Source organism: Polyodon spathula, chromosome 7 (genome assembly GCF_017654505.1).
Source record: "Polyodon spathula isolate WHYD16114869_AA chromosome 7, ASM1765450v1, whole genome shotgun sequence".
In the NCBI taxonomy this organism is placed as follows: domain Eukaryota; kingdom Metazoa; phylum Chordata; class Actinopteri; order Acipenseriformes; family Polyodontidae; genus Polyodon; species Polyodon spathula.
Genome location: NC_054540.1, coordinates 24,334,676 through 24,911,391, shown reverse-complemented (window position 1 = coordinate 24,911,391; position 576,716 = coordinate 24,334,676). Strand labels below are relative to the sequence as shown.

The window sequence follows — 576,716 nt, the reverse complement described above, 5'->3', positions numbered from 1 at the left end:
ATAATCTGTTTCTATTTATGAAGTGTATTTCCCATTTCTTTAACTGTGTGTTTCTGTTTTTATTTCGCACTTCGTTTGATGCCCTTTTATCTTATTTCCATTTGTGAATGTAGTCCTGAAAAGCACATTCCCTTACTTTCACTACAAGCCCAAAAAAGGAAGAATCGTTTTTTTCCCCCACATTACTTTTATTCCAAAGTAAAATGTATCTCACACCCTACTGTGTAAGGGTGACACCTAGTGGTAGTATTCAACTAGATGTTTTACTGGTGTTTCCTCATTAAGCCATAAATCAGTCCATTTAGAATTGTAATACAATGAATAAACATGTTATTGCACCCTAATAATATATATATATATATATATATATATATATATATATATATATATATATATAATGTGTTATTATATACACACACATGTGTATCTCTCAAGGGTACCAAAGTCTACACTCCCTTTCAAAATGTTCACCTTTTGTTGCCTTATAGCCTGGAATTAAAATGCATTCAAATACTTCTTTGTTTTTTTTTAATTTATCTACACATCCTACCCCACAACTTCTCAAGTGAAAAAAATATTCTAGAAATTTGTAGAAAATTTACTAAAAATAAAAACTGAATAGCTTGGTTGGATAAGTGTCCACTCCCCTTGTAATAGCAATCCTAAATTAGCTCAGGTGTAACCAGTCACCTTCAAAATCACACTGCAAGTTAAGTGGCCTCCACCTGTGTTAAATTGTAGTGATTCACATGATTTCGGATGAATTCAGCAATTCCTGTAGGTTCCCTCTGCTGGGTAGTACATTTCAAAGCAAAGACTCAACTAAGATGCTTTCAAAAGTTGTTGAAAGGCACAGATCAGGGGATGGCTACCAAGAGGCCAATGGCAACTTTGCAACAGCTACAGGGTTTTATGGCCAAGACTGGTCAAAGTGTGCATGTTACAACAATATCCCAAATACTCCCAAGTATTAACTCAGGGGGGTGGAGACTTATCCAATTATGATCTTTCAGTTTTGTATTTAATATATATTTTTTCTCAATAAAAACTTTTTTCCCCTTAACAGTGTGGAGTATGGTGTGTAGATAAGTGAAAATCTTCATTTAAATGCATAAAATGGCACGGACTCAAAATGTGAAAAAACTTCAAGGGGATGTAGAATTTCTATAGGCACTGTATATAGGAGGTTGTGTGTTCAGGTGGTTAAATAAACAGGCTTGTAAACAGCAGGTCGCCGGTTCAAATCCCGGCTCAGCCACTGACTCGTATTGTGACTTCACTTAACCTCCTTGTGCTCTGTCTTTCGGGTGAGACATTGTTATAAGTGAGCAGCTGATGGATAGTTCACACACCCTAGTCTCATGTCCTGTAACACGCTTTGTGATGGTGGTCCACTATGAAAGGCGCTATATAAAAATAAAGATTATTATTGTAATGTATCTGTACTATATCATTTTGACTTCTTTTTTAGAACAAAGCTTATGAAGAGATCAGCAAGTTTAGTCCTCTTCTTCCTAAGCCTCCTGGTCAGCCTGGCTCAGTCGATGATGAAAGCTTTGGTTCTCGGAAAGCGAGGGCCTCGTTTGGTCGCGGCTTCTTCAAGATCAAGGGAAGCAAGAGGACAGCAAGTGCACCCAATCTAGGTGGGTAACTTTGTCTGCTGTAGAACCAAAGGTCTGGACACAGTGAACTAATTTTACACATTCTAGATTTATTTCATTTATTCATTTTAACAGTGTTGAAACAGGGACTCTCATAATGTCAAGCCAAAGATTTAAAATGTGCCTAATTTACAAGGTGGGAATCTAAATATGTTAAAACACCTGGTATGATGATTAGTTTTAATTATTGTAAAAAATCTCAATAGAGTATATTTAGAATTTATATACAGGATACCATATATGCTGCATACAATACACTGGCCTATTGTGCAATGTAGTTTTGCCAACCCTTGTGTGGATACTGCACACAAACCTATTAACTGTGTACCTCTATATTGCATGATCATGGCTACAAAGTGTATAGGTGACTTGGAACTCAAGGTTCTCAAAATGTTAAACGACTTTTTTATTGTCATTAATTGGGTCCTCCAACTCACTCTAGCAAGTTTATTTCCTGGTATCCGGTGATGCTCTCTTTGTATATCAGCATTGTTTCCTTCTGGTCCCTTTTTTTGGGTTCTGCTTTTTGTGTAATTTGTGCACTTTACCTTGTTGTCCTGCATATGCTCTGCTGCTGCTCTGCGTGTGGTCATAAACATTGTCTGGATATATGAAGATCGCAGTCGAAGTGCAAGTGCACCTACATTAGGTATAGTATGTAGCTGCATGGGGACCTGCAGGCACAGCAATGCCATGTGGATAAACTGAATAACTGGATGCTGTCAAAGTGTTTGTGTGCTCTACTACTGGTATTGTGCATCCTTATGTATAACTGGTGTTTGTCCAGCTATGGATCAGTGATGAGAATTACTTTTCTATAGCTGTAGTATTTATCCTTTAATCTTTTAATGGTCATCTTCCAAAACATGCAGTATAGCTGTTGAAGCCAGAATGAAACATTTAAACAATACTGCCTGAAACTAGACAGAGTTGCTGTACCTAGTGATAGCAAGACTCTTTAAACTGTTTATATATATATATATATATATATATATATATATATATATATATATATATATATATATATATATATATATATATATATATAATTTCCCCCCCCCCCCCCCCCCCCCCCAGTATGCAATTTATAATAGATTAAAGGACCATAACATACAAGTGTTGTTTTGAATCGCGATCTGTCGCTTCCTTGTAGTGTTCTGTTGAACAAAACCTTAGCGCTAGACAGCCTTATCTTTTATCTGTTACCTAGAAAATTGCTAACGTTAACTCAGGCAGAATTTAAGACCAGGTCCTCTAATCATTGAATATGCTTTGTCATTTCAAGGATAATCACATTCATCATTATTGTTTTCTTTCTAAAGCTGTTGTGGTAGTGCTAATGCATGTTATTAACAGAAAAATCCAGTTGTTCATTATTCATTGCAAAATGGCATGTGCTGTGGCCCTGTTCCTACTTCACTGTAGATGTGAAACTAAGCAGAAACCACTTTGTGATTAGTGGTTCGCAATTGCTTCCATCCTTAAGTTCCTGGGTAGAAACCATTGTTCATTGCCACATTCCTTGGTCATGGTGTCCTGCAAACTAACAACGGTTACAAACCATTTTAGTTATTAACTGTCATCAGACTACATTCAGTGCTGGGATTTATCCATAATGGATGTTTCTGAATGTATTTAAGACACCCCGTTTTAAATGAGGATTAAAAAGAAAAAAAAAAAGAGTAGATGGAACAGTACGGGCTAAAGCGTTTGACATAAAGGCTAATCCAATATGCCCAGGTTACTGTGCATCATTTAAACCAGCACTGAGTGGGGTCATATAAAAGAGGCAAAAAAAGTTTTTGCTGATATATGTTCTGTATTTATATGTAGCGGAGACAGAAAAAGAAGGCTCTGAGCACATAGATCTGGCAGGAATGCCTCGTAGGTCTGCAGATGCTGACAGCTCCCAAACATCACCTTCTTCACCAGACTCCAAGAAAAAGGCCAGAGGAATCAAGAAATTGTTTGGAAAGTATGTTCCTGTGAATTTGATTTGATGAAACATGTTCTTAAAACAGCAGTAACCATAATTAGGGCCACATTCTTTTCTGTAATCTATGGAAATTTTTATTAAAATATAGGAAATAATAAACTTGGCAGATATTCAAAAGAAAAATATTCTATTTAATGTAATATGAAAGTAATAGATAGATAGATAATATATTTCTTTTTGTAAATGGTGTCTTAGCATTGTACTATAATTTCATGTAACAGATATTTGTCTGAAACATTAATAAATATGTAGTATTGCTGCAGTATCAATAATGTATACTCTTATTGGCCTCTCTAGTTGGAGTTGAACTAGAGATAGTAATTATTAATTTTATTTTTTCTTTCATTCCCAGGCTTAAAAGAAGCCAGTCTACAACATTTAACCCTGATGATATGTCTGACACAGAATTTAAAAGAGGTGGCGTGAGGGCAACTGCAGGCCCTAGGCTGGGCTGGTCTCAGGACCTACAGCATGCTAAAAGGTACGATATAGTAAATGAGAACTGGCAAAGATGTATTACTGGATAAAAATATTTCAGTGCAGGTAAAATACACCAGTCAAAAGTTCTATCTAAAATGCTGTCTTTATTACAATTAAATAGAAGATTTAATCTTTAAGTGTGTGGTTCAGTTTGTATTACAGGTGCCAGGTGCTGTAGCAATAACACTGAAAGGAGTGGCGGCAGAATAATGGGACCTTGTTAACAGCTGTGTGGTGTAAAGTTGATATTTGAATAAGTAAAGTAATATTAAAGTAGTGTACTTGTGAATAGACTTAAGGGTAAAGCTCCAAATATCCTTTCTTATTTGTTTATCTTTCTATTACTTTTTTCAGTTTTTTTGTTTTGTTGCTCCAGTATTTACATTAACAATTGTTCTCTATCCAAATCCACCTTGTATTATTTGTGCCTGCAGAATCCTAGTTGTCAGTTCCGCTTTGAGTACTTTCTGATTATAAAGAAAATTATAATTTTTAAGTCCTTTCAACCCTTAGAGAACAACAAATATAATATTGCACCGAATCACCAAGCAAATTAGTGAACAGATTGTCGGTATTCAATTTAGGCTTTTGGGGATAAATAAATTTTAGGGTTTTTTTTTTTTTTTCAAACAGTGAATTAGACGTGCCGTTTGCAAAGTGGACAAAGGATCAGGTGTGTAACTGGCTACAGGAACAAGGCCTGGGTTTAAATGTGAATTTTGCCAAACGGTGGATCATGTCGGGACAGACTCTACTGCAGGCTTCACAGCAGGACCTGGAGAGGGTGAGTAATGCTGTTGGAGAGGAGGAAACATTTTTGTCTTTGCTCCAGATTACAAGACGGTCACCCTTTGGCTTGGATTGCAGACAGTAAAGGAGGTGGAAGGGCTTCAGTGGGTCCCAGTTAAACAAAGGGGACAGGGCAATTGTATACAGTTATGCTGAAGTATTTCTGCTTTTTAAATCATTTATTATAAAGGGTGTTATGACCACAATGTATGCGTGTGTATTTTTCATTATGATGTGCTTCTGTGTTCTTTTCCAGTTCATAGATACTAGATAGCTCAATAAAGTGGTGCAATCCATTTGCTTTTGCTGTGCTCCAATGGATAATATGTTTGACCCTCCAGTTTGTTGCAATAACTGGTTAGATTAGATTTACATCCAGTATTTGTTTTGACAAATTTACATTCTCACTTGTTAAGAGCATTTGTTTAAAAAAATAAAAAAATAAAACAATTTAATAAAAAATCATTAAATATATACCTGTTTGTCTATGTGTTGGCAACAGTTGCAGTGAGGCACTAGTCTAGTGGATAGCACTAAGGAGATGTGAAACTTAGTAGAAGCCGGATCTTAGTTTCTGTTTTATTATTAATGTCTCTAGAAATGTTTGAAAATCTAATTTCTATTTGCACCATTCTACAGCTCTGGATTTTCTAATTCAAATTAAGTAAACAAATTTTATAAAGTTGTTTTTAAAATAATGAAATAAACTTCCCTTCCTTCGTAGGAGCTTGGAATTAAACAGCCTCTTCACAGGAAGAAGCTGCAGTTGGCCTTGCAAGCCCTTGGTTCAGAGGAAGATGACCGCAAAGGAAGACTTGATTACAACTGGGTCACGAGTAAGGCTCTATACGCGTGGGACATTTTAACATGTTTATGTATGCTGTTATTCGAAGATGGATTTTTAATTTTAATGGGTTTTCAAAACATTAAATATAGAAGCAAACCTTACTGGTGTTTCAAAATACATTTCCATTGCAAATTATTATAAATTCATACAAATTGTTATCTGATTTTCTCAAGTCCAATTTTCTCCTTAAACTCTTGTTCTCTTTAGGGTGGTTGGATGATATTGGACTACCCCAGTACAAGACTCAGTTTGATGATGGAAGAGTAGACGGGAGAATGCTTCATTACATGACTGTTGTAAGTTCCAGTATATGGGGATACGGAGTATAGAAAATGCTGTTGTGTTTTAACCTTTTTATCAAATGCAGTACATTGTTTGCATCGCATTTGAAAGCAGATTTGCTAAAGCAGGTTCCTATAATATAATCCAGTCATTTTGAATTGAAATGTGACCAGTTCCATGTTAAAATTCATATGTATGCTGAAACACAAAATAGTTTATCTCTGTAGATCTTTAAAATCACTGAGAGAAAATGGGTTACTTGTCCTCGCCATTGGTTTGGGTTCCCCCTCTTGTTTAACAGTAGAACCACGCGGCTATACTCCTACCTGAAACTGCCGCCAGCTGTCATTATGTTGGTTACATTTTAAACATCAGTATTAAAATGAGAGACAAACTATCAGATTCAACTCAAAAGTTTTAAAAGCAACAACCATGTTATAAATCCCCATCGCGCAACAGGTTAAAACCATATTTAAATGAACAATTAAACATAAAAGGGTTTGTTTTCAAACTTCTAACATATAAAGCACAAAAAGAAATAATTTGCATTTGCAAAGTTTTCTTGATCAACATTTCCAACGTCCAATAACGGTGTAACAAGGTATTTGTAAAAGGATATGTTTAAAAAATTATTTTTTAATTTAAAACAAAAGTTTGTTTTCTCTTGCGTGTGTCAGTCGGTGCAGCACAGTATCCAGGTTGAGGTGCAGCAGCCTGCTGCTTTGCATTTTTCTGATTTGAAATGTTTCTGGCGAAGCGCTGTGGCTAGCTTCAAGATTAAATCTCTCTACTGATCTTTTTCCTAGTGCATTCTTTATACAAAACTAAGGAATTGGTGGCTGCCAGGTCGAGTAGAGAACAGGCTTGTGTGTGTGTGTGTGTGTATATAAAATAGAATATTGTAGGTTATATTCAAAGTAAAAACGTGTATTGTGAAAGGCAGTCAAAATGACTGCTTTGGCAGTTCTAGGTGGGCAGGATTAGCCTTCGAAATGCTGTCATGGTGTTTTAGTACATTGTGGCAAAGTGGCTGGTAAGGGGAACAGGTGTAGCGGTGATGCGATGCAGGAGTGACAGGCAGACAACGGTATTTCAGTGAAAAAGGTGCTTTTAATTATAATCCAGGTCTGGTGACCGTAAAATAATAAATCCCCGGCTATACACAACAATGTGTAAAGCACGGGGATAACGAAAACAGGGCACAGTCCCGAACAAAAACACAAGACGCGGTCACCAGTCCTGGGTGCGTGCAGACGTGCAGGTGCTCAGTGCAGGCACAGGTTGTGTGGTGTGTAGTGGTGCTCCGGATCGTGCTGACCCTGGCGACAGCTCCGGAGGTGTGCTTAACTGTCTAATAGTGAACACAAAAACAGACAGTTACACAGACAGACACAACAATACAAAACACGAACACAATCCACTCTGAGAGCTCCTCTCTCAGTCCTTCTCTCTCTCCAAGCATTTAACCCAGACGAAGGAAAAGATCAGTGTTACCCAGGCCCCTATATGTAATCCCGCATGATATCTAGGTAAACGGTTGCAGCTGCCTCTCGTTTACCTTTCAAATCAATACGGTCTTACAACAGAGTCTCGCTTCTTTCCAGGCTGACCCACTTCCCCGTCCCGGAAACGAACTGTCAAGCCAGCCCTTCCAGATACTTCTCCTTTCGTTCTTTAGCGCCCTCACAGGTCGGGAGGAAGATTTATCTCCAGAACTCATATTTCTGTCACATACATGTATTTAGGAAAAGTCATTAACGGACAACCACATAACTTTCAGACACGCAGAGTAATTTAAACTTGAAAACCTCAAACCGTAAAAATGACTGTAGTGGCGGTTCTAGTATTAAAGAACATATGCAAAGCTAAACTTTCTTAAATGTTTTAACTGGTGGGGTCACTTGACCTTGGAAACTGTTATTCACCTATTTCCGCGAAAAAAAAAAAAAAATGTCATGACTTGACCTGATTTTATATTCGCATTTAAACAAAACTATGCATTTTACTGAGCTTTTTCTCCTTCTTTCCTCCCCAGGATGATTTGCTATCCCTGAAAGTTGGAAGTGTTCTACATCACCTTAGTATAAAGAGAGCCATTCAGGTCCTGCGCATCAATAACTTTGAGCCTAACTGTTTACGCAGGCGACCCTCAGATGAGGTACGACTATGTCAATGATGCTATTGGAATCTGTTCTTTTTACATTTTGAACGCGTTAGGGTATTCATTTAGTTTTACTTTTTAAATAATTATTAAATGAGGCAATGACGATATGCCCCTGAGTATTCATCAAATTAAACTTTCCCATTATCTTTACTCTTACTGATTGTTTAGAAAGATCTTCTGGATCAACATTTCTTTGTAGACTGCATTTAAACAATTTATTTTGTACCTTTTACATAAGGTAACCTGTTCTTTTTATGGCCCCCTTAGAACAACATAACACCAGCAGAGATTGCTCAGTGGACAAACCACCGTGTTATGGAATGGCTGCGATCTGTGGACCTGGCAGAGTACGCTCCCAATTTGAGAGGGAGTGGTGTACATGGAGGCTTAATGGCAAGCTATTCTTTAAAGTATAAATAACACCACAAGATGGATTATAAGAAGTTTAAAAAGATAATTGCTTATGAATACTTTTCTGTTACGTAACAATATAATAATGAAGCAATATTAAAACCTGTAATATTTGAAATTAATTTTTTAGGTGTTGGAACCTCGGTTTAACGTGGAAACAATGGCCCTTCTGTTGAACATTCCTCCAAACAAAACTCTCCTGCGTCGACACTTGGCAACCCACTTCAATTTACTGATTGGCCAAGAGGCTCAGCAACAAAAGCAGGAATCTGTGGAGTCTCCTGACTACACCCTTCTTACTGCCACTGCTAAACTGAAGGTCTGTGTAGTTAAGTTTCTCTTCCTTGACTGTAGCTGAAGACTTTTGTTTCATAGAAAGTGGTAACAAGGAGAAAGTTAACTGTATAAACTATAGTATACAGAAATAATTACATTTGCCAAATTATTATCCCCCATGACATAGACATGCATCTGTCAAGCTTAAAGCTATATCTTGAAAATAGCTCATCCAGTTGGGTTGAAAATTGGACATCATGCAAATCACTCTTTTGTAACAAGTGAAGCACAGCAAATTATTATTTTTATTTACGAGAGCAGGGAAAGTTAAAAAGTATAAAGTAACTGATTTCTAATCAGTTTTAGAGTAACCACTTACAATTACACTAGGTAGTTTAAAGAAGGATGGTCAAGGGGTATTTCAGATATACCTCAATTAGACTGAACTCCACATTTTATAATCAGAACCTCCAGATTAGCAGATGTGATTCCAAGAAAGAATTCTGTGTGGGGTTTTTTTAGTTTTTTTTTTTTTTTATTTCAGCCAAGAAAGCTTGCTTTTGGGAGTTTGCGGAAGAAGAAACATGAAGAAATTGAGGAGTATGTGTGCCCGATGGATGTGGCAATGCCCACAGGAAGTAGTTTTCAGAATGCATGTAAGCGTGGAATGGAAATCAGACTGTATGATGATGACCTTGATCGCTTGGAGCAGGTAAAGTTTTGAGATATTTACGTGGTTTTGCAGTAGGAGAATATTGTTAAAACTTTTTTTAAAAAAAAGTAGATATTTGTACATATTTGGGTCTTGCTTATGTGCTGCAAGCATACAGCCCCTCTCAGTTGAAAGTGTAAAATTTGCATGCTTTCATTCCACAGACTTGCATATCAGTCAATGAATTGGCCAATAAAACATTCAAAGGCTCTGTACATACAGTAATCCATCAAAGAAACATTCAGCAGCCGAGTTCTTGATTAGTGCTTGGGCAAATATCTGAATATTCAAACAAATATTTTTTGACATGTATTCGGCACAAAAATCAGACGTTCGTATTAGTTTGAAAAAACAAATGTCTTACGCTTATTTATCATCTTGCCAGAAGTTGCACAACAGTTGAAAAAATGGCAAAAGAGCTCTATGTGATTATGTGAGATTTAATATATATTAAAAAAAAAATAAAAATAAAAAATAACAGATCTCAAGCCTCTGACAGCAAAAAGTAAACAAACCAGATTACGCACATGCATGCATAATAATCTCTCTGGAAAGCTGTCGGAATCAAAAGATCTTGTGCTGCTTTAGAGTGAGTCAGAATCTCATGGGACAGAAAACAGGCAAGCACGTCATTCTGAAATGCCTTGCTTAAACAGTGCCGACTTGCTGGAAATGTTGTGTAGTGATTCTTGTGTAGATTTTGTTTTATTTTTTTTGCGACTTTATGTGGAACGGTGAGTTTTTTTTTTTTTTTTTTTTTTTTTTTATCCCTTCATTGTACAACACCATTTCCACATTTTTGTTTTATTTCCTCGTTCAGCTACAAAAAGGCACAAATAAACCTCATGTTATTACTTTATGAAAACGTATCTATGGCCACTGTTTTACTGTGAAGAAACGGCAATGACCAGGAATTTTTTTTTTTTTTTTTTTTTTTTTTAAAGAAGTAGAAAATAAATAAAATGCTATGTCAACTTTATGTACTGTTTATTTTTGGAATAAACAAAGCAGCGTTTTAACTTGAACTGCTATTTGGAATCCTTTGTTTTGTAGTTAATTCACAGGGGTAAAGTAAGGCCTACACAACATATTCTTTATTCCTAGGATATTTTTTTTTTTTTTAACATTTTACACAGTGTAACATCTTGCTGTAAAATAAAGGCACGCATACAGGGGCCATGCCCCCCCCCCCCCCCCCCCCCCCCCCCCCTGCTGCTTTGCTGTCTCTACCTGCGTTCTGAGCAATATAATGGCTTTTATTACTTTTTGAAAACAAACAAATTGAGTGAACATCCAAACATGAAAATCCTGTATTTGCCCCATCACTGTTGGTGACTGTAAAATTTGCATTGATAAATATGAGATAAAATATATGTAAAATGCCCCAAACCTATAGTGAAATCTATCGACTTCATGCTCGGTACATGACTGATTCTCAAGGTCAAGTTCCATTACACTAGTCGTATTGAACAGTAAATAAAAAAAAAATAAAAAAGTTTTAAACTCTGGCCAAATCAATGAAAAAGACAGCACACTTTGAGTATTTGGTACAATGTTTATTGGTAAAAGTTGAACCAATTCATAAATGTTCACAATTCATAAATGGTTGTTAAATTTAACATTTATTATTTTGTTTAATTGCATAACATTTAGGCCAGTGGACTGTCTTTTAGATGTTGTGGTGATATTGACATCATTTTGTTTTGCCTGTAACACTTAGATATTACTTGTCTTTATTTAGATGGAGGACTCCGAAGGAACTGTCAGACAAATTGGAGCTTTTTCTGAGGGCATCAACAACTTGACAGTAGGCTGTTTTTTTGTTTGTTTATTCTGCAGGGTCTCTTGATCTCGGTTAAGGTAGTCTCAATATACAGTAGTTGGAAACATCTGTTTATGTTCAGTAATACTAAAAGCACATAGGGTCAAATATATAATATGAATTACCATCACTCAATAGATGTTTTCCTTTAAAAAGATCCCAATTTTTTTTTGTGTGTTTTTTCTTTTTTTAAATATGTTAATGGTATTTTATTTTAAGTAGTAGTAACAAAATGACAGTTCTACATATTTCTATCTTGCTCTTAAGGCTTTGTTTAAATTGTAGAGGCTTCTGACCAACTGCTACAAAAATACCATTAAAATACAGTCAAATACATGATAGTAATTAATATTTGGTAACGTTTACTGGAATGATGTAGATACCTCCTATGTGCTTCTTAAAGCACATTTAAAGTCTTCAAGGCTGCTAAAAGATCACAGTGCGGAAAAATGAGGATGAAGACATGTTAAAAGAATATTACAGCTATGCAGCTAATGAATTTCCAATATTTTTGACCTCTTCAGCTATGCAATATATCTGTAGTGCTGTAGTTTATATGAGTAAACAACAGTGACAATATCAAATCCTAAATTTGATTACAACATTAACCTTGCATTTAAAGAGTAAGTAGTGGGGTTCTGCAAAATGTAGCTTTACACATCCCCACGTGTTGCTACAACTGTTTAAATAATGTACCTGTCGTTTTTTATTTTCATTAACATCCTGACAACTTTTTACACTTATAACCTTAAAGCCTGTTTTCAAGGCTGTTTTCAAAAGATTCACTGTAGTGCACTGCTAGTGTAAGGATTATTGCTCACATTGTCAAACAGGTAACGCAGAAATAATGAGTCATGATGTGAATTATTTTATCGCTCTTCCTGCAGATCTCAAACCCCAGTGCACTATTGCAGACATTTTGAAAAGAGCTATGAAACAGACTAAAGTCAAGTGTAAAAAGTCAGGATAGTCACATGAGAAGAAAAATTATACATAATTTTAACAGTTGCAGGAACACGTATAACATTGCAGGAACACATTTTTTTTGGAACCCCGCTACTTATTCTATAAGCTCTTCTTTAAAATTCGAATTTATCTGAAAGTGGTAAGGTAAAACATTGAATGCACTACTAAAGGGGGGGTTGGGGCAGGGGGATTAGCAGTGTGAGCAATAACCAGAGTCTGAGTAATCTGTAACCAAATTGTTTTTGTTTTGTTTTTTCTTGCTGCAGATGGTAAGTTTGCCTGCCTTGGTTTGAACATTTGCATTAAAATAATAAAACATACATAACTATTAACAATTGCTGATCAAAACACAATGATTTCCTGGTAAAGGTTAATATTGTAGTAAACATAATTGTATGTATAAATTGAAACTCCATTTAGAAAGAAAGTTGTACCCCCCCCCAAACAAAACAAAACAAACAAAAAAAAGCACTTTCATAGCTATGGGAAACCACATAGTCTTAAATCTCAAGTTCCCAGTATCTGTCAGTGCAACAGATTGGCTTGTTTTTTCTAATATTCTGTGACTAGCTGGCATTGTGTAATCTGTACAAAACATACAACTAGACACAGTGTATTGAGGGAAAAGTAGTGTGAAAAGGAATGGGCTGCAGAAAACTCACTGTCAAACAGGTAGGCAAAGTATCTTAGTTGTATTATTACTATTATGATGTTGGGCCAGAGATGGTACAAGCATTAAATGTGAATGTAAAAAATATGTGTGTTTTTAAAAAGTAGTTATGAAAGTGCAATAAATAGCTTTCTACAAAAAAAGGCACATTTTGAATAAATTGCTTTTATTTTAATTGTGCTGCATTTTGGTTTTTTAAAAAAGAGTGAATTTGGCAACAGTGTGTGTCATTGTAGTTGGCAAAATTCATGGATTTTTTTTCTGTTGTCTTTTTAAAGGGGCTGTTATATATTTCCTCCATGAAACTTTGCTTTTCATTACAGCTTTGTATACTTTGTTTTTATTTGTAGATCATTAGCTGGTTTGCATAATTGTTTCTCTTCAGCAGTAGTTAAGCATGAATTAGTGTTTGGCACTGCTTGTGGATGAAGAAATGCATTGGCTACGCTTCTAGAGGTGTAGTGGTTATTTTGGGAATACTTACTACTGTATTTATCGATCAATATGAGAGGTAGATTTGGCTAGGGACTTATGTTTGTAAAAAAGGAGGCGGGCAGGCTTTTTTGTTGAACAATGAGATGAGTTAAAACAATTTTTCCCAATTCTGATTATATTCCCTGTCCTAGAAAAATGATTCTGCATTCTGAACGTGTTATAACATTTGTTGTGTTTATTATTTTAGAGCATGTTAAAAGATGAAGAATTCTTCAAAGAACTCTCCACCTGTTCTCCCAGTGCCAGCGTAACAGATGAAGACTCAAATGTGTGACAAAGAAAGTGACCCTCATTTAGATGAACGGATGGGCTGTGAACCGTGAAATTGAGTGTGCAAATTGTAAAGAATGCCTATACATTACCTATATGTCATCTAATATATATATTGTAAAAATGTGGGGGCACTTATAAGTGTGTCCTGAAAATTATTACAACTATATTGAAATATATCTTAACCACATTTTGAATTGCATACAATTATCAGCAGTCTATGGTTCTCAGTAGATTGCTGTGTTTTAAATAAACTGCATTTCATGTATAGTATGTAAAGGTTGCCAAATATCTAGAAGACAAGTTATAAGACATTTCCCCCTGTTTTTATGGACCCATATGACCACTAGTCTTGGTCACTTCAAGTACTTTTTTTTTTCAATATGTTAAAAATGTTAGGGTAAGTCTGGTTAGCAAAAGATTATGCATTATAAATCACAAAAGTGAAGATTGGGTTCCGTAATTACACTGTGTAACAATTTTTTTTTTTTTTTTTTGTTCCTGGGTAGTAAGTGCTATTTCCTAATTGCTTATGCCTCAAAAGTATAGAACATGGCTATTATTCCCCACAAACTTTGCTGTTGTGACCAGGACAGTGATATTTCAAAATATCACTATTTCCAATGGGAAAATGAAACTGTAAATACAGTATCATGGTAAATCTCGAAAAACTACTCGCTTCTAAATCTTTTGTAGTCATCTTTGTATTACTTTAGTATAAATACATGTTAATTTGGATTCATATGTTGTTTTTTTCTGACTTTGTGAACGTAAAGACACACATTTGCCCATTTTCCCATTGGAAATAGTGATATTTTTAAATATCACTGTCCTGGTCACAAAAGCAAAGTCTGTGGGGAATAATAGCCATTTTCTATACTTTTGAGGCATAAGCAATTAGGAAATAACACTTACTACCCAGGAACAAAAATTGTGTTACATAGTGTTATTATATAAAAGCGTCAATTTTGAGAGAGTGTTTTGTTTTTTAAATGTTGACCCACCCCTTACCCCATAGGGGTCTGTGAAACTAGCCAAAAGAGTATTATTACATTTTATAGTTAAAATTAAGTCTTGCAGTTCTTACGACGCTGTAGTGCAGTACTCACTTCTTTTTTTTTTTTTTTTTTTTTTTTTTCCCCTACTCCCTACTTTTGAATTTGTGTTTTTTACTTCTGTAATAAATTTGTTTTGATATAAGATGATTGCATTTTTGTAGAAAGATCCTAGTTTGTAAACCAGCTGGTTACTGGAGAAGATGGATTTTTTTGTAATCTTGTGAAATATTAAACATTTTGAGGTTTTTACCTAATAGGGTATTGTTGCAACCTTTCACTCGATAGTTTAGGTATTTACTGCATGGCATATGTTTAATTGTTTCTTATGATAAAATGTGTACTTAGCAATCTTTTTTTTTTTTTTTAAAGAAACAATAATATTGGTGTAGTTAAGTTACTTTTGTATTTCTTTTGTGTTTTTTTTCTACATTTAAACCTGTTTTTCCCCCCAGTTGGTAGTTATTTTATTTCACTGTTGCAAAACCATTCACCCTGGGCAGATAATTGTATTAAACATATCAAAACTTCAAAATGGGAAGGAATACACCAAAAGCATTACCTTAAATCACTTATCACTCAGAAACGTATGTTTGTATTCTTCACCATCTCTTCATACTGTGGAGTGGAGCTGCAGCCATAGCCTGTATTTCAGAACAAAATAGTTTGATGCTGCGTTGATGGAAAATATGACCTTAATGGTCTTGAAATCAAATGTAAGACATTTGTATATTTTTATTGAACAACCACCAAACAATTCACAATTTAATATTATAAAAGCCTAAAGCAGTTTAATGCTGAAATGTTTTTCATTTCTTTTACTGTAATCCATTAAAATAAACTTGATTTTTTTTTTTTTGTTTTTGTTTTTTATTTTTTGTTTAACTACATTTTTTTTAATCACAAACTGATTGCATCCCTAGCTCTGGAGGAGTAAAAGCGCAGAATGTTCTGGTTAAATGTTATTTGACACGCCTTACAGGTGGTGCATTCTATTGGAAAGCAGGACCACACCCCAGAGCACAATATTCAGGAAGGACCAGCATTACAATGCTGTCTTAGCAGGTGAAAGCTGGTTGCATTTGGGTGCTGAAGAATTTTTCTCAAGTGTTTTTTTTTTTTTTTGAAGATGTCTACTCTTGCCAGCATAAATTTATGCTTTAGATGCTGAACATTTTACCGAAAAAGCACAGATCATATTTTAAGCTAAATTTCCAATACTATATTTCCAAATATGGGACAGGTGCAGTCTCCAGAGCTAGTCCAGGACAGCAAGCCTGATGTCCTCTGTGATGTTTTCAGCCAAGGTGTAGTGCATGCATCTCAAAGGGTGAAAGAATACTTGGGGTTCGAAGATCCACAGAGCAAACTGCAGCCTAGCACAGACACGCTTAATGAGATTTTCCTTGTCAATTTTATCTCTTTCTGCATGGAGAAAGGTGTGGAGGAGCACATTACCACAAGCAAGATGACAAAACAGCAGTCTCTACTGTTTGGAGTGGACTGGATATGGACAATTTTTGGGCCTGACAAAAATATCAGGCTCCAGTTTACTGTTCAAACATGTCAGCTGTCGGATTCAGTAATGAATGAGAGTGGTCAGTCAGAGCAGCCCTGGAGAAATGGAAGAGAGACTACCACTTTGGATGTGCTGTATAAAAACAAGGACAGGTTTGAGAAAATAGAGGAATTTTGTTCACTGGTTGGACAAGACTGTGTGGGACTGTTCATTGTGTTTGGACTGCCTGGTAAGCCAAAGGAAATTAGAGGAGCACTTTTGGATAGTGTCCAGACCAAAAAGGTTAAAAAGTCATTGTCTGGGGATAGTTTGGTGAAGGATTTTATTATGAATACAGAGTCATTTCTTTCCACACGAGAGATTCTGGAGCACTGCTTGAGCAAAAAGAATGGTCTCAGGAATGTGGGAAATGTTTACATCAATTTCCTTTAACCTCAAAGTTGGTGTTCTGCTTTGATTAATGGCTTTAATTTCAATGTCTATTAAATGGTTTGACTTATTTACTAGTGTAGTTTCACTGTCAAATGATAGTTGCATTAATCAGCTATTCAAAAGATATTTCTTTCAAGTATGGTTTGCAGCACCACAATATTGTGACCATAAAGTATATTGCCATTGAAGCAATAGCATTTAATATTTTGCATGTTACCAGGGATTTATATGGCTGCCAAGCGGGCACATTTTATACAGAAGTAGATGCGAATGAACATTTTGCATTTATATTTGAATAACAAATGAATTGAGGTAAACTGTATTGGTGAACTATTTACTTTTAAACTTGTTTGCTGACTGTGAAAAGGGCCTGTAGAAAGATTATAATACTTAACCAATTTGAAGATCAAGAAGGTCAGTGTCTTTGACTTTGTTGAAAAAAGGCACATCAGTTATGTTCATAGACTAACTGCCAAGGTGACATGATTAGTATTATTATTATTATTAACGATTAAGAAGTACGATTTTTAGTAGTTGCCACCACTTAGAATGGGCGCGTTTATGTTGACATGATTCACCCGCAGTAAGTGATGGATGGTATAAATGCCCACACAATGTCAAAATGTCCCCCAATCACCAGTACAGGTTAAAAATCTTTATTGAGACACTCATGTACTGATAAAAAATATGTATTTAAAAACTTATGAATGTAATAAAATAAGTGCACAAAAGTAATGCAAGTGCAGAAATGTACTGTACAGGTAGGCTACATTACTGCAAAATGTTTCCAGCGAAGAACTCTGTGATACCCATCTGGATGAACATTTTTTTTGCATGTATGTACGGGAAACTTTCTGCATTTTCAAAAAAAAAAATCTCAATTTGTTTCTCTGTCTGGATGCTGTTCCATAGCAAACCACAGTGTTACATGCGCAGCATGCACGCTTACGTCATTGGTGTCTGTTTCAGGTCATACTGTATTGTATGTATTGCGTCTGTCAGCCTTGTGCCTCACGTTCTATATAGCACATATATCGTTTTGGATGAATCATCATTCTTAACTAGTTCAAGGCCTAGTCAATTGTGTTTTCAGTTGTGTGAAAACAAGGCCACATTGATGTTTCTTGTCTGACATAGTGAAAATAAGTTGGGTATCAACATGATATCAAAGTATCAATAAGTGTCTGAAATTAAGTTCAAGGTGCTGAATATTTCTTCAAACTTTACTTCCAACACAAAATCCAGGCCTTGTTTACATCCTTTAATAAACCATACTTACATTGATTTTTTTTTTTTTTTTTTTTAGATACAGAAAAGGCATACTATATTTCTGGGACATATGTTTTTAGAAATGTTCTTACTCCAACATTACCAAGAAATATTCAGTAAATAAGGACAAATAACAAGGCAAATGCTTTATTTGCTTAATGGGTGGGCAGCTGTTCAGCTCAACAGAGGACAACAGGCATTACCAAGCCTGTAAAAGCAGATTGCATTTAACTCAATGAAATTCTGCAGTAATATTTCTGGAATTTAACATTTACAGAAAAGGCAACAAAGGTTACAAACAGATAATTTGTAACTAAAACTGTTAAAATTCCCAAAGTTATGATTATTATCTTAAGAATGTTACATACATTGTAATAATAAGCCACATTATTAAATGGTAATACTTGCACTATATTGCATTTTGGTTGCTTAGCAAACATTAAAAGAATACCAATACTATGTTGCAAATAAATGTGCTTCCTGAAGCATGTTAAACTGTGATGTAGAACTACTGTTTGAGATAATACTTGTATTACTTAAGAGGCTTATTGTGGCATGCATATAAAAGCATAAGCAGCCTCCCTTTCTGCTTGGTAACATGCAAATGGTGTTAACTGAAAATGCTAAAAGATCTGAAGCTTTATGCTACCTGATCGTAAAAGACAATACACATTGTGCTGCTTGTGCATAATACAAGTTTAAATATACTTTGATCTTAAAACATGATTATAACTGGAAAATGTTGTTTCCAGTGTGGTTTTTGAGCAGGTTCAAATGGCTTTACCATCCACAGAAATTAGATTGTTTAAAATTACAGCTTGCACTGTGCTCACTGAAAATATCTTCTATACATTAGCTTTTTTTTCATATATTCCGAGGACTGTATCACTATGGCAACTTAGGTAGGGAAAGTCACATGGCGAGGGCCTGTGCTTTTTTCTTTTTTTAGAATTGGCATGTTTGGGGAAATCAATCTGTTTAGAAATAAATTGCCACTTACCTTTACTAGGTTAATATCATACTTGTCTTTATTATTGCTCTATTAGTGCTATTAGCAATTGAAATTTTTATTAAAACAATAAAAAGCTTTGCAATTGTGTACGCCATTATCACGAAACAATCATTAAAGAAAACATGATCATTTATTTTGGTGCCTCAATTTATTTTCTGTGGCCAGATGTCAAAAATGATTTAATTTCAACTAATGTGAATGATTCAGATACCAGATAACCATTCAAACAAAGGTAATCAACTTAAATAAACACAGTTCCTGTTTTTCTTTATAAGGGCAGGATACTACCCACAGAGTTTCATATTTTTATAACATAATAGTACTGTATGTAGTAATACTAAAAAGTAACCAGAAAAACCAGACAAAATACTGACAAATGTTTAGGAAGACATTAAATCACTGTCAGTCTGGGCGTTTATAGGCATTAACTCTCACTTACAAAGGTAAAGGGAGTCAGGTCACTATAGCTTCTTAAAATAACTGCATCGCAAAAAAAAAAAAAAACCACATCACACTGAGAGTTGCATTGTGTGTGTGTGTGCTGCATGTCAACATTGAATTGCATGTTTAAGCATAGTGTATATTCGCAGTCTCATTCACACCAAGCGTTACATTCCTGTCTAATTTGTAGCTTGCTCAGCCATATTATAAGAAATGGAAGCGGGCAATAAACCATACATCACGCTTTGTATTCCCCATCATGTGGAAAGTTTAAGTCCTTCTGATCAAAACCCTCATAAAGCCCAACAATAGCTAATTTTGAAAACGTATCAAGTTATTATGGGCCCCCAAGTTTCAGATTTGAATTTCACAATGAACTACAATGTGCAATCCTGCTGAATTATGTAAAACCCTGCTTTAACTACTAATGGGAATTAAAATGTAAAGATCCTGCTTTTGTCATAGTTTAGTTTTTCCAGGTTAGGAATGCAAGCAAACTGTATCATTGGGGGAGGCCCACACAACAGGATAAGGGTGTCCTCTCCAGGTGGTGGCATTTGATCTTTGATCATCTCTTCATTGATGAAACCTTGGCTGTACTCCCAGTCTGAAAGGCAATAAAAAACAAAAGGATTTAGAGAGTTTGGTTGTACAGGTGCATTCCACATCGTAATGGAGTGTTATGTAATATAACAAAGTCACTTAACCAACATTAGCCTATACCATCAGGAATAACCAGTGACTACAAACCAGTTTGCAAACTAATTGTACCAAGCTGGTCTGTATGTGTTTCAGACTAACTGAATATAAGGCAAGCAAACTAAGGCAAGTTGCTATAACAACCGATCCAGAAAATGGTTAAACCTAATAAGCAACTAATTTCAGTATCCATCTCACAGCTGCAATAACTGTAACTTATTTCTGGCACATTTACTTTACAGCTCTATAAAACATTCAAGGGTGAGATGGATTTACTGTATCTACTGATTTACATTACATTTATGAGCCTCTGACTGATGACTTTTTGCTTCTAAGGAACCTTAAACACAAACCATTTTTACAAATTTTAGTCCCGCCCAGCTTCAATGAATGGGAACATTAATTGCACTGATGCTGGCGGTTTACACATGACTTACCCTCAGGAGCTCGGTCCAGGGTATACCAGAAATGAAATCGTGATGGATATTTTACTCCGAGATCCTCCAGCTCTGGCTGCAGCAAGATATCTTTCACTGTCTGGAGACAAGTAATAACAAACAAAGTAATCATTAACTAGTCTCCTTTTTTGTTTTCTCTGTTACTGAAAAAAAAAAAAAAAAAAGCTCAGAAAGGGGTGTGCAGAAAATTCAGATTGGAATTACAAAAAACAATTACTAAATTTAACAGGGAAATATGTCAGCTATTAAGAACTAAAACAGAAATATCCATTACTTACAATTCACCAAAATTATTTTGATATGAAGTTAGCATTTTAGCTGCCTCCATGAAGCCTAAAAAACGAACTCCAATGTTCTAGATTACCTGGTTTGCAAACAACAAGTAACAGACGGTTTTGTCCTCTGGGTCTTTCAGAATTGCCCGGATTATCTGCAGCATGGGTGTAATCCCTAAATTAAAAAAAAAAAGAAAACTGTGAACACATGAAAAATATAACTGCTTATAATCACACACACCAATATCAGCTTTTTTCTAATGCAAACAGATAGCCATTACTGTTGTTGTATAGTTGACTTGTAAGAAGTGACTAATATTAATAAAATATACCATGTTTGAGTTGATGGATTTCTATAGCAGCATAACAAAAAATGACTTCATACACTACAAAACTTACCAGTCCCACCAGCTATCATTCCAATTTGTTTGGCAGTACTGATCACTGGATCAGATTTTTTATCAAGACGAATGGCGAACTTCCCTAAAATATGAAATGATACAATAGTTACAAACATGCACATGTATACACACTGCCACGTTTTAGTAATGATCAGTAAAATCACTTTTCCTCTCTCTAAATTGTTTCAAAATTATTTCTCAATATACGCTTGAAGGCTGTCAGAAAACCTCAAATTACATTATATTAAAATAAAAATAAGTAATTGAACCGTTAATAAAACCCCTCCTGTGCCAAATCTATAGTCAATATCCTAGGTTATTTTAAGAGGATAAGGCACAGCTCACCTAAAGATATTTATCAGAGAACAGCATAAGAAAGAAAACAATACAATATCTTATTATTACCAGGGTTCAGATTACATAAACACACACAAAAACAAATGTATGAAAGAGAATCATACATGTGCTTGCTGTTACTCCACACCTCACCTTTCCCCTGGTACACAAGCAGCCCGCTCGGTCCCCTGAAGTCAATGGCATCTCCAATACGAAGGCTTTCCAGGTATTGGGACATTTTCCCTCCGTCAGGAAACTTGGGATGGACATTTTTGTAATAAATCTGAAGCAAGAAATAGAATTAAGCAATGACCCTTATTATGACAAGTCACAGAATGCGAGTATGCTTTGATAGCTATAATAGTCTAAAATCAGCAAAAAATAAGTTAGCTGCTTTAGTTAGGCTTATTTTTTTTTTATAGAGGTATATTCTTATTTCAATATATTTCAGTCAATTGCTAAAGAAAACTGACTCAGTGATGTTGCAGGTGTCCAGCTATGTCCAAATGTTTTGCATAACCTTATATAATTATATAATTTTGCTTCATAAAGTTGAATGAAACCTGCTGAATAATGTTACATTAATATATTGAATTCCATATACTTAACAAAAAATAGACAAAAACTGCAAAATGTGAAATTTCAAAATCTAACATGAAATACTTTACTACTATTATGGCTTCCGGTAGACTTTTGAGATATCATTTTGTAGTTTATTTGATTAGATAATGTTCTAAATTATGTTCATATAGTTTTTAAAAAAAATAAAAAATAAATCTCTCAATCCTAAAATCTACTAATGCAAAACTTTGGACCACAGCTGTCTTGTGAGAAGATGTGAAACACAGTTCAGCCAATTCTGTTTTGAAACAGTGCAAACAAATCTTGGATTTACTAATTGTGTAACTTGACTTTATCCTTGAACAACCTGCCAAAACATGACCTGGCACTGACAGTCTGCACTCATCCACTGAGGTGCAGCAATTAATAGGAGTTGCTAACAAATGTTGTAGCTGTTTTGTTTGTTTTTACTATTTTTCATTATGTTAAGCTGTTTTTTATATATTATTTTATTTTAACTTGTATTATTTCAAATATTGTTCAGCCTAGTATACAATCAACAACCCTTACCTTCACAACAAGGTCCACGTATCCCTTGTCATCATCACTTGATACTGGGGTGTAGGGTCTCACGACAAGTTCTCCATCTATCCTGGCAGACAGGTAAATGTGCTGTCCTAGAAAAGAAATTGAATTTAAAATGCATTTATCAAGTAGTAGTAGTAATAATAATAATAATAATAATAATGGTAGATGTAAGGATATGCGCAAAGTGATTTGCGGATTGTAAAAACACGAGGTATTTACCGTTGACATCCTACTGCTCTCTGTACTCCTAACTCCATCACCTCTGGGCTGCAAGTACTGCCGCTAAATAGACCAACACGCTCACGGAGACCCTCATTATCAGTGCGTGTTGAGCAATTTGCATTGCTCTTAAGCTTACATAGGGCACAGTGCAATTAGAATTTTGCATCCTCAATTATTTGCACTGTACTTATACTTACATCTGCCCTTTAATGTTATGAAGTTCCAGGCCTGCTATGGCCACAGGTGTGAAAAACACTGTTTTAAAAGCTTTACTCACCAATGGGAAGCCCCAGAACATGATCAGGGGACTTGAGTGCAAAGCGGAATCTTCTTGTGTCATGACTTATAATCTGTAATAATAAACAATGATTTGTGTTTTTGTAACAAAATAAATATTAACTGTTTAACACATTGCACCATGTATATGTAATAACCAAGTTTTTGTGTTTTTCTTTTTATGGTAAAACACTGATTTACATGGTTTGCAATAATTTATTGAACAGATGTCCATGTAAAGTTTAATTCCAATTCAGGAAAGCATACAACCTTATGTACCTTACTCTGTTCATTAGCTTGCCTGAGGGTGGAGGAGAGAACAGTGTTAGGAAAGTTAAAGAATTTAATGGAAAAGACCTTTACCTCTTTATCAATCAACTTCAAGCAGTACTTCACATTGGGATCCTCAAGGGTTATTGGGGCTCTTTTCTTTCCAAAGAAAAACCTTAAAACAGCAGCAATCACGTCTTGTATTGACCCAAAACCACATCTAATGAGCTAAAAATGAAAGAAAGGAACAGTATTTGGGAAAAAAAAAAGTGTTTTTTTTTGTTATTTTTTTAATTGATTTTCCAACAACTTATACATTGTATATGTTTATACATAAAAGTAATTAAAATAAGTCTGCAGGGCTTTACATTGTATACAATACCTTGTGAGTACAGTATTAGAGGTTAATTGACAATTAGAGATACAGGTTCAGCTCAGAGCATGGCACAGGAAAGGATCCCAAATTCTATTAAAATCATGACTTTTATTGGACAACCTAGCTAGCACTGATAGTTCTGTTCATAGGAAGAGGTTTGAATCATGGAGCCTATCCACTCTTAAAATTTCAGAGTAGATTAGCTCTTCCAATCACAGAGGACCAGCCTGGCAGCTGAAATAATGCCCACTGTGATCAGACAGAATTCCTTATTTGTTATCTCTGGGATCTCACATCTGTCTCCTGGAAGGCACAATCTAGGTGAGGTCGGCAGAGACCTTCCCAGCCAAGTCCCCAGGCCTTGTAGGTCTTTATGCCAGAATAGCATCACCACTAGATACTCCCACATAGCATGCAAGAATGTGCCAACCTACCGCCTGCATCTAAACATGTGTTTTCTGTATATAGACATGTATTTTAGATTTTCATGCTGTTATCAACCCAATAGTCCAGAAAATAAATGGTGGTCTTTTCCTAGTGGGTGGGGTGTATTATTATTCTTATTATTATTTTTTCTGTTTGTTTATTTTTTGGCACGACAACACATACAATGTAAATTGAAGTACAATGGGCATGCAGACACGCCTTGTTTTTTTTTTTTTTTTTTTTTTTTTTTTTTTTTTTCCATTTGGCACTCTTTTTATGTAAACACCATTGTCAGCAGCTCCAGGATGCCCAATCGTTAGGAAATATATGGCGCTTTACACTTACTTTTAATGTAAATTAGGAAATATATGGAGCTGTATAATTAGTTTTCTACGTAAATTCCACTTCTGTAGGACAAATGTATCCGTATACTTCCTGGTTTGTGCAATTTTAGCGCATAACGATATTATAGCAACTAAATTATTAAAGTTAATTAACTGACAGTGTTACTATGCACTTGTGCAAATGTTAGTACATCACGTACATTATTTGAATACTGCAGGTTGAAATAAATTATGGAAAACAAGAACAAACAACTAAATTATAGTTAGTAACTCCACCCAATAACTGTACAATAAATCTCACGGTGCAGCTAAATATTAAGGCAAGTGAATTACTGAACATACGTTTAAAACAGTCTGAAAATGTATACTGACAAAATTATGATATATTGTAGTTATTTCATCTGGTTGAGAAAATAAATGCAGCGTATTATCAGGCTATTAAAAAAAAAATGAAAGCATAAACTAACACATCATTAAATGTATTTCCAAACAACAACTTAGACAATAACAAAACTAATAATACTTACGCCACTTATAAAAGACCACATGGTCAATCCTCTTGATACAAAACTGCACTATCCAATTTGCAAAAACACAAAATGGAAAAGGAATGTTTACTTTCCAACTTCTCTTCCAGGTCACACCCATGTTGCTAATATTGCATCGTGATTTGCAAAAAGCCAGCAGTAACAACCGCGCCCTTCCCATCTAACCAATGAGATGCCTCCTGTCGTTTAGGAGGAAATGTCGACAGTTCAGAGCAAACGGAGGTCGTCCTTGTTTTGTGATTGGATCAAATATGCCAACAAAAGTCTGATTGACAATATCTTGCAGCTGCAAACGTCTTTGCAAGTTAAGTTACAATAAAGCCGAAATAAAACCTAACATAAGGCGAGAGAATAAATCGACTGCAGTACAGAATGGCTAAAGGGTAAGATTTTCATAATTCCTTGCTATATGGTGTTTCTGTTAGTCTAAATGATGGTTTTCGAGATTTGTAAATACAGTATAATCGTAAATCTCGAAAAACTACTCACTTCTAAATCTTTTGTAGTCATTTTTGTATTACTTTAGTATAAATACATGTTAATTTGGATTCATATTTTTTTTTTCTGACTTTATGTGAACGAAAAAACACACATTTGCCCGTTTTCCCATTGGAAATAGTGATATTTTGAAATATCACTGCCCTGGTCACAAAAGCAAAGTTTGTGGGGAATAATAGCCATTTTATATAATTTTGAGGCATAAGAAATGAGGAAAAAACACTTACTACCCAGGAGCAAAAATTGTGTTACATAGTGTATCTGACAGAAATCTGTAGTTTTTAATACAGTTACATCTGTTGTATCTATTTTAAAGTATAGCGGCATCCAAGTAAAAGTTGACTTTCTGGGGGTCAGTGTTGAGCATTTGCATCTTTAGTATATGAATTTAGTCTGTTTTTGTGCTTACTTGTTATGTATTATTATTATTATTATTATTATTATTATTATTATTATTATTATTATTATTTTTATTGTTATTAGTAGTGTTATTATATTTTAATGGGACTGTGAACTTGTAGTTTTAGTCTTAGCAATACTGTCTCGTGGTGTGTGCGTGAGATGTAAAGTATTTTGGATTAGAATTTAGTTTTTCTGTTTCAACAACTCCCAGATTTCGTGAGGGGCCGCTATTGAAGCTAGCATTTAAGCAAATTTAATTTTGTATCTGGCCGCACCCATCACGTGTCTTTTGTTTATTCAAAAACATATGCACTTGTTGCACATAAAAAGTACGAACGACTTGGGGTCGCAGTTTAGTGTCTACTGTATAGATTTAAAGTTATTTATTTTTGTCTGTTGTGTTGGTTAAACTTTCCATTATTATTACATCTTGTGGCACCCGTCATGACCTAAAAGAATAGTGTATACTCCTGCTTTTTGTTACACTTGCATCAATTAACGCCCTTCCATGTCTAAATCAATTATTACATTATGCCTGGTGGACTTTTTGACAAAGCAGATCTAAACACCCCACGGTTAAGAGCATTAAAATGGTGCACCTTCTAAGGCTGTGAAAATTAAACAACTACAGTGCAGAGTCGAGTATTTTTCAGAAGGGTCCTAGATTATTATCCTTAATTATTTAGACAGCGGTGCCACATAAACTGCAGTTGTTGCTGGGTTGTGAGGTGTATTTACTGCTTGATTTAAAAGCTCCCAAAACTAGTACCTACCCGCATGAAGATAACAGTGAATTTGTAACAAGGCTAGCAATCGGGTGGAGATTATTATAGATTGAAAGGCATGCACAGGACATCAAAAACCACAGCAGGGGGTGGTTTCCTTTCTTGACAGACTGCTTTCATCTGTTTTTGGCTTCTCAAATTTTTCTGGCTACCACAGGCCATGTTAGTTTCACAATGTGTCTGTGTGCCACTTGGAGTTACAAAAGCTTTTAAAGAATGCAAGAATGTCTCATTTGCTTTCTTCCAATAAGGCAGTTTATTAAGGGAAAAAAGCAAACATTCAGATATCCTTGCTCTTCTTACTCCAGCCTTTAGAACAAAACACTTTAATGATATGGGTTTTGTTGTTTAGTTTTTTTTTGTTGTTGTTTGTGTGCAGCAAAGTAAACACTTTGCCAAACAAGGCAGCTGTTGGGGAGGAGAAGCTGTTTTATTTTACAATCTTACAACACAGATGTGCCTTTCTGTGGTAGTTGGTTTAATTAAGTCCAGATTTGTGTTTAAAGTTCAGTATAACTAAAGCAAATAAAAACTATACTCATTAAACTGGCCTTGCTAAAAAGCTTTGAACTTGGACCCCTACTGTACAGGTTTAAATTAATTGATGTGCAGTATAAAGGCAGTTTGTAGTACACTTCATTGTACTTCATCTTAAAGTAATCAATCATTTATTGAAAATTGTCTATAAATTGTCTGATTCAATTTTGTTCTTATAATACAGATTTATATATTTTTCGACAGACAAGGTGTGAACCAGGAACTGTCGGCGATCCTGAACCAGCTATGGGCAGCTGATGAGAATCGCTTGAAGCCTGGGAAAGATTACGCAATCTGTCTGCAGGTGTGGCTCTGCAAGTGTAAATTATTCAAAGGAATTATAGTGGATGCTTTTAAGTAATTGTTCTTGCTTCTCATTATCATCACTGGGCCCTAAGCTTTAACTGATGAGTCATTTCAAGAATGGTCTTTTAAAATCTGTTTTGATGGAATAGGTACAGTTTTGTAGGCATGAAACTTCTCTAAACCACTGTTAAAGAAACAAACAGTCTAGAATGGCTTCACATTTAATCCATAAAAACCAACTTCAACAGGGTTATCGCTTAACCGTGCATACGCTAACTCAGTTGACACCCTACTTTGTAAACCTTGTTTTATTTTACTTTTAATTAGGAATGTGTTTTTTCACATACTACTTTACACTGTGAACACTTATTTGTGTGACATTCATTTGAGCAAATTTTTCTATATTAATTTAAATAAATAGGTTACTGTTGTACTGTGTAGTACACAACAATATTGCTTGTCCTTCGCCTCTTATCTTTATGGCATGCCATTTTTAGTTGTAATCTCTAAAATAGAGGGTTATAATATGTCCTGTTGATTAGGAGGTTCAGACCGCTGCTTCCTCGTGCTTTGCGCAAAGGAGTTACATTTTACATATATGCATATAAATATAAGCACACTGTTTGCATATCAAAGAAATCACCATGAAAACACAATAGTAAGATTACTGTGTTTTTTCTGTTCAGAATGGAACCATTTATTGTTAATGTCATACAGTTAGTCCATATTAAACAACAGACAAAAAGTAAATTACACACTTAAAGAAACACAAGTTATTAGCCCTTCCAAAGCATGTCTCTGTTACCTATAACTTAATTGAAAACCTAGTTTCTGATGTCTGTGTGCATTTATTGTTGTTTGTAATTTTCTTTCTTTTAGGGGAAAGCGGGGTATGTTGCTCCAGGCAGTAACAATGCCAGAGACAGAGCTTCGTTGCCTCTGTTCACCTACGTGAATGAGGAGCGGCTGAAAAGCTTAAAGACTTATGACAGTAAGTTTCCCTTTTAGTGAACAATAGAATAAACTCTGGATGGCCTCAAGAGTATTTACAGATACACTTGTATTGTTAGCAATCTGAATCCAATTTGGAGGCTTCCATTGCAAAATACAGCTTCTAAACGCTTTGAGGTGGGGATCAAATCATATTGGAAGTGAATCCAATTCCAGCCAATCAGATTACACTTTGTCTTGTAAGCAGTTGTGGATTAGATGGGATTTCCGGTGCGTGCTTTGAGGTAGTTCATATGCAGTAAAATAAACTACAGCCCTAGCTTTGATTTTGCAGAATGAACTTGTTTACATGAAAACCCCCCTGTGCATACTGAATTAGAAGTATCTAGGTAACTGGTATAGGCAACATTATAAAAATACAAACTCTATATGAAACCTTTACTGAAACTGAATTGTTAAATACCTATACTACTATTTTCTTCTTTTTTTTTTTTTCTAAATTGCGAAAAGGGAACAGTTATTTAATGACTTGAATTGGGGTTGGAAATCTATTTACTACCACTGATTCAGAAAATAATATATATGGGTCCAGGCTGCCATTTCTTTAAATGTAATTGACATGACAAAAAATCCACAGTATAGTCTTAAATTTTTCTCTTGAGATTTAAGGGGAAATAGGTTCCACTTTTTTCTGATCTAAAAATAATTTAATTGCAACACATCCAATGTTAAGGAAAACATGACCACTGTTTAAGTCCTGTTTCCAGACAGTTTTTTGAATGAACGATGTGTGTGTTTCCTAACTACAAGTGATTGTTAAATGTTGTTGCTCAAAATAAATTGTGTTATTTATTAAATTATGTTTTCTTTATTCCATTTTTTTACTTGACCCAATCCTGCATGTATTTAATACAACAAAAAAAAAAATGGTTACAGAATTTCTGGTGGCCAATAATTTGTGTTTCTTATTTAGCGTTTATATCCCTGCTGGACAACTATGAGATGTCAACTGGGGTTTCAGAGACTGTTACATCTGAAGAAGTCGCCGAGAACAACCGCTTTCTTGATGCTGTTCTAGAGACTAAAGTTATGAAGGTACAGTATGCACATGTACTCGGATGAACTAGCCATCAATTGAGTTAACTTTGCAGTTGTTTTTTAATGCTTACCTTTATTGGAAATGTTGAAATACACATATAATATGGTGAATAGATTGAGAAAGCTTACTTAATATAAGTAATGTGGGTCCTATCAAATTAGTCTTTTACAGTAGTACAGTAATGTGCAAGAGGAACATTATACAGTAAATGCAACACAAAATATATTTACAGTGCAAATTGTGGGGGGTATACCCTTATTTTATCTATGCAATACAGCATTAAGATAGAAAAGCTAGTCTAGAATATGTTTTTAACATTGACTTAAACATCGAAAAAACTCGGCATGCATAACAAAAGATTGTTTGAGAGTGTAAACAAAAAGCTGTTGTACTGTTTCATGTAATTAACTTAAAGTTACAGTATTCTTTTCATATTGGTAAAATGTTGTGTTATAGTTATTCTTTTTGTTTTTCATGCAGCTTGCTCACCAATATCTGGTTGGTAAAAAACAGGCCAGGCCAGACCCTAAGGAATTCAAGACCCAGCTGTATAACATCTGGTTTCAGCTTTACAACAGGGACAGAAGCAGCGGGTATGTATGGTAATCTGAAACCATGGTTAGGAAAGGTTGATTCCTGTTCAACAACTTGTGCGAGGATAGGACGAGTGGTGGTACAATTTGTAAAAAAAAAAAAAAAACAGTCCGACAACAAAATAACAGGTTTCTAATTTCAAGAACGAACCAGGATTAGAGCAACAAGCTCCCTTTTGTACAGCAAATAGTAGTCAGTGGAGTACCAATCATGCTGTGACAAGTATTCTTAAAGCACGTGATGCGGCTGACGTACTCATGCTGCTCTCTTTTATGAAGATGGCGCCCCCCACAAAAGTGACTTGAGCTACTGTCACATGATCTTAGTAAAGTAATCCTTAAGTTAGCTCAGCGCCCTCTCCCTGTCGGGAGGCCGAATTCCAGCCCAAAACTCCCTTCACGTAACTCTTTTTTTTTTTTTTTTTTTTTTTTTTTTTTTTTTTTTTTTTTTAGGTCATATTCGTGTTTAAATGACCAAATTGTATGGGGACCAAATATTGGGAACATGAAAAGTGCAAAGCCTTACACACCCTAAACTCTGTAGCAAAATAGTAAAACCTGGCTTTGATGTAATTTCTTGTAGTAAGCCACTACTAACACACACAGACACTGCCAGTTGGCATTAACAAAAGGGAACAGAGGTGTAGCTCGTCTCTTGAAAAGGTGTGTATCTCTTCATTAGGAGTGTGCCGGTATTTTAGTAATGTTTAAGCTCTTGTAGTATGTTACTGCCTGTTATATGCTGTTTGACAGCATTGTAGACTGTTGAGCTACATTGGACTGTATGTTTTGATGCTTTTTTTTTTTTTTTTTTTTTTGGCCTGCTTGCGAATAAAACGTTGTGTCCTTTATAAGTTCCAGAGCAAATCTGTGAAAGGGCTGAGTGTTCAGTCAGGCTAGAAAGGCACTCCCACGCAAAAAGCTTTTACTTTTCCAGTGCACAAAAGTGGGGATAGTTTTAAATATGTGTACATGTTTTTTGCAGAGCGGACTCCTGTGGATTTGAGCATGTTTTTGTTGGAGAGACTAAATATGGCAAAGAAATCATGGGGCTCCATAATTGGATTCAATTCTACCTGCAGGAAAAGCATAACCATGTTGATTACAAAGGTTATAAGGCAAGAGACAACAAATCCACGGTAAGACAGTATTTCCTATAAGGTATAAGAATAATGCATTCGTATCTTAGACATGCTTTATTTATGCCGATACTACAGTAAATATTTCTATCTCGCCGCTAGTGAGGATGGCTAATATAATAACACTTGGGCATTACAGTTGGACACACTAAGTAAATGTTTATTTAGGTTGATGATTGAAAGAATATTTTTTCATGAATAAAATACAATTTGTTATGTCAAATACAAAAACTCAGAGCAGTGCCGTCTGGTCTTTTACATTGTTCATTATTTCTCTCATGCTTTCCTCATCCCCTTTGGAAAGCACTGAAATGCAATGGAGCCAATAGGATCACAGTGAGGCAGTTATATGCCGGGTTCTAGGGTTTGGAATTTTAAACGTTTAAACGTATAAACACTAAAGAAGTAGTTAAACGTTGAATAATGTGCTTTACGTATAACCAGTCACGTGACAAATTTCGCTGATTGCATATTTTTTAATATATTAATTTTAGTAGTTTATCATCATATACAGCAGTCCGTCTCATATCTGACTGCTGTGGTACCACAGTAAAGGCGGGTATTATAAAAAGGAAGGGGTTTGGCAATTGCCTGCAACAGAAAGAGTGGCACTTTGGCGGGTTTTATAATCTAGCGCTTCATTGGTGCACTCTGTGGTCATGCTCTAGTGGGCGTGGTAAAAAAAAAAAAAATTGCATTTTCTAACGTTTGTTATATATTTTTAATAAAATTGCATCTCTAAACAAAGGAACGAGGATAAGCCACATTTGGAATTTTTTTGAGAGCCGTGGTATGTTAATTAATATGCCAAACAAAATTGCTGTACCACGAAAACATGTGCTTTGCCATTTTAAATGAAAACATTCAGAATTACTGTGGATGGAGTAAACATCCATAATAAACATATAATTTGATTTTAAAAGGACTTTTTTTTTTCCAATATTAATTCACAAAATACATAAGTGTAAGTTAATTATGTATAGGTTTTAATTTACCCCAAAATGTAAAGGTGGTTATGTTAACGAAATACGTTTATGCAAATCTTAATATATATCTATATATAGGTATCATGATATATATATATATATATATATATATATATATATATATATATATATTATATAATATATATATTATATATATCCAATAAATAATTCACAAACACCCAACAAAGTCCTTGATTAACTATCCGGTAGTTTCCCCAAGAGAAGGGGATATTTTTAAAAAATTTTAAATATATAAAAATAAGAAAAACTTTGTTTTTTTTTTTTGTTTTTTTTTGTTTGTGGCGCAGGGCCGGTCCAGTGTAATTACATCTCAATAGCGCAGTACAAATACAAAGAGAGACATTTACTAAGATACAAATAATTATACAGATAATTTTAAAAAGACCAAATTCCCATTGGGCTTTATTTATTTTATTTCTTTATTTGTTTATATTTAGATTCTATTGATTTTATAGTATTACATGCAGGATAGCCACTATAAGATCGTTGCCTTTTATTAAAAATGTGCACGGATGAATCTACCGATTTTAATCTGTAGTTAATCAACTAAGCCCATAAATTAACTGATCAAAATGGTTTGAACGTTGAAACGCTGACACCTGCATAGCATTTAAGCATTCATAAAAATTTACCGAAATGCACATTCCTACCAGATACCCAATCAGTTTGATCATAATGTAAGCTGTGTTGAATTTTCTGAGTAATAAGTATCAGATTACATCGAAGCCCTTGTAAAAGTGAGTTTGACATCCCTGGTTTAAAGCTTGTTTCACTTGTTTTCCAGCCCGATGAAGACGATCATGTTTTAAGCCTTCAGTTCAGCTGGAAGGGATTGGTGAAGCCAGTTGGCAGCAGTTTCATTGGGGTGAGCCCCGAGTTTGAGTTTGCAGTCTACACCATTGTTTTCATGATGTCCCAGGATAAAGTCACCAGTGCAATTGTGAGAGTGGATGAGTATCAGCTGGAGCTGGTCGTGTACCGCCATGGGAGGTGCATTGGAACCTCGTTTCCAAAACTTCTGAGCAGCAACAACAGGCAGTGAAATGAGCACCGTGTGTACTACTCCTTTTTTGTTTTTTTCTTTAACCCTTTACAAATGCCGGTCTTGCCAGATATGGCCAATCATATCTTGCAAAAAAAATTGCTCCTGTGCCAATGCTTGAAACTGTATTTCTGTAGCTGAGTGCCTTAAAAGATGAATCAGTCGATTCAAAAGATGATTTCAGTCACGTAACATTACATAGATGTGCCACATCAATGAGTTACTTTACATAATTGTCCTAATATTTAATTTTCCCTGTTTTAATATCCTAATATGTGCGTTTTATATGATTCTTCGGTGTTGTTTCTGCTTAGATCATTATTTAAACTGAAGCCTGTTGCGTTAAGGATTTTTTTTAGAAGCTATTTCTTAACGATCTAAGCAGAAATAACAATTTAATATTGAAGAACTGAAACAGTAGAACAATGCAGAGGGTATGCCTTCAGAAGATTTATAAACCCATAGTGGCCTCCATAAATGTTATTATTTTTTTAATTTAAGTTCTATATGTTTTAAACCTTTTACAAAGTGTAATGAGAAGTATGTGTCTGGGTCATTTATTTCAAGACGTATGATTTAAAATCTTATATGCTGCAGCTTTGTGTTCTAGAGCAGCGCCTTGTATGTATTTTTTTTTTTTTTTCATTTTGTGATTAAATTGACGTTTTGACTAAATAAATTTCATTTGTTTTATATATGTATAATTCAGAGTATTGGAAATCCTCAGAGAGCATCTGAGTTTCTCCAAGCATGAATATCCTGACAGACATCTACAGTGTGAGGTATTTTCTGTGTACTATGAAGATCTATGGTGTGTTTCACTTCATCTCAAATACCCTGTGTTCTATACCCATGGTTATGTGTTTCTCTTGTGTTCATCTTACTTGTACTATAAAGGAGTTTGTCTGTACAGTACACTGCATTGTACATTATTTGAAAATAAAACAGAATACATATCATCTGAGACCTGGCTTGAACCTGCTTCACTGCCACTTGTAGTTTTCATTTACATTTCCCATATGCAAACATCAAAAATACCAAATGGGGATCTGTGCATTTCAGTTTCTGCAGTACAACGCCAAAATTGCCAGCAATACAGAATGGCTGGAAGGTAAGAAATGCGTTCTTCTTTTCGATATATCTGTTTCTTAACACCTGTTAGTCTGTATGGGCTAATGAAAGACATGCACGTTATTGTCATTAGCAAACACAACTGTCTTCTTTTATGCACTGAAGACTTCCGGATTAGTATTAACAACATTTGTTAGTCATACTATTATTTCAGTAAATTGTAACTATTTCCATGAGATTTACTATGGGCCAAACCAAATTCACTGGTCTGGTAGATAGTAGCAAAATATTCAAGGACACAGCCGTTGTAGTTGTAAAAAACAACACCTTTTATCCAGTCTTGACAAGAATAATTATTGACTGCTGACATGCTTTAATCTGAAAACATGATACTAAAGTGGTTGTCGGCAGGGATCAAGGCAAGATTGCCTTTGGATTTTTGTTTGATGTAGAAGAAGGTTCACCCTACAACCTACAATAAAATATAATCTTTTTCCATTTCTCTATTGTTATTCAGACAGATAAACCATGAACTGTCTGAGATCCTGACACGGCTCTGGGCAGCTGATGAGAATCGTCTGAAGTCAGGAAAAGATTATGTAATCTGTCCACAGGTGTGGCTCAGAAAGTCAAGTTTCAATTGCAATATTAAGAATAAATACAAACGTGATTGTAGCTGTTTGGGGGAAGGGTTATCGTGCCTGGAATTGTTTTCAAGTTCCAGGGGCACAATTTTGGATTTTATCTTAAATACAATTTACTTTCTAGATGACAGGCACTTAAAAATGCAGTATAAACACAACATTGTTAGTTAGATTTCTGTTGTTTTTAAGAGCATAGTGGATGCCTTGGAAGTAACCCACATCATGTCTAGTGGGAGAGAGAGAGAGAGAGAATAAATAGTACTCCAGTTTTTAACATTGCACTCTTTAGTACATGGTTTAATTCACTGTACACTACCACTTCTTCTAAATAGGAAGAATACAATATATTATCACTCCATTTTTAGTTTCGGTAATTTTTTTTTTCATTTTTAGAGGAAGGCGGTATGCGTTGCTCCAGGCAGTAGCAATGCCAGAGACGAAGCTTCAGCTCCTCTGTTCACTTATGTGAATGAGGAGCGGTTGAAAAGCATAAAGACATATGCATGTAAGTCTTTTCCTTTTGAAATTATCACCCAGTACAGAATTTATGACCAAACTGAGGTTTTTCAATGAGTTTCTGTTTGTACAGTACAGTTTTGATAGAAGGGTCGCTGAGTTCCTGGGGCAAGTTTCGCAATATTTTTCCACTGTGTCCATATTGTTTTGTGAAACATGAGGAATGAAGTAAGCTGGAGGTCAATGCTAGCCCCGCTAATACCCAAATTAAATCTTGAGTTACAATGAGCAATACCAGGTTTTATTGTGAGTTTATTTAGACACACCTGATCTTATTACCTGTACCTGCAAGGTATTGCAATTTACAGAATTACTCTGCAATGCAAGTTTTTTTTCTATCCTAGTAACAGTGTTTAGTTTGGGTGGTGGGGTTTAAATACCCTACAGTCAACTTTTGAACCCTGCTGTAAATTTGGTCAAAATTCACTGGACTCCATTAAAAAATAATGGCTTTTATTTATAATTGATTACAATAAAATATTCTATAGATAACCTCTCCTTATTACCAACTGAATCCATTTTCTGAAAGCATAAGCCCCTTTGATACTGGCTTGCTCTACCCAGGTCGAGACCCAGTGTCATGCGGGTCTGCATTTCACACTGCTTTTGATAAAGCAGGGTTTTGGGTGACAGACACGAATACACAATGCCCCGGAAGCAGCTTGTTACAGACGTTTCCATCCAAGCTTCTCTGGATTGAATCGTCACCCCAAATGTTGATTAGAGCAAAAGTTTGTTCATCCCTGCTGCAATCCGGCTCATGGTGTGTCTCAATTAACAAAAAGATTGCTAAGCAGAATAAACAGAAATGTTCCTTATGGAAGTGAAACCTTCATGCAGGTGTGGTTGTTTTTCTTCTCGTCGTTTATGAGTGGCATTTTTTCTCAACCCGGGTCAAAGCGTGTGGACCCACATTCTGAGGTGTGTTGCTGCAACCGAAGTACGACCCAGGCACGTGGTTACCACTTACTCCTAAGGGTAGCCTAGTTGCCCATTCTATTATCCAGAGTTTTTTTTTTTTTTTCCTTAATTGTCTCGCCACATCTCTCAATAAAAGAATAAAGTATATCTATAAATTATTATATACGTTTACTTTTTTGTGTTCTTTCTAGAGCGGATTCATGTGGATTTGAGCATGTCCTTGTAGGGGAGACCAGGTCCAAACAAGTCATTGGTTTCCATAACTGGATCCAGTTCTACCTGCAGGAAAAGCAAAACCATCTTAATTACAGAGGCAATAAAGCACGATCTAACAAACACAGGGTAAGACGCATTAGTAAGTGGTAAAAATGAGAAAGATATTGTAATAATAACAGGAAGAGGAAGAGAGGAGAGAGACGAGCACATTGATACAATGTTCCCTTCAGAGAAAACTGTTGCAAAGTAAAAAAAAAAAAAAAAAAAAAATTGGCTTGCTGTATGGTATTGTGTATATCCCCATAAATGTAGGAACAAAAGGGTTTTCAACACAACAAGGGACCAGTGATACATTTACAAATCCCAGCAAGAGGTTAGAAAATAGATTTCAAAACCTTGGTTGTCACTATTTTAAGAAGTTTATCATTCATGTGAAATGTTCTTTCAGCCTGAAGAGGACCAACTTTTAACCTTTCAGTTCAGCTGTAAGGATCAGTTGAAGCCTGTCAGGAGCAGTTTCATCGGGGTCAGCCCTGAGTTTGAGTTTGCAGTCTACACCATTTGTTTCCTAATGTCCCACACCCATTCAGTTGTAAAAGTGGACGAGTATGAGCTGGAGCTAGTTGTGTATCGCCATGGGGGTTGCATTGGATCCTCTTATCCAAAACTTCTTAGCAGTAACAATACTATGTAACTGACATGAGAAGTTACATATATGCTAGATTACACAGGTTTAAAGAGCATTAATTTCTGTACAAAAGTGTGTGCATTAAATTTTAATACATTAAAACAATTTGCCCACATGCTTCTATTCTAACATTCCATAAATATGCTTTTATCCACATAATTTAGACTGAGCACTGAGAGGATGTTTAGTGTGTTCAGAAAATGAAGACTCATTTTTATAGTACATTCTAGACTTCCAAGCTGAAAGGGTTTGCACACAGTGTCCATATCCTGAATTTTACACTTTAAAAAATTGCAAAATGCAACATGCAGCATATGCAGAATTTTGGTCCAAAATGTTGGACGTGGTGGGGGAATCAAAACAAATTCACAGATTATCTATAAAAATGCTTTCCAATCACTAAAAAGGTGTTATTGTCTATTTGCTATCTACAAAGCCTACTAATAGTACTATTTGGACCATTTCTTTACCTAATGCTAATTTGTTTGCATTCTTGGTGGTTGATACAATAAAATGATTCAACAATGTATTGCTTTTTTGGGTGGGAACATACATTTTGGTATTTTAAATTGTTTTGTGACTAAACTTTTGCTTTTGACATGAGATTCTGACTCCTTGCTTCATTGTATGTGCATGTGTTGCAAAGCAAATCAACCACTGCCCCATAAAAGTTAACCTGTGTTCCAAACATTTCTCTGTAACTATTTTCCTTTGGGCATAATTCCTGAAGTGACTTGGACATGACCACACCCTTACTTCAATCTATCTCCTGTAACCAGGGGTACTGTACAGGTTTCTACACCTCTTACACTTGTTTGAGCTACACAGTTTTGTTTAGAGATACATTATTACAGGTTATTAGAAAGCTGACTTTGTTGCTTTCCCAGCTTTTGTACATTCACTAAAGATTGAGCTGAATGCTTAAAATCATATGGTACAGTGGGGTATTTGGAAAAGGTTTAAGTTTGGAAATAGTTACTGACTCATAGAAGTCAATGAAAACATACTGGTCAGCTCTTAATTTAATATTCATGGTTTGTAAAAATGATTTCCATCTCTGCCTGCAATCACATGGAAGGAATTTAGTGTTAATTAGGGAGTGGCCACATGTATAAAAAGGAAGCAAAATCCTTTGTTGGAGGAGTGAGTGAATGGCTGAGTGAGTAAGTATTGCGAGTGAGCATTGCATCATAGGCAGCGTCGCCACTGCCGGGGGGTCCTTTGCAAGCAAGGGAGGTAGAAGCCCAGGGGTCACCCAGGGTTAACAGAAGATCCAGGACTGCTACACCAAGAGACAATGTTGGGGCCAGCTGCCACCAAAAGGCAAGGTGTCCATCTGGTCTTTGATCCAAGTCGGCTGAGCTTCAACATTTCCTCCCAGCCACCCGGGATGGAGTTAATCAGGAGGAAGGTGGCCAGTAGCAGCCATGTGTGCTTCGCACAAGAGGGAGGTGTGTTGCAGGGTGGCAGCCCAGCTAAATGTGTACTTTGTTATGTAAATCTTGCAGGAAACTGATGTTAAGCCCCACTTTTGTCTTTTTGAACAAATTGACGGAATCAAGAGTTGTTTTTTTTTTTGTTTTGTTTTTCATGTTTTTGTTCTAAAACAAATGCAGGCAAAAACATAGAATGAAGAGGTCTCGAAACTTGTACTGTATTGGTCAAAGAATATTGGCTACTTCCAGCAGATCTCAGTTAATAAATAATTGTTTGGTACAGCCTTTAGCTATAGTAGAAAGTCGCAAACAGGATCTTCACTATATAAGGTATGGCTTTCGTTTCAGACAAGTTTCCATACAAAGAAGTCAATTTACCCATCTTTTTTCATCTTACCATGTTTTTTCCTAGAGCTTGAAGAATATGTGTGGGATAATCTAAAAAGATATAGCTGTTTTTTGCAATCAGATCGTATGCCACTGCGGTCCAATGTAGTATTAACACACCTTATTTACTATCTAAAGAAACCGAGCGGCTAAAAACTTTTCATATATTGTTAACACAAAGAAAAAAGTGTCTCAATAAAGAGCATTCTGATTGCAATACCACCTAATGTATATGTAATTTATGACTGAAAATTATTAGAAGCTTGTTGCTCTTGCACGACAGTAATAACATCAACTTCTCACCAATTGTATAGTGCTGCTTTGCTTTTACAATATGGACAGAGGCTAAAGAAGGGTTTTTTGGTTTGTTTGTTTCTTTTTTTTAATCTAGAAATTGACCCCCACAACGAATACTAACCAAATGGCATGCAATCAAAGTAACAAGATTTTTTGATGATGTTTCTGATAGGCTTCCAAATATGACATATCGTACGTTTGGTTGAGTCATTGCAAGAGATAACTGTCCTAGCTAGCACAAACTGGAGTCAAGGGTAACAATGTTGCACCTGGATAAGGGTGTGAATTACAGGTTTTCATAGTTAGGAAGACATATTCAAAATGTTAAGTTACATCAGTGAGTTGTTACAGGCTAAGAGGTAGGACTGGGACCGATTTTAAATATATCTGTAAATTGCCCAATTATGGGACCACAGAGCCACCACTGCTGTATTAGAATGCTAGACAGCACCTTGGTTTTAATGAACATATCATGGCACATGACCTGGCAGAATGCTAGGGCCTTAACCGAAAAAAGAGTGCAGTAGGATGCACAAAACTGATATACTGATTTAAAGTATTCATTTTATCATTTTAAACCATACATTTTAAAGCACACTTATCAATTAATACAAAACCATTGATAAAATGTTGTTTTTAGCAGCCGCACTCCTGAAAGTCAGGAATGAGTATGTATTTTAATGGAGTATTCCCAAATCTCACTCCTTTTTGAATACCTTCTTCATTTGGATTTTGTGACCTTGGCACGTCTGTCATAATCATTGTAATACTGTATTCCTCATGAAGATTAATTTAAGTCAAAAACACATCTAGGAACAGTGATATGATTTTGAGAACAAGGACAACCAATTCATATTTTGCTTTGTTTATTCTAACACTTCGAACACACAACATTACATATTTCAAATAAAAACAAAATTTGACTATTTTTAAGATATATTTACAAACAAAACAACCCCCCCCCCAAAAAAAACAAACATTTGCACTGATTAAAAAATATGCTACTTCCGGTAACGAATGCCCCATGTAACTTGTTTCCGTGGGGAACAATGTATATGTAACACCGTCTATTTTCACGTGTGGAATTGAGGCTTCGTTTAATAACATGATTAGAAAAACACGTATTGTTCATTTTGGTTAGTTTCTCAAATCATATTTATCTATTGTTTAGCTTGTTGAGTAAAAAACCATGGATGTCCTCGCAGAAGAATTCGGGGACATGCGCCCCGAGCAGCTTGCAGCTCCAGTAAATACAGTTGAGGTAGGTGCACTTGTGAATACGAAAACTGTTATATTCAAAGTGTGTTTGTAATGTATTAAACAATAAAAACTGAACACGTTTGATACTCGCCACAATTGGATTGCAGTGTAATGTAATTAGACGAGTGCAACACATTATAAACGTATTGGTTACCTACCAAATACCACTCATTAAATATCCAGAATGGACCAGTATTGGACTTCGTATTGTTAACTAAACGATCGATTTTAAGGAGACTTCATGGTTTGCATCATACGCGTGCAGTATCAGCATCAGCATCAGTAGTAATCTGTAATACTTCTAATACAGCAGTAGTCGGAGCTGCAGCAAGCAAGCTGGTGAAGTTCGCATTATGTTGCCTGGCACATTGTGCCGCTGGCCCAGAATATTTTATTATCAACAACACATTAAATATAGTCAAACATTTTTAAATGCATTCTTTGCAGAGGTTGCATCAGCGAAAGTTTTGTTTGTAGCGTCTTATTTCTACCTCTTTTTAAAGAAATATAATGTTGACACTAATGCCCCAATTATAAATTAAATTGTGTTACCGTGCTTGTGTGTCTTCATTGCCAGTGTAGTGCTTGCATCTAAATGTGGAAAATAATATTTTTGTTTTTGTTCTCCTCACAGGAGAAATGGAAGTTGTTACCAGCCTTCCTGAAGGTACGGATCGTTGTTATGTTTTCTGAAATATGTTAAATATGCATTTTGGTGTTTAATGCTTTACTGAATAAGAACTTCACTTAAAGAAAAAAAAAACTGTAGTGTTCACATTTGGTGTTGCTGTTGTATCAGACTGACTGAGATAGAGCTAGAAAATCGTTTAACTGCCTTTGCATTTGTCACTTGTAGGTGAAAGGACTTGTGAAACAGCACATCGACTCCTTCAACTATTTTATTAACGTGGAGGTAGGAACTCTTTATGATGTCCTAATAGTAATATGTTTCTTTAATTTACACTATTGTAATTTGTTGTTTTTTTTTTCTTGCAGATAAAGAAAATCATGATTGCTAATGAAAAGGTTACAAGCGATGCAGATCCAATGTGGTATTTAAAGTAGGTGTTTACTATATTAAAATAATTTTAGAAAAATTGTATTTGTTTTTATATATTTAAAAAAGAAACAGTTTGGCTGTATGAATGTGATTCTGCTTTATGCTTCACTTGGGGGGGGGGGGGAGTGACATCTCTCAAGAGACCGCTCTAGAAATTAAACTAGAATGAAGCGTTTCCTGCCAAGATAGCTGATCCTATTGACATCAGCACCCTGTGCACTATGGTAAATTAATATGAAAACTACCTACATAATTTGATTTTTTGCAGGTACCTCAATATTTATGTGGGCATGCCCGATGTAGAGGAAAGCTTCAATGTAACAAGACCAGTATCTCCACATGAGGTAAGGGAATATGTTTTCAAATAGACTCATCTTTCATATAATATTTTCAGATCTGTGTAAACAAATACAAACCACTGCCTTTCATGTAAACCAGTGTGATAGACAACTCCAGACTTTTTTTAAAGTTGCTCATAATGCATTGCGCCTAGCTATGGAGAAATTCCAGAAGTCCCTCCTTTTGTCAGCGGTAAAAATCTAATGGTTATTGTCCAGTCCTTTTGTGTATTCTGTTCCTGAGCACCCCTCCATAGTTTTCTCAGAGTGATAATGTCAAGATCAACTCTTAAATGACACCAGCATCTCGCAAGGTATTATGGGCAACTCCAATAAGCTAGTCTTTTACAAATGGCTTTCCTTTTTGTTATGTTTAAAATATAATTACCTGAATGGCTTAGTGGAATATGTTACTTCATACACAAACCATGTAACAAAATACACTGACTTTCTTGATTTATAAATCTCATACATTCAAGATGCTGTACACCTAAATTAATACTTTGTCTGAAAATGAGGTACCATCACTAGAGAAACTTTTATAATTATTTTTCCATTTAGTGTCGTCTGAGAGACATGACCTACTCTGCCCCAATTACAGTGGATATTGAGTATACCCGAGGAAGTCAGAGGATCATTCGCAATGCCTTACCCATTGGCAGGTAGGTCAATGTCTTGACTTTTGAGGTGTAGAGCCCAAAGTTTAAGTGTTTAATATCTAGACCATTAGCTTTAACATATCCATTTACATGAAAATTCATAGTGTTCATGTATTTGAGGTTTAGCAGTTTTGTTGATACCTTTTATTTTTTCCTAGAATGCCAATCATGCTACGTAGCTCCAACTGTGTTCTCATGGGGAAAACTCCAGCTGAGTTTTCTAAGCTAAATGAATGCCCTCTTGATCCAGGTAACTTCATGCTTTTCCCCACTGAAACGTTTATTAGAAATAGTTGCATAGATTTATAGTGTTAGGTTTATCAACAACTTGTCAGGCAAATTTACAAAGTCGACATCTCAATGTAGTAGTTTTTTTTTTTTTTAATTGGAATAATGCAACTCGTTTACAAATAAGGATTAAACAGATGTACAAGACTGAAGAGCTTTTCAGCAATATTATAATAGCTCAAACGATTGGTTTTAACAAGTATGCAGTAGTTTATTCTTTTTGCACTAGATCCTGTGCTGCTTTTTCATGTATAAAGCATCAGGAAAGTGTGTGGTGTGACCTGTTAGCCTGTACCAGCCATGCAAACCGCTAGTAGAAACAGGTGAATTTATGGTTAAATATCTGGGTAAAAAGTCCATATGCATGCAGTGCCTGAAAGGACCTTTTTTTGCAGGGGGGTACTTTATCGTGAAGGGGCAGGAAAAGGTCATTTTAATTCAGGAGCAGCTCTCCAAAAACCGAATTATTGTTGACATTGACAGGAAAGGAACAGTGGGGGCCTCTGTGACCAGGTAAAGTTGTTGGAAGAATGTTATAGATTTTATAAGGCTGCATTTGGCCACAATCCTGTTCATTTTCCAAGAAAATAATTGGTAGTCTTGTAGAAATGTGTGTAGTAAAACTAAAGTTCTTTTAACAAATGTTTCCACTGGAAGCTTTTCTTCAAATCAAACCAGTTGTCAGAATTTGTTTTGTTTTACTACATTTAATTTTCATTCATATTTAGACTTGGTAACTTATATTTCCTAATATCCCAAATGTTTTAGTTTTTATGCAAAGATGTGATGTTTTACAGCTCCACCCATGAGAAGAAAAGCAGAACCAATATAACTGTAAAGCAGGGAAGGTTCTACATGAAACACAACACCCTGTCAGAAGACGCCCCTATTGCAATCATCTTAAAGGTACATTCTTTCTGTAACTGTACTTAATGCAAAGCTGCTCCTGTAACCATAGATAAGACTGAATTATACTATCATAAAATTCTGATTACCTTGGCATTGTAAAGTTTGTAAAAATAGAGCCTATCCTCAGTTCTGTGTATGTACCAAAGGAAGTTTCAGTTGTTGCCCACAAGAGGGCAGTAATGCTATCAATTTATTTCAAAGATCTGGGATAAGAGGCACTTGCTTAATGGGGCATAACAAAATTAGGATTGCTCAAGTAGTATTCTATCATTTTGCAATTTCTCACTGGCAAAATGGCAAACATTTGGTGTTTTCATCAGATACAAAAAAAACTAAACCTTTATGCTTGCTTAAATTTAGCTTAGTGTCAGTTGAACATTCTGTTGTGATGAAAAATAACCAAGTATCATTTCTGAAATTCATCTGACCATTGTTCAGTTCCCTGTCTTGTGATGCTGCCTGGCCAGGCTTTTACCGCACAGCTTCTGGAGTAGTATCAGTATAATATGAATAATTGTATCTAGGCTGAAACGTAACCATATTGCAGTAACATTATTGTGGTTTGTAGCTTGTTTTGTATTTTTCTAAGTGATTCACTCCCTTTTTTTAAAGAACAGTTAACTCCTGCTAAAGGAAAAAAAAAACCACGCTTCATACAATTGGTTTGAATTTAGTTTTTTTTGGGTCAAGTAATTAGATTAGGACGACAGCCTTTGTATGTGCTGTAAGAGCTGGACTGACGCATCATTTCAAATGTCTTTAATTGTGAAAGCTAAAATAGTCTGATAGTAAGATTTAAGCCATTTATCCATAAAAGCCTCAAATTCTTAAGCCTAGGCTTTTTTTTCTTATGTGTTTTTGGAGCACAGACTGGCACTTGTTAATGCCAATTTAAAAGTTTTTATGCCTAGTTATGTTTAGAAGGACATGCCCTAATACTGAATGAATGCAGCCCATAATATACCTACAGGGCTGTCGGAACTCATGGAGTTTTCATACTGTGCTGGACTCTGCCCCAGTACTTCGCACAGAATGGCTTTTGTGTCAAAAGAGATTGTAATGCTGCTATCCACTAACTTTTTCTTTATTTTTTTTCAAAGCCTAGCTTGAACCAGGACTTTTAAATGTTTTATCTTCTGTAAACAAAAGGTTCAGGATTGTCTGAAATGTTCCCCATGGATTGTGAAATCCTTAGAAATAAAGTGATGCGCATGTCCATCCATCCACACGTACACTGAACCTTTTGATGTATTTTCCAACTGTGGTCAAACTTAGTAATGACACAAATTGTGCAGTAGCATAAGTATTGTAGGTATGCAAATATGGACACGGGAACCTCATTTTACAGAAGTTCTGTCCACTGATTTAAAGCTCTTGCAGGGATTGTCCCTGGTCATTTTCTTTAAATCCCTTTTCAATCCTGCCAAGATGAGATTTGAATATCTTGACGTTAAAGAACCTATATGAAGGAAAAAAACAAAGTAGTGTACTTTGAAGTAAAAACTTCTCTGCTTAGATGAGATTACTATCGCCCCAGCCGTCAGGCTAGGTGTGGATAAAAAATGAGCGCCATCTGGAAGCCACAATGGGCTGCACTGCTGGCTGCCACCTTGCCCCAGCGGTTCGAGTTGCAAATTCACTAAACCTGTTTAGCACTTGCTTAACTTCAATCTGGCTTCAAAAGCCTGGGCTCAGTGGGGATGTGTGAAATACTGCCTGAAGGAGAACTTTGGCACATTTATATAAAAAAAAAAAAAATTGCTGTCCAAACAGTGCAGTCTTACTGTTGAAGGGGAAAAAAAGCCACTGCACACACTGATTAAAGTGCTAAAGCCAGTGTTTCGCCACAAGCCAAACAAGGTATTAATTAGCCTTGGTGTATGTGTACATAGATAGCACATATAATATTATATATATGCATGCATGCTTGGGAAACATTTAAAGACCACTAAGTGCACTTGATAAGAAATACACTGGACATGAGTTATTAGAAAGAGTGCTTCACAAGTTTGTTTGTCTTACACTTGTGTATGTAGAATTCATTTCAAAGCTTTGCTGTAGCAGGGCAGTGCTGCCAAAGCCAGATGGCACAGGATCCGAGAGCAGGACCAGCTTTGGCGCCAATGAAGTACTGGCAAACAATGCTTGATTAGCATAAGCAAATGTCACTGAGCAAACACTAATATTTCTCCCATCCATCGCAGGCCATGGGGGTGGAGAGTGACCAGGAGATTGTCCAGATGATTGGGACTGAGGAGCACGTGATGGCGGCCTTCGCCCCCAGTCTGGAGGAGTGTCAGAAAGCCCAGATCTTCACACAGACACAGGTAGACCTGCCAAGTTTCAAATAACCGAATTTACAAAACTCCAATTTCTAATTTTTTTTTTTTTTTTTTTTTTTTCCATCCAGTTTTGAAAATACAAAAGTTTGGCATGCATGAAACTTGAGTTGAATGTCACTGAAGACGCCAACAACAGTCTTAAAATATGTAATAAATATTAAACTTTTATTTAGTGATATTTATGTATACAGTATATAATTTATATATAAGTAATATATTCACACAATTATTCTTTTGATGATCAGCTTTTTTTAGGGAGCTCCCCTAAATCCCTTGTTTGGAAAGATACGGGGTCTTAATGCTTGACACAGGGTAGCTGTGTGCATTCGCTGCAGAGTGATGGCAGGAGATTGAGATGGAGGATGAAGCGGATACGCCACGCAGGCAAACAGGATTTATTTACATTGTCAACACATTGAGCAGCTCACGTGACACTACCAGAGCAATGGTAGCGCACAGAGTACATACAGCACTTTGTGCCAAAACTTTGGTAGGATCTACAGTCTCTGAACTAATCTTTGTTCAGTAATAAATTAACATTGCTGAAGAGCTTGATCGTGGTGGATAAACGGTTACGGCTGATATGTAACGAGTGGATTCTTGACGAATTACTGTATATGGTTTGTTTGTAATAAAAAAAAAAAAAATCTCTGAATAGTGCAACTTGTATGTACTGTTCCACCAACTTTTTTTTTTTTTTTTGTGCCTCTTTCTGGCATCAAATACATCCGCCTAAGCCGAAAGATGATCGTGACTGCCCTCTAGCAGTTTGTTGGAATAACCTGAGCTCTTATGGTTGGGAACATTGTACTGTATATGAAATGCAAAGCTCTCTAATGGCAACAGACTTAAGTTATAGGCTACTGTAAGTAACAAGCTTGTATCCTTACTACTCCAGGTCAGTTATTGGCTAACCCTAGTCGGTATGGCTCTCACTGTATGTACAGTATGTGTGTATTTTGGAAGTCTTAAGCCACCCTAACTGCATATGAATAGAGTAAGATACCTGAAAAGTGAAAGACAAAACTCCTAATATTCGAGGAGGCTGTATGGTCCAGTGGTTAAAGAAAACGGCTTGGAACCAGCAGGTCCTTGGTTCAAATCCCAGCTCAGTCATTCCCTCTCATTGACATTATTGTAAGTGACTCTGCAGCGAACACGTAGTTTACACACCCTAGTCTCGCTTCTTTAAAGCACTTTGTGGGTTCACTATGAAAGGCACTATATAAAAATAAATATTAGGTTTCCCTGCCATAGGCCTGGGAAGCCTATTGTTAGTTTTTTTTTTTTTTCTTTCCAAAATTTTGTACTGCTGTTGCTTCGAAGCTGTGTGACTGATCAGGTTCTGACTTGGCAGGTAACCAGCTGGATACATTGGCTGTCAGATGCTGAATAAATTTTGCTGCTGCGTCCTTGCAATTGGTGCCGTGACGCATTTTTCGATAAAACGTTTAGAAATCTTCTTGGGAACCGGTGAAGTGATTTGATCGAAACTTGGCATATCATCAGCATCCAAACCCACATCAAGTCTGCGAAGCAGAAGTTTCTGCAGTAAATTTTAATGTCAAAATGTCTGCCACAAATCTTATCGAAACGTGGCCCTAAAAACAAACTGCTGCTGTTTTGAAAACTGTTTGTCCAACAAACTCCAAACTTTGTAGTTATCGTCCCAGTAAAAATTGGGATACAAATGTGAAAATGGTGATGTTTTATAAAACAAAATGGCTGCCACTTATACGTTTACATTTGAAATTTAAACCTGCGTCAGTTGACAAACTATTTACTTGACTAACTCCAAACTTCAAAAGTTTCTTCCCTCATAATGTATCAATACAACTGACTTTTAAAAAATTGTTGACCAGAAACGAAAATGGCTGTTTGACGCATTTTTTAGAAACCTTTCGAAGTCTTCTTGGGAACCGGTGAAGCGATTAATCTGACACTTGGCATATATCCTTAGCATCCAAACCTGCATCAAGTTTGCGAAGCAGAAGTTTCTGCGATAAATTAATGTCAAAATGGCTGCCACAAATCTTATCGAAATGTGCCCTTAACAGCAAACTGCTGCTATTGAACACAGTTTCACCAACAAACATGGTAGTTATTGTTCCAGTAGCAATGGAATGCAAATGTCAAAATGGTTATGTTTTATAAAACAAGATGGCCACCAGGCTTATGTTTACATCTGAAATTAACTCGAAACTTCACAAGCATCATCCTTGATACTGTAGCAATACAACTGACTTTTAAAAAACTTGCGTTGAAGATGGTTGCCTGATGCAAAAACTTTCAAAATCTTCTGTGGAACAGTTGAAGTTGCTGATTTTTATATCTGGCACATTGAGAACTAAACACGCTTAGACGGGTACTGATACTGGGGCTTGGGAGCCGTAAAACTGCCTGGCAGTTCTAGTTGTTGTTATTATATGTCTTTAAGTAGTTATTTACTTTGTGTTATTACCATGCATGCAGTTTACATTGTGACAAGCACTGCAGCCAGTCATATACCTTCTCCTGTGTTTCTTGAAGCATTCAAATCCCTGCTTCCTATGCATAGGGGCCCTGCTTTGAAGCAAGTGGAAAGGCAAAGGCAGATTGTCTGAGAGGAATAATGTAATATATTATAATAGTATACTACTTAAACCAATCGGTGGTAGTTGGGATTATTTTATGCTTATGTTCGGGGTAAGTGGGTATGCACTGTAGATGTCTTAAATAGATAAACTCGCCACTGCAAAAGTGGTAAAAAAAAAATCTAATTGGTGTAGCACAAATGACTGATCTATAGTACACCATGATAAATAAAGCTTGCAAGTGGTGTTGTCTAATATATGTGTGTTGTGATGAAACTTACTAAGGGCATTATTTAGAACAAGTGGGCAAATCTGTCTGTCACACAGACATTTTAACATACAGGATTTCATGTGGTATAGATGTTGTGAACTGGGCAGTGTGTTTGTTGATTGAGTAGCACTGAAGCTGCCTTGTTAAATAGACAGTTTGACCTATGAACCATGTACAAAAAAAAAAATCTTACTGACTCAGGTGTGGTCAATCATGACATGCACTAGCAGCAGAGTAACTTCCTGCCAGTGATTAAAATGGTTCCTTTTTGAATGAGAGCCATTGTAGTATTGTGATTTGAGCATTATGACTTGTTCAGAACTATTTGTGGAAAGAATACAAATTAAATAAACCCATTGTGCACCCATCTTTAACAATACCACAGAAGGAATTGGGCCTCCTTAAATTTCTCAACTGGTAATGCCTTTCCAACAACCTGCAATTAATTATCATACTGCACTTTTAAATGTTTTGTTCCCCAGATAAGGGGGTACCAAGTTAAGAGTGTCTTGCAGAAAGCCTGTGTCAAATCCAGCTACTTGCAGTTGATAAAACAAAATGTGTTCAGTGTGTACATGCTTTAGGTTTGTGTGTTACCAATTGCATTTAGCCATGTCACTAAACATTTTAAATTAAATATCAGCAAAATATTCGTTTATACGTTTGTATGTTTTTGAACTTGTACTACTGTATACATAAAAATGCCTGTTACACTTAACAACATGTATTACAGGCTTTAAGGTATATTGGAAACAAGATTCGAAGGCAGCGCATGTGGGGCGGACCAAAGAAAACAAAAATGGAAGAGGCACGAGAGCTTCTGGCTTCAACCGTTCTTAGCCATGTACCTGTAAGTAGTGTTTCGGGTGGCTCAGAAGAATTCGTCTTAATTGACATTTTGACATCAATGATTTGTATCCATGCATGCCCTCTATTAAAAGTATTATTATTTTTAGGTGAAAGAATTTAACTTCCGTGCAAAATGTATTTACATGGCAGTGATGGTCCGCAGGATCATTTTGGCTCAAGGCGAACACAAGGTGGATGACAGGGATTATTATGGAAACAAACGTCTGGAATTAGCAGGACAAGTGGGTATCTTTTCTTTTTGGCCAGTTTACATAATTGCAATGTTGTGTTTCATCTCAGTGTCACAGTATTTGCCCTTGCTATGATGCATGCCCTGAAACAGGTAGACGCAATTATCACTCAGTTGTGAAGTTTTTTTCTTGGTTTACTTGGAAGTGCAGAGACCTTATTAAAAAAATTAAAATACAATGCAGTGAAAAGCAGTTTAAATAAACAGCGGTTTTGGATATGTGTTTTTCCCATGCTGTTCCTAATTAATTTAAGTATGATTGACGGTGTTTAATTCTACTGGATTAAAACATACTAAAACAAAAGTTGTGGGGGGGGGGCATTTTTCAGTGGTTCTCAACCAGCTATAAAATGCATCTTTTAAGTGGCCAACAGTTTTGCTTGGTAGCTAAACTGGCAGTCTTTTCAGCAGGCTCAGCGTTAGCTAATCCTGTCAGTGAGTAAAGAGCCCTGTCCTCATTGTTGGTCAAAGAAACAAAAGCATATTGAAAAAAGACTTAATTTAAAAAAAAAAAAAGATAAACAATGCTGAAATAAACTACTGTTTTTGCACTCCATGGGGTGATGTGAGGGGAACAGAATGTACCTCACCTTTTAGATAATGAAGCTGTGTCTAGAAGCCTAGCCTGGTTTTATCACAGGCCTTCTCCAAAGCTGCTTTCCCACTAGAGACTTGATCAGGGCCCAATGCCATTGGAGGTGTTGGCAAAACCTGTCTCTTCACTTAATCTCTCACCTTCCTTTTTGTTTTAGTCTTCTATTAATGTGTTCATTATTTGAGGAGCATTTTCCTATTCTTCGTTCATCTTTTATATTCCTAATGCGGCTCCCTTTGTCAGGGAGAGATATGGAACGGTACCAAACTCCAACACCCTGGAAGGCGAGGGATTTTCACCACATGACAAAAGAATACCGCCTTGACTTGAGAGATTTCCTAATCCCTGCCCTGCTCTGATAATGTAATTACAGCTGCCTAAAGTCTTTTAATTTGCCCAAACCGACTCGCTTGTGAAAGGGACGATTTTGGACACTCTCAGTAGGCTTATGTGAAAAATGGCAATCTCAAGGCGCTCTAATTAGAATTCCCTGACATTCAGCTAATTGCCCAATTGTATTGCAGTAGCTTAATTTCTTTAATAATTTTGCTGCTGCTTATTTTGATGTATGTAAATGCTATTGATTGGGCTGTCAAGGAAAGATTTCCTGTTCTCTGGAAAGCATTTCTGGCTTCAAGTAGACCTTCAATAAAGAGAGAATATGAATGTTATCATGAACTTCCCATCCCTTTTTATTAAATATTACCAGAACAAAAAGGATGAATGCTGAAACCTTTAGTGTAGTCCACAAGAAGGTATGATTTAAGGGTTATAGATTGAATACATTGTCATTTTCACACTCTGCTTCCTCTGATGGATAAAGCTCCCCATTCAGACTTTCCTGTATGATGAAAAACAGAAATATACTCCATAGCACAGGTGTTCGCATTATTGCTAATCGTTTTGATTATGCAATTAGTGACATTGGTACGCACAGTATTGATTTATCTAAAGTTTAACAAAAGGCTTCAAACAAACTCCACAACTTACTGATAGCTGAAGATTTCATGTAATGATGGTGTTTCTTCAATTATTACTACTACTAATAATATATTTGATAGACCTTTTAAAATATTAACTTTAAAACTATTGTACAATTAATGGACATGGTATGTTTAATTTACTAGATAGTCCAATATTACAAGGTAGTGACAAATTATACTGTATTATATTTTTACTTGCATATACTATGATTATAAACTAAATTCAATTACAGAAGTTTTTTTAAATAGCAACTGAGGTAAAATGACAACACATTACATGTGCAATTATAGTTAATGACATTTCAAATAGTTAGCTTTCATTTTAATCCAACACAGCCATATTTAATTTGATGTTTTCATTGTAACACAATGTTTTATTTGAACTTTTTTAGTATAAAAACATTAGCAAGCATTCAAAACTGTGTTTCTCCAATAATAGTTCATTTGGTACCTATATTTAATAAATTTTTTTTTTTTTTACATCCATAGTTGCTCTCCCTCTTGTTTGAAGATCTGTTTAAAAAGTTCAACTCTGAACTAAAGAAGATTTCAGACCAGATTATTCCCAAGCAGAGAGCAGCTCAGTTTGATGTAGTGAAGCACATGAGACAGGATCAGATCACCAATGGCATGGTCACTGCAATCTCTTCTGTAAGTGAACAGTAAATTTATTTTTGTTGACGCTAAATTAACAAAAGATACAATTGCACTTTAAGAATACATGAACAGTCAAATGATTATCATTGTCTTATGTTTTATTATCCCAAATCCTATGACACCTGTACTTTTGGTCATCCTTTGACTGTCGGAATGTTTTTCTTGTTGTTCAGGGAAACTGGTCATTGAAGAGATTCAAGATGGATCGTCAGGGAGTGACTCAGGTGCTGTCTCGGTTGTCTTACATCTCAGCACTAGGCATGATGACTAGAATCTCATCCCAGTTTGAGAAGACCAGGAAAGTGAGTGGCCCTCGCTCCCTGCAGCCATCGCAGTGGGGAATGCTGTGTCCGTCTGACACTCCTGAAGGAGAGGTACAGTTTATATTTCCATCTTAGGCTTACAGGCTCACTTTAATGAATAATCACTATGATGTACCATTATAGGAGACTGTGTGGTCCAGTGGTTAAAGAAACAGGCTTGTAACCAGGAGGTCCCTGGTTCAAATCCCAGTTCAGCCACTGACTCGCTGTGTGACCCTGAGCAAGTCACTTAAACTCCTTGTGCTCCGTCTTTCGGGTGAGACGTTTTTGTAAGTGACTCTGCAACTAATGCATAATTCACACACCCTAGTCTTGTATCATGTAAAGCGCTTTGTGATGGTGGTCCACTATGAAAGGAGCTATATAAAAAGATTGTTATTATACCAACTGCTCCATAACTGAAGTTAAAAAAAACAAAACTAACATTATAGTTAGAATACAAAATGCATTCAAATAAGTGAGTTTGCTAAATTTAAGTTATAAAAATATGGTTGAGTTTGTTAGGCCCCAGCGTTTTGACTTGTATGATGTTTCAGGCTTGCGGTCTAGTAAAAAACCTTGCTTTGATGACCCATATCACTACTGACATGGAAGATGGGCCTATTATTAAATTGGCTTTTAACCTCGGGGTGGAAGATGTGAATCTGCTGTGTGGTGAAGAGTTGTCCTATCCCAACGTGTTCCTTGTCTTTCTGAACGGTATTTGCATTTTTATTTATGTTTTTTGCAATCAGTTTAGCATTGAAGCTTGTATAGCAGACCACTCGATATTGACAGATTCATTTTATGTCTAGCATGCTCATTGACCAGAAGGTCTACTCTGAAGGTTCTTGTTTTACATAAAATTCACCCACTGCAATGATGAACATATTTGCAGCATTTATATTCAATTTAGTAAAGTTTGCGGCTGGGGGTATATTTTGGGAAGCGCTTGTTTCAACTGAACTACATTATGCATGTCTAGTTTCTATTCTATATATGGAATACTCTTTTGTAGATGTAGGCCATAGCATAGTATGCTACTTTTGTAATTTTATGTAAGAATTGTACTGGTAATTAGCTTCTATATGCTGTACGTTTTAGGCAACATCCTTGGGGTAATCAGGGACCACCAGAAGCTAGTGTCCACCTTTCGACTGATGAGGCGAGCTGGCTTCATTAACGAGTTTGTGTCTATCTCCACAAACCTCACTGATCGCTGTGTTTATATCTCCTCTGATGGCGGGAGACTGTGCAGGTAATGATTTTTATAAGCCACTTGGTCTTCAAGTGGATTTTTTTTTTTTACATTAGTTTTTACAATGCACTTAAACGTTTTGTTGACCTCGCAGACCTAATCCTTTACTGAAAGTAGACCCCTTTTTCTTGTTTCCATAGTAATGCGCACGAGCTAGTCAAGGTAGGGTAGAACAGCGGGAATTGTAATTCCGAATTCTTTCTGCGTTGTCTGCAGTTCGGAAGAGATGGCTATTGCCAACTTAAAGAAAATTAGTTAAAAAAAAAAAAAAAAAAAAAAAAAAAAAACAGCTTTAAAAACAAGTAGATTCCCCATCACCCCGACATCAACAAGGGACAAAAGGAGTGTTGAGGTGTCTGTGCTGCCTTGCGTCACACACAGCGGGGATTAAAACTAAACTACACCGCTTTAAAAACATTCCCCATGTTACAGGAGTGCTGTAGCGCTACAGGACATTGTTTCCCAGACTTACTCATTGATCAGCTTAGACGGCATGGGAAATTAATAAAAAAAAAAAAAATAATTCTCAAACTATCTCTTACTTACCCTAAATAAAAATTCAAAGAAACTGAAGCAACAGTCCAATCTACAGTGCCGAGAAAGTTTTGTGAACCCCAATGATAATTATGGAAATTCCATAGTTTTACCATTATGGCCGCCTTGAATCATCAAAACCAGTCTTTTCTTAAATATCAAGTAGGGTTTATATTAACAAATTCAGTGTCTTGAAACAAAATGATGTATGAATTAGACAAACAATAAGAAATTAAGATTCAGGGTATGTGAAAGTGAACCCCTGGTTTTGTCATCTCAAGTCGGCTTTAGGTAGGTAGATCTTCAGGGGTAAGTTTGGGAGGCCCCACCCTATGTAAAGATCAGAGACTTTGAGTTTGGTCTTCACCATACAGGTGTGTGGAAATAAATCCTGCCATGATCAAAAGAAATCTCTGAGGACCTCAGAAAAACATTGATGCTTGTCAGTCTAGAAAGGGTTACCAAACCATTACTAAGGATTTTGGGCTCCACCAATCCACTGTCAGACAAAGTCTACAAATGGAGAAAGTTCAAGACCACAGTCACTCTACCCAGGAGCGGTCGTCCTACCAAAATCTCTCCAAGAACAAACCGGAAAATCATCAAGGAAGTCACAAAGAGCCCCAGAGTAACATCCAAGGATCTGCAGGCCACTCTCTCCTTGGCTAATCTGAGGGTTCATGACTCAACTATCAGAAAAAGACTGAACAAGAATGGTGTTCATCCAAGGATAGTCATGAGGAAACCACTGCTCTCTAAAAACAGCATGGTGGTGGGAGTGTGATGGTTTGGGGCTGCTTTGCTGCCTCAGGACTTGGATGGCTTGCCATCATTGACACAACCATGAATTCTGCATTGTATCAGAACATTCTAGAGGAGAATGTCAGGCCATCTGTCCATGAGCTGAACCGAAAGTGGGTCATGCAGCAAGACAATGATGCTAAACATACAAGCAGATCTACAAAAGAATGGCTGCAGAAGAAGAAATTCTGTGTTTTTTAGAATGGCCTAGTCAAAGTCCAGACCTAAACCCCATGAAAATGTTGTGTCAGGACCTGAAGCCCTCAAATGTCACAGAGTTGAAGCAGTTCTGTAAGGAGGAATGGGCCAAAATTCCTCCAAACCGATGTGAGACTGACCAACAGTTACAGGAAATGCTTAGTTGAAGTCATTGCTGCTGAAGGGGATGCCACCAGCTACTGAATCTAAAGATTCACATACTTTTTCACACATGGATATTGAATGATGAATCATTTGTGGATAAATAAATGTTGAAAAAGTGTCATTTTTGTGTCATTTGTTTAATCCTGTTATCTTTATCTATTTATTAGGACTTCGATTTTAAGCTATAATAACATTTTAGGTTTGAAATGTGAAACTCCTGAGGGGTTCACAAACTTTCTCGGCACTATGTGCACTTGGATTTGGAAAATCCACATGTGGCCAACTCCATAAAAATGAGAATGTAACAGAAGATGAGGAGGAGGAGCTAACAGAGTGTTAGTATTTTAGCCAGCTTGCCTATGACAGTAACTGAAGAAATGTGTTCACTGCCCTGAATTTTTTTATAGTTATCTTTTCTCTGGCATTTCATGCACATAATACTGAATGATCTTGACCTTATGAAGATCCTCCTGAGGCAAATAAAAACTGTACACCACAAGTATTTTTTATTTTATTTATTTTTTTAGACGTACATACATATGTGGGGAAAAAGGTAAGTTTTATAAAGGCAAAATAATTGTTTTCCATATTAATTTTTATTTATTTTTTTGCAGGTCAAAATAGCAGGTCATTACGCTAAGCTGGCCATAGAATACCTATACTAATGTGACATTAACAACTGAATGGTGAAAATTTAAATATAATTGACCAGGAACACACTGATATATTACAATACTAGAAGAATTGAGGCATAATGTGGTGTTGGTATAAATCATGCTAAATTAGGAGCTAGATATAAGCAGTAATTTAGGCATTAAGGAAGGCTGCATATTCTTGCTCAGAGTTTCATAAGTGATATAGGTTTCCATAGCAAGTTGCCTCAGTCTTGCTCCTCTTTAGTGTATTATTCAGGTGCAATACTTAAGTGGTTAAGAGATGCTCATTAGCCTTTAATGATTAGCAGAACTTTTTTTTTTTTTTTTTAAAGCTTGCAGCAGGCAAGTATCTTGTGTTTGTTTTCTCCACACTCTGGGAGCAGCTTCTTCAAATAGCGCCAGCTCTTGACGTTTGCATCCTGCATACCATCCTTTGTGTCTCTATTTCCTCTTGGGGATAGTAGGTGGAGCATGCTGGGATACAGGATCCCAGAGGCAGTTAAAGATCACCATGATAATAGGGCGAATTTCCCCCCACCCACACGCATGCACTTCTGTTTAATGGAGTGCTTGGAATGCCGATTTCAGATTTTTAAAGCTGGTGGGTTCTGCTGTCACTGTAGTATTGCACAGATTCTTGTCAGAAATTTGGGGGTATTCCTCAACTCCATTTTACTGATTTATTTTAAACTTTAATTTTAAACTGCGATGTTTTTTTGGGAAATAAAAAAAAAAAAAAATGGGTCCCATAGTGGTTGTGCTAGATAATAGGAGGAGTTAGGATAATAAATGTCGCACTCTGAGGATAGCGTTGCTTTGAAGTAATTAATCTAGGTAGCATAAGGGAGTTTTCCCTAATGATGGGTATTTTTGTGACTGAACCCCCCAAAATATGGAGTAGACTTATTTAACACTGGCCAATCTTTTGATTCTTCACTTTAGCAGAATTTGCAAGTATTTCGTATCCTTATACTTTTGCTGTAGGCCGCTAGGTCTGATTGCAGTTAGAGAATTGGACCACTAAATTTCAAGATGCAATAATGATTGACCGACATGGAGTTCTTACCTGCGGGGGTAATTGGGGATGTTTGTTTTATAAGCATATTAAAATGTATTCAACTCATTTGATATCTTCTGTCTCCTTTATCGTTATAATTCAACATGTGTGCTTTGAGCTTCAGATACAGTTGCTACAGTTTTTGCAGAATAATGCACTGAAATTAAATCAAAGGGCTGAGGCTTTTTGTTTACACTAGCAGGCAAACACTGGCGCATAATGACCTGAAGTTCTGTATCTTGCTTTTATAATGTTGTATTTAATTTTAAAATGATACTTCACATATCCAAACTATTCTGTCAGAAAACACCATAATAATAAAATGTTGTGTAACGGGAAATTTTGGCTGGTATTAAATTTGATGGATTTGCTGACGCTATCCTGTCGCATGCATAATAAAATCAAATTCTAGTTAAATGATGGACTGTTTAAGTGGCAAAAAAAGTGAATTTGGGAGAGCGTAGTCATTCCAGCTATAAAACACTCCTCTTCATTGATGAACCACACCCCCTACCCCAAACTTTCTATGACAGTGAAGCTCCGTAACACTTGGAGACTCCTAATTGAGTCCCCACCACCACACTATTTGCTTTAGTGCCAGGAAATCAGACAAGTCATTAATTTCTCATCTGCTCCATGACTCGTTGTGTACAAGGCTTTAGAGGTTTATGTGTTAACTGCTGAGAAACATGATGTGTAACACTATTGTCACATAAAACGTCATGTTTTGTATTTCAGGCCTTACATAATCGTAAAGAAAGGAAACCCTGCAGTTACAAACAAACACATTGAAGAACTCACGCAGGGGTACAGGTAAGATGAGAGATACTTTTATAACTATTTTAATAAGGTATGGTAATAGAGGTGCAGAATGTGTTGCTATGGGCATGCACTCTTTATTAATAAGAACTTCCAAATGTATAAAACGCATCGCTCAGTATTGGTTTTTTCCTTCTGCAGGAATTTTGAAGATTTTCTTCATGAAAGCTTGGTTGAATACCTAGATGTCAATGAAGAGAATGATTGCAGCATAGCACTGTATGAACACATGATTACCAAGTGAGTATTTAACATAAAGATTACCTATTCACATTGTGTAGCTATTTGACTCTGTTTATTTTTAATTGACCTCCCTATTTTCTCAGATATACGACACACTTGGAGATCGAGCCATTCACACTGCTTGGTGTTTGTGCTGGGCTTATTCCATACCCTCATCACAACCAGTCCCCAAGAAACACATACCAGTGTGCTATGGGGAAACAAGCTATGGGTAAGATACTTAAATGCATGCCTTTTTAAAATACTATTAATTGCAGCTTGCTACTGCATATTTTGTGTCTCTAGAAATGATAGTCCCTGTAATTAGTCCAGTCATTTTTTACAATAGAAGTAAGAAGTTATAGAAAATATCTTTAAGGGCATAATTTGCCTTCCACTGATTTTTAGCTGTGTCACTCTTGGTTTGATTTTGTCCTGTAACTGAAGTACAGTAAGATTCATTTGTATGCTTTAAAAAGCTGATCTTAAACTGTAAGATACAAAGGAATAATCTTTATAGGTCCCCCAATAAGACCTTATAAAATGAAAGCATGACTTAAAATGAGAAGTATAATACAAATAAAGATTTCTTATTTGTCATAACGAAGCAGTGGGACAATTTTATATTCAGATGTACTGATTATTGAATAATATTAGTTTAGCAACAAACAAGTAGCTGCTGAGAACTTGCTGTAAACCATTTCTTGATCTAATTAAGCGATCAAACCCGTCAATGCGGGCTCTACCGTGTGGTAGATGACCATGACTGGAGTTACGCGTCCCGAGCCACAGAAGAGGGCGCTAACGAAAGTCAAGGTCATCAACCACATGGTAGAGCCAGCATCGAGAGGGCTTTATTGCTATTAAACTATTTTATTCTTTTTGTTTTCTCTTTTTTTAAAAATACTTTAAAATCTGTATTTACCTTGAACTTCTGATATTTCACCGGGTAACTTTCCGCTGAGGAAAGTAGTCCCTAACATAATTTAAAATATAAAAATGACATACATGTAGAGCATTTATTTATTGCTATTATTAAAAAAAAATTTTGGCTAACATTTATTTATTTATTTATTGCAGTCTTACTCTTAGTAAAATTTATCTGGTCATGTGCAATTGTTGAATAGTCTGTAGTATTGCGTTAGACTCAACTTGACATTGGGGGGCGTCATTCAAGCTGGCAGGCAGTGGATTGGCTGGTACGGAAAGAACTGAAACAGGGTTGGCTGTTTGACTGGCTGATTTTGAGGGAGGTTGTTTGGATCCAGCTGATGACATAATTGTGGACCAGTCATGTCTTTCCTGTTGATTTCCTGTCCAGTAGCTGCGAATTGAGCCTTCCTTAAGGTGTCCTGTCACAGACATGATTTTGCTTGTCTCTAGACCACCGTCAAAGTATGTTTAAGTAGCTTTTTGTGTTATCAGATTAGTTGTAGATTAGAATGTTAGGGGAAAAAGCCGGTATTCATGGACGGATTGATTTCAAATTTAATTCACAGTTAAGCACTTAAACGTTCCAGCGAGCATCTATGCAAAATAGAAGCACGCTAGATCTGGAAGCTGATTGGCTGTTCGCACTCAATCATTTTCTAATTTACCTATCAAAATATTGACAGAAGTCTGCAGACTATACAAAGGAACAGAAACACTCAGGAAAAACTACACATCTATATTGTTTTAAAATTGGAAATAATAAATGCATGTACAGTTGTTCTGAGTTATACCGCCCCCCTTTTATAATGGCACTCTCGCATACCACCAGCTATTCTCTCTGAACAAATGTCACCAATATAAAAACAGTGCTATTTGTACCCATTATATCACCATCTCGCTCTCCACCACCCACCATCTTCCCAAGCCAAGTAAACGTAAAAATAAGCATTATAGTTTCCCTCATTTGCCTTGATGGAACAGGTTCATTTGTTTAACCTGAAAAAGGCTTGACACAGTCAAGTGACTTTTTATAAACTACAGTAAATGATAAAAAAAAGTATGGCAGGAGGTTTGTTTACTTGCATGTTTTGCACAAATGAAGGCTGGCTTAAACTAAAGTATCAGTTTTGTAAACAGCAGTCGTGCCACAAGCAGTAAAGTTCAAATAACAGTACAGCAACAAAAGTACGCTTTTTTTGTTTTTGTGGAATTGTTTGGGTGACTTGAAACTAAATGAGTGTATTTAAGTATAAACTGTTCCTCAAAATTTTTTGCCTGTGGCTCTTACCTGGTGGTATAAAGTGGGCTGACCTGTAAATGGAAACTGATTGTAATAATCTGTTTTGAAGACCAATGTCTTGAACAATGCTCCTTTTTTGTACTAAGTCTTTAAATCAGTATTTACCATATTCATGGTGCTAAGTTTGTTGCCACACACACAGAGCAAAAGCAGGATCAGTTTGTACAGACTAAGCTTCAGCCCAATAACTGTGCTGGGTTCATTTGTAGGTTTGTATGCAAAGGCCTTTTTGTGTTTCTTTTTTTGAGTGTCATTAGCAATTCATTGTCTGTTTTCAGAGGTCAGTGTATTCAGCTGCTATACTCCTGAGCTTGCACAGCGAGTTCCCTGGAAACGAAACTCCCAAAATCATCCCTTGACATTACAAGAGGGTATCGCCCCCATTCCTACAAACTTTAAGAGAGACTGGGACTATATTTGTCCCGATTTCCATTGCCTGTTTTTGTGTTGGCGTACTATACATGTGCAAATCATGCTGTGTGGCCATTAATGAGGCAGTATTTTTGTAAACTGCTTGTCATTTGAGAACAGCGGACAAATGTCATATCCTCATGAGACAGGGCGGTGGGGCAGCCTTTTGAGGAAAGTGTGCAAATTCTCACTTTTTAGGAAACATTGCAATAAAATAAATATATCCTGAAGTATTAAGTTTTAAATATGCATTCTGTTTTCTCAAATTATCTGTTCAAAATTTTTTGGGGAAATTAATTAAGATTAAGTGAAATATTTGGTGCTGTCCATAAGTGATAATTCCCTTAAGGGACCATTGGCAACTGCAGACAAAGTTTTGCCACTTTCTGCTCATGATTTAACAAATGAAGGAACAATGTGGGACACTTTTTTTTTGTCTTATTACCATTTCTTTGTCTCTAGAACAACACTGGTTAACGTTCGATCCCAAATTGGAGTACGTCTGTTTCCTTTGTGACTCCCCCCTAGGGTTCTTACTGATATGGAAGGAGAGGCATTGAAGAGTTTAAAAACAACAGTTAATCCCTAATATACATTTACTGCTGCTTTTAGTGGCATCTAGAAAGGTGCTTTTTGGAAAATATGTTGGTATAAAAGAAAGCACACTTGTTTGTTTAAATACTGTAAAATCTACCTTTTGACAGAATCCAGCTTGCCTAAATTTTGATAACATTTTACATGTCACTGGGTTTTTTTTTTTTTCTTCCTCCACAGGCACAATCGCCTACAACCAGAGAAACCGAATTGACACCCTCATGTACCTATTAGCCTATCCACAAAAACCCATGGTTAAGACAAAAACCATTGAACTCATTGATTTTGAGAAGCTTCCAGCAGGACAGAATGCTACTGTGGCAGTGATGAGCTACAGCGGCTATGATATTGAAGACGCACTTGTTCTGAATAAGGCCTCTTTGGATAGAGGTACATTTCTTGTTTTTGTTTGATGGTACACTTGTCTGTGGCACTGTCCCATCAGCTTAATAATTGTGAAGAGAAGTGGGAAGGGGTAGGGGAGGTAGGTAGCACAGTTGTTTTAATGAATTAGTGTTTCACCTCTTGGGTCAAAACATAAATGAGTTTGGCAGTATGAACTTAGCAGCCATTGGAGAGGAGCTAACATGACAAAAGCACAACATAGTGACATTGGCTACCTTTGCAAGTAGTCAAATTAAATGGGCATGGGTCTGAGAATTATTTACTTTGGCTTTCAATCTGTACAAAAATAATCATGTAGGTAAAGGTCAAAATTGTTAACTGTGGTACTGCATGTGTATGTTAACTAAACTGAAGGTGCAGCACAAACAACTGGAGATTTAGAACTCAAAAGAACGTTTTAAAAACATATTTTATTTCATTACTGTGAGCAGAGGCTTCTATTTTTAATTCTAGGTTTTGGAAGATGCCTTGTATACCGGAATGCCAAGTGTGTTCTTAAACGGTATACCAACCAGACCTTTGATAAGGTAATGGGCCCAATGTTGGATGCAGCTACGCGAAAACCAATCTGGCGTCATGGGATCCTTGATGCAGATGGAATCTGCTCTCCAGGCAAGTGTCAAAACTTTCTTTTTGTTTTTTTAAATAATAAATTTTAATTGTAACATACTGGTAGGGGGTTGTTCTGATTTAAGTGTGTGGTGTTTTTTTTTTTTTTATTTAACTGTAGTTATTATCCCCTGCTGGGAATGCATTATATAGACCTCGTTTATCATATTTTGGTGGTTAGTGGGTGTATCATTATATAATGTGTGTGTACTCTGTTTGTCCGACAGTTTGACATTCATTTTTACATATATCCAGAGAACCACTTGTTTCTCTAAAAACATAACCTGCGGTATATAAAGGTTGTTTGTCATTCATTTAAAATATCTAGAGAACCCCTAGTTTCTCTAACAAGTGCACCCATCTAGTAAAGTGTCAGTGGATGTTCCTTGTTGCACACAGGTGAGAAGGTGGAGAATAAGCAGGTCTTGGTTAATAAGTCTATGCCCACTGTTACCCAGACCCCTCTGGAGGGCAGTGCCCAGCCCCAGCAGCCACAGTTCAGAGATGTGCCCATCACGTAAGTTAAATCAAGGCCTTATGTGGTACCTTTTTTTTAAACATACTTAAAACAGACCATCTTTACAGAGAGTTGCAATATTTAACAACTTCTGTTTTGTTGTGCCTTTTTCCAGATACAAGGGATCAACAGACTCCTATATTGAAAAGGTGATGATTTCCTCAAATGCAGAAGATGCCTTCTTGATTAAAATCTTGCTAAGGCAAACCAGACGGCCAGAAATTGGTGATAAATTCAGCAGTCGTCACGGCCAGAAAGGTAACGTGAAGCAATTTTGTGATTAAACAAATACCGGAAGGTGCAAGTTAGTATGAGACTGCAGCGTAAGCCAGATATCTGCTAGAAATGAAATGATTTCACGTGAGATGTCAAACAGCTGAAAAACATCAACCATTCCATGAATTTTTGTTTCCGATATGGACATTTCCACGCTAACGGGGTACACGTATGTAAGACGTGTTTGAAAAGTAAAGTTCATGGGATGTTCATCCCCCTCATCATATGCTCTAGAGTCTCAGTGACATTGAATTATTAAAGGGAAGATATCTTTTCATGTTGCAACAAATGTTGCAGGCACTTGAAGTTCAGACTCCATGCATGGTAACACTGCGAAATGAGGACGGACACAAAGCATGAAAAGAACCCAAAAAATTACAATCGAGTCCCAGGTGTTCCTTATGATGCTTTAATCAAAAGTTGTGTTGCTTGCACACAGTTACCAGATGCCTTTATCCAAGGCAACTTTGTGACGGTGTGCCGAGTGGCTGATGTTAAACAGGGAGGATACACAACCAGAAATTCAGTTAAAAGAAACGAATACTTTTTATTTGTGAACAAAAGTAAGCTTGTTTTTTCAACAAATAACTATTTACACTGATTCTGGATTTAAAAAAAATAAAATATTGGCAGATAACACAATCCTTCTATACCTAGGCAACCACAGACGTCAGGTACAAACCTCTAGCCCACCCAGAGCGCCTCATACTGACCTCTTTTATATCTTCTCAGGTTGGTCCCTCCCCCAGCAAAAACATTACTGGGCAAATACCCATAATAAAATACATGAATCCAGATTATTATTATTTACTCCAAGAATGCTTTACTTCACATTCATTTCAATATAATCCCTTATTAAATTTACCATTATTCAAATAGGGTTAAACAATTAAACGTCCCCTGTATGGGGGAAAAGGTAAACGCTGCCCAGAAAGAACCGCACACATCAAGCATGAGTCTCTGGCAAACTACCCTTTCCATACAGACAACAGCCTGCCACAGAGAACAAGCATTATCTGCGCTCCTCAATCCCAATGGTAAGCACCATGTTTATAACAAATTGTTAACAGTCTTTAAACTCCACCCTTTTCATTAGCAAAGAATACTTAAGATTCAAGTTAACTTTACCAGCAGTGTGCACCCTGCTACCCAAAGTGATACACCACACTCAAAAAAAAAAAAAAAAAAAATACAGGTATAAATACAGATTCCATTCCCCAATTCCTGACAAGCAAATACACACAGATTGACTAAACGTTAATTTATGGTGTAGTTTTATTTGTCCATTTACAAAAAGAAAGTTAATCAGTTTTTAGCTTGCAGTTTCGTTTTTAGAGCTACTGTGGGTGGAGAACCGCTTTCTGTCTGAGTGATAGATTATTGTTATTACTACCATGGTTACATGGAAGGGCATACGCTTCCGTCCACATGACTTTTTTTGCAAGATCTATTGAAACACACGCTTCATCAATCTTGGTCAAGTTTGCTGTAAATATCAAGAAAGAGAGATGTAAACTACAAAATAATTATACACTTCAAGTAAGTAATTGTGGAAGGGTGGTGGGTAATTCACTGACACAGGAGACAGACAGGTGGATTTGGCAACACCGCACAGGTGCCCAGTTTTATTTTCGGGGTGCTGTTTTTCAGTTTATACCGCAGATGGCGCTGTGGGTCCGTGGTCTGATTTACCAACGATGGTAAACAGAACCACGGGCATACCAAGCGATGGTACACAATACCGGTGCCTTGCAGGTGCTCAAAGAAATAACTATGAAAACAGAAGGCAAAAATAACAAGGGACACAATAACAAAACTACAAATAAAAGGTGCTGCACTCTGCGGCAATATCCCGGTCGCCGCTACCTGTGCGACCCGGATCTCCGTCCTACGCAGCTGGCTACCTAGCCTGCTCTGTTATATTTTTAAGGGGTCTGCCCAAGGGTTCACCGCTCTCACTGTCTCACTGTGACACTTTCGCGTCTTTTTCTCTCCCGGCTGGTTCTTGGTCCGCGACCAGCGTTTCCGCACTCTCAGCGAGTCTATAAGGGCAGACCTGAGGAAACAGCAGAGCATTATTTTATAGGACCAACAATCACCCAAGACTCGCCTCTCGGCCATTCAGAGAGGGGGAAAGTCCACACACCCACTTTCCCACCTCCCCGTATCACTGCCATGACTCACAGGCGGTTGTTGGGCGACTACTGCCCTCTTCCTGCAGCCCGTGAACACGCCAGCAGAGTCAGCACAGATCTCTCCCTGCTACAGTGATATTTATACACTTCAGCAAGTAAGTAATAGTTCCTAACCACAATTATGTTCGCAACATGAAGGACCGACACCAACAGGACAATAACAATAATAACACTGATGCAAAATTTTGACTCTGTCAGAAGTCAAAGGGCATGGGGTCAAAGTCCTGGATAATGAATGGTGCTGTTTTGGATTTGCTAAAACCAACTTCCTTGTTACGAACGCAGAAATGAGTGGACAGACTTCACGGCGCAAGATTAAAAATCTTTTATTCGTGATTAACAAATCCTGCATCCCCAAAAAACATGTTTTAATAAAAGTACAAGTATAAGTCAGCTCCCAAAGAAGATAACTTTGAGTATTATTCATTCCTAAAGAACTGAAATAATAACCTTCACGTTCGTAACAGTGTGGACAGACACTGATGTGAACGTAGTGCTTTTTTTAAAAACTGATCTAGAAATACAGAATTTCCTTGCTACAGTGGTAAAAACACACAAGATAATATTTAAAGTTTTGTGGACTAGAATAATCAATTGAATTAGACGTAAATGTGACAGTGTTGTTTATAAATGCCCTATAAGTCATGCTTGAGAGGGACAGTATACACTTCCATGTCCAGATAATTTCTTCAACATTTTTTTTCAGACAGTTATATACACTATCGCCAGTGTGTGTTTTTATCTAAATTTAATATTTAATCTCAAAGAAATCAAGCTGCCACTTGTCAATTTACACAAACATTTACACATGTGTAAAGTTTCCATTAGCATGGAAATGCCCATATGCTATTGGAGTAGTATTCGTTTATATACAGAAAGCCTTGTGACCATGAAGCTTTTTTGGTTTCATTATAAATGAATGTACTTTTTCCTTACAAATAGTTTGGCTCAGAGGTGCAATTCCACATACTGTGTACATAGTCAATGTATTGTTTTACTGTGCATGTGTTTAAGGTTGCAGGCTTACCACAGACCAGTGCCTTTGAAAGTAATAGTTTAATCCCAGTGTGAGTAGAAGCTGACTGGGAAGGTATAAAAACTCAAACTTGAACCATTGACCCTGAATACATATTTAAATGTAGGCTGGTTAGCATTTTTATGCAACCATAAAACCATGCCTTCTTAGAAGCACTTATGGATTATGTGTTTAGTCAAGTTCTTCTGCTGATTATTTTATAATAGCCCCACTCACAAACATTCTAAGGCTGTTTTTCAATTAATCAGTTCTTTTGTGTGCTCCAGACTATTTAATACATCCTAGTATTCTACAGCCCATGGGAAAGTGGTGTACAACCCCTGTTGTCTTTCAGTCCCTCCTAAAAGTGTTTTAATCAGAAAGCTTCCTGGCTCCATGAATTAGTCACGAATTTAGCTAAACGTTGGCACTTTTTGAATTTTGTTCTGGGAAAAAAAGAAAATCCATGAGAGAAATGTATAGTGGATAGGCAAGCACATTTTGATACACATACATAGATTAGTGGTGTAATTGTGTGTAGTTTATAAATGGTGTATTTAAGCAGCACATGGTTTAAACAAAAAAAGAGAACCGCACCCTCGCTTTACCATACGTGCAGGATATCAATTTGTCCAGTGCTAAACACTCTGGGAACATCCAAACTTTGAAAAGAATTTATTGTAATAAAGTATTGTCGCCCTGAGGGATTGAATAGAAAACTTGTAATCTCATAGTGACTCTTAAGTTTAAGAAATATTTAGGGTAAAAATTGGATTTTAACTGAGGATTACGATGCTCTTGTTCCTGAGCATTTGGCACCAGACAAATCTTACAATGTGCGCTATACACAGGACTGTGCTCCTGTGACACCTCTGAAAACAGATTTGATTACACTGGGATCCTGGTATTGACTGCAGAGTTTACTGTAAATCTACATTTGAAAGAAATATAGAAAGTTTTATAGCAACCTTTTAAAATTTGGAATCCCTAGGAAACTAGATGTTTTTCTTATTAATGAGTAAATAAACTAACAAGCACAATTAATAACATCAAATGAGGAATACTGTATTTTTCATTGATTCAGCACGAGAATGTGCACTGTAAAAATATATTGTCATTTTATGGAAGTAAATGTTGCCCACATTTTATGTCTTAAGTGGGCTAATGTCTCTCAGTAAAACAAAGTGTCTCAGTTTATTAATACTAAAATAAACTTAATTAAATTACTGACTTTTGACTGGGAGTCTTTCGCAATGTCTTCATGAGGAAGACTTCTAGTTAAAATGTTTGTCGGAGTTTATGATGTTTATTTTAGTATATTTTAAATGTAGTACTGAGTTTTAGTAGTTATGGATAAGGATTCCCAGTGTAATGTTGTTGTGTGTTTTTTTTTTTTTTTTTTTTTTTTTGTTTCTATTTGGTTATAACCCTGTGGAAAGGTTATTGGTCAAAGTCCAGAAAAACGGTTCTATGTTTTATGCAACCTTATATCAACACCTTCTGGAAGCCTAAACATCAGTTAGCTAGACTACCCACGTGACCATCACACATTTTAGATGATGGCATCTATTCAGCAACTAGGTGGTGCCCTAAACAAATTGGTGAAATAGTTCTTAAAACTACTTATGAAAGATATATATATGTGGTGATTTAATTATCATTAACTAAAATAAGTAGGCTAATGTTTGTGATATTATCATGACAAACTTTTTGGCTAGTGCCTTCGGTGTAAAAATGTTTTTACATTTGATATAATTAGTTTTATCCTGTCATAATTACAGCATGAATGAATGAGTTTATGTATGATCAAATTTAAGCTGTAATGGCCTTAGCCGTTTTTAGTGGCAAGAACCACTAAAAAATAAAGTAAGAAACTCCATTACCATTTTCAGTGCTCTGTCTGTGCCTATCGTCCAACATGCAAGGAAACTTGAGACATAAAGCTGCATGTTTGTCACTAAGTTAATTTGACAGTTTTTTTTGTGTGAATTTTATTAAATTCTCTCAGCTATGACTTGTCTCATAAGCACACTCGGCAGACCAGAATAAGTTAATTATTTGCTTGTGTCACTAGTTTCCCCTCTATCTAATCGAATGTACAGCTGTGTTAGATGTGTGGATTCCATTGTTCCCCCAAGTCAGCAGAGGGGAGAGCCGGCTGTGATGGAGAGCTCAGGGTTCTCTCTGTTCTGCTTTTCTCTGCCGATTTCATGGCTCTTTTATCATTTACTTTCACACAAAACAAACAACACAGTGGCTGACTGCTATGGGAACCTTTTTTGTTGCTGTTAATAAAATAAAGACGAGAAGCTTTTAGCTAAGTTTTGTTTAGAGTTTTTTTTTTTTTTTTTTTTTTTTTTTTTTTTTTTCCCTCGTAAAAAATGTAGAATGATTGTGTCTTTATGCATAATATTAAAATCTAACTTTAAAAGTGTTTTTTTGTTTGTTCCCCCCCCACCCCCTCTCCCCATTATGGTCTGTTGAACCATGCAGCTAAGCCTGGCCTCTATCTAGCTATAATTTAAGTACTGGTAAACAGATCAAATGAACCCACACTCTGGACAGATGGCAGAGCTGCTCATGATACCCATTTTCACAAATACCCAATTAAAAACCTGACTTCATATGAATGCACACTCTTTGCTATATATTTGCATGTACTTAAGATGGGTATTTACATCAGACAATAAGTTTAATCTGTTAAAGATAAATAAATTAGACTGTCTTGGAACGTGTATAGGTGTACAGAGATTTGAAAAATGTTGCTTTAAAGTTTCTCTTCACAAATCAATTCTGCTCATCTATCTGTACTTGCAATTTGTGTATTCTGGTTTGAGTTTAACACAGGGCTACTTCAGCAAACCTTTACACAAACACTTGACTGTTTGCTTCTGTTACTGCAAACAAAGGCATTAGAATTTAGTTTTGTACTTTGCACCTTTACTGTTACTTTTAAAGTTGTTTTGTTTAATAGTCTAGTGTGCATTGCCTTTAAGTGTGTGAACATTAACAGACGTCAAAGAGTAAGCAGGGTTCTGAAAAAGTGTTACACGTCCACGTGTTGCTACTGTTTAATGTACCTGTAATTTCTTTTCATTGCTAACATCCTGACATCTTTTTACACTTATAACTTTCAAGTCTGTTTCAAAGCTCTTTTCAAATTGTCCGCTCTAGTGTACTGAGGTTTGACACCTCTAAATCACTGCATGTTTAATTTAAAGAAACACAAGTGCTGTCTTTTCTGTTCTGTACCACATCATGGATCGTTATTGCTGTGTTACCTGTTTGACACTGTGCGCAATAATCCTTACACTATTGGTGCACTAAGCAGACATTTTGGAAAAAGCTTTGAAACAGACTTTAAAGTGTAAAAATGTCAGGATATTAACAATAAAAACAGAAATTGCAGGTACATTATTTAAACAATTGTAGCAACACATGGGGACGTGTAACGTTATATTTTTTTTGGAAACCAGCTAGTTACTCTTTGAACAGCAATTACTTTAACTTAGTGATGCTTTGCTTCATAATATAACATTTCCATACTTCGCTGCGTACAGACTTCAGGGTTGTTCATGTTCTTGCCATTCTGGAAGTAATTGATCTTAAGCTGCTCTACAATATGCTGCCTCACGACACCTCGTAAAAGTATTAAGTACAGTGCCATGACAAATGTTTGTTTTGATGTCTAAAAAGCACATCTGCTTTACAATATCAAAAGTTCACATTAAACCACGGTGATGAATAAAGTAATAATAGCGTAACCTAATCAGACAGAATTGAATGAAATGCTGACACATGTGCACATCTCAAATTAATGCTAAAGTCAGCACAACGCCAGCAACACCTGACGGATGGCCAATAGTGCCAAACTTAACCCAGAATGCAAGTAGCATTTTGTAGCTAAATAACAATCAATGGAATAAAATAGTAAAATAATTTAGTTTGTGGTGTTTCTTTGCCTATGAGACTGACCATGATTAGTATGTATAGGGTTTACTTTAACTCCAAATATGAAACAAACTTGATTATACTGCATTTGTATTTAGCAATAAAAAGTATGTCTGCGAGCATACGAGAATTATTTTAAAATCCCACGATACCGTGGTATGGAAAGTATCGATAAATATCATATAAAAATGTCTATTGGTGCCCAATTTATAACTTGTTTTTGAGAAAATATAGAAATGGAATTTAGTCAGTCGGGTGTTTTTTGTGCCTACTTCTACCCTGTATTATAACTGTATATTACAATCTGCAACGCTACTGTAGGAGAAACCTTTATCTGCTGCTGTTTCTTTGTTGAAAAACCAGGTGACCCTGTCAGGTTACTTTTCGCAAAGCGAAAGTGCAATATAGTTTTAGAACGGCGTCAATTTGTTTAACGTGATGAACAGTTCAAATCAAATATTTTAATAGAAACAAGTTTCACGCATTGCATCTATATATCCTTCCACAGTAATGGGCTTGTATATGTAAAATCTTGTTTTAGTGATGTAGTCTGCAAACCTTTTTAACAAATCAAAGGTCTGTACACAAATTAATATTTGTATCTTCACATTAAGCGAGTGTAGTTTTAGAGCAGGTATGTTTCTTTGTAAATTAGGTTTTGATTACAGCAGAGCAAACTCTTAGACAGTTGCACACTAACCAGTTCTTTTCTTACCATTGAGCCGCTGGTGTCGGTTAAGTGCTTTTTATAATACTGATCAGCAAACTTGATTTTTCCACAGGGGTCTGTGGTTTGATTGTCCCTCAGGAAGATATGCCATTCTGCGACACTGGAATCTGCCCTGATATCATTATGAATCCTCATGGTTTCCCATCCCGCATGACGGTGAGCATTTAGTAAAATTGTAAAATCCTTTAGCAGCTAGATGGCCAGATATTTCCTCCTGCGTTAGTGTGAATAAATTTGCTTTTTTTTTTTTTTTTTTTTTTTCCAAACAATATTTTTTAGGGTAAGTAAAAATGTGTTGAAGCTGCAGCAGGAAATCATAGACCATTTAAAATCCCTTTCTCTAAGCTGGATTTAAGATGCAGTGATTGTGCTAGCGGTGTGTACAGAAATGTCTTGTAGCTCCTCAAGCAGTCAACTTTATGCAGTCTTTGTGCAATAGACTAGAGCCATTAACTACACAATTACTCTTAAGCACAGAAACTCTAGTAGCCTGGTGCTTCGATTCAGGGGGAATTAATAATTTTGAACGATAAGTGAGCCTTGGTACACTACAGTGCTCAATGCTTAGGGTTGAAAAAGAGCTTCTAAATACAGCAACCTACATATTTAACAAGTCACTGTTTATATATATATATATATATATATATATATATATATATATATATATATATATATATATATATATATATATATATATATAATAAATTTATTTATTTATTTTAGGTTGGAAAACTGATTGAATTGCTGGCTGGCAAGGCTGGTGTTTTGGATGGCAGATTTCATTATGGAACAGCCTTTGGTGGCAGTAAAGTTAAGGATGTTTGTGAGGATCTTGTTCGCTATGGCTACAACTATTTGGGAAAAGACTATGTGACATCTGGTATTACAGGGTAAGAGGAGAATTCTACAATTTTTTTTTTAAGCTTTTTTTTTTTGATTTTCCATTTTGAGAGGGGCATTATAGTGTATACCTGATTCGTTCAGCACATGAAGTGATTAATTAACAGTAAGCAGCAGTTATTTTATTTAATTTTAAAGGTCTTTTTTACAGCGAAAAAGGGGCATTGGTGAAGTTGCTCACACTAATACCAGTAAGTAAGAAGATAAAGCCTTGGTTATAAGAGTTATTTCCATCAAGGTCTGATTTGCTGTAAGGTGTCAATCGGTGCACACACCTGAATGCAGGTAAAGTCTGTGAGCAATCTAAATAAACCAAATACTGGTGCACTATTTATTTTATTGATTTATTATAGATGGATATTAACAAATACAAACTTATACAAATCTAATCATCCCTTTTAACCATTTATTTAAGAGAACCATTGGAAGCATACATCTACTTTGGCCCTGTTTACTACCAAAAGCTGAAACACATGGTGCTAGACAAGATGCATGCCAGAGCTCGAGGACCCAGAGCAGTCCTCACCAGGTACGATTTACGAGGGGAGTTATGCTGTTCTTGCCAGAGACGAATACCAAGTCCTTTAGGGACGGTCCAATTTAATGGAGGGGGTCTACAGGAGGAATATGACCCTGTTGTGTTCTGTTGTTCCATACAGGCAACCCACGGAGGGCAGATCACGAGACGGTGGTTTGCGTTTGGGTGAAATGGAGAGGGACTGTCTCATTGGTTATGGAGCCAGCATGCTGCTGCTGGAGAGGCTGATGATTTCCAGTGATGCATTTGAGGTGGATGTGTGTGGACAATGTGGTTTGCTGGGATATTCAGGATGGTAGGTGCCCAGGTCCAATAAAAGAAAAAAAATAGAGGGGATTGGGGTCATCTTTCGTCATTGTTGTAAGCAAGATTTATAGAAAGGGGAGATTATTAATGAACAGGGTAGAGGTTTGTTGTGGTTTTTTTTTTTTTTTCCCCTTCCTCTTGGATCTGGAAACAACCATTTACTAACACACTCAAAGCACAACCCCATAAAATACATACTTTGATCTAAAATGGCTCCCGACAACAAAATGCAGAGCATTCAGTTTGCTACTGTCCATTCTCAATTGAAAGTGGGTTCAACTTTAAGTTTTCCTGTCAGGCTGCAAGGTTGTTTGCTTTTTACAAAGTATTGATTTATGGAATTGTGTTTTAAGATTTCTGTTATTTCCAGTTTCCATGGAAGATATTTTCAGACCTTTTTTATTTTAGACATCTCTCACACAAGAAAACATACTAAAAAATATGCCCTTCCAAAATAAGATTATAAATCAATTCTTGCTGTTTAAAATAATGTTTTGGTTATCTCTGACTTGTAAGTATATGGTTATTGCTCATCTTGTACCAGGACACCAAAAATGTACTAACTAGTGTATCATGGTGGCAATGTGTAGTTGAAGTAAAGGAATTTGTTCATGAATTTTGTAAGGCAGTATAGCAAGCAGACCTAATATATTTTCCCTTCTTTGGTAGGTGTCATTACTGCAAGTCTTCCTGTCATGTGTCTTCACTGCGCATCCCTTATGCATGTAAACTGCTATTCCAGGAACTTCAGTCTATGAACATTGTGCCCAGATTGAAACTGTCCAGATACAACGAATGAAAAAACATGTAAATCAGGACCGAGCAGCTGCTAATGAAAACTTCTAGCGCTCCAACTGATGATCGGAAAAAGGGGGGGGTGGGGGTTTGTGCAGAGTTGGAAAGTAATGTATGTAGTCTTCTGTAAACTGCAGAGCCCTACAAGTCCATGTGTTTTATTGATGGTCGTTTCTTCTCAAGAGGACTTCTTCAGTCCTAGAACCTGGAACTACAGGAGGAATATGTCCTTGTTTTCTTTCACACAAACTTTTTTTTTGTTGTTTATATTAAAAAAAAAAAAATAAATAAAAAAAAAAAAGCATGACTAGAGAAACTTCTCTGAAACCCAAGCACTTAATCACTTGTTAACCCAAGTGCAATTGACTGACTGGTGACATTCTGTGTTCAACAAAGTGAATCTTCTTTAGCCACAATAGGGTATGTCTTTGCTTATTCTTTAGTAGTAGTTTAGATGTCTTGAGTCACTGCCTCATCACTTATCAACAATCTGCAAAACTGTCAGTTATTAAATCGGCCTGACAGCTAGTAACAAACTATAGAAAGCAGATGATGTAATTTGGAGTGTAATAATTGGTTTATGCAACAGAGATGCATTCAATACCTCAAACTTAATCAATACTGCTGATTATACAAGTTATATTTGTTTAAAGTACTGTTGAGCTTTGCTGTCTTTACTATACAGACTGTATACAGCAAAGCTCAACAAGGAATGAAGATAAAGCAGATATGAGACCATCCCACCCATTTCAAAAGTGAACTTTCTCCCCATGCCAGACAATGGAAGATCAATGAAGACTATTTGTGTTAAGTTCAAAATTATACAATGTGCCTCACAACTAGATAGGTTATTATGATATTTACAGTTCACACTGTACTGTTTAAATATTTTACATATTTAAAAGACAAGAATGTCCGTGCATAACAAGATTTTTGTTTAATTACGTTATTATAAAGGGGCTTTTTTTTTTTTTTCAATTTGCAGTAGTTCATTTAGACGTAATAAATGAACCGATGGAGACTGAACAATACAAACCACTGTAATAGATGGTTTCTGTGACAAGCAGTATGAATAGGGAGTTCCTTATGTTTTTGTTAATGTATTGCTTATTTGTTTTGTATAAACAAAAAAATTAAAGTACAGCCAATTTTAATAAAGTTTCCTCACACTCCCGCATCCGTGTTGGTCCTTTTATTTTAATACTTCATTTTTTTATTCATTCTACTGATCGTCTAACTAAAAGTGGCTTTAAAGAGAAGGGGAGTGCGGGGCAAATATTGTTGATTAACGAATCCATAGTTTGTGCTACCAATGGAAAACCGATATTTCGTCAATGAAACCAGAACACAGCAGTTGGAACGCAACAATCATTTCAATACTTAGTTAATTATAGCATTACACTTTTCAAACGGCTTGCGAGTTTAGAATGTCACATTATTTGTTAAAATTAATATAATTACACATTAATGTAAACAAAGTTATCATAATTGCAAATTGTGATGAAGCTTCTTTATTTGCAGTATGTCTTTGAACACAGTTCTGGGTTCCTAACACTGTCTTCGGTAGATTTAAATTCAAACGTAAAATTGAACACACTTTCAATTGAGAATGGGTAGTAGCAAGGAAGTGTTTAAACAGGGCGGTACCAGCACCTTTTCCAGTGGGAGTACGGATTCTTTCAACAAACAAAACCAAAATAAATCTTAGCTCCTGTTTTGGAGCATTAATTAAATTTAAGATTATCCTTAAGTTTCAATTAGACCGCTAGTCGGGTTTACTAACTAATTATATTATTCACAAATCATAGATTTAATATACTTTGTTTGAATATACACTGTGTTCAGGTCTATACACGGGTCCTTACCTTCACACAGATAGCTATTTTCTTTGAAACATGTCCTTTTATACCGGCCTGGCTTATTAAATTACGAGCTGGAGAATTAGCTAAACTGATTTCCAGTCAACCAGTGTATTTGGAAAGCTATGGCATTCTGGGAGATGTAGTTTTTTTTATTCCTCGTTTAAGCAGCAAGAACTATTTTTTTTATTTATTTTACTTTTATGCATTAATAACGGGAAAATACAAACGTTTTTGAAACAACCAGTACAATTTCCCAATGATAGCTTTAATGGTGTGATGTTGAGTATTTTCCAAGCGTTAGCTGAGACCACCAGACTCCTGTCATTCATTTGCACATCAAATCAATTTGAAAGGTGAGAGGCAAATGCATAACGTACTCCCTGGTAGAAAGAATGCATTTATTGGATAAATATCCCAAAACTCGTGTTTCAGTTTGTATTGGTTCAAGTTGGTAGAAACCAAGGCAGCTTCATCTCTTAGTATGTGAAAATGTTAATAGACAATAGAGTATTAATTAAACTGTAAAATAATATGAATAATGAGGAGCTTCACAGAACTTGAAATTAAGGAATAATTCCTACACACATGTTGTTCAAAAAATCCCTTTGCTCATGGGTTTGTACAAAGAAATAAGAAATGGGGTCAGTTAACTGTGTTTTGTTTCAGGTGGAGGTATTACAGGAGATTCCACAGATCACCAAATGCATATGCATGCCACTGGGCTCTCGGGCATAAATAACAGGAACAGAAAAGTTGTGCATGACAACGACTATTTTCATTGTCCAGTGTTCCGCGATGAATCTTACATCGTTCATTTCCTATTAGCACTACTGAGTATACTATTGGTAGCATGCACCTGCCATTCCTAATGAGATCTCAATAAGCTGCTGATTCAGAAGCACTTCAACACCAAGTCAGCAGAATGGGAGACAATAAGAAGGCAGTGGCATATTGAAATTACTAACAACAGAAGCAAACAGTTGTTGGTGTTTTTTTTTTTTTTTTTTTGGTGTTTGTTTAATTTGAGATCGCTGTATACCGCTGTTTTGGGGGTGTAATCTTCTAAAGACTTTGGTCTAGACAGAAACATTGTTTACGTCCCCCAGATTTCCACTTGAGAAATGTTTAACTGTAGTACAGTAATGTAAAAATAACAAATGAAACGCGATATTATACCGTGTAGTCTAAACAATATTATAGAACTTGAATTATATGAAAACAAAAGTGTAACACATCTTCAGATACTTTCACTTCAACATCTGTGATTCTCCTAAAAGATTTTATAGTTAACACGAATACACATACATAATTATTAGGCCTACTGGCACTAATATAAAACATTGTACAAAATAAACTGCTAAGCAACCCGTTATCTTCGCTGTGATTGATTATTTATGTATAGTTCTGGGGCGATACTCCAAATTAAACAGAACTCAGTTGGGAAAACAAAATTTAGTTTATATATTAAATATAGTTTTAATATAGTTGTCATGACATTTAAAATGCAATGACCTTGTTATTCGATCTATTGTTTAAATTAATAATAAATCAGTTTTGAATGGATTCATATTTATTAATTTGGCCCAATATTTCAAACGAGGAATACTATTATTTTCAAAAACATTAACAATATTTCAATTTTACAAAACATGTATGTGTTAATTTATGACCTTCGTTATTTCCGATTAATTATATAACATTTGTAGTTTGCTTGTTTATGTTTAGTTTTTTGTTTTTTTACAAATGCTTTGTTATATGACTTGTACTGTGTTTCACTTATTAATTTAAGACAATAATTTAAAAAGTTAATAAAAAGGGGAGGAGAACCTAGCAAAATGATGTAACCGTGTCTGAACCGATATCAACTTGGTGCCCATGAACTATATTGCGTATTCAAGGAATAAATGATTGGACTACGCTTGTTGCGCGCGTTACACACACACACACACACACACACACACATATACACACCACACACACACAATATATATATATATATATATATATATATATATATATATATATATATATATATATATAATTTTATATTATAAATATTTTTTAAAAAAATAGTTTATCAAGTAGAAACGTGAATAAGTATTTCTTTAGTTCTTTTTTCATTTACACATGTTCAAATGGGAAAATAATTAACAGCTGTGTTCCCACTTTGCAATTAAAAGAAAAATGTCTTTAAAAAACTAATTTGAAGTATCTGATTTTCAATATTAGAGGACTGTAGTTCTGCAAAAATGTTTTTATCTTTACTCAGTGTTTAGTTGAAAATAGTAATACTTATTATATTCACCTGCAGCCTTTCTAAACTTATTTACAGGCTAAGATCTTAAAGTATTTCTGTCCAGTAAATTAAGGCATCCTTAAAGAATATAAACCAAATTTGACCTCATCAACCCTACTGTACACACTAGAGAATGTAATTAATGTCTGAAAAAGGACAGCCATGTGTTGCCAGCACCTGTTTTGTTGAGTATCTTGCAAGAGAAAGTTCTGCTGCTGTCCATGGTCAAAGTAGTTCAGCTGTAATCCTTCTTTCTCCTTCTCTCCTGGAGCCCCATTCATATTCTAATCACAGCTTTTCCTTCCTCAAAAAACAGCCACTTTATCACAGCCTTCACAGCGACTGGCTTTGCACTTTTACTTCCCTTTTGTAGCCCACACAGTTTTTCAAGCACTTTACAACCCAGATTCTTTTTAAACAGTGTACTTTTTGCCTTATTATAAAAAACTGGAAAGTCCACGTTTTTGCTGTTATTTTTTTAAGACAATAAAACACATGATTACATGGATGAAGGAAGTGATTCAACTTCAAGTCAATAAAAAGAAACATGGCACCAACAAGTAACAACTTATTAAACATTTCTATATTTTCCATATTCAAGTTATACTTTTACTAATGAGCCTGTCTATCATAGATAGCATTATCTTAAGTTAGTGGACAGATCCATACAGTATTTAAGAGATGGTAATTATATCAACTGAAATTAAGCGAACCCAACACATTTCATTAACAGTAATATTAGTAGTGTCAGGGATATGTGGAACTTAAAAAAAAAAAAAGAAAAACTATTGTGATGCTATAATGGAAGAGGGGAGGCTAAAGTTCGGGATTGGGTAGATCTAAGCCCCTTTTTTGTCTGGGCAGGGAGCTTTTCTTATTCAAAATAGCATCACAATGGACTTCATAGTGAGTCTTGCCACATCCCCATCTGACTAGCAGCCATTCATCAGACTGCTGGCCTATCAATGACATTTCTCCCATCAGGGCTCATATAAAACGATGCTTTTTCCCATGAAACATCAGCAAACATTTTGACGGGTCTGGCTTTTCTCCTGCTGGATTACTGGTCCCCCAGACTCTCAGATCAGGAAAGCATTGCTTTTTTTTTGAGCTTGTACACTGTTGATGGGAAGAGCATGCATTGTGGGTTATTGGAAGAACCTGACATGGATTCTACAGGTTTGTCCAAAATTCATCTATTACATTAAAAAGTTGTCTGGTTGTAAAACAAATAAATAAATAAAGATTAGTGAAAGTCAAATGTTGCTCCCTTACACTGTGTCAATTGTTATTTGTGTTACTGTTAGGAAGTAAGGTAACCTGTTGTTGCTTGAAGAAGTTGGTTATATAGTTAAAAACAAGGACAGAAAGTGAACCTTGAGAGCTGCAAAAAAACCACTTTTTTTTTTGGTTGATCTAATTATTCTTGCAGAAATTAGCCAAAATAAGGAAGCTGTGTGGAGAGAATGTGAGTAAATCACTTTCACGGATTGAACAGCAAATAGAAAACAGTGCACATTGTTGCTGTATTAAGAACTTAGGCAAGTTTTTGTTCAAATAAATCGTGAAAATGTTTCTTTCTGTAGCACCTGCTGGTAAACAACCTACAGCAGTTTTCTTCTGAAGTCAGAACTAGAAATATTTGCACATTATCGTCATTATCGTTTGTAATCTCAAAAGCTACCGTAACAAACAAGCCTATTTCATATTAATTATATATCAAAGCCTACAGTGTATTTTAACACCTTCTTCTTCTTCTTCTTCTTCTTCTTCTTCTTCTTCTTCTTCTTCTTTATTATTATTATTATTATTATTATTATTATTATTATTATTATATAACAGTTACACCACCATATATACTTGTTATATTCAAATACAATTGTGTTTGCATCTTTATAGATTAAAGCATAAACAGGTTAAAGTCCGAGTAAATACTTTTTAAGAGAGACAGTTGCATCTTCTTGATTAAAGGTGTTTATGAACAATAATGCTACTTTATGAGAAATAATCAACAAGGGAATGCCGTTTAAAATAAAATAATCATTCAAGACATTCACCATTTATTTCACTTCAAGATTGCTAGATAGAATAATACAATTACGTTGTCCTGTAAATTAACTAACATTACCAATGGTTACTCATAAATATATATATATATATATAGATTATATATATATATATATATATATATATATATTATATATATATAATTACATGACACACACACACACACACACACAGTGTATATATTTACAGTGTATTTATGTTAATCTACCGGATGTTTGGCACATTTCTTGAAATAGTTAACACTATTATTTATTTTACATATGAACAAGCTTGACCAGTACGTGAAACAAAAACAAAAAAAAAATCATTACGAACAAAACAAAACAAAACGAATTTGTACGTTATTTATTCTTTTTAATCATTTAAAAGTTATCTGCAGTCCAGATACACACACATACGTGTCTATGTGTGCTGTATGCATATGTTAAATCTTTAGTATAATTAAAGCGCAAATATAGACGTAGGCATCTAAGTGCTTAAACATATATGTTAACATTTGCATAAAATTTATATAAGATATATATATATATCATTTTTTTTCTAATAAGATGCGCGTAGGAAAACTTTTAAAAATTTAACGATTGCCCACGCCCATTGAAATAAAGTGTGGCACACACTAGACGCGTGTGGATAAGCCCTAATTAATGTTAGAAAAACGTTTATTAATCGCAAACTAATGAGTTAAATCGGAATGTTTATTACTTGAAGCATTAAATATGTCTTCGTATATTTATTTTCTCTTGAATTAATGTATATGGAACACATCGATCACTTCCCGGACGGGAAGACATATTTGTATTTGCATAACCAATTAAGAGCTATTTATATAATGTATTATTATTATTATTATTATTATTATTATTATTATTATTATTATTATTATTATTATTGTTTTTGTTGTTGTTGTATAATTGTCTAGTGTAATACTAGCCTAATAATGTTATGCTGAATATTATTATTCAGACATTTGAAAAAATACTTTTTTTTTCTTTTAAGATTTACCTTTCCTTAGGAAACGAACGTTTTATTGCCACTAATATTAGTTAAACGGTACAATTGAATTATTATTGTTTTTTTACGTTTTTTTTTTTTTTTGTGCATATACATAAAAACAAAATACACGCTTATTTGTTTCAAAGAATATGGTCTGTATTTATAGTGTTTCATTCTTGTTGCAGCCTGTAACTAAATGAAATGACACCTGGAAGTTCTTGTTAATTTGTGTTCGTTTTGCTGATGCTAAGCTCTTGGGGTTAAATGGTGATAATAATGACATACTGTACTTTGATTTTCCATTTTGCTAATCTCTCTTCATTAATTAAATGCGCAGTTTATAGGTGTAATGCCATTATTTAGTGGCAGTGAATAAATCCCAAAGGGAATGATTCAGAATAGAAATGTGTTGGCCTATACCCCCCACCGTCACCACCACTAGATATCCCATGCAATGTTCATGAAGGCGTTTTCAAGACAAGTTTAGACTTAGTCAATAAGAGTGTACCAGAAATTTGTCAAGAACGTTCTTTCCTTTCTGATGCAAGAACAAGTTGCCATGACAACTGCCCTCGGCGACAACTGCTGCTATAGTGACAGTTGCTATGGCCCGTGCGGGAAACAAGATCCAGTGCAAGAAGTTAATATATATATATATATATATATATATATATATATATATATAGAGAGAGAGAGAGAGAGAGAGAGAGAGAGAGAGAGAGAGAGAGAGAGAGAGAGAGAGAGAGAGAGAGAGAGAGAGAGAGAGAGAGGTGGGTGGAGAGATTGCAATTCTACCACCAGAAAGGACACTTTCCTTTGTGATTTTTTTCTTAAAAGAAATTAGAAATCAATAAAAAATAAGCTGTGTGCTGAAGTTGGTCATGCAAGGGTAAGAACTCAGTTGAGTGTGTTGATGAGTGCTTTATGTCTCAACAAACAATAGAAGATTCCTGCAGTTTTAGGTGACTACATTTTAAAAACAAACTCAGCAAGTCCAGGCCATCAATTGTTGTTTAACTGCTGTTGAAAAATATATTATTATTATTATTATTATTATTATTATTATTATTATTATTATTATTATTATTATTATGAGCAGTAGTAGTAATAGTAGTCCTATTTAAGGCCCGTTTGATTTGAAAAAAAAAAAATTCAAATTAGCACCCTTGGGGGTGTTAAAAAAGACGGACCTTAACTAATGTAACGAAAAAACCGGAAAGTAGTAGTAGTAGTAGTTTTTTTTTTTTTTTTTTTTTTTTTTTACTTTAAAATGTTTTATTGTGGTTGATCTACAGTCATTTACCCATGCTTGGGGCTCCCCTTCATTCTGGCACATCAATTGTTGTTCAAGGTAAAAATAGCATGGCCAATGCACACCCTTTTTTTAATTTAATTCCACTGTTGCTCATGGTGTGAGCTTTGCAGACCCCCTTGCCTTTGACTTCAAAGGCTGCGCCCCTGTATGTCGCGATGCACTCACTGGTCATCAGTGCGGAGGTCAGGCTGGATCTGCTCCCAGACCTTCTTCTTGGGGTTCAGTTCCTTGTCAGGTTCACCAGGAAAGCCTTCAAAGGTGACCCTGTCCCCAGGTACAGCTCCGCTAGGAGGGTCTCCACTTTGTCAGTAGTGATTTTAATAAAAAGAATAGTAAAACAAAAGCTGAAACTACTGTTTTTAAATTAATTTTAAATGGATAGACCTGCCCATAGTAGTCCTATTTAAAAGCCCATAATGGGACTGTCCAAACTAGATGACTACTCCAGCCGTCAAATGAGGACTGACGGCTGGAGAGAAGAATTCAAATGAAGTTAAAGATTTGGAGATGTTACGTAGGTTTGTTGTCGACACAATTTAAATGACAACTGCAGAACTTTACCTTTAAAATAAACGCTCTCTCGTTGGAATACCAGTTTTGCAACCTAGAACTAAAGCTAATGTGCATTGCAAGTGCAGATTTTCTTTGGTTTATTTTTCATTATTATTTTTATTAAAGTTTAGAATGTTACCTGCATTAAAAAAACAAACAAAAAAAAAAAAGCTAAATAAATAATAAAAAAACAACCAACCAACCAAACAAACAAACAAACAAACAAACAATCAAACAAAAATAACACTCGACTTTAACTCGTGAATACCAGAAGTATTATTGCCAATGATCGATGCTCGAACATTTCACTAAGGTTGAAGTGCAGTTATGTCACGCTGTGGTACAAGTGAGACCAGTACAATCAACCAATAAACTACTATCAAAGACCTCTGATGTTTTTGTTTCGCATGTCAATGCACGACTCGGGCAACTAAAATGTTGATTCGTCTTTCAGAGAGCTGGATTGAGAGATGTCTCAGCGAAAGCGAAAGTAAACGATACTCAAGTCACACATCACTGGGCAATATGTCTAATGATGAAAGTAAGTAACTATTAAAATCGATAATGGTCCTTGTTAGTTGGTTTTCTCTTGCCCTTTGTAGCAGCCTTGCCGGTTGAGATTTTTTTTTTTTTTTAAATTTGTGTTCTATTGATTGTACATTGTGTTAAACTGCAGTTTTGCAGAAGGAATCTTCCATGCTTTGGTACATTCTTTACTTAAAAAAAAATAGCTAGGAAAGTAGTGTATGATGGTGTATAATGTTAAATATCTATTTTTCAGATGAGGAAAAAGAAAACAACAGAGCTTCCAAACCACACTCAACACCAGCTACTTTACAATGGTATGTAAAGATATTACACTTACCTTTCCATAAGAGGTAACAATTCTTTATAGATGACAACATTTTTTTTTTTTTGTCACGTTCAGTATTAAACATTAAAGTTAAGAGGTTGTGTAAGGAATTTTTGTTTTAGTTCCATTGATATGTTATTTATGATATAATCGAAATTACTACCACTCTGGTAAATGAGGGTATTATTGCTATGACATATCAATGAAGATGTGTAATGTACACTTTTCAAGTGACTCATTGTAATGTGAAGGGATAAGGCCATGTTGTAACTGAATGTGAGACACAGGGTTTTGTATTTTGCATTGACATAGGCTCGTTATCCTTCTGGGTTTGCCCAAGTGTAGTTTACCATTGACTTATATAATAAATTAGAAGCTTGACATGCTGATGAATCCATCATCTTACTCACTATAATACATGTGGAGTATACATGATTTAATGCATTTTGATGAATCCATCATCTTACTTACTATTGTGTATACAGAGTAAACATGACTTGTTTCAGGTTGGGTCAAAGGAGAGCTTATTCTTTGTTTGAAAAAAAAAAAAAAAACTACAGAGCTGCTCTTAAAATAAACTACAAATCGCAATATACAATATAACAAAACCTTGTTCGCTTACAGAGATAAAAACCCACAGATGGACAACAACATAAGAAGATAAAGAATTGCTAGGTCTGAGATACAGTAGTGTGCACTGCAATATGTTGAACATGGGACTTTCTAAAATTCATTCAGTGTTACTCAAAGCAGCTTGTAATTAGATTTAAATAAGCCATGTAGAGGAACAGACCAATACTGAGCAACAGAGAACATTACAGAAAGCATTTCTAGCTTATTTATTAAAAAAATAAATAAATACTTAATGATGTTACATTAGTATTGTGTGACAGAGTTTAGTTATTTGTATTTATTTTTTGCATTTGGCTTAATAAATATAACTGAAATCATTGTTACAGAATAATGTCATTAACTAAGCCCTGGGCTGAATTTAAGATTTGAATTAATTTCTCTTTCTCTGTGTACTTTATGATTGAAACTTTTAGACAAAGCAACCTTGAGGTGCACAACATCATTAGCAGTTCTTAATGTGTGGGCAACGTGGAAACTAAGATTTTTAAGTTATTGAGTGGATTTGTTGTCAACCATATTGTATAAGCTAGAGAACACATACGGGTAAAGTTTCAGGTTTCAATACTATGGAAATATGTCAAATACATTTTAATTAAAAACTTTACAGATGTTTAACCAGGTCAGTTCCCCTGTTTCTGAATATGGTATTTTATTATGTTTACACCATTAATTATCTTTGGTCACTACCACCAAATACAAAGTCAAAATGCAGTACAAAAGTATGCTATTTAGGTAGAAATGTGGATAGTAGGTTTGTTGCCCAATTATTAGTCAGGTTCAGCCTTTTTTCTCCCAACTAATGATACATTTTTGTCTGAAGGAAAATACAGCAGACAAAGGTAGAAATAATAAGGCACAATTCTATTTGCCCTACCTGTAGCCAGTCAGGATGACATTCAATTAAGAGCGCTGTTCTACAAATGAGGCTTTGTTGGTGTTAATAGAGGTGTCTGAAAGAGCTTGTGAATCTATTAAAGTGGGGATGAGCCGATGGTGCTTCTTTGCAAGACCACAAAAGCATTACCAGCACTGTACCTTTTCTAAAGGCAGATTCCATTTGTATAATTGATTAGAACTGGATTGAGACGAAACAGCAATAACACTGAGATGCCTGCTATTCCACAATACACCAAAGGGCCATCTGTGGCCAATTAGTATTCTTTTTAATATATATTCCAATACTGGATACATTTCTGGAATCATACCATTAATAAGCAGCCTTCATTTTGATTCATTGAACATTTTTGTTTTATTGTGATTATTGATGTCCAAACAACAATATGTTGGGTATTTTTTTTAATTGTGTTACTGTACATACATACACCGTGAGGTTGACAAATATTTAAGGTGCTATTATTGTGAGACTGTCAGGACTATTAAGCAACTGTTACTTCAAATTTACAAGATAGCCTTAAATGAACTGTGTGGGTACTGTGTCAATGTGGCATATTAGTTCATTCAATTAGTGACACTTCTAAAAACCCCTTCATACAATCATCACAAACATGAAGCATTAAATAGTTGAGCAACTATAGTCTATTGCTCAGTACCTTTTCATCTCTTTCCATATGTTTTTTTTTAACTTATTTTGAATATCTGCAAATCAAAACACCAATATCTTTGCATATTATCATACATGTAACTAGTTTTCAAATGTGTAGTCATTGTAGGTGAGAATGAGGGATATAGGGACACAGTTCCCTTTAAGCTGATGAAGTGTGATAACGTGACCCCTTTCAAACAGCTACAACAAAAGGAGCCTTCCCTTTAGAAATAACAGCTGTTTACAGTCACATGACAGCAGAGAACATTCAGAAATCGCCTTTGTGATGCAGTCAGGAGTAATTGTGGGGAGTTCCAATGAATTGTCATTAATCATTGATTGATACCGGGTAGTGTCATAGTTAAGGAGTACAGGGTCAAGCAGACGCAAATGCAATTGCCCTGGATCTCATGTAGCTTCTTATCCATACACAACTGCAAGTAGTAATCCCTGCTGGAAAAGTTGATAATAGAAAAGCAGGTTGCTGGTCAGTCATAAACTCTTGACTGAGATAAGATTACCTTACTCATTCAACTAACTTTGTTTAGCTTTATCAATAATTTTTCAATCAAACTAAATCAATACTGATGCTTTTTCTCTCTTTTTTTGCAATTAAAATTGTCCTCCCATACTCAAAACACTTTTTGTATTATGACTGCATCATAGCAGCATTTATACATTGGGTTAGGGTTAGGGTTAGGGTTAGGTTTAGGGTTATGGGATGAGCAGGCAGTTCACTTTTCATACTGTAAGAGAGTATCAAAAGCACAAAATTCCACTTTCAAACAAACTATCACCAAAACATAAACAGACCTCTGAAGAAAATCCAAGCACTTGTTACAGTGTAGGCTTACAGGATTATGAGGTACTTGCAAATCTAATGACATCCTAATCTCTTTTGAAGGCTGGAAGAAAATTATGAAATTGCAGAGGGGGTATGTATCCCACGAAGTGCTTTGTACATGCATTACCTGGACTTCTGCGAGAAGAATGACACACAGCCTGTCAATGCTGCAAGCTTTGGAAAGGTAAGACCTGGTATTAATAGAGAACCGATTTCTGTTGCGTTTGCTGTGAGGGTTTTTTTTTTTTTTTTTTTTTTTTGATAAATGATATTGCTTTTTTTTCTGTTAAATGATATTGCTCCTGTGAGACAGAACTTGGCCAAGATGAAATTGGCATGTTTGGAATGCTTGTAAGGATTTTGCTGCATAAAGCTTCTTACCCGTGTATGTGACTTGGCCACAGCAGATCCTCAAGAAATGGTTTCTTTGGCATGATTGTTAAGCTTGGGTTTAGATCAGTTTAAATAAAATGGTTCTTTGGCATGTTTGTAAAAAATTGGGCTGAGGAGCTTCTTGGCATGTTCAGAAAGTCCCTGCTTTGAGAGAGCTTGGAGCTTGGAAAGCACATTTCAGGTGTTTGCTTTTGAACAAGCTTGGCTAAGGAAACAGCATTTGAAACTGGTCTTGACTTAGAAGCGCTTCTTGACCTTAACATGTTTGGTAACCTTGTTTTGTTAGAGGAGCTTTGCCACACAGCTCTAGAACCATGTTTGGGGCGGCCAATTTAATAGCATATCACAACACCCTGCCGTACCATAATTCTTAATTATAAAATGGCTATATGTTAAGGCATTGTAAAAAGTCAAGAAAACAAAAAAAAAAACTATAAAAAAAACAACATGGACACTGCGCCTTGGAAATATATACGTTACACACCTATTTCTACACAATCCGATCACTGGTAGACCGCACAGTACTGTGAAATGAAATGATATCATCACAAAGCAGTAGCAGCATTATATGGTATATCTACATGTATGGTATATCTGCATGTATGGTATATCTGCATTGTATGGTATATCTGCATTGTATGTCTTTGGGATATCTTTGAAACCACTTGTCTTGTTTTGCTGAAACTGTGCATGAGCATTTGCGATGATATTCTACACACTGTAGATGTAGCCCATGGTACTGACAGCCTGTACTATGCTATTTATAGGGTCAGATAATGTGTGTCACACTAACTTCTATGTTAGGTTAGCAAGAGTAGCAGGAGTACAGTATTGTTTACTACACTGAAACCACAAACTGGATTTGTGACAACTATACCTAAATTAAAGAAACCCCATTTTAACATTGCATATTTGTTTATTTTTTATGTAATACACTGTTGTATATGTATACATATTTATTTAAACTTTAAAATAGGTGCTGGGGGTATCATTAGGGTAAAAACATCTTTTGAATGCACACACTCTTCAGCCCTCATAAAGAAAAACTTTTTTTTTTTCTCTTTATCTGTGAATATAAAGCCAGCTATCATCCGGTCGGAAATTTTAATTCTGATGAGCTGTGATCTTGCTGTTGAAATCAAGCCGAAGGAATAATATAAAAAAATGCAAAGTGCAAATTCCAATAAAAACAGGGGCTGAGCTCCATCGTCTGCTGTTCCTTTTCCCACAGTCCCACGAAGGTCCCCCCCTTCAGCCTCCTGTCTGAAGATATTGAAAGAGAGAGGGGCTGGATTAATGTCTAATTAAAGGGAATTTGGAAGGCCGAGATGTTGCGGAATGTTAGATCAGTAGCTGGAACAGCATGGGGTGTCCTTTAGGAAAGCTTCATTGATTCTGGACAAAAACTAAGAGGGCTGCCTCCCTGTCTGCTCATTTATCAAACAGCCGCAATGAAACTTCACAGCTCTCTCCTTTCTTTTAACAATAGAAAGCTTGACTGTTTGCTAAGGTTTTGCACTAGGAATTAAAGCATAAACTGATAAACACTGCTCAAACTTGCCAGTATTTCATAGGCAAAGAGGGGGGGGATTCTTAAAACTGTCCAAAAACATTACTGGTCTTGTCTCTGATGCAGATTTGTTACTAAATCAGGGTTAACCCCAGTGATTTTCATTGCTTCCTAATGTCCCTCAGAATAACACAACCAGGCACCTTGCAAAAACAATGGTGTACTGACCTGTCATCATGTCTATTACTCAGACAACAAATAATAACATTAAGAGCCCATACAAAGTAATAGAAATTCCCTGTTTTCTAATTTACTGAAAATAATTGCCTTCTAATTATGATTTCAGGGCAACACAAAAAACTATATTATATATATATATATAATACTAATATATCATATATATCTCATATATATTATATATAGGAAAAAAATAATATATATATAATTATAGCATATATTATCTAATATAATTATAATTAAATGTTCACTGTGAGTATAGCCTATATATATATGATATTATATTATTATATTATATATATATATATATATTGACCAGTATATATAATCTAAGTATCTGTTTCCCTTTTTAGATAATTAGACAGCAGTTTCCACAGTTAACTACAAGAAGACTAGGCACAAGAGGCCAGTCAAAGTAAGTAAAACTAAATATCTTGTGTATAGAGATCTCACAGCAAGTGGGACACCTCCAAAATTACACTCATAGTAAAGTGTTACTTCTCTATAAATAACAATGCTTCTATGCTGAACAAATGAAGATACTGATAATAGCTTTAATATGAAACCAAATGGTTCTAAATCGAAGAGGTTCCATGTAATGCTTTATATATGCAACCCCTAATTAAGAGTCCCAGGAATCATCTTTTCTGGGAGTGCACAATTCTCCTACAATAAATCCGTATTCCAAAGGTATATTAGTTAATTAAAACCTAATGGTTTGAAGTACAGTAACTGCTCCCATTACTAGTGTGGTCAATAACAATATCCACTCATCTGCTGTATACTGCATGTAATTTGTCACCTGGCACCATATACTCAGATAGCTATAAAAACACAAACATCTCTGTACCAGGTACCATTACTATGGAATTGCAGTGAAGGAGAGCTCCCAGTATTACGATGTGATGTACTCCAAGAAAGGGGCGGCCTGGGTAAACGAGACAGGAAAGAAGGAGGTCACCAAGCAGACAGTGGCATATTCACCACGCTCCAAACTGGGGACGCTACTGCCAGAGTTTCCAAATGTCAAAGATCTAAATCTGCCAGTGAGTCTGCCAGAGGAGAAGGTAAACAGACTTTTAAACATCCAGCTGGCCTCTTTTTCTTTCCTTCCTTTCTTCTGTGCGGGAGTCTAAGTCTGTAAGATTTAGTATCAGACTTGCTTAATTTATGCACCACAGTTTTCCTTTTTTTTTGTCTTGCAATTTTTGTTATAAATTCCTAGATTCTGCTTTAGAATGCAACCACTCAAACACCATCTGATGGTTCAGAAAAGGTACAAAATGAAATCTCCAGTCTTCTCCAATTCCTTTGAGTTGAATACCTTTGACAAATATATTTGTGGCCTAATGCAAGCTAATTTTATGAGATTTTAAATATGTTAATAATTTCTGATGCTCTTTATATCAGTAACAAAATGTGTTATCATGTATTTCTGAACAGGTTTCTACGTTTATTATGATGTACAGAACTCATTGTCAGAGGATTCTGGATACAGTAATAAGAGCAAATTTCGATGAGGTAGGTTTTGATTTTCTTTTTTTTTTCCTGTCATAGTTCAAGTCCTAATTTAAATGCATGCTAATTTCACAACATTTTAGAATGTCCAATCCCAGTAACAGGTACTATCTATATTTATATCTATATCTATATCTATATATATCTATATCTATATCTATATATATATATATATACTATATATATATATATATATATATATATATATATATATATATATATATATATATATATATATATATATATATATATATATATATATAGTCTATATATATATATATATAGATATTAGATAGATAGATGGATAGATTTGTATTTTCTGTGGATTGTAATACAAAAATGTCTTTCATGCACATGTTTCTTAAAGAAAAGAAACATCAAGGATAATTCTTCTGACAAGCCATACCATAGTTCAAGTTACTTGCTAATGATTTGACTTATGTATCTATCACCAGAATACAAGTACTTGTTACTCTGACACAATATTTTACTTCGTAAATACTATATTATACTGCTGTTACATTTTAAAGGGTCTCTTTGAACACTTTGTTTCTGTGTTTTCCACACCAGGTACAAAGTTTTCTTTTGCACTTTTGGCAAGGCATGCCACCTCACATGCTTCCAGTTCTTGGTTCCTCTACAGTCGTCAGTATAGTTGGTGTTTGTGATTCTATACTCTACAAAGCGATTTCCGGAGTCCTCATGCCAACCGTCTTGCAGGCATTACCAGACAGGTTGGTTTTCTTCCAACTCCCTTTGGCAATGTGTCAAGTCAAATATTTTCCATAAAAAAAGGGAAATGAATAACTATCATCTAGCAGACTGCAGTTATGTACTTTAATTTATAACTATATTATATTATAACTCATGGATTTACCATTACATTATTTTGCAGATATGAGAAGCAAGCACCAGATTTGAAGAAAAAAATAGAAGCAATTTGCTGTTTTTTGGGGTGGGGGAGGGGAAGGGGCTGTTCTGGTCTTTTCATGGAATTATGTTTGCCACTGTAATACTTTTTAAATTCTATGTAATAAACGTTTTAACGGGTTCTCAGCACAGTGTAACAAGCACCAAAGTAATTATGTTTGCTGAACACAAGCACAGTGAGCATTGGCTTGTGAACAATGTTGGATCCTGTTAGGTTTATGTCTTTATTCAGCTTTAACACCCCACAAATACAGTTTTATGTTTTTATATAGTGTTGAAATAAATAAAAATTGATTTTCTGTTGTTACTGAGTAAGCCGTCCTGTTATATCAGAAATTGGCACTGCACTTGAATCTCATTAAGCTGTTTGTTTTTTCTTACTGTCAGCTTGACTCAGGTGATACGGAAGTTTGCCAGGCAGCTGGATGAGTGGTTAAAGATGGCTCTGCATGATCTTCCAGAAAACTTACGAAACATCAAGTTTGAATGTATGTAGAGAAGTAACTTCTTCTGCCTTTTCTATATATTTCTGTACAAGAATACATACTTCTCTATCTTACATACAGGCATTTCCCCAGCACTGACACCATGAGTAGAATGCAGTATATTTTGCTTGTGGTTAAATGTTTTAGTACTGGCTGGAAACATCAACGTTCTTGGTCCATAGACTAGGCTATTTCCAGGTCTGAGTCCAATTGAGCATTGCTGAATAGAGGGGGAGAGGTGGGTGAAAAGAAGACAGTCTTCAAGTATAGAGCAGTTGCAAGGTATACATGCTAGCCTGTGAAAAATCCAAAGGAATATCTATCTATCTATCTATCTATCTATCTATCTATCTATCTATCTATCTATCTATCTATCTATCTATCTTTTTAATGACATGCATCACAAATAAGCAGGTTACATTTTAAGATTCTGAACAATGAAAATGATTTGATAAAATACTGGCAGAGCATCTTGCACAGTGTTGTACATTTTGACATTATTTGGATTCCTGAATATTGTGTTCCTTATGTTTCTAGTGTCAAGAAGATTTTCTCAAATTCTTAGAAGGCAAACATCTTTAAACCACCTCTGCCAGGTAAATACATGCTGTTCATGTTAAGAGTCAGAAGGGGCAACAGGAAGCAAGTCACACATGTAAAAAATGTATTTTTTTATAAAAAAATACATATCTTATGCAGTATAAACATATTCTGTATATATGTTACTGCATGGAGATTATTTATCTCTGTTTATGTTGTCACTCTGCTGTTAAGTGTTTGAAAGTCTTCCAGTAAAATATGTAGTTTAGACCTATTTGATCTTTATTACACATTATTTATTTATTTGTTTATGTCAGTAATTTAACCCTGAGGCCCAGATATTCCTATAGAAGCATTTTATTTCTTACGACATATATTGTGTATATATATATATATATATATATATATATATATAATATATATATATATATATATATATATATATATATATATATATATATATATATATATATATATATATATTAGGGCTGTCACTCGATTAAAATCTTTGCTTATCGGGAGATTAATCCATCCACATTTTTAATAAAGGTAATGATCTTATAGCAGCTGTCCTGCATAGTAATACTTGGGAATTTAGTCTTTTTAAAAGCATTTTTATTATTGTTGTTTTTTTGTAAATGTAATACATTTTCACAGAACAACTGTTTATTCAGGCCACTGTCAGTCATATACATGAAAACACAAGACAGCTGTGCCGTGTTTCCCATTACAGCTACATACTTGGCTTCCTGTACTTCACCTTTTTATTGTATCTAGCAAAACCTGAGTCACAGAAGAGATGAAGTTGTTTTGAATCTTGTTAGAGGTACCCGAGAATACTGTGGCTATTGACAAGGGATTGCTTAACATGCTGTCGTAGAAAGTATCAAAGAAAGTAATTCGACATAATTGCCTCTATTTGAGCAATTGGTGCTTGATCGTGCCTCTGAAAGCCAGTTCTTGCTGCTCATTTTGATGTACTGTATCCCGACGCTTCTGATTATCCATTTGAACATAAATCTGGGTTTGTCCAAAAGTTTTGACTGTAACAGTGGCTCGCAAGTGACTGAGAATGCCCATGTTTTTGTGCTGACTTTGTAGATTGCTGTAGTCAGTGCTGTTCCATATCAACTTTTCTTTTTTTTTTTAATTGATAGTTACCGGTAAGCCGCGAATACCTTTAATAATTCAAATTTGGAAGTGACGAGTATATGCCTTCCCTTCTCGTATTGGGATAATCTCCAATTTTTGAAAATTGATCATAACCAAATCGACTGCGAATTCTCGATAATGCTCTATACTATGCAATATCACGCAAAATGCAACTATTTTTACAGTGTTTAGGGCAGTGGTGCACAACTCGGTCCTGGAGGGCCGGTGTCCCTGCAGGTTTTTATTCCAACTGCACCCTAAAGTACTTTATTGGACCTAATTAGAGGCTTAATTGGTCCAATTAACTAATTTAGGGTATGATTAGAACAAAAACCAAGAGGGACACCGGCCCTCCATGGCCTGAGTTGTGCACCACTGGTTTAGGGTTTAACATATTTATTACCCATCTCTGCTCACTCATGATTGGACAGCTGCAGAACCAGGGCAGATCTTTGACTCTGCTATTGGTTACTCAAGCCCGTCAGCCGAGGCAGAGAATACCTTCAACTGTTTATGTCGACTCACTTATGATTGGACTGCTGCAGAGAAAATGCAGATCTATTGGTTGGTTTTGTTTTATATACAAAAGTAAAATTCTGTATGCTTAAATTGTTTTTTTTGTTTGTTTTTGTTTTGTTTTTGTTTTGTTTTACAACCACAAATGTGGTATTTGTAAATAAACCATACATATTTTTATTTCATTAAGATCTAGTCATTTTAATGTGTTATTTCTGAAGGCCTCCAGAACAGTAATCCATAGTGCGGACATAACATTCCAAATGTTGGAGGACTGGAGAAATGTGGATCTGAATAGCATTACCAAGCAGACTCTGTATACAATGGAGGATTCAAGGGAGGAACACAGAAAACTTATTATACAATGTAAGTACACATTCTTCAATGAGTCTATTATTACATTGTATAGATTGAATATAGATAAGGTTCAATCTTATTTTCAATAATGTATAATATATGTAATACTGTAGATGTAATTATTGTCCTTTTTGGAACTATAAATGAATTCCCACGCCCGCCAAAGTCAACCTTTGGTCACATTGAGCTAAAGGTTAAACAACTTTATTCTCTTGTGTTTTTCAACACCCCAGGGATCATCTCAAATTAATTTCAAGCTTGACTTTTGTATTGATCATTTGGGGTCAGAGTGCAATAATTTGCAGTGTGACTTGCCGACACATCTGAAACTGGACATTGAACATCAGACCTTGACACAAACAAATGACAAAATAATATTTATAAAACAATCAGAATGTAGTATTTTCCTTACAATCTTCTTCTTCTTCTTCTTCTTCTTCTTCTTCTTCTTCTTCTTCTTCTTCTTCTTCTTCTTCTTCTTCTTCTTCTTCTTCTTCTTCTTCAAAATACTCCATAGACTGTAGATGATCTCTGTTTAAATGAGATCACATGAATTTGGAATAGCAGGTAGATCCGGTCACTGATTGTGACTTTAGTGATCTTGTTACTGCTCCTGTGTTAACTCCTTTGTGGTGTTGTATTTTTTTCATCAGTGTATCAGGAATTTGACCATCTTTTGGAAGAGCAGTCACCCATTGAATCCTACATAGAATGGTTGGATTCCATGGTGGACAGCTGCGTTGTCAAGGTCAGTACACAGACACCATAGAGGTGTTCCATATTTATTCAAAAGTATAGAAGCTTACTGATATAGAGTTTGGGTATAAATATACACATACTATAATAGTCTCTGCTAAATTACTATTGTTTATGGAAAAAAAATTTAGCACTTTCTGGCATCTTTATTTGTGAACCTTCCTTACACAGTATTCTGTAGCGCTTGGCCATAGGTTCACCTAAAAGCAGTCTGAGTTTCCATAGAAACCTTCTGAGACCATACAGATAAATGAAAAAGCTCTACAAGGGCAAATTAAAAAGTAAGTAGCAGGATTCCAAAAAATATAGCGTTATACGTCCCCATGTGTTGCTACAGCTGTTTAAATAACGTACCTGTGACAGGTATGACAGAGTGGTGATGTCAAGCCAAAAGCGGGAAGAAACATAGAGGCAGTACAGCAGGCAAAAAGACGCAGTGTGCGCCGTTTATTTAAATGCAAAAATAAATCAACCAGTTTTAATCAAACAGAAACACTTGCTCACCGAGAGAAACAAAAGGTTCAAACAAAAACAATAATCACGAACACTAAAAAAACCCATATAGGTTAGGCTGGGCAGTCGCCATCGCTGTTCCTATATTTTAGTAGTTTACTTTTACTTTTAAACTGCTTTTTCTTCTCCTCGCTCGCTCCCATTCCTCCTCTCGAACACCCACCCCGAGTGCAGAGAGCTGCAGGCTTTTATCGAGGTGCACAAGTTTATTAATATGGCTTCCCATCCATGCTGCAAAACAAAACATATGGCTATGCTGTCAATACATTTACAAATAAATAAATCATAAAACAAAAATAAAGAATAGCACAAATGAGACTCAGGTGTGGAGGGGAGACCCAGTTCTAAAAATAAATAAACAAATGCATGTACAGGGCTCCGCGCCCTGTTACAATACCTGTAATTTTTCTTTTCATTGTTAATATCATGACAACTTTTTGCACCTTTAACTTTAAAGTCTGTTTCAAAGCTCTTTTCAGAATGTTTGCTCTAGTGCACTGATAATGTAAGGATTATTGCCCGCATTGTCAGTAACATCCATGATGTGGTACAGAACAGAAAAGCCAGAGCACTTGTTTCGTTCTTCCTGCAGTGATTTAGAGGACAGATCTCAAACCCCAGTGTACTGGAGCAGACATATTGAAAAGAGCTTTGAAACAGACGTTAAAGTTATCAGTGCAAAGTTGTCAGGATGTTAACAATGAAAAGAAAAATTAGAGGTATGTTATTTAAACAGTTGTAGCAACACGTGGGGACATATAATGCTCTTTAAGTTTCTTAATGTTTTTTGGGGTTTTTTTTTCTAATGTAAATGCTCATTTGTCATATGCCATTTAGGTATCTGGAAAAATACCTGGCTCCCTAAAGAAAGTTGCCCAGCAGTTCCTTTTAATGTGGTCCTGCTTTGGAACAAGAGTCATCAGGGATATGACTTTGCACAGCGCTCCTAGCTTTGGTAAGTGATGTTCATTTATTGTAGTATGGGACTGATCCCTCATTGCAAATTGAGGTTTCTAGCCATTTTTGAGGTTTCTGGCCGTTTGTGAGGTTTCTAGCCCTCTCATTTTGTGGATTGAAACTATCTTTAAGTGTCAGGACATTCCTCACTGATTGCACACTCAATGACCTCAACCCTTGATACTGAAAAATAATGTTCCTTTTTTAGATGTACATATATTGAACATTTAAACATATTTTTATGCTTACCAAAATAGCCTTTAACTGATTGATAAATCAAGTAATATAAAGAAAGAAAGACAAAGGGATTCAAAGTTGTCTATTTAGTGGTATGGTTAGGAAAGTGCTCCGTTACTTAATATTTAAGGCACTTTCCAAGCGTTGGATGACAAAGCCTTCTTTATCATTCTGTCTTTTTTTATTAAAAAAAAAATATGCTCTGCCGAATTAGGATAGATTTAAAATGGTGCCATTTTGTGGTGTATTTAATTAACTGTATTCTCAAATAGAAAAGTAACCTCCTTAGTACTGTACATGCTATATAGCATCCTGTGATCTATGCAGATAGGATTAGGGGTGAAAATAAACAGGTTTATTCCAGCTCAAAATGCTCAATCATCTGATTATGGTATAGACCTTTAATGACCAGTAAGACTTCCTGAGCAGCGAGATACTGGTGGACAAAAGCTGCAACCCCCTTACTCTGTCTGTGCATATCAAAGACACAGCTGGTGGCAGCGTTTTGATAAAGCAGACCCCCTATATGAAAACAGCTAATTAACAATAGGCAGCCCCCCACCCCACCCCTTTCCAGTCTGTATATTTTAGTGTTTTATGATACTTGTGTATCAGTCTGCTCTTTGTGACTAGCCGTTGGTGGAGTGGCCATTACAATATGGTGATTGTATTATTCCCCTTAACAGCACACAGTCTCTTTCAAAGCCAATTTAGTCCTGCGGTCAGCTGGGGGAATTTGCTATTTTCAGCTGCAGTACTTCTTTATTTTCAAGAGGCAAAAGCTGCCCCACTGAAACAGCATCAACAACAGAGATGAGTTTTGCTGAATTGGTAGTTCTAACCTGAAAATGCCCCAACCAATCCCTAATGATCTAAACTCTTAAAGTTTTGCCTGTTAAACCTGAAAGTTTTTGGTCAAAGGCAGCTAAAATGCTACTGATCTAAGGAGAAATAAAAAGTAACAGTAAATTCTGCAATTATACTGTAGATGAATTGCATTCATACACATATACACCATAACATGTTACTATTATGTATTTCTGCAATAGAATATCACGTGCAGTTAATAACGTGCAGAACAGTTTTTATTTCATATTATGACTATGAGTCTCAGAATATTCAAACACCTCTAAAACAGATGTCCTATTAAAATATATAATAATGAATTCCTTCTAATCTTAGCAGATCTGTGGTTCTGGCTGGGAATCCAAACCTATTCAGGCTTCTATTGCTGTTCCCTGAAAAACTCACACCTGCTACTATTCAGACTCCTTGTGATCCCTCTGGCAAATCTTTGATTGCATTAATCCTCTGCCCTTGAAATCCCTATAATACAGCTCTGTTCTAGCAAGTTTTATTTCTTGTGTGCTGTTAAATCCTTTCAAATCTAAGCTACACATTTGTCCCAAATAGTTTTGAAGTTTCAGCAGCTCCTAAAGCTTTCTTTTTTTTTGTGCAGGTTCCTTTCACCTTATCCACTTAATGTTCGATGACTATGTTCTTTATGTGTTGGAGTCTCTCCATTGTCAGGAAAGAGCGAACGAACTTATGAGAGCGATGAAGGCAGAAGGAAGCACAGGTGAGAAAAACACGGAATGTGCAGCCTGTATATTCATGAAAAATAAAATACTTTTAATGAAAAGTCTTTATTGATTGCTTTTGCACACTTGTTCTGAGTGAATATTATTTTATAGGTTTATGTAAGCTCTCCTACCGCTAAATTATTGATTTCTCACATTTTTCTGACAGTGAGTTTGTAAAGTAGGATAAGCTGATCCGTGTACTAGATGTACAACATAAGTTCTGAGTAATGTCAAAACAGGTTAATCTGTTTATGCTCTACATTTAGTGTTCCGCATTTCCGGTTTATTCCGCATTTTACCAAAAAATTACAGGAATGGCTGGGCAACAGGATTTATGTCAGATTTTTTGTCTACTACTCAGTATTTTCCCAGTACTATTTTTTAGGAAATACACAATATTTTCATTAAAATGCTCTTTTATTTTGGCTCTGACATTGTAATAAGCAGTCCTATACTGTATCCGATCATACAGCATGTACATTTAGACAGAGGATCAAGTAACTTTCAAAAGTTGCACGTGATTGGTTCTCGGTTGCTTTACAAACACATTATCACCTGATTCTGTTGGCCATTGGCCAATGGCCAATCAAAGTTTGATTATTGTGGCAAGTGCTGGATTTAGTAACTAGCTTGATCAAAAACTAAATTGAAATATTTACTCGAAAATATAATATTTTGAGTGGATGAGGAATGGGGAGAAAATGTAAATCTGTTTATAAATATTCAAAAGAAAACAATGTTTCAAAGTATACAAAAACCAAATAGCAGAAGTAGGTCACATAAGGCAGAGGATGCATTGTGCTCCAAATACTAATGCATTGAGGTACATATTCGTGCTGACAAAATAAAAGAACATACTGAAACTAAGCGACATGTTAAACTAAAACAAGAAAGTGAACTGAGAGACAAGCAATCAATTTCTACGACTTTTACACAAGCTTTAATAAAAGAGAGCGCAGATTGACTGTTAATGAGTTTTTCAAAGCTCTATGCTTTGCTGGACAGCCACTGTTTATTGCAAAGGAGTATGTATTGGTGACTTTGTGCAACAGCCCATCAGCTAAACACTGCCTAACACCGACAATCTTAATCGTAACTATTTGACAGAAAATGATGATGCTTTAGTTGATACTTTGTAAACTGGAACGCATTGATGGAAATGTCCAGTGTGATTTTTGATGCATCTCCCAATGCCTTGGACCATCCAGTTCTGTCAATTTTCTTTTTTTTTTACGATTTAAAGGCAAATAAGTCTAGCTTATTTTGTGCTGATGTCACATTCATACCTTCTGCAGATACTATCTCCGTCAGCACAGCGATTGACAAAATGTTCACAAAATACCAGGTAACTAGGGAAAATGTGGCCTCCATTTGCAAAGATTCTGCTTCATCATACATCCCAGGGGCATTAAACTTAATCAAAAAACAGAACTGCTACGCATCATATTCCGCATGTAAAGTGTGTATACTGAGATTTTTACCCCTGGTTTTTATATATGTTTCAATTAAAAAACACAGTTTTAACAATTTTTTCCCTATTTATCCCGGGAAAAATGTGTTAAGATAAAAACTGAAAATGCAGAACATTATGTATACTATACATTTTTCATACATACACATCATTAAGGCTGTATACATACTTCCAGACTGTGGCTGATGAATCACTGAAATCCTAAGATCAAGCAATAAACCCTTAGCTTACGGTTCTTAAGATCAAAGCATCAATCCTACTGTTGAAAAATATTTGAATAGAAAAAACTTTCTTATAATAATTATGGCAGTTATAGCTTGTCTTTCAAAATAATTAATTTTAAGTTAAGAATCATACATCTGTTACCAGACACATTTTGTATGAAGTTCAAGTTATAGTGTAGCAATTATGATAGTTGCAATGCTAAGTAAACAAAAAAAAAAAAAAAAAATCAATTAACTTACTTAGTTTACCAACATAAACTTAATTTAATTAGTAGTACTGGTAGCATGTTTGCACAACTTTAGTGAAGCACATTAAAGAGCAAGTAGTGAAGTTCTGAAAAATATAATAACGTACCTGTCATTTTTCTTTTCATTGTTAATATCATGACAACTTTTTGCACCTTTAACTTTAAAGTCTGTTTCAAAGCTCTTTTCAGAATGTTTGCTCTAGTGCACTGATAGTGTAAGGATTATTGTCCACATTGTCAAACAGGTAACACAGCAATAATATCCATGATCTGATACGGAACAGAAAAGCCAGAGAACTTCTTGTTATTTTTCTGCAGTGATTTAGAGGACAGATCTCAAACCCGAGTGCACTAGAGCGGCCATTTTGAAACAGACTTTAAAGCGATAAGTGTAAAAAGTAGCCAAGATGTTAACAATGAAAAGAAAAATCACAGCTACGTTACTTAATCAGCAACACGTGTGGACGTGTAACATTATATTTTTCGGAACCCCGCTACTTACTCTTTAAGGAATCAATTTTGTGCTGAGAAACATTAAACAATTACATTTAACCATGGATCTATACAATAAAAAACAGAGATGACCATAAAACATTCCAGTTACATATACTGGAAACCCAGATGGTCACGATTAGGTAAGTAAAATTGGAAAAATTCTGAATTATTATTCCAAAATCTTACAAAGTCATAACACCCTTTTTAGTGCAATGTACATTTAATTATGAGTATATTCTTATGATGAATGCTATATGATCTATTACCATAGCCCCTCCTTAATTACCATCAATTGACACCCATTGGCACTGCTCTTAGAATATGTTGTAAACCCATGTCAAAATAAAAAAAGAAAAGATCAATGGATTCTTTTTTTTCAGGACTAATAGCGTGACAATCATAGAGTGCTACCACTATTTTCATTGTAAATGTAGCCATTTCGTACAAGCTAAATATATAAACAATTATTGTTGACACTGTGATAAAACTGTTAGCAAAAAATATTAATATAGGATCCTAGTATTAATAGGGATTTGAGAGATAAATCATGTTCTATAAAAATGTTGTGATGTACTACCAAAAATATATCATTTATGAAAGTTGACCATTGTATCTATATTTCGTTTCCAGCAGACACAGGGGAAGAAATAATGTTAACAGAACCAACCCCTCCTTCTCCTTCACCGGGACCCTACTCTCCTGCTAAATCTGTCACATCTGCAGAAATCACCTCGGCTCCATCTCCTGGGAACAGTCACTCCCCAGAATATACAATCGTGACAACTACATCAGGTAAGAAGGTTTGAAAAATATATATACTCTTTCACTAATTCACGTTTGTTCTTTGGAGGCAGTATAAAGCAGAAAAAGTATCCAGGCATTCAAAATGACAGAATGTTATGCTTTAAAGTCACTAAGAACCCATCATTCCAGCTTGCATGTTTGCTGCTAATTGTGTTGCAGTATTTGTAAAATGTGCACCCAAGCTGATTGATTCTGTGTTGGTGGGAATTGACTGATGGTAAGTCTGTAGCATATTAGAAAAGTGACTGATACACCACTGACTCAACCATCAGTATTTACTATAGAAATATATTAAACCAAGCCACTCTTACTTGTTGCATAATGATTGATCTGCTAGTTATGGGTGAGCTCATTATCCCACCGAACAGAACTGATAATGGGTTAAGGAATGGATGCAGGCCCAGTGCTGGTGACAGATTAGATTTGTTGTCTCAGTCAGGTGGTAAAAATATTTGTCAGTAGGTGTTATAGAGCACCATTACTTTAGAAATAGACACACACACACACAAGTTGAACTCATTTTATAGGTATTGTCATCTAAGCATGCTATAGCCTTAGGAAGGATAAAATATGTGCATTACTTAGGTCAAATGATTTGCTTGTTAAAGAACTGGATATTAATATTCAAATAATTATTTCCCTGGCTAAGGACAGACTGATGTAATTATAAAATGTATCTTTAATATGCTACATTTTTTTACAAAAAGGTATAAAACTAAAGCCATGCGGTACTCTTTTTAAAATAAAGTATTTTTTAGTAGGTGCTGTTCAATCATATACATGGTCCCTTACGTATACAGTGACAACAGCAGGAAATAACCCATCTGATGCCGGCCAGCAGCTACCCTGTATGAGAAGCAGTCAGTTACCTCCATCTTCTAGCACACACAGGATGCCAGTCTACCCACACAGGGAAGAACACGGGTATGTATGGCAATTAAAATGTTCCTGCTTATGAAATTAGGTAACATTTATTCATATTTTAATCACAGAGACTAAGGTGTTTATAGCATATAAAATGCTGTTTATTGCATATGATATAATAAACTGAATAAATGTGGTGTAACATTAGGTTACGTATGAAGTTACTGGGTGTCTGTAATTACATAGTAATAATGTAGTTGCAATGTACTATAGTTATATAACTACATAATTGTGTGCTAGGCTTAGCTTCCCTAACCCACACTTATATAATAAGAGGCATCCTGCATACAATGTATTCATAGGTTGCAACAATTTATAGGTTAGGTTTAAGGGAACGGATTGGGGCTAGTTATTATTTATGAACATATAAGTAAAGGTGATGACTTTATATCCAAATTGTATTTACTGAGTTATTACTTGTATGTAATAATATGTACCAAACATATTTGTTTTATTTAATTACCACATAATTGTGGATGGGGTCCAAATCACATCAACTGAAACACTGAAAGAATTAGGCTCCAGTTTTTTTTTTGTTTGTTTTTTTTTTGTTTTGTTTTTGGGGGAGGATCAGGTTTGGTTATACTGTGTAACATAACATTGTTTTATAAATTATTATTTTGGATTTTTTTTTTTTTTTTAATTTGTATTATTATGTTTCAGGTATACAGGTGGATACAACTATGGAAGCTACAGCAACCAGCACCACCATCCAATCCAGAGCCAGTACGCAGCTCTTCCACATGAACCTGGCATCACAGCACCTCTGCACTACCCAGCATACCACAGGAGCACCTCACAGGTGAGTCTTCTAGTAACTGTGAACATAGGGAAGTATTACTTTGATTTGCTGCACATTACAGAAATGTAAAGTAAAAAATGTAAACATGAAACCACCTTATTAAAAAAAAAAAAAAAGCCCCGGAGAAAAAAATGTGTCGGGACACCACTCAACAAAACCCCTCTGGCAGCTTAATGGATCCCATACTGAGTCCAATTAAATACAAGGTTAATGTGTTAAACATTTAGTAATGCCTTAAACTGACCACCAATTTCATTCACACACAAGCTCTTTCATAGTGCTGATTCCAGTTAGGACCCCTGATAAGACAGTCAGTCCATTACAGCAATATTTAGGTGCTGTAAGTTCTAAAGGACTTTATATACATACAAATCATGCTCCAGATAAGGTTTTGGGTCACTGAGTAACTTACTTTCAGTAAATACTGTACATATTTTAAAACTTAGCATTAACTACAGCCTTGCATTTTAACAGTAATTTTACTTTAAATTACTGTACAAAAACTTGGTCTTACAATGAGAATAAAAACAAAAAGTATGTGTATTTGCTTTACTGACTACAAACAATATGGCTGTGAAGCAAATAAACACATAAACAGATTTTTGTTTTGCTGCAGATGGAATATATTTAACAAAAGGCCTGCTTATCTGGAGCGCTGCATAGATATATTTTCTTTCAGCTTTTTATATGACTCTACTGCATATTCTCCAATTCACAAGCTCATAAAACAAAGTTCTGAAATGTAAAACCTGATTATTTATTCAGAGGGCGGTGTTACTACAGTCTGAATTCCAAACTCGCTCTTGAAGGTTGAATTTTACGCACCCTGTAAATCAGGAAGGAATTTGAATGCAGACGTTGGCCAAAGCAAGCCTATTAACATGCAAATTCTGCTTTTAAATTAACAATGAATTGCACCCTCAGCTGCAGGGATATTGTAAAGCATTTAAAACACACTATTCACAGAAATCAAGCTTTTATGTAGCTGGAATGCTGTGAAATATTTGTCTTGATAAATAGTCATTCTTTGGTGAGCCTACTGGAATGGGCATGGAAGGTTTACAGAAAAGGCATTTCCTGAACAAAATTGAATTAAAATTAATAATAAATAAATTTAAACAGCTGAATCTGGGGAATTCCCTAACTTTCATAATTTGGATCTGAATTAATGCAAGATAGATTACAAAAACATTATGCAACAGTGTCAATGCTTGATGTATTTCATCAGTAGTGCTTAGTTATAAAATGAAGACACATTTTAAATCAGATTTACAATATTGGTCTGCATCTACAACTAGAAAGCCAAAGATGCAGTCAGCCAAGGCGGGAGAGAGAGAGAGAGAGAGAGAGAGAGAGAGAGAGAGAGAGAGAGAGAGAGAGAGAGAGAGAGAGAGAGAGAGTAGGGGGAAGAGGATCAGGGGGTTTTGTCTACTGTTAGCAAGAGCGAGTGTGAGTTGACCCTTATAATGGTAATTTCCTGTCAAGGGCCCTCCAACAAACATTGCCTTTGTGCTTGGAAAAGATCAGTAGGCCTCAGTGTTTTGAGCCCAACGTGCTTAAGCACTCTTCATAAACCGGATGCGTAGTGTGAAAGGTGATTGTGCCAGTATGGGCAAGCATCCGTGCAGATGGCTGTACTTTGGACTGCTTTTCCCAGACTCAATAGATGTTTCATTGGCTGAGCTGATAGTCAGGAACAGGGCAAGGGGACGATTATTAAAATATTGTTCACTGCTCATGAACAAGGAGTCCCTGGCTTGCTGTGCAATTATCTGACCCAGACTGACGTTTTTTTTCCATGATTCGTTCACTCACAATAGAATTAACTGTAGAACTGTTTATATTTAGAAGGTCAAGATTTTTTCTATACATTTATATTTGGTACAAAGTGTCTAGTTAAAGCTAAAAGGAGCTTTAATTAGGGAAAAGATGGAAAAGATCTGAAATTTAAGATTACAAGTATTCTTCTCAGTTTTAGCTGTATGTTGCCCTGACCGAAAAACATTCTGAGTAATTACTAGATTCTTTAATGTTGTTTCTCTGCATTTGTTACAATGTGTGCAGGTTAGAATTTCTATACTTCAGAAAATAAAAAAATGCTAAAGCAAACACATCTAATACATTGAAACAGTTATAAAGTAAGATATTTTTTAACAAGATAGGTCAAGACAGGTGTGTGTTTAGGACATAGTGGGATACAGTTTGTTCATTCTTCACCACTAGTAAAATCCAGATAGATTAATGTAATATTTTGTATACTGAAGTGTATGACACTAATGTAGATTAATGTGGTTATTTTAACAGTACCCCCTCAATAGTCAGATGACTCGGATGGAGCCTTGCCTAATGAGTGGTACCGCAAGACTGCACCCCACACCTGTGACCCCACGGTGGCCTGACGTCCCATCAGCAAACAACTGCTACACCAGCCCGCCAATGCACTCCTCTAGATATGTCAACGCCAGTGATATGTACACGCCCCTGGCACCCCGCAGGAACTCTGAATACGAACATGTGCAACACTTCCCGGGCTTTGCTTACATAAATGGGGAGGCCACGACAGGATGGGCAAAATAAACCTTTCTTGATATGGACTTCAGTGCACACCTGCTCATTCTAGAACACTCCCATTAAATGACAATGGATGTGGAGGACATACAAACTATATTTTATAAAGGACTGTCCATATAATGCCTGCTGGAACCTCTAATATTGTTGTATTCTGGATATCCTCTGGAACTTTTTGAAGACCAGCATTTGTCATTAATCTGACCTTGATCACGGAAAAACAAATGAATGCAAATGTATAACTAAATAGCAAATCTCTGCCATGGACCAGTACAGAAAACTTCACCATTCACTGTTTAAACCACTTAACCCTTCGAACAGCAAACATAGGGCTACACGGAAGGTGAGAAATGGTGAAAAGGCACCCCACAGACATAAACGTGGTTAACTTATAATTTAAAGCAAGAAAACACAAAACTGGTTTATATTATTATTTAATAATTTCTTCATTAAATAAATGTTGTTTTGGAATGCTAAGCATATATTTTATTTATTTATTTTTGAAAAACAAATTGTGCTATCAACAGTCAATGTCTTTAAAATTTCACAAACACAGATATAAACTACAAAAATTGTATTGTACATGGAAACTCAACATGTACCAAATCTACTAAATATCCAAACAAACAATTTGTTAACAAATACCTGTGCTTCAATATGAAGTTGCAGCTTTGGTCTTTTTAGCAAAAAAAACCCCAAAATAACCAAAAAACACTTGGATAAATAACAAGAAAGGCTCCAACCCTCGAAGAATAATAATAAAAAAAGAATTCCAATTCAAGTAGCGCCCTTATCAAAGTTCTGTAGATGGGGGCATATTTACTCCAAAAGCCCTGTCGTTTCTATCAGTCGTCAGTGGTATTGCCTTTTTTTGCAACTCATGGAATAAAATCATATTTTGTAATATTACACTGTAGCAGGTAATCAGCAGGATACTGTAAATAATGCAGTGATAAAATATACTGCTAGAAATTCATATATTATACACACATAGTTTCATGACAATGGCTATTTGCTAGAAAACAAAATATGTGGGACTAAATCAGTAATTTTAGTGATACATCTTTATACATCTCCCCAGCACCCCTACAACTCTGAACAATTTACTATGCCAGTAAGCAGGAGCTGTGATTGTGATTGTTGATTTTTTGGAACCAGCAGAAGACAGAAAGGGGGTGCAAATGCTCCCCAAACATTGACCATGTGCACTTTGATGAAGCATTACTCCAGTTTCCTGAGATGCACAAAGATGAGCTTGGTATCAAAATGGTAATCGATTAACGTTTAATCACTTCAGACATGAGATATGTTCATTTTAAACACGCTGAGGTGCATTTTTCAACCCTTGCCTCTGACAAAGGGTTAACTGCTCTTACCTGATGTGTTATTGGAATGTCCCCTGGGATCTAAACATAATTTTCTAAGTAAAGCATGGATTATGTTGAGGTCCCTTTTCATCAACAATGATGACACTTTTACCATTGTAGAGCACTAAATCTGGGCCAAAGTATGCCTTTTCATTGACTAAGCATTGCAAGAGCCAATACTGAATTTTGTACCTATTCAAAATGTGCCATGTCCTTACACTCTTAAGGAGAAAACTTTACTCAAGGAATACCCAGTTTACACCTAATTGAATCACAAGAGCCAAGTTTACAAGAAGAAGCGGTGGAATATTTGGCCTTGCTGTTGCTAGCAATGAACACATTAGTGTTTATCCACACAAAGCCAGTATTTGCTTTCTTCACTGCCACCTGTTGTCTGCACAAGTGGGGGGCTTTGGCTTACATCTAACTTGCTGTGCATATCACTGCACCTTTTGTTGCTGTTTTGTTTTTATTTTTGTATCTCTCCCATCAAGAATCTGAGAAAGTGTGTCTCTTACAAGGATTGAGTACTGCCTTAATACTTATCTCAGACCTTCTTGAACTTTGTACAATCCACTATGTGACAGTGCTGAGCCAATCATATTTGTCTCAAGGGGAAAAGGGATTTGTTTATGGGCAAAAAGACTAATCTTGAAGAGGTCTGGTCTTAATACTTTATAGAAGGTTATATACTCAAACTGACACTGGGCACCTAAATCTTATTATAATGACAGTATTGTAAACGCTACTTTACAGATTTTTCTAATGTCTAAAAAGATATATATATATATATATATATATATATTATCTATATATATAAATATATATATATATATATAAAGCTGTGCCTTTGAAAATATATTGTGTTACATTTCAAAAGTTGTATTGTTGTATTTCTGAGAGAACTTACTGTAGACATATTTTTCTGTCACCTTTGTAACTTTGTGTGTTTTTGTTTGTTTTGTTTCCGTGGATGTTAGGTAAAGATTAACCTATAGTTTGTGTATTATAAAATGCACTCAGCAACTATTGTGGACCTATTACCCTATGGGTAAGAATTAAAAAGGAATTGGAAATATAACATTAAGAACATTAGTCACTTTTTATGTAAATAAAAGCACTCATAGCAACCACTGTGATGACCATGACCATGGATTCAATTGAGATATGTGGTAATATTTGTACAGGTTGATACATAAAGATACATAAAGAACTTTAAAATTTAAATAAAGATGTTAAAATTAAAATACATTTCACCTGTGCCTTATTTTGTGGGTTACTGATTGACCCATGTCATACCAATATACTATGTAAATCAATTCTAAGTTTAGATGCATTTTTGAATGATTGAGATCAAATAACTGCATCATCAGGTGCATTTTATGTTACAGATGAAAGATGCACACACAACATGTATCTGGAAATGCACCACCAAAATTGCACTGACTAAAGTAAGAATATATTTAAAGGAAACGTGGGACTAATTAACAGTTACAATTAACCGACTCTAACCTACTCATCACTAACATTTATTACAGATACAGAAAGTGCTCTTTAATTTATGTTTCTACATCCCAGGTAATGTATAATATGGACAACATTTCCATTTACATACAGTATTACATCACAGGAAAGGCCACTATTAGAAAGCAGTTAGTTTCAGTGCAGTCTGCAGTTGATATAAACTGAATTTAATTAAATTTTACTATGAATAATTATTAGTTAACCAATATTTAAGGTACCTTAAGATTTTTTTTTTTTTTTTAAGATTTAATACATTTTTCATGGATAATCATTTTTCATCATTACTGTGGGGTACTTAATAGGCATCTATTAAAATACTAATGAAAAAGGGCTGCAGTATATTTAATCTTATTGGGGAGATTCAAGAAATTGGGTTTGTTTGAATCATAGGATCTCAGCTCTAATGATCTTCGTTGTTTAATTTAAATGACTGTTAGTACCTTGTTTTTGTTATATAGTCTTCATAAAAAAGTAGTCAATGAATTCTTAATGTGACAGTTTCATCATTGACAACTTTTATCATAGTCAACAACCAATCCATAATTTCAAGATTTATGTAAATTATAAAGTACATTTGTTCAGATAAAGAATACAACTTCTGTAACTTGTAATTCACATTATACTAGACATAATGCAAGCTTTAAAAATTAAACTTTGCAGTTGACACGTTTTTTCTCTTTCCATTTTTTTATGTGGTTTATTTAGATTCATACTGTAAAGAACCCCAGACACAGCGCTGAAATTCCAGAAATTCAAATATGTTCCAATGTTCGGGAGAAGTCGTATATATATATATATATATATATTATATATATATATATATATATATATATATATATATATATATATATATATATATATCTATTAATAAACACAGAATGCTGATCAAAATGTTCCAGCATTATACAGTTGCATATTGGATTTGTTCAACTCCATTGTTGAATACTAGTTTGTATAATGTTCTTGTAAAGCTAACTTATCAGATGTTGGGAGTCATTTAGTCATATAGAAAGAACCTGTCCTTCAAATATCAGGTCCCTCAACATGGAGAGTGGAAAATCAATTAATTTCACTTCTTTTTCAAGCTTTTTTAATTTTATTTTTTTATTACCCATAGCTCAATTGTAGAAAGGCTCAGTGGGGTATAAGTATTAAGACAGGCATAGTGTGGAAATAATTACTTTTCTAAGGGAAATCTTTCCCACTGTTAGGGTCAGTGCCCTTCAGCACAATGACCTTTGACCTTATAACCCCATAGTTTTCATAGAGGCTAACCCCTTACCCAAGACCTCACATACAGCAGTTCTATAAAGTTCACCACCAAGGGCTGCTCACAGGGCTTGGATAAACTTTTGAACATGGGAAAAGTACACTATCTTATGGCTTATATCATTTTTCAGTGTGGTATAGTACTTTTTACATTAGCATCCATGTTATTCTCGTTCTTTTGTTGAAAATGTCTACAGAAAATATCCTCTTGAATTTGTGGATACTTGGAATCAAATAAGCGGTGGGCTCCCTTGTCTTGGGTTGCCATTATTGATTAATTTATGAAGCCTTTTCTCACATTAATATTTAAAAATTGTTTAAAAAAATAATACGTTTCATACAGAAAGTAAATGCATTAGTTAATTTTATTATACAAAAAATACTATTATACTATAGAACATTTTAACATTTCTTATTTGAGTGTGTATAAAAATGTATTTTGAGTCAGCAACCCTTTGTAATGTTTTAGCTATATATTTGTGTCTTTAAATAATTCACATTGTTACACTTTGTTTTAAAAAAAAAGAAGCAAAAACACGAATACAAAACGACTACAGTACTATGTTTTCACTCCAATCAGAATGGATTCATTAAGGTAGCTACTCCACAGAAAATATAACACATTATTATACCATATGACTTTTCCTTTTGATGCTGAAAAAAAAAATCTTGTATATACAAATGTGAAATACACGTATAAGTTGGATATTTTGGACTCCAAACCAGAGGTAGTTTTCTAATGCCGGGCAGCTGTTATCAGTCCCATTCAGTCTAGACATTCCTATTCCAGCGCTCGAACCCTTAGCTGCAGGAATTACGAAATGTGACAGTATGACAAGTATCAGGGGGTGCAAATTCTAAATCACTTTCATATGCTGTGCTAATTACCTTCTAGTTTGAATAAAAAATTATCTTTCAACGACACTGTATCATCATGTAATTTCACTCTCAGCAAAGCGAGAGGGGTATGGCAGAACTAAGGCTCCCACAGCGTAGCTCCCACAGGGTAGCTCCATAGACAGATCATCATTTTTTGCTGCAGTCCGGTCACTAAAACGAAGTTTACTTCACAACAATACCCTAATCCTAAACTTATGGTTCATAGAGTATTGTCCGTAACTTTAAATATACACAATAATCTAACCCTAAATGTAAGGTTCGTGTGGTATTACGGTCACGTGGTATGGCTGTTGAGGGTCAATGATCCACTACGTAAATTACGAGCCGCTCACGTAATACTACCCTGTGTGAGCTACTCTGTGGAAGCCATTTTCTGTAGCTATATACTCTTGAGCAAAGCAGCATGGTGCAATGACATCACAGGTGATATGGCACGTGTATAAGCACTTTCTTAAATGAAGGGTTACAGTCCTAGGTTTCGTCCGTAGTGACTGCGTGTATGAAATATTATTCCATAACTATTAAACTCAATAATGTTGAATGCAGAAATACTAAAATGAAATTGCAAAGTTTCGACTAAAGTGATTCGATGATTTGAAGACCTCCCAAAAAAGGATGCTGTCGAAACCTTTGTGTTAAATTGTTAGCTTATTTTAGTATATCAAACCTCCTGTATGAATAAAAACACAATTACTGTATTTATACAATTATTTATGTGTTGGATAAAATGACACCATAGTTAACTGCCACAGTCTTTACATTTTATTATTATTAAAAAATAAACAATATAACTTCATTTTATTATTTTACACATATTTCACACACAAAAAATACCCCGAACATTCTCGTACCGCACATGTAACACACAAGAAAAAAATACTGTGATTGAAAAAAAAAATTAATGGAGTAAATAACACAGACATGCCATAAAGTTTGCTAACTATCCTACAGCCTTTCCCTGAAAGAAACAGACTACGACTGTTGTCAGAGAGATCCGTGACATCACACAGTGAAAGGTGAAGGGTGAAGGGTTGAAGTGGGTGGTGTGTGTTGTGGAGGTTTCTTTTTCTGGTTTGTATGGTTCAGAGTGCCTTGGCATTATTTATTCCGTTAAATTGTGTTTACTGCAGTTCGTTAACATGGACTTAAGTGCTGTTTTATCAAAGGTGGAGCACAGAAGAGAAAGTAGCAATGAAGAAGAAATTGAAAGTGTCTTGCGAGAATACAACAGAGAGGTAGGGCAGTGATATTCATCACGTAAACAACGCGACATGTTTTAGAAACTATTTGAATTCAACAATTATTATTTTGTATTTATTTATTATTATTCACCGAGAAATAGCATATTAATCCATTGTAATGCATTTTGTCTTTGAAATACGTAGAAAGCCTCAGACTGCGGAAATGCTTGTTTCATTTACAGTGCAGTTCAGCAGGAAATAGGGACGCCGACATGTTTTGTTGTTGTGAATATCTGCAGCTGGGTTCATTTTTTGCAACAATCGTGATTATGTTTATTTATTTATTTATTTATTTATTTATAGATCAGAAATCTTGTCATAATCTCTTGTGTAACCACTAGTCTGTACTTGACAATACCACGCCAACAAGTCCTTTCTACTGTCCAACGCACTTGGTGGTAATAATAATAATAATAATAATAATAATAATAATAATAAAATTCGAGCCAAATAGACACCATCCTGCAGCAGAAAGAGGTTATTATTGACCTATATCTATAAGCGGTAATCATTCTGGGGCACAACAGCATTCTAAAGACGAGTATTTACAATGCAAAGTTTAAACTTGCTACCAAACACAGGGTCATATTTAAGAATTTCTTTTTTTTAAATGTAGTTCTATTTGTTTTTATGTATTTATTGTTACAAAATTAGAAATAAGCAAGCAGTGTAGCCATATTAAGATGTGCACAGTAATCAAATACGTGAGTGCGTGGAGCAAAAGCTTAGTTATTCTGGATACAAATCTCCATAAATTGAGGTCACAAAAGCAATATAGGGGAAGTTACTATTGCAGGCAATATGTAGTAAGGTCAAATAGTCTATAGCAATTATTAATAGAACTGTCAAGTACTGGAAATATGGAGCTATATGGTTCTGTTCATACAAATATTATTAACTAAACAGTTAATGGAAAAGGAAGTGCTGTTAAAATGGGCCTTTAAAAACTTTGTATCAGAATGTACTATGCTAGCCTAGAGAGACACATGCCAGTAGTTTTCAGTCTTTTCCCGTGATTTATTTTCTTGCCAAAAATGAATATAATCCCTGTATAACCAAACATTTAGGCCTATGTATTTGAATGCTCATTTGCATGACGGGATGTGTGATACACGTACACTGTAGAGGAGCGATAACCAAGGCTTTACAATCCATTTAATAATTTATTTTGATTACCCTTATTGTGGTGCTCAATATGTTTTTGTTCTTGGTTGCTTTTTTTATGTAGAACGTACTCATTTTTACAGTCTCAATTTCTTCAAAACATTTACACGTCCTTCTACCTAGTACCACCATGTCCCTTTCAATGTTATTTCCGCATGGTCAGGCGAAAGGGCCGTCTCTAGTAAACAATCATGCAAATGACAACAAAATGATCAAATAGGGAGACTAGTTACAATGGCATTACTAGTACTAAGAATAAATAATATTGATTTAAAAACCTGGGTTATTGACTAATTTATTTTCGGTTGAACTATTTATGTAAATAACATGAATTTACATTTTTCCTTTTTAGAACAGTCGAACATTCAATTTTGACCCAAAAGAAGAAGAAAAGCGAAAGGCAAGTTGTGTAAAAAAAATGTATATATTATAATATATACTGTATATAAAGACGATGGCCTTTTTAGTCTAGTGCACTGTTTATTATAGAATTCCACACAGAGGCTAAGTGTCCTGAACTGCACAATGTTATACAGTCTGTTATTTATCCAAACACTATACCTGTATTCTGAAGTTTCCTTTTCTTGTGTTTATTACAGAAACTGTGCGAGGGACTGGTCAGAATCTTAGAGAAGGATGTACGGGCTTCTTGCCAAACCGTGTGCCTGGAGACATTGCGTATTCTTTCACGGGACAAGAAAGTTCTGGGACCTGTGGCAACCAAACAAGGCATGTTAGTATTGGCTCAGCTGGCCGCACTTCAAGGCACGGGGGAATCGGTTCCAGAGATTTTAGAGGTGGGGCTGGTGGTGGAGGCATTGAAATGCCTCTGTAACGTGATTTTCAACAGCGTGGCAGCACAGCAGCTGAGTGCTGAGATCAATCTTGCTTCGGGGCTGTGTGCCCGCCTAAGGATGTACACAGGCCAGGGACTAAGTCATGAGGTAGCACTATTCTCACTGCGCCTCCTTTTCCTGTTGTCAGCACTGTGCACAGATGTGCGATCATTGTTGAGGCAAGAGCTGAAGGCAGTAGATCTACTGATTGAAATCTTGGAGCACATCCTTAGTGTAAAGTGGGTAGGAAAATACGAAGTTGCCACAGATCTGGAGGCTCCACCCTTACCTCTAGAAGACAACGAGCGCGCAATGGAGGCTCTGAAAACTCTCTTTAACCTCACTCTGTCAGATTTCAATGATGAGGTAAGTCATTTTCTAGGGCTGTAGACGTCTGTGGAAAGTACCTGAACAACTTATTATAGATTGGATTTGTTATTCAACTGAAATGTGCATACAGCTGTCGGTGAAGTTCATTTGTTTTCTTAGTGAATCTACACAAGCTGGAATGACCAATGTGTAAAATATGTATCCACTTGAAACAATCCTCCACATAGCAGCATTTCCACTATAAAAAACTTCTGCCCATCATGTTTTATGTTGTGATCACTGTCATCATCATTCTGAAACCTGTCCACGCTTAAAGCAATACACATACAGTTGTGTAGAAAAAATAGGCCTATGTGAAACAGTTAAAATAATTAAGGCTGTGTTTTTTTTCACGTTACAAAATGGATTATTTCACAACATTTTAAAAATTATTATAGGAAAAACAGTAAATTCTAAATTCTAGAATATTTAATGTCCACCTTTTAAACCATTAGTGAAATATCCAACAAAATACAACATAAGTAAACATAAAAATAACAACAGACACATGAAATGTCCCTTTCTTGTACTGGACAGAACGATCTTTGCAGAAATCTTTGTTGCAACTGGAGTCTTTTCAATGAAGATGTTTTAAAGAAGTCGTGCAGCTCTATAAAGTGTGTTCAGTCATTTACCAGAAGCAAGCTAACTAAACAGGCTGCCAGGTTGCTAATGCAGTGTAACACTAACATTTGCAATATTTTATTTTTAAGTGATTAAAAAAATATTTATTTTACAGTTATTTAAAAAATGTAAATTTTTGCAGGGAACTGCATATTGCACTGCAATGGGTGCAATCCATCATAACCATGAAAAGAATACAGTATTAGTTGTAATTAGGGCTTCTGTTTTTTTGGATTTCATTTTTAGCAATTTTCAAGTTTTATGTAAATCCTTTTTTTTTTTTCAGGGCTTTTTGCTTTTTATATACTGTGTGAAATTGTTTTCGGTTACTTAACAAAATGCTTGTCTGTTTTTTTTTCTGTCACAATATGTATAGTAATTCGACAGTGCTTGCACACTTCAATTGCACCTTTTTTCCTTTGCTGTCTTCCACAACAAAATCCTTATGGTCACGGTCACATTCTTGTGGGGTTTTTGTATGTCTTAGGAATGTATCCATTTTGCCACAATTTGCAATTCTGTTTTAAATTCTCCCTATCTGATTGTAATATATCTTGAAATACTACAAGCAAGCCTTCTAATTTTAGTCTTGTTTTAAATCTCACATACAGGCTCCAATAGAAATGTAGGTATGTGCTGCCACTCAGTAGTTGGGATGCGTTTAAAGTATTCAGAACAAATCAATGATAGATAGGAGGAGGGACATTGCCCAACAGATGTCAATTTTTTTTTTTTGTAGGTTTTATTTTTAAATGGAAAGGGATGAAGTCAACGTGAGTTAAGTAGCCATTTCCAGTGTTTTTCAGGTGTTATTGGCTATACGCCAATTTAATTTCTTTTATATCAGGTTTTAGCAGTTAAAACCGAAAATCAGAAACCCTACTTATAATTAAGCAGAAAATGAAAGAAAATAGTTATAAGAATTTCTTTTCAGAAGATGTTAAAATATTTTCTTATTTCCTGATATTCATATTTTGCTAGCTAGCTTTTGAAACCATCTCTGACAGGTATTTACCAGTTAATGGAATCTCAACAGACACACAAGTAAGCCTATTTCACCGAATCCAGTACGTTTTACATCATCTTTGTTTTTGGTGATCAAGGCTGAACTTTATGGATCTGCACCACTGTAAAATGTTTAACGTTGTCTTCCTTTTTAGCAACAATACAATAAACCTGCAACATCATTTAAAAACCAGGGGTATAGTAGGGTCAGAGCGAACTGGAGCATCAAGGTTGCATAGCCTAATATTAACTACAATCACACGTTATCAGGCTGCTTACAGTATGTATGACACAGCACAGGCTAGTATTTGCTTTTGTACACATGCTGGATTGTAAGTAAGTTGTCCTCCTTTATGTGTAGGGTATTGTGGTGGCAAAGTGGTTTACAGTGCGCAGGTGTAGTGGTGATGTGATTATGAAACAAGACAGACAACAAAGTTAATGATCCAAATAGAAAACGTTTATTTTTATTCACACACAATCACAAATCCAGAGTGAGTGCTAAAGTGCAAGTGGTGAAATCAAATTTATTTGTGTGCAGTTGTGAAGTGTTGTCCGGGTTTGGTGCTGGCCTTAAGCAACAGCTCTGGATCGTATTAGCCATCTAACAAAAACAAACAAGTATAATTAGACACAACAAACAAACAAACTACTCACAGTAAGTTTACAGTTCTCCTTCAGCGGTTCACTCTTAACCATAACAAAGGAACAGACCACCTAGCAATGTCCACCTTGGTTGGCAAGTGCAACAGGGTCTTCTCCAAACCACGGTTGCCACGTCTCTTCCCTTCTGGGGCGATGACTCGGTGTACCATAGCTCCGCCCCCTTTCAAGATGGCCGACTTCCACCTTTCGCTTGGAATTAACTGTCAGACCATCCAGTCCGGGGCACTCTGTTTCCTTTACACAGCGCCCTCACAGGTCGAGAGGGAGCTTTATAACCAACATTCATTCTTTCTCTAACACAGGTATTACCTGGATTTTGTTTTTAGTCACGCTTACTTCCAGAAGCTTATAGCCTCTTCTGTTCAAACCTACCAGGGGTTGTACAGAAAATATGCAATACGTAATGTGGGTTTTATATGCTTAAAATCGAAATTGTTGTCCAGAATTTTTGCAGGCATGTCTTTTAACACTGTACTTGTGTGCATATGCCTGTATTTTCAAGGCAATGCACATAAAGTTACAGTGTGCCACAAGGAATACTTTGTTTTTGTCCATAAACACTAATATCATGTTTTCCTGGAAAACAAAATGCACACTTCCATCCAACAACTGCAACTTGAACTGTGTTACCACACCCAAGTGCTTGTTCTGATTTAAGTCTGACCCCATTCGGACACTTTCTGTTAGCCCGGTGAACAGACTGTTGATTATTAATAAACAAATCTGCAATAATAAATAGACATGGTTCATTTCAGTTCCTTAGTCATTTACCTCAGCAGTGTGTTTGTGGTCAAAACATGCTATTTGCTGCAAAGCATGTCAGACAATAGAGGAAGAAGCTGCCCTGGTTAGTTAATTACTTGGGAGAAGGTGTTGAAGGGGTCGAGTCAATTCCATTCTCTAGGTGAGATGACCAGGAAATTGGAACGCTGGCAACCAGAGATTTCTTTAACCTAGTATGGTCCCAGATATCTTTTTTCCCATCAATGTTTATGAACTGTTTAAAGTGTTACTGAACAGGTTGTAGGGTTAACATATTACTTTCCACAGATTTCTGCTTTGTTCAACGTATTCCTGCAGTATCTTTTTCAGTATAATCGCGATTTTTGTGAAAGTCACCGGAAACAGACCTAGGGTCAATTACAATTGTAATTGTGTAATTTGTAATTTGTGTATCCAAGTAGTCTGTGTTGAAAATACTCACTCACTTTCTCTAAAATTAAACATTGCTAAACAAAATACTTCAGACTGACGTTGAACATCTTTTTTTATGTCCTGTAAACTGCATATAAAATGAGAGGTTTGTGTTTTGTTGTCTTTTTTTCTGATCTTTGCGGTGCCTGCCTGTGTGATTTGACTAACTTTTTTTTGTTTGTTTGTTTTTATTTTTAATGGGGCAGTGCATTGTAGGCTACTCGGAAACAACCAATTTAATCGTGTCGTTCTTATTATTGAAGAAGAAATATATACCGTTTCATTTTGAACACGGCAATAAAAACTATTTTGACATGCTGATTTTAATGCCGGACGCGCAGAGAGTAAATTTACAATATAATCGTAAATCTCGAGAAACTGCTCACTTCTAAATCTTGTGTAGTCATTTTTGTATTACTTTAGTATAAATACATGTTAACTTGGATTCATATGTTGTTTTTTTCTGACTTTATGTGAACGAAAAGACACAAATTCACCCGTTTTCTCATTGGAAATAGTGATATTTTGAAATGTACCTGTCCTGGTCACAAAAGCAAAGTTTGTGGGGAATAATAGCCATTTTCTATACTTTTGAGGCATAAGCAATTAGGAAATAACACTTACTACCCAGGAACAAAAAAAAAATTGTTACATGGTGTAATTTATTTCAAACACCATCTGTTTCACTACGTGTCCGGTGTAAAAGCCTGCATCGTACATTATTTAGTGACTTTGCCATGAATTCTTGGTGTACTAATCAGTTAAAGTTACAGTTCAGATCAGTTTCAGTTCAATTGCACACCTTTTCAAGCTTAATCATTCACAGTTCAATGTTGGATTTTACATTGGGTGAACGTTCTCGTATTTCCAACTACTTTTAGTGACCTAATTTGTCTGAAAAAACGTTCTATAGTGTGTTTCTGTATTTATAGCTGTGATTACTGCTTGGTAGACTAAACAGTAAACATGTTAATATGTCTGTAACTTTTGTAGTGTAATTGAACAAAATAGCATTGTAACTGTAATTTCAATTTTAGCAAACAATTCTGGTCAAGAACCAATTAAATGTTTCTGATTGAAGAGGTTGGATTGAAGCTCCTAATGTTGTGAAATCAGATTTTTTTTTTTTTTTTTTTTTTTTTACAGCAAGACCCGATGATTAACTAATGTGAAACAAAAGTAATTAGTCAAAACTGATTTGACCAGGGATATGCTAATAAAATATCCAAATCATTCCGATTTTATGTTATTGTAGAATACATACGACAAAGTAGAAAGCTAGTTGAAAATATTGAAAACCCTACAGTCTGTACAGTAACACTTTAATGCCTATTTCTATACATGGATCCTTTGTTTACATTATCTTATGTCTTTCTACTGCAGATGTCTTGCTCTGTTGAGGATTATAGCTGGTAGAGCTTGTTCTTCAGTTTACTGGTAGCAATTCCTTCACGGATAACGCATTATGAGCTCAAGCCTTTATTCCCTAATGAAATGTTAATAGTTTGTAACATTATTTCTTCCTTGTCTAAAACAATCAACTGCAAGTAGAAGAAATACTGAAAAGAAACTGACAAAGAATTATTTGTCAAAGGATGATATTGATTTTCGAGTAGGTTTTTGTGGACTGTAATTACAGTTGGTAGACTTTTATAATATTTATTTTGAACATTAACTGTCAATAGCAAGTAACGCCATTCTATCACTCATGTTCCATCACAAGTCTTCTGTCAACATCACATCAGTTTGTGTCTGGTGTCTTAGGCCCTGTCCACACTATGCCATTAAACCATATTGGTTGCCTTTAAACTGACTTTAAAGTGCTAGTTATGGTTAACATCTGCACTACGCAGTGTTTTTATACCGTACTTGAGAACCAGACTTGAGACCGCCTTGAAGTAGTCTTGAGTCCAGTTCTAAATTAGATCGCATCAGGTAGTGTAGTTGGTCAGAAGTATAGATGCTCTAATACCGAACTACATTTTTTGTGTATCCTCCAATATCCCAAAATGTTTTCTAATATGTTTTGGCTCATTGACATTACAAATACAGATGTCTGAAAGAGTTGAGAACGACCATCAATACTGCTGTACCATTTTTAGGCTTTTGTTATAAAATGGTGGATCGTGAAGCGTCGTGGTCCTATTTATGGCTTTGCCTATGCAAGGCTTGCCTGTGGGCGAGACCGTTGCTGCTGCCTTCATCGATGATGCCTTGTTTTTAAGAAACAAACCCCAGTGCTCATGCTAAGCAACACTATGTCTTCCGTGGGCACAGGCTCCATATTTGCAAGGTTGGGATACTGTTATATTAAGTCCCACAGCCCATTGTGCTGCTAGAAATTGGAACCAAACTATTTTAATAGTGTTTGTAATCATTAAGCCCGAATAAACAGGAAACAATACTTTAGTGTGGATGCTTTGAGCTGGATTAATTAAAAAGTATGGTTCTCGAGATCGGCTATGTAGTGTGGAAAGGACCTTAGTGTGAGGTTGGGGATCACGTTGTTGTTCATCCTTCATTTGATAGGACGGTGCCCACCAGCTTCGCCTCATCACTGCCATGATGCGCCATGTTTTGATGATAAAGACTCAGACGGAGGACAAAACAGAGGAATTGCACAGGTTAGCATGATTTTTGGTGTAATATAGCTCGAGAGATATGCATGTGTGTTAGTGTTTTAAAATCAATTCATAAAATACAATAGTAAAACGTCTTATTCACTTGACAATAAAATAAAAGGTGTAGCTTATTTTGGTTGGTGATGTCGTTCACATATGTTTGAATAATAAAAATAATGGGTGTAATGCTTGTACTTTTTTCTGCTGTTTGCACTTTCATCTGCACGATCGAATGCACCAATTTGTGTTAATTTATATGTTTTGATTTTTCTCCGTCTAGTTTATGTATGTCAAGATAAATGTAATTTTACAAATTTGTACATGCTTACTGTAGCACTGCAAAAAGCGACGGCTTCACATTTTGAATGGTTTTCTAGTGTATACATACGTGTCTGTGCTTTAAAATTCCAAATATAGATGTCATTTTGTTCTTTTTATGAAGATGGATCAGTATTGTGTACTAAGACTAACGAATAAATGATTTTACTAAGGCATGAAACTACACTGGGTGCTGTATTGTCCCTGAGCTCAAAGATCAGTGCCTACTGTGCCACCAAGCTCCCCTGCAGAGTTTTAAGCACTGTTACCAAATTGGATGCATAAGTCATAAATAATGCTGAGAGACTGGGATGGTATTGGGATGACAGAAACATCTAAACATGTTCTGTATTGAGAAGATCAGACCCGACGATTCATTTTAACTGCATCAACCTGTCTTCAGAGATTTTTTAGTCCATTCATGTATGTATTTATTGTTGTATAGGTTTACTTATTAGATACAGAACTGACACTACCAATATAGACAAGACCAGCATTCTCTTATAAATATAGACCTGTGACCTACTTCTGTTTAGGAATTTAAAAAAAAAAAAAAAAATCTTGTCTGTGTTTCCTTGTCCTTCGTACGGATTAGATAATGTATAAGGCCCTGTGCACAAAACTTTGAGAAAACATTGTTTAAATACATTGTGAATAAGGACCATGACAAAATGGCTCACTTTTCTAACTTACACCTACACATAAACAAACAGTCGGTGGACAACTTCCATATTTCTTAACTTGGTAAATGTTAAATTGTAGCTTAAAATAAATTGCAAGTAAAATAAATTATACTAACATTTACAAATGATTGATTATGACAACACGCGTTTATATTATTACCTTTTATTTAAAACATGCAGTTGTACCCACTGGATATTTCATACATATTCTACTGTTTAAAAAAAAAAAAAAACACACACATATTTAGTGATGCAGAAAATGTAACTAAAAGACCATGCACTGCTCAGTTCTGACTTCTGGCTAATTGTGTTATTCAGGAATAAGTATTTCATTCACAAACCATGTTTAGGTCGCTGAGTTTAATTAATGCAAAGGGCTCTTAAGAAAAACAAAATGACGGTCAAAAGTTTTATTTGTGTGCTTTTCGACAACTAGTCTGCCCCCTTAAAAGCGTTTTAGGTGTCCTGATTCAGCAAATCGGGAGGGGTCTGGGAGCCAAGAGGGTGGGTGTCATCTGTGGATGATTAATGATCTGCAGAGAAGGGTAAATAGTGCCTAATATATTCTGTATTTTCACCCCCTGCGGAAGGCATGCTAATGCCATTGTGTAGACCTGGCTATAGTCTCAGGCTCTTTGGTAGCTCAAGAATTTCATACTCTCCCCTGGCACAAATAAAACTGTCAGCCGAGGGACTCGGATCAGAAAGCCAAGCCTCTTGCACTGAAAGGAATAGCTCAAACACACTGATCCAGAAAATTTAATTTTGAAGGTGTTTTAAGATCAGAACACTTTTTTTTTTTTTGTTTGTTTTTCAAATCTTTTACCAACAAAGAAGTCTTTCTATTTTTTTTAAATAATAATAATAATAATAATAATAATAATAATAATAATACGCTTTAGTACTTTGCTTTTCCAAACTTTACTGTGAGAGCAATGCATGTACCATTGCAATAATATAACCAGTCAAATAAATAAGGAAAGTTGAAATATACCTGATCTATCTATACTATTGTGTAAAGCTTTAAAATCAGAATGTGCACTGTAAACACAAGTTATGTATTATTATCAAGGCCATGGTCTTATGAGGCTTTACCTGTTTGCAGCACCCTGTGCAACCCATTAGCTTACTCTACCCCCGATTTTCCATTTTTCTAACTGCTGGATGAACTACTATACCCACCAGACTGCGTCCAATTTCTTATTTAACAATGTCATCTACATGATAGCTTACGTCGGGCACTAATCAGATTTTTGCCCTTTCCACACTATGCCACTTTTGTTACCGTTTGCTGCCCTCTTAAGCTATTGGTAATCAGAATTCTAAAACGTAAAATAATGCATTAAAATTGAAATGTTAGCATTCTTAACTCCTTTTTTCATCCTTTCACTGACACGTTAGTGATTTTGGTTAGTTGTCATGTTTGAAGAGCATATGGCTTATAGTTAATATATGTTGCTTTGTGACTTTTTAGAAGTCAGAAGACTTGTTGCTACATTGACAAACTTTTTTTTTTGTGTGTGTGTATGTGTGTAATACTTTCATTTGTTGTCACCTTCAGATAACTCCCTATGACAGTAATCCAGTCTGGATCTCTGTTCAATGTATACAATTCCTTCAACTTTTAATGTTAATTTCTTTTGCCTGTCATGTGCTCAATGTTCAGCTGCTGTGGTTTGTGTGGAATGTGTCATCTTTACACTGTAAGATATGCTTATTATCAGTATAGTGAATTTTATATTATGGTGGCAGGATGTATTCAACAGGTTAGGAATTGTATCCTATGGGAGCCTAATATAAAAATGAAATGTGTTCCTATGCCCTCCTTTTTTTTTTTTTTTTTTTTTTTTTTAGCCACGCCATCAATCTGCTAAGCAACATTCCTGTTTTGTACCTGGAGGTGATGATCAGTGTTCAAAGCCAGGGAGGTATCGAGGAATACAGTGGGAAGAACATGGATGTCATCCAGGTCTTAATGGATTTTATGGTAAAGAGGATCGACAAGGTAAGAGGAGAGAAAATAATCAGTGACTGCTTAATAAAGTGTCTAATACAGTGTCCACTTCATTGGTATTTTGTTTGCCTATTCTTCAAAAAGGGCTCCAATTTTAAGGAAGGACTTACCCCCGTCTTTAGTCTAATGACCGAAAGCGCCAGACATCACAGAGATATCAGGAAATATCTCAAAGCTCAGGTAAGAGTCTTTTTCAAACAAACTTAAGTATTGTATTTCTAATGTGTTTTTAGAGTAGCTGGATATGTGACCCTAGGGTTAGTATGTTTTACAGATACTTTCACAGGACAAAATTTATAATATTTGATTTAGCCAAAATAATTAGTAAGTCAGAATTTAACTGACGCTCCTGAGTATCGTTAACTTCAGTTATAGTTCTGCTAATCCATTTTGTTTACCACTAAGCTGTTATAGATGAGTCTACTTTAGGGCAATGTATAATATTGTTATAAACATTGTTTCAATTATTATTATTTTTCTATATTTTCAGGTTCTGCCTCCACTAAAAGATGTAAAGAACCGTCCAGAAGTGGGAACAACTATCCGAAACAAACTTGTGCGTCTCATGACACATGTGGACACTGGTGTGAAGCAAAGTGCTGCTGAATTCCTCTTTGTGCTCTGCAAAGAAAGTGGTGTGTATTAATACGTGTGTGTGTGTGTGTGTGTGTATGTGTGTGTGTGTATATATATATATATATATATATATATATATATATATATATATATATATATATATATATATATAGTCTGTATGATCAAATTAGCATTTCACTTCTTTTACTGTATAGTGAAAGAATCGAGAATTAGAGCGCAAAATAAGTTCTGTTATACAGAAGCTTGTCACTGTCTCTGTCTTATCCATCTGGTGTCACAGACCACAGTTAGCACCAATCTTGCACTTCCTTACAATAGGTAAAATGAGGTCACCCAAGATTACTGCTTCAGTAAAGGGCAGTGAAACCAGACAATTGTGTGTGTTTTTGTTATATATTATTATTATTGTTCAAGATCAGTTCCTCGGTACCTGATAATATGAAACATGTGTGATGATGCATATTCTTCCTCCTTTGATTATTGGTGTACATATATTAGTTTTATATTATGTTGTGCAGATGACCTAATCTTGCCCGATTATTGCACCAGCCTCAAAAGTATGTAGTTCCATTGTGGGAGTGTTAAACCTCAAACATCTATGAGAGAAAAAAAAAAAAAAAAAAACAGATAGAAATATAAAAAATACACATTACTTAAAAAAAAAAAAAAAAATTATATTGTGTGGGCTGATTGTGTTTTAGTTGACAACTTGTTAAAGTACACTGGCTATGGCAATGCAGCGGGGCTCCTGGCTGCTCGAGGATTGTTGGCAGGAGGAAGAGGGGGAGGCCAATACTCCGAAGATGAAGATTCAGATACAGAGGAGTACAAATCGGTAAAACCTTTGTAAGTAAACAAGACACCTCAAACCATCTACAGTATCTGTATCATGTAAGGTATTGAAAATAAAACACGTTGGGTCAGTTGCAAGTTACCACTTAAACTGGTTTAATTGAGGATTAAACCTCAAAACAAGTCTTAAAAAAAGGCCGGTCTAAGAGCTCAATTGCTATGTACCTGTTTAGACCACAAGGTGTCAAAAGGTATTTTTACCTTAAGATCAGTGGTTTAATTTAAGCCCATTTTGTGGTCTGATTTAGACCATGTATCGGCAGGTTTAATAGTGGGGATTCTAAGGGACGGTATTTCCATCAGAAAGAACTTACCAATGTACAAAAATATTATAACTTCAGGTAAGATGTTCAGAAAACATATCCATCTGCGATTTTTATTTAAACAGTATGTAAATTCTGTAGGGGCAGATAAAGCTAAATGACGTTGGTGTCACTATGCATGCATGCAGTACGACTGTGTGGTGTAATGTAAAAAAAATAGCATATTTCAATAAATTAAATACCAAGAATAAAATGTATAAAACATATTGAAAAAACTAAACAATTTAAAGAGTATTTCTTCATAGGTTCCATGCACATTCGTACTTCCTACCTAATCCATAGGGTGCACATTGTTAGATTATCACAGATACTGAAAAGACAGTGGGTGCGTTAAGTAAGTGAGCTGCTCAGAGCAGCTTCTTGAAAGAACGCATGCTCAGATCCGCTCCCCTTGAGCAGCTCAGAGAGCTGCAGAGCAAATTTCATCAGTGATCCGAGTGAGTGGAAAAATTCTCGCTCTGAGCCGCAGTTACTTAACACACACACTATAAAAATACCAGGAACCCTTTCACAACATATGCCGACAACGAATTCCAAATTAGGTACCGTTTATCAAAAGTTAACTCTCCACCAGGAAAAAAAAGTGTGTTCATTGCTGTAGTTCCCCACTCGTTTCCCAGACAGTGCTATCAAACTGTAAAAATGTACAATATAGCAATTTAAACACTATTCATTTTATTTTAGGTGTCATTTAGACATATTCAATATTACAAGGTACAAGATACAACATACTTACTGTGTAGATGAATTCACAATGAATGGTTCATTTGTGGCATACGTCTTTAAGTAGAGCTGGTTTAAAACGGTTCTAAAATAAAACACTGGTTCTTCCAAAACCAGGTACATGGTTTAAGTGTTTGGTAAGTTGGAGTTGGGTTTAATTTAGACCGGGGTTGAACCAAACACGAATTTAGCACCAAGGTAATGGTATGTTGCAGTTGACCCATTATATCCATATCTCTTTTGTCTGGATTCTGGCGAGAACTATTGTATACTATAGTATAATGTGTGTTGAGATCAAGTTGATAAGGTACTTTCCAAAGTGAATAATGTTCAGTTTTGGTTCTTGCCGCCGTGTTGTTAGTTTATTTATATATTTTCTTTTATGGTGTGTATGTATATTTATTTGTTCAATGCATGTTTTTTTTATTTATTTCAGTATTAATCCTATCACTGGCCATGTTGAAGAACCAATGCCAAACCCCATTGAGGAAATGACCGAAGAACAGAAAGAATATGAAGCCCTCAAACTAGTCAACATGTTTGATCAGCTTTCCAGGTACTGCATATTTTTTACTAGGTCTGTTGTCAGGGAAGGGATCACTGCAAAATGAAATAAGGTTGATAGTATGTTAGTAACAACTTCTATACAAGTGTGTATAAATGGGTACTGTATATCCAAGAAACAAGAGGTGCATGTTTTTTTTTTTTTCCCCAGAGCACTTAATACTTACCTTTTTTTTTCTTTAACCTCTGGGATGATGGCAGATTGGGAATTGCATCCTAATTACTGAATTACAATGTAACGTCAAAAAAAATGAATTCAGACTGGGCAGTAATATGGCAAATCTCTGTATACTGTAAAGAGTATACTTTGGTTTGAAATCTCTTACCAAAATAAAAAAAAATAAATCATTCAATGCTTTAAAAAAGAACAGTGTCATTTTTCTTCAAGGCATGCCTTTTATTTTTTGAAATACCAGTTTGAACATATCTTCTTTTGTCCTGTGCTGTGTGTATGTACAGTTGATTAGAGGTGACTTGTTTTCCTTGCCAACCTGTTCATTAAACCAAGAATTTGTGTCTGTGTTGGTCAGCTCCAATTACCGCAGCCTGAGTATTATTTCATATCGAACAAAAGTCAATGAAATGAATAAGTAAAAGAACCTGACAGTACACCGGCAGCTCATTAAAACCACTGAATTAATTATTGGGTAATTGGTACAAGCAGTGGGAGCATTGATTTATTTATTTTTTTTATTTTCTCTGCATCCCCCTCCTTTTTTTTTTTTTGAACTGTGTAACAACATGAAAGGATCAGAACTGGTTATAGCTGCTCAATTAGAGCGAGGTGAATGAGTCTTGGAGAACTACTGCCAAGAAGCAAGGATTCCCTACCTGTGACCATTATTTTGGTATAGACAACATAATGAATTATGCATAGTAATAGGGGCCCACTGTCTGCACAGCAGAGGAGATGAAGAGAATGTTGAACAACAGGAGAAGGTGTTTTTTCTTTAATTTGGCGTAGTCATCAAGCTAAATGGCAGCGTGTAGTTAAGGCTTGTGTAGCTGGTTCTGAAGCAACTCTCGGGTGACCTGCAAGTGGAGACAGGAATGCACTTTACCAACACCTTAACTGTGACTCCATTCAGGCTGAGGGTCCTTCAGCAGACTGCCTTGTTTGTGATGGGATCATTTCTAATACAAATTGGAACGGGATGTTATATTGGGTGTCACTGTGCGAAATGAGTACAAACACATTATTCTTCTATTTAAGAGATCTGTCATCAGTTTGCTTACTGTGTAGATCACTGTATGTGAGAACTTAATGACTATTATTGCAGTGAAACTATATTAGAAAATACCTAGAAGTTATATTGCATTGATGAAAGACAATTTACCATAAACACCTACAGTGTTAAATATTTATTTTATGCAACTTTCCAATGTAAATGTCTCAAGTTAAAAAAAGGGTTTCTTTAATGTATAATACATTGTATTAAATACACATGATTGGCAGACTAAATGTTACAAACTATTATGGCACATTTTGTAAATAATTGAGTTGCCGTTTTCTCCAACAGAAGCGTCTGAATATGCAATCACAGTAAATAGACATTTCACATTAAAAGGAATGGATTAAGTAAAAACAATAAAACACTGTTGATAAACTGTATTGGAAATGTGGTATGTGGTTTGCATCTTAAGGGGTCCAGATAAACCTTGAATATATATTTGCTGTTTCATAAAAAATATGGATAAAATGCTACTCATTTAGCCTTTTTTAAATTAAGGAGCACATGTTAATCAATGTAAACTTTCATTGGATAAATTAGTGATTAATCATCTTTAGTTCAGTCAGTGTCTCACAGAGCAGATATAATTGGATTAGCTGTAGAGAGGCAGCAAGAGCTTTGAAGAGATTAAAATGGCCAATGATCTTGTAATTAAACTGCTGTGAACAACAGTGACAGTAGGGGAAGGGACAGCCAGTTAGAAGTGAATCACCGTCTTTGAGCACCACTAAAGTGAGGGAGGAAAAATGTGATTTTTCACAAATTGATTTCTTTAGGCATACAATGGACAAAGCTAGGAGGACAGGTGGGAATAAAATAGCAACCAATTTGTTCATAGAAAAAGAATAGCAACCCTTTTATATAATACAGTGGATCTACATCCTGTCCAGGGCTCAGTAAGGTTTTACTTGGCTATCAGTTGGCTCAGGTGATTTACTATTACTTTGTCATTTGTTTTCAGTATGGCTCTTTTAGTCATTCAGTAGCGTGATTAAAAAGTGGTTCAGGTTTGTTTTGCTATTATGCAATAACTGAATACATTTCTTTCATTTGATTTTTCTTTTAATCCACAGGCAGCAGATTATTCAGCCGATGGGAGTTAAGCAGGACGGCACAATAGCCCCTTTGGCGGAGGCGATAAGCCAGTGTAGCATGGAAAGTTGTAGCTCCGACTCGGATTAATGTGCCACCTGCTTGACTGGTCAGCGTGGCTAATGCCCAGGTACTTCTGCTATTTCTCCACATATGTCAGTCTCCTTGTTATGGAGACCCTGGGCATGCGTCTTAACCTTTAGGTTTAATGTGTACAGAGTCTTCTGGTGGGTCCCTAATTCTTATGTATGTGTAGCTTCAAAAAAGGTAAAATAAAATTGTAAGGAGGAGGGGGTAATAGCCAATTCATATTTCTGAATTGGATAGTGTAAGTTATTTGCCTTTTTATTTCCAGCATGTACATTTTTCCTCAATGAAAGAATGTTTGTCTTTAAAATGGTAGGGATGTGTCTGTACAATATCTATGTACCGGAGAACTAGGAATAAAACGTGTTATTTTCATACAGTGTGGACACCAAGACATTTCTAGAATGGAATGTGTATGTAATGAAATTATAGCTGCTTTTTTGTTTTGTTTTGTTTCTGCCTGAAAATATTTATAATAGGAAATAATTAGAATATTAAATAATATAATATAACTACTATACAGAACATATTGGTGGTTTAAATATACAATTCCGTACCAAAAAAAATAAATAATTAGAATTGGAAAATTAGCACCATGTTACAACAAAAAAAAGTTTTTTGATATGTTTATTAATCTCGCTCACAAAATGGATTTTATTAAGGGATGATCTTGTTAATGTTGTGTGTTTGTTTTTTTTTAATTAAATTTTACATCTGTGTAGCCACCTGCTAGTAACTCACATTTGAGTTATTTATTTGTTTTACCTTGCTACTTATTCATATGCCCTCAATGTATATTTCCTACATATGCTTACACTCTAATGTTTTATATCAAAGCTCCTGTTTCACACAGTAGTTTTGTTGTATATATGTACACAACTGTAACAATAATGTACAGCATCCTTTTTTCTGTCTTCCATTTTTCTCATGTTGTGCTGATTTGCTTAGATTATATTAAATGTTTTGTAATGTAATTATCTTTTTTTATGTCTAGTTTATATAACCCTCTTCAATGGAAAAATTAACATACTACTAGCTGGTTTTATTATATAATAAATACTTTCAGACCCATTGTAGAATCTCTGCCTACATATATCAAAGACTCTTAACCATTTTTTGCAAATACTAGATAATTTTGCCTTACATAGAAACAGTGAAAATCTCATTCTCTTCACAAAGGATATAAAAAAGCCTCTTCACAGTTATCCCCAACCGTGGTGGTTTACACGCACTTAAGCACTTCCTTGATAAACTAACAGTAAAAGAACCTGCAACCAGTATTCTTCTCAAACTTGCAGAACCTGCCCTTTCTTTAATGGAGATTTTTTTATAAACAAGTACGAGGTGTCAGCATGGGGACTAAAATGGGGCCCTTTTATGCCTGCCTTTTTATAGGATGGACTGAAAATAAAGTTTTTCAAGAGTACAGATACGCCTATCTTATGTCTTATATACATCAATGACATAGTCAGCTTCGCAGTTAACACTAATGAAGAATTAAAGGCTTTTTTAATTTTACTGACATCTTACAGTTCCATCCAGCACTGGGGTATACATGGAACATATCTAAAATATATCATTTTTAGACCTCACCATCACTGTTTGTAATTCTACCACCAACACCACCATTTTCTATTACTCATTCATATGAGATACGAGGCTTTGCATCCGAAAGTGTCGTGACTCCATTCCGTACTACCAGTTAAGACTGAGAAGCATTTGCAGTGATTTTTTTTTGTATTTTTCAAAAACTGGTTTTCTAGACACAGCCATCAGAGAAGCTTAGTTACATGTATCTATGATAAACAGAAAGAATGCTTTGTACAAAAGCACCACACGGAATATAAAAACACCAAAAAAACACAACATATCATACAAAGAAATTTTTGTATTCTCCAACAAGATCCCTCTACAGCTCCTGTTTTCAATAATCCACCATTGTTGTCTTACAAAAGAGAATATTTAGTCCATAGTGACATGCATCCTAGTTGTGACCAATTTAAAGGCTAATTTCCATGCAACAGGTCACGCTGTGCTACTTGTAAATACATCCACAACAACACAGTAATCAAAGGGGCAGAATCTTCATTCACTATTCACAAGACTTTTACTTGCACCAGTAAAGGAATAGTATACTGCATTGGTTGTGTGAAGTGTAACATAGTGTACATCTGAGAAGCAAAACAGTGTTTAGTTGATCGCTTAGTTGAATATCTAAAAAGCAGAAGAATTAACACCTCTACATGTCCTGTTGCCAGACATTTGAACACAAAAGACATTACAATTCGTGGTATGAATCACTGCTATAGGACCAATGCAGCCAGAAAGCAAAAATAACGCAAATTCATTTTCAAATTAGGCACTTTGGAACCTCCTGGAATGAATGTTCTATTCTGAAGTCATCCGGAACTTTTCTTTTGAAAGACAACAGCAGCTTGTTTACGCACTTCTTTTTCCATCCAGCTGAAGGGCTTGTAGTCTGAAATGTCCTAATACAATAGATTTTTTTTCAGTTATTCACATTTTTGTGTACCTATATTACCTTTTTCTTTTTGATTTTGCACCTTATGGTACACAGCTGTTTTCCTTTTTTTATATACTGCCCAACTGAAGGATACAGAATACTTTGATGCCTTTATATCGCAGTTTGTAATGTTGCCAGAAACTCACAGTAAATCTTGACTTCATAAAGCTGCAGGAAGCCAGTGTTTCAAAAGGAGATCCACCCAACTGTTTTGAGTAGTTCAAGTGATAGCTAACTAGAACCTGTCCTCCAAAAAGTTTTGGTGTCACACGTTTTTTATTGAATTTTGCTCTTCTATATGGAGTATATTACAATTACCAATAGTCTCTATTTAAGCAGGGCTGAATTGATAAAATGTACATTCTAGAGTCATAGTCCTCTTTAAAGATATGCAGCATCAGTTTTGTGATGGCACAGTGAAAGAGACTATGCATCCTGCAGCTTAAAAAAAAAATAATAAATAGTTTTTAAGTGTTAAAGAATATTTGTAAGTTATAAGATTTGGCTTAAAAGGAAATCTCAGTATTCCTTTTAAAAACTAAGAGTAAAATTATCATTGAGACTCCAAGTTATTTTAGCCACAGTATGCATGTTTTTCTAATCTTTTACCGTAGCGAACACATATTTTTCTTCTGATGAGATAACATTAAAAAGGTTGATTGCTAGTTATGTTATGTTACTTAACTGCATTCCACTGTATGATCCCCACTGAGCCTAAATACTATTGCTTTCCTGGAAAATATAATTATTTTATTCTTGGAAAGTGAAGAAAAATGTAAACTCTAATTTTTAAAGCTTGAACTTGAATTATTTCACCAACTACCGTGTAACAAATGCTTTTTTTTTTTTTTTGGTTCCTGGATAGTAAGTGTTATTTCCTAATTGCTTATGCCTCAAAGTATAGAAAATGGCTATTATTCCCCACAAACTTTGCTTTTGTGACCAGGACAGTGATATTTTGAAATTTACCTATTTTCCAGAACATTCCAGATAGATTCAATGCTGAGTAAACTTGGAGTAACTTCTAGAACTTTCCAGTAATATAAATAGTAGTATAAATACAGGGGCCTTAAGCCCACCAGTTCAGTTTAGTTCCAGCTGCCTAAGTGGATATATATCTGCATTTTTCTGAGATGGCATCAAGAGGCTGCAAGCATCCGGCAGACACATTTTACTGTCTGTGGCCAATTTATCAAGAGAGCGAAAAAGTACTCCGTGGAAGCATCTGCTAAGATGTGTGAAGCCTACAAGGCATATTTTGGCATGCCTGTCGGGGATCAAGACAAACCCTGGGCACCTCATTTCACCTGCGAGCACTGCAAAAAAACTCTGGAAGGTAAGATGGACAATTGTTGCTCGGAATTTTATGTTATAAAATGTGTTAAAATTTTTAAAATTGTAAAAGTTTAATTTTAAAATGTTTTACAATTTTCAATGTTATTGAAAAAATATATATGAAAAATGTTGCGAGAATCTCTTACACATTAGTCATGGGTGAAATAAATGTATTTTTGTAGGATGGTACAGAGGGGAAAAGAGAGCCATGAAGTTCGCTATCCCAAGAATTTGGCGGGAACCCACTGACCACTCAAGCAACTGCTACTTCTGCATGGTGGACCCTTCCAAACGTCAGACTGGCAAGAATGCACCTGCTATCACGTATCCGGACCTTCCTTCATCCATCGCCCCGGTGCCACACTGCCATGAGCTCCCCATACCCACTCCTCCGGAGAGAGAGCAGCCGTCTTTAGAAGAGAGCAGCAAGTCAGAGAGCGAGGAAGACGTTGTAGATCCAGATGACAATTTCAGAGGTGGAGCTGAGGAGAGAAACCCATACTACCCCAACCAAAAAGACCTCAACAACTTGGTTAGAGATCTTGGTCTCACCAAGTCCAATGCCATGCTTTTGACGTCTAGGCTCAAGCAGTGGAACTTGTTGGATGAAAGTGTGCAAGTCGCAGATCAGAGGAAGCGTCACCAACCTTTTTCCAGCTTCTTCACCCGTCAAGATGGGCTCTGCTTTAGCCACAATGTGACCAGTCTGTTCGAGGCAATCGGAATCGCCTGTAACCAGAATGAGTGGCGCCTCTTCATTGACAGCTCATCCAGGAGCCTCAAAGCCGTGCTGCTCCATAATGGTAACAAGTACCCGTCTCTTCCCCTGGTTCACTCGGTGCACCTCAAAGAGGATTACAACAGCATCAAGACCTTGCTGGACGCCTTGAAGTATGATGAGTACGGCTGGGAGGTCATAGGAGACTTCAAAATGGTGGCATACCTGATGGGTCTCCAAGGCGGTTTTACTAAGTTTCCCTGCTATCTTTGCCTTTGGGACAGCAGGGACACCAAGGCGCACTACCACAGGCAGGACTGGCCACAGCGGACCGAGTTCTCTGTGGGGAGGAACAACGTCAAGTGGGAGCCACTGGTGGACCCCCGGAAGGTGCTGATGCCACCACTGCACATCAAATTGGGCCTTATGAAACAATTTGGCAGAGCTCTAGATAAGGAGTCGGCAGCCTTCAAGTACCTTCAAGACTTCTTCCCTAAGCTGTCTGAGGCAAAGGGCAAAGCCGGTGTCTTCGTCGGACAACAGATAAAGAAGATCCTGGAGTGCAATGAATTCCCCAAGAAGCTCACTAGTAAGGAGAAAGCGGCTTGGAACAGCTTTGTCGCAGTGGTTTGGGGCTTCCTGGGCAACCACAGCTGGTTGAGACTCTGTTGAAGAACTACGGCACCATGGGCTGTAGGATGTCCCTCAAAGTCCATATCCTTGATGCTCATCTTAATAAATTCAAGGAGAAAATGGGAGCGTACTCGGAGGTGCAAGGCGGCGCTTCCACCAGGATATACTGGACTTTGAACGCCGCTACCAAGGACAGTATAACGAGAACATAATGGGAGACTACATTTGGGGGCTGATTTGTGAAAGTGATTTGCAGTATAATCGTAAATCTCGAAAAACTACTCACTTCTAAATCTTTTGTATTCATTTTTGTATTACTTTAGTATAAATACATGTTAATTTGGGTTCATATGTTGTTTTTTTCTGACTTTATGTGAACGAAAAGACACACATTCGCCCACTGTCCTGGTCACAAAAGCAAAGTTTGTGGGGAATAATAGCCATTTACTATACTTTTGAGGCATAAGCAATTAGGAAATAACACTTACTACCCAGGAACAAAAATTGTGTTACATAGTGTTATGTTAACGGTTGCCTTGTGCTGTAATGTCACAAGGCTACAGATTGATGTATTCCCAGCAGCAAAATTCTTGCAACACCTAATCAGGTATTCTCTTTTGGCATACTAACTTCAATATCGACAGTATACTTGAAAAATGTATTTCTTTGTGTATAGCAAAGTTGTTTTAGTTGTGTTTCTTGTTTTTAAATGCATTCCCTATTTTAAAAGCACTACAATGTTAAGTGAAATTGCTTGTGTTAAATCCATTGTGGTACTAAGACAGTTTAAGAAACAACCTAAAATCAATCTACCAGAGCAGCCGTGTACTTTGCGGATGGTATAACTTGTATTCAGCATTATGCTGGGAATCTGTTTATTTCATCTAGCTTCTGTAGTTCTATAGTAGGAATCAATCAATAACTGAAAACAACCAGTGAATTTAAGAACTGATTTTACACTTTTACTCAAGAATTGACTTTGCCACCATTATCAATTCTGAAAGTATTTTATATTTGTTTTTTTAATATTCATTTACACTGTACTCCCAACACAATGTTATCATATAAGTTACTGTGTAAAAGAGGAGTCTTTGTAATTTTATATGAACATGTCTATTGTAAACTGTACTTCTGTTTAAAATCTAACAATTAAATTTGCATTTTCATCAATTTGGCTTAAAAATGTTAAAAAAAAAAAAAAAAAAAAAAAAAAAAAAAAAAAAGTGTGTTTCAATGTTGTCTAACTTAAGATTTTAAGTTGGTCTAAGACTTATTTTTAAATGATGCTAATAAAACACAGGGGTAGATGTACTAAAGCAATAGTCTCAAACCAGTTGCAAACGAGTTGGAAGTCTAGGGTGAAATGTACTAAACATGCGCAATGCTGTTGGTGACTTTTTAGGAAAAGCCTTTACTCAACTTTTAGTTACTTTACTCAACTTATTTATCTGTGTGTGATATATATATATATATATATATATATATATATATATATATATATATATATATATATATAATATTATACCAATAAAAGTATTTTAATTTAAATATAATATATGTATTAACTTTCAAATTAATTGTGATACAGTGTAAAATTGAAAATTTTGAACATTTTAACTTTAATTGTGTTTATCCAAGGTCAAATCCGCAAGCCCCCCAATGGTTTAGTTTGTCTAAAAGTAAACCATTCGTTGCCTCTCAGCATGAGTTTGCCAACATCACCAGGAAACTTAAAGATTTGTTCTAGAACAGTAACATTCATTACAGTCAGGCAAAGCGCCACCCTGTGTGTGTGTAGAGGTCTTGTGAAAATAGACACAGCGGGAACTGCACACTCGGGAGGTCATGCCTTCCATGCTAATTTACAGTTGCCCATTGAGAGAGAGGCCTGTACTTGGAGCTGCAAAGTCTTTCATTTTGCCTCCAATCTTTTTCACTAAATTTGAATTTCTATACTGTGCTTGAAACTTCTATACTTTACAACCAATAGTCTTGTTTAAACAGTAATAACATACAGCCACTGGAAATCTGGTATTACTGCATAGAATACCTAAATAGATAGAACTGCGGATTCATTACATGCTTTCTAGATTACATCTATTCTGCTGTGGATATGTAATTGTTATTGTGTTGGATAATGGATGTATTAATAGTATATGTTATGACTGTTAATTTATCCAAAGGTTACAATGACATTGAAAGATCCTAAACAAAACAGACATCACTTTCAGTTAAAAATATTTGGTTTCTTTCCTCATTGTGAGGCAACAAACAGGTGTAATTCATACTGCATAAGCACCCCCTCACCCTCACCAACTACATCTACAGTGTATTCAGGATAAAAGGGTTACGGTCTACCTGGTTGCCCTTGTCTGTGGCAGTTGAAAGACAATCCAGATAAATCAGGCAGACTTCATGTGTCCTAGTGCATGTCTAATATTATATGTTCAAGTTCTTATTTACTTGATGAAGGAAACAGTGAAATTAAAAAATATACAACTGCAGGGCAACAAAGGTTGACAAAAGAGGTAGCATGAATATAAAGAAGTATATTTTAAAATTAAAAGGTAAAGTACAAGGGTATGCTTGTTGGAACTGTTTTATAAAAGCATAAGCTGAAATTATTGAGTGTAAAAAGCCCAAGACAGCTGGTGTTTATTTAATTTCTGAAAATTAGACAGCCTACATTCAGTAGAAATCTTATCGCATTCCTAAGCAGGTTACTGATATATAACGGTGGCGTCAATATGAGGGTGTCTTTAATTCAAGGGCGGCGCCAAATTTAAGTAATACGTTATTTCTACTTATAGTAGTACCACAGTTGTCAAAACTGGCCCCATGTGACACAAAACAGCATTTGAGTTTTCATTTCAAAAACGTTAATGGTCTTCAATTTTCATCCCAGAATGTGGGCAAACTTCTTCACACTATCCACCAGGTTCCCAAGTTCAATCACATCAGTGCTCTTTAAAGGAATTCTTTTGAGGGGACTGACAAGATCTCGGTTTAGCAGCAGACGAGCTGCAGTGGACCGCACCGAATTTAAAAATAACAAAGCAGGAATTTTACACGCAAAACCAAAACTTTGAAAAAAACATGCATTATAAAATACAGATAGAAAACTTAACATGGTACAATCACAGTGACTAAAAGAGATATAGTTACACACACACACACACACACACACACACACACATATATGTGAATGAATGAATGATTTAAATGCAATAGAATATTAAAACAAACAAAAAAAAGCATTTAAAAAGTAATAGAAAGGGTGCACAAAGTACAACATAAATACAAAAGTATGTAGGGACTTGGTGTGGTTTTAGCTTGGTAAACAGTGCTGCCCGTTGGCGTGCGTCCTCTCCTGAAAGCAGTTTCCATACACTTGTGAATTTGCTAATGGGTAAAGGCTGTGCATTCAGAGTATTAGATCAGCGTACTCTTAAACAAGATGCTGCATCAAAGACATAGCATACCTATTCTACCATGTAAGCAGTGAACCTAAACTAGGAGCTGAACCAATATGCTGGCACAGAAATGCATGGATAAAAACCTAAAATGAGGGAGGGAGGGACGGTCAGCTGGGGATTTTAGCTATGTCTTGGGGACAGAAGTGGGACTTGGCAGTCTTAGAAGGAAGATACTAGATGTGTAGAGAAAGGGCAAATGTTACCCCTAACTGGCATATAGCAATAAACAGCCATTAATATTGACCTAAATAAGTCTAGACTTGTGTCATAAATCTAACAAACAGACTTCCACTTACTAAACAAAATCACCTACTGGTATCTGTACTCCTCATCAGTGACTTTACCTGCAGGAGTTTTTACCCTCTGCAGTCATGCAGTTTTTAGCAGGGGTAGCATTATTTTCAACTGTATGCTTTATCTAGCTAATAGGGTACAGATAAATGGTTAGGGCCTTCTTGGTACACCAAGACACCAACAATTGCTACTAATAGTAACTACAACCCTTCATTTCATGTGCCAATTAAAATAAATAAATAAATACCCACACATAACCTGGACACATTTGAACACCTCCCAAGACTTAAAATTAGACCTAGTTTTCAAAAATACCCACCTTTCTTCTTGGCCAAGGTTGCTTCTGATGGCTTTATTTGTTCAGGTACATGTCTGCTACGACGTCTTCAGAGGTACTGCCTTGTTATCAGGTCCTTGTTTATTTTTGTTGGCAGGCACAGACTGTTTCCTTGAAGCTGCATTTCTGTCAGAACCTTGTTTAGGCACCTGAACACTCATACCTGTTTGAGAAACAATGATTTTAATATACCAAGTATCAAGCCATAACGAAAGTACTTCAGAGTTTATGTTACCTTTGCAAATCCAATTGGATGGCATATGATTAAATTTATTGGTAGTGTGCAGTAATGGGGAAGACAAGAAGAGCCACAAACTTTCCAAAGGCCTAATTCTGTAATGATAGCTCAAGGGTATATTTTATATATACCAAATACTTGGTTACAAATCACATTAATGTATTAATCCCCTTTAAAATATGTTGCACAAACACCTCCCATTCCCTCCAACATGTACTGGGACTTGTGAGACACCTGGTCTGTTTACCAGACCAACGTGTTTATATGGTTTACTATATTATTATATATAAGATATATATATATTTGGTGGAGTCATATATATATTACTACTATGATACGTTGGGATATAATGCAACACATGCACTGATGATAGCAGCGGGGGCTGCTGAAACATTTTTATTTTAACATTTTTGAGCACTCTGTTCACTTTTTATTGCACATGTAAGTGTGAGTAAGATTAAATATATTTCTGCTTTTTTTGATCTTTGTATCATTTTGTGATACACAGTATGGGAGCATTAGACTTTTTTAAAACTGATATGTTTTTAGTTTAATGCACCTGTGTATGGACTACAGTTTTGGACGGTCTTCGTAAAAGCACAGAATCATTGCTACATGAACTATAATTATGTAAACCAGACCAGCAATGGAGATTATTTTAGTTGTATCCTCCACTATTTAGGATTACCTAAACAACCACCTGTAACTGCAGTACAAGCATGAATTGCAATGGATAAGTACTTGGCAAAGTGAGAAACAGCAATCTAAAAAATATGTCCACTACATCTAGCGATATAACTGCAATTTACCACCCACAGAGTTCTGCAACAGCTTGGTCTGAATTTCCAATCCAGTTAGCAAGTTTTCTTTCATCTTTGGTGCTTCACACTCTTTCAAGGTTCACACACTGTTTCAGGCCTTGAACTTTTCCACTCTATCTCCCAACAGCTATCTGACCCATATTTAAAAAACAGTTACAAAAAAATTATAGCATTACTCTTTGTTTTGCTCCCTTTAGCTTGTGAAAGGCTGAAATGTTTTAAAACTGTCACCTACTCATAAAAGGCAACGGGTGTAATATATTTAGTCTCCCCTTAGCTGCTTTCAGAATGGCTATGTTAATACAAACCCCAGCTGTAGATACTTTATGGCCAGGGAGGGGGTGAATGAAGAGAGGGCTGGATGGAGGAAAAAAAAAACGTTTTTAGGATTGACTGTGTCAACAAATGCAGCTGAGAAAGAAAGAAATAGCCTCTCAAAGGCCTCAGTCAGCTGAAGAAAAAAACTCAACACTCAAAAGATAAATGATGTGGAGGCGGAATTCAATAAAGGCAGACTAAGAAAAAGAGGGAGGGCATTGCTTACACCAAGAAGCCTTTCTCTGCATCCAGACAGCTTCCAGGAGAAATGAGCAAAACTGGCACAGAGATAAAAGGTACAGCAGCCATAAACAGAGCACAAAAGGGAACATCTTGTAAAGAAAGGATATTGAACTGAGTCTCAATTAAAAAAAATATTAAGACCCCCCATCTTCTCTTGTTAATTTTAAAATATCACTACTTCAGACCTGATTCCTTGAATCACTGTATTCAGTGCACTCTCTTCAGTGTGCAATGTATTTAATTTCTGTCCCACAAACATGTTTCAATACAAAGGGATGTCAGAATACTTTAATAAATGTGGGTGAATTCTAGGAAACAGTTCTTTGCACGTCATAACAATTTAGACAGAACATTTTCAATTTCCCCCTAACTAAGCCGTCAAATCCATCCCAAGAGTTAAATTAGGATTATGGCGCCGCTATCCTAAAAACTATGACAACTGCAAGCAATTATTTAATAATATACAGTAGACTCTTATTAATCCATGTTTCAATAATTCTTGTTTCAATAATCCATGCAGTTTAATAAAGTACATTATCAAAATATATTAGTGCAGAAATCATCTGATCCGTGCGGAAGCGAGTATTTGCGCGCTGTACTAGTTCAGAAATCAGCTTATCAGTGCAGAAGCTGATGGTCATAATTTAATTCAATTCAACTGAGTACAGTGCAAGCCAATGGACAGTACTGTATTGTAGTTACTGAAACTAGTGACAAGCAAGCATAAACCAGACATAAGACTCTTAGCCTGGCAGTGTGAATATGAAGAGCAGTTACAACAATTGAAGACTCAGAGCAAGATCAGTGACTTTTTTAAACCAGCTCTCTGCCTCTGAACAATGCTGATTATGTACAGTATATATTTTGACCATTGTTGGGACATTATATTTTATTTGCATTATTGCATTTTTCAAGTTTTCAATTAATAACGCAAGGATTTCCCAAACAGTAAACTCAATTTAGGCTAATCCATGTTTTTCACTAATTCAGGCTCAAATCAGTCCCAATCTGAATGGATTAACAGGGGTCTACTGTACAGTGCCTGATAACATTTTTTCAGCATTGTAGTTAGTTTTGTTATTTTTTTGTTGTTGTATTTTTTAAAGCCACAAAAGCAGCAGCATAATTAAAATGTAATCCGAGGGCAAGTCTAATTTATATTAAGTCAGGTTCAACATCACTAGAGGAGGTAAGTGAACTTGGATAAGCTCCTTTAAGTAATCATTGAAGAATTTTCTTGTTATTAAAAAAAATGTAAGCAATGCAAGATAAAATTCCTTTAGATACTTTGTTAAATGGGTAGATCAAACACATCCCTGTAATCCAGCTGCACTCACTTTTGAATCGTGGTTTGTAGCTACACAATGTCATTTTCACTGTTAGTGATCATTACTTGTTTCCAAAGGCAAAAACTTATTAGGAAAAAAAAGAGTTCAGGTCTCAAGCCATTCAGTTGTGTTTCTTTATAATTAACACTCAGAACAGGGGTCAAACTTGTAAGAAAAATCAACAGTTCAAATGAAATACTCATTTGGTGACATGAGAGAGTTGATTGTTTACAGTAGGTGGTAAAGGACTTACTGTAGGTTTAAAACATGTCTGGTTACACATAGCTGATCAGCTTTATAGTGGAACTACCTTAACCCAAGATAAGTGCTGTTCGATGAAACATACATTTAAAGTCTTACAGAGAATATATTTCAGAGTACAGAAATGTTTTTCAAAAGGAGATTGTGTATAAATCATCCAAAATCAATGAAAATAAATAATTTCTTCAGGACTCATAGATATAATAAATACAATACATTCTTTCCATTGTTATTGGAGGACACACCTATTGAAATCTACAAGCCACAGTTGACAGGTTTATTGAACAGCAGGTGATAAGGAGGATAAAAGCCAAAAAACTTGGTGCTTAGAGTGTTCAATCTGGCCTGACCCTGCAGTCTCATCTCATCCCCTTCTTGGTTTTCACTGACCAAAACAATGAAAGTGAAAAGCAATCCCATCCAATTAGAGGAGAATAAATGGCTCATGCTGACGGAACTGAACTTTCAATAACAAAGAGCCAACAAGAGAGCAATACACTAAAAGGAACAGAGACCCAGAACCTAGCAATGCAAATCACTGTGCGCTCGTCAAGAAGAAGCGATGAAAAAAACTAAGACAACAATTAGTGAAAGATCGATATACATGATGAAAACTAAGACTTCCAAAGTGTGCTTCAACATAGTATGCCTAACTGTTAATAATGGTGGTATTATAACATTATGCAACACAATTTTTGTTCCTGGGTAGTAAGTGTTATTTCCTAATAGCGTATGCCTCAAAAGTATAAAAAATGGTTATTATTCCCCACAAACTTTGTTTTTGTGACCAGGACAGTGATATTTCAAAATATCACTATTTCCAATGAGAAAACGGGCAAATGTGTGTCTTTTTTTTCACATAAAGTCAGAAAAAAACAACATATGAATCCAAAATAACATGTATTTATACTAAAGTAATACAAAAATGACTACAAAAGATTTAGAAGTGAGTAGTTTTTCGAGATTTACGATTATACTGTAAATCGTATAGTATAAGAACAGTATAATCGTAAATCTCGAAAAACTACTTTCGAGATAAGCAACTATTTTCTAATAATGCAATTAGATTATTAACATTAGGAAATAACACTTACTACCCAGGAACAAAAAAAAAAAAAAAATGGTTACACGGTGTAATCATTCTCAACATATAATTTATGTTACTTTATCTGAAATCTTGTTCTACTTTTTATTCAAGGTGATAAATGGGACTTAGGTCCCAGTTCAATTCACATTTTATCCAAGGAAAGCAGGGTATACATCCTGAGTTTAAATACCTTCTTAGTTACTGTTCACCCTGGGTAAGTCACTTCACTTTCTTGCGCCCAAGTCAAGAATAAGTTGCAACTGATCAAAGGCAAGATCCTTGCAGGAAAAAAAATGTTGCCAGGAAATTTGAGCCTGTTAGTAGACATTCTTCACAGAGAAGCATGCAATTCTCTTAAATAGTTCAATTGAAATACTCACCCATTGGGTTTGTATCAGCATATCAAATTTACCTCTGAGATCTATCAGCATGTATTTCTTTATGTTATTTTTAATCATTTTCATTTATATCATTTAACAGGCTATGCGTAAAACATTGGCTAACATTTGCACTAAACTTTTGTACTTTTCTTAAGTCTTGAGGAGTTAAAAAAGAAAGATTAGCAAGGGGAAACCATGCATGCTAATGTCTACCCACGCCATTTTTAAAAGGTCGGGCTTACAGCTGAAAGTTGTATAGAAGCTGTCCTCTCTAAAGAAAGACTTAACTAGCCAGGCACTGGCTTAACTTGGGAGAGGAAAAACTAACACTGTCACTAGGATATAGAGAAACCATGGTGAAGAACTAGCAACAGCCAGGCCACGGTGGAATGAGCAGACGGCAGCTGCTCTGTGGGCTTTTATCCTGCAACGTTGTATGTGCAACTCGAGATGCGCTGAACAATTGTTGAAATGATGTAGACAAATTGACTCAAATTAGTTTAGCCTGGGCCATGCAAAGTTGAAGTCTTCGGTGTTCTGATGCATAGCAACAACCCAGAGCACATGACCTTTCAGAGACAGTAAGCTAGGAGACGATAAAAGAATAACGCCCAGTCAATCTCAAATATTGCTATAGACCAACAGCAACTAAATGTACAATAAAAAAAAAATGTAAACAAAGTTTTTGGAAGTTATAGACTGTTGTACTCCAAAAAGAACAACATGACACCAGTCTGTTTTATCATCATCATAAAATCTTTCTGGTATGTATAAATGCTGTTTGATGCTTCCCTAATCCCTTGATTGTTATTTAATGACAAATAAATCCCCAAAGAATTGAGAAAAGATTAAAAGGATTTTGAGGTCTGTCCCCCCCCCCCCCCCCCCTTCCTCTTTTTTTCAGTTTTCTTTCACAAACTGGTACCACCTCGTCCTTTCTAAATCCAACCAATACAATCCCCCGTGGCCTGTGACACCTTCAGACCACCGGGAGTGAGCTTCTCATTTTAGTTACAGTAATCTAATTATATTGGGCCTTCAATTCACAGCCAACTTCGGCAGTGAGGCTTTGGCAAGACCCTTACCCTTGATCTCAAATGGAGTCGCTAATCCTTTTAGACTCAAGTGCTTAAGAAGAAAGAAAATAAAACTAACTACTCTTTTTGCTTGTAACCTTTCCGACCAAACCTACAATAATCATTACCATAATTTTCTGTTTCTGTCTTTAGCACACCTTAACACATTTCAATTCTACTATTCTGAAAAAAGTTTGATCTGGTATTTGTGACCCTTTTAACAACCAGATGCAAATTCGTTAAACACACACACACACACACACACACACACACACACACACACACACACACACACATACATATATATATATATATATATATATATATATATATATATATATATATATATATATATATATATAATATATATATAATTCTGTATCATTTACATTTTTTGCCACAACACAATCCTATTAACCCTATGAATGCTGTAACACCCATTGTGTTTTCCCTGTGAATACTAATTTGAAATACTGTATAGTTGGCAAACTTTTCTAGGCAGGTTTCAGTAACTACTTCAACTAAGGCAATACAAAAACACTTACTTGTGATGAATCGTTTATGTTCAAACAAAAATACACACATTTTATTTCTGTTGAAATAAACATGTTAAGTAAACATGTTACTATTGTGTACAATCACCAATGTTAATCTTTTGAAGGCTCTTTTGCGATGGCTGGGACGTGAATAAAGTTTGTTTGGGGAAATGAATAAAAACAGCACCTGTAACTCTTAGCTCCAGGTTTGATAGGCATACACATTTAATACAGCAGCAAGCTACCAATGCAATCTCAATAATGATGTGTTCCCACAAGAGTCATGATAAAATGCAATAAATAAAATAAATAAATAAATAAATAAACCTGCTAATCAAGAAAAATTGATTTTGATAACAGCCGCACATAAATCAGAACACTAGGCAAATGTTAACCATGCAAAGATAAAATTCAGCTTACTGCATATGGAAATACACTTTTAATACCTTCTGAAAAAAATCATAACTTACTTACTAACTTATGACACTTGATACTGTAATTACACAAAAGAAGACCCCTCGCGTCTCCCCTCAGATGTCCCTTCACCTTCTACAGCACATTTTGGCCTCACAAAATCAATTAGTCGTTGGTAAAACAAAACAAAACAAAACAAAAGTTTGTGGAATGTTATTTCACTCCCTATGGAACACAGCTGCCAGCTGTTTCATTCTGTGGTCATCTTGGTGGCGTTGAAAATTCTGTTCTAAAGGAGTGGTCATATAAACACTGCTTGACACCATCATCAGTCAATAGGATGTAAGCAGCATTGTTTTTGTAATTAAATGAAAAAGCTCATATATCAAAAATTTAAAGCAGAATGTTAATCTTATATTCAGGGGGCATCTGCTTCAGGCCAATATAGATTAGCTTTTCAGTTTACAAATCCAATGGTTATTCCTACCTGGGTTGTTAAAGAATAACACTGATACCTTTCATCATATCAGCCAACAAGAGATACAGAGATATGGCAATGTTCTATTGATTACAGACATCTAGATTATACACGCAAATACATTAGTTTAGAAAAGTTTTAAGAAGAAAGTTTACAGACGAGAGGAGGCCATTCAGTCCATGTTGCTCGTTTGGTTCCTAGTAGCTGATGGATCCCAGAATCTCATCAAGCAGCTTCTTGAAGGATCCCAGGGTGTCAGCTTCAACAACATTTCTGGGGAGTTGATGTTTTGATGTTGCATGGTCAATATGTAAAGATGAAAAAGTCTTTGCTGCCATCTAGCGAGAAAAAAAAAAAGGAAATTACATTCTGTCAATGTCTGGGCAGTGGCACCCATTTTCAATCCAGAACGATGTTCCAACTAGATTGTTATTTATTCAACCTATTACTTGAAGACTTGGAACAGGGCTATTAACTGTTCAATTACATAGTTAAGGAGATGGTTGAAACAAAGTCCTGAACTGGATGGATTTAAAGTGTTTGTACTATTTACAAGTCACTTTTTATTTTTTTATTAATAACTTGTGTTGAAATTCAGTTTTCACAGCTGTCATCAGCAACAATACTGGATCACAATGAAGTGGATGAAATGGTTGTGGCTACCAAATACAGGAATTACAAGCATTTCATGGCTAGCATGTGGCATCATGCAAGTCAGTTTTCAGCAACCCTGTTACAGTATGCATCTTGAAATCAACTGTATATTTGCAATGGTAGCGGTACTTCTCTGCAGTCCTGTCTCTGAATTTGGGTTTGGCCAAGCAACAACACAACTACAGTCCAGTACAACCGGATATACTCTAGCCAGTGCTAGGCACCAGCTGAAGCTGTAAGGTTTTCCTACACACCTAACTTCAGAAGACTGTGCACTTTTCTTTATGGCACATTTAGGATTGTCATACTTGGGAAGCTGTGTTTACATTTCTCAGAGCTGTGGCAGCTTTTAGCTTGCAAATAATAGTAGAATTGAAGGCAGAGCAAGTAAATTACTAAGGAAAACTTTGCATCTTTTTTATATGTTGCTATACTTTGTCAGTGTGTTGACTTAAATTCATTGTAATAAAGCAAGCCGGTGGAAAGTGACTGATATAATAACACAGTCCTTATTTGGGCATTATATATTGTCAGAGTCTGGTACACCTATGTTGCAGTCTGTGTGTGTGTGTGTGTGTGTGTGTGTGTGTGTGTGTGTGTGTGTTAAACACAGGAATTGTGAGTATGTTTATGAAGGTGTAAAATACCACAGCTGTAATGGAAATTCATTCTGTGTGTATTAGAAGGACATAAAAGTTATACTGGAAAACTATCACTAAACACACCAAAGCAGAAAGCGGCCACAATATACGGTACCCTCGTTCATCATTTACAAGAACGCAATGCATTCGCTTGTAACAATCCTAACAGGAGGTTCCACTACCAGCCTAGAAGAATTTTAACAAATACACCGATTAGTTTAACCTCTGCTTCACCTTGCCTCCAGCCCTTGTTCTTGTGGACATCATAGCTGCAGCTTTGTTTTAATTTTTCTAAAATGTATAATTTTGAAGATAAAACAGGAGCTATGTTAAAGTAAACCAATAACCATAATATACTGAGTTACGAAAGGGAACTGCAATAGTCTGCACAGCTTGCTCCTCCTGTTTCTTTCTTCACTGCAGCACAATTTAGTTTTTTTAAATCCCCAAAAGTAAAGACTAAAGCTAAGGTTTACAATTTTAGAAAAGCAAACTATGAAGGCATGAAACAGAGACTAACAGAAGTAGATTGGAGTAAAATAGAGAAAACACCCACAGAAGAAGGATGGTTGTTCTTCAAAAATGTAGTACTAGAGGCGCAAAACAATTATATCCCTAAAGTAGACAAATCTAAATGTAAAACTAAATTGCCAAAATGGTTTAATAGATCAATTAAAAAAAATATTCAGCGAAAAAAGGCACTTTACAGAGCATTAAAAAAGGACCAAAAAGAAAGTACGCAGAAAGAGTACACAGAACTGCAAACGCAAGTCAAAAAGGAAGTTAGAAAGGCCAAGAGAGAAATAGAAATGAACATTGCTAAGGGAGCTAAAACCAATTCCAAAATGTTTTTCCAATATTACAACAGCAAGAGAACATTCAAAGAGGAGATTAAATGTTTAAGAGATACAAATGGCAAAATCGTAGATGAAGAAAAAAAAATAGCAAATATATTAAATGATTACTTTTCACAAGTTTTTACAAAGGAAGATACTGACAACATGCCCCACATGTCATCCAGTTCCTTTTTATCCAGTTTTAAATAACCTTTAGCATAACTGAGGCAGAAGTGTTAAAGGGACTAGGAGCTCTTAAAATAAACAAATCCCCTGGGCCGGATGAGATCCTCCCAGTAGTACTCAAAGAAATGAAAGAAGTAATTTACAAACCGCTAACCAAGATCATGCAGCAGTCTCTTGACACAGGGGTGGTACCAACAGACTGGAAAATTGCAAACGTAATACCGATCCACAAAAAGGGAAACAAAACTGAACCAGGTAACTACAGACCAGTAAGCCTGACTTCTATTATATGCAAACTTATGGAAACTATAATAAGATCCAAAATGGAAAATTACCTATATGGTAACAGGGTACTGGGAGACAGTCAACATGGTTTTAGGAAAGGGAGATCGTGCCTAACTAACTTGCTTGATTTTTTTGAGGATGCAACATCGATAATGGATAATTGCAAAGCATATGACATGGTTTATTTAGATTTCCAGAAAGCTTTTGACAAAGTCCCGCACAAAAGATTAATTCTCAAACTGAACGCAGTTGGGATTCAAGGAAACATGTACATGGATTAGGGAGTGGTTAACATGTAGAAAACAGAAAGTACTGATTAGAGGAAAAACCTCAGAATGGAGTGTGGTAACCAGTGGTGTACCACAGGGATCAGTATTAGGTCCTCTGCTATTCCTAATCTACATTAATGATTTAGATTCTGGTATAGTAAGCAAACTTGTTAAATTTGCAGACGACACAAAAGTAGGAGGAGTGGCAAACACTGTTGCAGCAGCAAAGGTCATTCAAAATGATCTAGACAAGATTCAGAACTGGGCAGACACATGGCAAATGACATTTAATAGAGAAAAGTGTAAGGTACTGCACGCAGGAAATAAAAATGTACATTATAAATATCATATGGGAGATATTGAAATTGGAGAAGGAATCTATGAAAAAGACCTAGGAGTTTTTGTTGACTCAGAAATGTCTTCATCTAGACAATGTGGGGAAGCTATAAAAAAGGCTAACAAGATGCTCGGATACATTGTGAAAAGTGTTGAATTTAAATCAAGGGAAGTAATGTTAAAACTGTACAATGCACTAGTAAGACCTCATCTTGAATATTGTGTTCAGTTCTGGTCACCTCGCTATAAAAAAGATATTGCTGCTCTAGAAAGAGTGCAAAGAAGAGCGACCAGAATTATTCCGGGCTTAAAAGGCATGTCATATGCAGACAGGCTAAAAGAATTGAATCTGTTCAGTCTTGAACAAAGAAGACTACGTGGCGACCTAATTCAAGCATTCAAAATTCTAAAAGGTATTGACAGTGTCGACCCAAGGGACTTTTTCAGCCTGAAAAAAGAAACAAGGACCAGGGGTCACAAATGGAGTTTAGAAAAAGGGGCATTCAGAACAGAAAATAGGAGACACTTTTTTACACAGAGAATTGTGAGGGTCTGGAATCAACTCCCCAGTAATGTTGTTGAAGCTGACACCCTGGGATCCTTCAAGAAGCTGCTTGATGAGATTTTGGGATCAATAAGCTACTAACAACCAAACGAGCAAGATGGGCCGAATGGCCTCCTCTCGTTTGTAAACTTTCTTATGTTCTTATGTTCTTATGTCTGTCAATCGGAAACGCGTAATTTTCCGCTGTGCAGAGGCTTTTTGAAAAAACAAAGTTTGAAAAAAAAAAGTATCTAATAGCAATTATAATGATTATTATAATGTAAGTGATATTTTGACTTTTATTCACCACATTATCTAAACTCTGTCTACTTACTTCCTTTAACATTAGGAGGTTGACTAAATGCTAATCTGTGAAATCAGATGGGAGGAACCACCTGGAAGATGGTTACTTATTCCCAATTCTTATTCACGGTATAGAGCAGCGTGCCCTTTTTCTGTGTGTTTTAACTCACTTACACATCTTGCTCAATTAATATATTGCTACTTTTTAACATATAACCTTTCAAGAAAAGCGAACATATTAAAAAAAACATCTGTATCAGCAGCATTTACCACTTGGACCATTTGCTCACTAAATATCTAGTCAGGCTAAACAGATTATCATCTCCACTTTGCACAAGAAAAGAAAAAAAAAAAGATTTTAGTGAACAAGCTGTACTCCACGAGCAGCAGCACCCCAAAATGTAGTCCTTTATAACCAATACAGAACTCATGGGGCACGTATTTTGATGCCCCACTTACCCCCTTAGACGCCTTGCTCTCTAAATATAGTAACTAGGGTATGTTGGGGGTTAAATCGTTTTGGGCGTCTTAGTTCAAAGCTGATTCTCACACAGGGGGAACCCCTCTATGTCGCTCATATGTATTTATCCCGGCCCAAAACGGATTTTGATGCCGGGCGGCACGTGCCTGGGATTAAGCAGGCAGATCTAAATGTTAGTGTTTACTGCAGGGTTGGTGGCAATTCTTAGGATCTGGACAAGACATAGGAATTTAAAGAAAATATATTGTGATTTTTACAGATTCTCTAAGCATGATACAGGCATTAGAAAATTAGATATTATATATGAAATTATTCAGAAAGTGTTCCTTCTAGCTATGAAAATGATTTAAAAAAAAAAAAAAAAAAGTATTCTGATACCTGGATTCATGTGTGTATCTTAGGAAATGAAATACTGGATTTTGAAGCAAAAAGTCAACTTTAAATAAACAAATAGACATAATAATAATGTTGAGTCCTTCATAGGTAAATGCTGTGTCCAAAACAAGATTATGGGTAAACAATGGAAAAGGAAGATTTTATTATAACAAATCACTCAAAAGTAGGGCAATATAAACATATGTGGAAAGGGAAATGCAGGGAGGAAGAAACTAATATTAATAGACTGAGGGTAGGACATACAGCATTAAATTATCATTAGTACAGAATTGAGAGTCATGAGAATGGGTTATGTGATAATTGTGGGGAACAAGAAACAGTGGAACATACACTTATGGAATGCAAAACAAATGGAGAGAAAGAGAAATGTATATTCAAATGTATAAAATGCATAGGGAAATGGGAAAAGACATAAGGCAAGAATTAAATGTACATATAAAAATATAGAAGTCATTTATCATGTCCGTTTAGATGGTATGCACCAACAACTCCTAAAAAAAGAAAAAAAGGGTGAAATGTTTGTTGTGAATACAGCAATTTGAATATGAGTGTACAGCTAAAAAGAATGATGCTAAACTCCGTGAATGTAAAAGTGCCAAAAGAGATTGGATGGTTAGTTTAGGTCCCGAATGAGAATACACATTGAACCGGATGAAGCTGCAAAAACCGAAGTGAATGTGATACAACGGACATGGGCATCCTCAACCGAAAACAATTTGAGTAAGACTGCTTACCCCGACGAGTTCTTTAATCCTGACCCATCCAGCATAGCAGTGCTGCTTGTTTTGTGTTAGCGCTCAAACTGAGATCACGTTAATTTTGAAACCACTGACCAACTGTAGTAATATTAGTGAATATATATATATATAACTATATATATATATATAATCTATATATCTATATATATATATACTATACTATATATATATATATATAATATATAGTTTTGTTCCTCTCTTTCTGTTACATAGCAGAGAAAGTTTACAAACGAGAGGAGGCCATTCGGCCCATCTTGCTCATTTGGTTGTTAGTAGCTTATTGATCCCAGAATCTCATCAAGCAGCTTCTTGAAGGATCCCAGGGTGTCAGCTTCAACAACATTACTGGGGAGTTGATTCCAGTTGATATATATATTATATATATATAGTATATATATATATATATATATATATATATATATATATATATATATATATATATATATATATATATATAATATATATATATTTATATTATATACTAGGCCCTGATCCCTATGTAGAGATGTAGTCCGTGCCCCATGTCTATAATAAGGACCAAGTGAATGCATTTGATTCATACGTAGACGAGATTGCTGCCCAGTTGTGTATAAAAAGACCAATGATTTTGACATGCACATCATTGAATAACTTCATAGTCACACATATATTGTCATATATACATAGATTAAAATATCTTGGGTCATAGATTGAAAACAATCATAGAATACTGGTATGACAGAACTTCCCTACTAGTTTTGTAAGAGATCAAGGGCAACAGTTTAAAAAAAATAAAAAAATAAAATAAACATCTCAAAGTTCTGTTTATAAGTTGATGACCTCAACCAAGGAAAATTGTGTGTGTTTATTTATGATAAATGGTAACATAGTGTTGGGTCAAATAGACACCAAACATAATAGAAAGGGCTTTTGGATAAAAGAATCACATTTACTAAAAATCCCCCCAAAAAACGGTATTCTAGCGCTCTAGATGTCATATAAACCCTCCCTAGTCAAAAGTGGCAGCTGTTGCTGACAGTTAGTGCAGGTGTTTCCTCATTGTACCAAGATGCTTGATCATACTTTAATGCTGCAGCTTAAAGCAGTTTTCGTTGTTTGGTTGATTCAGTCTACTCTATGTTATATTGGCGTTTTCACACTGGCCACAAAGCGTAGCATGGAACAAATAAATAAACAAACAAGCCAGAGAGTTGAAAGGTCACAGTGCACAGAGAAGCAACTACAGTGTCCAAGAAACAGGTTTCGGAAATAAGGAATACAGAAAAAATACTAGAAAACAGACACACCTCTTGTTTATCAGTTTGTAAAGACGTTCACTTAGACTGAAGTATGCTGTTGAGCAATGTTTCGTTTAGGAGAAAATTACCAGGTGCTATCGGGGACACAAATGATCCCCTAAGAATATTTATTCAGAATATTCAGTATTAATGTGCATGTAATCGTACTGAATGCTTGACTAAAACAAAATTACTCTATGAACCGTTTTCTTAATTCATACTAATTTATTTGACCACTTGGCATTTGAAAAAGAGAAATCATCTATATTTGAATATGAATTCCATTATTGTCGATCTGTGAATAAACCCATAATTTTGAAGAAAAAAATGAGAGAGAAAAAAAAAGTAGACGCAAAGTGCTCACAGACTGTAGCCATACATTTGTTCTGCTGTAAAAAGTCTCAGGACTGTGTTTATGGGCCAGTGGCAGGTGGCCAGGGGTTGACGAATCGCGTTGTTTATTTGGTATTCATGCGCAAAGGAAACACGTACATGTTTTAATAAATATGTATAAGGCTGCTACTCACTAGAGCGACGCGGCAAGCGGAACCGTGCAGCGATGCGTCAAGATGAATATTTTAAATTGTACAGGTTCAGGACATAATTTCTTAGCTTCTAAGTATTTGTTTTCTGCAACGTGTTCCTTTAAAACAATAAATAGAATACTTATCTGCAGCTCCGACCTACAGTTTCTACATTTTCACCCCAGTCGGTACCCCCCTACAAATGGCAGTGTTAATAAACATTCGATGTCACTTCCCTTTTTATAATGCTTCATTTGGCATGAGTATGTGGACTATTGATAAATGAGATGCCATTGGAATTAAGGAGAAAATGGTTATGTACAAAGTATTGGATAAAGGTTAATTCTATGCATATATAATTTCCTCTTAGGAAAGGCATGGAAGATAGGTGGATTAATCATTATAAAAAGGAGAGGTGGAAAACAAATGGGGGTACGTTGGGTTATTGGGCGCAAAAATGGATAAAGGAATTTTGAATTGAGAAGTTGAAGTTGGTAGAGAATGTTAATATAAATGTGTTACCGGGATGGTTGGTGGAAAAACCAAATTGTTCTATAGAATTGAGTGAGCAAGTGAAGAAAGGAGGGGAAAATTGAATTGAAAAGAGTCAAGCTTTTGTAGAGGAGAAGAGTATGGATCCAATGTTCCAAAAACAGGAAGAGTGGCAATGGCGTACTATATTCCAAAATTGGATATTTGTAAAATATAAGGATATCAGACCGTGTATCAATGTATGCTGTAGAAATGGTAGGTATACTATTTGTAATTTAAAATAGCTGAAATAAAACCTTAAAAGTATTTTCACATTCTTTAAGTGTACTTATTGCATTGAAAGGGGAGTTTACTAATAGAAGAGCTATTATGTTTGAAATAATACAACAATATAAGGAATGTGCAATAATGGGGATTGAAGTGGTTTTAGTTTGGATTGCTGGTCACTCTGGCATTCTGGGTAATGAGATGGTAGAGTTTGCGCAAAAAAATGGGTTAAAAAGAGAGGAGATTGATATGGTGATTCCTCTGGGATCTCAGGAAATGGGAGTCTATATAAAAAAAATGATAGTAAAAGAATGGCAGGAGAGATGGGATGAAAGCATAAAAGGAAGGTTTTATCATATATCCAGAAAGAGGTGAATAATAGTTGGGTGAATAAAGGATTAGGAAGGAAAGAGGAAAGCGCGTTGGATAGATTAAGGATTGGGCATAGTTCTTTAAATGAACACCTGTTAAGACTAGGGAAACATGCCGATGGAAAGTATGTAAAATGTAAAGTAGCAGAAACAGTAGAACATTATTAAAATGTGAGAAATATGAGTAGCAGAGCAGGAAAATGGAGAGGAGGCTGAGAAAAATGGAGGTGTATGAGGTTAACATAAAGAAATTGCTGGGAAAAGGGAAAGAGGAAGGGAGACTGAAAAGAGAAAATATGCTGATGAAATATATAAAGGAAACAGGAAAAGAAGAAGTTATAAATAATAAAGATGACAGAAAAATAGAGTAAAACAGACAGACAAAGGTCTACAGATAGAGGGCGCTAATCATCTAAAATAATAGATGGAATGCGCCCTCTAGATTTAACTAGAAAAAGAGCGTGGACTGTAGAGAGAGGGTGAGCAGGAACTGTGGCGCCACGTATGCAGCAATTAGGATTCACAGAATGAGAAAGAGTCGCGGTTTGGTACAGTATTACTAACTATAGGTGTACAAATGACCTGCGCATTTAGATTACCCCACTAGCGACATTTCATTGGGTGTAAGGAATCGATAGTTAAAACAAAAAACAGTTGTTGGTCGTGGTTGTAAAGGAAGTTACGTTCGCTCCAAAACACACCAAGGTAGTCAACAAGTTTGCAGAACAGTGGTAAGTTGGCTTTGAAATTAAAATGGAACAGTTTATTGTTCGAGATATTTCTTCATTTATGTTTGAAACCTTTTGTCATGGCGTTTACGATAGTATCGATTCTAGGACTTGTCAAGTTGTGTAATGTGTTGTTGTTGTACTCCATATGTGGAATGCATAATACAATACAACAGTTTGTAACGTTAAAGTATTTATTTCAGTTTTTTGTGAAAGTAACGTGCAGTAAATGTATCTTTTTAAATATACTGCCAAGGGTGATATATTTTATTTTGTGTGACATTTTTCTATTTGTAGGCGATGTAGTCCAAAAAAACATATATTCCACATACAAATTCATTATTTTACCAGACGTGTAGGCTGTTTAAGTTAAATTTAATTTACACTTTTAAAACTGTTTAAACTTTTAAAGTTAATTGCCCATCCGATGAATATGCCATTATTATTATTATTATTATTATTATTATATTATTTATTATTATTATTATTATTATTATACATATACCGCAATAAATCAAACAGATGTGATAAACTCGGCCTAAATATGTATATGTCACAGATATATAGTTTAGGTGTTATATTTGTCGAGTTTGATGTAACAAGGTTGTGGGTTATTTTGAACGTGTTTATGTATAGGCACGTCAGCATCCTCCGATTACAATCAGATCCTAGTAGTAAATCCTGCCACGTCAATCCAGTGTGTTTCTAAGTTCTATAGCTGTTTGTACACGGGCCTAATGAATACAAAGTTCAAAGACAATAGCTTAGATAAGAGTGGGTATTTTCAACCTGGACTAATAACGTCAATCCTTTTTTTTTTTTTTTTTTTTTTTTTTTAGACAATTGGAAAACTGAAAGCTGTGTCCCCTGCAATAATGTTTAGTTTTGAACTAAACTATGCTTTTTAGGTAATAGGTTGTAACTGTTCAACAGTTTACCCTATCATTCTATGCTCCTGCTCATCTGCAAGCTGCACTAACTGAGGATACAGAAAATGATCTTTTACACATATGCCTTAACAGCATAAGCCTTTTTTGTTGTTTGTTTTGTTTTCATTGTGGGAAAAGCAGCTGCTTTTCTTTCATTGCTTTACACTTTTTTGTGAATGTGGGTCTCACTGGTTAACTCCACACTTGCACCGCTGAAGACTTGCGTGAAGAAATTTATTTCCCTTTTTTTGCATTTCATCCATATTTGTCACGTCATGCTTGAGACTGAGTTTGCTCTTGTGTCCAGCAACTGAAATAATGTGCCTGTCTTCAACTCCAGCATCACTTGACATTTAAACACAAGATTCGAGGTATAGGACTGTTTGTCGATGCTGCTGTGTGATTTCTATGTGATTTTGTAATATTGATGCTAAGGTCAAATGCTGTTAGTAGTGACATTTGGAGGAATAAGAAGCAGATTGTTGATGGTTCCATTAAAATACAGCTTTATGACTACTTTACAAAAGCTTTGAAAAGCAGACAAATGTAAACAATGGCCAAAAAGCACAGATGTGTCAGTATGCCTTTATCATTTGTTTTTGGCTATGCTGACTGTTAATATAGCCACTAGAATTACCTGGAAAGTGTCTTATCTATCTTATGTTGGATTTTTGTCTTGCCAGTTGTCAATTTTTAAAGTAGCTATTTCAGACGACTTGTGGAAGAAGGCTTTTTCTAGAGTTTTGAGGTTGATAGATTGGTGGCTGCTACACTTTTTTTCATCTACAAGAAAACAGTACATATACAAATTACATCTCTGGGGCAGGGAAGGTGCTTTGTTCGCATAGATTGTGACCTAAAGTAATGTATTGCATGAGTCTTTTTTTTTTTTTTTTTTTTTAAGACTAGTGTGAATTATCATTGTTTTAGTTATAATCTTGAGTTTTGACCATTTATTTAAAAAGGAGTTTGACTTGCGTTTAGCTCAGTCATGGAATAAGTACTACATTTATTATCTTGGTCCAGGAAAAAGGAATGAGATGATAACTGGGACTTGCATTAAGTCAAGATTGGCTGCAGTTTTTAAACCAGCAGTGTTTAACAAAAACAAAGTGGAACATAGGGGGATGGTTAAAAAGCTGTGATACTGGTTACTGTAGGATTCTGCTGGAAGCAAATTTACCATAAAAAAACAGCAACTCTAAAATTCTGCCCTCCCCCGGTCAAAGTGTACTGTTTCACCTTTTTAAAATAGATATCAAGGCTTTAAGGGTGTAGTCCAAAGAGGGTCCTCATGATTTTAGTACACTTTGTTTTTTATGTTTTATTTTTAATAGTATCCAGTGCACTGTGTTGGACCTACCTAAAAAGCTTGAAATGTGAACAATATTTAGTTTTAATTGGGATATGCATGCACGTACCATCCCTATAAGCAGATTAACCTGTTTTGACATTATTCACGGGTGTATGTTTTGAAATTCCTGGGAGTGTACTTTTGACATCCCTTTAGTATTAAGATTCAGGCTGTTCCTGTTTAACGCATTATTTTGAAATACTGTACTCATTCTAATCACAACAATGGAATACATATCCACAATGGCTACATTAACAAAGAAATTAGGTGTCACGCCACTATTCCTGAAAAACAAATCCTTGGTCCTTTATTTACAACAAACATATGTACGTGCCATGCCAGCAGGTGTCACTTTATAGTAATTAAGGCTGTATGCAAATATTTCACATACAGTAGCAAGTATAATAAGGAAGTACCAAGAATTAAACGCACATTGAATTAAAAAGTTTGTTCGTGAGGTTTTAGAATGATAGTACAGAAGAAACATTCCATTTTACCTAATCAAGGACTTCTGGGTTGACAGCAGATGTAACTGGAGTGTTCTACTGGTCATCTCTCTATTTTATTTTTTTTAATAGCTACAAGGATGGTTAAATGTTTCTATTAAGATTCCCTCCTACTGTAGCACAGGTGGGACTCCTTAATGTGCTTTGCCAAAGTTGTCAGCATGTTACTGCAACTACTAATTAAATTTGTATTTATTTTATTTATTATTTTTTAAATCCATAAGTTAACCACCCAGCTGCCCATTTGTTTTGGCAATTTCTATGTTAAATGCTCTTTTTTTTTTTTTTTTTTTTTTTTTTTTTTTTTTTTTGCTTTTTTTCATTTTTTTCAAAAAAGCAGTTTGGACAGTTTTCAAAACAATTTTTGCTATTTTTTAAATACACACTTTTTTTATTGTGATTGATAAATGGAAATACAGTATTTCAAATAACGTAAATAACAACATGTGTTTACAATTGTAGCATTATAATATAGATCACAACAATTTTTTTTCTAATGGCATAAATAAGTAAGTTAAGTAAGTTTGTACAATGGTAGCATTATAATAACATTATAATACTTGTGCAGGCATATCACTTTTTAGAAATTATTTGTTGTGCGATAGATTTCAAAGCAAACACACTTCAGACCCTCATCAGTGCTAACGTCTTTATTTAGCACATAGCCTATACATCAAAAAACTTGTGTCACAAATTTTCAATCACGTCATACACAGTATCTTCCCCTTAGCGCTCTTATATGAATTATCTGAAGTTTAGGTACAATAAATAAAGGTTGTTTTGACCTGTACCAAACCTGTCAAGGCTTCCTTACAACCTGTAACACCAATAAATAAATAAATCTCCTTGTTTTATTCTCTGTAGATACACAGGCCTCCATTTTTCACTCTCAGCTGTGTATATACAGATGACCCGGTCTGTCAAGCACATTTTTTAGGGACTGCTGCCATCTGCCAGTAAAAAAAAAAATAACACTGCATACACTTTTGCAATAGTTTTTTTTTTAAATTTTTTTTCAATTAAGCACTTTAAAGTTTGGAGATGCACATATAAGCGCCTGCATGCTATTCTCACGGGAGTGACAAATTTAGACTCGCATGCGCTGCAAGTGGAAATTGCGGGATAAGCAGCTGGGTGGTTAATACAGTAGTCTCTGTGTCTAGGAACACCTTCTAAGAGGATACTGCGGCTAAGAGAACACCTTTGTGGTGAAATTGATTTTTCCCATTCTAAATGCTCAGCTAAAGGAATACATTTTTGGCACCACTAGTGATTCGTTCACAACATGATACAGTAGTGTTTTTTGAACCTGATAATGCCTCATCAGACTTAAATTCAGTTGGTTTATTTAATCTTTTCAAATGTGACTTGTCATCTTGAGGCACACTGATTGGTTTATTCAATCTTTGCAGAACCGTTACCATATCATTGCCTCGTTTTGTATTCAGATTTCCACCTCATCGCTACAAAATGGCATGTAAACAAACAGCAAAACCCGTCGCTGTTTCTCTTGTTACAAAAAGTTAGAAATTGTTCAATCTCCTGAAAAAAACCTGAATTGGACACCAAGTCGCCAAGCAATTTGGTGTTTCCTGTTCTTGTGAGTTGCTTCACCATTCTGTTAAATAATTTTATGCATGTCTTCAGTATTGCTCCTGTACAGGTATTCATAATTAATACTAGAGCTGCTGCTGTATTTAACGTGTGTAGGGGTGCTGTGTTAATTTAGTTTGACAGTTAGTTTATTAACATTAGATTGTCTGTTACTTTTATTATTATAGTTTATCAACATACACTTGCCTGTTGCTTTTCTGTTAATTTCATATGCTGATGCATGTGCATCATGACAAGTGATACATGGTGTCTAGTGGTCAGCTCTGTCTTGGAGAACACTTCGGCTAAGAGAAAACGTTCTCTTGCTTCCCGAGGGGTGTTCTCTTAGCTGAAGGCCACTGTATATGCTTTGTTTTTTGGCTACTCAGCATTGTGACTAACAGAATCGCGACACTTTAACCTGAACTGCATATAAATTAATTATTTTAGAAAAAAAGGCTACAACTAGTGTACTTGTAGGTGTTTTGTATTATTTTTTAACAGCGGAATTTGATGCTATGATCTTAAGAACAGTAATCTAAAGGTTTATTGCTTGAGCTAAATAGAGAGTTCATCTCGTTGCTGAGATTTCAGTGATTTATCAACCGCAGTCTGGAGGTATGTATATTACATTTGTAATTTGTTTGTATAAAAACATATACAGTATAAGCAGATTAACCTGTTTTGAAATTCCTGGGAGTGTACTTTTGTACAGTGATGTAGCTCTCTGCCCTGTTCCTTGTTGACATTTTAATGTATTTCTTTATTTTTATACCGAGTATCACTGGTCATTGCTTATCGCACTACATCAAAACAGTTAATGCAGTTCTTTCCACAAGATTTGCATGATAGTGTTCAAACCTGCTAGTACAACTGTCACAGATGGTTTTAGCTCTACCCAGACTCTCTCTCCATCCACATTGATTCTATCGTGGACTACTATGGTTAACCAGGTCATGTAGCCTCATGTATTTATCTTGGTGATGAGATGCATTGGCTATGTTTACAATGACCTTTGGCACCTAGAATAGAGAATGGAACAACTGGAGATGTAGACCAGTGCCAGTTTGGCACGATTAACATCATTCCATGGGTCAAAATATGTCAAATTCAAGAGGCACATTTGAAGAATTGTCATCTTACTGAGACAGAAATACACATACTTATCTCATGTAATCCCATTGCAAATATTGTGAAAAGAAATGCATGTGGTACTATATCAAAACAAATAACGCAAGGGCTAATGAAACTCGGTATAAAAATTAAAATGCCAACCAGGGGCAGGGCACAGAACTACATCAGTCTCAGCAATCTCATCTCATCCCTGAACAATGAAAAAAAACAAACAGGTTATCCTGTTTATACTGTACGTTTTTTTATACAAAGAAGTTATAAATGCAGTGTACAAGTTTATACGTTCTTATGATGCATGCTATGTGAAATATACTTAATTGCCATTAATTTCGTAGTTTGTTGTAAATCCTCGTCAAAATAATAAATGACAAGGTTAGGGGTATTCTTTTCAGGAATAATAGGACGACAATCATAGCATGCTACCTCTGTTTTTGTTGAAAATGTAGCCAGTGTTACTTTGTAAATTGTCATTCTTTACCTACATTATCGATGTAATGTATATTATCAGTGTGTATATATGAACATAATTTAGATATTTTATTTAACATCGTGTAATCAAATAAACTACTAAATTAAATCACAAAAGTCTACCAGAAGCTGTTAGTAGTACAGTATTTTCACATTTTTCAATGTCAGTTTTTCATTAAATACCTATGGAAAACTACAAAGCAGTATATAATTCAATATATTAACGTAACATGATGCAGCAGGTTTCATTCGACTGTATGAAATAAACTTAGTTCATTCTACAGTGTGATGCCAAACTTGGCCAGAGCTGTAGATTCGAGCCAGCTAATCCTTGGGACCGTTTATGTTAAATTGTAATAGCATGTATTCTGTGTGTTTAACATAAACTTAACTCCAAAATCTCCTTCCTACATGCGACGTTTAAAATCTGAATCACTGTGTTGCATGTATGGATAAAGCTGCCAACATACAAAGGCTAAATCTGCAAATTTGCAGATACTGTACAGGTTTATTTATTGCATTTATATAGCGCTTTTTATACAAAGTATCACAAAGTACTGTACAGTACATAGCAGGAAAAAAAGAACAAACTACAATACATTTGTCATACATACAACCACCATTGACAGACCATTTCAGTAACAGTATACACATAATACAAAAGCAGCAATTTTAAAGTTGCATTAAAACCCAGTAAGAAAGCCATTTTATAAAAGTGTGTTTTTAGTCTTGACTTAAACTGTAATAGTCTCAGCTTCCCTGACAAACGAAGGCAGAGCATTCCATAATTTCGGAGCTGTACAAAAAAAAAAAGAAGAAGCCTACCTCCCTTTGTTGACCCTACGAATAACCAGCAGCCCCACATTCCTAAGATCTCAGAGTGCAGTTTGGAAGATACGGGGTCATTAACTCCTGCAAATAAGAAGGTGCTAATCCATTCAGGGCCTTGTGTTAACAGTAAAATCTTATAATTAATTATATACTGCACAGGGAGCCAGTGTAACAAGGCCAAAACAGGGGTAATATGTTCATTTTTCCTGGTTTTATTCAGAATTCTTATCGCCGATATAAAATACATATTGAAAATACAAATATTTAAGATTAATTTTACTGTTGGAATTTTGTAAAAGACTATTGCATCGTCCTGCTGCCTCGCTGTAATTAAGCAGCAATGTCAAGATCTCCAAGTTTAACACTTAACAGATTAATTTCTTTGTTTAGGGGTCACCATAGTGTGGCAATTGGAGCATATTCATTAGTACAGTTAATATTTATTTTTTTTAAACTTGAAGTAAACCACTTGTTAGTATTTCTGGTACTATTGACCTGAAACATTTATCAGGTTTTGCACGTTTCTTTGCAGATTGAGCAGCTTTTTTCCTTTTCTGGACTCTTCTGAGATGGCGCTGTTACACTCGGTAGAAAAATCCACGTGCTTGAAAGGGTCTTGTTCGTTGTTGGTTTTCCCCCCCCCCCACTGATGCGACAAACACACGTGATCGTGTTATTGTTTGGATTTAACGCAGACTTGTCTACTTGCTGTATCTGAAAGGGCACTGCAGTCATAATGGCCGTGAATAGACATATTGAGGGGCATTGCAGCAGTTGACAGGGGCACTCAGCGTTAATTTCGAGCCCTGGTAATGTAAACTTTAGGCTTGCCCTGGTAATGTATACTGTAAGCTTGTGTGGCCCTTACGTGAGGTAGGGGAATATTCAGTACATAGGAATTTACCAAAATATTTTAAAGCAGGATTTTTAGCTACATTTATTTACAACTACTATTTTTCATTAATTGTTCTTTTGTTAATCTAAGTAACATACCAAAGAATAATTGTTTGTTTTTTAGGAGAAGATGAGTCAGACAGATAAAGATCAACAAGATGTCCCTTCATATCTTGGAGATGAACCATCAGAAGGTAACGATCAGATTTAAAAAAAAAAAAAAAAAAAAAAAAAACTGTCAGTAGAATTTTAACTGAGAAGATCTGAGTTCCACAGTGTGTTTCTGTACAATGTAACATTATACTTTATGAGCTTACACCTTTCACAGTTTTAAATCTGATTGCAGCACAATTCTAAAAGCTCTGAAGTCGACACACAGCTTTCAGGGCGTAACATTTGGTCTTTGTTAGATTTTGCTTAAATAAATGAGAAGAGCTAACTCTTTCATATTTGAGGGGGGCAATTTGATTGAGTTGACCTTTCCAGGTGTGCTTTTGCATATGTTGGTGTTAAAATAAATATACATTTGTTTGAAATGGGGGAAGTGCAACAGCAACAGGCCCAACACAACAAATATGACTGTGCAGTATGTTGTGGTTACTTATGAAGGTCATGTGACAAAAATCTGTTTTATTTTGATTTTTTTTTTTTTAAGCCTTGCATGAGCACTGGGTGATTGCATTACACCCACTGGTTCTGTTTAAATGTCATACATGTATCTCAGTGCTGCTTTAAATTTATGAGATTGCTCTGATATCAGATACAATGGGCAGGGATCAATTGCAAAATAGGAATTCTGACCTTATTGAATTTACATAAATACACTTTCTGCAATCAGAAGTAAATTGGTCTTATGATTGCTGCAACTTTCAAATCTAATCTCCATGGGATTTGTTTCAGAGAAAACAGGGGGCTGACCTGATGTATATCAACACTAATTTGTCACCCAGAATGTAATTTAGGAGTAAGTATGGATAATCAATGCTGAGCGGTTCACTTGCTGTCTGTAACAGCGCAGTAAATGCGTTAGATTTATATAGTGAAATAGCAGGCAGATGGATTGAGGTGAATTCCAGAGGCTTTACATTACAGATAACAAAGAAGATTGGTATAGAAAAGAGGACTAATGAAACCAGTCTGATAACAAAAACAGACAAACTGCCTGTGTAATCCTATTAAGTCCAATTAATCTTTTTCATTGGTGTGATGGTTTTGGACCAAGGCAAATTATATCATTCTGTATCTGAACTTGGATATTGCATTTCACATTTACCCATGCGCTTAAACTTCTGTCACGCGTAAGCTATTTTGTATGATAAACAGCTTTTTAGAATTTGAGTGAGAGATGTGAATAGCAGTTTAGCAATCGGCAATTAACACAGCATGTGGGCTGAAGATAAAATGTCCTGTAAGAATTAGCTTTGTTGCACAGTCCTTAGTTGCCTGTTGTTGGTGACCCGGAACAACATTTTTTGTGGAGCCATATGCATTTAAATTGTAGGACTGCCTTTGTGAGGCATAAGTTGCACGTGAAAGAAGCAGAGTCCTCTAATGCTGTTTCTTATGAGTGACAGATCTGCCAACCAGACTTCTCATCAATGACTTTGTTAGGAAGACAGTCATTGAAAATGACATCTTCAGAAGGACACTGTCAGTCATCATTTTGTTTTCCTGCACCGAAGAATTGACTTTATCATCGGGAAGCAACTTCTGTTCTTCTCCTAGGTAGTTGGAACAGTAATCAATTATGCTGTTGCTGATTTAGGGAGAAAATATGAATTAATGGTAGTTAAAATGAACATGATCTAACATTAATCATGATTATTAGGATAATTTAGTTTAGCTGTAACTTAACTTTATTAAAAACATAAAGTTTACAAATGAGAGGAGGCCATTTGGCCCATCTTGCTTGTTTGGTTGTTTGTAGCTTACTGATCCCAGAGTCTCATCAAGCAGCGTCTTGAAGGATCCTAGGGTGTCAGCTTCAACAACATTATTGGGGAGTTGGTTCCAGACTCCCACAATTCTCTGTAAAAAAAAAAAAAAAATTGATTGCTTCCAAGTGCCATTTTAAGTGCTTAAGTTTATCATATATTGCATATAAATATAGATATGAACAATTACAAGTTAATCTGCAAGATTTAAATGTATATAACTTTCAATGTTTCTAGTTTAGAAGCCATATTTTATTTCACCACCAGGTGGCTCTGTTGAATAACTAAACATACTCTTCCATGATGGGCAGATCTCTGCAGAATTTAAGACGTTTTAAACATCTAAATCACATGTGCAAAGCTTCCCAAAGTTCCCAAACTTTTTTTCCTTAAAACCAACCCTTTGATTTCCATTTGTCACAGTGGCCCATAATGTTACATGTTAATTTAAAACATATGTCAACATTATGAAATGTATTTTCCTTGGTCACTTTAGATTTAATAGAATACTTTGTTTAATTTGTAGCTTTGTTAAAACAAAGTAGTTTGATGGAGCCACTGATTTAAAGCATTCTAGAATCTTTCACTTCAGGACATTGACCTTTTTGTTTTTAAGCCACTCCAGTGTGGCTTTGGCTGTATGTTTGGGGTCATTGTCCTGCTAGAAGATGAATCTTCTCCCAAGTCACAGGTGTCTTGCAGACTTCAGCAGGTTTTCCTCCAGTATTTCTCTGTACTTTGCTGCATCCATTTTGCCCTCTATCTCATGAGCTTTCCAGGCCCTGACGCAGAGAAGCATCCCCATAGCATAATGCTGCAACCACCATGCTTCACGGTAGGAATGGTGTTGTCAGGATGATGTGCGGTGTTAGCGCTTAGCGTTGAGGCCAAAAAGCTCTATTTTGGTCTCTTCAGACCATAGAATCTTCTTCCACTTGGTATCAGAGTCTCCCACATTCCTTCTGGCAAACTCTGGCCGAGATTTGATGTGAGTTTTTTTCAATAATGGCTTTCTTTTTGTCACTCCCATGAAGGCCAGTTTTGTGAAGCACCCAAGCTATTGCTGCCGTATGCCCAGTGTCTCCAAGCTCAGCCGTGGAAGACTGTAACTCCTTTTGAGTTGCCATAGGCCTCTTGGTGGCCTCCCTGACTAGTGCCCTTCTCACCTGGTTTTTGAGGACAGCCTGTTCTAGACAGATTCACAGTTGTGCCATATTCTCTTCATTTCTTAATAATTAACTTTACTGTGCTCCGGGGGATATTCAATGCCTTGGAAATGTTCTTATATCCTACCACTGATTGGTGCTTTTGAAGTACCTTATTCCGGATTTGCTTTGAATGTTCCTTCGTCTTCATGATGTAGTTTTTGTTAGGAAATGTACTAACCAACTGTGGGACCTCCCAGAGACAGGTGTATTTAACCTGAAATCATGTGAAACACCCTAATTGCACACAGGTGGACTCCATTCAACTAATTATGTGACTTCTGAAGACAATTGGTTGCACCAGAGCTTATTATATCTATATATAATCATGTCACGCTAGAGACTCAGGTTCGCATAACTCAAGTGAAGAGGTTTTTAATGTGATTTGGACATGAAACCAACAAAAACCTCATATGAGATGACTACATGTGATTAGGGGTCTACCTAAATCGCGATTTCTGGGAAAAAAATTAAACCTGGTTTAAATGAACTACTGCACAACGCAAGCGATGCAAACTACGTATCTTCCTTCTGTAGAAGCCCTTTTTTATTCCTTCGCCATCCTGTTTGCATTGCACTTAAGCAAAAAACAAACAAACAAATGTACACAAATAACATTGATAAAGCAGTTAACGTTGTTGTTTACTATTTAAATTTACAGCTTTTATGTGACCTGTGCTGTGCAGTACGGGGTGGGACAAAGTTAGTGCTGCAGTGTTTTGATTTAGGTTGCTAAAAATCTAGTTTTCAGCATTAGACGTAAAATAATAGAAATGGACGACAAAAAAAGCAAAGTATATTTCGGCTGATGATCGTTTCTAGATTTTTACCTTAGAAACTGTACATTCAGACTGAGGTAATTGTTTTGCATATCTTAATGTGTCTTTGGAGAAAATACGATCGATTGCTATTTAGCTTCAGAATCACACATTAAACAAGACTACTGCAGAGGCTGCTGAAGAGAATGTAAATTAAACAGCTTTCAGAAACCAACCTGGAAAGTCAGCCCAGACAAAACGTATTTCTGTCTGCAAGTTAAATCAGTACTAAAACGATCTAGCACTGCCACCTCGCCTCAACCTGCTGCTTACTTTTAAGCTGTTGTAATTTTAGACCCGAGTAGCCACATTCTCTATGTTTTGACTCTGTACTAATAAAATACATTATTAGATGGGACGAATAACATGACAACAAACGTGCTACATACATTGCCTTAATGTATGCCAGATGCCCTTGGGTAAAAGAGTTTTGGGGTTGTTTCTTATCGATTTCCACATCTGTATAACTTGGCAAAGCTTTGCCTTAACTTCCAACCAATTCAGTGGATGCAGAACGTGCAGTCTCAATGTATGGGCAAGTCAACTGCAGGAGGGTGCTGCATGCTTGCCTTTAACAAATGACAGCACTCTGTTTTAGTAAGGAAGCAAGCACCACTATTTTTAGGCTTTATAGTGTTCTGAAATACAGTGGCTTGCGAAAGTATTGACCCCCCCCCTTGGCATTTTTCCTATTTTGTTGCCTTACAACCTGGAATTAAAATTGATTTTTTGGGGGTTTGTATCATTTGATTTACACAACATGCCCACCACTTTGAAGATGCAAAATATTTTTTATTGTGAAACATACAAGAAATAAGACAAAAAAACAGAAAACTTGAGCGTGCATAAGTATTCACCCCCCCCAAAGTCAATACTTTGTAGAGCCACCTTTTGCAGCAATTACAGCTGCAAGTCTCTTGGGGAATGTATATATAAGCTTGGCACATCTAGCCACTGGGATTTTTGCCCATTCTTCAAGGCAAAACTGCTCCAGCTCCTTCAAGTTGGATGGGTTCCACTGGTGTACAGCAATCTTTAAGTCATACCACAGATTCTCAATTGGATTGAGGTCTGGGCTTTGACTAGGCCATTCCAAGACATTTAAATGTTTCCCCTTAAACCACTCGAGTGTTGCTTTAGCAGTATGCTTAGGGTCATTGTCCTGCTGGAAGGTGAACCTCCGTCCCAGTCTCAAATCTCTGGAAGACTGAAACAGGTTTCTCTCAAGTATTTCCCTGTATTTAGCGCCATTCATCATTCCTTCAATTCTGACCAGTTTCCCAGTCCCTGCCGATGAAAAACATCCCCACAGCATGATGCTGCCACCACCATGCTTCACTGTGGGGATGATGTTCTCGGGGTGATGAGAGGTGTTGGGTTTGCGCCAGACATAGCGTTTTCCTTGATGGCCAAAAAGCTCAATTTTAGTCTCATCTGACCAAAGTACCTTCTGCCATATGTTTGGGGAGTCTCCCACATGCCTTTTGGCAAACACCAAACGTGTTTGCTTATTTTTTTCTTTAAGCAATGGCTTTTTTTTCTGGCCACTCTTCTGTAAAGCCCAGCTCTGTGGAGTGTACGGCTTGAAGTGGTCCTAAGGACAGATACTCCAATCTCCGCTGTGGAGCTTTGCAGCTCCTTCAGGGTTATATTTGGTCTCTTTGTTGCCTCTCTGATTAATGCCCTCCTTGCCTGGTCCGTGAGTTTTGGTGGGCGGCCCTCTCTTGCCAGGTTTGTTGTGGTGCCATATTCTTTCCATTTTTTAATAATGGCTTTAATGGTGCTCCGTGGGATGTTCAAAGTTTCAGATATTTTTTTATAACCCAACCCTGATCTGTACTTCTCCACAACTTTGTCCCTGACCTGTTTGGAGAGCTCATTGGTCTTCATGGTGCCGCTTGCTTGGTGGTGGCCCTTGCTTAGTGGTGTTGCAGACTCCGGGGCCTTTCAGAACAGGTGTATATATACTGAGATCATGTGACACTTAGATTGCACACAGGTGGACTTTATTTAACTAATTATGTGACTTCTGAAGGTAATTGGTTGCACCAGATCTTATTTAGAGGCTTAATAGCAAAGGGGGTGAATACATATGCACGCACCACTTTTCCGTTATTTATTTTTTAGAATTTTTTTAAACAAGTTATTTTTTTCATTTCACTTCACCAATCTGGACTATTTTGTGTATGTCCATTACATGAAATCCAAATAAAAATCCATTTTAATTCCAGGTTGTAAGGCAACAAAATAGGAAAAATGCCAAGGGGGGTCAATACTTTCGCAAGCCACTGTACTGTCTACTTAGGTTTATTTAATGTGTAAACAGGTTTGCGAAATCCTAATTTTATTCCACAACCTACCTGTGAAATTTCCAATTTACTGTGATTTAAGTAGACCCCTGTATATAATCAGTTAAATTACCTTTGGGCATTGGCCTTCAAAAGCAACTCTCTACTGAGGGTTCCTCATTTCTGAAAAACAGTCCCTCGTGGAGACCAGGGAGCAAACGTGTTTCTATGATTTATTTTTTTGCCTTCTGATTAATAGGGAAAATATTGAGATACCCAGTTGGGATAAATGTAAGCTAATGTAAGAAGCTTTCATATAAATATGCAATGTATATTATCTAATTTCATTTTCATAGTTCACCTTTTTAATATTCTCTATCAGCAAACATTTTTGACTGTATTTTTAAAACGTCACCTTCAAATGGGGACTTACGTCAAACAAAACATTGAACGTTGACTAAGCCATTTGTCTAATTTCATTAGACATTACTGCTGCAATAAATGCTAGTCTTCCCTGAAAGAGTATTGATGTTTTCATCCTATTTACAAGGCAAACAAAGGTGTTTTAATTAGATTTATTAATGCAACCCTTGGGGGCAGGTTAGGCTTTTGTAATTTGCCTTTTGAAAATGTTATTGGCTGCACTTAATAAACCAGTTTTTTACATCCAAAAACCTTGAAATGTCAAGTCTTGGTAAACCATTTACTTTGGGTATTTGAACTGATTCCTGGATCTCTCTTGCATTTCTTTTTTCAGATTCTAATAAAGATCACCCGCAACCTCAGCCAGGAATGTTTTCCCGTGTGACTGGGGGGATCTTCAGTGTGACAAAGGGAGCCGTTGGGGCCACAATAGGAGGGGTTGCTTGGATTGGGGGCAAGAGCTTTGAGGTCACCAAGACAGCTGTGACATCAGTGACATCAGTGCCGGCCATGGGAATCGGACTTGTGAAAGGGGGTGTCTCTGCAGTGGCTGGTGGGGTGTCATCAGTGGGCTCTGTTGTGGCTAATAAAGTACATCTAACTGGCAAGAAGAAAGATAAGTCTGACTAAAGGAGGAACAGCATGAAACTGATGCAGCAACATTTTTCAGGGCCTTTGGGGAGGCCAGATTTTTTTATTTTTTCCCCACTGAACAGCTGTGGCAAAAACTGTCACAAGAAATTGGGGGTGCGGGGGGCGGGGAAGCCATATGTTCCAGGACACTTTAAACATACAGAATGGCTGTGCTAAGATAAACCAGCCATTTGGCTTTCAACTCACAGGAGGCAGAGTGACTGTATGTAATTTCCAGATAGTGCTTTTCTGTTAATGGCAGACTCTAAAGATGTGTGTTTTAGGATAAAATGATACTGTTGCAGTTGTCTGATCGTTTGTTAAAGAAACGGTAAAACGTGTGTAGGGTCACCTGTGTATTTGCTTAACATGTGCCAGACTTTTTGCTGTCCAGAAAATGAAAAAGAAAGAAAAAAATGTAGCATTATAGTGTTAATGTAAATGTACATACTTTGATATATCTGTGCAGTGTTTCAGAGTTTTCATGCAACTTGAAGTGATTGCCTAACTCAGTGCTTGAAAGTCATCATGCTCATTCATAGTCAGCGTGTGTTTTGAAGGAACAGTGTGATATAAAAGTCTGTAACTGCTTTTTGTTCCTGCACCATTATGAAGCTGAAAACTAAATTTCAGGTCAATTCAATGAGTTATTGGGAAGTCATAAGCCACAGGTTTTCATAGCAACGTATTTAGTATAATAAATCTAATTGGCCTGGTAGTTGGGGCTAAATGACTGGGAGCTTGTTTTTATTCACTGCCTTACTGTATTACCTTGAGTCACATCATAACTTTTTTATTTTCAACTCTAAATAATAAACTCAAGTCATACATGTACTAATTTGTTTTTCTTGAAGCACCCTTATTCTGTATTTTTTTTATTTTTATTTTTTATTCTGTCGGTGGATTTAAAACTACTTGCCTGGTGGTCTACACTGTACAATATTAGTGACATTGAAGGTACAGCACAGATTTGTTAGTTTTGACAGTGTAAAGAGAAATGTCAAATGTACCCACTTCAATGACAAGTTCAGTAGCTGTCAAACTTTAGGCAATATCAGTGTAAATGATTTCTTGCAATTGAGAATTGGTATTCCGTTCCATAGGGTCCAGTATGCATGTATATGCTGTATTGTTTACTCTTTAGAGAGTAAATTACTTATATTTTTATTTTTCCTTGTTATGTTTGAATTTCATGTATGAATTAATTGCATGTATTCCTTTTTGTAAAGCCTTTTTTTTTCCCCCAGTAAGTATGTTTTGTGACACTGGTAAACATTTTGAGATTCTAAAGAAGTACAAGACTTTGGCTAATGTAGTGTGATAGGTAACCACGTATGTTAATCTTCAAGTACCTCCTGTTTCTCTGACCAAGAACCTTGAAATGCAAGATTTGGTGAACATCATTAATTGGTGCAAATAATGACATTTTATGATTGAGCAATAAAGCATTTTGTCAGTTAAGATGCAAGTTATAAAGACAAAATCAGTGTAAAATAGACATTTTTTTTATTTGTGTGTATATGTCCCTTAGTGTTTTAATGGAAAAATTGGTTGTTTTTCTGGAAGGAGAATCTGGCTCTAATCAACACGTCATCTCCAAGTGCCATAAAACTCTGGCTTTCATTCATGTTGCTTCATTTTTTTGGTCTCGGTTGCACACGGTGGGGCCAAACGAGGAGACGACTGTCTGTAGAGTCTGGAGGAAGGGCTAACCTCAGCCAAGGATTCCCTAAGGTTTCCTCCTACCAGTGAGTAGGGTTTTTTTCCTTACCGGAGTGCTGAGCAGTTCGTATTTAGTTTCTGCAGGGTGTGTGGCAGGCTGTAGAGGCTGGGCTCTCTGCATTCATGCTCTGGGGGACAGGCCGTGTCTCAGTGGTTTACTTTTCATTCATTATTTTCCTATCATTTGGTGGAGGTAGATGGCATTGCGCCACTGCGGCAGTTGTGTTAACCATTCATCGTCTTCATTTTATCCATGTCATGGCTTGGCGGCTTTGTCTTTTGAGGGGAGGTGGCCCTACAAGCCACATCCTATCTACGGCACTAGACTATGTGGTATAGTTCGTGAATTCGCTAGTCAGCCAGCATTGAGGGTAGCTGTTGAACACTTGGGGAAAAAGGTCTCTGGCCAAATTCATCATCCATTTTAAATTTGTCAGTCAATTGCAGTTTAAATCATCCACATTCCAGATTCTCTGTCCTGAAAACCATAATATTAAACTTCAGAGATCGCATGAATCCTTACTGTTTCAAGTAAGATCCTAGTAAGGTATAGAAAGAATGTGAAAGCTTTGCACAAATTCTTGTATTTCTACATATGAAACTAATATTTGTGTTACAGCCGAACATATTAAGTTGAAAAGGGCAAATAACCAAATTGTTTCACTTCTTTGCAAAGTACTCCATGATTTGTGAATCTGGCAATGGTCTATTTTAATTGGAACTGAAGGTTTTATGTACTAGAAATAGTTTAATAAACTGTGAAAGCTGGAATGTATTCTCACCGTCCTCATTGTTTGTATTTTTTTTTTTATGGTAATGCCTGTTCAATTTTAAAACTGAAATCTTACACTACAGTATTATACCACGACCAGAATCTACCAGTGTTGGAAAACATGGATTGAGAATTCATTAGCAGTTTGCTACTCATGTGGACTGGCAGAGCTATACTGGTGTTCTTTTCTGAAAAGAGACTAATATTGCAGATAGCAGACTGTTTGGTTCAAATTGCATGTACTGCTAACCATTGATAGAGACGATGCGTCTACAAACTCTTGCCCAACAATGACTGCAAGCTAACGAGATAACAATGCTGTGGACTAGAAGGGAACAGGCTCTAAAGACTTCAGAGAGATCAAAAGAGATAATCCCACTGGCATCAAAGGGGGTCGCAAGGAGATAACTAAAGGCAGATGTATGGACCTTTTGTCTCCAGGAGTGTGAAGAATGCACTGAGTTCAGAGGTTGTCACACTAGACTACACACACAGACACACACACATTAACTCACACTCACACAATAAATTAAATTACCTTGACCACTGGTTAAGTGTCAGAGAAAGGGGAGGTGGACCATCTATACAGAAGAGTATTTAATGTCATGCAAACATTGTAATGTTGAGTATTGTGTTTGTCCTGTACCTGGGACCAGACTCCCTGCATATTTCAATAAACCTGGCAACTGACTGAAGAAAAGGACTCTGTGCATTTTCTTGAATCTACTTACTCACCATCTATTTTTTGTAAGTTACTTCAACCAGGAACAACTTTATTAAAACACAGTTTAATATGAATACTCAGGTTTGATGTTTAAATAAGATTCAGAGGCGGGAACAACCAGTATCCCTTTCCTAAATTTCATCCTTTGCTTATAATTCTGGTGAGGCAAGCACTGAGAATTGTACAGCACTACACTGTAGGGTCACTTCAATTATTAAATAGCAACCATTATCTGTGAACAATGTAAAGAGAGGTGGTTGCAAATGGCATCTTTTAATTATTTCAGCAAATATGTCATATGTATAAGAAATAACAATTGCTATAAACTACTAAATGTTTGATTAATCATAGTCATTATTTTAATTGAATACAAATATGAATCTGTCTTTGTAGAGAAGACCTGAGTAGACCATGTTGGAATCTGTTACGCTGTAAATTTGGTGCTCTCAGATTTACTCTTGTTCGTCAGTATTCCACATCTGGCTATCCCCAAAAAAAGAAATTGAGCTGCACTTTTAACCTATTAGAGGGTCCCTCTGGGGCAGTGCGGGGAAGTTCACATTACCAATGCTTGTGTTATTCTTACTCTGTAAATTAAATAAAGGTCTCGAGTCTCCCATGCTGACAAAAACTATTGTAATGAATGGAAAGTTATCAATTCAGCTATGATTATAATCATGTTAATTTGGGACCAATTGAATTCTAAATCCTTTGAAGCAGGTTCTGGAATGTTAATATCCAATGATGGAAGGTCTGGATCCCAATCACATAGTTGGATATTGCAGTGGGAGGGCAGTCTCATCATTTACAGCTAAATCATTTACTGAAAAATATGTTATTTGTTATCTTCACCTTAATTTGTGGTGTCAGCAGGCATGCAAAGCAAAAAGTTAGAAGAAATTCACCTGACAACACAGCTACACATCCAAGTCTGAGTAAAGCTCAGAGAATTAGTCTGGCAGAAAATTATTAGTTGCTTAACTAATGTTAGATGATCATATCCCTGTTAAAACAGGCTTTAAATATAGGCATATCTTTTCTACACAAAAGCCCAACCACATGGAGAGAAAGATTTTACATTTTGTTTTTGCATTCTATTGCATTGCTGTGCTCCTGACTCATACCTGAATTTATCTTTTATAGTAAATCAATGAATACCAAGTACACATTAAAGACCTGTTATACAGGCTCTACCGTTACAGAGCATCATATTGATTTCTTTGGCTGTCCTTGACATCAGCTTTCTTGCTATTGCAGCTGCAGTGCAATCAATGGCCTGGACTTTCTGGAAAAGCAGTTAACTGCTGGGATCCGGCTGTCTCACTAAGCTTGCCATCCTGATTTTCTAACTGTCTGGGGGTATCACTCAGTACATATTGGCCTTATCAGTTGTCCAACTCAGACCCCTGATGGAAAATGCAGCACTGGTGGTAGTGCTAGTTTTCAACTGCTCATGCTGCTTCAAGGGATAACAATGCTGGTTCATTCAATGTAAAATCCTTTTACTGGAACATTTCAATACAAAAATAGTATATTGCTGTTTCTGGAAGGGGACTAAAATATGTTACAACCAATCAGAATTCAACTCACCTGACCCCTCCCCTTTCTCCACCCTGCAGCGGGTTAAGCCTCGAGGAGGGTTGCTCATCAGGACCCTGGTGCATCTAAAATCTTGTTATGTCTAGTTCTGTGTCCTGACTGACATCGTCACAATATGGTACATGTACCAAAACTTGACCCATATAATGTTAGAAAGTGGTATGCTGTGAAATTTTGGTTCAGCTACAATCAGTTGCGATGTGATGTGTTTTCCTATTGTCAAACAGAGGTACATTTACCATTAATAATACATATTTTTTTGCAAACTTAAACTGGAAACAATCAATTTATCTAATAAGAAAAAAGCAATTCATGACAAACAAGACAAAATGAGAAGCCCGCTGCAAAGTTGCAGAAGTGAAAAAAAATGTACAAGACCCAGTGTATTGCATATGGTAAATATTCACATAATACAGTATTTTCTTAATGGTGGAAAAATATGATAATTCAATTAAAAAAGATTTAAAAAACACCAAAAACAGAATAAAGTACCAGATTTCAATGGGCACTTACGTGCTTAAGCAGAGTTGTTTATGTGTTTGTTAGGCATGCGCGAGCAAGCGCAGCGCGCTGCATATCACTTTTTATCTGCATACCTGAAAATAACACTACACCAGATTTAAATAACTAATTTAGTTGTACCTTCTTTACCAAAGGCTACAGTAACCATTTCGTCCTTTGAGTGATATGTATTACCATGCATACCTTTAAATGCACCGTTTAAAGCATTCGTTTTTTAAGTCAACAATTATGTTTTGTATTTTTGCTTGTCCCCAATTTGGTTATGGCCAATTGTTGTGTTTTACTGAACTGTAGAATCTCAGGACAGATTGTACCGATTTTAATATTGTATTATGGTTTATTGTGAAGGACGGTTTTGCTTTGCGAACACCCCAGAAATACTATTCTAATTCTCACATGACACTGACAACTAGATATGTGTTTGATTGTTTTTTTTTTTTTTTTTTAAGTGTGCTTAAAGCAAACGGCTCACAGGTCAGAGTTTACATTGGTTGGGAAAGAGGTTTACAGTGTCGCAGGTGGCTAGGCTTGCTGTGGAATTACTAAACACATTGATGTAGCTGGACCCATGCTGTTCAGTATCATACCAGGCTGCCACATGTTAGTGTTAGGATTCTCAGTGCTGTGTCTGTTGTTTTGTTGGTGACTGTCATTTAATACTGCTCTGGGCCAATGCCCAGTAGTTTATTGCCATACTAGAGTCCTGTTTACCCATCTGGAACTATAGCAGCAATTCAGCATGATAATTTTTATGAATTTCAAATAACAGGAAACTTTAAATGTGACATAAAAAAATAAAACTGTTAAATCTATATTTTCTAAATATTAAATTTTACCTGTTTAATATCCCATTATGAGTGCCTATGCATTCATATCTATTTACCATACTTACTATTCCAGCAAAAATTGCTTCTATAAACACTTCTATGGGCTACTAGTGGAGAAGTGATGTGGGTAAGATGTTTGTGTTGAGTCGCTCTGTGCACTGAAGCCTGTGCAACCATAATATTCTTCCCCACCATCAATTTAAGTCTTTTTAGAAGCTGTTTTTTTTTGTTGCTGAAAATAGTTTGTAAGCAAGGTGAATAGCAATATAAACAGAAAAAAACTAATGAGAATCATACAGAACATACATTATAGGATATTAAACTAAATGTTAGGAAATGTAATCTAATGCATCATTTTAAACACTCTCAGAACACTCTCACCTTAATAAAGACGGACCATTCCCAATTGCTATTTGGAGGGTAGGATTTTAAACTCAAACTCTAACACAAAAGTTTGTATTAAAATATTAACATAATATAAATGATAAAAAGACAAGACAATTCAGTTTAAGTTAATAACCTTTTTATAAAGTATTCAAACACAAATGACAGCAATTGAGCAGCATAAGAAACCATTTTGTTACTGCATTGTTTTACAGTTAATGCAGGCTTTTTGTTACAAATGTTTTTTTTTGTTTGTTTTTTTTTGTACAGACTATGACTTCAGGTTATGTATACACCATTAATTATTTTTAAATGACTGGTTTCTTACATTATGAAGGCTGAAATCTCTATATCAGTTTCTAAATTACGGTTTCACACAGGAGATCGCTAGGCCTAACATAACGACAGTGGAACTTGAGTGGTCTCTGAACCTCTTCTTTGTTGCTTGTCAGCAGTAGCATGCTGCTGGCTCCACCGTGGAACATTATGGATCTCCAAGCATGTTTATTTCCACTGGCCACCCACTTTACCTTTCGCCCCACGGGACCCTTTGGTATTTTTTACCTTCTGGTGGTCACTGACTCGATTTCTCAGAACATGAATATCATATTTTTGTTTCAACTTTTCTTGTTCATCAAACTTCTCCATCTGCAGCTGGTACATCCACTGCCACAGCTCCTTAGCTTTCTCTTTTAGTTTTTCTTTGCTCAGATAATCGATATTGAGAGGTTTGCGTCAGTCGTTGAGGATCTTTTTCTTCTTTTCCCTCTCAGTTCGTTTCTTTCCGGTCTTTTCCACTTTTTGCAGGTATCCTCCGAAGGACAGGCTGGAGAAAGCCTTTTTCTTGGCATCTTCCTCAGCTTTCCTCTTGGCATCCTCCTCCTCTTTCCTGACACTCTCCTCCATCAATTATGCCTGGAGTTCCTTTTCCCTCTCTGTATGGATACACTGTTGTTCAGCTCTGTCCGAGCGGCGGTTTTCAATTCTCATTTTCAGTGCTATCAGTTCCTCTTCCTCTTTCTGGCAGCTTTCAAAGTGAAGCTCGATCAATGGCTGCAGCTCATTCAAATCCTTCCCCATTCGCTTCCTCTGAAAGTCATCAAAGTCCATTTTTTCACCATCAGGAAGCTTGGGTGGTGCAAGGTTAGACAGAATCAGTTCTGGTTTGGGTTTTAAGTCCTCTTCAACTACTTCCTCAGTTTCCTCCGCAGCCTCTTCCTCCTCTCCCTCTACTGCCAGCAATTCCTCCTCCCTTCATAACAAATCTCTTCCCCCTCTTGATCCTCGTACTCCTCCATCACCTCAGATATGTACCTTGAGAAGCCAATGAGAAAAATGTAAAGGTTCCTCCAGCGTGTTGAGCTGACAGCAATGTGAAACCTTACTTCAGAATTTAAAGGGGGCCCTTGAAACATGTGACAATGAATGTCGGAAACTCAATTTGGTGGGGAGTCTAACAGAGACAAGTGTCTCTCTTTTCAACCGAGGGGCCAGGCTCCATCTAGCACCCCCCGCCGTCTTGACTCTCACATAAAAGCCTATTCCTTTGTAAGGCCGGAGAAGAGACTGCTATTGTGGAGTTGTATCTAAACAGATGCATGCACACTTGTGCAATTTGTTCCTGACAAAACACAGGCATGTGTCAGCTCACACCAAGGCAAAGGAAGAAGAGTTATCTGAGGAAGTTCAGCATTGCTTTGTAGTCCTTTGTTTTCTTTGCAGTAACAAGCCGCATAGATCTAATGAGAAGAAGTGCTGCTTATTTTAACTTTAGATATAATTACGTGGGCAAACCATTTATGATTTTATTTTCCATTAGGTACTAGTCCTCTTATGCTATTATTCTGTTTTATGCTGTAAAAACTGTTCAATTAAACATTAGAGCAAAGACTGAACTTTTCTTACAAATCCCAGTAACCTGGGAAGTTAAATTACATACATTATATATTTGTATCCAGTTTATGAAATAATTCAGCGTCATTTAGAACGCATATAGCATCGTCAAGGGTGTTAACATTCAGCTTAAGGAAGTTTATCCATGATTTCATGTCACATAATTGGACACTATTAACTCTTTCAGTAATGAAAAAGGAAATCGGCTTTGAATGAACTGTACATGGAAGATTAATGGTCTGCTGTTTTGGTTGGTGTTCTTTTTCCTAAACTACTATAACATTGTACATTTTGAGTGCGGTTATCTTTCTTCGACCTGAACAGGTGTCCGGAGTTTTCAAAGAGTAAACACTATCCTTGAGGACGTAAATAGAAACATGTATAAATTCACAACATAAGGCCCAGTATTGGCTGCTAGTCTGAACATAAACTGTTCACATTTAACACGTCAAAATAGATTGGAGGCAGTCAAATTAAATAAGATGCCGTGATCTTTTAGCAATAATCAAGGGGTTCATATAAAAAAGCAAGGTCCTAAAACCTGACTCTAAACAAACAGATAATGAGTTTGTAGTTGCAGACACATACTGAAGCTAGTGAGTAAACATGCCCTTGCGCTCCTTGGACTGAAAGCAAGTTAGAAACTGTGAGATAATAAGAATTGAGTGTACACTTTTTGAGATGGGGAAGGGAATGATCATAGCAGTTTAGAAAGGGTGATGAACATATCCCAGAGTTAATGAGAAATTGATGATGTTACTAAGAACGTGTTCTTCAGTGCCTAAATGGACCAACCAGCAACACGTACATAAGGCGTGTCATAATTGTGGGTCCCGTACTTTGTAAATGTGTTTGTTAGGAGATAAAACAGATGGAAAGCAACTGAGAGCATTATTGTTCCCATCATTGGGAATGAGGTAACAGAGGTAATCAGATCTGCCGTCAAGCCCACATTCCTTTACTGCAGTTGATCATTTAGCAGTGATCTTTTTGACATTAACCAACTTCTCCCATCTGGTATGGGATGTAAAGCCAAAAAAGGAACTATAAGTGGGCAGCTGATGGTGGCATACAGGTGCTAAAGAATTCCACTAAGTGATACAGGAATGACCATTCATCTTGGCAGGGTCCGAAATGGGCTGTCCTTTCCAATTTAAGTATGGTGTTTCCAGTTCTGGAGATGTTTTGTAAGACCAGAATGTGTTCTTCAGTGTACTTTATACCATCTACATTTTCCTAATATTTAATTACCTGTTTAGCATCTTATATGTGTGTTCTGATATGCTTCCTTCACTACCTCGAAGCTTATTGTCACTGTTGTGCTCTGAGGCCCATAGGTGAAGCATTATGCACGTAAGCCTGTGTCTACACCTCAGTTCCCCACAGTCAACCTTGAGGAGTCTTTTCAGAGGTTGGAATAGTTAATAAGCACAGCAAATAATATTCTGAGCAGAAACGAAGAGAATCATACAGACAACACACAAGATATTATGTAAGAACTTAAATGAAAATGTAGATGATATATTATATATCTATATATATATATATATATATATATATATATATATATATATATATTATATATATATATATGTATATATATATATATATATATATGTATATATATATATATATATATATATATATATATATATATATATATATATATATATATATATATATATATATATATATTTTATGTATGTGTGTGTGTGTGTTCTTTATTTATTATTATTCTCCATTCATGTTTTGGCGGCCTCGTCTTTATGGGGGAGATGGCCCATAAACACTTCCTATCTGTGGGATATGTAGTACTTAAAGGGTTGAAAATTACTAATAAATGACATTAGGTCCATATTAGGAATAAATGGCGTCAATCGTTATGAAAGGTGATTGGTTGGTCGGGACCCTAGATAAGGTGACACTGCATTAGAAGCGGGCAGAGTGGATTGGGAGCAGAGTGAGTTATGTTATGTTTAGAAGTTTTTCTTAAATCTGTGCATCTCAATTCAGAGACACAACACGATCTGCGGCACTGGGGTGCGTGTAACTGTTTATGTATTTCCAGGTTCTCCATGCTGAAATATTCGAGTTTCCTTTTGTATAAATAAATACACAGGCTCCTATTTTGGCCATTGGTAGTTTGACATGAGTATTATTTCTTGGTTTTAAAATAATGCTTGGGGGCATGAAGAGTGATAACATTTTGGTAAAAAAAAATGAACAGAACACCTTACAATTGACCTCAATTGGTCTACCACTGTAGATGCTTGCTGCTGATGAGAGAACAATTTATTTGATAAAGCCTATAATTTAATCAGTGAAACACTAGGGGAATAATACAGCTGGCACTGTCTTTTATGGTTTTCCACGGATGTGTTTTAATGTTTGCCTCAAGGTTGGAAAAAAATATTGATTTTCAATAAACAGATTTTATTTAGTTCAGACCAATTGCTGAAAATCCTTCAGGTGAAGGAATATGTTTCTTTAAAGATAACTTTTATCCAGCGAGAGAGAAAAAAAGATAGATGAAAGCATCAGAGTTTTGCATCTGTTTCAGCTAATTCCCTTCAGTATAATTATCCCTTCCAACATTCTCTGTGATCAGTTGGTCATGATTTAATTACACTGTGGAATTCCTCAGGTACTCCACTGAGAAGACAATTGCTGAGCAAGAAACTTGGCCAAACTTAAGACAATACAACTAAAAACAGAATCAGCTTTAATGAAGCCATGGCTCAATAGTCAATAATTAGTTTAAAATTTGTTTGGGAGGTATTAAGATCAGAAAGTAAAACTGGCTGCAAGCCATTAGCTGTGTTTTATTACCTTCTTTAAGGCATGCTTTGTCATTCAAAAATGAATTATCTCCTAATTAACTCCTGCACAGGCATGTAGGTTGTTTTTTTGTTGTTTTTTATTATTTTTTTATTTTTTTAAATTCTTGGCAAAACGGAGTGGAAATTACATATGCAACAGAGCTAAATCATTCTCTTTAAGTATTTAAAAGCTAAAGCATGCCTCGAAATTCACAGTTTCACTTTCCAACCTCTTTTTATATCAGGCCAAGGTCTAAAATCAAGTAAACATTTATTTAAAAACAGATGTTTCTTATCTAAAATGACTAGTTAGGGCAACTACCAGACCCCAAGCAATGTGTGTGTGAAGGGGGAATGTGCTGTGCGAAAGGTCATCTTTCAGATAAGGTGTAAAACCAAGGCCCCATTAATTATGCAATTGTTAATAATAAAGCTTGTATTCATGCAGTTAAAATGATCTACAGTTACACTGCAGGGAAATATGAAAGTAAATATATATATATATATATATATAATTTTTTTGCATATATATATATATATATATAGGATAATATAAATGTAGCCTTCATAAGGCCAGTTTTCTTGAATTTTGTATTTATAGAGCACATTTTACCACAAAAGTTATCAAAGTGCTTTATTATCACTTAAAAAATGCCACTAAAGTGAGGCAGCATGTGTGGTTTATAAAAACCAAAAATAGTTGTTAAATAATAACTACTAAAATGAAGACTGCTTTTTACAATGAATTAGTATCAAAAAATACATTTTATATACAGCGAAACTGATGGTCAAAAAAACAATTAAATAAAGGAATGGTAAGTTCTTGTAATACCTCTGTGCAAATTGCAAAACAAGGTTCTTACATTACTGTGCTTTTTTTTTTTTTTATACCAGATATCAAGATTTATAAGCAGTATACAAAAGAATAAACAGCCACACAAATGCAAACAAAAGCTATAACATACACAACATAACACATTTTGTAAAATATATATATATTTTTTTTCTGCTATATTTGCAAGGTGAGATGTTTGTAGTGATGTTTTTTGGCAAACTTGTTTAATGCTACCTCTATTCTCAGTGCCATCCCTGATTTTACTATCTCCTTATGGTTAACAGCCAAAAAATATATATATATTATGTGCCAATGCATACAGTAGTAAAAAGTACATTACGCAGTCTTGTAACTGCGTAATTCGCTGGGGGTTTATACAGTATAGGAAATGTAAACAAAACCAGATTATCAGTGATGGTCTGTCTAAACCAGGACTTCTCAAACTCGGTCCCAAGGACGTCACTAGAGATTCATAGATAGGGGGGCTAAGCCTCTTTTAGGGGGGTCTGGGCATACTCCCCCAGGATTTTTTTTAAAGCCACCAAAACATCTTTTCATCATGTATTGTGATTAATCATGTAGGTGATTAATCACTTTAAGTTTTAATTTGTTTGTTTGAACTGGTAAAATCTTCATTTCTCACCGGATTGGCCTTCAGCAGAGCTGCTGGCACTGCCTCTCTTGAAGAATTTTCGTATATCCATCTAGTCGTTAGCTAGCCTACAGTTGAGAAATTGAGGATAATACAATGACATTTTGACGTACACATGACCTACTGATAATTGTTTTGCAATGGCCTACTGAATGAAAGCAATTGAGTATGAAAAGACATGTGCATGATGTTATGTCATCTGTCTCATTTATAACCTGACACAGATAGCAAAACTACATTAAATACAACGAAAAAAAGAAATCACAGAGAAATATATTGACTGATATATTGATTTATTTGGGGGGAGGGGGGGGGGGCTAAAGTCCCCCTAAAATAGGCCTAGTGACGTCCCTGCTCAGCCCCCCTGTGGCTGCTGGTTTTCATTCCAACCGAGCTCTCAATTACTAGACAGTTAATTGAACTGATCATTTGCTTAATTAGACCATTTTACTTGTTTTCAGCTCTTGAACAGTTGAATATTTCAAGTTAGCTATAACATTTATATAATCTAAATAAACCATGTCATATGCTTTGCAATTATCCATTATCGATGTTGCATCCTCAAAAAGTTAGTTAGGCACGATCTCCCTTTCCTGAGACAGTCAACATGGTTTTAGGAAAGGGAGATCGTGCCTAACTAACTTGCTTGATTTTTTTGAGGATGCAACATCCATAATGGATAATTGCAAAGCATATGACATGGTTTATTTAGATTTCCAGAAAGCTTTTGACAAAGTCCCGCACAAAAGATTAATTCTCAAACTGAACGCAGTTGGGATTCAAGGAAACACATGTACATGGATTAGGGAGTGGTTAACATGTAGAAAACAGAAAGTACTGATTAGAGGAAAAACCTCAGAATGGAGTGTGGTAACCAGCGGTGTACCACAGGGATCAGTATTAGGTCCTCTGCTATTCCTAATCTACATTAATGATTTAGATTCTGGTATAGTAAGCAAACTTGTTAAATTTGCAGACGACACAAAAGTAGGAGGAGTGGCAAACACTGTTGCAGCAGCAAAGGTCATTCAAAATGATCTAGACAAGATTCAGAACTGGGCAGACACATGGCAAATGACATTTAATAGAGAAAAGTGTAAGGTACTGCACGCAGGAAATAAAAATGTACATTATAAATATCATATGGGAGATATTGAAATTGGAGAAGGAATCTATGAAAAAGACCTAGGAGTTTTTGTTGACTCAGAAATGTCTTCATCTAGACAATGTGGGGAAGCTATAAAAAAGGCTAACAAGATGCTCGGATACATTGTGAAAAGTGTTGAATTTAAATCAAGGGAAGTAATGTTAAAACTGTACAATGCACTAGTAAGACCTCATCTTGAATATTGTGTTCAGTTCTGGTCACCTCGCTATAAAAAAGATATTGCTGCTCTAGAAAGAGTGCAAAGAAGAGCGACCAGAATTATTCCGGGCTTAAAAGGCATGTCATATGCAGACAGGCTAAAAGAATTGAATCTGTTCAGTCTTGAACAAAGAAGACTACGTGGCGACCTAATTCAAGCATTCAAAATTCTAAAAGGTATTGACAGTGTCGACCCAAGGGACTTTTTCAGCCTGAAAAAAGAAACAAGGACCAGGGGTCACAAATGGAGTTTAGAAAAAGGGGCATTCAGAACAGAAAACAGGAGACACTTTTTTACACAGAGAATTGTGAGGGTCTGGAATCAACTCCCCAGTAATGTTGTTGAAGCTGACACCCTGGGATCCTTCAATAAGCTGCTTGATGAGATTTTGGGATCAATAAGCTACTAACAACCAAACGAGCAAGATGGGCCGAATGGCCTCCTCTCGTTTGTAAACTTTCTTATGTTCTTATGTTCTTATAAGTAACTTGAACTGCAACTGTTTAAGAGCTGAAAAACTGTCTGTAAAACATATACAGTTATATAGAGAGTCAGACCGAGATACGTATTTTTTTTTTAAATGTATGTTTGCAAAGAATTCACCTTATAGGCATACTGGAGGGTGTGATGTTACTTTATCTTAATTCATTCTATTATATTATAGGTTACTGTACATTGTTTGTCTTGCTAACCCTGTGATGCATAAAGGTATTAAATGCATAAAAAGCAAAAAAAAAAAAAAAAAAAAAAAAACACATTAAAAAAATTTAAACAGCAGATGTTATGTTGAATCTTTGTTGTATGTGGGGGGAAAAAAGAATGCTTTTTTTTCAGCACTTCACTCAGTCAATGGCTGTGGTCTACTTTGGTATGATATAAGGCCCAGTTTATATTTAATTTATATGTTGTGGTGTTGTCTTTTAAAGTGAATCTTGAAGCACGCTGTCCTCAGACTCGAAGGTCCCCTATTATTAAAAATAAATAAATAAATAAATAAACAGCATTTCCTTGACCTTAAGGGGTGAGTTAAGAGATAAATGTCAATACATTTCAGAATTCTTTTGGGGGGGCGGGATATCCATTTAAATGGACAAGTTGGCCATTCTTTAGTGTTCCAATTAATTAATAAAAACACTCCAAATTGGCAACCAATAAAGTGCATCTGTTGAGTGGAATCCATAGTGCTTTTTATGAGTTTAACATCCATCTACAGTATGTAGGTTCAGTCCACAGGAAGTTGTGTCACAGATCTATTGAACTTTGCTCCAAAACATTTTATCCACATTACCACCTCCCACTTGTGAAATTCTTTGTTTTCTTCTTGAACCAAGATTCCACCCCTGTGTGCCCCAGGTGTCTAGCTTCCTGTTTCCCACAGAACAAAATATTGATTTCACATATTGTTGTTTACAAAATGACTACGTTTTGCTTTTAGAAGCTTCATGTTAAAAACATTTTCTACCATCTGCCAACAATCTCACTGGTTCAAAGTACGAAAGTCGTAAATGTCATTTTGAAGACCTTCAGAACTGCTAACAATTGCACTTGGTGTTTTTGATCCTTAGGCAGTTGACACTTACGATGGTGTATCCCCACATGGCTCTGTGAAATACTATCATAGACTCTCAGTTTGCTATTTTGCGATCATTCCTGCCAGCATGTACTTTTCAGCCTGTATGTGGGATTTCAATAGACTGTTCAGTTTGACAGATATTCCAAAACAGACATGGGTTCTTGTGCCCTTAAAAATATATATATTTTTTTAAGTTTACAATACTTGGCTAAATGTACACTGGTTAAGAAAATTGATTCCAAAGCCTTGGTTTATCACTCCTTTAAGAACATGTAACACATAACTGTATGCAAGGAAAACTGAAGAAGGGTATGTGGTGAACCTCAGTCTGAAATCTTGTTAAGGAGTAAAACCTAAAGCACTACCCTTCAAATCACAAGTTTACGTTTTGCCTTTTAATTTAATTTTACCCAAGGATTACATTTTAATGACGGTACTGCTATCATTATGGAAGTTTTTAAATAGCACCAAATAAAAATATCCAGTCACTGACAGTTATCTTTGGTGTTTTGCTTGGTATGTTTTTTTCATTTTTGTATCTTTTTAAAAGCTGCTATAAGGATAGCAGCACAATCATTAAAATTGAATCCAATGTGTTAGGCACTAACAAGTTACTTAAAGTTAATTGACTTCATACAAAAGGCTGAATGAACAGGAGTTATCTATCCATTTGTCTTTATCTAAAAACCTCCAGGTGGGTACCACAAGAGCATAAGAGGTGCAGCTGATACAGCTTATGTGCTTCATACCACACCTCAGGGCTTGGGTGGTGTAACTCTTGTCCTCTCACACTTCATGGTTTATCACTACAACAAAAAACAACAACACATACCAGTCATAAAAGATCAGTCTGAAAAAAAAAACCCTTTGAAATAAACTATGTGTAAATGACATTTAAAATCATATCTATAGTGAAGTTTAGATTATATTAGTTGCATGATAATGTCCTTCTTGTATGTAAAATTGTACATGATGTTTTCTTTAAAAGACAGTAATGCTGACAGTGCTTATTTTGGTATTCTGTTATGTTTCTTCGTGTATGAAGAGGCCAGAAGGTTCATGAAAACTGACCTTTCATTTTGATGCCTAAGAAGACGTAAGTGAGATTGCTGACCCAGGCTGAACATTCAATTCATTACTGTGACTGCACAAAAGCCTTCAGGAGCTGGTCTTTAGTTTAAATTGCCTGTCATAGACATATAGAGAATTACATGTGGCAGTGTCATTATATTAGTGAGCATCAGCACCATCTAGTGCTCAGATGTATAATGCAAGCAACACAATAGGCTCTTCTCAAAACACACCTTGGATGAGACTTTTGTTACATACTGTATCTGTATGTCTGTGGTAGGCAACTAGAACTGAACTCAGAATGACTGTAAATAGCATAAACGAAAATGTAATTTAAAGCCTTGCTCTTTAAAGGGTTGACATTTATATCTCTAGTATACTGCACCTATAACAGTGATTGTAACAGTAATACTGCATGTGCAAGTCAGTGGGGCAACAGAGAGAGATCAAGTTTATGATTTGGGAATATATGAGATTCATTAGCCAAAGGGTTCGTCATAACTGAACACATACATAATGCAGAACAACTCTCTTATGCTGAAAATATAAAGTTGTCGTTTATAGAACCTAATAAACAAAGGCTCTTTATCAAGCTTTAAGGATCCTTTTGGTTTAGTAGGAAACAGGTATTCTTTCATTAGTAAAATGACTTTACGGTACCGATATGCCAAGTTACATGGTTACGTTCTACACGTTCCAGGCATTTCTTATTTGTGGGCATTGCTTGTGGCTGGATCTGAAGGGAACAGTTGCACCTATTTAGCCACCAGAGCAACTTTTTCTCCCATCCAAATACTAACCTGTCTCTATCCTGCTTAGCTTCTGAAAACTAACATGAACACAATCCAAGGTGGTATGACATGCAAATCTACTGTATTTTATACCACTATATAAGATTTCTATGTATACCGACCATCAAAGTATTGCACCACAATTATATATATATATATATATATATATATATATATATATATATATATATATATATATATATATATATATATATATATGTGCTATCATTGCACAAGTGTAAGTATAATGAATCTAATAACTCTACAAAGCTAAAAACGGCTAAAAACGCTGCACAATTCGACATGATTTTCAGTGACCAATAATTAATTACAAGAATGGTTGACATGTCAGGAATGAAGTGGTTTGGCAGACATGGGGATTAAAACTTTGCTACATTTTTGTGAAAGAAAAATTAAACTTTAAATAAAAATAAAAGATTAGATTTTTAATTAGCGCAAGATTACATTATAGCAAGTTATAAATTCACCCTATATGTTTTTCAAGAACACCTTTCCGTATTTTTACCAAATAAAAACTGTACAACAGATGACCAGCACTGTTTGTTTTATGACATTAATGTCTATATAATGCCTTTGCACAGTCACTGAATTCAATAAATGTGTTCAAGACAGCCAAACATTTGTCACTGTTATTTGAAAAGACCAGTTTCAGTTGTGGTGAAGGGTAGAGGTAACGTGATCTTGTTTGTGTGTCAACTGCATTCAGTGGGTGACAAATTCATATCACACTGCTCTGGTTCTTATAAAAAATTAAAATTTACAATTTTCCTTGGGTTTAACAAAAAAATGTTTGGCTCCAAAGATAATGACTTATCCACACATTTACATTGGGTAGATAAATTAATGGATTTTTTTTTTTTTTTTTTTTTAGTGCATAAGGCTGTCTGTCCTTTTTTTAATTTTTGTTTCAGTATATTTAAAAAAAAAAAAAAAAATTTGTATATGTATCATACACTTTTACCAGTATACTACATAGTAGTTCATAATGTTTTATCATTTGCTAGAGCTAGAGACTGTCAAGGAGGTGATTTCTGACCCCAAAATTCCCTAGAATGTTGGTTTGCCAAAATTGCAACCCATTCCACAAGATGAAGAATGACATGCCTCTTTATCAAAATTAAATAGGAAAGTATTTCAATTAAGATACAGTCAGTGATTTAACTTTTAAGAAGCTAAACTAACCCTATGTACATGTGCAACACATTTCAGTGTAGTTTAGTCAACTTTATATTCTGATATGGTAGTTTAGTCAGCATATTTAATATTCAGTAACCAAAATATAACAAACTTATCACAGCATCCCCGGGCACTCCCTCCAACCAATCCGGACCTGCTGATCCACTCAGCGCTGGCGAGCCTAACTGCCCAGTTGGTTGCCCAGCAACGCGTCTCAGCTGCACACACTTGCGCAAGAACCAGCGACAGGGCTCCCTGTCACATGAAGATATTGCAAAAATGGCTTGAGTCTTTGTGTTATAAGACATGCTGTCAGATTTAAATACCATAATCCCCCAAGCAGAAGGTAGCTGCAGTGGAGCAGGTGATTCCCTAAAGAATAGATAGATACGGTACATTAACCTTTCCCCTCATAGAATCTAACGCACTGCAACAAAAATAGTTTCCCCATACAGACATCTGGAAAGACCGTTTCAGGCTATTCAGCCCTCAAGAGTCATTTTTTTTTGTTCAATATGTAGGTCTTTAATGTTCTCTTATGGGTCCCTACGTGGTAGTTTCAAAAGCTGTCAATAAAAAAGAAAGAAATAGAAATCTGGTGTATGCATCTGCAAATGGAGCTGATACCTCTGATGGGAAACCTGTTGCAGATGCTTATAGCTATTACAGTCTTAGATTCCAATCCACTGCTTCTGAATTATTAACTGGTATAATAACATTCTATGTAAGACTTTGCAATCAACACCCAAACTGGGATGAAGAAATATCCTGTGAGATAATCAGGAGTAGAGCTTGCTACTGACACAGTTTGCAAATCATTGTGTTAGGAATAGCAGATCTCATGGATTTATTAAAAGCAGCATCAATCAACACAGTAAACCTATTTAATGCCAGGCATGAATAACAAATACATTTGGACTTTAAAGAAAATGTTCCCAAAGGCATCTCAACACACAATCATCGACTACTTTGTTTGCATCTTGTCAGAATGGTCCAAATAAGGTTTCTAATATCCCCTAGTTAGGACTCAGCTGGGTCCTAACCTCATGACAAGACATTGGCATTTACATATCAATTTGAAGCAGGTTTTCACCCTGGAACCATACGTTCTCTACAACAGTAAATGATAGAAAACATATCTTATTTGAAATACAAGCTTTCTCACTTTTAGAACTGATATATATATACAGTGACTTGCAAAAGTATTCAGACCCCTGACCAATTCTCTCATATTGCTGAATTACAAATGGTACATTGAAATTTCGTTCTGATTGATATTTTATTTTAAAACACTTAAACTCAAAATCAATTATTGTAAGGTGACATTGGTTTTATGTTGGGAAATATTTTTAAGAAAAATAAAAAACTGAAATATCTTGCTTGCATAAGTATTCAACCCCCACACATTAATATTTGGTAGAGCCACCTTTCGCTGCAATAACAGCTTTAAGTCTTTTGGGGTAAGTATGTACCAGCTTTGCACACAGTGTCGGAGTGATTTTGGCCCATTCTTTTTGGCAGATTTGCTCCAGGTTGTTCAGGTTGGTTGGACGATGCTTGAGGACTGCAATTTTCAAATAGTGCCACAGATTCTCAATGGAATTGAGATCAGGACTTTGACTGGGCCACTGTAGGACATTCACCTTTTTGTTCTTGAGGCACTCCAATGCTGCTTTGGCCTTGTGCTTGGGATCACTGTCCTGCTGAAAGGTGAATTTCCTCCCAAGCTTCAGTTTTTTAGCGGACTGAAGCAGATTCTCTTGCAGTATTTTCCTGTATTTTGCTCCATCCATTCTTCCTTCAATTGTAACAAGATGCCCAGTCCCTGCTGATGAGAAGCATCCTCACAGCATGATGCTGCCACCACCATACTTCACTATAGGGATGGTGTGTCTTGAGGCATGGGCAGTGTTAGGTTTGTGCCTCACATACCACTTTGAGTTTTGGTCAAAAAGCTCTATCTTGGTCTCATCTGACCACAAAACCTTTTCCCACATCGCAGATGGGTCACTCTCATGCTTTCTGGTAAAACTCCAGATGTGCTTTCAGATGGTACTTTTTGAATAACAGCTTCTTTCTTCCCACCCTCCTATACAGGCCAGTGTTATGCAGAGCTCTTGATATGGTTGACTGGTGTGCCATTACTCCACTCCCAGCCACTAAACACTGTAGCTCCTTCAAAGTGATTGTTGGCCTCTCTGTGGCTTGTCTCACAAGTCTCCTTTTTGTTTGAGCGTTGAGTTTTGAGGGACGGCCTTTTCTTGGCAGTGCCTGGTTGGTGTGATGCAGCTTCCACTTCCAGATTATTGATCCAACTGTGCTCACTGGGATATCCAAACACTTGGATATTATTTTGTACCCTTTCCCTAATCTGTGCATTTGTATTACATTATCTCTAACTTCTGTAGAATGCTCTTTGGTTTTCATTTTCCTTCAGATTCACAGCCTTACCAATGATGCTTCAACAGTGGGGTTTTTATGCAGAAAATGTGACAGCAACTTTAATGGTTCACAGGTGGAGGCCAATGGTAAGGTAATTGTGTCCTCGTTTGGGCAATTACTTTCATCGGTGCAAACTGGGAGCTTCCACAGCACAGGGGTTGAATACTTATGCAAGCAAGATATTTCAGTTATTTATTTTTCTTAAAAATATTTCCCAACATAAAACCAATGTCACCTTACAGTAATTGATTCTGAGTTTCAGTGTTTAAAAATAAAATATCAAACAGAACGAAATTTCAATGTACCGTTTGTAATTCTGTAATATGAGAGAATTGGTCAGGGGTCTGAATACTTTTGCAAGCCACTGTGTGTATGTGTGTGTGTGTGTATATATATATATATAGTTAGTTTAACCTTTCACCTCACTTCCCTAGCAAAGACCTTGTTTTTTATTATTAATTTGGGTTTTAATAAAACAAGACTTCCTGTTAATTACAGTTTCTATGCAAAACTGTTCCTTACATTTGCCCAAATAACTGCTACATGATGTTTAATCTGTCTCAGTAAAGCAGCATAAACAGAATGTCTCCATCCATGAATAACAATGTCTCTCAGGGGGAGTTGCCTGCTGTTAGGACATAAACTTTTTTTTTCTTTAAATGAATATCGACAGAATGAAGTGATCTAACAATTAATGCGCTGCCTAGGAGAAGGCCTTCCCAATCAATTCCTGTTACACCTCAACGTCTCAGGTCAGTGGTTTCTCATTCTGGAGAACAATTGCATTAGGGGGAAAAAAATCTAGAGACATTTTTCAATTGTTGTGACGTTTTTAAATACTCCATCTGATGCATGCAAATTAAGTTTCCTTGTGCTATTTAGGAAATGCCTGGCGGGATCGCAAATGTAAACTAACTTGATTAAGAATCTCTCACTCTCTATTCTCAATAACACTATTTCTCTCACTCCCTCTGACACGCTCTTGTCTCTGTGTCACTAACCTCAATTTTCTTCACTTTCAATGACACGTAAAATATATACATGTCACTGAATTTATTTTGCCATCCATGTTGATGCTTTAGTGATACGGGTTACAATACACTGTATGCATGGGATGCAATCAAAGTCCAGCACAATGGAAGATCAAAGCCAATGTTTTCTGGAACCTATTACCCAGGCAAGAATGACCTAATACATATTTTATATTATTTTTACTACTTGCTATTTCTGCTTCTTGTGCACTTCATACTGTTGATTTTATTTCAGCTGGGGGATTACTTACCAAAAATTGTTTCACTTCTGAACTACCTTCAGACAAAATTTCCAATACATAGCCCCTCTTCCCTGACTTGCTGTTTCCCGTTTCAAAGCAGTGATTGAGACTTTTAAAACGTATAATACAATATGAAATTACATTTAGAAGTGGTGTGCAGTGAAATTATTAGGGGAGCAATGTTTATTAATGACCTACAGAAGATCATATAGATAAAAATATAACAATATGCCCTACAAATAGCCTGAATGTTTCACACCTTCAGGTAAGTACCAGACGTGGTATTTCTATGCTAATAAAATGTTGTTCTTACTGGGATAATATACAAAAACTTTGGAGACCAAGAATCCCTGGTTTTGTGAATGAGTAGATTCACCTGGGTGAGAGAGATACTCAATATTTATGAAGAAAAGGAAGGAATTCGAGGGGTTCACTTGGGTGGTGTTGTCCAGCCAAAATAATAATAAATGCATGCACAAGAGCTGAACAAATGAACGTGCACACCAAAATCTATTTAATTCTAATATAAACTTTTTTTTTTCCACTTTTTGAGGTGAAGCAGTTACTAAGAAGTAACCCCGCACTGACTCATCCTCAACAAGTAAATATTTTAACAGTTTCCTTTTTTAAAATGCATTTTAACAGGTGTTTTTACATCCCCTGATCATGAGTTACTTTCAATTTTCTTATTGCTTCAAGCAAGATACGTTTTAGAGGTTGGGTTGATGGTTTCAAGTAATGAATGCACTCCACTGTGTGCACTGCACTCCACCACAGTGAATTCTGCTCCTGTTTCATAAATTCTTCATTTTAAAATCAGAATTTTTAGTCTATTGATTGCATTACATGAATGGTTAAATAATGAAGAACCAACCCTTAAGTGTTGATCTCTCACCAGAAACTTCTCCTAATCTTGAATTACATACATAAGGCTAAATACTATATATAAAATAGGAGAATCAGATCATTTCATTGCTAAGCTTATAATTTAAAGCAAGCTGCAGTTCAATAATTGCAAAATCTTTATAAAGACACTATGGAAACAGGTGGAATCATCATGAAATCCAAGGTTCAAGAGTAAACAATTTTAATTACAGTAGACTCACTAATTCAAACCAGTTGTTTGCAGACCCTGTTTGGATTAGTAATCTGTTTGTAGTATTAATCATAATCTGTCATACAAAAATGCCTTTTTTAATCTTTGTTTTGTGTTTTTAATACTTATATTTTAACAAAAACCAGTAGTAACCCTTTGAATAAAAATAGAATCACAGATGTAAATGTATAACACATTTACCAAAGCATTATGAAGTTGATTTTTTATTTATTTTTCTACAACTGCATTATGATAGCATGGTTCTGATTATCAGTCAGTTTGCATTAACTGATTCAGATTAGCGAGCTACTGTTTATGCAGTTTTTGATGCTTAGCCTATATAACAGGATACAAATCAAAGAAATAATATAGCTTTGATCTAAGCAAGACAGATCATTATGCTGGTAAAAAGAATTTGAAACAATGAAATGACTTCCCTCAGTCATTTAGACTAACATTGCCCCATGGCAAAAGCGCTGAATAAGTACTATAGATTTAGAGTTCAATCTCATTCCAGCTGTAAAAAAAGAGTTAAAGTAAATGTTAATAATGAAACGACGCGCATTTATTTTTTTATACTTGTTATTTTATGCAAATATGCCAATTAAGTCAAAGTTCCACAACCCACAAACATTTTGTTGAAGGATTAATTAGTAAACACGTTAAAGCATTATTTACTCTTACTGTAAATATATATTAGCAGTAGTTAAGAGTGCTACGAGGAGTCGAGGAGGGAGGCCTGCTCTGGAGGCGAGGGTGGTGAGGAGGGAGGCCTTCTCAGAGGCGAGGGTGGAGTCGAGTGATGATAGGAGTGAGAGGAATCAATGAACAGGGGGTCTGAGGTGGGGGGGGAGTATTCCTGCTGGGGAGATACCTTGAAAAGGGGGATAGGGGACTTGATACTTGATGGGTGAATGGACCGACCACGCTGAAATTGATCCGTCTTGGAGGTAAGCAGCCATGTGATGGAGTAAGCATCGAAGGCGGCTGAGGGACAGCTGATCTCCATAGGTAGATCCTTGTAGGGGGAGATGCGACTTTTCCGAGGAATGAAAATTAGTAATGGCGAATGTACGTTGATATAGACAGACAGGAAGGTGAGGCAGGGGGAAAGCTCTTAAGAATCCCACAGAGGGTCAGGCGAACTGCTGGTATGGAGAGACTGGAGGGAGATGGAGAGAATCCCTAGCATGGACGATGAGAGCCAGGATCCGGTTTTGATTGAAGGAATATGATTGTTTGATTCTGGGTGCAGAAGGTTGACGACACTGAGCAGGCTGTAGAATAGGAGCTCTTGAACAAGGGGCGAGGGCTGCAAAGACATGTAATGCTGAGCAGATTGAAGGAGGTTACTGAGAGTAGGAGTCAGTCAAATAGCATCTGGAGAAGCTAGGGATTCTGGATGGGGGTTGTGGAAGCAGATGGGACCAGCTGACTGAAATTGGATACCGAAAGTAGAGGCAGAAGGAAAGCTGGAACTGAGGGCTGAGGTGGCAATTGGACTGGGGAAGCTCGGCGCCTTTACGCCCCATATTCTAGAAACGAAGACAGAGAGATGAGATGCCGCCATTCTATGTGTTAGTTAATACAGGATCGATCGGTGGTTTGCTACTGTCATGTCTGCTTGAAATGGAAAAGGTAAACTCACATTCAGAGATTTGGGTTTTGCAAATCCAGTTGTTCTCTTAATAGTGGAACTCCTTAACTCATAATCAAGACAGATTTCCAGTCTAGTACCACGTCTCTCACCAAGTATTAAAGCTATAACATTTCAAAGGATGTGCGGAGATATGAATAGGATTGCTGAGGAAGTGCCCCGTATTTTGATTAGATGGGGATTAGCGTTAGCCTTTCAAGCCTTCCACCTTGGTCTCAGGTCAAGTTGCTTTTAAAGTTGAAAGCCATTTCGGCAGTTCAAAACGCTAGCAGAAGCCACTTTAGAGTGCATTTCTACTTTACTATGCACTTCAAGGTCACAGGTGTGTTAATAGCAATGCAAGACGCCCTTCATGTGGGTGCATTTTTCAGGACAAGTTGGAGGCCTGTGAAATGATTGATCAACGACTTCTGGGTAAACTGTCACCTGTAAGAGTGAGCAAAGATGCAATCAGTTTGTTTAATTACGGATTGTGTGACAGAACCCAGAATATATCTATACATAACTGTCAGTTCTCCTCCCTTACCATTAAATAAGCTTGTCCCTCAAGTATCCATTTTGAGACTCCCCTTCTCTTGGCTGCATTTATCAATAGTATCCCAGCAGTGTGGCACTGTCCACATATATACCCATGACAATGTTTTTTATACCACCGCTATGTTTGTATCCTTTTAGGAGAACAATTCTGAAAAACTAAATTCTTCTCTAAAATTCCTAAAAACCTGAGGTAAGCCTATTTTGACTGTATCTTGCATGCTCCTACTGTAACAAGTTACAAAAATAATAGTAAAAATCGTAAGTGTATTTCTACATGTACTGTAGGCTGTCTACACCAGTAGTCCTTGCCTCATTAGCTACCAACATTGTCCTGTGCTTAACCTATCTAAATGCGCAATTGTGGGTTTCAGTGGCTAGTATATATGGGTAGGTCAGGTGCAATGTTCAAAGTTTTTTGTTTTGTCAGTAAATTGTTGTTTTGGTCCTGGCTGATGTAATCCATTGAAATAACAAAATGTATTGAAATGATGACCTACTACTGTAGAACAAATCACAGACAAAGGAATGCCCATTGAAAATAATGCAGAAAACAGAACTACAGCTTATATCATTAAAACCCACAAATAAATCTTAAACCCCCATACTCCATTAATAACTTGTACACAGCAAAAGTGGAATGACAGCCCTGGAACACTGAAAAACCATTACAATTATACATAAATAAGGAATCGCAGCTTGTAACTAACATATTAGATCTTAACATAGAAATACATTTAAAACTATAACTATTGTTGTCTGTAGTTTCTGCCTGCTATCAGATAGTTCTGCACCTTTGAATAATGAGGAGTGGAATGTGTTCCTGTGTTCAGATGCTTCAGTTTGGGCTGTATACAATTTTAAATACATTTACAGGGATTACTGGGAAAAGATATGGATATGTTGCGAGCCAGTCCGTTTGCAAAAAGGTAGCAGATCTGTACGTGCCTCTTCTACTTATCTAGACTTACTGGTCGACCTGTGCTGATACTTCAGGTTCTGGCCACCTTTCAATTGGTTGACTGCATGGTTCTTTGCTGCCAGTGTTGAAAGTGGTATCATGGGGCTTGCATTTCAACATGCACCACAAAATCTACTGAATACTTCATTTGTGAGAAATGCTTGTAAAACAGAAATGCTGACAAATAATGCATTGTCTTTTGTTAGATATAAAAGCTACTTTAAGACCATCACTGCAAATTTGTTTTGCAACTTTCAAAAACATAAACCACAGTATTTTTTCATAATAATGTTTATAGGAATAACATTTAATTCAACAAAATTATTTTGCCTGTAAACATTTTTGTTTAAATATTCACAATTGTATGAAAATTGTGGCCTAAAAGCACAATATTGTTTTTAAGAAGGTCTAATGTGTTGATAATAATCCTCAATATTTATTGCAATAAAAGGACTTTGTCGGGCCTCCTTGAACATTCCTGGTAACAAGTGAATGGCATTTTGGCGGTCAGAAATGCAAATTGACATTAAAATACGACATTCAATGCACAACCCGCAAAATGAATTTTATATTTCCATTTCTTTCCTTTATTTATTGCTTATCCTGATAAATTGTACCGCCTTCTGTATTATTTACTATGAACTACTGCAAAATAAATCTATGGGTAAGTTGTATTTATTTATTTCTTTAAAACCTAGGTTGTTGAGAGGTGTAAAGTATATATCTCTCTGTTGCACAATTATTTTTTGTCTCTATTCAGTCCTTTCATATGTGTTGATATGCAGTGTTTTTTTTTTTTATTGACTCATGCGCTTTGTTCTAGACAGGTACTGTATATTCAGAACAAAAACATAAATGCACAAGGACACAGAAGTCAATATAGAGTACTGCCAAAATCTCTGAATTGTAAAAATGACCCGTTTAGTTTGATACACAACGTGCATTTAATTCATGCAATTAACTTTTAGAAAGTTATACGAACTTGCTGTGTCTATTTGGAACCAATACCATAAACTATAACACCACGGTGTTCTTTGATTGGAAACAGGAAGATTTTTTTTTGGTACTTTAACCAATGTTCTGTTCATTGTAAGCTTCAGAATTAGCATCAATACTGAGCGCTGCCACCTGATGAAAGTGATACATTACACAGAAATCTATTTGATTTGCCATCATCTTATTGAAGAATGAGAGGGCTTCTAGGAAAATTAGTCTCGGGACTGTTTGTCAACCAAATGAAATGGGCTGAAGAACTCAGTCCTTTTTCTCTGACTTTGGGATTTAAGGGCACGTCATATGAAGATAGACTGAAAGAGATTAATCTTTATAGCCTAGAAAGGAGAGTCAGAGGCAACTTACTAGAGGTATTTATAATTGCCAAGGGGTTCAACAAAGTAACTGCTGAGAATTATTTTTCACAGGTCACAGAGAACAGAGCCAGGCGCCACGGGTGGAAGCCTATTCATAGTTTACCCTGGTTTGCCATGTTTATTGATGTGCTTTTCCATATTTGCTTTTCTTTACTATGCTTTCACTATGCTGTATATAAACATTTGTAGCTCCACTTAATTGTTATACAGTGGTGAGAATTAATCACGTAGTAAATACAAGTCGTAATGTTAGTGTTTAATTCAGCTTTGAGTCCTGGTCTGAAATTACTTTAAATGTTGTTTCTCATTCTTTCTGATCACCCCAAAGGATATAAGATGAAATCCACAGTTCTTTTCTCTTCAATCTAACCAAATAATGTGTGTTTTATATCATGCCAAGCAGAAATCTGTACTTTGTATTCTTACTTGACATCTCACAATCAAAACAGATTACCCTTTAAAAGTCCTTATGTTTTCTTGTTGTATAAATTATATTATTTTACTGATTTATTTCTCATAAATTTTGTATGACACAGGCTATATTTTATGCACAGAAAAACTTTTTACATAGTTAAAAACTTAATTTTAGAGAGAACTCTAATCATCCATGTCACAAAGACTGCTGCAGTGGGTGACGTCAAACCAGAAACAGGAACCAGGAAATAAACAACAGAGCGGTGGAGTTTGGTGAAGCTGAGCGATTGGTTTCGCTCAGTGTTTAATAATGAAACAGACAGAAACTAAAAGGTTGTAAAGACAAAACACACAGGACATGGCACTTTAGCCAAAATAAAGAGATGAAACAAAACGGACTAACACTTACAGTGGACTAACAGACAAACAAACACGGTGAGTCAAAACAATTATTTACTTTCGTTTTTACTTTCTCCTCTCCACACCCGTTCTCCACTCATCGAACACACAACCCTGAGTGAAAACATGTTGCTTTTATGCAGCTGTACCGAGACTCAATTGCTAATCAATCATTCAATTGGAGTTTCGGTACAACTGTACGTGAATTAATAAAGTGCAATTCCCCGTGCTCGCATATTATTACATTTTACCTGCACGTGAAGTGCTGTGCAATCCTTGTGCCTAAATACAAATATACATTTTAAACAACTCGTGTTCCACAGACCCATTTATATCCTGTGTACCAATGACTATACACCAACATTAACACACAACATATAACACTGAAAGACACACAGGGGCGGGCAACATTGCCACAGTCCAATTCTAAGACACAGGCGGGTAAATCACAGGTAACATTGCCACAGTCCAATTCTAAGACCTTGCTACAGTGACTGCTAAACATGATTTTCTGAGTAAATCACAGGTAATATATTCATATAGTATGATTTTCTGAATAAATCACAGGTAATATATTCATATAGTATGATTTCCTGAATAAATCACAGGTAATATATTAATTGTTGCTCCTTATAATAGGGTAGCGTTATGGTCAAGGCTGGTCAGCGGCAGAAATAGCAAACCTAAACTCAGAAAATTGCAGTTCAGCGCTGTTGGCACACTTTTATTAATAATAAACAAAAAGTTTAAACAAACAAAAACAAAGCAGCACCCAAGTTAATCTCATTGCGGTATACAAAGCGCACAACCTCAAACAATCATTTCTTTGTTCTTAAATGGTGTGGTGTTTTCTACAGGTGGCCAACTGACTGATTGAACTGCCAGCCAGGAACTATCTGTTTAGAATTCATAGACTGATCAATCGGTCAATTAACCTACCCAGAAAAGACACCACACCAAACCAATTATCTTATTAAAATGCTGTGGCTATGCAGTAGGTGGCCATCTTGACTCCTGGCTGTTCCTCCATTGCTGGTCACCAGCCATAGAAACACATATTCTACTGTGCAGGGCCTCTGCTCTGCCACATACCCATTTACCCAAACATTTGTGTCTAGGATACATACAATCTAGTTAGCAAAATCAATAACCATTAAAGAAATTGGAATTCCAGTATTTATTTTTAAATCTGTTGGTCTGGTGTGCATATCTGAAATGAGTTGCTCAGCACTATTAAAATGTATTGTGCTAGATCCTATTGATATAACTTTCTGAAGAAGTTATAAGCATAAAAAAAGAATATTAATCAAATAATTTAAAAAAAGTCACATGAGTCTACTTGCAACAGAAAAAAACCTTCATTGCTCATGGTTTTAAAAGGGATTACACACAAAGTCTGAGGCAGTACCTTGCTGTTTTGTTACCACAACACAGATACAGATACATTGACAGTGAATTGTTGCCAAGGCCAATGAACTGTAAAAGTAATTTCCCAGACTTGCCTTTTTTGAAGAAGCTGCATTCAATCTGTTTGTGGGTTGCACTTCATGCTTAGCAGTCCTATCCTTCCCATGATCCCTTGGGAGGTCACAAATGTTTGTTCTTGCTCATCCATGAAGGTGAAAGCATCATGAATCGCTCCTTGCTTTGGAATATACTGTAGTCTAGCTCCCAGATGCCATGAATAACTGGGATAAGATGACAGTGTTCCTAGGAAATATGTTACATTTAGACAGCTACCTTTTGCTGTTCCTTTTGCTCTAAATATCTATCAACTTTCCTTTTTAACCACTATAATTCATAGTACTGATGTAATTTGTATGAAGTATAGACATTAATTAAAGGCAGAGCTCAAAGCTGTCCAACATGTGGTCAGAGATATAGTATATATTGTAAATATGGACTGGAGAGGGGGGACTAGAGTGGAAAATTATTGCTCTGAGGGTAGACTATTGTTACTGGCATGGGACAATAATACCTGAAGCCGCATGCACCCTGGATGTAACAATAGTCTTCCCAAGGGGCATTTCATTTTCCACTATGGCTGAGTCCTCAGTACATATTTAATATGTGAATCAGTCAAGAAAATAAGTGGGGTAAGGTTGAATAGTAAATACCACTTTATATATTTTGTTTAAATATAGCTGTAAATAAATAACAGAACATGTTTCTGAAGTTCATACCGCTTATCTGGCCCAAAGACTGCTGCATATATCCGGTCATCATATCTGTTTACATCGTCGAGTTGAATTTATTTGTATTTCAGAAAAGTGACACTGACGTTGATACCTCATCGGGATAAATCACAGCTAGATTTTATTAGATCATTTTTACAGAAATGGCTAATTATCCTGGATTGCATCAAGCGCCTATCCATGGTTAGCTTAGGGTTACATGTACAAATAGGTGGCTAATGCAATCCAGCGGGCTGTAAAATGCCATATTAAAATCTAGTGGTGTCATATTGACCACATGGGCTTGTTACAGTGTACAGTAATAAGGCGTGGGCCCTGTGTTATGTGTTGGCTGAGTTCTGACACAGTAACCCTGGTTTGCACCTTAGTAATATTTTTTTCTCTTTAATAAACAGACATATTTGAGGGTTGCAATCAAAACCTATTGCTTCTCTACCTGTGTTAATCAATGTCTCGTTCATTTCTCAACTAGTAAACTCAAATTTTGTGGTTCCATTTTCCAGCTGCATGTTGTATATTCTTGAAATCACTCTAATATTTTTAAGTAACACATAAATAAATGTGTAGATTAGTCAATTAAAATGTAAATATTGCACAATTGGCATAGCTATTTAGCAATACATATATACGTCATGCATGATATATTTTTTTAAAAGATGTTTAAGGGAAGTTATTGAAACTTGTATAATATATCATTCTTACATTTTCCACATGCTTTGATAGGGTAATATACTAGGCATCTCATTTAAAAAAAAAAGAAAAGTGTAATCATTCTGCTGAATTAAAGTACTGAACTATGAACAGCCAAGGTTTTACTTTGAACATTTTTTCCAGTGTTAAAAACAATAAAATAAACCTGAACAAACTCATATATTTAATTCAATGTGGCCTCATATTAGTTGGATCTGATACCATAGAGTGAGCCACAAATACAAACATGGATATATGTTTTGTGGTTTTTAATTGTTATTGTAGCATGTAGATGAACAGAAATGACTGTAAAAAACACCCATATCATAACATAAATAAATTGTTATAATTTTAAAAAATAAACTTAAAAAACACCGGAGTAACACCTACAGTATACTTATACACTGGAGAAACCATTATGAAAATATTCCCCATATATCTTTCGACTGAGTGGTTACAGTTACAGATAACAAGTTGGTTACAATATTCACTGTGTTGTCATCGTTGCAACAGGACATACAGCACCACAGCTGAGAATCATTTGCTTTCCTAGCTATCTATCCATTTTAAAATGATCCACAACCCAAGGGCAGAATAAAAAATGATCAAAGAAAACCTGTTGTAGCAGCATAGCTTTCCACACTTTGATCAGTGGGAACAAGCCATCATTATCTCATGGTGAGAAGATCCTAGCTGCCTTACAGCACATTTGGTGTGCTCGCCAGGCATTAGTTATTGTGGCGATGTCTGCTTGTTAAAGGGTGATACCATGAGTGCTGTCAAAGGACACAGATTGGGAGCTGTGAAGGATGTTTTTGCAACAATCTATTGATTGCAACCCTACAATTGTATACAATACATCTTGAGGTTACTTTGATCAATGAAGCAGCAGGAAGGATCTTCACATCCTAAAAGCAAATCTAAAGTTCTACCATATCGTAGATACCTTGTCAACAGTTACTCCACTGGATCAATAGGAACCTTTACCACAGGGAAATGCAGTACTCCCCTGATATACCACATTTATTAACAATTAATGTCAAACCACTCAAGATACTGTAAGGTACTTCAAGTCCGAATGATCAGACATGAAGAAAGGAAACACGACTGTTGACATTTAACAGAAAGAACTGTGGCAAACAGACAGCACAAATCCTTCAGAGGTCTACCAATAATTAACACGGATATTATTAGATGCATACCTTCATTTCAACACAAGAGGGAATTACTTTAATTACAGTTAATGACTTACTGTATTGTTTTTTAATCAAAGTGGAGAAAAGCCATTAATCCTTATTCCAGTAACTGTGTTCTCTCTTTCATGTAAATAAACCTGTAGGTGATAATAATTTTTTTGGAAAAAAAAAAAAAAGGTTCTTTGCATTTGATCGAAACCCAAATAATAATTAACTCTGTTAAATTTCACAACAGCATGAATATGCAAAACAAATATGAAATAAGCTACAAATATAATTATATCATATTCATATATAAAAAAGTTAAAATCTGTAGTGTAATTTTAACAAATTTAGCCAACCCCATAATAGTAGAATTAGCATCCAACAAAGAAACTCAACACAAAAAAAATTGGGGCTGCTGCAGAATTGCTTGAATGACACACTGACTGATAACAAAAACTACAGAAACAATAGTCTTAGATAAAATGCAGGAAGAATTATACTCAAGGGACAACACGTTTTTTACATGCATTTTGGGTCTGTTTGTAAACTATTACAGCTAGCTTACTAGCAAGTGAATACATGTTAATTTTGTATATACACCACTGTGGCAGTGTGCTCCGCCCTAGTGCGTATTTATGTGTTCTGTGTTGTGTGTAGAGTGTTAATGTTGGTGTATAGATATTGCTGCACGGGATATAAATGGGTCTGTATAGCACAAGTGATTTAAAATATATACTTGTATTTAGGCAAGGGGATTCACTTCACTTGTACTTAAAGTATTTAATAATATGTGAGCACGGGGTAAAATAAAAAAGTTAAAGAAAATAACTGCTACGAGTGCTGGAAGCACCAGCACTGTACTTGTTTGTGTTTAGTGTTCTTGCCCTGTTTGTTAGTGTCTGTTCGTTTTGTTTGTCTATTTATTTTGGCCCAAAGTGGCGTGCGCTGTATTTGTTCAACCTTTTATTTTTGTTTGTTTATCAAACGCACTGAGCGCCGCAGAGTCTCAGTTTCAGCTGCCAGTACTGCCTGTCTGCGTTTGTTTCTTTCTGGCCTGACATCACCCCTACAGCCAGCCTGTTCACAGATGTTGTCAGAACCGATACAGCAGTGCCACCAGGAAGAGTATTGCAGAGAAAGAAAAAAATGGCAATGGCAGTAGACGACACCAGCCTGTGGGACTGGATCCAGGACAATGCTGGGCTGGAGGCCCAGTCAATGCCCATAGCCATCCGGGTCCTGTGGCTGATGGACAGGGAGTGATGGGAGGCCTATGAGAGGGAACACACCCCAAACACCCTGGTGGAAGGTGTGGAGTTGATTCTCTGCTACCTGGAGGCAGCCATAAAGAGAACAGCAGCACAGATAGCATGGTCTCCAGTGCAAGAGGGAGAAGCCCTGCTGACTCCAGTGCCAGGAAGGAGGGAGCAGGAGCATCCAGTGCCCAAACGGGGGGAGCACGAGTGTCCAAAGCCCACCTCCACTGCAAGAGGAAGACTGCCTGCCACTCCAGCCTCTAGCACCAGGGGGATACAACCCGCTGCTCCCACCTTCACAGCCAGGGGAAGGCTGCTTGCCACTCCCACCTCCACCACCAGAGGGAGAGCAGCAGGAGCTGCCTCTGTCTCCACCGCCAGAGGGAGAGCAGCAGGGGCTAACACATGCTGTAAAACCACTACCTAATTTTAAGTGGGCATCAGGGTTCAATATAAATCCTCTACGCAATTCGCTTTTTCTCATTTTTCATATAAAAAGCAGCACACCATTTTAATTCTTACTGCTTCTCATAAACTTAAGTCTCCAATTAATCTCATGAACCTTCCTCTCCTATCTCAAATGCCCAAACTGCTGTACTGAAAGAATCCATTCCCAACATAGGAGGCTTGTTGCCAAGGATCTGACATCACTGCCCTGTGACGTTTGCTAGTGCATGGCTTCAATAAACTCTTCAGCAAATAGATATTTAATTTGCTTTGTATTATTGTGCAATGCATGTATATATGATAACAGTATGATATTAATGCTTTGTTTTTAATTGTTCTGTATATTTTAGTTTGTGATGTGCAGTACAAAATAAAACAAACAGTAAATCTAAGTGAAATTGTTTTTGTATAGAGCAGCTAAGGCAAGCACAGTTAGACTGTAAAAATGGGGAACAACTCCAGAACCACTATATATCCGATTCCCTACGTCGAGGGGCAATATAACAAGGGGAGGATGCGTTTATACTGTATATTAAAAAGTGACTAAAAAACTTGCTAAACATTACTATAGTAACTTTTTAAATATGCCTTTAACCAAACTGAACCTGACTCCAATATTTCATAATGATAGATCAATCCCTTGATAATGCATGGCTATGATATTGTTGTTGAGCTGTTTTACCTGGCCTTTGTTATTGCTTTTCTAGATGTGTTTTTTTTTTTTAATTTATTTTTTAATAAGGTAGTTGGTAACAGTAAACAAGTTCCTCATAAACTAAAGTGTGACCAATCTTGGTACTAAGAAAGAATGACCAAATTGGATTTACCCCAAGTTTTAAATCTTTCCAAGTATATTAATATATAGAAAATCTATATACAGCTTGTCTTATTTTCCAATTTTCTGGAATTAGTGCTGAAACAAACATATTCCAGGATATCATGCTGGTTGTATAGTCCAACAAAAAGATCCGGTCTAATTAACTATGATTAACTTTTTTTTTTATTACACAACTTTGTTGGAACAATGATTGTGTAATAAAGATGTATCTAATCAATTTTATTCATATTTGAATTCATGTCCCTCCAATTAAGTTCACATCACCACCAAGAACAATTTCTTCCAAATTATACATAAGATAATTCGACAATATGTTAAGTAGCCTATAAATTTCCAACCCATTTAAATGTATGTGTGCAGAATCACAGTTCATGAATATGGATAAGCAGGCTACCTGGATCAAGGGTTTATGTTTTCAATTTACTATGCCTGCATGGATCCATTTGAACTGTGCAACTGCTGTACATCCAGCACCATTTTGTAAGGTTTTATATATAATTTGATGTGCCCCATTAAATCATTTAAACTCTGTTTCTGAAGTTGTGTGATTTGCATGTGTTTAATGTAAGGTTTTGTTAAATCTACTGCTTAGCGCTGCCCTGTCCTTGTAGCTAAGTAAATTTGCACCCAGCTCAAGGTGCCTCCATGTGTGTTGTGATCTCGGGCAGATGGCCCTTGTTTATGCATGTGGCAGGCTGGCGAGTGGATAGAAGCCCAGAGACAGACTGCAGTTCAAAAAAATATATACTTTTATTATAAATAAACACAAAAATAAAAGTGCACAAGGGCAAAAATAACAGTATTTAAACACAAATAACAAAAGGCCAAGCAAAACTTACAAAATAAAGGTTTCCAGGCTGGGCAATGCCTTCACTGGATTCAAAAGTTACAAACAAAAAACCCACCAACCTGCTTCCTCAGCTCCCTCCTCTCCCTTAATGGGAAGCAGAGGCCTCCTTTTATGTCAGGTGGCTGGGTGCTGATTGATCGTTAATTAAGTTAATCATCTAATCAACTGATCAACCCCAGCCACTTGAACATAATAAACCCAGGCAGGTAGGGGAATTTAACTGCATCCCTGCCAATTTCTAAAGGGCAGAGCTGTGCTCTGCCACAATGCACCATTGGACACCAAACACTTGACAGTTTCAAATAAATTTTAGGCTGTTCAAACACATTCCTATATGTCACAGGTGTTTCCAAAATAATTTTTACATTCCTAAAGCACGTGTAGAAAAGTGTTCTTGGGTAGATGTTGGTGACATAATGTGTGAAGTTTGAAAAACTGCCCATTTTGATTACTTTTGACTTAATTATTTTCCATGTGGCAGGTAACCCAGATAAAAAATGTTAGCATATTTTTAAAGCTTGTTTCAGTACTTTCCAGCAAAAGGTTATTCATTGACAGTGCACAAGTCATTGTCGCAAGGGCTTTATCCTATCATGGTCCACTTGAGTTGGAATGACCCTTTGCTCAATAAGAGGATATTATATGTATCAGGACCACAGCAAAATTGGATGGGCTTCAAAACAACTTTGGTGGATTTTCTTTGTCAAGTATATAGTTAAATATCTGGAGGAGAACATTGTCAAAGCACAACACAACATGTATGTCATGCCATCTTATGTTGTAAAATTTTCAAATAGCAAGGTAGGTTGTTTTTGGTGTTGGTGTTGTTCAGCAATAGCGGCACTAAAATCTAATTTGAACTTCAGTAATTGCATCATTATAGCAAGGAATGGAATTAAATCAAGTTGGAATTAAGTTAACTATGGCATGCTCAAGCTCGTAACATAATAAACACACCACTAAGAAGACTAGATTTAAGATTACAGACTAAAAGCTAATAAATTAATGTATTCAATCTTGATTTTAGTTCTATTTGCTATGCTTACAATATATACAATTATTTTTTTATGAAAGAGCTGTACTTTATGGAAAACAATATATTTTGTTATGGAATAAAATTTGGTATGCCATTTATATAGTCATACTTTACAAATGCTGAGTACAAATCAACAAGGAAGTGTTTTTAGGTTGTTGTATCTCTATGATTTGTCTGATTTAATGGTTGCTGGAATTATGGGAGTGCCATTATATTATAGTACAGGCTATGTAAACTCTTCCAATCTTTATTGAAATACAGCTATACACATTTTAAATGCATTGAGTCTCTTTCTTGTTCTGTGAAATGTTGGTGAGGAGGTTCTTTGTAGCAGTCTCATGAACAGCTGTTGTCTCCTGGGAATGATGCAATTGAATTATGAAAATTGGTTAAAAGAACCACTGTCTGTCAAATAGGGAAAATGTGATCAAGAGAAAATCAGTGCTTGAATCTCCACCATCTTGGATAGGAGTTGGATTATTTACGCCAGCCAGTCATATGTTTCACTTTAATAAAAATGTGTTTACTTATTATGAATATTACTCTGTATGTTACTCTATGTTATGTTAGAATGTCTTTATTGGACAAGTCTTAATATCAAAATGTCCAAAGTAGGCTGTATTAAAAAAAAAAAAAACCTTACACATTGTAGGTATTGGCCTCCACTTCTATTTATTTTTCTTCTTTCTTATTTGTCTATGATACACAACAGGTCCTGTTTTCTTTGATTTGGCTCACAATGTTGGTTTACCAGCTCATAAATGAACAAACACATATGGGTCTGCTTAGTTGATCTCATCAACAGTGTATTAATTTTAATAACATTTATGTTTTATTAATATTTGTAATCTAAGTGCAATGATCATTGCACTGCATTTCTAAATGGACACTTATGATGTATTGATTGAGTCTATTGTTAAAAACTGAAAAATTAAAAACTGCTATGGATCAGTGAAGCTCGTGGGGAAATTAAATTTGACTTCAGTACAATTCACTGCTCATTTCTTTTACAAATGCAGTAAACTCAAAGAAAAACCTTGATGGTGCAATACTCTTACTGGTCCCTCCCAGCTAGGAGCAGTACTTTATACAGAAATTCACTATTACATGTTTCTGAGTGCAAACCATTTAATTAAAAGGTTTGTAGCAAACACAATCATTACAAAAACCTGTTTGCACTAATTATGTCTTAATATGCATTTTCATTTAAAAACCTATATTATAACCTGTACTATACTAGCTTAAAGAAAGTTATCAGTTTCTTGCATTGCTTACAATACATTATGAATTGTTTTACTGTTTCATTTTTACTTCACTCTTCAGGTGAAATGACCAAGGGAGAGCAACACTTCCTGAAAGCATGGCTTGCAAACAGATTTATTTTATCTAGTGTAGTACCAGATATAGGGGGTTATACTAAGAATAGACAGTACTTCCAGATTGTCCCATTAAAACACCATGACAGTTTTTTTTTTTTTTTTTTTTTTTTGTCTGATTCATACCGTCATGATAAATATAGCAATGGTCCTAATTTAGTGGCATGTTTTTGGAGACTGTAATATTGTATTTAAATGAACTTGCCCATTCTTGTAACGACAACAGAACAGACAGAAAATTTTATTTTGTGGCAGTATGGCTTATGGGAATCAAACCATTCTGAGAGAAAGGCAAAGAAAGCCACAATTCTCCACTAAAGAACCTAATAGTGTTAGAGAAGAGGTTGTGCAGAAAAATTGTTTGCGGAAAAAAGTGCGTCAGTAAAACAGAGAAAACAGGTCAATTCTGTCTTAGTTAGAGCAGTTGTTAACACTGGTGGTACAATTCAATCCAAAACAACTGGATTAGGAGGCCATGACACTGCTGTCGAATCCATGTAACTTCATGGCTCATTTCAAAGCGCTATATAATTACACACGGTTCGGCTCTTTAATTCCCTCTCCAGCTCTTGACAAAGATATGAAATGGTTTGTCTATTGAGCCAAAACTTTCTGGCCTCATCATCGGAAACATCCAAATTGTCATCTGAGTTCAAAGGAACATACTGTACCAAAGAACTTGCCATGGAAGAACATCTTTTTAATAAACCACCCTCCTCCTGGTGCACTGCTCAATTCACAGGAGCAAAGTTTGCCATTCTTGAAAATGAAAAAAAAATTGAACTTAATCAAATGGTTTATATACTCATGTTACAGTCAGAAATACATTATCTTCAGTTTTCACTATAATACATCATTGACAAGGGAACACATATAGAATAAATTAAAATGAATAAACAAAAACTGACCATGTCACAAATCAAGCAAATGAAAATTGAATGAAACAGCTTAAAATTTTTGCCATTGAGAAGCCTATATTACCATTAGCACTATGTGATTTTTTTTTTATGCCAAATCATCAAATTGTTTTGCAAATAAGAAAGGAAGTGGCTGTTGTGAAAATACTGCCCCCATCACTTGATGAAACTACTGTGAGAGTAAGCCCTATTTATCAATCAGAAAAAAGCAGAAACCACAGAAAAAGATAATACATTTTATACATAACTCCCATAATATTTTAAAATGAAAACATGTTCTATGTCATGTGGTGGTTCTTGTGTTTCTTTCAAAACTGCACATTTGGGTCCTAAATAGGGAATGAAAGTGCATGAGGAGCTACTAAATTGTTTATTTTATAAAATAAACTTTGATCTTTCTATGCAGTTATTAAACACCTGAGGTAAAGACATGGGCTTTGTCTATGGGCCAGTGCCTAGCATTTTGTACTTATTTTTTTCCAATGCTCTTCATTAAATCTTATACTTAGTTAAGCATTTTATTTTAAAGGTTAATTAAGTTCATTCTGAGGCTTGACCCAAGGTAAAGTAATGGGAGAAGTGTTGAGTAAATAATGTACAAACATTAAGAAATTGGACCTTTATTAATGAGCCATATTCTGTATTCAAAAGTGTACTTTGTACCACTTACTGTTAAAAGGAAAATAACATTTAATTTTAGAAAACTACTACAGTAACAAACAACAAATGCGCACTGTTGAATCCAGACTAACCTTCCGATTTCCTTTTCCGATTTTAGCATGTTTTATTTTATTTTTGTTTTGTTCTAAAAGACCCTGAAAAATCTTGCCCACGCGATTCAGAATAATCAAAAATATATTACACAGATACAGACACATGGACTAAAATGAAAGTGTAAAACGTTCCAGATTGTAAACATTGAAAAAAAAAAAACTGACTGCAAATCAACTGGATTTTGTACATTTACCAAGTTGCTCTTAAAGAGAACAAAGCATAACAGATTTATTAGTATATAATACAACTGAGTCTGTGGACTGTCAACATGATCCAGACAAAAGTAAGCCCCCCAATTCTCTTGTTGCGGGCAAATGGTTTTATTTATAAATAACTGCTCACACCACTGAACAGCAGTGGCAATAACCTTCCCTCTGCTGCAGTTGCTATCCTCGCTGCAGCACACAAATTGACACTCCCAGAAACTGTTTCATAGGTCTTTTTGACAGCCATGATATCCCTGAATCCTGCTGACTTTATTTGTGAATATGCGGCTTACCCTCATCCAGTATAATTTTTACCTTAGTCTGGATAATGCTATTGTGTGTCCTCTCCAAGCTAGTCAATTATCCTGGCTGGTCCAATCCACTTTTTTGTCATTGACAAGGATGCATAAGAACTAGTTCAGAGTTTTTGCATTTCAGGACTACAGAAGGTTTTACATTCTCTTCAGTTTAGACTAACCAGTGTTGATTACCCACCTGGTCTTATTACAATCACTACAATAGATAGCCCGTGCCTTTAAATCTTCATGCGTAAGCAACCCATGTGGAGAATGTTAAACTGACTTGAACTAAGTGCTGCCCTCTGAAGCAAGCTGCTTGGTAATATACATCATTTATTAGAGACACCAATGCTTCAGCACACTCTGTAGGCCCCCTTGTTTTAGGTCTTATCTCACCAGCTGAGCTGAGCCGGTTAACAGTAGCCCGGTCATTTCTCCTCACAGCACGGTAGCTCTTCACAACAGGCAAGCCACTGAAACTGACATTTCTAGGAAATATATATATATATATATATATATATATATATATATATATATATATATATATATATATATATATATTGATTGAGACAAAATGGCTGCACTTCTTAAAATGATTTTACAATCCTACCCCTGCAATCCAAACATGGCCAAAGCAGACACTAAAACAAATGTCTGTGTGTACCAGACACGACATAAATTATATATATATATACACACACACACACACACACACACACACACACACACACACACACACACACACACACACACACACACAAATAAATAGATATCGACCGACCAATAGATATGCACTGGAGGTCAAAATTGTGATGTCACCAGCCTTGACAGAATGACTGGGTATTGGAACATTTTATTTCCCCTTTGTCTCATTCAGTCAGACCCTTACTTATAAATATTTTGTATCCCTAAAATATGATCAGTGTTAATGATCAAGACATCTCACAAGTGCAGTTGTGCCCAAAAGCATTATTTATGTTTAGGAATGTAGAACAGCTAAGGATGGGATTGTTATTGCCCTGCTCACTAGATATCTTGGTTTCCCTGAACAGATAGTTGGCACCTTTTTAAATATGCAAAGATTTAAATAAAAAATCTGTCTCATGAGAGCAGTAGCACCCCCAAGATATAATCAATTTATAACCAATTGAGAATGACTGTTTGTGTCAATTATTCCTTATTTTACCCTATGTTTCTCCAATGGCGATTGCCAAAAAGATACCACATGTTGGAACAGTCTTAGCAGTCACCATTGCAGAAACATGTTTTGGTGTAAAATGAAGAACACACAACGACAAACTATGATATAAATTACATAAATTCAAGCACTACTTGTTGAAGGGAATTGTATGTCACTTGGCTCAACAGACTGCTGTTGGTACCTTGCTTACTACGTTGTATATAATAGACTCTCAGCTTTTAAAATATCAATAACCTTCAGTGCTTCATCACAGGATTTTCAGCAGTGAAGTAACTGTAACAACCTGACTGTAAGGCTAATAGAGTGGGATTGTTAATTAAACAATAAATCATGGCATTAAAAAAAAAGAAAAGCCTTTGCAAATCAAGGTAATATAAACTGACAAAAATGGAAACATATGACATTTCAAAATCTAACATGAAATGCTGTACTACTATTATGGCTTCCGGTAGACTTTTGCAATATCATTTTGTAGTTTCTTTGATTACATGGTGTTAAATAAAATATCTAAAATATGTTCATGTAGCCTAGGAATAGCTTGAGCAGAGTATATCATAGAGTTTCTTCATATATATATATATATAATATATATTAATATATATATTTATATATATACATATATTATATATAGATCTATATATATATATATATCTAGAAAGAGGTCCATATTCTAATAGTAGTGGTAGTGGTAGTAGTAATAGTCATAGTAGTTGTGGTAGGAATATAAATACATTTATTAGTGATATTATCTGCAGAAATTTCAAAGCAGGGTGCAGTATGCTAAAATGACACTTTTCCATGCATCCTTCCATTGGTCCATCTTTCACATTCCACCTCTCAAATTGGGTCACAGGGGTCATTAGCAGATAAACTGTCAAATACAAGAATTGTAGGAAGCCTTTGAGGTCAAGGACACGGAAAACCTGACTGATTTTCATGTTCATATGATAGGAGTCGAGCATTCAGGTGATATTTCATCTCTATAACCAGACTAGAGTCATGGATACAGTGAAAAAGCCTTTGTGTTGCATGTCACCAGTAGGCTAAATACAAAATGATTTGCACTTTTTGGTAATTAATGTGGTAGTGGCGCTAGATATTGAATTGAGCATTGATTGTTGTATATAGGTTTTAGATTCATTAATTGGGGGCATTTCTTTTAGATGCTGAAATCACTAATCTGTATACATTTATTAAAGCCTGCAATTATCAAATCTGTGTCTGAAATAAACTGTGTTCCTAGTTCTCTGTGCGCGTCCGGTGTAAATGTACATACTGTATTTATATACAAAATCAGCATGTGAAATCATTGTTTTTATTACCGTGTTCAGAATGAAGCGGTATATATTTTGTCTTGAATAATAAGAATGATACGTTTAAATTGGTTGTTTCTGAGTAGCCTACAGAGCACTGCCTCTTTTATAAAAAAAACAAAAAAAAAACAGTTGAAAGGTCAAATAAAACAGGCAGCCACTGTGTCCAAGAAGCGGGACATCACAGATCAGAAAAAAAGACAGCAAAACAGCTAAACCTCGTTTTAGCTACAGTTTGCAGGAAATTAGAAAATATAGTCAACGGCAGTCTGAAGTTTTTAGTTTAGCAATGTTTAATTTTAGAGAAAGCGAGTATTTATTTTCAACACACCACTTGGGTACAGTAGCTACATTGTATGAAAAAAAATTACAAGAAATGTCAGTAATATTTTTTCAGCATGCAAGCCCACTTTAAACAATAAATTAACAAGCACTGTATGTATGTGAAGATCACAACCGAGAGTTTACAGTAACATACAAGCTTTTCATTTACATGCTCGCTCAGCCAGTACAGAATACAAATCTCATTTGCTGACCTATATAGCTACATGTAAATGCTGTGTGCACACAACCAAACAATTTACAGATACTCGCAGGTTTGTATTTTCAGTGCATGACATACTGCATTTTAAAGGAAATAGGCAGTGCCTAACAAAATGTGTTTTTACATCCATTTCCAAGATTTCACTTACTTTTGTTCAAATTCATGATTTTCACAATTTCTGTGACCACAGTGGCCTCCACGACAAAATCGTTTCCATAGTAATCGATAAGGAACTGGTGAAGTTTATTCCCCACATTAAAATGCCATAATATTTACTGAACTGAATGAGCTGGATGTAAACAGAAAAAAAAACCTCTCTGATATCCTCGAACAGCAGGGGATAGCTTGCCCTGTTCTCTAACTCTAAACAGCAGTAAGATTCTCCTTGTTCAATGACATGCACATGCTTAGCTAACATGGCAAACTAGGGTTTGTACTTGCCTTTTTGTAGTTTTACTTTATAATTTTATAATCCCCTCTGTGGATATGCCATGCCGAATGTGTAAGGGTAATGATGACATATTTGCACCAAGCTGTGCAGATAACAGGAGAATGGTGTTTTTTGGAAACATTTCTCAAACCAAAATGGATAATACATAGTTCACCTTTCCTGTTACCCAATGTGAAAGCCTTGACAGATCTATTTTCAGACAATGGTTAAATCTTATGCATGTCATTATCTGCCTGCTTTGTAATATTTTTTGAAATTCTGATTTCGGTGGTGACAGCTCAACACAATTACAGTGTGTGTGCTGCTTACAGACTCAGCTGTGTTTAAGACACATAATTTGTATATTTCTGTCATGTTTAAGTCTTGTAATACGACAAGCATTGAAAATTCTAGAGTTCCATGGCAGGGTGGCAAGTTGTGGTTGCACAAGTGTGGGATGAATGGTGGGACAAAAAGTGCAAATGGAAAAATAGGGCGCTTGACTAGGAATTTGGACTAGGATTGGAATGTGACAGAGAGAGAGCCCTTGCTCCTGTCCCCTGGTTACAATTATACATATGTTCCATGAATGTTCAAACTTGTCTGCAGCCTGAGATTGGGCTATGTTAAAAAAGAAGTTTAATGAAAGTTAGTTAAAAAATACTTTTGAGACAAACATTATAATAAAATGAATAGAAACATAACTTACTGTTAAATCTAGCAAACCAAAAAAATCACAGTACAGTCTGTTAAAATAAACATAGATAACCCTATTTGAGTGATGACTGTATGTACTGTACATTCAGCACATGTGTTTTTTGTAAATCAATTTGGTCTCCGAGACAGGTCTCCCACTCATTGTTAGAAAAAAAAAAAGATTTCATTTAACCTGATTGTCAATATGGTTGCAAATAAATATTTTGCTCTTAACAGGTACAGTAGCATTTTGCCTATTCTGTAAAGCTGTGGTGTTGGTACAGTGATAATGTAACTACTTTGTGTGGTAAAGCAGATCCCATAGTACATGGTTCAGTCCTGGCTTGCTAAAAGTAATTTTAAACATAGCCAATCACAGGATTCAACAGGAATACAGATCCACTAAGAATTCATCTTTTAACTACATTTGGAAAATTTAAAAAAGGGATTTCTGAAAAAAGGGCATTGGGAAAATATGAAGAAACAGAAAGAAAGAAATTGAATTGTAGTGCAAAGCTGAAAATGGTTGGGGGACAATACAGCTTTAAGAACTCAACATGCATTTTTATCAAATGCGCAGCTACATGAAATTACTTTGCTACAGGCACTTGTTTTATTGCTTCTGTTTCTAGCGTGCTTTAATGTTTATCACCGTATTTCCCTTTAAGCAGAACATCTGGTCAGAGTTTTTTTTTTTTTTTTTTTTTTTTGTCCCTCAGTTCAGAACCTTTTCCAGAAATGTAAGCATTATGATTATAAAAACTGACTAAACATTTGATTACTGTACTCGCGTTAATGTAATTTAAAACATATATTGTATATTTTTTAATTACAAATATGCTTTAGGATGTGACAGAACCATGCATTTTGTTTATCTACAAAATCCTGGTTTAAATTATTAGGAAAGATAGCAGCTGTCAAAGAAGTTATGCTTTGCACATTTGTTGAATTTTTTATTACTAACCCACAGGGAATTTGGTCGATCATGAAATCATTTAAGTTGAAACTGAATTTTTTTTTTCAGAAGACGTCATTAAAATAAAAGGCCTTTCAGGCTGAAGGATGCATGTGCTGTGATAAAAATAAACAGCCCTGTCAGTCACTGTGCATATAACTTTTTGACATTATTCAACCAGCATCTGAAGAACAAATATGCATCAGTGGGTTACTTTATTTAGTGCAAAATTACTATTATTTATTTTTATTTATTTTTGCATTATAATTAAAATAAATAGCTTGGATTAAAAAAAAAAAATCAATTTGCAATATAAAATTGTTATAGACAGTATAACACATGTTTATAAATCTTTAGTTTTATTTTTGCTGTAACATGAATGAATGAATTAATAAGTAGACAACACAAAATTATGGAATGACAGTTCAGGATGACCTCCGCTCGCAAGAGTGGTCTTGGTATTTAATTTACTGTATACAATTACCACTGCAGTAGGCATTTTGAAACAATGATGTTTTAATGGTGTATAAAAATACAAAAATAAAACATGTTCCTTTCTCAAGTGAGAATAATAAGGGCATCTGCTGTCTTGTATCATTGTGCACATCCTACTACCTGACCGAAAAGAACGAAGATGATAATTCTGGGAAATGTAAACATACCACCAAGCTCTGGAATAGATCACAGTTGACCAAAGCAGTTTATAATGCCCAAAAGTACTGAAAGTCATTTCAGGAAGATAGGAAACGGCACAGCAAGGTTCAATACATCTTATAGGTATTGTTGTAACTTGGGTGTGATACCTGCTCTTTAACAACCCCCATTGCCCATCCCTAATTTAAATTGCTGACATCCGGCAGCTAACAAAATTAAATGTCTTTGGAAGAGTGTTGTGGTTTTGCTGAAGCTAGAGCTATTTTACAAGTCTCTATAGGCTTATTCGCTATAGAATCTATAGAAACAGATTACTACATCTAACTTTTGAGCTTTTGACTGATTGCAAATCTGCTTAATAGTTCTGATTGAAAATTTTGCAAATGACTAATTTAGGTTAATATAAGTCCAACAGCTTCTTTTTCAAGCATTGACTACTTTAATGTAAATGCTTAGAATACTTACATCTGTACCTGTTTGTTAAAATGAACCAGTGTTCATACAAATGGAACTCAATTAATACATTTTTTGGTTCTCCACAAAAATAGCATCTAATATTACTAGACACTTAATAGTGCTAAATTTAGAAATACCTACTAAAAGAAACATAATAAATCCATTCGCTGTCATTGAGTACAAAATATTTATTTTAGTATTTCTAAACCACACAGAATAGGTTCTAAAGAAAATTGTATAAAATATCTCTTCAAACATCTCATGCTTACTATAGTGCAGATTCAGTCTAAGGATGCTGACCAATATATAGAGTTGAGGTGTTTTTTTTTTTTTCTTTCTTTATTGAATTCTCAGAACACCACTAAGACTGAGACTGCTCTCAGGAAATAATGATAGGAACTGCCACTGGATGACATTTCTACTATTTATATTGTCTGAGGGGCTTGTGAAACAAACCAGCAGCAGCAACAGCCTTACATACGTATTCTGATAAATGTGAATTAGAGAAATATATAGATCAGAAATAACTAAAGAACTGAAAAACTGTAAAAAAAACAACAGCGTTTTGGTTTACACCATCTTAAGGCAGCATAGACGAAATTAAGTTTACAGTAGATAGATTTAAGCCTTTAATAGTTTGAAAGCATATCAGTGACTTTAAATTAAATGTATGTTATAGCATGGCATTTTAAAAGATTATACAGTATGGGATGTATGTAGCAAAACTTTTGTGACCATAAGATATGAGTTATTTTGTAAACGCAGCTGTAAAATGTTAACATGTAGGCAGAAGAGCAGTTTCCCTCTAAAAATGTGCTAACGGATTCCATAGAGATGCATGGGGTTTTAAGCCCATTGAGTAGCATTTGCTCCAAATCCATTGTGTTGCCATATTTGTGATATGGTTTTTGAGGGAGATACACTTTTATCGTAATGGTATTCCAATGGTGTTGCATACATTTTTCTGTATTTGCTGCGAAGAAATTCTAATTCTTCTTTAAACTTAAAGCGCCTAGTTAATCAACGTATATAAACCACACACTTAAATTTAATAGCAATTGTTCAACTTTTGTGACCAATTGTTTAATGACCTGGAAAAATCCTATTACTATAAAACCAACCCATACAGTATTGACAGAACCAACCCATACAAACTGACTGCTGTTCAAGTGCAATCAATCCTGAGGCACACATAAGAAAGTTCATCATATTTCCACATAAAACAGCAACTGTGTAACTTAGGACTGATTCATGGACCAAGCCGCGCTGTGAAAACAAATGTCTCCCTGGTCTGGATTCAATTTCCTGTTTGGCTTTGAGATAACCTTTATTTAGCCTTACCAAATAACATCATTTCTGTCAGTGGAAAATTGCCCTTAAGCCAAGGGAACTGAAACAAATGCTGTCTCTGGGTTCTATCCATTGTTTCAGAGCGTTAATGATCTATAGGTAATCACATGACCGAGTGATATCAGATGACAGTCCTAAAGCATTCAACAGCTCAATTTGTGTTAATCTTTATCTTTACATGCAGCACCCTACATTGAGGCTGTGAGACAGGACTTAAACACTTATCTGACTCTGGCGACCCTGGTGTTGGTGTTGTCCGCTTGAAGTAAGCATGATAAAGTATTTTTATATAGCTATCTATCTATCTATAGATGTAAGTGAATAAAACGTGATATCCGAAACAAAAACACATTGGAAATGTGAAAAAATGCCAAGTTATCAAAAGTGCCCAACCATTTAAAGTGAATACAAGCCACGTTTCAAGAAACCATTGGGGCAACCTTGCTCAGCACAAAACAATAAAAGCAGATGGAACTTTTATCAAAAACACAAGCCAAGTTAATAGAAACACTTGGGGCAACCTTGACCCCCACCACTTTGACAGTTGTGTCTATTTGCTTTGTGCTGGGCACGGTTACCCCAATTGTTTCTTGAAACTTGGCTTGTGTTTTTGATATCTCCCATATGTTAATGATAACCCCATTCCAGTAAACTGAAAAGAAAGCAATCGTTGTTGTCACTGCCTTTCCCCAATGCATGTCTTCAACAACCGTTCAACATTTGATTTTAGCATAATTGATATACCACCTTTTAGCTCAATTATTTTATTAAATGTTTTATTACATATTAGAAAATGGACAGATATCCTTTAACCTGACTGGTCAATAGATGGGTCTTAATCTCTGGTAAATTACCTCAAATGTTATTGTTCAAAAATGTTTAATCACTGTTCCAAAAGAATCTGCTGGTAAATACATAACTAGAGTATTCAGAATTGTATTTTACCCCTTTTCTGCTTGATGAAAAAAATCTGCATTCTAGTATATATCTGTCAAGTCTCCTTCCTCACTGTCCTATTCTTTCAATCTATGTATTTAATTTAGTTGACACTCAGGAACATTAAAAACTTTATGCTAATGAGGCAATCATTAAGCTTTATCTCAATTCGTTTAAAGCATGCCTTCATAAACAAAAATCGTTGGAGCTTAACGACGCATCTGAATTCTCTTACGAATAACAACTGCTGTTAAATAGGTGGCTCTGTATGATATCCGATCATGTACTCCTGTTTTCTCATTTCAGCAGGCGTTAACCCTTTATGAATAGACCCCATACTGTATTTACATCTCTCTTTTTTATGCTGTGTGTGATATGCTTTATACTTATTTAGACACTAGCATATTTTTTTATAGTAACAACATATTTTCTTGTTTTTACTTTTGCATTTCCTTGTTTCTGCTTGTTTTGATATCCTTTAACAATGTTTGCCAATTTTGATGCCATGACAACCCCTTATAGCTTGGGGTGTCCTGTCATTGATTTTGTGCTCCCATTTATCCAAAATGAAAGCAAAAATTGCCAACCTTATTGATGGAGTTTTATAGAAAATTTGAAATATCACAGAGAGAATAGCATAACTTAAGGTATAGTTCTTCTGCTTCTACCGAAAGACAACATATTATTTACAAAGGACCAAACTGAATCTTGTCAGCCAGCCTCTGTGAATCAGACTGGTTGACAAGAGTTTGTGCCTAATTGGTTGAAATGGTTTAATCTAATTACAGATGTTAAAATGAAACAACTTGAATGATCATTGGTTAAATTACATTCTTAATGGACAAGTGCCTGTTTTGACTGTTCAGGTCGCATGTTGCTGGTACTGGTCAAGTAATGAGAACAATCTGATTTGATTATATAAACACACACGCGCACGTGCACGCTCGCGCGCGCACACACACACACACACACACACAGCCTGGCAAATTAGGTAAGAAGGGAAATCACTTTATGGGGTTAATATATCCTGCATTCATTATGATTTACTGCTCAGTTTTATTTTGCACTACTGTATGTTAAGTTCTAGAGAGTGTTCTGTTATTGAAGTAATTATTAGAGTGTGCTGCATACAGTGCAAATTAACAGCTACATTGCTACACTGTCTCATATCAATTTAAAGTTGAAGATGAAACTAAATACATTATTTTTGAAAGGCAAAATATAGTAAAATGTATTTGCAGATGATTAAGTACTATTTAAAAACATAGTAAAAAAAAAAAAGCATAGTTGACAAGTATAGAGTTCTAAAAAGATAACTCTACTTGGAAACTTGTACATTGCCTTATATGTACAGTTTTGGTTCGAATTTTTGAATTGAGACATTTAAAAAACATTTTGATCTATTATTTATCATCATGTAATCAAAGAAGCTTTGAAATGATATTGCAAAAGTCTACTGGAAGCCATTAGCAGTACAGTATTTCACATTAGATTTGGAAATGTCACATTTTTCAATTTTTGTCAGTTTTTCGTTACATATATGGAAAACTAAAAAAGGGTACGTAATTCAATATGACAAAGTAACATCATTCGACTTTCGGTTTCATTCGACTTTATGAAGCAAAATTAGTTATTTCTATAGGGTGATGCAAAGCGTTTGGCCATAGCTATATGTTTATAATAAATATAATGCAGTCTAAAAATGTTTAGCAAATAATACATTAACAGTACACAGCGCTTTGTTAAGGAATGCTGCTATTTGTTGTTTTTTTTTGTATTTGTGTAACGGTACAGTATGTCTGGATTTTTATTTTGTTTCCAGAGCTTTTTTTATGATGTTTTTTGGTGGCCGTATGAGGCAGGGTGCACTTGCAGTGCTTCAGCACAAACGAAACATTTAATGGAAACCCAGATGAAGAAAACTGCGTGATATTGGTAGTCGAGCAAGGCCGAATAGAAACATTTAAATATATCCTCATGTATTTTAATATTAATTAGGTTATTTGCATTTGGAAGGAACATTTCTCTCCCTAAAAGACATGGAAACCCAAATTACCCGGAAGGTACCTCCAAAACACTTATTTACTACTATTACTATTTTTTTTTTTCCCCATGGAAACCCAGCCACAGAAACAAAAACTAGACTTTCAGCAGGATCTTCTATGCTCTGTATCGGAGGTGGGCAAAGGTGACCCTTTCATTTCAGTTCTTTGTTCCTGGAGTGGAACGGCCCTCCAAGCCTGGAATTGGGCAGCCCTGATCTGCTGTATGTATCTACAGTCCCATTACATTTACAATCTGTAACCTAAAATGTATATTTTTATGTTTTATTATCAACATACATTTGAAAAGAAGTGTTAACTTCTGACACGTATTCTAGTAAATACTATTAAATTAGTAGCCGTTCAAATTTTGCTGGGAATATATTAGAACAGCCATTTTTAATCTGGGGCTTCTGGTTAATGACTTTACAGTTACATCAGTCATGAATCCTGTTATAGCCACTAACCTGTGCTTTCTGAATGTGTGGTTAGAAGATCGTTTGGGGATGAAACAACAAGGGTGGGAAAATTATAGAGTCAAAGAGCCTGTGCCTCACAATATGGAAAGATGTCCACGATTGAGAGAAGCTATCAGTGCTTTCTCTCCACCGTTAGTCCCCAAGGGACTTTTTAAACAACCCGACAGTGGATGTGACACACAACTAGTACAAACAATGTGATTTACCGAGAAATTAGTACATTGGGACCTGACCTTGCAAGATATGTTAATTGTTGCTGCCATCTAAATTCCAGGGAATTGCGTAGTGAGTTGTCTAAAAAACAATAAATAAATAAAATTAAAAAAATGTTTACCAACATGGTGTATTTGGTTAAGATTCTGTTATTTTTTGAATATCTGAATATTTAGTCAATGTGAAATGGTTGAATTATTACACATTATAATTATAGGGGCATAAAGATTATTATAGACATACAGCAAAAAATTAAGAGCTAAATTCTAGGTATTGAGATACAATTATTATACCAAAATATTATCCTGAAGAATCCCAAGCAGAGTTATTGGCAGACCACAAATGCATTACCTATGAAATGGCCAACGGCTGCCAAATATGAAATAAATTGTAACAGCGAAATAAATCAAAACTCTTGAAATAGCATGACATTTTAATTAAAAGATTTATTTAAAAATAGGTTTTATTTAAGCCTTTCAGGAGGTTGAACGTGATCATAATAACACCAGCATGATGAAAGCCGTTATTGAGCGTTTAAATCATATCCCCCCTTGCTTTTAATTCTGAGCTTCAGCAATTTTTATTTTCCCCTTCACTCATCATCTCATCTTCTCAATCACTCTGACAGGAGCTGCCACTTATTTGGATGTGTTGCTGTCCCTCCAAATACTACACTTTTAACATTTTGAAAATAAATTTGAACCATGACAGATCCTGCAAAGACCTCAGCCTCCTGGGTTGAAAGATTTTGTGAATGTAATCAAACTGAAACAATTTGTAAAGAGTATTTGGGGGAGCTGGCTGTAGCTCTGCCAGAATGAGTTTCTTTAATGGCCACTGGATTAATATATAACTTCAGGGAAATGTCTCACCATTAGTTGTACAGCAAGGGTAAGCTAGGGAAAGTTTCTTCTGTCTCTCCTATATACCATGTTATTAGTTGAGATCAGCCAAAAATCCTTATATTGATTTCATAGGATTTAAGGATCCATTATAAGCAATCGATCATTCATCTATAAATGTGCACTAGCTCAGCCAATCAGCGTGCTAGAAATCTTTCTATTGAAGTCTAATAATGCAATATACAAGTTTAAATATAACTCCACCCTAGCTAATAAATTATTAAAATATACAATGAACTGAGCTCTCCGTTTAGATCAAGCAATAACCCATTAGCTTATGGCTCTCAAGATCATCGCATCGAAAAACATTTCTTATAACTAAAGTAGTTATAGGCTTTCTTTGAAAGTTAATTGATTTGAAGTTAAGAATAGCACATCTTTTATCGGACACATTTTTATGAAGTTCATGTTACAGATATAGCCATCTACACTTAGCATAGACAAGTATTTAGCAGAGGAAAGTACCTGACTAGACAGGCCCGGGCACCCAAATCCTATTTTGTATAAAACATTTCTTTTACAGTATAGAAAAAAAATTTCAATTATTGAATTCAATTATCCCAGCTGCAGAGATACAGGTAAAACACATAACAGATGGGCTATTCAGCACTGTCAAACATACCAGCTAAAGCCTTTTCATATTTGTAGTCTTGGGAATGGGCTTTGAAAGTATTAAAGAGTGAAAAGTGATTGTGGAAATGCTTTGGCCAGATTGTAACAGGCAGTGTTGTTTGATAGCCTGCCATTACAGATTATGTCCCTGTTGGTGAGATGAGATGAGGCTAAACGTTTAGCTCGCTTGTATAGTGGTCAAGATACTCACTTGGGCTGTGTGGTGGTCACCAGTTCACCCCCAGCCTCAGCTACAAGATGTAAACAGAAATTGATGGTTGGGAAGGCCTTGGGAAGCCTTTTACAATGCTTGATATAATAGGTAGGATAGACTTGTTGTACATGTCTGTTCTCTTTTACTGTTTTGATCATCACGTTAATCAAATAAAAAGACATTGTGTCAAAAAATAAAATTCAATAATGATCGCTGCTATTGTAACTAAACATTACACATTTTTTCACCACTGAACACATGCATTCCCTGTAGGACATGGTACTCTACAGCAAACCTCTTCTGAACAAAGGTTTTGATCTTTACTTATATTGATTAAAAAAAAAAAACTATAATTTATTACCCAGGCTTAAAAGTTACTACATCTGTGCAGCTATTATTATTATTGGCTACTGCTATGCTTGGCTTAATTGTACTACTTAATATGTATCAGTGTGTAAGGTAGTGCAGTACTTTTGGTAAGGGTTGGGTTAGCCCTGGGAATCCAAATCTCAATAAAAAAAGTCCCCAAAACATAATGGAAATATATAGAAATATATTTTCTTGATATCCTGAAGAATCATGCTGAAGAAAAGTATCTGTTAACACTAATATTTTGCAATTTTTTTTCCTTGGAGGTATTCTTTAGAGAGCTCTTCTCGCTTGTTTACATAAAATTACATTTTACACAACCCTTTGTTTGACATTTCTATTTTCTAGTTTTTTTTTTTTTTCTTTATAGTTGTCAGTTCAATGTGAATGTAAGGGTGCACATAATAGTCATAATTAACTTAGAATTTGAAATGAGGGGCAAAGGAGGGCCTTACTAAACTTGTTAAAAATCTGATTAATTTAATATTATTCATACATATTTAATAACAGACATGTTAGGAAATAATTAAAATGGATTATTATAATCAGGTGTCTACCAAATTTGCAAATGTTTGAAGAAATGACATTGGGCAAGTTATTATTACAATTATAGGATAAAAATAGCTAGCTTGTTATTCATTTTTATTGTTAATTTATTTTTGGTAAATGTTAGTTGACTTTAGATAACAAAATGAACAAAAGAAAACCTCACGCTCAAAGAACCATCTCAAAAATAGCAACACAATACATAGCAACACAATAGAGTGGCTGGGCTTTTAAGGTCGGGAAGTGACCTTCATTTGCCTCCAAACGAGGACTCAGTGATATTTAGTGAGCATCATATCACGTTTAGTTTGGTCACATGTTGGCTGTGGTTCATAGACAAAATCATAAAACACCAAGGGGGTGTCCCCACCTTTAAAAAAAGGTTATAATCTTGGTATGATTCAGTTGTGTAGTTGTAAAAGTACCAGAGCTCTCCTAAAGTCAATAATGGTACATTATTAATAGTTAATATTTACTAAAAATTATGTTTAATTAAATTAAATACCAACTGAGCCAAAATACACATAATTAATGTTCACTAGCAATCATAGGTGGGATGTGAGTGTACAGTTGCGGGGGGGGGGGGGAGGCAGATTCACAGATACTGAAAACTAAACATTTCTTTAGCACCCACTTCCACTGTGTAATGTATTGATTGGTCAACAGTGATAGGCCTACTAACATTAATTCCACAAAAATCTAACTAATTATAGCTACATATAAACTGCTGTATTTAAAACAATTATTAACCTAATACTTCTGCCTTAAATTTGAAGTCAACATTCAACCACACCAATACAACATAATCACTGTATCAATCAAATGCAGGAGTAATAACACAGTACAGTTACTTATAAAAATGCATACCATTGTTCAGAATCAATGTGAAGAGCCAAGCCATTCATTCAACTGCAAACCTTTGTCATTTGACATGTCTTCAGTTAGTCTGTACTTTGCACGGTATGATTTGACAGCGGGGCACATAATTTTTTTTTTTGTGCAGCCTCCTTACCTAGCATTATTTTCAACAATGATATTTGTACGTGTTAATTATACTCTGTTCAGAGACCCACCTTCATGGGATCTTTTGCCACCCGTAGTTAAAGTCAGAAATTGGGTAATTCTGAGATTAGCCAGCCCAAAATTGATAAATGCAAGACTTTTCCATCTAATTAACCCAAATTAAGATATTTAAAACTTGTTCAAAACACTATACTATTTCAGAAATCACCTGTACTCATTTCCTAAAGATTTCTCACCATTGACTTTTGTTCTAAAGGTGTAAACTGGATGAAATTGACTGGTTCACACTTTTGAAACATGAAAGAAGGATTTTCATCCCTGTCTGTCTATACAGCTCACACTAAACACTTAACAATATAGATCATCTGCTGCATGGATGATAGCATCTGTTTTCATCTAGACAAGCTCTGTATTTTATGGAACTCAGTTTTTTTATTATTATTATTAATGAACTATACATATCATTGTCTAATAAGCATGTGGAACTCAATCAACTTCGTCAGCCCCACCTACTCTCTCTGTCTATAAATATGTAAAGACGACAGAGTTGGGAAAGTTGACAGATCACATTGTCACATGATATGAATAGAATGAGGAAGGATCCTTCAGACAAATTCCGAGGCATAAAAGCTGTCCTTACAAAGTTTTCTTGTCAGGACACTGCCCTCTGATTGGCTATCATATTATTGTTAATAAAACAATGAGTAATACTCTCCCAACACCAAAACCTTACTATCCTATACTGCACTCATTACAAAAAGCAGTTCATGTTTGGCAGTGAACGAGTGTTTTTGTTACTTTAAAAAAAAAAAAAAAGTGATCGGAGGTGCTGACTTCCTCAGTTGTCCTGACAGGAACATTTCGTGGTACCTTTGTACCCCCACAAAAAATCCCCCAGTTGAAATTACATTTGAATTACATTAAAAAAACTCGAAGTGCAAGGTTTTTTAAAATCTGGGTCACACTGTTTGGGGAGGTTTTTATGTTTGTATATGATTTTACTGTTTGTTTGAATTGGATAATAACAGCTTCATAAAGTCTACATCATTCATGACACTTTGAAAACCAAAATAACATGCATTTACGTATTCATAACGTGTTTGTAAAATTATATTGTATAATAAATCTCAATAATTAAAGTAAAACTGTTAATGTTTGTAACAAATGTCATATCCATATGTTATGACTACTGTATGTTATGTTGAATTTCAAAGTAGTTATGAAGACATTGTGAACAAAACAAACAAAAAAAAAGAACATACATTTTGCATATTGGATTAGATGTTTTTTTTTTTTTGTTTTTTTTTATGCAGAACCTCAAATCATCCCCTCTATATCAAGGAGCCCAAATGCTATACAAGAGAAGCTAAAAATTGGCAATGACCAGATTTTCCATGCTGGAATGCAATTATCAAAGCTACTGACCTATGGTGACTTTTCTTTCCTGCTGATGATACATTACTTTGAGAAGGTAACCTTAGTCATACCTTAGGTTCCTGGATCTGGAGTTGTCACTAAGCAATAAGCTCCTCAAAGATCTCAAATGGTGTTTATTCATGATGACCCCAATATCCTACAATCTTACCTTCTAAAATATTGCTGTTGTTGATCATGGTCAGTACCCATGAGGGTTGGACTTGGAGGATCATGCATTTTTTATACATTTTTGGACATGTTTTAAATAATAAGAGGAATATATAAAATTGCATTTTAATTTACTTATGCTTCAATTAAACTCTTAAATTAGTGTTTGTGATATACCCAGTGCATGATTTTTAAATCAGGGTCGCTGTGTTTGGTTTTGTGTGCTGATTGTTAATTTTTTTAAACAATGTATTTCAACAGTTTGTTGGTTTTTGTATTATATTCTTTGGCAACACTATGTTTGTATTGGACACTATTAGGATTCACCTGAATATTTTCTCACAGAAAGGTACAACAAAGCATGGTAAAATGTGACGATGGATATATGTTTGAATTAAGACCTTTTTTTTTTTTTTGGAACAGTTTTCGGCCGGACTAAATACACTAAGGGGACTGGTGATTTATAATTGTTTTGTGACTGCTTGAAGATTGTGATTAAGCTTCCCATATCAAACGTGTTTCATATGCAAAAAAATTCAGCAACACATTTCAAATATCAAAAACAAAACAGGAACCAGATCAATGTCTGTACTTTATTTGAAATGAAGCAACAGAGCCAGAAGAAGAGGGCTTTACCTCTGATAAGGTCCGCCCCACGCCATTAAATTTCTCAAGCCGAAGGCGAGGGCATTTAACATAGCGAGAAGGGCCTTACCAGACAGTAAAGCCCTCTTGTGAGCGTTCTATTCCTATGAGAAAATGTATATGTTAAAGAAAATAACAATTCAAGTTGTTCTGTTTGTTTGTTTTTTTTGTGATTTTATGTAGCACTAGTTTTTGTTGCTAATGAATACAGATGTTTTCCACAATATTCCATGAGCAATGCAGTTTGCTCAGAATTCCATCTGTACTTTGGTAGCCTTTGGGCTTCATTATCACAGTGGTGGACTATGTTGCTTCATGGGAATTTCAAACAGTCTAAATAATACCTCAATACTAAAAAAAAATCTTCTACTTACATGGAGCTATTCTTCAGCTCAGGTACCTCGTATGCAGAAGCGAACACGATTTTTACTTTATTTGCTATATTTAATTTAAATAGATGGATTGAACGCATAGGATAGTGTACTAGAATAGAGTATTTTTTTTCATCATCATTTATGTATTTTCTGGTGAATTGATCTGGAATAGTGATCATACATAGTTTGAAAGACAGCATTCAAGGTCCTTTACCAGAGATTAAAGATCTCTTACTGACCAATCAGGTTAAAGGTAATCTCCGACTGATTCTCTAATACTCCTTTAAGTATAACTGACTCTCTACTTAATCTCCATGGAAGGTTAAAGAGACGTGCTTAAACTGTCTATGTGGAAATAAGACAAATGTTGCAACCTTCCAGTATACTAACGCATATTAATAAGAAGCTACATAAAGGGCTCTAAATTGCTTCTGAGTGATCCTAGAGGACATTTCTATTAGGAGCAGTGCTTTGGTCCCCTGCTGTTGCCAAGCAAACCATGCAGGCCTGTGCACAAGTATCTTATGGGTAATCTGTTTTTGGAGGGCACAAAACCCAGGCAAAGTCAGTGTTTAGATGTAATATCTATGGTTAGCCAGAGTGCTATTGCATGTAATATGTATGAAAAAAATGTTTACATAATGTCAGAAAGAAAGCACATGTGAAAAGAAAAGTCAGAACACAACCAAAAACGACCTGGCAGATTATAGTAAACCTCATGGTTACATAAAAAACAGTTTCAAATCTATACACATTATTTTACTTCCTAATAAAAATCAGAAAAATACTGGTAAATGCTTGTGACTAGGATGACTGTAGTGGTGACGTCAAACCCATAAAAACACAGAAACCAAAACACGTAATGGCGGTGAACCTGAGACACTATGGTGTCCAGCATTTTATTAAATAATAAACAAACAAAAGATTTAAACAAAACGCACAACACTGAAAATAAAGGGCGTGTTGGCCAAACAAACAGACAGACAAAATATAAAACAAACAAATACCGTGCTGGCACTTCCAACACCCTGTAGCAATTGTTATTTTAACTAAACTCTCCTCTCTCTCTCTCACCCGTTCTCCACTTTCTAACACACACAACCCCGAGTGAGTGAAAACATGCTGCTTTTATGCAGCTGTACTGAGACTCGATTGCTAATCAATCATTCAGATGGAGTCTCAGTACAACTGCACGTGAATTAATAAAGTGCAATTCCCTTTGCTCACATATTATTACATTTTACCTGCACGTGAAGTGCTGTGCAATCCTTGTGCCTAAATACAAATGTACATTTTAAACACTCATGCTCGTAACCCATATTTATATCCCGTGTATTTTATACATAAACACCAACATTAACACACTACATACAACATAAAACACTGATAAACATAAAGGGGCGGGACACTCCGCCAAAATGCTGCATATGTTATTTTTTTTCTGTGTAAATTAGTTAAAATAATAAAAAAGTGAAAACAAACATTGTCATTTTTTTAAGATTTCCTCGACTAATATGTTTTGCTTTTTGATCCTGTGGTACTAATATTCTCAGATGACAGATAGGTGTTAAAGCACAATCAACTGTTCCTCCACCTCCATAAAAAGTACTTCGATGGAGCAAGGAGAAACAAAGAAAAAACACAGCAAACTTTAAATGTCAGGTTCTGTCATCTGTATTACAACCATCAACCAGAGTAAAGAGAGTAGCAATGGAAACAGCACATCAGAGCACAAACAGAACAGTCAGAATCCACATGGCATGGTTGACATGACAACCCATCAAGCGGTCTGCATTAGTCTTTTTCTGTGCTGCACAGTTGACAGAACTTAATCTAATCCGGTGCCATGACAGGTTTATCAACTCACAGGCTCTTGGCAGACTTGGCCATCCTTATAGAGACTATTTTCAGTTTTGATGGAGCACTTACAAGTTAAAGATATCATTGAGAAGAAATTAAGCTCAATTTAAAATGCATGTGAAGGGCATTCAAGACTAGTGCATTTATCCCTCTGCATTGTGCATTAGAAAAAAGAGACAATAAAAAAGAGGCCGCACTTCGCCAGTATTCTAACAGATAAAGTTTTAGCGGAGGGCCAGTCTTTCTAATGAAGACCCAGACAAAGTTAAGTAATTTTATATAAATATAGGTGTTCGGAAATCGTATCCTGCGAAGGAGTAAATTACAAAAAAAAAAAAAAGAAAACTTTGCACAGTGGACCCCTTGCACTTATCTATGGACGTCCATGCCCAGGTAATGAATTCTTAGACATTAATGAATAATGTATCAGTATACGCAGGGTACAACAAATAAACATTCTAACACATGCACACATCAGGTATGGTACTTTTTGGAAAAGTTGGTAAGAAAAGCCACGTGAGCATATACATTATAATAGATTATGGAATCTGTCAGAATTGTTGGAATCGATTATTGTTAAAGCTGCAATCCGCTGGAATGAAAATCCCAATGGAGTTTTCCAGGAGCCTTCTCCATTTCATTCATATTGCAACATTCTGCTTTGCACACAAACCTTGTTTACAGAGGTTGTTTCACCGCCAGCTTGGTCATTTTCACTGATGGAGTAGAAAGCACCCAAAACCTCAGCAAGGAGAAGCGAGATGAGAGTAATTGGACAGAACACTGAGTCGACTTCTTCATTGTGGAAGAAAATTGTCTTCCACCAGACAGCTCCAGTTGAAAACCTGATTAAATATCTCCATTTGAAAAGGTGATGGAGCCATTTTATTAAACCTAAATCTCCCTTCCATGATTTTAAACAATGATCACAAGCATGAAAACAATGACCCAAGCTTTAATTATCTACCAAACATTTTGCTTCATGTAGAATTTTAGGATTGAGACATTTTTCTTTTATTTGAACCCATGTAAGCATTGAATGATGGCAAAACATACATTTTCTTTATATATATTTGGACTGTCAGTAATTTTAATTATTGGGAATCTGCATATAATGTATGGGAGGATGGAACACCTTGAAAAACAATAACAAAATAAATAATACAAAATAATTACATGAAATAAAATATGATCCTATTGGATTCCAATGAAGTAACCATCCATTCACGATACAGTCCACACATTCATACAAACAGGTTTGGAAGCTGGATCAAAGTTCTTAATTTTTTTCAAGTGCATCACTTAATTCTTTACTCACTCAGGACCTCTTAATTGTGTTTCTGAAAACCAAGCCTCCTCTTTACCTCCCTCCTGTTTGGGTTCTGTGCTGAAATTGATTATTGTAATCATCAGGACAGCAGAAACGAGCTGAATTCAAAGCAGCATAATTTTGATTTTGGGGACTGATTATCCAAAAAGTCAGAACGGAGCAAGGCAATTGCTAACTCTCATATTTTAGAAATCATCATTACATTATAGTGATAAAGATGCAGTACTGGAAAAAGGGTGGACTCCAGTTCAAGGTTTGAACTATAGTAGCTGATCTTAAACCTATCCTGACCAGTCTATTGTCTCCTGAAACATGTTTGTCTGTTCTGTTTTTTAATACAGTAGCCCTTGATACAGTTTCTGTAAAATAATGAAGAATATATGTCAATTACGAATTTGTATTTGATTACTAGGGGTCCCTGAGGATGCAGACAACACAGAAAAACAGTATGGTAGGATCTCATTTGTGAGACGAGTGTGTTTTTTTTTCAATACAATGCAATTCAATATACAATTTCAAGAAAAGTGGAGCTTGCCTCTGGCACAGTGTTTAGTCAATGACCCCACTGTTGTCAGGGGGTAGTTTGCTTCAGGAGGTGTCATTTGAAGAACAAAGTACAAAGAGTATATAGTCATTGAGAAACAGAGAGAGAGAGAGAGAGAGAGGGATTGCAGTTAACATGCCGGCACAGGCGTCCAGGTTTTATTTACAATATTTACAGGGATTGCAACACAATTGCAGCAGAACGCCTCTAGGGTGCCAGCAATTGTAATAGCTAGGGAGGGGTTCTTAAAACCATGTGGCTATACCAACAATGGTATAGCACACGGATAGAAGAATAGAAACAAAATGTTATAGAAATAACAAAAACAAAATAACACACAGTGGGGAAAAAGTACAGCTAACAAAACAAAGGCTGTCCGAAACAGCAATTGAGCACTGCTTCTACTATAAGAGAGGTCCTGCTCCAGGAACCTTCTTCCCTGGCACACCCTTGTATGTTTTTTTGTGGGTTTAATACCCCCTTAATAATTCTGAAAGGAGCATCGGATTTGCTCTGCTGCTCCTGTGGGTTAGAGAGGTAAAACCAGCAGGGACTGTTTCTCCTCATCATCTACAGTGAACTCTGCTGGCCAGGCACCCAGTGAGCGCAGGGCTGGCCCTTGTCCTACAGAGGCCAGTAACTCGCTGACATCTGCTCATGAGTTCCTGGGTGTAAAAGAAGAAGTTGCCTTGGTCACTCAGAAAAATCACACAGTTCTCCCGATCTGTGTGGGGAATTGCTGCGGTGAGGGGCGGGGAATTGGACATTCCAAATTGGGAAGAAAATCTGGGGAAAAATTATTGTGCACACTAAATAAAATTTTATAAAACACTTGGTCATGAGGATTCACAAACGATTCACCTCCCACTTGTTGAGAACACCTGCCTTATCAGCAAGGAGATTCTAACCCCAGCTTTAACATATATAATATAAACTTAAATTTCAACCAGGTTAATTTATTTGACTCAAACAAAGACAAAAACACACTATTTGCATGTCCATGGCCTCAGCCTTGCCACATGCTCCTATTCAAGTTTGAGAACATAAAAATAAAATAACTTTTACGAACAAGAGGCCATTCGGCCCATCAGTGCTGACCAGGTTCCTAGGAGCAGGTTAATCTTAAAACTATGTCTTAAAATCAGGTGTTAAAATATTCCAATGATTCAGCATCAACAGAAGTGGACAGGAGTTATGGTGTATAGTGAGGGTTTTATCCGAGGAGGCAGAGAGAAGTAGCAACTGGCTGTGGTTGAGGAGGAAACAGGCCGACTGGGGACCTCAAAAAAGAGGCGATGGAGGAAGTTAACATCAATGGAAAGGAATGGATGGCTCAAGTAAATTAACAGGGCTCAGTTGGCTGGGGGTGAAGGGGATGGTGCTGAGACGCTAGCATCACCGTAAATCTTTCCCATTGTAAATTTGCATGGCAGTTTTGTGGTTTTCACTTGCTTTTCCCATGGTTATACTATGCATTCACCATAGTTTACAATGGTTTGCAATATGTTTCAATATCCTTTAGCATTCTTATCTTTGTCCTCCTCCTTCCTTCATAAAAGGCAAGTGTGAAATTAACTTTCATCTAACTGTAAATCAAATATTCTCTTAGAAAGCTATTGGGCATAGTATGGATAATCAACCAATTAAGCTTCCGCAAATATAATTCAGCTAGATGTAATGTCATGAATACTGAAGCTAAGGGAATTGTTACAGTTTTGCACAGATATGTGCCTTGCATGTGCGTCTGTCCTCTAATGAGATATAGTAAGCAAATGTAATGTGTCTTGACTATGATTTTCTTTACCAGTACCTCGTTGCAAAAAAAGAAAAACGTGCTTAGCAAGAACAGACCATTCACTTTAGATTGTGTCATGAATTAGGACTGATCTATGATCTTAACCTTATTAAAACACATAAACACACACACACAAAATAATGACATCTGCAAAATCAAGCTCTAATATTTGGTGCATTCCAACTGTTTGAATATATGGCCCATATATTATAATATTCTTCACTTTTGTTTTAAAAGTTTGATCAGTGTTTGACTTCATTAAATGGTTTCTGCATTCCTACTTCAAATTGTACGAACAAAGTGAGTACAATCACAGATATATTTTTTTAGATTATTATTATTATTATTATTATTATTATTATTATTATTATTTATTATTATTATTTAAATAGCTACAAATCATATCTTTCTATGATGTTTGTTATCATTCTGAGTAGAACTGAGTTCAGTTGCTCTAATAATGTGTTTTTTAAATAGTTTGTATCTACTTATCTAACTGGTTGCATCCTGCAGAGGCAGTCCAAATCTACGGATAACGGAATTCCTCAGAGGAATCCGCAGTCTCCCATGAAATTTGCAGGCTCCCGCGGAATTCACACGGTCCACCGGAATTCGCAGGTTCCCCCGGAATTCACTGATTTGCTATATTCTGCAGGTACGTCATCATCATAATTATAATTATAAATAAACAGACAGCTAAAGTGACCTGAAATAAATAAGTTGTTCGGTTCTAGTTTTGAAAAGTTCAAAAAGTAGAAGTTAATAAAAGACTGGAGTTAAAGGTTTGAAAATGTAGCCCAATAAGAAGTTTCATGTGAAGGGTTTCTAAAGATTTTGCTTATAGTTGTTTAAAGGTTTTTTGTTTTTGTTTTTTTGTTTTTTTGTTTTTTTAATGCATTTACTGAAACAAAAAAATGTTCCTGTGGGACTATTTTCTGTTGTTGAAGGTTATACCTCAAAATGTTATACAGATTTCTCCTTTCTTTTTTATAAAACATTTATATTGTCACTTCTTGGTTGGTGGTAGGGACTCGACCAAGAAGTGACAATTTCCAGCACAACCCATGTCCTCAAGTGCCTCATTGCTTAATTGTACAATATCTAGCCAATGTCAGTTTTCAAACAGGTATTTAGTGGCTGTAATTAGAAGCCAGCAAACCCCAACTGAGAACTAATTTAGATCAATGGTCTTTTTTAACTGATCATTTAAACTTCACACACTGTTTTTCATAAAAAAAGATTCAGTTAATTTTCCCATGGCTTTTTTGAAGACTTAGCAGATATTTTACAAGACGCAGGCTTTTCACAGGGGTGTTTTGGCATTGACGGTAAAACGAGAACCCATTTGGAGAACCAATTATTACTACAATAAAACTTAAATTTTTTAAATAAGGTCCTAGATTTGGCTATTATACCTTTAGTCCTACATATTGTATCGCATGTATGTTCCCTAAAAAGATAACAAAGCTATGTTCAAAACTGGAATCAGTTAGAACTGGCTTAAAACACTAGTATAGAGTAATAAATAGTTTAGAGCAATAAAACATGTTTTCTACCTAGATACTAATGGTAATTAGTTACTTGTTATTGGGCAAGTCTGGGGTGTTGGCAGTATGCGATTGGCTGTACTAATAAATTACTGTTTAATTGTCTATATGAAAAAAACTGTAAGCAGATATCAGCTGTACTGTTGAGTTTTATCCAGCATGTTATGCCAATCAACGTGCTGCAATACTATGAAGATCCTGTTATACCATGCCCTCACAGGTTAGGAGGGAGATTGCTGACTCAGATTCATTCGCTCTCTGTCACAGACACACATTGTCTAAGCAGTGCAGCTACACTATTATCATTACCAAGCTTGATCGTAGGAACCTGTAGGAATTGTTAGCATCAACTTTCAAGGCTTAATTTACTTCCATTGCTGCAGAACAGCTGTAAGTTGTTCACCCATTACTTGTTCCCTGAAAAAGGCCTTTTTGTATAACTCTGAAATGTACATTATTTTGCAGTTTTTGGTAACCTAAACTTTCTTTTTAACCTCTGGCAGTTTACCGCTTACCTTTGTACCATTTCAGGTTATTCACTGGACTTGAACTGCTTAAATTTCAATAAAAACTGGAAAAATGGGGGTGTTCTAGAACTTTTGACCGGTAGTGTATATGGCACTGTTAAAACCCACGGGGTTCAATCCTGAAATAATACTTAATACTAACACACAGTTTATACACGTACACAATCACAATTCCCAAGTGAGTGCTCTTAGTGCAAGTGGAGAAATATACAATAATGGTGAAACAGTAGTGCAGTGTGGTCCGGGGTGCTGGCATTTTAGTGGCAGCTCCCGGATTTGTTTGCAGTCTACAAATTATACAGTTATTGTGGCATACAAAACAACACGAAACACTCACGGTTAAATCACAATTCTCCTTTACAAGTCCTTTTGTATCCCTAAAAAAGGAACAGAACGCTTTACCACATCCCCTGATATACTTCCAATCCATGATTGCCACATCGCCTACCACATTTAGGTGGTGACTTCTGGTATTGTGACTCCACCCTCTTTCTGGATGGCCAACTTTCAACTTTCACTGGAATGAGCTGCCAAACCATCCAGACTGGGGCACATTGTTCCTGTTATACAGCGCCCTCACAGGTCAGGAGGGAGACATATGACTTGGATTAACCCTGTTGAAAAGATTTTCCTTTTTTCAGAGTAAAACAGCTTTAAAAGGCACTGCATCGCAAAAGGACACTCAGTACTGCATCTCCAGCCAAGCCCCACCCCTTGTTCGCTGTATTTTTCACATGCCTCTTCATAGTCGTGCATACTGATAAATCCTTTCCTTTCACTTGTTTTACCACCAAACTCCTCAATAATGCGATCCAAATCATTATTTTATTACTATAACATTGCAAAAAGCTCTGCAAATGTCTATGACATTCTTTGAGTGCTGGATGCAGAAGCAGCTATTTTCTTTGTTTGTGTCCATGTTATCTCGTGCCGGGGCTATGTGTATTGCTCAGAAAAGCCCCTTTTTTCTTTTCTTTTTTTTCAGCTTCTCTCAGCTCTGATCGATCTCACTCGGCTATTGAAAGGTTTTCTTGGCTTTTTCCAGAGAAAAAACTAATAGAGGCCTGTGCTTGGTGTCTTTTTGATTATGTCATACAGGGTCCGATATCGGACTGGAAAGTGAAAATTGTAATGTCGGACCTGGTTCAACATAGGACTGCAAAGGGTTAATTCGCTCTCTGTCACATTTGAGTGTCAATAAATACATGTCATATGGGAACATCTGCTGTGTTCGGGCAAAAGGAATTTTGCATAATTAATATATAATTTTGAGACCTTTCAAAATGCGTGGCTCTGGTATTTGAGACGTAAAGCTCCTTCATAAATGTTTAGTTGACTAGCTGCAAAGATTGGTGTTAAAAGATTTCAGGGACACAAATAAACTGTATTGCAGTGGTGCAGAGGGCTAATATGCAGCATTTAAGCTATAATGCTTTTAAAATGAGCAATTCTGGTTGATGACCTTTTCTTCTTTATAGTGCTGTAGAATTACAATTTGAATCTCAGCACCCCTGCTAGGACATACGGTACAATGTAGATGTCTTCAACCAAAAACAAAACCTTGAACAGTATATAACATAATGTAAGTGTTGTAAAGTGTCACTTTACAAAAAGTGTTTTTACAAAAGTTTATGAAATGATATTGTGATGGACAAGTGGCGAGTAATGTGTAACCCACAGGTGGCGATGTAGAGTGCTGGTATGATAATCAGAGAGTGGGATCATCTGTATTTTGCATTACCATTTGAGTAGTTTCTAAACAATTCCCTGGCTTAACACTTTTCATTGGTTTCAACTGGCTACATGTTTTAACTGAGATGATTTTTAAGCTATTTTAGTCAATATTAAACAATATTGTTGATTGTTTTATCTTTTTAAATTTAAACATTTGTATTTATTTTTAAATATCAATTTTACCAGTAATACACAGTAGTCTCAGCTCTTACTGTATGTCATACATTTTAGAACAATGGGCAGCATTTTCAAAAACCAGTGTTATTGTGTCAAACTCATGGTATAGCAAGTGATTTTTAAACAATTTGTTAATAAAATGAATCTGTTAATACTTGTTAGAACCACCTTTGGCAACAATTACAGCTGTGAGTCTTTTGTGGTAAGTCTCTACCAGGTTTGCACATCTGGATCGTGCAATATTCGTCCATTCTTCTTGGCAAAATTGTTCAAGCTCTGTCAAGTTGTATGGGGATCGTTGGTGGACAGCAATCTTCAAGTCATGCCACTGATTCTTAATCGGATTCAAGTCCAGGCTTTGGCTGGGCTACTCTAGGACATTCACTTTCTTGTTTTTAAGCCACTCCAGTGTCGTTTTGGCTGTGTGCTTGGGGTCATTGTCCTGCTGAAAGGTGAATCTCCGTTTCAGTCTTAGGTCTTTTGCAGACTGAAGCAAGTTTTCCTCAAGGATTTGCCTGTATTTAGCTCCATCCATTTTGCCCTCTACCCTGACAAGCTTCCTAGTCCCTGCCTATGAAAAGCATCCCCATAGCATAATGCTGCCACCCCCATGCTTAACAGTAGGGGTGGTGTTACCTGGGTGATGTGCTGTGTTGGGTTTGCGCCAGACATAACGCTTTGCATTTAGGACAAATAGTTCAATTTTTGTTTCATCGGACCACAGAATCTTTTGCCACATCTTTTCAGAGTCTCTCACATGCCTTTTTGCAAATTCCAAGCATTATTTTACATGGACTTTTTTCAGAAATGGCGACCTTCGTGCTACTCTTCCATAAAGGCCAGATTTGTGGAGTTCCTCAGCTATTGTTGACACATGGACAGTTTCTCCAATCTCAGCCATGGAATGCTCTTTCAGAGTTGTCATTGGCCTCTTGGTTGCTTCTCTGACCAATGCCCATCTTACCCGGCTGCTCAGTTTGAGAGGATGGCCTACTCTAAGCAGATTCTGGGTGGTGCCGTATACCTTCCACTTCTTAATGATTATGCTCCAAGGGATATTCAATGCCTTTGAAATCTTTTTATACCCCTCCCCTGATCTGTGCCTTTCCACAACTTTATCCAGGAGTTGTTTTAAAAGCTCCTTGGTCTTCATGGTAGTATCTTTACTGACCTTACAGAGACAGGTGTATTTAATCTGAAATCATTTGAACCACTTTTATTGCACACAGATGGACTTCATTTAACTTATTGTGTGAATTCTGAAGGCAACTGGTTGCATCTGAACGTATTTAGGAGTGTCCTAGCAAAGGGGGTGAATACTTATTTAATGAAGACTTTTCAGGTTTTTATTTTTAATTGTTTTGTCATCGCCCCCCCCCCCCTTCCTATATATTTCCTATTGCACTGTAAGTATAAAATAATATAACTTGAAATAAACTAAAAGTAGACTACACATATACCAGTATACCTAACGTGTTCTTGAAACATTCTGATGTACTATATAATAACATCTTTCAATGCTTCCTGATATTTTTGCCCAACAGAGTATTTCTAATAGTTAGATAGATATATAAACCACATTTTATTTTCCTTTTCATTGCTGCTGCAGTTACAGAGAGCCAGGGAGTCCTCTTTCACGGGCAAGTGAAGCTCACTTCCCAACCTTGGAGGCCCGGCTGCACTGGCCTCGTACTCCTCAGGGAAGGTTCTCCACAAGCTAGAGGGATACCTGACCAAAACCTTTGGTTTTCTTTTTCCCACACCAGTCTCCCTCTCTGAAGAACAGAGCAGGAATTCTATAAATCTAGGTTTCAAAGAAAAATAGAAACATTTGTTTCTTGTTACCCTCTTACTTCTTAGATTAATATTGCCACTTGTACAATCATTATGCACTAAAATACATAATAAAAATAAACAGGTTTAAACAGGGGGGCTCTCAGGTTTAAATGTCCCTGGCATGGCTTTTTTTCTAAAGGATGGTACCCTCATAGCCTGGATTCTTCAAGCTCCTGGCTCAGTTGTAGTACTAATATCTTGATAATCTCAAGACCTTATCACGTTATAATATTAAGTATGTTAAATGTGCGCTGATATTTCTTCGATTCAATTTGGGCTAGTGCTGCTTAAGTGTGTGAATTCATTTCAAAGTATGCTTTCTCCATCATTAAGTCTAATTGGTTGCTGTTTATCAGTGTTTTTAAATGGCAGCCACAATCAAATTGATTAATGGTACCAGGAATGCAACACAATGTTAGGTTGTCAATGTCTATTCTAGGAACAATGGGGTGAAGAAAAAACAGATGGTTAACATTTTGTGGGAGAACTATAAGAAAAATGTTGACATTGTTCACCAAGCATGAATCATTCCTCGATTTGATTATTGTTAGGATTTTAGGGACTGTTTTAAAGAATTTTTTTTTTGGGGGGGGGGGTTTGAAGAGTTTATAACCATACTCTTATGAACAGGATTGCAGGGTGAGTCATACAGTCAGGGTGCACAGGTTCGGTTCCTGGCTAGGCAAAGTCGCTGGTCTTTGCTGGGGATTCCAGTGAAGATTGTCACATTGGCTCTGGAGTCAAAACCAGCAGAACTGTTTCTCCTCATCTCACTGCAGTGAACCCTGCTGGCCAGACACCTACTTTGTCCTCCAGAGGCCGGTAGCTCACTGACATCCACTCGAGTTCCTGGGTGTAAAAGAGGAAGCTGGTGTAACAGAGCGAACAGAGTGAATGGAGAGAGCAGGGCGAATGGAGCGAGCAGGGCGAATAGGACAAATGAAGTGAACGGACCGAACCGAAGAGAGCAACACGGAATATAAGGACTAAGCAGGAAAGATTGGAACATGGACAAGGGAATACTGCATTGAGAACTTGTTTTTTTTAAATACATTCATTATACACAATTTTCCTTGCATGTGTGTCCTTTTCCTGGGTAAGTGATTTTATTGGTCTGCTCCCTGCTTGAATTCGAACCTGAGAGTCACAGTTATTCTAGAGACAATTTGGGTCCTGGTTCCCACATTCCACCATCTGACATAGTTGGCTACAACCCTAAGTGTGACATATATATTATATATTTAAATGTTTGGGACTGAGAAAAGGCCATTCAACCCATCAAGGCTCGTCCCTGGATATCACATCATTCTCCCCTAAGGGGGGGGGGGGGACTAATTTAAATCTAGTCTTTTTTTTAAATCTTTTAAACCATATATAACTGTGTAAAAAAGTGCTTCCTACCTCTGTTCTAAACTTACTTTTACTCAGCTTCCATTCAGTAGTAGAAGTAGTGTTTTGGGTTAACTTTATCTATCTCATTTATGATTTTAAAGACTCCAATCAAGTCCCTCCTTTCCCTTCTTTTTTTCTAAGCTGAAGATATTTAATTATTTTAACCTGTCCTCACAGCTCCTGTCATTAAGTCTTAGAATCAGCCTAGTTGCCCTTCTCTGTACTTTTTAGAGTGTAATGATGCATTTTTTGTAGTGAGGTGACCAAGCCTGCTCACAGTATTCTAGGTGGGGTCTAACTAGGGCATTGTATAATCTTAGCATAACCTTATATGGCATTCCATGCTTTTTGCAGTATAGCCTAACATTCTATTTGCTTTTTTAATTGCCTCGCCACATTGGAAAAATTCTTTTAAAGATGATTCCTCTATAACCCTGTGACAAAAAGCAAAGGAATTCAAGCTGTAATCTTCTTCCCGAACAGAAAGGGTGCTGTGTAAGGTTGGTGGTATGCTTCTTCCTAGGTGGACAGTCTCGACCGGTAGACAGAAGCCAGAAGGTGACCATGTTAGGGGGAGCGCGTAGCTGCATGTACATGGAAGCACTCCTTTGCAATTAACTACAGGGCAGAGAGCGACTGGAGAAACCATGGCAACAAGTTGATTGCAAGGAAGAGTTTTATGGTACAAAGGGGAAGCAGCCACGTCAGTACACCGGCTTGCACTGAAACGTAACAGACAGCCAAAGTTTTTGTTATTGTTTTGTATTCGTTCATTATGTTTTGCAGAGGAGGATTGAAGTGCTAGGAGCTGCAGACACGGAGCCAGCACCAACCCCTTTGCACAACAGCACAAGACACTCACCACCATTTCCAGTAACAGGATTGTGGTTTTGGGGTGTATCATTTTCATTTGGGACTGTAACCTGCTGGGTTCCCCTTGAAACCATTGCTGGTAGAGGGGAGGTTGATTTGTTGGCTTGTTTTGTACTGAAAACACAGACGTTTCAAGAGCATTACTGTTTGGACATTCACTTGTTTCATTACACTACTCACATCCTGTCACAAACCCTGAAATCTTTTATACTTGGAACGAAATATTCCACCCAATATGTAATAGCTTTCTTAACATTAAAATGAATTTGCCACAAGTTTCCCCAGTTACAGAAAAGGTCCGAATCCCTTTGAATTAGCTGGTCCACTCAAGTTTGGTATCATCTGCAAATTTAACAATCTTGAAAGTGTATCTTGGTCCAAGTAATTCATATAAATGAGGAACAGTAAGGGTCCAAGTACAGAGCCTTGTGTTACCCCACTAAGTACATCCCCCAACCCGATTTTACACTTCATACAATTACCCTCTGCTTTCTGTGTTTTAACCAGTTCTGTATCCAATTACATGTCCTCCCCTGTATTCCTGCTGATTTAATTTGCTTGTAAGTCTTTCATGCGAGACTTTGTCAAAGGCTTTTTGAAAATTAAGATAAATTATATTAAGTGTTGTCATTATTTACAGTAGCAGTAACAGTCTCAAAAAAGTCAAGCATGATATAATCGCACACTTTATGCGCTACAAGTGTCATTAACCCTTAAGTGTGCATTTATAAAAATTATATTAACCTAGAGCATGCTAATTTATTATTGCATCAATGGAGATACAATTATTTATTTTAAATTAAAATAAACATCTAACCTTCTCTTATTGTTACTGCATGTTGTGCATGCTGTGCATATTGCACTTTGTATACCTTCAAGTTGAGCAAATCATTTGCCTGGGATCTCAGTGTAGTACCATTTGACCCTGGATATGGCTGTAGTGGTTATTTACAATTACACCCCCACTTTTCATCCCAGTATAACTTAGGTGTCACAATTCGCCTAAATTAAGCATAAGCATTTCTTATCAGTATCTTAAGACTAAAGTTGCTTTCACAGTTCAAAGTTTATGTTCTTCGTGTTATAGATGTTTGATTAGCACCCAGAAGATGAGAAAGGGGACTGCACACTCCTAAATATTAGCATGCCATTTATGAGGTGAAGGGATACATTCTCCATCTCTAGAGGGCATAAAAAAGATAGCAAACAACCAAAATGAGGTAACCATAAGCAAAGCAAGAGTGTGTAAAAAGATATTGTGTAAACTTTGATTGAAGTTTCCCTGTTCCTGAAACACTTTGAAAGCTTGTAAAAGACTAGAAGGCAAGATTGATGAAAAGCAATCTACCAACCTTTTTTTTCTTTTGCTGGAAGCCATGTAGCACAACAAAGTGGTGAGATATCAAGCGCTATAAATGAGAATCCTGTCTTCTCAGGACTGTGAGACTGAAGAACATGTAATCACTTCCAGGCTTCCAATCTCAAGTCAGAAGGTATCTTTTTTTTTCCTGTGACACATGTAAATAAGCTGGTCTGTCTTTACTAGTAATTAGATCTCTGACTGACACACTGGGTGTTTGAAGTTTTCAGCAATTCAAACATCACAAGTATCCCTCAAAAAGAAATTGGGTTCATTTTTTAACAAAGTTGCAAAAATGATTCTCTAGCTGCAGTATTTTAATATGATTTGGTCTTGATTGCTGTATGAGGGCTTGAAAGACTGAGTGCTAAAACTTCTGCAAAAGAGATGATGAGACAAATACAATTGACAGAGTCCTTTTATTACTTTTGTAATGATTACTTCAGCAGAATATAGAAAATAACCAACCGACAACACTCCTGATTAAATAGCCTAGAACTGCACAAGTCTGGAATTGGTTGGCATTGATTTATATACTGTAGGAGTTAGCCTCTGCTTTAGCACTCTTTCATTTCTGAATTGTATGTAAAAGTTCCACTCAACTGTAAAAGCAAATCTCAACTTGGGATTGTTATACATGTAATATTCTGTGGAGGAACTTCCGGGCAGAAACAAGAAATAAAAATAATTTAGAACAGTCTGGAATTCTCTTGCATATGATATGTAAATAACTTGTCAGTCTGTGTAGGTATTTTATAGATCTACATCAATTTTCAGAAGTTTTCAGTGTTTTTTGTTTTGTTTTGTTTTGTTTGTGAATAATGATCTCTACATAAAAACACTTCATGGTTTCCCTTTTCAGTGAAAACGTGGTGATCGTACAATGGTACACTGGTATAAAAAAGAACCAAGTAATGTGTTGTATTAAGGACAATATAATAAAGGGGAGGCCGCTACAGCATGTTGTTAATCCAGGCCATGACGCAGTGTAGAAAGCGCAGATACCGCGCAGAGTGTATTTATTTTAGTAGTAAAATACTTCATACATAGACTAGTTCCACAGATCCATTCTAAACATACATGTCACACTATTACCTGTATTTAATCCTATATCCACGTGCTCTGGATATACTCAAGGCACATCTAAACAACCTTCTTCGCATCTGAAAGGTTTTCAACAGCCCAGTAGATGACCACAAAAAACTATGGATGTTACTTAAAGTCTATCACACTTTAACTCCTTGAATTTTTACAAATCTTCTCCAAAACATTTTCACAGTCTCCCATAGACCTGTATGATCACCTGTGTGTATAGATAAACTGCTGATTTTATAAAAATGTATCAATTGGTCCTTTCTATTTAGCTTCTGATTGTCAAATCTGCTTCACCTGCTGGGGTGAACCTAACATTAATTTGATCTGAGATTGTGAGTGTAATGCAGTGAATCAATAAATAAACAATTGTAATCCAGTGAAGAGTCAGATTTTTTATGCTGTAGTAAAGCTGTGGTCAGCTAATGATTCTGCTAGGGTTTCCAAGTAATACACATTTATTTCAGTAAGGGATGATCTTGTCAGGTAAAATGCAGACTGTCAAATTTTGAAGCAATAGCAGAAAGAAGCCTGCAATTCTTGTTGATAAGCAGTTTAGTTGGTAGCCAATGTATTTCTACCACCCATTTTGGTACTGGAAAATTTGCCTTGATGTGTAGGTGTGACCAGTCTGGCTTTGTGGTAACGTCAGACCAGGAAGGAAATCCAGAACACAGTGTTGTGAGTAACTTGCTGCTATGCAGATTTAATCATAAATAAAAAGATTTAACAAAACACTTTACAAAAACAAAACGGCACATTGGCCAAAACAGGCAAACAAAACAAACAGACAAACAAATATTGTGCTGGTTTAAACCAAACACCGGTAGCAATTGCTTTCGTATTGACTCTCTTGTCTTACGACTCATGTCTCTTTCTGCCCTGAACACAGCAACTCTGTTCAGACAAAGCTGCAGGTTTTTATATTGTGGCAGGGGGATTAACTGGCTATTAATTACTTAGTTTATCTCTCTGTCACATTTGGCACAGGGTTTTTCATTGCATGGTCAATAGCCAGTTTGTCAATAAGCACACATTGTCACAATTTTATCTGGATGGGGCATTTTAACCCCATCCAGGCTGTAAACAATAATAACAAAACAGCATGTTTTATACAAATGAAACAATATGTTTTAAATAATAATGATGAATATAAAATAATACAAAACATAATATTCACAGGGGCGGGGCATATCCTGTCACAGAAGGTCAGCCCAAACAAATATTATAATTATTTGAATATTGAAATAAGTTTTACTTATTTAACCAGAAGCAGTATTGCTAAAAAGAAATTCTGATTTCAAATGTTCTGTAAATGTAGTTTCAGAAAACTGAACTGTTGTATCAGAAAACTAATATTTTTAGTGATGTTCACTTGAAATAGTTTTAGCCACTGACTGTGATATAGGGTAGCTTCAAGATAAAATTATACTAATCATAAGTATAAAACAGCCTTTTTCTATATCATCTAAAATATTCCCACCTGTGTGCCTGTATAAAATATGGCCAATGTTCAAATTTTTATTTCACGGTACCTATTACTTTAAATTGTAATATGGTTAATTACCTCATGCATTATCTCAGCAATTTAGCAATCACCATATGCCCCCTTACAATCAAATTTATGCTAAATGAGCCATTCTGTGTGGCATCAATTAAGCATTTAATTATTCAAATAATGTTAATTTATGCTTTCTTGCATTGCTACAGACTACAGAAGAGAGGAATATTTAACCCATTAAACCTGTGTGCACAGATTTACTATTGCTGGAGGTCATTACCAATGTGGACACAAAGTAAATAGAGCAATTGAAGGTGTGGCGATACCAAGGGTGTGTGAAAAGAGTGAATGTTACACCTTTCAAATTGCAGAGGTCATCACCTCTTTCGACAAGCTGCAGTGCTCAGTTTCAAACTAAGCCTCAAAAATCCCAATAAACCATAAGCATCAAGATTGTTTGTCATAGTTTTCTGAAGTTTCGAAAGCATACAGTACACCCCTGTAGAAAGTCATGTCTGTGATTTTAGTATGGTTCTGGGTCAGTTTACAATACAGGAGCAGCTGGACACTGGAGGAAGGCCGGGAATTATTTCCATTTTATTATGCTCTTCATTTTGTTTTAGAAATAGGTGGGTGACGCTACTGTTCTGTATATTAAAGGGCACAAATTGTACTGCAATTACATGTGAGGTTAAATAGTTGACCTGCATGTGAAATCCAGAGCAACCAAAAGTATGTCTGTTTTATAAGAAGGGAAAAGAAACACAGAAAATGTTGTTGAGTCTAGTGCATGTGAGTGAACTATTGCAACAATACATCACCTATAGGCTGCATTGCTACAGCTTTGTTATGCTGACAAAAGCATTGGCTGTGCTAATGTTTCACGAATACTGTCCCTAGTGACTATATTGGGGTAGGGGGTGTGCAATGGTATAATGGGCTAAATTGATAAAGAAAAATCAATACACTGAAGAGGGCAGTTGGGAATGCAATAATATGCAGCAGAAAAAAGATATACTGCACCACTATATCATTTTAGCTGGTGAAAAAGGTTTTGTCTTTATTGAGAAGTAAGTAAGAACAGATGGCAAGTGTGCATGGTGGAGATTGAAACACACTAGGACTGGTTAATAAATTAGTGTTAGAGCAGAAACAAATAAGGAAGGAGAGGAAAGAACAGGCTGTGAACTGGAAACACACATTCATTACTACAGAAGTTCACATAGTTTTACTGTCATGCAGCTATCATATTACACACAGTATTTTTTTTACATTTTTTTTATTAAAGCTGGATTTTGTTCTTTGCGGCTCACAGACAAGCCACGGATTCAATGAATTCCAATTCCACCTACATGCGGGAAAAAGGAGTGAAGGCTAGAATCTTTCTACCAAACCCTCCTGTAGCCAGTCAAGTTGTAACTCAGCAGGCATCTCAGCAATAAGGAAAGATAATCCAGGCTAAGAAGAGGGCATTTACCTCTATAATGTAAAACATTTAGCCCAAGGTCAAGTCCCACAGAGCACTTGGCTTCACCCAGAGCCTTCACCCTAGAGTTAATAAATTATTCAAATTGAATGAAAATGGAATTAAATTAACATAGCAGTCAGCACAGACCATCGACAACCCAGATGAGGCAAGCTGCACGAGACAAGGAGGGCAGCTGATGGGTCAGTGAATGAGAAAGTGAGAGCAATAAGAATTTTCTGCTTTAATTGTTGTGCACACAAGACACATGGCATTATCATCAACCTCCTGAGCTACCACATCAGTTTTTTTATTTTTTTTAAATGCCTATTACACCTAAATTAGAAGGCAGAGGTGAAAGTCGGTACATGTGCATTAGTCTACCAGGGGAACGAAACGTGTGTCAATTTAGGAAAATAAGACGAGACGTCATGACAAATTCTTAAACACAGATGGCGAGTATTGAAAAGGCAGTGATAAGAAATGTTCTTAATGTTATCTAATGTACCTAAAGGTAATTTTGGCCCTTTCAACAAACCCCACACACACTTGTTTGTTACCTCAACGACAACTATATATTAGTTTCATTTATCATGCCTTTGCACAGAAAAAAGCACAGTACTTTACACCCTTAATTGAATCCTCGCAGTGTAACCAGGGATAATGTGTGAAACCGGTCAGCTTGAAAACACTGTTTTATTGCTAAAAATTGGTATAATACTTGTAAATGGCACAGGCTCCTTTAGATTTTGCAGCAAAACAATGCTTAAATTCACTTTACTATCAATGTCTTCATTACTTTTATCTATAGCAGATTTCTATGAAGTAGTAAATATAGCTGACCCTGTATTAAAAGAATTACATCTAATATGCTTCTTGCTTTACACAGTTCTTTATTTAACAGTTTATCACCACTCTCTATGCATAGGTTTCATGTGTTGTAGCTAGCTAGATAATACAAGTTGGAAACAAGTTGTGTATGAGGTTCAAATTGTACTAGTCTCAGCAATTACCTTCACACAACGATAAGCTACATTTCATCAAAACATTTTTCTATCTCAATTTTGTTTTCACTTTGTGTTTTTTCACCTGTTCCCTTAATTAAACATATTCATATCAAAATGTTTGCAGTGATAACAGAAGCTTCTCAAAATCATTTGTGTATTAGATTAGCCAGTTTTTCACTGCTACCATCGAGTTGTTGCACTCTAATGTTGTTTGTTTGTTTTGCAGGTAGCTTCCTAAACAAAACTGAATCTCCATTTCTAAAATCAAAAACATTATTGTACGCATCAACTTCATTAATGACACGTGTGCAAGGAATGAGGCGTGTCAGGTTCACAGGCTAGGACTAGTTAATTGTGTAAAATAAGGAGGATGTGGAGAATCTTTTGCGTTACAGTTCCAACAAAACAAGTTAACAATTCTGAATCATAAAACCGTTTAAAAATATTGTTAAGGGGTCTTAAAAGTGTGTGTGTGTGGAGGGGACAAATACATGTACTGCCCCCCCCCACTACGAAGTGGGTGGGACTTGGCCCCCTCACCCCCCATCCCCCCGGGATCTGCACCTTGAGTCTACCCTGCCAACTAATCCTCAAACAGAAATTTGTCATTGAAGAAAAATTTCTTATTGATGGTAAAACAAAGGCAGATTAAACTTGGGCTGAGTCAGACTTCTTAAAGCTTTATCCATCAAAACAAAAAAAGGAAAAAGTCAGAAATATTACTTTTTTAAGTGCATACAAACTTTGCTTAATTGGTAATTTTACCAATGTATGTAGAAGATTAAAAAAAATAGCTTCAAGGTTCTGAAACTTTCCATTAACATATGTTGCCAAGCTTCCAGTGTCCATCATTAAGTTAAATTCGCTGATTATTTAAGATGTGGTTGCTGGTGTTCATACATAAATCACCCAAATATCATATGTGTTATTGTATTTTACCAGGCTTTATTTCAAATGTGCCTCAAGAGGTTTTGTTGTTGTTGTTTATTAATCTAATTTATCATCTTTTGTCAAGCCATCTTTGAAAGTGGTCATGGGTCATAATTCTATAATATACAGAAAGGGAAGAAATTAATCACCAGACATCAATCTACTCTAAAAAGATTTTATTTGAATAGCAAAATATATACAAATGTGTTAGTAGTTCAGTTTCACCAAGATACAGTCAGCCTTATACAGTATAAAACCATGACAAAACAAATATTTAGCTCAACATAAATATAGTACATTACCTTTATTCAGTCTACTTAGCATTGTACAGTGTAAATTAGAGTTAGTACTCTTTTATTATTTTTGGCACAGAGACAGTACAGTTGTCTGGTGAATTTGATATCAAGACAGAATATCTCTTTCAGTAGTATGCACACCTGCTCCAATTGCACATAGTATTGTTTATTTTTGCTAAGTGGAATCGTTCTTTATAATGAGCAATTTTTCAACATATAGATGCATTGGTTATATACTCTATAGCTTTTGGAGCTGTGAAGATGTTACAGCCTGATATGGAAAATTCATCTGCCTTGGTCCCAGTAAAACCTATTTTAGAAAATGAGTGTTGAACTGACAAGATACCAGTTCTGATATTTTATGCAATAGCAAGACTTGTCAGACCAGTCTAAAACTCAATGAACAGTGAATAGAAATGAGGATATGTAGTCATTATGTTAAAGGACAGCAAAGTGGCATATAGAGATTGAGTTTCCAAGGCTCAATAGGCAGCATTATTCCTTCAGGCGAGGAGGTGATAAAGTTCAAGTTATGTAGAAATGTAGGATTACCTGAATGGTTGTACTCTATCAACAGTAACATCATAATATGGTGGGTCCTCCTTTTATAATAGATGCTGTCAGTTGGCAGGGATGTATACCGGTATATCTGAGGGAAAAATACAATTCTACAGTATTAGATGAGTTGACTGTGGTCTCTGACCAATCTGATCAAAAGGATCCCACCTCTACCATCAAACCATACGTGACAATTAAATTGTGGTTTGGAGCCTGCCAGAGGATATTACAGTACTCTATGCCAGAAACACTCTCTCCCCTACTGGGAATTCACACTCCATATGTGGTCTTTTACACACTGTCCTCCACTTCAGAAATTCTTGGTCATCACGACTGTAGTTTCTGAGAACCAGTCTAAAAATGTATCTCAGTGTGTGCATAAAACACACGCACGCTTTCTTGAATCCTGTTCCCAGGTAGACTGCAAAGTACTGGCACAGGAGTATTTTGCAAGATGAGTTTCAATGGTGTTAATCTGCTGCCTGCAAACCTGAGTGTTTTTTGTTTTACTATTCCATTATCCAGAATAGTGTTCCAGGTGGCACGCCATCCCCAGAGTCCAGTACAGGAATTGAGAGCTGGCCATGCTAAAAACCAAAACTTCTTAATGAAATGCATTTTCACTGACTTCTAAACTTTAGTTGGTACTATATATGACATTAATTGACACAACCTGACTAAAATCAACAAACTCGTTATAAGTAAGTACAGTAAGGGGGATAACATACAGGAGCAGTTTGGATTTGACAAGATTTTGAATTTTGTTCAACATGCTGTTTGTTTTCTTCAATACGTACATATCTGTCAAAAAATGCATCAGTAACATAAAATAAATAGCCTTCCTCCTTGTTAAAACTTATGAATATAACTTAGTTTCTTATAGAAACTAACTATGGACTTTTAACACTGATTTATTTAAGACTAAACAAGGTATATAAATATGCACAACAAATCATATCACAGAAGCAATGTTCTAATAAATGTGCATATTACTGTGTGTGTGTGTGTGTGTGTGAGTGTGTGTGTGTATATATGTATATATATATATATATATATATATATATATATATATATATATATATATATATATATATATATATATACATGGTATATATAATAAACTTTTCGCTGTTCGCCTTGGGAGAACTGCATACAAAAATCTCTTCCAGTGGACAACCACAGCGAAGGAGAAAAAAAAGAGAGCAACACTCGTTGAAATTAAATCCATACCCACAAAGAGTGAGTAAAGCAATAGTCTTTATGTCATATCTTTAAAACTTCACAGCAAACATAGCTAACATGTTTCAATACAAAGTAATAATAAAGAAAATGCTAACAATGTCTTGTATGATGCCTTTACGCATGATCATGTATATTGTATAGAATTTTCTTTTAAATTCTATAAAAATGGCAAGAAGGCTCTTGGTTCAACCACACTATTTGACATGTTCCTCAGGTCAGCCAGTGAGTTTACAATTCTGTACCCTAGCTGAGATAAGGTAGTATTGCAGAGATTCTGGACCGTCTGAACAATATCAAAAGACAAGTTTAATCTCCAGCCTTCAGCAGTTGCTTTAGAGTTTCTGGTGGTTGTGAATTTGTAATTGCCATCTGGAACATTGCTTCCTTTGGTGTTGTGCAGTATCCACGTGTGGATCTTATCATCCATGTCCAGGCCTATGAACTTGTAAATCTCTTTGGCTTTCTCCACAGGCTCTTTGGCTAAGTCCTCATAACGAACCAGCAAGTACCTTCCTTTCAACCAGGTAGGCTTGCTAAACCCAGTCTCGGCTGAATCTGACAGATCTTTGCAGGTCCTGGTGATTTGGGAGAGATCTACGTAATGTGGTTTCCTGCCAGTAGCATTCCAGATTTTCCAGGCCCGAAACTGGTCCAGGAAGGCTATCATTCTTGAGGCTAGGATCCCTCGAGGATCACGGACCAAGTGCACAATTTTCAGGTTAAGCCTGGGATCTTCTGAGAGGATCTTCAGGTCTTTGATTTCAGGGATCCTGACTGTTTTGATAGCCATGTGGCCTCTGTCCTGACATGCCCTGCCCGCCAATGTAAGATTGAGCGTCCGGCACTTTTTAGAGCACCAGATCTCATCTGGCTCCTGTGTTTCAGGACTGTCCTCACAGACTGGAGGAGAACATAAGGCACTGCTGGATCCCCTCCTGAAAAATGAACCTGTAGCATGGTCCCTGGGCTCTGGCTTGATGTAGTTCTCCAGGAAGTGAAAGTCACAATTGTATAGGTTGTGGAGCAGGTCCCTGCTGGCTCCCAGTAGGGCACGGCGGTCAAGGATTTTACGGAACCTTGCACTTGAATTGGTGAATGCCTGCTGAACATGGTAGAGAGGCTCAAACAAATAAAATATATCTGGGTGTTGGTTAAAGAGCTGACCAGTGAAAGAGGAACCACTCCTGGTGGTAGCAAAAAGAATGATGTGCTTCCTGGCATGAGAGTGAAATGGCCCAAGCGATTCATGTCCTTCATCACAAGGGGACCTCCATAGGTACTCTGTAGTAATGAGGGCGAGGGGGGGGACGGGGTAGAGATTTACATAATTAGAAACTGACAGACTGAAAGATTTCTTGAATCATCCAAAAATAAACTATAATCACAGCCATGTCTAAAAAAGTAGAATAAGAATTATCAACAAATTAACCCCTCTCAACTCCTCCAATTAATATCTCTCTCTCTCTCTCTCTCTCTCTCTCTCTCTCTCTCTCTCTCTCTCTCTCTCTCTCTCTCCCTGTCTTTCATTCTCAAATAATATTGCAGACAACACATCTTAAAGGGTACATCAGCACTACCTGAAAGATAAAACATAAACTATCCCACCTTGCTGTTCCGAATGTATTTAGTCATTGTATAATAATCTGTATGTGCCCAGACATGTGCATAATGCTACACTGCTATGTCCAAAATCACTGTTCTCGAGCATCTCTTCTGAGCCAAAAAACATGACTTCCGCATGTACCCTCACATGTGCTCTGAAACGTACCAGCGCATGCCCAATGACGCATTTTATAAGCTATATTACCTCTTTGTGGAAACATACTAGTCTGTGTGACAAACATGGTCCATCTAATTATCCATAAGGAAGAAACTGCTTTCATTTTATGTAGTAGACAGCTTTCACACTGTGCATGTTTCCTTCGCATGTTGTATTTTGATGTATTATTATGATTAATATTACATTCAATAAAAAAACAAAAGAAAAGAAAAACCTGTCTGTGTTGTGGTTGCGGGGAAAAGAAAACCCAAGACTGAGTTGTTTTCATTTCCAACTAATGAAGGGACCTGCCCACAATTATAGCAGCACTGTATTATTTCAACATACGTCCCCAAAGTCTTCGATATACAGTGCCTATAATAAATATTCACCCCCCTTGGATGTTTTCACAGTTTGTTGTGTTACAACCTGAAACCTGCATTCAAATGGGATTTTTTTTTCCCTTTGATTTACACAACCTACTCAACACTTTGAAGAGGAAAGAAAATTTTTATTGTGAAACAACAGTTAAAGAAAAATAAAAAAAAAAACCTGAAATTTCTTGGTTAGATAAATATTCAACCCCCTGAGTCAATACTTGGTAGAACCACCTTTGGCAGCAATTACAGCTGTGAGTCTTTTGGAGTAAGTCTCTACCAGGTTTGCAAAACTGGATCGTGCAATATTCACCCGTTCTTCTAGGCAAAATTTTTCAAGCTCTGTCAAGTTGGATGGGGATCATTGATGGACAGCAAGTTTCAAGATTTTCAATCAGATTCAAGTCCGTGCTTTGACTGGGGCACTCTAGGGCATCACTTTCTTGTTTTTAAGCCACTCCAGTGTCACTTTGGCTGTGTGCAGGTTTTCCTCAAGGATTTGGTTGTATTTAGCTCCATCCATTTTGCCCTCTAACCTGACAAACTTTCCAGTCCCTGCCGATGGAAAGCATCCCCATAGCATGTTGCAGCCACCACAATGCTTCACAGTAGGGGTGGTGTTACCTTGGTGATGTGCTGTGTTTGCACCAGACATAACGCTTTGCATTTAGGCCAAATAGTTGAATTTTTGTTTCATCAGACTACAGAATCTTTTGCTACATCTTTTCAGTCTCCCACATGCCCTTTTGCAAATTCCAAGCAGGATTTTACATGGACTTTTTTCAGAAATGGCTTCCTTCTTGCCACTCTTCCATACAGGCCAGATTTGTGGAGTACCTTAGCTATTGTTGACACATGAACAGTTTCTCCTAGCTCAGCCATGGAACGCTGTAGGTCTTTTAGAGTTGTCATTGGCCTCTTGGTGGCTTCTCTAACCAATTCCTTTCTTACCCAGCTGCTTAGTTTGGGAGGACGGCCTGCTCTAAGCAGATTCTGGGTAGTGCCGTATACCTTCCACTTCTTAATGATCGAATTGATTGTGCTCCAAGGGATATCAATGCCTTTGAATTTTTTTGATACCCCTCCCCTGATCTGTGCCTTTCCACAACTTTATCCCAGAGTTATTTTGAAAGTTCCTTGGTCTTCATGGTAGTAGTACAACCCAACTTGGGACCTTACAGAGACAGATGTATTTAATCAGAAATCATGTGAACCACTTTTATTGCACACAGATGGACTCCATTTAACTTACTGTGTGAATTCTGAAGGCAATTGGTTGCACCTGAGCTTATTTAGGAGTGTCATAATGAATGAAGACTTTTCAGGTTTTTATTTTTAATTGATTTGTTTTTTCACCGCTACCCCCCCCCATTTTTTCACTCATTGAAAGGGTTGAGTAGGTTTTGTAAATCAAAGGGAAAAAAATCCTATTTAAATGCATCAAGATTTCAGGTTGTAACACAACAAACTGTGAAAATGTCCAAAGGGGGTGAATACTTACTATAGACACTATAGCTCCAGCTGATTTGGAATGTTTGCAGAATTGACATGTATCAAAAAAACTAGATCTGACCTAAAAAAATAAGTATTGCATTTATTCATCCTTTGTATTTGTTTTCATTTGCATTTCCTGACACAATACATGCACAATCATCTACACAATGTTGAGTGGGAAAGTCGAATTCGGCCACGAATTCCATCTCCCTATCAGTTTCTGGAAGGGTATGTTTTTCTTACCATTTGCAGTTTTTGCATGCCATCACAGTTGCCAAGTCCACTTATAATAAGCATAAATGGTTTTATATTTTTAAAATGTCACTTAAATTTTTTAGAGTCGCGGGTTGCGTGATTAACTGGTGTCAATATATATGCATGTCTGTAGCAGGGCAGCAGGAGAGAGCCATGCACACTAATAGAGCGGAGGTAATGAAAAAGAAACTAAAAATGAATACGACAAGGATCAGTGAAGGTTACTGCCCAGTCTGACCTACGCGTTGTTTTGGTGTTCGTGATTTTTGTTTTGTTTAAATATTATTTTTTCGCTGTGAGCAGTTGTTTTGTGTTCAACCTTTTTATTTATTTTTGTTTGAAAAATAAAAGTATCACCACAGTGCGCATTTTGCACACAAATACCTGCCTGCCTGCCTGTGTGTTTGCAGTCCCTGCTTCTGGCCTGATGTCACCACTCAGCCATCCCTGTCATAACTTCATTAGAATTTTAGAATCATCCAATGCCCACCAGTTAAACTGAGAAAATCTAGTACTAGTGTTTTGAAAGTGCTTGCCATTGTAACTGTGTCTGTTTGGGACACCTTAGGGTATACAGAAATAACAAAAACACCCAAACAGATACATTTACAATGGCAAGCAAAAATCTAGAAATGGAAAAAAAAATTCCACTTTCCACTATCACTATCAGTTTCAGGGATTTACAGGCTGAATTGGAACCACAAACGTTATTATAAGGAACCTTACGCCATATAGTAAATTATGCATCAGGTGCACTTTCGTTGTTAAATATCAAAGTTGTGTCATTAAAATTCAACTTTTCCTCAGCAACACAGTGTGACTACGCAGGGAACGTCCGAAATATTGCCAGACAATATTATATCAAATATAACATCAGATTGTTCAGAAACTGATAGCGAGATGGAATTTGTGGCTGAATTTGACTTTCCCACTCAACGGTGTGCAGATGATTGTGTGTGTGTTGTGTCAGGAAATGCAAATGAAAGACAAATAAGAAGGACGAAAAAATGCAATATTTAATTTTTTTAGGTCGGATCATCCTCAAAGACCTCATTCTGAAAGGAAATACATAGTTTCTGAATCTCATTTGCTAGTTTATTTGGAACTCCATCTTGGGTTGTTTTTTTTTTCCCTGCAACCTCTTATACAGCACAGATGTTTTTTTTTTTGGTTTTGTTTTTTTATTGAATGCAACGTTAATCATAATAATACATCAAAATACAACATGCAAAGGAAACCTGTACAGTGTGAAAGATGTCTACTACACAAAACAAAAACAGGTACAAGTTCTTACCTTATGGAAAATTAAACGGACCACGTTTGTCACACAGACTAGTGTGTTTCCACGCAGAGATAATATCGCTTAAACAACGCTTCATTGGGCATGTGTCAGTACGTTTCAGAGCACATGTGAGGCTAGATGAGGAAGGCATGTTTCTTGGCTTAGAAGAGATGCTTGAGATCAGTGATTTTGGACATAGCAGTGTAGCATTATGCAGATGTTTGGGCACATACATATTATAATAAAATTAACAAATACATTCGGAACAGCAAGGTGGGATAGTTTATGTTTTATCTTTCATGTAGTGCTGATGTACCCTTTAAGCTGAAAGACAGTGATCAGAAAGTTACTGATGGCCTTAAACCTCCCAGATACAAGTGCCTAGGGAAGGCCATTCAAACTTTTGCTACAAAGAACATGCCTACACTGCCAAAACCAGTAATGCATCATCTCTATGAAGCTCTAATATAAAAGAGATAATGCCATTGAATGGCATATCTAGTGAGTTGAGTTGTTATTTAATACAATTTAGTAGCAAGATAACAAGAGTTATTGAACTGCAAGGTTGGATTTAAAAGCTGTCTGTGGTGCTATTAAGTTGCATTAGAGAACCAGTTACAGAATTTCAAGGAAGGATAGCTAAAAATGTAGCTGTCTTTACAAACCAACAGTGAAGTCAGCATTTTGTTTATCGTGCTGATAAAGGCTAATGCTGTCAAATGTTTCTTTCCAACATATGTGCATTTTTCTCATTCAGCATGAGATTTTCATTTACCTTTTGAATACTTTTTGGTCTGATAAACACATATAGAATACAAGCTGGATGTGTCAACGGAATCTAATGCTGTTTACCTACGTCTGTTCCTGTCTCTTTTGAATAACTGTTGCAGTGCACCGCTGTAAAACTGTAAGGGTTATGGAAGCAATTATAATAATGTTACTATTTACCTTAGTTAAGCCATGTTATTAATGATATTTGACAACAGTGAGTACATTCAATCAAACTACTTTTTTAGGCTGACATTATTCAAAGATTAGCATTCAAAGAGTATTAGTAAATAATACAGAAATTCACAAGTTATTGCAGTTACACCTCTAGGCGTGGTATAATGGACATCTAGCTTACAGTTACAGTGTAGGTGCGAGATATCTACCTGAACAGGAGGCCATTCTTTCAGGTACAGGAATGAAGGATGTCATTGTCTCCTGAATGACCCAACAAATGTCTCTACATCTGAGTTTTTAAATTCTACAGCTAACAGATATTATGCCAAGTCTACCATGTATTTCAGCCTTTCTTCTGTTAATTCTGCCACATACACAATCTTTGTTCTTTTCACCCTGTCACGTATACTATCTTGATAAGACCAGTTTTAGTCAGACCAATGACTTGTTATTGAAAACCTGCATAACCCTTATTTTAAACATATAATGAACCGTTCAAAACTGCAGAAAAGTGTAGTAATTGAGTGTTGGGTAAACCTAAATGTCAGAATCATCTGACCTACAGTTCCTTAGTAGGATTCACAATATGAGATCCATTGTAGCTTCCACTATAACACGACCACTGGATTCTTTTTAAACCTTGAAACTTTACTCATCTAGTACCAAACCCATACAAGACATGCTTTTAGAATCTCAATTCTTACTATTGTTTTTGCAATTAGTTTGGAAAAATTAACCTTATGTTTTTAATGTGGTATGTTCCCTCTCTTACATGTTTCCAGTTGGGGACAGTGTTTGGCATCATCCTCCCATTCCATTAGTATTTCACAGTATTTAACTTTCTACAAACTTTCTTTGCATCAGTCAAATAAAGAATTACAAAATGGAATTACTCTTACCATACATTTTTGGACAAAAGGTTGTTTAAGATGTGAACTTGTAAAACTGGAAGCTGCTCGAAATTAGTAAAACTGAAACACCTCTTGACCAGCAAATAGTCGGGCAGTATTATTGTGATTACCTTTACGATGCCATGTGTAATGGCAGGAGTTTCCATCTAATTGTGTTGCTCAAACTCTGTATGTCTGGTTGGGTTAAAAGCTAAGCTTGTGTTAGTTACTCTTTTGTAACACAGTGTAAATGTAAATACATGAAATGAAAATAGCTATTGTTACTTTACACATTGCCCTTACCTTTAGGCTCCCTATGCTGGCAGTGATCGCCACCTTGACATGCAGAGCTAAAAGGATCTCTTAAGGACCGGATTGCAGTATATTGGATTCCAAGGGACGCACACACTAAGAGCACAACTGTTTTCCACGAGCACTCCATCCTGTAAGCCTCATGGAACCGCCAGAGTATCTACATTCTTCACTCTGAAAACAAAAATAAGGGAGAGGTGTGACACATGCCTTGTGTATGCACTGCACATGATAGAACTGGATGCCTGGCAGTGCCGGCAAGATATTATGAAATCAGGTAGGGCATTGCTGTATCGCGCTTGTGGGCAGTAAAAATAATTAATAATTTTAATCTTTACCTTCTATACACTGCTACTTGTTTTCATTGCCTTGGATAAAAAAGTATAGAAAACAGCCAGGAATAGTTCCAGATCCAATATTGTAATATTAGACTACAATATGTGCTGCCATTGTAAATTCAATGAGAAACTTGCAAAATATTAAATGTTACATGATATTTATATCAAGTATACCATTTTTTTTTTAAATTTAATACATATTTTTGTAAAGAAAAATAAATAAATAATAAAAATCCCTACCTTGTGGAAAAACCATACAAATCTCAAATTTGCATCAGTCTAGTATAACCCAATGCATGTTTTTAGAACAAAAGGTCCTGCGATTAACTGGAAAACAGCATCACAATCAAATTCAGCTTTTAATAAACAACCATTTTTTTTTTTTTTTTTTTTTAATTACAGCAGTAGGCTACAGTGTGTAATGCCACACATGTGGGCATACTTCTATATATATATATATATATATATATATATATATATATATATATATATATATATATATTTTTTTTTTTTTTGACGACTTTTTTTTTTTTTAATTACAGTACTTACACGTGGTATATGTAGGTCAAAATGTTATTAAAAATACTGCAGCAATGGACCTGTGCTTATTCTCTTTCTTTCTTTTAAAGAAATACATTTGGCAATAGGAAATTCAATGCCATTGCATCAAACGCAACATTGTGAAGTTGCTTTCACTAAAATACCAATTTTGAACAATTTAGTTTGCAAGTGTCTCATATATTTGACACGCCGTTAATGGTCGACTGAACTCTGACAATATGTCAGCTAAATTGATATATTAAGTTTATTAACTGTTCATTAATTTATTTTACCATAGAATATGCTATAAATATTAAATATAGGCTATAGTGCACAATTAATTTGATGTTATTCCCTTTTAGTCCAGGTGGTTTATCTTGTTTTTTCATGTTCAAATAAATCAGTTTATTAAAGATGTGTATGCAGGGTGGTGTTCTTTTATCATTTGTAAGTTTTTAGTAATATTATGATCCCATACTTGTCGGCTGGTGCATTTGATATGTAGATGTACACGCTGACAGTGACAAAATAACTATTCTACAATTACTATAAAGTGTGTTGAACGTGTTATACTGCTGCTCCACGATTATGTTTGAGCTTTTCATAATGTACACACGCGCAACTGCAAACGTTTTTTGTTATTGTTCATAAATACTTAAACATTTTACAATTTGAATGCAGTATTACTGTAAAGCACACAACTACTTACATGATTATACAAACCAAAAGTTTACCACAGAAAATCTGCACGGTATTTCTGCAGTATAGCTATCGTGTTTAACAGTGTCTTCTTTTGTATGATTTACCTTGATGACATTTGTTTTACCCATGACTTTTCTTAGATTTTGTGCTTATAACAAATACAATGTGAAATAATAATAATAATAATAATAATAATAATAATAATAATAATAATAATAAAACGTTTTTGTTCTAGTCACATAAAGCCTACTCTAAATCATTACTCCAGATGCGCATAGCTGGCTTTGTAAAACAATTTCTTCTTCTTCTTCTTCTTCTTCTTCTTCTTCTTGTACAATTTACATTTCAGAACCAACATGACACACACTTTATTAACCTGCGTTGTGTTTTTATTTGTATTCTTGTTATTTGCAAGCTACAAATTAACAAATAAACCACAAAACTCGTAGCGACGCTTTTGCTTCCATGGACATATGTTCGCATTACAATCTGTAGTTATCCAATATTGTGGGAATAGAATAGGCTACACTAGTAGGGAAAAGCATTCACCCAATGTATTGTAAGATGTTCACGGGGGCAAAATGCTAGAAGTCAGTGGATCTAGAAGTGAAACATCTCATCCACGTTTTTGTTTTGTTTTTTCACAATAAACATTTAGCTTGGTGTGGTTAAAATGCAAAAACTATGCAAAATAAAACATTAACCTTACTTGTACCTAAAATACATATGCTAGAATCTATCAAATTTGCTTTGTGTGGGTTTACCCTGTATCCTCATAAGATAAGACCTAAAGCCATGCATCTAAACGTACATATTTCTGATGTAAGAAATGGTAGCCTATAATTAATGCTGCAGAAAATGTAAGCTTTACATTTTGAAGAAAACTGCAGAATACATAATGAATTAAGAAAAAAAGTTTTAAGGTTATGTTTCTTCTTGGAACGATCTTTTTGCCAGTATGTACAGTAGATTGCTGCTTGTCATATGTTATGATTACATTCTTGTAAATAACATCCATGCACAGAACAGCAAAACTCAATTTTGGACGTCTTACCTTCCTGGTTGTGTCTGTGTCTGTGTATCATCCAAGAATGATAACATCTGTCTGAAAAAAAAATAAAAAAAAAAATAATCCCCTCTCTGTTTCGGCAGTCTGTTGTTTAAATACTGCTCCGTGTCGTAGACTGTTAAAAATCTCCAATAGCAAGGAAGAACTAACAATCCAATAGGAACAAGAGGCAGGCTCGAGTGCCTTATAATAAACAGTCAGTCACCGTAATCGTAGGGAGAAAGACTAAAGACAGACAGAGAGAAGGTGCGTTCTCAAGCTCACTGATCCAGTTTCTGCTATCATGATGCATCACCTCTCTTTTGTTAGTAGGTTTGCAATATTGGCTCGTTTAAAAGTGCGCCACTTTGTCAAAAAATAACTACACATTTCGAAAGTTGTGAAGATTTTTTTGTTTGTTTGTTTTTCATATTTTAAAGTGTAACTGTTCCGGAATTATGATAATAGTCCAATAATGTAGTCCTATTCCAGTAGAGGAACGGACCTGGCGCAGAACACTAGGCTATTATTAATAGTGTTGTATAGTCAAATAGTATTTTAAGCAGAGCGTCACTATAAACTCAATACCCTGAATGGTATTGAGTGAATCATCTGGGTTCTAATATTTATAGTGCAACCGCCCTACAACATTTGGTTAAATCCACTCCGGGGTGAGTTTTGTATATATTATATATATATATATATATATATATATATATATATATATATATATATATATATCATATAAGTATAAAAACTATTAATATTACAAAATTGTAATGGTTAAAAAATATCATATATTTATAGTGAATATATGAGTTATAATGGGACTTACCATAACTCACTTTAGTTGAATTATAATTATTAATAATAATAAATATTATACTTGATATAAATATCACGGGTGTGTAACCAATTATCTTAGTTAAAAGGATATTTATTTGTAAAATAATATTATATATCTATCTATTATAATATTAGTTATTATAGAATTATAAAGTTTTATATCTTATTATATATTATATTTGTATAGATATATATATAAGTATATAAAGATAGTATTTTCAAATATCCCATCTAAGGCCTGAGAACTTGAAGCCCCACTCATATGGTAACCTTGATTCAGTGTAATTTTTCAATACTGACAAAACAAATCTACACTTCAGTAACAAGGGAAGTATATTGCCTAATTTCAATATTTGTTATTTCAAATTCAACTCAACTGCTGTTTATCAGATGGAATATTTAAATGTGGTACCCAGTTATGTCTCACTGGAATACTATGCAAAAACAAACGCCTGGTATGGAATGTATATTATATTCCATGTTACTCAATGCATGTTTAAACATACTGTGCAGGTCTGGTTCCCACTTAATGCTTCTGGGTTTCTTAGACTGCTGTCCAGAGTGGGTTACATTTTGGAGGCAGCTCATGTCCCTCCAACAAATTTTGGGGCAGCATTGAAGGTTTTTGTGTGCATACAGTAATGTGTGTGCAGACACATCAGCACAGAGTTTGTGCTTCATTTACTGTACATTTTGAATTATGCAATGTTCTCGTCATGAGAGGCAGTGAATTTTAAAAGGTTCCAAGGGATTGAACTTTGACTATCAGCTCATGTTATGTACAGCACCTTTATTAAAGGGCACGAGGTTTAGTGCTGACTAAAATCCCCCCCCCCCCCCCACTACATAATATTCATCAACCTTGATATTGACATTGTCCTTTAGATTCAAACAGTAATCGTTGTTTGATAATTGATTCTGATGTCTCATATTTTAACAAATATATTGTTTTAAATGACTAGACATTCTGTGATTCTTGCAATTAATTTATAGTAATCATGCTCTGTCATTTGGAATTGTATTCATAACCTTGTACATACCAAATTGTTAAATTGCATTCTGATTTATCTGAAAAACGATTAGCATTATTAACTGGACCAAACAGACACAACCTACTCTGCATGCAGAAAATTCTTGAGCTGAGCACATGTCTTTCCTGATAGGACTAATACTTAATATCAATGCCCATTTTAACTAACTGTCAGCCTCTACAGGTCATTCTCTCATGTGTAAAAAGCATATTCAACAGCTTACCTCAACATGCCTGTGGTTGTGGAATGGCTGCCAATTAAAGTTGACAGTCAGATCTTGCCTCAGGATTTTGGATGAATAATTGTTTCCTAAAATCCTAATTGATGCCACATTACATTTTGTAAAGATCATACAAACAATGCAATGAGTCTTTTCTTTCTTATTATTCTCAGAAACCAAACATAAAAAGACCTTTTCTAAAACTGCATGGTGAGAAATTGTCAGGCAGGATTTAACCAGCTGATGGCTGGCTGGCATTTTACCTTCAGGAGTCAATTGAAATATATCCAAGGAGCAGGTTGATAACCCAATACAAGTAATATGAGAACACATTCATGTAAAGGACAGGTGTTCCAAGTTCCACTGAAAAAACATATTTGAATGTTGTCTTTTTAGTGAACAATGACCATTTAAACAAAAAGGGGGAGTATTCCCCTCTAAACTACCCACAGGTAGACTTCTCTCAGTTTTATAACATCAAAAATGTTAAAACTATTGTTGGAAAACATGGATCAAGAGTTGATTAGCAGTTTGCTACGCATGTGGACTGGCAGAGCTATATTGGTCTTCTTTTCTGAGAAGAGACTAATATTGCAGATAGCAGACTGTTTGGTTCAAGTTACATGTACTGCTAACAACTGATAGAGCCCTTGCGCCTACAAGCTTCTTGCCCAGCATTGACTGCAAGCTAAAAAGATAACAGTGCTGTGGACCAGAAGGGGCCAGGCTCTAAGACTTTTGGTATGCAAAGCATAAAGGGGCTAAAAGGCTCCCAGGGACTGGCGCTGGACCCAAAGGTTCTCAGGGAGAATAAGAGATAACGCCACCGGACTCAAAGGGTCTCAAGCAAAACGGAGAAATATGAACAAGGAAGATGACAAAAACTAGATGTATGGACCTTTTTTGGAGCCAGGGGTTTGAAGAATGCACAGAGTTCAGAGGTTGTCACACAAGACTACACACACAGACACACACACACACACACACACTAAATTAAATACATATAGTATATGGTAACAGAATGTTTTGTACCTTTGCTATTGGTTAAATGTCAGAGAAAGAGGAGGTGGACCATCTATACAGAAGGGTATTTAATGTCATGCAAAAATTGTAAGGACGAGTATTCTGTTTGTCCTGTACCTGGGACCAGACTCAATACTCAAGATTTCAATAAACCTGGCAACTGACCGAAGAAAAGAACTCGATGCATTTTCTTGAATCTACTTACTCACCATCCTTTTTTTTTAAGTTACATCAACTATTAATAAAAATATAATGTTTGTATTTAAGTATTTTGGAAATAAAATAAACATACTGTATTAGGTCTTGTCAAACAAAAAGGACAGACAACCGAAAAACTATAAGCCACAATCACAGTAGTTTAACTGTTGTGTGAAATGTCATTGAACCAGAGGATGATTAAATATTGAAACAATTCCACTGCTACCTAACATATTTTCCCTGGAGAGAATTCCAGCTCCTTCTGTTCCCAGTCACACCTGAATTGGCACAAAGTCTTCATTTTAACAGAACCATCCTGTCATTCAATACACTTTGGAACAATCTCATTTATCCAACCTGCATTCCCACAAGAAAGCAAAATCCCATTACTGGTGACTGCAAGTATCAATCCTTGATTTTTGGGTTGTTTTTTTTTTACTTGCTAGCTAGACAAGGCAAGGTAACATTTATATAATACATGACTGCATTCTGGAAAGATAATATTATAAATTTTGGATTATACTGTTATGCATCTAAAGAACTTATATGCTGTAGTTTACATGTGGTATGTATTGTAACATTAAAGCAACGTTTTCTGTGTTTTACGTCCAGATAAATCTATAGGTTTATTGTACTGACAATGACATACCAAACCTTCCAACATCATGCTATATATAAGATAAATAAACATCTAGCACACATTTATATATTTAGTGCATTGATAACTTGATTTGGGCTCCAATACTGTATCATTTCATCTCCAAATCTATGCACGATATCCTGTTATAACATTCTTTTTTCTTTTTGTTAGAGGGTTATTATTAAGTAATTATCTCTTTTTTCATTCCCAGACCCTCAGATTATGTTTGTCCTGCTCTCTATAATTGAAAATTCAGACACAGATTCTGAATTGGTTAATCAGCAAGCCAATCAGCTTGATTGGTAAATGAAAGCAAGATTAGGACATCGTGTGCTCTTCAGCTTAAGGTCATGACTTAAAAATAAAAAATGTTATAGAAGGACCATTAACCCTCATGGAGTATGATAACTTGTTCACCATGCTGTGACTCAATAGAACATTTACTTACAGATCACAGGTTGAAATATTGCCTAAGGTTAGCATGTATATGCACCATCTAATACTACTGCCAATATAGTGTGGGTGGTTTATAGATTCCTGCTTTAAGTACATATTATTTTGTATAATAAATGTATAGTAAATGCAAAGGAAACTGTTTAGGTTTGTTTATAGGACTTTGATTACAGAGGGTCTGGTGACTTACTTTGCCACTTTTGTGGCATATACTTTGAGGTACAAGCCCAATTGAGAATGTCTCAAACCCACATGAAACGTGGAGATACAGGTTGGTGATAAGATAAAACAGAATTTGAGCACATAATGTTGCTATGCAAGGGGTAGTGAAAGGAGAGTTGCTTGCCATGACACTACTGCAAAAATGACTTCTGCCAAGGCAAACCATGTGAGGCTATCCACAGAGGGCATACATTTATTGAAAACACAAATCCATTAATCCCTCTGGTTTTATGAGGCGAGAACGAGAGCAAGAATGAGAACAAGGGTGAGAACGAGAATGAGGGTGAGAATGAGAATGAGGGCGAGAATGAGAACGAGGTTGAGAACGAGGGCAAGAATGAGAATGAGGGCGAGAATGAGGGCGAGAATGAAAATGAGGGCAAGAACAAGGGCAAGAATGAGAACGAGGGCGAGAATGAGAATGAGGTCGAGAATGAGAACGAGAATGAGAACAAGGGCGAGGGCAAGAACGAGGGTGAGAATTTGAATGAGGACGAGAACGAAGACAAGAGCGAGGGCAAGAATGAGGGCACGCAGGAAGTTGGCCATACTTTTTGGACTTCAGTAAGGGGATTGCAGGAGTAAACAGTGTGAACACTGAACAAAAAAGAAACATGGGAACTGTTCAGAAGTGGATAAAGAATCGCTTGAGAAACAAGGGAAGTACCATTTTTGTCACAATTAGACAATGAATACTAAACTTTAGTAAAAGAAGGAACAGGATTATTATTGTTTCACAGAATCAGAAATGAATCACTGCTGCAGTAAATTCAAACATTGCTTATGAAATCTTCTGAATACATTTTGAGTGCTGCAGAAGTAATTAAAAAGTTGAAGACATCTGAGGAAACAACAAAGATCACAAAAAGGATTACAATCACTGGAGACTAGTTTTGTGTGCAACACTGATACCTGCTTATTTTTTTATTTTGTATTTTCTTTGCATAGGGTCCTTGCTCCCCACCAGATCCTGGTCATGTTGGAAGGCAACATACCTCAGAAAAAGGAAATGGTCCTTTTCTGCAAAGCAAGCATATGTGAAATTGACACAATAATAGTTTAGGTAGGCGAACAACTTCAACTTCAACTTCAACTTCAAAAATATGTGGCCATATTAATAAAGCTTGTTTATCTCTTAGGCACGTGTAAAGAATTTAGCTGTGCTGTAGTTATTTTTAGTCATCTATTCATAAAGCATGTTCAGACATAGAATTTGTTAACCAAAGGGCTTGTTTAAGTCATAGGGCTAATGTATGCATGAACATAGCTAGAATGCCAATATCACATGTGCCCAGCTAAAATGGGTGTTTATGTCAGTTTATGAATACCATTTGTAGTTTTGTTGAAAGCCCTTTTAGCCAAATACATTTATTGCAGGTTTGCATGCCTGTACCTCTTAGCTATGTTGAAAGCTCCTGTTACAAGGCTGTTACAAGTTACAAGGCTGTTTCTTTAACCACTGGACCACACAGCCTCCTATGGCCCATGGTCTATAACTACTAGGTCACGTTGACTGTTTGGATCTTCTAAGGCAACTGTTCAAGATACAGTAATAGTGCACATATAAAAGGGTAGGACAGTGACAGCTTCTGCATTGCAATGTTCCCGCACATGCTATATTGGTGTTGTCTAGTTCCTCAATGTCTATGTTATTATTTATACATATATGGAATAGAGGTTTATTAATCTTGCTGTACAAATTAATCTGCCAAGCTTCACTTTATTCCAGGTTCATGATAAAAAACATTATACTGTAAAATCTCTGCCTCACTTCTGTAGCAAGTCAGTTCTTGCCTAGTTAAACCACAGTGTCTTTATAGCTATTTCACATCCTCAGTTCCCCTGCCAGTGATCTCATCAGCTCAGAGCTTCACAGTCTGTAATTGGCCCCATTAACATCACAAGCTGCCCTCTCGCCAGCTCTCTCAGCTATAGATACATCCCTGATGGTATTATGCTGGAAGAGTAATGAGCTCCACAAATCAATGTGATGAGCAGTTCAAAGAAACAACATCAGAATAAAAAATGCCGTCCATTTGGAAAAACATCTAATTCTGTATTTTATGTAATCTAATAGAGCATAATGAATGTCTCTCTGAGTAGGTGAGATTTCCAGTTTGATTGAAATTATAATGGGTAATATCAAGAAAAGATGCACTTTCAATTAGTATTCTTGACTTTCAACAAGAGTTGCTGGTAAAGGAAAAATGTTTTGTATAGTTGATGTTTTGTTTTGATTGAGCTTGTTTGCAATATGCATGTAACACAGATGTCAGGTCAAGAATAATCATTTTCTTCCACAGTAATGAGGCAAGTAGAATTTGCTACTAAAATCCTGTGCGTACAAAATTCCACCATTGCTGATATTAGGATAATGATTGTTGTGTTCTATTAATAGGTTTGTGTACTGTATGTACAATGGCTCTGTTACTAAATGTGTCTTTTATAAAAACAATTTCATTTGAGCAGTATGACAGGGATGCCTTGTGTGGTGATGTCAGGAAATGAATGCACCACAGCAATAACAGACTGGGGTACAACTGCGCTGCGGCATGTTTATTTGCAAAATACAAGGTTTAAACAAAACAAAACACTGATACAAAACAAAGGGCATGTGGGCCAAAATAAACAGACAAACAAAACGTTAATACAAACAAGCATTGTGCTGGTATAAAGCCAGCACGAATAGCAATTGTTTACTTTTCAGTTCCCTTTCATTACCTCCTCTCTACTCGTGTTCTCCACTCACCGAACACTCAACCCCGATTGAGTGAAACACTGCATCTTTTATGCAGCTGTACCAAGACTCGATTGCTAATCAATCATTCAATTGAAATCTCAGTACATCTGCATGTGAACTAATTGTTCTCCCCATGCTTCTATACTAATACCCACTTTAATCTGCACGTGGAGTGATTGTGCAATCCCTGTGCCTAAATACAAATATGCATTTGTACTACATAGCCCCACATTATATCCCATGCACCAATACATATACACCAATATTAACATGCCACATACAACATAAAGCACAAAAAAATGCACAGGGGTGGGAAATGATGTTTGGTTTTCCCTTCAGAAGAAATACTTATATTTTCTTAAAAGTATTTTAAATTCATGCAGTTGTATTTGTTGGAATGCATGGAACAAGAATTGATTAGCAGTTTGCTAAACATGTGGACTGGCAGAGCTACACTCGTGTTATGTTCTGAAAAGCAACTGACACTAGAGATAGTAGACTGCTTATTCCAAAATGCACACACCACTGCTGACAAGCTGATGAAAGCCAGGACCACATAGCCTGGGAGTACGGCAAAACTCGCTATGGAAGGCTCCCAAGCACTCTAAGGAGATAACAGAGCACAGTGGGCCAGAAGGATCACAAGCACATTAGGAGATAATAAGTAACTGAACACTGTAGACCGAAAGGGGTCCCAGCGCTCTGAGGAGAAATACAGGGAGAAAAGATAAAATAAGAATCCAGTATAAAACAGCTAGATTACATACACATAGCACTAGGTTTTAGATACACTGCAAATGGGATTCTGAAATGGGCATAAATCAGCATAGTCCCCACGTGATTGGAAGCACAGCCAGGGCTGGGGAAGAGAAAGATGGGCTGAGTTTTGTTATAAAAATTTTACTTGCCTTTTGTTCCTTGGATTTTCCTGTTCTGTGCCTGGAAATGAGATCTCACTGCATACACTGAATAAGCAGTTACCTTTATGAAAAACTAAAGATTGAGTCAGTTTTTTTGGACATGCTTTTGGAATCGTAACCAATGACAAATGGATGTAATGTTCTTTGCAAATCTCACTCCATTTTTCCAATATCTACTTCAGTGTTCATGTTTTTTAATTCCCTAACATAATGTAGTTAAATATGTTAACACTTTATTTGAAGTTCCATTATTGCTACTCCAATTATTTCGTACTAAATTCTTTAATTCATATTACTGTAAAACTGGTCACTGGTATATAAGACTAGCAGTTTTAGTTCAAAAGTGTGAAATGTACTGTATATTAATTAATTATTACTTTATACTAATCTACACGGATATACTAAGTAGTTACTATGATTTTTTTTTTTTTTTTTTTTAATTTATAAATTCAAAATAATGTTTTACATTATACAGGAGACCATTAAAATATGTATTCTTGACAGAAAGCACAAAGAGCCTAGTTTGGGGCACAGGGTCTTCTGTTTAGAATTCCATTTCTGATGGACTTCTATATGCTTGGGAACCACAGTATATGTGTAAAATATAGTATATAGCAGTAAATCACTTCTTCTGTGTGAGGTGGGGTGGCTATGGCCAGTACTGCCTTAGCTATTTAAAGGGTTTTCGAATTGCCAAAGTTTTTGAAATCCATGCCAGTGTCTTAAAGGTTTTTGTGATGACATTTTATATGCATTCAAGTAAAAACTGGCAAAAAATAGAAATCATAAACAAATGCAATAGTACAACCAAAAAATCTGTATGAATTTAAAATGCCTTGCTTTGTACATTTTGTACAGAAAATCATTTTAAAGGTTTGGTGAGCAGTTCTTTAACTCATATAAAACCGAGGTCCTGTTGTAAGTGAGAAAATGAATATCTTAATTTAGTTTTACATTCTTTAAATTGCTAATTTGTTAATGCTTTATTAATATGGTTCAATTCTTTTCATTATTATTATTATCATTTATTTCATGGCCACAGGCTAATACTCCAGCAACTCCCCACGCATTGCTGGGTAGACAGCTATACTAATGTAAGTGTGGCATCACATGGTCTATTTTTGCTTCTTATTGCATCCTTATCAGGCACCCTTTTCTGGCTTCACACACAGTACCTGCAATATCAGCAGTAAGCTACTGTGATCTGAACTGTCAGTTAATCTTAAAATCAATCATTTAACATTGTTTGTCTTTGTCATCTATTTAGTGCATGAGTGCACTGATTCTTTAAATGAATAGACTACGACTGTATAGTGCATCTGTATGATCAAAATGCAAGAAGGGGGAGGGGGGTATGGAATACATAGGAAGCATAGTATTTCAAAGTATACCATTGTATCTACCATTGTGATACCTCTGCCATTGTAGTGCTCTTGCACTGGCATCATGGAGAGTTAACTTTCCTAAAATACCTATACAAATAATATAATAACACAAAATAAAAACCATACAACACATTCAGGATTTCAAATTCTCATTTCTGCAGTCTAGTTCCATTCCAGGTCAGGTGATTTTTCTGGTCCGACAGGGCTCCCAGGTCACCTTGTCAGTGATGAAGTTAGCGGTTGTCCCTCTGGAAAGAAAGCAGTGGAAAAACACACATCATTGCCTGTCTTTCAATGTCAATCATTCATGTGAACAACAGCTGCTATTGACAGGAACTGGTCACCTGGGATCTTACAACAAACTACTCAACTACTCAATAGTCGTGATGAAATGAACTGAAAATATCCTTACAAACTTAGTGGCTTAAGACATCAGTATAAATGGCATCTTCAAAGAATTTTATACTAGCTCAGGAGACAAAAATAAAAACTACATCTTCTATACTGTTTCTGTAGCTTTACCATTTTGAGTGGTTCTTATTGCAATACTCAAATAAAGTATTTTTTTCTTTTTTATATATATATTTTTTTTCGGTCTGTTAAGGTTAATGTGAAAGTTAAGAAGTAGCTCTTACTTCTATAAAGAGATGTTAGCCCATCTGAAAAAAACTACCTGCAATACTTTGCAATACTTTGCTGTACTTATCCTAGAGAGCCTGAGACACTCAAATTAAATTGAAATTTGAAATGTTTTTTTGTCACTACATTTAAAATAGAAAAATGGCAACCAAGAATGAAGGCAGGGAAAGCTAACAAATCTATTAGATTGAACAGGAAGCATCTTTGTTTTACACACCCCTGATTACATTTTACACACCCCTGAATAAAATTTTTCATTTTAAACATCAAGCATGCTGCAATATAATATTACTAGTCATAGTGGGCATACTGGACTTTAATGGTGTCTTCATGGTGTAGAGCAGGTGTGGCTAACCCATGTTCCTGGAAAGCCTCAATTCTGCAGGTTTTGTAGGTAGCTCTAAATCATCAATCGCTAAATACCAGGAACAAACAGTAATTCTGACCAATTATGCCCAATCATTAAGTCAATTACATCATTAAGAGGCTGGGGTAAAACAAAAACCAAGTACAACCTGAGGCTCTCCAGGACCAGGTTGGCCAGCCCTAGTGTAGAGTTTATGAGAAGGTTGTAAAATTGCACTTACATTGAAACGTATGGTGTAAGGAAGACTGAAACGGTTATGGGTCATTGTGAGCAGGCTGGCTGTAGGGGTGACGTCAGGCCAAAAAGAATCACTCAAGCAGGCAGTACTGGGGTTGAAACTGAGAAGCAATGGCTGCGCTCAGTGTTTTAATGAAACAAATAAAAAATTTAAACAAAAACAGAACATGGCAATTGACGCCAAAATAAACAGACGAACAAAACAGTAAACATACAGTGGACGAACAGACAAACAAGTACAGTGCTGGTGCTTCCAACACATTGTAGCAATTATTTATTATTTCTTTGCTCTTACTTTTTTACTCTCCGCTCCAACCCGTTCTTCACTCAAGAACACACAACCCCGAGTGAGTGAAACGTGCATCTATATATACTGTTGTGCCGGGATTCAATTACTAATTAATTTTTCACTTGAATTCCAGCAAGTGAACTGATTTGTGCAACCCCGTGCTCACATACTATTAAATACTTTAAATGCACGTACAATCCCTGTGCCTAAATACAACTATATATTTTAAATCACTCGTGCTACACAGACCCCTTTATATCCCATGCACCACTATCTATACACAAACATTAACACACCACACGCAAAATATAACACACAAATACACACAAGGGCAGGGCACATTGCCACAGTCATTTTAGCAGAAAGAGGCCCAAAAGTGTTGTCCTTCTTGCACGAGTAGTCACTGGATTCCATTAAATAGCAAAACCTTCAAACAATGTTCTCTTCTTTCCTTAACTTGGGGAGTTATTCAGCCATTCTCATTAATGGAATAACTACAATAGCCTCTGAATGTTCATGGAATATCTTTTACAAATGTGTCAAATTATAGAAATACTATAATTAGAGACACAGCATGCACTATTATTTCCATACTCCTTTTTTGTGACCTTGAGTGACAGCTAAATTACTTATGGCATCTGAAATTTGAAAAACTGAAATATAAATATATTAATGAATATATATCTCAGTATCCTTATCCTTACTAAATCAGGAAAGTTAAATATTCTCACCTATAAGCTTGTACCTCTGAAATGATCTTGCATGCAGGTTAGCAATTTACACTCTGCAGTGCAACAACAACTTATTCTTCACAATAATTACAACTGTGCGGAAACTGTAGAAATATTGACTTGCTGCTTGCGGTTTCTTTGATTAAAACACACCCTGGTTCCGCTATCATCTGTTATATCTGAATACTGGATGCAAACATGCACGCCGGTTTAAAGTATTATGCAGATGCTGGATTTAGTACACTTTTTCCTAATCATTGTAAACCATATTACAATGTAGTGCATTCTTGAACACCATTGTGAATTAACTGGGATGGCATTAAACAAGACAGAACTAAATACATTTCCTCTTGGGCTGACTCTTCTCACTTCAGTCAGCAGAAAATTCTATCCAAACTTAAGATCAATAATGTACTTTGACACCCCTTTTTTTATCTTGGATTGAGTCACATCTAGCAGGCGTAATACAAAGTCGACCTCCTGACCCAAATGACAATCAGCAATTTATTTCAATATACAATATATTTCTACCTTATTTGTATAGCTGAGCTAGTTTTTCAATGCAATTAGAAGGCCACTCACAAGCAGTTTGTTTTGTCTGAGCAGCCCCATTTATTGGACCTACATAAAAGCTGCATATAGTCAAAGCTACAATCTATCATTATTTGGTTTTCACATTTAAACTTGTGTCACGTATTCACAAAATGTATTTAACAGTGTAGGTACAGTATGTTTCAATATACAGACAAGTGAAGACAAATTCTCTACTGCTAATTGCGGTGAAGGGTATTTAAATTGGTTGATTGCGGAATCGCCTGCTCTACATAATTAGTCTTATAAAATAGGTCGTTATTTTGACGCTGAGTGTGGCTGTACTGAACACACACATTACATGGCATTTTGCTGTCGTTTTTTCCCCTTTATAAATGCGGGCCTCAGTAGGGTTTCATTCCCCATAAGGAACTTTTGCAGCTGGCTTGCATGACAGCACTTCAATGTTGAAGGACAGCTAGTCTAGAAAGCCTTCCTGGACTCAGCAGTGGGAATATATGTTTTCCCAAATCCATTATTAAACTGAATATGTCACAAGTGACTATAAATTAGATGGGTTGTGCACATTATGTTTGTTTTGTAGTTATTATATTAGTATTTTGGTTTCATTTGCACTTGTTATGTTTCACACTTTATTTTGTATATTACCCAAAGTGCAGCACATTGTTGCTTATTTTGTATTTCTGTGTTTAAGTAATTAATTAATACAGCACAGGCGATTAGAGGGAGAAAATATTCCCATCCCCCAATTCCAAATGCAGCCACAGGTGTTTTCCATTTGCACCAATTAAGTATCATTGATAGTCACCTATACAAAACGAACTAAAAGTATCAAACACAAAGCACAGGAAGTTGGCCAGCTAGACAGACAGACAGACAGACAGACAGACAGACAGGAAGACAGACCTGAATGGTAACAACAAGGATTATTTGGAACTCTAAAGGGAATACAGAAGGATAAAGACACATCAGCCTGATGGAAGGATGGACCAGTCAGAAACTGGTAGTGAAGTATTCATCCTTGAATTATGCTGTTAAAACAGAGCTTTTTGATTAAAAGAAGACTATTAATATTATTACGTCGAAGACTGTGTGGCTTTGATTCGGAAGTATATGACAATGGCAAAAAATATTTAGATTTACAGATATTACTTGTGGTTTATAATAAAGTGTTGTACTGCTTCCCTTCAAGGCACCCCCCCTCCTCCTCCATGACTGACGCCTCGGAGGAGCAAACCGGCACCAAACAAGGGACGGACTGCCAGCCCCCTGTACACTCCCGAGACGCAAGGACCTACCCTACTTAAGGTAAGTACCAGTGGCTGGGTCGCAAGACCAAATCAGAGTAGGGAGGGCCGAGATTGGGGTGTATGCAGTGAATGGGCCAGGGACACAGAGGGAGTGTGGAGATCAAGTGCTGTTTGTTCTTTCATTGCAGCATCCTGCGTTATGGTGCTGGAGAGAGGGGGAGCGAGCCTTTAGGGAGCTAAATACAAGCCTTACACCAGAGCAAACCAACGGATTGAGAGGTTCTTGGATAGGTCACCTTCAGCTTTACCTTTCCTTGTTGGCATTTCTAGCGGGACACTGTTTGACGACTTGGATTAAGTACTGGACCTACAAACTGAGTTTTGTAAGCCTTTTTGAGGCCCAGGTGAATATACTGGAATTATCATTTCACCAAACAGCTGCTGTGTTGGGACTGTGTTGTGGTAATATATTGTGTGGTTGTGAGGCCAGTTGGACGTACTGTCAAATAATTGTAATAATAATATCTCCCTGAAGTCACAAACAGCCTGCTAACAACGTTTTATGGAAGGTTCTAGTGGTTCTACTTGGTGCACAGTTTTAGGTGTTTTTAGGATAGCTTTTGTACTGGGATATACTGAAAGGTGTTTTGAAGGGGGGGGGGGGGGGGGATTTTGTAAATCATCTCAAAGTAAGCTGCATTGAATTGTATAATTTCCTGTATTAAAGAATTTTTTTTGTTTGTTTTTTACTTGCTTGTTCGTGTGGTTCCTGTACACTTATTGAGGATGTCTGGGAGGTCAGTTCAAAATCCAAAACAACCCGTGGGCAAATGGTTATAAAGATAATTATAAAAACATACACTTAACTGGAATTAACAGTGTTATACCCTGACAGATACATGTTATATTGACAGTACCGGTATTTGTAACTACACTGAACAAAAATATAAACGCAACACGTAAAGTGTTGGTCCCATGTTTCATGAGCTGAAATAAAAGATCCCAGAAATTTTCCATACGCACAAAAAGCTTTTCTCTCAAATTTTGTTCACAAATTTGCTTACATCCCTGTTAGCGAGCATTTCTCTTTTGCCAAGATAATCCATCCACCTGACAGGTATGGCATATCAAGAAGCTGATTAAACAGCATGATCAGTACACAGGTGCACCTTGTGCTGGAGACAATAAAAGGCCACTCTAAAATGTGCAGTTTTGTCACACAACACAATGCCACAGATGTCTCAAGTTTTGAGGGAGCGTGCAATTAGCATGCTGACTGCAGGAATGTCCACCAGAGCTGTTGCCAGAGAATTGAATGTTCATTTCTCTACCATAAGCTGCCTCCAACGTTGTTTTAGAAAATATGGCAGTACATCCAACCAGCCTCACAACCGCAGACCATATGTAACCACTCCAAGCCCAGAAACTCCACATCCAGCTTCTTCACCTGCGGGATCGTCTGAGACCAGCCACTCGGATAGCTGATGAAACTGGGGGTTTGCACAACCAAAGAATTTCTGAACTGTCAGAAACCGTCTCAAGGAAGCTCATCTGCGTGCTCGTCATCCTCACCAGGGTCTTGAACTGACTGCAGTTCGGCATCGTAACTGACTTCAGTGGGCAAATGCTCACCTTCGATGGCCACTGGCACGCTGGAGAAGTGTGCTCTTCACAGATAAATCCCAGTTTCAACTGTACCAGGCAAATGACAGACAGCGTGCATGGTGTTGTGTGGGCAAGCGGTTTGCTGATGTCAACGTTGTGAACAGAGTGCCCCATGGTGGCAGTGGGGTTATGGTATGGGCAGGCATTAGCTACGGACAACGAACACATTTGCATTTTATCGATGGCAATTTGAAAGCACAGAGATACCGTGAGGAGATCCTAAGGCCCATTGTGGTGCCATTCGTCCACCGCCATCACCTCATGTTTCAGCATGATAATGCATGGCCTCATGTCTCAAGGATCTGTACAGAATTCCTGGAAGCTGAAAATGTCAGTTTTTCCATGGCTTGCATACTCACCAGACATGTCACCCATTGATCATGTTTGGAATGCTTATATCCAATATCCAGCAACTTTGCACAGCCATTGAAGAGGAGTGGGACAACATTCCACAGGCCACAAGCAACAGCCTGATCAACTCTATGCGAAGGAGATGTGTAGCGCTGCATGAGGCAAATGGTGGTCACACCAGATACTGGCTGGTTTTCTGATCCACGCCCCAACCTTTTTTTTTTTTTTTAAGGTATCTGTGACCAACAGATGCATATCTGTATTTTTAGTATTCCTAGTCAGTCTAGGGCCTAATGAATTTATTTCAATTGACTGATTTCCTTATATGAACTGTAACTCAGTAAAATCTTTGAAATTGTTGCATGTTGCGTTTATATTTTTGTTCAGTGTATATGTTCACAACTGTTGTTTTTTTTTTTTGTTTTAGGTAGTTTTAAATTGATAAAAGCTATACAGAACAGTAAACTTGAACCATGTTAAATAAAAAAGTAAAAGAGGGATTATATAACACCTTAGTCATGGGGATTATTTATCTACCTGTCTGTCATGTAATCTCCATCGTCGGGGTGTAGTGGAGGTGGTTGCCTGTCCGTTCATGCGCATGTCACACTTTGGATCTTCTCATGTATATTTAGTTGTGATGAAATAGACTGTAAATCAGTCATTTTAATAAACGTTACCATGAACAAACACCCCATTTGCTTATCTAATAACATATAGATCTTACCATGTATCCAGTTTTCATCAGACTATTCACTGCCATGTCTTATCCTATACAATTCGGCACATGCTATTTTGATATACTGCATGTCCTGGTCAGTAACTTTTTCAAGATTAATTCTGAATACAGCTATACAGCTATAGTGGGGGATGTATGTCACAGACATACATTTATTTTTCTGCTATTGTCCAAATCCATATGTACTGTTGCCATGCATTGGGTGTAGGATTGTGCATATTTTGTCTTGCTATTGCTTGTATTGCTGTCTACTACTGGGGTTATATTAATTGTATGCACTACACCCACCACAGACAGCCTTTAATCCTGTATAGCACTGTGGCAAAGTGGTAATTATTAGAGCAGGTGAAGTGCATGTGCAGTAATCCAACAAGAAAAGACAGACAACAAAGTACAGGTGAAATGGTTGCTGTTTTATTCATAATCCATATGGTCTGATGACCCAACAGTAAATAATAGGAGGACTACCAATAAACAACGATGTGTTTTGCGTAGGGGATAATTATGGGTTGTAGTCTCGTAAAAAATAATAAACAATAGTCCAGTGCAAACACACATACAAGATACAAACACTGTCACCAGTCCAAAGTGCTGCTGTAGTGCTCGCTGTGAAATACAATTCATCCGTCATACAATGTGCAGGGTTGTCTGGGTTTAGTGCTGGCAGTGGGTGACAGCTCCGGATCGTGTTAGCCATCTAGTCTTAATAAACAAACAAACAGTATGTTTTAGACAGACAGACAAAACAAACAAAACACTCACGGTAAATATAACAGTATCGGTCCTTTCGGTTCTTATCATAACCATCACAAGGACCAGATCACCTCACCACACCCCTTTATATACTGTCAACCATGACTCCTTGGTTAATGAGCACACCTGCTCCAACAATCCGCAGATGCTACACCGTTAACCTTCTGGGTCAATGATTTAGTGTACCGTAGTTCAGACCCCTTTCTAGATGGTCGACTTCCGCCTAACCCTGGGAATGAACTGTTGGGCCATCCAGTCCAGGGTTCTCTGTTCCCTTTACTCAGCGCCTTCACAGGTCGGGAAGGAGATCTAACACCAAGAATCATTCGACCTCTGTCACAAGCACTCATTAAACTGCACAGCATCATAAAATACTCCCATTTAGAGCTGATGACCAAGTGTGCCATAGTAACATCCTGATGTGCGGGGGAAGGCCCTGACATTTTCCAGACTGGGATGAAGAGGCAAAATCATTTTTAGCTCAATCTCAGCCTAGGGAAATAAAGGAGTACTAAGAAATGAAGGGGAGAAGTCAATTACCATGAAAACAAATAAAACAAGCAGCAGAGAGAAGGAGACATATGGTAATAATAATCAAATTCAACATAACTAATGCTTCATCCTCTTTAATGTGCAAATCTATCTGTATTTACACCGTTTTGCAGAGGCATGGTCACTTGGGTGATTGTTAACTATAATATTTCAATATTCACTAAAATAAAAAATGAAACACAGTGACCAAACTAGTGTTTAAAAACCAAAAATGAGATGGTCTTACAGAACAAGGATGGCATTAGCAAGTGAATAGCAATAAACAGTAACGGTATGTGTTTTTTTTGTTTTTTTTGTCAAATAATAATCATAATACAAAAGGCATAGTATTTTATAATCATGCAGTTTATAGTTTATTATATTGAGAGTAATCGTGATAAGGGGCCATTTCTTGTTTATGGAGCAGGTACAGATGTTGTGTTTGTCAACCTGTAAAATCTACCATTTGACTAGAAAATGTAAACATAAAATGTGCTGGTGACACATACCTGTAATTAATGCCCTGCTGTGTGAGTTCCTGTTTGTAATATTAATGAATTATAATATATGCTGATAATTACCCAATTGCAATGCAGCCAGATTTTTCCTCCGAAATGCAATGTTATGGCACAATTTAATTCTACAGTCTTCAACAGTGTTGTTAATTTCAGCACTAGAATATGATTAATTGATTGTGACTGTTTGCTGCTACTTTACTGAAACCAGATCATATTAACTTTCCAGTTTGTTTACGTTACTTAAAGGCTGTTTCAGCTGCACACACAAGCTTCCTCCCTCCTAAATCGTTCTTTCCAATCGTGCTCATGCAGCAGTGAGGGGTTATTAAAGGTAAAATAAATAGTACATTTGTCAATCTTTCAATTTAAAAACTCAAATTGTCCTAAACTACAGATTAAATAAAGCACGTAATCTGGAATATTTTCCTACCAGGGTTGGACCTTTGTGTGGGACATTTCTTCTTTTCAACGATAGTCATAGAATGTATGGCATAATCTATGCAATGACTTGACTTTGCATAAACTCTTTGACTACATATGAAATACAGCAACACTGACCTTTCCTCCAAACCAATCACTACACAGAGGATGGGTTGTGAATTCAGTATGCAAATATGTGCATTCAGCAACAAAATAGGCTAATGACCTACCCAGTAGCTTTACAGTAGTACAACGTATGTGTTTTTCTCATTTCAGTAAAAGGCTATCAATTGCTGCAAGCCACATCTCAAGAAAGCACGTGTTCAGTATTAAGTTAGCACTGGCATGAAAGCTTAACTTATCTGTAGAGAGCTGTATACCATAACGATACAAAAAGCAATGGATTCGCCAACATACTGTTTTAAGTTTACTCCTATTTCCAAATCATTATCCATTTTTAAGTTTGAATATATACTACGACCAATAATAATAATAATAATAATAATAATAATAATAATAATAATAAAACACAACTAAGCTCTTGCATAAACTGTTACAGTACAGGTGATGCACTGTTACTTTGCTTAGCCTTCATTTCTGACGTAGCATACGCTTTTTTGAGAATAAGGCTTGCATAAGCCTGACTTTACGTCATTTCATAAGTGCTGCAGGCAGAAACACTGAACTGGGGTAAATACAGTTTCGTTTGCTTTTTCTGAGAACTTGCAGATAGGTACTTTGGAAATGTTGTCTTTTCATTTTTTACTAACCCTATTTAAAATAAAATGAAATATCTGCAACAACTGTGAACTGCTAGGTTATGCAAGTCTTTTGTAAGACGATGTCTTTGTTGTGCTCGAGTTTTACCACGCTCGGAGAACGCAGTTAAATGAATGCGGAGATATACTGTATCTCTTGTGTAATGTGTGTAAATGATTGAGTGAAGAAAGTGCAGTAGATTGTATATTGTGTCGCAGATTGTGTAACCTGAGTAAAAATAAACCACCGGCTTATCAGAGCTGTTTTGTATACGTTTTACTGCAGTCTACTTTTACTTATAATTAACTTGCCGTAACCAATCATGTGAAAGGTGAATTAAAAAAAAAAAAAAAAAAAAAAAAAAAAAAATCTATTAACTACAAAACAGCAAACCTTAAATTAATCGAAATTCAGTTTAGTCGAGGACAACACAGGTTTTTAAATGGAAATTCAATATACGCAAGGGGGCACATGACCTTCATTTGAGTTGTGTACTTTTGTTCCATCCAGCGTTGCCAGATTTGAAATGTGGAAATATCGTATTGGACCCTCAAAATGATCGTATTTTCAGAAAAATTATCGTACACTGTAAAACTAAGAATATACGTGTTATTTTTCCATCCTTAATATGTGACATCATATTACCTGATAAACTGTATCGCAAGCACAGCACTGAACTACATGACACCGCCCACTGATCACAAGTCATTTTGTTTAACCCTTTGTTCTACTACAACTGCCCTTTAGTAATTTGAATAAAAAAAAAAAAAACCCGACAAACAGCACACACGTAGAGAGAAAAAAAAGGCTCAAATAAGTATTTGAGCCCGAAGGACTGGGATTAATCGTGTGGTAATGCCCGCCTTGTGCAGTTAACATAACGAGAAGCTATTAGATGCTATTAGATATGGAAACGTTAAACAACATTAAAAAAAAAAAAAAAAAAAAAAAAATCTAATAGTTTTATTCTGATTTCCCTACAATGTTCCAGCAGGGGAAGCTGACTGGATGTTGGCACTCAATCGTTTTCTAAATTATAATATAACTATATAATTTTACTCACCAATATTAAACTTTGTCGAATTCCACTTCAGAATCGCTGTCCTCAACAGCTTGTGAAGGTCCTGGCGCAGATGTTGAAGGCATGGCAGGATATTTTTTTGGCTGTATAAATTTGAGGAAGTAATGGAGCGCGATATATTGTCAGTTGGCTTGAATTGAACGCATCCACCAGGAAGGCTGACACACTGGGATGTGAGCAGCAGACTGTTGATGGTGCCTGTGATGAGTCTGTTGCGTGGCTTCGTTTTAATTAGATTAACTTGTGAAAATACCCGTTCACAAGAAGCATTTGAGTGAGGTAGAACGAGAATGTCAAGGGCAAATGTTTCCAGTTCCTTCAGCATTCTCCTGCCTCCGAGATCCTCCAAAACCAGTGCATTGTGCCAGAACTTGTCCACAGCTATTCCTTTAAAATTCTCTGGCAGTGTCATCAAGGGAATTTGCCCCCACTGGTCATGAGCTGGAGTAAAAAGTGTTTTGTTGCTACCATGTAGGCTAGCTTTCAAATATACTGTTTAACTTAAAGATATTTTACTGTGCTAAGCTTAGTCGTCACACGTCTCTACCGCACCACCTTGAGGTAGCAAGTGTCAGATGCACTTAATTGACAGCATACTTAGTGCGTGCCTGCGTGGAAACACACATGTTTTTTTTTTGTGTTTGCATGGTTTACTCGAACCGTGCAAACACAAAGTGTCAATCATTACCCTCAGCCTCGCCCACTTCCATCAAGGAAATCGGGGCTTGCTCTTGTATGCCGACACGTTCAGCCAATCACAGCTAACTTTAGTTGGACCCCAAAACTGAGGTCTGACACAGGCCCTGTTTTTGGGATGGAACCGCATAACAGTCTCAGGTTTTGATTGGTCCATCTCTGTCACATGAATATGTCATCACACGAGTGGTGTGATCAGAGAAAGAGTGGGAAATCTACTTTCCACAACATTTCAATTAAAATATAATGTGGTATTTTGCTGTACTAATATAACAAACTGTGGGTTATTACTTTAGTTATATGAATTATCATGTTATGCACGAATGTAAGATTTATTTTTATTTTTTTCTGCGGTGGTGTACTTTTTCTTTCAAACAGCATATAGCAATAATCGTTTGCGTGACGTACTTTAATATAAAATATATACAGTGGCTCTCAAAAGTATTCACCCCCTTGGACTTGTCCACATTTTATTGTGTTACAACAAGTTAGGAGTTTTTGCCACTGACACAAAAAGTCCATAATGTCAAAGTGAAAATTAAAATCTACAAATTGTTCTAAATTATAAATATAAACAGAAAATAATTGATTGCATAAGTATTCGCCCCTTTGAGTCAATATTTGTATGTATACACCTACCATCCAACCACTGCATGCACACACCACTTTTTAGAGTTTTAACATCTAAAAAGGGCAGTGTGCACTGGGGGATACAATTCATAATTTTCTAAAAATTAACATATATTAAAAATTAGTGAAATACGTTTGTGATTTATATGTACAATACATATCATTAGAATAACTGAAGCATTAAACTTGGCATAATTATTTACATACCACGGTTTTCTTGTCTGGTTCTTCAAAATACTTCCAAACGTGGCTTCCTTTGTTTAGAGGTGCTATTTTAAATGTAGAACAAACTCAGAAAAAACACTTGTCATTAAAGTTATTACCTCGCCATGGAACTGCTACCATACCACGCCTACTACAGGCATAGACACACACAGTGCACCAATGAAGCGCCAGATCGTCAGAGAATAAAACCCGCGCCAATGTCAATCTTTCTGTTGGACCAATTAGAAAAGCTACTTGGAGGCAATTGCCAAACCCCATTCCTTTTTATAATAATATTATTACTGTGGCACTAGAGCAGCCTGACACGCGACAGACTGCTGATGATAAATTATTAAAGTTAATGCATAAAAAATATGCGTTTGGTGACATTTATCACGTGAACGGTTATACGTCTAGCATATTATTAAATGTTTAACCACTTCTTTTAGAGTTTATACGTTGTAAACGTTTAGAATTCCCATCCCTACTAGATTCGTAAACTAGACCTGAACATAGCAAGTGGCTTTGAACTATTTGTTCTCTGTGCCTAACACAGTTCAGAATTCCCAAGTTAACTGTAGACCTAGTAACCTACTATACATGTCTTTGAATGGGTTTGGTTGAAGTAAAAGCCAGGCGTATACTGTAACTATTTTCTATTTAATTTTAACAATTTACTGAAAGCTGCAGGATTTTTTCTATCCAGTAATTTTAGTCAACATTTAGAAATGCCTGATCGTGCAGTGGCACTTCTCCCTGAGACTTATTTACTGTAGGCAAATATTGGGTTTAAATTCTGTGTGTTGTGAATGTAAAATTTTATAAAAAGCTGTACCTGTATTGTCCAGCCAATATTGCAGTTGAGCTGATTCCAGACTACTGCTGTTCTTGTTTTTCAAGTTCTGCTTTTAATTATTTATCTGTGTACGCTAAGTACATTTTATGTCTGTTTAACCAGTCAGTGCACCTGAGACTTGGAGTATTATACTTATTTTATTTATTTGTAAGTCAAATTATATGAATGTGTAAAATATGTTTTTATTCGTTTAGTGAAATCTACCAGAATTGCTCTACAAAATGTAATTCTTGCAGAACGTCATGTACTCAGTTGTGGAATAAAGTATCTTCACAGAAACTATGATCTGCATACTTAAAAAAAATAAATAAATAAATGACGCAGGATCATTCACTGTAATAAATCTGGTTAAATGTAACCCTTAGCAACTTCCAGACTCATTTATGGTCTGTCCACATCATTTCTTGAGTAGGCAGGCATTATCTAACTAGGCCACGTGGGCTTTGAAATCCTGAAACACTAACAGTCATTTAGTTTGAAACAGCCAAACATATTTGCTAGATAATTGACTTTGATGATAGTTGAGTATCTTCAACTGAAGGGGAGGACACTACACAAATGATACTCTTGAAAGCCTTATATTAGTTGACCATTCATGCTTTTGTACCACTCCATCAGAAAACATACTGTATACATTTACATTACTTGGTAAATATATTAATAATAATGTATTTTTTTATTATTATTATTTTATTTAAGGTCATCCTGAATGAGACAGGTTTCTGTTAAAGAGTAAGCCTTGCAATTCGAATATGCTACGACTGGCTGCATCATCCTTATGTGTTTACTGCCAGCGTCTCCAGATCTCCTTGCCACACAGCAACAAGTTCCATATTAGTGCTGGCCGGTGTGCTGCCCTAGGTACCGGAGATTCAAAGGCTGAGAACAAATGCACTGTGGACTCCCTCTGTAATTTATCAGTGGATATTAGAAAAATACGAAAACTGAAAGGTTGGGTGCTGTTTGAAGATACCACCTATGTCAATGAAATCGCAGGTGTTTTAAAAGAAATGGGTGCAGACGGGATGGCAATAGCTAGCATACTGGAGCAGTGTCCTGAGGCACTGCTTTGTACCCCTGCTGAGGTCAACACTCAGAAAGAGTTGTGGAGGTCAGTATGTCCCAACGAGAAAGAACTAGTAAAGATAATTGAAAAGTTCCCTTATTCATTTTTTACGGTCAGCCACCATGCCAACCAAAAGGCAAACATTGAGTATTTTCAGGGATTAAATATGAACAAGAGGACACTCAGCAAACTGATGGCCAGTTCGCCCCAGAATTTCAGCAACCCAGCTGAGAAGAACAAAGAGATGATCAGTACTTTGCAAGAAGTGTATCTGAAACTGGGTGGAGTGGAAGCCAATATGAAAATTTGGCTGCATAAACTTTTGAGCCAAAATCCATTTATTTTAATGAAACCCCCTGGGACAGTAACGGACAACTTGATGTTTCTGCAGAAAAGGGGGTTTACTGATGCAGAACTTCTTGCACTTCTATCTAAGCTAAGAGGGTTAATCATTGAGCTATCTCCTGTCAGCATGGAGAAGAGCCTGGCATACTCCAAGGAAATGCTAAAGTGCAGTGATGACCAAGAGCTGAAAGAGATTGTATTAAAATGTCCAGCTCTTTTGTACTATTCCGTTCCAGTTTTAAAAGAGCGCTCAAAGGGACTTTTAAATGAGGGCATTACCATTGATCAAATAAAAGAGACCCCGACAGTGTTGGAGTTAACGACACATATAGTGCAATATAGAATAAAAAAATTAAGTGCTTCGAGGTATAATATTAAACAAGGCAGTCTTGAACCTTTAAGTGGGACAAAAAAAGATTTTGAGGTGAGCTATGGAAAAATCCACCTGAAGAAAGAGCGACCATTGTTTAATCCAGTGGCTCCCTTGAGAGTTGATGAATAGCAAAGTGAACTACTTCACAGAACTACATAAATAAAAAGAAACAGTGATGTAGCTGCATTGTTTTTGAATACTGTTGTGATTTTAGTTTTTCTGCAGTATCATTTGCTGTAGTATCATGCTTGTATCAGCCTATGGATGTCTTTGGAAGTTATCCATCTTGAGTACAATTTCTTTTTTTTTTATGTAATTGAGTGTGTTGAAAAATGTATAGCACTGAAGGATAATAAAAAAGAACAAGTGAAATTGAAATATTATTTTGAGTCTTCTGTTATTAAAAATGGGATAACACAGTAGAATGATTAGGGTTTTTGTTTATTTATAACCTATATTGCTGATGACACATGAGGATATTCAGAGGGTTTTAAGTGGATATAGTAAGAATGAGTGATGGACGATGTAACCATAGAGGGACAAAGCCATGTATTGTAATTATGTTTAAGTCAGTGGGGAAAAAAAAAACTAAACAGAGAATGTAGTGTGCAGTACAGTGCAGTTTTTACCTATAAAAAGGTAATATTGATAATGAAAATGTGTTTTGTTGCTTTAAACTTCATTTTCTGTACTAGGTCACAAGTGCCAGTTTTTCATTTCATTAAATGTCATACAGGAGAAATACTAATGGCATCCTTACCACTTTGCTGTGAATTTTGGATTCAGGCCCTGAATATCTAAGTTATTAGAGCTATTAGATTCACCTGGTGTACAAGAGGTTGTGAGGTCCTGCATTCTGTGACAAACACCTTTACGTCTGCATGAATACGTTATGAGCTTTCCATACCTTTCTAACAGTTCCTTGTAAATTGTACAAGCTCTTGGATACCTTCTTTTTGGAGTGAGTTGCAATGCTACTAGGTCCCAGTTCCTTCCAACTGTGACAAATAAATAAAGAACAAAATAAGCAAGACAGCAGGGAAGTTTATGGAACTGTTACTGGAAAGTATGCACTTTAATTAGGCCACATCAGTACCAAGAAGATAATGAACAAAGCCAAACACATGGGCCAAACCGCACTGGGTTAAGACATTCAGACTTAATGGAGATACATCATGGGACTTTAGAATGCTTACACAGTTTAGTAAACTTCATGGAAACAGAGAAAGTTGTCTTGTGTTTTTTTTTAGAAATGTTTTACCTTAAAAAAAAAAATATAATATATATATATATATATATATATATATATATATATATATATATATATATATATATATATATATATATTTATATATGTTTGCAAGAAAAGTATAATATTCATAATTCAAACATAGACCCCAAAAAAGGAATATTATGTTGAATTCAGGGACTTGTACTGTATTCCCTGAAATCTAACAATCTGCGGCACTGGCTTTTAACTAGGCTATTTGAAACATTGGTTTATGAACAGATATAGCTTAAGATTCAGGCCATGGTATGTACAACAGAACATAAGAAAGGAACAACTGACAGTATAGTAACGAGCCAAAGCATTATGCAACCCCAGAACATACTAGAGAAGTGTTGGCCATGGCGAGTGCAGACTCCACAATTTAATTTTTAATTTAATTAAATTTAATTACGTTTTAATTCACATTAAATATTGCTTGTTTCCATTTTATCCACTTAAACTCGTGTGTTCTGCTTTTTCTATAGTATAAAACTTGTCTTTATGGGACTTATTTGAATTTCCCAATGTTTTTTTTTCCCAATAGAAAGCTATACCTCAGTTATGTAGATGATTATTATGTATTTGGTATAGTAATACCATTCTTCGCTACATCTACATATTTCTCATACAGTCTCTCATAGAATTACTTACAAGGACCAGGAGGTTTTCAGTTATTGGCTTGTGTGAATGTAAAGCCAAAACCAAGGAGCTTATTTAATTGGCAGATTGTATCTTTCAACTGTCAACTGTCCATACCCGTTTTCAAAAGCAGTCTTATTGGTGAGAGATCTAAATACCACTATTGTTTAAATCATTACGACAGGCTTCTGTGGGTCATTCGCTAAGAATATAAAAACAAAGGATTTATGTATAGAGATGATAAGATAAATTATTATTAAACTTAAAAATGTGAAATTATAAATATTTGACAGCTCCGATCTAGAAAAATTCACTTTTCTGACACGTATTGCTTGTTAATACTGTGCCAGGTTTTTTTTCTTAATGAGGCTATTTAAGTATAATTTTATATTACGTGTAGTGGAGCTATCTCACAGTTAAATTCACTTAGGTTATGTATCAGTAGAATTCAAGTTTGGATTTAAATTTCCATACCTCATTTAGTGTTCACATATTACACTTTAATGTGTGGTATTTTAGCTGTATTTGTCACTTTGAAAAATGCACTGCATTTTCCAAATCATATATAGAAGTTTTACACTAGGGTAATTTGATTTAAAATGTTATCTACACTGCTTATCTTAATAAACGGTGTTTTAAATACTACACTTCCAGAGTTTCAGCTGTGTTGCAACTTTTGAAACCTACCTGTGCTGCTTACAGTACCAGTACTTTGAAAAAACCTTTATCAAATTTATATTTGAATGAATGCTTGAGGGTCATTATGCTAGGGATTCATATTTATTTAGCCATGTCCTTCTGGGGCTTAGCTAATCCATATACCCAATACAAATAAAAATACCTGTTTTACTTTTATTGTCAGCATTAAAAAGAAAATAATGCCAAGAACTGATATTTTTTTCATTACATTGCATAATCCCCATCTATGTACTTTATAAATAGCAACTTGAACTTAAAAAAAAAAGTTTTATAGTATTCCAAAAATCAGATTTAAAAACATAATAACGTTATGGAATAGTCATAAGAGATTGCCATCATTCCTTTAGGGAAGGGAATATAATTTGCTAAAAATAGATGTAAAAAGTGTTAACAGCTCCCCATTTATCTGTCTTATTACTGCCATGTGCAGTGGTGATTTTAAATGCATTTGTTTTTGTTGTTTCTACCATATAATACTGAAATCACACTGCAGTTGCTAACAGGGTTACCCTATGAATGACAGGATACTATATTAAACCTCAGAAAGCCATTGTGCTAAATGTTAGAGGAACAAGTACTGGTCAGCCTGAAGTTTTAATATCTGTTTCATTTTGTCCATGTACATTTTACAGCGTCGAAGGACGTTTAAACACAGATGATATCTATTTCATTGACGACGAGTTAAGAGAAGCTGAATTTTCCCTGCAATAAATCATATAATTTAGGTATACACCTTGGGTTTGTTCTCAGGTGAGTAAGGTGCAGGAAGGCTCTGGGGAGCAGTGGTCAATGTGAAACTGCAACTTTGACCAGCTCATACCACTCCTGGGAGGGGAACAAACACTGTTCATTTATTCTACCTGACAAGATATACGAGTAATGCGCCAGGACGAAAAATTGAACAAGACAATTGAGAAAAAGGGTATTATGAGCTCTTTGTTCTGGACTTCCAGGCAAAAAAATATACTCATGTGAGGCCCTAATTCGAGCATTGTACTCATCAAAGCTCTAAAGCCTGATCTGAGTATTAATTAGGATTCATTCAATGTGAAAAAGAAGCAACTGCTGCATTAAACCATTAAATATGATAAATATGTCTACACTGTGTTTTTTCTCTAATTTAACCTATTTGCAATAAGATTGGTGTAATACAGAGAAGGGTTATTGTGTTTTCCATAGCTTGTGCAAGTACCAACATTCAGCACTCTACTGTATGTCAGCTTAAAGTTATTTAATAAGACATAGCTTATGTGGATCTACCCCAAGTCAAGCATCTTTATGCCAGCCTCATATAATATTGATTGATGGGTCCAAATTTGGCATTAATGAACCTCTTCTAAAGAACATTTATGTTTTATCATCTGGTGCACAGGAATACACAGTATCCACAGTAAAAATCTCAGTTTTAAAGAAATCCAGGGTAAACCTGGGAATGTGTCATACAACACATAATTTAGAATAAAGAAACAGTGTCAAGGTGGAAAAGGGAACATACAGCAAAGGTACATATTAACAGTGCCAGGCTACCTGAAAGGACCACTGTATAAGGTATTAAACTTCATAACCATAATCTATTTTTACTCTTTCCACTTGTGTGTACTTGTGTACTTCTGAGCTGCCTTCCATCAATCCTATTAGGACTCTCAAACCACAATCCAGTCATTTATGCCATAGGCAACAGCTCACTCCCAAAAATTAATGTTAATAATCTTATTAAGGTCCCTATCATTACAATTACACCTCTGATAGCTGAGACAGTAAACTATTGCTTTGCTTTACTTATTGCCCGCTTCTTAGCTAACAAAACCTTTTTAATTAACGATTTTATTACACAGTATGAACTTTGATTTTTACTTCTAACTGAGACTTGGCTTTGTGTGAATGAGAATATCGCCTTGATTGAAACCTGTCTTCAGATTATACTTTTGTTCAGAAGGCTTGTTTGGTAGGGAGAGGGGGCAGACTAGCTAATATTTTTCGTAATGAGTATAACTGTAACAAATAAATGCTGATGAATTTTCTTCATTTGAATCTCTAACTTTAATACTAACTAACCACCCACCAATTCTTATTGTAAGCATTTATCGATCACAAAAACCCTGTCAGCTTTTTCTATCAGAATTTGCGGAATACTTGTCTATATTATCTACTAATTATGATAGGATTATTATTCTTGGAGATTTTAATTACACATTGATAATGAAGATGATTCAAAGGCTTGTAACTTTCTAAAGATCCTAGACTTTTTATATTACATTGTCTTTTATTTTCTTATTCTTTTTACAATATTTTTTTGTAAGTCTGTGTGAAGCACCTTGAACCGCTTGAAAGACGCTCAACAAATACGTTGTTTATTATGATTATATTTCCAGTAAACTTTGTTCTTTCATATCTAGGCCAATGTAGCTATCATAACCATTTTAACTAATAATTATCAAATAATTATTCAGATGATGATGTTACTACTACATTGCTGCATTGTAAATTAATGCATGGCCAGTAACTCTTTGATCTTACTACTGCACACCCACAGCCAGGTAAGCTTTGATCTGTCATTTGGTGTGAACCCAGTGTAGTTGGTGAATTGGTAGGTGTGGGACTGCAGTCACTTTATCTCATTATATGCCTCATTCTTTCCAGCTTTAAAGCAAGACCAACTTTTCCAGCTATTTATGCTTCTGTATATTATTGTTATTGGTGTTTTATTGGTTTCTGTCTGGAAACTCAAGATGATCTCAGTCTTGTTGAGCTGTATACTTTCAACCACAAACACTGGTTGCCAAAACTCTTCATCAAACTTTAACAATCTGTTGTAATAAAATACTTTAAAGACATTGACACATCCTTAAGTACACTGCCTCTATCTAGTCATGTTTCGATCTCATTATGAGTATGTAAAATGCTTAAACAAAGATATCAATAGAACAGTACACTATATTTACCATGGACCACGAGGAGAGTAGTATTTTTTTTTTAGTTAGGCAACAAACAGGTTAAACACCTAAGCATACATTTTACAATAGTAAAAAAAAAAAAAAAAGATAAGCTGTTTAAAAAGAAAACAAAAATGTTGTGAAGTTCTCCCAGTTCAACTTACATTTATTTTAAATAACTTACATTTACTTAGTTTTTCTAATTAATAATTATAAGACAATATTTAGTTTACAGTATTTATATATATATATATATATATATATATATATATATATATATATATATATGTATATAATACACACGGGTAGATGAAACCCATCCCTTATCATTGGGTTAGTAACCTCATCGCAGCAATTCTCCACACAGCTCAGGAGAAATGGAGGGTACTTCCTGAGCATCCTCCAATCAGTTCTCGCCTACTGCCAGCAGGAGCCTCTTTTACATCCAGGAACTCAAGAACGGATGACATCGAGCTACCAGCCTCTGGAGGTGTTTGCTTTTAAGCTCACTGGGAGCCTAGCCAAGAGGGTTCGCTGTAGCACCAGAGCCAATGTGAGCGCCTGAACCATGGGAGTGCCAGAGCCAAGGCGACTTCTCTGTGCAATCCCCAGTGAAAACCATCGACTTCGCGAAGCCAGGACGCCAGCCTGCACTGTATAACTCACCCTGCACACCACGCGGCTGTGTTTTTACCAGATGAGCCACTCGGGGACCCTATGTCGGCCACATTTAAAGATATATTTTTTAGATACTGTACATTTTCCTAATTATTTTATTCCTTACCTGTTTAATATATTATATGTGTTAAGTCTGATTATTGTTGTTAAGATCATTATTTGCCATGCTTACTGTTATAGCAAAAGAGTTTTCTGAAAAGATCTTTCATGGCTATAAAGTTAAATATCCCATTGAGGAAATGTTAAGTAAGCAATTCTGTTCAACTCCTGTAGTATGTGTGCCCCAGTACTCACGTTAAAGTTTTGTGCTTTTAGCCCCACATGTCTGAAATATCAGAAGGGTTTATTAGGTTATTCAGATTTTTTCTTTTTTTGAGGAACTGATTAACCTAAGCGAAGTGCTCATACACACTTTTCTAAGAACAGTCCTTAAAAAGACATTCCTTAAAACACACTTCTTAACTATAAAGTCACACCACTATCAAGAGTTAAAGTATACTACTCAATGCAGACTAAGGAAATGTTAATGCATAGGTTCAATAAAAGAGGAAACATGGAACAGTAAATTTAATAAAACACCATGGGAAAATTGTTTCACTTAAAATATGAAAAAATATAACAGCCGTACTATATTCACCACAAATTATTCCCACTAGATAAGACCTTTGTCTATGAACAATAACGTTGTCAAATTGAATTATACGCTAAACCATGGGAGGTTAATAAGAGGTAATACAAATTGTTCTTTTTCATTTAAACATGACAGTATTATTAGCAAATGTTACACGTTGATTTTATGGATTACAATTCACAGGGAATATTAAAATAGATGACAAAAGCAATTAAAATCTATAATTTTCTGCTGCGTAGGACCAAGTTGAAGAATTAAGGTGGTAAACATACTGTCTTGAGGTTATATATATATGTATGCCTGGTTTGAAACGTAAGCTCAGAAATTATTTAATTTTCTCATACAGAACCCTCTCTCAGTGATAAACAGCTCATCACTTTTTATAGCGCACCTGCACTGTATGACTCGCCCTGCACACCACACAGCTATGCATTTACCAGGTGAGCCACTTGGGGACCCTTTAATCTGCCGCTCTTGTTTTTAGATGACTTGTTAAATAATTAGATGACAGGGAGTTTACCCTACTGCAGCCTTTCTTGATCAGTGTAATAGGCTCATCATGGTATTGGTTAACAGAGCAGGCATCCTATAGGGTTCTTTTCTTAAATGGCACTCAATAATTCATTTTTAAACTAAGTTATTTTTTGGCACATCCAAATCACTACGACTGTTTAAAATATATACACGTCGTCGACTCTGCAGGAGAATACCGTAGTGACTGAATCAGCTTCTCTGAGCAAAGCCATATGAGTCAGTGAATCAACAAATGGAAGGAATTGTTTTTATTGCAGGCTATTTAGGAATGCTGTGGACTAAACAAAACTGTCTGATTGCAACTTTACAGAAGATTGTATTCCCAAAATGGAATTGTTATAGTGTTGCTAGATAACCCTTTACCTTAGCATGTCAGGCATGCGATGCTAGATCCCAGAGTTTTCCAGAACAGTTTTTAGATCACCGTGATGGCAAATGAGTATGTTAAGTTCGGTAAAAACATTATTTTACTGCATTCTAAACTGGTAGAATATATTTTTTTAAGTACCAAAATTAGTAGAATTTTTAAAAGTTCTATTTTGGAAAATTTCTTCATACAATGTGAACTTAAACTTTTACACATTGCTTGCAGTTTGTGAGTCGTGGTCCAAAAACTCTGCCGTCTGTGAGAGACTGACCTGCTCTCAGTTAACATTAATAATTATAATGATTGTTTAAGAATGAAACAAGTCAACATGTATATTTTTTTAGTGAAACAAAAGAAGACATGTACTTATTTACATAGCTAAGAAGTTAAAAGGCTTTCAAATTTGAATGAAGAAAATGCAAGAATTTGTTCCAAAAGTGAACTTTTTGACTTTGAATCAACAAATAAACATGGTTTAATAACTGTCTTGGGAGAAAACAGTACCATCATGCCAATTCATTAATTAAGCTACAAATGTATTCTGCCATATGAAAAATCTTAATTCATTGTAGGTAAAGTAATGTATTGTCTAGCTAAACTGGCTGCATTAAATAGAGGGATGATGCTGGCTAATGCATATTTCCAAAGAATATGATTGAGCAAATAGGCATATCAGCTTATTCTGTATGTGGGGGGTACACCTTTACATACATGCAATGCATGTATGTAAAAAAATGTAAAACCTATTGTAGGACATGTTCTTTTAAACCTTGAATCGCTGTATTGTAATAAAATATGATAACCTGCTATAGTAAAATAATCCAAAAGTCTAATAGCGGTGCTGTGTCTTTCATTTACTCTGATCTTCAGCCATTATATCAACCATTTGTGTCATATTTTGCTTTCTTTCCATCAGCTACAATAGCTTCAATTAAGAAGATTCAATTAATACCTGTGCAAAGTATGGTTTACTTGGGTCTCTGGCTGGACTCCCTTGCAATGCAAGCATACCTGTCAGATGAGAGCATGGCCACCATTCACTACTGTGTAACCCTGTTTCAACATGGATCGAAAGTACAATTGGTGTTGTGTCAGAAATGGCTGAAGCCTTATCAGCCATCCAGCTGGGATTACTCCACATGTGCCCGATTCAAGTGTGGATCGATGCCTTTCGACTGCATCTCAAACATGGCAGATACTGTCAGCTGACTGAGTCTTGCATATGCTGGAAAGCCCTGCGCTGGAGGAGACAAGACTCTCACCTACGCGAAGGTGTAAGGATGGGAGTGATTCACAGCCATCAGGTGATGATGACAGATGCATCGACGTGTTCTGGGTAGGCTGAGAGTGCGCGGGTCTTGGTCGGGTCGCTGGACAGCCCTGCACATACATGCCCTGGAACTGCGAGCGGTTCACCTCACTATACAGCATTTCCTTCCAGTGATCCAGAGGAGACATGTCCTTGTCCACGTGGACAACAAGTGTGTAGTAGCGTATGTCAACCACCACTGGGAGAGGTGACCGTGTTTGCGTGTCGTGTTCTGGACTGTATATTCTTGACGGGACTGTAAACCCTCCATATTCCCTAGTTCTCTTGTTTGTTTACTGTTTGGTCATCAGACCCATGGATTTAAAATAAACAGAACCCATTTTCACCTGTACTTTGTTGTTTGTCTTTTCATTACTGGATAACTGAGCTGCAGCTGCACATACCACTTACCACTCAGAAAATGGGAAGGACCGTGTAACACTATCCACGCTGCTGGGAGAGCTGTAACACTGTACTGTACACGCTGTACAGCTTGTACTGTAACGCTGGTCATGCATAAGACTGCTGACTTTGTTCATGTCCAAATGACTTGCCTCAGGCTCCGACTCAGGACGTCATGCAGGGTGTCTGGTAGAGGGAGGAGGATCTCGGGGAATACCTCCCAGCACTCTCTGCCCCACACCAGCAGATTCTTCATGCCTAGGAGTGCAGATGTGTTTTTTTTTTTTTTTTTTTGTCATTTTTCAAAGGTCCCATACTTTGATTACCATGATGTCAATTGGGTCATTCCTTTAATCTTAATTTATAAAGGTAGTGTTATGGAGGTGATAAATTGCACTGATGCTATTTAATGCATTTTTGTTTGGCAATTTTCTTTTTCAGAATCAAAACCACAATGCCAAGCGCTGAATGTCTTTGTCTGTGTTGATGACTAAGCAACCACTAAGCTTTATGGTATCAAAATATTTACCTGGGGTAGAATCAGACAAGATGGTGCCCACATTTTTTTCTAAACTTGCTCCTATTAAAAAAAAAAACACAAAACAAGTAAAAACCAAGTAGAATTTAGAAAACGCTATTACAATAGGATGGGGTATACATGTTTAGTGACTATTTCTAGTAGTGAATTATTTGTTTTCTGTAAGCATTCCTGCATATCTTCATGCTTTTCATTGAAATAGTTCATAATACATAAGCATTCGTCCAAGAGATTCACTGAGACGGTCAGTCTTAGTGGTAAATACACATTTGAATTTGTCTGAAGTTTTAAAATGTAAACCCAATGCATTGAATTCCAATTGACAAAGAATAACAATCAGTTATTTTATTTTTGCAGAAGCTCCTCTACATTTTTTGTTCGGAATAAAAAAGCTCAACACGAACCCTGTAAAAACACACTAGAAAATCTACAATATAGGTATTTTTAAAAGTTGTTTTTAGTATTTACTTGAACTGTGTAAAAGGTATGAAAGGCAGATTCTCCTATTCATTTGTTTACTGTGTAACACCACTGTAGAATGCCACTGATGTTTTATATTTTCATCCACCCAGTTGTATTTACCAGAGATCAAGGTTCAGGTTGATTTTGCAATTGGGATGAGTGAATTGTGTTTTAAAAACAAGGGTATAATTTATATACTTTAATATCACTGTTATTTTATGGTAGATTACCATTGCTGTATTTATGTAGATATGCAAAATAAAGAAATACAAGGATGCCTGGAATTTCTGGGCAAAATGTTTCTATGTTTCTAACCACTGTATATGCAATTGGTTTACTCTTTTCAGTATAATTGGGTGAGAAGTGCATTTTGTTTGACCTTACACATGTTTATAGATTAGGAAACTTATCAGATTATGATAATGTTGTCATCGGAGGTAGTTTTTTTTCCTCTATACAATATGAAACAAGGTTATGTAACATCATAAGGTTTCCGTTATGTTACATAATGCTAATTAATGAATAACACCGTGTAACAATTTTTTTTTGTTTTTTTGTTTCTGGGTAGTAAGTGTTATTTCCTAATTGCTTATGCCTCAAAAGTATAGAAAATGGCTGTTATTCCCCACAAACTTTGCTTTTGTGACCAGGACAGTGATATTTCAAAATATCACTATTTCCAATGGGAAAACGGGTGAATTTGTGTCTTTTCGTTCACATAAAGTCAGAAAAAAACAACATATGAATCCAAATTAACATGTATTTATACTAAAGTAATACAAAAATGACTACAAAAGATTTAGAAGCGAGTAGTTTTCGAGATTTACGATTATACTGTGTTTATCCATTTGATTGCATTATATTCTTGTACCTTTTTCTTTTTTAACCGCAAACACTGTCAAACTGTATTTTTTGTATTTTTCAGGTGCATTTTTTTTTTTTTAAGCTTCCATTATTCTTCATAAGGATCATTTTTACATTTTCTTTCTAGAATTCAAAGTCCTTTTATGTTTAGTTATATGCTTCTGGATTATTATTTTACCCCCAATTTACCCCCCAGTTTAGAATGTCAAATAATGTTTTTGCTCACTGCTGCAATTACTCACACAACTCAGGAGAACCAAAGGTTCAGTGGGCATCCTCCAATCCTACGACAAGCCAGTTTCCTTTCACACCCAGGAACTCCAGATCAGATGCCAGCGAGCTCTGCAGTTGTCCGCCTGAACTCACTAGGCGCCTGGCCAGTAGGGTACACTGTAGCACTATGAGGAGAAACAGTCGATTCTGCAACCCCATTTGTAGGGTCCCTTTTCTCAGAGTATGTGTTTTCTAATCTGCACATTTCAAGGGCGGAGTCATATTGCAGCACAAATTGTTTAGTGTAATTTCCCCTGCAGGTCGTTTGATTATTTATTTACGTAAGTAAATGTAACTGGTAATTTCCAGCTGATTTGATAACTAAAAGAAAGCACTGGCCCTGAATATCAAAACTTTTCCGACCATCAGGGAGGCCTTTGGTGTTTTGACTGTTTTTTATGTTCCGAGCAAAAATTGAAAATGGCCAGGAAAGATGAGAATAGCAAAACCCCAATTCCAACAGTATGAGGAATGTTATACAAATTAAGTGGGTACCTAATTAACATACCTCAGTGCAAAAATCCAAAGTGTTTATGTGGTCAGACTAAGTACTTTCTGTCTAAAGTGGTTACGCTCGTTTCAGAGTCCTGATGGAGATGGGAACCTATTTCAAACAGGCTGTCTAAAAAAGGGTCCGATGTGGGTGCAGTACTGAGATTCCTGTGATTTTAGAGGATGAAACTGATAATGCAGCTGCTATGTCAAAATTTAAAAATAAAGAAACAAATTAATAAATAAATATATTTTCTATATACAGCATTTATTTATTTTTTATGTTGGCATAAAATATCCTCCATAACCAAATGTAATACCGTATGGGTTTAAAAAAAAAAATAATAGGCTAGATTTCTTTGTGCTGAGGTACTTGCTTTATTACTGTTCTATAAAATGTATCCTTTCTCCATATCTACTGAAACACATGCCTGTTTTCTTTTTCTCCACTTTTACTATCATTTAATCCACCTCCATTCTGAAATCCTGAACTTTTGCACATTTTTGTAACTTTGTTCTGTAAGTCTGCAGCAAGTTTCACAGTTGTCTTTTTGAACAAATTGGTGGAACACACATTTTTATTTTAGCATTTTTGTCTTGCTTTTGGTGGCGTCCTATTATAAGGTTTTAGAGATTCTACTTCAACTCTATACACGGTCGCTCAAGCCTGATGCTTGAGCGACTGAGTAGTATGCAGCAATAACGTCTGACCACTGGGATGAATTCCCAGATATGCTTATACAATACATTTTGGGGTACAAACATTGCTTTTTGTGTTCATGAACCTATGATAGATGCTAATTAATTGCATCTTACCTTACTGCTAAGGGACTGAAAAGTCTTAACTTAAAACAATCTGCTATCACTGAATAGTGTCACTGAAGAGATATCTAAACCCCTTGTATGCTTTTTTTTTTTTTTCTACTTGCCAATTTTGAGTTTCTAAACTGCACATAAACCAAGCCACTATGTACTAATCTAAGAAAACATTGCATTTCAATTCTCCGAAAGCACAAGTAGGAAGAAAAAGAGAGCAAATAACCACTAACACAGGATTTAATGACAAATACATTCATAAAGGAGAAGCTTTAGATTGTGCACTGGCATTATCCATAATGCCATTGGCATCGTCATGTGCAGACAAATAAAAATATTCAATCTTACAGACTTTAAAACACAACAGAAACAGCTTAATTGGTCAAAAAAGCAAGAGGGTCTAGAATACTGTCTAAAAACCTCATCCCATGGGGAGGTTTTTTGTTGTTTGAATAACATGCAGTGTATGAAATATCAAATATATTGATGGGTACTACATAACCAAAAATAAATAAATATCAAATATTTACAATTATATCAAGTACATTATATACACAAAGGCCCAGTTTGTCCACAAGAATATACATTTTTAAAAGTTTTAAAAAATGGAAATGTGCTTACAGAAAGGAAAATGCAAGTCATAAAAGTTACTTGAAAAGTTCAATATATATATATATATATATATATATAATATATAATATTATATATATATATAATATGTTCAGTCTATATATATATATTAGGTGTGGGATACGAATATGGTATTAAGTTTCATTGTCTTAATCCTATTCGCATAAGCGTTAATTAACGAACTACTTTTTAATAAAACAATAAAACAAAATACATAATTTATAGTAATTAAAAAAATAAAAATAAAAACACCCCCCCCCACCTCTCTATATGTATTTAAAGTATATGTTCAGACATTGTTTTGGTTTAGTATTGTGTGTCCTCCTTTTGCTTTCAGACGTTTACGATAATTCTTAATCAGTATGTTATAGCTTGTTGATGAAATCTGGATGCATTGGGATGTTGTTTTATTTTAAAATATACTGTCTGCCAATCACCTACAAGCAGCTGGCATCACTGTACTTTGTAGAATGTTTTGATACATGGTTGCATTCATTAGATCTTCAAATCACATGAATGTCTCCTGTCCCTGAACTACTAAAAGGCCTTGTTCACAACAGTATTGCAATGTCAGTTCACAATGAAGTGGTTACTGGCGTTGTAACAGTATAACTATATCAATACAAAACCATGACAACAGCAAGTTTCCTACCAGTTATTACAGTTGCAATATGACTTGGAACAGTTCAAGTGTGGACAGATTGATTGGTACGACAACGGAATTGATGAGTCTGAGGCACGCAACACTTACACACATTCTACAGTCCCAAGATTCTCAACTCCGCCTTTAATTCTTGCATGCTTGTTTTATTCATTTATTGGATTTCTTTTAATATTTACTGACAAGTTACAGTAGTAAATGATTGAAGTGAAATGTGAATAAATGGTCAAAAACTAAAAACATATAAAAACTGACCCCCAAGCTCTCTACAGCCCAGAACTCTGCATACAGCATGACAGAGGTCTCCACAAAGAATCAATCCAATTGTGTATCTTAGTGTAACAGAATATCTTTGGTACAAGTGTATCAATATAAACAAGTTTAAACATGGACGGGTATAGTACAGTATCGGTCTTGTACTGGTGTTAAAATGGGAGTTGAGACAGAAAGTGGTATCGTTCCCATACAAGTGTGAACAGGGCTAAACAACCCCAGGTTTTCATTACTGAAGGCTTCCCACCACCCGCACCCCGCCACCCCCAAAATTTACTGTCGCCCAATTTTAGTCTCATTGGACCAGATAATTTTTTTAAACTCCTTTGTCTTTTCCATCATCTGCTGTGTTGCCAATACGTTCGACAGATGTAGGAAATAATTACCTCTTTTTCTGGATATTGACTTTATATAATGCAGCTTAGTTACTGTGTAATGCTTTTCAATTAATAAACATATTTAATAGTTACATTACATTTTTACACACTTTTATTGTTAAGGTGTCGATACTTTTGTCTTGAAGTGCTTATATATATATATAAAGATTGTGTTAAACTACCAGAAATTCTGTATTTTGGTCTTTGTCATGGATAATGTTCGCTAAGTGCCTGTATTTAACATGTTTTCTTGAATTCTAAATATTAAGCTTAGGGTGCCAATACTTTCGTCTGCAACTGTACATCTATATCTATACATATATTTTTATATTAACTTTCTCCAGTTAATGACAAACCAAACCAATCATGTACGTTTAAAAAAAAAACTATTTCAGGCTGCGTACAAGCTAGTTGCTGCTTTGTCTCTGGACTTTAGGGCCAATGCCTTGTGCAGTTTCTTCTGGACTGTGGCGCTTCACTGTGGTCAACACACTGGAATGGGCTCTTCTTCCTACCAAGACAAAGTCATCATTATCTATTTATTTATAGCATATATCATATACAGTGCATGTATTATTATACTATAGAAACTATATAAAACTTAATATTAAATAGATAAGCAATTGCTAATAAAATTCATATTTAACAAATATGAAATAGCTGGTTTCTTGCTAAATGTTAATCAAATGTCAATTGAAAATGTAATTGCATATCACATCCATTTATATTACGTTTTGTTACCCTTGAAAATATGTAATCATTTCCCCCATTGTTTACAAGTTTTTAATTGAAAATAAAAAATCTGACAAATGTTAACAGAAAGTAACATGGAATAATTTAACGTAAATTTAATATCAATTGTATATCTATTAAATATTAATTTAACATTAGCCTAATATATTGCATATCTATTTAATATTAAAAACTTATGCCATGCAATATAAAGTGTTACCAAACTGTACATGGTTATTCTCTGTCATATCAACTGTTGGCCATTGTGACACTGAGGCTATTACACTTTATCAGGACACTATCACTTATCTCAAATAAGTGTCTGTCCCAACTACAGTAAAATCGTTTTCTAGGTCGCACTGGCTTAACAGTCACTCCCCCCTTCTATTTTTTTTCCTTCATACTCAGCACTGATAAATAAAGATACACAGGTTTAGTTTCGAAATAACCCTCGTTTGCAACATTTTGTTAGATAACAATTTTACACTGTTGCTTTTTGTTTTTAGCTAAACTGCTAGAAAAATGTAAAAAGCAGTAACAGAGCGTAAAATCAAGTTATACATCGCACATCACATCTTTATTAAACTACCAGTATCAAGTACCCAAACAAGTTCAAGAACAAATCTTCTTTGCTTTACTGAACATTTCTTTCCAAAACCACACTTAGACAATAGTTCCTGCTGCACTGGCTTTTACAAATTCGTTCTATTAATTCATATTTAAAAGTATTAAACAGTGCTGCTTCATCAATTAAAAAGCCAATAAATAAAGAAAAATAAACGAAACAGTCCACCATTTAATAACCAGTAAACAAAACATTTTAGTGTTGCATATGGTGCAGTACAACTGCATTCAATTTCCAGCTATACAAATACATTCATTTTGTTTTGTTAATCAGAACCACAACCACACACATACTTTACAACCGTACCACTGCACTGACATATAGAACAAGTTACAGTATGTATTAAAGTCATTCAAAGTACTCCAGTCAAACTAAATGCTTTCTACATCAGGCCACAAACACTTTTGTCCTATCAGCTTGTTTTTCTTTGTCCACTTTAAGTTGGTTTTTGTGTTGTCTCCAGTCACATACTGTTTTTTCAGTATTGTGATTAACATGAATTTCGGCAAATTCAACAACATGCAATTTCAAACCTATCGAATAGCATTTCCTTTTCTTTCTTTTTTTCTTACTGCACTGCTTTATCCAATCTCAAAGTCACCTGCATTATTACAGCATTACATTTACAATGAACGGAAGACAAAGTTTGCTACTCAGCTTTCTAACCAATAGATGTTTGGTACACATCCCAGGGGCGGGTTCAATTTGAATATTGACAAATCAATGGCTCAAGGGGGTGAGAATAAGGAAATTCATAGAGGCTGACAGCTATTGTGTTAACACTAAGTGAAGCAGTGTAACTGTGACATTTTCGAGAGGCGGTCAGTCAAGAGTATGAAAGCTTGAGTTTAACAGTCAAAATGACTAAGGGTATTGAGATTAAGAAATTAAAACTTAATTAGAACAGTGGTTTTGTGTTTCTACCTAGCAACATGACCAGAATGCCGTATTTGTGAGACATAACTGTGGCTGTGTGTAGTAATCCACTGTGGCACTGGTACAGTAGGTTAATATATTAGACACACCAGTGCATACGTCTAAATGAAAAGAAAAAGAATGAAAATCACATCTTATCACAAGGCTAGGCACCTGCGATGTTGACGCCAACTTTCTTTGCAACAGCAGCCTGACAAACCACAGGAGACTCTTACTCCAAGATTTCAACATGGTTTACACAAGTCACAGCGTAATCATGTACTCGCTGCACTGTGCTACGCAAACCCGATTTGCTCTGAAAAGTGACATCCGCTCATCATTTGAAAATACTGTATCACAATTCAACAAAGTTATGTCCCAATTAAATAACATAAACAGCATTGGAAAGAACCATCTCTCAGAGTTGTATCCCATTTAAGCAGAAATCCTGATTATCAGTATCCCGATTGGGCGGCGCTGACTGTAATAGTAATTTAAAAAAATAAATAAATAAAATTTACTGCATGGAATCAACTGAAATATCCTCACTGCCTGCACAAACCCTTTCTACAATAGGGGTCAATATTAAAGCATCTGTATCAATGTAATAAAGATTCATGCAAATAATACCATGCTGCAAGATGATACTTTGCGTTTGTTGTGCGTCTCCTTGTGTGTATCGCAAAACATTGCTTCCTCGTCCATAGCCTTTGAAAAATAAAAATAGTTTATGTATTTGAAGCAGTTTATGAATGAATACAGAATATTCTTTCAAAATGATTTACCAACAAAATATTGAATAATAATCATAAACCTTGGCAGTTACCAAGCAGGTGTTGTGTGTCACTTCAAGAAGCTTGTCAAGTCTTACAATGCCATCTTGTGGTTAATGGTAGTAATTCATAGTGATGCAGTCCGGTTGCTTTTCAGATGACTTTAACACCCATGCTAACCCTTTTGAAAACTTCACTCTCTTTATGCATAGCTTCTGATGTCTATACTAAAAAGCCTGCAGTATGCCACTATAGCTTGTTACTTCAATTCAACAAAATATATAGTTTACCTTCAAACTGCAGCAATGTTTAACAAAAGGATTAGGTGCATCACCCTCACCTTGCAGCATCAGGCCATTCCCTGACAGAGAATCTCCTTGTGGATATGCTAGCATGCTGCTTCCAGAAGATGACATCTGGAATCCTGGTACATAAAAAAAAAAAAAGTCCATTAAAAAGCTGTAAACCATTACTTTCTAACCAATTAGACTGTCTGCAGCTGCTGCTGATCTCAACAATCATTTACTGAACTAATGCAAACATATATCGTATTACTCTTGCCTCTTTCACCAAGAATAGAATTATGTGTCATACTGACACCTTGCGCAGAATCAAAATGTGGTGGTTATTTTCATAAGTGCAGGATATGGTTGTCAGCCTTATGAATGAGCGGATATATAATGTGTTTAGCATGAGGGTGGGGAGGGGTTGTGGTCTCTGCCTTTATTAACCCTCCATTCCTTGTACCAAACACAAAACTGGCTTTTGAGGCTGGACTGTAAACACAATATGCTACAGAGGGTGGTCTCATGGTACACCAATGGGCATTATAAAATAATTTTCTACTGCACTCTTGCTGTGGTTCAATGAAAGTTGTATGTTTGTTTCTACCTTGCTGCTGCATTCCTGCATTTCCTTTCTCAACTCCTACTGGATTACCTACAGTAAATAAAAAGTTAGAAACAAAGTTGACAATGAGATTAACTAGCTAGCTTTAAATATATTAATATTCAGTGTTGTTTTAATCCAATACCCTTTTGTTTCTTTGCCGATGTCTCCCTGAAGAGATTATATCGTAAACATGTTTTATATTCCTTTTATTCCAGAACAGAAATAGAAGAGACAAGGAAAATGCTTACTAGCTTGAGTGTTACCACCATGCATGCCCTCTCCTGGTGAGAATCCCATCATCCCACCATTCCCATTGCCAGTGGGGTTGGAAGGCACTGAAGCAAGAAGACCTGCAAAGAAAAGCCAGAAAAAGATGTAAAACAATATGTACATATGAATTTCATAAAAGGTTGGCATGTTTTAGTAATCCTTATCCCGTTTTGTATATACATTTATATTACAAAAAACTACTAATGAACCGACTGACTCCTTTTTCCAGCTGCATAATTTCTTTATGTATGTCGCAGTGCAAAAAAGAGCTACGCCTTACCCAGTCCCCTGTAACATGATAGCTGCTGGTAAATCTGCTTCATCCTTTCAATGTTCAGGCGGCTGGCCTCAGCATGGTTTACCATGGGCTTAGGGTAGTGTACTCCTATGACACATTTGGCTATCTTCTGAACACTTTCAGGTGCATTCCAAGGATCATAGATGTACTTAGCTGGGAACCCCCTCAGAACGGGCAAATAACGCCTGAAAACAAATCAATCAAAAAAAAAAAATATTAATTTTATTTTTCATGTTTATATGTGGTTATTCTAATGTTAAAAAGGAAGCATCCACATACATTAATATGCTTAATCATTCTTACAACAGCTACAGCTATATGAGACCATTGTTAATGCTGCGCAAAGCCTTTGCTTTATTCTTAATCCATATAGAATTTACCTCACCCCTGGAGAGCTTGAATAAAACCCATGAATAAACCAAATCATGAACAGCAATTTGCAGAATTTCAGGAGAAACATCACCTCTTAAACTGTCCTGCTTAATGGGACACACTCAACAAGTCAATTCACTTTAAATAAATGTATCTTATTAGAATGTTTTGTTAATTAACAATTTCTGCTTCTCGTTAATATATTATATGGTAATAAACAAAAGCATTTTGAAAATAGCATTAACTCAATTAGTTAATGAGCTAATTATCAAAATCTCAAAGTAACTTCTGAAAATGCCCCCCATTGTGTTTTGTTTTATAATAAACTCATTATTTCATTCACTCTGTTCTGTTTATTAGTTTTATAATAAAAATACTTTTGGAGGATATCGTAACAGTTCAGTAGCCAAACACTAAATATATCTTGTGGCTGCTTGCAGACAGCTTGGACCATGTAACATTGTTACATGTCAATGCACTACCCTGAATCAGATTAAAATCACTGGGCTGGACCATTAATGTCAACCAACATTTTATTTAAAATGAAAGTACACCACCACTTATAGCAAATTAGTTAATTATGAAACAAAACATGGTCTCTATCGTTTAAAATGTTTGTGCAAAAATCTCTTCCTAGCAAGTGTCCGGTTTAGTGACCTATTTATTACCTTATATAATCTCCATTGGGGTCGGTTCTCCGTCCAAAACCCACTGGACAATAGCAGTGAAAGAACTGCTGGAAAAAGGAGCTGCAGGACAGCCACATCCAGCTGCCAGCATTCACACTCCAATCAGCATCCAGCAAAAGCTCTTCAAAAACCTTTCAAGGACAGAACACAGTTTAGGATCTTGGATGAGAAAGAAAAGGTGAGTGGAAAAGAAATTGACACTACCAAGCACTGATGCAAGTTGGTTTTACAAATGTCTAATGCAAATCCAACACTATCTTGCATGGGTATTTATAGATAATGTGCTTGCAATAGTTTCAAGCACAAAATCTGTGCACCAGAGCAAAAACTGCAGACCAATGTGTATTTCTCCAGATCAAGGTTCTGTTCACTGCTTCAACAATGAGCCTCAACACCATATTAGATGGTACAGTACATGCAGAGGCATTCTTATTATTTTTTTAACCCTGGACCCATCCTTCCTTTACCTTCATTCCCTCCTCCCAACTGAGCCACAGATCCCCTCTGGTAAGGAAGCAAGCTACTGCATGCCGGGCTAAATGGTGGATCCAGCCTTCTTGCCGCAGTTGTGTCATGATGGCGTCAATCCAGGGGAACCCAGTCCTGCCCTCTGCCCACTTGGCCAGGGCCTCTGGGTTCTTGTCCCACGGGATCTGCACACATATCGGGTTCCCCTCCATCTTGTCAAACCGGGGGTTACTTGTAGCTGCTGTGTAAAAAAACTCCCTCCACAGGAGCTGACCATAAAGTGATAATGGTGGGGAACTGTTCTTCTTTACCTGTTAAAACATCAGAACTTATAATTCTTTGTTCTACTTTAATGTACAGTATGTGTGTGTGTGTGTGTGTGTGTGTGTGTGTGCATGGACGTGTTTGCACAATTTGTTAAATACGCTTCTTTTTTGTGAACTATGGCCTATCTTCCGTATTAAGGTGCATTTGTCATATTTTGTTCCCTCAAACAATTTTTATTTGAGTTTCCGCTTTGTTTGCGATATGGTGTAGTATTTTTCTGGGTGCTTCTGTTTATAATCTCATGAAAATCTGAACATATCAATACATTTTTACTTATTAATTTTGCTTGGATTTTCAGAAGGCTGCAGTACTCGTATTTTAGTAATTGCCTTTAAGAAATGTGAAGTTGTTAGCAAGGGTGTGCTGAATACTCGTTACTCGAATTGTCTTTAAAAAGGTTTTATATTTATATAAAATAAAATATCAGAGGATATCCAATAAATCCATTCATAATGTGTGTTCAAAACAAAAAAGCTCTCTCTTTCACATTTCCAATTGAAGTCATTTTACAGTCTATGTACGCCAGCAAAAAATTCCAATTATTTTTTAAAAACACTGCAGAAGTCAATTGCCATTGATTGGTACTCAATTTGAAACGTGATGGAAGGGCAGCTTCTCTTGTTTTCAACACATTAATAAATAGGTGTGTTTTGATTTATTTAATACCTGCCAACATATTCTTCTTTCAAGGTAATTACTCATAAAATAAAATAATTACCACAATCCTAGTCAATAACACACTTGATGGCATCACTAGTATTGACATAACCCACTTCTCAGGTGGCTGAGGCATTGGCTCAATCAGGTATTGCTTAAATCACTAATAATCAATAACAAAGCAATGGAGCTCATGGGGTTTAGAAACAACAACACTTTTCTTGTATTTTCCTAGCCTTACCTTTTTATACAAGTCTGTCAGTTTGAAGTAAAACAGGTGACAGGACAGGCAGCCAAAGCGCAGGTAAGGGCTTAATCCTGTTGGACTTGCGAGGAGGGAGTTTGCATTCATTCGAGGTCTTTCAAAGTTAGCCACCCATGCCTGAACAACAGTCAAAATACAACAAGGAGAAAAAATTACTTTTTGATTTTGTATGCACACAAAAATACATTGACAAATGTTAAATTCTAAAATCCTTTTTAGTCTACGGTGTGCATGAATGAGAGTAAACAACAACAAAAAAACATGAATGATTAGTTCTGAATGCAAATCACATAAAACTCTGAACACTCACAATTCTGGGACAGTGCTCTCCCTTCAGATCAAATATTGGTCTCTTACCTTTCTCTCCAAATGTCTTTCAAGACGTGTAAGTGCTTCTGTTTCTCCACCTGGCCAGACAGCTGAGGGTAGACCTTCTGTGTCAAAACCTACAAGAATACAAATGATTAGATCTGGTGTGCGGCTTGTAAAACTATACTATAGACCCTGGTGTTGATGTAAGAGGTCATCTGAATGTCTGTGTATCAGAGGAAAATTACATCACATTATATTTGCTATATCACATTATATTAGTTATAACAATTAGTTACATACCTAGTTCCTCTAAGGAAGGGACACCAAATTTGTCATCGTGGTCATCCGATACAGGAGTCATGCACTTCCCCATCACCTCCACAGTGATAGACTCCACTGGAGTTTCTAAAGTCTCCATTCGACTGATAAGGGTTTGGAACCGCTTGTATGTCAGTGGTGGCTGCCCTCCATTTAACTCAATAATCCTGGGCAATTAAAAAGAATTAGAAATGAAAGAAGATGAGAGCAAATTCATGAGATTTAATTCAATAACAATAGCTAACTTTTTTTTTTTTTAAATAGCAAACATTTTCATGTGCAAAATGACTCCATGTACAGTGCTGAGAAAAAGCTTGTGAACCGCAGTGATAATTATGGAAATTCCATAGTTTTACCATGATAGCCTTCTTGAATCAAAACATTTTCTTAAATATCAAACAGGGTTTATATTAATCAATTCCATGTCTTTTGAAACAAAATTATGTATGAACTAGACAAACAATGAGTAATTAAGATTCAGGGTATATGTAAAAGTAAGTGAACCCCTGGTTTTATCAGCTCAATTAAGAAGATAATTAGAATGAGGTGTAGGGTGCGCGCCCAAGTAGTGTATCCAGTAAAGGCGCTCTGTATGAGTGTAGGAGTGCAGCCCTATAACCTGGACGTCGCCGGTTCGAGTCTGGGCTATTCCACAGCCGACCGTGGACAGGGGGCTTGCATGGTGAATTCGCAGTGTGTAAAGAAGCGGGCGGCTGACAGCACACGCTTCAGAGGGATGATAGCTGTGAGCTGAGCCTAAATAATAATTGGGCATTTCAAATTGGGAGAAAATAACAAAAATAATTGGCAACGACTAAATTTTAAAATAAATAAATAGGTAGATCTTAGGGGTGAGTTTGGGAGGCCCCACCCTATGTAAAGATCAGAAACTTTGTGAGTTTGGTCTTCACCATACAGGTGTGTGGAAACATGTCATGTCACGATCAAAAAAATCTCTGAGGATCTCAGAAAAACAGTTATTGATGTTCACTAGTCTAGAAAGGGTTACAAAACCATTTCTAAGGATTTGGGGCTCCACCAAGCCACTGTCAGACAGAAAGTCTACAAATGGAGAAAGTTCAAGACCACACTCAACCCAGGAGTGGTCGTCCTACCAAAATCACTCCTAGAACAAACCAGAAAATCATCAAGGAAGTCACAAAGAACCCCAGAGTAAAATCCAAGGATCTGCAGGCAACTCTCGCCTTGGCTAATGTGAGTGTTCATGACTCAACTATCAGAAAAAGACTGAACAAGAATGGTGTTCATGGAAGGACAGCCAGGAGGAAACCACTGCTCTCGAAAAAGAACATTGCTGCCTGTCTGAAGTTCGCCAAGAGCACATAGATGATCCACAAGACTTCTGGAACAATGCTCTCTGGACAGACAAGTCAAAAGTAGAACTTTTTGGCCTCAGTGAGAAACGTTACAATTGGCGAAAACTAAACACTGCGTTCGAACAGAAGAACCTCATCCCAACTGTCAAGCATGGTGGTGGGAGTGTGATGGTTTGGGGCTGCTTTGCTGCCTGAGGACCTGGAGGGCTTGCCATCATTGACACAACCATGAATTCTGCATTTTATCAGAAGATTCTAGAGGAGACTGTCAGGCCATCCGGTTGTGAGCTGAAGCTGAACCGAAAGTGGGTCATGCAGCAAGAGAATGATCCTAAACATACAAGCATATCTACAAAAGAATGGCTGCAGAAGAAAAAAGAATGGCGAAATGTTGTGGCAGGACCTGAAGCGAGCTGTACATGCAAGGAAGCCCTCAAATGTCACCGAGTTGAAGCAGTCCTGTAAGGAGGAATGGGCCAAAATTCCTCAAAACCGATGCGAGAGACTGACCAGTTTAATAAGGCTATCTTTATCTATTAGGACTTCGATTAAGATCTAATAACATTTTAGGTTTGAAATATGTGAAATATGTGAAAATCCTAAGGGGTTCACAAACTGCTTCTCAGCACTGTACAAGAGGGTCGTTAATATTATTATTAGGTATGGTTTTTGTGTATCTAATAGATGTCATCCTGTCACCTGCCATAATTAACTGATATTGTACTTGAAAATGCTGAAATGTAGCAACCACAGCTCAGTAATTTATTTATTTTCAAGTATCTCGAGTAAGCTGATTTTGTTGAAATGAGGGGCTATAGTTAATCATATCCAGAATATTAAACTATATATTATCATAACCATCTACGCCATTTGAAAATTGGCTTTACATAACCCTTGGTTTCAGAAGAATTATCAGAATTACTATGGCTCAGGTATGACTGTGGCATGGCACATCTGAAGTAAACACTAAATCAATGTTAGACTGTTATTTTGCTCCCATAAAGACATACCTGTCCAGGTCATATAAGGTGTGTGATCTCTGTACCATAACTTCCACTCCTGCTTCACTCGCAAGCTTTTTGATAGCTGCATCTCTCTCTTTTCCAAAAGGCTCAGAGTCATATTCAAAAGACAGCCGATTGATATTCCATTCCTGGAGAACAAGTAAATAATAATGAACAAACAGAGTCTGGAAAACAGTAGCTCCTATAGTAATAGAAGGTTTAATTTGATCTTTGTTCTGCAGCATACTGTATGTCTAACAGTGATCCTTATGATGAAATTGGCAGATTAGTCCTGACAGTTTCGGCTGAATCTGGCAACTGACCTATTCATTAAAACTCTGTGATGAGTTCTACCCCACTATATTTCAGCTTTTTTTTTTTTTTTTTTTTTTTTCACATTGTCCCACTTTATTTTAAATTGGTTAAGATTACCATAATTAAGCTCAATAACACTTTACCAACTAGTAGATTTATAGTACATTTCCAGGAATAAGGTCAGCACTAGAGCAAAGTCACTGACCAGAAGAAGGTGGAATGAACCATGATGCCACAAGTGAAATGAACAGAAACAAAGAAATTGAGCTAAAATTGTTGAACTATACAGTAAAATCTTTTTCAATCAATTAAGTTGGTCATTTGAATTGCTTTTCATTAAGTACAAGATTGACAATGGCACAGGTGGGACATGTGAGTACATACGCAAAAACTTGCTTTAGTTTTTTTTTATATTAGTTTAAAACAGAAAAAAATATATTTACAAAAATCACATTACCCAGTACATTAGTTTTAACTAGACAAGCTTTACAAATCATGTCGGATTCTAGAATTGACAGGTTCTGGATTGTATAGGGTATCACACCATTCATTTCAATATGGACTTGTTCAGGTCCCAAAAAACATGCCAAATTATAATGCCAATATGTAGAGGGGCTGGATTAGACAGATTTTACTGTACTTAACTACCCAGAGATGGAAACAATAAAAAAATAACCTTTTTATTAGTAGTTAACTGACAAGGCCAACTTTTCACAGGTTATATGAATGACTGACCTTTAAAACTTGGGAGAACACTTTAAGCAGTGGCATGAGAATCATGCTGTTAGAATATTCTTAATTTTCTGACATGTGCCTCAACTCCTTGGGGAGTTTGGAATGAAAAACCAAGTGATGCTACTTGCAGCCTTAGCAAAGTGTCTGAAGAACATCTTTTTGCAAGCTGATCTTGTATTTTGATCATGGTTTTGAAGGAAACTGTCAACAAAATTAGCAGAGGCAGGTGATTGCAGCAGGATAACCTACTTATTCTCAAAGTAGTTTTGTTTAAACAAGTCATTTATAGCACTTTTTTAGGTAAGAGAAGAAATCTTTTTTTTTTTTTTTTTGAACAAGCTCCACATGTAATTATCATTAATAACAACACTGGAAGCTTACTTGTGCAATGTCACGTGAACTGTAGATATAAATCCAGTAACATGCATTTTAGCATTAAAATGCATTTTTGATGTGTTGCTACACAGATTTTAATTATCCTGTTCTGAAACTAAACAACTTATAAGTGCTCTTAAATAATCACCTGTATTAGTAAATGTCTGTGTTTTAATGAATATGACCGATCATTTCCCAATTCTGTTTACCATCAGCTGAATAAAAGTACTTTATTTATTTATTTTATATTATAATTTTCCTAACAAACAGCAGCACCACATTATTTTGAGCAAATATATACTGTAGTACTCGAATGGTACACATTTAGGGTGTTCTTTAAAAGTTCTGAAATACAAATTTCTGGTGTACTAAAATATAAAATGCCAAAGTTTAGGCTAAATCAATCCATCAAAGTAAGTGTTCTTTTTTTAGTTATATTTATGAATTAAAGTAATTTACAGTAGTATTTCTCAATTTTTTTTTATAACTTGCATGATGTACTGTACAATTATGGTTGCCAAGATATATATATATATATATTATATATATTATATATATATATATATTATATATATATATATATATATATATACAACATACACACACCACACATACACATATACAGCTATCATACCATGTAAATGTTATACTGACCCATCCCTAATTTGTAGTATTTTCCTACTTAACATACCTTAAATAGCCTTGGAAAGACGTCAGCCGGCTGCCCACGGATCACAAACAGGCGTGAATTTAACTTCCGAAGACTGGCATCAAGGTCCTCAAGACACTGAAGTAGAAATCTTTATAATGAAAAAAAGGATGAGACAGCATTAGGTTCAAATGTTCAATTCAATTTCAACCCTGCACAATTATACAGTAGGCTGGAACTTCATTATATAGGTGGAACTAAAATGTTTGCCAAGAATTCCAAGCATATGACCAGAATATACTGTAAAATGTCAACCTCAAATTTAGCATTGCTAGGCCAACGTCAATCCAACGTCAAGTTCACCAACACATTTACAGGGTTTAATACAGTAACTGTGAACCTCAAACAGTTTCTGAGATATGAGGCTTTGACAGTGGCAGTAAAATTGACACAAAAAACTGAACTTAACTTAGAGAATCACACAATTCAAATGTGTATTAGTCAAATATCTTGATGTACTATGTCCATCATTCAGAAATAAACCATATTTAAAAAAAAAACAACACTTATATATGGCAGTCATCTTAGATAAAAGTAAAGGGTACTGATAATATGAAGTCACCATTTTAAATAGTTTACAAAACCCTCAAGTGCATGTCTAATAAAAGTATGACTTTTATAAAAAGACTAATTGCAAATCATAAAGCAAATTTAAATTAGCTCATGCTGCCCATGCAGTGCACTACTCTGTATCATAACAAAACCAACTCAACCAATGTATTTCCTAGTAGTGATGCATTATAATTTAAGACATTAAGCTATTCTTCTGTAAATGCTCAACATAAGGTGCACATTGCTGTAGAAGCTTATGTAAACAGTTTAAGCATTCTATTTGTCTTTCACGCCCTAGGCAGAAAACCACGTGTTCACCAATTAAATTTCTGCTGCAACTGCTGTACGAGAGACATGGAAAATATTTCTTCTGAAGGTAATTAAGCACCAAGGCCAGTCTTTTTCATGCTTTAACTTACAGTTTTCACTACGAGAATACTCAGTAATTTCTTGAGTGTTTCTACATCATAAAACCACATAGTCCCTCAGGGATTCAACTATGTTACCAGGTGGGTAGGTGGGGTCTGTTAATAAAACGTAAGGGGTAATGATTATTTTCAATTTCTATTTTAATAGTACTTTTTTTAAACTTGGCTCTTTTTGCACATGAAATACATTATATACAATATTAAATGGAAATTCTGTCTGAACTGTGGCATAATATACTTACTATTACAACAGCAAAAACTTCCTTTGCTAGTGTTACTGACTGGGGTGACAGGTGTCTGGAAAGAGACGCATTCTACAGTCACTAGCTGTCCTGCAACATCCATTCCAGCCTGCAGCTCACAAGTTAATCCATGTGGCTGTGCAGTATTAGTGTATACGTGTTGCACGCTGTTCTAGTTCAGAGCTCAGCAACTGGCTGTCAAGTGTACAAAGTTTTGAAAGAAAGGAAGAAAACACATCAAGGAGGAAAGATTGTTTCTGTTGTCTCAACTTTTCCGGTTCTAAATGTGTTAGGAGCTGTACTGTGCAAAAGTTAAATAACTGTATACACTACTTTGATTTCTGCATGTGTATAATGGCCTAATTCTAGTAGGAAAAAAATACCTTCATTTAATTTCACTGGGTTTAGTGAAATGAGGTGTCATAATTTATTCTACTAACAATGTGAAGTTGTAATTATTATTGGTAGTAGTAGTAGCAACTCCACTAGGGCTGTATTAGGTTTGTTAGATAGCCAGGAATTCGAAGATTGTTTTAAACCTTCCAATGGTTTGTCACACGCCATTCATGCACTGTTTTTGTGGTTGTTGTTTTGTTTTCTGTTAACAGAAATCGTTTGACAATGTGTGAATACCATAAATCACACATTAAGTGTCTCTTGCATGCACAATTCAATCTTTTTATTTGTATAATGCATATTACTTCAACAGTTGCTGTATTAAAATCGAACCAAACCGTTACACCTAGCAACTCTAAAGCAGAGTATATTATCCAAAGCACTGGGGCGGTACCTATGGTGGTTGTAGTGCTTCAGTAAAATATGTACTGAATATCTAGTGTACGACAGTGTAAGAGAAGTGCTACAGTAGAATTTGTTTAAACCATACAAAATATACGCCAACACTAAATTTTAATTTTGAAAAAACTGAGCACCATGCGTCCCTCCCTCCTCCAGCTCGTGTTAACCAAAGGCAAATATTTTCATTCACCATCTCGACAGCAAAGCATTGTATATCGTAAGCTATATTGAAAGAAAAGTCTCGAAATCCCTCTGCTGTTTGGGATTTTTTTTTTTTTTTTTTTTTTTTTTTTTTTTTTTTTTAAATGCCCAGACGACCAAAAAAAAGCTGAATGCAAACTGTGCAAGCGACTAGTGATGTATCATGTAGGCACATGCAATCTCTGGGGTCGCTTTACAATTGGAAGTTCATCATCATCATTATTAGCAGTAGTAGTAGTAAAATGTGACTGTGACTGATAACCTGCTTAGAGGGGTGGCTGTTAAATTAAGTTTGCTTTGCCTACGTTCGCTGCAGTTAGTGCAACTGCAATGCAAGCTTATGCGCAAGCAGCATCAATTACGTGTAAATAAACAATGTGTATTTTTATTTAAATTATAAAAACATGACTATTGTTCTATGTAATATATTTTTAAACTACATATGAATGTTTTATTCCATTTACATAGCTTACCTGTAAAATAGGATTTTCAATTAAATAAACAAGTAGCTATGGTGACGTCACCAGTAATGTGTTCCGAACCCTCGAAGGTCAAAATGCAACCTTTGTTGCAGCCCTAAACTTTACATAAAGTACTACATTTCATTTTTCAGTATTGTAATCCTGCACTTAGAAACATTTTCAATAAAATAGTCTGCAATATTTCATTCAAGCCTTGCTCTCCTAAGGTGTCACATTATGTTGGTTACCATCAACAATTATTGTACAAAATCACACCTCAATTTAACATACAAGACAGAAGAATCAGTAGTATAAAAGGCATCCAGTATTGCTGTAGATGTAGAATCAAAATGGTAGCAAGACATTTTATACTTTAGGGTCTGCTTTAGCGCTGTATCGAACTGTTTAAAAAACAATAGAAATGATAGTTACAGCAGATAAGAGAATTTGGTCGAGCAGCTAAAAAAAATCCAAGATTAACAGCCGCTCTATAAAGTACAATGATTCCATCTGCTCGTAGGCTGATTGGCAGACAGTTTTTCTTCCAACACGACAACAACCCAAAGCATATGGCTAACTCAACTCTGGAATTACTGATGAAAACAAATATAAAAGCTCTGGAATGGTCTTCACTCCAATCCAATAGAAACTATTTGGATCGATCTAAAAAAATCTGTCTGAGCTGAAGGAAATATGCAAGAGCGAATGGGCCAGCATTTCACCTACAAAATTTAACATACTGGGAAAGATTTATCATAAAACGGCTGAAAGTTGTAATAAAAGCAAAAGACACACAAAATACTAAAGCAGGGCATCAATACTTTTCTCATGAAAAATACTTTTATTGAAGTGTTTGTTTTTTGATAAATATTTGTTAAAATTACCAGAAAGAATGTGTTGTGTTTTATTAAAAGGTGGTTCAAGTTTACCAAATGTTTGTCTTTATTTTCTTACCAAGACTGTAAATCTCAATGTCTGAAATACTCAATTTGGCTGAAGGCCTTTATGAGCCTTTGCAAAAGTAGGCTGGTTCTGTTGCAGCCTGGGTATGCTGTAATAACTCTCTGGCACAGTGACCTACTTTCTGCAGAGCTGTTACATCACCTCTTATGTGAGCAACAACCAAGCAGCCATTATACATCTATCAAGGATGTGGTTTTCTGCCATTTTATCTATTAGTTACAGAGTTACACAGCTTTCTATAAAGCCATCAACATGGAAAGGTTGGTAAATACAATTCCCAAGGGCCAGAAACTCACATGGTCAATTTCTTAGCAACAGATCATACAGAGCTAACAGACCTTATCCAATTGTGAAAAAAAAAACAGAGGACTTACATTCTTGTGCAAGTAGGAGGAACCTACCCTTCTGTCAGACTACTGTATATGTACAATATATCACAATTCCACTTTTACAGTACACTGTAGTCTACTGGACACACAATACTTGGGTCATGGTGATTGATTTTCTTTAACCTATGTATCTACAGCCGTGGATTTCAGCCTGACCGTTTACACCAATCCTGATCCTGGAGTACTGGTGTCCCTCCCGGTTTTTGTTCCAACTGTACCCTAAATTACTTAATTGGTCCAATTAAATAATTAGGGTAGTTGGAACAAAAACCATGAGGGACACCAGCCCTCCAGGACCAGGATTGGAGACCCCTGGTCTAGACAGAGTTTCACTATTTTCTGAAATGCTGCCGATCAAATTTCTCTGTGGTTTGCATCTGTCAGGCAAACTGAAATTAGGCATTTCAAATTCGTTGGAGAGAAACAGAGGCGCAATTGATTCAAAAATCCACTATCACCATAGATATGCATTCCCAACAAGGGATATAATAATAAACTCTTGAGGATCGAATTTAGCCTACTGTTCTGATGATGCATGCCTTTTGTACAAGGATAAATAATGTCCTAATAGCCCTCAAAAGACACACTTTAGTTTTTCTGTCTAAATCTGTATTTCTGTTTTAATACAAATCGTTGATAAAACACTCTGCAGGAAGTAAACACAGCACTTGAGTTAAAATGTAGACAAAGAACATTTTGTACAGACAGTCACAAACAAAAGTATTTCTTTAAGCTGCTACTAAAACTCCTACATTTTGGAGTGCTCAGTGTATTCTGACACATGACCAAATCCAAAGCCAGCTCAAAGGCCAAGGCAAGAAACTGAAAGAGTCCAAAAACATGTTGGGAATGCGGCCCTCAATGGAGTTCATTTTAGGTCATGGCCTGCTTTCAGTTGTAACATTTCAATTTCTATTATTTTTTTTTCATTTACTTATAGGTTGGTTAAGTGTCATGCATTCAATAATAAACTAAATGTTCAAATGGCTGACAGACCAATGCAGCAAGTCTTTGAAGATGTGCTGCAATACAATGTTACAAAGAATTACTTCATACTACAGTAATTGTGATGCTATTGATACCGGGAAAATCAACAACTATGTTAATGTAAAAAGCACCCACTGTACACTTGAGTGATGCCACACATGCTGCATGTATTATCTGATGATATACAGTAGGCTATCAGATTTGCTTCACTATCAAACAGCCACAAACACTGTCTTTGATGATGCGGTGACAGCACAGTTACATAACTCTGTATTCATCTTTTTTTTATTAAACATGAACTGCTTCACAATAACTTATTGCCAATACTCACTTTCACACCATCACAATTTGAACTGTGTGTTAACTTGGTAAAGGGTTGTACAGTAGTTTCGGTGCCTTGCTTGTTTATGATATATTTGAATATGTGTTTGCTCAATATTTCGCTCTTTGATAATATACACTCATTTGGTTTATCCACTGTAAATTGTAAAAGCCCTATATTGTTCTGTACAAGGGCCCATCACTATTTCAGTTTTCAATATTTTGCAAAAGCAAAATAAAAGTGAGCATCGCACTGAGTAAAAAGATTATCTGGAATGCATTCACTAATTAGTCCTAAAAGATGGAGATCCAAGTCGATTGTACATGCAAGGCTTCCTGAAACTCAGGTGACTGGTAACTGTTATAGCAAATAAGGAGGGTCATCATATGGTTCCAGAATAACTGGAACAGTATTTATTTATTTATGAACTCACATCAAATGCACTTTGGTTTGAGAATCCTGTATTGAAAAAATACAGGTACAAAATAAATACTTTTTTAAAAAGACAGAACTGAACCTTCAACTATACTCTCACTCTAATAAGGAGATCATCACCACTTACATCTACTGTAGCTTGATGTATTTTGTTCAACAACTTAAGCTTCTAGAGAACCCTCTAAGATTGTACAGAAATATTAACTGATTCTAATTTCACTGCTGTTTTATTCGTTTTATGTCCATTATCGTGTTTTAGTATGCATTTTTGCAAGAAATATTTTACCTTGCAAGTACGGCATTTCTTTCTTTTCAAAGTTAATAAGCCAACGAAAACATTCGACAGAAAGCGCAGAACATTCCGCAGCAAAACATTGCAGTAGTACAGCTTGCATATCTGGGACACACATAGACCAGTCGAGTGTTAAGGCATTAGCGTGTGGGGCACGTGCATATTTACACTACTACCTTCGATGAATGTAAACAAACAGGGCTGTCAGTCAAAGCGGCAGGTTTCATGACGCAGATATTAAAAATGTAATGTAATCAAGTAAACAGAGGACAGCAATTTAGTGTATAGCAAAACATAATTCTGACGACATATTGAACCACCTGCAGTTACAGCGTAAAAACGTGCCCTTTGAATGTTTTCTGTTTTCAGTTCTTTGAGAAGGATTTACAGTAATATCTGACCCAAATGTGGCCACATATGCCACTGATTCATTCATAATACCACTGACCCTTAATTAATTAAATAAATAAATAAAAACAAAACATTAATTATTGCCCATAGGTAGGACTTTATTTTGTACAGTTTTAAATTGGGTATATCAAGACATTTCACTACTAAACATATTTATTAATCAAAATACAGCCTTACCCATTAGCAACAAAATATGTAATTGATTTGTTTTCTTACCTCCATCGGTTGATCCCGACGTTGGATGATCCTGCAAACCAGGGATCGAGGATATAAACACAGCGGATGCTGTCAGCACCTTGGATGGATTCTCTTAATGAAGGATTGTCGTGGAGCCTCAAGCCCTTTCTGAACCAGTGAACTGTATTCACCACCATTATACTTACTAGTAACACTCCAGCTAGTGTAGTAACTGGCACTTGTGTATATACAGGCTACACTTTTGAACGATGGAAATTGTGTTTATGTATGTGTACAACTTTTAGGCTACAGATAATTTACCAGAAATACATCCTGGCTTTTTAATATAACAAAATGTCTAAATTATGTTTTTTTTTGTTTTTGTTTTTTTTCACTATCGATATATTGTGATTATTAATCTGGGTGCGAGAGACCTACATTAAATCACCACTTTCACTGACCTGATCTAAATTACTGTCAAAAGACCTAACACGATTTTGCGAAATCCTACTTTGTTAGCCCTGTTCTGATAAAACCTTTTCCATTGTACTGTAAAACCCAGAAAATGTAAGCACACGCATTTGGACGCAAGTCTTCCAACAATTCAACTTTGAGTACGTATTGTGCAGATTTTAGGACCTGCAAATCCAGTAGTTAATATAACACGTCAGCTTACACGAGCGAACACGATTTTTAATAATGAATTCTGGATCAAACGAACTAAAATGCAAATAAATATTGTTTAATAATATAAAATTACACTCGTTACTTTTTTAGTTTCCAAACCAAAACAACAAGGCTCAATTATATAAATAAAGATTGTTTGTTGTATTCTTCTGTAGACCTTCTTCCTCAAATAACACAAGTTAATCAGTTTTCCACTCAAAAAAGACTAACTAGATTTTATTTTAATCTGTACTCATCACTTGGCTCCTTTCTGCTTCTGAATCGACACTCACTGACACTGTCGTAACAAGAACCCCGCCTCATACTCACGCAGGAAACAACAAGCGAACTGATTGGCTCTTATCTCGATCCCCTTGACGACCATTCATTCACGTTTCTCTAGTGTGACTGCTGAAGAGTTGATACTAAATACTGAACATACAGTTTTTTACCTGAATATATATATATTTGTCTTCCCAATTTAGTTTTCCTGTTACTGACACCTTTAAACTTTATTAATTACATCGGGAGTTGCGATTTGTAACTGCATTCAAGTCATTTGATCGTTTGTAAAAAAATGTTTTGAGTGCTGTTCCCACATTCTCCGCCCATTTGCTTGGTCGTTGCTGTGATTGGTTAATACTAAAATACCCGGATAAGCACATGCAGTAGGCAAAACGGAACCACTGTCTTGACATGTGCAGGTTGGAAAGAAACAACGTTAGGTAACAGTTATACAACTCTACAGAGCCACCAATTCAAGAAGATGTATTCCAGTTGTTATTGTTTTTTTTCTTATTATTATTGGTATAGATTGTATTATTATATAATGTGTATACATTATAATGAGTGGTAACTGATAACAGTGGTTGTCTCATTAGTTAACCATCTAAAATGATTAGAAAACATTCTAAATAAATACAGTTACGTGTATAAACCTATATTTTTGCGTAGGGGAATGCGTAATACATGGTGCGCTAAAGCAAGGCGAAAAGTAAAAAATGTTACCACACATTAATCAGTTTCAATAGTGTACGACTTTCAGATACTGATCATTATATTTCATACATGCAGGGCATGATTTATTATGGTTTTACACGTTTGTCCTAGTTGAATAAGTATAGAAAATTGTTAGATTTACTCAACCAAACTGTGTTTGTTTGTTTTTTTTCCCTCAGGGTTTGCGAATTTTGATATGACGGTGTTTATAAGGGGGCGGGGTGAGCTTTATAATATTAATTGTAGTAATAAGACCGTATTTTAAAAAGCTACAGATAAGTTTAAATGTGAATTTTACAGACTCTATTTTGTTAATGTTTTTGTTTTTTAGTGTACCTCTTGTTTAAAGACAAAAGTGTCCCCTTGTGGTTGTATTGAAAGTATTTTCTGCAGTTTGGACAGTTTTCCGCTGTTAGGCTATAAAAAGTTAACCATAACTGTAACTTTTAAATCATCATTTCTTTACAGATACAATGTCCAGGAGCATTAAGAACATTATAGATAACTGTAAATAAATGAATAAAGTACTGTATTTTTGATTGATATCTCATTTCTGTTAAATACAACCTTCAATATAACATAAGCCTTTACCAGTTGTATGAGTCTTGACAAATGCTATATATGCATATAGATATAATTCATTGAAAACATTAGTTACAGAAGCCTATTGGGCTCAGTTACATAGCTGCATTAAATGTTGTGGTGAGGCTTGCCTACCTATAGCTAAAACAACATTCTGAGAATGTAAACAAACTTGTCTGCTTTATAGTGCATAAAGGACAAACCATGTTATATTGAAGATGAGACACCAATGATTTCAATGTACAGTGATGGTTATGACACACTGCAGCTTTATCACATTCATTTTTGCAGTGGCTCCTGTCCAGGCCTAAAGTTTACATTAATTCTGAACTGTTTTAGTTATTACATATCATGAACTGTCTGTCCTTATCGCATTATGACACTGACATTTAATTCTGATAAGACTATCATGGTATAGTAAGGGGACAACACCTCACCTCACTGGATAACTTCTTGATGCTGAAGTTGTGGAATATTGGTATAATCTGGATTTGTTTTTTTTTTTTTTTTACAAACTAGAGGTTTATGGAATGACTTTTCTTGTATGTAAAATTGTTTGTTGTTTGCATTACAGCCATTTATATGGAGCTGCTGTAGATGGTACTGTACAATATAATAGATGCGTTTGTCACAAATAAGTTAACAAGCAGTTAACAAGTGAGAACAGAGTTGTGTATACAGTATATATGTTTTGCACTAACCAAAGCTATCTTTGAATATACATCAAACCTACAGAGCTGTTTGGTTTCTAAGCAACCTGCAGTGAAGCAGATGCACAGAGGACCAGCTGGACTCAAATGAGAAAACTCAACATTTCAACACAACACTGTTCTTTTTTGGCCTGTAATTGACAGTTGAAAGATATTTATAGGAATAAATATATTTTTTGTAAAAAATCTTCTTTTGGTTTAGAGTAGGTTAATTACTAATTACTTCTGTAGGCACATATCAGCTATACTAGTCCATGTCACAGACTCGTCCCCAAAGAGGACATGGATTGAATGAACTGTATTACTGCTACTCCAAGTGGAGTGAATCCATAATGTAGAATTGATTTGGAAAGGAGCAGCCAACACTACAGATGTCTGGAATTAGCCAGCAGAGGGATACACGACATTATTTATAGCATTGCACAGCAATATTGTAGTTCTGATCCTCCTGGAGTGCCTGTCACATTTTCACAGTCTTATAATTTATACAGGTTTCAAAAAGTGGTCAAGTCATTCCCAATTGTTCTTTATTTATCTTGGTCATTTTTATATTCCAGTCAAATATTTTTTTGGTCAATATCACATTTTCATCGGCTTGCCCATTATATTTACACACTACAACTTATCTTTTTATTTTAATGTGGTTGTACAATTGAAATATTTGTATTGTGATAATATAATGCGGAAGTGTTAAACACAACTTTTGTGCGTGTTTTCCACTGGCAAATTTAATGCTATTAATACATCTACCCTATTTGCTATTCTCATACTCCTCTTTTGATGAACAATTTAATGGGATGTAGGCCTCTTGTATGTGGGAAGGGTTTGCTGTGCTAAACATCGATTGACAGGAGACATTTTTTTGTTCTCAACAGCAAATTTTCTAGTTTAATTTCTATGCAATTTTTATTTTTAATTGTTACAGTTGACAGGTGCTATGTGTGTTAATAACACACAGGTGCTACTCAGGTTCACAACTGATATAAAAAATAAAAAATAAAACTGGTGTTTATACACCAGAAGAACTTCTTTACTATCATTTTGTATGGAGAACCATATATAAGGGCCAGTCTATAAGATGGGCTAGCCAAAAATTAAATATTTACCGTGGAAGTTATTGCACCTTTAACGGAACTACCATAGGGTATGTTTGCAGAAAAACATACCCTATGGTAAAAAAAACTATTGCCACATTCAAATTTTTTCCATATGCAGTTTTGCTCATATTAAGGTAATTTTCCTATTATAAGTATGATCAATATTTTAAGATGATATTGTAAAAATGGAGCTCACATAAAAAAAATGGATGCAAAGTAGGAACAATATTGATTTTATACGTGTCATTTCATCACAATAATTTAATATGCAATATTCTAGTAAAATGAGGAAGAATTAGATGACAGCAGTGTAACCATTATGACCTTCCATACCCATAGCTGCAGTATTACAGTTGGTCACTCACAGAGGGCAGTGTAACCACAGAGCTTCAGTACTGCTTCAGATTGGATTTCAGTGGAAGCTTTTTTTTTCAATGCCAAGAAAAGGTCAGAAAGGCATAGTGAACTGTTATAACCTGGATACTATTCCTTGCCTCAGTCAAGTGCAATTCTGTCAAAAACTCATAGAATGCTGTTAGATGAGCAGGTGTAATGGAGGAAATATGTTTTTATTTAACTGAAGTTTGGAATTAAATTATTCCATGGAATGACTGTAGCACATTGGAATGTAAAAGAATCTGTAGTTCTCCACTATCTCTTCAACACACAATGCATTCTGCAAACATTTTCACTTCCTCCACATTGGCTATATAGGGACTGTAATACACTACAGTAATAATATTTTACCAGAAACATTGAACTGATATTGTTTCCAATATTTTAAATGATTAGTATTTTGCATTTGCTTATTTATATTTTTAAATACTTTAACATTTAACTCCATCCTTGTTGCAACATCCTCTGATCTGAAATAACTGGACTCTTAATCAAGTGGAAGGCTGGCAGATATATTGCGTATTTGCTGTGACGTATCCAGTTGCAGGCTTGTGAATTGTAGACTGCCCTCAATTTAAACCTATTTTTCATTCAATATTTTTGCATTTCAAACCTATAAAAATGTACTGTCTCCATGCAGCACATTGATTTATATGTCATACAAGATAATGTCAATTTATAGGATAATTGATGACAGAATGAACTCATTGTGCCATATTGTTGTTATCATGCTGCTATTGTGTTGATATGGCTGTTGCTTCACCCATTTAACCATTGCTACCTTTAGTTGTATATACAGCACACCTAGATTATTGTAATGCCAACACAAATTTGTGTCAATTGTGGGATTATCATAGGCTGTTTTTTAGGTGTCTTACTAATTTGCTATTTTGTTTCCCATGAAGCTGGTCCCCAAAGTTTCTGGTGGTGCTGTAGACACATAGCCTAAAACATACATCCCATCTAGCTACAATATTGTATTTGTTATCTATGTGCTATATATGTACATCTACAAACAAGCCTTGTAAGTATTTTACAGGAAATATTAATAAATAAAACATTAGAGTAGATTACTAGGTTTACCATTGAAAAAATATATTTAGAAGGAAATACAATAAATAAATGCATACAAATTGTACATACATACATACATACATACATACATATATATATATATATATATATATATATATATATATATATATATATATATATATATATATATACATATACATACATACATACATACATACATACATACAGAAAATATGAAAACATATGCCAATAGTTCATGACGCTAAATGCAATGTCATAATCTCACTGAAACTAGCTGATATTCAGAACAACTACCAAAATGCCCCACCCTAACAGACATCTTGACAATCACTGACACAATACAGGGAGTGTGAAACATAACAGAATGAGAAATTGTATTATTGATCCTGACCTTGGCTATCATTTGTGTGTGGTTTTAATCATACTTAGCTCAATGCACTGACATATTTGTTCATTTGTATTACCTGGCAGTACTTGTACACGGAATAAATCCTGCACAAATGAAGTGTTTTTCAATATGGAAATCATATCAAGTTTTAGTAAACCATAACATCCGAGAATTTAAAGATAATAAAGTAGAAAAACAAATACTCAGGTCCACAATAGTTCCCGTCTCCAAAATCTCCTGTCCTTTTCACTGCACAATTCAGCAGCTCATCTGCAGCCGATTGGTTGCTTGAGGTGTATTCATTTGCATAGCCCCTCCTTTCTCAGTGAATTGCTTTGCAGGCTGTTTTGCAGTCAGTGTTCAATGCGTTCCAGTGCGTAAGAAGTTGGAGACAACGTTATAAATGCTGTCTGTTTTGCAAAAGGTATTGCAGCACACGGTGTAGTAGTCTGTTTTTCAATATATTATTATTTTTTTTATCTTTGTTTTCATACATATAACACAACAGTAGCTTAATTCAGGGGAACGGTTAGTGGCATTTATTTTACTCCACAGCGTAGCGATACAGCATGAGGTGCAGCTATGGCAAGAAGGGGTAAGACAGTTGTGAGAACCCTGGAGGACTTGACTCTCGATTCTGGTTATGGTGGTGCTGCAGACTCCTTCAGGTCGTCCAGCGTGTCCTTGTGTTGCTCAGACTCTCACCTACCTTATGCCCATGGCGGAAACTGTTGGCATTTAACAGACTCCATGCACAGTCGACACAATAGTCTAGACACGGTCAACACCGTCCTGGCTGAAGACACCGAGATCCTGGAGTGCTCCGGACAGTGCGCCAAGCTACCTGAACTGGAAGATGCACCTTGGAGTCTGGAGGAGGTGGAAAACGCCATTAAGAAGGAGCAGGAAGCGGCGGTGGGACAGCTTTCAAAGGATGCTCTTGTGAAGCTGTCTTATTTGGTTAGCAGGGTGCTGGTAAGGATTGCCAAAGAAGCCCAGAGGTTGAGCCTACGCTATGCCAAGTGCACCAAGTATGAAATCCAAAGCGCCATCAAGGTGGTGCTTTCCTGGACGCTATCTGTGAACTGCATCACCGCGTCCCTTAGCGCCTTGTCCCTTTACAACATGAGCACGGGGGACAAGCTTAGCAGGGGCAAGTCGACCAGGTGCGGTCTCGTCTTTTCAGTGGGCAAGTTTTTCAGGTGGATGGTTGATAGCAGGGTTGCGGTGAGGATCCACGAGCATGCGGCTATCTACCTGACAGCATGCATGGAGAGTCTGTTCAGAGAGATATGCATGAGGGTGATACATAGCGCCCACGTAGAGAAGGAAAATGGGACTCCAAAGTTGACCGTCGAGTGTTTGGAACAAGCTGTCAACAGTGACTCTGAACTGTGGGGGATGCTTCAGCCATATCAACACCTAATTTGTGGGAAAAATGCCAGCGGTAAGTTGTGTGTATATCACGTCGTTTATCCATTGTGCATGTGTTCACTTGGCAAAATTGAAACTGGAATTGGTGGCAACCTAGTTTATTTATCTAACTTGAACACCATTTATGTATAGTCGTTTTTAGCTGTTATGCACTTGTGGAGTAAGTATTTGTCAGTTACATACCATCGTTTCCGGATAGACTCAGGATAAAATGTATCTGTTCGTATAGTCCTGCTGCAGTGTTCTGAAACCAGCATTTAGTTGCATTCGGACCGCACTCTATCCTTTTATCCAATGCTTAATGTTTAATGTGTTCATATGTTAATTCATAATGGGACATACACAACACATTTGTTGGATAATAAACAATTTTAAATGCCTATTGGTGCATCAAGTAGTAAGTGTTTTAAAAATACCAACCAGGATATTTTCCTCTAGAAAAACTCGATTAGTGAGAATTTTAAAAGAAGGCAGTTAGGCGGTACAATAATTGGCGAGGCTAGTGTACTGTGTTCACAGACAGTTTAAACGTTGAGAAAACAGTATTGATTATGTAATGGTTTGTTGACCCAACGCGAGACACTAACGCACCACAGTGCTTAGAAATTAGGAGTATGTTTTATGGAAACCTCGATATGGCGTGTTATTACAGCAATATGATCCTATCAAACCTGTTCGTCATTGGGAAATTTGAAAAGCTGTATCCCAGTACAGCAGTATGACCAGGAAAGACAATTGAACCAGGTGTTATAATATGTTGCCCCAAGTCTTTGCTAAAATACAAGTAGTAGTAAATACATTTGCATGCTCATTCCAGTTGTTGGTGTACAGCTACATTTTGTGAAAGCTTAGATCAGATTTGATTATGATAAGCCACAACATGAATATTTTAAAGCATTTAGTGCCAGGGAATCCCCTTGGATCTCATAAACTACTCATATTTATTTTTGGGGTATTCCCTCCCAGGATAACCAGTGATAGGGGTTGATGCAATCCTGGGTGATTCCCCAGAGGCAAAAATGCTTTAAAAATCCAGCTGTGTTTTACCCAGGTGGGGTATAGGCTGATCAAATCAAACCATTAGCAGGTTTAACCATTTACCTTAAAATAATATTTTAAATACACCCGATTTGCATTTTTTGTGTACTGATAATTTATTTTATAGGAGATATCCCCCAGTCAGTACCTGTCAGACTCTGTCAGGCTCAGTAACCTGAACTGCCCACTTTACAAACTAAAACTCTTTTTCCACTGCAAAATCAAAAAAACCCTTTTGTATAGTCATATATAGGCTCTGACTCTGAGGAAGTTTATATTTCAAATCACCGAAATAGCTCTTTGAACTTTACTACTTGGATCTCTGACAACTTTTACAGTAGAAAGAGTTGTTTATTAGTTAGGTGTAGCCTTATAACTGATGGTATTACTGCGGTTGATGTCTAAATTAAACATTTGGACCATTTTTTAACCAATCATTTGAAATGGTTCCTTCTGAAATTATGGCATTTACAGTACTACACTATTTTGTTCAATTTATATAAAAACAATGGTAATGTACATTTTCTTTAATTTTTTAAAATGTATTTCAGTAGAGTATTTTATTTTAAACAATCAATTGCATAAAGTCAAATACAAGATTTAAAGTTGCACATGCATAATATCTCATTACCATTTTAGGAAACGCTTCATTAACTGCTGTACTAACACATTTCCTTCAACAGTAACATAGTCCCCTGGTAACAAACCTAAAGAACTGTACTTTACAGCAGCCAGTTTCTTCAGGGACAGCACTGTTCTCATTCTGTGTGTGCTGGTTGAGATGTTTATTATTGCAGTGGCTGCCCAAGAAGGCGCTCTGTTTATTTGAAATCCCCTCTATTCAATCACCAACACAGTTCACATACTGTATAATAAAATGTTTTCCTGGCATCTGTCAGTATCAGTCTGTAACATTTTCTCACTGTTTATTACATTGAACTTCAAGGTGACGCTCATAACATTCCCATTGGTCTGAGCTTACTCCCAGGTTTTGGTTAATATACCTTTTTAAAGCTAAAATAACTGATGGCCATATAGCTTTTTTTGTGAAATATGTAATGGCCCAAACCAGAGTACAGTAATCTATATGAGAAAGCAAAACATGCATTTGGCAGTTGTTGGTCGACTGGTTATTTAAAAACAGTAAACTAGTTCGGTAGATGGTTTCCTTTTTTCAGGTTAGTTATTTTTCTGTCAGTCTGTGGGTATACAACTTTAATGAGCCTGGAATTGAATACCTTCACATTGCAGATGATTGAGTGAAGGTCATTACAGCTTTTACAGTTTCCATTGATGTGAATACTATTGCTGTTGTGTATCTCATACTATAACTGTCGTTTGTATTATCACAAATCTTTGACCAGCCTATGTTTTTTTCTTTTTTTTTTTATCAGTGCTACTTTAGGCCCCTTATACAGCCATACTGCAGTGGTGGTGTTTATTCACACTGGAAGATATCTCAAACCTTTACATGGAATAATGTGTGTTTATAATGTGTGTTTATAATCAGGTGCATGTGTTCTTAATATTATATGATAGGTAATGCTGAATTTTAAACAGTTCTGTACTACTAACTAGAACTGCATAATAACTATAGAGCACAGCTTAATGGTACACTGGTCACGCTTTGTTCCCGTAATTAGGCAAGCTATGTTTTCTAAAGTCATAATGCATAACATAATTAATAAATATATCTTCATAAATTGTGCAGGTAGTGCTGCACTGCTTGCTTGGGCAGTAGTTTGTGGTTTCTGTTTAATTTGTTTTCCCGATGTGTTAGTAGTATTATATTTTACATGTCAGTACTTTCAGTATGCTCCCTTCATGAAATGTTGCCTCCTGCTGCAGTGGCCTTTCATGATCCCTGTAATTGTTTATTTGCCTTGAAAAATGTTGAGCACTCCTGTCAGAGAAAGAACATTAACACCCACTGTAATTCTTGGTAATGTGTATAGCCTTGCAGAACTACAGTAAGTGTGTTCCTGTTCTGTCTTAAATGCTCAGACTAGGGTACAGCTCCTAAAATCTACACCTGCAGGTAAGAATCAGGTATTTGTTTCTTTACTTTTAAGTATGGTAAATTTAAGTCAATTACTACAGTTTCCACTGCCTTTTATTCCTCCCCAGACAATAAAGGGCCCAAACCAACCAAGCACTGAGCCTTTACTATATTTACTGTGTATTGAAAGTAATTTTTTAAAAAAAGGTTATCTTTGCTTTTATCTTGCTTTTAAAATCTAGTATTTCTGAGAGGCATATAATGCTCTTACATGTCTGTGTATCATCAGTGGTAACTTCTATAAACAAGAAAACAGGAAAGAGAATCTTAGACAACAAAAACATCCCAAATCAACAGGGGACATTTTAGATCCTGAGAAACTGTAGGTCAAATAATAGTTAGGGTGCCTCAGGTATCTGTTAATATTTTGTGGGCTTTGTTAAACATTTCTTAGAAAGTGACATGGGTGATTTTTGAGATTCTCTGGATAATGTTTAGTTTATTGCATTACATTAGAAAGGTCCACTAGCACCCACCTAGAGAACATTGGTAGGAATGCGAGACAGCATATCTTGGCAATGGGAGGCAAGTTTCTTTATATTGGGCAACACAAAAGACATACAGTACATTCGTATGCCAGTTATTTAGCATTGTTGGGCTTAGTACAACGTTTCACATTCTAATATAACTGAACAGAAGAAGTGTGTTTTGATGGTTTTGTTTAATCTACAGAACTTTTTATCTTAATGGAGTATTACCACAAATTGTCTTTGAAACATTTTTGTCTCTAATTTTAAGCAAATGAAAAGGGGCATTTTTCAGAATAAAAATAAGTTAAATGTTACAGTTAAACATATAAGAAAGTACGCAGAACAATAATTTAACAGCTTGCTTTTGTAAACTATTTCTGACAGTTTTATAGTTCTTATATAGATGAATATAATGTTCCTTTCAGTCTCAATATTCTTGACTCAACAAAAATAGGGCACTTTATCTTTGGTCAGAAATCCTGTTCGGGGTTAGTTAAGCAGCCTCAAAATGTCTTTTTAAAATCACCATTATTGTGCTCTGTCACAGTTGTTAAGTCTGCTGGTACTCTATGGAGTTGCTGCAGAATTGTAATGTACTGTTTTATTATTTATCTCAGATGTACATAGCTGTCTCATGTGAATGCTTGAACGTAATAAATCAATTTGATGAAGATTTTCTTTTTTGCTGCCTGTCAGTTCATTATTAAATACCAGTGGGTGAATATAACCTACAGTGCAACACAGCACAGCTTATATCAGCTCCGACATTGATGTAAAATGATTCGAAATTACAAACAAAAAGAGAATTAAAGAGAATTAAAGTCAGCAAATATGTAACCAGTATTTCAATTAATTTTGTTTACAGTAGTAGCAACAAAAAATAATTTAGCACAAAACTTGGCCTGGTGGGGTATGGAACACTTTCTTGTACCTTCTAATTCATTTTGGGAAACTAGGAATTGTTACTATTGGATTGATAAAATCTGAAGGTAAAGCAGATGCTTTAATTCTGTCTGTAACGACAGTTCCCTGGCAGCATAATAACATGCATATTTGTCTTGAAAATTGATTAGAGGGGAGCACTTAATTACTCTGCTCCATGCAAGATTACTGTCATAAAATCCTTAATAGCATGACAAGCTAATTCTTTTATAGTGACTTATGTAGTTCATAGTTTAGACAAAAACTCCTGGAAGGTAAAATGTAATCTAGGAAGACATATTCTAGTGTTGTGGACTCTACTTTTCAGCCATGAAATTACAGCTATTCTTTGTACAGCAATATAAGCCATTCAAAATTCATGGTACTACAAACCAGTCTATTTATGGATTTTTAATATTCATTTTAGTTTTTTACAACACATGGAATTTACTGTACAGGCTTATTAATACAGGTGTTGTTAATAACTCATGTGGCTTAAAAAGGTATCCTTCTGGGGCACTCGCTCTCTATATGTTGTTACAAAAAAATGTTTTTTTTAACTTTGATGTTACATTGATGTAGAATATGTACTCAAAAGGAACCAGAAACTAGCAGATAATGCAAAATAGATTTTGATACAGAGAAATAAAGATTACAATTTAGAATTGTATCAGAAGAGATTATTTTTACTGTGTTAGTCTAAAGGGTAAATGTGGCTAATGGGGGAAAATTCAAACCAAGAGACCTTTTTTACAGAAGCATACACTGGAGCTGCAATTTCCAAAGATCATTACATTTCACCTTTTTAGAAATAGAGGTGTATACTGACAAAATAATACACAGCTTTTACATTCTTGAAAACAGAGGGTTCAGTTTAGATCAAAGCAAAGAATAAAGCCAAGTCCATCAGTAGAAAACAAAATAACCCCAATAGCAAGTTAATACAAGCCATATGCCATGGCAGGGCCATGTAATTGAAAAAGCAAAGTGCTGATAAAAGCCCTATAATGTTAGCTGACTGAAAGTGCCATTTCTGAATTCTAGACACCTCTGCCAAGGAACTGCGCATGTTTGGTATTAAAGTGATTGGTTTGATAGGTTAGTAAAACATATCAAAATCAATATTACATTTTACAATACCTGGTTTTCAGTTTTGTGTGCGATAAAAACACACACACACAAGGGCTTGATTTTCACAAAACGCGGAAGTGGAGTTTGTTTTTGCCAACAGGTGTTTTTCTCTTTTATTTGTGTTATGACCCTTCAGATTGAAGGCTGGCAAACAGGTAGATCGTAGAAAATGTTGGATTTTTTTTTTTTTCCTTTTTAAAATGCAAGTGCTTAATAGATGAAGTAAGGTGAACCCACTGCCTAAGCTGTTTGCACAAAATGACTCTGAATATGTCCCAACATACCCCGCGGGACTCCGTTTTTCTTTTCTTAAAGTGCGTTCAGACATATGCATGTGCTTTTGCTACCAGATAATTACCAAGAGTAATGATACCCAAAGAACAATCTAATATCACTAATCACTGTCACTGCTAGAACTCTGATGCAATCTAGGCTTTGGAAGAACACTTTAACATTCAGAGCCAGATACACAAACACAGTGATGGATGCCACTGTTTAACAATTCTGTTTTAGGAATATCTAAAGAACTTGGACATATTAATTCAGCTGAAGTAGGAAATCAAGGATCTGCAAAAAAATAGAGAACATCTTTTCCTATGTACAGTATGTGTAGAGCTGAATACATTTTAGGCAGCTGAAAATGTATAATTTATTATGCAGGCCAGTTTGTTTTTCTGCAGAGATTATTCAGGTTTTGGGGCTAAATGCAGGTTTTAGAGTTCTGCTTCATTAATGTATAAAGAATTAGATGTATCCTGGGTAATTTTTTTTTTTTTTAATCAGATATTAGTATTAACTTGCTACCTGCTGGCTACATTTTTTTAAAAATATTCTTGTTCTTTTTTATTACTTTCCTTAAACTGCCTCCAAATTTAAATGTTAAATTTAACCAAGAGATTTTTTAATGTATTAAAAATGCACACAAAAACTAAACAAGCACATTCAAAGATGCCTATGAAAAAGCCACTCAGTGGCAAGTTACATACAGTCCACGACAGTGTACGCATTGCACTATAACTGTCTTTAATTTTACTCCAATAAGAGGGTCTCTGGAAGGTCTTTTGTACATTTTCATTACAGTTGCGGTTGATTATCAAAGAAGAGGAATGATCAGAAACCTGCTTTTGTACATTCCTGCTTGTATTGTCCTACTTTCTGTTGTTTTTGAACTCAAGAAACACCATGATGGTACATCTAATTTATTGGGGCGGGGGCAAAATGGAAGTACGGGCCTTTTATGTGATTTTCATCAGTATGATGAAAATCACATATGAACCCTTATGAATATAAGTCCATGAGAATTAAGCTATATCCCAAAATATGAGAAGGAAATAAAGCTTGTTCGTCCCTAAGAATAAGCTGACAGCATTTATATGAACCTAGCTTACTTAGAGCTGCTTACTTTTTTGTTTGTTTTTTTCAATTTTGTTCTCATTGTGGACAATGTAAGCAGGATGCATCCTCTGTACATTGCCTTCATTGGTATATTAAAACCATATCCTATACCTAGAATACTGCAAATCCTGCCACCCAGTTTGTACAAGAAGTTACTGTAGTATGCCAAACCATCAATCATGGCATTACACCGAACACTCCAAATGTTAATAATCACCCCACACACTGCTATGAGACACAAGCCAGTTCATTCAATTCACCACAGTAACACACAACTGTTATTGTATGACTACTAGAAAACCCAAAACAGGCAGCTGCTGTTAATTATAGGGCCTGAAAGCAATCTGAACTCCTTGGCACACCAGACATATCAAACAGTCATTTGACTGTGGGAGGTTTCTGGCATAGAGTGATAGTCTATTAGATTCAGATAATATCTAATCTGCATTTGTAAATATTATTTTTAGCTGTATAGGGGTTTTGTGACCAAAAACTAATTTTGTAAATAAAAGAAAACTTTTGACTGAACACTTTGTCATGTTTGTTTATTTGTGGGATAATTTCTTAAAAATAATTTCCTGTAGATTAGCACTAAAAAAGACCTTGAGCTGATGAAAAATGTAAATACTGACTGTACTGAAACCATTTAGGTTTCCTGAGCTATGGAACTGCAGTATATCTAAATGGTAGACATGCAAAGCAAGGGACACTGCTAGATCTGGTTAGCTAACATGGAAGTGAAGGCTGCTGTTGAGTAAGTTACATGGCTTTCTCAATGGGAATACACATGTGATAATTAGGTGTTAAATACTGGCGAATAGGAAATTCCACCTTCATTCCTAAAAAAGCTATACAACTCTGTTGATGTTAGTGTGTGCATACTTTAATAGCTATTACGTTACTAGAAAACAAACTGTTGACATAATGTAAACCACTGCTTGTTCAAAGAGGTTATTTCAGTTTTTGAACATAGCCATGAAGTTTGCACTCGGGAAATACTGACAGCAGAACAGCTATAAATACATGAATGGGGTGAGTGGATTTGTTGTCATCTGTGGCACTACTGCGCCATTTCCATCACATTCCTGTCCCATCAGTCACATGTGCAAAACTAAGTGTATGGTTCAAGCATCAGGAACGGCCTGTCACAACTCATGTTTTTGGCAGTGGTCATGGCAGTGTGAATGATTGAGTACATTTCTCAACTAGTGAAAAAAAAAAAAAAATACACAATACTGAAACCTTTTTATAGAACATGCCATTTATTTTTTGTTCTCCATTTGAGATTTTTACTTTAATAGAGAGCGATGTTTGAAAGGATTAGGTAAACTGCTGTTAAGAACATAAGAAAGTTTACAAACGAGAGGAGGCCATTCAGCCCATCTTGCTCGTTTGATTGTTAGTAGCTTATTGATCCCAAAATCTCATCAAGCAGCTTCTTGAAGGATCCCACGGAGTCAGCTTCAACAACATTACTGGAGAGTTGATTCCAGACCCTCACAATTCTCTGTGTAAAAAAGTGCCTCCTATTTTCTGTTCTGAATGCCCCTTTGTCTAATCTCCATTTGTGACCCCTGGTCCTTGTTTCTTTTTTCAGGCTGAAAAAGTCCCTTGGGTCGACACTGTCAATACCTTTTAGAATTTTGAATGCTTGAATTAGGTCGCCACATAGTCTTCTTTGTTCAAGACTGAACAGATTCAATTCTTTTAGCCTGTCTGCATATGACATGCCTTTTAAGCCCGGAATAATTCTGGTCGCTCTTCTTTGCAGTCTTTCTAGAGCAGCAATATCTTTTTTATAATACGAGGTGACCAGAACTGCACACAATATTCAAGATGAGGTCTTACTAGTGCATTGTATAGTTTTGTTATGAGACTCATTGAGCGTCTCAAGAAACAATCCTTGAAAAAAGAAAATGAAAAACAAACAAAAAAATGAATGGCAGACATGGAACAAAAAACTAAGAGTGGAAACTTGCAGCTGCTTGACAGCTGTGTTCAAGGGAATAAACGGTATGCTACAATAGTCAAATACCTCTGCAGCCCAGGTTCTTGACTTGGACAGCCAACATATGCATCAAGAAGACTTTCAGTTGTAGACTTTTCCCCTCAGGAATGTTTTCTGCATTATTAAGTTTTGGCCAGACACCAGTGACCCAAGTGTTAATAGAATACACTGTTTCAAAGTTTACAGTAAAGTTCTTTACATTTCTTTTTTGATCTACTGTGCTACCGTTGCAGTATATATGACTTATGATGAGTGTTTAAGGTTACAGATTAATTGACTAGCAACTTATTTTTAAATGTCTTTGAAAAATATAATCTATAGCAAGGACTCAATATATGCAGCTAGTTCAGGAACTTTCCTGAAGTTGCCCAAGTTGCCTGATGTTCTTTTAATAGCACCAGATGGTCATGGGAGATTCCTCCCTCCCTGCCTATTATAAAATACCTTTTTGTTGTTTGTGTGAATGAGCTGTCATGTTTGGACTTGCACAGGTCTCAACATTGTTTCAACATGTTCATGCAGCTTGCTTGGTTCAGTCACACATACAGCTATGGCCAAAGGTTTTTTTAATTAGAATGAACTAATTTTGCATCATAAAGTCCAATGAAACCTGCTGAATAAAGTTATGTTAACATATTGAATTACATATCACTTTGTAGTTTTCTATATACAGTGACTATAGGAAATATTCACCCCCCCCTTGGACGTTTTCACAGTTTGTTGTGTTACAACCTGAAATCTTGATGTATTTAAATGGGATTTTTTTTCCTTTGATTTACACAACCTACTGAACACTTTCATTGTGTGAAAAAATGGGGTGGGGGGGGTGTGAAAAAACAAATCAATTAAAAATAAAAGCCTGAAAAGTCTTCATTAGATAAGTATTCACACCCTTTGCTATGACACGCCTAAATAAGCACAGGTGCAACCGATTGCAACACTGGAGTGGCTTAAAAACAAGAAAGTGAATGTCCTAGTGGCCCAGTCAAAGCCCGGACTTGAATCCGATTGAGAATCTGTGGCAAGACTTGAAGATTGCTGTCAGAGCATGAACAATTTTGCCAAGAAGAATGGGTGAATATTGCACGATCCAGATGTGCAAACCTTACCCCAAAAGACTCATAGCTGTAATTGCTGCCAAAGGTGGTTCTACCAAGTATTGACTCAGGGCGGTAAATACTTATCTAACCAAGACATTTCAGTTTGTTTGTTTTTTTTTCATTAACTGTTGTTTCACAATAGAAATTCACTTGTCTCTTCAAAGTGTTGAGTAGGTTGTGTAAATCAAAGGGAAAAAAAATCCCTTTAAATGCATGAAGATTTCAGGTTGTAACACAACAAACTGTGAATACGTCCAAGGGGGTGAATACTTACTGTAGGCACTGTATTTTACCAAAAATTGACAAAATGGAAAAATGTGACATTGACTAACATGAAACACTACTGTTGTGATGGCTTCCAGTAGACTTTTGCGATATCATTTTGTAGTATCTTTGATTACATGATGTTAAATAAAATATCTCCATTTTGTTCATATTGTTTTTTTGTTTTTTTTAAATGATGTCTCAGGTGACGCACATGATTCTTAGCGATGCACATCTTTTATATTTCAGTTGGTAGCTGTAGCAGGGCTGGGGCCATGCACACAAGGAGGGGGGTGTGAGTATATAAATAATAGTGGGATTGGTTTTAATGGGGAACCTGATGCTCTGTGTGTAGCAGCCTGCCTGCTGTGTTTAGTTACGGAACGATCAGCATGTGTGTGTTTACCAGCTGCAAGCTCCTAATCAGCAGTTGGGTGTGGTGCAGCAGAGCCAGGAATAAAAGGGTCCCAATTACACAGATCACAGCTGCTGTAAAGCCATAGGGTCCAGAGCGCTGCTGCTGTAAAGCCATAGGGGTCAGAGCGCTGCTGTTGCCGAAACATCGTTACATCTGTGCTGCTGAACGACTGGGTTCAGGAAACGAAGCGACCACCTCTAACAGCAATCGTGTGTATATCGTGAGGTCGGGAGGGGGTCGGGCGTTTGTTCCGGGAAAAAGAATCTTCAACGTACCAACAATCTTGTGAATACTGGAGTTGGGTAAACTGCCCGAGGAACAGGAGTTTCGGGATAGTAGATCCCACCTAGTGTAGTATAGGAGACAGATGTGGAAGAAGGACCTCCATTTGTTGGCGGAGCAGCACGAGTCGTCTTGCTAAATCAATGTGCTACTTTAGTTTAGTGTAACTACTGTACCTTTATTGTTAAAAGTCTCTGAAGGTTTTTACAACCTGTGGTTAGGAATAATACCTTGTATTGCTGGTTGTATTTAAGTAAAACTCAAAGGGACTGGTGGTGCATGAGTGTTAACATTAAACACTGTAATGTGCCCAATGTCCACATTAGGAACAGGAGAATCTTTTTTTGTGGTTTATATTCAGTTTATTTATTTTTCAGCCTGACTATCATCTAAAACTTTTATTTTATTTGGGAATTGAAGTCAGCTACTGTAAATAGTAAGTCTGAAAATGCAGTAAAATTCTGGGTGTAGATCATTTATTCATGTTTAAGACCACAGTCATGCAGGACACAAATGAGTGAAAACCAAGGCTTTAAATCGATGTATTTGAAGCAGTACTAGAAGCATTATACCGGTATCACTTTATGTACTGTAGGTAGGTCAAGTATACCCCAGTGGTCTAACTGCAATCAGACAATGTGAAACCAGGGCAGAAACCTTCTCATGGGAATACCTTTGATGAACAAATTAACCCTGTAAACTGCAATATGGTTGAAGATATAAATAATCTACTTATTTCTGTATTTTCGACCATGAGCTTATTGCAGCAACTTGTAAGGACAGGAAATTCATGTCTAAATAATGCAGTCATGTGTGCCAATCTCACGGGTGTGTAAAAGATACTCATCTATTTCTGAGAGTTGTTTATCGTGTATAAACATGATGTTTAACTGGGCTTGTACTCACAAGAGTATAGATGAAAGAGTTTGCTGTGATGGTTCTTAATATATTCATCCATGAAAACATGGAGAAAAGTTAAATAAATATTGCTTTGTAATCCCAAGAAGTAATATTACTCCAGCTAAGCTCTGTCTGTTCCCTCAGCTGCTGAATCAACCTGAGATGATCACCCACATGAGCTCAAAATTGAAAGACACCAATAGATGAGTCATAGCCAAGAAAAACACGTGGATTGCAGTTCATGATTCTGTCACTTCAAGCAGGCAGATATAATATTCTCGATATGATTACACTATGTAACACAATTTTTGTTCCTGGGTAGTAAGTGTTATTTCCTAATTGCTTATGCCTCAAACGTATAGAAAATGGCTATTATTCCCCACAAACTTTGCTTTTGTGACCAGGACAGTGATATTTCAAAATATCACTATTTCCAATGGGAAAATGGGCAAATGTGTGTCTTTTCGTTAACATAAAGTCAGAAAAAAACAACATATGAATCCAAATTAACATGTATTTATACTAAAGTAATACAAAGACGACTACAAAAGATTTAGAAGTGAGTAGTTTTTCGAGATTTACAATTATACTGTAAACACAGTATAATTGTATAATTGGAAATAGTGATATTTTGAAATATCACTGTCCTGGTCACAAAAGCAAAGTTTGTGGGGAATAATAGCCATGTTCTATACTTTTGAGGCATAAGCAATTAGGAAATAACACTTACTACCCAGGAACAAAAAAAAAAAAAATGTTTTGTTACACAATGATATGTTTCCAATACTGTATATAACACAGGGATTGTCTTAGCCTATCAGATTCTGAGTTTGTCAGTGTGGAAGGGTGGTGGGCAATTCACTGACACAACGGAGACAGAACTTTATTTGTAACGCCGCTCAGGTGCACTGATTTATTTCTATCTACCGAGGGCGCTGTTGTCCGTGGCCTGAATACTGGCGACAGTAAATAGGACCACGGGTTTACTAATACTGGTACACAGTGCAGTGCACATACAAGTGCTCGAAAATAATAATGAAAATCAAAGGCGAAAGAAATAAGGAAAATAAAACACAGTAATAAAACTACAAACAAAAGTGCTACTTTTGCAGTGCCTTCACTGCCGCTAAGCCGGTATGAATGGACCTCCGACCTACGCTCAGTTATCCTATACATTGGGGTGGCCAGAGTTCCCCGTACAGCTAAAAACGTCCCCTCGGGTACTTAATTATTTCTTCTAGTTTTTCGTTAAATTACTTTAAGGCAGGCTGTCTCCCCCATCCAGGCTTGCCGGGTCCTTGTTTTAAACTGACATTTTCTGTCAGTGTCACTGTGTCTTCCCAAACACGGCCACCCAAATGCACAACCAAGCGCAGTTCTTATGGGCCGTGCAATCCCCGAAGACCCGCCTCTCAGCCACTCAGAGAGAAGGAAAGCCCACACACCCTCTTCCGCACCTCTCTGTGTCATCGCCATGACTGACAAGCGGATCCTACGAGACTGCTACTGCTACTGCTCAACCAGCAGTACCACGCATGTGCCAGATATTCAATCCAGATCTCTCCTGTTACAGCCAGTCATTGTCCTACTGGTAAAAGATAGCATCTTATTATGCAATCAAAAAACAAAAATTTCTCCATGCACACAAAAATAAAACACTCTACAGTTAGATTTACCAGTTAACTTGTGTCTGTTACTAATGAGTTTTTGGTTGAAAATGTATTGTATGTTATCCTTTAATCATATTTTTTTCTATTTGGGAAAATAGTGTTTGTTAATTGTGTTTAATTGCAATTAGAAAATGATTCAGTACCATCAGCCATCAGCTTCCAACTCTAATGGGCTTCTTTTAGATGGTAGATGCCCGCTGGAACGTCAAGGCATCAACTGTGAGTCAAACTTAAATCAATCCATGCAAGTGCCGGCGACTTGCTGTATTGAAAGATCTATTGTTCAACAAATACAAAGGAAAGGCACAATATGACCAAATACATTTTATTATCTACCAAGACCAGCCAATCAATACTTTGCACCAACAAAAGACACCAGTCCTGTACCCGCAACTGCCAAATCAGCCAATCACAGCCTGTCAGCTTCACTGGAGCATCTTTCAACAACAACAAACCAAGACACAGACAGTTTAGTAATATTGACAAGTAACTATTTTCGCCGTCAGCTCAGGATGCATGACTCCAGTCTTGGTCAACTACCACACAGTAGAACCTTCATCTACAGTCACTACCCTTAATTAAGCCCCTTTCAAACTGGCACTCTTCCCCGGGTTCATACCCAAGTCACAATTCTGCATAGTGGTTCAGGATGTAGGTCGACATTCTTTGACCCGGGTTGAGCCAGATAAAATGCATGACTGCCATTTGTGAGCCAACACAATAACAAACAGACACACCTGCATGAAGGTTTCACTTCTGCAAGGAACATTTCTGTTTTTTCTATTTAGCCATATTTTTGTTGCTTGAGACACACCGTGAACCAGATTGCACCAGGGATGAAGAAACATTTGCTCTAATCAACATTTGGGCCGACGGTTCAATCCAGAGAAGCTTGGATAAATTGTGTCCATAACAAGCTGCTTCCGGGGCATTAATACGCACGTTGTGTACTTGAGTCTGTCACCCAGGTCAACCCTGCTTTATCAAAAGCAGTGTGAAATCATGTAGCTGACCAGCTGAGCTCCGACCCAGGTAGAGCATGCCAGTGTGAAAGGGGCTTTAGAAACCTCAAAACAGCTCTATTCCAGGGCATACACATACTACAGCTGACCACATAAAATTCATATATCTAGTGTTTTTTTTGTTTTTTTTAATAAATAAACAGAAGGATTGTTGAATGGTTTACAGTCATAGGCATTATTAAGTCTTCCGGACCCTGCAACATCGACAACATTCCTAAACACTACCTGCAATTGGTAAAATTCAGTATAGCTTCTTAGACATATCTGGACTAATAGAGCTACCATTTCACCTATCAACGAGTATAACTTTTTAAATCAGGGGCACTGGTTTAATTTCTCCCATTTGTTTTATTATTAGTGTCTGAAAGTAGGCCAGCAGGTGCCTGAAAGCATTGCAGTGTGCTGACAAATTATTGTATAAAATTGCATTTGATAAATGGGTTCTTAGTAGGTTCTCAATAAGGTCATAGCGTTGTTCACTGAATTTGTAACAGGGTCAAAAGGAGTGGATTATTTTTTTTTTTTTAGAAAGTCTTAAAAGTTTTTAAAATGAATAAACTTGGTATTTAAAGTAATTGTTTGAGTCTGCTAGAAATCTTATTACAATTGTTTGGATCATTTAGCACAGTTGTTGCACACTTACAGAACAATGACAGTCATTTTGGTTTGACCTCACCGCAAGTTCATCAAGGAGAAAATGTTCCTTCATTAGAAATATTACTCCCAATTTTTTTTTTCTTCCATTCAAGTGATGCCAAGTCACCTAACCAAACCAGCCGAGTGCCAACTATCAGCCCTGAACTCGCAACAAGTGTCTCTTAAATTAATGATGTTCCTATTTCTTTTTTTCACCCCTGTGCAGGTGATATGCATTAGGATATGGTCTAACAAGATGACCTTTAACTTTCTTTAGAATATTTACATTTTTGGCTCAAGCCGTAACTTTTAAGAGTCTCTTTACATGTAATAGCCAGCGTAAATTAAAATATGTAATATCCCTCTTGGCAAATCTTAGTTAATTAGCCAAGGTTATAAAATATTAACAACTCAGAAGTGTTTAATTTTTGAGCACCCAAGCGTGGTCTCAAACCACTTTGCAAAACTTCAATAAGAAACAAGAAAAGGCAGACTGTCACTTTGGAAGCTGTGGATAAAAAATGTAAATGTGTTCAACATGATATAGCATAGTCCATCAAGATATGCTATGGTAATAGATTTCAGAGAACACATACTATCAGAACTGTCAGCTCCTTGGGTTTCTAAAGTTAGGCAACAAATCCTTAGCATTAAAGGTGCTGTTTGAAGATCTTCTAATATTGGAGTCACGATCAATCTTTATTTTATATAGCGCCTTTCATAATGGAACACCATCACAAAGCGCTTTACAAGATATTGTAAATACAAGAAAGTCCATAATACTTCAAATACAGAGAAATACATAATACATGATTGTGGCAGAGCAAAGCTCTGCCCTTTTTAAATTGGCAGGGATGGGGTTAATTTCCCCTACCTGCCTGGGTTTATTATGTTCAAGTGGCTGGGGTTGATTAGTTGATTAGGTTAATTAATGATCATTCAGCACCCAGCCACCTGACATAAAAGGAGGCCTCTGCTTCTCATTTGGGAGGAGGGAGCTGAGGAAGCAGGTTGGTTTTGTTTGGTTGTCTAAATTTTTCTAAATCCAGTGAAGGCATTGCCCAGCCTGGAAATCTTTATTTTTGCAAGTTTTGCTTTTTTTGTTTGGTTATTGGTTTAAACATTATTTTTGCCCTTGTGCCTTTTTATTTTGTGTTTGTTTATAATAAAAGTATATTTTTTTTGAACTGCAGTCTGTCTCTGGGCCTCTATCCACTCGCCAGCCTGCCACAATGATATACAGTAAACAAAACAAAATGTATAATACGTTAAATACAGTGGAAAGTAAATAATACATGAAATATTACATTAAATACAGTGGAAGGTGCATAATACATGATAGTAACATAATACATGAAATATTAACAGCAGCTAATAGCAGATATCAGGCTTAAGGAGCATGGAAAGCAAGAGAGAACAGGTCGGTCTTGAGAGTTGATTTAAAGCAAGCATCACACACCAAAGCTGGGAGAGAGTTCCAAAGAGTCGGAGCCATGAAACTAAATGAGCGTTGTCCAAGTGTGGTGCACTTTTCCTTGAGGATAACAAGCAGGCCAGAGTCGGAGGACCTCAGCTTGTGGGCAGGAACATAGCGAGTCAGCAGGTTGAGCAGGTACTCGGGGACCTGTGTGATGAAGGGCATTGTAGGTGAGCAGGAGAGTTTTGAACATAATCCTGAACTTTACAGGTAGCCAGTACAGCTGTGCTGTGGGAGCGGGGGTGGGGTTGGGGGGGTTGTGATCACGTTTTTTATGTCTGGTAAGGATCCTGGCAACAGCTTCAATTCTGAACTAGCTGCAGTCGGTTTATGTTGCGTTCCGGGAGACCACCATATAGAGAGTATCTTCGCATCTGGGAGAGAAAGGTAAGGGCGGACTTTGGAGATGTTTCAAAGATGGTAGAAGGAAGATGTTTCAGTACTAATGTTAGTCTTCATTCCAGGGTCCTGAAAGGTTCTTGTGACAGCCCTGTGCTTTTCACCCAGCTCATGTATAGCAGTGCAGTGTTTTCGGTGCCCTTGAAATAGGACTTAAATACACAGAATTAGAACAATCCCAGAGGCCTTCAGTTCCGTGGATAAAGGCAAAGATGTCATCAGATATAGCTTGACTGAGGCAGCCGCTGAGCGAGGCAGTGCAACCCAATCCTCCCCTCGGGCCTTCTGCTCAAACCCTGAAAAAAAGTATATCTTGTGCCACAGCACAGGTAAGAAATATAGAAAAGATTTAATAGGCTTACTCAGGCTTCTCTGTATTTTATGAAATTTAGCTGCTGCAATAAATAAACAAAGCTGTACATATTTATTGTGGTGTTTATAAATCATGGGTACAACAATGCAGTGTGTAAAACCTATAAAACATAAATTATGCATTCTGTACTATGTTACATGAGCAGAAAACAGGCAATAAACTGAAAGCAGGAATATATTTTGCAATATACTGTATGCACTTAGTACATGAATAGAGCTTTGACTGGATTAAAAATAATTCATGCATTTCTTTTATTGATGAATTGGAAGATTATTCAGCGCTCTGTAGTATTCTGTGGGGCAAAAAAGTGCACAATAAAAGCGCAGGAATAAAGTATTGTGATCAAAAATAACTTTTAACTTGCTTACAGAATGGCTTTGGAGGTTACACACAATATCAAAGGGGGTTTCTATCTGGCAATTATTTTGTGCCACTTTCCTCCATATAAAACCCATTACTTTATGAAAAGCATTTCACTGTTTGTTTTTAAAAGGAAATGGCATTATGTGAGATGCCAGAGACCTAAGCTTTCATTTGAACCTGGTTCAGACTCGAACAGGCACCATAACAAAACATGATACCAGACCTATTAAAACACGCCAATGTCAATACCTTCAATAGGACAATGTAGAGTAAAGGAAGGCAAAAGGGAGGACAGGCATGCCAGTGCAGAGAAGACCATTAAATCTACTGCAGCTATTGTACAGTACATTGTAATCTGTAGCAATGCATAGTTCAGGGGCTTATTACAGATTACACCATTACAATTCAGTTGGGATGAAGGCTGAAAAGAAACCCACTTGCCCATGTGATCATAGCTAGAGCTTGTAACGCTATCTTTGATCTTTAATGCACAGCTTACTGTGGCAGGTTGAAAGTCCTGCACATGTAATTAGTGTGTTTTTGTTTTCTGTTAAGTAAAGATGAATTATATTGAACTTAAATTAGGCAAGGATGGGGTTAATGCCATCCCTGCCAAAAAGGAAATCTGTCTGCTTTTAAGAGGATGCTTGCATTGCAGAGTGAAGTAATTTGCCACATTATGGTTAAACGTGCTTTAAATTGGTGTGTAAATGAATTAAGTTTGTATTTGTTTAATCTCAAATCAACTGTGTAAAACCTTTCACCACTTCAATTGATCCAGTTATAACATGGGTTTCTGTCAGTTGTGTGAAGTGCATTTTAAGTATGAATGAAAAATACACTGTTGTGATCCCTGTAGTGTATTTATTCAGTGATGATGGATATTAACAGCATTTCTTGTCAAGGCATCATGTACAGTATGAAATATTTGTAAGTTATAGCAAGATCTGTTTCACCAAAATATACATTTTTAAGACATCCATTACACTCTGCTGGTTTTGGGTGTTGGACAGTACTGGTGTCTCAGAGCTTGAAAAGCTTGGAGAGCAACACATGGCGCATGGGGGATGTAGCTCAATGGTAAAGTGTATGCTTCACATGTGTGAGGCCCTGGGTTTATTCCCTGGCATCTCCAGGTGGTCTTCATTAAAATCAGTTTATTAAAAACAAATTTTAGGTAGGTTTGATGGTTCAGTGGTTAAAGCAAAGGGCTTGATAGTAGGAGGTTCCCAGTTCAAATCTCAGCTCAGACACTGACTTACTATGTGTGACCCTGAACAAGTCCAACAGTGCCAGAGCCTTTCTTAAGCATGCCTATTATGAAAAGAAAAAGTACAACAAAATGTTTGAGTTTAAAATGTAAAAAAAGCCTGGAACAGAAATTAGGTGTAACAAATGTTGATATATTAATGTAAGACGCAATATGTGCATTTTATAATACAGAATTATCACAAAATGCAAGACACTGAGCATGTACTTGCATAAAGTTCAGAGATGCTTTTACAACAGACAAAAATAGCCATACCTTTGTCTTGTTGCCAAACCTTTTTTCTCCTATACAATAGATAATATTACAATCATGGAAAAAACATTTCATTTAAATTTTTTTTTTAAAAAAGCAACAACAACCAAAACCACAACAACAACAAAACTACTACCACTACTACTAGTGTTGCTACTGCTTCTATTAAGTTGCGAGTGGTATCCCACCAACATTGTTTCATTTACTTAAAAATAAATAAAATGTTTGTTTTGTAAAACAAACAAAAAGAAAATGACCATGTACAGCATTTACTTTGATAAAGAATGTATTGATAAAGAATATTAAACAGCTGTCTGCAAAGTGGTTGTTTAGCTTTATAGCCTAGGTAAAGGTTTGCAATTTTTTTAAGTTCTACGGTTATGTACTGCTTTGGACACAAATTACATGAAATGGTGACAACATGTTTCAGCAGTCTTCTGTTGTGTCACAGGATGACAAATGTAGAAGCATTTGCTATCACACCCAGTCGGATTATCTGCGCTCATTTGTTAAAAGTTTCAATTTACCTCTGTAGAAGCTGGCAGTGTAGCAGTTGAAATGCAAGGATTATTGTCTGTCAACACAGTTCTGGTTGTCTGAATTTGTAGATTTGTTTGCTTATCTGTGTCACTGTGTTTTTGGAAGAACAATGAGATTCAAGGTATTACATTTTTTTTTCTCTCAACTTCACTGTTAAAAGTGGGTGGGCAGTGGCCCATTGGCCACCCATCTCCGGATGAGATGTAAAACTGAGATTTTAGTGTAAGCAACAACAAGTTAAAAAATGGATGCACCATCTGAAAGACCTACATTTCCTTTAGATTGCCTTTAGAATATTAAAATGAAGGCTAAACAAATAAAAACAAGAGTAATCTAAATTCCATCTGAAAGACCTACATTTCCTTTAGATTGCCTTAGAATATTAAAATGAAGGCTAAACAAATAAAAACAAGAGTAATCTAAATTCCATCTGAAAGACCTACATTTCCTTTAGATTGCCTTTAGAATATTAAAATGAAGGCTAAACAAATAAAAACAAGAGTAATCTAAATTCCATCTGAAAGCCCAACATACTGCAGGTATATCTAGTTTATAAAGGTTTCGTGGGTCTTACTGCAGTATGTAAGATGATGCCCCTTACTTTTTAAAAGTGTATTAGTGTTCTATATAATAGGGAAACTCTTCTGTAAACAGTGTTAAGTTCTTGTATTTAATTATTAAATGGAGAACAGCTCATTAATAATAAAGTTTCTAACATAAGCTTGATAGGTTGGGCTGTTCATCAGCAGCAGAGGTTCTGAGTATCACTTTAGCTATTGTAGTTGTACACTGCCATACAGAGCCAAGACTGTCAACTATGCTAATCTTTAGCCTTGCCAGCAATCGGGGAATAAGCTTTCTACTCATCCTTGACTTGTTTTTTTCTGCCCTTGAAATGTGGAATTCGCTGGGAGAAGGTCAGGGTTGTATTATCATTTTCAACAAGCAATACTATCAGCATTTTAAGCTCAGCTACCAACGAATACTACAACACACAATGTGCTTTCATTCTTTTGTTTTGTAGTTAACACACAGTGGTATTTATATTGAATGTAGTTGGGTTTATTAATAACAGTATAGAATCGAAGCTGTGCTGTAAGTTTATTTTTCTTCTTAAAATATTGAATGCAGATTTGATTTATCCCACATGAGGTATTGTAGCATGTGATCATATTATTTAAAGGAATCTAAAGATGCTACTTTAACAGTAACTGGTTGGATTCTTTTAAATTAGAATTGTGTGCATTATAGCATTTGTTTATTTGTCTATGGTTTTAAAATAGATGTGTTTCACAGCTGTGGCAACATGTAGCACACCCAGAACCCACTGCTGTAATCTTAAATGCACGTCAACTGTACTTAAGAATTTTCACGGGTGTAAATGTTTTACATTTGACATACACTGGACACTTTCCCCTCAGTATGTTGTCAGAAGGCACTTTGGGTGCTACTTTCTAGAAAGGTCAGCGTCTTTATTTGTGAGGTTATTCAGAAGCTGTCAGAATATTTCAAGAAGAGAGATGGGTGTTAATTACAAACATCAAATCTATCAAAAGACAGCCTACTAACCATACCATATTTCATTCACTCTAGTTCTTGTTTCCAATAAAATATTTGTTTACTTTTGTATTTGTTTGGTACATTTCCTGTAAGCAGTTCTGTTCAGCATATGAGAAAAAAAAGTACTTCCTTTTTTGTTTTTCGAGTTTAACCAAAAAGAAAAACAGTGTGTGTTATGCTAGAAAGGGAAGTAGAAGCATATGATGAATTCTTCTGCCAATTTATTTTCGCTCTAATTCTAAACAAAACAGAAAAATAATTTCCAATTTTGTCTCCTTATTTACCATTCAGAGTTAGCAGAATAGAAACTTGCAGATAAAATAAAGATTTAGTAGGATTACAGGTACATTTCAGAAAGTGAACAATACAGCGAATGAAAAAGAGAGATATTCAGATAAGCCATTGTGGGATATTGTATTATTTAAACAGAGTAGCTTTTTGAAAATTCGCTTTGTGTGCATATTTTAGAGCTTCACAAGTTATTTTATAATTGGTTAAGCAGTTCGTCAGCAGATTAATTGATTCATGAATTCTAACAAGCTCTCTTCATGACCTCTAACCTACAATAGTGAGCCTTCAGCCTACTGCTTTCTCAATATAGATACAGTGGAATTAAAGGTACAAACAACCTGGACTCTATTCATGTTACAATATTCCCTTAGAATTTCATTTCAAAACATAACATACAGTTGCCTAAAGAGAGTGGCAATACATTAAAAACATAAACTGATACTCTGACTAATTATTTATATTTATAACATAAACATTCAACTATTAAACACTCAGTGGAGCTGAATTTAGAAACACTAAAAGACAATATTTAAAAAAAAAATATATATATATATATATATATATATATATATATATATATATATATATATATAGAGAGAGAGAGAGAGAGAGAGAGAGAGAGAGAGAGAGAGAGAGAGAGAGAGAGAGAGAGAGAGAAATTTAGTTCATTTTTGCGTGTAAATAGGCCACACTAAATCAGCTGGTTAATTCCACTCTAGTCAATATTACCCTATAGTAATATATGAGAATGATATGTCATGAGAGGAGCAAAAATGTTTCACATATTCTCTTTTCCTAATACCACATTTGCAAGAAAATAAATCAAATTCACCAACTTAAGCCTTTATAAATGTATAATATGTACCCAGACCAACTTGTTTGACATTCCCACTACTGATTCCAAGTTACCTTCTGTGAATTATTGCAGTTTTTTCCTATTGAAATAATTTTGATATTGTTTTGCCCCATCATCAGCTGAGACATTTCACTAGCTAACTAACAACCACCTGTACTCTACAGAAAATGTCCAAGTTCCCACCTAATTGTCTAATTTCGGAGCTCAGTACAGTAGGCACAGTCTTTGAAGGCAAATTGATTTAATGCATCTACTGATCCACGGGATGTGATTAGAGCACAGGCCTGCTGTACTGAATGCTGTGGGCTAGAATACTTCCTGTACGTTGTTTAAGTAGAGCATGATTCGTGAGCCAGCAATGGCTTGGCAAAGTTGTTTGCCATGTAATGTCTGCTATTAAAAGGCTGGTGCAATGTCAATCAGTTCAGGTTGCAATAAAGAACCAACATTGCTGTTTTTTTTTTTTTTTTTTTTTTTTTTTCCCCCAAGTTAACTACCAGAGGTTCCACATGGCTCTGATTTTTTTCTCCAGCCAGCATTAGTGAACCACAGTTCTGGCTCACACTACATGTTTTTGCCTTGGGTGTATGGAGTGCCAGTTTCTAAAATATAAATACACTGAATCAGTAGTTGCACATTTTCCAAGGGGTGAGGTTAGCCTGTAAGAATGTAGTCTTTGCGGTTCAGCAAGCCTCTACAGTGTTGTAGTTGCATATCTATACAAGCTGTTCAAATAGAGAAAGAGACAGGAAACATGTTGCAAACACAAATTAGGCTCGAAAAGCAAAGCTAGTGTTCTGCCCAAAGGTATGCTCAGGTGTCTTCATCCCTGAATATTACTATAACAAAACACATTAATATATTCCATCTTTCATATGATTTTTAATGAATCCTGTCCACTGTCTCAACAACAACAAAATCCCTAAACAGCAAAAGCTCTAGAACTACAAAAAGATACTGTGCTGATAAAAACACTGACTAACACAAAACACGATACGTGGTAATTTTGCATTTACCAACATTGCAAGAATCTCAACTGGAATCCAATTTGCTAACTGCAATTTGCTAAAGCAACACTTGAGTTTAAGTGCTCATTTAAGTTTGCCAAGTGTTTTCACATTTAGAAAGCATACTTAAGTTAACATTATCACTAACGTGCTACTGTACTGACATGACAATAATTCCCCCACTGAATCCAAGAACTGCTATCTGTTTACTGTAGCTTCTCCCTGTACAATCCAGACAATTAATTCTGTAAATCTTGCTCAATAAAGTTTTCATTAGCTAGTTATCCATTCTTGATTTTTAAATGGTCTTTATTATAAACCATAATAGTTGGCTTGTAAACTATATTACAAATCAGTCTTGGGGATATGCTCTGGTGGGCTATGATGTCATTGGAAACCCTTAGATTACATCCTGACTCAAACCAGCAGGCATTCTGCGGAAGTTCAGCACAGAGAAAAAGGTTTATATTTTGGGTGAAAGCTAATGGCTTTTTTTTCTGCCTTAAAAAAGCCTCTCGGATGTAGAGGAGATCTTGCATATAACATTGTGCGAATACTGAACAGTCAATATGTTTTGGTAAACTTGGGTATAAAGGTTTCTTTTACCATCTTTATTTTAAGATGTTTCAGCTGCTTTGGCTCATCTGTGCTAAAACATGTTTTGTGGTTTTATAAAAATAATAATAATAATAATAATAATAATAATAATAATAATAATAATAATAATAATAATAATCTTTATTTTATATTGCGCCTTTCATAAATAAATATCGCAAAGCGCTTAACAAAAGTGAAACCAGAAATAAATAAATAAATAAATAAAACATACAAAATATATTAAAACAGCTGGAATTAAAAATGCAATGACAGTAAAAGTCATAAGAATGCCAATTTAAATAAATTAGTTTTGAGACAGGATTTAAAAATAGACAGAGACTCAGAATCACGGATCTCAGAAGGAAGTGTGTTCCACAGCTTAGGAGCATAGGAGGAAAAAGCCGTGTCACCCACTGTATGCAGTTTAGTCAGGGGAACAACCATAAGGCCGGCATCGGAGGACCGCAAAGCACGACTAGGAGTGCAGGGAGTAACTAACTCAGAAATGTAAGAGGGAGAGGTACCTCTATTGGCTTTAAAAGTCAGCAGCAGCGAGACCTCGTCAGCACCCTAGCAGCATAATTCTGAACATACTGGAGCTTTTGAAGGTTATTCTTTGACACCCCAGTAAGTAAGGCATTACAATAGTCAAGCCTGGAGGATACAAACGCATGAACAAGCTTTTCTGCAGCAGACAGCGACAAGACAGAGCGCAGCCGAGCAATGTTCTTTAGATGGAAAAAGGAAAACTTGGTAATATTCCTAACATGCGGCTCAAAGGTTAAGCTAGACTCAAAAGTGACCCCCAAGTTTCTCATTTTAGAACAAAACTCTGTTAGCACCCGTTAATGGTCATGTTTTGACAACTGGATTTCCGCAGTTGATGCAGGGTTCCTAATAGCATCATTTCAGTCTTGTCGCTGCTGAGCTGCAGAAAATTCTGTTTCATCCAGAGCTTAATGTCAGCAAAACAGTTGTTGAGCACAGAAACAGCCAAGTCAATATCAGGTGTGGTTCACAGATAAATCTGAGTATCAAAAGCATAAATATGGAAATTTACACCATCTAAAAATTTGGCCGATTGGAAGCATATATATGCTAGATAAAATTGGTCCCATTATGGAGCCCTGGGAATTACGCTGCAATTACAGCACCTGGCTTATTAGTTACACTAAGCCTGTAAAAAGATTTTCCATTTAGCAATATGCTATACTGTTTTTTTAAATGTTTTTTTTTTTTTTTTAGATGGAGAAGGTTAATATTGACATAAAAGGCCTATATCTTCAGCATGTATTCTTGATTTTGCAGGGTAGAACATTGACCTTTGTTTTACCAGAAAGAACAGGATTAATATACCACATTAAAAGTCTTTAACCTCAGGATTCTCCTGTTTGAATGTGGTCCAAAACTCACTGAGATCAATCAGCTCTAATAACGAAAGCAAAATAGACTTCGGAAAACAAACCCCCTTTTCTGGTGTTCAGTTTACCATTAAACAATAAATAATAAGAAAGGAAGTTTTAAAACTAAGAAGGCAAGATTACTCTTTTAGTCCTGTCCAAATGCTGGAAGCTGAAGTTACTTTTCGGAAACTTGGACTCCCTCCTCCTTCACATACACTATGCTAGACTGTTTGCATATGGCATCAATCCAGACCCCCTATGCAGGATTTTAACTGCTGACCTTCTTTAAGTTGAACACCTGTAAGTGGTTTTCTCTGTCAGGATTAAAGTAATGGTTCAAGTATCCTGTTGTTTTCCTTGAGTTAATTCACATAAGCTTTCCTTTGTATAACTAATTCCATTTTTGACAAGAGCCCAGCTTAGCGATGACCCCAACCAAGGAAGCTGGTGTAGAATGGGAACTTTCCCTTTCATCCTGGCAGGATTGACTGTTCTTTCAATCTGCGCCACATTTATAGCAGATTTACTCTGTGTAACCCCTGGCCAGTGGTGGTATGTAACAATACTGCAGTGCGTAAGATACTTGATTTAATCTAGACTCAGTTCTGAAATCTGCACTGTGGCTACAGCAAACGGACCCCTGGAGCTACACTGACTTTAAGGACTCTATTGGCTACTCCCAATGGAAGTTTATCAGTCCATTTCACGGGCATTTTGGTTTTCTTTGTAAGAGTTTGTGACAGCTTGTCCTCCCTCCTTCTGATTTTTTTTTCAATTTCCTAGGAATATTTATCACATCATGTGCCAATCCATGTGGCTTTTGTAATGTATGGGGGTAAAGTTCCCCTTCATTATATCTGCTGCTAGGTTTGAAGGGGGGGACGGGTACAAGCCACCACAAATCCTTCCACAGACTTTAAATCTCATAAAACAAGCTCTGTTTGAGGGACTAATTTGTTTGTGTGGTTTCAGTAATTTGGGGGGAGATTTGGTAGTGTTACCTCAATCAGTTTAGATCACACTAATGCTGCATAAGTTAATTAGACAGCAAGTTCCCAGCCATCCATACACTTCACAGCTTAGTTATTAAGTTACCTGCCAGACATGTTGCTTTGACAGATTTGCGTTGCGGCTGAGATTCTTGGTTGTGCCTCGGTTTTCATGTAGAGATGAAGTCATTGTGGCTTTTTGCATCAACACACCCAGCTGAAGTAGAGACATTGGATCATGCAGGCTTTAGCCATAAATTTTAATGACCTTGCAAACTCAACTGTTTCAAGTTTAATTGTCATAGTTTCTGGTCGACTCAAATATTTCAACATACAGTGCTTTACGTCTATGGATGCGTGTGTGTGTGCAGCAGATACATGCTTATGGGGACTGAGATGCATGAGGAGGCTACATTCAAATATGAACCTGTGAACATTAAAATAACATACAGTCTTTGATGTACAGATATATTTACCAAGCTTTAGTGTAGGATTTCATTTATAGTAATAGTACCTATTTTATTGAAACCAATAAGAAAACAACTCAAGATCAAAAGGCTTGGCAATTCTTCCAATTGAAGACAAAAAGTATTTTAAGTTAAGTACATTTCCTCAACATTAGATCTCATAACCTTGAATTAATTAGCAAATGTATACTGCTATCTTTGAAAAAAAGAAAAACTTAAAATTTAGAACACGTCATTGTATACTACATTATACGTTTCTGATAAACTGTTTATTTCCTGTATTTCTTAGTTTCACAACTATATGTCATTCAGTTTCTCTACCAATTGAAGCCTAATAAAGTCTGCATTGTGTTCAGTGCTGTTTCTGCAGAAACGGGGGTACAAAGCTGTTGTGAATATTGTTATGTTGGCAGTACTTGTACATGATATATTAATATAGTGGAATTCCTCTATTAAGACCACCAAAGGGACTGAGTAAAATATTCTTATAATAGAGAGCAAAACAGAAACACTAAAAGAAACAGATAAAGCCAACAAGGAAAGAGTGTTTGATTTTAAGTTTGCCTGAGAAGGGGGATTTTTCAGTCACCAACACCACTTCCTTCAGCATCTTGTTTCCCAGGATATCTGCTTAGCTGTCCAAACCTTGTGAGCTCACAATCAAGGCTGCTCTTGGCTTTCAGAGATACAATTATAACCTGTGGAAAATATAACAAAAGTCTGCTCATAAAGGATCCAAGTGATTCTGCCTCAACTACATAACAAGGAATGTGTCACCTAGTCATGTGTTTAGGCAGAATCACTTGGAAACTTTTAAGACCAAACTTGGCAAAGTTTTGAGGTCAGTCAGCTTCTAGGAACTGGACAAGCTTAGATTGCGCCGAACAGCATCCTTTTGTTTGTAAATTTTCTTATGTTCTAAAATTTAAGAATTGAATCATAGGGGCTTCTAGTATAGAGTACTTTTGTAACCGTTCTTAGCCAAGCTGCTGAGAGTTTAGCCTTGTGGAGTTGTTTTGCTCTATCATTCCTGTTTGCATCAGATACTGTTTGTGTTGTAGTGTTCCAGCTTGCTCCAAAAGTTATTGAAGTCATTAGTGGGACTTCTTGCTGTGTTTACTCCCCTCATCTTGCAGGTCACTCCTTCCATTAATGATGAATGTGTTTGTCACAAGTGTAAGACGATGCCAGACCAAGGTAATGATACTGAAGAAAGTGACAGATATTGCTTATTAACCAGGGTGTTTTTGACAAAACTGCTTTTCTGAAAGCATTCAAGCATTTAATATCATTTTTTTGGATAAGTTGGGTTGACCCTTTATTTGTATATTTTGAAATATTACATTTATGAATAAGCCTGCCACCTTTAAATGTGTAAACGTCTCTGTTTAGTTTACAACTTAGAAACAACACAGAAACACATATGTGCAAATAACTTTTCCTTATGTATCTAAGTAATTTTTCTACCTTAATAGAAATGTGTTTTCTGTACTACTTAGTACTATAGTAAATATTAAATATTTTGTAATGCCCAGTTGAAAGATATTGGGTTTTGTTTGGTGGTTTTTGTTTTATATTAAATTATTATACCGGTACCGGTATTTTCATATATAACTCAAAAGGCAGGTAGTTTACAGTTACAAAAAATTTAAATTGGCAGTCTTATTTATGAATAAAGGTCACTGATATCACACCAGTAAGCATTTATAATGACACTTTTCAAAAAAGTAATGAAAGGCTGTTCATCAAAGATAAAGGTTGCTGTGGCAGGGCGAAAGCCCTGCACTTATTATTGCTCCAGTGGGAGCTTGGCTTTTGTTTTCTGTTTTAATTTTATTAAAAAGTGTTTTGTTTTTCTTTATTTTCATTAACAAAAGTGCTCACAAGAGCTCACAATTGCATATTTGTGTGGAGATCTCCCTGACTGACACAGCCTGACCGCTAGGTTTTGATATGATAGGATTAGCAGTTCTGCGGTAGTGGAAAGTAATTCAGCTGTACTGTTTTCTGCTTTATATTGATTATCCCAGTGTTAATGAAATGCCAAATGTGGAGTTAATGGCATCCATGTCCATACCATCTTATAAGCAGTTCTGTAGTATAAGGGGCTGTATTATTGCAAGGTAGCACAGTGTACAATATGTTTCTGTTTGTTTTTTGTCATACTTATCAGCTGACACATTTCCCACTTTACAACCTCCAGCAAAATAGTAATAATTGTTGCAGGCGCTGAAAACCTGGTGCAGACTGGTGATATGATAACATAATATACTGTAAATTATCACCATTTATTTAAGCACAAAATAAAGCTAATGGTGCTGCACTAAAATGCATCATTTTCATTAAAATATTATAATAGTCCCTATCGTTTGGATAACTTGCATTCTTTTGTTATGCTTGATTAATTAACTCAGTGTTTATTCAGTGCAAAACTGGAACAATTTACTGGACTGTAATACGTGGCTTCACATAAAGCTCATTGTGGTTCTATGTAAATTGATAAGAACTGTCTCTCTCAAACCCCAGGAAAGCAATACATCCAGAAAAGGAAAACTATTGCAATAATGTTTATTCACAGCCATGTACGTATTGCATTGCAGACTATTATAGCCATCTCTTGCACAGTACTGTTAATGCAACGTTCTCAGACTGTTAAGAGAAAAAAAGTTATTTTGGTTTTGAAATTCTGATCATAATTATAAATTGAAGAATAATATGTAAACTATGAACCGCTGTCAAGTAAAAATGTGTGATGTGCTTGATAACTGTTTTACTAAATGTCAGTTAACGGGCAGAATTCATGAATGATTTGAGAGAATTAATAACAGTAATTTATCATCACTTGCACCAATTTAGCTAAGCCATGATCTGCAAGCTAATTTCTTTCACGTAGGCAGGGGGCTTAGCTTGATAGCCATAGTATGACTGCAGCTCAAAGAACATGTGCTTCAATGGAGCAGAACTGCCAGATAATAACTGACAAAATGTTTCCTTAGTTTGCATGCTGCCACCTAAATTAATATTTCGGCAACACAGTGGTTGTAGGACAGCTTATGAATCATTTGCCAGAAACAGTCGACTGTGTTGCTTTTTGAGTCATCTGACATAGCGAGTCGACACGTTGACTTTGAGATCTAAAAAAAGTTTTAGAATTAGCAAGTTCTAACTTTACAGTAAATTAGTTTTCTCAAGTAATTATGTAATGTGTGGACCTAATTTGAAATATATTTAACTAATTAGAGTCACAGCTTGATTACAGAATTAATCTTTTGTCTTTGAGTGTAGACATCGCATTTAGATCACACTGCTTACTGTACTTTGTTCTTGGTATGCAGATGTATGACATCTCTCTGCTTATTTGAAACGCCACATTTTTTATGTGTCTTGGAGAAAATCTGAAAAAAAAAAAAAAAAAAAAATGTCATGAAAATATCCATAGGTCTAACATGCTTTTGCTTAAAAAGCGTACAATAAAAATATCTGAGTTACAATCCACTACATAAGTGATCTTTCTTAGTTCCATATAGTTGTGTGAGACTACTTTATTCTTGAGATTATAAACATTTTCAGACTAAAGCATGTCAAATTCTGTACTAGATGCATTTTTATCTATATGCAAAAAGTACTGTACTTCTCCTTGCTGTTTATTTTGCAATTGTAAAAAAAGGAAAACCTTTGACTTAGTGGCCTCCACTATTTTAAATAGTGGTATTCGTGGGATCTGTTTCCTGAGACTGTAAGATATACCACATTCAAACTAGACTGTCAAGGGAAACTTAAGCCTCTTTCACACTGGCACTCCTACCTGTGTCAGAGCTTAACTGAGTCAAGACCCGATGTCATGCTGATCAGCTACATGATTTCACACTGCTTTCTGGTTAACCGGGTCACAATCCCAGGTAGTGTGAAACAACGTACCTGGGTCGTACCTGGGTTAACCCAGTGACCCACCTCAGGATGTGGGTTGACATGCTTTGACCTGGGTTGAGCAGGACAAAATACTTGACGGCTGTTTATGAACTGACGCAATAACAAACAGCCACGCTGAAGTTTCACTTCTGCAAGGAACGTTTCTGTTTATTCTGTTTAGCCACATTTTCATTGATTGAGAAACACCTTGAGCCGGATTGCAGCAGGGATGAAGAAACATTTTCTCTAATCAACATTTGGGATGACGGTTCAATCCAGAGAAGCTTGGGTAGAAGCGTCTGTAACAAGCTGCTTGTGATATGCATATTGTTTACTTGCGTCTGTCACCCAGGTCAACCCTGCTTTATCAAAAGCAGTGTGAAATCGCGTACCCGACCCGCATGACACCGGGTCCTGCCCGGGTAGGTTCTGACCCAGGTAGAATATGCCAGTGTGAAAGGGGCTTTAGTTTCCAGAATGAAAATACTGACTTATAAGCAGACTTGGGAGACCTGGGATAAATATAGTTATAAATATGGTTTGTGAAAAGTAACTATTAACTGAAAAAAATTAAATGCAAATTGTAAATAATTGAAAATAATTAAATACAGATTGCAGATTGTAACTATTATTTGAAAATATTTAAATATGATTTGTGGAAAGCAGTTATTATTTGAAAATATTTAAATATGAGTAAAGTAGTACTCTTTATAAATATGTAACTGTAACATATTGTAGCCTAATTATTATCCTGCATTCTAATCAGGTTAAGCCTTGTCCTTGTTAACCACTCAGTTATCTTTTGGAGACTGCTCTATTTCAATTAGATTTAATCTGCTAAATTAATTGAAATATTTGATTATTTTATTTCAGTGGATAAATCTTTGAAATCAATGACATATGTTTTGAACATGTTTAGTATTTTCCTCGTTAGAAATCCTCCTCAACCACCATGTGGTAATTGCAAGACTTGGTACATAATTATACATTTAGGGTAATAATTAGGTTTTTGTTTTTTATTCATTAACTATTTGGGAATGGTTGAAGATATATATAGTTACAGATACTTAAATAATATTTGACTTTGTGTGCAATTAATATTCGAGGATATGTATTTTAATATTTCAACTACTTGAAATAATTGGTGTTTACAAATAAAATATCAAATACAGATATATTTGTCCCAGGTCTGTGCTTATAAGTCATTAATTTGTTTTGTATGTGATCTATTTATGCACAAGAAAAATACAAAACAATAACAAAGGAAAATAAATCATGAAAAATGTAAGTTATTGAATAATCAATAACAAGATCAACTCTACAGAGCTGACAGCTGAGGAAGCCACTGTAGACCTGTGAGGCTTGTTCTGCTGTGAACCTTTCCATCAGGAACAAATGTCTAAAACAATGTAACTGGTCGTTCACAGACAGTCCATGTAGATCGAATTATTGCAGAAGCAGCATCAGTCAAACTAGCTAGTAGCATCAGATATCTCCAAGGTGATGGAACGCGGGTAACATTAACATCAATGGCAGAAAGATAAGGTTTGGTTTAGAAACTACCTACTGGATTTTCTGTTGTATTATTTGTCATCTTTTACTGCTGGTTTCTCTCCAACTATAAGATGGAACTGTTTGTGAAAAGTGCTGGAAAACTTTGACTCACGGTAGTAGACTCCTTATTTATTCTTTCCAGCCGACAGGTCGTTTTTTAATTTGAATTCCTGTCCAAAATGTCTCCAATGGTTTAATGACTCGGGTGGAGAAAGTGGCAATATGAAATATTACCAAACAGAACCCTCTTCTTGCTTGGGAAACTTGGGTAATTTTGTGTTCATACCAAAGGGTGATTTACAGTTCTTGTGTTTTACTGCTTTAATCAAGTAATGGACTGTTAAGAAAAGGTGCATTGCAGGGAGGAGTAAATGGAGCTGTTTTGCAATGCTTTAATTGAAATATATAAGTCATTTTTTTAATGGGAGATGGAGGCTGCTGCTTCTTGTTTGATAAATATGTCATGTCAGGTTTGTAACAGATAGATTTGATTATGCATCTTAATATCCTTGGTCATACTTATCTATCTAAATGTCTGAATGCCTCTTAGGCACTGAACAGTCCTCATAAAGAGGCTTACAAAAATGAATATACTGTACTTATCTGTAACCTTTATTAAAATGAGTGGCCTAAACAAAAGCTCCCTGTTATTCTGACAGCTAAACTTTCCTTTTGCATGTTAATCCAATACTAGCAAATGGGGAGCTATCATACACAGCATTCGTGATTATTATTCATTTATTTCTTAGCAGACGCCCTTATCCAGGTTGTTACAAAGTACCACATTACAAAATATCACATTACAGAGAATAGCAGTTATAAAATACAATAAAATCAGTAGTAAGAGCAAATGCAAATGAGAGAAAATACAGTAAATAATTACATTTGAGAGCGATTACAACTAAAGCAGTTAAACTTAAATATTTGGTTATAAGAGTAAATTCCATTAAGAGCAAGTTGCAAGTACCATAAATGGATAAGAACACTTTTTATATAAGAGCGATTACAAAAACACTGAATACAGCTAACTTTAAGAGTAAAATCAAGTACTACATACAAAAAATGTAATTATGATTGAGAGCAGTAATAGAGCAAAGTGTGGCGCAGTTAAGTGCAAGTACAAGATGATGCAAGTACTGCTACAGTTGATTGCCATATAGTCCAGTATAGTCGGGAGTTGTGAGGTTTACAGATGCTGTCTGAACAGGTTTGTCTTGAGGAGGCACCAAAAGGTGGTCAGGAACTGAGCAGTCCTGATATCCATGAGTAGGTCTTTCCACAACCTAGGGGCAAGGGTGGAGAAGGAGCGGGCTGTGGAGCCCGGGGGCAAGAGGGGGTGAAGGGGGAAATAATTGTTTGGAGGTAGGAGGGTGCAGAAAGGTCGAGACAGTGATAGGCAAGTACAAGAGTTTTGAATTGGGTGCTAGCGTGATAGGGAGCCAGTAGAGGGAGCGGAGCAGCAGAGTAGGGTGGCAGAAACAAGGAAAAAGACAAGGTGAGCAGCAGAGGTTTGGATGTGCTGGAGTGGATGGGTAGTTGAAGCAGGGAGGCCGGCCAGGAGGGAGTTGCAGTAATAATAATAATCTTTCTTTTTATATAGAGTCTTTCATAGTGGGCCACCATCACAAAGCGCTTTACACGATACGAGACTAAGGTGTGTGAACTATGCATCAGCTGCAGAGTCAATTACAACAACATCTCACCTGAAAGACAGAGCACAAGGAGGTTAAGTTACTTGCTCAGGGTTACACAGTGAGTCAGTGACTGAGCTGGGATTTGAACGAGGGACCTCCTAATTACAAGCCTGTTTCTTTAACCACTGGACCACAGAGCCTCCTATAACTACACAGCCTCCTATAGTCAAGGCAGACAGTACAAGGGCCTGAACTAGGAGCTGTGTGGTGTAGTTGGTGAGGAAGGGATGAATTCTGCGTATGTTGCTGAGGAAAAAGTGACAGGACCGTGCCAGAGTAGAGAGGCTGAGAGTCCACATGGAATATGCCTACATTCTGAATTATGAGGTAGTCATACACCCCATTCATACTTACGGTTTAGGCCGGCCCAGGGCCGCCTTATCCCATGTGTGAACGCTCGAAAAATGAAAAGGCGGCCCTGGACCGGGTGAAATTTAGACCAGCTTTTTGATGTGGTCTAAAGTACCAGTGCCGCCTCAGGTCGGCCTATCTGCATGTGTGAACCCAACGCAGGCCCTGGGCCGACCTTAATGCGTCAGTGCGGTGACGTACCTCAAACCACTCCCCTACTAGGTCGAGTGCAGTAGATCAAAACAATGTCGGTTTTAAGGGGACCTTAGTGGTCCATTTATTCAGCACTTGTCAGGCATGCCAATTTATTTTCACACTCGCTATTTTAAATTTTTCCCAGAGTAAAGCAGGTTTAAAGGTATTGAATCGCAAAAAGACAGTCCTGCATCTCCTGCCGTGCCCTACCCCTTGTTCGCTGTATTTTTCACATACCTCTTTATAGATGTAAATACTCTCCCGATCACTCGTTTTATCACCAAACTCCTCAATAATGCGATCCAAGTCATTGTTTTATTACTATAACATTTCAAAAAGCTCTGCAAATGTCTGTGATAATCTTTGAGCACTGGATGTCCTGTTATCTCTGGTGAAAACCTGCAAGTTTGTCCGAGAACTCTCAGAAATACTGAGCAGCAGGCCAGAGATAAACCTACCATGGATCTGGGATTTTATGGAACCTACGGTGATCTCCAGCCCGTTAAATAGCAATGGGGAACGCACTGAATACACCAACACTTTTGACGATGATGCTGGGTCAGTCATAAATGGTAAGCATTTCTTCATCTTACAGCTTTCATTAAAATGATAAATCTTGCTCTCTCTCTCTCTCTCTGTGTGTGTGTGTGTGTGTTATATATATATATATATATATATATATATATATATACACACACACACACACACACATAAATGCACACACACATTTCAGCTTGTAGCTAAAATTTTAAATCTCAATATTGATAAATAATGCAGACGAGATTGCATATTCAGTCACCATTAATATAATATTCTGTATTGTGGCTAATGTAATGTATACGTCCTTGTTTGAATAAGATTACCATATTTACGTCTGAAAATTTCCCAGCTCAGTCTCTTATGTTGACTTCCGGGAATGTGGTGTTACGTCACTGTTTACATTCCCAACAAGCACTTCGCCGCAATTTAGGGTTCCTTTTCAGCCACATATGTGAACGCACTTAGGCCCCCTAAAACCTCAACTGTGAACGGAAATTTTGAGGTGGCCCAGAGATGGCCCAAGGCCGACTCAGTAAGTGTGAGCGGTCAACATTCAAAGCTGTCAAAGGAACAAGCCAATGGCTCCAGGGGGTTCCCAAAACAAAACAGGGTTTTTTCATGTTCCACATCAATTACACATTACATTGCAGTGATTCAAATGTAATATTGACAGCTGATCTTAACTCTTACTGTGGTTTTTCTGTGAAGAGAGAACTGTGCAGATGATTTTCACAAAGACAAATTTAAAGCAGAAATCCTTATGTGAAGTGCCTAGCATTTTGATTGGCTGAGAGGTACTGTGATGATTTGTAATACCAGTTGTTGTACAGCAGTTTTGTCTTTGTCTTGGCTGAGGTTTTTGTTGAAATGAACACCAGAAACCCTTTACCAACTCCTCAGTCCTTTTATCAGAGTTCTTTGGATCAGCTGGTGGTAACTGAAAAGGTAAATGTATTGACAGCCTTACAAGTCAAATAGCTGTTTGCAAATGCTGAAAATTCTACAGAGTTGGTTTCTGACAGGTATCTGATATTAGAGGGGGGTTCCTATTTGTTGTGTTTTGTTTAGCAGCAGCATACAGTGTCTAATAAGATGAGGGTTAAAGAGGTCATCTTGAGCATGTGTTTGCCATTACATGTCTGGCTGCCCGTAGACACTTGTTTACATCAGTGCATCATTACCAGTACCTTTTGTATACCCAGCTTTGCAATGTTACCCAAGTTTTCAGAAAATGTTTTAATTCTTTAAAGTTTGCAAAATGTAATCAGGAATTTGCCAGAAAATGAGCACCTGTCTCTTTAAGTGGAAGTGAGTCTTCTTCCATGATGCTCTGTCTTATTCATTAGCAACCACTGCAGTAGTTTGCCTTCAAAGTCTGCATGTGCCTTCCAGAGAGTAATTATAAAAAAACTTACACAGACTTAATTACACCCTGCACATGTATCAACGTGTCAAAGGATTTTAGCTTTTCTGGTGTACAGACTAAAGGCTGTTATGCGAGCAAATTATCCTAAACATTAATTCCAATAATTACTTAACTGTCCAAACCTTCCTGATTTCAAGAGTGACCTTTGTACTGTTGATGGATGGACAACAACACCTGTGCCTTCTGCCAGTTCTGCTGTCAATTCAACGCTTGTCTTCTTTCTATTCCTTAAGGATATTATCTTCAGGTATTGCTCATGCTTGTTAGACAGCTTTTTGGGTCTTCCAGTCCTGGGTTTGTCAATTACAGAAATGTGCTTCTCTGTACTTGTTGATTGTGCTTTGAATACCAAAACTGGATCATATTAAAAGCAACTTTCACTGCAGAAAACTGGTCCGTAGACATGGGATGAGTGCATCTAGAACATTGGTATTAGGCAGCAGTAGTTATTCTTCTGTACAGTTTTCTTTGCAATATCTGTATATTCCAAAGACCATTGATAACATTTCTAGTTCCAATAAAAGGTAAGAACAACAGAGTTATTTTGCTTAGAAAATGGTTCAGTATGGATATGGAACTTTGTGTTTCCTGAATGGAATGGAATGAGATCTGGACCATTGGTTGTACTCTTTGAAGCAGAATTGAATATCCACAGCAAATTTGGTGGCAGGAAATTTCCAAGCCATTTTATAAAACACATTACCCTCAGTATTATTAATTGTATTATGGTAAAATCTTAATTCCTATTAAATGGCTGTATGCCATTCTTTATATTAAATTAAAAATTAAAGTAAAATTGCTGATACCAAAATCTACAATTGTGCTGTACCGTTTCTGTAGCATCTGCCATCTAGCACTTTATCATCTGTGTAAACGAATGCTTCATTAGCCAGTCTGAGTATCGTTGAATTTTATCCTGCCTAAAGTTTATTATCGGATGAATTTTGAGTGTTGGTTACTTCAACTCTGAGCACAATAAATACCTACAGGTTCTTCCTGATTTATTCTGAATGACAGAGCTATGTACTGTATCTTATTTTATTTTTTTTTTTGGGGGGGGGGGGGGGGGGGCATTGTCACTCAGATTAAACTGTGTAGCAGGGCGGTAGGAAAGCCCTGCTGTTTATTCATATTGTTTGTTTGTTATTTTGTATGTCAGTGTAGCTGTGCTTTCAGTTTTGTTATTGTTTTGCAGCATGGATGGGAAGCCCCATCCACATTAAGAAACTCGTGCAGAAGGTGGCCATCTCCCGAATTAGTTAAGTGATTAATTTGTTGCTAATCGGGAGATGGTCACCTGTATAAATACCTGCAGCTCTCTGCACTCGAGGTGGGTGTATAAGGATCCGTGAAGGTTACTGCCCAGCCGTACCTTAATTCATTATTTGTGTTTTATAATGTGGATGGGGCTTCCCATCCAAGCTGCAAAACAATAACAAAACAAAAAGCACAGCTACGCTGTCATACAAAATAATAAACAAACAATGCGAATAAACAGCAGGACTTTCCTACCGCCCTGCTACAATGTGCAATAATGATTTTAGAAAATTAATATTCTTCAAAAAGATTGTTCCACAGATCCATTACTTTACAACATTTTAGAGATAGCTTCTTGCAAATAAAGATGTCTGGATGTTCTAAATTACCTGATTGTTCCATCTGATCAGAATGAGCTCCCTTATAGACTGAGCGCTAAATATGTGAACTTATTCTTTATTCTAAAAAAAAAAAAAAAAAAAAAAAAAAAAAAAACTAAAAAAAAACTATATAAGGAACTAGGAAGAACTAATACAGCTGTAAATCATAATCAGTAAAAGAGCCAATTCATATTCAGCAGATATTTAGTTTGTCTGTTACTTCAATACAAAAACCTTGGCAGCCAGTGAAAGACTCCTGGATAACCCTTAGGGATTATGCTAGCACAGAAAGATTTGCTGAAGCAATAACAAAAATTGAATGGGATCAACTTTGGTGAGGTCACATAGTTTTGTTTTGTTTTGTTTTTTTTAAAAAGGAAGGGGCTCCTGATTTTTTTAATGAAGTTGAGCACTGGCATTTTCCAGTTAAATTAGTTAACCACAGGCCTCCTTCTACAGTGAACCATCTGGACCCCAGATGTTCTGACAATATGGTCAGTCAGTTAAACAAGCCAACTTAAAGGCAGGAATTTCAGACTAAACTGTTGCTTTTGCTTTCAGTTCCCACTACACAGGTAGGTCTCTGGTGAAAATCAAAGGGGTTGTTAACATTCCTGTTTAGGAACTGTGGCTCCTTCTAAAATGGCAGCATTCCCATTTAGTTTTTGGGGAAATGACATTATCACTGTGTCATCAATTTACTGACATAAGTAAGTAGCCACTGCTGACATGTTGTTTTATAGTTTAAGTAGTGATGTTTCGGGAGCTAAAAATCTGCTGAACACTAATAAGCACCTAAAAAAGTATTAATTGCACTTTGGAATTAAGTATCCAAAGTACATATATTGGTATATTGAGTTTGTTCCTCTTAAAAAAAATAGTGAACATTTCAAAATGAACAACACAAGAGGCAGAAGGTTGATGCTTATACAGAGACAAACTACAGCATCAGAGCACATATCTAGGGCATTTGCGTCTTCATGCCCATTCAATTCTTGGCCTTTCATCGTTGTACCAATAAAGACACATTGCTAGGAAAATAAGAAACTTTGCAGCCAGATATATATGAAAACAGGTGGACAGTTGAAAAGAGATATTCTCTTAAGCTATCCTAAACAAATGTAGACAATAGGAGGAATGATAATAGGCAGTAATAAGATTTTCTTAAATCCTATAAGGATAATCTCCAAAGACTGAGGTATGAGCGTCTAGTTAGAGCACTGACCTATAGGTCACGCCTTCAAACTTAGACCTTTGTAATGTAGCCATCATCAGCTATTGTAGCCATCATCATTATCCTGTCTTTTGCATTAGAACATAAGAACGCGAGGAGGCCATTCGGCCCATCTAAAGTCATCCAGATCCTAATAACTCATGATTTCAAAACTCTCACATTGGATCCACAACATGAGTAAGTAGCCCATTCTATACCCACCACTCTCTGTGTGAAGAAGTGTTTCTTTCCCTCTGTCCTATGTCTATCTCCATTTAATTTCTATCTGTCTCACCTGGTCCTGATTTCTGTACTGTGCTCAAAGTATTAGTTTGGGTTAACTACATCAACTCTTTAAAACATTGTTTTAAAAACTTTAATCTTGACACCACCCCCCCCCCCAATTCTGATTTGCTCTAGGCTAAATAGATTCACCCTATGTTCATAGCTTAGTCCTTTAAGCCCTGGGATTTGTCATCACTTGACTCTCCAGGGCCACAATGTCCCTTTGGTAGTGTGGTGACCAGAATTGCTACTAACTTCTAAATATAATCTGTTCATCTTGGCCTCCTGTGCTTTATAGGTAATCTTTTGGTTGTCACTTGTTTTTTGTTTTTTTTCTTACCAGATGTCTGGCAGATTTCTCATTGTGTGATTGATCTATACCTGGTCTAAATCGTGGAAGTCCTATGCACCTTATGCTTCTAATTCAATAACAGGTATTATTCTTTTAGGAGCCTGCCTGATACCATGTCTCCATCTGCACCATTATTACTAGAGGATTCTAGAAAACTCTATTTTCTGATTTAGAAGCCATAAAAGAGGGTCATGGACAACAGTCAGGAGACCCTCTGACCGGAGGCCCTGATTGGCTGGAATAATAAGGAGTGTAAGCAAAGAGGAAATGAAACACATGCCCATGACAGTGATACGGGAGAACAAACAATTGCCAACTGGCAGTGTGCTAGTGAAAGGAGATATTCAGCAGCTATGGGTTATAGTAATAGAACAAAAAGAACAAAGTGTGCACTTAGGGCTGTAGTCTCCTAAGTGGTAATTTGAGTATACAAATAAGAAAACAACCTGCAATTTACTAATTTACATAAACTTTCTGTTTACGTATGTTAAATATTTCCTTTCATAAATGAACGTTGAAATTGATTTGCTTTGGGATTTCATGACTAATTTTATCAGACTGTTTTGATGATTTTAAAATGGACCTTAGAAACTTTATTACGTTCTGGTGATCTTCCCACAGAATGAATGGACTGAACATTAGAGGAAATTAATAGTATATGGATGTTACAGCCAATGACCACCAATGCTGTCATTGGCTGTTGCTCATGTCATTGACGTCAATAGCCGCTCATTTGGGGCGATGTTGTTTTCTTAACATAAATTTAGGGTATTTTGGACATTAACCAGCCATTGTCAACAATTCCTAATGAATCTTGGGCAATGTGTGTAACTATGCCTCTCTGTAGCAAATACCTCGACATGGGACAATAAGCGTTCCACCTGCTGTCTTTTAGCAGCAGTAAGCCTGGCCGGGCAACACCTTTTTTTAAAGAAAAATGTATGCAGAAAGAAAAAAAAAATAGCCCATTGTTTGAATTTCTGTTAGGAGTGTATCCCTTTAAAAAAGATATCCTGGGTCATGCTTGTAAAGTTTGTAATCCATTGTAGTTCAGTCAGTATAGCTCATGGAAAGATAAAAAAAGGCTATAAATAACAGCCACAAAACTACAATGCAGCTGGGTTATTACTGTGTATGCCTTGCCCTGCTGTTGGATCTCCATTTCTAAGCCGTGATCAGCAAGAATATTATTTCTGAAGCTTCATCCTTCTCGATTTAGATTACCAGTGAGACCAAGCTTTTTCTTTTTGCATTGTTTTTTTTTTCCCCCAGTTATTTTTGGGATAAAAAAAGATATTTTTGGGGGACTGGATATTTTGGGATGTTTAAACAGAGATTGATTTATACAGCATTTTGATTTTCGGGATTATTATTATTATTATTATTATTATTATTATTATTATTATTATTATTATTTTGTTTCCCGTTTTGACTCATCTGCTAGTAATCTGTTATTACCGTTTTTCTGGTTTTGTGTTTCAAAGCATATACATGTTTTTGTTACTTTTCTCTTTCTTTTTATTCTGAGCATTTGCAAATATTGTGTAAATAAATCTTTTGTGTTTGATACATTTTCCTGTTTCATATTTGCTATTAAGCAGTTCTTCTGTTTTCAGTGAGGTGTATATTGTATCTCTCTGTTCTTCTCTTTAGAAATAATAATTGAGAATGTATTTGATTTATAGAGCTGTTTGTTATAAACTTATAGCAAATAGTTTCTAAAATGCCAAATGCATTGTTGTTGCATTAAATCTGTACAGTTGGTTATTTTAAATATTGAATATTGTTGATAAAGCAAGTTTTTTTTTTTTTGACCTCTAGTTTATTTTAGTAGTTGTATTTACAATTGTTTCAGCCAGCGATGTGAATGACCGGCCAATGCTGTCATTGGCTGTTGCTTCATGACTCTGACAACAATGCCCAGTCACTGACGTCATTGGCTGACTTTGGACTTTGGCCGTAACATGGATATATTACACCACATTTGTACACAATTGGCATGAAAGTGAATGCAGATTGGCGTCAGTTGAACTATGTATCTAATCACCAACATACAAAACTGTAATGTCAGATACTCTGAAAAGGGCAATGACCACGTCTTTAAAAAGCATCTCATGCATTGTATGGTGTTCTCATTTAAGTAAGTGGTTAAACTGTATTTACTGTGCACATTTTGTCTGTGCTGTTAAACCTAAGTCCAGATATCAGTGCATGCCACAATTATTTATCACAGTGTAATGCTTTGTCATAGCTGTTAAATGTTAAATATTTTTTTGTTAGTTTTTTTTTTTTATGTAAATACTAAAGTTGAACACAGCATTAGTACAAATAACAAAAATTGTTAAATTATGTTATTATAATAATAGTTTTTAGGTAATACAATTAGCTGAATGGCAATAATCCAAACAAGTTTTAAAAGTCTGTACATGTTTTTAAAGACACTAATATAGGGAATGGTGAAACATGTCTCTATTGTTATGATGACATCCTGTTTTTCTTCTTTATATACGCTAGAGATTTGTTGAGGATCATTTTAAATACATTTAAGCAGCAGCTGTGACCACAGAGTTACAGAAACAACGTCTTTTACAAGAAAGAGGAAATTCAGGTGCCGTCTTTAAAATGGCCAGCAAAAATGAAAAAGAAAATAAAGTATATGTACTAATAGCTGTAACATGGTAAAATAAACATTTTGCAATTACAGGGACAATTTGTGAATTCCTTCTCTGATTAGCATTGAAGACCACACAGGTTTACTGGTGCTTATTCTATTTAAAGATCCAAATTGCTTTAGTGTGTTGATCCACATGTAAAGTCGTGAGTTCACATCACAATTTTAAACTACTGTAGGAATACAGACAGATTTCATACAAGCATGGAAAAAATAACAGGACATTTGTCTTTCTGTTTGTGGCGTCTGAAGCTGATAATGTCAGTTGATTTTTAAATTTACAGCCACAGGGTGTATTTCATTTATCTAAACAGCAGCAAATCTAAATACTGCAACTGTTTGGATCATTAAAATAGGAACCATGTGCACTTTTTGTGTTAACAGGTCTTGTGGGTCCCTTTAGTCTATACGTGTCTTGAAATTGTAATAGCCTCAAAAGTCTCTTTTAAGCCAGTTCCCTGCTTTTTATTAAACAAAGAATAACAATTTTAATACTACATTTTCACTGTAATCCAACATTGAAAAGCCAAGCTAGAGTAATAATGGAAACTTGTCACAGCTCTCTCAGCTGGCTGAGAGAGTAATCGCAACCACAGGAAAGTCTGCATGCAAGTGTATGATTCCAGCAGTTCTCCCTTCAGTTCTTACTGGCCCATTCCCCACCTTTGTAGGATTTGACCTAGCAGTGTTTATTTTCTTAATGTCTCTGAAAAAAAGTTCAACATTTTTGAAGAAAGTTTGATTTAAATGGCGATGCAGTTGGACGACTTGCTACAGTAGCTTTAGAAGTCATGACAGCTGAAGCACGATGTAGCGGGCAGTGCTAAGGGAATGCATTGCCTTGAGTTGTTCTGATGCCGGGTCACTCTTAATTGGTGCTAATTATTTTAGCTTGATGCAGTATATGTTGGCCATTCATTGCAGTGGGATGGAGGTTATTGCCAATGCAGTGGTTATATTGCTCAATCCCAAAAACAAAGGGTCTTCAAACCCAAGCTCTGTCTCTCTTCTATGCTTGTGATACAGAAAATTGATTAATTGATGAATGATCTCAGTCACACAAAGTAAATGTTACTGTATGTATATTGAGGCATTATAGTTTACTCTTGTGAGAAGAATAAAATACCTAATTAAACGACAATTTAATAATTTCATAGTTGTTAAACTTCAGTTGTGCTCTATGGGATGCATTGCACAAAATTTTTTTTTTTTTTAAATCTGCATTGAAACAGTAAAATTTCACTTCTTAATTATTTGTTGTTTAATGTTCTATGTTCTAACTTTGTGTATCGTTATTGACTTCTTTTTCTTCTTCTTCTTCTTGGTATTAGGCTGGTGTTAGTTATTATTATTTTCCTTACTGTCCTGAACTGTTTTTATTTATTTAACTTTTAATTTCGTATTAAGTAAGTTTTTTTAACATACAGTTTAGGAGTATTTCTGTATATTCTGTATAATGTTTTATCTTATACCATGTGCCATAATCAAATGTTTTCTGTTGTAATGATTTTAATGTATATAACACATTCTAGACACTTCAAGCTCTTGTACAATTCACTGCAACAAAAGAGCTGATTGTGAAACTAACACCTAGTTTAACCAATGAATCAGTCATTGGGTGAATGAATGAATTAATGAATCAGGATAAACCATTAACCTGGCTGCATTCATTTTTATTTGTTAGTGTTTAAAAGCATATGAGCATTAAGGCTATTTAAAATATTTACTGATATGACCGCATGGGTCAGTCAATCACATCCAGGACATTTGGGATAATCAGATATTGTTTGATACTTTGGTTGATCTCTGATAAGTGACTGTATTTCAAAACCTATCCAAGGCTAAGGACACGGCAGACTGGTAATTGCTAACTGGAGATATATGTTCAAATGCTGTCAGCTACTGAGTTGTCTTATGCCACAGAGAACTATGTCAGAAAATCATTTGGATTTAAACCAAGGACACCAAGCACAGTATTTACAATGGTCAAGTGTTCTTAGCTTTTAAAGTTGGTTTATTGTAGCTATTTCTGCAACAGCTCTGAAGAGTACTGTACTTGTTGGTGCCTTATCCAAAGTTTAATGTTCAGCCAACACTCTTGGATATCCACAGTCTTTATATTATGTTCCTTTTTTAGCTAGAAAGAGAATGTTTTAACAGAAGTAGACAAACAAAAGCAAATGGGGAGAAACAGCAGCAACAATATATTTGAGCCTTAATCCAAATATACCAAGGTATAAGAATACACATCATTTGGGGGCTGAGAGCAGGTTATTTGTTTCATAAAGATGTAGCCCTAGATAGTGTGGTATTGAAATCAATGTCTGAATTGCTCAAAGATAATGATCTGAAATTAGGAAATATACTACTACTGTAGCAAGGTGTTATTTTCATATGGAATAAATTGAGAAGTAACTTTCTTTTGTGCATGGCCAGAATAAACTGAAATCAGCTGAACATTGGAATTATTTTTTCTGGTTTAATTTGAACTACAATAGCAAATGCATTTTAAATTGTAAATTATATATTGTTCAGAGACACACTTCTTCGCATTAAACCCCAGCCCATAACCTTGCTAAGAAAAAAGACCTTCATTTAAATTTCTTAGTCTTTATTTGAATGTTCACTCAGCACTGTTTTTTTTTTTTTTTTTTTTTTTTTTAACGCATTCAACAAGCACACATAACTCCTACTGCTGGTCTTATTCCATACAGCTTTATTAAGTATTAAAGTGTGATAAATTACAGTCTGTCATATTTTTAATTAAGAAAGGCTACATAAACCGCTTTTTAAATTATTTGTAAAATACTTGGATCCTTTAAATTCTGAAAATCAAGAAATGTTTAGGATCCAGTCTCAGGCGTGACTGCTCAATGATTCAGAGCTGAACTCATTTGCAAATGTGAAATTTCAATTTACACAGTGGAAAGTAGTGGCAGTTTTGCTTCACTATGATCTCCTGAGGATGTGTTGGCCTGGAATTAGTTGCTATTTTTTGCATTGTGTCTGTTATATTAAACTCAGTCTTGTCCAGAATTACAGTACAATATTAAGCTGAATTACTATAACTTGTTTGTACAAATCAAAGTAGGTTTTATGCTCCTTCAAGTAACCTGTTAAACAAAGTACATAAACATCTTGGCAGTGCAATATAGCCATCTCCATTTATGCTAAGGAAATAAAAGGTTGGACTTGATAAATATTTTTTAGCTCACTTTAAAACATACAGTATGTTAATTGCTGGTGAATTCGTTATACCAGATTTTACAGAGAGAACCACAGAACCAATCTAGAGCTAAAAACCTAATGGTAAAAAAGATGACTATTAAAATGTATTGTATGACCATAAATATTTAATTAGAACAATTTTTTTTTAGCCAGGGGTGCGGGTACTAGGGATGCGGGGATGCTGCTATGTAGAGCAATACATGTAAAAACACACGCACACAGTGACATTCTGGATGCGTTAAAGGCCCAGTCCCTCATGGAAAAAAAAAGAATCAGCATCGCAAGTCAACCTTTGGAGCTTTCAGACTGCCCTTGTCAATGACGACTGTAAATAAAATACAGTGTTCAAGCTGTTTTTACAACTAAACATTTATAAATTGCAGTATGTAAGGGTATTATAACATTGTAGGCTACTTTTTGATGCGTTTGCTGTAAATGTTGTATGGTTAGCATGTTGTAAACATTGTAGCAAGGACTGTGGTTAAAGCATTTCTTTACTGAAACAGATAAACAGCTGGCTTTGCTTTATTAACATGTTTAACATAATAGTAACTGAATGTATAGCTTCTAGCATATACAACGGTTACTGTTTTGTTCAGTGCTGTCAGCACCCCCACTATAAAAATTGTTCCAGCACCACTGTTTAGAGCATTTTATTGAACCAGTACTTTTTTACAGATTTTTCATATCTCCAAACCCACTGTGGCAGTGCCTACAAAGGTACCAAGTATGGTGGACATTCTGTGCATCAAAGAGTATGAGGGTCTAATAAAATCACCAACCCCTGTAAAAAAACAGAATGAAAGTAACAAAAAAGACCCAGCAGTGTGTGAGCAGGATGGGTTTAGTAAACGTGATATATTTAATATTTAGATCACCATAAATATTAAGAATAGGAATTTTGAACTAATGTTACTCTTACAATTACAAAGGCTCCATTTTTCGCATACTGTATTTCATACGTGTGCACTATGCACAGTTTAAAGGAAGCTTTTTTGTTTAGGTGAGTTAAGGGCATCGTTATTATACCAGAGTATTTTATACCGATATTAATCCAGTAACTGCTGCCTATTGGTTGATAACAGCAAACAAATACCTGCAGAGCACATCCTTGCACACAAAAACTTTTTGTTAGAAGTAGCACTGAAAATAATTGTTTATCTTAAAAGAGAACAACTAGCATTGCTTGTAGATTAACTAAAAATTCCTTGACTTATTTTCATTCAATGTAATCCCCTAACACTCAATGATAATAGTAACGATTGGCATCCAGAATCTTAGTGGAGATGTACAGCTGTTGACACATGCCTTCTGTCTCGTGGATTGGAGTGTGGACTCTGTTCGAATTAATTTAATCAAATAGCATTTACTTTAACAAGGGACAAAGTGTCAGCCTTGATTCATCAACGGAGGGGGCTGCAAATTCCAGTCTACATTATAGGCTACTTAATGTTCTGCATTTCCAGTTTATTCCAGAATTTAATTGAAAAATTACAGGATTTTTTTTTAACTGAACATCGTTTTTTACTGATTTATATCTGATTTTTTTTTTTTTTTTTTTTTTGTCTACTAATTTCGCAGTACTATTATTTAGGAAATAAACAATATTCTGATTAAAATGCTGTTTTATTTAGACTCCTACTTTGCATCCTTGGATACAGCATGATTGATCAGAGGATCAAGTAACGTTATTTGTTCACCTAAAGTCTGATTATTGTGGCTAATGGATAATTGCTGGATGTGGTAAGTACTAGGTTGATCAAGAAACTAAATTGAAATGCTTACACGAAAATGTAAGAGGCAGAGGATGCACAGCGCTGCAAATACTGCTGCACTGAGGTGCATGTTCATGCTGACAAAGTAAAAGAACATACTGAAAGTAAGCGACACATTAAACTAAAACAAGTGAACTGGGAGACAAGCAAGCCGTTTATGCGGCTTTTACATGCGCTTTAATAAAACAGAGTGCAGAATAACTGCATTAATGAGTTAGAGCTTTGTGCTTTGTTGGAGTTTATTGCAGAGAGGTGTATATTGGTGACTTTGTGTGACAGTACTGTCCATCAGCTAGAACACTGCCTAACGCCGACAATATTAAATAAGAAACGATCTTGTTTGCAACCATACAGTGAACAGCCTAATTTCCATTGTCTCTTAAGACCAAGTTTTAAAAAGGTTATATGTTATTGTAATATCTGTTTACATTCTAAATTGTTAAATGTTCATATGTACTTGTATTTTAGAACATTGCAATCATGTGTTTGTAAACTCCTCTTATATCTGCTGAGGCTCTCTGTTTCTCTGGTCACAAAGGTAAAGCTTCCCTACTAGCTTCACTACTGTAACTGGGCCACTATGTGGTCATCATAGCTAAACGACATCTTTGGCGTGGTGGTGAGTACAGTGGGTTACACTTCGTGGCTTCTACGTGCCTATCAACATGCAGCTAATAATTCAATGTGCTTCTGTTCGTACTGGCTAGAGAGTGCATGTGACAGCTTAGTACAAGGGTCTATAATACAAGTTTGACTCTACCTATCCTTCTTGCCTCTCTGCGTGCCGTAGTTCTGTTCTGAATGTACCCTGACCCAGGACTGAACCCTCCACCCCCCAATCTACTGTAACAACACTCCTGCTATTAATGTACTCGGGTTGATTACCTCACCACTGCTCCACCCTTCATTTAGCACCACAACCTTCCACCAGCTGTTTCATTACAACTAATCCTGTTTTAATTGGGTGACCACAAGCTCCATTCCATGCACACACACACAAACACACACGTTATGTTTTCCTATACTTGTGGGGACTTCTCATGGACGCTCACTATATTTTTATTTACTATTTCTAACTCCAATCAGACAAAACTCCACACAGGGTGAAAGTTGACAACAAACTAAATATTTTGGCACTTTTAGTTTTTTTTTGTTTTTTTTTAAATGCATATTTAGTTCTTAAAAAGGTGTTTTACAAAGTGGGGACGTCCTCACAACGTCGTTTTTTCAGGAGTTACTATCTTTGTGAGGACATTTTCTCAAATTTTGTCCCCACATTGATAGCAATACCTGACCACGCACACACACACACACACACACACACACACACACACACACACAGTTGTATAGTAGTGTACAGATTATTCAGAATCCTTATAGAATATTTTTTCTCCAACATGACAATATACCGTTTATAGCCTCATCTTCTCTTGAGAGGAGAATTAAGCCACCATTCCTTATTTAATCCTTGGATTTTCCAAAAATTGCCCAAGAAAAGACACAATAAATCCAATTGTGATTATAACATTTGTCAATTATAAACTGAGAAAATGATAACTAATTTCACATGCATCCTCAAACAAAGAGCCCTTTTGCTTTTCTATTTGAAGACATATATTTGAAGGCCATAAGATCAACAGGTTAGACACTGTATTCTATTGCAGTTGATTGTTAATGCTTTTAATTAATTTGAAGTACTGTATTGTGGTGTGTAGATGACACAGGCTATTCACAAACACATACACGAATTACCTGAGCTGCTATTAGATAAGAAAATTTGACATTGACATGAAGGTCATGATTATCTCAGTACGATGATCTGTAGAAGTTCTGTTGACAGTTATTATGTGTCCTGATATTGACATAAGAAGCACTCTTTTTAGATTTTCATTATTAAAGCTCCCAAAAAGTGAGATTGGAGTTTTTCCTCGGAATAAAGATACACCGCTTTATTTCCACAAAGTAGGTCACTCTGCAGAGAATCACAACACTTGAATTTTAAATTCTATATAAAATCCCCGGGGGGGGGGGGGCAAACTAAACAAAATCAGATATTTCAGTTCAACAAATCCATCCTTTATATAACCTCTTTTTTTTCCAATTTTCTGGAAGTTTCTGCAGCAGAACACTGTTTGGAATAAGTATCCACAATATTTTGTGTGTCATTTCACGCGCCATTTATTTTTTAATAGCTTTTGAATATATAATAGAGTTGGAAACATCTATAACTAGTCCTTTGAATACAAAGGGGGCAATTTCCAATCCTTTATAATTGAGTGAATAGTCAAACAAGGTCAATAGTGGCTTGGAATAAAGTTGCAACTGGTTCAGAGTCTAATTGTAGCCTGCATACATGACAGACTGAGAACCTGGGGTATTTCAGTCCATGTCATTGTAAGATTGAAGCACAGCCCACTATGAGAAAAGGGATGTGATATCTGAAATTTTAGTTTCCCTTTTCCCTATGCCTGTGCTTTATCAAACATTCATTATATTTACTAAATATATTTTGCTATACTAATATAATATAGCACACTGTAATACAAAAATCCAGCAAAAGGTTGTTTTTGTTCTGATAGAATCAGTTTTAATGCTTCAAAATATTAATAAGAGGTATCTTAGTAGAGTTCATGATCTCTTCAATTAATCTTGAATCCTGATTTCTAGATCTGCTGTATCACAGTTTTTCCCTGAAGCAGTGATATAGGTTTCGGTTTCAAAATATTTTATCATCCCCCCCCCCCCCCCCCCCCCCCCCCCATTTTCTGCTGCATCAAAACAACACAGAGAAATCCTTTTAGAAACAGCATCGCTACAGCAGTGAGCCTGCAGAGGCTTCCTTTGTATGGGATTCATGGGGTTGTCCAAAACCATCAACGTTTATTCTGGAAAAAAAAAGCCATAGAAGGTTTAAAATATATGATTAAATTGGTTTAAAAATGCCTGCTTATTCATACTTTATGTAGCACCTCCTGCATCTCTGTGCTCCCAAACAAAAATCGGGACACATATATAGTTTTTAGCCTGCAACAAGCTCAGCAATCATGTTGCTCATTTTGAAACCAATAGCCGATGCCAGCTGCCTAAAACCTTTCATTTCCTGTAGCTTCTGACGCACAGTTCCCCTTCAAGTGTCAGCTGCCTGGAACAGTAGACAAGAAGGGCAGTGGTAACCTGGGGTCCTACTACACTTTGTAGTTTCATTTTAATAGCCTTTGACTCAAATATAAACTTCTAAAGCCACATTGAAATTGACTCTTTCAGAGTCCTACTCTGCACACAAAAAGTTGTTTTCTGCGTAGGATGACAGCCTAACCTGTTTAAGGGGGAACCTGGCCTAATGGTAAGGGCGTGGGACTGGAAGTTCAAAGGTATTGGTTTTGCGTGCCTCGATTAAACTGAACTAGGTTCGGTTCACATTTTAGATTTCTAAAAAAAAAAATTCTGAAAACTCTAGCAAAGCTTGTGTCCTGTGGCTGTGTGGTCTAGTGGTTAAAGAAAAGGGCTTGTAACCAGGAGGTCCTCTGTTCAAATTGCAGATCACTCACTGGCTCACTGTGTGACCCAAAGCAAGTCACTTTGTGCTCCATCTTTCAGGTGAGATGTTGTTGTAAGTGACTCTACAGTTGATGCGTAGTTCACACACCCTAGTCTCTGTAAGTTGCCTTGGATAAAGATGTCTGCTAAATAAACAAATAATAACAATACTTGCTTAGCAGGTAGAGATATTAAGGCCCACATTCACAAACCGAACCACAAACTGCTAATGTTACAGACCTAGTGAGAAACAACAAAGGGGCATGTACGGGCTGCTAGATTTACCACCTTTTTAACATTATTTTTTGGTTTTCCTAAGTGTGAATTTAGAACCATGATACAGTAAATGCTTTGTGAACATTGTTTATTGTCTCCAAGTCTGAAAGTCTAATTTAATGAATGCACAATTAACTGTTTTAATGTTCTGTTCATCAACAATCTTTCTACCATTCAGTTTTGAAGAAGGACTGTGTATTTCTTTCATCAAGAAACAACTACACACTACTTTTAAAAAACCACTTCAATTTAACTGATATTTAGGACATCACAGAAGGAGGCATATGCTTCTAAATTATAAAAATTACAAAGCTCCCTGATTTCTGAATCATGCGACTAACACTCTGCCCATGCATTACTGCTAAAGCAACCATTTTGTTTCTAAATAATAACAATGACATACTTTATTGGAATTGTGTATAGAGGCCAAGAGACTAATTAGTGGAATGAGCCCTGAAGGATTTTGAAAAAAAAACATACATCTTTACTTTTAAACATTTACTGCAGAAAAAATAAACAGCACTCGTCAAAATGAACTCCAGAGAATTGATTTATTGTGTAATGGGTAACCAGAACAGATTAAATCATTTTCCAGTAAAATATAGGACCCAGCATTCAGGCTTGAACAACCACTAGTGAACATCACATGATTCACTGATATAGTCCATGGATTATGCTTGAAATAAAAAGAACAATAATACAATTAGACTGAGTCATTGGTGCAGTAGCATTTTCTTTTATAGTTGGAAAACATTGTATTGCGTCTTTCTTCCTGGAACTTGGTTTCTGGCTGCATTGAATCCATTCCATACCTGTGGTCAGTCAAGCATCCTGGAACTGATTAACTCAAAACCTTCAGGAGATGCAGGCCTCTCCTGTGCTAAATAAATAGAGAAGGCTGATTGATTTTCTTATGGTTGCTCAAATAAATTCTGTTTATTTTCTGAATAGAGTCCAAACAGTTATAACACTATGTAACACAATTTTTGTTCCTGGGTGGTAAGTGTTATTTCCTAATTGCTTATGCCTCAAAAGTATAGAAAATGGCTATTATTCCCCACAAACTTTGCTTTTGTGACCAGAACAGTGATATTTCAAAATATCACTATTTCCAATGGGAAAACGGGCAAATGTGTGTCTTTTCGTTTACATAAAGTCAGAAAAAAACAACATATGAATCCAAATTAACATGTATTTATACTAAAGTAATACAAAGATGACTACAAAAGATTTAGAAGTGAGTAGTTTTGAGATTTACGATTATACTGTATTTACAGTATAATCGTAAATCTCAAAAAACTACTCACTTCTATGCTTTTACTACGTGGAAACTTTTAGAAGGTGTGGTGAACAAATGACTAAACATGAATTAAACATATCCCAATGTCTCAAACCTGAACACTGTAAAACTGTCTGCATGTTTTGTAAGGTTTTTAAAAGGAAACACCTGCCATTGCAATCCATTATTAATCTGGGAACTCAGAAGTTGTGGATTGCATATGTTTTCATCAAGAATTGTGTTGATAAATGATTCTTAATTTCTAATACTATAAGCCCCCTTTAATTTGTGAGCCATTAGCTTTAGCTAATAATGCATATTCAATAGACATTATACTGGTATGTACAGTATTCTAAGCTAGTTTCAAAAAATATGAATACATGTTGGTGCCATTATACATACGGTATACTGGGATATACAATAATTACAATAATGTGTTAGATTGATTTGTGAACATGGTGAACAGAACATGCACAATTGCAGATTCTTAACAAAGTTACCCACGAATTATTAAAAGCACCTACTCAGTCGCTATGAATAGATCCATCAGTGTTATCAAGTACATACTGGAGTCATTAGTTGCGTTAGACAAACACCCCTTCTGATTTTACCATATTATATTATACATTTCCCCTTATAGTGACCTAAACTCCTCCACAATAGATATACAATTAAGTTAAAAAAATACTAAAACACATCTGTTAAGTGAACAAAGTTCAGTGGCTGAAGTAGGTTCTGTGAAAGATTGAGTTGTTGGTGAACGATGGAGAGCGTCCAAAAGAAACAGTGCAAGAATGAGAATATGTGCTCTGGCAGTGGGATGGACTGACCGCCTTCAAAAATAGACTTAAATGTAGGGTAAGAATCGCTACAAGGTCAAATGACTTGTCCATGTGTAACAGTACACCCTGGGATCCAGAGCATCCATTAGCAAGTAAGAACAACACATACTGTACCCTTAAATGAGTTTACACAATCCTGAATGATGATATTTGAAGTACTGTACATTCACTTTTGTTAAATGGTGAGAATATTCCAAAACAGATTTAGATAGGACAGACAGAGGGTAGTCTATGAACCAATAAAACCAGGAGGGACTGTTACTAAAAATCCTACAAAAGATTTGTCCAGTTCTGATCCACATATTTTGCAAAGTTTAATACTGTATACTGTTAAGGTTTCTAAGGTCCTTTATATCTTGTAAATAGCTGCTTATAATGTATACATTCAGGGAGTAGCTGAAAAATATAGCAAATGTCAGCCATCGATGGGACCATATTTAGAGTTACTTGAAGTAAAAATCATAAGTACTGGAATTACAGGACTTGGGTTGCACCTCTGCCTGGTTTATTTTGTTAACATATTGCATAATTCAAGAACCTGCAGTGTTTTGGCTAAAGGGTTTATTATATATATATATATATATATATATATATATATATATATATATATATATATATATATATATATATATAAAGTTCAGTTTGATGAAGGTCTCCACCTTTTCATGTTTGAAGGCTTGTTTTCCTTTTCTCTCATTAGATATATGGAGATGACAGCAGCCAGGAGCAATGGCACTGGAACTTGGGGGGGGGGGTTGCATGGCTTCCATCATATACAGTGATTACAGTTTTGTTCAATAGCTTGCAGCACTCTCACTTCTGTTTTTTTAGGAGGTGAAAATGAACTAATGAACTGTCAGCCGCATCTTCAGCACTGGCATTTCAAATGAGTGCAAAAAGAACAGATGCACATTAATACTTAATCTATGGGTGCTTAAGGTTAAGTGAAAGAGCTTGCCTTTACATCCAATTAAATAATGTTGCAGTTAAAATGTTTTATACCAGTAGGATACTTATAAATTATATAAAATTTGCAGAATTGTGTTACAATTAGAAATATGTGCAGGTATTGAGATAGATAATGAAGCGATCGAAAGATTGAAGATGGAAGAAGAATTTGTGCAGGCCTTGCACAAAACTTGTTTAATCCTTTGTAGCATTTTGTCCCTGCTATGGGGGATCTAATTTAATAGGATAACATCTTCATCTGGTTGGCTATTCTGTGCATTTAAAACTGTACAAAAACATGCATCTCACTATCTGTTCGGAACTAAATTTTGGTCAGCTTCTGTTTCAGCCATCATGTCAGCATTTCTATGCCAAGTTTGAAATCTAAAACTTCACCCGTTTTAGATGCTCTTGTTGTCTAAAAATCTCACTTGATCGATAGAATCTTTTAAATGTTTGAACAACAACAGTGATGTAATGTATTACAGCCAACCATACAAATATACTGGATTTAACCTTTGATTTTTTGGGGGCATTTTAATATATTTTATTTTGTCTCCTGTATTAAATTCAAGAGGCCTTTTAGACCTCTAACCTTTTAGGACTCTCCTCAGAACAGAATAACAAACCCAAAGAAACAGCTGGGTTCCATTCATCTGACAGATGCACTGCCAAGAATGTCTAGATAAGTGAAGGAGAGAGGCAGAAACAATTTCAGCTTACAGAGCAATGTTCTGGCAATTAAAGCTGTCTTGCACTTTATCTGCTTTAGCTTTTCTGGTTATTATTGAATAATGTAAACCTGCAAATATATATATTATACACACACACACACACACACACACACAGTACTCACCCTTTATATTGCTATAGTGGGAAGCCATAGTTACAAGTCCATGCCATTTATGTTCCATCTAATGACAAGTATAAAAGGGCTACTGTAATGGCATTATGGAGCAAATGGGAGCCATGACCTTACCGTGTTATAACAGATTCCACACTGGGTTGAAACGTGTTACAAACAGGGAGCACTGTGTGTTTGTGTATATTGTATACACACACACACACACACTGTAACAGCTGCCGTCAATTTAGCTGAACTTGGATTTCTTATTTTCTTCTTTATCTCTTGAAAGGAACAGACAGAGTGATGCAGGTGTAACGCTCCGTGGAGCCCTTTTTAATGCCCTCCGTGATACACGGATGGTCCCTGTTTGGGCCAGGACCACACCATCAAAACAATAAAACCCACTAAAAACCTCAGTCCTGTCTTGCAGCTCTCCCAGTCTCTTCTGTATCCTCCCTCCTGTATATCCACTTGCAGTAACCCAGTTACCAGATAACGCTCCAGCTTTTTCTTGCCATCTGTCTATCTTTCTCTCACCATCTCTTCACTCACTCACCCTCCTTCCCCCGACACACTGCCTCCACCAACCAGACCACTGTGCTCTGCTGGTCCCCGCCACATCCTAAATGGTGTAGCCCATTCACCTTACAGTAACAGCAAACAATAACAGTAATGAAACAGCAATAACAATGTGCCTCGGGCGGTCTAGTGCCCATACTGCAATCTCCTTTTCAGTTCCTTGCCCCCGACGAAAAGAAACCTGAAACGACCCAGAAGGCGGTGATGTCTCGGCAGTTGGGAAGGTCGCTTGGGGGTTATTAGGGCAGGGGGCAAGGATGGCGAAGCAGGAAGCGGGGAGGAGGACCCGGTCAGGGCTGGCAACTGGCCAGCAGGGGACAGGGTTATCAAGACAACTGTGGGTGTACAGGCGGGGGAATGAATCAAGGTCTCCGGTGCGGTCCCTGGTGCAGCTGGGGCGGATGCAGGTCTGGCCCACCCCTGGCAAGGCGCCAACCAATCCTGATGTGGTACCACGGTCCGGCCTATTATTGTAGTCAAGTCTGGGCGAAGTCACGAGCCATTTCCAAGTGGTCCTGCAGCCGCCGGACGCATTCAGGCCCAGCAACCCTGTCCAGGTCATCTGGGGGTCGGCCATACATGGTCTCCGTGGCAACGCTCCCGACCTAGCATGAGGAGGGCAAGGGTGCAGGCGGTCGCCTCCTGCACTGCGGTGCCTCAGGCCAGCAGCATCAGGGGCAGCTGGACATCTCAATCCCTCTGGTCCCTTGCCAGAGTCAGGGCCAGCTGAGCGCCCAAGGTGTGGTTGAAGCACTCAACCAACCCGTCGCTCTAGGGGTGCAGTGGGGTCGTCCAGGTTTTGTGGATCCCCAGCGAGGCGGACATCCCTTGGAATACCTTCGACTCGAAGTTCCTCCCCTGATCGGATTGCAACTCCGCGGGGACCCCGAACCGAGCAAAGAACACCTCCACCAAGGCGATGCTTACTGTCTTGGCCTCCCGGTCTGGCAACTCGTAGGCCTCTGGCCACTTGGTAAAGTAGTCCATCGCTACTAGGATGAACAGATTCCCACAGGTAGAACACGGAAAGGGACCTAGAACGTCCACCGCCACTCTCTCCATTGGTGACCCCACCAGGCGCTGTTGTAGAGGGGCCCAGGACTGACCAGGTGACCTTTCTTTGCAGTGCAGGCGTCACATCATCGGCAGTAATCCTCTACATCCCGATGGCACTGTCCTAGTAGAAGGCCTGTCGGGGTCTGCATAGCGTCTTAGCGATCCCGACGTGCCCAATGCCTGGTGCTCCATGATGAACAGCTAACAGCTCTCCCTGGTGGCTGGCTCTAACCATCCTCGCTATAGCACCTCATCTCCAAGGGCCATTCCGGGCCATTGGGACCACAGTCCCTTCACCGTGGAAGAATGCGCTGCCACTTCTTCCCAACACAACCTCCTCTGCTGCTCTAGCCACTCCATCTCAGGGTCCTGTTTGATGTTCTCACCAACCCCCGAGCTCCCGCGGCAGCAGGACGCTGTATACCGGTTCTGCCACCCCCCCCGCAGCTCCGTCTCTCTTTCATCCCATCGGGCACAGCAATCGTTGTCCGTACAAGGGCGGATGGACAGCTCGTCTGCATTTCGATGCCTCTCTCCCGCCCGATGCTGGATCGTGTGCTGGAAAACCTGCAACGGTTCAGTCCAGCGGGCGACCTACACGCACACACAGAGCAGATGACAGTTATTAGCAACCCTGGCCGACCTAACCTTCCCCCCACACCCTGTAGCAACTTTCGGTTATTAAACAACATTTTCACGGGAACCAATCCCATCACATAGACTTTAATGTTAATGGAGTTTTGATATTTGCAACTGTGTGCCACTTTGACAACTTTGGTACAATTTCTATTGCTACAGCACACATTAATACATTGCGCGCACGTATCACGCGTCATTAATATTGCGCGCAGTATCAAACGTCGCGTATATATATATATTATCATATATATATATATATATATATATATATATATATATATATATATATATAGGTTTTATATATATGCATTGATTACACATGTAAATCAAAGTTTGGGCTTCAAAAACTTGTAGACCTTACTGTAGATGATAAAGTTCAGAGATTGGACACTGGGCACTACATGAACCCGGTGAAATTCTAAACGCAAGTACGGGCAGCAGAAAAGTTTTAAAACTCTCCAAAGTGTCTGTTGTATCAAGAATGCATTTTAAAATTGGCTAAAAGCTGCACGCGAACATTGAGAATGATTAACAACTGGAGGTGGACAGCAAAATCATAAAAACACAAAAAATGACCTTTTTTACACCAAGTTTGTGAAACTTTTTTTTTTTTAAATTTACACGTTTTGCGAAGAAACTTTACTACGAAGGGACAACCAAGGTGTTTAAGGACATATGGTTACACATAAGGACAAATTCGTTAACTAACAAGTAACAAGCACTACAATACATAGTGTTGATTGTCAGTTTACTAAAAACGTTCAGTTTAACAACTTTTTGCTCAGAACAGAGAGGTTGCTAATAAGCTGCATCTATTTGCGCGTGTGTGTGTGTGTGTGTGTGTGTGTATAATATATATATATATACACACATACATACACACACACACACACAGTTTGTCATTTACATACGCCAATGGAAATTTATCATTTCTAAAAATCTCAAAAGCAAAGAATTATAGGAAAAATGTTTTATAGCAAAAGTTTTGCTTATGTGGATGATAGTTACAAGTCTATAATTTTGCAAATTCAAAAGTATTCATACCCTTTGATGCTATGATAGTATTGTCTACAAGATGCTAGAAATAGCAATAGGACAATGCAGAACTGAATTTTTTTAAAGTCTAGAAAATGGTGGATTGTAGGTGAACATTCTTCTTGTTGATGTCATTACCAAGAAGTCAATATGGGAAAAAGAGTTATCTGAAGACCTTAGGCAGAAAAATATTTGTCAAAGCTGAAGGATACAAGAAGATTTCCAAGAATTTGAGTATTCCAATTTCAACAATTTCTATTATCAAGAAGTACAAGACTCATGGTACTGTCACAACACTCCCTCGGTCTGGAAGAAAGAAGGTTCTTTCACCAAGTAGAAGGTTAATAACAATCCAAGATTGACTGCCAAAGATATTCATAAGTCGAGTACCAAGGAAAAAGCCACTCTTAGGAACACAATCACAAGGACAATCGCTTAGTCTGCAAAACGACATTAATGATAAATATGCATTCTGTATAAACTGAACTGCACAATATGAAATTTGTCAGGATCAACTCAAAAGTAATTAAGCTTCACGACTTCAGTCACTTCATAGTGCAGACAGAAACACACCTTCCAGAAACTGTGTATGATTCACTTACCAGTGTCTAGGAACCACTTGGGTTAGGTCGGCCAGGGTGTCCTCAGCTCACCGCGCACCATTGATCCCTATCTAGATGGGTGCTTGCGGGCTTGCCTGGAAGTTGCCCGAGAGCTGCATTGTCCTTCGACACTGTACCTCTTGGATGGCTGCATGGTGAGCCCACAGCGTGAAAAAAAAAGCAGCCGTTTGTCTTCACCCTCCAGAGGGAACACAGGGGTGCTAGCAGTAAACTGAGCCTAAAAATAACTGGACATATCAAAGAGCAAATAATTGGCAACAACTAAATTTAAAAAAAGAAAAAACATGGTATGAAGTAGACTGAAGTAGCATTAGTCAATGTCAAATATTCAGCTAGCTTCCCAATTATTACATTTGAGATGGCGTGGCCAGACTTGACAAAAGCAAGGCACTGAAACCTGGCAGGTACAGTAAAGAGACGAGATGGTCAGAGACAAGAATCTAGGACTGTTTATTCCAGATAGTTTCTCCTTTTGATGTTCTCTATCTGTTGTGAAACTAACTTGCAGTAAAAAATTAATACTAGCTGTTTTTACTTATTTTGAATTACTTACCTTTCGCTAGATGCCTCCAACAGATCTTAAATGTGGCTTTAAAAATGGCTGCAGAAAAAAAAATGGAAAATGCTTCAAGTCAAATAGCCACAGGTCTGAAGCATTTCAAGCGGTCTACATTGCAATTTGAGACATCTAAAGTCTAACATGAGAAACTAAATCCCTGCCCAATTTAGAGGTTTAATACCTCAGAATTATAAATGTCCTGTAATGTACTTATACCACGCAGTGCTTAAGTTATAGAAAATAGATATTTAAGCAGACCTGTGGATAAATGTAGGCCAAGATATTTTTCCAAATAACAATTTTTGCTATTGGGTTATCAGTGCTGACGTATACAAGTGCCGTATGCTAGCTGACAGTAGCGCTTTTCCAGGTGTATAGCTTAAATTTGCAAGGTTCTTCTACCTCCTGAAGATGATTAGCACAGTGGAAATACATTTACAAAACTAGCATTAGACAGTAATGCAAGGGGTTTTTCTTAACTTTTAATTGACTTCAGCTGTTTTTGCTCATTTAGATTTACACCGCCTTTGTTTCTCTTCACCGATTCTCTTCTGCAGTTTCGGTAACACACTACATATTGGGCCCGAATGACTTCACCTCCCAAGTTATGTATACAATGTTTTTTTCAAAGGGTGTTTTTATGAAAAAAATAAGTTTGCCATTCCTAAAATTGTTGAAGACTTAAATATTGAAGACACATTTGTCTCTATTGAGGATAAGATGTCAGTAACATGTTCATTTAGTTATGCTTACTGTGTTTTAGTGGTTGAATTACTAGCAATCCTCGAATCTCAGTCGTCACCAATAGCAGCTATGGGACTAAAGAGCACACTGGTTGCCATTGTGTTACTCAAGGGCCATCCAAAGAGGTGTATTCAGACACAGAATACTGTATTAGTCATCAACATAGAGTGAAGGCATCAATGTATAAACACTGTTCTTAAAGGCTATGCTTGTAGTACAGTATACATTGACGAAATGAAACAAAACAGGCAAACATCCCACACAGAATGTAGAATTGATGAAAGTAAACTACAGCGATAAAAAGGATCATGGTATTGTGACAAATCATTCTAATTGTACTGTATATACACCATTTGCTGAATACAGTATTTGCCACAGCTGCAACCAAGTGTAAATAAGATTCAAGTAATAAAACTTACAAGCACTTACAATTTAAATGCAATGCATATATACATATGGCCCGCTGTTAGGACCACTCAAAATGAGTACAAACATCATGAAAATCTAATCGAGTGGCTTTTCATTAGAAAGTCATAGGTAACAATTCTGTTCCTAATGGAAACACTTTTACTGTAATAAATGAGCACTATTCTCTGACATTGACAAGAATAAGATGGAGCGGTGGGGTCCTGCTGAAATCTGGCTTAGGTGATGAGTGAAATTAGTTTGATTGTCACAATTTAAACTAATGGATGAGCATGTGGATAGAAAACCTGCACTGCAGTGAAATGAGCAACTCAGCTGCCCTGTGCTGTTAGACTCACACTTCTTCATAGTCCAAATATTTGGGGGAAAAAAAAAAAGTAAAAGCTCAGAAACAGAATGTTTTATCCATTGTAATGGATGTGTGCAGCTGTAGCTGTTCTACTGTGTCCATTTAGGAATTGAAACTCTGGACATGCCAGTTGCAGTGAAACATAAGTAGCAGCCCTGGAATGTTAAACAGGTGGGGGCCACTGGTGCTTTCATACCAGCTCAGAATTTCTCTAAAACTGATTGATGTTTTATACACAGATCTCTAAAATACCAGAAACTAAATTAGTTTTTTAGAATGTCCCAGTGTTTGGGATCTGAAACAAAAACACATTGGAAATGTGAAAAAAAAACAGCAAGTTATGGAAAGTGCCCAGCCATTTAAAGTAGAGATCAACACAAGCCAAGTTTCAAGAAACTGTTAGGGCAACCTTGCCCAGCACAAAGCAAATAAGCACAACTGATGGGGGCCAAGGTTGCCCCAATTTGCTGCAGCTGCACAGGAAGAGTGGTGGAACATCCCACAGCAGTCTATCCAGAGGCTGGTCAGGTGTAGGTGTCAACGCTGCCAGGATTGTGTTAATGCTCAGGGAGGTCATACCCGATTAAACTTTGTAATGTTCTCATTTTGACAGTGTCACGTTTTATTCTGAAAAGTTATAATTCTTTGAAAAAATTCTCATGTAATTATTTGTTTGAGAAATTATAGATTTCCATTGGGGCATGTAAGCTTTTCACTACAACTTTGTGTGTAATATATAGTAACCAAGCTTGCACTTAATAAGATTAGTTGCCCCTGGACCCAGGGCACAGAAATGGAAGTTTTCAAAGTGCTTGCACACTATTTTTAATAAACAAAGTCAAAATAAACACCTAGCTCCTACTAGAGCACTAACTACACACAAGCACAGGAACCTAACTAAAACAGGACAGCTAACCTGTTTTCCAGTAACACAAACAGACCACACAAAAAGGCTTTTTCACACTACCTTTGTTACAGTTGAAAGCACCATCAACCAGGCTCTTCACACAGCAGCCACAAACAAACTGACTGCACTCTAAATACCCTGCACCTGGCTCTAATTTACAATAAACACCAGGTGCAGGGGATAACTAATAATTAAACAATAAAATAATTAACACAAATCTCGTTAACCAATTAAACAAACCCAAATGTGCACCTGCACACGTTTTGTTTTTTTATTCTAGCAGGGAGGAAATGAACTCTCTCCCTGCTCACAATATATATTGGTTTAAAAAAAAAAATAATTTGGTATTCATGAAACCTTTCTCAATTATGTATAAAGTATTGAAATGTCTTGAGGTGACTATTGGATGGATGAGATCTCCAGATTTGAATTTCACAGAACCTACTTATTCAGTGATGGACTGGGTGTATGCCACTTACTTAAGGCAGGAGAAATATCAGTATATTTCTGCTTATGTGACAGTAAATTGAGACTTTGCTCAGAATGAAATGACCCAAAACAGCTAGTAACCAGTCTGACAACTTTATTGGTGGAAATCAAAATAAAAAATGTTCTGCCTCAAATAAACACTTGAATGGGTTTCATTGTTTTTTTTTTAATAAAAAAAAAAAAAACGATCACAGTAAAACGGTCAAGGCACAATAACGTTATGCTGCATTTCAAACAAATGGTTCCACGCAGCTTTGTCGCTCTTCCTTTATACGTACTGAGCTCAGTTTGAAATACAGAATGCTAAAATAACACCAGAAACCTGGCCTGCTACTGAGACAAACTAATTAGTATATATGAAAGATACAGAACAAGTTGGAGAGCTACCAATGTGATCCCCTTGTGCTGAGGGTTTCTGTGTTTTCGCAGAACCAGTCAGACTGGGAGATGAACTCCCACAGTTATGTGGAGTATCTGGATTTAATTGTGCAAGTGAGAGGTCAGTTGTAGTCAGCATTTGGTTACCATTTAAGGATAGGAAAGTGTGGACCCACATTAACTCTTTGACTCAGTCATGACAACTTTGGTAGACTTGAAGGCAAGTAATCAGAAATAAAAAACAATGTTCAGTACTTTAATAATTAAAAACAATAACTTAAGACATCTTAAGAATCGAAATAGGTCATCAGACCCAGTATTTATTTGGCTTATGAATGAAATAGGGGCAATGAAGAAAATGTACAACATTACCATCTTGGTTTTATACTGTAATTGCTAACAGTTTCAGAGTGAATGGGTGCAGGCATTTGATAACCTGGTTTGAATTACAACAAGAGCTCATGCTGGAATCACTGTGCAATTATGCTTTGGGAGAAGGACTTTATGTATTGTACAGGTAAATAACATTACTGGATTTCTAATTAATTTAGGGTTGTAGACATCAGTACAGTTGCAATACCTGTTATTCTGATTTCTGTTTAGTCAGTCAATTAACAATTGATGTTCATGGAGGAACTGTAGTTATTGTTGATCTTCTCTGTCCTTCAGGTGTTCTCTCCCTGCCTGACAGCCTAAACCTGCACAGAGAGCAGCAGAGGTCCAACAAACCAGGAGAAGTGCAGATGTACAGCCAGTCTGAACTGAGGACGATCGAGCAGTCCCTGCTTGCAACTCGTGTGGGAAGCATTGCTGAGCTCAGTAAGTAAACCTGACTGTTTTCATAACATTTAACTCAAGCAGTGTGTGGTATTCAGTCATTCTGTTTCTACCCAACAACCCAGCTTGAAAAAATTGTGATGTCAAGTGGAATACAGCATGAACCTCTAGGTTTTTTTTTTAACTCAGTGAAAAAAAAAAAAGAAAAAAAGAAAAATACAGTCAAGCAATAAAAAGGCCACAGTGTTATTCAGTATATGTCAGAAAATGAATAGATAGTACACTAAACAGCTTCAGACTCCAATTATAATTTAGTCAGTTTTTTTTTCTGTCCAGTGTTAGTACAAGGCATTAAGAAAAATAGACAACCTGCATTCATTAAACAGTTTTTAGGACAAACTCATTATTTTATTCTGTGACTTCAATTAAAAAAAATGCCAATGTGAAGATTGTCATATCCATAACTGTAAAAATGTTATGCAGCTACAGTTCTGAATAAAAATGTACCGTGGAGAATAACCTATTTCAGATTTTCTATATGTTGTTGGTTGTAATGTTTAATCTATACCACATATTTATTCACAACCATTGTCAGTCAATGTGTGTGCTTGCTGCCCACCTGCACAAGTAAACACACACATATTTCAATCTATTAACCTCATACTGTAGCTACAAAACAAAGCAGCCAAGTCCACTGGGCCAGTGAGAGTTTTTTATGGATTGACTGCTTTTCCCAATATGATCTGTGCACACTTGTGCTGTTTTACAAGCCAAGAATTGCAGATCACATACTATCTCATGAAATTGTTTTTTCATAGTTTTGTTCCAGTCTGAACCTCCGTTCAAACTGGAAACTGAAGCCGTCCTAAAAGGTTGGCGTGATGATCCCTTGACACTGCACCTGCCACTTACTTTATTCAGCACCTGTACAAGACCCTTCTCAGTCAGTTCTGTCTCTCTGAGGCAGCTCTGACTGTGGCCAACTGATGTCAGTTCAAACTGTTTTTCATCAATAAGCATATGCATGTTGATTTATTTATAGAATAATATAATTAGTGTATGATAGAATGAAATTGCCCATCAAACTGCTGGACCAAACATTATGGACATTTTAGGGAAGATTATTTTGGTCTGGCACTGAGTGGACAAGTGACTTGAACTTTGACTGGCCTGCCTTCTGTCTTGACAACTTGTAAATTGCAGGTTTCCCAACAATCTGGAGCAAATTGACGGGGTCAGTTGGAGCAATATATTGCACCCCCATCAGACACGCATAAATCACTCTCTGAACTAGAGCAGTGGTTTTCAACCTTTTCATCTCAAGTACCAGTGTTTCCAGCAGGGACCACCAGGTGTACCATAAACTATGGGCAACTGTTGTAAAACAGAGACCTACCCCATTACAACCGGTTTTCTTTTTTTTTTATTTTTGTCTGCATGTTGTCACTGACGGCATCGTCTAATTATTTGCAAGAGTTCACCACAATCATCAACACAGAGTGGCTGCTTTGGTTCCCCATCAGTAACTTTGAAAGTAACATTACGAAAGTGTGATTAAGGGAGTATTGTGGCTGAAGAATCATATTGTCATAAAGAACAACAATACAAATGAAATTGAAGTTTAGATATGAATAATCTGCATGCATTCACCATTATTTCCAAGAACCTCATCTTTCTCTAACACTATTTACTAGAAGCTTTAAAAATGTCTGATCTGAAGAACAAAGTGATTACAACTGGATGCATCTTGTCGTAACTAATCTTTTTGTATGATACTCATTTTTTTCAAACCCAATTGCTGTGTTTAGCAATCACATAGTTTCACTTTGTATGTAACTGGACCCTGTTTAATTAACAAATAGTAGCACACTGAAATAAAGATAATTAAAATAAGGCCCCTTTGTGTACTTAAGTTATGAAAACCAACTTCAGTAATGGTGCCTGATAGTCTTTGGTAAGTTTATGCCATTTTGAAAAAAAAAAAAGTGTTTGTCAGGAATAAGTTAAATCTCCATTCCCACACATAAACTGAAATAACAGAAAAAAGTAATTTTATTATTATGGCTTTTGTCCCAGCAATGGTTCAGCATAGGAAGCCTAATTTAAACAATACAAGTTCACGTTCAGTTCACATTGAACATCTGTTCAGCTGCATAGGATTGCTTTGAGAAAGGAGAGACTATTTAAAACATGTTGTCTATGATTAGCAATGTAGACTGTAGTGAAGTAATTGTAGCTTACAAAAATAATACCATAAATCTTAACCATTTGCACTTCCATTAGCTCTCGTACATAGGTCAGAGAAAGTGAAGTTATGGCATACATGTATTTACATTTTAAAAGAGAATTTGGGGTACTTTGGGTTTTGGGTTATGTCTGACCTTGCACTCCCTGGGTCATTACACCTGAAGAGTGTCTTCCGGGTCAAAGCATGTTACTGGTTGAAAGCATGTCAGTCAGTAGAGGAAGCAGCTGACTGATTGTGTTCAGTGGTAAAAAACAACAGTGAAAGGGTGGGGACAACTTCACTGCCCAGGTAAAATGACCCAGAGAGTTCAAGACAGTCTGTTAAAATAAGAAGCTTCTGTAGATTTACCTAGAAGTTGGATTGGGTAATAATATTCATTATAGAAGCTTACTATGGTACACAGCAATAATATGGTCTTTTATTTAATTTACTACATGTTTCTTCAATCCAATAGATACTATGGATATGGGATTATATACTGTAGTACCTTCAATAGCCCAGTTTTTTTTAATTACATCTTTATAAAACAGTTTGTGTGAACTTTATGGGGTTCGAGAAGTTGCCCTACCCAAACATATATGCATTATAAAATAGAAACATCGATAGGAAAGTCACCATAGCAGCTGTGGCATTAAAAACATAGAAATCCCAACTCCCTATGCAAGATAAAATAATGTAAATTGTACCATTTACCTTTTAACTGCTGTGCCTTAAGAGCATACTTGAATGTGTCAGTTGTTCATTTTTTAGCAGAGTAATTGCTCAGGGTATTCAAAAACAGACTGTTATGATACCCAAATCTTTTTGTTTTAGAGTGATTAGCGGATCATTTTACAACTGGATGTGGACATTTTTTAGCATGTTACCCCTGTGTGATAGAGATATTTATTGTATCCATCCAAAAAACCTTTCAAACAGCAGTTTTTACACAACCTCCAAGTTGAATTCATGTTGTTTTATTCTCTGTCCCTGCACAGCTCTGCAGTGAAGGTGCAGAAGTATTTAGTATGCTGTGCTAGAGCCAGCTGATACAACATGCACTCCTGTCTCCAGGATCTGTCTCTTATAGGCTTCTAGTTGAGATACATATAGCAGTTACACCGCCATCTCACTCCCTCAGTTCCTGAGAGAGAGTTTCTAGCATTCCTGAGATCTTGGCTCAAATTTTATAGGTGACAAAGCATATTCAGTTCTGTCTTTTCAATAGGACCCACCCCGAACATCAGCCACACTCACCCAAATTCAAAATCACTTTCAGTTGTATACCGGAATATGTGTTTGGGTGACTTTGTATTACCTTTCTGTAAACTTATCTGCATCCCTAAATATTGTCTCAGTAGCAGCAGATACACAGATGACCTCCCTACTTGAATCATTTTTACCACTCTATCACTTTGTAATCTACAGGGATGTTTCTCCTGCTACATACAGTGGCATCCGAACGCTCAGGGAAACCTCTAAACAAAATTGCTTTTTCTTTTAGTATGGTGGATTACACGGGTATACTGAGGCAGGTCACATCCAATCAATCCAATCCTTAACCAAGTAAAGGCTTGTTTTATTTAACTTTAGTGACCTGGCACACAAGGAGGGTGTGGGAGGTTTTATCCAGACCATTGACCTGGGGATTTAGCAATGGAACCAGAGTCATCAGTTCTTTGAAGGAGTGCCATGGGATCTATAGACAAGACCGTTTATAGTCCTGGGCCATTGCTGGAGCTCTGTTACAGAGAAAAGAGTTCCTGTGCTGAGCCACCAGCAGCACTTGCTGCAGCACCTGGGTTTCCCTGACGATCCTTTTTCCATTTACTAACCAGCTCCCACTTTGTTTAGCTTCTGAGATCTGACGAGATCAGGCTTCAAATGTGGTTTAGCTGTTGGCTGAAGATTAGAACAGTGTAGTCTTAAACATGGCTCTGGAGGAACAGCTTAATTTGCAGAACCCTGTAGAGATTCCTTTTCAATACAATATGAGTTAATATTTATTTGATATGTTCCCCTTTGTGAATATAGTGCATCACTCAGTTGTGTTTTATTATTCAGTTTGTTTTTAGCTGATACTTAAATTTTAGTTTCTTCTTTACTGTAAATAATGTGCACTCCTTTTTTAGGGGACTATGCTAAATATAGGCTGATTGTTAATTAATTTATTTCCTTCATTATTATTATTATATTTTATTATTATTATTATTATTATTAGTGGTAGTAGTAGTAGTACTGAGTCACTAGTCTTTTCAGATATTCTGGGCAATACATTTGCTTTAGGTCAATGTCACTAATCTAGGTCCTTTTATTTTACTGTACTGTATACACAGTATGTTTCTGAAACACAGTAATTCTAACTGCTAGAGGGGTACAATAAGAATGATCACTATGACAATTGTCAATGTTTTATTACAGTCTGCCAAATTGATCCTTTAGGCTTTATTTTTTAAACAAAGTAGCTGATCAGGCAAGAATGTGATTGTGTTGTTGCACCCCCATAGCCAGACTGCAGCGTTTTCATGGTCATGCCTTTGTGTGGAAAGGCATTCTGGCACTAAGGGTGTAATATGTAGCCCCGGGCTCCTACAGTATTAAACGCTTATGTTAAGAGCACAACTAATTCAATTCGACAGACAGCCAGCTCCCCCAAAGGGCAAAGGTGAGCCAAATACTAGATAATCTCTGTATGTTATTGTAACAGGGGGAAGTGTTACGTGTGTGGGTTGTCAATGAGACAGATACAGAGCATTGGGTGTTGACATGCCACACAGGCACGTAGATTCTATTCAACATAAGTGCTGCCACTAGGGTGCCAGCAATGGTAGCCCTACGTCAGATTTAATAAAGAAAACAAAAACAAAACAAAGCTAAAAATAAAAGTTTGCCACACAAGGCGAGCGCTAGTCTCACTAAAAGAGACGTCCCGCTCCAGGAACCCACTACACTACGAAAACCCTCTCTATATGCTGGTTGGGATCAGCATCCCCTAAACTAACCTACTGCTGTTGCTCCCGAAGTCCCGGCCTTCCATCGACTGTGGGTCGTTGCGACGGTCGTGGCTGAGCAGAGCCTTCACAGGCACATCTTGCAGTTGAAGGTTTCTGTAGTAGTTATCCTGCAGAGTGGACACTCGCCACCTGGATGTAAACAAAGCGCCCCTCTGTGTAGCATGGTGGTCCAGTCACCTCCAGCTGTGGCGCAGCCTCCCCGGACACGCCCCCCAGCCAATCCGGACCTCCCGATCAGCTCAGCGCTGGGCAAACCTAACTGCTCATTTAGTTGCCTAGCAATGCATATCCTCTTCCGCGTCTCAGCTGCACGTATTTGCACAAGAGGGAGCAACAGGGTTCTCCCAGTCACAGTTATGAAAGCTGTGTTAGTCATTATTGACAGCAAATTGGTAGTTACTGCCTACTACTTAATATACCTACTGCTATCTGTACTTCCTTAACATGAGCAGTTAATGTTAATGTGGGTGGTTAAACATGTAGCATCTGGCTTCGGTGGTGTCAAAGTGTGCAAGTCTAAGCCTTCCAGAAAGAAAGACAAACACCTCAATGCATGACAACTGCAATGCAGTAAACTGGATCCCAAGTGAGACTCCAAGTAAATGCAAATTCAATTATTTAAGACTTTCATTTTTTCAACAGAAAATCACACTTTGATTCCGACACAAAACACAACAAATACAGGTACTGAGTAGATATATTTACTTACTTATTGCAGCATGGTAGGCTCTTGTGATACTTGTAGTTACACAGGACTCCTGAAGCCTTACAAGGAGCGAAAGCGAGACACTCCTTCATTAGCCAAAGCCACTTGGTTATTCTTGCGATTTACTAGTAAATGTCAGAAATAAAGCGTTATCATGTTTACCAGTAAATCTTAAGATTTGCCCATATTCAGACTTTTACCTTAACATATACTTGCATTGCTACCATTTTGCTTCCACAGGCTTTTTAACTTCCTGAATGTTAAACACCCGTGGCAAGACATTAGCAAAACATGCAAACCCCAAGAACATGCATGCTCTGACCTCATAGTGGTTTCCAAATGCGATGAAAATGACTTTTCAATGAGGGGAGTGTTGCCCTTGGTTTAGCTGTATTAGGCATGAAAAGGTGTAAGGTCTTGCTCTTATATGGGAGCAATTTACACTCATTAGGAGCTGTTTAGTTATGAGGTGTTCATTTTAGAGCTTCATCTGCACTTGGATGTTTTATTAAAAAAGGCTTTTGGTTACAATGGCTTCGCTTGCAGAGTTTTAGTTTTGTTTAGTTTAGTTTGAATGCATCTGGACAGTGCAAAATTAGCTCTTTGGTCTATGCAGTATAACAGTAGACAGTATTTTGAAGATTTGAGTGCAGTTAATGTCTGAAGGTGCATTCTGTCTTGCAACAGACCCAATCCCCAGGCTGCATAGAAGTACTGTTATTTGGCAAATGTCATTAGGGTCAGTATTGCTGCTTTCTCTCAGTACACTTGTTTTACATTTAGAAGCACTCGACAGAGCCTTGGTTCTGGAATGTTTCAAGAGATGTCCCCTGTAGTCAGAACCCCTCCCCCAATACACATGTTATGCTGCAATATTTGAAATGTAAATTGCATGTACAAATCCTAGAGGGAAAAGGCTTGAAAAACACTTGAAACTAATGTAGGGCAGGAAAACAACCATGCCCTCCACTAGAAATAATACCTAAGAGAAATGAGTATGAAATTAGCACCTATCAGATACCTGCATCATTGTGAGAGAGGCAGGGAGTAGGAGCATTCATTCCTATTCAAGCCTAACACTTTACCATTGGCAGCAGTAATGTACTATTGTTACCCATTTTTATTACTGCCATTTCTGGACATTAAATACAGCCTCTAAAGTGGTACAATTTGAAATAGATCATTGTTCATACAATTCAAAACAAACACAGCTGGAGAGTAGAATTTATAATGAAAACCTCACAGGGAAAGAATATTCCTGAGATAATGACATGCCTGTTTCTGATGAATTTCCAGAAATCCCAATCTTGATGTGAAGGCGTCTTATTTGGCAAAGGTTATCAAAGTAAAACAACAGTGTTTAAGTTACAGTACCTCTCAGGTTAACAACAACAGAATTCGAACTGCTAGCCTTTCTGTCTTTGAAATGAGTGAGCAAAGTAACATAATCAAAGTAGAACAGCAGCTGTACAAAATGAACTTCCCATGTGGTATCCCTCCTGCCAAAGGAAAAACTCTGGATGGACTTTATCAAAACAAATAAAGGCTTTGTTGTCTTGCTATGTAGGCTGCCTGGTTATTTATTCACTTTAAAGATCATCCCGGTGCACACTGTAGAAGCACCTTCTCCGGGAAAGTCAAAGTCCCACTGGGATCTTAAATCATACAAATATGAAAGCTGTCTTGCGAGAAATTAATCAACTACTTACTTTCGTTATCTATGTTGAAAATGTGTAAAGGTTGTATGTTGGGTAGCTTGTATGTAGGATATAACTAATTAAAGATACATGTTTCATACTTTTCATAAAGTTTTTTGTTTGTTTGTTTGTTTTTACATATTTGGCAAGCAAATTACCAATAATTTTATCCATTGAAGTGAAACTTCTCAATTGCTATGAAAGTGTTTGTTGTTCCATTTCCAGCTGTGTTCTGTCTTATCTACTATAAAACGAAAAATTTCAGAGAACTAAGTTTGGGATCAGGATGTCCCCAACTTTAGTACAGACAAGGTTAATCTGATAATTTCTTCGTTGTGTATTGAAAAATGCTTAACTCAGTGCTTTATTAAATAAACAAAAGTAACTGCTTTGTTTAATATGTTGAAAATCCACTTCAAAAGGTATAGAATCACAGGACTAACTTAATTTCTTGTTTTATAATCCTCCAGGAGGCAGACAACTGCTACATTGTGTCTGTTGCAATTGAGAGCATCTTAAAACCTACAGTACCTGCAGTCTATTTGGAGGCACAATTAAAACTATCCTGCAATCTAAAGCCCCTTTCACACAGGCACTCCTACCTGGGTCCCTGTCACAAAGACGGCTGGAGTGGGGGACGTCAGACCAGAAACAGGAACCAGGAAATAAACAAAGAGATGGCGTTTTGGGGAAGCTGAGCACTTCCTTGTACTCAGTGTTTTTAATAAATGAACAGACAGTAAATAAAAAAGTTGTAACAAAAACAGCACACGGCACATGAGGCCAAAATAAACAGAAAAACAAAACGGACTAACACTAAACAAACACAGTGAGCTGATATTTTTAACTACTATTATTATTATTATTATTACCTCCTTCTCCAATCCCGTTCTCCACTCACCGAACACACAACCCCAAGTGAGTGAAAACATGCTGCTTTTATGCAGCTGTACCGAGACTCGATTGCTAATCAATCATTCAGTTGGAGTCGTGGTACAACTGCACGTGAATTAATAAAATGCAATTCCCCGTGCTCACATATTATTACATTTTACTTGCACGTGAAGTGCTGTGCAATCCTTATGCCTAAATAAAAATATACATTTTAAACACTTGTGTTACACAGACCAGTTTATATCTCGTGTACCAATGACTATACACCAACATTAACACACAACATACAACGCAAAATACACACAGGGGTGGGCACTTTGCCACAGTCCCGAACCGAGTTCTGGCTACCCGGATCACAGTCACGCCTAATGTGAAGCCACGTACCTGGGTCATACCCGGGTTGACCTGAGTCGCAGCGACCCACCTCAGGATGTGGGTTGACACGCTTGGACCCGGATTGGGTGAGACGAGATGCATGATGGCCATTCATAAGCCGACAAAATAACAAACAGCCACGCCTGCGTGAAGGTTTCACTTCTACAAGGAAGATGTTTTTTCTGTTTAGTCATATTTTTGTTGATTGAGAAACACCATGAGCTGGATTGCAGGAGGGATGACGACACATTTGCTCTAATCAACATTTGGACCGACGGGTCAGTCCAGAGAAGCTTTGGTGGAAGCGTCAGTAACAAGCTACTTCCGGGGCATTGATACACACATTATGTATTTGCATCTGTCATGCAGATCAACCTTGTTTCATCAAAAGCAGTGTGAAATCACATAGCCGACCCGCATGACACCAGGTCTTGACCCAGGTAGGTTCTGACCCAGGTAGAGCATGCCAGTGCGAAAGGGGATTATCATTAGTACTGTATATTGTACTAACCGAAGGATCCTTAGTTAGTACACTACTTTTAGTTTGTTGCAATTCACCACTAGTGACCAGTAGCAGTCAGTAAGCTCCCAGCTATTCTTGTTTTTCACGCTCCATACAAACTCAGGTCATTCAAACAGAACCAGTGTTTCTTGTTTCCTTTCAGTTATGGTTTAAGTCGTTTTGTTTTGTAGGTGATTTGGTGTCCCGTGCAATGCATCACCTCCAGCCTCTGCACCTAAAGAATCACAGCAATGGCACCCCAATACACCACAAGCAAGGGTCAGCGTACTGGGAGCCTGAAGCCTTGTATACCCTCTGCTACTTCATGCACTGTCCACAGATGGAGTGGGAGAACCCCAACGTGGAGCCATCCAAAGTCACCCTACAAACAGAGAGGTACATCTTAAATACATGTGTTTGTGTTGCTGGTATGTATAAGACATGTACGCTTGTAATAGAATAGCAGCTATGAAAACATTTGAGTAAGTTTAGAGTAGGAATACAGCAGATTTTGATTTTTAACCATAAGGGTGACTTAACAAAGTGCATCCTGTGAGGATTTGTTTTTGTCTATAGCCTCCTAACTCCTCCTAATTCTGCATTACCACTTTTTGAGCAGTGTTTTTTTCAGTCAACGAAACTAAAACGAAAATGGTCAAAAACGAAAAAAAAAATTCTTAATGAAAGAGTAATAGAAATTAGAAAGCATTTAAGAACAGAGAAATAAATGTGAGAAATGAATATTCTGAGTTGTCTTAGTATCATTTCACGAAAAACGATATATAAATTGCACAGCCAAGCTGCAATAACTCCCTGCTCTGTGGCTCTGACTTGATTGAACACATGACTGAACTCACAGCTGTAAGTCCCTCCCCTCATGATAACGGGTAAAACCAGGCAAAGCTCAGAAGTATTGTAAAACCTTTAAAATATAAAAAAAAAAAATAATAACTTAACAACAGTGATCTATGGTGAATGCACATAAAGATGTGCCATGATAATTATTATTATTTTTTTTTTTATGGGGAGACGTTTCATCTTTGCTATATTCTATTAAAACAGTTTTGTAACATTCAATGCCCATATACTTATTGCTAAAGATTGCTCACCAGTGATAACTTACATATATTTGCAAATGTAATCATACATTCAAAATCAATTGGAGTAACTACATTTATTTATTTACTTGTATTTACTTTTGCTGGAGTAATTGCAACTAAGGTCCTGTCCACACTATGCTTTTAAGCCATATTAGTTGTCTTTAACATGGCTTAAAAGTGCTAAATACAGGTAGGGTCTACAGTACACAATGTTTAATACCGGACTCAAGAACCGGACTCAACACCACCTCAGGGTAGTCTCTTTACCGGTTCTAAATTAGATTGCATCAGGTAGTGTGCAGTTTGTCAGAAGTGTGGCCACTGTAATACCAAACTACATTTTTTGTGTATCCTCCAATATCCCAAAATGCTTTCTGATATGTTTTGGTGCATGGACATTACAAATACAGTATTCAGAACAGGCACCTGAAGGAATTCAGAACAACTGCTGTATTGTATACAATTTCTGAGGCTTATTGTAAAATGGTGGATCATGGAGCGACGTGATCAGATGCCGAAATCAAAGCACATTGATAGCTGGAGCAATGAAATCAGTCAAGGAGAACTTCAGAGCTCAAAATGAAACACACACATTATAATAAAATGTACATTGTGTTTTTAAGAAACAAAGCCATAAGGTTCATGTTAATAAACGCTGTGTCTTCCGTGGGCACGGGCTCCATATTTGCTGGGTGGTAAACATAAAATACAAAGTGCATGGTGAGATAATGTTATATTAAGTCCCACAGTCCATTGCGTTACTAGGAACTGTAACCAAACTATTTTAATAGTGTTTGTACACATTAAGCACAAAACGGTAATTTAGTGTTGACGCTTTGAGCTGGATTAATGAAAACGTCTTTCAGTATGGTTCTCAAGGAGTTGGTTCAGCATGGAGAATTACGATTGTCATGGACATATGGTCTGAATGGACTGTTTGCGTCATTTTTGGGAGTTTCTGCATGCTTCTTTGACCTTGTTTTGGAAACATACTGCACATCCTAACAAACCTACATAATCTCAATCATCTACACACAGGTGAGATGACTGCTGAGAAACTCGAGTCCAGTCTAAACTAACAGAATATTTCTGATCATAATAGATAATGAGAGCAACATGATCAAGGCTGTTAAATGTATGACATACAGGGATGACAATTCTTCATCTGGCTCAGAATCAGAAGACAGCAATGAAGATGGATGATACCATTTCTGAAGTGCCAGGAGAGGCTGTACAATTTTGCTGATTTCCCTGCCTTGCACACACTTTGCAGCTTGTCCTCAAAGAACTTGAGAAGCAGGCAAGTTACACACATCTGTTGGGCAAGGCAAAGCAGCTTGAGAAAAAGGTTAGAATGTCATCAATTGCTACACAGAAGCTTATTGAAGCATCTGGCAAAACCTTGGTTGTTGATTGTCCAACACGATGGAACAGTTCATTGTTCCTGATTCAGCGGCTGCTGGAGGTAAAAACTACATTGAATGAAACTCTAAATCAATTGGGCTAGGATTCTTTGCTGGCTAGTGAGTGGTCCAGACTTGAAGACATAAGTCTTCACCTGCTTCTGCCTTTTGCAGAGCATACTAGCTGCCTACAAAGTGATCGTTTTGCTCTTTTTAATGTACTGTCAACAATACTGGATTTAGAGTGTCATTTACAAGACACCAACCACAGCACCACACTTCAGAGTTTGCTGCTCTCTTTAGGCAAGATATTTGAACCATTACTGCAGCCTAGTTGTGTTGGATTTGAAGTTCTACTAGCTGCAGACTGTTTAATGGACCCATCAATTGCACCCTTACTTAGTAATCCTGAAATAAAAGTTCTACTGAGTGCTACCAAAGCCTACGTTAAATGTTAGGCAGCTGTTGATTCACCAGAACAATCTCAAACTGTCGACGATGAGCCATCTTCATCAGCTGCTTCTACTCCACCACCACTAAAGAGATTTCAATTTCTAGCCAATTTCTAGCAATGGTGGCCCATCCGGTACAAAGCCAACGACAGGAAGTTGTGAAAGTGAATGAGAGAAGTATATTGTTGAGTGCAAGAAAGGAAACTACTTTGACATCAACACTGAGAGGCCATTAATGTTTTAGAAAGGGTCCCAAAACATAATTCCACATTGCATCCTATAGGAAAGGAATTCAAATCTATCAGGTCTTATTTTGTTATATGCATATACCCTGTCTTAAACGAAGATGACACAAATCACTGGAATACTGCAGCAACATAGTCCCTGTTTATTAAACAAGCTAGGTTTGGTATTAACATAATCATTTTGAAAGTTTTTTATAGAAGGTTTAGTGTTTATTATAAAACTCTTAAACAATAATTAAACCTTTAACGATTAGATAAAATACATGTCTGCTCCTAGTTCAGCAATTTCTTTATATTTCACTGAGTAAAAGTTACCATAAGCATGTACCAAGGCATTGAGAAACTCAGAATAAACCACATTCTCATAATAATGTTTGGTTCCCTACAGGGCCATCATGATCTTTAGTCAGAAGAGGTTGAAATTCTGCGCATTTTGCTTTTACATGTTAATTATCCATCTAGCTTTCCTGAAACTACTTTCCTGAAACTACGTTCCTGAAAAGATCAGACAGGCTTTGCAAATTCCACCGAATACCGAATACTGATGTAAATAAGGCCCACTTTCGTCCAAGAGAAACTATACTCATTTGCTTCAGGCTTGTTCTGCATAAAGTGGAATTTCACCCCTGTTTAGTTTTGATGCTTTCCCATAAGCTGGCCTACAGTCTTTTTTTCAACCAGCTCAGCGTCTCTTGATCAACTGCGAGTAGTTTCACATTTAGAGATACAGGTTTTTGTTGTTTTGTTATACAGAAATCACCATTTATGGAATTTTAACTCACGTCAAGGGATGCTGTTTTGAAGCGTAAGTAAACCTTATTTTCTGAAAAGAGCAATACAGTTTGAACATTTATTTAAAACTAGCGGGACAAAACTCACAAGAATTATTGAACTGCCCCTGTCTATGGCTAGCTTTATCATTTGTATTTTTGCAAAACCTGTTTTCAATAAGGCATTCACCTTTTCACAGCTGTCTGTAAAGAGGATATGGAGTTTATCTTCGTGTTTTGTGCTCTCTACCAGTTAGAAGGTTTACAAACAGAAACAGTATGAGTTAAAATTTCATGAATGAGGGACCATAAAAATAGCTTTCTTTCACTTCCTTTACCTACAGTACCTGCATGTTGTTTGACTTCTCCATAAGCTGAGATCGCTTTTGGATTCTGCATGCCAATTTCAAGACAAAGCATTCAATATGAGCATTCTGGCAGCTTTGGTACCTTAATGAAGAGACTGCCAGTGAACTGAATGCATTACTCACTTAAACAGTAAGGATGACAAATGTGATTTAACTTTGACTGCAAAGTAACTTGCCTGGTGAAATGGCTGGCATGCTTGAAAAAAAAACATCCCCTGAGCTGAATGTTTCAGTATTTATTGCAGAACTTTAGGATATCCCAGATGGATATTGTAGCAGGGTAGCATTGGGAATGAGAGACTCAGAAACAAGAAGCTACAGTTTAAAAGCTGTTTGTGCATGTTAATTCATTACAATAAAGAAACAGGCATGAGGGCCAAAATACAAGATTATGGAAATCAACTTCTTAGTTCCACTCCACTAGCACGTTCTTAAGCTTGGATTCTGTGCCTAACAAGTGTTTTAAAAGGAGTCTGAAATAAAACATAAACAAATCTCAACATTTGATTGCCTGTAGCTGTAGTCTATTTTTATTTTGCCTGTCCACTTTTACTGGGATATTTAATTTAAATTAAAGGGGCATTTGTAACACAACTTAATAAGGGGAATGGCAAAAATCCAAGCCTGACAGGCATTTTAAAAGGAGTTGTTCATTCAAGAAAAAAGTGTACACAGACTTCACCCAACATTTGGATGCTTTCATTAAGCTGCTGCAGTAGAGAGCTCTGTTTGGCCAAAAATCCAAAAGTTTCAGATAGTTGAATATAGCCACATATTTACGAACAATTGGACCATTGTAGGACTCATTAACACTAGCCCAGATCACACACCTGCTAAAACAGACTGGCAAAGATTGGCAAAGCTGTGATATTACTCACAGATATTTACTGTCAGTGCTGCCTATCAGTGTCAAATACCTGATTAGCAGTATGCAGAGAGGGATATTTGTGCCTGCTTTTATATCTTGTTTCATATGACCCTCATTATAAAAAGCCATTAGAGATGAAGGCAGTTTTGTCTGTAAAAATGTGTATTATTAGAGGAGTAGGAGCCTGAGACATGGATTGAATGGATGGATAGAAATTGCATTAAAAAGAATAATAGGTCTTAACAGAACTAGGCCTTTTAAAATATAGTTCTCTGCAGGACTTGACTCTCTCAGTCTAGATATAATTCTGAATACTCTGTGACAGACAGATTGATCAGGGTAATAAATCTCCAGTAAAGCTGTTGCTGAAGAGGAGGGGGAGGGAGCTGTTGGCAGCATAAGGCTTGATGAATGCCTGTATCGCTGAGCATTTTATAACAATAACATACATTCAAAAGAATTACATTATTTTTAAAGTAACACTATGAAAGTGCAATTTGCTGCATGTCCAGGTATTTGATTATAAAACCAAGTCACAGCAGGGCCTAGTGTTCACTGTTCCGCAATGATAAGGTTTCAAATGCTTTGGGCAGACATTCTTTTGGACTCCTGGCTGCAGATGACTGCAGTACCCTTCAAGAGAGGATTCAACTAACTGATGTTGTACATGTTGATCTTTTTAGCCAAAATGTAGACTTGTTGCTGATGAACTTGTAGTTGTTAAACTGTTTACTGTTTTTGCACCTCATTCTCACTTGTTACAGTATATGGTGTTACATGGGTCTAATCTTTTTTTTATTTGTTGAATCTGTTTGTATTTTTTCTGAAAGCTGCTGCAGTTTTGTGAGCCTCTTGGCCAGGTCGCTGTTGAAAGTGAGAATCTGTTTTCAACTGACTTATCTATTTAAATAAAGAATTGGTTGATAAGACATGACTTATTAACAATAAAAGAAAATTATGCTATACTGACACTTTCTGTTGTTACATCTTTCTTATTTTCTTTTAACTATAGATATTAGTTTTCTGGGATATTTAAATAAAATGAAAGGGGCAATTTCAACACAACATTAAGAGGAATGGGAAAATTCCATCAGTACAGTCCAGAGTTTCTGTTGTCAGACCAAACAAAATTTGTCTTAAAGTCGCAGACGTGATGCCATTTGTCCTGTGATAAAATTTTACTTTCACTACAACACTACCTTTCACACCAGTGGCAACAGGATGTGCGCAATGTGATTGTATTGTCAGCTGGAAAAAAATCACTTTTATGATAGTCCTGTTATACAGCTAATAAAAATTTAAAATATATAATAGCTTTTCAGAATACTTAAAAATCGCATCGCAGGCAATTAAATCATTTTTTTTTTTTGTCGTGGTGCATTGCGTTGCACGACACATTCACTTGTCACATTGCGTCCGGTGTGTAGAGGCCTTAGTGCTTAAGAGAGAGAAAACTTCCAAAGTGCAATAGACAAAACAGGAAGCCTTTGGTCTTCAGTAAAACTGTTGAAATTATTATTTATTATTATTCTGTTGTTGTTGTTGTTGTTGTTGTTGTTGTTGTTTTTAAAGTATAATTAGCAAGGCATTCTGAGAGCTTCTTCTTTACAGTCAGGTCATGGGGGGATTATGTATGTGCAAGTATTTATTATTATTTTTGTTTATTTTTTAATTTCAAGGACAAAAAGTTAAATACAGTTAATACTAATGTGGATTACATAACTGAATTGAATGAATGAATATAATACTTACAAAAACATAGAGAATTCTGCTGTAGCTACAATGCACAGGATAATGAATAAGGCCAAACCTGAATCACATCTATGAACTTGGACTGGCTTGTGGTTTCACATCAATTAATTCCATGTTTTCATAGCTGAGTAAGTAAAGGATATAGCACCCAATTTGGATCTGATTTTACATGTATGTATATTTTATTCTATGAACGACCAGGAGAACAAAATATGATATTGCATAATGATGCATTTTCAATGAGAAATCACATCCTGCAAGCTTATAAGTAAACATGGTTGGAATTCCTTATCCTTATACTGAAGAAACGTGGTTTTGGGAGGTGAAGTTTTGGAATTGAGAACTGAGAGACCTGTTGATTTTATTAGACTTCTGAATCAAATATTAGCACCGGTATTCAAGTTTTTTATTTTTTAAACTAGGATACCGAACACTTCCTTTTTGTGCTGATCTGATTGAAAGTGAGGTATTACTATTATTCACGTCTAGCCCTTAAGGAATCCTTTGAGAAACTATGTGGAGCGTTGGGCTGGCTGAGTGTTCTGGGAAAGACATTAAGCAGAAAGCAGGACAGGGATTACAACAAAATAAAACCACCACTTCGCAGCTAAGCTGGTGTAAACAAGTGATCATATTGTACAGACTGCAAAGCATTCTTGTCTGAGTGTACTGGCACTCTCTCAACAAATGAAAGTTGATTTCTTGTTTAAGACCAATAAATTCTAAATAAACCCCTGCCCAGGACGATGAGATTCAAATTGTTTTGCTAAGCTCATTTCTCTAGGGACACCCTTCTAGTTTTATTTGGCCTTAAACAACAATGAGCAACCCCTTGATAATTCCTGTATCAAAGTCGCTTGGAACAAAAACCAGCAGGACAGTGGGTCCCCAGGACCAGGATTGAGAACCCCTGCCATCTAGAGCTGGGGTTCCCAAACTTATTTTTTTACCTGAGTCCCACCTGTTCAACTGCATTAGGGCACTGCGGCCCACTATTAGCACTTCTTAAGAAAATGACCAATTTAAAAAAAAAAAAAATTAAACCTGTAACTGATAATCGTGAAGAATTTTACTGGTTAAATTTTTTTTTTTTTAATTTGGACATTGTGACATTTGAAATACATTTAATATAAAATAACAATGAAAAGTAATATATATATATATATATATATATATAAGATATATATATATTACTGTTGTATAATCCTGAGTTGTTGCTCCTGTGGCCCACAGTTTAGGAAATTTGTGTCTGTTGATAATCTGCCTGCATGCTTTTTTAAAATAATCTGCCCCCCCCTTACAGGCCATTCTTGGTACTGCCACCCCTGATGGAGTGGATCAGAGTGGCAGTAGCCCATGCAGAACACCGCCGGAGTTTCTCAGTAGACAGTGATGACGTCCGACAAGCAGCAAGGCTCCTTCTCCCTGGAGTTGACTGTGAACCCCGGCAGCTGAAGTATGACTATAAGCAGTGGGAATATATAACTTTACCATTGATGGTTTGATCTGGGTCTGTTTAATACCAATTACATTGCAATGCAGGATCTGGTCAAACCAGGTATCCCCCAGTATTATAGGAGAATACAATACATACCACTATTGGAGCAATATAGAAAAGCTTCCTAGGAATTACATTACATATCACCTGTATTTGCCAGAAACATCTTAATAAATGTTCCTGCCCAACTTGGCCTGGTTTAAGACAGTTTATAGCTACTCTTATGCCGTTTACAATTCTTGTAACCCTTTCAGGATGGACGACTGTTTCTGTGCCTCTCGGAAACTGGACGCTGCTGCCACAGAAGCCAATTTTCTGCAAGATTTAGGATTCCGGATGTTGAACTGTGGCAGGACAGACCTGGTCACACAGGCTGTGTCTCTGCTAGGCCCTGATGGCATCAACAGCATGAGTGAACAGGTGTGGTGCTGCTTTCCCAAATTCAAAGTGCTTTAGCTATCTTTGGCAGCCTTTCCTTACCAGTGGTTACTTTCAAATAAGCATGTACAGAAGGATAGTTTCTATGCACTCTTTAGGAACAAAAGAATGTTATTCTTTTGGTTCTTGGTGTTCTGAAGTACTGGCAAATTCAGTTTATCTTGTTTACAGTAAATTAACATACATATCCATACAACTTGTTATAAATTGTATTAAATTGCTTTCACAGCATAGGTTTTGTCTGGTCATGGTATGGAACATTTTAAGTATGATTTCCTTTTTTCTGCTGTACAGGCCTTCAGTTCACTATGCTAGAATAGAAACCATTTAATGAATAGCATATGATTTTGTGACACTGTTTCATGGTAACTGAATAAGGTGTTTTTTCTATTTACCTGGGGATTTTCATATATAATTGAAAGTTACTATAAATGTATTTGTGTTGGCCGTGTGCTCTAGGGGATGACTCCTCTGATGTATGCTTGTGTTCGGGGAGATGAGGCCATGGTACAAATGCTACTGGATGCTGGAGCAGACATAAATAACGAGGTAAGGTAAATTCCTGCCTGTTTATTACCAGCACATGCACAAACAACAAAGAATAATGACTTAGCAGTGACAGTAAAGTCATTGATATTCAGTCTCCATTTTAAAAAATTGAAGACGACAAAGTAGCTTAGCCTCTAATAAAAGAAAATGAATGCAGAGATGAGGGTGAATGAAACATACTGATGTACTAATGTAAATGAACAGGTGGAAGGAAAATGCAGTTCAATTTTTATTTTACAATGCAAGGCTTACGCCACTCTCAAATTTCCAATGTGTTTTGTAGGTGCCTAACACAGTGCACAAATATCCATCGGTCTACCCAGAGACTCGCCACTGGACACCACTCACATTCGCAGTGTTACACGGACACATTCCTGTCGTACAGGTAGGAAAGTTTTCAGCTGTAGATTCATGTTCTGGTCTTGTAAAATATGAAGTTGTCACAACAGCACCGAGCAAGGAGCTATGTTTGCTCCAGCTTTCTTTAATTACCTGGTGATGGGCACTGGGGGGCAGTTTTCCTTCTTTTTTTTTCCTTTGAGAACGATAATGAATAGGTTAGCTTTATTAAGTAAATCTTATGGTTGAATTTGATATGATTAAATATAACTCAATTTTCAGCAGTAGTTAAATGTTTCTGGGTTTTTTTTTTCTGACATATATATTAGACACCTCAGACATCAACATGTTACCTCAGAATAGCCTGTATCCTAGCATAACAAATTGAATATGGAACCGGTCTTGGTATTTGTCTTTGTCTAGCTATTGTTGGACGCCAGAGCAAATGTTGAAGGTTCCTTGCAGCATGGAGCAGAAAACTATGCTGAGACTCCTTTGCAACTGGCTTCTTCAGCAGGTGAGCTGGAAAATCAGCCCACACAACCCCCCTCCCCCCACCCCGGTCATTTTACACATTGGCACAGACAGAAATTAAATAATGTACTGTTAGATGTTTTATGTTGGGAACCTGTCTTTTAGGGACCTATTGTATTTGCCTTTGCCCTTTCAATATTTGCTAAACAAATAGGGCCCTTAGACTTCTTTTGTATCTCATACATTTGACAAGCTTGTTTGGTCACATATTAGGTCTACCCAGTCCTGAACTAAGCTTTCTCATATTGGTTCTCCTCAGGTAACTTTGAGCTTGTCAGTTTGTTACTGGAGAGAGGAGGAGACCCCATGATTGGAACATTGTATAGGAATGGGATTTCATCTACTTCCCAGGGAGATATGAACTCCTACAGTCAGGCTGCTGCACATGGACACAGGTATGGTACTCATCATCTGTGCCCCCCATGTTTCCAGTTTAGATGAACAAAATTATAGAAACTATGCTAGGCTAGTATGTTTAGAAGATTCAAACCAAAGATGTGTTTTAACAGTAGAACATATGAAACAGTGTAGAATTAAAAACTTGTAAGGGTTGTTTGCCAATGTTAGTGTGTAAGATGGGGTGGTTCTATGGTTGTAGCTGAAAAAATCATGCAAAAAGGTACAGTACGATAGAGCTGTTATCTTCTGACCATAATTGTCATCTGGGGTGTTTGCTAACTTCATTTGATAGTAAAGTAGCCATGCCCTGCAGGAATACAGTGATGCAATATCCAATGGCTGGATTGCTCAAATGAAGAAAAAAAAACATATTCCTTTCTTTAGTTTTTACCTACAAATAAAACACACCATAGATTAACATGTAAAGGAAGATATGCATTTATTTTGTTTTTATTTATTCTTTGGTACAGGAATGTGTTCCGGAAACTCCTTGCCCAGCCTGAGAAAAGGAAGACTGATGTCTTGTCCCTGGAGGAGATGCTGGCTGAAGGGTCTGACCCAGCTGAAAAGAATCCTGGACATTCAGAGTCCAGCAGGAACAGCAAGGCCAAGCTCAAAGCCCTGCGTGAAGCCATGTATCACAGTGCTGAGCACAGCTATGTGGACGTCACCATTGACATTCGTAGTCTGGGTCCGTATACACCTGATTTCAATATAATCACCGACAGACAACCTTCAGCTGGTGCCCCATCAATACATCACATTTAAACAGATTACATTTCAAGATTACAGTCACTTATTTTCTGTGATGTTAATCTTTGTAGAAAGCATTGTAACAAATATACTATCATGGGCAATTTATACTGTGTAATGCTTTATACTACCCTGGCACTAACAAACACTAATTATGAATGATTATTAAGATGACAAATGGCTTAAAAGCTGTTTTTTTTTTGTTTTTTTTGTATGTTGATACTTACCCATAATTATTTCATAGTAGCCAACATCTCAAAAAAAAAAAATCTAGTTTAAACAGGACACCACACTTTTTTCCCTGTAAGTAAAGATAGATCTACAGTACTGTTTATTCAGATGGTGTGCCAAACGTAATTGTTGGGAAGGAGTTTTGTGACTGTTCTGTTGTCACTGTCCCTGCTCAGGCGTGCCCTGGACTCTCCACTCGTGGCTGGAATCCCTGCGCACCTCCTTCCTTCAGCACAGGAGACCCCTCATCCAGTGCCTGCTGAAGGAGTTCAGCTCCATCGAAGAGGAGGAGTACACTGAAGAGCTCATTACCCATGGGCTGCCGTTGATGTTTGAAATTCTGAAAGCCAGCAAGGTATACCAGTACCTTAATTAAGAATCTTTATTTGTTTCTAGGAAGTTAATTCAACTTGATACCTGATTGTCTGAGTTATTGAAAATGATGTCTTTGGAATTATTTAGTAGGATAGAATTTTCCATGGACATTTAATAAGTTTTTCCACATTACACAGGTTACACAAACAATGATGGTTGCTAGTGCATTATTTTCATTAATATAATGAATCTTGGTTGTAAATCTCCCTCACGACTTGTGAGGGCATTAAGTAGCGCAAGTAGAGTCCTTTGGACGGGCTGGCCTGACATTTCTTTCCCAGGGTCAGGAAGTTGGTCAGTCTGGAAGAAGGCGAGACTCCGTTGCAAGAATGTATTGACCCGGAATTGAAACGACATAGCAGCTGCAGATTGTAGAGACAGCTGCACTTGTTTAACAAGGGGTCATGCGTGACAACAAATAAGGGGACAGAGAATTGCAATCTATTCCTTCGCTTGGTTTTTGATAAAGAAACTGGAAAGACCGTGAGAGACCCAGTGAAAGCTGAAAGAGTATTCGTGAGTGTTTTGTTTTTTGTCACTGTTAGTAATTGTCTTTGTTTATGAACCACCGGGCGGCTAACACATACCTGGAGCTGTCGCCATGGGCCAGCACAAAGCCGGAACAACACTACACCACAGTGACTAAATCAATTGTTATCACCCACCACGAGCACTACTGCATGCACCCAGACTGGTGACCGTGTCTAGTATTATTGTGGGGCAGATAATGTGTATTTTTATTTGGGCTGCAATCCCTTGTCATTTCTACCTCCATTGCCGGAGCTTATTGATGGGTCGCCAGACTGGGATTTACAAATAAAAAGCCCCCTTTTCCAAACGGATTACAGTTTCCTGTCTGCGTTTATTCTTGCACTACATCACCTCTGCACCTGTTCTCACTCAGCAGCCACTTTGTCACAATAAGTTTTATTTTTTATTGATTTATTTAGTAACAATTTAAGATACATGTGCAGTGGTCCTGGCATGGTCACAACAGAGGGCTGCGTATGTTATTCAAAGAGAATAAATAGATGTTAATAAAGGGATGTTGGGATCTAGGAGAGGCACCTAGCTCACCAAGGCTCTCTAGAACCAACTACACATTGGAATGCACATTGGATATCTTTTGTTTCAGCATGAATTTGGTGCTAAGTACTGTACTAGGAATGTGTTTTATTGTCTATAAAATCCTTACTCAAGCACTAATTAGTTTCACCTGAGCAATAAACTGTAGGGAAAGTAAATTCCACTGTAAGTGAGATCTGACATCAAAGGTACGTTTTCCATATGAGGGTATGCGTACCCCTGGGGGTACTTCTAAGAGTCACAGGGGGTAAGCAGGACTACTCAGAAATGCAAAAGTAAAAATGAAAGTAAAAGTAAATTATTATATATTATCGCTAAACCGCTGTGCATAAATATTTCATTTTTGTTTACCAGTTCAAAGGTTACAGTCTAATTACTGTAAAGTTTTATACCACCTGTACGCATTTCCACTCTGATATTAGGCTGGGTGAAGCAGGCGTCTAGAGATTTTGCCTATGAGGAGCTCTCTGTGCCGCTCATGAACTTTGCAGTTTTCAACTCGTCACATTATTGAATATTAATCAGTGAAGCATATTCTTTCTGCATGTTTCAGAAGTACATTTTTTTAGAAGTGCATTACTCATACTTTGATGTTTTGTGGTTTGTTTGTTTATTTGGCGTGTGGCTGCATTTTAGCAACACCAATGGCAGCTGGCTGAATTTATTTTCGGTGTTTGTTTTGTACATCCAGTCCCTTTAGATAATTTTTTATGTTGACTTCATAAAAATTTTATCTTTGTTAGTTATTGTAGATTTTTCTTGAGGTTAATGTTTTTGATGTTGTAAATATTTTAAAAGGCAGACATAATCATGCTGAGATGGGAAGTAAATGGTAACATGATAAACATTTGTAGCACAGGCTATTTTGGATTATTTATAATAACTTGGCCGATGAATATGAATACGTGTGTTTCCAAGGGATTCCCAAATACTGGCTTTTTATTTTGTGCACCCAAAGTCTTGTAATTAAAAGTTTAAAAAATGTATGTTTGGTATTCTATCCGAAAACAGCAGTTTCCCAGTCCCAAACTGTTGTGACATAAATTAAATATTAAATAATTTAACCTCCTTAAGCTGAAACCTGACAAGCGGTACCATGTTTAAAAAAGTTCAAAAACCGCTGGTCTATAGGAAAATTCTGATTCTTCATTATTGTCACCAAGCTGAAGCCTGAACTGTAACATTTGAGTCCGATATATATATATATATATATATATATATATATATATATATATATATATATATATATATATATATATATATATATATATATATATACTTTGATTACTTTGGAAATTACTTTTTCAGATATGAGACACACTGGAAATTGAAAGTAATAAACAAACCCACCTGGTTTCCATGAATGTAACTGTTCTGAATTCTGATGAAATCACCCTCAGGCCAGATTCAGCAGCAGCAGATCAGTCAGAGATCATAACTTTATTAGGAGATACCCTGTTGTTATTACTGAGAAAAGCATTTCAAACATTTTGAACCTATTCTATTGGACTCCATGGAGCCAGATTTATTAAGCTGTTAACAGCAAAATGCAATTGTTTTGTGAAAGGAAAATAAACTATATACTATTACAAAACTATAAGAAACAAGTCACAAGATGCATTCAATGTTTGTTACTAGTTTTGAACCATTAGCAGTTTTATTTGACCGTTTTGGCAAAAAAATGTAGTCCAAATTATGTATCATCTTAAACATCTGTTGAAGATAGAAAGAATCACCGTGTTTTTGTAATGTTCTTTGTTTCCTTGTTTCTGTATTTTCAGAATGAAGTGATAAGCCAGCAGCTGTCTGTTATTTTTACTCAGTGCTACGGACCGTACCCCATCCCAAAACTCACAGAGATTAAAAGAAAGCAGACGTCACGCTTAGGTAGGTGTTTGTCAATCTTTCTAAGCTTTGTCACCTAATAAATAACTTTTTATATATTGTATTCATTCAAGCACCTTCATCTTTATTTCAGTCTAAATGTACAAATATTTTTAGCACTAGAAGTTCTTTTTTTTTTTAAATGACCAGAAAGGTACCTTCTCCTGTTTTCCCCAGATCCTCATTTTCTGAATAATAAAGAGATGTCGGATGTCACGTTCCTAGTTGAAGGAAAACCATTCTATGCGCACAAGGTGTTGTTATTCACTGCCTCTGCCAGGTACAAACACAATTAGATATATTTTTTGTGTGTTTATTGCCTACAAACTGTACTTTGCTAAGCACTGATGTCCTTGATGTTGTCCTGCTACTCTAGAAAATGTCTATGACATTTTGGTGTCAAATGTTTAAAGCGCATCTCTTTTTCAGAGACCATGTCATGTTGTGTTTAAACAACTGAATTTAGTTTCAAAATGTGTTCTGACAGGTTCTGCTTTTCCAGGTTAAAAAACTATTCTCTATATGTAAAACCTAATATATATAATCTTCACCGTCCTACAACCGCGTATTGATGCAGATGAATAAATAAATGCTGAATTACTAGGATGGGCCATTTGATGCACAGTTTATCCCACTTGCTTCCGAAATAACTAGCTGTCATCTTGTCCCGTTATTTTCTTACAAAGAAAGCAGTCAGTCCTACAATATCGAGAACAGTTTAGCTTAATTTTTCAAAGAAAGAATGGGTTTCAGAAAACGTGACTGCCAAGCAATGGACAGTTGTAACATCCATCATTTATCTTTTCAGGTTTAAATCATTGCTCTCCAATAGACCTGTTGCTGAGAACACATGTATTGAAATCAGCCATGTGAAGTACAATATCTTTCAGGTAAAAAGTTGTTTTCCCAACACAAATAATTCAAAGAGTACCAGACAGATCCTATAATCCCCTTAGATTAGCCCCTGTGTAAACTAATCTAAGGTTCAGTAGCCATAGACATAGTGATGCAGTACAGTATTTGCAAAAATGTACAGGAATAAGTCATTCAAAGTCAATGCACAGTGAACTGGTATTAGTCCATAAACTATATGCAAGGATAGATATATCCTGAGAATTTAAAGTGCTTTTCATTTCAATCAAGAAGTTGTTTTTTTTTACCTCAGTTGTAGGAGAGAAATGGAGCCTCAGGCATCTCACTCCAATTAAACCACAGTATTTTGCTGAATCAGGAACTTGCACCGACAGACAGATACTAATGGAAAAACTATCTAGGTTATTGCTGTCTCAGCAGACAGTTAATCTGTAAATAAAACACTGAGCTTTTCTTTTTCTTTGAAACTTGATATGTCCTAAATGCAGATTCTAAGTGTGTAAAATGTAATAATGCCAACGGTATCTGTTTCAGCTGGTGATGCAGTACCTCTACCACGGAGGGACGGAATCACTTCATGTGAGGAACAATGAGATCATGGAGGTAAAGTATTTTATTCTTCATAAATAGGGCCCTACCCATTTCACGGCCGTGAAAGATGTTACACGGACTGTGAAATTCGCTCTGCACTGTGAAATCTGATCTGTTTTGTGTACTTGTACCCTGCACTAAAATCAAATTAAGTTCTATGTACAGTTACAGGTTCCTTTTGCCATTATTAGCTTGTTTAAATATAAAAAAGGAATCTCATCATGAACTGGACATGATTTATTGATTGACACTTGACAGCAGCCAATAACTGGGCTCTACTAAGTGATTGGTAGACACGTGCATTCGGGGCGGGTTTAGTATGACCTACGGCTCTCAACTGGTAGTACCATTAGATGAGTCAAATTAGACCTAGATTTTAAAATTAGTTTCAAATAAATCAAAAAGTGCAGCAATCATTACTGCAGCGGATCATGTAAAATAATTTGGAAGCCAAATATCTACGAAGTAGTAATACGAGCAGAAAAATACATTAAAAGCAACTGCAGGACAAAAAAAAGGAAGAAGTATGTCGTCATTTCAGAGACTTCACATTTATATTTTTTGCCTCCGGGTATGTTATCCAGCTACAGACCCGTCCTTTTTTGCCTGGGCTTGGCCATACTTTGTTGCACCACCGTGAAATTTAAGATTTTTAAAATCTTATGACTGTGAAATTTCCAAAAATGGACTGGGAATATGGTATTCGTAAAGGTCTAGATTTAACTTTACTTTGCCACAGTTCTTACAAAAATAGATTTCTGATGGTGCTAACAGTATGTGATCTGTGGGGCGTATGTAACATGTAAAATACCTTTTTTGTAAGTGTTTCATTCTATTTGAATCTGTTTTGGGGGTTTGAGGCAAGTGTTGTTCTGTAATACTCCTACCCCCCCCCCCCCCCCCCCCCCCCCCCCCCCCCCCCCCCCCCCCCCCCACCCCCCCCCACCCCCCACCCCCCCCCCCCCCCCCTGCCTTGATCCTGTAAGCAAGCTAGCTTTGGCTCCTGCAGTTTGTGTAAACATGTTATCTTATTGTTCAGCAAAGACATAAATACATTTTATTTTTTGTTATTTGGTTTACCAGCTTTTGTCCGCTGCTAAGTTCTTCCAGCTGGATGCCCTCCAGCGTCACTGTGAAATCATCTGTGCTAAAAACATTAATACTGACACCTGTGTTGATATCTACACCCATGCCAAGGTAAGAAGAGAAGTCTCCACCCTCTTCCATTGGTGGGGAGTTGTCATTTGCTATTTTAATTTAGAGAAAATGATGTCAGTATTGGTAATAAAGTAGGGTTGAAATATTATCAAATCAGTGCTCTACTGGACAGGCTGCCTGTAGGAGCAGCATAGATTAAGCATAGTGTAACTTATTTGCTGGTCAGTCTTTACCCTGGGTATACAAATTCCAGCTTGCATTCTGGTTAGAGCCTACCTGATTATAAAGGTTAACTAAGTCTTAACCCTCTTTCCACACACTGTATATTGAAATCTAAATGCCAGTTCAGCCACTTGGTAACACGATAAATTGGTACCCTGAAACTGAAGGAATTGATAAAGTCAGGGGCCACCGGAATCAACCTGATCCCAGAGAAATGGCTATTTATAAAGTGTTGGTAACATTTTACAAGTGGCAGGAACTCAAACAAAATAATATTTTTTCTAAAATATTATTTCTTGTTGTTTTTTCAATACCATACTAAATCTGCGATAAATTCAAGATGTGCTGATGCAAACAGCCATTTACCGATTTATATTCTTGAGAAATACCATGATAGTAGTTTGAGTAAATCTAAAAGTGCATTTTCTACTTTACTATGCTTCTACCTTGCTGTAACATGATTAGCAATGCTTTTTTTTCAAATCTAAGATTTACCATGCTTGCATGTTCTTTACTATGATTCCACTATGCAGTTACTCTGATTTTAGTATACTTTGCTCTCCTTTTTGTGTGGTACACCACAGCAAGCGTATATCAGGGAATCTACAGAGCTAGTATCTTTCTTTCTGCCCTCTAGTTTCTGGGAACCCCTGAGCTCTCTGCCTATATGGAGGGCTACTTTCTGAAGAACATGGTGGTACTGATTGAGAAAGAAGCCTTCAAGCAGCTGCTTTATGACAGGCCTTCAGACAGCCCCGGGCCAGACGTGCTGCAGAACCTGGAAAGGACACTGGGAACCAGGATTCAGTCCATTCATCTCTCCTCTTCCAAGGGCTCCATCGTGTGAGCTGCTGTGGATTAAGAGCATCTGTTTTTTTGTTTCTTTAGGTTTTTTTTTTTTTATATACAGAACACCTGAGTTTCTTGCTTGGCCTGCTTGGAATGCTTTGGGTATCTGTGTAGCCTGTGTTAAATGATCTGTCTCATGCTCATTGGTCATTTCATTTGTTTACTGACCAGGATGCTTGTCCTTCCTAGCCTGTTTCAAAGCAGGGTATGCTGTATGAACAACTTGTGCGGACTTCAGCTCTGTGTCATAACGGGTCGGTTTTTACATTAATATATCAGGAGCCATGCGTTTTTATCCATAGAGTTGATGGCAATGGACCATTTTGCATAAGGCCCAATCATATAGATAAGTCTTATAAATTTAATGTTATAAATGTGTAAAGCATATATGAGAAATGTAAATACTTACCTAATATTAATCTAATAACGAGTTATAAATCAAGTAGGATTAGATATTCTTCATACTTTGAATAACTTTGTGCAGGGAGCATAAAGTGGCTTAATGGATTTTTTTTTTATATGCTTGCCTTACATTGTGGCCATTATTAAGTGTAATTGTAGCACTGCCAATGTTCCAGAAGGTGGCATCTCATCAATGTGAATATTGTAACCCCTGTAGCTATCTGTAAGGCAGACAATGTTAACAAAGGATTAACCTGTATGACCAAATGAAACAGTAGATAATAGGACTGTATCCTGGGGTCATAGAACCACAATCACTGTTTTAAATGGCTTGTGCCTACATGATGTGTGCAGCCATAGGGTAAGAAAAAAGTGAGTGTCACTAATATACAGCATACAGTACATTTTATTTTTAAAATGGCATATCTGTGCTATAGGCAGGTTTTCCGGTATAGTGAAATAGAGGAAAGGGGTAACACTTTCTGTTATTTGAAACTTGATGTACAACCGCAAACAGATGTTGAGTTAATGTCCCTTTTTCAAGGAGCCTGGCTAGTTCAGCTGTTTTTGTACTTATAATGTTTACACAGAGGGTGTTAAGGGAAGCCATACCAAGCCCCAGTTTAATGTAGACTAAAAGGAGCAACTCTGGAAATCTAGAGAAGCAGTAGACTCACCAAGAAAAATAATGTGCAATTTCAGTGCTACACTATGGGCTTCCTTATGTAAAAAGCACATCAAATCTTTGGGAAGCACACCCACTATAATACTAAAAAAGTACCAAGCCCCTGCCTAGCTTATTCTTACTAATACAGTGAGTACTGTTGACGTGGCTGTCACATTTACTCGTGGTTGGTTTGACTGGGAGTGATCGTTTGGTTGGTGTCTCCAGACCAGAATATAACTATCTAACCACGTAACCTCTTTCTGCACTGTATAGTCAAAAAACACAATATTAGAAAGTCATAAAGCACAGATAAAGAAAAACAGCAATGTTAAATCTTAAATCAATCTTTTTTTATGACTTGTGAACAACTGACAGACAATAACTTTTACAATTCAAAATAATAATAATGATACAATGTTACAATACAAACAGAGAAACTGCTATATCATGTATAATGTTGATGTATTTTCAGCAAGCATCACAAAGCCCTTCCTTGTAGACATTGCTATTGTATACTGTAATTATATTAGCAGGTATTGTAGTAAAACACCACTCATGGTTCAATCTTAAGGCATGGATATATTGATTATGAATATTTTTGGTAACCACATATACAAGATTACTGTTATTTGGGGCTGTAGAAAACAGTATACAGTATAGTCATTTTTGCATATCAGTTTAAAGCAGATCTCAAAGGTTGACTGCCACAGGTAATATATAGTAACACAGATACAGTACTTGTATGGTTACAAAAAAAAGGAGCCACTAAAGGTACTTAATAAGCTAGAATTGATTTAAGCAAAATGTCTTGTTTTTACCAATAATATATTTCTTCTATTTAGCACCTGTTGGATACTGGTCACTCCCTGAATAGCTTATGTGCTTCATTACAATGACTTTTTTACTCAAGGGAATCCTTAGTCCTGACAAAACAGACTAACACATTTTGAAGAAAAAGAGTTCCATATATGTGTAAATGTTTTATGTAAATCAGATAAAGAAGGTTAATGTGCGCTTTTTCTGTAAACTAATGTATATATAACCACCATGTGTTATTGCTTCTGTATTGTATTGACTTCATTGGATGTCCTGTACAAATGTTATTGTCCTAGGTGTACAATTGCTCTGAAACTAATTTGCATGATTGCAGGTTTGAGTCTTATTTTATATATTAGGGATGACATAGGGTACTCGGATATCCAGGTTACCCGGTTCTCAATTTTACCAGAATCCATTTTCAAGATTCGATTCCTCTTCGAATCCCTTTTTGCTGAAATCGAGCATCTCAGTTTTCCATGCGACCTGTTGTAGCGGAGCCACTCGACTTGACCGGCTAAACCAGTGGTTTTCAACCTGTGGTACATATACCTTTACTGTGTAATGCAGGGCTACTCAACCCTGGTCCTGGGGGGCCAATGTCTCTCTTGGTTTTTGTTCTGTCTGTACACTAAATTGATTAATTGGATCAACTAAGCTTCTAATAAGCACTTAATTGGTTCAATTAAGTAATTTAGAGTACAATTGGAACAAAAAACTGGAGGGACAGCAGCTCTCCAGGACCAGGGATAAGTAGCCCTGGTGTAATGCGACAGGCTTGCCACTGCTAAGTGCAGACAGTTCTTTATGACGATATGATTCCTCAAAGCACAATGCTCTGCCAAATGCACCATTGTGTATCAATCTGTTTGTACCACTGAAGCATAGAGAAATGAGAAATTATAATGCAGAGATCCACACTGTGATTAAAATGGTTAGAAATGCAAGAACAAAAAAAACCAAAATAACATTTTGACAGCTTTTTTTCAGGGGTTAGATACAAAAATGTTGCAGCTCCTTTTAAAAGCAAGTGTCAATATTTACGAATGCGAGATGACGTCTGTGTATATCTATATACACACATACACAATTGAATGCAAGCATTCAATTCTTTTTCAGCCAAACTATATTTAAATGGCTTACCAAACGAAATTTATCATTTTGCTTCAGAGGTTTAAATACTTGACTCCCGCTCGTTTATATTCTTCATCAAAATCTCTTTGTTGATTTAAAAGAAGGATATACAGTAGTTGTAAAACAAACAACGCGTTCCGACACATCCATGTCTTCATCAGGTATATTAACACCAGCAGGATACATGAACCCCAGTTTCTTGCAACAGTTGTGATGGTGACCAAACAAGTAATGCTGTGTAAAAAAATAGCTTAAAATGAACAGTTGTTTAGTTAATGTAGAACAAGAACAGCAACAAATAAAAATACACGTAAGGTTTGTCATGCACATGCGTCATTAACAAAATACCCTGAAAAATTAACGTAGGGCTGTAATGCAGCAAAAAAAAAAGCAAGAATTAAACAAACAAGGACGTGAAAAGGTTACCATACCAAGCTGAAAAAAGTTGTCTTTGTGAACTCCAATAAACCAATGTTATCTTTCGCCAGTCAAGTCGTAGAGTGCCTAAATACAGTTTTAAATTGACTTTTTTCGTCACTTGCGTCTTGCATCCCAGTAGATTTTGTTGTATTGTTTACCATCAGTTTAAGTGATTTCATTGCACAAGATTCCATGGCTAGATGATGAACTGATAATATCTCGTCAGCCAGAAAATCAGCCACAGTAATCTATGAGCAACGTTATCATTATGTAAAACAGTATGTAGCGTGAGCTTTGTACTACAGCAGGGTCAGCTGTTGGAACAAATTTTATTTCTCAAACTGACCATTTAAAAAAATTGAAAGCAGAACACACAGAAGTGCGTGCGGACCTGTGGCTTGCATTTCCGGTACCTTCTCCTCTGCTCCGGCCATGACATACAAAGACCATCAAACTTGATTATTTCGACCTACAGCACAAACGTGAGCGCATTAGTTCGTAGTGCTTTACGGGCAAAAACGGTGTAATTAACGGTTTCCAGGAATTGGGTAACCCGGTTCCTAGAAGGCCTAGAACCGACTCCAAATTCTTCTACCCGATGTCATGCTTAATTTTTAGATATATATATATATATATATATATATATATATATATATATATATATATATATATATATATATATATATATATATATATATATATATATATATACACACATACAGCTCTGGAAAAAATTAAGAGACCACTGCAAAATTATCAGTTTCTCTGGTTTTACTATTTATAGGTATGTGTTTGGGTAAAATGAACATTTTTGTTTTATTCTATAAACTACTGAAAACATCTCTCCCAAATTCCAAATAAAAATATTGTCATTTAGAGCATTTATTTGCAGAAAATGACAACTGGTCAAAATAACAAAAAAGATGCAGTGTTGTCAGACCTCGAATAATGCAAAGAAAATAAGTTCATATTCATTTTTAAACAACACAATACTAATGTTTTAAATTAAAGAGTTCAGAAATCAATATTTGGTGGAATAACCCTGATTTTCAAGCACAGCTTTCATGCGTCTTGGCATGCTCTCCACCAGTCTTTCACATTGATGTTGGGTGACTTTATGCCACTCCTGGCGCAAAAATTCAAGCAGCTCGGCTTTGTTGATGGCTTGTGACCATCCATCTTCCTCTTGATCACATTCCAAAGGTTTTCAATGGGGTTCAGGTCTGGAGATTGGGCTAGCCATGACAGGGTCTTGATCTGGTGGTTCTCCATCCACACCTTGATTGACCTGGCTGTGTGGCATGGAGCATTGTCCTGCTGGAAAAACCAATCCTCAAATTTGGGGAACATTGTCAGAACAGAAGGAAGCAAGTTTTCTTCCAGGACAATCTTGTACTTGGCTTGATTCATGCGTCCTTCACAAAGACAAATCTGCCCGATTCCAACCTTGCTGAAGCACCCCCAGATGAGTCCAATTTTCAGCTTTGCCCAACACCTGGTCGTCTAATAGTTAGACGGAGACCTGGAGAGGCCTACAAGACACAGCGTCTAGCACCCACTGTGAAATGTGGTGGAGGATCGGTGATGATCTGGGGGTGCTTCAGCAAGGCTGGAATCGGGCAGCTTTGGCATGAATCAAGCCAAATGCAAGGTTGCCTGGAAGAAAACTTGCTTCCTTTTGCTCTGATAATGTTCCCCAACTTTGAGGATTGGTTTGTCCAGCAGGACAATGCTCCATGCCACACAGCCAGGTCAATCAAGGTGTGGATGGAGGACCTCTGGAATGTGATCAAGAGGAAGATGGATGATCACAAGCCATCAAACAAAGCCGAGCTGCTTGAATTTTTGCTCCAGGAGTGGCATAAAGTCACCCAACATCAATGTGAAAGACTGGTGGAGAGCATGCCAAGACACATGAAAGCTGTGCTTGAAAATCAGGGTTATTTCACGAAATATTGATTTCTGAACTCTTCCTAAGTTAAAACATTGGTATTGTGTTGTTTAAAAATGAATCTGAACTTATTTTCTTTGCATTATTCAAGGTCTGACAACACACACACACACACATATATATATATATATATATATATATATATATATATAGATATATATATATATATATATATATATATATATATATATATATATATAGGGACTAAATAGGTTTGTAACTATCAATAAATTAATAGAAGGAAGTATGTTTTGTGCAAACTATCATACTGTTGGTACTACATCTGGAACATTTATTTACAGTTATAATGGGTTGATCAAATACTGCTAATGTGCTTTTTGTCACCTTTAATAAATATAAGGTGTGGTAATTTAATTCAGTATTTATATATATAATGTGATAATGTGAGTGTGTGTGTGTGTGTGTGTGTGTGTGTGTGTGTGTGTGTGTGTGTGTGTGTAAATGGCCCATGGTTTGTACAGTACAGCACTTATATAGGCCCAGCAACATACATAATGGGCCTAATTTTTTTAACCGATTTACAGTTTGCCCACATTTTTTCCCAAAATGGAAAACTGTGTTATCAAAATAGTCAAAAACAGCTTTATTGCAGTAACAAGTTCAATTACAACTCACAAAAGGTTTTTAGGACAACAAAAAATCCTCTCTTAATTAAACACGTTCCATTTGCTTGTGTATAAAGGTGATATTCACACCCCTTTAAAATATTGCTGCATAACAGTGACATCTGGTGGAAGAAACAAAATTAGAGCAGTTAGAAGTGCAACCAAAGCTCCTGCCTATAAATGCATTTTCCTGTATTTTGGCTTTTTTTGCAGGCTAGACCCATGCAGAATATTTAGTTACGCCTGTACACCAGAAGTAAAGTGCAAGTGAGGCCTTGGATATAGTGTAGAGGTGCAGACCAATGCACTAAGAAAAAGATCAGTGCTATAGATCAGCACAGTCTTTACGTACAGTACTTCCAAACAGCATTAAAGGCAACCGTAAAATAATTGGAAATGGAACCAATCTAACAGATATTTGACGTTTGCTGAAAATGGGGATAAGAATTCCAGTCCAACAGAATAAGAAGGCCTGTCTAGAAAGTTGAAATGAAACTGTTGCTTTGAGTTTATTTTTTTAAGTGAGGACTCCATTTCCTGATTGTCAAGATGGGATGCCTTTTCATTCAATCCATCAGAAACCTTCAACCACCACCTAAATCAGGAAGCTAAAACCTGCTGTCTTATGAATAAGCAATTCTACGTGAAAAGAATAAGCATAAAAGACTCCTCCTTAAAAAAAAAAAAACAAACAAACTGCTATATTTTTTTAGCAAGGGCAGCTGAACAAAATATTCTTCTGAATAAAACATACAGTTCAGTAATCACCCACTTAAAACACACACCTTTACAAATATAAACCGTTGTCATGTACTTGCATATCTTAATATTACTCCAACATTTGAATTAGCTCAGTAGTTTTTCAAAGTAACCACAGACCATAAGAAGCTTGCATGTGCACTGCTGGCTTTGATTTTAAACTTGAAGTAGACAAGTAGAACTTGATTTTGGTGGCTAATTAAATGTCTGTCAATAGATTATCTGTTTTCTCATTTATACCGATTTCCAAAGACATCCTCAGCAAATTGGAGAAGTTTATATATATATATATATATATATATATATATATATATATATATATATATATATATATAGTGCCTTGCAAAAGTATTCAGACCCCTGACCAATTCTCTCATATTACTGAATTACAAATGGCACATTGAAATTTCATTCTGTTCGATTTTTTTTTTTTTAAAACACTTAAACTCAAAATCAATTATTGTAAGGTGACATTGGTTTTATGTTGGGAAATATTTATAAGAAAAATAAAAAACTGAAATATCTTGCTTGCATAAGTATTCAACCCCCACACAATAATATTTGGTAGAGCTACCTTTTGCTGCAATAACAGCTTTAAGTCTTTTGGGGTAAGTATGTACCAGCTTTGCACACAGTGTCGGAGTGATTTTGGCCCATTCTTCTTGGCAGATTTGCTCCAGGTTGTTCAGGTTGGTTGGACGACGCTTGTGGACCACAATTTTCAAATAGTGCCACAGATTCTCAGTGGGTTTGAGATCAGGACTTTGACTGGGCCACTGTAGGACATTCATCTGTTTGTTCTTGAGCCACTCCAATGTTGCTTTGGCCTTGTGCTTGGGATCTTTGTCCTGCTGAAAGGTGAATTTCCTCCCAAGCTTCAGTTTTTTAGTGGACTGAAGCAGATTCTCTTGCAGTATTTTCCTGTATTTTGCTCCATCCATTCTTCCTTCAATTGTAACAAGGTGTGTCTTGAGGCATGGGAAGTGTTAGATTTGCACCACACATAGCGCTTTGAGTTTTGGCCAAAAAGCTCTATCTTGGTCTCATCTGACCACAAAACCTTTTCCCACATCGCAGCTGGGTCACTCTCATGCTTTCTGGCAAACTCCAGACATGCTTTCAGATGGTACTTTTTGAGTAACGGCTTCTTTCTTGCCACCCTCCCATACAGGCCAGTGTTATGCAAAGCTCTTGATATGGTTGACTGGTGCACCATTACTCCATTAACGAGTTTCTCCATTCTCAAAGGTTTTTGTGTGCTTGTCTCTTAAGGTTCCAGGAGCCCGAGATCGAACAGGAAAACAGTTGTATGTTCAGCAGCCTTTCTACTAAGGTTTAATAGCAGCATGGGGTTTAAAAGATCAAACTTCTAAGTTCTACTTTCTTATTTTCTCTGGAGCTCTTAACTCTCATTAAAGTCTTATAATAATGACCATTTTGAGGCACAGCCTTCATGAACACAGTCTTTCAATAGATTGAACATATTGAACTGGATGCAATATAAAAAAGCATCACCTTTGAAAAAAGTCATACAGAAACGGGCCATGTCATCCTTCGACATTCCTCAATACACATGAAGCATATCCAAGAACACAACAAAGAGTGAATTCAGTTTAAATTCTTTTACTGAAAACATAGATGTCTCTGCCAGTCATTTAAGTATAGACGAAGCATGGTAATGTCTACTGATATCTTATCATCTGCAGTCTGAGATGTCCCAAACTCACACATCCCAATAAATATTATACTGCTCTGTGCTTTGTCTGGGGGAAGGTATCTCTGCCTGGAGGTGTAGGGTCAGAAACTATGAGTCATGAAGCAGTACAGAGGCTGCCGGGGACTAAATAAATTATCCCTTTCTTTAGAAAACCTTTCACTCAATGGGTCTTTTTGCTGCATTTCCAGGGATTATACAAATTAGATTTTTGACCTTGTCTATTGATGCCAGTTTAGTTCAAATATATTCATACTACATTTCACAAGAAGAAAATGTTTAAACAATGTAGTATTAATGGCACAATAATTACACAACTAACATAATGTAACGCACATGTTTTAACTAAACAACTGTCAATGTAAAAGTAGTTTAATTATTGCCTCTTCAAGCAACACAGAAAATAGTTCTGAAAAACATTTGGTCATTCTAACACACACAACCAAAGACGGGATGGTTATTACACAGTCGAGTAAATACGCACAGTACTTAAACACACACAATTAGACACACGCACCATCACCAGTCCAAAGTGAGTGCTTTCAGTGCTTGTGGTGCAGTACAATATAATAAGTGCTTTATTTGTGAATAACAGTGAATGTTAATCGTGACTGAAGTGCAGTGTTGATCCGGTTTGTGCTGGCCCTTGGATTTGTGTTTAGCTGTCTAGTGCTATAATCAGAAAACACAGACAGTGACTAAACAGACACGGACAAACAAACAAAAACACTCACAAATATTTCCAATACGCTTTCTCTGGAACCATCCTCTTTCATGATCTTTGACAAATCAAAACATATAACAGTCAAAACATATAACAAATGAAACAGGATCCATGTTACTTTTTGTAAGTGCATTGAAACTGAGACTTTAACAATTAAACCTGCCTTTAACAATTAAACTTAAGTCGCATGCAAGAGATTTTAGAGAATACGTTTGTATTTCTAAAATCTGCTTTACTCTGTAATGTTTATTTTAATAAATCTCTTCTCAAACCAAATAAACACTAAGATATCAATAAATCTATTGCATAAGATGCATTCAAACTTTCGTGGTGGTGGTGGGGGAATAGTTTCTTATGTTTAAATTTATACCTTACAAAATATGTTAGCATACTTCATTGTTATTTGTTTCAGGAAACTACATAATTTCTCAAAAAACAATCCTTGTTATTTCAGGAGTATGAGCTTTCTAGTACAACTTCCATCAATGGCAAAGAAAACATGCCTGTGAGAAACCCATCATTGGAAGTAAGTTGATGCCCTCAAAAGATGCAAAAGAAAAATAACTAAATTAATTATTAAACTGGTAAACAAAGGCATTACTCTAAAATTAAAAGTAAATAATTAATTCTCATATTAAATATGCCGGGGGCTCCCGAGTGGCGCATTCGGTAAAGGCGATCCGCGTGGCGTGCAGGATGTGTCCTAGCATGGACATCACCAGTTCCAGTCCAGGTTATTTCACTACCAACCATGGATGGGAGCTCCCAGGGGGCAGTGCACAATTGGCCAAGCACCACCCGGGGGTGAGGGCTTAGGTCAGCCAGGGTGTCCTCAGCTCACCACACACCAGTGACCACCTGTGGGCTTGCATGTAATCTGCCCAGATCTGCATTGTCAATCAACACTTTAGCTCTGGGTTGGCTGCATGGTGGGCCTGCAGAGTGTAAAGAAGCAGTGAGCTGACAGCACACACTTCAGAGGACAGAGTGTGTTCATCTTCACCACTCCCAAGTCAGCACAGGGGTGGTTTAATTAATTTGTATTGCCCCACAGATACTAACTGTGTTCCTGAAAGCAAATATGTTTTTCTAAAATGTTTGAAAGTGATTACATAAGTTTATAGTTTTTTTGCCCCAGTTTTCAAAATTATTTTGGTGTTGATGTTCCTGATGTATGCCAGCCAGTCTTACAATTGCAATCCTGGAGCTAAAGATGTACTAATAATGAAGGGTTAGTTCTTTCTTATTTCGTAAATCAAAGAGCAAATTTTTGTAAAGAATTAGATTACAAAACATCATGGGTTAAAAAATGCTGTCAAAATACAGAGGGCATTTTAATGGGGAAATGTACAGGTCAATGTACAGGTCAATAAACTATATATATATATATATATATATATATATATATATATATATATATATATATATATATATATATATATATATATATATTATATAATAAAATTTAATAAAAAGGGTTCCCAATTCGATATTTTTTTCGACTCACATGTGTAACTTTAGGAAGGAATGTTATGTAAATGATTAACTGTCTCCTCTTTACACCCATGGTAATAATTATCTTTCAAAACAATGTGCGATTTATTTGTTCACATCCTGTTGTTATCCATCTGTGGGGACTGTTTTATGTTGCTACTAGTTTTCTGTGGGTCATGTTGTACATAATGAGTTATACCTCTGAAGATGGAGTGTAGAATTATCTTAGTCCTCTCCCCCATTACTTTCTATCTATATTTTAACATCTAAAATGCAATACATGATCTACTCTTTTAATATATCAATCAGCTAAAAATGTTAGATGTCAGTACTGTAACATTTTACTGTGTGAATAAAACATTTAATTGCATTCAAACTCTGTCTGTGTTGTTAATCATTGTGTCCAGATATATGTTATAGTGTTTTAGCATCAAAAGGAAAGTGTGTATGTAATTGAATTTTTCCTACGCTTTTAACTATATGCTAAAAACACAGGCCTATGTCTTCTTTTGATCACGTTTTAATATTTTTAATATTACCTTTTTTTTGTAACATCTTGCTGTTTTTAAAATTATGGATGAAGTTAACACATTTACATTTGTGTCCTGTAGGACTGCCACAAATCCTGCAGGACTCAAATACAATTCCTGCAGGAATGCCATGCATCGTATATTTGAGTCCTGCAGGAATTGTATCTGAGTCCTGCAAGACACCTTCACAATTCCTGCACGTTCCTGTTGGAATCCTGCAGACATGGCCATAGCTAGCTATGAGGACACCAAGGTCGTGTCCTCTGCTGGGTTTTTTTTTGTTGTTTTTGCTTTTTTTTTGCATAAATGCAGATGCTTATGTCAAAATTCTGGTAAAATACAAAGACTTTCATTTTCTCTGTTGGTTTGCCATTTAACATGGATTTGGAGGTTGAATAGTAAATATTAACCTGTCATATAAATGCTGCCAGCTATAGCTTGAAACCTAAATTTGACCTCTGTACATTGTAAGCTTTGGCTACAATGCTGCCTGCAGGACTGTTTTGTAAGGGAACCACAGTATACAGCACCACCTAGATTAAGCTATGTTGTTAGATGTTTTGAGGTATAACTTCACTAGTTCAAAAGGACAGAAGTCCTACAAAAAAAAAGTATGTTAGACAGTAAACATCAGAACAAGCAGGGGCCAGATAATTAGATTGAGAAGAGACATCCACAAGATAGATTAAAAGAGATGTTGCCCATTTTTCTGTGCTGTTACTATGGCAACTGGAACCCGCTAGAAAGAATGTGACAAATTATCCACTTTAAAATTAGGTGTATGGCAGCTGAATACCCTGAAAGAAAAATCAGACTGTATCAATCATGAAGCAAGTGGCATAAGAAAAATTCAAAGAAAAACAATGAGCACCTAATGTTGAACTCAGCCCAGTCTATGTGCACAGCCTGAACACAATCACTGGGAACCGCTTGCACAGGTTGGAGGCAACAGCAATGGAAGCTATTAAAGCACATTGAGTGGTTTGTTTTTTGCAATCTTTTAATATTTCCAAGATTTACGAGGTGGCTATAGCATATCTCCCCCCATACACCCTCATTTATAAACCCCTTTAAAGACCCCAAAATGTATCCAAATGAGGCTACACAAAACTGTCCTGGCTGTAACTGTATAACACGTTATTCAAATGCCATAACTTATATATATGTAATGTATTTCCTATTAAATTCATTCACAACAATGTATGAAAAATGTGTGGCCTTTTCAAATTGAAACAAAAAGTAATTTATTCATATTACTGCACATGGCAATTAAAAAACATATACAAATTTTAAAAAACTCAATTTGAAGCCTCTGATACTGCAAAGTCTGCCTGCAAAATACGTCCTTCAATAAAAGCACTGGTACGTACTAAATTAATAAACCCGGGACATTTCCACGCATTTTTAATGAATTTTGATGGAATCTGTAATTAAAGTCACCCAACACAAGCTTCGCCTGTTATGAAAATCTGTTCTACCTAGTACTGCGAGCTACTTAAACTACGCATTCCTGATTACGTTTTTTGTTTTTTTATTATTGTTGTGACTCGCCCACAAAAATAGATTTTCGGCGTAGGCATCATTTTGCGTAAATTCATTAATTACATTTTATTATGTACATTTGTTTTTATCCGTCGTAAACTTAATTATGTGTTATTTCGATTTGTGTCTTACTTACATGACCAAAATGTTTAGAATATATACATTTGAGATTTTGTAGTTAACATTAATGTTCACTGACTAGCCTTACTAAGTTATAGCTAGCTATTGTTTGTATATATGTTTTACAGTGTAGCCCATTTCGGCCTCTCCAAATGAGCTACCTGGGATTTAATGGGTTAAAACCTGTACATTTCAATCAAAACGCAGGGTAGCTCATTCTGAGGGGAACTGCTAATCAGGCTAGTCTGTTCAGCGCTACCGGGAAGCCTGTTTTTGAGGTCGCATATTTTTTGAACACCACAATCATAGAAACATACGCAAAACGTCTCTCTGTCTGCCTGGAAACAGGCAGTACGTAAGACAGCTACATCTGTCATAGAGGCGCGCCTGCAGAAAACAGCTGGCATAGCCCTTCCACATGTCTAGTTTACACATGTGAAAATCTGCCAAGACTGTATGAGGGGGTCTTTAAGAGTGCGTTCGTACATAAATGAGTTATTGTCATCTACATTTCAAAGGAAAGCACAGACAAACATAAAACACCCAGCAAATTCTGAGGTATTTTAGAATCTGCGTAAAGTAAGAGAGATCTACAATGAGCTGCCAGATCACTTGTGTTGGATGGGTAAAGCAAGGAGTTGCCAAAGAAACACCCGACAAGGTAAGCTTCATTACTTTAACTGTTATAATATACACGCCCTGATAATATTGTTGTTAAATTGCGTATTATATATTTACTGTACTCCATGCCCAACACATCATAAATAGTATACCACAGGCTGCGGGAAAATGTTTTAGTTTTCAGTTTATATTCTGTACTATAAAGCCAATTGGATAAACTTTTTTTTTTTTTTTCAACAGGTTGAACTAAGTAAAGATGAACTACAGCGTCTCATCAGTGAAGCCAAAGAACAAATGGAGTAAGATAAGCTGTTTAGACTACATAAAACCTTATCTGAATTCCCTGACATGCCTTCTTTAATTTCCCTACCCTGGCTCAGATTTCCTCGTTTTATAAAGTGCCTTTTCTATTATGACTTAGTTTATTATTTTTGATGGCCACACATTAACACCACAGTATAGTATCCTGTTCAGTTAAAAGTACCCTGTGATTCCTAGTTGGTGTCTTGCTTGCTACACTCTGGTAGGTTAGCAGCATGTGCACTAAAACCTGATTACAGTGAAATCTCTTTGTTCCTCAAAGGTAGTTTTGACTAGTGTAGACACAAACGTTCAAACTGCACCTCTTGAAACTTGTTTGCCACTGTGTCATGTGACATACCATACTCCATCTACTTGCCGCAGATTAACAATTACTGTCCTAGCTCTTATGACAAAAAATAATTTTTCAATGGGATTGTGTTTTTGATATATGAAACCTTTTATGACAACATTTATAAATGTAAGATAAGGTAATTTTAGCACATTATGTAACCGTGTATTGTGTTTTTCTTTGCAAGACAGCAGATATACAGAGAATCTTTGAAAATTTCAATGTGTTTCTTGTTTTCAGAGAAGAAAGTGAAGATGGTGAAGCGTTAGATGATGAAGACGATGAGGGGGTAGCCAGTGCACAAGAACTGAGTGAAGAGACAGCGGCTCTACAGGAACAAGATGAGACTGATGAGAGACTGGATAAAGACGAACTAGCAGAATATGGGCTTGATAAATATGATGAGGAAGACACTGGTTAGTTAGATTCTTAAAAATTATATAAAAAAAAAAATATATATATATATATATAATATAATTGTTTTTTGTTTTTTTTAATTATAGTTATAGAAATTCTGCCTTTTATATCCTAATCGTCCTGCGGTGAAATACAGCCCCAGAACAGAATCTAAAGGTCCGATTTACATCCATTTCTTTTTTACTAGAAGCAACAAATCTAGGCGATAGCCTAGCAGGCCTCGCAGTCCATGGAAATAATGACGAGGACCCTTACGTTACCATTAAGGATACTGTAAGTATGGGTGATATTTAACATAAGCAAGTTCCACCTTGAATTCCTTAAAGTAACTGTTAATTGTGACCTGCAGGAACTTTAGAAATTGATGTTTATTTTTTTGGATGCGGAAAATGCTGCTGAGAACTTTTCTAAATGAGACGCTGTATTATTTTGTTTATGCAGACCATGTGACCACTAACTGGGTATTATATCTTGTGGATTTATGAACTGTTGCTTTTATCTTTTTAAAGGATCAGTATGAACGGGAGGATTTTCAGATCAAATCAAATGACAACCTGGTTGTCGCAGGCAGAGCTGAGAAGGATTGCTGTAATTTGGAGATACATGGTTAGTTTGCCCTACTGTTCTCGTGCTCGTGTAAAAGTGAACTTTTGAAATGTAATTTCTCTTACCTGAAAGTATTGTAGCAAATTTACATCCAAATAAGGAAGATACATACTCAGTTGTGATTAAATATGCTATAGACATTCTTTATGTCATTTAAGCCTAGAAAAATAATTGTGATGGAAAATCCTCAAATGCCATTCATATTTACTGTTCCCCTTTCTAACTGGTTTATTATTCTTAACACAAGTGTATCAGAATCTGGAGGAATCTTTCTCAGGGATGGAAATAAGGCTCCTATTGCAGAGCAGTTTCACCCAGTCCAGGTTTTACTACAATCTTGATTAGCCTCAGTGTATAGAAAACATGCTCAGGTGTGTCTTTTAAACCCATAATAAAACCAATAATGGATTAAACTGCTATGCAATAAGAGTTATTTCCATCCTTGCTTTTTATATGTTAAATATATGTTTTTGTGTGGCAATTTCAATATCTTGATAGCTCTTGTATTTGCAGCTGAAGTGGGGGGTGTACAGTAAGTCAGTGACACGCTGCTTTAAACTCAAACATTAATAGAAAACAGTTTTTTGTATTTGTCTCCCTTCAGTTTGGTTATGGGTGGTATTATCTGTATGCATAATAGTTTACAGTATGCCAGGGTTATAATTTAATCCCAATAAGTGTACCTTTGTGTACCTGTATGTCATGTTTTTCTTTATAGTGTACAATAATGAAGAGGACTCCTTTTATGTGCATCATGACATTATCTTGCCTGCGTACCCCTTGTGTGTAGAGTGGCTGAACTTTGACCCTAACCCCCAAGAAGGAACAGGTAATTGAATCTGCAAAAAAAAGATGTTGCAGTGGCCCGTGCTCTTAATGGCAATGGCGAAGAGCATTAAACTAAACAATGTATTCCCTTGTAGTTTTGGATTATTTCCTACAATGTGTTTCATTCCTCCAACTCATTCAGGAAATTATGCTGCTGTTGGTAACATGACCCCAGTGATAGACGTGTGGGACTTGGATGTGGTGGATTGTCTTGAGCCAGTCTTCTCTCTTGGCAGTAAAAAAATAACAAAGAAGAAAAAGAGGAGCAAGAAGGTAGGTTACTTCAATAGCTTGACAAATTATTGGTACAAAGTTGTGGAGAAATCTTATGAAAAATCATTAGAAACCTGGACCAGCACCCATGGTGAAAGTGTGAATTCTGTTGCCTGGGTGGAAAACAGCAGGAAATATACAGGTTGTAGGCATTAATAGACAAATGCTTCAGCCCTGTGTCTCTCTCCCTATAAGTATTGTACATGCTATACCACTTGGGGATCTAAATTAGCAAACTTGATGGATGTTAGTTACTGGGGGCATTGACAGTGCCATGCTAACTATGAAACGGGTTGTAAATACTGTGTTTTCTATTTCAGGGTGCTGCTGCAGAGACTGCAGTCGAAGGACATTCAGACGCTGTGCTGGACCTGTCATGGAACAAACTGGTTAGGTAAGAATGAGGGTGACTGTTGTACTATCTTGTTTTTTATATACTGTATTTTAATTGAAGATCTATTTTGAGGTTTGTTTTCTGTGAGATTCTAAATGGCTTGCATCCCAGGTGCCAACAATGCTATCGGCCTTACCTCTGTTTTATAAATTGAAGTGTGACCGTATGATATTGAGAGGGATACAGTAATGCATTTGCATGTCATTGTGTGTGAGATACATTTCACATATTGGAGTCTGTTGGACACAGATGCCCTGCAGTCAGTGTTTCTATGGCACTGCAAAGTATTTGAGAACCTATTCAGGCTTTTTCTTTTTTTGTTCTCCCTTAGGAACGTTTTGGCCAGTGCATCAGCTGACAACACAGTAATTTTGTGGGACATGGCACAGGGCAAGCCAGCCTCAACTCTCACATTACACACAGACAAGGTAAGGTGGAACTGTATCTTAAACGAGGGCTCTGAAAAACTTGCTATTGATTCGCCTAATAAATGCTCAGAAGGCTAAGGGGCAGTTCAGGGTTTTCTATGGGGATTATACTATAAAGTAGATGGAAGGTATCCAGCACCAGTGGATTGTGTATCTAATTATTCACAGCGTGCATGGAGTCAGTAACACACACATATCACTGCAGTCTTCTGTTAAACAAATTGCTTAAATGAATATAATAGGGTTATGTGTCTATGTATATGAATAGTAAGCAAGGCAAAAAAAGGACACTTTCCTTCGTGTATCCTAAGCTTTACGGGGGCGTAGAAAATTAGCTGCTGTCTTGAGGCTCAAAAACAAGGGGTTTGAGTTGCTCCAAAATGAAATCTGAGTCTCTCTCCCTGATGTGATGTCAATGTTTAGCTACTTAATTAAGGAAAATACTCTAGGCAACATTATTTTACAGGATGTAAACCTCTCTGGTGGTCTACTTAAGACAGTTAAGTGAAAACAAGTGTTAAGCTAAAAGCAGATGGGTTTATGGTGTATAGCAGTAAACGTGTGCAGCGGTTTCACTTTCTATACCAACTTCATTACAGAAAATCCACCTTTAGTGAGACTTCCTGAAAGACAGTCCCAGAGGAAAAATATATTGGCATTTTCTTTTCAGAAGCAAGGAATTATCTTTTTGGTTGGTAAAACACAACCAACTTATCCAATTCTGAGACTCCTTCAAATGTTTAGTCTCATCCTGTTCAATGTGGTGCTATTCTGGTTGAGTCTATCTGTGTATGTGTGTGTATATATATATATATAATATGATTATATTATATATATATATATATATATATATATATATATATATATATATATATATATATATAATATATATATTATATTTATATATGTCCCTTATAAAATATGTAATAAAAATGCTGTAATATGCAATGTCTAAACTAATGGAGAAACAAATCTTACATTCCACATGCCTGCACTGCAGTTTCATAATATATTTGGCTTCTGTGTTCAGACGGAACAGTTCTAACTTGATGTTAAGCTGGTGTTAAATATCTGCAATAAGGCAACCGTTATTATTTGTCTACTTCTTCAATTTAATTGCCTTAATTCTTTCACCTCTATGTCTGCTACCGTTCTTAGATATGAATTGCTGCTAAATACAACACAAATGTCACAAAATGCTAATGCAGAATACATTTTTATAAAGCTTGGGGATCTGTCAGTTGTTTGATGGATCACACAAAAAATTATAAAAACTGAAGGTACCTCTACCTAGTGGGTCGTACCGGCTGCTGACTTCAGAAAAACACAATAATTCGTACCTATAGCCAATGGAGATTCAGAACAGCACACACATGACTGACAAACACACTATCGCCATGGCAACGGGCTGGCTGAGAGAAAGAATGTCTTGCAACCCTTTACTGACATTCAGACAGCGCAGCATCCAAATAAAGGAACAGGTAGTGCACGGCACACATTTTCTTTTTAAAGTTGGTGTTGCACGTGCACTATGGTGCACTGTTGACGCTAGGCTGCTGAAGCTTGGGAAATGTCAATAAACTTTCACGGTATTTATTTGTGACTTGGCCACTATATTTAATGACCGTTTCAGTATCGATGAAGGCCGTTTGACTAAAGTGTTGCCCTGTTTAACTTTTTTTCTTTTTTTAAATGAATAAAGAATGGAAATTTTGATGTTCTATTATTATGGTGTTGCACTGCAACTTGCATCAAGCATTTTCTGAAATTAAATGCAAATTCTACATCATGATAAGGTACCATTGCATTTATACCCGGGATATCCTGCTTTTTGCTTGAACTGATTCTAACTTTATTTTGTTTATCATTAAGTGATAGCAACACATTGGAGTATCTTTTTGGAGCATGTTTATATACAAAACAAAAATTAGCAAATGTTGTTTATTCATCATTTTTGTAAATGCCAGATTTTATATATATTTCTTTAGTTTTTTTACCCAGTACATCCTTTATTATCTGGTACTTCACAGTGGATTTATTTTTTCATTTTTATTTATTTAAAACACCATTTAATAAGCAGAAATACATTATATATTTTTATTAATTTAAAAAAGTTGTCAATAATACATGATATGATCATTTCTTTTGGTTGTAATGGTGTAACAATGAACGTTTCTGGGGAATTTGAAGCTTGGTTCCTTGTTAAACTTTCTTTATTTGACTGTACATTAACATTTTTTTTTTAATTCAATTGTTGTTTTTTTTTAACATAGTTTAATGTGAATAAAATATATTGGAAGCATCATCCCCCAGCATGTTGACTAACGATTCAGTAGCATTCGCTAATCAGCCAGCTTTCCACAGTTGGCATTAAGGCCAAAGATTATTTAAACCTCCTTACAAAGCATTGTTAGAGCTCAAAGAGTTGGGCAATATATAGCACAGAATTGTATACGTTTACAGCAATTGTCTGGAACATAGTGGTTGCAATACATATTAAACAGGGTTCCAGTATATAGTCTACATATAGTATAAGAATAAAGTTCTAATATGAGAGAGTGCCAGAAAGTGGCTTATGTGTTTTAGAATAGAACATTAGAAAGTTTGCTTTTGAGTATGAAACAGGCTGTTGTCAGGATAGACCAGGAATCCAGTAAAGGTGATGTACCTGCCGTAGTTGCTGTAAAGGGCAAAGCGCCCATGCTGCTGACTGTAGAGCCAAACTATGTCACCATGCTGGAGAGAGAGCATCAGACTTTGGCTCTGCATCTCCCTATGCTTGGAGTCATCCTCGTCAAAGATCATGGCCTGCACCTCCCTGGAGTTCTTCATAAGCTTCACAGAAACGGCCCGCAATGGGTGCTTGCCAACGTTGAAGGAGAAGTAGTAGACACCTGGGAAACGGCAGGTGAAAATCCCAGACGACATGTTGAAGTGACCTCCAATGTTAACGTACTCCATTTCGAAAGGGATTGCGGCACTGTGCTGTCTGCTGGTGTCCTCTCCAAGAAGCGAGTTTGTCCTGGCCACAGAGAACGCAGATTGAGGGACTTCATCCTTCCCTCTGTCTGATTGCAGAGTATTCGGAGATTCTACAACTGATCGATGGTGGCAGTGACACCCTGAGTGATCATGGTCTTCCAAGTTCTGGGAAGCCACATGGTTGCTTAGGTAAAGATCAGAAGTGTCTGGGTAGATCAGGTAGCCAGTAAATGTAGTATACGGCCCCATGTTGCTGTATAAGGCATACCTGGGGTTGTCATGCAGAAGAAGCTCCACTGTGTCCATGGCCTTCAAACTGAGCATGATGCTTTGGCTTTGCACCTTGCGGTTTTTATGGTTGTGCTCATCATACACAATGGCCTGAACCTCCTGCCTGTTTTTGACCAGCATGACTGAGAGCAGCTTTTTGGGGTACTTTCCCACTGTAAAAGAGAAGTAGTAAGCCCCAGGGACCCTGCATCGGAACCTTCCTGAGTCCGGATTAAAATCATCCCCAATGTTAACCAACAGCTTGTCGAAGGTGACAGATTTCTGGGGCCCTCCCAACATGCTGCTTGTCCTGGCAGCTGAGAAAGCGGATTGAAAACGAAGGTTTGGGTCTGTTCGGATAGGTGTGCATGTGGCCTGATAAAGTAGGAAGCAGCTTAAAGAAACCACCACTTGGACTACACTTTTTAAAACCATTTTACCTGTGAAAACATAAAGATATATGTATTTTTTTTTTTTTACTTCTGTTTTGTGCTTCAGTATTTTTTCAAAAATATTATTGCATCACAACACATACATATATTGATTTTACATGTTTATGTAACAAGTATTTATTTTTTTTTTTTTTTGGGGGGGGGGGGGGGTCGCAGTCAGTAGAAAGCTCAAGCTTTTATTTGACACAGTTTATGATTACTATCATCCCTCCGTTTTATATATTTTGCAATCTTAGTTGGTTTGCAGTGTGATGTTAATATTTCACACATGCTTCTACAGCTTTACTTTAACCCTGGCTGAGTACTGCATTTGTTACTGATGGCTTTTTCTAGGGTCTGTGGATTCTAAGCACAGTTGCCAGTATGTTTCTGCATGACGAATCCAGTACAAGAGAAATATCAGGAAGTCTGATTTGAGCCTTGTCAAAACAATACGAGTCATCAAACGGAACGGCTGAGTGGAAGCAACAGATGCTTTGATACGGCTGGTATTGTCTGTTCTAACTGCACTGGGAGAATGTGATGTATTGCACACTGGTTCATCTCTTCCTGTGTGCTAGAACAATAGCACATTTCTGTCAGGGGGGATCTCAGGCATAGTCTTTAAGCACAGATCTCCAGCCAGCGTAGTTGGTAGACTAAAGATTGCATATTGGGTGACTGGTGACCGTTCACAGGATGCTAAGTGGTACAGATGGTCAGCTACATGATAATTATGCAGATATTTCCTATGTCTCCTCTGGTAATAATGTAGCACCCCAGTGCATTTTTCCCACTGCAGAAAAAGAGCTGTTTGTAAATGCAGATGTTGCCCTAGTAGTGTTTGCTTTGTAATTACGATAATAGTGCCTGTTACAGTCTTGTAAATGCTGGTTAATATCACCATAACAATAACCGTAATGATTACATGAGTCACTTAAAATAATTTTATACTTAGTACTTCTGTTTCTCAATGTTTGTTCTCTTTGTGTTTGTTTATTTTTTTGGTCATGCCCAAAGCACTTTTTTGGAGTTTGGAGGTGTTGAGGAATCCTGATAACTGCTCTAAATAGGAATGGTGTGGGATTGGGGCGTGTGCTGTACCTCTTTTGCAACAAACTGTGGTAAACTGCACCATCAGCAGGGGAAAATAAACACAGAATATGTAGTAATCTTTGATTCGTTTATATATTGCTGTTATTGGGTGCATTAGACAGTACAGTATGTTCTGTGTGATCCTAAGAATGTGTTGCGTAAAAGGCTGGAATCTGTTCACCAGGTTCCAAATCCCTTACTGTAAACTTGCATAGTGTTTTTTTATGATGTTTTTTTTATTGACCCAAATCAAAATTAGAAGTTTTGTTATTGGATCAGAGTGTTGTACATTTTTCTTAAGGTTCCCATCATTTCCAGGCTTTCCTGTGTCTGTTTACTTGACCCAGGAGATACCTTGATATGTCAGAGTGATTTATGAAAGCTTATGTCCTTACAGATAAAAGTACTTTTGAGTAACGTGAACAAACTATTGACAAAATGGTCTGCTCTATGACAAAGAGGACACACGGGTTTATCTGCAGAGGAATCTACAAAATTGACACCAATTAATTTTATTTTAGTGTTAAACTGAACATGACTGCTGGAGACTCTATGTTACTTTGTTAATCCATGTCCCGTACCGAGTTTTTGCTGTATTGTAAATAAGCCTGCGTATCATGGTGGAGTTAAACTGTGCAGCACCTTCAGCTGACCTCCAGGTACTTGTGTAATTCTGCCCAGTACAACTCTTCCTGTGATCTGCAATAACACAAGCAGCTATGTGAATTGTAACAGGGGCCAGAGTCTGCCAGCCTCTGAGATTTAATCGCAACAAAAGCAAAAATGTGATTGTCTGTATTGTTACTACAAGCAAATAAAACTGAAACTTAGATAGTGGTGGAAAATCAAGATAACCTAGATATACATACAGTAAATACATAAAATAGATATTGTTGGAAACTATGAAAATAATACATTATAATTAATTATCAGAACAATGTGCCAGTATCAGGAATACTAAAAAGGTTAGGTTTTCAGTATATCTTTGTATATGATTAATATATTACTTACAATTTTACTTGGCAGCCTTCAGCACCATCAGATTGATGCAATTCTTTTTTTTGTGTGTGTGTCATGCCATACTGCAGATAGAAATGTGGATATAAAAAAATGATGAGTCAAATAGATCCCTACCTGCTGTAACAAAGTAGTGTAGAGCAGATGTTGAAGGTTTCCCCCAGGCAAGTGGAGCGCTCAGGTCAGTTTGATGACTGGTGGAAGCAGAGCCCTGTCAGCCTCCTAGCATGCTATAATCACAACCTTTGCTCCATAGATGAGTGGCGCTTCATTAGCCTGTGTTGATGTGACTGGGAGCTGAACAGTAAGGAACTTCAGAAGCGGAGGAGGAGCTACCAAATTATACCCTTCAAGCCCTTTTAACCCTTCAGAGTGGCCCATGCATCCATGATGTGCAGCTACAATACAGAGGCCTTTTAAAAAAAGAGAGAGGTTTGCCTGCCAATATAGCATGTAGTTCATTGTTAGAGCTGAATGTGACACCAAAGGTGTTTTAATCATACAAAGAAGGACTGGTAATGCGAATCCAGTCTTTGTTGCTAAAAACTGTTTCATAGTTCTGTCATGTCAACATACGTACTGACTTTTGTTTTTTCAGGTTCAGGCTTTGAAATTTCATCCATTTGAAGCACAGTCACTAATTTCTGGGTCTTTTGACAAGTAAGCAACATTTAAGCATCAAATGCAATATGCTGAAGACCTAACATTTTCTTGTGGGTGGTTAGCATGCCACTCACTCAGTTCAAGGATCTCGATTTATTTAGTTTATTTATTACCCTTTTTCCAGGTCTGCGATTCTTTACGATTGTAGAAGTCCACAAGACAACCACCGGATATGGAGGTTTAGTGGTCAGGTTGAGCGAGTGATCTGGAACCATTTCTCTCCATGGCATTTCTTGGTAAGCTTGTTAAGCATTGGAACTTTCTTTCCATTTTATTCAAACAATATTGTTTTTTTTAGGTACAGCTACAATCCTGGTACTGGACTACGCCAGCCAGGTGTCTTTCTGTGCGTTTGTTCTACTCTGATTTCAGTTAATCAAACTGGCAATATAACTTTTAAACAGACACTTGTAATTGGCAGAGTTGTAACGAGTCACCATAATTGGGAGTCAAGTATTTGGGGGAGTAAAAAGTCGAGTTTTTGACATGCCAAGCTCGAGTCGAGTCACTAAACTGCTCGAACCAAATTAAAGGAAATTTGGTGGCATTTAATTTCATGTTGAGGTATTACTTCAATGTTTTAACACATAGAAGACAAATAGAAAAATAAAGAAACTGTGGCAAAATTGTGTGTAATTCAGTTTTATATAATTCACAGGTAACAGAATCTGTGCTACATATCTCTCCTCTTAGTGTAAGCTGAGCTATGGAGTGTCTTTTTCAACTAGACATTTTTAAATAACTGATACTGTTTCACAAAAGCACAAAACATTATAAAAAGGTGTATGTCTGGAGTCCTAATGGCATAACAACACACAATACTGTACTGAAAAAGTACAAAAACAAATTCATCTTTTAATTTTCTCTTCAGTCACGTCTCATACTGAAATATACATCTACATAAAATTTTAAATATGCAAAATTTTAACAAAACCTGAAAAATAACTCCAAATCATTAGTGCTTTTTCTGCCCTGGTGTTTAATTTGCCATGGCATTATTTATTTATTTTTAAATATTGAATATCGACTACCTACACATTTTGGAAAAATACTGCTGTTGCTTGTGCCTGAGTAATTCAGATTCTCATTTTAGCCATTTGAAAAAATAAAAAAACCTACCAGTATAAATTAGTGGCAGTTACCTGTGCTGTGTTTTGAATGCAGTTTATTCATACTGTCGCTTTACAGTGCTGACAGGATGCAGTCTGCTTGTTTCTCTCTAGGTCGACTTTATAATTATTAAAAGCGAACTCTACCACCGCAGGTACTTTTAGTGTACTCACCATGTTGTTGTTGTTTTGGTTTTTTTCGTGTCTGTGACAAAACTCAGAAGTCACTATTTTCCTCTGGTTTTTCAGTGATCGGAACTCTGTCTTTGCTTCCCGCCTACACATTTTGATTCCTGGGCTCCCTGCTGCTTGTGACGTTATGATCGCAGAACTGTGCTGTAGACTAGAAAGGTGTTTTCTGTTTCCTTAGCAATGGTCTTAACAACCATGGCATGAACCTGTTTATGTGCAAAATGACAAGATGACTGCTTGTGTTAGATAGGGGCTGCATGTATTGAAAAATAAAATATGTTTGTTGATTTTATCAAAGGTAATGACTCGAGTCAGATGGAGACTTTTCTTTTGAGAAGGGAGTCGACTCTTTGCTTGCAGTCATTGACTGGAGTCATTACAACTCTGGTAATTGGATATAGATACAGAATACCTGAATGGGTTCCCATTCATTTCAAGGCATATACTATATACCCCTCAGTCTGTGTTGTAAAATAACATTTAAACATCTTTAGAAAAGAAAATGTAAACACCAAAAGATGACCATTCAGGCACAATTGCTGTTAAAAACAGATAACCAGATAGGCAAACCCAGGTATACCTCTGCTTGCAATGACCATTTCAGTTCTTAAAGCTCTGACCCATAAACAGGGCTTTTTGCTGTTATTTGCCATTGGAAGTTGCTGTTTACCAAGAGAAGCCTGTACTGTATGTTGCAATTGGTCCTAATGGAAAATGAAGGCTTTTGACACAGAGATAAGAAGAAATACATTGGAAAAAGTTAGCTTTTAAAACCCCAAACCAAGCACTGGTAACAAAGCTAATGGTAATGGTCTACCCTTTAACTTAAACTTAACCATTTTAATTAAATCATTGTCATTGTTAAATGTATCTTTCAGGCCAGCACGGAAGATGGTTTTGTGTATTGTTTAGATGCACGATCAGATAAGCCTGTCTTTACACTCAAAGCTCATGACGGTGAAGTATCAGGTATGCTTATTTGTCGTTTTTTGCAGATTAAAACTACTTGTATAAAACCCCTCATGGTAAACAAAGCAGTTAATTATTCCTTTGAAAATATTTCAGAAGGTTATTCTATGAATCATTGAAAATGTTCATAGCCAGACAGTGAGACAAGGCAAGACAATTCACTAATTGTGCATTCCACCAAGTCATAAAGCTATCTCATTTTCTGCTATATAAAATGGATTAATGTATTAAAGATCATGTTGTCAGTTCAATACATAATTCATGTACACAATAAAACCTTACCAACTTAAGCTAAAAATTAGATCTGCAGCATGAGTTCTATAAACCAGGCACTAGTGTATCTTAAATATAGTTCAGTTTTGCACTATTAAATAGCAATGTGCTTTTGTTCTTCTTTTTACAGGATTAGACCTGAGTAGTCAGATAAAGGGATGCCTAGTCACATCCTCTTCAGATAAGCATGTGAAGATCTGGGATATTCTTGGAAACAAGCCTAGTCTTATCCACTCCAGAGATATGAAAATGGTGAGTCCCGCTGATCTATGCATACACATTTTATTTCAATATAATATACTGTTAATGTTATTTTAAAGATTTAGTTGTCATTCCTTTACAATTAATGTATTTATTACCTCCTCTTCACATCAGCACCATAAATGTTGGCTTCCCATTTTGTTTTTGAATAACTTTATTGAAGGATTGCTGTAGAACAATCTTTCGATTTTAGCTGCAGTCTGACCTATATCACAAGGTGGAATTAGGTTCCAGGAAGCAACATCTTAAAGCTAGTGTTAGAAGGGGTTCTTGAAAGTAATAAAACAAGCACAGAACAACAAAGATCTTCCACTCAATGATAAAGGGGCACTTATTTATTAGATTTTAATATCTCTCATTTCCACAGATGGGCATATCTTAAGCATTGGAAAGGACTTCCAGTCGAAACGTTTGTCATAGAATTTGAAGGTTCTTTTAGAATTTCTAGATTCAGCCCTGTTGAGTGTTTAATATTGATGGATGATATATCCAGTCTGAATTCAGTGAAAAGTGAACATTAGTTTGAAACATACACTGTCTATTGAAATCTGTTCATTTCATCCACAGGGAGTACTGTTCTGTGCCTCTTGCTGTCCAGACCTACCCTTTGTCTATGCGTTTGGTGGGCAAAAGGAAGGATTACGCGTTTGGGATATTAGTGATGTAGCTGCAGGTATGGTATATAGTAAGACTATACATGCCAAAGTTCATACAGGAAACAAACCTATTTTAATATTCTATGGTAAATAAGGCTGCCAAGTGTAAACCAGCTGCTATAACCTGAACAGCAGCATCTTAACAGCAAGCCGGGAAATAAAACCTTTTATCCAACCATTAGGATTTGAGCAGCACTTCACATTTAGTTCTCAGCTGTACATAATTCACATTTTCAGAAGGGTTAAAATGTGTGCAAGTGCCTATGGTAGAGTACAGAACATTAAGAGAATCACATGACTAATTTAGATAGAACGCAATGTTAAGCACAGAACATAGGCTACTTTGTTGGGAGATCTTAAGCGTAATGAGTATAGAATGTCTTGCCCATATTTTTCTGGAATGGTACCGTTATTTTGCTTCTCTTTGCAGTGAATGCTGCATTTGGAAGTCGAGAACGGTTAGTGGTTGGCGCACCACCAGAGGCAACAGGCAGTAGCACACAAGCCACCAGCAGCAGTACTGAGAATGCAATGGAGTCGTAGCTGTGCCACACAAGACAGAACCTCACTATGAAGACAGACGGTGTGTATGAAAAAAAGAAAAAAAACCTTGCACAGTGGATCCAAGGTCAAAACATTTAAAGCTGCCATTGGTTATAGCATTGCTATAAAAACAGCTACAGCTCACCAGTTAGTGCTGTCCGTGCTACAGCATTTGATTTGACTTTGACAAAATAAACAGCAGAATTTAGCCAAAGACTAAAATAATAATAATGTTATACTGTAATTAGAGATTGTTTTTGAAGAATTTCATAGAAAAGAACTGTAACATCCAGACCATGTAGCTAATATCACACACCAACTATTTTGTAATGTGATTAATTCCATTACTGGATGCTACCTGCAGGATCAGTTTCCTAAATATCCCAACATTGATCACAATTCATGAAAATCCAAATGCAAAACCAGAGAACAAAGCTGAAACATTGCTTCATCTTTTAACTTTGTTCATTTTAAATAAATGAAATTTGAGCTATAAACGATTATTATGGTGTTGCACCTCTATTTTCCTTAATAGAAAAGAATTGTGACTTATTGGAAAATATGTCCCCACCCCAATCAATGATTTTTTTTTTTTGATATTGTTTGACTGCCTAATATGGAACTTCCAGAAAGTGTTTAATTCCAATTTTGCAGTAGATGTTACAGAATTGTCCTCCTGGCTGTTTTCTTTTTCACTGATTTAGTTAGGGCAGATTTTATTGGGTAAAAGCTTTTGTATTACCTGATTTGATAAGTTATACATATATTTATATGGTATGGAAGATGCTGTAATTTTTGTCTCTGTTAAACTAGTAAAACATGTTGCCACAAAGGATATAAATATAATAATTTTTAAAAAATCTTTCGCCCTCTTTTCTTCCATAGTGTGATCTATATGGACAGTGCTGTTCCATACCCACCTCTATAATAGTGACTCTCTTTGTAAAGCTATTAATCATGTTCAATGTTCTGTCTTCTGTATTATAATTGCTTCTGCAGTATCTGTCATGTATTATGAAGTGGCCTCCTGAATAAAGTGACTGCATCCTTACATCTAAAGAAGTAGTGAATAGAAGATTAATAAAATTTATTATTATTATAATAATAATAATAATAATAACTTCTTATAGCGCCTTTCACACTAAGGTGTTAAGGCGCTGAACAAAACAAACAACAATTTAAATTCAATAAATACATAAAGTACAATAAAATAGATAAATATAAAAATAAAATCAATCCTAAAAGTACAATATATTAAAAAAAAATAATAATTGCAGACTGCAGTAAGTCTAAGAAAAGGCAGAGGAAATTAAGTGTGTCTTTTAAATTTGGCTACTGTTGTAGATTCTCTAATAAAGGTTGGTTGTGAGTTCCAAAGAAAAGGAGCAACACATCTAAAACTACACCCTCCAAGCGTAACATGTTTTGGAACCATGCATTTTAACAGTCCAGAATAAGGTATCAAAGCTGCCTCCCAGGGATGTAAGGGCTAAGAAGGTCCATTATATAACTAGGACCCTGACTGTGCAAAGCCTTGTAGGTCAACAGCAATATTTTAAAGGAAACACAGGACTGGATAGGAAGCCAATGCAAACGCTTAAGGACCAGAGTAATACGTGTTCTGTCCTCTTGGTACCGGTAAGAACCCTTGCTGCTGCATTTTGCACCATCTGCAGTCAAAGTAAAGAGCGAGCAGAAAGATTAACAAAAAGAGCATTGCAATAATCCAATCGAGACGTAACAAATGCATGAATGAGAATCTCAGCATCTCTAGGGGGCAGAAAACAACACACTGGTAATTTTCTAAGTAATGAAACCCTGTCTTTACCACAGAAGAGAGATGTTTTTCAAATAAAAGCTATGAGTCAAGTTGAACACCTAGCTGCAGACTAATAGAGGAATCTACAAGACAGTCACCAAAAGAACATGAAAACCCAGCAAAAGGGCAAAGCTGGGTATTAGATCAAGTAACCAATAGCTCAGTTTTACTAATATTCAATTTCAAAACAATTATTTGACATCCAGGTTTGAATATCTGCCAAACAAGCAGATAGGACTGTATCAGTGTTCAAAATTATTTGTGTGTTATCTGCATAACAATGGAACTGAACCCCATGCTTTTGAATATCACCCAGTGGCAGCATATAAATGTTAAAAAGAAGAGGACCAAGGACAGAATCTTGTGGGACTCCATGAACAAGGTATTTGTAGAATTATGACCAAGATAGGACACGTTGATAACAATCAAGAGCCACCTACTTTACATTCACCAGATTTTCGGGATGCTTCAGCATAATCCGGTGATCAATAGTATCAAAGGCGGCAGTAAGATCTAAAAGAATCAATACTAAAAGAGCACCATCATCAGCATTCAGAAGAAGATCATTTACAATCCTAACCATAGCAGTTTCAGTGCTCTGTGCGATTCTAAAACCAGACTGACATTTTTCCAGTATATTATTTTGTGAAAGTTATGCGAGTAATTGGTCAGCATCAACTTGTTCAAGCAATTTAGTCAAAAAAGGAAGATCAGATTTTGGTAGAAAATGACCCGCCACTATCTGGTCAAGCAATATTTTTTGTTTTTGGCTTAACAATGGCTTGCTTTAATACAATAATGACAAAAACCCTCAACATTGGTTTTTTTTGTTTTTTTTAACAATACTAGTAGGCCATGGATCGATAACACAAGAATAATCTTTGGTCTTATTAATCAACCTATGTGTATGTAAAGATAAATAGGTGAAAAATCTGAAGAAAAAAAAACAGGTAAAGGAGTCGGACAACATTTACGTTTCAGGAGAGAAATTTATGGGTGGAAATTACCCCCTTATGGTATCTGTTTTTGCTGCTGAAATACAAAGCAAACTTATTGTTAGGAGCCAACAAAGACAGGATAAAAATTTGTCAAAGGTATTAAAAAGAACTCTGATTATCCTGTCCCTTTTCAACGATGTTAGAACAGAAATTCATCCTTGCCTATTTTAACTCTGACTCAGACCTTCAGATGTGACTTCCATATGTCCCTCTATACTGTTCAGCCAGTATCCCTCCATTTACGTTCAGCCCAGCGCACAGATGTTTTAAATGTCCTAAGATGAGAGTTGTACCAAGGAGAAGTATGGTTGATCAGTCTAGTTTCAATTGGAGCAATTGTATCCAAAACATTGGACAGGTTAGAATTGTAGCTAGAAACTGCCTCAAAAACATCTTCAAAATCAGTTTGGTTACTAGAAACATAAAGCAGAGCCTGTGTTAAGATAGATGGAACAAGCTTTATTTTGGTAAAAAAAAAAAAAAAAAAAAAAAAACATTTTACCTTAGGGGGGAGGCTCAAATCTACAGTAACCAAAAAATGATCAGAAATGACAACATCAGTGAGTTAAATTAGTCAAGTCTAAACACAGAGAAATCAGAAGGTCTAATATATTACAGTGAGAATGAGTAGCAGAGGTAACAGATTGAATACAACCCAAACAATCCACAAGAAACAGTAATTCCTGAACCAAAAGAGAAGTAGGGGAATCAACATGAATGTTGAAATCGCCAGTAATGAGAACCTTACTTGCACCTATAGAGATTATAGAATCTATTAATGATGAAGCAACATCTTGCATGTAAATTAGCCAGGTTAATGCCATAATACAGTCGACACAGTGTATGGCTACCATTTATTTTATTAATTGCAGTATAATTCTTGCAAGAAACACGACTTGTTAATTAAGGAGGTAGAAAATTACAGTACTGTGGTGGCCCCTGTTTTGAAATTGCTGCACTAAAAGCATAAAGGGCATTTCAAAAACTTGTTCTGGGGGTAGTCTGCAAAATAAACATAGTTGCTACTGCCGTATACAAAAAAGCTGCCTGAGGTATTCTTCCACTGGTATAGGATGTGGTTAATAGGAATAGACTTTAGTATATGTCTCTGTTGAATAATCTGACAGTCTGGCCAAGCAGTGCTAGCATGCCGTAGTAGTTCTTGAGAAACTTTGTTAACCTCTTCTTCTGGAAAAGTGGTCAGGGCTTGTACACTCTCAGCCGTGCTATCATAAAGAACATCACCTGGTGCCCAGGGCACCAATTGCCTTGGAATGTTAGCCTTCATGTGAACATAATCGCAGACATTCCTTTTGTACTCCACCCTCAGTTCTTTGTAGTAGCAGACCTTGCCTTTTCCTAAACACATCTCGCAGCACACTCGACCCAGGGCCATGCATGTGGCACACGCAACCAACCTCTCTCCATTGCAAGCCCAACAGTTTTTTTTATTGAGACTCTTCCCGCTGCCATGACAGAATTGGCACCTGACCTTGGAAGATGCGTGGCATGTCTTGCAGGGCACCCACTTCTTCTCTTTGCATTCAGGACACTGTGTCAGCACGTCGGTGTGGGGTATCCGCGCGTATTGTACCTGGCTGCAGAACATCTCAGATGGAAACACTGGGACCTCCCAGGGGCTCAGCTCCTCTCCTTCCACCGGCCCATCAATACAGACATTTTTGTTGAAAGGCTCGTACTTGTTACATATGGCCCTGCACTCAGTGAAGCTTTCCAGTATATAGTAGTAGGCAGTTACTTGGCTCACACCGGTTAAAATCATATTTCTGGCAGCCTTTGGAGACCGAAAGGATTTTCTCTTGACCCAGTCAAGTAGGGCAGCCCGAATCTGTGCATCAGACAAAAGAATGAATTGAGAAGGGGAGAACTCCTCTTTCTGAGTCTTCTTGCTTTTCTTTTCTTGAGGTGGGGGGATTATGGTGTATATAGAAGGGTCCAAATCATATTTAGGCAAAGCATTTCGTAGGCAGTTATCTGTTTTTTCCATTGCTTGTAGATTTAATACTGTATGAATGTAACTGTCCTCTAATCGGTTAGTGATTGTAGGAGAAAAATAGTCCCTGTAATTTGCTTATCCACCAGGAAAGGTTCTGGTAAAATAATGGATCAGGTAAAGGCACGACTGTCCAAACACTTGTTAAATTGGTAGAGAAAAGCATTTGCTGAAAGGTTTATCTATGTGGCTTAGTTTTCCTGATTTACATTTTAGTTTTTGTGTACATATAAAGAAGAGCTGTGCTCTACTGTTCTGATTCTATTTGTATTAATTTTGTAGTCATAGATACCAAAAATCAATTTGTGATGTCACAGTCATTTATTAAATATTACTATATCAACTTTTTTTTTTTTTTTTTTTTTTTTTTTTTTTTAACCGGTAATAATTTTTAAAATAAGCTCTCTAACTTCTTTTTTTGTTGTCATTTTTCTCTGTCCTGGTGTACTTGCTTTATTATTGTGTTCTATTAAATATATCTTTTCTGTTTTTCTCCACCTTGACTACCTTTTCAATGCCACACTGAAATCCTGAAATTATGTAAAAACTGTCGTTAGCGTCATGAACATATAGGTTACTCATTTAAATACTGAATAGCTATTTCACCACCTTTATGTAAGTTGCATCCATTCCACCAGTCGGAAGACAGCAGAAAAGTGTTTAATTTTATGATGGAAACAACTTTGGGATAACAGTCGGGTTAAAACAGATGGAGACATTGAGTTTTGGACTGTCGGAAGACACGTTTGATATCCAGGGCCACTGTGTCTGAGCTCCAGTCAAGCTGGCAGGCTGTGATTGGCTGATTCGGCATTTGCAGGTACAGAATTGATTGCTTTCGTTGATGCAAAGTGTTGATTGGCTGGTTTTTGTGGATAATAAAATAAATTTGGACCAATTGTGTCTCTGTTTATTATTTACTGTCCAATGGATGTGAACTACGCTTAAAAATACAACAGGTCAAAATGAGAAGGCCAGTACTTGCCCGGATTGATTTTAAATTTTAAATTGTTTCTTGAAACTTGAAACTCTTCATTAAACTCAAATTATGGAACTGAATTTTGAATATACTGTTTTTTAATAGAGTAATTTGATTTAGTTTCATTCTTCATTATTATTTTATTATCAGCTGTAAACTAGTACCACTAATTTATGTACCAGCTTTTACTTCTTCGTGTTGTCAGATACATGTCAACTGTTTATAACCATGTACTTTTTTATGTCTTAATAAAAGCTACAGAATACAATAAAACACGTTCCTTTTTATCTCTGAATTGGATTAAAGCACTTAAAAATTAGGTACTCTATTTACAAAACATATATAACACACTCTTAAGACTGAAAACAAAATTCAGCTATCTTGCCTATTGTACATTAACTACATGATGACACTTTTAATTGGGATTTTCATGACATACTGTAGACACAAACAGCTCAACACATGTAGCCCTAATACAGAAAAGAAAATGTCTCTGGAAAGGCACCAGTAGTCCTATATAAGACCAATTACAACTACAATACCTGAATGTCATGAAAATCACAAAGCCACAAATAGAGGTTGTACTTTTTTTTTTCTCCTCTACTAATAACGCAATGAAACTATTTCTTTAAAATTATCTGACAGAATTTGACAGTTTGACAGTAATAGCTCTCATTCCTCCGACGTGCCAATCCATTAACGCAAGGTTTTCCAGTTAATTTCTCAGCACAGTGGGTTCCATAAGTGTCACATATGTAAGTGTGGAGAATGAATTGTCTGGGTGCTTTTCAGCAGTGGACCCCTAGTGAGTGCAAATAGAACTGCATGTTTTATTGTTAAGACAACTAACCTCATAATCAAATCAAGTCAACCCCACTGACCTCATAATCAAATTGTCAACAATATGTATGTATGTATTTCACTGTAGATGGATTTGTCATTTTGCTACAGAAATGTTATATCCTTTTACTAAAGTTGTGCAGCTTACTAAAAGATGGGAGTTTTTTTTTTACAATGCAAATACAGAGTAAGCCCATAAAAGTCCCCAATTCTAACACGGACAGGTGTGTTAATTTACTGTGTTTTGCGTTGAGATGTATGAATATAGCTGCGGGGACTGAAAGCTGAAGAGGACCAAACATTAGCTTGTGAGAGTTACAAGAAAATTAGATGTTGTAAAATTAAATCAATATGAGATATTTTATACCAATTCAATGCGTACTCAGATTTATATTTACGAAGACAGATAGCCCTCGTTCAACAGCAATCATTTTAATCGACAGACTCCATTTAGTGATGTCACTACTCCAACCATTAAATTCAACCTTGCTTGCTTTAGACTAGTAAATAAATAACTGTAAAGATCTAAACTAAATTTAAATACGCAAACCTCAGCAAATAACTGGATTAAATAAACTTATTGGGTGTTCAAGTTGGAGTGAAACTCAAAACCTTTTTTTTTTCTGTTATCAAGACATAATACATAATAAAACGGTTGCAGCAGTTGTGTGTGGTTTGTTATTAATGGGTAATATGGCATTAGTGAATGGAATTTAAAAAAAACAAATCTAACTAGTAACAGGATGAGAAAGGAAAACAGGAAAAATAGAGTAACCAAAAAAATATACACCCTGAAACTTAGGTATGTCATAAAGCAAGATTAAAAGAAATCAGCCTTTTTATTAAACGGCACGGGATGGGACCTGGAAATTTCTTGACAAGACGGGATGGGTCGTGATTTCTGATAAAGCTCAGCAGTGTAAAATGACTCATGATTGGACACTGTGGCTTTAAAATAAACGTATTTTCAATTGCAAAAGCATTTCAAATAATAATAATGTGTTACATGATTTTAACTAAAATTACCGAAATTAAAGTCTTCATTAATTTCCGAAGAGAGCACTTACTGTTCTTTTTTTTTTTACTGGAACTGACGACGAGCTAGCGAGCCTTGTACTTTGTTTCCTGCACGGAATATTTACTGGTGGAACCAGTTTCCCATTCATAGTAAGCATGGCCGCACGACAAATATTTGGGTTAAACAGTATAACCAGGAGTTTACTCAAGTTTGCGAAACAGAATACAGTTCAAGGTGGGTATTGTCGTTTCTGCAGAATTTGAATAAAATATATTATTTTGTCTGTTTTGACTAAATGTAATATTTCATCAGGAAGCAAGATGCCGCACCTTACCTGCCTGTGACCTTACTGTTTACTATCCAACCTGCACGGCTCTGCGCTGTAGATCGGTTACATTTTACAATGTCTTACCACACGTGAATTTCAAATAATATTTTAGTCATTCACTTTTTCAGTACCCCAGAACTTATGTACGTTTTGTTTGTCTAAATAAAAAACAACCCATGAAAAGAACAAGAAGACACTCAACTGTTGTAAACATTAAACACTGTCATTTTTGTTTATTCTTAGGTAAAAACTTGAACTGCGTTCGTCTGAAATCCACAGTCAGTGCCCTTCCAGGTGTTAACTGGTAAGCTGATCTGTACTGCTAAGAACACAATTAAATGAAACACTGTAAAATTACACACGGTTCTGTAGTGCTTCACAAAGTGATTTCTGTTTGAAGTTTGTGACAGGTGATGATTTTTCTTCCTGTCTTTTGCAGCAAAGTGGAACTTGCCTTGACCTCAGATGGCAGAACAATAGTATGTTATCACCCTCCAGCAGAATTTCCTTATGAACATTCAAAGGTACTGTAACTAAGAATAATCTTTGGACTTTTCCAGTCAAAAAGTTAATCATGATAAACTCTGATCGACAGTTCTGACTACGTATTGGATATGGAAAAAAAAAAAAAAAACCTTGCAATGAAAAGGTTCTGTACAGTGTATGTGCACTGACATTTCAATTCCTCACTGTTGTAGCCTATCCCACGACCAGACCCTTTAGAAAATCATGAGGAAACACATGATCAGGTGCTGAAAGCTCAGTTGAATGAAGAAGTGTTGCAGAACAAACAGGCACCCACTATCGAAGAGCTCAGTAAAATGTTCTATACGACAAAACATCGCTGGTATCCAGTTGGACAGTGAGTACTTTCCGTGTTTTTAAAATATTTTCAGTACTAGCCTTTGAGTTTATACATGTAACAGTAGAATGCAGGTGTTATCTGTATTTTCTTTCTTCTTTTCTAAAACAATATGTGCAATTACAAAAATAGAAATGATTTCTGAGTTAAATTGTGTTTTTGAAATCCTTGGAGGATTTTGAAAACTTAATCCCATCTAAAGTTACTGCACTGATTAAAGGTCCACAGCAAAAATGTATCCACTGGCTTTAACTTTGTTTTAGTCAGAGACGTGTTCAGATATATCAAATTAGAATGTGTGTGCATATATATATATATATGCTTTGTTGTATGGACCAATTGTATATAATATATATATATATATATATATATATGTGTGTGTGTGTGTGTGTGTGTGTGCCATGAAAAACTGTTTGCTCCCTGTCTGATTTTTGTGCATTTTTGCAAATTTTTCACATTACATTGAATTTGGTCAGATCATTTTTTGGGTTGTAGTAGTATATAGAGGGAGTCTGAGAGAAAAAATGACACCAAAGTTATTGCCTCCCCTAGTTAACTCAACTCAATTAAAGGGATAATTAGGGTCAGCTGTTTGAATACTTTGGTTAAAAATCAGGCCTGATTTGGGCCAGCCCTGTCCAGTGTAAATCTGACTAACTTTGGCCCTTACCATCAGAGTGAAGTTGTCAGCACACAGGTTCTAGAGGCACATCATGCCACGATCAAAAGAAATTCCTGAAGACCTCCGGAAAAAACAGTTGTTGATGACTATCAGTCTGGAAAGGGTTACAAAGCCATTTCTAAGGCTCGGGCTCCACTAAACCACAGTCAGAGCCATATTGTCCAAATGGAGAAAGTTTGGGACAGTAGTGAATCTTCCCAGTAGTGGCCATCCTGCTAAAATCTCTCCAAGAGCAAGGCATAAAATCATCCAGGAAGTCACAAATAACCCTAGAACAACATCCAGGGATCTGCAGGCCTCTCTCGCCTCGGCTAAGGTCAGTGTTCGTGACTCTACCATCAGAAAGACACTGGGCAAAAATGGGATTCATGGGAGAGCAGCAAGACGGAAACCACTGCTCACTAAGAAGAACATGAATGCTCATCTCAAGTTTGCCAAAAAGCACCTGGATGATTTGTTCACTCAGGGTCCCTTTTATCTAATATTAGAGATTTTGGTTGAAGATCTGACAACATTCAGTGTCAAAAATATGCAAAAATGCAGAAAATCAGACGAAAATCAAATACTTTTTCACAGTATATATATATATATATATATATATATATATATATATATATATATAGTGTGTGTGTGTGTGTATATATATATATATATATATATATATAATTTTTTTAATTACTTAACCTGTTACATGGTGCAACGTCTTGCTGTAAAATAAAGGCACACACACGGGCCACGCCCCCTGCCCCTTCTGCTTTGTTCTCTCTGTCTGCGTTCTGAGCAATATAGTATACTTCTTTTTTGAAAATGAATGACTATTAAAAGAGCGAATGTCCGAACATGAAAATCCAGTGTTCGTCCCAGCACTAATAGATCTTTTTTTTTTCTTGAGGTTAAATTGTTATGTACTTGTATTTATGAAACAATTTTTTTGACTTGTGTTGTCCAAGAATCCCAGTTTGTGTTTCAGCTGGTTGGAGGAGTTTTAGGGAATCTACCTTGACTCCATCAACCACTATTTTTTTTTAGTACGGTCCCTGTTATAACCAAGAATGTAAGGTTCATGTAATATAGGGAAATTCCGCACTGCTGTAAAATGCTCCAGCATAATGCAGGTGTGGCCTGTTGATTTAAAAAAAAAAAAACACCAACCTGTGAGCCAGTTTCATTAAACTAGTTTCCCACGGATCTGTTTCAATGATTGAGCTAAAGTGTTGAAAAAGTACTCTTAAACACCCGCAATCAGGGGTAAAGATAATATTACTTATACTTATTCAATTACAAATATAAGTAACAACAATTAAAATATTTTTTTCCTTTTATTTTTTATTTAGGTATCACAGAAGACGTAAAAAGACTGATCCTCCCAAAGACAGATAATTTTGAACACTTGCATTTTCCTATTTATGGTGGTTATATATATATATATATATATATATATATATATATATATATATATATATATATATATATATATACTTTGTTGTATTGGAAATCATCCTTTGTTCCTTTGCTTGATTTTTTTCCTGTACATGTAGCCATTTCATAAGCAGGATGTTATAGATTCCTGGTGCAGTACCTTATTGCTTCCTGTGCTTTGGGTCACATTTTGTTTATCATTAGTGGATTAATCAAATTTATAACACAGGAATAGATTGTAATCCAGGAATCAACCACAACTTTTTAATTTGCATCAAGTAAATATATTGTCAGTGCAAATAAGAGGCAAGAAATTGGCTTTAAAACCTTGGTTTTCACACCAATGTTGTTATTTCTTAAATGGAGATAATATAAGATTATGCCTAAGTGAAGCAGAAATAAGTGTATTTCTGTTTTTTTTTTTTTTCTTGGATTAGACCCAGTTAATAAATTGACTATTTAAAAACAATTTATACCTACTTGTGAATTTGTTTAACACATTGACTTAGTTTACATGCAAACATAAAATAGGCCTCACCTGTTTGTCACGCTATTTTGGAAGTAGTTTTTGGGCAGTTTGGGTTTACATTAAGTTTTCTCTTAGGGAGAGAAATTCTCCTTTAAATGTCAAATGACCTAATTAATATTAAAATATGGGGGTGTACATTTAAATGTTTCTGTCAGTCTTCCAATTTGGCCTTGCATGACTACTGATGTTGTATATCTTTCTTAAACTGGGTTTACAAGCAGTTTTTAGATTGTGTTGAAGAACTTCTAGTGCAACCTGCTTCAAAAAATAAAAGAAAAAAGCAAGGGAAACAAAAGCCCATAGCCTTAAACAAATACCACAAAAATTTTACCCACCCTTTTTAGCCATGCCATGTTTTGGTCACTCGCTGTCTACAGTGTGAGGAGTGTGTAGTGTGGTCCAGTGGTTGTAACCAGAAGGTAACCGGTACAAATCTCACTTCTGACTGACTCACTGTGTGACAATGAGAAAGCCAATGAATCTCCTTGTGCTCCATCCTGCTGATGAGATGATAAATCAATGTCTAATTGTAAGTGACTGTATATAATGCACAGTTCACAGCCTACCTCTGTAAAGCACTTTGTGATGGTGGTCCACTATAAAATATGGTTAATTTACAAACAATGCTGAATGACTGGCATTTGTTCTCTTACTGTTCAATGTAGTGTTGTCTTTGGCTGTCCTTAGCCAGAAACCTATTACTGGGAGTAAAATAAATAGAACATTTCACAGTCATTCTGCATTGGTAGCAACTGGATCATATTTGGAGTACCACAGCACTTGTGGGAAGAGGCTGTTCATTATAATATTTAGCATATTTCTAAAGAGGATATGATTATCTATTCTGGGATACCAAGATATTAAGTAAAGGATCAGAGTGAGGAATAATGGACAATACAATCCACACCCCTAATCTTGCTGCAAATCATTTGTTGTTGCCATAATTTGTGCCAGTACTGTGTGTGTGTGCGCGTGTGTGTATTTATTTATTTATTTGCATTGAGGGTACAGGTTTCGCATCCCAAACTGGCAGCATGCATTGGTCGAAGACTTTCCTCTTGAGGCATAAGGGTAGTTTCCCTTTCAGAAACATGCTTAATCTTCCAAATGCACTCCAGCCCATTTTTGCTCTTCAGACAGGAAAATGAAGGAATGGATAAGAGCACAAACAAAAGTATGCAATGTTATTATAAGAACGAAAAAACTGAAATGGCAGTGGGCCGGGCATGTAGCAAGAAGAACAGGCCATCGCTGGACCAAGGAGATATAAAGTGACCAAGAAGATTAGGGAACACGCCGGAGCAACGTGGATGAGGGATGCAGCAGACAGGTTTTGTGGAATAATCTTGGGGAGGCCTTCATCCAGCAGTGGATTGAAAAAGGCCAAAGATGATGACACACTTGACACACGTTTGCATTCCTATATTTGTGGGTACTTTTCATTGACTCTCAGTATATTTTTATTTACTATTTCCAACTCCAGTCAGACAAAATTTCACAGAAGAAGAAACTACATTTTTGGCACGTTTTATTTAGTTTTTAAGGCATATTTAGTTCTTAAAAAGGTGTTTTACAAAGTGGGGACGTCCCCATAATGTCGCTTTTTCAGGAGTTACTATCTTTGTGGGGACATTTTCTCAAATTTTGTCGGCACATTAATAGTAATACCTGCCCACACATACACACTCCATGTATGGTGTTCCAGAAAAGAAAAGAAAAAAGCACTATAGGTTAAAACAAAGGCAACAGCTAAATATTCAAAGACTTGAATAATTAAACTTGAGGTTAGAAAATATTTAAGACACCATACAAAAACAGGTACTCAGATATGACAGTGGTCAGGCTGACATAACATGAAAAGCATGGTAACAGGAGAGCATCAATTATTTATTAAATATATATGTCAATGCTAAATATTCCCACAATATGAACTTGGTTGAGAACACGGCTCAACAAATACAACAGGGCTGAGAAATACAATGGCTATACCTTAATTTGGCTTTGTGGCTAATACATTCACCATGAAGTGTGTGTGTGTGGGAGACCAGGGCAAGTTGTGACAATTTTTGGAAAACATTGCATATAGGACAAATGATGTCTACGGGAAGCTGAAACTTTGCATCATACATAACTTTGGTTTGTGCTTGTTTTACAAACAACGTGAACTGACAGTCAAAGTTAAACAAATTTGTTAAAAATAAGTTTTAAAAATGAGCAAGTGTCTCAACTTGCCCCATGCACAGGGCAGGTTTAGACAGTATAGAATAAACATGAAATGGGCAACATGATTCCATTATCTATTAATGGACAATGCAGAAAACAATTATTCAATACATTATAATGCCTGTTATACAATATAACAAGCGTGTAATAAAAATACACTTAGCAAGATAACAAAAACATTTAATGAAGCCAGCTGATTCCAGCCATTAAAATATAGGAATTACTGTTTAAAAATCATAATAGTAATTTTACAGGTGTCATACAAAATCATTAATTTAATGAAATACAAGTAAAATACAAACAAAAACAACAATACCATAGGAAAAGATTAGGCTACTGTTGAGGATAACAATGATGAACTAATTAATGAAGAACCAATTGATTTCTGTATAAAACTTTTCTGGAGTTAGTCACATTAGCTTTTACCTGCTATTATTATAGGTTACCATAAGCATAGTAATTATACAGTACAATAAGTAATCAAAAATGTTAGGAGAACAAATACACAGAATAGATTTTAAAAACAACTAAATTAAATGGACAGCTTAGCCCTGATAACCCTCCACCACAATTTTAGTTATTTTTGTAGATCAAAAAAAAAAAAAAAACAGATGACACTACAGAAACACAGAAGTTCACTTGGTATGTGCTTTGTTTCTTTGGCTATGAGTCAAAATATCCAATTCCTCAAAAATTACTTCAGGATGTGAAAAACAATGAAAGTTTGACAACTTGAAATAACACACAGTACCTTGAAAGGTTCCACACACGGGATGGGTTAATCGCAGGTCTATGCTACCACAACTGTTGCCAAGGAAGCATGGCATCATGTGACAGGAAGTGATGGGTGATGGTATCGGAACTTACCCCGTGTCCCAACAAGCCCCGGTCTCCTCTACATTTTGGGGTATACAATTAATTTATAACCACATCATTTTTTTATATTAATTAATTAAATATTCAATACTGATAAACAAACTGGTTACAGTTTATACTCACTACCCTCGTTTTAAAATAGGTACATGTATTACATCAAAAAGTAAGGCAAACCCCGCGAAGTAAGTATACTGATATAAGTGACAGATGTACAGCACTGTCAGTATATTACTTAAATTGCATGGACATATTAACTTCCTTTTTAACCCACGTGCTGTCGTTACGAATCTCCAATGAAATGTCAGGCTCCGTTCACGGAGATCATTCTGCGCTGATTCTGTGCAGGATCTGACCAATTCAGCCAATGATCTTCTAACAATGTTCTCTGTGAACGCACCCAATGTTTCCATTTTTTTTTTCAGTTTCTGTCTACATCGCACCAACAGACAGGTAGAGCTGCAGTCTTTGGGGATTTGTAGTTTTTTCTTAAAAACCAATTGCTGCTACCCATGTTAGACACAGCTTATAAATAAACTCCATTTCCTAGCATTCTTCCGCCTCAGTGACGGCCATCACCGGAAGACTGTGCGGTTGCGCCCTAGCACCGTGTATGCGAGCAAAGAAGTCGAAAGAGAGGCAGAGCCTAAAACCGCATTAAAGACAAGATGGCAGGACTGCCCCGCAGGATCATTAAGGTAACACTAGCGTATTTTTTTTTTTTTTTTTTTTTTTTTTTTTTTTTTTTTTACAGTCAATAGCATCACATCGAAGTGCAAGACAAGCCAAATACCAGTTAGCGGATCACGCCCGAGCTAACTTATAGTAATAGCTATTGCGTTGGCTACTTCCGCTTGTTCTCCGATCCAAACCCGAATGAGGTTGGGTTAAAAATACCTCCTCCCTTGTTAAAGATGGCGGAGAAGTGTGGTCCTCGTCTCCTAGATGATCGTGTTTCATGAAATAAACAGATGGACCCTTGTAATGTTAGACAGAAGGGTAGAGGGTTTATGCAGAAGATCTGGAGACCCACAATGCCGTTATCGAACGATTGTCTGTATTATGACGGCGTGTTTTTTCAATTCCAGCCCGGGTGTGAATTCCTTTCATTTGAACTTGCACATAAATGTTTACAAAGGCACATTATATTATTCTCCGTACTTACTAAATAAGTAGGATCTGCGTAAGGCGTGTTTTTTTTTTTTTTTTGCTTTGCAAATTGAGTGCCCACCCTACTCGAAGCTCTATAGAAATGTGTGGATATATGGGGTGATGCAGGTATTTTTCAGTGAAGGCCTTGACGTGGGCGGGATTTGCAGGCCCATTGAAATGAATGAGTTGATAATCAGTTAAAATAACTTTAATATAACTCTGCTGATGCATAATTTTGCAGGCGTTTTGCAGAATACCAGATAAACAAAAATTGACTTTTGATCCGTTTTTGAGTAAGACTTAAACGAATTACCGTAATTGGGGAAATATTTACTGAAGGAGTAAACGCATTTGACTTATTACACGGTTTGTAGCCACTCGAGTAGTAGCCAGCGCTACATAATAGATTTTGAATATTAATGTGATGGTGGAAAACGGTTCTTATTCACACAATAACCTATTTAAAAATAGTATTACGCCTGCCTTTGGTATAGACAAACTACGTATACGTGGGCGTAAAGCAGGTCTGTGACGTCACATGACACGCATTCAGCCACTGAACCACAGTAAAAGACACACATATTATAATTCTATATAATTATATATATTATATATTCATATATATATATATATATATATATATATATATATATATATATAATGTGTGTATGTATATATCAGGTGAAAAATATGGGTTAAGTGGTACATATGCGTTGTATTAGTAATTCTAATTGGGTAATTATTTATATTTGGGCACATTTATATACTCTATCGATCCTTTTGCAGTAATTTTAAGAATGTGTTATCGAAGGTGATTGTTTGATTTATTTGCATTGTCTCTACAGTTGTAGTAATCTACTGTATGCTGATTCTTTAATTATACATTTGAGTGATTGTTTGTAAATCACAAATTACTTTAATCCAGTCCAAAAATATTAAAATATAGAAACCTTGTGTGTCTGTAGATTCTGCATCGAAAAAAGGGGGATTTTCAGGTACAATAAAATGCTCAATAAAATCCAGCAGTGGCATATCCCAGCAGGGTAAAAGTTGCTCAGAGCTGTAGTTCATTTGTTTATTAAGCTTGTGTTACACATAGCTTAATTGCCCAATACTGAATCAGTTTTTGTTGCATAGATGTGTACTTTCATAACAGTGCAGTGGGATCATATGTGTCATTGGCATTACTGTGATGTGCGGTGCATTTTATCACACTGCATTTATTATTTAGGGATCATTCAAGTATTTTTCACACAGGCCTACATAAATTGAACAAGGGAGATATAATACATTTCCCAACCATACACACCACGAACCAAATCTACACTCAAGAACTCCATAGTAATTGTCTATTAGTTTACATATAATATATATTCTATAAAAATATTTAAGCATTGTTTTAGTGATTAAAATACGTTTGTATAAACTGTGCTGGTCTGTTACAGCCTGGGGGTAAATATGTGCATGTGATAGGCTTACAAATTAATATACTACTTTATTTTAATTCAGTGGGTGCCTAATGTCGTTCATGGGAGACATGTCCCTCTCACTTTTTCAGTGATGGGTAAATGTGCTTTTTGCATTGCAGGAGTACTAAAACGGTTTATTTTATGAAAATATATTGGTATAATCAATAGTCAGCATAGAAGGCAATGGGAAGAAAATTGCGATCGGATCTAGGTTCACTGGAGCCGGATCATGAAGTGTTTTACAACGAGGATCTGGATCAGGCTCCACTGATCTGAAAAGTTGATCCAAACCTGAAGCTGCACCCAGTGTAACTAGGGAAACTGACCAATGAGACGTGAACATACGTGGCGCGTAGTTTAAAGGCCCTGGCTGACAAGTTTGTGTTTAAACATTTTTGAACTAATAAATAAACAATTGCCATAACAAACATTACCGTACTGATTATAGTAAAGTTGAGTTCTCTTACCTGTAAACAGGAACACATTTAAAGTTTGAAACTCATTGTGTGGCGCTTGGTGTTTATGTACATTATCATTGGTACACTACGGTTTGAGGTTCAAGCTATAAGCGCATGTGATTATTTTACGTGGATGGAAGCTGAAAATACTTTTTAATACCACCTTTTTCTTATATCAATACATGCTAGCATCATTTTAATAGCAAAACTGTATTTATCTTAAGTATTTCAATTGTGAGGAAACCCTCAACATTTCTAGAAATATATTGCAAGGGCAAGTCTCATTCCTCTCATTAAATCTGCAGTGTGCCACACTCGCTCTAGCGCTCCACGCTACCACGGGGCCCGTAAGGGATCTGATCATGGATCAAGGTTCGAATCCGAGTTCAGTGATTTTTGAAGACTAAAGTCATGGCTTCGTAATTCCACGACTCAGAAGCGACTGAATAATACAGTTAGTTGCCACATGCATCATTCATGACGACTTTGTGCCAATAATTTATTGTTTTGAATCATTGTATTATTTCAGATAGAATAATCTTCATGCATGACCCAGCTACAGAAACTGCCCCCCAGCCCTCTTCCCCCCACTTTTGAAACCAAGGGTATGCCATTGCTAGGAACACAGCGACATCACTAAGGCATATACAATTGTTGGCAGCACTATCGATTGTAGAGGCCCCCTCGTGTGATTAACAATGTTCAAATTGTGACATGAACTTGAAAGTTCAATTGGCAAACAGCTAATTTACGATTTAAATAAGAGTTAGCAAATTAACTTACAAATTAATTTATAAATTTAAGAATTAATTTAGGAATTGACCAATTCATTTAAGAATTAACTTATGAATTGACAAATTAACTTTCATTATGACCCTTGTAATGCTCCATGCAAATCATCCCCTTCCTGTGTACATTTCTACTACATTTTGGAATAGCTCAAATGACTTTGCAATACGATCTAAGCCTAGTTTAAATGAAACCAGTCCTCATAAGCTTATCCAAATGGAGAAACGTGTCAATCACAGGGAACTGCCATACCTTTCTATCCATTAGAAAAGGTCTTCTGTGAAGTAAAAAGCATGGTCTCACTTAAGTGTAAAACCTTTTTGTGTCTCATAAATGCACATTGGGCCTCTCAAATGACACTTACTAGTTGAGATATTTAGAGGTGGTGGAAAGGTGTGTTGGAAGAAAGGTTTTCTTAAGCCAGTAGGAAGGGAAGCACTGGAGATATATCTTTTTTTTCTAACAAGTAGAAAAAAAAAAAAAACCACTTAAATAAAAACTAGTTGACTGGTTTAATTTCAATGGTATCTCAATGTTTCCATTAGTGCTGCAGTCGGCACCCTAATTTTGTATTTGATTATTGTATAGGCATTTATCAACGATAATAGATGCATTGACATTTTTATTTTTCAAAATAAAGAACATTAGTGTTTTGTTTTTTTTTAAACAGAAGATCCAATAAGTAAAAACACCATTGCAAAAATGCACAACTTATATTCAAATTAGAGCACAACATGCTTTGAAACAAAAGAAGGTAATCAGTAGACTTAAGATTTAAAAAAAAAAAAAAAAGAAAAAACATTGGCTTAATTTTTAAATCAAGAAAACATGAATACAATAGGCCTACTTCTGATTTGGTTTGTTCAGCGCTAATGTAGAGGCCGAAAGTGTGTATCCTAGCAACGCTAATCTACCATACTAGCACTAAACGAAGCGCACTCACACACTGAAGGTTTTAACATAAACAAGCATTAAACTGGGTTTTAATTTGATGCATCGATTCACCAATATGTAATCGAAGCTCAGGAAGTTTAAGGACAGATGATCACTAATCGATGCATTGATTAATTGTTGCACCCCTAGTTTCCATAGATTTGCAGGTTCAAGTTATTTGCCCTACACTTCACTCTCTCAGCACTAAGTAACTTTTCAAAAAAGTCAACCATGCTATAACTAATTAAATTGTTTTACGGGGGAAATAAAATCACGGTAGAAATGCTAAACTAGCAGTCTTTTAAAAGAGAGTATAGCATTTTATATAGCGAATTTAAAGAATTATGGTTTTGAGATACTTTCTATAGAAGTGTAATGAAAATACTGTACAGGTGTCATGGTCTTATCCAAGAACTCCAGTTGAAAACTGACAGCAGTTCCATTTTTGTGTGGATCAGTGTGTTTATTGCTAATTAAGCAGCTCCTGACTACAGTTTTCGTATCACTCTCAAGGGATGCCTTGTTTGGATTCATGTCAGATTGGAGACTTAGACCTTTCTGGCAGAGGTGGTTTATTGAAATTAAAACTAGGTTTGCTTTTACTTGCGCTGCAGAATTTAATTGTGCACGCTGTACACACAAACATGTTTGAAATAGAGGAAGGCTTTTTTTAGACTGTTTCAAATCCTGTTTCACTGCCACAGACACAGTTTTAGGGGGAAAGAATTTATCAATCCACACCTAGTGCAGGGCTGTACAATAGTTCAGCACATGCTGAAAGTTTTGGTTGGTACCTGAAGATTTTCTTCTAGCTATAATTTTATTGCAGCCAATGGGAACATTCATCTGTCTGCAACAGCTGCCTCAGCCACACCCTCCTCTTGCTCTCCAGGCTGTCTTTAAAACTCAACATGCAGCATTCTGCTGAAATATGTAGCTTTCATTAACAAAAACACCATTGCTTTAGCAAATACAAGAAAGTTTCCTTAGCTCTACTGTACCTTGCCCCATTCTGCCATGGAGAAGAAATCATTTGTAATTTAGAGGTGTATTTAAATAAATCACATTAAGTATAGACACCTGTTTGTTGTTTTTTTCTTTTCTAGAAATTATGTAGCGCTGCAAAAATGTAATCAATGCATTAGTTATTGATCAGCGATCCTTACATTTTCAGAGCTTCGATTTCATATTGGTGAATCGATGCATCAAAGTAGAGCCCAGTTTGAAGTCTTCCATTGCCAGTTTGCATTATAGAGTCCCTCCAGGATTCCGCGGAATTTGCTCTCTCCCGTGGAATTTTCAGTATTTTGCAAAAAAATGAAAACTCAAACATTTGCTCCTTGCTATCACTGTACATGTCACTAGTGTGTGTACACTATATTTGTATAGTGAGAAGTGTGGCAGGGTTTCAGTGCAAGCTTTAGTTCAGGCATGGAGAGATTCCTAAGCCAATTGGTGAGGTCCGGAAACACATCTAAATTAGCACCAAATATAACGGCAAAAAATAGGGCACAAATACAAAATGCAAGTCCAGTGTTTCCAATAACTCACCGTCATAGCTTCAGAAAAACAATTAGGACCTTGCTTGTGCTCCCTGTGTTGCAGCTCCTGAAAGATGTCATTCTAATTATATATGGAAATACAAGTTTTTTTGTACATTGTGTAGTAACATGAATGCTCAACAAGGAAGGGGATGGCAAACTATATTAGATATTATCTGACTGCTTGGGATGATGCTGTCATACGTTACTGTCCCGTTTGTTTTGTGGTATGTGATGGTAGCACTTTCACATTGTGGCCTTGGTCAAAGAAACAAAAAGTTTATCAGCCAATCAGAGTCGTCTGTTACTGTTTCCAAGCGCTTGTCACAGCTTCCAAACTATTTCTGTGTGCTGTCTTGATGTGGATATGTTTTAAAATTACAATATTTTGGTGAACAACACGTTTCTAAAAAATACCGTTTACATTTGTACAAAAATGCTCCAAGCCTAGTACGCATTTGTAAAACGGTGCATTTGTAAAATGTATCAATGCTAAATTGAAACTACAATCTTATTCTGCTAAGCAAATGTTATTACTAATGCGATTAAATATATTCATATGTTTTTGCCATAACTGTATTTAATTTATTTTAAGAATTGTTATGTTTTATGTATATTTTTAAAAAATGGCATCCAATAGTCAGTGCTATAAAAAAGTTTAAAAAAAGAAAAACATGTGAACTCTGCTTTATTGTATTTTTTGCTTTTTTTGATTACCATTATATATGGCAAACATAACTGTGACTTACTTTCTTATTTATTTATACTCATTTAACACTATGAAGTCATTGCCGCAGAATGTTGCTGAAAACACTTTTCTTGTTGCAGATTTTAGGAACTTTTACCACAGATTTCCATGGGGACAAATTAAAGCATTGATTATGTAGTTATGCACATACATTAGTGCTAGTAAGGCAAGAAGCCAATATCAGTGTGTTGCTAGGATACAAACAGTTCGGCCTCTGGATTCTAGCTACAGATTTATTAACTTTTGGGGTTGACAAACTCCTTTATTGAGCATACTTGAGAACAGGACAAAACACATTTTTTTGCATAGATTTATATGTTACCTCAGACTGGGACACGATTCCCATAAGGTTCTAATGTGATTTCAAATTACATATGTTAACGTACTTGCCAATATAAGACAAGGACTGAACAGTTTAAACAGAAAGAACAGGGGGGACTATCGTGATGTGTCTTCAAATGTATTTCTTCCAGTTTTCAGGAAGATAGTGGATAGGTTATTTTATGCGAGTACAAAAAAAGAAAACTCCACGCTGTATTCTCTTTCTGCTCATTTGGTTGTATAAGTGAGTATTACCCAAGCCTTGTTGGTGCTGATTACAAAAGTATCTAATCCCCAGAAGGCTGAGGGCCAAAGCAGTTAAGATGGGCTTTAACCTGTTTTTATGTAGGCTCTGGCATGTTGTTTTAGTGAAGATTTAATTCAGCTGATTCCATCAAATATTGTTGTCTGGTGTCCTACTGTAGTCTAGACAGTTCAATGTAGAATGAAAAATTTTGGAGTTTAGTGCTGAAGAGCACGAGACTTGCCTCCCCTGAGAATACGTGTCCATGGCACTGTGATACTGTGAAAGCATCCGCCACGGCTTCTACAACCATTAACTTCTAAACCATTTCATCGCCAAAATCTCCTCAGTGTTATGAAAACATTCAGCCCACCCTTCACTTTGACCTCTGACCCAAGATAGCTTAGTAGGTTCATGTTTTTACAGATCATACAGACCTGATGATTCAAGATGTTGGCTTCGTGCTTATTACATGTATTCTTTCATTCACTTAGTCAAGTTTGATTTGTGTGTTTTGTTTTTAGCTCGGTTTGGGGCAGTCGGTACAGTAGTATTGTTTTCTGTTTCACCTCCTGAGGAGCTGTGAACAATCAGATTACTAGTGTAAAGAATAGTTACTCCAGCACAGATTAAAAGACAGTTATGCAATGTAACGATATTTGTATAAACACAGTTTAGATTTTCAATTATAGTAGTCTGTTGCGAATCTGACTGCGGTGGGACCACAGTAAGGGCTGGTATGTAAAAAGTTGGAGAAATGAATCCTGGTCTAAATACCATTGTACAGCTTTGTATATTGATTCAGCTTTTATTAGGGAGCTCCCCTAAATACCTTGTTTAGGAAGATACAGGCTATTAATGCTTGTGACAGGGTAGCCGTCAGCTGTGTGGATGCGTGCATTCGTTGCTGAGGGACAGACAGGAGATCGAGACGGAGGTTGAAGTTGATACACCCTGCCGGCAAACAGGAGTTATTTACATATCCACACACTGAATAGCTCATGTTACACCATCAGCACATTCAACACAGTGTATGTAAACTTTGGTGGGATCTACAATCTCTGAACTAATCTTCTCCGTTAAAGAATAAAGAACTCTGGCTCCTCACCTGGCTGTTGGCGGTTTTGACTTGCTTACTCACTCTCCAGTGTCTGACTCTTGACACACACACACACACACACACACACAATTACTAATTACTAATTTCAGCTTCTTTAGCACATTTAGCGTTGGTTTTGCAACAGCCCAAAACTGGAACACACTTACCTGCTGATTTAGATTCTACACAGCAGGCAGGCTCTCCCAGGAACGTCAGGTACTTCATTAATTACAGTAAATACACACTATTTACAACATGCATTTACACAAAAAACCCTCCATGCATAGGGCTCTTGCCCCCATTCTGTATACACTTGCATTAGTGTACAGCAGTCAAATGCATAGGTTTACAAAAAAAAAAAAACAAACTTTCAGTTCTAAGCACAACTTGCTTACGCTTTCCTGTAGGCATTTTGCATTAGCGCTGCACACGTGGGTGATGTTGCTGAAAACATTTTCATTGTCAAGAATCTGAAAGCTTGAGTTTAACATATCAAAATGACTAAGGGTATTGAGAGTAAGAAAGTAAAACTTAAGGAACAGTGGTTTTGTGTTTCAACCTAGCAGCATGACCAGAATGCCGTAGATCCTGAACAGATAAATCGGGTTGTTGACAGTTAGGTTTGTGTGGGCCATAACTGTGGCTGCAGTAATCCCATTGTGTTTTGTTTATTACACACACCGGCTCAAATGTCGCACTGGTGTGTTAGTCTCTCCCCCATTTTAAGGGTCCTAGAAAATTGAATTATTAAATGGGTGTTTTTTTTTTGTTTGTTTTTTTTTTTTTTTTTTTAACAGTAGATGATATTTAAAAACAAACCAAAAAAAAGATTCTGATTTGAGGTAAAGCAGGGCACGAAATAACCGGCAGCAATTGCTACATTGCCCAAGCTGCTTTATGCAATTACTCTCAAATTGAAAAAAAAACTCTGGGCAAAAGTTGCCTGTAAGCTCACCCGTCATTGCCACCAGCACATCTGATCTACATCCCATTCACAAACTTGCTCAGCGTCAGTTTAATTCTACCTAATCTTGTCCTGTGAGAAAATGACTCCCTACTATAATGTGTTATTGTTGCCATTCTTTTTACTGTGCACCTCCCAGCAGTGATCCCTGTGCCAACTCAAATGGTTAACAGGGTTCTCCCCAGGAATTCTGCACAGCCGGGCGACAGAACGTTATAGCAGAGAGCACCTTTAACGGAAAAATAAACTTGCCTTAGTTTAAATATATAGTACTACAAAGAATTTAAATAATGTGTTGTCTTTTGTTGACTATATCTGGTTGTTTTGTTTTTTTTATGTTCTAGGCTACATTTTCTTTTTTTTTATTTTTTTTAATTTTTTTTTTTTTTTATTATGGTATATTAATCCCTGCTTGTTTAGGCACTCTACGATTTGACTGGGGAAAGATAACCTAGGGTTGTTGGCACTTATTGCTTCATTTTAAATGGTTTTCTTTATGTTAAGTTTTCAGGACTTTTTGTTAATGCACTTCTATTTTGGTTTTTTGCTATTCTACTTTTTTTTTTTATGTAACTTCATTTTAACCCTTTTTTTTTTTTTTTTTTTTTTTTTTTTAACACAACAGTACTGACACGTTTGGTCACCATCATAACTGTTTCATGAAACCAGAGTGTAATAATAATCCAGTACCTCTGCACTTAAGCATCATCACGCCTTTCTTAAAGGTATGCAACCTCCATAAATGAACCCCCAATATCTATCACAAGCACCTGGGTACATATTGCTACGATATCACAGCAAAAGGAATACGCTTTTTTATTTATTTGGTGCATATGTATAGCTATTATGTACTATGTCACCTTACAGTAAAATACTACAAAAAATGGACAATGATAATACCCCAAAATAATCTTAATATTTTTATAATAAAGCAGCCGCTACAAATCTCGTATTAGGTGGTGGACTGCGCCGATCGCCGTTTATTTTGACGCCCTGAATTCATTGCCACTATTTTTGCTTTGAGAATAATCGGTTATCGATCTAGTTTGCTGGAAGTGAAATCAATCCTGGATATAATTGGGTCTACTGTGAAGTTCGTTCTAGATGGTGAAAGAATAATTTGACTCATTTGTTCAGATTAGGTTACAAAATGAAATTCTGATAGCAGATTGAAATAATGAGAAAATAGTTTTGCTGGGAGTACTGAGAGGGTCAGATTTATTTTATATCTCCAAACAGGTGGTGGGTTTGATTTGAAGCCCTATTGACAGAAGCTCATTGTTTATCTCAGGGCAGGTTCCAAATACACTCGCTTGCTGGTTAATCTAGACCTGGAGAGCCTGAGCTGCTGGGTTTAGAGGATACTGCACAGTTCTCACACTTACTCACTGGTTGCAATGTAAAAATATATTTTGATTGAAATGTTTTACAATGTGTTTACATGCTGTGTAATAAAATGGCAGGAGTCAAAAAGCAATTATCCAGCAGGACATTGATATCGACAACCCGTGTCATATATATTTATTGATGATTTTCCATTAGGACTGCTTTCCTATTGTGAAACAAGTGCCTCCCAGAAGCTTAATGCATTTATGATGTCATTAACTAAATAAATATTTGGAATACAATAAGACTTTTCAGTATTATCAGAACAATTAAGAAGACTTGTAATTACAATAATCTATGAACAGATTGAAATGATTTGTTTGTATTTTAATGTTTTTTGGCTGGAATGTAGGTTTGGGGATAAAGATGAAATAAATGCAGTAGCTTAAAATACAAACTGAAGGTCTGACTGCTTCTTGTCTGTGTCACTACAGGAAACCCAGCGCTTGTTAGCAGAGCCAGTGCCTGGGATAAAGGCAGAGCCGGACGAAAGCAACGCTCGCTATTTTCATGTGGTTATTGCAGGACCACAGGATTCCCCCTTTGAGGGAGGGACTTTTAAACTTGAACTATTCCTTCCAGAAGAATACCCCATGGCAGCTCCTAAAGTACGTTTCATGACCAAAATATATCACCCTAATGTAGACAAGCTGGGAAGAATATGTTTAGATATTTTGAAAGGTAAGTGCCCATTTTGTTTCTAGAAAATCTTATGATAAATGGGAATAGCTGAGTGATTGTTGTTGGCTGATTTAAATGCAGTATTTGTATTGGTCCTAGCCACTGGATACTCTGCAAATTAGTTTATTATGTTAACTATATATATATATATATATATATGTAATGTGTTGTCCATCCATCAACAGTCCAAAACATCTTTGCCCATTATTCCATAGTACAATTTATGAGATCTTGTGTATATTTTAGTCTTGTGCCCCTTTCTTAACAGTGATATTCGTACTGCAACAGATCTTTCAAGTCCTGATTTCAAGAGTGACCTTCATACTGTTGATTTGAAAGACGACGACACCTGTGCCTTCTGCCAGTTCTGTTGTTAATTCAACGCTTGTCGTCTTTCTATTCCTTAAGGATATTGTCTTCAACTATTGCTCATCCAATGTTTTTTCCTTCTTTATGCAAGTCAAGGTTGTTATAATAGTAGAAAACACTAGTGGAGGCATTGAGTAAAAATGTTGATGCTCATAATATGTAAGACTTTTGCACAGCAGCGTGTGTGTGTGTGTGCGTGTGTGTGTGTGTGCGTGTGTGTGTGTGTGCGTATATGTGTATATGTATATATATGTGTGTGTATATATATATATATATATATATATATTTATTTTAAAAGAAACACCTTGTGTTTTTACCAAAAAAAAAAAAAAAAAAAAACCTCTACCTGCCTACTCAACATTATAAACCTTAAGCATCTTTCACATTGGTGCTCCTACCCTGGTCACAGTCCCGCATCGTGTAAAACCATATACCTGGGTCGACCCGGGTCGACACCGACCCACCTCAGGATGTGGGTCGACAGGCTTTAAAGTAACCAACAGCCACGTCTGCATGAAGGGGTCACTTCTGCAAGTAACATTCCTCTTTATTCTGTTTAGACATGTTTTTATTGATTTGAGGCACGCCATGAGTCGGATTGCAGCAGAGATGAAGAAACATTTGCTCATGGATGGAAGTATACGTAACAAGCATGCCATCTTGAAAGCCTGAACAGATGAAAGGCTGGTCATGAGAATGTTGCTGCCTCCGGGGCATTGCGTGCACGCATTGTGTACTTGCTTCTGTCACCCAGGTCGACTGCCTCTTCAAAAAGCAGTGTGAAAATCACGTTGCTGACCGAGACACTGGGTCGCGACCTGGGTGGAGTTTGACCTGGGTAGCGCATGCCAGTATGAAAGGGGCATCAGATGAGGTTAAAGCAAACCAACAATTTCTATAATGCAGCCTTTTTTTAAATGTATTTATGTAAATGTGTTTTGTGTTCACGTGTAGTCTGTGTGGTGAAACAGAACGTGTGTTACATCTCTCTATATTGGTGTTTTGTTGATTTTTTCATTGGTTCGTTGACAGTTGCTTCAGTCCCTGATTTGTCTCCCTGTAGATAAGTGGTCCCCCGCTTTGCAGATCCGCACAGTTCTGCTATCCATTCAGGCATTATTAAGTGCTCCTAACCCAGATGATCCACTAGCTAATGATGTAGCTGAGCAGTGGAAGACCAACGAAGCTCAAGCCATAGAAACAGGTAAATGTTTGTTTGCATTAACATTGAGTTAAAAACTAGTTAAATAAAACAAATCAGTTATACAGAAAGGATCACAAACAATGCACTTGTAAAAAGCTAGTTTGCTTTCTTACTGGATTGATATTTTAGGACTAGAAAGTCTTCTGTATTAAGTTACTTCACTTGCATCTAATCAGTGACCATATAGAACACAGTTTTTTGCATACCAATTGCAATGTATTGCACAGTTTAGTTTATTCACTGCATTGCGAAATAAACTGTCAGTGTTAAACACTGATTCGAGTCACATCCTCTCTGGCTTGGTCTATTATATTGCACTCCCAGAGCCTGGCTGCCACATTTTAATATGGATATTTCATTTGTGGTGTGGCAATCCGGTTCTCTCTGGGTGTGCAGTATACTGTGATTTTATATTTCATTGAAACTAGGGTTAGTAGGTTGCAGAAAGACTGCCATCAATGCATCTTGAGGGTTTCATCAAGTTGAAATACTTTTAAACTGTAACATTCTCCTTTTTGTTTGTTTTTCTGTCTTGCAGCCAGAGCATGGACTAGGCTATACGCAATGAACAATATTTAAGTTTAACCGGAAGTCAAGTGTGAACACAACTCCTGTTCTGCCAAGACCTCTTCCTTCTTAATTTGCATTTACAGGGCACAGTGTCAGAAAGGGGGGGGGGGGGGGGGGGGGTGGGGGCAAATTTACAATGCATAAAAATCAAACCAGACAACTTCAGTCCTTTGGTGATTTAAATGCACATTAGTGAGTATTTGTCTTTGTACTGATTCACTGTTGTCATGCATGAGCAGAGGCTAGAAATATACCACGTGGCTTTTTATTAAAGTTTGTTTCTGAAGCAGTGGCCTGCCTCTGGATTACTTTGCATATAACTGGCATTTGTTTGACTGTACAAGCGCTATGAATGAAGGTAGGCAGAGTCCACTGTGGGCACAGTGTCATTTTTATGTTTTTTTTTTGTTTTTTTGTTTTTTCTTTCTTTCCTGTTGTGATGCTAATGGAGTTAATAAAGCAGCTAAATAGAAGAACTTAGATCATGCCCTCTGCCGAGTCTGGTTTACCCTTTAGATGCTGTAGATGTATTAAAAAAAATAATAATTAAAAACAAAAAAGCTTGGCTTTAACAACAACCTTAAAAAAACAAACAAAAAAAAAAAAAAAAACAATGAAATCCACTAGTCCACCATCACTAACAACATTGTGAATGCTGTCGTGAAGACCCCAAAAAAGGCTTGTGACTTTTTGTATGGCTTGTCTGGAAAATTCTGTAAATCTTATGTTTTAGTAAAATATTTTTTTGTTATTCAATTTGGTCTTAGTATTTTTATTTTGACTTGTTGATTTCCATTTTATTTGTCATGACCATACAAATGGGTTCTAAAGGTTATAAAAATTATTGTAGTTCGCTGATATGTCTGATAAATTTGCAAGTATTATGGTAAATGGCTCCTCTGTGCTTGCTTCCAGAACATTTCTTCTTTTCCATTTTATTTACTGCTATGAAAATTCCATTTGAAACAAAGTTTTAAGGGTGGAAAACCTAATAGAAAGACATTTAAAACTGATGTCAAACTTTTCTCAATTTCCAAGAACAGCACATCTGTCATGATTGGTACTTGGTAACAGAATGTAAGAAATTAACTGACTGTAAATGCATTCATTTATGTACAAGGATGGGATTAAACATCAATCCACTTGCGTACTATTTGTCGTTCCTGTAAATAAAAAGCTGTTGATTAATAAGAGACATTGTTATCTATGTTTTCGTGGGAACACCATGTTTGTTAACATACGATGTGCACATTATACCTACAGGGCTGTATTTTAAACCAAGTGCAATGGTACTTTTTCCAAGATGATGCAACGGTTGTGACAGTTTAAAACTAACAAGAAACAGCTTTGCTGCAGGAGGGAGCATTTCAGTCCTTTGTAAGTAATTTCATGCTTTCTAATGCAGTTAATTTGATTCCTTTCTAAAAAAAAAAAAAAAAAAAAATTGCTTGGCTTCCAAATGGAGCCCTTCATGTACTGTTTTAAGAAACACTCTTGAATAAGTCATGATTTCTCTGGGGCAGAAGTTGTGAGAGGGAAAAAAAACACACTAGCTAATTTTGCTTTTGCAGATAAAACTTGCACAAATGCTGAAATGTTTTGTATGTGGGTAATGGTAAATGGTCTTGAAACCATACTGCTGTATAATGTCATTGGGAATTTGGTTAGGTTTTAAATGTGACAAATTGCTGTGAAAGGTAATGGCTCTATCAGCATGCATGCATTCAGGTTCAAGTTAACTACCTTCCTGAATCACAACTGTTTCTGCCAAGAGAATGGATAGTTTGATTGTGGTTTGAGTTCAGTAGCTTGAGACTGGTCAAATATACCTGAATGATCAGGTAGATTCAGCAGTGCCTGCAATGTATCATTTCTTCCTTGATTTGAACGGGTTCAACTAAGAACGATACTCCAAGTCCATATCATTTGACTATTTAAGACCATGGCTATCTCAATCCAGACACTAAACTGAACTACAGTAATTGTCTAGCTTTATTGTCTTCGGTTCTGTGAACTGGTATTCTAACCAAATCTATGTTGTAGATCCTCCTGCACTGGTGGTAGTGTATATTTGAGCTGGCTAGACACTGATGAAGTTTGGATGATACAGATTTGAGCTTGAGTTTATTACCAAGAAAAAGCTGCTGTTCTGTGCACCTGCTGACTCTGGAATACTCTGCTTCAGGATGTAGCCTAGTTTGATAGAATGCTGGTCCTGCAGGGTCTTCAAGTGCTCAAGACACTAGAGCATAACTTGCTGATAATTCCAGCAACTGTTGAGGTGGGATTTGAAACCAATATGGTTAAGCCTCTTACTGGCACCCATCATTACAGCGGGTTGGAGGCTGTTGAAAGCCTTTGTGACTGGAAACTTTCTACCCAATAAAAGAAAAATGTTCAATCTTAAACTTGTACAAAACATCCAGAATGGACACTTGAACAAAGATTGGATGAGTTGTGTAAACTAGGACAAGATATTTTAAATTTAACAGGACCTGATTTTTGAGGGTTCTCTATGTGTGTGCAGTGGTTAAAATATTTAAATCCATACAAGTTATAGATAATTTTCATGTATGTTAAACGGACACATTGACAAATGCTGGGGTGTTTTGTAATCATCTAAACAGTGGCAGATTAAAGTACTAGCACATTTTAAGTCTGTACTGCTGGGGTTTTCCCCCGCAGAGGTGATTTATTGACCCACGTACTACATTACTCCATACAATTGAAGTAAAATGAAATCAAGTTTGAGAAATCCACTGTCTGGATTATTGAAATCCATCTTTGGGGGCCAGGAAGGTCTGCCATGGGGTTAATAACATGGAAGCTCAAATCCAGTTTTAGATGGATAATATAGGTGTGCGGTACTGACAGTGAACGTCTCTGTGTGGGGGCAATATCGGCACGAGCTGAGAAGTGACAGGGGCTGCCAATGCTGATGTAACTCCTAGACGCTCTCGCAGTCCTATAAATCTATTATATACTGCTTTGTAATCGTTATCCACTTTTATCTAGTCTTTTGTCAATTGCATTGAAGGAAAAGGTTGATAAAAAGAAAACCATCAAGTGGCTGAGGTACATTGCTGATTGGTGAAGTCATTGTTTTCAATGGAATTCCGAGGCGAGTTTTCTTTTGACACAGCTGAAGACTGGGATATTTCCTGAATCAGTTCAGATTCCCTCAGATGTAGATGTTTTCTTTTTCATTTCAAGGTGGTTTATTTTATTTATTTATTTATTTATTTTTGACAAGCTATGAAAAAAACAAGGATGCATTTATTAGGGCTGTCAAACGATTACAAAGGAATCACGATTTAATCTTGAGATTTAAAAAATAATAATCTTGGTTTTAATCGCATATTTGATCCAATTACTGTATCCATCTCATTTAAGTTTGGTTTAGTACTGATGCTATTATTATTTTATTTATAGTTTTTATTTTTTTATAATCTTGCATTGTTAAATTGTTTGAACCAACTGCTAAATCACAATGGAGTCAGTTTATTACTCCCCTTACCACATGTACAATTCAGTTTCCTTTACTCAAACTATTTTTCATTGCTGTTTAAATAACAATACTACTACTAATAATAATAATAAATAATATTAATGTTAAATGATTTTGTTAATAACTTGAAATTGCTTAAATAAAATAAAACATTAACTGAGGTTATATCCTCCATAAATGTAAATAATGTGTTTCTGTTCCCCTGGGGTTAGGTATTGAATCACTTTGTTTTTCCTTGCAATTACAAGCTCCTGCCTCAAGAGGGCCAGCGTTCTCTACAACAAATACAAACCACAGAGAATCTACCACTGAGAAGAAAACCATGTGGTCACATGGCAAACACATTATCACTTGTACCAGAATAGCCTCAGTTTTAGCCCAGCATATTTTTGCTATCCCTGTATTTCTTAATAAGTTGAACAAAATTTGAAAGGCTCTGACATGAGTGAAGATGAATTCAATCAAATATTTGTACTGCTTTTACTGTAAAATTAATCTAGCTTGTATGACAGTATTTTGTTGATTTGCCTCTGCCCATTGGACAGATTGTCAGGAATGCAAACATTTAAAACAGATGAAAAATCAATGTTCCCATATTTGAATCTGTTACAAACTATGAAGGCCATGCCAGTAAGACTCTAAATATGAACCCTATTCTGTGAACTTTCAGGGACTGCTAACAGTGACGTTACAATACAAGATCTGTGGGGGACGGCCCCACTTGTAGCACTAGTCGAGAGAGAGTGTTTTCTCAATGATAAAAGTTACTTCAGGGAACAAAGAGAAATGAAACGGCAACCTGTGATCAGAGGACCACATATAATTAGGCTTAACAACAGGCATTTATAATCTTATGGATAAGTGTTACATTTATGTTTTACTGTTTAGGCCAGATTAATGGGATTTTGAGGCTGTGGAGCTAAAATTGTGGGCAGCAATTAGATTTTCATCAATCAAATCTTATTACAAGCATTTTAATATAAAAAAACAACTTTTAATCATGTTTGAGGCAACTAAACAAGCAATACCTGAATGTTTAATTGTTACCTGTTTACCTTTGTACCCTACAGCATTCTTACATAAGAATACTTGGAAGAAAATATGTAAAATTAAGAAACAACTAAAGGAAATGTATAATGTGGGTGTTTTATGCCTTCCAGTGTGAAGTACTGTGTGTTTTTCAGAGGAAATAGTCAAGCTGTTCATATAGTTGGAGAAGATAAACATTGTGACTACAGATTTAACTAGCTAACCCAAGTGTCGTTCGCTGCGGAGACGAGGTGACAGTATTTTTTTTCTGCATTACTTCAGAGTTTGTGAATTGAATTTATGGTTCTTGTAATTGAAAATATATGGGATTGCTCAAACCACCATGCAGCAGGTGAAATGAAAACGCATGAGAACATTAAAACACATGAAAAAGTAAGTCTTTCTAATTTGAATGCATGTACACCATAAGGTTAAACTGTGGTACTGTTTGTTTAACAATCGGTGCCTCCATGTGAAATATTGAGTCGGCACTGGGAGTTTTCTAGCGGTTATTTCAAGTTAAGAAGACATGAAATGTGCACTCCACGGGAAAAGCGCTTATACTGGGAAATATAAAAAAAATACACAGCATGCCACAAGTGTATTAAAACATAGTACCCCATGGCTTAGATAACATTTGTATTGATTATATTTTCAACTACTGTGATTTGTTCTACTTGTGTTTGCGGCTGTGTGTTTTCTTGCCACGACCCTCAGGAAATTCTTCACCCGATCATATTAAACTTCCAAACCTAAGGAGACAAAAAATGGTCCAGGTAATTATTCCTGCTTTTATTTGCAGTATATCTGGAAAAAAAAGTCAAAAGTATCTTACACCAACATCTTTAAAGAATAAAAAGATATTCAATGCGGTCGTATTACATCTCAAAATTTAATGTTTTTACTCTGCTGCTCGGACTAATATCGTATTTAATTACATGTGACACGTGTGCTGTACTTCAGTAAACAAAGTCTAAGGTCATAAGGATGGATTAATGGTTGGGGGGTGGTTGTTTTTCCCATTTAAGATATCTTAAGATGCAATACTGCTATTGTTAGAAGCCCAGGTTATTATTATTTAGCAGTTTATACACTATTAAAATATGTCGATCTATCTTTATAAATTTATATTGTATTTACTTGGAGAAACTAACTTTATTTAGGTCATTTTCTATTTGTGGACACATTTAAAAACAAATATTATTGTATAGGCCATGGAAAGAGAATGAAATTCAAGCATTTGTAAATAAGTAACTGGCAAAGTCTAAAAAAAAAAAAAAAACTTTGTTGTATCACTATACAATAAATATTGTAAAATATTAATTTGTTTGCACTGCCACCTTGTGGTAGATGCAGGTCCAAGTCGCTCAAACAGGAAGGGCTCAACGGTGCGAGCAGAACTGGACCTTATATTATATATATATTATATCTATATATATATATATATATTAATATATAACGGCACGCCGTACGTACTATTCCTTTAAGACTGATCGAATGAAAAAACAGAACACTCCTGCACACTGAGGATTTTGACAAAACGGTTTAGATTTTTTTTAATTCTTTAAAAGAAAATAGAAGCTAACATTGCACCACACAATTTGATCATTTTTAATTAAATTACAAAGACGTCATTTCACAAAGAAAAAAAAAAATCAATTTCGAAATAAATAATTTATATAAATGTTTGCATTGATATAGAGGAAACCCTTAAAACAACTCAAACTCTTTACATTTTGTAGATGGATGTAGACCAGAGATGGTTTGCTGGTATAATATAACAAAATTCCATACTGCGTTAATTCAGTGACGGTATAAAACATTATATACATAAAGAAAAAATAAACTGTTCAACAATCTGAATCGATTGGTAATGTAGGTGTTATTCGGGTGTTTTTGCAGAGCCTGATTCGGTCTAATCATGTTGAGAGGTTAGTGGTGATCGTGGCTTGTGAAACCAGTCGTATAAGTGAGCGTTAATGAAGTCCACACGTGTACTTGATGCTGTGCTGCCAGAGCACTCTGCTGCACATCCCGAAATATTAACAAATGAGAAAAAAAGTAACAATAAAATATACAAAAACACAAACTCGTTCGTTAACAGAAAACACTTGTGCATTCAAAATGAATCGCTCAACCCAGATTTCTATCCTATCGTCCAGCAGCAATAACTCTTTAAAATCACTATACTGCATCTGTTCTTTAACACCTACTTCAACCATTTCTATTTGAGATATATATAAAAATTAAACACATTTAATAACATTGTCCATGTTGGCTTCTAATTAATGCCTGGCGTACAGAATGGACCTCTGAGAAACTGTATTTAAAAAAAAAAAAATAAAATAGAACTGCAAAGTGAATTTCTAGAAGGTAAATCGCACAGTACTTCTGCTCCATTGTCTATGGAGCTCAATGTGGCACAATTTCGCTGAAAGCAACACTACTCAAAAGACGAGTCTGTTTTTTTATTATTATTATTTACAGCAGCACGTTTTGTAAAATGTTATCGGTATACATTAATAGAAAATAAAGCATAGAAAAAAAACTGAAAAAAATTACCAACTTCCTTTTTTGTGTATTAAGATACAAAACCACACAAGGCCATTCCAGTCCTATTTTCTTGAAATATTTACAAACCTTATTTGTGTATTATTGTAAATGTGATAGTGGCCAGTTTGTAACCACGCAACTCACACTATTGTGGTTGGAGTTTAAAATCACATGTACGTTTTCTTTTAGTAAGAGTTTCTAATTAAACGTGTGTAAGGGAGGCAATCTCTACCAATTGCTGTACTCAGAAGACTCAGGAAAGGTCACACAGACTTTGTGTTTCCCAATTTCCAGCTTGTAACCAGCGGGTCGGGACATGTGCAATCCTAACAGCATCCGGTCCCTTATGACATATTCGCAGTAATGCACACAAGTATCAATTTAACATCCTGTTTTAGCCGTTACTGAGAATATTTGCACATTAAATAATCTGGCAGAATTCGTTTTATTTAGGAAATATTTGATTGTAATATACATTGTTCCAGTGGCTCTAATCTGAGAAAACAAAAATCAGCGAGTCAGTAAAACTGAAGGTTCAAGACAGAACAAATACAGTGTAATATACTGTATTACTTCAATCTGGCGCCCCGGCGTTTATTTTAAATTGATCAAAATGACTGCAGCTCTGAAACGGGGGCGTTGATTATATGAAGGCGGCCTTTATTAATAATACAACGATTTTCAAACGCTGCAATATGTAATTACATAATTTATATCATTTTGGAAGTATCGCGGTTGCTTATTTTCTGTAATACTGTAGCCTACCTGTATGTAGCAGCGTGTGTGGCGAACCTACTTTATCGGTGACCGAGAGCCTATTAGGTGGGAGTTGGAAGGTCAGGGGAGTGTATTGGTTGTTAAGGGGCGAGATGATGCTGGTGTGGCAGTTAAACCCAAGAGTGTGACGTAGTTGTTTTTCTGCACCAAAAATTACCTCAGAATATCAACTTGATTTCTGTACAAACTACAATATGCCCTACTCGTTTTTTTGTTTTGTTTCCTCTCACTGTAACTTGCTTGTTTGAAATTTCTGTGCAAGAGAAACCGAAACTAAATCGTCTCAGATAGTATGCGCATTGTTTTTATTTGTACGGGAATTACAATTAAAAAACAAAACCACCTATAGAACTTCAGAAGGACTGCTGTTCTGTACGTGGTTTATCTTGCATTTTCTTTCAAAAGTGCCCTACCATTAAATAAAATGTGCTTACTATGTGTGTGCATTAGTTTGTAATTTACTTGCTAGATTGAGGCTCTCGTCTCTTCGGGGGCGTTACATGTACATAGTTAGTGTTGCGCTTTTATTTGTTTTTAATAGGGGGAGAAAAGAAATCCCTTAATGTTTCTTTACTGACAGCGGCGTTTATTCGAGAGCGGCCTCTATTATAAAGCTGACATAACTGGCGTTAATACGAGGGAGTCTTTAATACGAGGGCGGCGCCAAATTGAAGTAATACGGTTTTATTAACTACATCAGTATTTGATTTTTGGTTTGTTCTGGAACATACTATTACAGTCTGCCTCGTGTTGGTATGGGTAGCAGTCTGTCTAGCTGTGCTGTTTTGTGATTATTATCTGGGTCAGACATTTACATGGAGAACGGTAATTTTGTTAAAATACTGAGGTAGCTTTGGAGTACTCAGAATTGACAAGGTTAGGGTCTATTTTACTGATGTAAGCAGCAGCAGCAGCAGATCTAAATACAGATGAGTTTTTACTCTGCCGGCGCTTTATTAACATTACTACATACAATACAAATACAGTGAAAGGAGGTCCTCGAAAAAGTTTGTACATTTTAGGGTAAAGGTATTAAAATCTGCCACTGTTTAGATTATTAGAATACACCCATATCCAGCTCCATGCATTATCCAGAATTAAATACGATTAAAGTTCCCAATGCTAGTCTGACAGATTTAGCTTTTTAGCAGACAAACTTAATATATCCAAATGTGTCAATTGTTGAGATAGGACAATAAATTTATTGAATTTAGCAACATCTCTGAAACTTTTTTTTAAGGGCCTGTTTAGTTTTCTTACCAAATCGCCAGTGTATATTATTCCCCCAATATGATTACAACAGTGTCTGCAAATCTCCAAGTTCATGAACACAGCATTTGTTAATTTCAAGTATAATTTAAAAAAGAGGTTTTGAATCAAATACCCTTTCATGTAATGTATAGGACTGTTTAAAAAAACAACAAAAAACAAAAAACACAAAACCCAAAAAGCACAGTTAAAAAAAGGCCAATTAAGGCATCCTTAACAAAACATTGTTAACAAAATTCCAGGTATGGCTTTGGTTTGTTGAAATACTATTTTACAAATTATATTTAAAAAAAAAAAAAAAAAAAAAAAAAAAAAAAAACACTAGTATCAACACTGCAAGAGTTCATGCAAATGTATTTGTTTTATGGATACATTTTACATGAGAATCCTGGGTCAGATTTCCCTACTCTCCTGTGAGTACAGTGTCCCCTCTCCAGTGTGAGATAGGCTGTGACTGTCCTTTTATCTCACAGTGGAAGGCTTTCCAGGAGTCTGTGATGAGGTGACATAAAGAGTGGAGTTGTTGTCAGGAAGGGTGGGAACCACAGAGTTGCCGTTGGTGGGAGAGCAGCCCAGTTTCAGTTTTTCCAAGTATTCCGCATGGACCGGTTTGTGACACTGTAGAACTTTAATGGCATCTTCTATTTTAAACCATTCTCTCTTTCTCCCTAGAAGCAAAAATTACATCATTAGTAACACGGCCACAATGGGTCAGATTAAAATATCAATCTTAACGCAAACAGACAGAGTTTCTTGCTCTAGGCTGTCTACAGCCATTTTAAATCAACGTATGCCTTTTGTCAGTATAGGAAGCACTAGAAAAAGCAACACCACTTCAACAATCTATGGGAAACAAATGGTTGTTCAGGAAAACTGTACAGCAAGGCAAGAGTTAACTAGTCAGAGCGCTGAGTGAAAAATCCTAAAAATAAGCACAGCTGTTCTATAATATTCAACATCACTTTCCAGCTGCAACACTACTTAAACCAGGTTATTTAAGGAGTGCCAAAGTCGCCAGAGCCAGTCCTCATCTTCAGAGGACATTAAAGCCAGTGATATTTATAAATGTGTCAAGATAGCTCTATTAAAAAGAGTGTAACTCAGCAGCTAGGCCTGCCACATCCTCATTGAAGAGCTCAATGGTGGCACACCTGTGGTCACAAATGCCCCAAGTTAAGGGACTTAGCTGCATTCTGATATTGCAAAAGGGCTGCAGCTAGTCAGGTGCCCGGGGAATGCTGACACACTGTTCAGAATTACCAGGCCTCATTTAGTAGCATCTACAAATAGTTACAGGTTTGAATTACGGCACACTTGTTTTTAAACAGGTTGGAAAGTTGGTTAGTTTGGTTAGTTTCCCTCAAATATAAGAGCATGCACTTAATTTAATACATTTTCTATTGAATGTCAGTGCCGGCAAAAGGGGGGCACTTATCTGGCTAAGCCCAATAGCCACATACCAGATTTCATCCAGAACTACCCAACACTCAATAATGCAACATTTTGAAATACGAAATGAAATGTAAAATTCAACGACAAACATTTTGAATAGAAGACTTTGAAACAGACTTCTAGTCGAAATATTTGTCACTGCATTTAGAAATGCTTCTTTTTGTATTATTAAAAACACCAGTTTTAATGAATTGGCCCGACAGCAACAGACATGACAGGTTTGGTCACCATTGCTGGGTCAAGTCCATGAAACTTCACACTTTGGCCAAACAAGATCTATTTTGTAATGGGACAGCCCAAGTCTAGTATGTCCAATAGGAATGCACTGCAGTGTGGATGCAACTTGAGTGCTGCTACTGGTTGCTATGGCGACCACCTCTTCCCAGGTCCTGATAACACTATTGGTTGGCTTTTGTTGTATGTAACTGTACCTTCACTTCACGCAAAAAGAATTGCTCTGGCAATAGCATGGCTACTCTACAAAAAATAGCAATAGCACAAATAGCAAGACTTTGTGGGCCCAAAGGGGAAGGACCATGGGAAACTGCTCATCTAAAGCTTGGCTAAATGTTGTTTTTTTAATGCAAAAATGCAAGTGAGCAGAGAAGTACGTTCCAGTGACAGGCTGTTGTATGCGGTCCAATTACTGAGGATAGCAGCAAATATTAATGCATGTATAATAAACTAAAATTCAAAGATCTGGCTGAGTTGCAACTTGTTTATGTTATTTTCGTTATACAATGTTAGTTTCAATACAATATTGTTGATACAAACAATACTGGTTGATATAGTGCATGCATGATATATTTTAAAATCTTCCATATATTTTAAAATCAACCATTTCAGAAAATACATCACATTTTCTACTTTGGAAGAAAGACCCTCTGATTTTTTTCAAAGTGTATCCAGTTGAAGTTGTTTTGGTGTGCACTTTAAATATACAGGCGACTCTCTTGCAGCATAGTGTTGAAAACAAATATAGCATGTTTTTATGTGCAATATAATAATTTGTGTGCAATGCACAGATGTCACAGTGTGAGACCAGATTAGCCAAAACTTTAGATCTGTGATTTGCAAATTTCTAGTATCTAGACACAATTAAAAATAACTCATAATACATTCATATTTGTTGCACTGTTTATTTATGTTGCATTATCACATCTCATTTGAAAAAAAGGCAGTTGAAAAACTTCTGCCAAGTTGAAGTTGTATTTTTTCAGCTAGTCGGATTAGCCAGTCAAAATTACTTCAAGTCAGTCATAAACCTAAATTCAGCTGTGTTTGGGGTTTAGTATCGAGTGGAAAATCCAGGTCATTTTCTTCTGTTTTGTGCAGTAAAGTATAAATAATTAACAAAGTCTATTTTAACGATGAACAGAATGTAAAAGAGAAGAACACTGCTAGAAGACAGTGCGAACACTGGTAAGGAGTTTCAAATGCTTAGTGAGTCACATGGCATAGAAATAGTTTCTACTTCAGTAGAAATTACTTTCTGTGCTGCTCCAGCCTGGGCCATGAATAACAAATAACAACTGTGGTAGACACTGGTCAAAGAAAAACCTCCCAAAGATTTTCAGGAGGAGTATCAGAAAAGTTTTACATACCAACAGAACATTACAGGTATCATATTAGATCAAGAAGTAGAGATTGAAGCTGAACTTTGAAGGACATTTTGTGAAATTAATGATTCAGATTCTAGATTTCTGAACACAGCATTACTGTTGATCTGTTTTGTGCGCAGTTTGGAAGGTGAGATACTAATTGTTATAGATACACATTCTTATAAATGTTCCAAAACAAGTGTTCTTTTTTTATACGACATTCTCTTTTTCAAATGACGCCACCTGGTTTAGAGCTATCAGACTTTATGGAATTCCAACTCAGTGTTTTTGCATACTGATGCTATATAAAAGATCATTTTATATAGCATCCTTCCTTAGAAATGAAAAAGAGTAGAAGCAGCCTGCCAGGCTCTTTGTACAACCAACAAACATTACCAGGAGTGGTTATATACATATTTTTAAAGCCATTGTCTATTGAAACCTGACCATTATTTTCTTCATTTCTTTTGTCAAAATATAGCTCACCAATGGCACCAACACAGCAGTTGTTAGAGTTCAATACATCTGAATCTGTGCATCTTTAAAAGATAAAGGAAATTAAAAAAGCAAAAGATCACATAGTTTATTTGCGTTTCAGACATAAACCCAATAATACGACAAAGTTCAGTTTAGCTTACGTTGGAGGTCATTATAAGCAATGAAGGCGTTGGTCCAGAGGCATGATGTGTACATGGTTTAATCTGGCATGGTCTCCACACCCTAGTCAAACCAGAGAATTAACTCATACTCCAATAAACTCTTTACATACTACAACAAGGGTGTACTGTCATTCTGTTTTTATTCTAGGAACACCTTGGTTATTTACAGTACAACCTCATGTATTAGCTTTTTTTTGGGTGGAGGATTTCTCTATCTGTAAAAATAGAAGTTCCTAATTAAATTAGATGATTTGGCTTCTTTATTTAGATCTGCCTACGTTTAGATCAACTGAATAAATCATGTTTTCTGCATATGTTTATCAAACTCTAGGGACTGCTTTAGGTCCATATCCAGTATTAAAACTGCATCTATTTTATCAAAAGGCAGTGAGAAATGTTTAAAACTTGTTTCATAGAATGTAAGTTGTGAGGCACTCCTGTTTGAACCTGCCTCAGCAGCTCCAATCTAACTAGCTGTTAGAGGTTTGCTTACCTGCGAGAGGGTGTGTTTAGGGTGCAATAGTCGTTACGGCAACAAATATTTTTACTAAAAACTATTTTTCTATGCAATATACTACGCTGAGGTGTCAAATGACAATTCCTTTATTAATAGATAAATATTTACATTAAAATATCTGTGTAAATAATGCTAGGAGAGATTCCTGTTGTAATATATACATTTTCATATTCTTATGTCATGATACATAGAGTAGGGCTGAAATTGTTTAGAGCCAAAGATTGGCAACAACATTGGTTTAAATCACTGCGTGGCCCACAAAGGTCACCAAATAAAGGATCTTTGAGGGCCTCTTCTCATCCAGCTGGTAGCAGGACACATAGGGCCCTGTGTCTTTGTGCGTTTGAGTGTGAGTGTGTGTGTCTGTGTGTGTGTGTTTTGTGGGGGGTGGCACTTTTTTGGGCAGATGCCAGCCATCTCTATTGTCCACATTTGAAAGATTGATCGGTCCTCTTAGAATTGAGAGAGACAATATATATATTTCAAGCTACTGGGGCAGTACAAAGGTGCCTTTCACATACTTTTTTTTTTTTTCAAACTGCAATAAATGCAGAGTTTTCAATTAGATCAAATGAAATCTTGCATTCTTAAATGCCAAACAATAACTCTTTAATGTTAAACCTAAAATCTCACTGTATTACCGAGAAAGGAGCCAAGCTCTTTTGAAAGAAGTGCAGTTTCGATTCAAGCAGCTGCATATCAATAGGAATTAGTTGGTCATAATGGGGCATCGATTGAAGTGTCTATCTTTAGGAGTATAGCTGGTGGCTTGATGCACAAGAACATTAAATCTCTTCATTTGTAAGGTCACAAATTCATATCCTGACTGCTGCTTGGGCTACAGTTACCGGACCACTGAGCTCATGCCAGACAAAGGCAGCATTTTGACTGCAGGAGTAAAAGAGCCCAAAAGTGTGCCCCTGGTGCTTATTTCCAGACACACTAACCGATTTGAGAGGCTTTAAATCTTGAAAAGACCTGAAGACACTGTATACCAACCCAGTTCTAGAGGCGGTAATGTAGAAAATGGTCGAACTTACCTATATTAACAGAATCCTCCCAGTCTTCTAGGGTTTCTGTTACTGTGAGAACGTACACGTATGTTCTGTGCTTCCTGTCTTGGTTCTGCTTAAAAAGTATGATTAAAATGTTTAACAGACTTGCAATCAAAGGCTTTACTTTAGAACGATTCTTACACAGTTGTGTTTACAGTAGAGCTGTGTGACAGGTTTGAAATGTTAGATACGATACTCACTTCAAAAACTCCCAGAAGCCTTCCTAACTTGCCTTTCACGCCAGCCTGCACAAAAAATAAACACACGCACAGTCAGTTTGAATTACGAGTCACCACAGCTATTTATTCGCATTTATAGTTGACATTAAAATGCCACCAGAACTACGGTGGTGTCTTTTGCGGTCCATCGGTGCATTCTGAGAGGAGAAGAAACAGGAGCACTTATAAACTTTTTTAACTTTAAAAAGAAAAAAAAAAAAAACACCTTTCCATTCAATAGCACACTGCACGCTCTTTGATCCAGGAGACACTATCAGAAAAGTAGTTTTCAAGGCAAATGACTAAGAGCCAATAGAGTCAGAGTTCAAATTCCAGTTCAGTTGCTCGCACACTCACTCTGTGACCAGGGGAAGGTTTTTTGGCATCCCTATAACTCCTGGCCAGGTGTAAAAAAAGGGGCAGACTCAAATTAACCGAGGTAAAATAAATAAATACATTTCATGCAGCAACCACAGTCAGTGCTTGGGAGGTGTAATAGTGTTAAGATGACAAAGACACTTATATAATTTGTTTGGAAAAAGTATTAAAACCAGTGTATTTTAACATGAAACACAGCTTATCTGCATTGAGTAGCATACAAAGTTGCAAGAGTCAATACCTCAGTCACTTTGCAGCTAATTAAGGTCTCATTATCTCATACCATATGTAGTTTCAGAAAGGACCATCAAGCAGAGAGGGAGAACACATTTAGCTTCCAGTCTCCCTCACATTTTGCCAAGTTCATAGGCTTTTGAGAACCAATAATACAAATCTCTGAAGAAATTGAATTTCACTGAATTCTAGGTTTTTAAACAAGAGTTGTTTTCGTACTTGAGAGAGTGGGAAGGAATATTTATTGTGTGTAATTACAGGTCTTTATATACCAGGTCATATTTGTGTCTAAGAGGAAAAACACCTACACATACCCTGCATTTTTGTGGTTTCTGGGGAGCTGTTACAACAGGTGGGAGGGTATTCTTTTTAAATAGTTTACGCATTTGACAATGTTATCTTTATAAGAAACTGATCTGTGCTTTTCATGTTTTATACATTACATTTGATTTTGTGTCATGAAGCTTAGGGAATTACACAAATGCACAAGGGGGTGGTGGAAAAGAAGCAAAATATTGAGGGGGAAAAAAAAAAATCTGTATCAAACTTTCAACATTTATCAGGACGGCAGAGGAACTTGAATTAGGGATCACATGAATAGATGTTGAGCCTTGACAGGGTTTTTGATTACTTATACCTTGTCAAATATAGATGTAACACACAAGAATAGCTAGCAAGTACTTACACAAAAAAGTATACTTATGCATTTCTTACACAGATATTTAAAAACCTGTGGTGCCACCACTTCTACAGCCCTGTGGCAGCTCTATTAAGCAGTACAATGCAATTGCCATGAACCAGATATAGTGGCATACCTTCATATGAACACACCTTCAAAAAGGTAGTGCCATCACACAACTTTTAATTTTACAAGAGCATATGACCAAACTTGATGAATATTTACTATAATGCATTAGCTCAAAATGTTATTTAATAAAACAAAGACAAAATTTACATGTTTAAAGTCTATTGTGCGGGATCTAATGCAAGTCCTGAAGCACATTGGCTTTGGCTTAAGTTAAGCTTTTATCCTGTATTATAGTACTGAAGACATTTCAAACTTAAATTCTTCCTAATGGCTGAAATTAAAGCTTCCAGAAAACAAGCTGGAATAATATTCTCGTATAAACAATCTGATTGAAAAAGCAGAACAGCAATGCACAAACAGAGCCATGTTGGTGTCAGCTGCTCTTACTAGCCTGGTTGTTTTCCCAATACAAGTAAAATGACAGAGAATACATAGGCCCCACCTTCAAACAGCCACAAACACAAAGTTCCTTTGATGACTGCTTAATTCAGGTTTTGCTATACATTAAATAAAATGGATTAAAGATTGAATGTAGTTTTGACTAGCAAAAAATGGCAATTTTACAATCCAAATATATACAGTTGAACCAAAACAAACAAGCATAATATATGCAAGTCACATCAGGTGCAGCCAAAACTTTTCAGAATATAGTGGAACAATTTAGCATAGACATACTGATAACTAAAATGTTTAAAGGTTGCAAAGCCCTTCCATAATGCAACAGTAGCTTTAAATTATTCGAGATATATGTAAATCAATTATGAAAAGGGAAGAGCCAGCTCAAGTACGTAACTGTATTTTAATAGAGCAAGTGTTTTAGACAGACAGAGCAGTTGTAATGGTGGAGCTAATCTTCATGTGGAGCTCATGACAAGGGTTACCTGCAATGTTGGGTTGATTGACTTGTGGTGCCTGTCTGTTCAAGTATGCAAATATGGATAAGGATTTGCACTCCTTCTTGTTCCAAGTTGGCATGGCTGACTTCCTACTTGCTTTAGGCAGAGATTACCAGTAACAGGATACAGCATAAAAAAAAGCTCAGCCATGTGGACAGGATACACTGCTGTAGTTACCAGCTAAACAGTGGTATCAATGTCAAGATCAGATTTCTGAATTCCTCCCTTTCAAGGTTTACAAAAATCCAGTCAACAGTTTTCAATGAAGCTGATCTGGTTTTCACATTAGATGAGACATGAATTTGTGGCCTAGTATATTGCTTAATGTCAACCCAGTTGTAAATATTCCAGAACATTCATTTTATAAAATTGTCCCAAAATAGCTACTGGAAGGATACTCAAGACACTGAGTAATATATTGATGAGCAATTTGGTAAATGTGGAAGCCACAAAGCTGACTGCTACACAGGCGTGGTAGAGATACTTATACTGGGGGAGGGTGGAGTATGTTGTATACTCTGTCCTATGAACACCTATACATCTCTACGTGTGTTTAATCTCTGTTCATCTAGCCAATGATAGCAATGTTGAGTTATTTATTGAATCAAAATATTTTACCTTTGTCCTAGATGCAATGTTTGGATTTCAAAAGCATTATAATTATGGCGCAGATAAAATCCCTACCCTGCTATTTTAAAATACATTAATACCATGGTTACAGCATTTAATACAGGTTTAAAACTAGAAAAAAAAAGTATTCCCTTAAAAAATGGTTACAAACCTTGTTGTCCCACAGTAGTGAACAGTCAATACATCGTACTACTGAACAGTACGTGATTAGACTGCATCTTCAAAGACAGAGTCAACTGCTTAAAGCTTTATGGAGTGAGATTTTGATCTTTAAATATTTCAGCACCTCCAGGGAGGTGGAATGCTACAGGATATGTGGATTGGCTTTTTGAAATTATCTTTCAGTGGCTTAGGAGGGGTAAATAAAAATCTATGGACATTTCATCAATATATATATATATATATATATATATATATATATATATATATATATTATATATATATATATATATTTTTTTTTTTTTCGTTGTTTTTTTTTAAATGATACGCCACCTAACTAATGAACCTCAAAAATAAAAACTAGTTAACCTAGACCTTAATTACAGCTTGAGGACTGTAGGCAGGTAACTTATCTTATCTCAAGATCTAACCTCTTTACTGAAGTGGAGCATATGAAATATTTGTATTTAAAAAAATTCTCCCACTACAGGCAAATTCTGCCAAGTAAACAGTGTGGGAATGAGACCTAAATAAAGGCAGTTGCTAACATTAACATAATACCTTTTAATATTGTTGTACATCTACTAATATTTGAAGTAAAGTACAACTATTTCAAAATGCCCCACACACAATGCCCCTCCAGTATATTACTGCATAACAATTTTAAATACAGACAACTACATACACATGCAAGACATCCTCTATAGCTGTGAAAGATTAGATTTCCGATTTCATCATCCTACATGCTTCACGTAGCACAGCCTAAAGAAAACCCATGTCTTTGGCGCCACATTCCTGAACTACCAAACAGGTACGGGTTGTACCGTAATTTCAGTGGGTGACAAGGAGACCAACGAGGTCCTGACAGCACACAGACGGAATTTTAGTTAGGAAACCCTGTAAGGGTTCATTTATTTATTTATTTTTTTTAGTCAGTGTAGACACATCCAAATCCAGTCCAGCGTCATTTAAGTCTCTGGGACACTCTGACCCTGCTGGCCTAAATACAGCAGGCTGTATTTCAGAACTGTCAGCGGATTCTTTATTTCACATCTTTTCAAAAATCCTTTCGTCTCCCATAACAACATGGAAGGTTTTCTATGGATTAGATTTTCTTTAAAAAAGCCAGATTACTGTAATATATGGTTATAATTGTTACACTCACAGGAACATCAAATGTTTAAATATAAACAACAACAACAGAAACAGTTAGTATGTTGACAATTTCAGCAATGAATCCAACATGCTCTTTTTATAAACTTTGTATGGATTTCAATGTACAATTTAGGTTTATTTAGATATAGCTCAGTAGAAACTCAAATTCATTGTTGATAGTTCTGGAAGTATGGATTCCAATCTAAAAGGAATTCAGGATTTTTTAGTTTTTACTGTAGAGCGATAGCCAGTTTTGCCCTACAGAATGAACTCATTGAACAGCCTATTAAAGGCTTGCATGATGATATGAACAAGGTGTCATTGGAGACACAATGCGTTCTACATTTAAGCAGGACATGCACAGGCTGTAAAACCCAGGATCTAGCAAATGCATTGTATATTTGATACCACAATACAAACACAGCTATGAAAGTCTGACTGCAAACATGGCTGAGAGTACCACATATTAAGGATACATAATTTATCACTGAAAAGTCAAATTAATTTTATACTGAAATACTGCACTCTGCTCTTTCAGTAGTTCAATATAAAAGACCAATCTGCCATTAATACTCCAACATACCTTGGAGATATGATGTTATTCCTCGATTGACAGAGTGACTCCACTGTATCACTTGAGTAGAACTATCTAAATCCAGGAGGTCTGTAATACTCCAGTTTTGAGGAGAATACATCAGGTACGCTATCTGGTTTATCTGAACCCAGAGGCATGAAAAGGCATCAACTGGGTTCTGCCACATTTAATACATCAAATAAAAAGAAAAAAGCTTTGTTGCCTATTGATTATTTAACAAAATTCATCATCTAAAATATATACATTTTTTATTACAGTGTGTGAATGTAATGGTCAGGCAAAAAAATAATTTTGGGGTTCTGTTGGAAAAAATGTGTCTTTGCATGCACGTGGCACAGCTTCATCAGGACGAGGTAAAGTACTGCTGCATGCAGCAAGTGAATTTGATCTGCCCTATTACAGATGTATTTTCTGTCTCTGTCATCTTCACTCGGGAATAAACAAAACTGGACCAGTGAACAAGGTTAAAAGGGACACCAGACCAGAAATGCCCTTAAAAAAAAAAAAGGTTCTCTCTCATCAGTCAATTGTAGACTGTACTGTAGATCGATAAGGGGCTTCTTACCTCTTCATAAACTTCCCTGACTGCAGCACCACCAGGCTCCTCCTCGGGCTCCATGCCCCCACCTGGCACAATCCACTGGTCTGGGTGCCGACTACTGCTAACCAGCAAAACCTGCAGGAAAACACTGCTGTTAGTACCCACACGCAGGCCGAAGGAGGGAATGGAATTTTGTTTGTTTGTTTTTAAAGTCAATACTGACATGCCAGTGTTTCAGTGAAAGGGATATTTTACTTGTACATTCCCATTTTGTGTGTGTCTTGTGTTGAACATGCTTTATGAATACAGTGCTTGGAAGCAGATTATACTTTTACTTACACAGAAGTTATTTCAATGAGGTAAAAATGCAGCCTGGTTTGCTACACAAAAAACATTCTTCATTATCCCATATCCATTATTTTCTAGGTTTCGTCTCATCTCTTGACATGCATGTTTTTCGCCCCATGAAGTCAATATAGCAAGCATCTGTGCCAGCAGCAAGACTTAAGATTTTTCAGTAAGTAAGTCTGTTCATAACAAATCTGAAACTATTAATATCACACCCTGTTAAGCTTGCAGGAAGTGTAGATAAGCTATTGCAATTACCATCGAACCCATGCCATGTGTACAATTTCGCAAGTCAGCTAGAACAGCTTCAAATAGCCTCCTAACAGCATTCCTCATCAACCAAATGTTTCACTGACCAATGCATTAGATGCATCAGCGGCCCAAGGAAATGGGAATTGTTATTACTCTCTGTAAATGGCAGCTAGAAACGTGTCTGGCCTAGAATGTAAAAGGATATTAAGAGGGAATTGGGAACAAAATAAAGTCAAGCGTTCTGAAATCGTCCAATTGTCTCCACAGTAACCCTGGCACATACAGTACGTTTCTATGTGCAATGTTTCATTAAATATTGTTTTGGGGTAACAAATGCAATGGCAGAAGTTAATGGCAGTGGCGCGACAGGAGAATTGGAAACTACAGGAACTTGAAAGAAGGGGGACCGCAACAACACATTCTTGAAATAGAGTAAACAATACTTTAACTAATGTGCTAAGAATTTGGGATAGAGAGTTTTCCAACATTTTCCAGATGAGGAATGCACAATAAATGTATACTTCTGGTAGTACATTAATATTAAAATACACTATGGAATACACTAAAAAAAAAAAAAAAGTAAAAGATTACTGTAATCAAGTCTGAACTCATGCTCATCCCAGAACTGATGAGCAATGAACACACAAATAGATCTGCACTCACTGCCCAATACTTCCACAAGAGGCCATCTAGCCAAGGTACTGTCTTGAACTTTGTTCTTTTAAAGACACTTATATTTAAAATAAGAAACTGCTTAACACTCCAGAGCTCTGCTCAGCAGGTCCAGTGCTACAGTAACTCAATGACCTACTTCAACTACTGTGAGTTTCTGAGCAAGGCAGAGAAAAATGGCCTTTCATTAATGGTGAGACACTTCTGCACAATACAATTATTATTATTTATGTTTTTTTTGTTGTTTTTTTTTTTTTTTTTTTTAAAAGACTGTTACTATGGTTATAACCCTGGAGTCCGTATTTCAATTTAACATTGTATACCATGCAGCACAAAGCCAACAATATTAGGTCTTAAATTAAAATGTCAATGAATACAAAAGCAGAATAGGCAAGATAAGAGTCAGAGATGTGGTCCCGATAGCAAGAGGAGTAGCAGGAGATACCCAGTATGCAACAGAGTAACTGAAGCTAGACTGTGTTTTTACAGAACAGCCTTGTGTCAGGGGTGAATATGGAGGTAGTTATTATTCAGTGGAAACTACAATGTGGAATGCTTAGAGAATATTTCATCAAAAAATATAATATTTGACTTAACATACACAAGTAAATAAATACAAATATAAATTAATAAAATATAAATACATAAATAAATAAAATCCTTCAAGGGCAGTGAATTGGTGAAAGGCCCTAGACAATACATATAGCATTTACCATCAACATAGCATAACTGTGAGGGAACCAGATAGGTTGCACTGCAAAATAATGATGGGGTCATTGTCAAGCTTTAACACTGAAAAGTGCTTCTCAAGGACTGAAGACAGGGACAGTCAAGCGAAAGGTCTCAATTGCATTTAAATTCGTGACCCAAAACAATGAGAAACACCACCACACCAAGAACTGCCACAGCACTTGTTTTTTCAATTACTGACAGTAAACAATTAAAATTCACAATGTGGTTTTGTTACATATTTCTTAAGTGTAGAATAATTCAATTTATCTCTAGCGCCCCATTAGGAAGCTATTGAGATCATCCCTGCTATCATGGAGATATGTTTAACAATGAAATTGGGAATACAACTTATATATCTATCTTTTTATATGCGCCTTTCAAAGTGGACCACCATCAAAAAGCGCTTTACAGAGGTAGGCTGTGAACTGTGCATTATTTGCAGAGTAACTAACAATAGGACATTGATTTAACATCTCATTGGCAGGATGGAGCACAAGGAGGTTGAGTGACACAGGGGCAGTGGAGGGATTTGAACTGATGACCTTGTGGTGCGAAGCCCTGGGCTTTAACCACTGGACCACATTGCCTCCTAAATTACTAGTCACAGCTGTCAATATTCATAAGACGGGGTGCAGCTTAGTTCTAAAACATGTAACTGCTAACCAATTCCATATCTCCAGTGTAAAAGAAAATATGTGGGCTCTGCAACAGGAAGTCTAATTGTACCACAGGAAGAAAGAGTTAGCAAAAAATATTATTTTTCTTAAACTGATGTGTTGCTTTAGTTATTAGGTAAATGTATTGGGGTTTTGTGCACTGTACCTCTCTGCTTCATGTAAACTCTTGTTATATGTGTTCCTGTGCTGTTCTATAGGGTTTTAAGTTTAGCTATGTCTACATTAAAAACAACACTTTGGGCTTAAATGTTAAACTGGTGCTTGTTTGCTAGTTTCTGTAGCCTACTGTATTATGCCATACTACATGATCTTTCCAGGACAAGTTCAAATACGATGCCTCCCTGTTGTTGCAAAAAAAAATTTATTACTGCCTCACTTAAGAGGCCTCCCTGGTAATTCACCTTACAGTAGAAAACATTTTACAAAATGGAATGGTGGTAAACACCCTTGCCCTTAAGGGGTCTCCCTGTGCAATGTGAAATATAGCAAGAATGCAGTGTAATGGCATGGTCATCTAGGACTGCTCCTTTTGGCTTTGCCGATTAGGACACTGTACCCAGGCATGCAGTCATGTGAAAGCCAACTGCAGAACTGCTGAATAGCAGGATTGCTGGGTTTCAATAAATCATACAGAGGCTTTGAGAAAGCCTTAAATCAGCACTTACCTTTCTATATAAAAAACAAAAGCTTAGACTTGACGGTAGTTCATCAACAGAGGAACCAACGCATATGCATGTATGCAGTGTAAAGTGCCTCCAACAACAACAACTCTTATGCAAATGTCAGGAATTCAAATGGCTCAACACACAGCTGCTCTATGGCTTTTTAGACTCAATGATTTTGTTAAGCCATGAATAGGGAAGGATTAAGAAAAACCACCTGCAACATGGATGAGACACAAGCTTGCGGCAAAGGCCAAATTACTACAGAAATGTCTGAGCAAACATAGAGTGTATGGGTAACTGGATTGTCAGAGGAATCCTTCAAGCACTGGCAGGTACTGCGTTAATCCAAGCCCCCACCCTCTTCCAGTATATAAAATGAAAGTAAAACTGCTGACTGCATCTTCAATGGATGCCATTCTTGCTGTTCCTATCACTATCCCTTTTATCCTGCATATTAGTAAAGGATCTCATGACCAAAATACCAAACAATTATCTGCAACTTCGGCAGCACGGCTCCAAAGTCTGAAGCCCATGTCAGCCCATTTCAGCTCCCCCCTCCCTTTTCACTGGCACAGCCCAGTTCTACTTTCTATACTGAATGTTATGTTCACTCCCCTGACGTGCTCTTTACCTTCTCCTCCTGGCAGACTGCTATACACAGAGACTGGCTTGGCCCATTCATACATTGTAAATGGGCATCTCTGTTTAAATAAAAAGAATGAAAAGAAAAGGTGGCTGTTTTATTTTGAACAGGGTCTGAGTCAGTGTGTGGCAGGTTCAACTACAGGGAACTATAAACAGAGCAGAATGTGCCTCGCTGCTGGAATAGAGCACTGCAATGAATTTAGCATTTCTATCAATGGAGCCTCACACTGATCTATTCAAGAATCAATGGTTACACTTTAGGCTATACTTGCATCAGTCATTTAGATGAATTTCAATAAAAAATTAATAGAATAAAGTATAGACTAGACCACTGCTGTTCAGACAGTGACAGGATATTCTGCACATATGTAAAACTACAGAGACTCTAAAAAACAAAAGGTTTTAGTTTCTTAGATTGTTATTTTAATTACAATTTCCCTCCATCATTACACTCATGAATAATCCCTATTTTAATATTTCTAAGCTTCTTGTATGTATTCTTTATTAAGTTTAAATAAATTGAAGTTTGATATTAATGAGATTGGTCTAGGCTGTTGTTGGTTTCCCTATCAGTACATTAAATGTACGCAAAATTTTCAGACAGATGTTGAAAAAATTAAAATTAAACATAAATAAAAAACAGGAGCGCTGAATAAACCCTGTCTCCCAATTTCAGCACACCAGTGGTTTAGTCCACTTCAAGCAGACTAACATCAGCACTAGAAAATCAATGAACTGAACAAAATGAGTCCCAATTGTGGCGTACTATTCTGAAGATCCAGTTAATTTGTTTACTTGATCTGATCAAGCAGACAAAGTTAGACTGATCATGGGAAACCCACCCATAGACCAGTATAAGGAAAATATAAACCAGGATTTGAAGAATCATTTTCTGTGTGTTGTAATGCAAATAATTATTTCCCTCCTGTTTATAAAAGTTAATTTATTAAATGATATTGTTTTTTTAGGTCTTTAACCAACACACTGTGTCATTTAAAATGTACGGTAAGTGGATCCACCATTCTACACATTGCATATGCTGTGAAACGTTGTATAGATTTGCAGAATAATCTACACATCCCCATTGTGCTCTGTACACGTTTATGATGTATAGTCTGATTGATAAAGGTGGTTTGATTTTGTACTTTCAATATTCATTTGTGTGGTTATTTTAACACGATTATCAATGGCACTAAGCCAAGCAAGTATCAAACTCGCTTAATACCTCAATTGGATGCATCAAGTGGACTAAATTTGGTACGCTGTAATTGACCATGTGTGTTTTAGTATAGTGAAAATAGTTTATTTAAACCTCCTGTTTGTCATTATATAAACAGTAGAATGCTTTATGTTCACTCAAGGTCATTTTAACATTATCTTCAGGGAGTCAATTTATTCTGCTCACTTCTGATAGAACACCTCCTAATGACACCCCACTGACCCCCCCCCCCCCCCCCAACAAGCGAAAACAAACAAACAAACAAACAAACATGAACTACCAATAGCTTTCTGTCAGCACACATTTTCTGCTACATAATCAAATCAATAAATCATATTCACTTTTACCAGTTATGAGACTGAAATAAGATGTTTGAGAGGCTGCTTCACATGAAGCATTGGAATGCTTCACAGATGAGTAATCTCAAAAGAAAAAGGGGCTTTTACTTTAAGTGCCAAGATACTTGAAAGGATGGTGTAGTGTATTAATAATACTGGAGGGGCCTCTAAAACATACTGTACTCTTCAATTTAGTAGTTTCTCCATTTATGCACCTGTGGCAAAGCGTAAGCCCTGCACATGGAAATATGTAGTTTATTGTGTCTTTGTGTTAATTGTTAATATTGATTTAATTAATTGTTTAGCTGCTGTGGCACTCCTCTGGAGACGATTACCCGTCTGCGTGGAGCAGCAGCTGAAAGCAATCAGCTGTTCCAGCAGGCAGGTGGGTGTGTCTCAGCGGAGCGTCAATATAAAAGCATAGCGATAGATGTGATCGGGGCTGCTGCAAGGCCTGCCGTTTTCACGGCACCTTTTGATTTATAGTTTGTTGTGCTGTGTTTTATCTTGCACTTTTTGTACAGCTTGATGTACTAGTCCTCTGTGCGTTACCATCGCTGGTAACGTCACATGACCACCTTTATTTTACTTTCGTTTGCTGTTTGTTTGTTTGTGAATAAAACCTGCGCGCCTGTGCCAGCGTTTTCAACAACACCACGTCTGTCTCTCTGTATGCTTGAACAGCGGCTACCTACACGCGTGACCCGAATAAGACCCTGTCACAGCACCCAAAAAAATAATAATAATAATAATAATACATTTGTTTTTACATCACCCATCACAAATAATTCCGTGTTGAACAGTGCAGAACAAAATGCAGCTTTCCAGAGTTCCAATACAGCTGAATTTGTGAAATCCCTCAATTCGACTGCTCCCACAGGCCAAAACATAGACCACAACACTAATGTTGCTGGCTAATGTAAATAAACTGGATGGTGCTCTCATGGCAGATGGCGGTTCAGGCAGGTGTTCTTAACAGGGACCAACCACTCCATCTCATTCACTGCACATTGTACAAATACATCTCGAGGTAGCCCCAAACTCACCTGTGTTTGTATTCTTTACTATAATTGTTGCACAGGAATGAGGAAATAATGACGTAAGTATTTGCACAACTGACAGGACAATGCTGCAGAATTAGATATACAGGAAACCAAAAGCCATGGGAGGTCTGTGTATTACAGTTCAGCTAATAAATCACAATTCACAGTCCTTGCTTCTTTAAGTAAATAATCACTAGAAAAAACTTGTGAATGATTGCAACTGTAATGGTTTCATTTGTTTTGCAATGCAAGCAGTTTTCACACAGACAACTACAACCCTGTTTGTTTACATCCAATGCCATCATGTCACTGCAGGCACAAGGCACTTCTTCCCAAAACATGGATTTATACAAGTGCTCCCCTCCCCCATACTCACCAACGCACTTTTCACAAGTCTACAGTATATGCCATGTTTCACTCTGTTTCAACAATTACATTCCAGCAATTGCCTGCATAGCATGGGCTGTGTCCAAACCAGCTCTGAAACAGACTTCCTTAGCAACAGCAGTTGTTGAGGGGCATGGCACTGAGGACATTACCTTTTGGAGAGGCAAGGAATCATTTCTTATTAGCATACAAGTGCAATTCCCTTCTTGGGAAATGACTGTACTGTACTGAAATGTATTGATTGCATTGAGCCCTTTTAAGCAATGTGCTAAAATTACAGCTCAGTAAGTGATATAATTTAAGCAGCTGCATGGTACAGTTCATCTAAACAAAACATTTAGCTGAAAAACCTGCCCGATTGCTCTAGACTTAATCCAGCAGCTTGACTACCATTCTTTTATGAGACTGACAACAATACTTCAATAAGAAGAATTAATATGTAGGACTGCAAGCCCTGATGTGATACAGACCTTTATATAAAAAGCATATGACAAGGCAGTAAAGTTTTTTTTTTTATCATTGTACGTTGTGTCAGGTCAGTGTTTTAACACCTGCTCTCTTACAGAATTACTTGAGAAACACCGAATCCCAGGCTTTTTATGGGAATTGCTGATGTTCATGAAATTGTCAACTCCACTCTACATCTGCTGTCGATGATCCTTGATATTCTAAAAATCTATATAGTCTCCTTAGTGAGTCTCCAAATCAATAGACTGAGGAGGACTTAAAGTCATTCCCAGAGTGCATAACCTTCAAAAGTTGAAATGTAACCATTTTGTAACACTAACTTGAGGAGAAAACAAAAATGCCATTTAAAATTTGCAAACAGCCACCTCAGAGGATGCTTTCTGGAGCATGTGGTGTCTGCTGACTCAATCCCATTCTGTGGCAGGGTCTCTCACACTATCAACCTTACTTCTTGCTGTACTTATCCATTATTTTTCAACATATCACCTAGTCTGTGGATCTGGCTTTTTAAAAATGTTCTGTTAGTTGCCCCAACATCTAGCTTATGTGGTCCAGGAAGTCTCCCAACAGCCTTAATACATTCAACATCTGCCCCGAGTACTGCTTCACAACCATAACATATATCCATCAATCACAGGTCATCTCGACTGCAAAAAGCAAGATTTTACAGCAATTAAATTGCATTCTGCTTCAGCCTTGCTGTTTCTATGCATTACAAGAGACAGCTTTGCAGCAGTGCACAAACCCATCAATATTAATGAAGAAGCTGTACTGACCTTTAAATTAGATTTAATGCTTTGGAAAACTCAGGAATGCAGCAAGAACATTGACAGATAAGGTATACAACAACAAGCTGTTACCGGCTTGATTTAGCAAATAATGAAGTCTACCAAATCACAGTCTGTTGGGTTGAAACAGAAACAGCATATTGAGAGAGAGGATCAAAGATGATAAAAAGCAGGGAGCACACGTTCTGTGTAAAAGGAGCTCCCACTGAAAAACACTGTGCCTTGAAGAAAATGCTGCTTGGCTCTATTCACACCTTTGGTATACTCCACAAAGGCTGCACAGTTCAAGATTCATTTATGAGCCAGTGCTGTACTAAGAAGAGCTGCAGTTGGTCAGAAGATAATCTCTACTGAGGACTTGCTACTCTGAACAAATCGGACTGACCTGTGTCAGCATGTACTTCAACCAGGTTGCATACCACAGTCCAACGTTGTGTTTTATTTTACTTTCTCTCATGAATATGAATTTAAAAAAAAAATACAAAAATGTAAAAAGGTGCAAAGGCTGCACAGTGAGCTAATTCACTTTTACGCCTGCACTGGAAATGATAAGAATTGGATGCCTCTATGCAATGACAAGCTACATTGTATGCATGTTAATATTTTCACCGATGCACAATATACAACACAACAAACCTGCAGCTGCTCTGGTCCCACCTTCCCTAGCAGGTGTCATGGTTCATTAGGCAGGCATACAGTAACATTATCTATGAGACTGCATAACCAAAGAGCTTATTTTTAGGATGGAGTTTATTTAGCAAGGGGTCAAAGTCACCACATTGGGGGAGAAATCAAACCTCCTTACATAAGTTATCTCTCACTAGTGCAGTCAGTCACTTATTGTTTGCCATTTTTCCTACATGGTTGCATTTAAAAGGTTAAAGTGGTTCTTGAAACAGAGTATGAATGTCAAATCTCTGAAAGCTGTGGTTGAATGTGCTAAAGAACACTCCTTATATTGCTCTGAACGCAGGCAGAGACAGCATAGAAGCAGGGGCTGAGGGCATGGCCACAGCCCTTGTCTGTGTGATTTTTTTTTTTTTTTTTTTTTTTACAGAAAGACCTTACAATATGCAACACGTTAAAATAGAAAACTATCCCAGGAATGAAGAATAAGTTGTGTAGGACTTACTTTACCCCAGTGAATTAACCACAAAAGGAAAGAGTGTCAAATAGCAGTTCAAGTTAAATGTTGTTTTGTTTATTCCCAAAATAAACACATAACATTGACACCGCTTTTTTTTTTTCATTCCTTGTCATTGCCGTTTCTTCACAGTAAACAGTGGCCATAGACACGTTTTCATAAAGCAATAACATGAGGTTTACTTGTGCCTTTTTGTAGCTGAACAGGCAAACGAAAACTCAAATTTAACTTTAAACACTTCAAATAAAACAAACATGGAAAAGGCGTTGCAAAGTGAAGGGGGGAAAAAACACACCAGTTTGGTTTTCGTTTATTACACTGCACATAAAAGAAAGTTGCAACAAAAAAGTATATAATATATACAATCTATATAAAAATCACTACATAACATTTTCAGTAAGTTGGGTACTGTTTAAGCAAGGCATTTCAGCATGATGTGCTTGCCTTTTTCTGTCCCATGAGATTTTGTCTCGCTCTACAGCACCACAGCATGTTTTTGTCCCAGCTGGCTCTCCATAGAGATCGCTACGAGTGCGCGTGTATAATCTGGTTTGTTTACTATACATTCATTCATCCTTCCATCCATATCACATGGAGCTCTTTTTCATTTGCCATTTTTTGAAACTGTGCAAATTCTGGTAAGACAGTAAATAAGTGCAAGTTACTTTTGTCATTTGTAATGAATACGAACATATCTATCTATCTATATCTATATATATTCTTGAATTAACATAAATGTTTAACTAAGAAAAAATGTATTTTATAGGAAAACTACATAATTATTAATATACAAATTACAACAGACAACAACATTACAAGTATTTTTACACTCGTGTATGTTCTGGAAACCCACCAGAAATTAAAAAACTTGGCGCATATACTGTCTAGTTTATTTTTTCTTCGAAACTCAGCGACTTAGACTAGCAGTTGTCATGCTGCTCAACAATACATTTGACAAATTACAAGAATCTTAAATATTATATTTATTCAGTCGACAATCATGATTGTTGTTATAATTTACAGACGATAATTGATAGATTAAAACGTCATTATCGTCCAACCCTAATATACCGGTACCAATGTACATAATGACAACCTGGAATTCCTTAAAACACTGCAGTGAAAATTATTAGCATCTGTCGATAAACCACCTTTCAAAACTGAACTTTTCATCCCTGCCACATAACTAAGCATTTATCACTTCAGAATTCCCAGCAGGTGCATTTCTATAATGGATTGCTGGAAGCATGCCTCAGGGCAGTAGTCTGGACATAGTAAAGGTGGAACCTTTCGGAACAAATCTACTGACCATCTGCAGCCAATCATGGGCATGTACAGCCAGGACAATCTCAGATTTGTTGCAGAAATAAACTCCTTTGCTTTGTTTATAGTGCTGAGCTAAAGAACCTTTCCCTTAAAATGCATGGCATCAGGAATACAGCACTCGGATACACGTTATCCAGATACACGTCAGTCACGTTTTACCGTCTTGGAATTTAGAATTCAACTCCTTCACAACTTTCCTTGTACATAGCCCATCTCTTCAGTGTTACAATTGATTTAATTATCAGTCACAGCCTGCATTTTTTTTTCACATGAGTAATTCAGTCCGTCCATAGTGTGCAGTACAGTGCTCAAGCGAGTTTCACCGGTACGAAAACTCAATCGACAAAAAAAAAAAAAGAACTATAACTGCAATTTCAGTTCCAGTCATGTAAAACAGTTAATCAGTTTATATCAGATGAAGATACTGTGTTTATTAAAAAAAAATATATATCTGAGTTCTTTAGTTACTTTTTTGCATTTTCATTTACAAGTGCACTGTGATAGGCTAGCCTTTTATCGAGCACTTACATAAAGTTCAGCAATTTTGAATACTGATTTTGGATACCATTTCAATTCTGGATACTGTGTTGATTTTTTTTTTTTTTTTTTTTTTTTTTCCCCCAAATTGCATTGCCTTTTATGTTTTACACAATTCTGTGCATGGGTAACATTTTTATTTCATTTTACCGTTGGGTCATAATAGAGAATTTTATATACAGCTACAACATGTCTTGTAAAAGCAGCGCAGTACAGTGAACCAGAATAAATATTTTGGTAAACGGCATTTTCAGAATCCTATCATTAAACACACTTTTAAACTGGACTTGTCAACATTTAAAAGGGTTGTATATGTGAAGTGCTGACTGTATATCCCTAGCAAAAAACACATTACATGTATCTCATTATAATTGCTACTGCAGCGTCAAAATCAAATAGGTGGGTCCCATGATATACATATGTACAGTGCATTTAGGATTATTGCAATTACAAAATCAGGAATGCAAACAGCAGAGAAAAGGAAAAGGTTCCAGAAGACTCTGTTTGCTATTGAGCTTCATCATTACACAGGCCTGAAATAAACCATGAATACTATGATAATCAATAGCCTTTTTTTTTTTTTTTAAATTAGACCGGTCTTGCTGCTCATGTGGTTTTTTACTGTACCTCACAGTTCATAACTAAATATGCAGGGCATATTAACCACCTAGCGTCAGCTTTACTCAAACCACTGCAGCCACGTGCAGACTATACTGCAGCACATGCAGCATGTGGGACATTGAAACTCATATTCTAGGGAATCGGATACAGGTCAATGCAAGACCATGAACACTTCTGTTCCATTAAACTGCCAGGCTGTATTAAATTATGTATTGGGAATCACAGACACCTAATCTTTCCCCCTTTCAATGACTGCCCTCTTTCAGAAAAGCAACATCCCTAAAAAAAGTCAATGCAGGTTTAAAGAAGATAACTGTGCAACACTGGTGAAGACTTGATGCTTGCATTATGGTTTGATGAAAATGCCAGTTGAGTAGTATTGTTAGGTAACAATAGGTTCTCTGACGATCTTGAGAAGGAACATTTTTCTAACAAAGCAGTATTGCATCAAGCTCCCCTATGGGATCACTCAATAAGTACAAAACAGATAGATTTGATTATTACACACATACTCTCTCTCTCAAGGGTAAGATTCTTCAATACATGAATACCCCCTATCCAACATACAATCAAACCAAAAGTTAAAATGTGCTGTCATGTCCAGGGTAAATGTACCATTCTCTGTGCAGTGAGAAGATTATTGGGCTCATGTATAGCGTGGTGTATTGTAATTCAAGGCAAGCTCCTATGTCAGTTCCAAACAATGAAAACAGGGCCTTCAAAACACCTTTTGTTTCTGATCAATGCGGAAAGATCTACTTCCTAAAGACCTACTTTGGTTTTAAATGCCCAGTAAATATTTCCACATGAGATGAAGTGACTACATCTAGTTTTCAGTGTGACTCAGAATTAGAATTAAAATAATTGAGAACTGCAGGGCCACACGCTGATCATAACACACCTTCTACCCTTAGAGGCACAATTCAATCCCAGCTCCACGTTGTATTTTTAACAATCATATTGGCAATCAGGCTTCTGGGTAAAACCCATACAAAAGGTATGAAGAAGGTTTTGGCCTAATACAATACTTATCTTAACAATGTATTTTACAAGGATTATTAAAATAATAATCATGACCTGTACTTCAATCTGTGGGAAGTTAGTTGCAATGCAAACATATCGTTTCACACATTGCTTCATTGAGCAGACTGCATGAAAACCTGTATTTCTCCAAAAGATGTATGCATTCTAACCAGAGATATCTATGCATCAGATTCTAGATCAGGAAGAGGGTGACATTCGCACAATGCAATTTTTCTTGTCATTGGGAGGCACTTCTTGTCCTACAGTAAATAGTAAATACAAAATAATGGTTTGCATCAATTACAGCAATGAAAAAGTATGTGTTTTCAAAAAAACTACACTCAACACTTACATACTGTTATCTGTAAAGACACAGAGTTTATGCAATCTGCTTAGCATGTGACTCAGAGACCAAGAAAGCTTTTCATTTGACTGTACAAGATACACCTAATTGTCTTAATAACATATGCAGCACATGTCCGGACAGAGACAGCATGAAAAAATGAAAAGGACCGACTAGACAAGACAGTTTACAGCATGCTGTGCACAATAAAATATATATTTTACAACACAGTATCAGTATATGGTAAACAGCATGCAGTAAAATGGTGCCAAAGGAAATTACAGTAAGCCAAGAGGGACAAGACAGGAGTGCGATTAACGTGCGTAAAAAAAAAAATTAACAGATTAATTGCAGAAGTTACCTGGGATTAACTGACAGCCCTAATTTTTATGGGCTGGAGTTGCTAGTGCTAAAAATTAATATAGAATGAAAACGCTTGACATTTAAATTAGGTGTTCCGTATCGTATTTTTGATCAGTATTTTTGTGAACAGGTTACATGAAAGGTTTCAGGTCGCCTTAATACACTCACTCTATTATCATAAGGTTAAGAGCTTTTAGAAAGACTTGCCGTGTGTGCTGGATTTTTGAACTAGCACAATAGTCTGCATCTGCTAGTTGGTCAAATCATCTAAAAACTGTACCACAAACATTTTAAAAAGGAAGGTATTCATTTAAGGAGACATTGTAAAATAAACTGTTTATGTTAAATTATACGTTTCCAATTTCACTGTAAACCAAATAATTAGTGACTCAAAGGCCACGCCCTTAATGTTTTTAAGGATGAGGCAATGTCAGTTAGTCCAGTCACAAGTATTACCTTTCAAAGGGTAACGAAAGTTTAGACAGCTTATCTCTTTTATTGCACTATTGTCTGAGCTACAATACAACTGTATGGAAAGGACACTGCTATTCCAGGGGGTTGTGTACTTCAAAACAAAAGCACTCACCCAGTTCTAGTTCAGTAAACTACGGTCTACACTCTCCTTTTTCTTTCTCAGAGGGTCTGTCCCGTTTCCCCCCCATTTAAGCCTAGTATGTCTAAGAGCTTTTGTCAGTTATGGAAGGTTGAAAAATATCATAAGAAAGTTTACAACCGAGGAGGAGGCCATTTGGCCCATCTTGCTCGTTTGGTTGTTAGCAGCATATTGATCCCATAATCTCACCAAGCAGCTTCTTGAAGGATCCCAGGGTGTCAGCTTCAACCAAAAGCATATAAAAGAACACTGTACAAGTGACAGTCACCAACTACAGAAAAGTTTCATTTCATGTGAGCGATACCCTTTAGCTTTAGTGTTTAATTATTTTTAATTTAATGTTAAAATAGGATTTATTGTTGGCTGCAGCAGTGAAGTAGTGGCTTGGATATTTTAAAAAGCCAGGGCTAAAAACAATAAAAAGCAGACATTCAAAAGTAAAACGATGCAAGACAAGACATTAGGAAGGAAAAAAGCCCTGATAGACAATGGTTAGATATGTCATTTCATATACTTAAATGGAACAAAAAGAACCTGAAAAAAAAATGTTCATGGTTACCTCAATAAACCAGACCTAAGGTATTAGGAGTCTATTAGTTTAGGCCAAAAACTTTAACAGTTGTCTGAGTTTAACTTAAATATAAGTATAAAGCAAGTAACATACTGCACTGTTATTAAGTTTAAGGACATAGATTACACAATAGTCTGACCCAGCTTGAGAAAAATGGTAACCAAATTGGATTCCTTGCATATTAAGGTTTGGACAATTAGGACACTAATGTATCAATCTTACTCATGGAAATCACCTTCTGAAGTTCCCCTTTTTGTAAAACCATCCCTTTCCAAGGCTAAAAAAAGATTGAACCATTTTAGCTCCCATTTGGGTTCTCTGGTCACAGATTTGGTGTAAAGCAGCACATTTGGATCAGAAGAAAAGTGTCATCACTGGTTTTCAGCTGTGTTTAATGTTTTACACATTGTCTCCCAACAGAGTTATGAGTGAATACTGAAATATAGTCTCTCTGAATTTGAGAGCCTACATTATTACAACACATTTATTGCCAAACAGTTTCACAATAATGTCTTGTAACTGCAGTAATAAAAACAAGGCCATTCTATATCAAATGGATTATTCGTAGTGGTAATCATAACAGCATCACAGCCAAAGGACTTTAGTGTATGCTGTGTGTGGCTCAGTTAGGTGGGAGCCAGAATCCACACGATAAACACATATTTTGGCTCATGCAACTTAATATGGGATATTTACTCAGCACCCAGTTCCTGTGAAAACTGACAGAACTTGTTTTACTGCAATTGTCAAAATGAAATAGTTTTTCATATATCTGCTTGTTTAAGGGACTACAGTGCATCACAGATCTGATCAGTGATTCACCTGCACTGCAAACAGACTGCCTCACACCTTGTCTTGAACACTTCTCTGCCCAGGTGAACAACAAGAGTAGTATACTTGCTTGCATTTCATTCTTTCAGACAAACCAGCTGTGGAAAAATTCTCGCACACGCGTATTAGTGCAGAGGGAATACAGCCATTTGGGATTTTAATATTTGTAAAATTGCCAGTGGCCAGAAAAAAAAAGTGATAAAAAGTAAAACTTCCTGCAAGTAGGGTTAGCAGAAAATGCCTTTTTCTTAATTCAAAGGATCACATAACCAGTTCCCTCCATGGACTCACGTTTGCTATAGGTTGATTTTCTGGTTGTCACAAGCTCTTATAATTGTAGTACAGAGCCAAGTTTAAACAAGTTCTTGCTCTCAATAGGTGGTACCACAAATACAGCCTGGTGAGGTCATCTTGACACAAAAATGTAATTCTATGGCTACCTTTTAAAAACCTAGTAAAACAAGTTAAATTCTATTAAATGATGATAATATTTTACAGAAAATACCAACAGGTATTTTCACCGTGGGTGTACAACCTTTCAAAACATACACTTATCTTTCAAACCTTATAGCGCACCACTCCTTTAAATAATGTATTGTGAAACAAGAGATTGCATTCTTCTATGGAAAGTGCCTGGAGAAATGACCTATAGGAGGTAAATCTCCCATTCCCCCACAGCCAATTCCACTATTAGAGGTTAAAACTACCTTGCTACCCCATTCCTTAAATCAGGCAGCAAGGTCATTAGAATTTAAATTTTAAACCAAATGGTGATAATAACATGCAAACTCACAACCCAAGAATACAGGGTCAGGCACCAGGCTACACTGATGGGGTTGACATGGAAACTCACTTGTCATTAGTATTCAGATTTTAGAACAGTAACTCGAATTTAAAACGAGAGCTGGACATGTTCAAACCACACCAACAATTACCAAATAAATCGAAATGCTTGTCAATGGATTTTAATACTAGTTAATTTTTAGTATTTCTATATATCTTTTGGTTGTTTTAGAGTGATGGATGTCCAAAAGACACGAAATACTTAATAAGTTATTGAATTAAAATTAGGAAGAACAGAAATCCTCAGATTAACACAAAAACTAGTTAAACCACTCCCAAAAATAAACCCACGAAATTTCACTTTTTGAGTAAAGAAAATCTTCCCACTAAGATAGTTTACTTTATTTTGGAGGGAGGTAGTTGGAAGCCAGCACCTAGCAACTGCTACAATGTTAGGACATCTTTTGGTTTGCGTTATAGAACTTATTTATAACCAATAAAAGACTAAAAGAAAGAACAAACTTAGATTGAGAAATCTTACATTACCTGACATCAAACACAAACATGTTTTTCAAGGTTCAGAAGGAGGTTTGTTAAATAGTGCAATCTGAATAGATATCACAGAACAGATTTTATTTCACAAGTTTTGTAAAGTTTCCCCATTTTGTGTTTCGGCACTATTTTTCAGTAGCAAAAAGAGAGAGAAAACTTTTTCAAACCAAAAATCGCAAACCTTTACTACTGATGTTATGTAGGCCTAACTGATGTGTCATGTTTACAGATATTACACCTAGTGTGTGGAAATCCTAGATAGATTCTGGAGTATGTGTATGTGTGTGAGCAGTGCATCTTGACTGCATGGAGAGTACATCCCAGGGTTTTACAGACACCACCACTTACTCCAAAGGGCAAAGAGCAGCTGGGAACTTGATTATGTTCTTCCTGATTTGAAGAACATCCTCTCCTGTAAAACTGGCAATTGCATCCTTAGTTTTACTCTCATTTTAAACACAGTACTTGTAAAACTGCACATGATTGCAGGACACTGTTGTTTTATATACACGAGGATACAGTACAGCACAAAGCAGAAAAATGAACAGTTTATCAAGTTTAACACTTTATCCTACTCCAAGGATTAGCAAAACGGTAACACATAAAAGCATCACCCTGACTGGCAAAAAAAAAAAAACGTTCTCTTTACAGTGACTGCACACAGACTAAGGCATGGTGACCCAAACAACCTTTTAAAAAAACAAACATTATAATAATAATAACAATAAAGCTATTTTCCCTGCCTCACAACAGACTTCAAAGAAAAAATATGGTGATTTTTCTTAGCAAAAATCCTATATCAAGGACCATTTAAATCAAGCCAAAACACATATGAAACACCTCACAGTAGGAGCATTTCTTTGTGTAGTACAGCTAACAGTAATGCATGGTTGAAAATGTGCCATGGTCCACCTATTTAGTACTTTCTTCTCTCATTAAGCCCCTTTTCTAATAATGTTGAAATAAGTCTTAAAAACACTTAAAATACTACTTTTCCCCTGTGCTCACAGTGACTTTGACTGGTGGAAAGCTTACTTTCTGTAAACAAAAGTATAAACAACAACTCCCTTTCCAAGGACTCCATGAAGCATGTACTTCTAGTCCCAATGTGCCGTGATGTAAATACTGCACAATGGGAGGACAGATGCCTCCGAGTCGAAATGCTTATATATCCACAGAAAGCGTGCCAATGCAGCAAGTCATCTGTGAACCACTATAGAATTGAGGCTAAAGGGTGGCCACCGATAAGGTCAGCCCTGTTCTACCTCAGCTCTCTGCATCCACATCTAAAACCCTGTTCACACTATTGGGCTGGCCTTGGCTTGGGCCGCCCCATATTTAGGTCTGCAACCCTGTTCACAGTTGTGTTTTGTAAATTCACATATATGACTGAAAAGCAGGCCTAAAAAGTGGCAAACTGCTTTTTGTTTTTATGGAACGACAGTCTGCACTCAGAATGTGAGAGCTACCAGGATAACAGTAATCCTTTTGTAGCAGATGTTTCTTATTATTTTTTTCAGTGCAGCACAGTAGAAATTTTATGGTATATATTTAAAAAAAAAAAAAAAAACAACAAAAAAAAACAAACAAACATTGTGACTGATAAAACTTGCTGACAATGGCGTTTAACCGTCCCATGGTCCAAGCTTACCCCCTCCCGCAATCACATTATTCTCTTAAGAACACTGAGATATTTAGAACGTGGGAAACAGCAACTTGCTAATGTTGACAGGTATAAATATTTATTTTCGTAATGAATACTTCACTCAGATTGCAAATGACTATCAGGTTGTACACAATGACCAGCATTCACAAGATAAACTCATGACTGACCCACCTAATAGTACTACTGCTCCCTCCTAAGGAAAGACACGGCACTAAATAAAGTTAAATACATGACACATGTTTCTTCTCATTTACACACATTTGTTTAACCTGCAGATACCATCTTTGTTTACAAACACAATCGTTAAACTATTTAATGGTTTACTCATGATTCTCTAGTCCCTAACCATTACCAGTAAAGACTGAACAATAGCATTACCTCTTCTCTTGGGAGATTACCAAACATATGGCTATAACAAAACCCTTGCCCCAAATGTAAACGGCAACTTTATTAAGGGAATCGCCCTAATCTAAATACAGCCTCACATATCAAATACACTTTGCTCAACAACATGCACGATACATAATAAACCACTGCTTTAGTGTCAGTAGAATGCATTAACAATAATCATCACAATAGCAGGCATTGAAATATTACAGTGAGGGTCTCACCCTCGCATGGTGCATCAAAGATCTTAATATTTGTGGATGAGACAGTATTTTGTGTGTGTAAAAGCAAGCAGCTAAAAGAAATGATCAGCATTTTAATGTAAAGGCACACACTTCTGTAGCTATGTATATCATTACGTGCAAAATAAACAATGGTAGCTGAATATGTCAAGTCACCAGCATTATTGATCACTATTGAGATCCACAATCCTGCAGTTTATCACTGCTAAATAACAGGAAGAAAATGTAATTGACAAATTAAGCATTATTATGAATGCACAGCAGCTCGTATATTATGTGAAAGAAACAACCTAATCATTAACCCGCTAGATTTATTTTTAAAATGTAAATTTTTTATAATTAAAGTTGTATGATTTAGAAATAATTACCATTCAATATTGATCCACTGTCATCTTGCCTAGCACAGACTCTGGGATGTGTCTACTAAGCATGTAAACACACTGGTAATGTGATATGAAAGGCCGGCCCGAAATCTGCTTTGCATTTATACATATGTAAAGGCTGGCTCTGGTCTTGGATTGCAGGCCCTAGGCCACATCGAAACGGCTGACTAAATCTGTAGCGGCCCTGGGCTGCTTTTTCTTATTTGGAGCATTAACATATGAGAAAAGGAAGCCCCAAGGTGGCCCTGAGCCACCTCAAACTGCAAGTGTGAACAGGGTCTAAATCAAGCAGCTTGGTCATTCTTAAAGATACTCTGGAGGGATTCAGAACTGTCACTGTCCAGTCCAATCCAATCATAGCAGTGAACTAAAGTATTGACTTTATTCCATAATTTGCACTACAACAGCAAAAATAAATAAATAAATAAATAAATTACACATTACAAAAAGGGCACTGACCAGTCATGCCTTTACAACTTCATTAAAAACCTTACATATGCGGGCTGTTTCCAACAAGCATTATTATCCCTTTTCTTCTGCTGGATTACAGTGTAAACAGGGGATAGCACCATCAAGGAGGGGGGAAAAAAGAATGTTTAACATTGTGTTTACGCAAATCAGAGCTATTGTTTCCTTCGGAGCCATTGGAGTTCTGTCTGCTCACACATAGCCAGTGAAGGCTTAAGCTATTCAACACTCACCATTCAAATTAAATCAGCAAATGAATGCTATCTCCCTGGAGTGAGGTTAACATGTTCACTCACTCATACTGGAGTCTGAGCATCTTTACGGGTGGCTTACAGTATGTTTGACACTGATGGTATTTTATAACACCCAAATCAATTTCAAATGATTTGGAATCAGTTTAAAGACTCCTGAAAGTAGCTTATTTGAACAATGCCACACAATGTCTTTTAGAATGAGACAAGGTACAAAATGTTTTACACATTCCTCAGCTGTGGGAGTCCGGGGACAATATAGTTTGTTATTAAAAGGGGCTTACCCATGCTACTCAGATCGTTAACTAATGATAATGCACTTCTATCAATACTCAAGATTATGCTGGCAGTGCTCCTGCCCACCCGCACCCAACTATGGCAGATTTATGTTGACTAAACTATGGCAAACACCTATAGGGCTGTTTAACATCTACAGCACCTTTTAAAAAATATACTGTATAATATAGCATAATATAACTAGCACACAGAATGACTAACCCTATTTTACAAAACTTTACTTTCCAATACTAGGACTACTAATAATAGACTCACCGTTGGTGAATGAATATTTTGTTTTCCAAAACTTGTCTACATAAATAAAAACCGCTTACTATATTTTTCTGTGTCCTGGCAAATTCATTTTTGTTTTGTTTATTTTTTGGAGAGGGTAGATATGCAATTGAACTAGAGGAACTAAGAGAATATTAGACTCATATTGTATATTTCACATTAACCCCAAAACGTGATATTTTTTTATTGCTTTTTTTTTAAAACCCCTCACAAATGACTCAAAGCCCTGCCACCAACTTTCTGAATTATACAACACTGTGCTATCACTTTTGTTTCGCCTGTCAATCATGTTAGACTACGTCTTAGCGTTCCGACACTGTGTGGATACTGCATTTCATTTTACCAGACAGTTAAGAACTTAACGTGCATTTCATGGTGGATTTCTTTACATCTGACAACTAAATGTCCCAGTGTAACACAATGTCATGCGCAATGCAACCCGCTTAATGCTGGCTAGTGTCTCGTGTTGTGCTGCTGAATGTGTAAATGCACCTGTAAATGATTCACTGAAACCTCAGATGAGAAGATCTTTATCATGCTAATTACTTTCATCATTTCATTAACATACTAGGCGGCGGCAAGATAACTTCATTCAGCTACAATGCAATCATTAAAAACGGCCTTAACTTGCAAGCTGTACAAGTTACTAATTAATAATAACAATAATAATAATATTGACACAGCTCACAAAATGGCCACTATATGATATATCTCACTATACTGCCCTACCTGCGTAAGTTGTAATGCTTGAAATAATTGTGTAATCTATCTAAATTCAGATGGAATTTACAGTATCACAATGCAATTTGGTGAAATACTGATTTGTAAACGACTCTTGCCACATCATTGCTTTGTATCAATACACACAGCCATTTGGCTCTCAAATCTAGCCCAAACTGGATATCACGCACCCTTTACAAGGAAGGAAACACAAATCAGCCGAAGTAGTGCAGCATCTACTTTTCTTTAACCCATCAGTCAAACTGCTTTACTAAAATACTGAGTATACTATATTTTATACCCGAACAATAGCAGAAACACAGACATTAAAATCCTTTATGAACACGGGCTACCGTGTGTAAATGTAGCCAAATGTGGTATTATCACGTTGCCAATAACTGCTGCGCTAGAAAATGGACACAGAGAACACAAGGTAACGCACACCAGTACAACACCATATAAAGCCACTGGGTGTCTTGATAAGCTATAAACGTGATACAATGTGTATTATTATTGTTTAAAAAAAATCTTGACATAACAACTGTATACCTAACCGGACAGACTGTGGCTGTCTAGTCTAAAATATGTTCAGAAATATGCTACGTGGAGTTCGAATCTACTACTATACAGCCAGTATGTGCGTCTTCCATTCCCCCATGTTCCGATGGTGTCTCATTCAATTCTTACCTCGTCCTCCCGTTCGTTCTTGAAACACAAACATGCCGCTCGCTTCTTATAACCCTCCCCGTCGTAAGTCCTTGTCTGGTTAGGCTTAAACTTCATCATATATCCCCACCTTTGCCTCACCCTTAGCAACAAAAAATGCAAAACCAGAAGAAAGTGAAGCTAGACCCGTGCAGGGTAGCTGCTATTTAAACCGGCATGAACAGAATGGAAAGTCCTGGAGAGATGGTTTAGTGACAAACTGCTCTTTGTACTGTATATTTCTCCATTGAGTCCATTCGCCTGGGATACTTGTTCTCCTGGTTTTGTTACTGCTTTACCCAATAAGCTTACTCTCTCTCCTTCTGCGCCTCTCAGTACTCCGTCTTCTATTTTAACTGAACTCACATTCTGCTAAACGCAATCCAAACCTCCCCCTGACCTTTTGCACTGGCAATGCGCAGCCGCTGCACTATCACCAGAGCAGCGTCGTAATTTTGGTGGGAGGGATGCTTCGATGAGTGTTTTACAGCGTTATTACAGCAATATGTACTTGCGGGAAAATACTGTTCTGGAATATGTGTACACTCTAGTTATTTATGTGTTACCAGAAAATAATAATAATAATAATAATAATAATAATAATAATAATAACAAACATCTGTTAAAATTGAGTCAGTTGAAGAATCTGAAAAGTTTTTTTTTTCTTCTTATGTCTATATAATTGTATAGGAATACAAATACTGTCACAAGAAATATATTGGGGAGAGGGGGGTTGTGACATTGAGACTGTTTGATTAGAAGGGGCCAGTCAAGTAAATTAATAATAATTTTTCAGTGTAATGTATAAATTGTCCACTAGGTGGATTAAGATTCTTACAGATGTCAAACACTGCCTGTAACAATGCTGTATCGGTGTGGCAGGTGTGGCACCCCCGAAAGCTATTGGACACATTTTTGGGGATGCACCACAGCGCTCAATGAGTGTACTATTAGACCTCAGCGTTTTAAATGTGAATGCTTTGTGATAACCTGAAATATTAACACATGACTTGTTTCTACTTTTATTTATTTATTTATTTACATTTGCTCAGGTAGCCCGAATGAGTTTGCCACCACTTAATTTGTCCTTTTTACACATTTTCACAGTGACGTCTTCACAGGTTTTCAGAGTCAGACTGCCTATCCTTCACTCTGCCCTGTTGAACATTTCATAAATTTCTGGCATGCCGGTTGAGAAATGGATAACATACAGATTCTATAAATCTACCCTGTCGTGCTAGTACCTTTGCTATGTACAGCAGTGGCGACTGGTGGACACAAAAAAAAAATTAAAAATGGGGAGACACAAAAAAAAGGCAGAGGTTCCCTTGAGCCCCCAGCAGCAGTACGATCTAATTGTATTCCGACTGACAACACTTTTCATATTATTTATTTATTTATTTATGTATTTATTTGGGAGCTGCCTTTATGCAGGGTGAATTACAGGTGTTAAAGTGCACTACTGTACAGGGTTACAGTGCAAGATTAATAAGAAAATACAGTATAGTTTACATTATGTGCAAGTAATACTACTAAAATACAATATGTACTAGGATGCAACCAGTTAGAATTACAACAAATTATATCTGTAATGACGTATTGGTAGTGCAGTAGTGCAAGGATAGTGCATCATCTGAAGATCCAGTAACGTGGTGTTTAGTCCAGTGCATAGGAGTAGATGGGGTTGATCAAGAGTTCTGCAAGTGCAGTCTAAACAGGTTTTACCCCAATTCGGCTGTTAAACACATTTTCTCCACTAGGCTACAGACAAAAGAAGACAGAAGCCCATCATAGTTTATTCTAATTAACTTAACTGTTACACACTGCCATCGTATATTTAAAAATGCGCCGTATACAACATGAATATAGCATTTAGATTTCAAGATCACGTCACTAACATACTTTGCATAAAATATTTCCTAAACAAAGTTGTTAAGGCAGAAGAAAGGCAGGCAAAAAACTAGACTATGCAGCAGTCGAGAGACGGAGACAGAGAAAACTTTGTTAACTATACGGTATGAACGTCAAAAACTTTTTGGGTTATTTGTGTAATTTATTTATTTACTTATGCTGCATCAGCTATATTTAAACAAAATATATAAAGTCGTATTTACTATCCAACCTGTTACTTCATTATAATAGTTAAACATAGACCTGCACTTGCCTACTGCTTTTCTCTTATTTATTCAGTTCATTTCATATGTTGATGCACGTGCGTCCTGACAGGTAATACATATATATTTATTTATTGCTTGATTAATATTGTGTTTAGTGGCTAACTCAGTCTTAGAGAACACCTCAGCTATAAAAAAATACTTAACTTTCTTCCAGTGAGTACTGTATTAAATATATACTGCAGACTCAGCCATAGTGGAAAATTAAATGCCCCTAAGGAAGACTATTGTTACCTCCAGGGTGCTGGATTCGGGCATTAGCCCCTGTGGGTAACAAAAGTCTTTACTCAGATCAATAATTTTCTACTATAGCCCCCCCTCTCCATTCCATATATATATATATATATATATATATATATATATATATATATATATATATATATATATATATATATAGTAAAAGTAAAAAAAAAAAGTATTTTACTTTAAAAATTTTACAATAACCATACTGATCTGTGATAGTAAAAATTAGTGCCACTCGCACTTGCTCTATGTGATGATGATGTCAAGTGATGGTGATTTCTAGTAAAGTAACAAAATTCAACTAAATGACAGAATCCATCTAAGGATACTGCTGCCACTTAAGAGCCAGTTGATGGATAAATATCATGCCCTTTCAGATCATCAGAAAATATTGATACTGTCAGTTGGCATAAGCATGCACTTGAGTCACACTGTGGTGATATTTAATAGGTCAAAGTTATAAATGTACCAAAAAGCAAGGTTCCAAGTTATTGAGAAATGTGTAAGAGGGAATATATTTTGTAAATATCTTTAGAACAGTAAAAGCCTGTACGTGCTTGCTAGGGACTTATTCCATTTCATATAAACATTATCTTCCATGTTATGAAATTCATTTTGTCACAGACTTAGAAATACTTTCATGCAAAAAGAGGCCCAGACATTTCAGGTTTCTTATATGGGATGATATAGATAAAACAGACCAGGGACAATATCACTGCACAGCCAATTTGCCCAACTGAGCTTCAAAATTTAGTTCAAGTTCTCAGTCATAAATAACAGCATGTGTTCTTGGGAAGTGTGTTTTATGCAGTGTCATAGCTGCTGATGTTATAGGGGTATTGTCATCATAAAGTCCTCCAGTTAACAAATCCCTGTTAGCAGGATATCTTGAATGATCCAAGCGAATACAAAGGGCTCAGTTTGTGTTATGGATTCTGACCCTCGGAGGTGAGTTGAGATTGAATGCTCTATTGCTGCCATCTCATCCACATCTGATTATTCAACATGCTTGTATGCCAATTCCATTTGTCTCTATTTTATTTTGCAGTTATAGGAATCAGAAAACACATTCACCTGTATCTTACTGATTACCCAACTGGTAAAGGACACATCCATAACTTCAGACAGTCAGTCTAGTTGTAATGGGTTTTGTATCCCAATAAAATAAAATAAAATGCTGTACAGTGCTCAGGGTACTGAAAGAGTCATCTTGTCAAAGTGTTTGTCTGCTGGATTAAAGTTGGCATGAGACAATATAAAAGAAGGATACAATTGCATTTTGGAAAATGGTATTAATCTGTGTGGTGATTGAAAGCAGTGTTGAGGTGAAAGGTTCTATGGGATTGGGGGTGCTTCCAAAGACACTACCCCATTCATCCTGGGGTGAGGAAAGAAAGACGTACCTGAACTTTCATGTACTGTATGTAATATCTCCAGTTTTACTTTTCATATGAAGAATGGTTTTTCTGACACCGTGCTGGTGTCTTGGTTGATACTACAGATCAGAGCTTCCACCCCATGGATATGTGCTCACAGCTGAGACACCAGTAGATTGATGTGCTCTGACTTCCCCAGTATATTAATAACTTACTTGACAAGAGCATTTACAAAATGATAAGTCAGCAATTTAGAAGAAAAGGGCATGGACACATATGAAGCCTTTATGAAGAGCATGTACAAAACAAAACACACTGACCAAACGTATTTCTTAGTCAAGATATTCTCTTTTTACCCGTTGTTTAAAATGTTTAGGCATATTGCATGTGTGATGGAATGAGATTGACATTACTTAATGCTCACAGTGGTTCACTCTTTGATAATTAGAATCTATTGCAGCAAACAACATATTTTCATTTTTATCTTTATTGTTCTTAAATTAGTCCAAAATTCAAGAAACAGGACACTGGAAAATATTTGTTTCTAAAAGTGTGAAATAAGCCCCTAACATGGTAAGAAAAACAAGCACCTCTCAACACAGCAAAACCAAACCACTGACAGCATTATTATAAGACTTACATTAGACATTCTTAGCTTCTTCCATAAATATTTTAGCAGCCAATATAGCTGTGGGAATATCCCACAGCACAAACCTGTATTTTCAATTCTTGAATCAACATCAAGCAAACCTTTAATCATAGCAGCAGTTTCACTGTCACTTATCTGCATAATCCTATTTACTGCACAGGCTAACAAGATTATAGTTCTCTAATTTATGACAGCAAACCCATCTCAAAACATATAATTGTAGGAGGACATTTCTGAGACAGCCAGCTTTAACTTACATATTTAGTAATGTGCAGATGCCTATCCCAGCATACAAGGTCATGTTGAGCACAAGTAAACAGAAGCTGTCTTTCTTAACAGAAAACAGCTCTATACATATTAAGGAATTAAAGCAAAAAAGGAGAAAAGAAAGTAATCTAGATTTGCACCATTCATTTTGTTTGTTTTGTTAAGTTGTTCAAATTTTCATCAAGTATCATTTTAAAGCTCAAATGGACACATATAAAACCATAATCCCCCATTCATTTCAATAAATTAATATATTGCACGCAATTGTATAGTTTAAAATATATCTAGGCAGGATTTGGGAACAAAATATCGGTGCCCAATATATTGTTATATTTATTTTTTGTTATATTACATTTATTTGGTTGTCTTTTTCCAAATTGAAAATAATGTTTATGTGCTCCCTTGGGCAGATAAAACAGTGTAGATTCACAGAAATTCAGCCACGCCTCAATTAATGTCCCCCAAGAGAAGTTTTTGAAGAAACCCATCTCAAGTATCACCAACTGCTTCCATGTCTTATGATGGACTGAAAGGTAAATAAAAACAAAGTGGGTCTCATTTAAAGCTCAGTTCTCTATTTGGAAATAATGGCTAAACTGCACTTACTGGCATCGAAAAGAGGCAGCGATCTTGTTGCTTGGTCTGATTTGTTTATCACATTAACTCAGCCACCCATTTGCTTTTCCTACAGTGAGCTGTTATTTGTTCTGCTGTGCAATGCACTTTGTTTATTAAACTAACGTTGCTCATAATGGAATGGAAATTGAAATCCAGAGCACATATTTCTTCTGACATACATCCAGACGTATTGTCTTGACCAAACAGGCATAGATTTCCCATGAGCTGTGTAATTACATACTGTATATCAAGCAGTTTAAATAGATACTTTGTAGTTTTCATTTTCACAGTGTGTTATGTTGTTGACTATAAAGTTTTTTTTTTGTTTGTTTGTTTTTTTAAGTTAATTAATATTGAGACTTGTGGTGGCTTGTTATGACATCACTGAAGGGCAAATATCAATGATGTAATATTCCATATGCTAGTGTTTAATCATAACAGTCACCCTGGTTGAACTGGGTATTTCGGTAGAGCAGTCTCTACTGACATGTGTCCTTGAGTACGCCAGTGTTGTTTTAAACCTTATCCTTGATATTACAAATAAACAAGAAGCCTAAAGACGAATTCACTTGTTAAGTGCAGGTGTTTATAAATGAATGGGGTATCGAACGCAGGACATAAAGTACATAGAGCCGTGGTATAACACTTTCTTTCTTTTCTTTGTTTTTTGTAATTGATTGAAATACAAATCAGAGGGTGTGTCATGAATATTCATTTCCTTGATAGTAATTACCAATTTATTGAAGTTCAGTGAAATGCTATAAACAGCCAATAGATATGCAATGATGAAATGTAACCATGTGAAAATGATGAATATCAGTTTACCCAATTTAATAAAACCAATCCCAGATGTCACATGGAGAATACGCAATAAAATAAATACAAAATAAATAAATTGAATGGTTTATATCATTTAAGAGCAATAAACATTGGTCTTTTTAAGAGAACTCCACTGATATGCTATTACATGTGATCTATGAAAGCAGTAACATGTTGAGGAGTGGTGGCGGTCGATCAGGGCTGGTAAATGGCATGAACAGCAAACCCAGACACAGAAACTCCAGTTTAAATGCTTTCACGTACTTGTAACAATTCAACAAATAAAAGGTTTAAACAAAACTCTTACTCAACACAAACTCTAACCCAAATGGACAAAACGACACCCAAGCTACCACTATCTCGGTGCAGAGTATAAACCTCACGCTGCTGCTGTCAACCCTTCTGACTCCATGTGCTCTCCAAACAAACATTTCCTTTCCTTTTATAGGGTGGGGCCAGGGGTGATTGACTTCAATCATTCTGTTCCCATCTGGCCACATTCCACACTTTTCTATTAAACAATTAAACAATCTAACAATCAATCCCACATGGCTGTGAAAACACAATCACAAAGCACACACTTCAGTGTGCACCCATTTGCAGAGCCTATGTTTAAATATAGTCTAATATCCACACTTCTGGGAGTGTTGTTCAGTACAAGTCTAAGAGAAGTGATAAGTGAGAAGTGACCATATATAATCATCCTGGAGTGTGTTATTACACTAATAAAATTGCACCCCTCACCCTCCCAAAGTGAACTGGATGTCAAGTGAATCAGGAAAAATGGTTCTAAAAGTTCCAAGCTGTGCTGGTAAGATGACTTATATGTACAGGTTGAAAACTTTTATCCAATGAGATTGCTTCCTCTATTCTTGCCATTTTATGTAAGTAATGGCATATACCACATAGCAAATGTGGTATATGCATTAAAAAAAAAAAACTAAAACAAAAGCTCAATTATTTTTACCACTGAGCTCCACCGACTGTATGGCTCGCTGTGCACACAGTGGTGCCTTTATCAGGGTCTCCCGAGAGAGCCTTTTTGTAACAATCTGACAACCCTGGACATCACAACAATAAATGTACAGTTTCAGAGCACTCTTGTTACAGTTATTGAATCTCTCTGGCCTCCTGATAAAACTGGTTGGTTGTTTTACTCAGAGCTGCCTGACTGCTGAGAACATGAAAGTGTGAATGGCACAAATATTTGATACTGTGTTTCATCCATATTAACACACAATTCTGTAGTAATGTAACCTCCATGTGGGTTACTTAATTGAACGATCACTTAAAGAGCACGTAGTGGGTTCTGAAAAATATACATTACACCTCCTCACGTGTTACTGCAACTGTTTAAATAATGTACCTCTAATTTTTCTTTTTATTAGTTATCATTCTGACAACTTTTTACACTTATAACTTTAAAGTCTGTTTCAAAACTCTTTTTAAAATGTCTGCACTAGTGCACTGATAGAGTATTGCCCGCATTGTCAAACAAGTAACACAGCAATAACGATCCATGATGTGGTACGGAACAGAAAAGCCAGAGCACTTGTTATGTTTTTTTTTTTAATCACTCTTCCTGCAGTGATGTTTTTTGGGGTTTTTTATGTTCTTCCTGTAGTGGTTTATAGGACAGAGCTCAAACCCCAGTGCACTACTGCGGACATTTTGAAAATAGTTTTGAAACGGACTTTAAAAAGTTGTTAACAATCAAAAGAAAAATTATAGGTTCATTATTTAAACAGTTGTAGCAACTGTGTAGTTCTGTATTTTTAGGAACCCCACTACTCTTTAAGGCACATTTGTCACTCATGAAAGGAACCTGAGGTTTAAATAAACACGCAAGAAAAAATGACATTCTTTAATACGTGTTTTGACGAGTCACTTGTGGCCTATGTCACAAGCATATTTTCTTCATGTATGAACTTGTATATCATATACAGCAGATATCTTCTATAAGTATTTTTTATTTCAAGGTGTTGATGTTTTAAATCCCCTTGAAATGTTTTTCAGATACTGAAAATGTGATTTCTTTACTTTATATTGTCTTGGGGAAATACCGTCCAAAAAAAAGGAACCACAAGCAAACATAAGACATTAGTCTGTTTCAGTCTTCTTCATAATTATCATGCTGTTGTCATGTGAGAATATGGCTTATGACTTGAACACGGTGTTCTTTGTGTGGATATAATCTCAGAATCAATGAGCCCTAATTATCACAGGCTGGTTTTGACTTGTTGCTTATTCACAGACTTGGTGGTATGTAAACCCCTTCTGCTACCTATTTGAACAGCCATATTCTGCAAAAGGAGGGGCTTCTAGTTTTTTTAGTCACGGCTAAATTTAACACTGTCACATTAGTTCCAAATCCCTTGCTGAAAGGCGAGAACAGGTGTTAACCACTACTCTCTGCTACTGGGAGACACACAGGAGAAATGAAACTCCTCAGCATTCTCCTCCAAGAAATGAAGTTCCATGGACTGAGTAAAAACCAGCTTTGGGTCTTCTTATCACACCCCCTAATAAAATGCTAAATGCTGTCATCCTGTTATGATCTCTGTCATGAATATACTTGGCTGTTGTACAGTATGGTTTCACTGGACAGTGTGTGTGTGTGTGTGTGTGTGTGTGTGTGTGTGTGTGTGTGTGTGTGTGTGTGTGTGTGTGTGTGTGTGTGTGTGTGTGTGTGTGTGTGTGTTTGAAAATTGAGTATCATTCAAGTGGCCAATGGCAGATCAAGAGGGCTCTCATCAGCAGCTGTCAGTTATGCAACAAAAGTTTTTTTTTTTTTTTTTTCTGCCTGTGACCTAGAGATGAGGTAGTCTCTTAGTATAGTACTAGAATAAGCACAGATCCAGATGGTCAACACTTTGAAGAACATAGCTATCTTCAGACTGCTGTTTCTAATTTCTGAGCTGTGTTCTATATAGCGTCTGTAACAAATACATTCAAAATAGTCAGGGGCCCACGCTGAATCTGATTTGACGTCCTATAAATCTCTGGCAGAAAGAAGAAAAAACTGTGCACAAAATCACTTTACCGAATCACATGTAGAAGAACTAGAGAGCTGACTGAGTGGAAACCCCCTGGTCCATTTCAGAAATACAATCTCTTACAATGACCAAACTAACGAATCCCTGTGTATGTATGTAACACCTGGTAAGACTACTACTATCGTAGTAAACTACTATAACCTAGTGCAATTATAAGCAGGAAATGCAGTTCTTAACAAACATGTATTATTTATTTCGTTTTAATACTATTCTGGGACTATATTATGCGTATAAAATATCAAATAACTAAGTATAACATGAAGAAAAAACAATGATGTCATTAGTATAAACAGTTCCATCTCATAGGTTACTATGGAATACTCCAAGATGGGAGTTCTGATCCAGTGGACGCCTAAATTACAGGAAACCTGTGCGATTATCCCCATTTTATCACCCAGACAGAGTGCTAATAGTGTAAATCTACCTCCTAACACAGTGACTGTGAAATCCCATAAAGGGTTAATAGTAGTGATTTTCACTTATTACATACATTTACCATACTGCCTGACGGTATGAAAGAACAACCTGCATAGATACGTCCCTTGAGTGACTGTAATAAACAGTCTTCGGAAGCATTTAAACTAGAAAGGAAGGGGGGAGAAATCAACAAAAAAACAGAAGGGAGACCGCATCAAAACAAGAACAACAACTCAGGTAAGACAACCATTAAATGTATTTATCTAAATGCTAGAAGTATCAGAAACAAAATTCTAGAACTTGAAGCTACTGCACTAACAGGTAACTATGATGTGATAGGTGTTACTGAAACGTGGTTATCTGAGAGTGATGGGGACAAATATAATATTTGTGGGTATACACTGTATAGGAAAGACAGGCAGGACAGAAGAGGAGGAGGGGTAGCACTATACATAAGAAACAGTCTTGAAGCCCAGGTGTTAAACCTGGACAAAGAAAATAAAACCGAATCAATATGGGTCAGAATAACAGACAAAAATTCAAAAGGCATAATAATAGGAGCATGCTATAGACCACCAGATTCAGACGGTGAGCACAATAATCTGTTATACAATGACATTAGAAATGTGTGTAGCAAAGGAGAAGCCATACTAATGGGGGATTTCAACTTCCCCCAAATAAAATGGGAAAACCCGGTGGGTAGCGCGAAGGATGAAATAGAAATGGTGGAAATGACAAATGACTGCTTCCTAACACAATTTGTGAAGGCACCCACTAGAGGGGAGGCATGCCTTGATTTAGTCTTTTCAAATAACGAAGATAGAATAACTAAAACAGAGGTCAGAGAACCACTGGCAAACTCAGACCACAACATGGTCTCATTTGAAGTGTTTTTTAAATCCCCAAAAGAAATGACTAAAGCTAAGGTTTACAATTTTAGAAAAGCAAACTATGAAGGTATGAAACAGAGACTAACAGAAGTAGATTGGAGTAAAATAGAGAAAACACCCACAGAAGAAGGATGGTTGTTCTTCAAAAATGTGGTACTAGAGGCGCAAAACAATTATATCCCTAAAGTAGACAAATCTAAATGTAAAACTAAATTGCCAAAATGGTTTAATAGATCAATTAAAAAAAATATTCAGCGAAAAAAGGCACTTTACAGAGCATTAAAAAAGGACCAAAAAGAAAGTACGCAGAAAGAGTACACAGAACTGCAAACGCAAGTCAAAAAGGAAGTTAGAAAGGCCAAGAGAGAAATAGAAATAAACATTGCTAAGGGAGCTAAAACCAATTCCAAAATGTTTTTCCAATATTACAACAGCAAGAGAACATTCAAAGAGGAGATTAAATGTTTAAGAGATACAAATGGCAAAATCGTAGATGAAGAAAAAAAAAAATAGCAAATATGTTAAATGATTACTTTTCACAAGTTTTTACAAAGGAAGATACTGACAACATGCCCCACATGTCATCCAGTTCCTATCCAGTTTTAAATAACTTTAGCATAACTGAGGCAGAAGTGTTAAAGGGACTAGGAGCTCTTAAAATAAACAAATCCCCTGGGCCGGATGAGATCCTCCCAGTAGTACTCAAAGAAATGAAAGAAGTAATTTACAAACCGCTAACCAAGATCATGCAGCAGTCTCTTGACACAGGGGTGGTACCGACAGACTGGAAAATTGCAAACGTAATACCGATCCACAAAAAGGGAAACAAAACTGAACCAGGTAACTACAGACCAGTAAGCCTGACTTCTATTATATGCAAACTTATGGAAACTATAATAAGATCCAAAATGGAAAATTACCTATATGGTAACAGGGTACTGGGAGACAGTCAACATGGTTTTAGGAAAGGGAGATCGTGCCTAACTAACTTGCTTGATTTTTTTGAGGATGCAACATCGATAATGGATAATTGCAAAGCATATGACATGGTTTATTTAGATTTCCAGAAAGCTTTTGACAAAGTCCCGCACAAAAGATTAATTCTCAAACTGAACGCAGTTGGGATTCAAGGAAACACATGTACATGGATTAGGGAGTGGTTAACATGTAGAAAACAGAAAGTACTGATTAGAGGAAAAACCTCAGAATGGAGTGTGGTAACCAGCGGTGTACCACAGGGATCAGTATTAGGTCCTCTGCTATTCCTAATCTACATTAATGATTTAGATTCTGGTATAGTAAGCAAACTTGTTAAATTTGCAGACGACACAAAAGTAGGAGGAGTGGCAAACACTGTTGCAGCAGCAAAGGTCATTCAAAATGATCTAGACAAGATTCAGAACTGGGCAGACACATGGCAAATGACATTTAATAGAGAAAAGTGTAAGGTACTGCACGCAGGAAATAAAAATGTACATTATAAATATCATATGGGAGATATTGAAATTGGAGAAGGAATCTATGAAAAAGACCTAGGAGTTTTTGTTGACTCAGAAATATCTTCATCTAGGCAATGTGGGGAAGCTATAAAAAAGGCTAACAAGATGCTCGGATACATTGTGAAAAGTGTTGAATTTAAATCAAGGGAAGTAATGTTAAAACTGTACAATGCACTAGTAAGACCTCATCTTGAATATTGTGTGCAGTTCTGGTCACCTCGCTATAAAAAAGATATTGCTGCTCTAGAAAGAGTGCAAAGAAGAGCGACCAGAATTATTCCGGGCTTAAAAGGCATGTCATATGCAGACAGGCTAAAAAAATTGAATCTGTTCAGTCTTGAACAAAGAAGACTACGTGGCAACCTAATTCAAGCATTCAAAATTCTAAAAGGTATTGACAGTGTCGACCCAAGGGACTTTTTCAGCCTGAAAAAAGAAACAAGGACCAGGGGTCACAAATGGAGTTTAGAAAAAGGGGCATTCAGAACAGAAAATAGGAGACACTTTTTTACACAGAGAATTGTGAGGGTCTGGAATCAACTCCCCAGTAATGTTGTTGAAGCTGACACCCTGGGATCCTTCAAGAAGCTGCTTGATGAGATTTTGGGATCAATAAGCTACTAACAACCAAACGAGCAAGATGGGCCGAATGGCCTCCTCTCGTTTGTAAACTTTCTTATGTTCTTATGTTCTTATGTTCTTAAACCAGTTTAAATGAATGCTCCCTAACTACACTGTAAATTATATTTGTGGTTACATGCTAACTATATTGTAAATGCACAATCACAGATATAAATACAGTATAATTACAAAAGATGCTAACACCTCAAATGTTTTAAAACAGGATTTAGTTTTTGGTAGCATATAACTGCATTAAGTACATTATGTTTATATTTAAATTGTATAGTCTTGCTGTATTATAATAACCAGTACCTTCACCCATGCTTCCGTAATGCTGGGGGCTATTAAAACCAGGGTGGTCTTTAACCATTCTTATGATCCTTTAAAAAAAAAAGTATTTAATTGATCATGGATCAGGTCACTCGTGGAGTTTGTTTTGCCATTAATATAGTTTTTTTTTTTTTTTTTTTAAGTTTTGTTCATCAGGATTTAAAGAGTTTCTTCATTATGTGCACATCGATAAAATAAATCTTGAATTATTCAGCCTTGTCTTTAAACCAAAATAAGATTTTTGTTTTTCACTTTAGACATGACAGAGAAATGATAGTATTTGACCCCAGGCTGCTGCTGTGCTAAAAGTAAGATCCCATTAGCTCAGGCCAAAATGAACAACCACAATTACAGATCCCTTAAGGGTCAATGTACTGTATTTAATTTAACTGTGCCAGATGGTAGGAAAGAAATAAGGTTATGACACGTATAGAAATTAATGATATTATTGACTAATTTGGTTTCATGCTATAATGTTCGTTTTCAAGCTACTTTTCAAAATTACAGTAAGTAAGCAACAGCCCTACTGTATACAGTGGCTTGCGAAAACTTCCCTTGGCATTTTTCCTATTTTGTTGCCTTACAACCTGGAATTAAAATGGATTTTTGGGGTGTTTGTATCATTTGATTTACACAACATGCCTACCACTTTGAAGATGCAAAATATTTTTTATTGTGAAACAAACAAGAAATAAGACAAAAAAACAGAAAACTTGAGCGTGCATAAGTATTCACCCCCCCCCAAAGTCAATACTTTGTAGAGCCACCTTTTGCAGCAATTACAGCTGCAAGTCTCTTGGGGTATGTATCTATAAGCTTGGCACATCTAGCCACTGGGATTTTTGTCCATTCTTCAAGGCAAAACTGCTCCAGCTCCTTCAAGTTGGATGGGTTCCGTTGGTGTACAGCAATCTTTAAGTCATACCACAGATTCTCAATTGGATTGAGGTCTGGGCTTTGACTAGGCCATTGACAAGACATTTAAATGTTTCCCCTTAAACTACTCGAGTGTTACTTTAGCAGTATGCTTAGGGTCATTGTCTTGCTGGAAGGTGAACCTCTGTCCCAGTCTCAAATCTCTGGAAGACTGAAACAGGTTTCCCTCAAGAATTTCCCTGTATTTAGCGCCATCCATCATTCCTTCAATTCTGACCAGTTTCCCAGTCCCTGCTGATGAAAAACATCCCCACAGCATGATGCAGCCACCACCATAGTGTTCTCGGGGTGATGAGAGGTGTTGGGTTTGCGCCAGCATAGCATTTTCCTTGATGGCCAAAAAGCTAAATTTTAGTCTCATCTGACCAGAGTACCTTCTTCCATATGTTTGGGGAGTCTCCCACATGCCTTATGGCGAACACCAAACGTGTTTGCTTATTTTTTTCTTTAAGCAATGACTTTTTTCTGGCCACTCTTCCGTAAAGCCCAGATCTGTGGAATGTACGGCTTAATGGTCCTATGGACAGATACTCCAATCTCCGCTGTGGAGCTTTGCAGCTCCTTCAGGGTTATCTTTGGTCTCTTTGTTGCCTCTTTGATTAATGCCCTCCTTGCCTGGTCCGTGAGTTTTGGTGGGCAGCCCTCTCTTGCCAGGTTTGTTGTGGTGCCATATTCTTTCCATTTTTTAATAATGGCTTTAATGGTGCTCCGTTGGATGTTCAAAGTTTCGGATATTTTTTTATAACCCAACCCTGATCTGTACTTCTCCACAACTTTGTCCCTGACCTGTTTGGAGAGCTCCTTGGTTTTCATGGTGCCGCTTGCTTGGTGGTGCCCCTTGCTTAGTGGTGTTGCAGACTCTGCGGCCTTTCAGAACAGGTGTTTATATACTGAGATCATGTGACAGATCATGTGACACTTACATTGCACACAGGTGGACTTTATTTAACTAATTGAAACAAGTATTTTTTTTCATTTCACTTCACCAATTTGGACTATTTTGTGTATGTCCATTACATGAAATCCAAATAAAAATCCATTTTAATTCCAGGTTGTAAGGCAACAAAATAGGAAAAATGCCAAGGGGGGGGTCAATACTTTCGCAAGTCACTGTATACAACTAAATCTTACAGGATTCTAAGAAATCATAGAGCAGTCATGCCAGTCAATCCTATTAAGGAGATGCATATGAGTGTAAAGATCTGATGAGCTTACCAGCTGTGAAGAGCAGAATCTTCCAGTTATCATTGAATATGGGGACAATAGCACAGAGTCAACTATACTGCCGAGTGAATACGTGCCAGGGGAGCAAAAAGACAGCATATGTATTCCTCTAAATTATTAATAGAATTCATATGTTTGTTGCTGTGACCAAATACACTACATTGAAAAAAGAGGACAATTAAATGATAGATTGTGAGTGGGGGATCTAGCTGCTTGTCCCCAGTTCTGACTTGTTTTTTTCTGAATACTTGTAATGTGTAATCAAGCATTCTCTAGTCATATTGTAATTACATGCTACATTTTACAATAAAAGTTTGAAAATACCATTAGGATACTATAATAGTTTAAGGATTACACTTAATAATCCTTAGCAGACAACAGCTTTACCTGAAATGGCGGTAAAGTAGGTTGGGTCCTGATGCAGCAGAAATATTGATATATTCTGCAAGGGATTATCATTGTGCATTTCCCTGTGCGGTAGAATTCCAAATACCTGTCTGTAATGTTAAAGAATTAAATGAAGGGTCTTGATCCCTTGGCAGAACCAGACAGTGAGTCTCCATGCCAGTGTGCTCCATGCTAGGCTGGCAGTGACATTCTGTTCTTCACAGCTCGTGGTTATACCCACAGTCTGAGGGCACTGTGACAAAGGATGGAGAGCAGGACCATTCTTGGCCGAGGTAGTAAAGCCCTTACAAAACTCAGACTAATCAGTAGTCAGATGGTAGGGTACCACCCTATTGTGAGTGTACTGTAAGTGTGTGTTTATGCTTATAAGTTAAATAGCTAAAAGCTAAAAAAAAAAAAAAAAAAAAAAAAGACAACAAAAAAACATGAGATGCATCTAAGCAAAGACCCTTCCCCCCTCATTCTCACACAAACAACTTGGGGAAATAGCGGTTTCATTTGTAAGTAGGCAAGATTTCAGGGGAGCTGGGATAGTTTGAAGCCTGGCTGTTCCAAGTTGCCCATCTCATCTGAGGATAACATGGAATGTCACATTGGCTCTGGTTGAGGAGGTAAAATCAGCAGGAACTCATTATTGGACAATGAACCTGTACAATAATCGAAAAACAGTTCAACAAAATAGAATGCAGATAATAATCAGCTCACAGACATGTGTTTGGTTTAAGAAGAATCCAACTGTCAGAAAATAAATGACAGTTATGTAAACCAGGATACGGCCTACATGTTACCATATCCTCACTCAATACTCATTGATGATAGCAAGACTGACCCCTTGTCATGACTGGGTGTGTTCATTACCACTGATAGGAAGAGGGTTTATTTTCACATTAATTTGTGTAAAATGACAAATAATGTCATTTGTATTCTTAGTACTAATTCAAGAATAAAACTTGTGTGGGTAAAGAAGGGATATATTTGTTTAATTGGGTAAGGTTCATTGTTTAATAAAGCAATCACTGTGGTATCACATTTTCACAAACACTGCTGACATTTTCAGTGAACGGCCTGTGCAAAAGTTCATTCTTTGGTACATGAATTATACAGTAAATCAAGTAGACAAATGTTTCAGCCGTAGCCACTGGACTGCGTGGTCCTTTGAGGGTGGTCTTTTGTGCATAGCATGAGAAATGCTGACATTTTGATAATATTGTTTTGAGGAAACCTCAAACTTAAACAGTGTTTAATTATACTACCACTGTATCTGAAAAACTCATTTCAGTAATTTTTAGCTTAACTGACTGGGAGGGACTGAGACAGAAAAGATACACAAGCATAGTAGGGTATCCAGTCTAAATAAAATAACTTGTTTATGTATAGGATAAGTACAGTTCAAAAGTAAATCTTTTTACCAACAGAGCAGGGTGTATTTAGCACTAAACATGTGGAGTAAATGGGATATGTCCAGCAATAACAATAAACACTCAAATTACAGTTTTTGGTTAAAAAAAAAAGATAATAAAAAGACAAAAAATTAGGGATGAATGGGTTCAGCTCAGAGTTCAGATCTGGTGAATATTTTGGCAAAACTTATGGTTTTAAACTTGAACTTCTTTTAACCAGTCTGGAAATGGACTTGGTCTTAAATTAAGAGGACTTAGATTTGGGTTTGAGCCAGTATTTAATCAAAGAAGGTTCTCCCATATATGTATCGCCTCTTGTATCAGATCGAATCTGGATACTGTACCAGAACATTAATTTTTATATTCATTTCCGCTTTTCAAATTGTCAAATTGGCTATATTGTGTTAGAATACACTTTGTTTTTACTTTATATATTTATATTTATTGTAAAGCTGTTCACAATAAGGCTGTAATTCAAGGGTTTCTGGTGAAGTAAATCAAGTCTTTTTACTGGTGATTATCAGTGACATGTTATTGAGTAGTGACAAAACTCCCAAGCTTTATTTTGACTGTTGAATTCTTTAGATTATTGGAAAATGAAGCAACACTGATGTATAAGTCCTTTGTAGCAGTCTGAATCAAATTTACACCTAGAACAAATCATTTAAAGAAATGTTTTATGTCAAAATCATCATGACAGGCTTTTTGATTAAATAATGTCACTGTATTGACACAGCACCTTACGAAAAGAAAGACAGCCGAGTGTAGGCTGATGTTGATTCTGTTTGATGAACCCATTTCAGCTGATTGCTGAGAATGAATTAGCCTTATGACTCAAGATGATACATGATGGAGCCAGCATAGCCTAGACTGGAGATCACTTTGATATTTACTTTTGTATCTCAGTCACATTCAGAAATAAAAATGATTGAATGGTACCCCACTGAATTTGTAAAACAGAGAACATTTGATTCAATTATTCAGAAAAAACATGTAAAACAAAGGCAGTTAAAGCTCCTCAAGGCTATGGACAAAAAACAATGACACGTTTACGTTGGATTCTCTCAGTCTTATCCCTATACACTTTAATTAAATCTGCCTCGTAATCCTTAAATAGAAAGATTTTCTGGATTTGTTGCAGATGAAGAACCAGCTTGTTTACATTCAGGGCATCTTGTGGATGAAATATTACATCAATGTCCTATTGTAAGTTACTCTGTATATAATGCACAGTTCACAGCCTACCTCTGTAAAGCACTTTCAGATGGTGGTCCACTATGAAAGGTGCAATATAAAAATAAAGACAGTATTATTATTATTGTAATTATCATGCAACAATGACTGTCAAGGGACAGCACATTAAGTATCCATTGCATGAAATAGTTATAGATGTGATAACCACTTTTCCTTAATAAGCCTGTGAAAGGGGTGTGGGAAAGCACAAGGCAGACATAAAGTCTAATGATGAAACGCCGGCACAGGCGCCCAGATTTATTAGTCTGCGCTCAGTTGGCAGGTGCTTCTGTGATAGTTCGGGGCCCTCTACCAGCAAAGATATTGTGCCCCGTCTTCATACAACACACATGCAGGTGTGTAAACCAAAAAGATTAAGTAGAAGGCGAAAAGAAAAAGGAAAACAAAATACTGTAAGGCACAACTACAAAATAAAGTGTGCAGGTTTTTAACCGCGGCTCGTTGCACCCTCTAGCGGTGGAAGTCCCGAGAATCAGGTACTGCTCTATACCCTCTCTTGTGCACTGTTGGACGGCTCAGTCCCGCTACGCTAAAGCTGCCCCGCTGTTTCCTCGACTCGCTGCTCCAGAGATTCTAGTTTCACTTTTGGGTCAGGATTCCGCCGTGAAGTCATGCTCCCCTGTACTTCCTGCATGAGCCAGAGCAAATACAAAACAGTGCCTTTTTATTTAGTCATTATACACCCTGTATAGTCCCACTCCCCAGCCAATGACAGAGCATCAATCAAATTCTTCACAGCTGATTCCTGTCAACCAGACATGGTGGGAATACATGGGGTGTCCAAACCTCCTACAAACTCATGCATGCGCCCAACGACCAGTGCAGATCCCTCTCCTCTCACAAAGCTCCTATGGATGCAAAGCGGGATGTGTTATTACTGATCTTTTACATCACACCACAATGTGTACAAGGTACACATGACAAAAAGAACCTTTACAACCACCAAAAAATCTATAATCTTTATAATCAAGCAGCTGAGAGAAATATAAACAAGAAAACAATGAAGGGTAGACTTTATCATTTGTAGCTGGTGTGGAGGTGCTTTGAAATGAAGGCCTTCTGAGAAAAGTTAGTTGCTTGCTTTTTTCGAAGACTACAGGGACATCAGTTCTGCAGGCCAGATAAGTGTGTTTTGTCTTCCTGCTCATGTTTGCAGTCTGCTTGTGTTTTTCATTAGATCAGATGATCTTGCTTACAGGAGGGATACAGTCTTCTAACAACAGCTAACTCATGATCACTACAGTGGCTTATTATAACCATCAAATGGTCATGAAATGGAAGTGAAAACTGGCTTATCCAATAGTGTCCAGTCCTGGTCTATCAGGACCACTGATAGTTCAGGGGTCTTACATTCAGCTATCTATGATTATCACTGATGTGTATGCTGGTTGTCGGATAAGGCCCTATCTTTTTCCTTTTTCACCATGTTAGCTTACTACTATTTTATTATCTCTTTTAGTCTATCCCAATTTGGTAACACTTTATATTAAGGTACTGCTTATTGATGTTTTATAAATATATAATAGATGCTTAATAACTGTGTTTAGAGTGTTAAAACAGCGTTGTAGATGGTTTATAACCATAGTCATAGACAGAATTACAGTTTTATAAAGGGGAGAGTCTTTGGCTATTGCATAGTTATAAACCATCTATAATGCTTTATTAACCCTCTATACTATAGTTATTAAGTATGTATTACGCATGTATGACACAATAATAAGCAGCACCTTACTATAAAGTGTTACCCTTAATTTTGTAAGGGATGACTTGATATTTTTTAGATAAACTACGGGGGTAACATGCTATTAGCTTTCCTGGGTGGTTCGTAACGTGGAGAGCTGTCTGTTAGAGACTGGGCTGAGTGGGCATTTGTCCTCCCAGGTCACTGAACTGACAGACAATCGTTCCAAATAAAGATTGTATGGATAAGTAGCACATCTACATGCTAGCACAGCACACACAGCCTTAACATTTACCAGCAGGGCAGTTTAGTTAATGCCGGTGCATCAATTTCTGCTGGAGTCAGCCGTTAGTGTTGAAATCCAAGCCTTAGACACAAACCAGAACCAATGTTTGCTTTGTACATTAGTAAAACAATAAACATGAGTTATATCAAAATATTTAGCAAAAACACTAACTTATAAGTTTTGTTAGCAAATGATCATGATCTATAGTTTTCACTCAAAAAAACTGTTAAAACTTGAAGCAGTGTGAGGCTTTGTGGAATGCAGATTGCTCCGTTTCTATATTTGGTTTATTTCCTGGGAATATACCACCTGCAGTAGTGAGTGAAAAAAGTTTTTTTCACATTCTTGAGAGATCATTAACAATGTATCACACCTTAAGAATGCGTGTTGATGACAATAATCTTTATTTAGTGACTTTCGTAGTGGACCACCATCACAAAGAGCTTTACAAGATACGAGACTAGGGTGTTTGAACGATGCATCAGCTGCACAGTCACTTACAACAGCATCTCACCTGAAAGACGGAGCACAAGGAGGTTAAGTGACTTGTTCGGGGTCACACAGTGAGTCAGTGGCTGAGATGGAATTTGAACCGGTTACCTCCTGGTTACAAACCTGTTTCTTTAACCACTGAACCACACAGCCTCCTGATATAAGTATTATGATAATTACGAACCTACAAACCCCTATAATATCAAATATCTATGATCCTTGATCATAATCCACATACACGATACAATTCCAATGCCACTTTAAACCACTTAATCAATTTTGAACAACTTCCATTTTTTATAACAAAATCAGGTTTATCTTACACTACCAGTCAACTTCTTCCAATGACAATTTGTGAATAAAGCCTCTCTGAACCATTGTAATGAAACATTTGGCAGAGGAGAAAGAACAGTTCTGGTCCTTTTTTAAACGTTGTGCCAAAACACTTCTTATACTGGCTCTCTGATCTACACAGAGCTACGATGGACGCAAACAGACTCTTTTAATCACGTTCAAATGTAATCAATTCTAATTTTTCTTTTCTGTTTTTTTAAAAGCTGCTCCAAAATCATACTCACAAAACGTTTATCAGTGCTCATTAATGTAGGAAAACTGTGAGTCCAAAGATGATAAGAAGATGATACGATCCAGAGAGCCAGAAAGAAAAGATAGAAGTCACAATGAATTACAGGGTGTACAATAAGAAATCTACATAATCAGAAATAACCTTCAATGACTAACTCTCAGAAAGTAGAAAACATGTTTTAGGGTGTACTCATAAAGCTCCTTTGTGAAGGCCTTAGCATCTGAAGATGCAATAAATATTGACACTGAGTCAGCTCACCAACTACTAGTTGCTTTAATATACATGTATAGTGCAGGCTGATGTCATATAATCCAGGCTGTTACTGAACAGTTAGATATTTGTAAGTTTGATGACTACCTGCATCTGAAAGGATACAGTTAAGGATAGGCTGTTTCTATTTACTGCTTCTAAGTCCCAAATATCTCTTTGTATACAAACCTTATTGTTAGTATAAGACATGCACACTGAAACAGACTTTTCAGTCAAAAGACCCAAAGCCCACTGCCTACTCAAAAATTGTAAAATTTATTTATTTATTTATTTAATGTAATATACAAAAGTAAATGCATAGCTTTTACGCTGAGACAGTGTTGTCAAGTCTCACGAAAAAATACAAATTCCATATGTTGTTTTAGTAGTTCTAGTTTTTTTAGTAATTCTTTTCTTAGGCCCTGTTCACACTGTGCCTTTAAACTGTATTAGTCGCCTTTAAACCAGCTTAAAAGTGCTAAATATGGTTTGTGTCCATACTATGCAGTGTTTAATACCATACCATAGAGCAGCTTTAACTACAGTTCTCGAGATCGGTATGTAGTGTGGACAGGGCCTTAGTTGAACAGGAGTGGAGATAGGAGGATTCTAAAATTCCATCGACTTGCATATACATTGACACCAGTCAATCACACAACCCGCGACTCAACAAATTCAAGCGACTTTTATTATAAGTGGACTTAGTCAACCTCTTTTAATGGCTTTCATATTTTGGGCTTCAGTAAATATCAGTACCTCTCATCTGGACCGAAATAGAGGCAACAAATCAATTAATCTCACTAAACTAATGATAGTTGTATTCAAAAAAGCCACCAACTGTTAAACTTTGTCAGCTGCATTCTTTCTTGGCCAATTGAATGTCTTTATGAACTCTCTGGATCTCTTTGTGTGCATACAGAAAAAACAAGATGGAGTCAGAAATATGCATTAGTGACATGGTGCTTAGGCGAATACAGTCAGGCGATTACAGTACATTCTGTACATACAGTATATAGATAGGTAAGATAGTCTAGCTGGTCTTTTTGCAGTAATTTCCTTTTCTTTTTAGCTTACTGTTCAAGAAAGGACAACGCTTAAATGTTTTGATTCAACCAGACTGACAAAGCAACCGCTAAAGACAAAACTAAGAATTTTTCAAAGAGCCTAGATGATTAGGCCTCAAAAAGGAACTGCAGGTTTCATTTATTCCGATCATATTTCTTCAGTATGCCTCTTCATTTCATCTTGTAAAATCGTTGACCATGCCTGACGTTTCCCCTTTGGAAAATACTGCTTTACACATCCCTCTCTATTGAATTTGGCAGAGGCTTGGGATGTTGATGTTTTTCTAACACATTGCTGCAATGTTCACGACAGAGTCGCTCTTTATCCAGTGCTTCCAATTTGGTTGCAGCATATTTGTTTTCAGACCAGAAAAATACATTCACTCGTGTAAGTTAATATGACAAAGCCTTTACCACTTTAAGATTGCAACTTTTTTTTGTAAAATGAAAAACAAACTGCTTATTGTTGTTGTTCAAGGAATTGACATTGTTTATCAAAATAGTCAATTTGAAAACAGTGTTGATTAAAAGGTTGACAGGTCTTACAACGATGAATGTTGGAGTGTAGTGTACTGGGCTTTATCTTTTATTAATGGGTATGTCCAGAACTTAAAAACTGTCACATGCGAAAGGGTTGGTTATGATACCAAAATCTCACTATCTAATTATTTTGACCCTACTTACATTGCAGATAGCATAACCACCTAGTCCTACACTTAACCATATCTCAATGACATACTGTCTCCTCAGCTTCCACCAGAAAAAAACAACGTACACTAGAGATTTCAATACCCTAGCATATGATTAAAACTCATAGACTGCTGAATAGCAGTCTCTGCAGGAAATTGTAATGTCTATGGGAACAATACGCTCAGTCAAAATAAAATAAAATGATTGCCCAAACAAAGACAATAATTTGGCTTAATTACACATTCGATAAGCGTCATTGAGAACATCGGGGGGGGGGGGTGATATGTAATTTTGTCCTCACATCTACACAGAGTCATGATCACAACTACTGCTCTGCTGTTGTTAAGGGCCAACCACAAGTCAGCATGAATGCAGATGTTGTTGACACTGTATGTTTGTATATTTCAGCTGCCTGACCGAAATTTCTCCTTTTCTGGGCATCATTGTTCAAAATATGTTAACAGCACATTGGTTACACTGCCAAATTGCTTAACAACATGCTGGTTTTTGCTGACGGTGCACTATACTCCAAACATCATTTTCTTAAACTTTTGGGTAAATATGTGCATTTTGAATTTGGTCATTATACTAAAATAGAGGATATGAGGGTGGAGTAGCTGTGGTGGGTGGCATGATGGCTTTTTGGAGTTGTGTGAGGGTAAAATCGTGAAAGGTATTCAGAGGCAACGAAGACTCCAAATATATGCAAACTGTGTTTAGAGACATTAGAATCAGTATAAAATGTTCTGTCTGTTTAATATTTCTTCTATGCTATTAAAAGCAATAAACCCTCACCCCTTGTCCCAATTCCTGTCAGTGTTGCTTCCAATGCTGAATCTACTCTAACACCTTATCAACATACAACATTTTTCAAAATTTCTCAAAAACAAAGAATTATAGGAAAAATCTTTCTTGATGAGGGAAAAAAAAAAGCACAATTATTTATTTCAGCAATTTTTTTTGCAAAACTCCAAAAATGCTAATTAAAAAATATTCATACCCTAACGAAGAAAATTCATTTAATATCTAGTTGAGGTACCTTTAGCAATAGTAACCTCTTTTAAATGATTTAGTAATTTTTGACCATTCTTCGACGCAAAATTGTTCCAGTTCATTTAAATTCCGAGGGCTTCTCTTGTGCACAGCCTTCTTCAACTCATACCAAAGATTCTCAATTGGATTTCGATTGGGACCTTGACCAGGCCATTCCAGAACCTTGTTTTTATTCTTATTTAACCATTCTAAAGTAGATTTTAATGTGTGCTTTGGATCGTTGTCGTGTTGGAAAGTCCAGTTGCTCTTTAAATCAAGTTTTGTAGCGGAGGGTTTGAAATGATTGGCCAATATCTTTTGGTATGCTATGGAATCAATTTTACTATGTATTGAAACTAAATTTCCTGTGCCATTAGAGGAAAAACAGTGCCATAGAAGGATATTACCACCTCCATGCTTGACAGTAGGTATGGCGTTCTTTTCTTTGTACTCCTCAACAGACTTTCTCCAAACGTAACGACTATCAGCGTGACCAAATAGCTCAATTTTAGTTTCATCACTCCACAAAACTTTTGACCAGAATTCGTATCCATCATTCAAATCCCATTTTGTAAACTTTAAGCGATTGTCCTCATGATGTTTTCCTAAGAGTGGCTTTTTCCTTTGCCTGCGACCATTGAGACCTTCACCATGCAATCTCGACCTGTGGTTGAAATGGAAACCCCAGTCACACTTGCAGCCAGTTCACTTTTTGGATTGTTATTAATGTTCCTGACAATTCTTCTACTTGTTCTTGGTGAAAGAACCTTCTTCCTTCCAGACTGAGGGAGTGTTGTGACAGTACCATGAGTCTTGTACTTCTTGATAATAGAAACAATAGTTGAAATTAGAATACTAAAATGTTTGTAAATCTTCTTATATCCTTCTCCAGCTTTACGACAATAAATCATTTTGTGCTTATTGTCTTCAGATATTCCCATATTAACCTACTGCCTATGCCTAACCCTTTATACTCTCTAAGAATGTTCAGCTACAATCCAGCATTTTCCAGAATTAAGTTCTGCATTATTATCATAGTGAAATTTCTAGCACCTTGTAGACAATACTATCATAGCATCAAAGGGCAGGAATACTTTTGAAATAGAATTTTTGGAGTTTTACTAAAAAAAATTACAGAAATAAATAATTGTAGAAATCTATTTCTTGTAACTTTTTTTCCTTATCCATAAAAGCAAAACTTTTGCTACAAAAGATGTTTTCCTAAAATTTGAAAAATTTCTAGAAATTATACATTTCCATTGGGGTATGTAAACAAATGTACATGCACTCATTTTCATTTGGCTATAGTGTCCACATACTGATGTGAGAAGTAATACACCTTCAGAAGAATTTAACCTACAGGAATTGTAATGTATTGCATGTATACAAAAGCTTGGTTGATCTGAAGGAAGCATTTACTAATGGTAAATAATGTTAATAATGTATGATAGGATGTTAGCTGATGGACAGCTTGGAGTGAGTTTAGAAACATCAGTCTCCCTAGCTATATTTAGAAGACTGTTATGTTGTCATACACATGATGCACCCTGTAGTATAAGTATACTATTGTTAAATATCATATTATATATTCATTTTTTTGATTATATAGCTTTGCTACAGCATCACCCTGTATTATATATGTAATAAAATATTTGACAGCATATTGTAATATTCTACGGTACTATAGTGAACTGTGGATCACAGATATTATTCTCATGGTTTAAGGGGAAGTAAGCTTCCTGCCAACAGGGAAAAGACGCATTTTTTGGTGAAGTAAAAAACAAAAAACAAAATAGGAAATTCAGTTATATTACAGAAGAATGAGAGGCATGTGCGCCTGTGTTAAGCATGAGGATAAGTTGATATTACAGGCCGTTCACACGCAAAATTTGGTGATATTCCAGAATATTCCATGAGTCACGCAGTGAAAAAAATAAAGTATATAATAAAGTATATATTTTCAAATTTGTACTGTGATAGCCAACATTGCAATAAGTGTCCAAGAAATTATTGTATCCTGTATTCACATCAGTTGTTTTTTAGGGACCAAAGCTAAATATGTCCTACTCTTATGAGCTTTATAATTGTTGCCTTCTTAGCATTGAGCACTGAACCAGCACTCATCATTCCTCCTATTGACTCCTGATGTACAGTATTATTCTTTCAAAAAGATTTCAGTTGCAGTGAGTCCCTCTATTGGACAAAAGTAGAATTGGTAACATTTCTATTTTTCATATGATTTTTACATCTCTACTGTATAATGCTGTGCTTGGAAGAAAACACCAGTAGTCTTATTTATAAGACCGGGCTTCCTGACTATCGATTTATTTATATAATTAAAAGGTTTTTTCTTTTCTTGGGTCCCCAATGACTTACCTAGCAAAAAAAATGTGATCAAGGTTTGAGATCTTAGCTGGAGGCCCACAGTTGTGGCTTGGCCCTTTGTAATCTGTGGCTTTGGGGAAAAGATTGATTGGGGTTAGTCCACCTAATCATGCTTCAGCGACCCCCACTGGTTCTGCAAGATCACACTAGCCTGGGCCTTAGTTTCATGCTGTAGTGCAGAACAGTATTGTACAAACAATTCTGAAAGGACTTAATTAAACAAAAGCTAAATGCATCCAATTAAGCTTCCAGAACTGCACACACACATGTAATGACAGTCAACGGTTACAGTTTGTGGTTCTGTGGGGACTATAATGACTGTATCCGGTTGCAAATTTCTTGTCTACCAGTCTTTAAAATATTCCTCAAATTCTCTTGAAAACATGAAAAAAGTTTCATTCTCACTGTTTTGTCTTTGAATATATGAACTCTACTTTTCCATATCTCACTAGGACTGTCCAACACCAGCACAATGACATCAAATCTATTTAAATTCTCACCTCTAGTTAAGTTTGTGAGCTGGAAGAACTCGATCTCGCATTGATGTTGGCGACCATGACCATCCAATGCAAAAAACACAAGAAGGTTTGAATTCTCAGATTGCAGAAAAAAATTATGTAGACAGAACATGAGGGCTGTGAAAATATTATAGCATACTGTCAGAGATTTGGTAGATTGGTGAATTAATTTACAATTATCAATTTGTTATAGTTCACGGGCAGGAGCTAGGGCTGCATGAAAAATATAGGTTAGTACTTAGAGGCTTAGCCTTGAGGGAATGATGATGGGCTGTTTTGAACCGTTAGTGGCCTGTGGGTCACGGCAAAGGATGGGGTCCGGACTTTATACTGCAAGAACTGCGGCGGTCGGCCCCATGGGCCCCCGGGACCCCCTGAAAAACAGAAAAATCCTTTGACTCTGCGGAGAATTGTGGAGGCGCTGCCTTGTGGACCAGGCCATGCTCTCAGAGGACGGAAAGGTTCATAACCTGGAAAGAAGGAAAGAGAATCCTTGTCTCCAGGAGCCGCCCTCAGAGAGGTGAGGCAAGTCCTCCAAGGCCAGGCACTGGAGTGCACCCACAGGGGTATCTGAAGAATAGAGCTGTGTTAGTATTTCGATTTTAGTATTTAAGGATTGTAGACCACGTAAATGTGCTTTTCTCTCTGCCACCCCCGCTGGCAGATCTCATAGTCCACTGTCCCAACCTGGTGTGTAACCTCAAAAGATCTTTGCCACTTCGCCAGCAGTTTAGACTAAGAGCTGGGTAGCAATAGAAGTACTTTATACCCCTGCTGAAACTTGCACAATTGGGTCCCACCTATTGTATTAGGTGTCCTGTCTGTGTTGAGCCTTCTACAAATTGTCATGCGCCCATCTGGTTCCACCCCACCCCCAAAGTACCAGGAGTACCAGGCTTTCTAGGCAGCTTGGTGTGCGTTGATTCCGATGCCCAGTACTGTTCCGCTAACTGGGCCGCTTGGTCCAGTTTCTGCTTCCTGGCGTCGAACCCACAGGCAAGGTGTCATGGCATCCAGTTTCAGTCAGCCCACTGCACAATCCCTAAGCCGATGAGCAATCACCAGGGGGGGTGCTCATCTTCCTGGATCTCCTTCCTGTACCCCTCCAGTATGGCCCCCACTCGAATCAGGATGGACGCCTTGAGAGTGCTCCAGACACTGGCATTCTTTTATTTTTAATTCAGGTTTCTGAACAGAGCTCCAGCTGTTGGTTCTCCTAGAAGGGCAAAACCGAAGCAATAGCATACCATCATTTTTATTGGTCGACTTTCCCCCCCAAGACCCACCTCTCGACCACTCAGAGAGAGAACCAGACGACACACCCTCACCCAAGTTCTCTGGGTCATTGCCATGATTGGCAGGCAGATCCCACTGGGCCCCTGCAGGATTATGCATTTGTCTGATAGCAAGCACAGGCCCCCCCTGTTACAGCCAAATAAGAAAATAAGCAGGATACAGTAGATGTTCTTCATCCAAGTTAAGGTGATTATTGAAAAACAAAGATGTCTACTGAATAACAATAAGAGACATGTAGGAATGTTGTTGTATTTAAGAAAAGTAATAAAAAGATGAAAGCCTTGTCAACTTCCTTTCATTTTCTATTTTGGGAACAAAGCAACAAGTGCATTTTGGCACTTCTTCAGCACTATATTCTTCTTGTCCTGATTAAAGCATCTGTGGTCATGACTTCTGCATTTGCAACAGAGCCCATTTTTCATGGATATGAAGCAGTCAAGGTCATTAAAATAATGTGAGCATACAGTACGTCACATCTGGCATTTCTTGTTATATCGCATGCCACTTTCTTGGGACCAGTTCTATAACTGGAGGGTCTTGTGAGTGTATGGCAGCTGTCTCATGAAATGTTTAACATAACTTAAGTGAAGGATTATATAACACAAGATGCATTAAAAGTCCTTCCATTTGTTAATCACCATGTTCTCCTGTTTATATATGTGACAGGCTGGTGAGTAGATAGAGGCCCAGAGACAGTCTGCAGTTCAAAAAAATATACTTTTATTATAAATAAACACAAAATAAAAGTGCACAAGGGCAAAATAAAGGGATTTAAACACAAAAAAAGACCAGTACAAAAAACAAACTTACAAAAATAAAGGTTTCCAGGCTGGGCAATGCCTTCACTGGATGTAGAATTCACAAATCACAAAAACCCACAAACACCAACCTGCTTCCTCAGCTCCCTCCTCCTCAATGAGGAAGCAGAGGCCTCCTTTTATGTCAGGTGGCTGGGCACTGATTGATTGTTAATTAAACTAATCATTTAATCAACTAATCAACCCCAGCCACCTGAACATAATAAACTCAGGCAGGTAGGGGAAATTAACCCCATCCCTGCCAATTTAAAAAAGGGCAGAGCTTTGCTCTGCCACAATATAGTAGAATATACAAGGACTGTGTAAAAAAAAAAAAAGTGCACTTAAAGAGTAGGTAGCGCGGTTCCGAAAAATATAGTGTAAAAGCCACCAAAATCGCTATGAGAAATATCCATGATTATATAATACAAAAAAGAAAGTATCATGATAAAAATGAAAGGAGCAAGGCAATTGAAGAAATTGCCACTGAAATTAACTGGTGAGGTTTTGATATTTAGATGTGTAAAGCCAAGGCCAGACAGACCTACTGGTCAATCTCTAATATTATAAAATACCTTCTGAAATTATATTTTAAAAAGGCATAGTCCGTCCCTTGAATGTATATGAAATGACTTGATCATTGCCCTGAAAAATAACATTGTGTTATCGCATACTCAGTTGGCCTTAGTACAGTAGTAAACTCAAATAAATATATACAGCTATAGCACACTTTCTTTATACTTTAGCGTATAGGCTACACCGGTAACAAAAAATAAATTGTGATGCTTTGTTCACATTACTGTACAATGCTAAAAAAGCATGATTTAAAATTGAAACTATATATATATACAGTGCCTATAGAAAGTCTACCCCCCCTTCAAAATATTCACCTTTGGTTGCTTTATAGCCAAGAATTAAAATGCATTAAAATAGTTTTTTTTATTTATTTATCTACACATCCTACCACACAACTTCCAAGTGAAAAATTAATTAAAAATAGTGTGTTGATGGTGTATCCAAATAACTTCAGATCTAATGGATTTGTGGTATGACTTGAAGATTGTTGTCCATCAACGCTCCCCAAGGAACTTGACAGAGCTTGAACAGTTTTGTAAAGAAAAATGGTCAAATATTGCCAAATCTAGGTGTGCATAATTGGTAGAGACCTATCCTATATATATATATATATATATATATATATATATATATATATATATATATATATATATATAATAACCCGAGATCCAAGATGCAAGAGTATAACTTTAATCACAGTGTCTTTATTAGAACAATCTCTGTTGAAACCTACACATTAGTGTTTTCTAAGGACTTCCTCGACCCCACGGTATCCTAGGTAGAGGGTAAGTATGTAGGGCGCTACTGACCTCTAGTGGCATAACTTGAACTGCATTATATACATACACATTCACATTACTATATTCCCCCCCCCTTAAGATTTCAGCTTCTCTAAAATTTGGAAACAGTTTAAACACAGTTATAAACAAAATGTAACACTAATACACTAGATGTCTCTGAACTATTGCTGTAACAACAACTACACACAATAGTCCATCCTTAACTGTACATAAACATTTAATTTCAAACTTTTTTTTCATTTTTTTTATTTACAAGTCAAAGTCCTTCAGGTAACCAAGCTTTTTGACAGTTCTTTGGGAACGACGCACAGCTTGTGCCATGCTTTGATTGTCCCTGCCCACCTCTGGGGAACTCCCAGTTTGTTCCTCTGGTTTCAAAGCAAGCTGCTCTGAGACAGTATCTGCATTGTTTGGAACAAGTTCATCTGGCATGGTTACTCTAGCTGGTGGTTGTAGAACCTCTGCAGGTGTGTCCTGCACAATATCCTCTGACCCAGTGGTGTTGTCCTGTTGTCTAGACAGGATCTGATCTATGTGTCTGCGTACTATTCTGCCATCTCCCAGCATTACCTTGAAAGATACAGGACCAGTCACTGTTACAATGACTCCTGGTATCCACTTCGGACCGTAACTGAAGTTTCTTGTCATCACATAGTCTCCGTCTCCAAAACTCCTCCCCTTTATGTGCTTGTCGTGGTGTTCCTTTTGTTTATTCTGCTTAAATTCCACTTTTCTCTTTAAATCGGGATGCACTAAATCAAGCGTAGACCGAAGTTTCCTCCCTAGTAACATCTCTGCTGGGGAGAGTCCTGTGGTAGTTTGAGGTGTTAACCTATAGCTGAATAGTACCCTTGACACTTTAGTTGACATACTTCCTTCTCCCGCTTTCTTCATCATCGTCTTGAATATTTGAACAGCTCGTTCTGCAAGACCTTTGGAAGACGCATGAAATGGGGCTGATGTAACATGGACAATGCCATTTTTGTTCATGAATTCCTTGAACTCTGAGCTGACAAAACAGGTGCCGTTATCAGAAACTACCATTTCTGGTAATCCCTGATTGCTAAAACTTTTTCGCAAACAGTCAATTGTAACAGCTGATGTTGCTGAAGTTACCGGGTAAACATCCATCCATTTGGAATGAGCATCTATGAGTATCAAAAACATCTGCCCCATAAATGGTCCTGCATAATCTAGGTGCAATCGCTTCCAGGGTCTGTCTGGCCACTCCCAGGGATGTAGCGGGGCTGTGGCTGGTGCTTTACGGTGTTCCTGACATTTGCTACATGCCTTTACCCGTGTCTCTATCGCCTCATCTAGTTTGGGCCACCAGAAATAACTTCTGGCCAGAGCCTTCATGCGCGAAACCCCTGGATGGCACTGATGCAGCTGTTCCAACACAGCCTGTCGTCCTCGCTGTGGGATGATGACATGAGCCCCCCACAAGACACAACCATCTTGCACACTCAATTCTGTCTTCCTAGCAGAATAAGGTGTAAAATCTGTTCCTTCCCCCTGCTGTGGCCACCCCCTTAAAACGTACTCTCTCACCCTAGACAGTACGGAATCTTTACCTGTCCACACTCTCACCTCCTCTGCGGTCACCATCGCTATGTCTTCCATTATCAGCACCCTGTCTTCCAGACCTGTGGATTGGGAAGTGTCCGGCAGTGGCACACGACTCAAGGCGTCTGCGTTGCCGTGGTCCTTACCCGCCTTGTAGACTATCATGTACTCATACACCCGCAGTGTCACAGCCCACCTCTGGATCCTCGGTGACACCATCTGTGGAACAGCCTTCATTTCGTTGAAGAGTGAAAGAAGCGGTTTATGATCTGTGCATATGGTGAACTTTCTACCATAGAGATACTTGTGAAACCGTTGCACCCCGAAAATCACAGCCAGTCCCTCTTTATCAAGCTGAGAGTAGTTTCGTTCAGCTGATGTGAGTGTTCTTGACATAAAACCTATGGGTCACTCCCACCCATCCGGCATGAGGTGTGAAAGTACTGAGCCTATCCCGTAGGTGGAGGCGTCACAGGACAGAATCAGCTCTTTCTCACAATGCACAAGTATATCTCTGGATTGCATTAGCTTTTTAGATTTCTCAAAAGCAGCCTCCTGCTCTTTTTTCCATTGCCATTTTGTGTCTTTTCTCAACAATTTGTGCAGTGGAGCCAACAGTGTTGACAGGTTAGGTAAAAACCTGTTATAATAGTTCAATAGGCCTAAATAAGCCTTAATCTCTGTTATGTTGGTAGGTGCAGGTGCATTTTGGATAGCTTGTACCTTGTTCTTAAGTGGGTGTAGTCCTGTGGCATCCACTTTGTGACCCAGAAACTCAGCCTCACTTCCCAGTTACTTACTTCTCTTTAGCAGTGGGCCTGCCTCCTCCACTCTCTGAAGTACCTCGCTTAGCATCTGCAGGTGCTCCTGATCATTCTTGCCCGTCACCATGATGTCGTCCAGGTAAATGGCTACATGGGGAATTCCCTGCAGCAAACCCTCCATAATTCTCTGAAAGATAGCTGGACTGGATGAAACCCCGAATGGAAGACGGTTTACAGTAAATAACCCTTTGTGTGTGTTTATAGTTACGTACTTTTTTGATTCCTCATCCAATATTACCTGTTGATAGGCATGACTCATGTCCAATTTGCTGAATTTTGCCCCTCCTGAGAGCTTTGCAAAAAGATCTTCAATTCTGGGAATGGGATACTGTTCCAGTTTGGACACCCGATTTACAGTAAGTTTGTAATCTCCGCAAATCCTCACAGAGTTATCAGGCTTTAGCACTGGGACTATGGGAGCTGCCCACTCAGAGAATTTCACTGGTTCAATTATTTTGTCTCTCAAGAGGCGGTCCAGCTCAGCCTCCACCTTCGGTTTCATAGCATAAGGCACAGGTCTTGGCTTAAAGAACCTTGGTGTTGCCTCTTTGTCAACATATATTTTAGCCGGTGGGCCTCGCAATGTCCCCAATTCCTCCTTGAATACATTCTCATGTTTCTTCAACACATCCTGGAGTGTTGTTTTGTCTCTACCTATCTGGTTTACAGTGCCCCAGTTTAATTCCAACTCCTTAATCCAACCGCGGCCCAGTAGGTTTGGTCCTTTGCCAGACACTACTACTACTGGCAGCTGTTTAACAGTCTCTCTGTACTGTACAGTTAAGTTTGCAGTACCCAATGTTTTCACTCTTTCGCCTGTATAGGTTCTGAGATATAGGGAACATGTCTTTAGCTCAGGTACTTTTGCCCCATTCCTTAGTTTTGAGTACTCTGTTTCATTCATAATTGTAACACTGGACCCCGTGTCAACCTTAAATTGCACATCCGACTTGTTCACTTTTAACTGTAATGTGATAGGCGCTACCTTGGGAATGCTTGTCTCTGTTACGTTATTCATAATGAACACGTCTTCACCGTCACTTGCATCTGTTTCAGGATTTTCGCTAATGTGATGAGCCCCATGTTTTTTTCCACTTTTCCCTGCTTTTGTTTTCCTCCCCCTCTAGGTTTGGTTTTCTCCACAGGTGAGTTCGCCCTGCACGCTTTCCTGATGTGCCCCTTTTTTCCGTATCTGTGACACATTTCCTTAAGAAAACGACAGTCATTCGCCATATGCTCACCACCGCATCTATAACATGCCCTCATAGTTCCGCCATTTCATGGTTCCCTCCACGTTTTTAGCTTTTTCACTGTAGCCTGGCTAGCATGTTTCCAATTAGCACCATTGCTTCCTTTGCTTTGCCATTGTAAATCCTGAACGTCTTTTTTCGCTGTCTCCAATGCCTGAGCAAGCTTCAATGCTTTTTCAAATGTTTTCTCGGTTTCTGCTAACAGCCTGCGTTGAATACGATCATCGTCCATACAACAGACTAGCCTGTCCCGTAACATTTCCTTTAGCCTATCTCCATAGTTGCAATGTTGAGCCAGTTCTCCTAGCACTGCCACATATTCAGCCACACTCTCATTCGCCTGTTTGTTTCTCGATTTAAATTTAAAGCGTTGAACTATTTCGCTGGGCTTTGGGTTGTAGCGCGTTTTCAACAGTTCAACTAAATCGTCAAACGATTTGTTCCCTGGCTTATCTGGGCTTAACAATTTCTCATCAGACTGTATGTTTGGCTTCCTACCGAACTTAAGAGAATCGCCCTCTTTTTATTGCCGTTGTCAATCTCATTTGCTTCAGAAAAATGCGACAGCATTTCGCAATATTCCTCCCATGTCTGTAGTTGACTATCAAACGGCGCGGTTGTTCCTACCGTGGCAGCCATGTTCCGTTGTCTGTGAGCGCTCTCGCTAACGTTAGCAGGTTGGGCCGAAGCTATGCAGCCTACACTTGTCTTTTTTCCTTCGTTGTCTCCGTTTTCAACGACCTAAGACAAGTTGTCCGATTTCCTCGTCGCCATATGTAATAACCCGAGATCCAAGATGCAAGAGTATAACTTTAATCACAGTGTCTTTATTAGAACAATCTCTGGAAACCTACACATTAGTGTTTTCTAAGGACTTTCTCGACCCCACGGTAATCTAGGTAGAGGGTAAGTATGTAGGGCGCTACTGACCTCTAGTGGCATAACTTGAACTGCATTATATACATACACATTCACATTACTATTATATATAGTAGTCGCAAATTTATTTTACCCCCTCCCCCGGCGCTCAGCCAATTGTGCACCACCCCCGGGAGCTCCAGTCCACAGTCGGCAGTGGAATAGTCTGAACTCGAACCGCCGACCTTCAGGCTATTCGCTATTCCACGTGAAGCGCCTTTACCGGTTGCACCACTCAGGAAAATAAAGCAGACCCACACAATAAAAAAAAGTCAGCCACAGTCCACACCAAAAAAATAAACCTTTTTAATTATAATTTCTCTTAATTAGTTTTGGTTATTCTCTGTCACGCCACTTGACTTGACTTCTCACACACAATTTGACATATTCGTAATAATTTAAGATGTTAAAATAACAATTTAGAATGTCTAGTACAATCGGGGAAGGATTTGAAAGATGACGTTGTCTTGAAAAGTGATTTTATCCCTCACTTTCCCCAGCAACTCATCAAATGTGGCAGGATCCATCCTGACAAAATTACTGTAACCACTTAAATATTCATGGCGGAGTTCTGCCATTAAATTATTAAATGCCTCCATTCCCTGCCTCTTTTGAATCCATTCTTTAACCCAGATATTCATATTCCTCCTTCTATTTTCTTTCTCTTTACTATCAAAGCAAGAGCTGCACAAGCACATAAAACGGGAAGTCTTACGCCATTCTCACTGGTCGACAAACACCGTGTGTGGTGAGAAGGTTCTCACGATAAATAACTGACGACACATCGCCGGCAAAAAAAATCGCCCTGTGTATGGTGGCCTTTATACGTCCCCACATGTTGCTACATACAACTGTTTAAATAACGTACCTGTAATTTCTGTTATTGTTAATATCCTGACAACTTTTTACGCTTATAACTTCAAAGTCTGTTTCAAAGCTCTTTTCAATATGGACACTCAAGTGCATTGGAACTGAGATCTCTAAATCACTGCAGGAAGAGTGATTTAAAAAAAAAAAACATAACAAGTTCTCTGGCTTTTCTGTTCTGTACCACATCATGGATCGTTATTGCTGTGTTACCTGTTGACAATGTGGCAATAATCCTTACACTAACCGTGCACTTAAGCGGCCGTTTTGAAAATACCTTTAAAACAGACTTGAAAGTTATAAGTGTAAAAAGTTGTCAGGATAACAATGAAAATAAAAATTACAGGTACGTTATTTAAACAGTTGTAGCAACACGTGGTGATGTGTAACGCTATATTTTTTCAGAACCCCGCTACTTAGTCTTTAAGCCACAAAGGAACAGCTTGCTTGATTAAAACCCAACCTAACATCAAACATCTGTTATAAACAAAATAATTAGTCACATCAAATGTATATTCATAAAAAAACAAATACATAGTTACAGTATGTTACTGATTATCCTGTCATTTCACCCCACCTTGAACGTTGCTCTCCCTCAATAAATAATGACTAACCCTTTTTTTATATGATACCTCCCTTTTATAACCAACAGAAGGATTTAAAAAGCTTTTAAAATTACAGGTCCAGATTTGCTGTGCTTTGAAGAAAAAAAAAAACAGCGAGGTATGGTAAAGCATATCAATAATGCATAGTATAACCATGGGAAAAGCAATGGAAATTAAAGTGCTGTGATAAACTTCAATGGCTCCATTATCTCCCCATTTGAGTGTTCACTTAATTTAATTGCAGGTCAAGTTTACCCAAACAAAGATAATGCTACTGAGGTTTACACACCATGAAATCAACTTTTTTGTTTCTCATATATATATATATATATATATATATATATATATATATATATATATATATATATATATATATATATATATATATATATATATTCTTGTCCTTCAATCATTCCTTTCGCTTAACTTTCCGAACTGATTTCCACTGATGTATCTTTAATATGTCAATCATGACAGGAACACCCGCCTTAACTAAACTATTGCCGGTCCTTCTGCCAGTTATTTCATATTCCCGCCTCCTGCATTCTATTTCTCTACATGTTACCCCGCCCACCTATCCTAGTTCCGTCCAAGGCTCCACCCAACACTCTTTCTGTTCCGCCCTCATTCACCCACTTTTCTGAGCCTTATTTTCTGTATTATTGGGCTGTCATTTACTAAGCGGGCTTGGTCAGGTGTTCCTGGGCAACGTAAGGAATATTTTTGTTTCGTTTTCAGTTTCATTTTCTGCATCTGGAGGGGATACTTCATCGTCATGTTCAGACGGATTTTGCAGCTGGTAAGACTAACGTTAGGACAATTGTAAAGTAAACGTGCACGTACGACGTTTCTTGTGTGTGCCTCAGACTGAATTACCCGTGTAACACAGGCCTATCCTTGCCCACTTTGCAGGCCGTGGAACCGTGGGGTAGGCCTTTCTGTTGTTATTAAACAGTAGCTAATCAGAGATGGCTTAACAATCAGTTGCAAGCGGTCTGTCGTATTTGAATTCACGGGTGGTTAAGCTGGCAAGTAACTGTGATGATAACCTTTGTGGGATGTGACAGAGGGATGTCCAGTTCTGGAAACCGAGTTACAGTATGTGGTGTAATGCAGTAAGTCATATGATGTGTGGGCGTTCCTCCTACATTTTGTACTAGCACGCTAATATAATGTTGCGCTATGGTTGGATAGAGTACCCATTAGTACCCATTTCTTTACTCCAGTTATTCTCTGTCTAGGTCCTGTTGCAAGTACTACATTTTAGTTAATACCACGTTACTAGTTTTATACAGGTAATATAATAATGTATTGATTACAGGTATGTATTTTGACTACAGGATTTGAAAAATGTTTAATTTACTTTTGTTATGTACAGCTGTTCGTATAAAGCTTCTGATGGCCAGTCAGGTTATATGGAGGCCAGATTCTCTGTATGACCGACTCTGTACATAGTTTATTTTAGCTCATTGCATATATCTCAGAACTGCTTGTCCAATTGCCGTTCAAATTGCTTGTATGAAAATCAGTGGCAAATGTGTCCTGCATCATGCTTCTTTTTTTAAACATGGTTTGTGGAATTGGATGGTTGAAAAGCAGCTGGCGGACTGATGGCAGAGATCCTCTTTGTGAATTCCATTTGATGTACATTTCAGAGCATCAATTTCAAAAGTCAAATATTTGTGAACCACTTTTATGAACTCCTTTTTCGATCCTGCACTGCCTTTTGATGACCATATACCCTAGCAATGTGTCTAAAAACATGCTTTTGAACGTTTGAGAAAAATTGAAAGGCAATAGGAAGTTTAGTTTCTCTCTGAGATAGAGGCGGTGGCTTATCCATGCTTTTATCACCTACATATTAGATTATTGTATAGTAACTGCTTGCACCAATCAAGTATTGGTGCTCAAATCTGGACTCGGAGACTACAATACTTGCCAATACAATTTCTCCCAGGCAAGGTGACAGGCATACTCTATCTTGTTTGGTCAGTGACCTACATTTTTACGGGGCTGACTGGTTAAAATAAGTCAATTTTAATTAATCAAGCACAGCATTTGCAATTCTACAGGCTGCTGGAGGTCATCATAGCATGGCTGTGCTGACATCTGTAATATGCGGATCATATCTTTGACCTTGGCCTAGCACACTGCTGACATAAGTAGACAGAAGACTTGTAACCTATGTTGATTTTTTGTGTTAAATTTGTTCACCCATTATTTTATTTTTCTTCCAGACACCAGGGAAAGGCAGCTCCCAGAGCTCAGACTCTGATCAGCCTGCAGCTGCTGAAGTAAATCATGAAGAATCCTCTGAGGTGCATTATTCTTAAAGCCATATTGTAGAAGCACAGAATAAGGCTGCAGAGCCTGACCAGGATGCATAGTTTGTTTTATATTTCTTTTTCCCAGTATGGAGCTAACTCCTCCTCCTCCTACTATAACAGAATACTGTCACAGTGTATTTTAGAGATGATTACCGACTCCTGCTTGCCAGCTTAATTAGTTAGGATAATGAGTGATACGGCTGTGAACAATTAATTTTATGTCTGGTATTACCTAAACTAGTTGCACATGCTGCTCTTTCTGCTAAAGAGCTGTTTTACAGAATGCTGCATAATCTGACTGAGGAAGCATATTTGAAAGAGTGCCAACTACCTAGGGTTACTGTACTTTTGATGCTTCTGTCCTTTAGCAACTTTCAAGTGCCAAATTACAAAAGAAACTGATAGATAGTTCTGTGCAATGTCAGTTATCTTTTTTGTAATCTGGTACTTTTAAAAGCCACTATAAAGATAGCAGTGCCGAAAAGTAGTCCTATTCACCCCACGTTCAGATAAGTTACCGTGGGCTATTCGAAAAAGGTTTATTTTTTTATTTTATTTATTTATTTATTTATTTTATCATAAAAGTAAACTGTCTGAAATGAGACTAACGTATGAATGTATTGCCTGCACTTTAATTTCTGTTGCAGCTACCATTCTCTTTCACGCGTTTGTTGCTTTCATTATTTTGTTATTCACTGCTTTGTTGCCTTACATTGCCGTTTCACAGGGGTTCATCTGCCCTCTCTGTATGTGTTCTTACAAAACGTCTACTGACCTGTTTGACCATTACCAGAGTGAGCATGGGGAGGCAGGCACAAAGCCACAGGAGCAGCGAAATCCACTACCTGTTACCGTGGGTCACTGTGTTTTATTTGTTAAAGGCATTGGGTGGTGGAGCTTCCCAGCGGTAGACAGGCTCTTTGTGATTTGCGGTGCTGCTCATTTTACTTCCTTGCATGTAAATGTGTTGTCTGTTTGTTTGTATACATTAATGGTACAGATCTGTCCATGAAGATGTATTTGTTTTAACAGGGCTTAGCTGGTCTTTGTCAATTTTAAATAAGATTATTTGATTTCAGGGTTCTTTTTGGAAGGCTTAGCATGTGCTGTGCATTCCCTCCATAATCTTCCTTTTTTCCTGCTTTTACCAAGATTCCTTATTTGAAATGGATTTTATTATTTTGTATGATTTAAAAATAAAAACAATTAAAAAAAACAAAAACAAATGTATATGCCTATAAACCAGTTTGCCTGTATACATGGCAATTAATACAGTCAGTTACTGTCACCTAAGTGTCCACAGCATAGTGCTCTGTAGGTCTGTTCATTTGTAAGAGGCTTGTTTTTATCAGCAATATTGAAGACAAAAACTACAGGGGTTATCAAGCTTGGTGTTAAATGGGTTGGTTGCTAATTTAAATATTACAACATTTTACAAACACACAATAATATTGTTAATATTAATAAGAGAAAACACTCTGGTGTCAGAAATGATCAGTTTCAGAAACAACCCTGTTAATCACAATGATTTACACAAGTGAGAGAGAAGATTTCGCATAGTCAATGATAGTGCATGGCAGGCAAGAATTTAATGTCCTTTCATTTCTTAGTTTGTTAGTTTATTTTGCTGCTAATGTAGGGTGGTTAGAGTGGGCCTCATTGGCTTGTGGGTTAAATGGCGTTCTGCTTAGAAGGTAAATAGACATGGCTCATTATTCCCTGTTGGTTGGTTAGATGTGCTTCTATGTTCCCTATTGGCTGGTATGAAGATACATGTCTGTCCTCACAAATGGCTGATTGTAGTAGGAGGTTGGCCCTCTTTTTTTCTCAGGCTAGGTTAGTCTGATACTGGGACGAACATGGAATTTTTATGTTCGGATAGCCGTTCCAGATTCAAACAAGTATTTGAATGTTTTTTTTTTTTTTGCCTTTGAATGCATATAAATAAATGTTTGTTTGAATAATCAGGTATTTGTCCAAGCATTAGGTTATTCATTTGTGCGGCATTAGACTTATGGTCAAAGTTGTGGCGGCTGAGACTTTTGAAACGTAGCAGAGGTGTATGTCTCCGTAATATGGCTGGTTTTCTAAGAAAAGCTTGAACCTGATAAAACTGCCTGTCCTTTGTTCCAGTTCCCTTTAACACTGTTGCCTTCTACCCCACAGGGTTTTATTTGTCCCCAGTGTATGAAGGCTCATGCCTCTGCAGAAGAGCTATTCAAGCACTATGAAGCATTTCATGAATCCAGCGGTCAGTCGGTTCACAGAGGGTCAGACAACCAGTCCCCAGGAAGGTGAGAAGCGATTAGAATCTGTTTGTTACCAGGTATACCATAGTAGCCATGTGATGTTTTAAATTTCAACTCCAGTGGATAGGAACTACAGTGTGCTGCATAATTAAAAAGCAGATTTATTTGAGAGTTTATCCATAACTACATTAGTGATCTTTAGTGATCCCATTTTGTGTCTTTCAATCCATTTTAACATTCTGATTAATTCTGCTTTTTCCTTTCTACTGTACATAGGGATAATTTAACATTCCTTCAGCAAGAAGTGCAAGATCTACAAGCCTCACTTAAGGTTTGAATTACAATTCTGTGTTTTTAAGTTTTTGTTTGCTTGCTACATACATTTCAGCTGGAAAGCCCTGCTTTTTAGTTTACACATAATGCATCATGGAATTATCTATGTTTATCATATCAGTGTGCACAGGTGTAGGGCCCACTGTCTTTTAAAAAGTAATATTTTATACTGATCCTCAGATAGTGAAGGAGATGTAGCGCCTTTTATTGGACTAACTAAACATTAATTAATCACAAGCTTTCAAGACCTCCAAGATCTCTTCAGGTAAAATCATGTTCCTTGTAATCATTTCATTAACAGGAGGAGCGCTGGTTTTCAGTGGAGCTGAAAAAAGAGCTGGAAAAAGTACAAGGGCAGCTGAAGCAAGTAATTCCTTTAAAATGCTTAAAATCAGGGATTTAAAGAACATAAATCATGTTACTGTACGACATTAATCTGAGACCAGTACAGTTTAATACAGTGATCTAGAATTACACGTATCTGTTGTTTTGGAGATGTACGTGATTGTTTTTAACATTAGTGTGCAACTTTTGTTTTAGGGTCCTCAGACTGGTGGGAACACTGACGGATCAACAGGTAAATACATTTTTGAAAATATAGTAGAGCGCGGGGCTCCCGAGTGGCGCATCCGGTAAAGATGCTCTGAGTGGGGCTTAGGTGGGCCAGAGTATCCTCGGCTCACCGTGCATCACTGACCCCTGTAAACTGGCTGGGCACCTGCAGGCTTTCCTATAAGCTGCCCAGAGCTGCGTTGTCCTCTGACGCTGTAGCTTTGGGTTGGCGGCATGGTAGGCCTGCAGAGCGAAAAGAAGCGGTCGGCTGATGGTTCACGTTTTGGAGGACAGTAAATACAGTAGAGCCCCAGAATTACGAGCAGCAAACTTATGAACTGACTGGTCTACCGAACACCACTTTCAACCCGGAAGCATGAAATCACAGAGAATGCAAAATTACTGTATCCAGAAAGGTCAGGCAGATTTCAAAGGAAGAACAGGCAATTTTAAAACACTAGTTTTAAACAAAGCACAGTTTTTTTTTTTTTTTTTTTTTTTTTTTTTTTCAAACCAAAGGAGCCAAGCTGCACAAGTTTATTTTGTTTTAAAGTTAGCATTACATTAACCCAGGTTTTCATGGATGTTTTAGATTTGTATTTTTGCTACAGTTATGGCTTCAATGTTAACTTAAATGTAGCCTTTTTTCCACATTTATACTGTTTTAAAAGACACTAGAACCATAACAATACTGTATTACTGTACTGTGTCCTTGTGATATTCACCAGATTGAGGGTGTAGATAGCAGGTGTCCGCATTTAATAAAACCATTGAAAATTCAGTTTTCAGAGTTACAGACATTTCAGACTTATGACAAAGCTCCATTCCCAAGGTGTTCATGACTCCGAGGTTCTACTGTACAAATTGCCATTGTGAACTTGTAGACAGAGTTGTGGTCACCCAACACTTATTTATCTAATTGTGAAACTGCAGCATTACAGCAGGGTGGTAGGGACTTTTGTAAAGCCAAACTAGCCATTTGCATTTCCACTGATGTGCTTTTTATTTTTCTGTTAGTTAGCTGCAGTTGTCTGAACTAGCCTGCTGTTTCTCATCATCACTTGTGGGTGCTGCTTATATGACTGTAATACATTATACATCTGCTTTGTAATTGTGCCAGTACATTACTGGATCAACATTTGTTTTCTCTATAAAAAAAGTATGTTTTGCCCAAACTCTATATTAGCAAATGTTGTTGAACAAATTCACAGATTTTAGGATAGAGACATACCTCTTTGTATGTTGGTCAATAATTTATCCTGTAATATGACAGTAATCCAAACAGTACATCATTTTCTATTCTATAAGTGTATCTCTCTGCTTGGAATACAGTACCACCCTAATATTATTTTATTAATGGTTATATTTCTTGTGGCAAACATTTCTTTTTCAGAAGTGCAGTCTATAGGACTCAAGCTGCAAGAAGCTGAAACGGAAAAGTTCAACATCAAGCAGATGAAGGATTTGTTTGAGCAGAAAGCTGCACAGCTGGCAACTGAGATAGTAGGCAAGTACAATGACTTTTGCAGCTCCTTCAAACAGAATTAATCTGATGCTTGTTATGTGGATGCTGTGGCATGGCATGAAGTTAATTGCATTTGTTGGTTATAGATATAAAGTCTAAGTATGATGAGGAGAAGAGTCTGCGAGAGGCTGGAGAGCAAAGAATGAGGAGCCTACTGCAGGATCTTCAGAAAGAGAGAACAGAGAAAGAGAACCTCAGTATTGAGCTGGTAATGTGAGCTTTTTCATGTTTCTTTCTGTAGCTCTTGTCTGGTGGGACAATCTAAGTGTTAACGTGGTCTCTCTTGAGAACTGATTTTTCGTTGGTGATGCAATTTGTTATAAGCATACCTTACAGCTTGCTCTTTAGGGTATCAGAATCTAGGTCGTGATGCTTGCGTTTTTGAGTTGGGCTAGAACAGCTTGTCTGGATTTGAATAAACTATGCAGGGGCATTTGCAATGATATGCTACTAACAGTCCACTGATACAGCCCAAAATAATTCTGCTGTGATATTTAAAACAGCATTGTTAAAAAAAAAAAAAAAACAAAAAAAAAAACAATAAAAACTGGTGTTCTGATAAACTATGTTAGTCTATACTTTATTGTTATACAGAACCACAAGCTAGTGGGTGGTTCCACTGTCTGCCAGTCCGTTCGTCAGTTTGACACACATTTTGGCATTCTATACGATGGCACCAGAAATTATTTAAACAGTGTTTTCGGATAGATCCCAGATTTTAGTGGTATATTGTGGGCTTCAGGTGTGCTAAAAACACAAACAAAACACTCTTTCTCTCGAGCTGTAGTTTTCTCTTAAAGTTTTTGCACCCTGCTAACTTGCCTTAAAAAGCTTGCCAGAATATTCAGTTGACACTGATCAGTCTAATTAGCGCAATGCGTTACTTTATACTGGTGTAGGTATGACATATATACTTTCAGAATAGTTTTTATGTCTAATTATTATTTAAATTACTCCAGTTAGCATACCTAGAGAAATGCTTATCCAACTGTGACGAAGTCTACAGTATAGTGGTACATTCCTGAGTTATTGAAATCTACAGTGTAGTGGTACATTCCTGAGTTATTGAAATCTACAGTGAGCTATTGAGAATCTCAGAAACTACCGGAGAGATGTATGGAGGCACCCATCATTTTCGTCACGATCCGTGATCTAAAAATTGCCAGTATCTCCTAATTTTACACCTTGTATGAAAGATGCATTTTCCGTCATAACATTTCAAGAGTCTAATTAATGCTGTAAAATCCAGATCAGCTTTTGATAGGAGTTTAATTACTTCCGTTCAGATTGCTCCTGGTCTCTTTTTTTTTTTTTTTTTTTTTTTTTTTTTTTTTTAATATTTAGTCGTCTCCAATTTTTTACCCTGGTTTTCTCCCCAATTTTGTGATGCCCAATTGTCTGTATCCTTGGCTCAAAGCTCGCAGCACCCCCTCCAACTCAGGGAACGGAGGCTGGAGCACGTGTCCTCTGAAACGTGCTCCTACCAATCCGTCATTTTTCGCACTGTGGATCCACAGCGAGGCCACCAGACCTATAGCACCGGAGGACAACACAGATCTGGCGGCTCCACTGCAGAACCACAGGCGTCCTATTGGCCTCAGGGGTCGCTGATGCGCGGTGAGCCGTGGTATCCCCTACCGACCTAAGCACTTCCTACCCGGGCGGTGCTCGGCCAATTGCGCGCCACCCCCTGGGAGCTCCTGGTCACGGTCAGCTGTGACATAGCCTGGACTCGAACCTGCGATCCCCAGGCTATAGGGCACATCACTTCTGTTCTCTTTTAAAATCCCTCTGCAAACAATGCAGGTAATGAGCTGCGTCATGGTTGAAATCTGACTTTTCTTTAAGAAACAGTTTGTATTTATACAGCAACAGATGATTCTGCTTTCAATTATGCTTATTTTTGGTACTCCGATTCAGTTTTTGTTGTAATAATTGTGAATTATTTTATGAATAATGCCATTATTGAATTTGCTGTGAGCAAGAATAGGATGGGAGCTGTAACATGTAAACTTTTATATTTTGTGAATTCAAAGTGCCCTTAAATGTTAAGCCTAATAGTTCAGCCTAAAAATATTCTTAGGAGGTAAATCTGTATGTACAAAGTAGTTATGCACAGTAAAAGCTTACTGTTGCTTTTATGTTGGGAGAAACAAAAAATACATAATATTTCTGTTGTATTGGTATCCGGGTGTACAACAAGGAAGCAAATTAGTATCAAATAAAAAAAGGCCATTTTATCCATCTTCTGTAACTTACAGTGAACCGTGCTTGAGGTAATGTAATCATGACTCAGTACGGACCTTTGTATGTCAAGATGTCATTTAATAGGCAAGATTTGAAATAATAATCGCCATCATCATCATCATCATTTTCTGTGACTTCAACAGCTTCAGCGGCCTGGTGTGGAAGATGTTGAGGTTCTGAAGAAGGAGCTGATCCAGGTCCAGACTGTGATGGACCAGATGACCCGGGAGAGCGAGGAGAAATCTGAGAGGCTCAAGAATCAGTACAAGCAGCTGCAGGCTGATTTTACAACCTCTGAGGTAACGCTGAAACTTTTTCAATAAACCATTTCAATAGGTATGGGACAGATGAGTACATGCAGAACAACTGTGGATGGGACATTTGTTTCTCCATTTATCCCAAAGAATACTAAATAGCTTGGCATCTCTGAAAATATAATTGTATCCTCTTCAAATAATGTACATGCAGACAGTTATTGTTACAGTGTGGTGGGGCACTCCAATTCTACATTTTTGGCATTCCTTTTTTTTTGCATTCAAACTTATCAGGCAGTTATCATATTAGCTGGGTTGCCTTGGTGATCAAATGTTGTCCACTACGATTACACCAACAGCTAAAAAGATGCACAAAAGGATTAAAACAGTTTTTTTCTGGTTCTGCCTCATCTCCCTTTTTTAAATACAAGTACAGTAGTCCTTCACTATACAGACACTGCCGTACATTCATATATGCCGGACACAGTGTATGTGCCCCAATAGTAACCAAAGGCTGTTATACTAACACCAAAGACTGGACCAGGGGATTTGTTACTCTTGAGAGCCTCCAGTCCTTAATACCTCGGTTTGATTCGTACTAAATGTGTGCAGGATTGTTTGAGGACTGTCTTTGTCTTGGGGCATGTTAATAATGTCCTTGCTGTTGAATATTCCTGTCCGTCACCGGGGATAAACTACATTTTGGTAATCCCAATGAGATTTAGTTTTCATAGCTTATAACTACTTCGCATTTAAACACGGGTATTTTGTTGCCCACCATGACTTGCCTAGTCTCCTTATTAGTTTCTCCCTTGGGTCCAGCATTGTCTTGTCTACTATACCCTGCCCCCCTCAGTCCTAGTTTAAACAATTCCTCACTACCTAGTGTGTTGGCTCTCTTGTTCAGATGCAGCCGTCCCATTTGTACCACTTTTTTGTGGATTTTTTTTTTTTTTTTTTTTGTCACCATTCAGGGGTGTAATAAATCAGCTGAGAAATAAAACGAGAACGTTTCTCAACTTTCACTCATCAGCATTGTTTTAGTAGGGAGCATGATCTGTACACACTATGAATACACTATGATGCTCATGTTACAAATCCTCTTTCTCCTAACAAAAGCTCCTGGGTGAGAATTGAAGGATTGTCTTGGTTTTATTCTCCATCTGATTTATGGCCCATGATGTGTGTGTAAAAAATATTTTAAAAATACAAATAAAAAATAATCTGGATTATATTGAAAAATAAATTGTTGTGATATGTACAACACAAGAACCACCAGGTGTTCTGTTACCATTTAATTATGAAGTAGGCATATGTTTACTCTGAAACCCTCCTTTAATCTAACATCCAGAATATGTGTTTTGTAAAGGACAGCAATTACTAGAACACAGTTCAGGTGATCTCCTAAATTAGTGTGTACCTACAAAGCCAACATTCATTTTTAACACTATTTAATCACTGCTATTTTTTTCTTCCATTCTGCATCCATCTCATTTATTTTACATTTTCTTATGGAGAAACCCAAACTTGAGGTGAAGTTTTAGCATTTTATCAATCTGCTGCTCTGTGCAGTGTGTAACTTTATTTTCTATGAGATGAATATAGTTATGGCTTCCGGTAAACATTTATTACAACATCATTTTGCAGTTTCTTTGATTACATGATGTTAAGTAAACTATCTAAATGTTTATATTGTATAATATTGTATATTATAATTTATTATTATTAGAATTTGGTTTTATTTGGTCTCAATCCTAAGGTATGCAAAACTTCTGGCCATAGCTATATGTTGAAATAGTGATTCCAACCTGGTTCCTTTGCATTGTTCTATACTGTGACCTCTTACCCTTTCATTGGTTAATATAATTAACACACTGTTGTTTTCTATCTAGAAAACAATATCCCAATTACGAGCCGAGCTGGCAAAAGGTCCTCAGGAAGTTGCAGTTTATACCAAGGAGCTGCAGAAACTCCAGAGCTCTCTGAATGTACTGGAGCAGCAAAACCAGGTGAGGGGGACAAGGAACAAGGAGAACAAAAGGCATTAACAGATTGGACTTGCATTTGTGCTTGGGCAGTACCTTTCCCAAAAAATGTTTAGTGACATTTTGTAATTTTATGTAGAATTGTATGACCAGTCTTTTGCCAAAACAAAGTAATGGCAACCTTGTTGCGTAGGCTGATATTATTTAAACTAAAATTGACATATTCCGCCTGACAGACAGAGCTAAAGGTTTGCTAACTCCACAGTGAATAGTCTGGTCACAAACCACCCCTAAGTGATTGCTCTAGAAGGACTTGTGTGTTCATATGTTTACATATGCATACCTATCCAATCTATTTGGTATTAGGCCAGCCAATAGCAATGCTGATTGTCCTTTCTGAAATGTATGGTCCGTTGTTCATAATCCACTTGTTAGCTGTTCTTTAATAGCAGCACCTTTTTTGACTCTGAATATCTAGTCATGACTAAACCCATATTGGTATTTTCAACTTGGGATAGAACCACAGCTACAGTAGATCAATATATTAATAGACTTTTTGTTTTGTTTTACACACACGTGAAGTAAACGGTTCTATGTTTGGGTATTTGTCATGTTAATTTTTTAACACTTAAAACACATGTATTTCAGTAGGTCTATATCGTTGTTCCATATAGATACACTTGAAAACGGCTTTTCACTTATTGGGAACTTTCGGTTAATGACAACGTTTTGCTGGGAACTGAGAGGTTGTTAATAAGTTGCATCTACTATGTATGCAAAACTGGAAATGTGACATACAGATGTCTTAATGGACAAACATCTAAATATGTTTCCAGAATTGGGTACTACCAATATCTTATGCAAAATAATGTTAATACCAAGTTTCAATACAGTTGGATATACGGTTCTCCAGATATGCAAAACATAGAAATGTGACATGCAGATGGACGGATGTCTGAATTGACAGGCAGACATCTTGGTGTATTCTCCAGAATCTGATATTCAATAATTTATCCCAACTAATATTAGTACCAAGTTTCATGACCAGCAGTAATCTAGATATATGGAAAAATGTGTGAAGTGTGGCACGTACATACAACCGCCTGCACTATGTCCCCTTCACAGGGGCTAAAAATCCACAACTAGTGTATTTGAAGAAAAAAATAGTGCAGGAAAATTACAGTGAAGCAGCTTCTGCTTTGTACACGCTTGTTCATTTCTTGCTGTATGACCTTAGCCACTTGGTTTCACGATCGGTTTGGGTTTAGAGTTGAAGTGGTTAATAGGGATCATGGCATTACAGTGTTACTGACAGCCTGTAATTTAACAGCATGGAGTCAACACTTGTAAGCGCATATCTTGGGAGTCTTAATCATGGAGGCTAAATTTATATATATATATATCTCGTGTCAGTACCTCTGTCTCTTTGTTTTGAGCTGTGGTTAAGGAATGGTGTTTGTGGGTTTCATGTTTAGTGCCATGTGTTTCTTCATGACGTATTGAAATGAGAAGCCAAGCAAATGGTCAAACCATATTTGAACCAGAGGAGGGCAGAAGGCCTGGTGTGTGAATCATCTTCCTTGCTTGAGGATGGATTAGAACTGAGCCCTTACTCTGGCACACAGCATGCAACATTTGTTGGGGAAAATTCATGAAAAAGCAACTGTAATCCCATCCTAGATTCTGCCTCCTCTAATACGAGGAAATCAATCCGGTAAAGCTATGATTGAAAGCTGCAATAACTAGTTAGCTATGGACTTGGACCACAGTTCAAAGCAGCAGGCTTATGTCACTTTTACTATTGTTAAGTGACCTCGTAATCAGCTAGAACAGACTGCATTTAGTTAACCTAATAAATCCTGGCTGCCATGTCTGTCTATTATTAACTTTTTGGAACTATAAATATATTTTAATATATATACTTTTAGGAAGTGTCGATAAAACAACAAACAAATGCAGCATATCTTCGAGCAAGCATTAGGATAAGCTGTAAAATACAATTTAATCTTGCAAACTGGATTATGCACACAAACAGTATCGTTGGCTGAGAGCAGGAACACCCTAACTAACACTAATAATATTATAGGTAACTTCAAATGACATTCCTATTCATTTTACAGTCCCCTGCAGAACCACTCGCAATGATTGTTTACAGTAATTGTTGTGAGTGGTTCTGCAATTACGCTAATACATTTTGTTTATTTTATGCCAGTGCTTTTATCTGAATCCAGTAGCTGCTATTCAGTTCTAATTGCCTGACATAGACAAATGTAAACTCAGCCATGTGTCATTATAGAAGTGAGAGCCAAATCTGTCTAGTGATCTGCTATTTTTCATTGTGTTGCATAGCTTGTATTCAGTGTGTTTTCAGTTTTAGTTTTTATTTAGTTGGTAGTATTATTGTTTTATTTATTTAGTTTCCGTTTTTAAATTATTCTTTAGTTTATTTCAATTAATTAAAGCATACATAAGGACCTTTGTATTTTATTGTGTTACATGTTCCCATGTGTTGCTACAACTGTTTACATAAGATGTGTGTATTGTTTTAATTTTTGTTTGTTTTTACATTTTGACCACTTTTTAAAACTTAAATTGCATTCCCTGCCTCAAGGAGGCTTCACATGTACCTGCATGGACCTCTCAGAAGTACATTTCCCATCATCCTCCTGCTCACTGGTAAATCCATCTCCATTACATATGTGAGCAGGAGGAGGATGGGAAATGTAGTTCTGAGGAATGCAATTTAAAAGTTTTAAAAAGTGGTCAAAATGTAAAAACAAACAAAAACAAAAATTCAAGGGGTCTTATGTACCATTTAAATTAAAAAGATTTATTTCAGTTTTAGAAAAACTTTTTTTGTATGGTGACGCAGAGTTGCTACATAGTGCATACAAAAAAACAAATATACTGTACCGTCTTCCATAATTAAATTGCATGTGCTTATTTTGCACATGCTTTTGTCACTTTTATTTGAAATTGCACAGATCAAGCACTCTTTTCATCTGCCACTTGTTGATTTTTCAGGCATTTTTAACTACACATAACCCGGTAGTTGAGCACAAAATCATACTACAACCAGTTATCACTATGGGGGAGTGACTCGGAGCTGTGAATTTAGTCACGTGTTCGACCAAGACTCACATTAATAACAGTGCAACAAAGCAGGAATTCAGTACAGCTTGACTGCTATTTATATAGAAATTTCATGAAACGCTATTAATACAATGTACAATATTCGTTTTTCATGTTTATTTTCTCGTTTTGTTTTAGTTAACTGAAAAAATACTGCTGTTAATACACAGTACAAGATGTTACATATTATGTCTATAGCAGCCAACTAGATCAGAAGAGCAGCTTCTGAATCAGGTTGTATCAAGAAGTTTTTTTTACAGACACTTATTTTTTTTTAAGAGTTTCTCAGAAAAGCTGTCAAAGAAGGAGAAAGAGTATGAGGAATTGGAGAAGCATCTGAATGAAGAGGTGACGAGTAAGAAGGGCTTACAGGCCAGCCTACAGCAGAAGGAGCTAGACTGCCAGCAGTTGCAGACGCAGGCCTCGTCGATCGAGACCTCCTTTCAGAGAGTGCAGTCTGAGCTGAGGGAGAGGGAGGAGGCCAGTCAGAAGCTGAAGGGAGAGCTCTCTGAGGTGGAGGTCAGGCACCAGCAACTAAAAGCAGAGTTCAAACAGGTCCAGCAGCAGAGAGAGGAGAAGGAGCAGCAAGGCCTGCAGCAGCAGAGTGAGATCAACCAGGTGAGAGTCCAGTTTTTGGCATTCATGTTTTGATATAAAGCATTGAATGTAATCCAAATGGAGGTCTTCAGGGATCTATTATGTAACGGCTCAAATCTGCTTAACAGAGGTTGGAATCCGGAGAAAAAATTAATTGGTACTTGGGATCAGTCAGTAATCTGTGCCAAAACAAGCATTCTTATTGACAGCGTGGTTCCAGAGATTAGGAAGATCTAAATTAGCAAGGCAAAGCAAAACTACGAAAGACATGAATTCTTGAGCAAGAAATGCAGAAAAGTAGCAACTTTTATTACCACAAATACATGGTATCAGTTAGTTTTTGATTATGTTCTCTGTCTTCTTCCTACAAGAGCTATTTTAACTGCAGTTATTTGACCCATGTATCATTATTCTGGCCAAGAGAGTACATAAATATCATGCTTATAACCTTTGACAGGATAGGAAGGGTGTGTGGGTGACATTAACTGAATGGCCTGCTCATTTCAGTACCGGCCGCTTCAGGTCATGTATTCACCTGTCTCTCTTGCAGCTGCACTCTAAACTGCTGGAGACGGAGCGGCAGCTTGGGGAGGTTCAGGGCCGTCTGAAGGAGCAGAGACAGCTCTCTGGAGAGAAGCTGAAGGACAAGGAGCAGCAGGTAGCCGACCTGCAGCTCAAACTCTCCCGCGCAGAAGAGCAGGTATGTTTTTTATTTGTATTTTATTTATTTATTTATTTCAGCAAATATGGTTAGCCGTGTAGCTGCTTTATCACCTGCTGGATGTGCACACGACAGATGTGATATCTGAAGAACTGTTGGTTTATTTGTGATGAAACTTGTTTTTAGCTATTAGGTGAAGAGTATTTGTGCATAATTAAGCAAACCATGAGAAAAACACAGATTGTATTTTTTTCTTTCTGTTGATTATTATAGATAAAGGAAAATGCAGTAAACTCAACTGAATTGCAGCATCAGTTGGACAAAGCAAGACAACAACATCAGGAGCTGCAGGGTGTGCAACAAAACACCACCTCCAAACTACGAGAGGCACAGGTAAAAACTCCCTCACACCAGGTTGTATTGAAGTGTATGTGTTAGGACCCCAACTCGAATTACGCCCCCCCCATCTAGATCATATCGACTACATCTGGTTGGGGTTAAAAGGTTTCAGAGCCCTGAGATCTTTCGAGTTTGGGGTGGGGTTGTCTTGCGAATGACCTCATCTGAATGCAGAAAATTCACTTAACCCGAACCCAATCTGAAGATCATCCGAAGACACAACCTAACTTAAGCAGTGAGCAGCAACATCGGAGTGCGTGTCGGTCTTCCAATTAAAGCTACAGTACCACATTAGCTGCACAGTACACAACAGAGTCCCATCATTTTTGCTGTATTCAGAATAAAATAACACCAAAATGGCATCCTAAATAATCTACTTGTTTGTTTAATTCTAATAAATAATAACATTAATTAGAGTCTGAATAGTGCAACTTGTCCAGAATGCTGCTTCTGCAAGAGTACTGACTAGCAGCAAGTACAAAACAAAATGAACATATGATCAGTCGTGGAAACGTTCAGATATCGGGCTATTTTTAAGATTCTTCTGTTGACCTTCAAGGCTGTCCGGGGAACTGGCCCTAAATATTTATCGGACTTGCTGCATCTCTGCATCGCTAGGCGTCGGCTGCGCTCTTTATGCTCCTAGATGCTGGCTGTTCCCTTGACCAGGTGTGTCACTCCGGGAGGTCAGAGTTTCCCCACTGGTACTCCTAATCTTTGGAACTCATTGCCACTAATTGTGAGAGGCTCTCATTGTCTTGAGAAATGTAAAGCACTGCTAAAAAAAACATTTGTTTTTACTAGCTTTTGGTGTGTGTATATCTGTCTATCTATCTATCTATCTAATTAATTAATTAATTAATTAACTAACTAATACATTTTTTGTTTCTCTGTAAAGAGCTTTGGGATGGCATTGCCATGAAAGGCTTTCTATAAAAATACATTCATTGATTGATTAATTGAAATATTGTAACCTGGCAAAAATAATAAGTACATTCCAACAGTATGCTAGTTTGAAGTATAGTAGCTCCAAATGTGTCAAACTGTGCTGCTTTGGAAATAACATAAATAAATACACAGTGTAGCGTGCACTTAGGTGATAGGTGACGTAATCACACACGAAGACATAAACCCGATTATACGCTACTTGCAAGGGAGCTGGCTCTTTTGTACAGCGGTATCGGCGCTATGCTTTAGTGCGAGAGGTCCCGAGTTTGCACCCGTCCTCCGTCTGTGTGTGGATTGCCTTGTCCTGTCTGATGCGTTAACCGAGATTGATACAATACATTGCAGACCTATGCTTTCATATCAAATTGTCAAACTATCTGATTTTATTTATTTGTATTTATTATTATTATTATTATTATTATTATTATTATTATTATTATTATATGAAAATGAAGACAATTGTGTATGAAGAGAAATAAAAACTGACTTACTCTAAGAAAGGAATGTACTGTATTGTATTTGGCAAACGCTCACCCACCACTTTAAACAAAGTATAAACTCTAAAAAAGAAGAAGAAAAAAAAACTTCTGTACAATTCTACCCATAGATCATGTTTTAGTTTTAAATAAAGAATAGAATTAAATAAATGTAGAATATTTAGGTTGCTATTTGATGTGGTGTGTTATTCTGTTGTGTTGTGTACTAAGCAGCTAATGTGATACTGTTGCTTTAATTGGTAGACTGACGCGCACTGTGATGTTGCGCTCACTGCTTGTGTTTTCGAGTGATCTTCTTCAGATCGGGTTCAGGTTAAGTGAATGTCCTAAATCGCGATGGGTCATTCGCAGGACAACCTCAACATGAAAAGATTTCAGGGTTCTAAAAATGAATGAATGCCAACCTGATGAGGCCATATTCCAAGTTGGGGTCCAAACATATACATACATTAAACCTGCTTCAGAACTTGTACATGCTGCGATAAGTAACTGTAGGTTCCTTTCAGTTTCCAATAGCTATAATCATTCTTGATACTGGGCAGAGTGCAGTAACTGAGTAGTGGACCTTTGAGATAACTGCATTTTTAAAGCCTAGATAGAAATTTGTACCAAAAAAAAAAAAATGTTAACAGGAGCATTCTAATGCAAATGTAAAACTTACTCTAGAATGATTTGGAACAAGTATTGCGTCAAATTGGGGATAAAGACCAGAAGATCCAGAACCTGGAAGCTCTGCTACAGAAGAGCAAGGACAGCATCACCCAGCTGGAAACAGAGCGGGATGATCTGTGTGCAAAAATCCAAGCAGGGGAGGGGGAGACAGCCGTGCTCAACCAGCTGCAGGAGAAAAACCACGCTCTGCAGGAGCAGGTAGAGAATACATGTCCTTGTAAAGTCTTTTTGAAAGACATGTACCGTGACCAGTGTGTGTGGGAGAATGTGTAGAGATTGGTCTAATGAATAGTCTGTCTATTCCAGGTTACCCAATTGACAGACAAGCTTAAGAATCAGTCAGAGAGCCACAAGCAGGCCCAGGACAACCTTCATGAGCAGGTCCAGGAGCAGAAGACCCACTTAAGGGGAGCCCAGGATCGCTGTCTCTCCCTGGAGACCACCATCAGTGAGCTCAATGGACAAATCGCTGAGAGCAAGGAGAAAGTGACCCAACTAGATTCTCAGGTAAACACTGAAACCAGCTTGCAGACCTCTGGGAACATGATGTCACATCTCATATGGCCTATTCCTGAAAAATGTTAAAACATTAGAATGGTTTGAAATTCTACTGTTCATAATAAAGTGCCCTTAAATTGTAGTTGAAGGCGAAGACTGAATTACTGCTTTCGGCTGAAGCTGCCAAAGCTGCCCAGCGAGCCGATTTGCAGAACCACTTAGAGACAGCCCAGCATGCACTGCAGGACAAGCAGCAGGTAAGACATGATGCTACACCACTCAGTCTGCATTCATGTGTAAAACTACTGGTTATTGTCAGTCACATACTCTTTCTCAATGTATACTGGAAATGGACATGATGTTGTGCAACAGCCTACCTAATTTTGTTCATATATAAAATTTCAGTGACTGTATTTGCAGGAGCTAACCAAAATCAAGGCTCAGTTGGACCAAGTCAGCACCAAGCTTGAGGATAAAAAAGAGCATTGCAGTCAACTGGAGAGCAACCTGAAGGAGAACAAGGAGAAGCTGCTGAACTCAGAGCAGAAGATTGAGCAACTTGAAGGACAGGTTAAGGTTTGTATACAATGTTTACCTTAATATTTTAATTCTGAAAAAATATTCTAAACTGTATGTATACATGTGTATAATTAAAAAAAAAAAAAAAAATGTGTGTATGTGTATGTATGTGTGTGTGTGTGTGTATATATATATATATGTATGTATGTATGTATGTATGTATGTATGTATATATATATAGTACTATGCAAAAGTTTTAGGCAGGTGTGAAAAAATGTTGTAAAGTAAGAATGTTTTCAAAAATAGACATGTTAATGGTTTATATTTATTAATTAACTAAATGCAAAGTGAGTGAACAGAAGAAAAATCTAAATCAAATCCATATTTAGTGTGACCACCCTTTGCCTTCAAAACAGCATCAATTCTTCTAGGTACACTTGCACACAGTTTTAGAAGGAACGTGGCAGGTAGGTTGGCCCAAACATCTTGGAGAACTAACCATAGTTCTTCTGTGGATTTAGGCAGCCTCAGTTGCTTCTCTCTCTTCATGTAATCCCAGACAGAATTGATAATGTTGAGATCATGGCTCTGTGTGGACCATCACTTCCAAGACTCCTTGTTCTTCTTTACGCTGAAGATAGTTCTTAATGACTTTCGCTGTATGTTTGGGGTCGTTGTCATGCTGCAGAATAAATTTAGGGCCAATCAGATGCCTCCCTGATGGTACTGCATGATGGATAAGTATCTGCCTATACTTCTCAGCATGAGGAGACCATTAATTCTGACCAAATCCCCAACTCCATTTGCAGAAGTGCTGCCCCAAACTTGCAATGAACCTCCACCATGCTTCACTGTTGCCTGCAGACACTTATTCGTGTACCGCTCTCCAGCCCTTCGGCAAACAAACTGCCTTCTGTTACAGCCAAATATTATAATATCAAATTATATAATATCAAATTTTGACTCATCAGTCCAGAGCACCTGCTGCCATTTTTCTGCACCCCTGTTCCTGTGTTTTCGTGCATAGTTGAGTCGCTTGGCCTTGTTTCCACATCAGAGGTATGGCTTTTTGGCTGCAAGTCTTCCGTGAAGGCAACTTCTGACCAGACTTCTCCAGACAGGAGATGGGTGTACCAGGGTCCCACTGTTTTCTGCCAATTCTGAGCTGATGGCATTGCTGGACATCTTCCAATTGCGAAGGGAAGTAAGCATGATGTGTTTTTCATCTGCTGCAGTAAGTTTCCTTGGCCGACCACTGTGTCTGCGGTCCTCAACGTTGCCCGTTTCTTTGTGCTTCTTCAAAAGAGCTTGGACAGCACATCTGGAAACCCCTGTCTGCCTTGAAATTTCTGCCTGGGAGAGACCTTGCTGATGTAGTATAACTACCTTGTGTCTTGTTGCTGTGCTTAGTCTTGCCATGGTGTATGACTTTTGACAGTAAACTGTCTTCAGCAACCTCACCTTGTTAGCGGAGTTTGGCTGATCCTCACCCAGTTTTATTCCTCCTACACAGCCGTTTCTGTTTCTGTTAATGATTGTGTTTCAACCTACATATTGAATTGATGATCATTAGCACCTGTTTGGTGTAATTGTTTAATTATATGCCTGACT

General features: G+C 36.5%; 20 protein-coding genes and 1 pseudogene across 41 annotated transcripts in view; 14 read left to right on the top strand and 7 right to left on the bottom strand.

Annotated features, from left to right (window-relative positions):
* Positions 1–14,341, top strand: part of LOC121318410 (liprin-beta-1-like) — a 55,661-nt gene extending 41,320 nt beyond the window's left edge. For 6 of the 12 annotated variants that reach the window (XM_041255038.1, XM_041255037.1, XM_041255036.1 and 3 more), the window contains 14 exons: positions 1,472–1,643; positions 2,278–2,310; positions 3,495–3,636; positions 4,010–4,138; positions 4,771–4,921; positions 5,651–5,762; positions 5,981–6,069; positions 8,091–8,213; positions 8,487–8,612; positions 8,761–8,949; positions 9,451–9,618; positions 11,360–11,425; positions 12,673–12,675; positions 13,759–14,341. In XM_041255038.1, the coding sequence (XP_041110972.1) occupies positions 1,472–1,643; positions 2,278–2,310; positions 3,495–3,636; positions 4,010–4,138; positions 4,771–4,921; positions 5,651–5,762; positions 5,981–6,069; positions 8,091–8,213; positions 8,487–8,612; positions 8,761–8,949; positions 9,451–9,618; positions 11,360–11,425; positions 12,673–12,675; positions 13,759–13,845 (1,590 nt within the window). In that variant the 3' untranslated portion in view covers positions 13,846–14,341. The remainder of the gene's footprint in view (positions 1–1,471; positions 1,644–2,277; positions 2,311–3,494; positions 3,637–4,009; positions 4,139–4,770; positions 4,922–5,650; positions 5,763–5,980; positions 6,070–8,090; positions 8,214–8,486; positions 8,613–8,760; positions 8,950–9,450; positions 9,619–11,359; positions 11,426–12,672; positions 12,676–13,758) is intronic. The other 6 variants (XM_041255040.1, XM_041255039.1, XM_041255035.1 and 3 more) reach the window with 3 other exon arrangements.
* Positions 14,342–15,734: 1,393 nt separating this feature from the next.
* Positions 15,735–17,541, top strand: LOC121318409 (rab15 effector protein-like). Its single transcript, XM_041255028.1, has one exon. The coding sequence runs from the start codon at positions 16,131–16,133 to the stop codon at positions 16,845–16,847; it is 717 nt and encodes a 238-aa protein (XP_041110962.1). The 5' UTR covers positions 15,735–16,130; the 3' UTR covers positions 16,848–17,541.
* A 706-nt stretch (positions 17,542–18,247) lies between these two features.
* On the bottom strand, positions 18,248–25,446 carry LOC121318407 (NADH-cytochrome b5 reductase 3-like). Its single transcript, XM_041255026.1, has 9 exons — positions 25,329–25,446; positions 23,749–23,883; positions 23,387–23,459; positions 22,870–22,976; positions 21,892–22,021; positions 21,401–21,484; positions 21,091–21,176; positions 20,706–20,805; positions 18,248–20,176 (listed from the first exon to the last, which is right to left on the bottom strand). Exons 1-9 carry the CDS (start codon positions 25,347–25,349, stop codon positions 20,004–20,006), a joined length of 909 nt encoding a protein of 302 aa, XP_041110960.1. The 5' UTR covers positions 25,350–25,446; the 3' UTR covers positions 18,248–20,003.
* Positions 25,447–25,547: 101 nt separating this feature from the next.
* On the top strand, positions 25,548–34,667 carry LOC121318408 (poly(U)-specific endoribonuclease-like). The gene is made up of 7 exons (XM_041255027.1): positions 25,548–25,732; positions 27,776–27,875; positions 28,757–28,868; positions 29,802–29,923; positions 30,408–30,520; positions 31,506–31,659; positions 33,451–34,667. The coding sequence occupies exons 1-7, from the start codon at positions 25,722–25,724 to the stop codon at positions 33,706–33,708; spliced, it is 870 nt and encodes a 289-aa protein (XP_041110961.1). The 5' UTR covers positions 25,548–25,721; the 3' UTR covers positions 33,709–34,667.
* Positions 34,668–34,808: 141 nt separating this feature from the next.
* Positions 34,809–37,770, top strand: LOC121317815 (poly(U)-specific endoribonuclease-A-like). Its single transcript, XM_041253918.1, has 5 exons — positions 34,809–34,819; positions 35,297–35,393; positions 35,817–35,959; positions 37,052–37,202; positions 37,525–37,770. Exons 1-5 carry the CDS (start codon positions 34,809–34,811, stop codon positions 37,768–37,770), a joined length of 648 nt encoding a protein of 215 aa, XP_041109852.1.
* Positions 37,771–40,940: 3,170 nt separating this feature from the next.
* On the top strand, positions 40,941–75,576 carry polr3b (polymerase (RNA) III (DNA directed) polypeptide B). The gene is made up of 28 exons (XM_041255025.1): positions 40,941–41,145; positions 41,779–41,811; positions 42,001–42,057; positions 42,141–42,205; positions 42,473–42,548; positions 43,104–43,204; positions 43,360–43,451; positions 43,885–44,002; positions 44,287–44,395; positions 46,603–46,725; positions 50,318–50,434; positions 50,541–50,675; positions 52,751–52,912; positions 53,092–53,292; positions 53,778–53,940; positions 54,325–54,478; positions 58,628–58,702; positions 58,850–58,948; positions 59,035–59,162; positions 62,349–62,558; positions 63,027–63,185; positions 63,582–63,699; positions 63,815–63,957; positions 71,919–72,022; positions 72,590–72,756; positions 73,182–73,295; positions 73,426–73,599; positions 74,280–75,576. The coding sequence occupies exons 1-28, from the start codon at positions 41,074–41,076 to the stop codon at positions 74,407–74,409; spliced, it is 3,399 nt and encodes a 1,132-aa protein (XP_041110959.1). The 5' UTR covers positions 40,941–41,073; the 3' UTR covers positions 74,410–75,576.
* Positions 75,577–79,570: 3,994 nt separating this feature from the next.
* On the top strand, positions 79,571–108,691 carry LOC121318405 (transcription factor RFX4-like). Of its 3 annotated transcripts, none has more exons than XM_041255022.1 (18): positions 79,571–79,742; positions 83,945–84,031; positions 84,272–84,332; positions 87,424–87,547; positions 89,857–89,918; positions 90,357–90,570; positions 90,947–91,024; positions 91,592–91,755; positions 92,339–92,439; positions 92,974–93,032; positions 94,866–95,010; positions 95,655–95,749; positions 97,108–97,225; positions 98,924–99,043; positions 102,116–102,277; positions 103,051–103,213; positions 103,877–104,015; positions 106,320–108,691. In XM_041255022.1, exons 1-18 carry the CDS (start codon positions 79,700–79,702, stop codon positions 106,590–106,592), a joined length of 2,208 nt encoding a protein of 735 aa, XP_041110956.1. In that variant the 5' UTR covers positions 79,571–79,699; the 3' UTR covers positions 106,593–108,691. The 3 variants fall into 3 exon arrangements, with proteins under 3 accessions (XP_041110956.1, XP_041110958.1, XP_041110955.1); XM_041255024.1 differs by having other exon boundaries at positions 79,572–79,742; positions 103,090–103,213; XM_041255021.1 differs by having other exon boundaries at positions 79,572–79,742; positions 103,048–103,213.
* Positions 108,692–112,671: 3,980 nt separating this feature from the next.
* Positions 112,672–130,919, top strand: LOC121318404 (synembryn-B-like). Its single transcript, XM_041255020.1, has 10 exons — positions 112,672–112,878; positions 114,401–114,448; positions 114,648–115,250; positions 121,272–121,366; positions 124,219–124,369; positions 124,463–124,558; positions 124,869–125,013; positions 125,677–125,821; positions 127,310–127,429; positions 129,743–130,919. Exons 1-10 carry the CDS (start codon positions 112,783–112,785, stop codon positions 129,849–129,851), a joined length of 1,608 nt encoding a protein of 535 aa, XP_041110954.1. The 5' UTR covers positions 112,672–112,782; the 3' UTR covers positions 129,852–130,919.
* A 24,513-nt stretch (positions 130,920–155,432) lies between these two features.
* LOC121318403 (transmembrane protein 263-like) lies at positions 155,433–171,537 on the top strand. 2 transcript variants are annotated; one of them, XM_041255019.1, is made up of 4 exons: positions 155,433–155,696; positions 156,533–156,601; positions 163,527–163,596; positions 170,405–171,537. In XM_041255019.1, exons 3-4 carry the CDS (start codon positions 163,533–163,535, stop codon positions 170,698–170,700), a joined length of 360 nt encoding a protein of 119 aa, XP_041110953.1. In that variant the 5' UTR covers positions 155,433–155,696; positions 156,533–156,601; positions 163,527–163,532; the 3' UTR covers positions 170,701–171,537. The 2 variants fall into 2 exon arrangements, with proteins under 2 accessions (XP_041110953.1, XP_041110952.1); XM_041255018.1 differs by lacking the exon at positions 156,533–156,601.
* A 6,220-nt stretch (positions 171,538–177,757) lies between these two features.
* LOC121317814 lies at positions 177,758–178,668 on the bottom strand (annotated as a pseudogene).
* A 73,755-nt stretch (positions 178,669–252,423) lies between these two features.
* On the bottom strand, positions 252,424–259,737 carry LOC121317797 (carbohydrate sulfotransferase 1-like). Its single transcript, XM_041253903.1, has 2 exons — positions 259,572–259,737; positions 252,424–253,547 (listed from the first exon to the last, which is right to left on the bottom strand). Exons 1-2 carry the CDS (start codon positions 259,708–259,710, stop codon positions 252,424–252,426), a joined length of 1,263 nt encoding a protein of 420 aa, XP_041109837.1. The 5' UTR covers positions 259,711–259,737.
* A 21,830-nt stretch (positions 259,738–281,567) lies between these two features.
* Positions 281,568–288,157, top strand: mterf2 (mitochondrial transcription termination factor 2). Its single transcript, XM_041255017.1, has 2 exons — positions 281,568–281,618; positions 285,854–288,157. The coding sequence occupies exon 2, from the start codon at positions 285,907–285,909 to the stop codon at positions 287,065–287,067; it is 1,161 nt and encodes a 386-aa protein (XP_041110951.1). The 5' UTR covers positions 281,568–281,618; positions 285,854–285,906; the 3' UTR covers positions 287,068–288,157.
* Positions 288,158–301,821: 13,664 nt separating this feature from the next.
* On the bottom strand, positions 301,822–322,043 carry LOC121318401 (cryptochrome-1). Of its 3 annotated transcripts, none has more exons than XM_041255015.1 (14): positions 320,871–322,043; positions 314,156–314,264; positions 312,046–312,188; positions 309,681–309,865; positions 309,426–309,514; positions 309,045–309,185; positions 307,819–308,088; positions 307,331–307,482; positions 306,273–306,475; positions 305,971–306,072; positions 305,723–305,770; positions 305,172–305,255; positions 304,689–304,766; positions 301,822–302,297 (listed from the first exon to the last, which is right to left on the bottom strand). In XM_041255015.1, the coding sequence occupies exons 1-14, from the start codon at positions 321,026–321,028 to the stop codon at positions 302,194–302,196; spliced, it is 1,866 nt and encodes a 621-aa protein (XP_041110949.1). In that variant the 5' UTR covers positions 321,029–322,043; the 3' UTR covers positions 301,822–302,193. The 3 variants fall into 3 exon arrangements, with proteins under 3 accessions (XP_041110949.1, XP_041110947.1, XP_041110950.1); XM_041255013.1 differs by having other exon boundaries at positions 307,819–308,130; positions 320,871–322,040; XM_041255016.1 differs by lacking the exon at positions 304,689–304,766 and having other exon boundaries at positions 307,819–308,130.
* A 5,032-nt stretch (positions 322,044–327,075) lies between these two features.
* LOC121318400 (ankyrin repeat and BTB/POZ domain-containing protein BTBD11-A-like) lies at positions 327,076–423,107 on the top strand. The gene is made up of 17 exons (XM_041255012.1): positions 327,076–328,172; positions 392,330–392,479; positions 402,044–402,248; positions 410,114–410,266; positions 410,563–410,728; positions 411,206–411,295; positions 411,579–411,680; positions 412,058–412,151; positions 412,428–412,563; positions 413,038–413,258; positions 413,728–413,906; positions 416,794–416,899; positions 417,074–417,176; positions 417,705–417,786; positions 418,304–418,372; positions 419,444–419,557; positions 420,378–423,107. The coding sequence occupies exons 1-17, from the start codon at positions 327,308–327,310 to the stop codon at positions 420,585–420,587; spliced, it is 3,045 nt and encodes a 1,014-aa protein (XP_041110946.1). The 5' UTR covers positions 327,076–327,307; the 3' UTR covers positions 420,588–423,107.
* Positions 423,108–433,841: 10,734 nt separating this feature from the next.
* LOC121318398 (periodic tryptophan protein 1 homolog) lies at positions 433,842–449,219 on the top strand. Its single transcript, XM_041255010.1, has 15 exons — positions 433,842–434,149; positions 434,350–434,408; positions 435,002–435,177; positions 435,366–435,451; positions 435,688–435,784; positions 436,503–436,613; positions 436,755–436,885; positions 437,206–437,279; positions 437,611–437,707; positions 444,101–444,162; positions 444,290–444,401; positions 446,345–446,435; positions 446,839–446,960; positions 447,537–447,642; positions 448,056–449,219. The coding sequence occupies exons 1-15, from the start codon at positions 434,084–434,086 to the stop codon at positions 448,166–448,168; spliced, it is 1,503 nt and encodes a 500-aa protein (XP_041110944.1). The 5' UTR covers positions 433,842–434,083; the 3' UTR covers positions 448,169–449,219.
* Positions 438,632–444,084, bottom strand: LOC121318399 (complement C1q tumor necrosis factor-related protein 4-like). Its single transcript, XM_041255011.1, has 2 exons — positions 443,620–444,084; positions 438,632–441,399 (listed from the first exon to the last, which is right to left on the bottom strand). Exon 2 carries the CDS (start codon positions 441,392–441,394, stop codon positions 440,303–440,305), a length of 1,092 nt encoding a protein of 363 aa, XP_041110945.1. The 5' UTR covers positions 441,395–441,399; positions 443,620–444,084; the 3' UTR covers positions 438,632–440,302.
* Positions 449,220–451,943: 2,724 nt separating the features above from the next.
* Positions 451,944–452,993, bottom strand: LOC121317813 (protein SSUH2 homolog). The gene has a single exon (XM_041253917.1). It carries the CDS (start codon positions 452,991–452,993, stop codon positions 451,944–451,946), a length of 1,050 nt encoding a protein of 349 aa, XP_041109851.1.
* Positions 452,994–455,955: 2,962 nt separating this feature from the next.
* On the top strand, positions 455,956–459,595 carry LOC121317796 (39S ribosomal protein L42, mitochondrial-like). The gene is made up of 5 exons (XM_041253901.1): positions 455,956–456,070; positions 456,408–456,468; positions 456,604–456,688; positions 456,863–457,026; positions 459,043–459,595. The coding sequence occupies exons 1-5, from the start codon at positions 455,992–455,994 to the stop codon at positions 459,086–459,088; spliced, it is 435 nt and encodes a 144-aa protein (XP_041109835.1). The 5' UTR covers positions 455,956–455,991; the 3' UTR covers positions 459,089–459,595.
* A 3,611-nt stretch (positions 459,596–463,206) lies between these two features.
* On the top strand, positions 463,207–476,778 carry LOC121318397 (ubiquitin-conjugating enzyme E2 N). The gene is made up of 4 exons (XM_041255009.1): positions 463,207–463,450; positions 474,291–474,537; positions 475,970–476,110; positions 476,649–476,778. The coding sequence occupies exons 1-4, from the start codon at positions 463,421–463,423 to the stop codon at positions 476,687–476,689; spliced, it is 459 nt and encodes a 152-aa protein (XP_041110943.1). The 5' UTR covers positions 463,207–463,420; the 3' UTR covers positions 476,690–476,778.
* Positions 476,779–485,090: 8,312 nt separating this feature from the next.
* On the bottom strand, positions 485,091–519,425 carry LOC121318396 (diphosphoinositol polyphosphate phosphohydrolase NUDT4B). 4 transcript variants are annotated; one of them, XM_041255004.1, is made up of 5 exons: positions 519,030–519,425; positions 496,739–496,849; positions 491,301–491,345; positions 491,086–491,173; positions 485,091–486,484 (listed from the first exon to the last, which is right to left on the bottom strand). In XM_041255004.1, exons 1-5 carry the CDS (start codon positions 519,126–519,128, stop codon positions 486,279–486,281), a joined length of 549 nt encoding a protein of 182 aa, XP_041110938.1. In that variant the 5' UTR covers positions 519,129–519,425; the 3' UTR covers positions 485,091–486,278. The 4 variants fall into 4 exon arrangements, with proteins under 4 accessions (XP_041110938.1, XP_041110939.1, XP_041110941.1 ...); XM_041255005.1 differs by having other exon boundaries at positions 491,086–491,170; positions 519,030–519,424; XM_041255007.1 differs by having other exon boundaries at positions 519,360–519,397.
* A 36,911-nt stretch (positions 519,426–556,336) lies between these two features.
* The window catches only part of LOC121318395 (early endosome antigen 1-like), a 29,858-nt gene continuing 9,478 nt past the window's right edge, over positions 556,337–576,716 (top strand). The window contains exons 1-18 of one of the 3 annotated variants that reach the window (XM_041255001.1): positions 556,337–556,509; positions 557,948–558,028; positions 558,765–558,890; positions 560,204–560,331; positions 560,563–560,617; positions 560,921–560,986; positions 561,160–561,196; positions 562,565–562,678; positions 562,783–562,904; positions 565,087–565,242; positions 567,090–567,206; positions 570,594–570,932; positions 571,462–571,611; positions 571,846–571,965; positions 574,083–574,286; positions 574,395–574,595; positions 574,730–574,843; positions 575,007–575,162. In XM_041255001.1, coding sequence (XP_041110935.1) covers positions 556,486–556,509; positions 557,948–558,028; positions 558,765–558,890; positions 560,204–560,331; positions 560,563–560,617; positions 560,921–560,986; positions 561,160–561,196; positions 562,565–562,678; positions 562,783–562,904; positions 565,087–565,242; positions 567,090–567,206; positions 570,594–570,932; positions 571,462–571,611; positions 571,846–571,965; positions 574,083–574,286; positions 574,395–574,595; positions 574,730–574,843; positions 575,007–575,162 — 2,310 coding nt within the window. In that variant the 5' untranslated portion in view covers positions 556,337–556,485. Of the gene's footprint in view, positions 556,510–557,947; positions 558,029–558,764; positions 558,891–560,203; positions 560,332–560,562; positions 560,618–560,920; positions 560,987–561,159; positions 561,197–562,564; positions 562,679–562,782; positions 562,910–565,086; positions 565,243–567,089; positions 567,207–570,593; positions 570,933–571,461; positions 571,612–571,845; positions 571,966–574,082; positions 574,287–574,394; positions 574,596–574,729; positions 574,844–575,006; positions 575,163–576,716 lie in introns of those variants that run through there. The other 2 variants (XM_041255002.1, XM_041255003.1) reach the window with 2 other exon arrangements.

What these genes read in the sequence shown, in the direction of transcription:
- LOC121318409 (XM_041255028.1), top strand. Translation starts at nt 16,131, where the DNA reads ATGGGACAGGTGCAGTCTCCAGAGCTAGTCCAGGACAGCAAGCCTGAT.
- LOC121318404 (XM_041255020.1), top strand. Translation starts at nt 112,783, where the DNA reads ATGGACTTAAGTGCTGTTTTATCAAAGGTGGAGCACAGAAGAGAAAGT. An exon ending in TGCGAGAATACAACAGAGAG is followed by an intron (nt 112,879 to 114,400) that starts GTAGGGCAGTGA and finishes TTTCCTTTTTAG; the next exon opens with AACAGTCGAACATTCAATTT. An exon ending in TGTGCTCTGCAAAGAAAGTG is followed by an intron (nt 125,014 to 125,676) that starts GTGTGTATTAAT and finishes ATTGTGTTTTAG; the next exon opens with TTGACAACTTGTTAAAGTAC.
- LOC121318397 (XM_041255009.1), top strand. Translation starts at nt 463,421, where the DNA reads ATGGCAGGACTGCCCCGCAGGATCATTAAG. An exon ending in TGCCCCGCAGGATCATTAAG is followed by an intron (nt 463,451 to 474,290) that starts GTAACACTAGCG and finishes GTGTCACTACAG; the next exon opens with GAAACCCAGCGCTTGTTAGC. An exon ending in AGCTCAAGCCATAGAAACAG is followed by an intron (nt 476,111 to 476,648) that starts GTAAATGTTTGT and finishes TCTGTCTTGCAG; the next exon opens with CCAGAGCATGGACTAGGCTA.
- LOC121318401 (XM_041255013.1), bottom strand. Translation starts at nt 321,028, where the DNA reads ATGGTGGTGAATACAGTTCACTGGTTCAGAAAGGGCTTGAGGCTCCAC. An exon ending in GTCGGGATCAACCGATGGAG is followed by an intron (nt 314,265 to 320,870) that starts GTAAGAAAACAA and finishes TTCATTATAAAG; the next exon opens with ATTTCTACTTCAGTGTCTTG. An exon ending in TGACAGACTTGTATAAAAAG is followed by an intron (nt 308,131 to 309,044) that starts GTAAGGCTAGGA and finishes ATGTTTTAACAG; the next exon opens with GTAAAGAAGAACAGTTCCCC.
- mterf2 (XM_041255017.1), top strand. Translation starts at nt 285,907, where the DNA reads ATGCTACGACTGGCTGCATCATCCTTATGTGTTTACTGCCAGCGTCTC.
- LOC121318408 (XM_041255027.1), top strand. An exon ending in ATTACGCAATCTGTCTGCAG is followed by an intron (nt 27,876 to 28,756) that starts GTGTGGCTCTGC and finishes TCTTTCTTTTAG; the next exon opens with GGGAAAGCGGGGTATGTTGC. An exon ending in AAGCTTAAAGACTTATGACA is followed by an intron (nt 28,869 to 29,801) that starts GTAAGTTTCCCT and finishes TTTCTTATTTAG; the next exon opens with CGTTTATATCCCTGCTGGAC.
- LOC121317813 (XM_041253917.1), bottom strand. Translation starts at nt 452,993, where the DNA reads ATGGAAAAAACAGATAACTGCCTACGAAATGCTTTGCCTAAATATGAT.
- LOC121317815 (XM_041253918.1), top strand. An exon ending in ATTATGTAATCTGTCCACAG is followed by an intron (nt 35,394 to 35,816) that starts GTGTGGCTCAGA and finishes TTTCATTTTTAG; the next exon opens with AGGAAGGCGGTATGCGTTGC. An exon ending in CCTTTTGAAATTATCACCCA is followed by an intron (nt 35,960 to 37,051) that starts GTACAGAATTTA and finishes TGTTCTTTCTAG; the next exon opens with AGCGGATTCATGTGGATTTG.
- LOC121318405 (XM_041255021.1), top strand. Translation starts at nt 79,700, where the DNA reads ATGCATTGTGGGTTATTGGAAGAACCTGACATGGATTCTACAG. An exon ending in GGCACAAGAGGCCAGTCAAA is followed by an intron (nt 89,919 to 90,356) that starts GTAAGTAAAACT and finishes TCTCTGTACCAG; the next exon opens with GTACCATTACTATGGAATTG. An exon ending in CCACACAGGGAAGAACACGG is followed by an intron (nt 103,214 to 103,876) that starts GTATGTATGGCA and finishes ATTATGTTTCAG; the next exon opens with GTATACAGGTGGATACAACT.
- LOC121318398 (XM_041255010.1), top strand. Translation starts at nt 434,084, where the DNA reads ATGAGCTGCCAGATCACTTGTGTTGGATGGGTAAAGCAAGGAGTTGCC. An exon ending in AGAAAAAGAGGAGCAAGAAG is followed by an intron (nt 436,886 to 437,205) that starts GTAGGTTACTTC and finishes TTTCTATTTCAG; the next exon opens with GGTGCTGCTGCAGAGACTGC. An exon ending in ATTTCTGGGTCTTTTGACAA is followed by an intron (nt 444,163 to 444,289) that starts GTAAGCAACATT and finishes CCCTTTTTCCAG; the next exon opens with GTCTGCGATTCTTTACGATT.
- LOC121318396 (XM_041255004.1), bottom strand. Translation starts at nt 519,128, where the DNA reads ATGATGAAGTTTAAGCCTAACCAGACAAGGACTTACGACGGGGAGGGT. An exon ending in TCAGGGAAGTTTATGAAGAG is followed by an intron (nt 491,346 to 496,738) that starts GTAAGAAGCCCC and finishes TTTTTTGTGCAG; the next exon opens with GCTGGCGTGAAAGGCAAGTT. An exon ending in GGAGGATTCTGTTAATATAG is followed by an intron (nt 486,485 to 491,085) that starts GTAAGTTCGACC and finishes TTTTGCTTCTAG; the next exon opens with GGAGAAAGAGAGAATGGTTT.
- LOC121317797 (XM_041253903.1), bottom strand. Translation starts at nt 259,710, where the DNA reads ATGGAGTGCTCGTGGAAAACAGTTGTGCTCTTAGTGTGTGCGTCCCTT. An exon ending in CCAGCATAGGGAGCCTAAAG is followed by an intron (nt 253,548 to 259,571) that starts GTAAGGGCAATG and finishes TCATTACTACAG; the next exon opens with AGTACCTATGGAGGTCCCCT.
- LOC121318399 (XM_041255011.1), bottom strand. Translation starts at nt 441,394, where the DNA reads ATGGTTTTAAAAAGTGTAGTCCAAGTGGTGGTTTCTTTAAGCTGCTTC.
- LOC121318403 (XM_041255018.1), top strand. Translation starts at nt 163,533, where the DNA reads ATGAGTCAGACAGATAAAGATCAACAAGATGTCCCTTCATATCTTGGA. An exon ending in TGGAGATGAACCATCAGAAG is followed by an intron (nt 163,597 to 170,404) that starts GTAACGATCAGA and finishes TTCTTTTTTCAG; the next exon opens with ATTCTAATAAAGATCACCCG.
- LOC121318407 (XM_041255026.1), bottom strand. Translation starts at nt 25,349, where the DNA reads ATGTGGTCTTTTATAAGTGGC. An exon ending in ACGTGGACCTTGTTGTGAAG is followed by an intron (nt 22,022 to 22,869) that starts GTAAGGGTTGTT and finishes TTCTTGCTTCAG; the next exon opens with ATTTATTACAAAAATGTCCA. An exon ending in CCTGGACCGAGCTCCTGAGG is followed by an intron (nt 20,177 to 20,705) that starts GTAAGTCATGTG and finishes ATTGCCTTTCAG; the next exon opens with ACTGGGAGTACAGCCAAGGT.
- LOC121317796 (XM_041253901.1), top strand. Translation starts at nt 455,992, where the DNA reads ATGGCCGCACGACAAATATTTGGGTTAAACAGTATAACCAGGAGTTTA. An exon ending in GCCCTTCCAGGTGTTAACTG is followed by an intron (nt 456,469 to 456,603) that starts GTAAGCTGATCT and finishes TGTCTTTTGCAG; the next exon opens with CAAAGTGGAACTTGCCTTGA. An exon ending in TTCCTTATGAACATTCAAAG is followed by an intron (nt 456,689 to 456,862) that starts GTACTGTAACTA and finishes TCACTGTTGTAG; the next exon opens with CCTATCCCACGACCAGACCC.
- polr3b (XM_041255025.1), top strand. Translation starts at nt 41,074, where the DNA reads ATGGATGTCCTCGCAGAAGAATTCGGGGACATGCGCCCCGAGCAGCTT. An exon ending in TATGAACACATGATTACCAA is followed by an intron (nt 58,949 to 59,034) that starts GTGAGTATTTAA and finishes CTATTTTCTCAG; the next exon opens with ATATACGACACACTTGGAGA. An exon ending in TTGCTGGGATATTCAGGATG is followed by an intron (nt 73,600 to 74,279) that starts GTAGGTGCCCAG and finishes CTTCTTTGGTAG; the next exon opens with GTGTCATTACTGCAAGTCTT.
- LOC121318400 (XM_041255012.1), top strand. Translation starts at nt 327,308, where the DNA reads ATGGCAAGAAGGGGTAAGACAGTTGTGAGAACCCTGGAGGACTTGACT. An exon ending in AAATTCTGAAAGCCAGCAAG is followed by an intron (nt 413,907 to 416,793) that starts GTATACCAGTAC and finishes CTGTATTTTCAG; the next exon opens with AATGAAGTGATAAGCCAGCA. An exon ending in TTATTCACTGCCTCTGCCAG is followed by an intron (nt 417,177 to 417,704) that starts GTACAAACACAA and finishes TTATCTTTTCAG; the next exon opens with GTTTAAATCATTGCTCTCCA.